The 504059-nt window shown below is 41.1% G+C and overlaps 8 protein-coding genes and 2 long non-coding RNA genes across 24 annotated transcripts; 3 read left to right on the top strand and 7 right to left on the bottom strand.

Annotated features, from left to right (window-relative positions):
• Positions 1–2516: 2516 nt before the first annotated feature.
• ZC2HC1B (zinc finger C2HC-type containing 1B) lies at positions 2517–11414 on the bottom strand. The gene is made up of 7 exons (XM_052678205.1): positions 11311–11414; positions 10245–10368; positions 7939–8058; positions 7148–7286; positions 5216–5340; positions 4722–4824; positions 2517–3747 (listed from the first exon to the last, which is right to left on the bottom strand). Exons 1-7 carry the CDS (start codon positions 11412–11414, stop codon positions 3665–3667), a joined length of 798 nt encoding a protein of 265 aa, XP_052534165.1. The 3' UTR covers positions 2517–3664.
• Positions 11415–13048: 1634 nt separating this feature from the next.
• On the bottom strand, positions 13049–22302 carry LTV1 (LTV1 ribosome biogenesis factor). 2 transcript variants are annotated; one of them, XM_052679492.1, is made up of 11 exons: positions 22170–22287; positions 21847–21978; positions 19681–19869; positions 19413–19500; positions 18048–18168; positions 17224–17473; positions 16462–16589; positions 15420–15553; positions 15100–15152; positions 14100–14300; positions 13049–13527 (listed from the first exon to the last, which is right to left on the bottom strand). In XM_052679492.1, the coding sequence occupies exons 1-11, from the start codon at positions 22170–22172 to the stop codon at positions 13414–13416; spliced, it is 1413 nt and encodes a 470-aa protein (XP_052535452.1). In that variant the 5' UTR covers positions 22173–22287; the 3' UTR covers positions 13049–13413. The 2 variants fall into 2 exon arrangements, with proteins under 2 accessions (XP_052535452.1, XP_052535449.1); XM_052679489.1 differs by lacking the exon at positions 13049–13527 and having other exon boundaries at positions 14113–14373; positions 22093–22302.
• Positions 22303–24281: 1979 nt separating this feature from the next.
• Positions 24282–148485, bottom strand: PHACTR2 (phosphatase and actin regulator 2). Of its 5 annotated transcripts, none has more exons than XM_052679382.1 (13): positions 148327–148485; positions 71713–71880; positions 63335–63415; positions 60224–60382; positions 50054–50290; positions 46491–47028; positions 44896–45089; positions 43508–43664; positions 41741–41796; positions 36664–36725; positions 35458–35595; positions 32468–32544; positions 24282–29579 (listed from the first exon to the last, which is right to left on the bottom strand). In XM_052679382.1, exons 1-13 carry the CDS (start codon positions 148448–148450, stop codon positions 29564–29566), a joined length of 2007 nt encoding a protein of 668 aa, XP_052535342.1. In that variant the 5' UTR covers positions 148451–148485; the 3' UTR covers positions 24282–29563. The 5 variants fall into 5 exon arrangements, with proteins under 5 accessions (XP_052535342.1, XP_052535353.1, XP_052535349.1 ...); XM_052679393.1 differs by lacking the exon at positions 148327–148485 and adding an exon at positions 123669–123805; XM_052679389.1 differs by lacking the exon at positions 148327–148485 and adding an exon at positions 99619–99751.
• Positions 148486–149738: 1253 nt separating this feature from the next.
• Positions 149739–161525, top strand: FUCA2 (alpha-L-fucosidase 2). Its single transcript, XM_052679501.1, has 7 exons — positions 149739–149967; positions 151798–151985; positions 153357–153696; positions 154275–154485; positions 156217–156407; positions 157722–157830; positions 159487–161525. Exons 1-7 carry the CDS (start codon positions 149768–149770, stop codon positions 159625–159627), a joined length of 1380 nt encoding a protein of 459 aa, XP_052535461.1. The 5' UTR covers positions 149739–149767; the 3' UTR covers positions 159628–161525.
• Positions 161188–179292, bottom strand: PEX3 (peroxisomal biogenesis factor 3). 2 transcript variants are annotated; one of them, XM_052679550.1, is made up of 13 exons: positions 179157–179267; positions 178610–178696; positions 173873–174004; positions 172470–172551; positions 168282–168325; positions 166991–167115; positions 165520–165586; positions 165368–165422; positions 164955–165111; positions 163998–164068; positions 163134–163256; positions 161933–162029; positions 161188–161522 (listed from the first exon to the last, which is right to left on the bottom strand). In XM_052679550.1, the coding sequence occupies exons 3-13, from the start codon at positions 173877–173879 to the stop codon at positions 161439–161441; spliced, it is 912 nt and encodes a 303-aa protein (XP_052535510.1). In that variant the 5' UTR covers positions 173880–174004; positions 178610–178696; positions 179157–179267; the 3' UTR covers positions 161188–161438. The 2 variants fall into 2 exon arrangements, with proteins under 2 accessions (XP_052535510.1, XP_052535500.1); XM_052679540.1 differs by lacking the exon at positions 178610–178696 and having other exon boundaries at positions 179157–179292.
• On the top strand, positions 179291–187477 carry ADAT2 (adenosine deaminase tRNA specific 2). Of its 3 annotated transcripts, none has more exons than XM_052679588.1 (6): positions 179292–179423; positions 179518–179604; positions 184622–184772; positions 185708–185814; positions 187143–187215; positions 187330–187477. In XM_052679588.1, the coding sequence occupies exons 1-6, from the start codon at positions 179379–179381 to the stop codon at positions 187368–187370; spliced, it is 504 nt and encodes a 167-aa protein (XP_052535548.1). In that variant the 5' UTR covers positions 179292–179378; the 3' UTR covers positions 187371–187477. The 3 variants fall into 3 exon arrangements, with proteins under 3 accessions (XP_052535557.1, XP_052535548.1, XP_052535539.1); XM_052679579.1 differs by having other exon boundaries at positions 179518–179622; XM_052679597.1 differs by lacking the exon at positions 187143–187215 and having other exon boundaries at positions 179291–179423; positions 179518–179622.
• Positions 187478–195722: 8245 nt separating this feature from the next.
• On the bottom strand, positions 195723–201488 carry LOC128078910 (uncharacterized). 3 transcript variants are annotated; one of them, XR_008205915.1, is made up of 3 exons: positions 200475–201488; positions 200129–200226; positions 195723–199853 (listed from the first exon to the last, which is right to left on the bottom strand). It is a non-coding gene; the product is annotated as an uncharacterized LOC128078910 (long non-coding RNA). The 3 variants fall into 3 exon arrangements; XR_008205916.1 differs by lacking the exon at positions 200475–201488 and adding an exon at positions 200363–200466; XR_008205914.1 differs by lacking the exon at positions 200475–201488 and having other exon boundaries at positions 200129–200344.
• A 13761-nt stretch (positions 201489–215249) lies between these two features.
• AIG1 (androgen induced 1) lies at positions 215250–334807 on the bottom strand. Its single transcript, XM_052679565.1, has 6 exons — positions 334575–334807; positions 296760–296915; positions 288899–289000; positions 228462–228577; positions 219072–219235; positions 215250–215922 (listed from the first exon to the last, which is right to left on the bottom strand). Exons 1-6 carry the CDS (start codon positions 334713–334715, stop codon positions 215885–215887), a joined length of 717 nt encoding a protein of 238 aa, XP_052535525.1. The 5' UTR covers positions 334716–334807; the 3' UTR covers positions 215250–215884.
• A 23432-nt stretch (positions 334808–358239) lies between these two features.
• Positions 358240–483591, top strand: HIVEP2 (HIVEP zinc finger 2). 5 transcript variants are annotated; one of them, XM_052702554.1, is made up of 11 exons: positions 358240–358607; positions 387736–387841; positions 411302–411363; positions 432398–432495; positions 457402–457446; positions 458745–464370; positions 465143–465297; positions 470175–470350; positions 473084–473185; positions 473729–474639; positions 481137–483591. In XM_052702554.1, exons 6-11 carry the CDS (start codon positions 458956–458958, stop codon positions 481953–481955), a joined length of 7578 nt encoding a protein of 2525 aa, XP_052558514.1. In that variant the 5' UTR covers positions 358240–358607; positions 387736–387841; positions 411302–411363; positions 432398–432495; positions 457402–457446; positions 458745–458955; the 3' UTR covers positions 481956–483591. The 5 variants fall into 5 exon arrangements, with proteins under 5 accessions (XP_052558514.1, XP_052558585.1, XP_052558665.1 ...); XM_052702625.1 differs by lacking the exon at positions 411302–411363; XM_052702705.1 differs by lacking the exons at positions 358240–358607; positions 387736–387841 and adding an exon at positions 402427–402576.
• Positions 483592–500893: 17302 nt separating this feature from the next.
• On the bottom strand, positions 500894–501929 carry LOC128078968 (uncharacterized). Its single transcript, XR_008205939.1, has 3 exons — positions 501738–501929; positions 501308–501571; positions 500894–501172 (listed from the first exon to the last, which is right to left on the bottom strand). It is a non-coding gene; the product is annotated as an uncharacterized LOC128078968 (long non-coding RNA).
• Between the last annotated feature and the right edge of the window lie 2130 nt (positions 501930–504059).

The raw sequence follows: 504059 nt of genomic DNA, 5'->3' as shown, positions 1-504059 counted from the left end.
ACAGCCACACTGTGAGCTACTTGCTGCAATGGGAGCAGAGCTCTGGGCTGCCAAGAGACATGCTGGGCCCTGGTCGCAGTCTCTTATGAAACACTGAGGTACGTTAGTGAGAGATGCTGGTCATACTGAACTGCGAGTTAAAGGCCAAGTCTCAGTCAAGTAAAAAGGGCTTGGGTTGGAAGGGGCCTCGAAGATCATCTACTTCCAAGTGCTCTGCCATGGGCAGGGCTGCCACCTCCTACATCGGGCGAGATCAGGCTGCCAGGGGAGAACAACCAGTTTTGCATTAAAACTCATAAAAGGCACACTGCAACGTCGACAAGTAAAACACAGCACACTGTGGTGGCACCTGCAAGTAAAACACAGAAGCAGACCTTAAATAGGTGCTGCTGCTGCTTTAACTCTCCAGTCTATTCAAAATAGCTTTTCTAGATTCTTGACATCGTAAATATAGACAGAGCTCAGCAGCAGTCCATATATAGTATGTGGTAGAAATACCCTAGTACAACACAAATGAAAAGAAAGAACTATTTTTGCCTGCAGATAAGCTGTCACCACTTCATTGCAAGATCTTATTTATGCGTTACAAAATATTAAGTCTGCATAGCACGCAGCTTCTATGCTGACATGAAAATGCACAAGTCAAACATATCTGTGCTTAATTCTGCACAGCTCTGGGTACATATTACATGCTATTCATACACCTCTTCCCTAAACCAGGATAACCCTGGTTTATTTTACATCCCATTGCCATCATTGTCATCTTGTGCTTGCCTGCAGCGCTGCATGCTCCACACATGGGCGTGCTCATTATGAGCTCAGCAAAGCTGTGTGGCTGAAGCCCACAGAATGCAGCCATGTGCTCCAGCTCACAAGGCACAGAGCATATAGCATCTTGGTCTTATTTCTCTCCTTAAAAGCCATCACATTCTGTGCACAGTTTGGAAGAAAAGGTTTGGGACACACAGCCCTGTAGAGCTCTGATAGAGCAGGGAGATCCCACCCAGGTCTGGCACTGATCCTCTGCAATACCTCAGGGTATTTTACCTCACGTTATATTAGACATGAAAACAGTCTGTCTATCCATCTGAACTCTGCTTGGACACGTTTGCTGCTAAACAACAGAATTCCTGTAATCAAGAGAGGCTGTGAAATTGAGAAACTCGATGAACATCTGCTCTCATAGAGAAAAAGCACTCGTTTGAAAGTGAGAAGATGGAAGCCACGTGAACCTGCTGAGATAACACTGAAGAGTAAGCATTAGAGTTGGCGGAACAAAAGAATCTTCAACTTATGTATCTTCAACACACAACTGTTTCTGGTGTTCATATCCCAGCCCATACTGGGGAACACATTCATTACTTTTTAACTCTGCTTTTATTTCTAAGTTGGTCCTGTTCAGGCTCTCATTTTCTTAACCCGTGAGTTTTTACAGACAGTCCAAAATGGGACAGCAAGTTTCATATATTGATGATTGCGTGATAAATTTGCTATTAGCAGAGTCTGTAAGCACTGTTCTTCAGTACAGTGTTCTCACCCCTAAAGTTCAGCGTTCTCTAAGATGCTCAAAAGTGATCTGTGGAATCAATGCCAAAAACTTCTGAACACACCCAGGAGAAAATGAAGAGGGACTAAAAAGGGCAAAGGAGCACTGCTTTAATACACCTGGGCTCACTTTGAGCCTGTTGTGTGTTTAAGACCATCTAGCTAAGGAAGTTGCACTTGTTTCAGTCTCATCTTTTTTATAGCTACCTATCATACTAGCTAGAGGGTAAGGTCTCATATTTATTACTGCTGTGTCCAGCTGCTTTTCATTTTCCTTAAAAGCATCTAATAAACAAGAAAACTGCTCATGATTTTTAACTGAAAGCATTATTGGAAATTGGCAAAAAAAACCCCACAAAACAAAACAAACAAACACAAAAAAAACCCAACCCACACTACCACCACCAAGCAAGGTGGTTTAAGACTGCTAATGAATAAGGTGGCCAAAACATGTGCCTCCACCATCCTTCTGGCTTAGTAATCAGTTTCTAATAGCAATTGAATTTTTTAAGGGAGAGTGAGATTTGGTTTTAGTTTGAGCTTGGAGTGCTTTAAGCTGATGTACCACATACACTGCCATCTGTTGCTTAGTTATCACTAACATTCATCATGTGTTGCTTACTGGAAGATTCAATTAAATAACATATAAAGAGCTTCAAATTGTTCATTTTGTTCTATATGCCAATGCAAAGTAATGCAGAAACAATCCCATGGCACAGGACCTTCCTACATTTTGTCGAAAGCATCACAGAACCATAGGGGTTCAAAGGGTGCTCTGGAGATGACCGAGTCCCACCTCCTGCTAAGGTTCCTGAGAGCATGTTACACAGGAAAGCATCCAGGTGGGTCTGGAACATCTCCAGAGGAGGCGACTCCACAGTCTCTGTGGACAGCCTGATGCTGTGCTCCATCACCCTCACAGGAAAAAAAGTCCTTTCAGATTGAATGGACCACAACCTTTCAGGTGATGATTTAATTAGATTTTGGCAACTCATACGGATGATCTCACAGCTTTAAAAAGGACAACCTAAAAGCTTTATGGCCAAGGGAAAAATAAAGAAGACAGAGAACTTCCATTATTATTCTTATTTTTAATTGGAGATGGTACCCGTGGTATTATTACCACTGCATCAAAACAGACTGAGCTGCAGCACTTGGGGTAGAAGGAGGTGCTGGAGGATCACACAGTTAAGGCCCATAGAGCTTCTGCAAAACACCTTAATGTGTCCCTGGCAGGCAGCCACTCTATCTTCTGGTCTGTGTCTGCTGTCTGAAAGCAGCAACAAGCCACATACTGGTTATTTACACTGAAACACGTAACTCCCTTTTAGCTAAGATGATTAAATCAAAGCAATAATATAAAAAGGCTTACTTTTAAGTATTATCTTGGAGGGCTGATTCCCTTCAATATCTTGTGTAAACATTTGGCATTTAAGTTTTTATGAACAACACAACGTTACTCCCTCCAGAGGTTTTCTTGCCTCTTCTCAGGTGTTTGTTGCACTTTTTATTTTCACAAAACCATCACACAAAGGTTAAACTCGTAATGTTTTTAAGTGAGTGAAGTCAACTTTAGGAAACAGAATTTTTCAGTTAGCTCAAGGACAATCTGTAAGTGTTACACAGGTCAAGGAACTGCTTGCTTTTGTCATTACCTTTTAGATTAAATCATCCTTAGAGAGATTTGCAGCTCCTTCAGCCATTTTTCTGATACCTCCTTCCTCAGTACTGAAATCATACTCAGAATCTGCCACCTGATAGCAAGGAGGCCAGGGGACTTCCTAACCTCTGCTTTGCTGATTAGTCCACCCATCTCCTGTTCCGTCCAGCCTGCACGTAGGCTGCACTGTCCACAGTCTGGATGGTGCTTGGACTCAGTCATGATGCTACAGAAAGATGCCTTCTCCCCAGGCCTTTCAGCCCAGAGGGTCAGAGCTAAGCCCTGAAAATGGTGGTATGATCAACAGATGTCTGTTGATGGTCTGTGAGCCCTGCATGGTAACCCTAAGAGTTCATACACTGTTCATATAGGAACTCTGTGTAGAGTGCAGGAGAGCACGAGACTTGCTAAAGATGTCTGTAGAAATAAAATAAAAAATTTAAAAAAGAAGAGTATTCCTTACCCAAATTGTCCAGCAGATTTTTTTACAGGAGACACTCCCAAAGGTTTTCTGCTTTTTTGCAGTGTTTCCTGAGGAGTCTCTGCAGATAATTATTTGAAATGTTATTGGGCATAAAAAATTCTAACGTATGTGAACCTAAACTCCAGAAATGTAAAGATAGAAGATACTGATATACACACATACATCAAACTGCACTGATATACAAATAATAATATCATAGAATCCTTAAGACTGGAAAAGACCTCCAAGCCATTAAGTCCAACCATCAGCCCATCCCCATCACACCCACTGACCACGTCCCTCAGTGCCACATCCACACAGCTCTTGAACACCTCCAGGGATGGTGATTGCACCACCTCCCTGGGCAACCCGTGCCAGTGCAGCACCACTCTTCCTGAGAAGAAGTTTTTTGTAATATCCAACCTGAACTTCCTCTGGAACAACCTTAGGCCATTACCTCTCATGCTGTCACTGCTACCTACCCACCTCACCACAACCTCCTTTCAGGCAGTTGTAGAGTGATACGGTCTCCCCTGAGCTTCATGTACTTATGATCACTCACAGATGACACCACAGTTAACTCTATAAAGCATCTTTTAAACAGACTGGTTATGATTGCTGGTAGCAGTGAATACTAGCAAGCATATTGTACTGAATCCTGATTAGAGGGAACAATTTTAGGGACATGGCAGTGTAATTTTTAAGGCTCAATCAACAAGTGAGAGTCATATCAAATGAACAACATGCAAAGCCTGATGCTTCATCTTAATTGACCTGAAAGATAAAGAATGCGATATTATGGAATCGTTTATGGGAAAGAGGGAACTTGTCTCCCAGACAGCACACTTCAGGTTTATATAGAAGCTTCTGTTTGAGAACATCTAACTTAAAAGGCTAAGTCCCTTCTTACAACCTACTTGAAAACCTCTGTGCATGAAACTGGCGCAATGGATGGGGATGATTTGTATTGCCATTTGATATCAGCAACATCCATTTGGAGCTGGTGGAGTCTGTTCTAAGGCAAACATAAATATAGCTAATTGAACTCCTTACCTGGAGTAGATTTTTCTGTGTTATCAACCTTTTGTATTCTCTTCTCATGTGGTAACAGAGGTGTGACAGTTGGTTTTTTTCTCTGAGTCACTGGTTGTTTGCCCTAGGGTAAGAGAATAAGATGCACAGCATACGCAAGAAGTTCACAGAGCCCCACAACAATTCTCCCAATTGCTGAAGCAGTGTTAGAAAAGGACAAGTGCACCTGCTCCCATCAGGATGCTGCTTTTAAGCCTAAAAAGCACAACAACATTTGTCTGTGTTATTATTTTTAATAAAACAAAAGAGGAGCTCACTTAAAGACACCGCCAACTAGCTCTGTTTTTCTGGTTCCCCAAAGATGCTTAGACCTTTCGTCTTGTGTCTTGCATTTAGGAAGCTTACCAACTTCCCTGGAACCTTAGGTTAAATATTAAAACAGGTTTTACTCAACCTAAAGTACAATTTGGCAGATCTGTCTCAAGGACAACACAAGTGTGAACATGTTTGCTTACCAGAGGCTGTTTGGTGATCTTGGCGGCAATGGCGCGGCGAGTAGCTTGTTCTTCACAAAATTTGATGTGCTTTGCTGCTGCAGCCTCGTTGAATCTTCTCAAGCAGAATGGACACTGAATATAGTCTGATCATAGGAAAGGAACAGCTGGTGTCACAGCTGTTACGGCACAAGAAAGGATTTGCCTTACTTCACTGAAGTACCCAAGATGGCTCCATCAGCTGGTGATCACAGTGAGCTCCCATCAGCTCTTAATGTCTCAAAAATGCCAAATTAGAAAATTAGGAGAATTACAAGAAAAGCACTTAGGATCCTAAAACACATGCTTATGGGATTAACTCAGCAAATTGCTACCAGAAGGAAATCCCTGGGCATTAATAAAAGCAAATTAAAATATCTTTGACCTAGGCCCTCTCTCTCAAAATTTCATTAAAAAAATCTGCAGTGAAAGCAATATTTAGAAATTCCTTGAAGAGTCAAAAAACATTTCAAGACTAGTTTTTAAGTGTGGCCATCAACATTCTCATTTATTTTAGTGAAATGCATTTCCTTTGGACACTGCTTAAAATATTGCTTAAGAGGCTGCCCCAGTCAGCTAAGGGGTACTAAACAGCCAGGTTTCTAGGTGTGAAGTAGTACTGTGAAGAACACACAGTAGTGCTTCCTAGAGTTGCTTCTGGCAGTGTTATAAGCTCTGATTCCCCATTGCAGTTAGCACTGGTGCAGCCCTACTCCTCTCATTAAATGGTCCGTGCTCAGGGTCAGCATTCTTTCAGCTCAACACAGTCGTGCTCTGCCCAACCACTGCACTTATCAATCTCAGACTCCCAGCAGTGGGAACTGGTGCACCAAGGTTTGCAATCTATCTGGAGAAGGAAGAGAGGGAATGGGAACCTCTCTCCTCCCCACATTACATGCTCTTTCTCTCCAGCCCTGAGCTACTGGGTATGCATTCCCACCATGCCCCTCAACAATTGGCCTTTCCCCAGTTCCTTTCTCCACAACTCCCCCAGCTCTTGCATAAATCCAGTTACCCAAAGAGAGAGAAGGAAAAGAAGGGGTTTGCTCTTAGAGCTGGTGGAGTCAGATGAGAAATAATAGAGTAATTAAGGTACTCAGCAGTGGAAGTTCAGAGAAGAGCTTGACCCCAATTAGGGAGAGAAAACACGTCCATGCTTATACTGCATTGCTGACATCTAGAAGAGGAAGAAGACTGCAGTCCTCACAGCTGGTTTTGGTATCAGTCACGAACTCCTAGTCTGCACGGGAGCTGCGAGAGCCCTCCCTCCTCCTTCCCTCCCTCTTCCTTTATGGCTCAGGAGGGACTCTGCAGATACCCTTTCCAAGATTGCTCCTACATTTCATAAATCATCTATTATGAGGAATATTGGCTGTACATTTCTGGATCTGTAACTTCTAACACGGTGAGCTCTGGGTACAGACCACACCTGCTATCAGAAGTCAAAGCAGTCACGTTTTCTAAATGACTTCCCCTAATGGCACAGCTGGGGTGGGGAAGTGGATAGTGGAAAAGCTATCACAAGGTAGCAGGAAGCCTATATGCACTACATCCGGTCTGAGTGGTGAGTCTGAGTGTGTGTTGCACTTTGTCACACAATGGTACCATTTGCAGTATACAGGCATCCCAGCTCTCCTCCCAAAGCACTGACGCCTGGCTCCAAACCTGCCACTTTTATAAGCCACAAAGGTTCACCTATCTTTCTCTTTCTCCCCACTTCCTCTTCACTGCACTGTTCCTCAAGCCAAGAAACACAGAAAAAAAGAAAAAAAAAAAAGAGTATGGAAAGAATCAGAGTTCACATGGTGTTGTGCAGCGAGGTACAAAACTGAAATCCAGCTGTACATAATAAGAGCTCATCGCTTTGCTAGAAATCAGTACAAGATCAAGAATGCGATAAACTGAGCCACAAACCTGGATTGATGCTTGGTGGGGGAGGAGGAGGAAGAGGACGACCTTCTTGCATAGCTTTCGTCACTTGTTTGGCTGACTGAATGGCATTAATAAAATCTGCATGGTGCTGCCTCCAGTTAGATTTCTTCACCGGCTGATTCTGCAAAGGAAATTAAGGAAGACACAAACTTCCTGTGAGGGACAGAGAAATGTCTTCAAGTGAGGGTTCTCCCTTTCCAAGAGAAATATTACCAACAAAATAAACTTTCTTTTTTTTTTTTGAAAGGCACAGGAAAGCTGAAGTAGCCTTCTGACACCTATTAACAACAGCAGCAAATAGATAAGGAAACAAAACACTCCAACAAGAACACTCTGGTTGTGGCAGATCAAAGGGTGCGTAAGAGGGAATGGAAAAGACAACATGATCACCATCATTTTCAGTGATTTGGTATATCTGGGTAAAAACTATACACATACGCATGTCTTCCCATCCTCATCATCATCATTACACAACCTTGAAGAAAAGGCTGCAGGAAACTTGCACAGTACTTAGAATACACAAAGGGACATTTCCCAGAAAAGCAGAGACACTTGGTGCCTGGAGTAGTCACGGTATCTGCAGGTTTGGCTTCTGGACTGAGAAATATTCTCCCATACCAGCAGCACACAGAGTGGGGAGAAAAGAACTTGGCACTGAGTCAAGAACATATGAAAGAATCGCAACATCCAGGCTTTGTCCTGGGAGGAAACAATCACCTTACCAAATGAAAGACTTCAAACAGAGATAATATGTGCCCCAACGTTAGCCATACCTTCAGCAGGGGCTGCCTCTTCACAGTTCCGATATCAGTTCCCTGCACCCTCTGTTTAAAAGAATTGAAGGGCTTGCGCTTCTTGTTGAAGACTTTCTTGCAAATGGGCTCATGCCTCATCTGGGACGCAAAGAAAAATCATTGCTTATGGGCTATATCATGCTTTGTTAACGATGCTTTAATATTCATTAAATTCAGGCTTTAATATTACTTGTATTCGAGAGTAGGGAGCTGAAGCAGTATTTTTCTCCAGGTTCAGTTTCACTCCTCAAAGAGTTCATCAGAACTTAAAAAAAAAAAAGCTGCGTACAGCTGCACTTTCACATGCCCAGAGACACACTGGAGGACAGCAGGGAAAAACACATGCAGAGAATCACAGGTTGGGGCTGCTCGCAATCCCAGTCTCACTGGACTCTTTCCTTGGCTCCGCCACATTCAGCTTCCTTTCTTTCTTGGTTTAGAGGGAGAACAGACTGCTCCTGTTCAAAGGGCTGATGTTTACATTATTAGTCCATTGAGTTTAGATAAGTATTCCAGACTCAGTGCTCCACTGGCAAACAACAGCCCCGTTCATCCCATCAGCACAGCCAGAGCAGTGACAGCCTCGGGCTGAAAGGGAGCAGCTGTGTAACAGCTCGCAGTAACCTGACAGCTCAGAGCGAAGAGAATCATCTGTGGCTGAAAGCACACGGAGCTCCTAAGTAGAGATAACCAGGGTTCAATGCATGGGAGACATACACCACGCAACAAAGGAGGATTTAAGATTCAGAAGTGGCACAGCTTTCTAGCAACAACCTGACCCACCTGCAAGAGCATGCCCGATTTTCTCTTTATGAGAAACGCAGTGAGAGTGAGGACACAACTACATCCTTACTCCAGTGCTGTGGATCACACACATCTGAGACATCTGCAGCCAGACCATTACAGACTCCATTCCCACTCTTCTTTTCTTATCCTTTCCCATCCCTCAGTTATTCATCTTCTCACTAATTTACCTTTGCTGTCCCCTCACTCACTTTTCTCTTCCCTGTGTTGTTTGAGTTACACCACCATCTGATCCAGGCATGTCAGCATCAGCTCTGCTGGGCCACGAATTTCCTTCTTTTACCACAACACACCTTTCTAAATTCTCATTTCCCTTTGAGCCTTTCTACTCACGTGCTTCAAGCCCTTCTGTTTCTAGCAATGTTTGACAGCAAACTCAAGACAATTCCCTGCAGGGCACACAGGATGCCAGATACATGGGTTTTGCTCACTGATGAGCACACCAGCCCATATCACCAAGAACAGAGGCATTGCAGGGTTTGTACCACATGTACCTAGCGATGAGAAACCTCCTGCCTTCCTGATCCCAAAACATACATAGCTGTCTAATCAAACAAATTTCATAGTATCACAGAACTGTAGGCGTTGGAAGGGACATCTGAAGATTTAGTCCAAAAAGCAGGTTCCCTCGGGCAGGTGGCAAATTTGATAGATCACACCATCATGTTGGTCACACATCTCTAAGATATCAAACACTGAACTGACAATTCCACATTTGTCTCAGCACTCGCAATTGCTTGGTTCTGCCATTTCCCATCCTTCCTCCCCCCCTGCCCCCCCTTTTTCTTTTCCTTTTGCTAGTTCGGTTTTCAGTTATACCACAGCACTGAACTGAGAGAAGGAGGGCTGCAGGCAGAGCCAACCCTTTCAGAAGAACTCTGCGGTTGTGTTGTTTTAGGCAAAGGGTGAAGCCACCCATTTAGTCTGTAATCCAGGGATCAGTGGGGTCAGCGGGAATCTTTTCATTCACTTCAGCAGGCTTTGGAACTGAGCCAGCTGCCTGCATTAGATTGTCAAAGGGACCACTTATCGGATGGTTTATTAGCCTGTTTCTCCCAGGAAGCCTAAAATAACCCTGTCTTGAAACACGGAGCACAAAGGAAACTTCAGGTTGCAGGATGTGACACAGGTCAGCGATTTGTGTCTCAACAGGAGAGAACACTTTATTTCAAACATGACACGGTTGAACCTAGGTGATCATTATGGTTCTTTTCAACCCAGGCTATTCTATGATTCTATGACATAGAGCAAGAATTAGCTATCAGAGAAGCAGACAAAGAAGGATAAACTGCAATCTTGTGCTAGGTCACAGTATTTTTACGAACATTCACCTATTCTCTAATCAGGTTTACTAAAGAAAGTAGTTTTTAGATCATTTGCTGTCCGACATATGTTCAACCCACCTCTCCTCCTTCCCCAGTGCCCACCCCTCTCAGATAAATGCACTGACATCCCCATTTAAAAGAAAAGCATAGTCTTACCAGAGCATCTTGTGCAAACTGTCTTCCACAGATTCTACAAGGAACCAAATCTTGACTCCTGGCAGCTGTATAAAAATTCAGACCAACAGTCTCAGTTATGCAGTACAGGAGTGCTGCACTTACACTACAACCAAAAGTCAGACCGAGCCCTTAATCTGCTGGAACGTTCTTTTGCTGCCAGAAAAGGACCTCTGCAGTCATGAGCCTTTTTTGCAGAACCAATTTATTTCTCTCACTCCCACAAAGCACGAGTTTTCCTTTACTCCAAGGGACACTTCTTGTTCTCCACATGCCTGCTAATAAGGCATCTCCTTTCATAATGACATAAGCGGGAGAGGAGAGGGGAAGAAGGAAGAGCACTCATTAAGTCATTGTGGCATCAATTCTGGGAGGAACATCAAGCACAAGTGATTTGCACCCAAACTTCTTTCATTTTCCATACCATCAAGTAATGGCAGCATAAGGCCTCACCATTCTGCAGGCCAGAAGGGATCACACCGAGTACGACAGCACCTTCATTCTTAAGACAGACTGTTGCCACAAATGTCATTTCTAGGGTAACATCTGTGTCCAACAAGACTGACTTCGCAGATGCAAACTGTTAGGGGGTTTTGCTTTTAAATCACCTTCTATCAAAAATAAGTTGAAGTTGCACAGAAGACAGTTCTATGACTCCAGTACCACTTAATTCTCATTTCAGTGCAGGGATGTTTCTTGCATTAAGCAAAAACAGCTTTCAGAAATATTTGAACATAACAAAGAGCCCTTTTCACAAGACTTGTAATCTACAGAGGGAAAGACATCTCTGTTTAAGCATTCCTTACCTGCTTTGGCTGAAACAAAAGGAGTCTTTGTATTGCTGAGCAGGAGCAGATGTGGAACTGCTTTTGTTACCTCTTCACTCAGATATTACCACACTCCAAGGCACAGAGAAAAGTTACTACAGTATTTCACCGATTAGAGGAACAAAAGCAATTCTGTAACTTCTCACTCTCTTTCTATCAGCTGTTTAAACTACACTTCACTTTTGTTTCCAAGAAACACCTTTCTGCATGTCTGTGCTTACTCTAAATTATACTCTTTCAAGTGTCCCCTTCTTCCTGTCCCATCTCCTCTTGTTTGCATCCCCTCAAAGTTTCGACCAATACAACCTCTTTCAAAGATGGTCATTCAATCAGCAGTGGGAAGACAGGACAAATGACTGCATATTACACAGGACAGGTGACTTTAAACATATTTAGTGACAGGTAAAGACTGACAAAGAACACAAGCACTGCCTTGCGTAAATTATTTATAGTAAAACACAAAATTACATTCCACACAAACCACTGAAGTGTCTGTTACTCACTTGTTTCATTTAGCTCCTGTGCTGGTATCTGGCTCATCTTAATTTCTCAAATTTACTCTTCAGTGCTGTTGTCAGGAGCTCTAGGTGGTCAGCATTCATCAGTCAGAAGGCCAAAGTTTATAGCAGCCCAAGTTACCATGTGTCACAGTTAACAATTATGACACAAGCAGACCCCGCTTAAGCATGTGAAGCACATGAAAACCAGTACAGATACAAGCTAAATGAAAACTCCCAAACTTTTTCTAATTTAACAGTTGATTTCTATTTCTTTAACATAAATCTTGAGCAAAACTATAGTATGTTTAATCTTAACGTGAATGCTGTATTCAGACTTTGGCTTTCTAAGCAGCAATGAAGAAACTTTTGGACATAGCTGTTCATTCAATTATCCTAAAACTCACTACTTTATCAAAATACACTGCAAAAGCTTGTTCTCCCCAGTATAAGCAAGTATTAAGCCCTCCTGTTATCTTGTCTCCACCTAGTGTTCATATAAAAGAGGAACATTCCAGACCCTTGTAGTAGTCAGTCCACTCTACTGTTTTGGTTTCTCTGTTCCAGCATAACAGGCTGCCTTCTCACTCAGAGGCAAATGCTCAGCTCTAAAAATCAAGGGTTGATGTATTCACGAGTACAGGAAGTTTCAGAAGGGCTGACTGCAGATCTCATTCCTTTATTCATGGGTACAGACTGGTCACCAGAATAATTCTTATGTACAGTACAGTAATTTAAGATCACAATAAGTCTGCAGTAAAGGCTTTCTGCTCACCTTCAAAAAGCCTTTGCAACAATTTTGTTAGGTCATAAGCCTGTATTTCAGTGAAAGCAAACTAAATGCAAGATGAAGAACAGTATTTCAGGAAAATCCAGACAATGGCTATTTGCCACCTGCACCACAGCTTTCTCAGTATCTACTGTTTGTTACACAATGATTGCCATGTTGACTACTTGAAGCAAAGTTGCTTTAAACAGCAACAATAAGAGACACCTACTACTGCCTTTGCAATACTTCTCGCAACAAGTAAAACATTAAATCTTAAGATGGCCTGGGTTGAAAAGGACCGTAAGATCATCTAGTTTCAACCTCCCTGCTGTGTGCAGGGCCGCCACCACCAGACCAGGCTGCCCAGAGCCACATCCAGCCTGACTCTGAATGCCTCCAGGATGGGGCATCCACAACCTCCTTGGGCAACCTGTCCCAGCGCCTCACCACCCTGTGTGTGAAAAACTTCCTCCTAATATCCGACCTAAACCTAACTCATCTTAGTAAGAGGGATGCTCAGCTACACAATAGCTTTTTAGACTCCTCTGCTTACAAAAAGTTTATCCAAACAATAAATAATCAATCCCTGAAAGAACTAAGGAATGGGTGAAACTCATTCATTTCCAAAACTCTGCTCTGTCAAGGCACTATATTTAACAGCCAATGTAAGGGAGAGATAAGTGGATACAGTGCTCTGTACAGACTCAAATATTTTAATGGAAGAATCAGATCAAATCTGCAGGATTTTTCTGAAGTGCTGAATGCATTCAACACGTGACACTTTCTCCTCAGTGACAGTTTATAAGAAAAATATATTTTAAAATTTTAATACATTTCTAGGGTAACAAAAGTTTGCAGCAGTTGCCGTGACATTTGACACACGACAAGAGAGACATTAATTCACTATTTAAGGTATAACTTCAGAAGAATGACAAGCCAGATACTGCTGTACCAAATACCATTAGCCCCCTTTGTGCATGCCTGGCAAATCTTATCAGTTAGCAATTCCTTCTCAGTACAGATGAAATCAATGTTTCCACAATGAAAGTTCCTGAATTTCAAGACAGCTTCAGCCCTTGCATGTTTTGTTTCAGATTGAGCAACTCTTTTTCTTGCCTTGTTTTCTCCAATTTGAAGGCCATCTTGTTGGCTTTCTTCTCCATTCTGCGTTCCTGTGCATATGAACAATTACAAATTTATGAAATAGAAAACCACTGCAACTAATGTTTATGGATCATGAAAAGAGAAGTCATAATTGTCTTGCTTCCAGCATTAACTCTTGTACAACACTTACATCTGATAATCCAGAATTATCATCTTTAATTAGCTGAAACTCCTCACAAGCTGATAAGTTCTGGTGCTAATTAAAACCACTAATTATCAGTGTGTCCAAGTAGGTTTTCCATGTTTATTTTGGAGACTTTTTACTTTGTATGATTTGAAATTCTGTTACTGTTCTCCTTGCTTCCCTAGGTAATACTGAAATACAAATTCCCCTTTAAGTTACACAACCAACAGCACCCACGAGAACACCCAGGACTTCCATATAGGAGTCCCGTGAGAACTTCCATAATGCTAGCTTTCTTTCTATTATTAAGTACTAATAATCATTCCTTTCAGACCAGAAAGCTTTGCCATTAATTTCTAAACACAAAATTAAAGGGGTTTCAAAAGGTTCCTACAACTCAAAGAATTCCAGAATAAAGCTGTTGGTTTTCTGGGCTTTATTTAAAACAAGGCCTACCTTCCGCTCCTCTTTTACTGCCTGCTTCCTGGCTTTGCGGTCCTCTTTGCTCTCATCTTTGGAGCGGGGCTGTGTGGATGCTCTTGGCAGGTCACTGTCATTAATCATTTGCATGCGTTCCACCTGCTTAGCAGTAAGACCTTTCTGAGGCAGGACGTGCAGAGGAATTCCAGTCTTTGAGGAAATTTTTATTGGTTTTGGCTACAACAGACAGTGCACATGTGTGAATGGTCTCTGGCTTCCCCTCCAGGAAGTGCAGATTGCAGTGCCTTATCTGCACAGAATAAAACTAGCAGATTCAGATGGAACGGTAACAAACGTTCTTATACATATTCTTCCCTCAGAAAGATGCACATTAATCTCAGAGTGAAATCAAACACCTGTAAGCAGAATAAGTCCCCTAGAACAACAAAAATGCTTTCTCCTTTCATTTAATATTACTGAAAAATGGACTTAAGCAGGCTCTCAATATTGCCTTCATAAGGCTTCAACAAAAAGCTTTTCCTTTAAAACCATGCGCACCTGGCACATCAAGCTCTGCTCTACTTCTCATGAGGAACTTCTAGAAGGCCAAAGAACTGGAGTACATCACCTCAAACAGTAAAATGTCAACTAAATCCGTTCTCAAAAGAAATCTCCTCTATCAGGTTGCAAGATGTAGATTAAAAGAAGCTGTATTGAGAGAAGAGAGTGAGGAATTTGTTTTCTTGTTAAGTTTCTGCTTAGCTATTATAGAAATTCTGAGCATCTAGTGATTTCATCAGTCAAATCTTACTCGATTTTCCTTCTAATATAAGTAAAGACGTGTGTGTATTTTTACCTTTATAAATATCTCTACATATCCAAACCCTTCTCTGGTAAAGCTGTAGGCTAATACCCTTCTCAACTTTTTTTTCTGCTTACATCTACTTTTAAACAGTCATCCACTGAGACAACAATCACTTTTCTCTCAAGTTCTCCTAAATCACAGTGTTACTTTGAATAATTTTAATGCTTTTACCTTTGATGGCTCCTCGATAAGCTTTGGGTGATTATACAAGTTTGAATATGTACCTGGGTTACACAGATAAAAAAAAAATAGTGAGGAAAAAACTTGCAAATAAAAATTAAATACATTTACTATGAATCATAGTACTAGTCTTTGAATAGAGAAAATTGCAAGAATTAAGTAATCTCCAGAAAGGGAGTACTTTTATCTTGCAATAATTCCTAACGTTATGCTTCAGAAGCATAAACCTAGAAGTACAGCTAGAAAAGTGCCAAGATCACCTCTCATTTACTTTGAGGTACTAAGAATGAATAAGAACTCCAAATACTTACTCAAAATTGATTCACAATCCCACTTTTCTTTTGGTTCCTCGATAACCAGAGCTACTCTTTCTTCTTTCTCTTCATCACTGTCTTCACTTGCAGGAGTGTCTTCAAACGGTTCGAGAGCATCCAATTTCACACAACTTCAAAGAAAAAAAGGTTCACCATTTCTTGGAAATACTTACTTATGTAAAACAAATCTCCCCTCAGTAAAATCCTAAGCCAAAAAAACCTGCTCCCACTACAACCTGCTACAAGAATAAGCATCGCCACTTATAAACTAAAGCTTGAGTGCCAGAGACAGATTAGAAAGTGATTATTTCTGTATCTCAAAAGCATCTGACACACAATATTGGTGACTGGAGGACAGGAAGAGAATACACTTCTTGGCATGTAAGCACTAGAGGTGATTATATACTCTCCTACTGACCATTTACTTCACAAGGGACATTTTACATCTTCCAACCAGGAAACAGAAGGCTGATGGGTGGATACCTAGACACTTAACTCTAAGATAATATCACTTGTTTTAAGAGGAAGAGAATACACTCTGTAAATTCAGTACATTGGTGTGGAGCTGCCTTATGAGTTCTGATTTTGGTCATGCTCCAGTTGCACAGTGGCAACAGTTTCCCTTCAGTTTATAATCACATAACTAGGTATACAGTGTTTCACTGCTGGTACTCAGCTCATTCCAATCTCCTTGGCTATGGAGTCTGTTAAAAACAAATTTAAATTCTATGGAGCAATTTAAGTTGCCCTAAGAAGGGAAAGGAAGAACACCCCTGGACATTACTTAGACTAGATATAATAAAATTATAAAAAGAATATAATATGGTATAAAGCAGCAAAATGCCTGCATTTAATCTTAATCACGTCCTAACAAGATGGACATTCAGTCACACAAAGAAGGGAGAGTGCTCCAATCAAGCTGTTTTTATTGTGAGATGTAATCTGCAAGTCCATGAACTGGAAATAACATACTCAAACTTTTGGCACAAAGGCATGGTGACATAACTACGTATGTGTAGCAGTGTATCTGAGTACCTACTTCTTTGCTTTCTCTTTGTAGAAATCGCTCAAGACTTCCTCCAACCGAGCGTTGTCTGTGTTAATATAGCCTTCTAATTCCACGTTATCCAAGGCTCCAATTTCATCTTCATCAAACTGTTCAAAAAACTAAATAAAAAGTGGGTATCTTAATTAGATCACGCTTGTTGAACAAGTCCATGACAGCATAGAGCTTTATCCATCTCCTCCTATTTGCTCCTCTTTCTGCTTCCTTCTCAGTTGCTGAAAAACTGCCCCACACACCTGTGGTAGGATTACCTCCTTACTGACAATATAAAAAATGTTGAGTCTTCACTTCAATCTAGTACACTAAAAAGCTTATCACTGCTCGGGACAAATATTAGCCCACATCTCCACTGTTCTGGCATGATTTCCTCCATGTATACTTGGCATAGTGTGGAGAAGGGGCGAAAGAATCAAGTCTGTATAAGAAAGCTTTACATGACTTACTGGGTAGGACGGAGCTTCCTGGAGAAGCGTTACACCAACCATGAATATCCATTGTCTTCACTGGAATAATTTCACTAAACAATATCAATCAGTTAACACTGTAGCCTATTAAACACAACGTGCTTAGTGCACACAGCATTACATGCTGAGTGTGTGCAGGTAACAGCTGCTTGGTGCCCTAACTACCAAAGGCAGGAGGAATTTGCACAGACATACAGGACAGCACCTTATGAGATGAACCAAAGAAGCATTTAGCACCTTTCTGTGTGAGGGTCACATTCTCAAATCTTACCTTCTCAAATCTGTCATCCAAGAGGGTTAACTGCTCATTCCTTCTCATTACTGAAGATGTCATAGAATATTCTGTGAAACGACTCCTGGTTTCTTCCTGCATAAACAGGAACTCTCTTCCCTGGTCATTAACCCCATCATTTGACAAAGGGCCTTCTGAATCATAATCTTCATCGTTACTGCAACTATCCTTTTCATCACTATCATCCTCCACATCTTCCCATTCATCTTCATCCTCAGCATCTGATCTCCTAAACGGAATTACAAAACAGATTAGAACAACCCACAGATATTTCCACAGCTCTGCTCAACGTTGCATTCTCTGACACAATTGCCTAAAAACTAGAAATTATTCTGACAGCAGTTGGATCACACATCTCCACACTGACAGCAAGGATATGTTTACATTCTGCTCTTTTTGTCAAGGTGGAAACATACCAGACTCTTAAATAGGAAATGTGGTAAAACTTATCACTGCTTGTTACCTTTGATATCATTTTACAAAACAGAAGGAAATAATATGCACTGTGGTAACACGCATTTCCAAGACCTTCAGAAATGCTTCACAAGTATTGTTATTGATCAATATTAATTTGTGGGCTCAAGGTAGCAAACAAAACCCATCTCTTGTCTTGGATAATCACGTAATTTTGATCTTTTTTAAGCTACCACCCACATAACACACAGTGATACTTACTTCCTTCGACATAAATGTATTAAGCCTGAAATGTGAAACCACTCTTGCTTCCTACAACACGTGAAATAACAAACAGTAACATTACTATTCATTTGTGACAGAAGCAGTTCCACAAAGTATGTATGTACCCTTCCTTTAGTTTGTTTGCTTGTAGAACAAAATCATCTTCCAGAACATTTTCTGGATTATCAAAGTCAAAATCATCATCAAGAGCTGCAACAATATCAGGGTCAAAATCCAGCCGTGGTCCTGGAGAATAGAAAAGAAAAAACTTAAGTATGAAAGCTGCTGCAACATCCTGAAGCTTGAACATTCCTTGATAAAAAAGCAATTCAATTTGACTAGCAAAATATTAAACTTAAAGTCACAAGTTTCCTCCAGTAACATTTGTAGACTTCATACAAATTAACCAGTAAGCCATCAGCCTTTTATCCATTTTCTTCATTTAGAAAAGAAGATTCCCCAAGACGTCATAGGCACCCAAAAGTGTATTTTAATGTCTTAACATGCTGCTTAGAACATTACTTGATAGAACAAGGGGAAATGGTCTCAAGCTCAAAGAGATTTAAGTTAGATATAAGGAAAAAAACTTCTACAGCGAGGGTGGTGAGGCATTGGAACAAGTTGCCCAGAGAGGTGGTGGATGCCCCATCCTGGAGACTCTCAGGTTGAGGCAGGATCAGGCCCTGGGCCACCTTGTGTAGCTGAGGCGTGCCTGTTCATTGCAGGGGAGTTGCACTATATGGCCCTCAGAGGTCCTTTCCAACTCTAAGGACTCTATGATTCCGATTACAGAACAGAGATGACCCAAGTTACAGTACTGCACCATCAACTGCCAAGAAAAGCTCTCAGCCCCTAACACTTACCACACTGCATCAGAGAAACCTTTTGTAACTAGAAGTGTCTCCAGTACCCTGCTGTCTAAATTATCAACACTAAGTACTATTACAAAAAACAACAACCTAAGATTACTTGAAAGTGAATGTTTAGTACAATACAAACATAGGTACATAAAGAGCATTCCTTTAAGCCTGTAACACTGAATTTCAGCTGATGAAGGAAAGTAAATGTATTTCAGCAATTGAAAAGAGGAATTTTGAGAATGAAAATCCAGTTACACACCTTGCATTCGAACTGATGGAAGTCATAAATCAATAGCATTACCTACAGAATATTGTTTATAGTGAAAGAAACTTTTCCCTGTTATTATTTCATATGTGCTGGATAATAGTAGTAATGCGTGGCCTTTTTCCACCGCCTATGCAATGCTTAAAAGCAATTATTACAGACTGACAGAAGCAGGTCTTGAATGGAAACACAGGTTTGGTATAGATCATCCTTTACACCTGCTCTTAAATCTGTTCTTAAACAAACAAACAAACAAAAAAAACAAAAAACCAACTAAACTACTGCTTTGATTACAGTGTCATTAATTACTGAGTACTACCTGCATGGCAACTTCTGCTACAGAAAGGTGCAAGACTTTATGGTACCTGAAACAGGAGCTGCTTTATTTAGCAGGCCCACGTCCTCTTCAAATTCAGAAGCAAATACTGAGGAAGGCAATTTAATAGATGGAGCCTAAAACAAATAAACACAAAAACAAAATGTTACAAGCGGCTGATGGGCAACTGCATACTTCATTGTTTGAAATGACTCAATGATTTTCCATTCCAACATGATCCAGTGCCATGAAATTCTAGAAGTTATGTCAGCAGCTAAAAACATCTGTATCTCTCTATCAGCAAAAATACTACTTACAGCAATTCGTTGAATTTCATCCTCTATGCGACCCTCACTTGTGATGACAATTCTGCTTTGCTGTCCACAGAAAGAAGGGACAAGCTCAGAGGGGCCAGATGCTTCTTTCAAATGCTGCAAATAGTCATAGTCATCATCAAAAAAGACTCCGTATTTCCGCTGCTCCTCCCTTCTCTGCTCCTCGTGGTCCTTGGAATTTGTAAGAAAAAAAAATACAAGCAATTACTTAAGTCCATTTAAAACACAGCAAAAATAAAAGTAATGTATCCACTGACAATACCCAAACTCATAAAAACAAACAAAAAAAAAAACTCAAAAAAGACCAACAGCCAACTACCCCCCTGCTGAAAACAGCTTTTGGGAAAGCAACATTTTAAGAAATAGTAATAAAATTAGGCTCACTTAGCAACAACTAGTACCTAAATTAACTGCACCACTAACAAAGCACTCTACGTTTCGCAATTAGTTTTTAAAATTTGCAGCATTAAATACAAGTGCACACAATCAGAAGTGGTACTCTTCTTCAGTTTGGATCACATTACACCAACTCTACAGCAAATTGTACAGCCTTCTCTCTTCTCATTATTTTCACAGAATACAGAATGGCCAGGGTTGGAAGGGACCTCAAGGATCATGAATTTCCACCCCCCCCCGCCACATGCAGGGCCACCAACCTCCACATTCAGTACTAGACCAGGCTGCCCAGGGCCTCATCCAATCTGGCCTTGAACACCTCCAGGGACGGGGCATCCACAACCTCTCTGGGCAGCCTGTTCCAGCACCTCACCACTCACTCTAAAGAATTTCCCCTGATATCCAACCTAAATCTCTCCTCCCTCAACTTAAAACCATTTCCCCTTGTCCTGCAGTTATCAACCCTTTACAAAGAATTGATTCCCCTCCTGTTTGTAGGCTCCTTTTAGGTACTGAAAGGCTGCAGTGAGGTCACCCTGCAGCCTTCTTTTTTTTCTCCAGGCTGAACAAGTCCAGCTCCCTCAGCCTGTCTTCATAGGGGAGGTGCTCCTCCCCTCTGATCATCTTTGTGGCTCTCCTCTGGCCCCTCTCCAACAGCTCCCTGTCTTTTTTGTACTGGGGGCTCCACACTTGGACACAGTACTCCAGATGGGGCCTCACAAGAGCAGAGTAGAGGGGGACAATTACCTCCCTGTCCCTGCTGGCCACCCCTCTTTTGATGGAGCCCAGGATACCATTTGCCTTCCGAGCCGCAAGGGCACATTGCTGGCTCATGTTCAGTTTTTCATCTATCAAGACCCCCAGGTCCCTCTCCACAGGGCTGCTCTCAAGGACTGCTCCTTCCAGTCTGTGAATTTTAATAGTCAGTGTACTTTAATACATTGTAATATTAGGTTGCTGTCTGAGCAGACACTTAAAAAGCGTTTTCCATAAACAGCAAAACTAACATTTTTTTTCAGGATAGCTCAGAGAATAGCTTAAATTGAAGGAGATCTTAAAGATCATCCAGTTCCAAGCCTCTGCCGTGAGAAGGATTTCCCACCCACCAGCTCAGGCTGCCTGGGGCCCATCCAACCTGGCCTTGAGTGTCCCCAGGGATGGGGCACCACAGCTTCTCTGGACAGCCTGTGCTGGTGCCTCACCGCTCTCTGAGTAATGAATTTCCCCCTAATGCCTAAGCTAACTCTCCCCTTTTTTAGTTTAAAATCATTCCGCTTTGTCTTATCACTATTGGCATGTGTAAAAACTCAGTGTCTCTCCTGATGATCACAATGAGGTCCCCGCAAAGCCTTCTCTCCTCCAAGCTAAAGAAGCGCAGCTCCCTCAGTCTTTCTTCATAAAGGTGCTCCAGCCCTCTGACAGTTCTCATAGCCTTCCTCAGGTTCCACTCCCAACAGCTTGACATCTTTCTGGTGCCTAGATACAGTACTGCAGGTGGGAATTCAAGGTCAGAGTAGAGCAGGCAAAGGGTCAGTCAATCTTTGCTTGTTTTGCTGGTCCATAAGACCAGCTAGTCATCCTTAACTCATCAAGCAGTAACTCACAACTACCAAATTCCCTGCAGTGTCTCCTTCTTTTAAGTAAGTGTGACTACAAGCTATCTTCTCTCAGGCTCTGTTTTGGAATTGTGCCACTTTTCTCACCGTAGCTTCTGCCACGTGGACGAACCGCACATGACGAGCAGTGGCTTACCCTGTGGGCAGGCAGCAGGACCCTCTGCGGGGCGGAATCATCAGCAGCAAGGGGGTCCCTCTGGCTTCTGTGCACTAGGTGAAACGTTACCGCCTTCTTCTTCTCTATGAAGGGCTTCTTCTTCTTGTGAGGCTGCAAAGGGATACTTGGCGAGTAAGAACGGAAAGATTAAAAGCATCCGGAAAGAATCTTCTGCCCGGGCTCCTCCGCTGTACCCCGCGCACCCACACGGCAGCTGCCGCATACCCGAGGCTCTCCCAGATCCCACGGGATGCGCGTTACGCAGCCGCCGCCGCCTCCACCCCTCAGCGACCACCGCTCACCATGGCGTAACGCAGCCCCCGGCCCGCCGCCTCCGCGCACGCTCACACGCCCTGGCCTCACACGGCACGGCAGCGGCGTGCGTGCGGGGAGCAACCACTGGCCGCAGGGGGATGTCATGCGGCCGTCGCTCCGAAGGGAGCGTTTATTCTTCAGTAAGAATAACAACTAGCTTTCTTGCAATACGTTGCCACTTAAATCGAGAGGCTGGTTCCAGGAACGCATGTAGGGTATTTTCCTGCCACCCCGCGGGACACATCTTTCTCTTCGTCCCTCACACAGGGAGAATGGTCCCTCCCTCCCGCGATGGCGGGGCGGCCATAGGGCACGGCGCACGCGCAGTTACGGGCTGCCCTGGCAGTGCGGGGCGGGGCCAGCTGCCGCCCTGGCGGCGGTCGTGTTTGAGTTGAGGTAGCAACGAAAGGAAAGGCCGTTCTTGGAAATCGGGACAGAATTGTTTTTAAAACAACTGTTTCACCTATGTGTGCCACCGCGTACTTTTGAATGTATCCGTGCATGCCTGACAACCGTCTGGGCTCCCGTTGGCGCGCCGCTCCCTGCACGTCGCTAGGTGTCCCCAGCGCCCTGTCGGGAATCACGGAATCATAGGATCACCGAGGTTGGAAAAGACCTCCAAGGTCGCCCAGTCCAACAGTCCGCCTGTCAGCAATATGTCCCACTTCAACCGCGTCCCTCAGTACAACACCTAAATGTTTCTTGAACGCCTCCAGGGTTGGTGACTCCGCCACCTCGCTGTGCAGTCCATTCCACTGCCTGACCGCTCTTTCAGAGAGGAATTATTTCCTAGTGTCCAACCTGAATCCCCGCGGCTCAACTTGAGGCCATTCCCTCTAGTCCTGCCGACAGCGGTAGGGGAGAAGAGGCTGACTCCCAGCAGATCCATGCTGCCAGCTTTTGTCTTTGTTCCTGCAAAGCACGCACTTTTGAAGGTAAACTCAGAACACCCTTGGAGGCGCTCGAGCCGGGATGGATGGGCCCTGGGCAGCCTGATCCAGGGCGGGCAGGCCAGGAGAGGGATTGGAGCAGGGTGGACTGTGAGGTCCCTTCCAACCCAACCCAACTGTGGTTCTGTGACTCGATTCAAAGGAAGGTTTCAGGAACTTCATTTCACTTTCCTTCATTTCATTTCCACACAGAATGACTTCTAACCTCTGCAGACAGCTTTCCAACAAGTAACAGCTCTCTAACTCCACTACATATGCCCATTTACTTGCTAGGGAGTCAAGAACAGAATATTGTCTGTTAAGATTTTCTGAACAATTTTATTGAGGTTATTTCCTTTATTTTGTATTTATATATATTTATATATACATTCACATGTATCTGTAATGGAAAGAGCTAAACATTTGTCTAAGGCACTTGGAACTGTGCACAGCAGAGTATCCTACAGTACTGTACAACTAGGCAGCACACATTTTTTGCTTGTTAAATAAAAACACCATAGAACAAGCATATATATGACCTCTGTGAAAAATACATAATACATGTTCTATTTTTTCAGATGACAGTATCAGAATAAATTTGTGTGTGTGTATAGTTATATGCTACAGTACCGAAGCTGTAATTAATTCATAGCTTTTCCAGTTATTTACATTCACAGATATCAATACAAGTGTGCAACATCAGACATTTCTAGCCATGTCTTTATAGTTATCATATTTGATCATTAATGTCACACTGCTAAAACACAACTAAATGCATTCAGTTTTTAATTATACAAAATGCTCACTGCATAATGCTCAGCACTGAGCAGTGCCCTGTCCCTAGTCAACCTCAGCTCTGCCACAGAAAACAGAAGTTCTTTGAAGTTTCTTGACTGAGGTACAGTTGGGTCTATGAAACAGGGCATATTAACACTGCCATTATTTATTCAGAGTAAAAGTGGTTGGACACAATATCCTTTATAGGCCCAATCCAACTGGACCTATTCCATTCCATTCCGTTCTGTTCTTTGAGTGATTGCTCTATAAAAAAATGGAAAGGAATAGCAACTTGTTCCATCTCCACACCCTTCCCACCTCTACTCACACAAAAGTCCGCTGAAACAATCTATTGATATCTTGTTTTGTTTAAGAGCATACCAGCTAAAACAATTCTCCAAAATACAGTATTTCTTTAATCCCAAAATTGATACAAGTCTACAAATCAGTATGCCACCACACAAAGTAGTGAAAGGAAGACAAGATATGTTCAGCAACATTTTACTGTATCATAACAATGATCAAATATGGTTAAATTTGACATAGTTTTGCAAGACTTTTTATATAAAGAATTAGGGATTGAACAAGAACATACTGAGAATACCATTAATTTCTTTGTTCCTATCCAATGCAATATTTAGCTTCTAGAAAACAATGAAATATTGGTGAAATGCTGTATCTAGTCCACATACGCTCTGTTTCCAATAAAATCTTGAAACAAGATGGGAGCACTGACAAAATGCATCAAGACCTTACTAATGATTACATTTAATAACTAGAAACCTGTCAAAACATTACAGTGAAACACGTTTTTACTCAATTCCTCCCTTTTTTCTATATAGATAGATATCCTTTTTTTTCAGATTTCTTTTAAACTGAAACTTTGATCTGTTCTGGGGAAGTTACTTTTTATTTTAGCCTCAAATCTAGATAATTTACTTGTCTTTTTATTTGATCCTCGGAATATCTAACATCAACCTACTAAACCTTTCAGCTTTTGGGGGTTTTTGTTCATCAAAAGCTAGATGCCAGCAGCAGGTATTGCACTGAGCTTTGCTGATAAAAATAACCACAATAATGGAGCTGAATGTGGGAGCTCCTAAAGCCAGGAGGAGAGTTTATTTTGTTTTTCACCCTGAGCACATCTATATTTCAGTTCACAGCAGCAGCACAGGCCTTGACTCCTTGAGATGCAAATAAAAAAGATGTAAAAGCAGTAAACAACAGAGTTCCGATACACTCAGCAGCGCAGATGTATGCGTTGAGCTTGGTTTACATTCCCATTTCATGCATTAGTGGGCATGTCAGGAGAGGGGTTCACACTGTCATCCCTGCTGGACACAAGCAGGGCCCAACCAGAGCGGTGCTGGAGTGCAGGCCTTGGGGCACCATGGCTGTCACAGGCCGTGTAGGCCTTTCCTTCAGCCCACGCCTGGGCTCCAGGTGGTTCCCGAGCAGCTGGATTGGATATGCAGTTTTAATCTTCTCTTCTTACAAGGATACAAATGGAGGCTCAGACCATGTTTATAAAAAGCTGCTGAAAGTACCGGCCCACAGCTCAGGGGCGGGGGGTGAAAGCCACTGCAGCAAGGGGCATGCAGAGCCATGTGCAAACACTAAATCCACCCATGGATGCAGCCTTGCAGACCTGCAAGAGGCTGTGAATGCACGCAGTCATTCAGAGGATGGCTTCTGGTCCTACACTGTTTCAAAACACTGCTTGTGAAATGTTTTTTGATTTAAATAATCACTGCCAGTTAGCTTTTTTTCTTTTTTTACTTTTTTTTTTTTTTTTAGTTTTTGATTCTACACACATCACATTTTGAGGAATTTCTCATTTGAAAGTGTAAGGATTAACATATATTGCCTGAAAGCAGAGAGGTGTTCTGGAACCATTCCAATTGGTTTTGTGAAGAATAAATTAGGATTTGCTTAAGCATCTGACCCCCATTACCCATACAGCAACACGCTGTCATGCGATAAACGTGGCCCAGAGGGTCAGTTCAGAAACCACCACTTCAGGCCACTGATTTTCTGCTGTGTGGATGTGGACATCTGAGTTGACATCTGACCTTGTGGACCATAGCTATGCATGCAAGGTTTCTCACATGCTCTAGATGATACTGAAATGAACTGTCCAACCTGACAGAAATTTACAGCTTGATCCCTTTTAGTCAGCTGCCCATTCTATGTATTGTATGGGAAGTATTATTCTTTCTTTGCCATTTTTAAATCTCCTTTTAATTTATTTCCACCAGGACTGCTCATTCAGGAGTTTCTCGGGGCTTATCCTGTTTTTTCCATGCTGACAGGCATGCAGAATCATGACGAGTTAAGTATACAACTGTCCAACAGGCTGTTATAGCAGCTTGAAGCTGTTGGAATCAGTACAGAGGACCAGCAGATGAGCAGGTAGGCAGGTAATAAGGTAAAGCAAACTTGCTTCACAGTGACATACCAAAATCTCATTTTTTTATTGCGTGGGTAACACTTTACAGCTGTTGCCATCCTCCCAGTTGATATTTAGAATATAAAAATAATATATACAATTCTAAGTCTGTGCGTGAGTACAATACACAATGGATAGTTTATAGTTCTGTTTCTCCAAATATACTACATTTTTACATAAGTCCCAATAAAGGCAACTCTTTTTGTCCAGTTACATACATTTGCTTCAGTAGCTAACTGAACCGCAGGCAAAAGAATGCATTTGATTATTTATCATGGAAGTATTAAGAAATTACACAAGAAGTGAAAGAACAGCTCAGCATCTCCACCCAGGCTAGTATTCTGTCTCCAGCAATGAGTCATAGAGAATACTTTAAAACAAGGCAAAACAAAACAACTAACAAAAACCAGGAGGAGAATTGGAAAACCTAAGAGATACCTCACCTACATATCCTCATGCCTTATGGCAAAATGCAGTTTGAGGAAGCCTGAGCCAGAAGTTGTATTCTCATCTTTGTGCCTTAGCTCTTAAGTAAGAAGGCAGCATGTTTCTCGCCGTTCATGTTCTCAGCCTGGTCTGGAGGAATGTCTTCTTGCAGAGTCACTTGGTTCTCTTCATCCTAAGAGCCTAATGAGTATTTGTTCACTTATGTAATCCTTACATACCCTGGCATGTCAATGGAACTGCTATGTTCTACAAAGTTTGCGTGGTCTGACCTGACCTTGGCCAAAGCTATTACACTCTGTACCCCAGCTGTATTTCTGCCGTGAGTATCTTGTGTACTTCCAACAGTTTGAAAGCGATTAAAGCGGTACTGAGGTGTAGTTAATTGTTCCACCTGTTTCCTTTGAAGTGAATATTGCGTTTCATTCTTCAAAGTCAACAGAGTAAACCTTTATAGGATTTTGGACACACATTTCCAAGTTTGGCAACAAAAAGAGGCCTTACGCAGAACTATTTATTAAGTGCTGGTATAAGGTTTTAAGTTTGGTCTTCAAATTCTAAAAATAAAAATTAGGATTCTACCAGAACTGCTGACAAACCTTCACTCTCTAATGGCCTGATCATTTCTGCATGATTTAGTGCCAAAGAATACATTTTCCCTGCTTCCTTGATGTCAAAGTGATATTTCTATATTTACAAAATGATGGCCCTTGCAGAAGCTGAACTATTTCCTGCAAATGGAATCTTAATGCCTCTTATTGATTCCATTAAAAAAAGCAAGGTGGTTATTCTTTTCTTTGCTGTACATCTACAAGCACATAGATGGCTATCTTATTTGATTATTGATATTTTTGGCTCTTACTCTATTGGATTTTTACTAAAATACAAATGATCCTAACAGACATTTAAATCTATTTTCTTTAAGAAAAAAAAAAAGTTTGTCAACTCATTTATGATAATAGGATGGCCGCTGTTGGAAAGCACTCTCCTGTTACTTCAAGTGCTCTTTACTAAAGTAATCCACCTCATTTATGCAAACCTAATCTTGCTGTAAATATCAGTAAAGAGGGAGATGTAATTCAAGCCACTAAATTGCCTTCCTGCCTTTGGGCTGACATCTAAATCAACAATCTTCCATTTTAGAAAATAAAAACATTCCACAAGAATCTACTGCAGGTTTTGAGGTAAGAATCACATCTACGCAGACCTTTTATTGCCTGAAAAAGAAATACTTACACTTCATAATTAAAAACTAAGCAGGACACATAAAAGACAAAAATAAACTGTAATATGTACACACATTAGAAAGGATAAATAGCATATATATTGTAATACTGCATTACATGTATGCATATGTGAATTCCATATCCCCCTCCCTCTTCCCCCCCCCCCCCCCCCCCCAAAATGTTGTGTACATGATTCAAAGGATAAATAAGTGCTAATATATGACAGAGAATTCCTTAGTGTAAACAACGCCACAGGCTTTTTAATAGGTTTAGGGCCAACTTACAAAAAGCATGTATTGCCTTTCACACTCCATACCATTTAGTTTGAATAGCAGTCTTCACATACACAATTCCAAGATAGTATAAAAATTTATGGATCTAATAAGCATTCTTCACACTCAACAAAAACAGGCTGCAGATGCTCTAAGGATTTTCTATTAACTTTCACAAGACCACAGACTGAAGACACACTGGTTCATATGTGAGTCCTTCCTATAAGCAGCGCAAGGGCTCTCACATGTAAAATGTCATGTAGCAATCACTGCTCCAACTTGCCAGTAAGGGCTTTTGTGCCCCATTTCAATTCTGAATTTGGATCCACACTAACAAGTTATGTCAAAGCTGTCACTACTGCCTGCCACAGGTGAGGATGATAGCGATGCCTCTGGTTTGAATGGCGACAGGTGGAAAGGAGTGTTTTTAAACACAAATAATTTCATTGCATTCATAGCGTCAGGTGTCGTTTGCTCTCTGAATCCTGTTTACCTATTTAGGAGGATCCAGAGTATGTCAACATTAAAAAATGAAAAATATACTTGTTCTGTATGAATGTTCAATGTATTTTCTTGAAGCATGCTCACCAGGATTTTAAAAAAAGATTTCTGAGTTATAATAGGACTAATTTCTGGCATCTGCATTTACTGGCACCAGAGAAAATTACAGTTCTTCACTAAAGTACTGATGACATGAGGACTTGTGGCTTTCTGTCTTTCTCAGACAGGCTGCAGCCACTAGAATTTACATGCACAGCTGCTCACACAGTTGTTTGTTTTTTTAAATGATTCTTCCCACTGGCCAAGTGCATCCCTAAACAGTGCCAACCATCCCACCATTCGCTTTTGGCTGACAAGGGAAGTCCCCCTCCCCCTGCTCTCAGTCCTCCTCACGCTCCCCTCCTCAGTTACCCCCAGTCACGATGCCATAAGGTCTGAGGAGTTCCTGGCCCTAGGCTCTCAAGTGATTGTCTTCTGCTCTTCCCGATGTGTCAAACTCTGATGAAGAAGACCATCAGCTCCTCTCTGTGGGCTGGCCACAGCACCATGCTCTGTCTTAGCATCGAGATGTATCTTTGTTAAAATAAACACTTCATATGGCTTCTCCTCCTAGTCAATTAATTTGTTCATTAATAAAGACGAGGCCACATCCTTCATTAACTTCAGGGCAAGCTGCAAGATACGCTCACTCTCAGTCAAGTTCCAGTGCACTCTTGGGTCTTCAGGACACAATGATTTCCCCAAAGAAAATTGTTACATAAAACATGGGATGTGGTCATACAACTATGGACGATGAAACCTGAAATGATAAATCAATTAGAATTACATTGCTGCAACTGACATACAGCTATGATGTAGCTCAGGCACTAATATGTGTCCACTTCATTAACCTGCTATGCTACGGCCCCTAGCACAGCTTTGCTTGGGCCAACCACTGGTCTTCCAGACACTGCCTGGGCACAGCATAGGGTTAGCACAGGCCAACAGGAGGACTGGACACAGCCAGGGACAGCAAGACACCCTCATTTGCTTGTGGGAGGGAAGAAGTTAGCTGTAGGAATCCAAGCTGTGCCGAGTCTGCTGGCCTCAGGAATGGACAACAGCCTCCAAACTGCTTTGTTTAGCAGCACAGATTGAGCCATATTGCATCTGCTATTTGGAGAGATCCTGATGGTAAACCAGAAGAGCTTTGCTGAGCCATAAAAATTAACTTTCTGTTTTTCAAAGATTCTGCAAAATGAGGCTTTAAAAAAAAAAAAAAAAAAGATTTAAAGGATTTTTTTTTAAAGCAAGCAACAAATTTTATAGCATGGCAGAAGCTTTCTTTGCCAGCTGGGACAAATAAAGGCCCAAATACACCTCGCTGTGTAAAATGGCCCCAGAGAAGAGAAACAAAAGGAAGCCCCATATTGCCTCAGTAATATGGCACAGAACAGGAAAGTGTTTTCAAATACAGGAGGTGTACACAAAAGGTGACATTCACAACTATGCAGCTCATCTGCTAAGAGTGGGTACCGTGCATTGAAAAAAAAGGCAGGTTTTTTACTTGTGAAGAATAGCAATATATATATTGTTTATATATTGACTATATATAGCATTTCCATTAGAAGGGCTTTATAAACATCTACTAATATCCTCTTCCCAAGCTTTGATTTATTCCTTATTTTTAGAAACTCAATTTCTTGGATTCTGTTACAGAACAACAGAAGGAATCAATCTAAATTAGTAGTAGAAGAACCATTCAGCTGACAGTTATTGTGCAGTAAATAACGAGCAATGAAAAACAGTGGCTTTTCTTTCCCAAGTTTAGCATGAGATTTGAATAATTCAAAGATACTGTAAATACTGACTATAATAACAGAACTTTTTATAATGTGAAATAATATAACTGATGGTATGTTGTAAGAATTTTTTTGTTTATTAAGTGGCTTCTTTGTTGTCTCACTCTATTAAAGAGCTTCACAAATGAATCTTTGTTAACCAACCACCGGTGCAAGTTTGTACTATGTCAGTAATCATCCTTCAAACAAAAATTGTTTAGAAGAGTTAACTCCTTCTCAGGACAATGACTTTTGTCTACAGCCTTCATAAAACAAATCATGTTCGTATCAATTCAAATGTAATGGCCATGGCCAACTACATAATTTTAAATGAAAGATCCAGTAGGAAACTGAATTTCTTTCTGCTCAAAAATGCAACTGACTTAAAACATCTGCATTAATTTAGTTACCTAAATAGACATTTTCTAGTGTTGCTCTTTTTAGAGTTCTACACAGTGGCTCCACAACACATTCAGTGAAAATAAAGGGTGCAGAGAGAATCATACATCCCTTGCGATCAAATTCCTCCAGGACTCTGTAGTATCTCTACCTGTATTTGCCATCATTTGGCCATGCCTATTATTTTTGACTCTATTTTCCAAGAACCATCTCAAAAAAAGTTTTCACTTTTTAACTGGTTTGTTGCTCCACTGAATATTTTCTTCAGCTTTCAAGAATCCAACTATAATCAGTCTCAACTGTTTTCAATTCCAGTGAAAAAATATCTCGTTCTTTTTGTATGATTCATGCATATTTGTACTTATGCTTCTATAATGCAGTGCAACTTGGAAAATAAAACAACTTAAGCAAGGGGTAGCACTCCATCTCTTTCACCCAGATTTCAATTCCTGAACATTTTCCTTCTCTCCACTGTGATGCCCATTTTAAAAATATTATTTTTATAGTTCTGAATAGGATATACTAATTGAAGAGAAAATTGAAGAGAAAATGACACCAGAAGCCAAATGAAAAGGTAAAGAACTGTATCTGAAAAGGACATTTTCTAATTGTCAGAACGTGATTTGAATTTTTACTGTGACACTATAGGATTTACACTCACCTGCTAGGATCTTAAGTTTGACTGAAATAGCGGGGCAACTGTCTGTATCTGACAACTCTGTGTGAAAGTGAAGACAATAACACTATGCATGTGGTGTTGGCTGATCCTAACAGCAAGCTCTGCTTCTGGTGGCAGTTTTCAGCCTTCAGAATTTCAAAAGATACATCAGCTGCCATGGGGATGGCAGAAACCTCCTCTCCTCTTCTAGGAATAAATCTGCCAAATTTGAAGTTCTACTAAAAACTGGACACTTCAGAGTTCTTTAAGCAATCGTGTTTCAAACTAAATCTTCATGTTATCCAATACAGAGAATAAAACAAGTCTGGATTAAAATATTACAAGTAGCAAACAAGGAATTCTGTCTCATTGGACAAACAAAGGATTTTGTCTCATTCCCCAGAAAATGCTATCACAAGTTTAGGTGACTGCCCATAATATTGATGGAGACTTTTCTGAAGTTCATCACTAACCAAACACATTTACAAATTGCATGCTTCCAAAAAGCAAGGGAGGACTGTTAAATTCACCTGAGAGGAATGTTTAATCCTTTCATAGGATTACTGTTTAGATTTCCCAAACATCTTTCTCCACTTAGTAACTGATTGGCTGCAGTCACTTTCACTGCCCTGTCAGCATTAGGGATGCATCAGCAACCCCCAGAATCAGCAACAGGATTCTGGTGGGATTCAAGGAAACTAAAGACAGGAGTCTATTTAGTCATGAGACGCTTGCAGAGGACTGCAGAAATGCAGAGGGCAGCTGTCATAGTCTTCTCTCTGACTTACACAAAAAGATGGATTCACCCACCTGGTAAACTGTCGACTTTCCTCATGTACTTCCATTTCTGTGCTTTTAAATTCATTCAGTTCTTTCCGTATTGCCGCCTAACAAACAACAACGATATATGCAACTGTAAGAAACACGAAGACAGAACTTCAAGGATGCAAGATGAATAGCACTTTTTAAGTGCAAATTAGTCACTTGGTTTGCTTAATTCTATGTAAAATTGCACAAAATATTTGGACATTCCATGCTTTTAGTTGGCAGATACTAAAGAACAACATAAATTCAGTGCACTTCACAAATGTCAGTCCTTGCTGCTTATGTTAAAAGAATAATAAGCAATTTACTTCATCAGGTAATACATGTTATTTCTGAAAAATTCTAATGTATAGATTACATGTGGGACACAACACCAAGGGATCAGACCTAGCCAGGATGTCTTCACGAAAGGCAGCTCCTATTTAGGCAACCTGATCTCCTTTGGTGACCAGGAGACCTGCCTATTGGATGAGGAAAAGGCTGTGGATCTACCTAGACTTTAGTAAGGCCTCTGACTTTGTCTCCCACAGCACTTCAGACTTCAGTCTTGCAGAAGTCCACGGCTTGGACAGGTACACTCCTCACTGGGTAAAAAAAACAGCTGGGAGTCCAGGCCAAAGAGTGGTATTGAATGGAGTTAAATCCAGCTGGTGAGTGGTCATAGGTGGTGTTGCCATGGGTCAGTTTTGGGGCTGGCCCTGTTTTTTATCTTTACTGATGATCTGGATGAGGACTGAGTGCACCCTCAGTAAGTTTGCAGGTGACACCAAGATGGGACGAAGTGTGGATCTGCCTGAGGGTAGGAAGACCCTACAGAAGGATCTGGATAAGTTACATTGATGCAGTGCTATAGGCTTGGGGCAGAGTGGCTGGAAAGCTGTGTGGTAGAAAAGGATCTGGAGGTGCTGGCTGATAACCAGCTGTGCATGAGTTAGCAATGTGCCCAGGTGGCCAAGAAGACCAATGGCATCTTGTCTTGTAGTGTGGTCAGGATGAGGGAGGTGATTGTCCCCTTGTGCTCAGCACCAGGGAGGCTGCACACCTCAAATGCTATCGCCCTGCTGTCACTCTTATGATGAGTGGCTGAGAGAACTGAGATTGCTTAGTCTGGAGAAAAGGAGGCCCAGCAGAGACCCTTATCGCTCTCTACAACTGCCTGAATGGAGGATGTGGTGAGGTGGGGGTTCTCCCTTGTAACTAGGGATAGGACAAGAGGTAATGGCCTTAAGTTGTGCCAGGGGAGGTTCAGGCTGGATATTTGGAGAAAGTTCTTCACAGACAGGTTTTTGATGCATTGGAACATGCTACCAGTGGATGTAGTGCAGTCACTGTCCCTGGAGGTACTCAAGAAACATGTAGATCTGGCATTGAGTGACATGGTTAGTGGGCATGGTAGGGATGGGTCAACAGTTGGACTCAATGATCTCAGAGGTCTTTTCCAAACTTTATGATTCTTTGATACTAGAAAGGCTTTTGTTTCTGAGACAAGTGATTTCCCACATTCACTGCAAAATAAAATGTCAGTTTTTCTTGCTTTCTCTTTTCTCTATTTTAAGTAAAAAGCACTGTCATTTCATTAATCCCTAAAGAAATCTCATCTGGCATGCATGCCTTTCAATGATGAACAGACATACAACATGATAAAATTACAGCGTCACCAGACTGAGGTCTCGTAAATGAAAAACTTCATTTTAAACAGGGTATGGTTCCAGTTAGCCACAGCAGCATGCTTGTACGAGATTGCTGCAATAAGGAAAAAGAGAGAGTAATTTCTGAGCACCAAATCAGTAGCAAAGACAACAGAGCTACAGCTCCATAATATTTTTACAGTGCTATCTTCTGTTCCCACTGGAATTAGAAAAATTACTTCCTTGGGAGAAAAGGGCAGGGAGTTTCCAGACCCAGGGCCTTTGTCTTTCTGCTGAGGCCAATGAGGATCACAGAAGCAACCTTCGACATCTGTTCACTACAAAATGAGCTGAGATTAAAAAGAACATCCTAAATTAGATAGGAAACTCACTGCTTGTTCTAGGAAGCTTACCCAGGTTTTCTCGGAAGATGGGCTTCAGTGAAAATGGAGATGCTGGGCGCTCTATTCTCCCACAGACTAGTTGAGGACTAGAGAGGACTCAGCCCCTCCCAGAGTCAACATATAGAAACATGTCTGGAAACTTTCAGTGTCTCCACCTTGATGACGTGAGATTCACTCCTTGAACTGACATAAATACTAAAATACAAGCTGAAATCAATTCAGTGCTTCATAGTCCTCAGCTAGAAAACAATGGATTCTTGTACAAATCACTTTTCATGCCAAGCACAAGTCAGGATTTCCATGAAAGTTGGTTCAAATCCAGTGCTAAAAGGACCAGAACTTTTTCATATGTAAATCCTGCTGCTTTCCTCTTATAAAATGATGCAGGAAGAAAACTGAAGAGCTTGATTTGTCTTTTAAAATAGAATCACAAAATAATTTCTCTTATTCTTTGTAGTTATGCAGAGAAACTATTCACTGCTGTATGTATGGGGCAAACTTCCCAAGAAGGACTGCTGCACACATAAATTTAACTCCAAGAATGATAGCTCTGACCAGGAGTCCTTAGAAAGGAGGAATAGCTTCTAGTTTTTTCACTTGAATGAACTGCAAAAGTGATCCTAATGCAGGATTCTGCCTGCAGAGACCTTGCCTGAACTCCAAAGATCGTGTCTCTTTGCCAACATTGTGTGCTTGGCTTAGCAAGGATTTAAAAGTGCAAAGAATTTTGGCCCGAGCTGCTGTAACAGCGCTAGCATATGCACTCTTAATAGGCACCTGAGTGAGTTTTCTTAGCTGCAAGCAGTAAATGCACAGCAAGATGACAATATCACTGCCTCCAGCAGATGTCATTCATGATGCTGGCACCAAGAAATTGCAGATCAAAGGACCCACCAAAAGGAAAGATGTAATCATTTTCTTATAATCTACATTTGCCCCTTGCCTTGTCTGCAGGAGTTAACCTGGCCCACGGCTTGTCAGCACGGCGGTCATAATCGGGAGAATCCGTAACCTCCACGTACTCATTAAACCGTAGGATTCGTCTTGCTTGAAGTTCAGCCACGGTAGGCCTCAGGCTGAGCTGTACAAGGGAGGCAGAAAATAGTCTGCTTAATAAGACAAAATAAAAGAAAGGCTGAGAGTGGGATGTCGTCTCTAGAGGACTTTAATGGTGTTTCTAAATAGGGTCACTTTCAGGTGTCTAAAAAAAGGTGCTACCCTGGGAACACTGCATGGGAATGGGGGAGCAACACAACCTAATTTCTTCAGTTATAAAAATAGTCTTTGTCAGGAGGGTCACAGAGAATCCTGACATTATCCCTGGAATATTAATTGTGACTTTGCAACTGTTCACCCCACTAAATGAGAGGTCCTTCTGCATCAACAGTTAGACAGTCTGTGTGTTCAGCTGTAATACAGAAAATAAGCAGTTTATGGGGGGGATCTGCCTAACTAAAAAACATACATTTTTTTAAGATTTGGGGGTCAGATGTTCTGTTTTGTCATTATGATGTCCAGGCACATCGTTCCAGTCATCTCAATAAACATTCACTTTAACTAAGGACAGTCACAGTCAGGAAACAAAATACCACCTCAGTGTATTACTGAAGGGAAGGGCAGATGAGGGAGATGTACACAAACTTTCCCTATTCTCTTCCAGAATTAGCTCCCAGAATTAGAACAGCACATCCACTACTTTATTATTTTATTTTGCTTTACTGAAATTTTATTTTGCATGGACAATGAGCAGAATCCCACTTGGAGCAGCCATAACTGCTTGGTGCAGCCAGGAGAAGGGTGAAAGGATGGGCCCACACAGCTTTGTTGCCCTCTTTGCTGCCCTAGGGAGCTCTTGAACATATCAGACAGCAGTGGCCATGCTTGCAGAGGAAACCCCCAGGTAACTTCTTTCCCTTGATTACATAGACAAATATTAAGCATGGCCAGACTGTATGCTTTCCTAAGGCATGGGAAATTGGAATTAATGGAGTCTCCTCCTGAAAGGATATTGGCTTGTATTGCTCTTTAAACAGATTTCTAATCTGGAGGCATGACTACTTGCAGTAATGTATGTCCACTGATTATTCAAGTCTTACAAAAAAATAATCCTATGTACACAAAAGCACAATACAAAAACTTACGTCATTACCTTTCTACTGAGTCTACGTTTTATTTCCCTTTTGGCTTCCTGTTCCTCTTCTTCATTCTTCTCTGTTTTTAAAAGAGATAAAAAGCAGTGAATATTTAAGCATTATATCAGCACATGCTTATTTCCCATGCTTGAAAGCTTCGGGACTTCAAGTTTTGGCTCACATTTCCTCATATTTTATGGTGACCCTGCACACGTTCTCTGCTTTTTGATTCCGTGTGCTCTCATTTCTATTTCATAGCCTAATTTCCCTGCAATTCTGTAGACATATTAAGTCACCATGACAGATCAAGAACGTAACAAAGAAGAGGCTTCTGATGTTTCCTTTCTGCAAAACAGCAGGCAAGAAGTACCCCGAAAAAAGCTGTCTAATGTTTCAATTACTTGAATGAGAACAGAATAACATTACATGTACATTTTCTGAAAGCATTTGGGCATGAAAATGAAACAAATTATTAATACATTTCTGAACTAACCAAATCTGGTTTCTTAAGTGCCAGTGACAAGAATATTAATAAGGGCATGTTCAGATGGACTCAGCCTTTTTTTAAATTGACGCATGTTCTGAAGAACACTATTTGCATTATTGGTCCACGTCATGATTACATGCAAGCTTAACTTTGTTGTGGCTTAAATACACCACCTGGAAATATTTGCAGCATTCTGATTCTGGTTTATTCAAAGTTAGGGGCTGTGGATTCCAAGTTGTGATTCCAAGTTAACTACAAATTTAAAATCCATTTGACCGTTGTGGACACAGTCAGTCAGTACAGACAAAAAGGCACTTTTAAATCCCAGTGTGGCTCAGCTATGGCCAATCTGCTGTATTAGTATAGGCAGCCTGGCTGCAAAGAGGTTCCCATGTTGTGGCAGGTATACTGGGGTAACACCACGACATGTCACCTTGTGGTACTTGCACGTGTTCTTTGCTGACTTGAAGGTGCTCATGTAAGAAGAAACAAGGGAAAGGGGAAGAGGGAAAATGATTAAAAAAAAAAGCAAAAAGAAGAAAGTGAAGGCAGCAAATAAAAGGCAGTGCCAGTCCAAGAACCGCTTTAGGAGAAGGTCCCAACCCTAGATTTCCATCAGCAAGATGCAGTCATACAGCCCTGTGGCCGACGTTAGCCTGGGTCTGTTGTTGATGGTGATTTTATTAAAACATTAAAATGCAAATATAGTTCACAATTTATCTATAGCTTTTCTCTTAAACTACAAATAAATGAATGGCTTGTTTCCACTGAGGAACTGTAAACTGACAAAAACTAAAGAATGCAGACATAATATACTGTTATTTGGAGACTTTTGTTTAAACACAATGTCTTTGCTGCCAATAGACAAGATAACTGAGGTAATTAAACACCAATTATGATTTTAAGGTTCCGCTCAGCTGTGATTTGCTTGACATACATATTTTTGTCCTTTCATGTGTCACTTTAGTCCCACTTCTTATACAGAAAATGCAACTGCATATATGAATCACTGGATACACATATATGCAGTTACACATTCAAGTTTTTTACTTCTAGAAAGAAAACTCAAGAGCTAAAGAAAAAGGACTGAAATCTGGTGGCTACTGTTTGTTAGCATTTTGAATCCATTGTTTCTCCAGCAGTCCCTGATTGATGGCACTGCCAAGTCCCCTTCATTCCTGCAATACCTGGAATTGCACCTCTCCAGACTGCTGAGTGGAACAGTGCTGCAGAAACACTGCCTTGATACAAATTCTTACTAACACTTAAAATGTGATTTGGTCTTTCAAAGTAGAAGTTTTGCTGTAATGATACAAGAAGATGCTTTGCACCAAAATATGAGTACAGACTGGGAGAAGAATTCACTGAGAGTAATCCTCTGAAGAAGGACTTAGGGGTCTGGTGGACAGACAGCTGCTTTTGAAGCCCAGAAGGCCAACTGTATCCTGAGCAGCATCAGAAAAGGGACGGCAGCAGTGAGAGGGAGGTGATTGTCCCACTCTGCTCTGCCTTTGTGAGCCCCCACTTGCAGTACTGCATCTAGTGCAGCACAAGAAGGATCTGGAGCTGTTGGGGCAGATCAGGAGGAGGGCCACAAAGATGATCAGAGGGCTAGAGCACCTTTCTTATGGAGAAAGGCTGAGGAAGCTGGGATTGTTCAGTCTAGAGAATATAAGGCTCCGGGGAGACCTCACTGTGGCCTGCCACTACTTGAAGGAAGCTTATAAACAGGAGAGAGATTGACTTTTTACGCAGTACATTATTTATCCAGAAGGTGGTGAGGCACTGGAACAAACTGCCCAGAGAAGTTCTGGATGCTCCATCCCTGGAGGTATTTAAGGCTAGGTTGAATGGGGCCCTGGCAGCCTGAGCTGGTGAGTGGCAGCCCCATAGCAGGATGGTCTTTAAGGTCCCTTCCAACCCAAGCCATTCTGAGATTCTATAAATGCACTAAAAATAATGGGGCTCATGGTCTTTCAGGTATTGCAGAAAATCCCACCCAGACACCAAGTGACACTGCAGGTATGAATTGACTCATTCATCCAAACAGGAACACAGTGACGCACAGAAGCACCCTTCTGACTGGTTTCAGTCAGTTTTAAAAGCAGTTCTGATCTGTATGAAGTGGAGAAAGAAAGCATAAACACAGAGTTCCCAGCTGCAAGTCCCCTCAAACGTCCTGCTGCTGAACTGGCAAAGCACCAGCTGAGCAATTGCCTTTCTCTTGCAGTAATCTCTGATCAGGTCCCAGCAAGGGGGGGCTTCCCTCCTTCCTTGCCTGCAGTGGAGGGGAGAGAAGAGAGGAATTGCTCTGCCTGATGACTGTCCGGGTCTTGACCATAAAGCACTCCAGGAGCGTGAAACCAAACTTTCCATTGTGTCCCTGTGGGGATTAGCTATGTTTAGACTTTTCTGCGGGCTCGCTGAGGAAGGAGAAAGAAAAGACAAACAAAGTGCTTGCCTCTTGAAATGCTGCAGAATGCAAGAAGCAGCTCCTCTTTCCTGGTTTTAAAAGCAAAGATAATCATTAATATCCCCTAACCAGCACCAGGGGCTAAACCCTGCTTTTTACAAAGCCAGCACGGGCAAGCGTGCAGGTGCGCAGAACAAGAACTTCACTGCCCTTTATAAATACAGGAAAAAATACCATTATCTAAATCCAAAACTTCTGGAAGAATAAAAAGTTTCTTTGCCATAATACCATAAACACTACTAGCTCAGAACTGTCTGTATTAAAAACACAGGGCTTTATCTATTCCTTCAAGTGGACTCTTGAGTTATCATAACTTTGTTTTAGTGTGGGAAGACTCAGAAGCCTGGTTAGTTTTATTCAAATTGTTTTTACAGAAATCAGCCTGCAATGTCTTGCCATTATATCCAACAATTTTTTAGTAACTGGTTTATCTGGTAATATTATCAAAACAAAACTTGCAACACTGATTTCTTCACTTTAACTGGAAATAGAAAAAAAGAAAAAATAAGGACTTTTCCTGAAACTCTTGAAGGATTTGGCTTGCACTTAAGCCTAAAATAAACACTTGGATCTTTGCCACTTAATATAATCTCTAATTCTGATAAATACCACTCAAAACAATGGTTTCCTTTAGTTGCAGTTTACTTATGAGCAATAATATAACCCCTTTTCCCCATGCACTGCTTAAAAATAGGAGGAAGGAAGCTTTATGAAAGAAACCTCCACTTACTCACAAAAGTTACTTGCAACAACAAAGGCATCTAAGACATGTAAACATTTCTGAATGATCCTCTGTAAGGGAATGTAACCGTTTTAATAAATAATATGAAAGTTTTAGAGCTGAGAAAGAACTTGCAGTCTCAAAGGGCTCTGGCCAGAATGCCATTACAAACACTGGTTTTTCTTGTATTTTGCTTTGCTTTTTAAAGATTAACTTGAAATATTTTATATTTCTGCTATGAGCAAAAAGCAGATTAAGTGTCTCAGCTTTCTTTTTTTTTTTTTTTTTTTTTTGCCATTTATAAGTCTGCATTCATAGAATCATAGAATGGCTTAGGCTCCAGCAGTTCTTTTTGCTTTCCCTTGTCCCTTTCAGGAAAAACAAGAGGGAATGATGGCATGCTACTAAGGAAAAGAACAGCAAAGAGGCACTGAGCGCAAAGCACTGTACTCTACCAAAGACATCAATAAATAAGCTGAAACAGGAGTAGAAATCTATTAACTACTTTCTAATCTTGAGATTCTTATTGCAAAATCTGTGCTCAGAATAAGTAATGGTAAAAGTGATGTTAAATACACTAAGGGTATGCTGGTAGTTCAGTCATCTATGGATTAGCTGGACAGAGAAGCCCAGCTGGCATTCCCAGCTCAGTGGCTGTATCCTGGACCACTGAAGACTTGAATTACTTTTCTCACATAGTTCAGCATGAGCTGTTTTTCACTTAAAATACTTCTGTATTTCACAATTTATCTTTATTATGACTATGTGATCTACAGGTTAAGAAATGATGCTCTTAGAAAGTCCATTCATGTTATGTATTGGACTGAAGTCATTTAAGCCCTCTTCTGTGCACCATAGTGCATAAACAGTAGCTTCTGCTTTCAAGTAGGACATGACACTCTTACACAGAGCTTCCACAGAAGTAAGAGAATTTTATTAGCACAAACAGTTGCCTAAAAGCCAATAATTATTACTCCTCCTTGATTTGTAGGCCTGACCAGGTGACAGCAATCAGCCCATGAATTTTGTCCACTTTCCGAACTCTGCCCTTATATCCCACGTCCAGCTCCTACTGATATTCCCTCTCCCTCCTCAGAAGCACTAGGTGGAAGTTTAACCAGCCTAGAACTACTTATAAGGGGTATCTAATTCATTCCTGGGCTTTGGGACCAGCTTCAAGAAGTGGGTTGGTGACAAGTAAAACTCAGCATCTTGAATGTGTGCAATTTTCACAGCTACCATTCCAGGTTAGTATACAAGTCTAGTGTTGACATATTATTTTCAAGAACATCAATTTTTTCCAGCTATGGATCTAACGTGAGAGTAACAATGATCAGGCTTCCATATGAATCCAACATATGCTGTTCTCACTTTCTAAGTAAATACTAACTTAAAGATGAATAAAATACTTACGCTTCAGGATATTTCTCTGCTCTAGCTCTTCAGTTGTAGGCCTCTGGCTAAGTCTCCTGTAAGAGAAAAATAAATGGCTCATTTAGAATCCAAATCACAACTTACAATTTGAAATGCTGCTTACGTCCTTCTTATACAGCCATTGTCATAAAGCTATGTGGAGGTATTCAACAACAGGCAATTTCCATTCACGGTTATAATATTAGTGCATGTAACTTCCACACTGAGTAGGCATTTAACATTTATATTCTCACCACTTGAATACAGAAGTGATACTTGCACAGTACTACAGAAATCGCACCAGCAAATTTAAATTTCTCATTTATAGGTGTAATTTTATAAAAGAGTACATACATGCCTTTTGTTCCTAGGCATTCTAATTACGATAAGTTGTGCAGTCATAAGATTGTTCTCGGGTATTTTGAATGCAAAGGCTATTCTGTTTTTCAGCACAAAAATTGCATGCTGCAGATGTCTTAGAGGTTGGAAGTTCTTTTGGCCTCTGCTCCACAAACCCCACACAGTTCACTATAGATCATCTGCAGCTTCAACAAACCATCTGATTCAAAGAATCCTTAGCACATTCGCAACACCTGCATACAGAGGAGAAGACCCGGGGGATGCTCATCACCATCAAATGGAAACTCCACACTGCATGAGGTTCCGGACCCAACACTGGCTGCACTGTGGGAACAGGGCTTCTGCTGCTTTCTGCCACCTTTCCACCATATCTCTGCTGTCAGGTGCTGACCCCAACACTAGGAATTTTAAAATGGGATGCCATAATCTTGGTCATAATCTCAGACCTGTGCACAACCCTAGTGTTGCAATGCACACCATAAGCTTTTCATGCCTGTTGTTGCCTGTCACTGAATATGGCTACATGGTAAAGGTACCAGCTGGGCAGAACTGGCAATGCCAGACAAGAGAGTTCAGGGTAGGAATCAAAGAGCAGCTTGTTCAGCATCAGTCCCGTGGGAAATACAGATAAGTGGGATGTGATTACCAAAGCTGGAATCTGGTTAGGAAAGCAGTGATAACAACCAGGCTTCTTTATTAGCAGAAGAAAAATGTCCCTCAGGTCCTATGAAGATGTATCCTTCTTATAACTATGAAATGGAATATATTAGTTGGTCATCCAGTTCACAGAGCACTTCAGCCTTGTGCTAAGTGCTGGGACCAGGCTGCTGTGCTTCTGTACTGGAGGACCACTGGCTGCACTGCCCAATATCTGGAAATCTCTAACAAACACAGGACATCCTCCAAGTCTGTCTGGATAACATTTTTGAGCGCAAGAGAAATAAGAACAGGCCTGAGAAAACATAGACATATTGTAGTCTCTTCTCAGAGAACTATAAAAAAAACAGAATTAGCACTTCAGAGGATTTTTCTTAAGTCTGTAAATACAGGTGATTTTTTTCTTCTTTTTTTTCATGCAATTATCTTAAGTCCTGTAGGAGTTTAAAGTATGAGAAAGATACTCCTCAGAGGTGAGGTAATCTACAGTAGTAATCTACAAAGTCAGTCTATGTTAATATCTTTTGTTGGAATCAGTACACAAATAAACATTTTAGAGAACAGGAGAAGAGCAGGAAGGGACAGAAAGCAGGAACATGCACAGGCATACTGCTTGTGTACGAAACTACAGCTCTGACTGAGAAGGTAAGCTCAAGTCCCTGCTAATCACAGAGCCTTTTTAGTTGGAAGGGATCCTTAATGGTCATCTAGTCCAACTCAGTAAAGCCACATTTACTCTGCAACTGATACCTCACAAGCTTCGTTCCAATCTGATGTCTGATTTCCTGCCTCTCCTCTTCAGATGTACGCTGCAGGATGTTTTTGTCTTCTAGTTCTTTCTTAGATGGTCTGTTGCCAAGTTTGATAGCAAGAGTATCCCTACGACGAATTTTACTTGCCAAAGAGCCTGAGGAAGTGAAGAGGAGGGTGGATTTAGTTCATTCATACTTAGGTTACAGACACAAATCAAGTAAGGACTTTAATACTTCCCCAGAGCAGCCTTGTTCCCACATGCAGGAAAGGAATTTTAATTAACATCAAAAGGAAAATAGTTTCAACTCAGCTCACAAAAATAAAAAGTTGGAAGACTTGGTTGAAAAAGCTAACAGCCAGAACAATAGAGGAATTTTAGAAGGATCATTCATTGTCTGTGAAGCAATAAGGCAAAAATGACAAATCTACATTTACATGTCTTTGAAGTATGATACATTACAAGTTGATTTATTTACCTACTCAGTACAGTTTGCAAAACGCTGCCCTTTTTCTTAAGCTTCAAGGTTTAGCCTCATTGTCTCATCTTGTCCCTCTTCCTTTTTTTTTTTTCTCTCTCTTATGTCACTTAGCTCTTGCATAGTGTTTTCTATCTTTAACTCTTTTGTTAACTAAAATGAAAAACACAGTTTAGAAAAATGCCCTGAGTGCTTGTGAAGTATTCTAGGCAGCAGCCCCAGGCACTGAAGCAATCTCTTTGTCAGTAGGACAGACATAGTACGGACAACAGCCACGCAGTTCTGTTAGCATTAGCATCAGCCAGCTCTGGAAGCAGTTCTGTTGACTCCTGATATTCTGAGGGGGCAACACACATCCAACAGTGGCAGATCTTGTCACACCCTCTTTTTCCCTGAACCTGCTCCCCCCATCTCCATTCCTATGCAATGCTTAAACTGCATGTGTCTCAGCAAGTTTTTGATCACAATTGTTTGGGAGTGGAGAAGCATTTACCAGCAGTGGTAAAACTATACATAATCATTTCTTGAAGCCATATGTGCCTCTCTTCACTTTGCACTAACAGGTACCAAGCATGCTCATATATAATATGTAAAAGACAGGGAGCAACTGCTTGGTAAGGTGCCCTGCAGCAGCACTGCACCTTGGAACAGAATCACCCACAGAACGATGTGCTTGCTAAAAGCTCTGCCCTAGTCTTTGCTCTCCTGCAGGTCGTAACTAAATAGGGTCAGCTACACAAAACTCACTTGGATGTAGGTGTCTTCGGATTGTGCACAAGCACTGAGCTCCAGTTTAGCAATCTAGCAACCACAGACACTTAGCAGGTCCTCTGAGCCAGCCAAGGACAAATGTACACAACCTGAGCTGGTCACACCTTCCCCAGTACACTCCTTTTGTTAGGGGCTTACTTTCAGCACTCGCATTATCATCATCATCGTCGTCATCATCATCTGTGTAAAGTATGGGCCCATCAGAATCAGAGTCACTGCCATGGCTCTCTCTGCTGCTTTCACTCTCAGCAGCAGCATCAGAAGTCTTCTCTGCTCGTTCAGAGTGGGTCTTGCCAGCTGCCTTTGCTTCTTGGTTGTCTTTGCTAGCCAAGCTGTTAATTCATAAACAGACATGATGTTATGTTAATTCAAGCAGCACAGAACTCAAATGGGAGATGAACTATAAAAGCAAAAATGAAAATACAAGTTCAGTTATTCAAACCAACTTCTCTGTTTCTAAAATCATATGGATGTACAAGCTATGCAGTGATGTGTATGCACGTGGATGTACACACCTATATACGTCTGTCAGGAAGAAAGATGAGGCCTGAAGTGATAAGCTGCGAAGTCTGAATACAGAAACATCACTGTTCTTGCTTATTTCTTGTGCAATGGGACCAATAGTAAATAAAGGATAATGAGAAGAGAAAAGCAGCTCGTAAAGTTGAGGGTAAGAGGAGTGAGTCAGAGAGCAGGCAGGATTGCAAAGCTTCCTGTTCTGGATGAGCGACTGTATTTACTGCAAATACAGTTTCATTACTGATGAGAGCGAAATGTTCATTTCCATCACTGATGAACATGGAAATGAGCAGCAGAGTGTCCGTCTGCCATGGGAAAATCCTTTTCATAAACGAATGTGTGATCAAGGAGAGATGCAGCACAGGAATGTAATACTGGCACAGATGTACCAGCAAGACTTCCTCTATCTAAAGGAAATTCTCTAGGCCACTGGTACCATTGATTAAATCCTCTTGGGTTGTTATGAAAGACACCGGTTCTTTTGTCAGGGAAAAGACAGATTAACATCAATCATTTCCTTGCTGCCAACTATTTTGCTTAAACCGTGTAATTATGAACTTGTTCTTGACTAGATTTTATGGTATCTGAGACTAAGAAAAGGTATCGGGCAGTGGCAGATGAAACATTTACTAACCAAAGTCTTAAACAGCCATTGAGCCTACAAGTAAATTCAGCTATAAAATCTACAAAAAAAGTAAAACAAAACCAAAACAAACCACCTCATAATTCAGCATCCTTTCTTGTTTGCTTTTATGAGAGAGAAATGAAAGTATTATCTGAGACTAGCTGAGCAGCTGAACACAGGGGTCTTATTCACAGAATCACAGATTAAGACATTAGCTTGGGTTGGAAGGGACCTTAAGGCCCACTTGGCTCCAACCCTATGCCATGGGCAGGACTGCCACCCCCCACATAGGCTGCCCAGGGCTCCAACCTGACCATGAACACCTCTGGGGATGGGGAACCCAGAGATTCTCTGCACCACCTGTGTCAGTGCAACAAGGCAAGCTGTATTAAGCCAAGCAATAATGCACTTGGCAGATGACGAGAAATGACATCTTGGGGAATCCTTCGGTACCACAGGAGAATATAGACTCTAAAATGCACAGAACAAATTGTGCTGACATGCAATGTAACACTAGAAACCTGGCTCCCTCAGCTGTAGGCTTTGCTATTTTTTAATAACAGCAATGACTTACCAATGACCACCTCACCTTTTTGTGTCCTCTCCACGAACATCTGGATTGCTGTCTGAGGTTGTACTGCTCAAGCCCTCATCTGCGCCTTGCTCAGCCTGGAGAAGAGGTTTACTATCTGATCCGGGAACAGATGGATCTTGGGCATCTGAGGACACAATGAGTTGAGCAGCTGCAGAAGTAAAAGGAGGTGGAGGTGGAGGTGGGGGTGGGGGTGGAGGAGGAGCAGTGATGGGAGGAGGGGGGACAACCAGCTTGCTTGGTTCGCCTACATCCTCTGTTTCAGGAATTACACTGGAAGGTTGCTCAGGCTCAGATTTTTCTGCCTTCACTTCCAACTTGATGGTACTGGCACCTGAAGGGGAAGAGGCAGCCCCATCTGGTGCCGTTCGTGAAGATGTTTGTTTCCCAGGCCTTTTCTTGCCCCTGGGAGTTCCTGATGTGCCTGATTTGCTGGAAGTCTCTTTAGAGGCTTTGGGATGAGATGATGTGGACGAAGTAGATGGTGATGAAGAGGACTTGGAGACTGGTGTTTTTTTAGCATGTGAAGCACTAGCTAAAATAAGAAAAGAAAAAGCATTTTGCAGTCTTGTAACTGTACAATTCTTGTGTATTTTTGCATTAGTTGACTTTTGTGCTGATACTTTAAAAAAATGAAAAAACACGCTTGAGATTTCTATAATCCTTCATCTATATGTTTGAGATGAGTAAATACTGAACACTTTGATTTTCTGTACATCTTTCAGTGGACAAATCAGGATCCCTGTGGGCATCAGTTAATCACATTTCACAATGTTCTTTCAAGTTGCGTGTTCCTAGTTAATGGCAAGCAGCAGAGGGCCATAAAACAAGATGCACTTTTGAGTTCAGAGGGTACATCCATTTAACAGAGACAGAAACCACTGATCTCATTCTGCACAAATGATCTCCTGAAACAAAGAGGCACTAAAGACCCCCTGTATGTACTGGAGCTCTTAGTTTTGCCAGTGACCGGCTCAGCATTGAAAATAAGGTGACACAAGACACTTCTTGCTGACTAGTAAGTAATGTTACTGTCTGCTGCTGTAATACTTACTATACTGAAACACACATGGTCAGTGTGCAAGATTGCAAGAGAGATCAGCTAGACTGGTATTCCCATTTGCACTCCAGTTGCATTTCTGGCTGCTGTGTTGAAACAGCCATCATCTGGACTGGGAGCTTCAGACTTTGAACTTACATTTAAAAAGCAACAAAAATGACAACCATCTTACAGTTCAGACCTTTTCATCAAAATGCATCCAACTCAAACTCTTCTGCTGTAGTGCATTAACCTCAAGAGCACAAGTGAAAGCATTATAAAGTTGCACAGCAACCTCGAAGCTAAGCTTACGGAGCAGAACAGAAAGCTGTAAAAGAAATCTGCTGAAAGGCCTATAAGCATTTAAATAAAAACAAAACCTGAGCAGGTTAGGATAGAACCAAAATACAGACCAAAATACAGCTCACACCAATAAGCTCATGGTACAAAAATAGCTCTCACAGTGATGCTGCTCTCGGCCTCAAAGAAGATGGAAAATAATTCGAAAGATTATATATCAAAAGACACGTTATACCGTTCTCTTCTGCAGGAGAACATTATGGTTTATAAACATTTAGAGAGCTGTGCAGCTTTCAGTACATCTGCAAAAATCTGCAACAACTCATGGCTTCAGGCAAATCACTGTCCTTATGTGCTTGAGGCCACTCTGCAGGGCACAGTGCAGGACCTATTGATATTTGCTCTTATCAGTCACATCTACTACAAATCACTGACTTCACTTACCAGCAAAGAAACAAAGAAATGCTATAAGCAATAGTTCATAATTGCAGTGGAAATAAATAGTGGCTTCAACCTGCATATTACTGAGCAGAAACCTTACTGAGTAAGTGGATGGTACTAACAAAAGGCTCTGGTTCTGATTCAGCAAAGCACTTAAACACAGGTTCCAATCAATGAAACAAAGGTACGTGCCTAGCCTCAAGAACTCCAGCACAATACAAATACACTATAATTATTACTGGGAAACGTTAAAAAGATGTTTCCATTGAATGAAGCCTTACATTGTTCTTGGAACCTTTCTGGTCTTGCAATCAGGAACAGAAAGAATTCTCCCAGAGAAATTCTCCCCACACTATGACTCAAGTCAGTAGTGCCATTGCTGTTATTGCTTTAAACTGGGCTGGTTAACAATTTCCTATCAAGTCCCTTTTTTTCAGTAGAAAACTTAGATTTTATTTACATAAAAAAGCTGATGAACATTATTCAACTTTGTTGCAAACATTCATGCTTATGTTAAACTTATGTTAACGCTCATCCTAACTCCACTATTTCAGTTTGGAAATCTATTGAGTAACTTCAGTTCCTCATATTCCTGTTCTCCTTCACGGGACTGGATCACTGTATTCACTTTCACGGGGATGTGATAAAGCTCAACTATAAAATATCACTCCCAACCAGTTCTGTTTATTAAGTATTGCAGATGAAAACAATAAACCCAACACTGAAAGAAATTATTCATAGAATATGTGCTATTTTGTACAAGGGGCACATTGATATATTTTATATCCATATGGTCTCAAGCATCACCTGAAATTTCAGCAAGACTACTAAAAGACAAATCTGGAATTTGAATGTATTTTAATTTATGAACTGACATATCTGAGAGCTTGTTACCAGTCAAAAGCCTAAACACTTTTCTACCCGCTGGGTTGTTCTGTTTCTGAAAGGTGTGCTGTTACAAGCTTCTTTCAGCTGAGAGTAACAGTTTTCAATGTGAAAGTGAAATACAAGCAGCAAATTCTGGGTTTTCAACATGTTTATTCTTGTGGCCTATTGATGTAGAAGGGACAGTTAATACCAAGTTAATATTGTAACTTAAGCATTCTTGCAGTGCTTTCAAACAGTCCTCTTCTGTATGCTTCAAATACAACACTTGCCAAAATGTACAAGTTATGAAGAAGTATACTTGGAGAGAAAACTGGAGGGACTGAAGGAATTTGGAAGATTGAAAGAGGATTGAGAACGCAAGGTTTGTATAAGTTAGCCAATATATATATATATATTCAATTCATCGTAATATTGTTTGCATTCAAATTACATTTGCATGATTTCATTTTGGTCACTGTCTAAATCACAACCACTTGAACTTGAGATCAGTACCTTAGAACAGCTACATAAAATCTAGCATAACTGCAGGCTGCAGAAGAATCAATAGATTTACTTTGGGGCAGTTCAGATGTATTTGTTTCCAAAAGTCACCTCTTTCCTTGCTGATCCTTCGACAGTTCTCTGAGTCATTTTATAGCCAGCACTTGCACGTCAACTGGGAATTCAGTATAGTCTCCGTTGTGCTTGGTGTTGCGCATACATTTGTTAGACAGCAAAATGATTCATCTGAGGTGTTTGCAGACAGCAGAACCAGAGCTCAGTGAGATGTTAGCTAAAAACATCAGTGGCATGCTCTTTAGTAGCATAGCTACGTACAAAAGCAAAGCCCTGAGGACCAAGCCCCTCATGCACATGCACCCACCATAACTGGCACTGCCTGTGCAGTACTCACCAACTTCTCGGTTTGCACTGTGGCTTGTTGGCTTGGGAGGCGGGAGAGGAGGCTGCTTAACAGGAGCCTTTCCCTTTTTTTTAGCATGAGGTGCTTCATTACTCTTATGGCTGGTGGTGGTAGAAGCAGCAAGAGCATTTTTTGGTGGTAGCGTAGCTTTTTTAGATTTAGGCTTAGACTTGGGTAGTGGTGGAGCATGGGATGCAGTTATTTCTGGGCAGTGATCAGTAGTGTTCTCTATGGGTAAGAAAGTGAACAGAAGCCAACTGACACAGACACCACAAACATACAACAGCAAGCTAGACAATGACTACTTTTGCTGCTTGATCTCTTGGGAATCAGGAGAGATTTCTTCACTTTTTCTCTCCTATTGAAATTACTACTTCAGAAAAAAAGAAAAAAAAAGTTCCCACCTGTCTCAATTCAAGTCCTTCTCATTGAAGACTTCTGCCCAGCACTCCTCTCAATCTTATCTAATCCAGACTTCCAAGGATCCTCTTTAATACCCCCAAATAAATTGCTGGCTGCAAACTAAGCAAGGCAAATGCCATTTGGTAAAAAATTCCCTTAGATCTTTTCTAGTTCTTTGAAATTAGTAGGCTATAAAACTCAGATTCATGCGAACGTGAATGTGAACAAAGCTTTTCTCTCAGCCACAGGTTCAAACATGGCCATGCAAGCTGAAATTTTCCCCTGAAGCAACACATTTTCCTATGCTGCAGCCTGCTTGCTCACAGAAACAGCACCTTTATTTTGGGTATCTTCCCCATAAAGAGTATTTCTACTCTTTAACTAAATTAAATAGGATGTCATTTGGCATGGGATTGCTCTTTCCTCCTCCAAGTCCTTTAGGTGTTCATATCAGACTGCAGTTTCAAGAATCAACAGTTACTCAGTCAGCAGAAATCTGGACTTCATCCACATTTCATAGTCCAATAGGAATGGCTCTGCAGAGTGAAACAAGTAACACAGGGGACCTGGTGTCCCTGTCCTGTGCACTTCACAAGAATATACTGTGGAGTAGCTTCAGGCTAGTTCTGTGGACTGCATGTCCAGATGTGGAGGGAACACAACAAGTTCTTGAATGCAGCTTTGTGTTTAATTTCATCCAAAGAAACCTTGTTTGTGTGCTCTGCAAATTGAAGACAGATAAGTGGGAAGGATCTGGAAATTCACTTCAAAACAGCAAAGCTAATGTACTTGAGCCACTTATATGCAACTTAAATTCTGCAACACAAACTCTATGGTTTTTAGACTGTAGCTGGTAAAGAAAGAAAATCTTTCTTTATTCTGTCACACCATCTCTGTGCCCATTTGGTCTCAAGACAGTCTTTCCACCTTGCAGAAAAAGTATTTTATAGAAGTAATAGCATACCATCAAAAGCATAAGAACTTTACTTGCATGTTATTATAAACTACAATGGTCAGGGAATGAAGGAGTCAAGCACATATCAAAAAGAACTTTAATGACTTCTTTTTAGCACTTGAAGGAAACCAATTCACTTATTGCAGTACGTTCCCACAAGAGCCTCACTCTAACACACATTACATGGCAGTTCCTTGCTCTCCTGGCCACTCCCTGCCCTCTTCCTTCCTATATAGAAGATTCCCAAGAGATAAGCAGTATCTTTTCACTGTAAGATTAGTAGATGAAGACCAGAAACAAACATGTTGGACAACATCAACATTCCTTATCTCAGAAACAAAGCCTTTTCAACCTCTAGTTTAAGGCTTGTTAACATGAACCTGATGCATCACCTCTGCAATTATTGAAAGCAACATGCACACATAACTCTTTATCAACCAAGAGAATTAATGGTGTTCTTCTCATTTATTTCCAGCCTATATAATCATAGGATAAACCGGTTTTGCTAATGTTATGCAAAAAACCATTGCTTTAGAGCTAGCAAGCAGATTCTTTCAAGCACAGATCCTTGTACAATATCTTTGTTTTCCTACCTCTTTCTCCTGGACCAGAGAAAGACTTTGGAAGAAGAAAAAAACATATTTGTTACACTTTGTTTTCCTCTTGTATAGCAAATGGTACCTCCTTATTAAACTCCACCTACCTTCATTCAAAGCTGAAAAATTGATTTAATTGTGAGAAAGCAAGATGTTGCTACATTTTAATTCCATTATGACAAACATGGCAAGAAAAGATAAAATTTCTATTTTGAAGATCTTGAAGGACATGATCAGAAAGAATTTTAAGTGTATACCATTCTTTTTCCTTATGGATCCAGCATCCCAAAACTCTACTTACTAAGAAGAATCAGTGGAAAACCCGTGCATTTATACATTGTCACCATGTTTTGCTTTAAGTCACTAATACAGAAAGTGTTAAGAAAAGAATAACCTAGTACTCTATCCTCCAAATGCTAAAGAAATGCATGAGAATTTTTTAGAATCTTAGTCAGCTTACATTCGAGTGTTTAACTGATTAAATAATGTGTCCCAATATATCTTATGTGTTAGTAAAAAAGTACAAAATGTGAGGATACATCTTTACTTGGTTGCAAATAAGTGTATCTTACTTACAGTCAATATTTTCAATCTTCTATAGAAAAATAAATTAAAATTATTAATGAAAAACAAAATTTAAATATTTCTTCCAAATCAATGTCCCTGCTTTCGGATTTCAGTTGTGATTAAGCGGGACAATTTATGTAATATCAATTTTGATTGAAATATCCCACGAATACTGGGATATCATCTCTATCTAGGGCAGTTTTTTCCATACTGTTATGCATATACCAAGGTGTGGAAGATTTTTGCACAGCATAACTCTATCTGCTTGGATAGTTACAGTTCCTTTTGAGCCTTGACTACACTTTGATCACATACATGCCCTTTTCTTCACTTTGATCAATGAGTTTTCATGCTCATATCTATGAGGAAGTCTGTGATGAAGATAGTTGCTCTTGCCCATTGCTTTGACCATATAATTCCTCTTGGCGTCATGCTACCTTTGTATTTTCTGTGTTAGCTTCACTTTTTTATCTCACCAGATAAATCTGATGGCTTTCAATGTCAGTTTCATCCTGTCTAAACTGATGTTTCTCATTTACTTGAGATACTGATACTCAGTTCTTACCTGACCAACTTTTGTCACTAACAAGCCAAATTTTGAAGCAAACACATTCACCTGCTTTTCTCTTGCTGCTCTCAGGCTTGGAAGACTCTCCATGTAAACATTCACAAAGATACCTCTCTTCCTTCGCATTAAAATCTGTTGTGATACCAAAACTAACAATTTTTAGGCATTGTACTTATTATCCTGGTCTAGTCTCCTCTTGTTTTTCAGCATCTAACCGTGGTGTCCTCTCTTACTGCAAGCCTACTGGGACTGTTTGTTTTTTTTTTTTATTCATGTAAGACACTATGCAATAAATTTCTTGTCTATGCATGAGTACTGTAGAAATACAAATAGTAGCTAAAAATGGCAACAGTGGGACACTCTTGCAGAGGGAGAAAGATGGTCTGATGTCTGTAGATGCTTTTGAAATAAAATTGAAGTGTTAGAACTGTACCTCTCCAGCATGTCCCTGCTAGAATATGTGCCCTTGTTCTTGATGCTTCTTCTTTCTAATCAGGTTTGTGGCTGCCAAATTAAGGAGCCACCTGAATCAGCTCAGTCTATCTATTTGTCCCCTCAGTACCTCAGAAGCAGCTTCAAGGTATTTTTATTGCTATTGCTCTTCTTAATCTAGAAATCTGTTCATCACAAACAGAACTTTAAACAAAAGGTCACCAAATGATCATCAGATAATAATATATTTTATACACTTCTTCAAGACATCTTATGTAAAAGAAATTTGTTATATTCTCAATAAGAAAGCAAAGCAAATGCTAATATCTTATTTAAGCATTTATATATATAACATTATATATGTATATATATATAACATTATATATATACATACATATATAACATTAATAATATGTGCATGTTTGGAACAATTTTTCCAAAGGCCATATTTTCAAGAAAGCTCACTTTGAAATGGGATTTTCTTGTTCCCAGAAATTGTGATTGAGGCCAGACTTTTAAGAAAACTGTCTTTTTACATAAACATCTGAAGACAAAAAACAAACAAAAAAACCAAAACCATGACCAGGGTTACTCAGTGTGCAGCAGCTCTTGTGGAAACTTTCACAGATTTTCAGGGAGATTCCAGTATGCCATATTCACTGGAAAATCAATGACTTATTTTGGAAGCTAAATGCTTCACTGTTCCTAAGCTGTGGACTAAATGGTGGTTCAAAGATCTACAAAAATCCTTGACATAGTCTCAGAAAACATGCACAAATTGTTTGTATTTTTTCTTTACTTTTGCAAATTTCTGAGTCCAAACTTTCACACTACAGGATTTTGTCATGTAGTACCAAGGTTTTTTGGTTTCTACAGCTAGAGCTGTTATGAATCTAGCTCACAGCCAGTAGCCCTGCATTACAAGCATATAATCTTTACCAGCTGCAAAGCACTCTTCTCCTGGAAGATAAGCACAATTTAGTGGAGTAGCACTATGTAAAATGGAAGGTGGAAATAAGGTATAATTTGTTGTTTACTACTGGGTAAATCCCTCCAAAATGAACTTTTATTAAATAAGAGTTTTGAGAATCAAGAGTTTCCTTTCCAGCCTATGCAGAGAGCTGTATTGTGATTAATCAAAATCCAGGAAACTGTCATTCAGAAACATGGGACACCAGACAACACAAGGTGTCTTTTGTCTCATTTTTGGACTCTCTTGACTGTGCTGGTGCAGATGGTCAACTCATACAAATCCTTTCATAAATTTTAGATTCAATCAGCTCCATTTTTTGTTCATGCTTTTACTACTAAAGCTCTGTTCAAGAAAACACCTATTTTAATTGAAAGCTTTCTTTAATTTCTAGTCCAAATGTATTTCAAACCTCTGTTTATTCCTTTCTACTTGTGCCAGCGTTGTCCTTCACCCATAGTCTCTCCTGGCTATATACCAATTTGTTACATTCACCAAATGCAGTCAAGACTCAGGCTCTCTCAGTTTTGCTAGGCTGAACAAGAACAGCTGTCTCACAACCCTCTCTGCATTAATTCCAGTTTTGAATTCATCCTTCTTGAAGACAGATGAACAGATCTGTATGTCTGCAAACTTCCAGCTTTTGCTCACTGAATAATGTTAACAGCACCATGTGCAAAAGACCCTGTAACTGAAGAAGGGTAGAAATCTGAAGGAGGGAGGAGAAAGGGGTAGGTGTAACAATTGACATAAGTAACCACATTTAAATATTTATTGTTTCCAAGATAATAAAGGAAAAAAAAACCAATACAAAACAAGCACATGCTGATTGCTCAACTGTTGCGTAATATGTAAGTTGTTAAATCAAGACAGAATATCTGTAACATCTTCACTGCTAACTGCATATTTTTACCTTTTCTTGGTCTATAAGATACTTGGAAAGCGAGCAGGCATGTAAATTTCTACATTCCTTTATATTATCTGTATAGATATTTTCAAACAATTCAATGATTAATCTGCCAAAACCACGCCTACAATCTTATTCCTGGAGCCATATTAGGATTTTTTTTTTTTTTAATAAATAGGATTTTTTTTTTTAATAATTAAAAAAACAAAACCAAAAAATAAATGGAAGCTCTACATATTAGGAGCTTTCCTCTGCCACTCACATTACGTGGGTGAAAGCCTGCATCTTCATGTCAGTCTACTGGCAGGAGCCTGCCTGGCTTGGCTGACTTACTGGATGGTTCCTGCCCAAACAAAGCTTTATCTGGAGTACCTTTCCTTTTAAGAAAACTTGGATTCAGTCTCATTTACATAGTTCAGGTGACAAATAGAAGATCAACTATTCTTAGAATAACTATTTGTAGGCCAGCAAATAACTCAGCTAGACTGAGACCTACAAGTAGATTCTCTGGGAGTCAGGCAAAAAAAAACACCAATAAACTTTTATATATGGTGCACATAACAATGATCTACAGAGCTGAGGGGTGCAGGAAGCCAGCTTGTAACACAAGAGAGAGGAAAGTTTGTCTTGTCTTTCACAGTGAATGGTTTGCAAGATTGATCAGCTGAGAGGTTCTTGTATAAGGCCCTGGGGGGTTTACTGCTTTGAATTCAGCAGTTGTTGCTTTTTTGGTGTTTAGTTGTTTTTTTTTTTCCTTGGTTTTTTTTTTTTTTTTTTTTCCACTTAGGGGAAATAAAGCAAAGGCCTCTGAGAAAAGAAATTCAGAAAACTTGAGTTTAAAGAACATTCCCTTGAATGCAAATTACAGTGTTGGTCAGCAAGTATGCATACTCATAAGATCAGGGCCTATGACTCCAGCTTTCTTTTTCTCCTTATGCATGAGAAAAACAGAAGATTAAATTTAAAGGTAGATATAAGAGAAAGAACCTCTGAACTAAAAAACTAAAAATTAGACATTTGTCAGCTCTCAGATTAGTTATGATGTGGAGGAAAAGCATTATACAGATGGATCCTATTAATTCATTTGGAAACAGGACTAGAAATTGTTTCCTTCACTGAAATACGTGAGAAAACCTAAGAGGACTCGGGTCTGCTATAAATGGTATTGGAACATTTCAGAAGTTTATGTTCCATGACACCCAGAATACCCAGAGCACCCACGAGAGAGCTCTGGCTTCCTGCAGTGCAGTTATTTATCACTCCTACCTGACTGATGGTAGGCAAAATGAAACTTTTTTTTTTTTCCAAGTAGCATATCACTAATGGTTAGTGAACCTGCTTCACTTTCAACTACCTACTTTCTCTTCAACTTAAGCTAACAATGAAATTATCTACCAGAATCACAAAAAGATTAACTTGCCACATCAAAAAAGAGTAGGATCAAAGTTTACAAACAACTCAGCTACAAACTCATGGTTCTCTGGTGTACCTTGAATGCCAGAGACATCTTGGGAAAGTGTGAAGGAGAAAAGGAGCTCTGACACAGTACCAGGAGGTTTTACAATGTTCAGCAAGCATCCTGTGCCATCATGCTATGTCCCTGTGTCTATAGTGGGCAACAGCTACAATTTTGATATCTATTCTACCCGTGTTGCTTTTGCTCTTCTCCAACACTCTTGTAGGGTACAAGAGGAAGAAAGAAGGGGATCCATGGAACCTCTATGCAAGGTTCATAGGGAATGCTCCTCATTGGGAACCTGGAGTGCTGAGGCCCACAGGGGCTCTTTCAGACAAGGGCCGTTGATCAGGAGCCCTGAGATACCAGCACAGTCCAGCCTGCTGGCCAGACAGGCAGCACGTACTCTGGCACGCTGCCTGCCCATGTGCTGCTCTGTATCCCCTCCAGCATGCTCACAGAGAATGGCTACAGTTGAGCTCCGTGTTTTCAGCAAAAGATGCTAGTGACTTGTAGTCAAAACAAAACCAAACTAAGGAAAAAAAGTATTCAGAACTCAACCTAGTACACATATAATGTGAATAAACAATCCAAGAAAAAGATCTGGGGCTCTGCTTTCCCATCTGCAAGGCTTAATAACTCAATCACCTGTTTTTGTAAAACTTAATCGCTCAATCACCTGCATCACCAGCTTCTTATTATGCTGCCATAAAGGAGAAATTTTCTACACCGTTTGGATGATTGACATATCATAGCTACAAAAAGTAATGGCCACACTGAAATTTCCAAAGGGATTTTTTTCCCCAAATACAGAAGACACCCACGAGCAGAGAGTGCAAAATTTGCAGGGATGCTTGGCAGCGCAGGGAACAGCTTTCAGGCTGCTGCTTCACTCACTTTTGCTTAACTCATTCCTACAATATGTGGCTGAGCCAACTGTCTTTGCCCTGTAAATACTGCATTTCTGTGGCTCACGCTAGAACATTTTTCCTGTGACTTCTTTTAACTCCAAACACATTCCCTGCTCCATGATGCACTGCTGCCAACTCTTACCGCTTGACCACTGTGCCTGCCACATTTGGTCTTTTTAAACTTCCAGCATCAGCAATCATCATCATCTTTAAGCAGGAAGCTCATTTTCAAAATCTGTTTGAACCAGAAAGCAAGTAAGAGCTACCACCATTTCATAAATGAGTTTTAAAATAACCTGATAACTTTCAGGGGCTGAGCTGCGTTTTTCAGAACGCTTTGATTTGGCAGCAGTTTGCAGCATACTGTGCTGCTAAACAGCAGGAATTATTGCTGTCTTCAGGTCTCACAAACATGGAAAGTACAAAGAACTTCCTGTAAGATTTACACATAGGAGTTTTTGACTCTAAAAAGACTAACATCAATCTCTACAAAAACCACCTTGAATTCATTGCTCATGACAGTCCAGCTAGTATTCACTCCACCTATCTAAGTTCTTCTGACAGAGATTGTGATCTGTGATCTGGAAAAGCAGCATGTGTTACAGTCTAACCGGAGGACACTGCCAGGTATACCCATAGTCCTGCCACAGCTCTGATTTTGATGCTCTTCGAGCATCAACATAATGCTAATGCAAACCATCACATCAGTGGCTTATTTCTCCTTCTGCCAGTGAGTGTAGTGTGATGAAGACCTACTGTAGTTGCCGTAAAAAAGCTCTGAAGACTACACCACCAGGTGAGAGTCATCTGTGAGGTGCATCTGCAAGCCCTACTCTTAAACAGACTGACTCACCTTCTTGCTTAATTTGTGATAAAGTGATAGCTAAATATACCTTGGCACTGAGCCTACTCTTGTACAGCCATCATTTCAAAGTTCTTAAAGGTCAGCACAATAGAGAGAGAGAGCTGAATGAAATAACGTGTTTGAAACAGATATTGTACCTTCCCCTTTTCATTACAGTTCTGCATTCTGCAGCATCATCTGGATGGGATTTCAATACTCAGAACTGTGTATCATTAAAAATATGCCCCTTGGGAAAACTTTCAAGACCTGACAGGTTCAGAAGGCTGTATTTAGGGATGCATAAAATAACAAATGATCTGATCTAGTCCCAAAATCATTTTTAAGGAGCTTTCCATGGCTTTTGCAAATCTTTTTTCCTGACCCAATACACATCTGGTTCTAGTTGGCATAAAAAGATATACACATTTAAATGTCATGAAAAAAAGCTAATTATGTATTTTGGGCTTGCTGGGAGACAGGAAGTACTAGGAATCTCATAAGAAGTACAGTTCTCCTTGGAAATCCAGCCACTTTTTACACAGGCAAGTGATTTACATAGCTCAGAGAAGAATTCAAATTATTGTGTTAGCTGAACTGACCCTCTCATCCTCCAAAGGCTCATTCATCACTAGGTAAAGGTTACTAGGTAACATTGGAAAGACTGGCCTAACAGCCAGCCATGAATTTTTGATCTTTTGTATCCTTGCTCTTTCCTGTAGAAAATCCAATAGATGGAGCAGTACTTAAGAACACTCACTTTTTCTTTCTTTCTTTCTTTCTTTCTTTTTTAAACAGTGAAAAGAAGTAGTTCAGTATTCAACATATTACAGAAAGAGGTTAAATGCAGTCCAAATCCTTGTGATTCCACCTGAGTTTTTAAATTTCCCTTATTCAGTCAAACTTTGTCACCAAAGTGAATCTGAATGAAGGTAACAAAATTAATATGGATCTTGAGATTTGGGACACTGAGTATTTAACAGGATTTAGTGCATTTTATCTACAGAAAATCACATAGGCATAAAGTACATTTTCCATAAATGACTTGAGTTCAATTTGTAGTAGCAATATATTCCCTTGAATATTTCTGAAGAGCTGGAATTTAAGTGCTTAAGAGGTAATGAAAACCAATGGGAATGAGCTGCTGAAGTAATTTTCAAAATGACATACAGTTTTCAAGTAGCTTAAACACTTGAACATTTAAGCTATGAGCCATTTCTGCAGTGGTATTGCAAGGTGATGCACAAGCATTTTATTTCTTCTTTCACAAAAGGAAAACCTGGAACCAAAGCCTGCCCACAAAAGGTTCACAGTGAATTCAGAAACATCTCTGCATGTATTTTCATGCTCATACCATGCTTCTATTTGTTACCTTACTGTATCCACAGTATGCCTACCAGTGATGAAATACCCATGTTTTGCAAGTCTATCTTCTTGGCAGGTTCTGCTGGCATCCTTGTTGCAGGATGGAGCTTACAGCATGTATTGGTGCTGATGGAAGAACACGTTAGCGTTTAAAGTAGGTGGGAAAAAAATTGATAAATGTGTCCATTTACCTTTTTGATCTTCTTTTTTTCCTTCTGGCCCACATGGTTTCTCTGATAAAGTGCCATTATCTCCACTGACTTTTACTGCATTTTCTTCCTGTATGGTTTCTTCACCAATAGCTATGGTGTGTCCGTTTGAAGTTTCAAAATTTACTGTCACATCACCATCTGAAATAAAAATTAAAAAGCCGATGTCCAAATTAACTGCTTGCTTAGCATTTATTGACATTACACACCAACTCTCTGCTTTCAAGTTACCATAGAAGCAAAGCAGAAAAATTTAATGGAGTGTATAATAGGCTCTGAAAAGTAACTCTCTAAATGATCTCCATAGGCTGCCAGGTCTTTGAGTTGATATCTTCACAGTAGTGGGCCTATTTCCAGCTCAAGCTTCAAGGCTCCATCTTCTGATATGAACTCTGTACATGTTAGCATCCCATACTCTTCCATCCCACATCCTTCATAAGGAATTTTTTCCACCCAGACGGTGGTGATGCACTGGAACAGGTTGCCCAAGGAGGTTGCAGATGCCCCATCCCTGGAGGCATCCAAGGCCAGGCTGGATGTGGCTCTGAGCAGCCTGCTCTGGTGGTTGGTGACCCTGCACAGAGCAGGGGGGTTGAAACTAGATGATCATTGTGGTCCTTTTCAACCTAGATCATTTTATGATTCTATGATCTTGGTTTACATAGCTTAAAGACATTCATGTGGAACATAATGTATCTATAGTGTGTTTCCTAAGGTCTCAGACCTGGACATACATAGAGTTGCATGTCCACAGCTTGCAGAACAACCGTGTTGTATCCCAATGGTGTATCAGCCAGAAATCAGGCAGAAATTTTCAGAATATATGCGATCAATTCCCAAATGTGAATTTACTATTAATGATAATGGGTCATTGTCCAATCTTAAGAATCATGGTTACAACTCTTTGTAACATATTACATACTGTTAATACATTTTGTAAGTCCCATTGTCTCCCAGCTCTTATGACTATTACTGACTCATGTGAACTACCTCAGCTCTTTTCTTTTTCCTCCTGAAAAAAAAAAAAGAATAAAAATTCTTTCTCTTCCTTATTTTTATCTATGCCCCTGAAAAATGCTGTGTACTCTTGCTGGCTCACAACTTTCTCTGTTGATTGATATCTGTTCTCTATTCCATGCATTTTTAAACCACTGATTTTCTTCTCTGGTTATGTCCAAGCCTTGCTATCTGTAGGTTGCTCACACCACACTTCCAGATCTCAGAGATGATTGCTCTTCTACAGGATGCTCTTATCAGCCAAAATTTGTGCAACTTTACCTGTAATGCCTTCTGGTTCCTCCTGTTGCTTCTTCATTAATTGTGTTAATTCCACTCTCTTCTTCTCCTTGTTGGGTGCTGTGAGATCTGGATGTTTGGCAGTTCCCTCGTTTCAATACAATTATGCAGCCTCTCTTACTTCCTTAGGCTGTTCTGTGGATTAAGCTGATGGTTTCATTCTAACCACACAACTAACTTTCTCATGATGTGTAAAAATGATGTGTAAAACCTAAGTTCTGCCTTCTTAACCTTGTCTCATTTACTATAGCTGATATTTGCACAAGGCTGCCTTCTTATTTGACTGCAGCATTCAAATTTCTCAGCTTTTTCCTTCCAGATGCTCTTAAATCCACTTTCCTTTCTGCCTTCACACGTAAGATTGCTACCTTGTTCATATTCTGTTAACATCTCATCTACATCCTTGCCGCTTCCCACCTCTTTCTTCTCCATCCCATGTGAAACAGTCACTTCTTTGCACTTCTTACCTCTCACATTTCAATACTCCATAACATTTCATCTAGTTTTCGGCTCTGTAGACCTTCCTTCTAACTAGCTTCACACCACCTAACCACTGTCTTCCCTGTATCTCTGCTTTCAGTCCATCCAAAACAATCCTGTTTCTTCCGAATTGCTCCATAAAGATTATAATTTTCATCAGACAAGAGACATAGTGTGATGAAGGCAACACAGATAGGATTGATGGTCTTAAGAAGGGAAAAAGGGGAAACACTGTTTTACCATTCCATCCTTTTACCCCTTTTAAGAGTGGAATAGCAGGTCAGGACACTAATGACCAAAGCAAACATATGAATGATATTCCTTATGTTAAAAGTGTTTTTTACTTACCTGAAATGTTAACAGCTTACATTAACTGAGCCAACAGACTAAATGCATTTTGCAACCATCAATCAACAAAGTCACACAGCTGCCCAAAAAAGCACATAGCAAAAAATGCTCAAAATTAATACGGGCAGATTGAGGTGTGGAAATTTCACATTTCTTGTGTTAAGTCACAGATAGTGGCAGAAACAAGTTAAGAAGCCAGCTATACTGGCTATCACATTTTAGTAATTGGACAAGACTGCAAAGACAAGTGATGCTACATGCTAACAAACAAGCCCTCTACTTCCAAGGATCAATGTGTGCAATTCTTCAGCTCAGGCAGGGCAGTACAATTTCTAGGATAGACCTGTTTTTAAAAATCATGGAGTTCTCAGATTTCTCGATAAAGTGATGAATGGTTTTATTTTAAGCTACTGAAAATTATTTTAATCACTTGATTTTTATCCCATCTAGATTTATAGGTACTAAATAATATTCAAAAGAATACTACTAGAAGCATTTCAGAAACATAACCAGAGGTGGGGCAGAGGTGTTAACCATGGCCTACCCATACTTTTCCAGGCACAAATTTGGGGTTATTAATTCTAAATTGTTTTTAAACAAGGAGTGTTTTCCCCACAGACTTTTATATTTCTGCTATTTGTGAATGTGGCCAGTGTGGCAGCTGTGAGATCTGTATGATCCCAGCACTGGTACTTTATGATACTGAAATGGCAGCCATCCATGTTTACAGGAAGCATAAAGATATTTGAAGACATGGCCAGAAGTGAGGCAGCATTTCTTGGCAGAAGCAGCTACAGAATGCGTATTTTTTTACTCCAACTTTGTTTAATTCAACTGGCTCAAATTACTTCTCACATTCCTCTGCTTTATTTCCTTATAACTAGTTGTACTACACAGAAACAATGCAATAGGGATTTTACCATCCATGTTTAGCACTTAGGAGCTAAATTCTAGGTAATGAGTCATCACCTTGCTCAGGCATTTCCTTCAGCACTCCCCTTCTTATCAGCTCCTCTCTGCTTTGTCTTGTCGAAATCTTCCTTTCCAACACTAAAGAAAAAGCACAGTTAAGAATAGATTTATTCTCATACTGACAACGCTTGTGAAAAACGGAGAAAAGAATTAAGAACCCCTGACAGGTATTCTTTCCCTCAGCTCTACAGAAGTGTTCTGGGTTTCCAGGGACACTCTCCCACAACTTCAGCCACAAAAGGTGGGATTCATCTGATCCAATCTCTTCAGCTGAGCTAGGCTCAGTGGGGCTTCCTTCACAGTCAGTGGGAATATGTACTTACAGAGTGAAACTAAACTCATCCAAACATTGGCATTTAATATTTAAAAGCACCTCTTTATTAATGATTGGAGTGACTATGTCAGCTCAAGATACCTTCACTTATTCTTTGAGATGTTTTGAGAGACAAATCCTGCTCAGAGCAAACAACGTTTTTGGTCAAGTCATAAAACTGCTCATAGAGTAAACTTTGCACAACTATTTTAAGTAAAAAAATAAAAGTAAGTCTTAAAAAAAAAGTTAGAAAGTTCTGTTCTAAAAAAGAATAACATCCTCATCCAGGCTGGTTGGCTGTCATGGAAAAAAATGAAGCATCCTGTTTTTAGGTTAAAAAAAAAAAAGCATACAACACACACAAAAATGACTGTGACATCAAACATTTTAATTATTATGTTTATTTCCCATGGGAAAAATGTAAAAAAGTTTTATAGGGAAAAGTATTTACAGATGGCAAAATAGAGTAATTCCCCATTCCCCCCTAACCCTATGCCAATACAATTTTGGTGATCTGGGAGGCCACAGAAATGATTTATAAAACTGGTGCACGGTTCAGAAAATGTGAACATCACTACTATAAAACCCCCTCTTCACTGCATTGCTAGCAGAAGTTAATCACCTATCCCAATTCTGTTTACATATGAGCATCAAAACCCAAGCAATGTTTGGAACTCAAGCTGAGGTCATGCAGAGAAGCTTCAGCAGCGCTGGACTTCATCCTATTAATGATGTGGTGATCTTAACAATAAGGTGATTTATCTCATCAACTAATTCAAACACTCTGGTAATCCAATTACTCTCTAGTGCAAGTCTAACCGCTCTATGCAAATTAAATACTGCACGAAGTATTTTCAATCTCACTTGAGCTGGATTGGTTTGAGAGAAGTCACATGGTGAAGTGAGTACTACAGCAAGGACAGAGAAAGTCCTCACACATGTTTCAGGAATTTACCCTCTGTGACAGCACAGAATCACAGAATGAATCACAGAATGGCCAGGGTTGGAAGGGACCCCAAGGATCATCTCCAACCCCCCTGCCACATGCAGGGCCACCAACCTCCACATTCAATGCTACACCAAGCTGCCAGGCCCCATCCAATTTGGCCTTGAACACCTCCAGGGACGGGGCATCCACAACCTCTCTGGGCAGCCTGTTCCAGCACCTCACCACTCTCTCTGTAAAGAATTTCCCCCTGACATCCAACCTAAATCTTCTCTCCCTCAACTTAAAACCGTTTCCCCTTGTCCTGCTGTTACCTACACTTCCAAAGAGTTGACTCCTTTTAGGTACTGAAAGGCTGCAGTGAGGTCACCCTGCAGCCTTCTTTTCTCCAGGCTGAACAAGCCCAGCTCCCTCAGCCAGTCCTCATAGGGGAGGTGCTCCAGTCCCCTGATCATCTTCGTGGCTCTCCTTTGGACCCTCTCCAACAGCTCCCTGTCTTTCCTGTACTGGGGGCTCCAGACCTGGACACAGTATTCCAGATGGGGCCTCCAGATGGAGCAGAGTAGAGAGGGACAATCACCTCCCTGCTGGCCACCCCTCTTCTGATAGAGCTCAGGATACCATTTGTTTTCTGAGCAAACATACCATGTTCCGACAAACATATTTTCCAGCAGCAAGTAGCTCTTGCTGCAATTGGCTGAACAAGAATGGAGGCACCAGAGAGGCAGGAGCATAGCACTGCCAGCTTCATTTGGCTTAATTTATGCTGGAAATTGATCCTAATCCTGTTAAGCAGCTGCTTGGATTGAACTCACAAAAATTAGTGCCGGTGTAAAAGCCAGGGCAGAAGGACACAGCTGGGAGCAGGGGCGAGCATGGCTGCCTGAATGCAGAGCAGTTGAGACTGCCTTCCTAAGTTCCATTCTTAAAAAGTTCTTTCAATTTTTCACCATTACTTGTTAAAGTATATACCTCCCAACTGCGTGCATGCAAGTTATTTACACAGTAAGCAAAGCACAGGAGCGTGCCATATTCCAGCAAGTTTTTCTTTATGTAGGTGAACACTTACTCCCTCAAAGACCTCCGGAGAAAAGAACACGGACAATGAAGCCAGAGGACTATGCAGATAGGCACTAACCAAGGGCTATAATCTTCCCAGAAAGTAAGTATATTTATTAGCAGAGTGAAATCTGCCTTGATATGAAACCTGCAGATGAACTCTTTGTGCACGTAGTTTATACCTGTTTTAGAATCATAGAATCATCAAGGTTGGAAGAGGCCGCATAGATCATCTAATCCAACTGTCAACCCACCATCACCCATGCCCAGTAACCACGTCCCTCAGTACCACATCTATCCTTTTGTTGCTTGCAATATAAATACTCGGTTGTATTTCAGTTTTGGAAGTCTAATTTACTTCCCACCTTTTTTTTCCCCCCTCTGATTTTTCGCACCTTTTTAACTGGAGACAGTGAAATCAGATGCTCTCATATATATCAGATGCTCTCTTACATACTTCTTTGTGAAATTTGATCTAATACTACGAGAAAATACATCCTTTTCATCAAATTCAGTAACGCTGAATCTGACCAGATACCTATGTCTCTCTGAAGTTTTCAAGATGATGTATTTTTTCAGTTCTGCAGCACTATATCACACCTAATGAAGAGTCATGGAAAACACCATTTTGCATTAAAAGACTTTGACACCTTACACTTCCACTTGAAGACCTCAAAGAACTGTACTGACATTGCACAGATTTCGTTACGTCGTTTAGATTATCTCCATTTTACAGATTAGAATATTTATGAACAGATAAGAAGCTTAAGCCCAAATCCTTAATCATCTGAAACTCTAGCTATAAGTGTTGTTTTGATTTAAACTGATTAAACTCAGTTAATTCAGCTTGAAATGATAATTTATTTAAAACACTATTTGACTCACAGAAAAAACATTAGAAAGTATGCTGGCGTTCACTGTAAGTATCTCAACTTTAATTCTTACAAAAAAAGCAGAATTTTAATTTAAATAAGAGTAATCAAAAATGTACTCTTGTATAAGAGGAATGAGGTTACTGTCTACTCATGAGCCTGCACTGGGCGCTATTTAGCCAGAGTGGATTTGTAAGTTTAATTTATTGCTTATTAAAGACTTTTCATTATGTAATACATTTCACATTTACACAGCCAACTATCTTGATCACAACAATTGCACTGACCATAAGGATCTCATACCTTTAGTTGAGCAAATCACATTAGACTATCATTAGGTTTAGGCAAACTCTCTTAATATAATGCTTTTTTTTACAAAGTCAAGCATTGGGAAGATAAAAAATGTCTGAATGTGGGTTGACAGGTGTGCAGATGGTACAGCTTTTATTTGCTTGTTATGTGTTTTACCTTCACAACCCCTGGCTCACTTAGCATACAAACTGCACTGGTGCTTCCATTAACTTCAGTGGTAACTAACAGTATGTCAATTTATCAGACTGTATGTAGCCTTGAATTGCAGACCTCATTTACTTGGGTAAATCTTATTTACCCAAGGGATCCCACAAACGTGTATTTTTAGCCCAACATAAATAATAGCAAACCAATCAAAATAACAGTTTACCTCAAAAAGCAGTTCGGATCACTCCTTACCTACCCCCTCAAAAAGAGAAGACTTACTGACATTCAGCAGCTACAAACCTCAAGTAGTCTTAAGAACACATTATTTTATTTAAAGAGTAATGTGAGATTCTGGACATTCTCCAGTTTTTAGTTTTGCTTATCCCAAAGAAGCTCAAGAGAATTCCAAATTTTAATTTTTCTCTGACCCAGTACAAGCTAAAATTGCCTCCCGCTCCCTGCCTGCACATTCTCTCACAGCACCGCTTTGAAGTGGAGCCTACTTCATGCCAAGACTTTAACTGCTGTCTTCTTTGCCCTCTGAGTAAAACACTGAGGTGGGGGGGGGGAAGCCCTTAAGATTATGCCATCCTCTGTTTACTTACTTACAAAAAATCTTTAGGCAGAAACTATACAATTAGTGCCCAGAGAACAGATTATCTGAGATACAGCATGGGAAATGTGTTGCTTAAGGGGAAAAATTCCAGCCATCATTCCCAGATCAGACCAAATACTTCCATATCTAGTTGTCCGTATTTTTTTGTTGTTTGTGGTATTTGCTGTTTATGAATATCTTCCAGTTGCTGGCATAATACAGTCACATGAGATCTTGTCAACACATTGCATATTACAGCCCTGTCAAATCTGCAAGAAGAACCTACTTCAAAAAGCTGACTGAAATCCCAGTTATAGCAATAGAAGTTCTTTCCAATACCCCATACTCTGTTTCAGAAGGAACTTTCTTCAGCTGCACACATACTTACCAAGCTGTGGCCAGAGAATAAGAGAATAACCAATACATGCAATGTCATATCATATCATCTCCCATGGTCTCAGACCAGGAGATCGGCCACCTACATCTGAGATATGCACACACACATCCCGTTTTGTGATGTAAATACAGCTCTGACTGAGCTGTCTGAGGAAGAGGATTTCCTGCAGGAAATTTATTTTGTGCGGATGTTTTCCTCTTTCTCACATCAGATAAGCGAGTTTCTTCTGCTGTGTCAATTAGCAAGCAACAAGGGGCAACTTGCCAAGGAAATGCATCTTTTCAATCTCCGTTGGCCTCAGGTCTGTTTCCTCAAGGAGTGCAAGGGTAACTTTTTTTTTTCCCTTAACTTTTTTTTTCCTGAAACAACCATCTGAGGCAGGATGAACGCAGTCCAATCTGGTTTTCATTTCTGACTCCAGCCTCACATGAAGCACGTACACAAATATAAGTGGTTCTGTATCTTTCTTACGTAGAGCTTAAAAACCAATAAACTACATCCCTACAGCTCTGGGATTTCCCAGCAGCAAAATAACACAGTCACGTTAAGATATGCTTCCATTTCAAGCTAACTTGATTTGCACCAAATACACATAGCTTGTTCACGGTGTAGCTGGGGCTGCCACCCCGTTTCTAGGACTCCTGAAGACACAATACCTTACTGCTGCAAAAACATAATGATTTATCTGTGTCTTTTCTCTGTATGGAATTATGAGGGGAGGTAATCCGTGTTCCTGGCCAAGACAGAGGAGGAACTGCAGGAGGATGCTCAAAGTCAGCACAAGTGACTTATCCTGGTGTGCTCCTGCTAGCACTACTGATGCTACTAGCTGGCAATCAGCATGGATTAAAGGTATATCTAGCCTCAAACAGGCTGCTAACATAGGACCAGTACAGCCAGACTTGGAAGAAAAAGCTTTGATTGTTGACAGGAGGGTGAATGACAATGACGCCTAAGCAAAATTATGACTAAATGTTCACTATGTTGATATTAGTTAATATTTAGACACCTCTTTCTATCTCAGCATAAAAACTCTGAGAACTGTAGTTGTGCCACTTTCATCTAGCTGTAGGTTACACTTTAGAGAGTCTCAAAGGACAAATTCCTGTATAACATGGCAGAAAAATAACAGGGGAACCTTTAATTTACTTTTAAAATTTACAATCTAATTTAATCAAGATTTACTTTCTCCCCATCTTAGACAACTGTTATTGCTACTTCTTAGATGAAAGATGAGATCTTCAGATATTATATAAGTCCCAGCATTTCATTTTAAGGAAAAACAACAACAAAACAAAACAACTGAATACTGTGATGGTTGGCAGAATGCACATAATCTGGAATTTAGGAATGCAAACTGATGTGCAGAATGTACAAAAGGATACTAAAGTCTTCAAAATCTGAATTTAATTCCCCATGTCACTTTACTTGTACAATCCCATCCAAATAAAAGAAATATTAAAATGTAGTGGGATGGATGATTAAAGCCTTATGAAAAATAGAACATATGGACTCCTTAGGGAGAAAAAAAAATAAAAAACCATCTACAGAAAAATATCAGAAGTTTCCAAAGTCGCATAAAATGCTTAGGTTTTGTTCACCAAGACATGCATTGAATTTCGTACATCTATGTTTCACAGACTATACAGGCACTGAAGTAGTCTAGTTTACACAATTTAGATTATTAGAATGGTTTCATTTTTTGTTAGCTGTGTTTTACAACACTAATTTTATATTACTACGTGTTACTAAATACAATAGCAGCCTTCACTGTACAAAACATGGATACATATTACATGGTTACCTGGAACAATGCTATTAAAACAAATTAAAGGTTTTGGGGGGATAATTTAAAAGTCTGTGTAGAAGATGATACTCAACCCAAGATACATTAGGCACTTAGTTAATCAGTTGGGCTAGTTTATTTTTTTGGGAATAAGAACTATTAAATACAAAGTTCTGTGACTGAACTTAGAGCAGGAACTTCAATTATTTAATTGTTACCTCCCTCTGCATTAACTTTTCTCATGCTCTGTAACATCTATGGATATACTTCATTTGTGCAGATAATTAACCTCTACTTTTCAATACAAATTATATACAGCCACATATTCAGCTGACCAAAAGAGATCCCAGTTACATATCTATGCACTATATTAATCTGTCACCACTGACTCTATTATTATTCTGTTGATTCGACATGCAAATACTCCTATCTCTTATGGATTTCTGTTTGCACTTTGGTGCTCTGTTTTAAAGAAAAGATTTATCATAAAATAAAGCTCTAACCCTGGAGAAAAAAAAAAAGATAAGGAAAACAACATTAATTTTTTAACATCCAGACCTGAAAGGCAGTGATGCAAAAATACAGCTGAAATTAAAAAAAAAACCAGCTTTTCTAAATGTTAAGAAGCTCCAACAGAGGCTCTGTACTTCCTCTCAGATTCAGTGTGCTTTATTTACAGTAATCACACAGCTAGACCACAAGTGGTAACCTTTGAAGAAAAATAAAAGCTACTTCTTGTTATGTTTCACTGTATTTAGCTTTCTGTTGGATCAGGTTTGCGATATAGCTCATGACAGAACAGATGCCAGTACCCAGGAGGCAGTGGAACTAAACATACACAGCTGAGATAATTGAGAGGACATCACTATCACTGGAAAATTAGCTCTAAGATCATTGAGATAGACACTGCTCTTTATTAAGAGTTCTCTGCTGCAATTTCTAGGGGTTCCTGGACTTAAAATGTAAAGCAGTGTACTCCCAAATGTTCTCAATAGGGACATTTTGGGAGATTGGTTTTATAGCCTAGAGACATGGAAGACAGTGAACAGAGAATTTGCAGTGTGGTAATGAATCTGAAAAGCCATGGACTCTGATTGGGCTGAAGTTGACAAAAGCACAGCGTTGAATGTCTGAATCCCAAAACAGAAGTTTGGGATTTTCCTGAAGAAATCTTGGCCGGAGCTGTGACACAGAGACTCACAGATGCAGAGCGGGTTAAGTTTCCTAACAGCATGAATGACTACAGCCACCTGAGATGCTTCAAGGTTTTGGAGACATCCACACAGAGATGGCAAACACGACACAAAACCTTCTGGGAGAGCAGCCAGGATGGCCAGAGCATCTCAGGTGGCACCAAGCACCTGTGTTTAGGCAACTAAATCCAGCTTTCAGTTGTGCTCATGTTCAGAACTAACATTACCCAGTCACAGCCTTTTATTTCACACTTGTTCTTCAAGCCTGTCCAGTTGCGGAGAGAAGGTGCTGAGCAGTGCTTGCAAAGCTGATTTTTTTCTTTTCTTTTTTTTCTTTTTTTCTGTGCATGATCACATCTGCTTCCCCTCTCTGAACAGACCAAAGTTCTGTTCCCATGAAGGCAAGGTTTGTTTCATATCCCAAACCACTGGCTACTAGTAGAACACAGAGACATTCCCAACATACCTGATGATACAAAGTACACTGCTTCATGTTTCTTAGTTAAAAAAATGAGTGTTACCAACATCAAAAGAATATAATATGTAATGAATACTAAGTTAATAAACCACACACTTCGGTAACAGGCTTAGGACAGAATCTGAATAAGGTTTTTCCTTGTCAAAGGTCAATTTTTGTGTATGTCCAATACTGTGCCTAAATTGTCCCTGACATGTCTGAACACCTTTTCAGCTATTACCCTGCAAAGCCATTACAACGTTTCCTGCTATTTGCCACCAAAGGGCCACATTCATACCTGCTGACGTTTCTCTGAATTTGTCACTGGTCTTCTTCTTCCTCCATTTCCAAGGTTTAAAAATTTTGCCAATGGTAGAAAGTTTGCCCTTTCTCTTGAAGGGAGGAGTTTGGGATCCTGGGGCTGGTCCATCTGAGTTAGCGATTGAAGCTTTATCCAAGCCATCAACTGCACAAATAAACAAGAAAAGAAAAGGTCACTGAAGGATGGAAACAAAAACAGTAGCTAGAAGCTGAACTGTTCCACTGCCGGATTGCAAAAGGCTTTGTGGTAATTCCCATTTTTTTGTTGTCTGCCCAAAAGGCAGTGGCATTTTATAGCAACCTGCACCGCAACCCAGTCGTCACCCTCATTAGCACCACACTTCCCTTTGCTCAGCATCCTCACTACAGTCACAACAGCTGCTCACACCGCCTCTGCTCTGCGTGCTTCGGTGGTTTCTCCTCTCTACTGAAGAATTCCTTTCAACACATTTACGTGATGTTTTTTTCCTTTCTTTGGTAAAGCTGAATAACTAGCTATCATCAGGCAGAAAACAAACCCATACAATGTACAAACATAAACTCTTTCTTCTGAGTAAAAAAATATAAAAAATTAAAAATCCCTTTTAAAAAAAGCTCTACTGGTAACTGTTCTGGCTGTGGAACAGAATAGTTCAGTTTGATGTTCCTAGTAATCAGTCGTTCACAAAGGAGTCTGCCACAACTCAAGTTTCATACTAACAAAACATATTTAACAATAAGCTTTTGGGTTGTAGCCAAAATTTAAAGCCAGTATTTATCATCGATGGCTGCAACACTGAGTTTTTGTGAACAAAATTAGCAGTTATTCCACAACAGGTAGTTAAATGTAGCATAAAGTTAAAACGAATTTTCTGGAAATTTCCCTCAGAAGACCCTAATTATGTATTTCTATATAAGAACTACGGTTTATTAGAGCCTTCCACTCCTGAACCTCCAAATACTCCAAACCTGCTTAGCTTTATTCACATGAGAAGCTTCACTGAAGTAAATGCTATTACTTACGTGCATAAAATTAATCATAAGCTTAAATGTTTGCAGCATAAGGGCTCTGTAATTGCTTTCATTCATCTAAACATTCCAATTATAACCAATTTGGAACAGAGCTGATGCCACTGTCAACAGAAATAATGATAATCATAGATCATTAAATCAGAAAGTGCTACTCAAAGTAGGAAATATCACTGTTCCCATTTTACAGATGGAAAATATGAGGCACAGAATAGTTAAGTGTTTAATGTCATAGAATCATAGAATCATAGAATCACCAAGGTTGGAGAAGACCTAAAAGATCATCCAGTCCAACTGTTCACCTATTCCCAATAGCTCCCACTAAACCATGTCCCTCAACACAACATCCAGTCTTTCCTTGAACACCCCCAGGGTCGGTGACTCCACCACCTCCCTGGGCAGTCCATTCCAGTGCCTGACCACCCTTTCTGAAAAGTAATACTTCCTCATGTCCAGCCTGAATCTCCCCTGCCGTAGCTTGAAGCCATTCCCCCTGGTCCTATCACTAATGACATGAGAGAAGAGGCCGACCCCCAGCTCACTACAATCTCCCTTCAGGAAGTTATAGAGAACAATGAGGTCTCCCCTGAGCCTCCTCTTCTCCAGGCTGAACATTCCCAGCTCCTTCAGCCTCTCCTCATATGGCCTGTGTTCCAGACCCCTCACCAGCTTTGTTGCCCTCCTTTGAACACGTTCCAGGGCCTCAATATCTTTCTTGCACTGAGGGGCCCAAAACTGGACACAGTACTCGAGGTGCGGCCTCACCAGTGCTGAGTAAAGGGGAACAATCACCTCTCTGCTCCTGCTGGCAGCACTGTTTCTGATGCAAGCCAGGATGCCATTGGCCTTCTTGGCCACCTGGGCACACTGCTGGCTCATGTTCAGCCGAGCATCAATCAATACCCCCAGGTCCATTTCCTCTACGCAGTCCTCCAGCCACACCGCCCCAAGCCTGTAGCGTCGCCTGGGGTTGTTGTGGCCGAAGTGCAGGACCCGGCATTTGGCCTTGTTGAAACTCATCTCATTGGCTTCAGCCCAGCTCTCCAGCCTGTCCAGATCCCTCTGTAGGGCCTCGCTACCCCCAGGCAGATCCACACTTCCAGCCAACTTGGTGTCATCTGCGAATTTACTGAGGGTGCACTCAATGCCCTCATCGAGGTCATCAATAAAGATATTGAAGAGGACAGGCCCCAGCACCGACCCCTGGGGAACACCACTCATGGCCGGTCGCCAGCTGGATTTGACTCCATTCACCACCACTCTCTGAGCTCAGCCCTCCAGCCAGCTCCTTACCCAGCCAAGAGTGTACCCATCCAAGCCTCTGGCTGCCAGCTTCTGCAGGAGAATGCTGTGGGAGACAGTGTCAAAGGCCTTGCTGAAGTCTGGGTAGACCACATCAACAGCCTTTCCCTTGTGTAACAGACAGGTCACTAGATCATAGAAGGAGATCAGGTTGGTCAAACAGGACCTGCCCTTCATGAACCCATGCTGGCTAGGCCTGATCCCCAGGTCACCCTGCACATGCCGCATGATCTCCCTCAAGAGAATCTGCTCCATAACCTTCCCTGGCACCGAGGTCAGGCTAACAGGCCTGTAGTTCCCCGGATCCTCCTTACGACCTTTCTTGTAAATGGGAGTCACGTTGGCAAGCCTCCAGTCTTCTGGGACCTCACCAGTCAACAAGGAGCGCTGACAGATGATGGAAAGCGGCTCGGCTCTCACCTCCGCCAGTTCCCTCAGCACTCTCGGGTGGATCTCATCTGGCCCCATCGACTTGTGGCAGTCCAGTTGGAGCAGTAGGTCTCTGACTGTTTCCTCCAGAATCACAGGGGGGTTAGTGTGCTCCCCAGCCGAGATTACCAGGTCAGAGAGAGGAGTATCCTGAGGATAACTGGTCTGACTTTTAAAGACAGACGTAAAGAAGGCATTCAGAACCTCCGCCTTTTCCTTATCCTCAGTGGTCACATTCCCAGCCTCATCCAGCAAAGAGTGGATATTCTCCTTTGTCCTCCTCTTACTGTTTATGTATTTATAAAAGCGTTTCTTATTCCTTTTCACCACAGTGGCCAGGTTAAGTTCAAGCTGGGCTTTTGCCTTTCTGATTTCTCCTCTACACATCCTAATGACATCCTTGTATTCATTCTGAGTTGCCTGTCCCTCTTTCCACAGGTGGGAATGTTTGTTTGTCAAATGGCTTCCTGAATTCTAGTCCCCTGTCCTAGTTGTTAAAAAGATGCATATTCATACACATATCTTCACAGTGCAATCTTACTATTCTGTTTCTCAGAAAAATGGCATTTAATGAATCCTATTTTGTCCCAGACTTTAGATTGGTCTAGAATGCTATAAAAAAATTCTTAGTGTGAGAAAGCTGATGTAATGCAATCAGAGTCCAAGAAACTTTATTCCTTAACACTGAAATGAAGTACTGGCCATTATATAACTTCATTGAAATTTACAGAGATAAAACCAGAGATAAATTTGTGTGAAAATGATAATATTCAAATCAATAAATCTGAGTTGTGCTGTAGAATACAACAAATCCTATGCTATTAGAGATGGAACAGATAGCTTAAGAAAACTTTGCCAGCAGAAATTACTATTATTCAGATACATGAGGATTTTTTTTTTTCCTTGGGTACTTTCTGGTCTTATAACAAAGAGATAAAATGAAAGGATGGTATTGGAAAATGTAACATCAAGATTTTGGTAAGGAGGAGGCTAGGCCTATCCCTTGCATGAGCAAGCTTCCTTGCTTGCACATCCCAGAAAACATAACCAAGCAGTCTTTCGGGAAGTTTAGGATGAGTCCCTAACAGGTGGGTTGGCTGGCAAGAGATGGAGATCAGAAGGCCACCAACACCAGCCAGCAAGCAGCTCCGGAGGAAGAGAGAGGCATGGGACAGCAGCAGGACCTCTGCAGGGTTGCCCTGCCTGTAACTAGGGAATGTGCTTCTCTCTAGGTTGGCAGTCAGTATCTGCTGAATGAAAGAAGTACAATTACTTGAAGGGTAGTTACAAAGGTAAGATAGCTTCACTGTTCTTGGCAATTCCAGACGACACGAAAAGAGGTGAGAGCCACAAGCAGTAATTTCAGAGAGCCAGGTTAGATATAAGGAACAGGAGAATGGTACAGCACTGGAATAGGTTGGGGAATCTGTGTCCTTGGAGGTTTTCAGGGCTTGACCAGGTGTGATCTCATCTGCTGCCAGCAGCCACCATGCTTGGCGTGAGAGGCTGGACTATGTCACCTCCCAGACAACATTTCTGCAGTGCTGAGGGATGTGGAAAGGCATGGTTACTCGTGAAATCTGTGCTAGGAAATCTTAAGAATCAGAAGAGAGATGCTGAAGAAAAGGGATGAAGATCTGGTGGCTGAAGAGTTCAGTCCTGGGACAGGAGCCAAGAATTATCTCACTGGCAGAGGCAGCCCATGAGTTCATTAGTGAAAAGCTACCCACTCCTTGGTGGCAGCAGGACAAAGCCCATGTTCTTGTCTTCATTGGCTTAGAAAGGCTGGGTTATTGATGTGAAGAGCCTGCACCCTGGTGATAGACAGCACAGTCTCTATAAACACTGGAACATAGATCTTTTCAAATCTTCCTGCATCACGGAGCCCAGCCTACTACAAGCAACTACTTCCACAAAAGCCTTGTATAAACTCTTTCTCCTGTGCCTGCCACAGGAATGGAGGAGAATTAAGGTTCCAACAGTTCTCCACCAAGAAACATGAATTTGGATCACTTGCTGCTCTGCCCTCTGCTGAAAATATATAACTCTGAAATAGTGATATGCATCCCAGCTGAAAAAATCCATCTGCTTCAAATTAGCCAGTATATGAAAAAAGGGATCAATTTAGTGGTGAGTGTTTCTGTTTAGGAAGACTGCAACTATTGAAAGTAGGATTCTAGATTAACTCCTTCTGAAAATAAAAGATGAGTTTATTTATCAAATGGGTTTCATGACAGCTCACAATTAGGAATTTGCTTATCCCTTCAAGGAGTCTAAGGATAAGGCTGTTACAAAATGGAGATTGAAAAACATAGTGAAATAAAAAAAGTTATAGTTGGAGATAAGTTCTGTGTTAATGCTCCCTGAACATTCACTGTAAACAGTGTGACTCTGACTGATCTTGCTTCCATCAAGTTTTTGCTTCCGAAGGAAACCTCCAAGCTGCTCCAACTTGCAAAGCTTTGGTTTCTATTTTAAAGCTGCTCTGAAGAGCATGAACTGGATTTGTTAAGGATAAAACTAAATGGGAAAGCATTTCATGCTCTAGATGCTGAGGAACATTCAGTCTGGAGTACCACGATACAGCCAGTTTGAACCAAAACAGCTTCAACTGTTTTACTCCACATATTTATTCCCATCATGCTACACTGCTTGCTAATGTAGACTCTGAATAAATAGAGACAACGCATTGGTACCAGTAGTGCCCCAGATAATTTGAAAGGTCCAAAGTAACCAGTCCTGCACTGCTTGACACATCTGTGTCTGTCCTTACTTACTTGCCTAGAGGATAGCACTTAAATCAATATGCTCAGGGATCTCTCAGTCCAGGTAACAAAAGATACAAGGGAAATAAGTTGTAACGAACATCACCCTCTCAACATATTAACCATTCCCACTGATGCCATCCCAAGCATTTTATCATGACCCCCAAGAGGAGATCTTGTGGTAAAAAACCAACTGCAACGCTAACCACGATACTGAAAAGCCAAATCACGCTGGCAGAGGCTGTGAACTCAATGAAAGAAACAAAAAGCCCTCCCCTGAGCTTGCAGGCAGCCATCAAAGATTAGATCAGTTTACAGATGACCTTGACTTTCCCATAAACCACCAAAGATTGAAATGCCTCAACTTGCTTGACCTAGGAAGGCTACTTTTAATAAGCAACTTTGATCTCTGTTGCTGTATGAAGGACACTTGTGCTCTGAACGATCTCCAGAGACATTGTGCAACTGGATTGCACAAATGCAAACAAAACCAAAAACAAAATGCAAAAAAACAAAACCAAAAACAAAATTCCTTAGTTTTTTTGGTGGCATGGTACATTTCAGCACTGAGATGTTTGTGTCAGCACCGAAATACGCAAATACCTTCTTCAGGTAAGAAGTTGCTTTACAAAATGCAACAAAAACTCTCCATCCAATTGTTTCAAGCAAGTCTGATAAAAATGTCCTTGAAATAAATAGCTGTGATTCTACTGGTTCCAGGCATTTTGGTCTAGAATGCAGTGAGGATATTCCTTTTTAAAGCTTTGGCTTAAGATAATCCAAGAACAGAAAAAAGACTGTTCTATTTATGCAGTATGTTGTTCTGTACTTTTACTGATGGCAGTCAAACTAGCAAGCCAATAGAAGAAGCTAACTTCAAGACTGAATACTAGAAGTAATGCAGATTATACATATATATGTACATATATACATACAGATAAATCTTCTAGTAGAACCATATTTTAATAGGCAAAGGATCAAAATTACTGCCTGGTAGCTTAATGCTAGTAATTTATGTCAATGACAACTTAAAAAAGATAAAATCCGGATAATTAGATAGCTATCTAGCTACAGTAGGATTATACTCAAAAGGTCTTATTTAGAAGAATCAATTCCTGAACCTGAATAGTTTTAAGATTCTTTCCCATATTAGTACATATTCACATTTAGTCATAAGGAGAAGGAACTTATTAGATACTGTGCTGTAAGCAAGTATGAACATATCTCATAAATTCGCTGTAAAATTGCTGGAATCAATGCCACTGAAGAAGTTTAATTAGTTTATTCTATTCATAAAGACTCTTGAGATCCTGGAGTAAAAGCAATTAAGGCTACACCCAACAAAAGAAACAAGGCAGAATTTAGGTATATTTGTCAAGAGTTGTGCTACTGGGAGCCTGAGAGACTCTGATCACAAGCTCCCTGACTCCGAAAGTGCAGGTGCTGTAATTCATGACATTAACACTATCTGAAACCTCCACTTCTCTGCACGTAAAATAGAAACCTAGACGAGTCTCACAGCAGATAGCTTTGGTGATAAAGCCAGCCTACAAAGTTTCTTCTCTGCATTTCCATCTGCTCATTCTTGACCCTATAAAAATATGCTCTTCCTTCAGTTGTAAAAATACAACTGTTCATCAGGCTGCATCACAAGTAGATCTCTGAATGATCCAGACCAAAAACGCCTCCCCCTTTCCATCCTCCTTCCTTTTTAAGAAAAGGTTATTTTTAATCTGGGTCACTGCAGTGCTGTACTCTTCAGCACAATCCTACAAATTTTGAAGTGTCGGGACTGAGGAGCAAGCTGTGGTATGGGACAGAGCGGGCAGGGTGAAGAGTCTAAATCAGCTTCACAGCTGCAACCAGAATTCTGTGAAATCGTAGTCATGGCCACAGCAGCACTGAACAGTTCAGCATATACTATGTGCCTGTGCCTGAATGAATCCATTAAATGAACATGAGCTTGCCTACAGTATTCACAGTGTGGTCAGAAGATGTGCATTCCTGAAAGAATGCCCTGCCCTTCCTTATCAAAGAACATCCTACCTGGTAGAGGGCATAATAGTCCTCTGCAGAAAGCAATCTGGAGGCCATTCAGCCAAGAACAAGAGAGAGAACACCATGAAGAAGGGAATGCTGTGCTCAGGAAGCTAAACTAAGTAGCTAAATTAACTTACAAAGATATGGGAATTCACATGTACATAAGTGATGTATGGGCCTTCTTTGACAAGAACAGTCACTCTGCTTAGAGAAGAATCACTTGAATCATTGAGTGGGAAAAGGCATGGAACCAAGTGCTCCACTGACATTGATGTGCTATGGGTAGTACTGGCACTGCGTGTCTCACTTGCAATATTAATGTGGCATCACTCCATCACCCTTGAAGTGTGGGAGGATAACTTTTGTTGCAACACGAGTGACCTGGGATATTGTCATATCTAATTGTAAATGCATTGAGAAGTGCAACAGAAGATGCAGCAGATTCAGTTCAAAATTACCTTATGTGTGGATTTAGGTCAGCAGAACTTCTATATTACTACCAGTTGGTTGGTTCAGTCATTTTTAATTCCTGTTACCGCACCCCAGATGTCTGCAGGAGTGTGCTGCAAAAGTCATCTTGGTTTATTGAGACCTCAAAACCTCTTTTTGACAGTGTTATGATTTTCTATACAGTCTTGCCAAAGGGAACAGAGTTTGAAGTCATGGTTCTTATGCCAGCAAAATCAACATGTTTGTGCAGCTGCATATTATCCCAATTTAGTGACAAGAACAATAACTCATCGACTTGCTATAGAGTATGGTAAGCCGCTTATTCCCACAGCTTACTGGAAAAAAAAGCAAGACACTGCATGGTAAAATGTTTGACATGGTCATTAAAAAACAGAAGTCATTCTGACACAATCAATGTCATTTTCAATAAATCTCCCAAATTCTGTAATGTTATAACAATTTTTCTTGACCAAAACCAGATGGAAAGACAGGTCTTTTTCCTCTCTCCCTTCTTGCTTTCTACTTGGAAGGAAGAAAATGCAACTAATCCCCAGTGGATAAACTGACAAATTGGAGAGCTATAATCTACCTCAGAGCAGCACAATGAGTTGGCATCCGAATGCTTTTGCCTAGCCATACATCTGGAGTTTAACTCTGGGGAATCTCTGTCATGAGCTAATTGACTTGATTGTGTTTTAATTAAATGAAAGGAAAAAGCTGAAGTTCAAATGTAGGCGGCTGAATGGTAATTTCCATATGGAACTGCCAATGTTGCAAAATGTTAATTGGGCCTCCTGCTGGCAATGAGCTAAACAGGGTGGGCAGTGGCTACTTCAGATGGGTTCAGGCTGCTGCCTCAAAGCAGCCAATGTGGGTAGTGAGCAGATCCACCTGGGGAAGCCGCAGCCTGAATGTCCCCAGGTTTCTGAGAGTAAATGCACTTTTTGGGTTGATGGAGCCATATGTGAACCAGCAGTGCTGAAGCTCAGAAAGTTGAACCACTATAAGACTGAACCACATAACTCCCATCTCACCACAGGCAAAATGTTGCCTTGTTGCAGAAAGCCGAGCACAGTGTGGGGCAGGAAATCCAGCTATTACATCTGTAGATTAGAGGCAATATTCTGTTTCCCTCTTTGGTGAGAATTCCCTGCCTAAGCTCCGCATAAAGCACAGACACTGCTACACGGGTACTTACAATGGACAGGACACTATGTTCCCCCCAAAACAACATGATGCATACCCAAGGCTTCAACATGTTAGCTCTATGCTGCAGGAAAAAACAAGCCAGGAAATCCTATGCTAAGTTAGGTCTGCTGCAAACTCTGCATGGCTCTTTTCTCCTTTACAGCCAGCACCACATTAACCATGCACAAACATTTCTAAAGCCTTTGGAGAACAGCATGTTAGCATGGAAGAGGAACACCCTGCCACCCAGAGCACAGTTGCCGTGCACAGAAGAGGAACATGAGCCAAGTCACACATTTCAGACTTCAGCAATGATGCTGACTCCAACATGCATTTATTCAAGCTCTCTCTCTCTCAGTTGTACACTTGGGATTGATTTGCTTAGAGCCTGGGAGAGCTTGTTCAGCTGTCTGTCTTTTGGGCAGGAACTCCTCACACCACAAGTAACAGCTTTCCAGCAGGCAAGCAGGGGACTTCAGCTTGGCTTTCCATTGCCTTACACAGGAAAGAGGAAAAAGGCAGTGTTAAAATAGGACTTAAGGCACATTTGCTGCTTCAGTTTCTCACCCTGGCAGGATTTCTGTTCTAACTACACTAGGGTAAACTACAAAGCACCTCTTTGCCTTAGAGTTACCTTAAGCATTGCTCTTTTTTTTTACTGTTTGCTTATTTGGTTACAACAGCCACATCTTAATTGTTGTTGGTTGTGTTAATTCACAAGCTATCGCATTTAGTTGACACAGGTAACTACAGCAACCTAAATGCAGATGAAGTGTTTGTAACATGCAACTTTGGAGTTACTTCTCAGTATGGCTTTCACTTCCATGGAGTTAATTCTACTGAGAATAAAAAAAAAAAAAAAAAGATAAATAAAATGTGCACTGTATAGAGGCAACAGAAATTCCACAGGCAACACAGCTGAACTAGGCCCAAGTAAACTGCCCTTTTCATGTCTGTGAGAGCCTCCTACCACATCTACAAGGGCAAGCGATCTAGTGGGGGGTGGTTCTGGGACACATTAACAAAGCTGTTATACCTCTATAATCACACTTTCCCTGCTTTCACCTGTTTCTCATGTCAAAATGCACAAAGGGTTTGCTTAAGGAATGGATAAACACAAGGCTTGTAATATGCCCACCAACACGTTTGCAAATTCAGTATTTATATTTTGGCATCATGTAGCCCTTATCAGAACATCCGCACCACCTCTTGATCTCCAGCCCAGTGTTTAATTTCCATCCCTGCAGCTTTCCCAGAAAGGAATAAACAAATCCTCAGCAATTCCATTATACAAGTCTGAAAGTGATCTGGCCGCAACGGTCTCGATACCTCCTTGCTGACCAGAACATGGGTGGCTCTGACCAGAAGAAAAGGGATCATCAGTTTAAGGCAGGCTGTTTATTCCTTTCTCTTCAACCCCAGTACTTCAGTGGATAGAAGTAAATGGGAATTTTCCAGACAGTTACATCTTCCAGATATACGAAAAACAGGGTTAAGGGTCACATTCTGGATCCTTGCAACTTTTCCATAGAAACGAGGAAAAGCTCAGGTGCAGAAATAGAGATGTGAGAGGAAAAAAGAAAACAATGAAAAAGCAGTGTGTGTGTGAAAGAGCAACCAAACTGCTGAGGATTGAAAATTAATGCTTTCTGCATCAGGGCGATTTACCCGTTCATGTCCTGAAGTATAGCAGCATAGATTTCTATTAATAGTTTAAAATGATATTTTTGGATAATTCTGTAACCTAGCCTCAAGGTACACCTCATGTACTCATCTTATTAAATCTCATAATGGTATTTTCAACTCGTCACTTCCAAAAACCAGAAATGCAGAACTGGAGACACTTCCTTACAGACTGACTTTCCTGGGTACAGTCTTAGTACAGGGGACAAAAGTACCTCTTATGAGTTTACAATAGGTATCTTTAGCCACAGACAATTGACGACACCTCCCAGCAGATACTGGCTACTAGAAAATGATCTGAAGTGAGCATGTGGCCCTTCCTCCTCTGTAGTACTAAACAGGAATAAAAATAAGAACATTTTTTGCAGTAATTAATGCATATGTTCTACTGAAGCTGAGATAAAAGCAGGCCAAGTGTGTCCCATGGAAGCTTCTGACCCCATTATCATTCTTCTGCGTTGCTTTGAGCTGCTCCCTATCCCCCTGAGGGCCCAGGAGCTCTTTACCACCCATCTGATCAGAAATCTCTGAGTATCAGGACAGCAGAGGCAGGCCGCATTCCTGCTGCTCTCCAGTGCCACTTCATCCCCAGCAAGATGGAAGATCTAACAGGTATGCTACACCACTGCTGAACCGGAAAGTCCCATCCCCAGACATCCCAGAAACTTCATGAGAAATAAAGTTGGTGGGAATTTGTTATAGGAAAAACTGAAACAAGCAAGGGACAGCCTCGTAGCCTAGTGCGAGTTTTGCCGGGCAGTCCCTGTTTCCAAACAAGCTGCAGGCTTGGTTATTTAACTGCGACCCCTCTCAGAAGCCTGCAGAGGAAATCAGCACACCCACCATCAGATGGCCTGAACAACTCACTGCCAAAGCCAAGTTAAAAACCCAGCAAAATGGGAAAAACACAGCCAAAGCTACTCTGGGCTTTTCCTGGAAGGCTCTTTCTGGCTTCACTCTTTTCATACCTAAGCAACCGCAGGCTTGGGGCCACTTCAGGGCTAATTGGCTGCTCCACCTGCAGGCTGACATCACCCTGGGTGAGGATTTAGGCTGCTCAACACCCACCTGCCCTGCTGTGCAGGGCAGGCTCTGTGCAGGCTCTGTGGCTCGCGTGGTGCCTTTCCACCATCCTCTCAGTGCATCTGGACAGACAGAGGTGTTTCCTCACAGCTGAAGAGCTGTGCTGCTCATCTTGGTGCAACCAGCAGTGGGATGCATCTCCACATGGCTTTAGAGAGGTGCTGTACACTCAGTCATCTCCACTCCTGTTTTCACAGCATCTTGGTTTGCTCTGCTGGTCACTATTTGTGAGGCTGCACTTTATCACTGAACTGAGCCTGCAGAAAAAAAACTACCTTCTTGTGAGGGATTTTAAAACCAAATCAGTTCCTTACTACATTACAAGATGGTGCAGCAAAGTTTGCTGACTAGACTGAGGTGGGTGGTATGCCTAGAACAGGAACAAACGGGAGGGGACAGGAAAGAATAGGAACAAGTCTAGGGGGGGATGGGAGAGTTTTACCAGGAAGGCAGCGCCTGAGCCTGCTGCCTGTGGGCTAAAGGTCTCACACAGATGAGAACTCCTCCTCACAGCAGGACATCCTGACCCCTACATCACATCAAAGGCTCTTGCACCTGGAGAACTAACACTGTTAGCTATTTCCCCTTTCTGTGTGAAGGAAGCTGGAAAGGAGGTTATCACTGAATCCCAGAATCACAGGGTTTGGAAAGGACCTCCAGAGATCATCGAGTCCAACCCCCCTGCCAAAGCAGGCTCCCTACACCAGGTCGCACAGTAGGTGTTATACCGCTATACTCCCCTGCCTATCCCATCCCAACTCATTCCTGACCATCCAACATACTTGCCAAAAACAATTATGCAAGAAAATTACACATGTGCATTTCCCATTATTGTACGTCTTTAACAAAATCTTCCACGATTATGGTGTTGATAATTCTGAGAGCAGGTTTGGTTCTGGGGGCCCCCAGGCCAACACTTCCTCACGTTTGAGTAAAACAACAAGAAGCTCTTGACCTACAATTATCAGAGCATTCACATACAAAAAATGCCAAGGAGAAATTTGGTCAGTCATGTAATTAAATCCCCTACATGCAGCCCAGAACTCACTGTGCTGCCTTTTAAAGGCGATATTTTCCTTCATACTGGCACCACTTCAACATCTTTTCTCTAGTAAAGGAACAGCATATTGCACTTGTCCAAACACATGTGAGTCAAACCTGAAGCAAACAGTTTCTTTTTGTGACCCAGCTGGCCTCCAAACCCCCACAGCAGAGGTCAAGGGCACTTTTAAATCCAGCTAGCGAATTTCTGAAAGTTGCTGTCATTATAAGTGTTTATGCAAGCTATTAGACCTGAAGTCTTTGTAGAGAAAACCATATTTATTTTATTTTTTTAGCTGCCTTTAAAATATTTGTCTTTGTTGCTAGATACCAGCTTGGATAAAGAGTAATAATACAATTCATGCACACTCACAAGAAAGTACTAACTATTAAGCAGTTCCTCTCAGTCAAAATGCCAATTTGTCAATTCTAAAGCCATGGCACGTGAAAACTGTTCATATTTTTCTGTACGAGTAATGCTAGGATCCTAGTAAGTAAGAAGTTATCTCATTTGCTGTGAGGAAATGGGAGTCACCAAACTGCAGCTGACTTTTATCCAGCATCATGTTTCATTGCTCTCCTCAGGCTTCACCACACAGCTGTTTTATTCCCTGTATCTTGTTCCTTATTAAGGACAGAGTGGGGAAAACCAGACACAAGCTGACATATTTGTCAGCTCAGCTGCTCACCCTTTACCAGTTTAAATTCTGATGCTTAGGGGTGGGTTCATGTAAAAGGATATGTCCATACACAGTTTGCAATGGGATTTAGTTATACTTTAAAAAAACCAGCATGTTTCCTTTCTTATACCATGAAGATAGTAATTCCATCAAGCAAGCTGGCAGCATCATAAATTACTACAGAAAAGCTCACTACAATTACAGTACCATCTTTAACTAGATCTGAAGTACGTACCTGTATACATTTTAGACTTTTTTTTTTTAATTGAATCAGCATTTATGGAAGGTGCCCTGCGTGCTGGGCCTGGACAGGGGAGCTGTCTGAAAGCAGCCCACGTACCCTTTGTAGGTCTTTATTCCTGAAGGACCCTGACCAAATGGACAAGGGGGTCCTGTGGCTTAGTGAAGCTGTGGGTGGTGAGAAGCTGTCCTGTCACCAGAGAAGACGCTGAGAACACACTCAGCTTTTCCAGCAGAATTTTCCATTATCCCCTAGGAGAAAATAATGACACTAAAAGCACCATAAACACAGCAAATACATAACTGATATCTTCAACTCCCCCCTTTCCTTGTTTCATATGCTGTATTTCTGGTCACTATTTCTGCTCCGCTCTCCATTAAGAACAAATGATTTGTATTATCATGGTGCTTAAGAGGTGTAGTCATAGATCAGGACCTCTTTGTGACAAGAGCTGTACAAACAAACAATGGAGATCTTTCTTGCATCAATGAAAGAGCTTTCAGACTTCTGATTTTTCATTGCCACCAGCTCAGCTGGTGTTTCGAATAATTTTAAAATCATGCTGATTGCTAGATATCTAATTTATTTCTTTATTTTAAATACAAATATATTTTTATATATATACATAATATATTTAGAAAAGGACATGCTCTCAATCTTACTGGCATTGAACAACAATCATAGAATATATTTTTGTATTCCACACGCTAAAAGAAAGCATCAACGTGGACTCTTATGAAGCAGTTTAAACTGAATTATTTTAGCTGGAAGTGGGTGAGCATCCCTCAAGCTTCAAAGCAACTATAAAACACAAGACCCCATCTTCTCCCTACCAATGCATGCTCATGTTATACCATCCCAGCACGTAACAATGTTAATTTAGCACTCAGCTTCAGCTTGCATCATTGTTATGAGTGCCAAACATGCTGTAAGTGATGCATTTGCCTGACATGAAGTAACTATGACCACCCAGCTCCACTGATGTATGTCACTGCTGTGAACATGAATAGTCAATTCTGTGGTATCTTGGAAAAAAATGCCAGAAACATCATGACCAATGCAAGCGATATAAATATCAACTTAAAATCAGCTACGAACGTGAATAATTCAATTTCAGCATCATTCACAGTCACACTTTTGTTGATGTTAGGAGCAAACCTAGAGCTGCCCAAACATTTAAAAATTACAGTGCATTATGGTTTCACAATTTGGAAGCAGAGAGAAGCAACGTGTTCTTGTCCTGGGCTAGGAGATGACTGAAATTCTTGAGTATGTAAGAACTGCAGCTGATATTACCGTTTTTATTATAAAGTGATTGGCAGGGAAGAGCCAATCCCCCCTCCTCAGGGGAAGAGTACTTTTCTAATGACTAACCCAATCACAGTTGAGATGTAACACACCTAAAGCAAACTGAGTAAGTGTAACACTTAAGAGTAGTGTAGTAATTGCACAGGCAATTCCGCATCAAAAGGTTAGGCAGTAAAAACATTGTATGGAGCTGAGGACAAAGGCTGCTTTTTCCCACTTTGTGAGCACCACGTTCACATTCATGCAGATGAAAAGGAACATAGGCACCTATACTTAGTTGTGTGTTAAAAGGAAGTGTCTGATTAGGAAAAAAGAGAAGTGAAAAGAGCCCAAATATCACTGGAAGGCTTGGCAACTATTTCTAGCAGCTCAAATCAGGATTGGAAATTCAATATTGTCTTAAGTAAAGTATGCACAGCATCAGGGTTCAACAAATTCACTTTGGCTTTACTTAATCTCTGTAAAGTTTTCTTTTTTAAACTACTACCAATGTTTTCCTAGAGAGGGAACATTCTGTGATAGAGCACACGTCTCCAGCAGTCCCTGGGAAAGAGAGCCATCTCTTAGAAAGCCCATAGGAATACTTCAGGAACAGCCACCCTCAGTTCCTGCCTGCTCAGACTGTTCCTCATGGTGGGCTTTCATGCGATAGATTGAGCAGCTTGTGGACGGCACCAGAGAGAGAGCAAGCCATTTAATCATTAATTTAATAAGCAAATAACTCCATGGACAGATTCTCCCACAAAGAGACAGGCAAATGCCAACTTCCTCTGGTGGTGTTTGCTCTGGGGTCTTACTCCAGGGTTGTTCCAGCTGTGGCTCCCCAGCACTCTCTGCTACCTGACGGCACTGCACAGCCTCACCTGAGGCTCCTCTAGCAGCAACCTGCTTCCATCAGAAAACACCACCTCTTCCAGGGGGGAACAACAAAACAAAACAAAAAATAGCTGGAAAAGCATTGTTCTAGAAGGAATAAAATGAAATTAAAACCAGTTATTAACTGGCTTTATTTTAATACTCCTGTCTAAAATTAAAAATAATATATTAAACTTGAGCAGCAGAGGTATGCATGATGTAACTAGAAGTTTCTTGGCAAATCTTATATTTCATATTTATATGAATAGCAAGTCACCAGGAAACGGCTCTCTAAAATTTCTCACTTAAAAATAAAACAAAACTTTCCAGGTTCATGTTTGTGAAAGGCAGCTTGAGAAAACAGCATTGGGTGAAACAGAGACCTGTGCCCACCAAACTGAAAGATCCCATTTACCTCCTAGGGCACAGCTTATGGCACTTACCTGGAGCTGGGGAGACCTGAGCAAATCCCTGCTGTTGAAAAGACTCTCATCCTAAGCCTATGATATCCAACCAGAGAGGAGTGATGCTCAGCCTCAGCCTCTCTCGTGTCCCAGTTCCTCAACCGCAAAAGGTTCTTTATGTCTAAACCCAGAGATTGCTGCCAAAGCACTTGTGCTTCCATCTTAACTGGTAGTCCATAAGGAATCTTTTGAAAAATATAACTGTTGTCTTGTAAGTTGTGCTACAAAAATTTACAGCAAGAATATAAGAATCATAATCCAATACTAAAAGCTACTTGTGTATCTCTCTCTCTGTGGGACTCCGGCCACAAATCCTGGGTTAGAGAAGGAAAGTTCCTGTCAGTATGTCAGGAAAAAACAAAACAAAACAAAACAACAACAAAACCCCACCATCAGTACAACACCATCCATAGTTGTGTTGAGATAAACTAACGACTGGCTCTCTCACACAACTTCACAGGAACCTACTGGCTAGAAGAGGTTGCTGGACATCCTTGCAAAAGACTTTGCTGTCTCTTAGTGAAGGGTCATCAGGTGCACTGTCCCAGCACTATCCTAACTTCCCTTCTCTCTCACCACAAAAACATGCCTTACTACTTCTTCATACTCCAAAGAACAATGTCTTTTTGTTTGTCTTAAAATTTTGCTGCCCACACATAAAAAATAAACCTGCCCAGAATGGATGAAGCACAGATTGATTTGTAAAGAAATTGAATAAGACAAAATAAACCTCTCTAGATTTGCAAGCTTTCCTTGCATTGACATCCAGGCATGCAAGAACTGCTTAAACCAATAAAGCATAGACTACACGCTGGTATTTATTCATTTATTCTGTATGAGATTGAACTGCCTGGTATTTATTTAAGAAATGGATGATTTAATTAGCTCTGCCTCCTCTGTTCTTCTTCCACTCACTTTTACTGCATAAAGAGAGAGTGGAAAAAAAGAAATGAGAACATAGCAATGAGACTTCTGGCTCCACAGATACAGAGGGTGTGTCAGTTCTTCAGGGTTAAAAAAAACCCTGACCTGTGCCATCAGACACCCTGAAAAGTCAGGGAGGCTCAGTTCTGCCCTGCTGGTATATATCCCTCAGGAAAAAAAAAAAACAGGTTGCCAATTATGCTAAACAGCAGCACTTCCATCCAGGGGCTGTCACGATGTAATTATATTATCTGTTAAACCACAGACAGAGTAACAGAGATGTGGGAGGAGAGAGGAGTTTGCTCCTCTGACAGACTAAAGGGACAATCAACCACAACACAGGGTTAACTCACTACTTATCTCCAGATGTAGTCTTCCATCACCACGAACTCGCTTAATGAAGGACTAATTTTTGGTTCTTCTCATCCTGTAGGGATGTTCCTTGCAGTGTTTTCCTTTTGCGGTTAAGCAAACCCTGGATGTACTGCAGGCTGCACAACAGGGAGATATGTTTTCTCTATGAGGACAGCTGGCTGAAAGATGGGAACACAAAAATCCAAGGCCTGGCTTTGTCCAGTTCTTCTCACTTAGTTATTTAATCTATGGCTTTCAGTTCAGCAGGTCTTGCAAGCCTCAATTGTGGCAAGGAGAGGGGATGGCAATATTTTATTCCCACAGAAGCCATTTTCAGGACTGATTAATTCTCACATAAGACTTTAGAGTTGTGAGATGCAAATCTTCCTAGTCCATGCCAGGGTGATGAGCTGTGACCTTCATTCCTACATGTTATCACATGCTGTGTGATCCCTACCTGAATTTGGGGCTACATCAGCAGAAAAGCTTACGTCACCTTAAGGTAAGGTTTCAGCAAGCCTCACTTTCACAGCCTGGGAAGTGCTTGCTGGCCTGGGCTGAGCAGGGAGAACCTTGGGCTAAGGGATGCTAAGCACCTGGGGGCAGATGCTGTGAACAACACCTGGCTTTTTAAGAGCCTAGCAATTTTCAATTTTTTTTTCCCCTGCCTTCTTATGGCATGATCCTACAGATTCAATACTGATATTGGATACTTCTCCCCACATGCCAATTTTAATTACCCATTTCATACTAAGCTACCAGTCTACCAGGTATATCAAATGTTTCAGAAGTAAACTGTTTGCCTTGTCTTCTTGGTTCTTACGGAAGTTTGCCCTCCTTCTCTTCTCCTCGCTCACCTCTAGCAGAAATGGTAAAACCGAAACAGCAGGAGGAACACTACTAAAGGGGAGTTGAGGCATAGGTGTTGCTGTAAGTACTCAGGATGTTTTTTCAGTCTCAGATCTCTGAATTCCCCCAGACATTTTCCAACAAAAACTTTTGTCCTCTCTTCAGAATTATGTTCATCATACAGTAAACATAATGGTGCTGTTGAACAAAATGCTTTAAAAGCCAAGCACCATGGTCATGTAGTTTCTGCAACACTTTGTAGTTAACATCTCTCTCTTTTCCCATTGGCTCATGTTTTGCTACTCTCTACAACTTTCCTTTCCAACTAAAGCACAGATCATTTTTCATTTCTCCTTGGTGCCTGTCCAGCTCCTGACAACTTGGCTTTATCCACAGCTTTCAAGTCATCCATATTATTGTTCACTCACACAGCCTCTTTCATGTCTCACCATCAGACCTTATGTGTTTCTTTCATACTGTGTGTCAAAAGTGGCAATACACGAGCAAGAAACAACAATAGCATTTTCTTCTCAAGTAATGAAGTCTGGTACTCTCTTAGAAGACTGAATCAGCCTTCCAAAACTTTTCACTTTGAGTACTTAAGCACTACTCCACAATTAGTGAAGTTGTTTTAAATCATGTGGATTTTTAATACTGATTATTGATGCTAACATTTCCATTCTTTTTATGAAACACTTGAAAAATTAATCAGAAGAGGAGAACCATGCATGATCATATAACACACAGGACAACAAAACCACTACTCCCTTCTTTGTATCAACATAAAAGAGGCCAGATCAGCAGTGTACTGGAACACTACTTCACGTTTTCAGAACAAGAATATTCTAAGCATCTGTGCCAAAACCAACATTTCCTTCCACTCAGAAAGGCAATAAATCTACCAAACTGAAAGAAACAAACCAGTAATCTTCAGACACATTGAATGCATTTACAGGACAGGAAACACACAGCCAGCTTTGAGTCATTAACAATGAAATAAATTATAACACATTATGTATGTATAATTTAAACATACCCAATTTCTTGGCAATGAACTGTTTGGTGATTTTTTTTCCTCATAAAGACAGCCAGTATCTAAAAATCATTTCCCACCAGCTTATAATGACTTTAAGCGAACATGCAAGTTTAACTCCTTGACTGTATCCCATTGAATCAACGTGTTTCATAAGCACACAATGAAAGTGTCATTTCTTTGTCGACTCATCCAAGATTTAAGGAGTTAAAAAAAAAATAAAAAAAATAAGAGCTCACAGGAGATTAGCTTTCAGCCTTGATGACTTCATATTGCTTGTTATGACAGGTAAGCTTCAGATAAGTTGAATCTCTGGGGGCTATAAACAAGGAAAGCAATAAGGATGAAAGAACCAAGCAGACGGCCCCTCCCTATTCATAGTCACGTCATGTTTTTATCTCAGGATGCTACTGTACCTGTTAATGTCACTTGTTTGTTGCCCAAACATTAGAAACCTCCACGCATCCATAAGAAGTAGAGGCTGGTGACCCACAAGCCACGCTGAGTTTTACCACAGTCTCATGGGTGAATAAGCATTGGTTAAGAATAAATATCACACGCTTCTTACTCCCTACAGTGCCTGCAAAAATAAACCAGGCACACATCAGAGCATAACTTGGGCCTGTAGCATCGTGACTCTTTCATGAACTGCTATGCCTTTCGGTATCTGTGCGACAACACACACAACACAATATCAGTGCCTGAGATGCATCAATGGAGGCTGCAGCTTGCTGGGGACAAAGATATGAGACTGCCACACAGAACAGGCTTCCCAGACTCAATTTCACTCATGGTAAGGGATATTTTTCTTAGATCAGGTGGCTACCAAACAGAAGCTTGAATCCAAATCGCTTTCTGTTGCCTATCCTTGCTCTGAAGGCAGAGGGCAAGAAGAAGAGTTCAGTGGAAAACATCCAGTGAAATGACAACAGTTTCATAACCCCTCTATCAAAGTCTGGGTTGCAAACCCTACAAATTGTACCGATGGTGACAGATCCAATAGATCCCCAGTCAAGAGTTAATTTTCCCAGCTGAAGCCTCAAGCATTAAAGAAAAATTCTTAAGCCAGAAAAAGAGGCCCTTTGTGACTGCAGGTCTTACAAGTTATATGGTCACAGATCAAGCTTCATGGTCTATAACAGTTATTCCAATTGTGCAAAATGTCTGTTTAGCTTTAATCAATAAATACTAGAGATTCCCTGTATTTGTAAGAAATTATTTTGAAAATCTAAGAAGTGTGATTTGTTTGTAAAAAGCTTAAAAGCCCAACCAACTTGTAAAGTTTCTGCAGCATTCTTGGACTTCTACTGCACAATGCATTAAAGCATCCAGAAAACACAAGAATGATTAAGTAAAATACTGAATCAGGGATAATTTGCCTGCACAGCCACCGTTCACTGATGCTTTGGGTGGCTGGTCAGAGCAAAGACGTTGTAACACTAATGAAAGAGCATGTTCTCAGGGGTGGGGGATACAGGTTGAGCTCTGGGAACAGAATTGGCTTTCCTGACAGTATCAAATGTTAGGATATGCGTATCAGGCTAATTCCACTCAACAAAATATCATTCAAATTCACTGGAATCGAGGACAGGAATCAGAGTAAATAGAAAGAGGCAACCCTTTGTTGTTTATACCTTTTCCTATAAAACTTCATTTTCATAAATGTATCACTGATACAGGCTTCTGTATTAATATTCAGATCTGCCAGGTATCTAAAAGTTATCACAATTTTGTAGCGATATAAACATAGAAGCATACTGTCCAACTTGGGGATAGGCAACTCTTTAGCAAAACAAAACAGGCAGCGAGTTATTGTCTAGCCATTTTTTCTCATTTTACTTGCATGCAACCTGACTGCATATCCTAGACTACCATACAAAATGACATCTTTATTTTTCCCCATCTTTTTTTCCCCTCCAATTACACAGGTCACTGTGGCCGCTTAAATCAGTGAGGAAGCACAAAGGTAAATAAGACTTGCACTTTGTACAGAGGCTTAATTTCTAGATGCCTGAAAACCAAGTCAGGGGCAGAGCAAATTCATTCCTAAGCAGCACTCTAGTATAAAGCCTTTGAGCAACTCAAATCTGAAATCAAATTTCCTAATAATGAGTCTCCACATGATGACAGAGGTAATTGCACTGCCTGCACAAATTGCTAGTCCGAAACACATCATCAATATCATTATGTGGCTTGGAAACAGATCCGACCAAAGGCTTATCAGCAGTGCCAGCAAAACTGGATTCTGTCTAAGCAAAAGTACAGACAGCATACAACTGCTGTTACCAGAGCCATTTTAGCATCACTGGAAACTTCTGCCTTTGTTTTTCCCTATGCCTAGCACTGGCCCTGCACAGGCTCTCAGATGAAAACCCCCCGACCACACTGTCACCATTCCCATCAGAAAGAGAACAGGATCAGGAATCCCACTTACGTCAACCAGAGAAGGCAACAAAGGGACACTTCAGAAATAATTTATCTCCGTGGGACTGAATGTCACCTGGTTTGGGCATTTCTGTGGATCAGAAGTATTTTTCTAGCCATCATTATGACTGAAACACAATGGGTGAAAAATAAGTTCAGGCAGCAGATTGTTTGCTGAAGTATTTTTAAAAAACACATCACTGATTGATTCAAAGCATTAAGTGCATTCTATTTTTTTAATCATCACCAATGTGTTCTAAAAGAACAAGAGTGAAAAATAAATCCAAACCCAGCAGTGACTCAAGAATTATTCAGTTATGTTACTGCTTCACTTTTTAAATCTAGAAAAGCAGGGGTGTCCAAAATGAACTACGAATAACTGTTAGTAGTAAAAAATATGAAGAAAGGAATCAAAGTCCAAGCATTTTCTACTTCTAATAGGTGGGACTGTAACATGGCCCAGGCATCGATGAGGATTTTTCCTCCTGGTTGTGCCTTGGTGATTCCAAGTAAGCTATCCTGTCTCCTCAGTTTTCCCATTTAAATCCAGGAACATAACAAAGAAGGCTGGAAAGAGCTCTGAAACCTGTGACGGGAAGGGCCATCTAAGAACAAGGCATTATTATCCCAGAGTAGTGAGCAAGCTGAGGCTGAGGATCTAGGACAGAAGGACAACTGATCCAAGGGGCGGCTGAGATCCAACAGAGGCGGATCAGCTTTCAGCACGCCTTAGCGCTGGAGACTCGGAGGAAACGAGAGCTCCTGTGAGCTTCTGAGGGAAGTATCAGGGTGGTCACTGGATAACATGGCTCCACACAAGCCCTGCCAGCTTGCTAGGCTTTGCAGCTTGGCCAGCACTGAGCTTCTTGGAGTCTGTTCTCACTTTCCTCAATGCAGAGGAGGAAGGTGATGATTAACACTGCGAACAGGTGATTAGTGACTACCAAACACCAGTGCATGGAGGCATCTCAGCCAGCAGGCCTGACATGAAAGGTCACACATCCTGGCAGCAAAACACGGAGAGTTTGTCATCCTTGACATAGCCTTCGAGCGAGGAGGGGTGATACGCTGCTCTGGGATCTGCTGAGCACTGGCCTTTTCTTTTCATACAGTGCAGTACTTTCATGCAGTCCCCGTGCTGTGGCTGCTCCTCCATGTCCTCATGAGACCCCTGCTCCCTGCATGCCCCTGATAAAGGCTCAGGCTGAATGAGTTCCTGCTGCAGCTGAGGAGCTCAGCCTGATCAAGTGGCACCAACTGCACTAGCAATTGGGGCAGAATTTTGCTCTGGATGGATCACAGAGTATATGGCAGCACCTATCAAGGCTAAAATGCATTCCACAAACATCACGTTTTTAAAATCTGCAAAGTCCCTATATATAGTGATTCATTTAATATGCTCATGATTAGATCCTGATTCCATCTAACATGGGTACGATGAGTGAAGAGTATCCCAGTCTCATGATCCACTCTGGTGGAAAATTTTGCAGAAACTGAAAACAGCTTTCCCTTTACTTACAACTCTTCCACAATTCACAAAAGCATAAAGAAGAGACTAAAAAGGAATAGGATTCCCAGCACAGTATTACAACGTCTCAGTCTCAAAGCCCCCAGTCAGTGTAAACTTGGGAAAAAATAAGGAAGACAATGATCTCTGCCAAGAACTTCCTTTGGAACTGTGAGCAAATCATCTAGGGCTTCTCATGAAACGGGACTTGACATTTTGGCTGAACACCTTGACCATCCCTCAACGTGCACCAATAACTGAAACAACCAGATAGTACTTGTGTAGTGAGTAGCTTAGTGCTTCCGCAAAGGCTTTGAGATGTCCTGCTGTAAAGTACAATGTCAAAATTCTTCCATTTTGAAAGGAAAAGATGGAGAAGAAAAATCAACCTCATTTTGTTTCCTTTAAGAAAGATTACCACAAGGGCTTACTGGCATCTTCAGATTAGCGGTGAACTTAGTCAGGATAAAAATTTAAGCCTATTGCTGACTATCTCCATGCCCAGCTCCATAGCAATAGAAGCTCTTGCTCCAGAACAGCACCTCCAGCATTGCTCAGAAACAGCTACCACTGAAGAGTGCTACTGGAACAACCTCTCCTCTTGGACAAGCCCTGAAATTGCTGCACTGATAATCCATTAGTTGCATACCAACACCAGGAAATGCTGAAACAAACATTTGTTTTCATTTCAGAATTAAGATAGGGTTGCCCAGTTAAGGCAATCATGATTCCTCTGCACAGATGCAGGTGAAGCTGCTGTTTTTCTTGTCAATTAAGAGGAAATCCCATAATGCCAAGAGAGATGAAAAAGAGCAGTCTGAGAAACATGTTAACTTTTGACCTATGATAATTGTTTCACCGAGTGCCAAAGTCAACAAACAATAGGATCCTAAGAGCGAGTGCTTTCATCTCATGGGGTGAGCTGGGTGGGAAATGGTTTTCCTGTGCTGTCGAAGTACATTTTCATGTCCTGGAAAAGAACTTCTGGTCTGTAACAGGATGAACTCAAGCCTGAAAATTCATGCCTGAAAATTCATGCTCTATTTCTGCAAAATGCATAAGATGAAAGGAAGTCCCACCCTCCCCATAGTAAACAGGCCCAAGGACTATGCACGTTGTACACAGCTCTCGCAGACCAGTGCAGAGATCCAAAACCTGTCTCCAGCTGAATGCCACTGGGGCAAGAGGTTCTGAGATCTTCCCTTTACAGCTTGCTCCTACCCTTCTGCACACTGCTGTGCTCCACAGATTCCACGTCGCACTGATGCAACTCTTCGCAGCATCACCCATAGATGTGTTTTTACCATAAGTTTCACTAACTGGTGAGACAGCACTATTAGAAAAAAGAAGTCTTTTTTTTTTTCCCAGTAAGCCAACCAATTGCACTTTCGCTTGAGGACTCACCTGTTCCTCAGTACTGAACTACCCAACTACAAATCCAAAAGGAAAAAACAAACAACAACAACCCCTCTGTTCAGTGCACAACTCTTTATCTTTTGATAAGCTGTTGATCAGAAAGGAAAAGTAAAACTTTGCACATGATAGCTGATAGCTCCCAAATGCACTGACCCTCAGCCAATGAACAAAGACAAAGAACAGTAATCAAGTCCTGCCAGACATGGGACAATCACAGAAGAGGAAGGAAGATGAACAAGGACAGCATAAACTCATCCTTTTCCATATATCCATGCTGTCTTGCTATCACTGGCCAATTCTTTTTTTTTTTACTTTTGCAGACCATAACAAATAAACAAGCTTCAGAAAACTAATCTAAACAACAGAAGAATTGGATCCAAGGGGCAGAAGGAGCTATGGATTGCACAGTGGGTCCCCACAAACAGCTAAGACCTGCTTTGCCTATCTTCCCGTCACAGTTTTGGGAGGTGCCCTGTTTCCTTCTCCTTTTCAAAACACAGCTGATGGCAAACCCTGGGGAGAGAGCACTGCTCTCCAGAATAGTCCTAGAAAGCCAGAGACATAAAACCACAATTCTTCCTATCTGCTGCACAGAGCTCTGAGCAGGCTGTAGGAATATGCTTTGCCAAACTGCATTTTACAGTAAGGTCTCTATCTTGCTCGTAGCCCAATGGGAAAGTGCCATCAGGACCTTGGCCTGTTTAATATTTTCCTTTCCAAGAGTAAAATAAAGTAAAGTAAAAAGAGAAAGTAAATCCTGGGAGGGAAAAGAAAAAAAGCAAAATGAAGCAGGACACTGGATTGCATCCAGTGTACTGAGTATTGTATCATATTGTATTTATTCTATCACTCTTTTGGAGAAAAGTCTTATTCCACCATTCTGCACCAAACCACTTTCACTCAATCAGCCAAGCTGAACACTCTGCTGTGATCTACCCGTATCACCACTCCTGTGCACAGCAAACAGCCCCACTGAGCCTTGCATGGGCACAGTTAGAGCACGACAGCAGGGCTGCAACTCTTGGAGGCTGGCGTGCTTGGGGAAAAAAATGGTGCCAACAGGCAAGTCGCTTCTCACAGCTGCTTTCGTTTGGCTCGTGAGGGGTCTGAATGCGCTATTGATTCCCTTGCACTAAAACAGATTTGTAGCTCCTGTGTGTACAAGACACGGATCTCGTTCAACTCTAATCTCCAGCAGCTGTCAAAGACATAAAGGGCTTGTGGTTGGCCGGCGTGTCAAAATCAATGAAGATTTTAGGACTCCTTGCCTAAGGGGAGATCAGTCTCACTTGGAAATGACAGGAGTAAGTCTCAGACCTGAGTGGACCAGGCCACCCAAACTGTGTGATGTTTGTTCAGGACATACTGTGCAGCAGGGCAAGGGAAACACACAACTGCACCTCCCGAGGAGCTGTGCCACCCTTACCCTGCCTGTCCCAAGGGTTGCCATCAACAGAACTGGAACCCCAGTGAGTTGGACCAGAAGATCTTACTGGTCTTATCCAACCCTAACGATTCCATGGGACTATGGCTCTGCATCACCACCCAAAGGCTCTGTCCGTGTCTCTGCGAAGGCCCCCTGCTCTTAGAAGGGTGATAGGTGGCATTTGTTTGGCAGCTCTGTGTAGCACCACTATGACTTGTGCCGTCAAATAACTGGCCTCTTATTGCTCCAAATGAAAGCACTGCCTTCAGTTAGGAAAGAACTCAAAGTCGACTTTTTTCTTTTAGTTAAAGCTACGGATCCAGCCCAATTATTGTCCAGTTGCACTCTGCAGAGGGAACACAGACCCCAGGGCTCTTATTTGTCACAATACAGGCCCCTTCCCAACCCTCAACACACATTTGTGCACAGAACAGCTCGGACAACGCTTGGCGTGGAAGTCCAACAACCACTTGCAGCCAGTGCATCTGTTTCCTCACAGCTGTTTCCCCACCGCCTACCTTGATACAACTTTACTGCAGGGTGAGACCTTCAGCATGGGGGGAGATTGGCTGAAAATGGATACATTTCTCTTCCATGTGAGGTGTGGCAGGAGAAGAGATCAGCCTTGTTTTTTAGTGGGATGGGGTGATCAGAAGGCTGTACCGTGGGCAGCACAGCAGGGCTTTCTGAACATACAGGTGAGAGTACTGGAACTCTGCTCTGAAGGATGCGCAAAGAAAAGAAAGGGGAAAAAACAGGCTTGGTGCTCTGCCTCTTGGTCGTTGGCACTTTCCCATGTTAACAGAAGGCAAAGGAAAAATAAAGCTCAGTACATGACTAACATTAAAGAGAAATAAAATCTACACAACATTTGAGGTGTCAAAGAACGATATGTGCAGTGTCACTTTTGCAAGAAACTTCAGACCTGGCCTTAATGGGCTTTAATTTAATCCAGACCTGGAATTACTGCAGACTCTTCCTCCTATGGCTGCGGGGATAGGGAGGACAGCCCCCCCGCTCTGCTCCTCGGTAACCAACACGCCCCGGCTCACCCCACGCGCCTCCAAACCAATCCACCGAGCGCTTTGCACTGCTTTTAGAAAGTTAATCCACAAATAACTACGGGACAAATAATAATAATCAAGAAGTTCTACTCGCATACTCTTTACTTACTTCCAATAAATAAGCGCTTACACACAAAAACGTCCCGCAGCCAAAGCAGCCAGATGGGCGGCTTACTAACCGTGCTGCTGGGCGAAGTGCCAGAGGTCCTTCCCCCCACACACACCCCCTCTCTTCTTTTTTCTTTCTTCTCTCCTCCTTTCCCCCTTCCCACCCCCACGTTCTCATTTACCAGCGGGCCCCCGGCGCCCTCCCCGCGGTGCGCGGCCGCCCCGCTTCGCCGCCACTCACCGCCGGCCGGCTCGGGCAGCGTGGAGACCGAGGTCTGCCCCATGGCTCCGCCGGGACGCGTCCCGCCGTCACGCCGCCCGCCGGGCGCGCAACCTCCGCCGCCGCTGCTTCCGGGGGGCCGCGGCGCTCCTCGGCGGGGCCGCGCCGCCCGCCGGCTGCCCGGGGGCGGCTGCGGGCCGGCGGCCGCCCGTCATGCTGCCGGGTCGCGGTCGGAGAGCGCCGGCGGCCGCGGACGCCGCGCCCAGCCCCGCTCCCGCCCCTCGGCGCCGCCTCGCCTCCGCCCCGCGGCTCGGCCCCTCCTGGGGAGCGGGACGGAGCCTTCCCGGGTGGGAAAAGGAGCGGCGCCGTGCTGTGCGAGTGGCACGAAAGGACTTGTTGGTGAACTCCTGGGTTGGGGGAGAAGTAGAGAGGTCCTGCACGGCACGGCGGCGATAGCAACGAAGTTTTTGTTTTTCTTAGCGCATGACTGTAATCTAAGTAGAGCTGTGAGCTTAATCCGAGAACAAACAGGTAACTGTTGGCTGGGGAAAAACAAAAAAATCCCGAGTGCCTACCAGCTATTTGGTTAGGCGTTAGGAGGAAATTCTTCTCCCAGGGAAATTCTTTTACCGCAGCTGGAAGGGATCTCAAAGCCCACCCAGCCCCAACCCCACTGCTGCAGGCACGGTTCCCCCCCCCGGCAGATCAGGCTTCCCAGGCCCTGTCCAACCTGGTTCTGAGCACCTCCAAGGATGGGGCACCACAGTTTCTCTGAGCAGCCTGTGCCAGCACCTCACTGCCCATTTCAATTCTAGTTTAGGGAAGATAAACACTAATGTATAACATCAACAGATTGTAGGCATCATATTACATAGAATAAGAACATGAAACTTCTGATTACAGTAGTTTACTCCAAATACTATTTTTTAAACAAGAAACAACCTAGTGCATTAGAACACTTAAAGGTCTTAGTAAGGAGATTTTTACTTGTGATGGACAAGATGCTGGGAGTACCCAGCACTACCTCCATAAATCCTTTAATCAGCTTTTGTAAAGTGCACGATATTAAACACTTTCTCTTGATCCCAGGCAGGGAATAGTAGTTGAATACAAAAAAACAGCACTGAACTATAGAACAATTACATCTCTTTCTGGTTTACCTCCTGCTTGGAGATGCTAAAGGTCAACACGAACATCTCAGGCTACTCCACTCATAGTCATTAATGGTCATCAAATGAGAAAAAAATGGCACTCTTCCGCTTCAGTCCTGCTGTTTTAGCTGTTAAATTTAAGAATTCAGCTTACAACTCACCAGTGAGAGAGCACAAACCCTGAATCCTCAACACTGTGTGAGCAGGCATCTACCAGTGTCGCCTGTGAGAGAAACTGGAAAATTGAAAGCAACACTGTATTGCATTTCTCCTACGCAGAGCTATGTTTATGCAATTGCCTCTAGATAGAATTCTGGCATCCTACTGACATTCCCTATGAGTGCCCAAACAAAATACATGTATTCAGTATTCAACTTTCAATCTGCAGTATGATAGAAATATTTTAATATATGTATTAAATTTCTTGCCACAATGGCACAGTAGTTGGCTTTTAGGACAGTTAGAAGAAGAATAGCATCTTCATGACTTCAGAAATGCTTGTAGAACATTGTACAATGCTCTTGTACAAACGGCTAGCAGGAGATCACTGAAGCGAATGTAAAACTTCAAAATAGTTCCCAAGGGAGAATGAAATAATGCACAGCTTTTAACCTCTCTCAACATCAAAGAGAAAATTCCATCCCCTCGGTAACGCTTCAAAGACAGCTGTATTTCAATGGGCTTATTCTGCTGGGATGGACCACAGCAGTACATAACCTACAATATGTAGGATGCTGTTGTCCCACCTCTAGAGCTATGTAGAATAGTGTTCAGTAAAGAAGCATTTAAAAAAAATGAATTTGTATTACTATTCCTTCAGTTATCAAGATTAACTTGTGGCACAAAGCGTGAAGCTGTAACCAAGGGCCACCACATTTAGTAGCAGGATTCAGAATGCAGGAAGGACTGGCAAAAGCATTCCATTTTATAAGAGGAAAAAAAGGTATTGCTCAGATTATTACCAACGCAAAGCAAGAAAATGGCACTGAGTTCAGGATAGAAAATATCCAGCCGGGCAATTCCTAATTCCCCACAGACAGACCTTCCACACAGCCCAGTGAAAGGGGTCTGTACAGAGCAGCTCACTGAGAGGAACCTCGTAGTTCAGCCTATATATATGGCAGCTAAGCATTCAGAGTGTTAGGCTAGCACAGTTAGCACGCAAATGAGGACTGTTCTGATTGAGACAAGTGATGGAGTCCTTGGATGAGCTCTGCCCATACAGCAGTGCCGCTGCTAGGAGACAGGCAGTGTGGTCCTCACTTGTGAGCAATCTGAGGGGATGCACCTTGCTCAGTATGCAAGTGATCCCTTGAATGTTGAGCTCTCAGCTCCTCACCATCACACATAGAGCACAGCTGAGCAAGCTCCTCTGTGGCAATTTGGCACCAGCAGTTTTCCTCTCTGCTCACAAATGATCTGCAAATAGGCTATGCACTGACAAACTTGTTTGCTAGCCTAAATTATTCACCAAACACTTTGTAAGTGAATTTCAGGCAGTGGTAGTTATGTAAACAATTCCTTGCTGCAGCAGTTCAATAATTTATTACCTGGGCTGTGCGTGAGGCACCCTCATCTGCACAGCTCCTTTGTACTTTCTGACCCATGGTACTCGCTGCGCCTAGAGGGAACTTCATAGCTTCATCAATACGATTTTAAATGATGGGTGAGGGATGCTCTACTCATGTAACTTTAACACCTGATCTGTAGCTTTCATTGTATCCTTTAGTGTATGTTATTCATATTAAGGAATTGCCTCATGAGTAAGGAACAATTCACTTGAAAGTATCTGGAGCCAGTTGCTCTGTTTCACTTTAGCAGACCTGACCTATGAAGAAACCTTCTTTTACTTACACACTTATAGAATTTCTGTATTTGGGATATTATTTCAATCTACTGCTTTAACAATTAACAGCTGTCCAAAACCTTATGAAACAGCAGAACTGGTGTAATCCAGATTTTGGATAATTTCTTAGACTGACTGTGCAAAATGATGAAAGATGAGCAAATTGAAGGTTCTGCTTAAACTGATACTGAGCGTTGTACTTTTTCTGATTTGAACTTACTGAAAAGTAATACAAAATACAAAGTGCACTTTCCAGGCCTCAGATCTTGTTTTATCCCTTTACCAAGTGCTAAGCACTGTGCACATTGGGAAGAAAAGAAAAAAAAAAGCTACAGAAGTCTTTGCTTAAAGTACAGAGGGCACCTGGCATACCAGATGCCATCCCGACCCTAAACCTACACCAGACATTCCTGAAAAAGCTGAACGATCTAACAACAGATGGAATGACATGCTGTCCAAAGTCTGTAAGGTCCCACCCTGGTACTTAATAATTTAAATGTGAGATTCTAGTTTCAATTTTAATCTGGAACAGGTTGCCCAGTGAGGCTGTGGATGCCCCCTCCCTGGAAGCATTCAAGGCCAGGCTGGATGGGGCTCTGAGCAACCTGGCCTAGTGGGAGGTGTCCCTGCCTATAGCAGGGAGGTTGAAACTAGATGATCTCAAAGATCCCTCCCACTCAAACCGTTCTGAGATTCTACAATTCACACATTCTTCCACATTTTTATTACTGACAGTGGGAATGATTATGGATATTTGTATTGTGCCCCATGTCCCCATAGCTGCCTGTTGCACTGATCTCGGCAGTGCAGTGGCTGTGCTGTGGTGGCACAGGAAAGTGTTCCCTTTCCAAACAGAAAACAACTGTCAGAAATTTTCCAGTCAGGCATGTCTTTATCACCAGGTATCAATTTTGCCCGTGGCTCCAGATTTATGACAAAGAGGACCGCATTAAAAATTATAAATAGCTTTCTGCCTGTCCTAGTTCAAGCCACCGGGGAAGAAGAAAGAGATGACGTTAAGACACTGTCCTGGGTTGTGGAATTCCTCAAGAGTCGCCTTTCTGCCAGGTTTCCAGAGGCTTTGGCCACTGCAAGTTTATATCAGTAGCTACACTAAATAGGGTGGATGGCCCCCATTGCTTGCTATAAGCTGGCATAGGCCAAGCAAAACCCATGTGCAGCCGGAAGTCTGTTCCTACCCTGGGGTATTGCTTCTCCTCCTCCACCTTTTCCTCAAAGCAGAGCATAAGAGCACACTACCTCAGCACTGCAAGAAGGGCTCTCACCAGCTGCTCTGGCTCCTTTGGGCATCTTTCCCTCTCCCCTCTGTGCTTAATGCCTCCTAGCTGTTGCTGCAGCAGCAAAGCCAAGTTATCCAGGAGAGCTTTTGTGCTCCCCAGCCTGTTCAGCAGTACCTCTTCCCTCCAGAGAAGTCAGCCATGCTACCAATCCAGCCACACTAACCGTTCTCCTTAGGAAAACACAGCTTTCTGTTCTTCAGAGCATGTGTAGTGGTTGCTGGCTACAGCTCTCCCTCCGTGGCTCCAAGCTTCTTAATGAATCACTGTGTTTTGGCACTGGCGCAACATAAACACGACATTTGGGATGTCTTTGCCAAACACACATACATATAGAGCAAATTTTGAATGACAGAAAGTGAACAATTTAATGTAATATTCAGGCTGCATAGTTAAAAGTTGCAAACTAAAAAATAAAATGCAAAACTGAAGGCCACAACAGTACCATCAGGCTATTGGTTGGGCTCACACAGTGTGTTTAATGGAACATAAGGAATAGGTTTTATCGATAGTGCATCAGCTACAGCTCCCAGCAGGAAAAACAGGAACAGAAAGCAGTGGAGAACTGGAGGATCACTGATCAGCATGGCTATTACACACCTATCTTTCTTTCATGCCTTCAACACCTCTACTTGCTCTTACTGGCTTCAGTGACAATTGAGAAAAAAATTATTTTCAGAAAAGCTGAGTGTTTGGCACAATAGTTTCCTTCATTCCACTTAATTCAATGAGATTTTGAAATGAATTTAAACATGTTGCAGGATTATAATTAGCCCTGAAGGGCAAGAGACCACAGGGGACCAGTTCTTTCCCTTTAAATAGGCAGCTGTAAAGGCACAATCTTAAACAATATCCCGAACACCAGCAACGTTTGAAAGCTGGCCCTGTGCCTGATTAACAGCCAGGAGTTGGAATAATCTCTGCCTTTGTTGAATCAATGTCATTCCCTACAATGCTAGTTTACTTCAGACATTTCTAGGCCAAAAATACAACTTTCAGCCTTCGGTTTTATTTCCCCCTTTTTTCTACTACTACAAAAAATATGATTCTTTTTTTCCCCTACAGGGAAAATGTATTTTTTTTCCACTCTCCCATGACTCAAAAACATCTGAAGGATTCTTCCTCCGAGCTTAAGAAAAAGAGGGGGAGAAACTTCACCTTTTGGCAAAGATGCAGAATGGAAATTTTTGACTCAAAACAGGATTTAAAAAAAAAAAAATAATTATAAGAAGCATGTGAAAACAAGGGGTTATAATGGAAACTATTTTCATAGCCAGCTCTAAAGTAAGCACTTCTGTTCCAGAGACACATGGTACTGATGCAAACATTGATTTGATGCCAAAATCCCTAGCATATTAGTGGAATCCGGAAGCGCTGCAATATTAAATACACCTCAAAATATATGTCAGACATCTCCGTGTGCCTGGTCCACTTTGCACAGCATGACGCTTTATGCTTAATTCATCAGTGGCTAGCAGGCCAGCAGCAGGGCTTTTCGCCTTTCCAGGGTTGGGATCTTCCCTGAATGGTCTTCTGCAAGTCAGGGCTTACTATTCCCACTTTGCAAATACTGAACTCATATCTACTTTCCATGTGCAGCACTCATACAGTGTATTTTGTTGCGGTGTTTGAGCACCCCACACCGGTCCAAAGGAAGTACTATTATCCCCAAGGTCAGATTTCTGCATTTCATCAGGAGTGCTGTGGGGAGAAGTGCTGAAAGCACTGCCAGCTTGTGTCAGATCTGGGGACAGATCTGCTCCCCAGCACAGGCTGGGCCACCCAGATGATATTCAGAACAAAAATCTGTCTCAACCTCACTTACTCAGGGGTGTCTGGCAGGCTACAGAAGCAATGAGGAGGTATGGTGCTCAGCTGCATTTCCTTACTGGCAAACTCTGCTGGCTGCTGTCTGTCTGCTTACTTCAGCTGCCACAAGGCATGTAACCTGGCCCTGGCTAGTTTTCTTCTGTGGCCACCACGAGAAAGTCCCTTTTGCACCTACTGCAATTGCAGTCATGGCAATTGGCCTGCATCCTTACTGATTGATTAGAAAAACCCGCAAAAGGAAGAAGGGCTCTAATCAGCATAAAATTAATCTTCTGCTTTTGTGCTGCCCAGTGATAAGTGTATTTTTTTAAACGGTGGATCTGTGGCTTTTGCTCAAAGTCCCTGCCTTGCAGTGAAGTGCCAACGGTGATGGGAATCTTCCCCAGCAGGGATCTTGCAGAGCATGCAGAGGTACCTGAACACATGCAGAGCACTGATCCAGGCTGGTTCTCCTCTGCCAGGCTCAGTGCAAGCTCCCCACCTCTTGGTCTTCTAAATCAGCCACCATTTTTCAGGATCTTCAGCAGTTCTCCTAATTGCTTGTAGTTTGTTGATAGATTTTACCTAACAGCCTCTTCTCAAGCCACGCTTGATGTTGGGAGATGCTTCCACACTGCTGAATGAATGACTGTGACAGGGAGGGTTACAATGGCCCAGACTTTGTACCTTTTCCCAATGGGATGTGAGGGAACACTGCTCTGGTAACTTGGCAGAATCTCCCTGGAAAAGGCTTTCTATTCCTAATGAGGCAGAAAGCCTGGTGAGCTTTGCCTAAAAAAAAGGCAAATCTCAGCTCCCCTATGCATAGAATCATAGAATCTTTAGTTTTGGGAGATTCTTAAAGGTCGTCTAGTCTAACTCCCCTGCAATGAACAGGGACACATACAACAAGATCAGGTTACTCAGAGCCTTATCCAGTCTGACCTTGAACATCTTTAGGGACGGGGCATCCACCACCTCTCTAAGCAACATGCTCCAGTGCATCACCACACTTAAAAGCTTCTCTGTTATGTTCAATCTAGATCTCTTTTAGTTTGAAACCAATTCCCCTTGTTCTATCACCACAGACCCTGCTAAAAAGTGTCCCCATCTTTCCTGTAGCTCCCCTTTAGATACTGAAAGCTTGCTATCAGGTCACCTTGCATCCTCCTCTTCTCCATGCTGAACAGCCCCAGCTCTCTCAGCCTGTCCTTGTAAGAGACATGTTCCATTGCTTGGATCATTTTTTGTGGCCCTCCTCTGGACACATTCTAACAGATCCATGTCTCTCCTGTACTACATATCTGGATGCAGTACTCAGATGAGGTCTCAGCAGTGCAGAATAGAGGGATATGGCCCCACTTCTTTTGCTGCAGTCCATGATACAGTCGGTGTTCTGGGCTGCAAGGACACATTGCTGGCTTGTGTCCAGTTTGCTATCCACCAGTACTCCCCCGTCCTTTTCAGCAGGGACATTTGGTGTCTATGTGCTGATTGTTTAAACCAAGTGTAAACCTGTAAGTCTGATTTTGCTTTTTCAATTGTCATGCATTGTTTGTTTGCGTGTTGGTGGCCAGGGAAACCAGTGTGCTTTAATTTGCCAGCCCTGAGGTTTCTTGTGCTGATCCAGACTGTTTTTAGCTCAGGTTCATTCAGTTACAAAGCCCACACAGAAAGAAACTAAACAATTACATGAGATGGGAATGTTACATGGTTCTAGTGGAAAGTGCTTTTACTAAGACTAAACATCAATATTACCCTTTTTTTTTTTACTACCTGCTTAATACAGCAGATCATTAATGCAGCACATTTTAGTTAGTTAAAATGAACAAATTTCATTAAATTAAAATTCAGAGCCATTAAAACCAGATGGGATACGGGGAGAAAAATTGCAGAGACTTTAGAGCTAATGTAAATGTAATATTGTTGTTTTCAGCTCCAATGCAATTAAATAGGGCTGACAGAAGCTTTCACAAAAAAAAAGTGCAGGAAGAAAATCTGCCTGTAAGGAAAATCAATTTAAAAGAAATTGTACTTCAGATATTTTCATGGTTCTGTGGCTCGCTGAATTACATTCCTGCATAGAAGCTGCAATGCTGGTGTGGGAGAGCTAGCACTGAGATCTTTACTGGTGTGTTACTTACTGGGAGAAAAATGACTTAATTTACAGTGCTTACTGAAGGCAAGTGAGTGCCTAAAAAAGTTAACCCAGGCAGTCTCATTCCCAAAGGAAGAAAATACACGTTTTCAAGAGTACAGACTGCCTGGGGAGCATTCACTGCCTCCTCTGCAGTTCCCAGTGTCCTTGGGGCCAGGCTGTGAGTGCCCTCCTAAACACAGATGGGTGCAAGGCACAGACTTGGGCCATGAGAGAGCTGTGCCTTGGGTGCTGCCAACAGCTCTGGCAGAATCACAGAATCATCTAGCTTGGGAAAGGTCTTCAGGGTCACCAGACTCAATAGGGCCACCAAACCCAACCATCAACCTGACCTTCTGAGTCCCATCACTAAGCCGTGTCCCTGTTGCCACATCCACATGTCTCTTAAATGCCTTCAGGGGTAGGCATTCCACTACTTCCCTGCACAGCCCATTCCGATGCTCAAACAGGCTCTCTATGAAAAAATTCTTCCTGAAGTCCAATGTAAACCTCTTCAGTGCAACTTGAAACCCTTTCCTCATGTCCTATCACTTGTGACCTGAGAAAAGAGACCAGGCTTACTGACTGCAGCACAGTTACATTTAGCTGTGGGGTTTGATCAACAAAATCCAGCTTGGGATTAAGCTCCAATGCTTTCTGTAAAGTCCCTGGACCAGTGCTGTCTATATAGGGCTTTCCTGTCACTGGGGCATGTGATGATCAACCCCTTAGTTTATTGCTCTGAAAAATGTTAGGAAGAAAAGAGAGAAAGAAAAAAAAGTAAGATACCTAAGATCACTCCATTTCTTTTTAAAAACAGTTGCTGTGTATCACACTAAATAGATGTTTTTGATCAAAATAGCAAGTGAAAGTCTATATAAAATCTTGCCTAACCATATGATATATCGGGGGGAGGGAGGGAGAATGGTAGGGGGGTGAGTTCCCAAGCCCACATCCCACTCATTTGAACTCCTAAAATACAACACAAGATGTCAGAGTCTTCGTTTTCTCACGAACTCCACAGCAAGTATGAAACTCAACCTTGATTCATATACAGTGATAAAAGCCAGAGCCTGCAAATTTATGAATGTAGCTGGCAGCCATTAAGTGCATTATGTGGAGGTCAGGCTGATGGTCCCTTTTTGTTTATTCCTCTTATTTAATGATCCATCGCTGGAGATATGCCAAAAACTTTCAGAGTGTTTTACAACTTATTTATATGACTGAGAAGTGTGTACTGTTCTTTCCATCCTCATTATCCTGGCATGCTGAAAATAAACTGGAGTGCAGAACTGGCATCTGAGGAAAACACAGAGGGCGTGGGGTTTCTTTTTAATATGAGCTGAGAAGATGCTTGTCACTTTCTGAAGCAGCCTTTTGAGTGACAAAACAGGGCTACCTTCATTTTGTGCAGCCAAATTCCACAAAAGTCAAATATCTCAGCACGCTCTGTAGCATCTGGCTGCAGGCAGATTTCAAGATATGGTGTGGTTATGGTTTCACCACACTGTCACGGTTCAGGTATGCAGATTTACCTTTGCTTAGTGACTGCTAGCTCCATGCCTTACAAGAAAGACCTTGTCTATGGATATGGGATGGATAATCTAATTGTTATATTTACATAATAAACAATTTTGCTTAGGCCTGCTATATCTGTGAATAGATAAGCTAAACTAATACGAGTCACTTGAATGTTGATGCAGGAGAAAAGGTACACATTTTCTACTGCAGCTAGCAATGCTGAAACACTGTGCCCAGATGTTTGTGTTACAACATCCTGTTATTCCTAGCAAATGTTTATAGGTCTGAATAAGAGTTCCAACAGAAAGGGCTGGTGTCATTCAGACCCATGGACTGGAAAAGTGTGAAAAATATTGCAGAGATCTGTTTACTAACCTGATAGAGAGAAAATTAAGTATTTGAATGTTGAGGTATTTTGTTATGAAACCAGCCATTGAAGAAATTCTGGTGCAGGCAGCTCATAGGAATCTGGCATTTATGATGTGATAACGTTTATCATATGATAAATAATTGTCCCTGCAAGTTGAAGTAACTTAATCCACAGTTCAAGCAATGAATTTTTGGTTCATGTAAGTTATCTATTAATACTGGGTCACTAATGGACATATCACCTTATTAAGAAAAGATCATACCCTCTACAAAGTTACTTTAGACTTGTCTGTCGATTTTCACATTGAACACCATTGTCTGACAGCTAAGCTTTCAAAGTGCTGTGACATTTTGCACCTCCCATGTTATTGCTCACTAGAATCTGAGCCAGCCTAGATGACAAAAGAAAACGTGACAACCAAGGAAATAAAACATTTACATGAATGTGTTTTTAGTCTAAAAGCTTGTTACTGAATTGCCAAAACGAAACCTGAACGTCACTCAGTGCATCCTTGGTGCTGCACCAGTGAAGTCACTGGAGCGTATTTCAGTGACAGTGAGTTTTATACCTGATCCATCAGAGAAGTAGCAGACAATTTGTGACACTTCCATAAGCATGCAGAGCTCATTCTTTCCCTTCCTGGCACTTTCAGCTTCTGCTGCTGGCCAAAGCCAGACAAGGGGATCCTGCTGCATGGGGCACCTTCTGAGGACCAGATGCATTCTATTAACTCTTCCTCACCTCCAAAAACAAACTTGAGTTTCCTATAATTCATAGACTTTTTAATTCTGTTGATAAGATGCCTATAACCTGCAGTATGCTGCATACACACACAAAAAATCATATCCCTGTTACAATGACAATCGAACCTTCATGAAAATTCCACTCTCAACATCAGATTATGCTTTTCTAGGGAAGAGATCTATGTATGTAATAGCCAAATTACAAAAATATTTGAGAAGAAAGCAAGTGCCACCGTTCCCTAGGTATAAAATTCATTCTTTCCAGGAAGTTTTTGAGTTTTGAGGGTTACAGCAAAATTTCTTGAGCTCTATCTTATCTAATTTGCCCTTTTGTGTATTTTTGATCAGCCTTTTGAAAGCTGACACAGTTTCTTATATTAGAATTCAGTCTAAGCAACCGGAACACTTTTCATGCTTCACCACTCACTGGTTATTAGTGTAATCTGCAGGAAGCAACATAACAATAGAGCATTGTTTCTGAATGCGAGCAAAAGGTTAGAACAACAGCCTACGCTCAGACTTGGCTTCTTGACTCCTCTTCCCTTTGAGATGAAGAAAGAAAACGTGTGTAGTAATTCTGAGGCTATTTCCATGGTGCTCGAAGTCTTTCATACAGCTTTCCACAGGCCAGAAGAGAGAAAGATATAGCAGCACTCTTGCCCTGGAAGCACTGTGTAGCTGAAACTGTAAGAACTATGGGTGCTTACCAGCTGTGAGGTAAGGCAAACCTCTGGCTTCCTGACAGTGCAATACTTGAGTATCTCCCAGCACCCACCAGACAGATCTGCTACAGTCATAACCTCAAAGCTACCAGGATAGCTGTGTGAGAAATTATTCCCTCTCAAAGAAGTGTAGCTAGACCCACAGATGCTTGGTTTCACAGTCCTCAGCCCTTTCTTTTACCCCTGCCTAACCACAGGGGCACCAGAATTACCTATATAGTGAAGCTTTCCTCCTCGATACTAAAATGTCCATTTAGGGGATCCACCACAGCTGCCTGAACCACAGTAGTGCCTTATTAGCACCTGCACCACTGGATAAATGGTATCCAATCCCTTTAACACTGTTGCAGAGAGCAGCCTGAAGACTGCATTTCTTGAGGAGACTGTCTGCTTTCAGTTGATACTGCAAAAAAGTACTACCAAAAGAATGGAAGTTTGGGGGAAAAAGCCTATCATTAATGAATCTTATCCTCTCTTGTAAGGGTCTCCTTCCCCTAGATAGTGCAGTGACAGGGAATGAGGTGCCCTGTTCTTTAGGTATGAACCTGACAAGGGGTGCCTCATGGCTTTGGATTCTTGGGTGACAAACAGGGAAGGGTGCCATAATCATTAACGGACATGAACATTTCTCCTGACATTCTTTGGAAAAATAAAATTTAATTAAATTCTTTCTCATCAGAGCAGAAAAGAAAACTATACCATCCATGTAGAACAACAGTACCAGATCAAAGAAGTGGTTCCTCACAGTGCAAAGAGCAGCACCAGCAATTTGTCTCCCAAGCTGCTAGACTCAGGAAGTGAGCCCTTCCTACTGGGCAAAATAGCAAAGTGATTTTTATCCATGGCCCTCACTGCAGCCCTGTATGTGTTCCTACTGCACTGCCAGGCTGACAGCGACCCTGAGAAATGAGTACATTACCCGATTTCAGACACTGGAAAAACTCCAAAATCTGCCCTCCATTGGAGCAAGTGGTGATAATTGGTTTAATTGGTTCTGGCTTACACCCATCAGCCCCACTTGATAGTACTTAGGCATAAAAATAACATGAGTTAATGTGTTGCACAGGAACCCAGGCCACTGCTGGCTCTGTGATAATGAGAAAGAATTGAGCATCTTTCATTTAACTACACATGCACTGAGAGACACTGTAATGGGCATTATTTCAAGAAGCCTTTCTCATGCTGAGGAGGTAGCCAAGACTCGTATGTCTCAGCATTACCATACTGTTGTGTCCAACAGCCAGCAATTAAGGCAGATGTGGGTAGCTCTGCTGGAAACGGGGGCTTTATTAAAACTGGAAGGAGGAATTATGAGCTTTGATTAGGAAGCATCCTTCCTGAGGCCTTCTAATACTTCCACCCTTTTTAGCAGTCCACTAGCTGTAACTTCTGAAATATTGTTTTTCCTCTGAAGGTCATCAACAGTTACCTTTAGTCTAATCTGAATCAGCCATTACCAGTATTTATATACATATATGTGTCACCATTCCTGACAATGTACATCTACAGATAGATCTTGGTGATATTTAGTCACAGATGGGAATGAAGAGGTCTGAACTAATGATTTGTGGTAAGAAACAGTATTGAGATAGTTTTTGTTGTTGATTTGTTTGTTTTTGCTTTTTGCAGTATTATTAAATTTGCAGAGATGCAAAGAGATTTTAGGGTGAGATGCAAAGAAAGTTCAGAGTATTAAGAAATTTGTTTTGGTTAGTCTTTCACAGTGACATCAATTTCTGAGTTATGAGGCTTTCCTGCATCTTCTCAAGATTTGCATGTTTCAAACAAGATGTGGGACACCAGAAGTTACAGCTTCCCAGGAGCTCAAACCGGAGTCAGACACTTTCAGTGTTGCAAATACATTTTTACATTTTAAGAGTTTGTTAGCTCTCTGGGACACAGCTCATCAGCCGACCATGTGCTCCCAACTTAATAACATGTATTATGCAAGTACCTTTCAAAATCACTGCTCTCAATGCTGAGCCTCTCAATCTGTAACTATGACCTAATTATTTCCCACACTGATTGTATAGCTTTTCATCTGTCCATATTGAATGCATTGGTTTCTCACCTAAAAATAGTTTTATTTTTTCTTGCCAGTCATTGCTAGTAGCAGCACACAGAACAGAGCAGAGAACCAGTTCTTGCTGGATGCCTCTTGAATCACACCAATCATGTGATTCCTCCTAAAATACATTTGTATTCTGAAGCCTAGCATTTAGGTACTCATTTGATACATAACATACTGATTGTATATCATGTTAGCATCTACATGGCAGACCAAAACCAAACAACTCAACGCAACAAGCTAGCTGTATGATAGAATTTCCCCAAACCTGTTTTTCCTAAAACCCATGTTAATGGGAGTTATTTGTATTCAATCCTTTCATTTTTTCTGGCTCAGTCCCTGTATCATCTGTTCCATGTTTTTGCTCAGGATGGATGTCAGACTCACCAGCTAATGATTACCAGTGTACTTCACTTACTGCTTTTAAAAAACGCTATAACAGATTAATAATCATTTGTTTAAAAGCACACAGCTCTCTCACAAAGGTGATGAGATCTGCCTTTGGTAACACTTTCCCAGCCAATGCTATATATGAACATGTCTTGCAGCAGATTAGGACCTTCCCACTTTCCTGCTTGCATTCCTCCTACACATACAGGAAAGGTCCATCTAGCCCATCTCCAACAGTGGCCCTAAGCAATGCTGGCTTTCCACAGGCTCTGCATGTTGGCTAAGCATCAGCCTTGCAGGTTACTGCCTTGTTTTGCTTGGGAAGCAGTTTTGTTCCCATCCATTTGCAGTGCCTTCTGTACTACACAGAGCACAGGATACAGCTATGTGCAGATATGGCAAAGAGATATCTTGTTCTACAAATGAACAAGGAGCAGTTTGATTTAAAGTAGTGGTCACTAAAATTGGAGGAAAGAATTAGGAGCAAAGTGGACATGCTTTTTAAAGATGGCAAAATCTTGGACTATTCATCTTTATCAGCAAAATCCAAATTAACCTAGGAGACCACATCCCAGCTGTGGGAAGTAGCTTGGTATCAGCTAGGAAGAACATTCAGTTTCTGTGTGTTCATGTCGAGTCAAACATGATAAGAAAGGTGATGAGAAAGTCACACAATGTGTGAAAATATTCTCTGCTTTTTCTCTCTGCTGAAAAGAAGCCCAGTTGCCACAAGTAAGTTTTCTCTTACAAAATTTGTTCACTCTTTGTTTTAAGAAACCAGATCAGTCACTCAGTTCCATCTGCACTGTGCTGAGAAGTTTATTTTCGCTGCTTTCTTAGGAAAGCTGTCTTTCAAAACAGTGACAACACTTTTCTCCATTGGCAATCTGACCTACTACTCGAGGTGCTCTTTACTGACCTGAAAAAAATCTGAAAGGCAAAGCAAAGCAAAGGAGATCACAGAGAAGAGACAACGATGCCACAAACTCATGATTCACCACTGGTCACGGGAATGATGCTTACACCAGGTGAACCTGGTGTCCACCTCAAAGGCAGTCATTTGAAATGGCCACACACCTTCTCTGAATCCAGAAAAGGTGCACAGACTAACATTTGGGAGTCACCTGCACTAATGGATAAATAAAGCTGAATTTGCTGTCAAGCTTTTAAATGTAAACCAGAAAATAAAAAGAAAAGGAAAAAGAAAGAAAAAAAAAAAAAAAAAAAAGCAACAAGAATATCTAGCTGTGATTGCACAAAGCAACCAGGGAGCAACCAGGGAGCTTATCTCAGATCAATCTTACCTCAGCTGAGTTTTTCATGTCACTGAAATAGTAAGCCATTGCGTCAGGTAGCCAACAGCATCACAATGGGTAACAGGATGCAGCCTTTACCAACGCAAGCACAGCAGTACTAACGTAACAGAAAAACACTACTCTCAAAAAAAGTTCTTTTAAACAACAGCCATGCAGCCTGCCCCCTCAATGCAGTGCCATATCATTAGCTTATTCACCCATGGTGAAGATAAAAAGAGCAATGCAGGCAGCCAACAGAGAGAGGAAGAGGTCCCATTACAACCTCTTATTGCTCTGTGGAAGAAGGGAACATTTTTAGGTAGGAAGGTGGGAAGGATGCAGGCTATTTTTGCTCCTAAAATAAGATTCTAAACTGAGTTGAGCAGTCTGCCTACTTTGCCAATATAATCCCTGACCACTCAGCAGGCAAGTTTCCCGAGCTGCAAGATGAAGGAATGTGCACAGCGCCTACAGAACACGAGAGGCTGCAGAGGTGACAGGAATGTATGAACATCCAGAGCTCTGCATACAACTACTGTGATATGCATGTTGAAGTCTCAGTACTCAGAACTAAAACAATGAATGTTAATAGACACTGCATTATTTTGAAGTGGAGGACAATAAAACATTTCAGTGTTCATCACCCTCAGATATTGCTGGCATTGCAAAGTAAATTACTCACCTTGATAGACTCCAAAATCTTGCCCAAGGGTTCACCACAGTTAATTTGGCCTTATGGCCCCCATGTGTAGGCAAGAATGTATTTTTTTCTCATTATCTACATGGTCTAACCTTACTAATGACCACAACGCTTTCAAGGAACACTACACAAACTTCTCCTCCTTCTGACAGGTTGTGGCACCTCCAAAGCGGTGAGCAAGATGGAGTTGTGCCGGGACTGATTACTCTGTGGGTTTGGATTAATGCCTGCTGGAGAAAAGGCACTGTGCAGTTTAAGCACACCAGTGTGCTTGGAGTTCGCTATAGAAGCTTGGGCCCTGACACAGGGCATGCACAGTCTTTGTGATGTACTGAAGGAAACAGAGATAGTGCTGTGCTCTGTAGAAAAAGTAGGAAATCTGGGCTTTGCTATTGACGACACCCATTCCACCCCTAAGGCTCAAACCATTCTTGCTCCTGAATTCTGTGATGCTTTACCCACAGGGAGAGCAAAGCACTGGCACAGGCTGCCCAGAGAAGTTGTGGTGCCCCATTCCTGGTGGCTCTCAAGGCCAGGTTGGATGGGCTCTGGGCAGCCTGAGCTGGAGGGGGACAGCCCTGCCCATAGCAGGGGTTGGGGATGGGTGGATTTTAAGATGCCTTCTAACCCAAATCATTCTGAGATTCTATGATTTTGTTATTTCTGAAGCCACACATGCCAAAGTAAGCAGACACTTCTACCTCCTGCAGGCACCACTCAGAGCCTTCAGTTGCAGAGTAGGAAATGCACATACATGCCTTACAGAGGCCCTATCATGCACTGCAATCGCTGTGCTAAGTAACATAAACTAAGGAAGGTAAAAATTACATTTGGCAACCAGCCCATACTGTGCTCTAATTATTTCTTAATATCCCAATGTAAGGGCAGCATATTGGCCCCATTTTTAAATTGTCTGGCACTTGCAAGTTTGTGTCATAGAATTAACGTTAAACAGTTTTCAGATCCTTTATTAAAAACTGCTGATTGTGTACTGCCTGACAAAACAGAATGTCTCCATTGGAATAATGATTTATTGTAAATACGGGAGTATTAAGGCTGACTATTCTGGGTATTAAAAATGCATGGAAAAAATCCATTTAAAAAGTGTTATGTGAGCTGTCAAAATTTATCAGTTTAATGTCTTCGTCATTTGCATTTCTTTTTAAAATGCCGAGTGAAATTAGACCTTATCTCACCACTAGGAGTTGCCAAATTTCATTTGAAATTAAAACAGAATCATGTGTCATGATAGTTATTTTAATAATATCACATAACAAAAACAGAAACAGAAAAGAGAAGAAAAAGGAGACATAAGTACTGCAGCAACAATCAAAGGAGCTAAGATGTATATGCTATTTTTACAGTAATCACGTGCAAGAACTCTATAGGCTTCCTGCATTAACAGACCATTTCCTCTGGCAATAAGGCCACAGCAAAGCACAGCACCGCTGGACTGTGCTCCAAATGCTAACAAGCAGCCCTCCAGCAACATGCATTTTTTGCTGCTTTGAAACAGCCATGCTGTCTTTCATGTGGTTCCAATGCAAGTCTCCATCACTAAATACCCCTCATTTTTTGGACCTCCTCAAGCACCAGTGAGAAAGACAGAAGGGACTTGTGAATCACCAGCAGCTGCAGAGGGGACAAATCCATCCCAGCTTTGGTTCCTGTGGCAGTGCCAGCTGCCATCACATTTGTGTCTGAGTTACATTCTGCAAGGCCTTTGCTAACACAGGTCACACCAGAGCTGAGAAGCTTACTGTTACAAGTGTCTCCTACTGCATCTGCCTCCCTGTAGAGACATGGAATACTCTTTATGACTCTCCTGGTACTATTCAGAAATGCATTTTAAAACATTTTAGCATTTAATGAGTTGCGAACTGCAAACAGTAATTTTTGATAATCATATTAAAGGAATATTGGTGCTGAGCAAATGAAGAATAAGTAAATATTTGTCCTGGACAGTTCAGCTTCTCCTGGTCCTTTTGCCTTATTTAAAAACTGGTTCTGAATGGGAACCTGATCCTGCCCTCAAATCCGTTGCTTCAGCCACATGTTCCCAGAAACTCAGATATTCATTGCCTGGGTGGAGTTTGTTTCTTCCAGGACACAAGCAGCTGACCATATCCAAAGCCATCACTCTTTACTGCCTGAGAGAAGCCCCAACACTGGTACCACTGCCCTGTGGCATTCTTGGGGAGAACACTTTTATACTGATTTCTACTGGTGTCTCCAGTATCCCTTCTGGTGCCAAGCTGTGCACACAACCAAGCCCACAGTGCTCCTTGGGCATGGGATAGTAAATGGGATGACCCCCAGCCCACTGCCACTCAGCAGCACTAGTGGGAGCCTCTTGCACAGCTCCGTCCCCCGCCCCGCAGGTCTGCCAGATTCCCCCTGCCATAGGAGTGACTGGAGTGCCATGGGGCTGCTTCACTCAGAACTGCTTTTGCCTGCCAGGGAAGGTTGCTAGGAAGTCTTACAGTCCTAAGCTACTTATTTTTATCCAGTTATACTTCGGGAGGAGGTCTCATAAACATTTTATGTGAAAATATTAAAAACAGTTAAATAATGAGAGGGGAACACAGAAAAAGACGTTTTGGTAAAATTCCACCCAGTCTACGCTTAGAGCCCAAAGCAATACCCCTGCAAGGCACTCCATAATTAAGAATCAAATTTCCAAAAAGATTCATGGAGAGAGACAGTGAACGATGATTAAACAGCAGCAGAGAGGGTCCTTATTATCAGCCACCTGCTCTTCAGTCACATGGTGCTACTTTTCCCCTCGTGGATAACTTCAGGCCCATCAATTTGATGTCTTTAGAGCCCTCGGAGCCCAGGCTGCTTTTCTCTGAGTGATTTGTGCCAGCGCCTCTTAACACAACCTTTCCCCTCCCAATTACTTCCTTGTGCCCTTAAAAGGATTGGCTCCTGCAGCAATGGTCTGGTGGTTGCTACAAGCCTGTCAGGAAACACTGCCTGCATAATATGGGTTTCTATGACCGTACACAATGCTTCCTTCTTCACAGTAACAATTCAGAGCTCAGAAGGAGGAGTTTAAAAAGCATTTTGCCACAATCAGCAGATGTAAATACAACGTATATACCTGATGGGCTGATGATTGCTAATTTATTTATTTTGTCAGAAAACAAAGTTAGAGCCTAATAGAAAATAGAATCTGCATTACACTGTTTCTCCAAACCATCTGGATGAAGTTCATGGCGCTTCTTCAAAAGATGTGGTGTGGAAACTGGAATAGATGCTGAAATATGCTGTGTGCAATGCAACCACAGTATTTCTATCTAAAAGGTTACCCGAGAGTCATTCTAGGTAGCATGAGGGAACCATTACTAAGTTAGAAGATGCACCATCATTTTGATCCTGCACATCATTTGTTTGCTTCTGGTGTAAGTTACTACAGACTACTCCAGACTCACTGGAACAGGTTGCCCAAGGAGTTGTGGATGCCCCGTCCCTGGCGCATAGCAGTGGGGTTGAAACTTGATGATCATTGTGGCCCTTTTCAATCCAAGCCATTCTATCATTCTATGACTTACTCAGAGGCTACTTGTATACGGACTTGAAAGCAAGTTGGGAACAGCAGTCTCACAGGGAAGTTTAGTGCTGATGGAAAATGTTTATAAATGCACTCTCCCAGCTTCTGGGTAAAGGAGCATGTGTCGTGAGTATTACTCTAAAATTATGTCAGGAAAAAAGTCAACTTTCTAGGAGATGGTGACCTGTGACATACTACAGCATCTGCCTCAGAGGCCATGAGTACAGACAGGAAACAAATAAAGATATACAGCGTAGAATAAAAAAAGATGATTTCTGCTGTGTATTTCATTGTCCAGGTTCAGCCATTTTGTGACCTATAGAAAACAGCACACAAACCCAATAAAAGTTAACGTGGCACCACTGATAACCACGTTTTGCAAAGACAATGAGTGAACTCATACCAAAGTGTGGGATGGAGAGAAAGGAGATGCTGTTGTCCTTTCGAAAAGGAAATGCTGCTGGAATTTGGAGTTGTCATTCTGCTACTGGAAAACCTGCAGTTACACTGACACTATTTCCATTACAAGTGTTGTTTTTTTCCCCCAATAGGTTTCCAAATTAGATAGGGAAGAATAGGGACAACTCAGCCAAGCTTAAGCCATAGGTGGCCAAAGTGTTTAATACCGCTCTATGGGCAACAAATGAACCTTACAACATGCTATGAGACTTGGGTAGGCTAATTCTGCACACAGACAAACTGGGCTGTTGTAAGGTGTCTCAGCTTGCTCTTCTAACTGTTTATCTCCCTTTCATTTTATTAAGGTGTGCACCGTTTGCCTGAAATACACGTAAGAGACTACAAGGTATCTTTAAAATCAAATTCTTTACCAATGTTCAATCTTGCCAGTCCTATATTTAAAGGATGCCAAATAAGTTATTTTGACTTACTGAAAGACAAAAGTGATGTATTAGTTGAAAAGCAAAGGACTTAGCAAACAGCTTCCTGTGTCTCCTAGCCTTCCTGTGACATGTGTCTTCGGGCAAAAGAAGGCTAAGCTAACATGTGCTATTCACCCTGTCCCACCACAACTAAGCATAGGCTATGGGCAACTCTACTCTACTGGTGAGAGAAGTTCACTGGGCTGCTGGATGTCTGAATATGTAACATATATGTATATAAGAGTTTGAATATACAAGACTTCTGGTTCCTTTAAAATAGATTATTTACTGGGAGGCCCAGCCATAGGGCAGAAATAATTCAGGGTAACAACTAACGACAGCTAGCTCTTTACTGCTATAATAATATTCCAAGTACAAAGAAGCCACATAAACCCCAAGGAAGATGAAACAAGGCCTCTTGGTTTAGCTTGAATGCTGTGGTGTGTCTCCCCCTGTCAAAATCCCTGCCCTGGCACCTCTATATGGTTATGGACATGAGACTTGCCCACTTCAAGGTGAGATGCAGGACAAGAGCTCTTGGGGGAGGGAATAGCGCTGACCCCCCCCCTCCTGACAGGAAATCCCCCAAAAAGTATCGCTTGTGAACAGATCTGTTTCAGCAGCTCCTCTTTTCCTGCCGCACAAGTTCCTTGCCACTTTTATATTCTCTTTCATTCCCATGAGTTATATCCAGCCCTCTCTTTGTGTTTTAAAGTGAGTGTTATTGTACCAGTGCTGCCTTCGGCCACAGGCCTGGGCCAATCTTGCATGGTGGGATGCAAACCTTCCCCCCCCCCCCCCCAGTGCCAGGCAGCCTCACAGCTGAATACCTGCAGCCAAACTGTCAGGAACAACCGCTGCCAAGACAGGCCAAAAAACACTGCCAGAACTGCCCTGACACACCATGCAGGCAGTGATGAATATTTTATTGTTATTCCAGAAAAAGCTTTTAAAGGAACACACGAGACAACAATGTTGTGGGGCTGTCTCAGTGGCACAGATTAAAAATACGTGATCTAGCTTTTAAATGAAGGGAGTCTCTAAATGAAAACACGGTTTCTTGAAACCATGGACCCAAACAGCTGACCTATTAGCAACACTGATCTTTTTAGATAACAGTTCTGGACAGAAAAAAGGCTTTGATGATGGCACAGAACACGAGCCATGATATTTCTGCTATGCAGAGGAGGAGATGGAGTTTTGCCCAACAATTATCCACAGTCTGACTTGGAAAGTCTCTTTGGCAGCACGAAGAATGTAATAACAAAGGCCTGATTCACCAACAGTGATAACCAAATTGTTATTTCTAACACTCAGCAGCTCAAACTCATAGCTGAGCTAGGGCTGTGGTTCTGTGCTGCCAGAAATAGCATCTCTTTAAGAAGAATCCAGGCAGGTATCCAGTTGGTATACATTAGCATGTTTACATTTTCAATTGGCCAACTACTGCTGAACAAACTAATGAGGCAGACAGTCTTACGGCTCCAGATATCCCAGTTTTATCCTTGATCTGTTTGATCACCAGCTGATGAGTGCCCAGATTTTAGCATAAGACATTCAAAAGTGCACTCACATCCCTGTGAAATTCAGGGGGCACAGCCAGATCCTCAGGGGTGCCTGCTGAGCACTCCCCATGCTGGCATCTGGCTCTGACTGGTTTCTATTAGGGGTCAAGTACCCTAAAAATTTCTTTGCAGATGCTTTGGGAACAGATCAGCCTTCTCACTGAGTCTTATTTGCAGCAGCTGTTGGATATTCTTAACTGGTCCTCAAATCTCCTTCCACTATTTCAGCAGAGCTCTACTGTATATAAATGGTTATTTAAAAAAAAAAAAAAAAGCAGAGCATCAGTCACTGCTTCTGCATGATAGAAAAACCAAACATCTGGAAACTTCAGGAAATTGGTCATATAAGAGGCTTTGAATTTAGTTGGTAAAGTTGTACAGAGAGCAAAGCTTACTTATTCTAACTTCCAAATTTCACAGATCGCAAGAAAACCAGATCATTCCTAAGGCAAAAATATATATATACATAAACACAGAGGAAAATCTGTTTCTATGGTTTTCAGATACCAGCTTCCCTGTGCACCCCCCAAAAAACTGGTCTTTGAAATGAATGTGACTCATTCTGGAGCAGATTCTTATAGCTGGATTAAAGTAATAGCTCTGTCAAGACTTCAATAGCATTAGTTGCTGATGCTGGAGAGTTTAAAAACCAGAAGGGTTTAGCTGCTCAGAGCATCTCTTGCCCACAGGCACTCCATGCTGGAGGAGTCCTTTTCCTCCAACTGGAAAATTCTGCCTCGTCACAGAATATCAAGCACACGCCATTACCATTTATTAGGTTAAGTCCTCTCAAAAGATTGCACCAAGCACAAAAAGTATTTATAATCTTACTTATTTCATAGAAATGTTCATCATACTAAGAGCAGGGCAGCTTCTAAGCTCGCAGGTACCAGCAATGTAATCTTCCATGACACCAACATTTTAGTTTCTGGAAAAAGTGGGTGTTTTTTTGGTCTTGAATTTTATATAAATATGAGCAAGAGTTTGTTTGTCATAGAAGTTGATGACAATACACCTGAGATGAAATTGACCTGGACAGCCTAGCAAGCACAAGCAAGAGTTTTGCTTGAATTATATGAAAAATAATAATAAAACCACAAAAATAAGCTTTCCTTAAAACGTCATCTCTGAAATCTACCACAATTTTTTTTTCCCCATACATTATGGAGGTGAACATCACTTTGAAGGTTAACATCAGACAAATCTGATGATTTGAGAATGTTTCAAAGGGCACTGAGTGTGCTGTAAATTCTATATCCCACTATGAATTGTACTTGTCTCAATAAATAAGCGTGACGCTGAAATGTTCCGCTTTCACAGCAGTCGAAGTTACATGCAAAATACCCATCACAGAAAGCACTTTTTGCAATGCTTTGGGATACAAGGTAATGCAGAAGGAAAATGCAGATAAAACATTTCATGACATATGCAATGCTGGTATTGTGTGCACCTCTCAGAAACCACGCAGTGCATTATTCGGCATAAAAATGCATGATCTAAAGTTGGAACATCACAGAAAACAAAAGTGCAAATGCATGCAGAATTTTATGTTCTAAATAGAAGAGAGAGGAAAGAAAAAGAATAGAAAAGCTTCAAATAAAACTGCAGATACAAGAAATGCATTACCCACTTTTGGTTAGCTCCAGCAGTTACCTCCACACACCTATTGCAATCTGTGAAAGATATTTTCCTACTTGACGCTGTACATTTTCCCTTCCTTTCACGTTTCCTGCATAAAGCTTCCGAAACTAAACTGAAAACCTTGAAAAGGCAGATCCTGCATTACAGTTTTGGCTCATATTTCAAGGAAACACCGACTTAAAACAGAAAAGCTGACTGTCAAAGGGTTAAAAACTTAAGTGTGTCACATTTTACACATAGAAATTCGCTCTAATAAAGGACATTGAAATGGAAGGAGCCTCAAAGGCTAAAGAAACACATCTCCTGCAGCAAGTGAGACAGGAGACAAACGAACCCCGTAGCCTCGCTAAGAAGGAAGATCTGTTTTATTTCACTTACCAGCATTATCCATTTTCTCTCCTCAGCATTCAAAAAACGGAGTTATCCAGAAAAGCAGCCGGCACAGTCTCCCTCTCGCTAATGAAGCTGGCTGCCCTTCTCCTGGTTATTAGACCTTGCTGGCAGTCAGAGCATACTTCATGCACTGACTGCAGTAGACATCACCAGGAAATTTATATCTCCAAGGATGACAAACAGCCATTAGCTCCATTATAGGCTGATTAAGATTGTGTGAGCCTATCAAGTAGATACTTAAATTCCCCAGGGTTTTACCTCTTCGGGGAGAAAACAAAAGAACTCCAAGCCTATAATACTGAATGTATGTTTCTGAAAAGTAAAAGGAACATTAATGAGGATGTATTTAATGAGAAAGGAGGCAAAACTTTAAATAAAAAAGGGGTATGATTACAAAGCAAGGGGCTATGATTTTTCAGTGACGCAACAGAAAAGTTTTAAGGAAATAAAGGGAAAGGAACCTACGGCTGAGAAGCGTTAGGTTAGAGCACAATCTGCAGCCCTCAGCTTTGGCTGTGCTTTAAATCCTACAAGTTCTGCACCTGATGTTCCCTGCTGTCTGTGAGAAACACAGCAGATGCCAATTATGAATTGTCTCGAGGCATCCATGGTTATACTTTCATAGCTAAATATAAGGAAAGAGTGAAAAGTAACAACAGGGCTTTACTTCTTTCAGTGTTAAAGTAACAGCACGCTGAGTGCTGCAGAGACAAGGCTCAATGAAATCTGAATGACACATGCTGAGATTAACGGATATTGCTTCTAAACTTTTGATACCATGCAGGTCTCTGATGCATAGAATTTTACCGCATAGAAATAAACAAAACCAGAATAGACTTCTAAACATTTCTCCTCCCTGCACTTTGAGAGTTTCCTCCCTATAAATTAACATAAAAATAATTTCTTTCTTGGCAGTAGAGAATGAAGGGAAGCATTACCTGGAAGGTACCAGGAAATGTGTGTTCCAGTCCCATTTTGCCATTGATGTTATATGTAACCCAAAGCAGAGCATTTTGTGCTACAATGTTTGCTCAGCAGTGAAAGGGAGACCATCATACACTCTGAATTTGGCAAAGTACATTGGTGAAACAGAATGTCACAGAGCACAGATGCTACACAAATGTCACAGTGCCCTCACAATATTTTTCCTTCATTTAAATAATTCACTAGGTATTCCAATTCTCTCCATTGCGATGGAAAAGAAATACTTATTTTTTATCTGTAGCATATTGACATGAAACCCCTCAGACTAGAGCTGTATCACATGAACAACAAAATACATCTTCCATCACCATCTTCATCACCTCTTCACTGCCCCTCTGATCTTATTTATCCTTTTTAAATGTTCAAAGAGAAGGCAGTTGCAGCCCTGATCTATTTGCACGATAAAGTGAAGAGAATCAATGGCTGAGAGCTAAAGTCATCAGCAAGAATGGAGAATATCTAGGGCACACTGGATGTATTCCATATTATGGAAAGGGAGTGCTTGGAGGGCTAAGGAGAGAATAAAGACTAGAAATCTGTCACACTTCATATTAAGGTTCTATTTATAAATGGCTTATAAAGAGCTTATAAAAAAAAAAATAGCAGCTGTCATGAGCATGTTGCATTTACACTGTGTTTCAGATAGCTGAAACCACATCAGTGCAAGAAGTTAAAAATGACCAGTAAGGAGCTTATTTGCCTGCTTGATCGTAGATCAGTTAATAACAATTGATTAATGAGACAATGGAAGTTATCGGTTTTATGTGCATCTGATGAAATCTTGGAGCACTAATCTGGAGGAGGCAAGGTGGACACCTGATAGATGAGCCATCAGGTGTCTGCCCAGAGCGTGCCCAGTTCACAGAAGGGCAGAAGGGCATAAATGCATCTTAAATCCTAGCAAGTATGACAAAGCTTTGTGCTGGCTAAATCTAAGAGGTGTTGGTTTTGAATCCAATCTGTTTGCTTTGAGTTTCATTTGGACTACACACTTGAGTTAGCCACCGGGCAACAGTGCAGTTGGAGGAAACCAGTCCCAAGCCCGGTGGCCGGGGACAAAGATGGGTAAGATCCTGTGCCCAGGAGCCCAAGGGAGATGCAGAGCTGCACCTCCTCTGACCTAAGGCAAAAGAAGAGCTCAAGGCAGCGACTGTTTGAATGTGGCAAGCAGGTTCCAGTACCATGCATACCATGTCTGAGCCTTGTCTGCAGAGCCAATGGCCTACATGTCATCCCCACAGAGTGCTGATCTCCAGCCACAGGGAAGAGCAGATCTATGGGAGCACACCACAGCCCCTTTCCTGCCCACACACAAACTTCCTGCTGAAGAAGCCCTAGAAGATGATAGTGTGTGCCCAGGGCCCATCCTGACATGCAGTTCAGATAAAACCACAGCCTTAGGTCAGCTGAGGTTTGTGACTGTAAAGTGCTAACTAAAGTGTAGAAGTCTGAGTAGCAACAGCCTGATAAGCAGTGAGTTCAGGTGCTTCATCAGGGCTGTGTGACAAGTAATCATTTGTTAACTCTTGAAAGCTTACTATAAATGGAAAATTAATATGATATGTGACCTATATCTCTGCTGTCTGAACAGAAAATATCTCACCAGAAAGCTTCCAAAAAAAGAAAGCTTCACAAAATACGTGACATTTTTTTTTCTTGTAGGCAATTAGACTATTGCATAGGAATTAGCAATTGTGCATGATCAGATGCAGTTAATACCAGATCAAAGCCATGTCTTCCTGACTGCAGACGGGCAAAGGAAATGTACAGGTTGCAAATGATATTTAAAGGGTAAATATATGTATATTTCATACATAAACTTATCTAATCTTTAAGTACAGAACAACCACATCACAATCTATAGTTGCACGATGCCCCAACCACTCAGTCAGCTTAAGGACAGTTTGGGACAGGAATGGAAAGACCAAGTCTGAAGCAGTCCAAAGGTTTCTCTCCTCCTTCCCAAAGTCTCACAGCCCTCAACCCATTGCACAGTTTCCTTCAGCTGTGAGAAAGTCCTGCCTTACCACTCATTTCGCCCACAGGTCCAAAGACCCAGGTTCAATCCCGCTCAGCTGGGGACTTGCTGAGTGATTTTGTGCAAGCCCCTCCAGCATCGGGCCTCCTGAAGAAACGCTCTGTGCCGTGCTGCTTTGTCCCTGCACCTAACCTGTGTGGGGATAAACATACTAGAGGCAGTGTGAGACCTAATGGCACTGCATTAAAGGCCAACGAAGCAGATAACTTGGACAATCAGTGTCACCTCCTTGGGAAGAAAGCACTACATAAGCTAGAAGCACAGCTAATGACACAACCACCTAACGATCCTGTTTTTCAGTGTACCTGATGTACACAGCCTGCTGCAGTAATGACATTTTGCTCCTGGGAAAATCAATGAGGATTCACAAAGGCTCAGCAGTATGCCTAGGAAAGAAGTAAATAGAGAAAGCAGGGTAAACAGATATCTCAATGCCCAGCCATCACGAACACTGTAAGCCAACAAACCCTTGGAATCAATGCAGAGCTTCAGCTCTGGTGTTTCCGGTCATGACAAAGACACCCAAGAATACATTTAGAAAATGCAGAATCTGGCTTGGTTGGGAGTAGATTTGTCACTGCAAGGATCTGACTCGGTAAGATTCCATTCTGGGCAACATGTTTCACTTCACTTGCACTGTGTCTGTTTCTTCCCACACAGCAGCAATTGTGCAGGTGTCTCTGGGAGAAGTTATACTTGTTTTTAGACACTGTGGGTTTTTACAGTCAATGCCAACACTAAATACACATCTTCATGTGATTCTTCTGAGTACCCGCTGAGTACCAGGCCAACGACTACTGAGTATCTGGGATCTGTGGCCCCTCGAAAGGTGTTTCCTTCCAAGAAGTATCCGTCTGCATTGCTCGTGGTGGGGTAGTTCCACAATGAGAGAGAAGAACACTCCGAAGGCTGAGGAATGGACTTTGCTCAAACAGATCCCAGTCTCACAGTCGGTAATGAAGATTGCCTCTTACCACAAAAGGATGCTTTGTACAACACACCAAAACTTTTGATTATTACTCACATTCTTCAGGCCTTAGGTATATGAAAACCACCGGTCCCCTGGCACATTCTTGAAGATTGTGAGGCAAAAAGGAAAGCCTCCTGGGGAAGTGGTGAACCATATACCTGGAACACATTTTCCTGCTGAGGCCTCTCACAAAGCCTCAGCAGTAATTTCCAGCATCAGTGGCAGAAGTGTTTGCCAAACACTCTCTCCCAGACTCACATAGGTAGAAGAGTTTTAGAGCAGGATCGGGATAAGCAGAAATGCTCACTGCCTGGGAATAAGCTGCATTTTAACTTGGAAATGTTAATTTGCTACTCTAAGTGCAGAGAAAGCTTTATGCTGCTGAGAAAACAACAGGAGCCTTTTGTTCCCCAGGCGGATTTTATCCTTGAGCAGCCCAGCTAGATACAGAGTTGTGATTCTTCTCTAAAGCCACAAGGGGAGAAGTAGCACCACAAAAGCCATCAGATTTAAACTGATACAAAACAAGAAGAGAGTGGGATCCAGACAGCAACGTGTGGTCTTTGTAGGTGGGAAGTTTCACAGCACAGATGGGTTTGCAGAGGGAGCAGGAAGGGCCTTGGCACAGTGGAGCACAGTGCAGGCAGGCAAAGGCAGTGGGAGGGAAGGCAAAGACATGGGGAGGGGTAGAGAAAGAGGTTTCAGCATATCATGAAGCGAGGCACTGAGTAGGAGATACAAGCAAAGAAAGAAAAGCACCTCTAAGTGCTTCACTATTTAAGTAAATTCTAGTTTACTTCTGAATACCTACTTTTAACAAACTCACATCTAGAAAGTAGTGTGATATGAGTTTGGTTTTGGTCTTCCAGAGGCAGCAGGTATTTGTAATGAACAAGTGGAAAACCTCTGGAAAAGCAAGCACTTATTTGTTTCCTTTAGTTTTCCCACCAGTTCTGCTGTGGCATCAGGCAGCTCTGTACTCACCTGGCTGCTCATTCAGCCATGGAAACCTGCAGAGGTTTGCTTGAACCAGTTTGCTTGAACACAACACATCTGTAAGCCCTGCTGATGTGACCACAAACATGAATGCACTGTAGGGTACACGAACCCCAACCAGCCACATCTTCCACTAAATTGCAATGTGTTTGCCCTCAGAAACAAAACATGTCCTGCTATTTACTAACTGACAATGCCCCTAAAAGGAAAATGACTTGAAAAAAGCAAGTGGCTATGGAGGAACTGGGGGTGTGGTATTCTTCATTACTGTATGGCTGATTGAGCACTGGCACAGGTTGCCCTGACATGTTGCGGAGTCTTCTTCAGTGGAGATATTTAAAAGCCATTCGGACACGATCATGGGTTAATATCCCCTAGGAGACCCCACTTGAGCTGGGGCTTGTACGAGATGATCTCCAGAGGTGTCCCTTCCAACCTCAACCATTCTGTGATCTTGTGATTTACAATTGCTATCACTGCTGTTCATCCATTAATAAAACATATTGCTCACAAAAGTGAATTCTGTCGAGCATACTGAAATAACCTCTCTCCTTTTCTCTCTAAATATCACAAACAAGTGCACTGAATCATGTTGCAGTTCCTTATGTTAGAGCATGGCCTTTGCTATCCAGAGTGCTAGACTAAATTCGGGCACAGGAAAGAAGGAAAATCAGGGCAAAATACAAATTTTGACTGTAGAGTAGCAGGCTGGTATAATCCTTGGTGTTATCCAGTAATAAGAAAGAATATAAATTCTGTACACTTCTGCAAAATGCAAAATAAATTTCTGGACTCAGAGCCCATTTTATGGGCTGTGGACACACCTGAGCTAGGCAATTACAAAGCCTTTTTGTAAAATGTTCTGGCTGTGAAAATGCATGAGCATCGTTGCATGTTCTGAAACCATCATATTTGTCTAGATGCAATATTTGTGATTGGACAGATTTTACACAAAGAGACAAAAGCAAAGCTCTGGATACAAAACCAGCCAATTTTGGATCTCATTTTATCTCTGGCTTTGCCATACTGGGGCTGGTACAGCAACACCTCACTCTCAGCATTTAACAAAACGGGGATTGTTCGTATGAACATAAATGCTACAGCCTTTCAGTGTAGAAAGTGATCAAATATTTTGAGTCATAAGGAACAAAGCACCAGAGAGGTCATTTGGTCTGACACACAGTTACAGTAAGAAACAATGGTTGGAAACTGAGGATAGCAAGTTGATAGCTACCAAGTAGATACTTGAAAGCAAGTGTCTATTGCAATGGCAAATATGATTAAGCTACTAAGGCTATCAGTGGATCTTCTCTCTCTAGAGGTCATCATTTCATAATTGGTGTCTTCTGGATAACACCAATCAAACATCGGTTACTGAGATCAACAGAAAGGCAAATGAGAGTGATTTAAGGGCCTCTATCATACAAATTGGACCTAATAACCCCTCTGACATTAGCGCTATAAATCTACGTGAAAAGGCCAGTCTTCATTATTTGTGCTGAAATGAAATACTAGGCTTCTATCATTCCTTAATGACTGCACATAATAGATTTACAAAACATTTTACCCTTCTCCTTATCTCAGGATTTTAATCTTAGATTCTGCCCACCACTTTTCCCCTTTTTGTTCTGCAGATTTCTCTCTTGGAGTCTTACGTACAGTGAAAAGAGAGGGAATTTAACCTTATTCAGAAGAATAAATGTAATCTTCTTTCTGCTTTACCTTATATATGCTAATAGATAATTCACTAATGGAAAACAAATGAGACAATATATTGAGGAGCTGAGGTGAGATCCCATGCACAATGGAGCCAAGAGCAAAACTTCCATTTTAGTGGAGCCTGGACTTCATCTCTGCACATAAAACACGGTCAGGCTTGTGTCAAGGCTAGGGGAGATTCTGGGTATGTGAGTTCATTTTAAGGAGCATGAGTAAAAAACATGAAGACTTAAGCACAGAATAGAAGAGCTCATTTGAGATATATATTGACATCAAGCTTAATCCCTCTCTCCTACTCGGAGCAAAATTTAGGAAAGTGAGAACTAGACAATTATTGCTAAATGCTTTCCATCCTTAGTAGAATGATAAATTTAAGAGTGAGACAGAAATCTTCTTCCTTGCAAACTGAAAACTGACGAACTGATAGTGTGAATAGTCTGTATGTTACACACAGTACATTTCACCAGACAAACTTTGCCTCTTTGGAGGCTGGAAATTTGTAACTTTATTCATGAGACAGTAATCAGAACAAACATAAATTAAAACCAACCAGAGAAGACACTTGGCAAGATCCACTAAAGACAGCTATAATTTCAGTTCATTTCCTTCCTATCTCTTCTCCCAAGCTCCAGCTAATTATCACATCATTCTCTTGTTGATCTTTGTTGGCTTTTGTATTCCATTCTATATGTGAAAAAAAAAGAAAATCCATCAACAAGCAGTTGCCATTAAACAAAGGAGCAGTTGTGTGCTGACAGATGTTTGAATGTTTGAAAATAAGAGAACTGCAGCAGAACCCAACCATATGAAAGTGATTGAGTGGGTTTCTCTAGATGACTTTAAAAGATATCTAATTAACTATATTTAGATACAAATTGAATTTCTATACTATTGAAATATTCACTCAGAGGGTGGTGACGCACTGGAACAGGTTGCCCAAGGAGGTTGCAGATGCCCCATCCCTGGAGGCATTCAAGGCCAGGCTGGATGTGGCTCTGGGCAGCCTGGTCTGCTGGTTGGTGACCCTGCACATAGCAGGGGGTTGAAACTAGATGATCATTGTGGTCCTTTTCAACTCAGGCCATTTTATGATTCTCTGAAATGGAATTGCATTCTCTCTTAATTGCAGCTTCAGTTCCACTTAGAAGGTATCCACTTTACCCACATAAAATCCAAGTTACGACATCTGTCTGAGCAACTGGTACCTGTATGAGATTTGGGGGACGTGTCTCACCTGTTCAAGTTTAGGACTACCATTACTCCAGCCCTCAAGTTGCCACTGGTTTGTGAGGATTGCTTTCCTCCCTCACAGGTGGCAGCTGAATCTGAACAGGCTGTGTAACTGCAAAATATGCTTAGGTTGGTCAGCCTCTGCAATGCCTGAAGAGATCCCTGAAGCAAAGAATTCATGTTTTTCCCTACTTCTGATTCACCTGCTGTTTTCTGATTCAAGGTGAGATATTTATGTGCTAGATCAACCTGAGATCCACCTAGGCTAGCATCACAGCTACTACCATAAGGTGCTTCACACTTTTACCAGAGGATATTTATTTTTAATGAGTAACAGTCAGGAACTGAATTCTCAAGTGCAGAACGTGTAGTAAATCAATTGCCTGTTGATGTGTGCATCATTTAACCCTCAGTAGCCCTGTTAGTTATACAAATATCTCTGTTCTCTTTGACTTTTGTTAAGCTTCTGTTAAATGTTCTCAGCACTTCAGGTACTGCATAGAGGACTACTGTATTTTGTGCAGCTTGGTGATTTTCTAAAATCAGCAACAAGACATGCTGAAATGCACCTCAAAGTAATGAAACAACCAGTATCTTTCAATTCCTAGAAAAATATTTTTGCTCCAAAAGAAGCTAGTAAGTAAAAATTGTTATTTTTTTACTGTTTGAAAATGAGTCCATTTGCATGAACTTACATGACAAACACAGAGCCAAACTGAGATCCACAAAACCCATCAGATGAACTGGCAAGCTGGAAGCGTGCCATGTGCAAGTGCTGGGAAAATATGCATTAGAGAAAATTTGCTTTTAATGAATGAACAGACAAAGTAAATATTTTGCAGCTCAGGATACAGTTGCATCACCATATCACCATTGGCTGCTCTTTAGCCCACAGTTGAGAAAATATGTCAGAAGAAAAATGACCTGCCACAGTGGTTTCAGGTAATAGCACTGATAATTCATCGTCTGAAGGTTTTTAACTTGAGACAAAACTCCAACAGTGCTCCACTACACACAGAAGCAGAAGGTAAACTGTTGATGCAAGCAGAGAACTTGAACTGCTCAGAGGCATACTATAATAGATTCAGTGATAAAACCAGTTAAAAAACCTTGGGAGCTAATGCTACTTTTCTCAAAAAAAGAAAGCCTGTCTAGGTAAGAAGAGCAGAAAGATCAGAAATTTGACCGAGGATGCCGAAGTGAAGCCAGAACTCTTGAAAAACATCTCAAGGCAAATCTAGGGAGACCTTCTACACCAAATGCCAGCTGAACAGGGCTGAGCTGCAAGCAATGGAACTATGCCCTTTTGTTTGACTCCTCTGTCTTCAGGGAAACAGAAACTTGTATACAAACAGCTGAAGGAATCAAAGAGCTTCTTATTAACAATTCCTCCTCCTAACTGAAACAGTAAGATTGCACAAACACTCAAAAAGGGACTGAATACATATTACAGGTCAGGCTGTGATATGTCTTTCCTTCCTCAGTTAACTATTACCCAAAATGCCCTCATTTACCATAATATACCTTTCACCTGAGCATCCAATTCCAGGGTGTCGTGCAAGGCAGTTTAATTCCTTTTGTTGCAAACAAGTCAGCACTGCTTTTCTGGAGTGGCAATCATACCTAAAAAGAAGTCTAAAGTGACATTTGTATGGCATTGTTCCTTCTATTTTCCCTTTACAATAGCACCCACTTTCATTGCAATGCCTATTTGGTGTGCAGTCTGGGATGCTGTAATTAAATACTGCACACAAGTCTTTATGTCAAGGCAGCAACAAAGGTGTAGGATGGAAAACGATGTATCCTGCTTCATTTATTTCTAAAAATAACAAAATTTCATCAGGAACATGCTGCTTGAGTTTGCCTAGAGAGTGTGCTTAGAAGTGAAGGGAAAGCTGCCGTCTTGAGAGGGATATGAAAAGCTCATTAAAGCTGTTACAAAGGGTGGTTAGATATTTTAGAGCTACACTGCCCTTCTCTTTACATTGCAGGGTAGAGAGGTGTTATCTGCTTTGGTCTGGTGAAGAACAGAATGCTATAGAGGGATCCTGAAAAAAATATCTGAAATATTTTTTCTTATCTGCATTATTAATAATACTTGAATTATTAAAATGTAATGAATTTGAAATAGCCAATTACTTCACTGCTAATATCTTTTTCCTTTGTCACTGCAATCACTGTGGGAAATGGGATTACAATAGAAGTTGTTTCCTCTTTTATTTCCAATTTCCCATTTTGGTTTTCAGGCACAGGCATACTGGCTTCCAGTAATTGCCTTCCTCCAAATTTCTTTCTGTTTAGAGATGTGGGCATATGGCACAATCATACACAGCTGTAACTTCCGAAACTTTCTACTCTTACTTGGCCTCTCAGACCACAGGTTTTAAATTTGGGGAACTCTAAACTCCCACAGTTGTAATGTAAACATGAAATGGTATCACTCTATGTGGTACTTGCAGAATCCCTCCAAAGCTTTTTTTTTCCCAACTTGTTCATTTGAAATCTGTGCAAAACCATAGTGTTGGGTACAAATTATTGACAGCAATTAGCCTTTCAAGCATGTTGGAACTTTACCCATGCTATATATGAAAATCAGCCCAAAGGATGAGTACGTTTGAGCTTGTGAAGACTGTTTTGTCTCTCTGTGTCATCCTCTCAAATGCTAGTAACTTTTCTGGCTTGCTAATGTTTGCAAATTACACATGAGTACTTTGTATTCCTACATTCAAACCAAAACTAAAGAATTGAGTAGAAGTGGGTCAAGGACAGCCCTCTGTCAGATTCCACATGAGATGCCCTTTTAATCTGACAGAAAACTACTGAGACATATTTTTGAGAGAAGTTTATCAAACTGTTGTACACCCACTTTGTGGAGATTGCATCTGGTCTGTTCCCTTAGCTCAAAGTGTGGTCCTGTACAACAGCCTCAAAACCCCTCTGAATTCAAGACATGTCAAATCAAGATATAGCTGGTATTTTCCTTCAGTAGGCTACTTAACCCTCCAGATGAAGAAAATCAAATTGAGTTGTTCTACATTTGGTCTCCTTTAATGATTGACTTCGGTCTTCCAAGTACTTGCTAATAATTCTACATATCTCATTCTGAAACTGACCTGTGATGAAACTGAGTATTCATGCTCTTGATCTTTTTTTACTAAACCCCACTCCATGATTCTCTCCCTGAAAATCCTACAAACAAAGCACAAGGACCCACAGAGAGGCCTCGTGAAAACAGAACAAACAATGTAAGTGAAGTGGTTATCAAAAATCAGTTGAGATGGTACAAACTCTCAAACTGCTGCCACATGGTTTACAAGATAGGCTGGTGAAGATCGAGTTGACCTAAAAAGGTTGTGCTTGTCCTGTATATTTCAATGAGCCTGTATTAAATAAAGGACCAATCCTACCAATGATTATCCATGTAAGAAATCAACCACACAGTCCAACTATCCTATGCACAGCTACACTAGTCCTATAATACTTCAGTAATATTTTTTGTCACTTTGTATTAATTATGCCATGCTTCGTCTAGAAAGAAATGTTGAAAGGTAAGTAAAGAAATAATATCATTTTTGCACTAGTCCAGTCCTCAAATAGGCTCTTATACTGCAGAATTAACTATCACACTTTTATTTGATGAAAGAAAAGTTGAGTGCAATAGGCAAACATTCTAATCTGCTTAGCTAAGACACACGGACTCTCTGCTACAAATCTCCCACAGCCTTTAATGTCCAAATCAAAAACTAAATCACTCTGGAAATGTGGAAACTTTGGAGCTGTTAACATTAAAGGAAATGTTTGCATGCTATGTTGTTATAAAGGCTGCAACAAGCAGTGAAGTAGGCCACCTTATTTATTGCATCTTTAGGTCAAGAATGCATTGGAATCCAAAATAGGTTAGCGCATAACATTCAAATCAGTAATGAAACTACTATGCTGTTAATGTCCTGACATAATGATGGTGTTTGTAAGGATACAACTACACACTTTGAGACCTGGATGGAACCAGACTCCAATAGTCCACAACACGAAGATCTTCCACCTAGTTTGCCCCAAGGCTTTCAGAAAGCTGGTAGCAATCCTGCCTATTCTTGATCCACTGGAGCTGAAAGACACCAAGCATCTCTTGTGGTTGCTGTGGAATGAGGGAGTTTGGGCTCCTTAGTCTTGGAGGTGGTACAGTGGCTCTTCAGGGGTTGGTGGAGGTATATGACTGCTAGATGCTTATGCTCAACTGGGACTCTGCTAATAAGGGTGCTAGTAAGGGTGCTTCTTTTTTTTTTTTTCTTTTTTTTTCCCCCTCACGCTAAATTAATCTGCACATCTCTGTGGAAGGTGGCCAGAACTTACAAATGTAATTTACTGGACTTTTGATTTTGTTTGTCCTATTGTAATACCATTATTTTGTAGGCCATGTGGTACATTCTATAAAAATGACTCAGTGAAAAACAACTGAGACATTTTCATGATCACTTCAGCCAGTACTGAATAAATTATTGAGAGACATTTTGGTAATTTTGTAAGACTGTTCTTTTCACGTTACATTTAGAAAACAATAAAGCATGAAGATATGGCACGGAAAAATTGCTTTTGGTAACTTGTAGTTATATATATGGTGTTTATACTTGCATTTCTTCTCATGTAAAAACAATTCAGATGCACATGTACTACTAGCACATATGAATGCTTTGATGTTATTTTTGATATTTATCAATTGTATGTGAACCACTTAGAATTACCAGGGTGTTTATAATGAAATAGAGTCTAAAAGCAAAAATCTAAGCAGGCTATCCTCCTTCAAGAATAAATAAAGAAAAAAAAATATATATATATGTATATATGTATATATGCAGCCACAAAATTGCTCTTAGATTGGAAATAATGAGTAACTTTTCTGTTTTAGACTTCTGGGGAAAGTCATTCCAGTTCCAGAATTCATGTTTTGAGAGAAAGAATTCCTATATTCACACTCTTTCAAACCAGTCAAAGGATTCTATATCTCCTTTAGTGCTGCATACATTATATTTAAATCTCTAGCAGGCCAGGAAAATGTCAGGGAAAGCAGCATCTGCTTCAATGCACAATGCCCGTGAAGGTCCTAGATGTGTGTTTCTGAATATATCTTACAGATCCCACTGAACTTAATTTTAGAAAATACTACTTCAGAGTTCAGAACATAGAAAAAAAAATACTCCAATTCTTTGTAATGGTTTCTTTTTCAGAAGGCTACATAATAAACGAATAACTCAGCCTAAGAGTCTCCATTTACTCATGGCTGTGAGTAGGGTCAAAGCACTCTGTATAAATACTGGAAAACCTGGTTCTAATTAAAGCAGACTTTTCTCATGATGAGTCAATGTCCAGGTGGGCAACAGGCTTCCCACAAAGAATAATAGCTCCCAAACAGTGCAGACAACAGACCTCAATCACCTACCTGCTGCTCAGCAGTTTCTTTGATGGATCAATACAGAAACTGCAAGCCTGGACCAAAGTACAGCAGAATCAATACTACAAGGAGATCCCGTTTCAGTGGGGCAAACAGTAATGTCCAGCCTGCAGCATTACCTGGGCTGAGTGAAGAGTAATGACTGATAAAAACACTCTGTATCATTTAAATGTACGCTTTAGGGATTAACAAAAAAAAAAAAAAGTCTTCAGGACATTTAAAACAATGCTGTGCTATCTGATCCTACTTCAGTTTTATGCTTTTAAATACAGCTGAGTATGCGTTTAAAGACACTGAAACTAAAAATGATTCTGCTGGGTATCCATCTCCGAAACACAAACGGCTCAGAATCTATTAATTCTGCTGCAGTGGGGCTTGTGACTCGACAACAGCAGCCTATGTTTTAAATCCTCTGCTTCGCAGGAAAGGCCAGCGATCCAGGCAGCGAGGCATTTGTCGATCAACATAACAACCGCCCCATCTAGCGCACCAGCCTCGCAGCAGCCTCATCTCATCTGCGGCATGCAGCTTCTCCCAGCAGCACGCCTTGAGATGGGAAGCTGAAACATCTGGATAGATATGTGCGGGCAGCGAGGGGTGTCACCAAGGGGGAGGTGCTGCAGGCGTAGCATCCTTTGCACTGATAAATCCAGGCATCCTCACAAAAGCCAAAAAGCTTCGCTTCTCCAACTTTTTTTGTTTCCATTTCCCTATTCCTACAGCAGGAAAGCTAGCTGTGTTGTTGGGCCTTGTGAAACTGGAAATACCACGAGCGAAAGAAATAGAATGTTCCATTTCCTTGTAGATCCTTTATAAAGGAAAAAAATTAAAAAAGTTTACCCATGAGTGAAACCCTTTTCAAGAAATTCTATAATCTAATGGATTAAAAATACCAGCCTGAAGGAGGCAGATTCAAAAGGCAGTTTGTTGGAAATAAAGTGGAAGAGGCAGATAAGAATCAAATTATTTTTCTAGTTTTTTTTAAAAAAAACAAAGTCATTTGCTCTGTTAGTGGACATAATGGTGGGACCACTAAAGAATCATCAAATAATTGAATGAAATAATTCTGTTCCTGTCGTGGTTCTTTCACATTTTAAACCCTCTCCATTTTCCTTTGTTACCTGAGTTAGTACTTTTTCCCTCCCAGATTTTCCCAAACCCTTCCTAATCAACCCCACCACAAAAAAAGCAGTAGCTGAATAGAGGGTGCTCAAGTCGAAGAGAAAGGGCCAGTGTGATCCTCAGTACCACTGCCAGAAGGAAGAGGTGGAAGTAGCCCATCCTTAGCTAGGCGGAGATGAAGCCAGGCCCTACTCTCAACCCCCAAGGAGACCCTCTGGCATGAAGCTATGCTGCCTGGATGTGTTTCTGCTCCTCAGGTGTACTTTCACAGGGGTTTTACGGAAGAAAAAGTAGAAATCGCTGTATAACATCACCTACTTTGAAATGGTTACAGATGCTTTCCATTTGCTTCTTGTTTAATTTCCCTTAGAAAACAATCTCGCAGTACTTAGAATAGCACATTTATTTTGATAATTACTAAGCCTGTACAATCACAAAACGTGTGATTAAGGACTGTAGTATTGAACTAAGTGTCACCTTGTCTTTGTAAAGCACTGCAAAGGGAACTTCCTGGGATAAAAGCTGCAGCAGTTTACTGCAGCCTGAGCCAAAGCCCTTTGCAGGCCATGGCAGCACTGCCAGCCACAAGCATACATGAATCAGGCCTCCAGAAACACAAGGATGACAAAGAAAGAATATTATAACTTAATTTGAAAATTAATTAAGAAAATAGAACAGTAGATTGATATATCATCGAATCATAGAATTGCTCAGGTTGGAAAAGACCTTAAAGATCATCGAGTCCAACCACAACCTAACCATAGTACCCTCAATAACAACCCTCCGCTAAATCATGTCCCTGAGCACCACATCCAAACGCATTTTAAACACATCCAGGGATGGTGACTCAACCACCTCCCTGGGGAGCCTATTTCAGTGCTTAACAACCCTTTCTGTAAAGAAGTGTTTCCTGATATCCAACCTAAACTTACCCTGGTGCAACTTGAGGCCATTTTCCCTCATCCTGTCACCAGTGAGAAGAGACCTTTCAGGTATTTGAAGAGAGCAATAAGGTCTCCTTTTCCCCAGACTAAACAGCCCCAGTTCCTTCAGTTGTTCCTCACAGGGTATATTCTCCAAGGCCTTCACAAGCCTTGTTGCCCTTCAACCCTCTTCTTCAGTGCTGCTACAGAAATTCCTAGGCTCAGAACAAAAAAACATCAGGAAATTATACTCTTTAGAGCACTGGCTAAGAAAGATACTCCATTAGAAGACAAGCATGGAATTTTGGTTTCCTGAAACACCGTGGTCTTTGCTGCAGGAGTCCTGAGCGTCAGCATGAATCACATGGACATCTGGCATCCACCAAATGCCAATGAAACAGGCTTTTTATTTCTCCTCAGTACAATTACTAATCTGGCAAAATAATGTTCATACTAATCCCACTTTGCCTCAAAACATGTAAACCATTGCTGCAACAACTCTGTTTCAAGAAAATTAAGCTCCCATTAAAAATGGAGATTAGACCTATTGGAAGGCATGCATACTTTGGTAGCTTTTATTGACATTTAAAAGGATCAGTATCAGAAAACATTTGCATGCATTTTTCAAACTCATATCCTTTTTATGTGCATAATCTGAAGTATCTAATCCTGAGTCAGACATAGATGCATATTTGCCATTTGCAGAGGTCCTTCTGGATTTTTTCCCCCAGTTGTTAAGATAATTAATGTTTTTACAAAAGCTTTTTGAATCAAATGTCATTTGTTTCACATGTGATAAGCACAGAGTTTAGTTTTCTGGCTTATTTTCATTATGGGGTGTATTTAATTGAGACAAATTCACCAGAGCAGAAGCATGGAGTTCCAATAAGCATCAGGTCTCAATCAGTGTCTCCCTGGCATCACATCTTCAAAACTAATTTAGATGGCAGACAGTGTTTAATTGATAAACTTCTCACTGTCTAAAATTCATCTAAATATCACGTAAATATTCTAAATATTCACCTAAGTTCATTGAAGTTTATGTTTATCTTAACCCTATGGTAAAGGAGAGTATAACGCAACTCCTCAAAACACAGAATGAGAATTTCCTTTGTTTTTCCTCTTTCACTTCTTTCATCTTGTTATCTGCTATTTCTTGGCTGCTTCAGAATTCTTTCCATCTCACCTGCTCTCCTCTTCCTTTAAAGAGGCTGGAGAAGAGGATGCTTTACCACAGATGGAGAGACACTGCTGTGGCTCTTCCATCCAGCCAAAATGTCTTCTTAACCTACAGTGCACTTGGCCAAAACACATGATAATAGAAACCAAACCAAAACACATCACCAACTCCCCCCCCTCACCAAAAAAAAAGAAAAAGCAAAAAAAAAATCCCCACAATTGCAAAAGACCCTGTTCTCTGCCACTGGTGAACTATTTTTTTTTACACCTCTTTTAGTGTGCTTGCAGTTTTGCTTCAAGTGCCTCCAGCAGGGCGGTTTTCCCTGGCCCCCCAGCCCAATAAATCTCACTCCCCTTTCCACACATCCCCTTCTATGCTTGCACTTTTCCAGTCTTGGCCTAGAACTAGGACAACCAGTATCTTCCTTACACACAGAGTTTACAAATTAATGCAATGATGTTGCAAAAGCTGTGTGCTCCACTGAGTTATTTTTACTTGACAGGAACTGATGATACCAGCCATAAGTGTGCTTCTTGCAATAGATGATTTCTAATTTTAATAAATGACAACTTCTCCAGCAAAGTACAAAAACATGCTGAATCGACAATATAATTACACAGTCTGCTTTGAACCAAGGTAGAAGATACTGGCCTTTTTGCCTATAAACAGAGAGAAAAATTATTAATATGTGCATTTAATCTGATACTAAAAGCTCTTTTAGAGTTTAAAAACATTTGTCTGTAGTACTGTCCTAGAGAAAAACCTGATGTGCATGCACCCAGTGCTAAACAACCATACCACACAGAGAAACGGGTGCTGCTGTGAGCTGAAATCACCTACACAGTCGTATGTACATTAACTTGCTCAGTATGAGAAGACTGGACAAAACCCAAGTCAATTACTTAAATAAGAGGAAGTTCTCAAAAATAATGCATTAGTCCTTTGGAAATCTTTCCCCAAAATTATTTGTGCTATTTGCAAATAATAAAAAAATAACTTTTGTTTAATTCTCAACTTCCAAAGAATAAGACAGAATTCATAGCAGATGTGCCTCCAAAGACTTAAAGAGCTGGGTGGCAGCATATTTTCTGTTTTTTTTTATTTGCTGAGATAAACATTATGTGAAATATCCATTTTGTTTCCAGCAAGACATTACAGAGACATAATCAGAACCCCAAAGTCAAATGGATGAAGAGAGATGCTGAGTCTCTGGGGAGCTGTAACTATCCCTCTCGGCTCACTCCAAAAAACATAGAGCTGAGAGTCTATTCAGAGAAACACTGTAAAACTACAACCCAAATAATGAAAGCAACATGCTCCATCCTTGGGGCTAGAGCTGTTAACATCATGTCTTGAACGTCCTCAGAACTGCCTCTCGTCCCCCATGGGTTAGACTTGCGACAGCTGTATAAGCAGAAGGGTGTATTTCAAATCCAGCCATTCTGAGCTTGTCAAAACTGCCTTTAATCAGAAAACAAAATCAGAATTATATCTTGTAGACAGTGCCTGTTCATGCTGTGCTTTGGTAGCAGTCATTCTTCTTCAGATTAAAAAAAAACTCACTGTATCATCGGTGGTTTAAACCATTAACATTAGCTGTCAGCAGCAACACTGGGCAACAGTGAAAATAAATAAAAATAGCAATAAAGTAAGATGACTGCTAATTATCCTATCACTCACAAAGTTACAATATAGCTGCCAATGTTTGAACACAAAGAAGGCCTACAATTAGGACATATTCCACTGCAAATGTACCACAACCCCTTCTTTACTGTGCCTGTAGGTGATAGAAGACAACATTTCAACACCAACTCTAGACAGTGCCTGTAATTTTCTTGAGTATTGTGTATATTAGTCACAGATGAATCTTAAAAGCTGTGATTCTCCCCCCAGAATGGAAAAAGAAAACATGCATACATTGGGGTGCCTTTGTTCAGCATGCTTTCTAGGCCTTGGCTCCATGGAATACCGAGTGTCCTTCCAAGGATTTTTAATAACATAAGGATCGTGCCATAGTTCAGCCTTTTCCTGATCCTCATCACCAGAAAAAATCCTGTATTAAAAAGGCCTCTTGTTTGTTTTTTAGCTCCCACGTTTGTGTAAAGAATTTTTTTTTTCTTCTCAATGAATTCCTAAAATTGAATGAATCTCTGCTCAGCCTGCACAAACTCTGACCTCTATCTCCCTGTGTCAGACAAAAAAATAAGCATTTGTCTGCAGGTTCCTCACATCTCAGTCTCTGGAGTCAAAGACCCTCCAATATTTGGGAAGTACTGGAGTGCATCACACTTGAATGGGTGGATCTCATCCTAGGAAACACACAGCCAGGCCTACCCAAGGTAGGTACCAAAATTGGTACCAGGGCTACCAATTAAATGCAAATGGGCTTAAGTTTAAGAGAAAGCTCTAGAATACGCTTAATTAGAGCTTGCGCTCAGTGCCACATTTTCTGAAAAATAAGACAAATTACTGAAAATAAGATCCCCATTTCAATGAGAAGTCATGTAAGTGCAGTGTTTTAGCAAATGCCACCTGTGGTAGAATGCTTCCTTTTCCACATTTAACTCCCAGCCCCCAGCTACTTGGCAGTATATTTCTCTGAATACACCAGTGGTTTTAACACAAGAAATAACATTAAAAATAAGAAGGGAAACCAGAACCTTGACACAGACACACGGAAAGAGAGAAGAGGGGTTAGAAAAGCATCTTAGCACCTAAAGAGGCAGTGGTTTAAGTTGCTTCTTAGCCACAAGTCTTATAAAGTACTATACCAGAGAGCAAGGCAGACTTGCAAAGTTTATTCGTGTTGAGTTAATAAGGGAGTATATTAGAGTACTTGATATATACTCATATTAAAAGTATTTGATACTGATGAAAGCTGTTAACATTCTCTATTTCAATCTTTCAAAGCTCGAAAATCTTGCTAAGACTCAGAACAGCACTCAGCATTCACGCAGTACAGTGTATTAGAAGACCAATTCTTCATCAAAACTGTGCTACAGGGACAACTCATCTCAGTTGACCACAGTGGGGAGTGTTGACTGCCTACAAACTCTGTGTGTTTCACATCATGATGCTTTCAACATGAACAAAAAGCGAGAGCATCTGTGGTGATGGTTCTTAAAACTGACAAATCCACAAAAAAATTAAAAAGTAATTGAGCTCAGAAGAAATCAGCATTTTCTCTTTTCTTCTGGATATTTTTCCTCTTGTACCATGTGATTTGTATGTGGAAAAAACTTCGACATCTGTTAAAAATAGCAAAATTCCAGGTAAAATGCTTGGTTAAAAAAAACTTTACAACTGAAGACATCTTTGCCTTCTGCTAGAAGGCAATAAATTGAGTGAGAATCACTACACACTCAGAAGCAGGACCCATTCTGTTGTTAGCTAAAACTGAAATCCTACTGGACTGCTGGCACTGAAAACTTTCCTACTCCAAAAGTAAAAAGGAATAAAAATGTGAATTCTACACCAGTCTTCCAGAAATCTGACAGCCATCTCCAGCCCCTTGACCTTAAATGGTGTCCATCCCCCTGTCTGTGAAATAAAGGCCAGAACAGCAGGCTGGGGGAGGAGAAGAAATGGTGTATGATAACAGTGGATTTGATCAATGAAACATTTAGATTTGAAAAACAAATACTGTGAGGAACAAATTGCTTACATTCAAGAGTAAAAACTCTTCAGCCACTTTTTGATCAACTCACCCCAGCTTCAGACTTGAAGTTCAATCTGATACTAAATGGTTACTTGCTGGAAGCCACACATCAGCAGGAAGTGCTAAATGCCAAAGGGCCTTGAGAAACTAAACACGCGGTAGCAAAATGCTGAACAGATGACAGACTGAGCTACTGATCTGATGCTGCAAAAACATGCATTCAGTCATATGCTGCAAATGTTTGTAAACTAATTTCTACTTAGACAACAAACATTATTACCACATTCATAAAACACTTTTTGCCATCTTAAGTCAGAATGTTTGTTTGTAAAGATGTTGTACCAGAAACTGCATTACGTGTGTGATACGTAGTATACATACATGCTTTGCATTTTTAAATATTTGCCTTCCTTAATCTTAACTCTTTGACTGGGCTCATCTCAAGAATTTACTCCAATTATTCTGCAGGAGCTGGTGTGGAACAACGTCTTTTATGCCTGTACAAAACAACAGATTCTTCCTTGTAATGCTGTAATAATGCTGTAAAGAACTGTGTTAGAAATGGCAGGCCATGTTCTGGGGAACAATGCCTCCCTGCACGTCCATCAAATTTTGTAAACAACAACAGTTTTCAGGGAGACTCAAACTTTTTCAATTTAAGCAAAATATTTTGTTATTCCTGCATTTTTCCCTCAGCCCACTTGAGAAACTGTGAGTTACTTGGCTAAGCATGTTCCAGATTTTTACAAAGAAGGAGATGCACCAATTGTGTAACGTTGAAAACATAAGCACCTTCCTATCTACTCTTCATTTATCTTTTTCCCAAGTTTTATGCCCCTAGGAAGCCAAGTCAACATATACAATGAGAATTATCCTTCCTCCTCACCCAGCACCAGCTGCTCTGATGCTCTGGTCACCACATGAACTCTTCCTCAATTCTCCACAGAAGGAAGTGACTTTAAGCCACCTTTTCATCCACTCTGTTCTGCAGTTAGTAGGAGGTGTAATCCTAGCTGTGACTCATCATCATTTTGAATAAGTTAACCTGCAAAGAACCATTTTGACACAGAAAAATTCTAGAGTAAACCTGGGATGTACAAGTTTTGAATTTTGACTGCCATTTCACTCAGCCTTTCACTGTTTGCATCTATGGTATGGTCTGATACAACTGTGAACTGCTGTCTGAATTCTCAGTTGGTTTTTTTTCCATCTGTCATCAGAAAAGCAGGAAAAAAGGATGAAAGGAATGGAAACAAGCATCTGGCCGTCACCTCTAGAACTGAAAGGAGCACTTCATAGCAGTGGGACAGATTATCTGAAAGGTCTGCTTCACACATAGTACCTTAGATGGAATGGAGACATTGGGTTTTTTTGACTTCTGGTGCGAGAAGTTCCCTTTTCACAAAAAGGCACCTCGCCACAAACCTCAACATATTCTGAATCAAGTGCAAGACTCTTTGCTTCAGGCCCTACAGCAAAACCCACAACAAGAGAGCAAAGTGAAAACTGAGTATGTGGACATGCAGATAAAAAGCTGTCAGGGTGACACATTGGCTGTGCACCATGGCAGCAAGGGCCCAAGCTTTGAGGCTGTCACGAACTAAACCACAAGCAGCCGACACAAGCAGTAGCCTGCCCCCTGCTTCAGCCCTCCGCTGTCTGAGAGCTGCCCTCAGCCCCACACCACCAAACTTAGCTTCTGAATTATTTCTGGGGAAGCATCTGAACAGTACTTGCATTTCAAATGCAGTTCAAACCCTGCCTACACCAGGCAGATCAATAAACTCACCTAGATTCACCCACCCTTCACATGGTTTTTAAGTCTAATCACTCCATATGGAAGGCTGCTTAAGGGTACGCCATCCAAGCAGTGCTCTTGGAGCAGCAATGATGCTGCTCTGAACTTTAGAATAACATTTTTCCTCCCCAGTCTCCTAAAGATGCTCTTACAAAGCAGCCCTTTGTCAGGCAGTGTTCAAGTGACTCAGCTCTGCCTTTCACAAAGCCTATGAACTTGGATGAAATTACGTCTTTTCAGAGTATGAATCAAAAGCCAAAGTTGTGTCACCCTTCCTCGTGATGAGGATCACCTTTTTCTCCCCAGGGTCTAATGAGAATTAGTGTCTGAAACTGAAGGGTAAGCCTGACACAACAACAGATGATGCGATGCAGCCCAGAGAGGGAAATTCAGTGATCTTCTACCACTGACTGTAAAAGAAAAGGCTTGCTTTAAGAAAAAGGGAAAAACAGAAAATATACTATTCTCACAAATTGGATCACAGCTGGTGAAGTGAGATCCTGCACAGAGATACAAGGAAGTTGCTGCTCTCAGCAAAAGCTAGCAGCAGAGGAAGGAGAGGGGGTAAAAGAGCAAAGGGAGCACAAACACTGGGAAAATCTCATCAAACTCATTGTACTAAAGAGATATGTGCAGTACTGAACTGGAAAAGCAAACAGATGGGTTTTTCATGGTATTGTCAAAGATGCTTTTAGAAATGCTGTTCTGTTTTCCTTAGCCAGAAGGGTCTCTACAATTACTGTCTCTTGACAGATGCTGCACTGAGAATGGCGAGTCAGGAGGTAGCAAAATGGCAGCACACTGTGCTAATGGGTAATGGGCTGGTAGGTACCAACCCATTGCTGGCGAAGCAGGAGCAGACAAGTTGTCTTTTCAACCAACCAACGTCAGAATCTGGAAAACGAAGGCAAATGAACAGCAGAAACTTCAACTTGTGACTTTCAAGCTGGAACTGAACCACTAGGAATGGGCAGCAAGCAAATTTTTTGCAGGTTATTTAAAGTTCAGGTTGTTCTTTTCTAAGTTCAGCAGCTGGAGCACAGGTAACATCTGATGCGAATGGCCTACTTCAAATTTGGCAGGTGGTACAGGCAAAGAGGTAGGAGCAAAAATATTAATAAGGCTTATACAGATCCCCTAAGTGCTTCACATTTCTGTCCCCATTATGCTTGCTCTCCAGGTTAGTGGGGGAATGAGAGAGGTTATTTTAATGGCATCTCTGTACCACTGTGTTAAAAATTAAACAGCTTTCAATCTTTAATGCGTGTTTTTCTTTTTAAAGGGGGAATCAACAGTTATGCACCAGCATGTAAGTATTTTTGTTGTGCACTATGAGCAGCTGGAAAAAAATATGGGAAGCAGCAATTGGGAGGATATAGAATGAAAGAAATGATTTTTTAAAAATAATAAAAACCAGGAAACTTGTCATTTGCTGGCAAGAAGCACATCCTCAAAATTAAAATAAGAAAAAACCAAGTGAGGCAAAAAGGAGGCCTAAATTATCTATTTGAGAAACTGCAAATAACATATCTTTGGAAAAACTGTCATTTTACCTCCACTTGATTTGCTGTTCTCATATAATGCATCCAGTTCACTGCCAGCACTCTTGAAAGTCAAGTTGATAACCAACATACTTTAACTTTGACACAGTCTCAGCCATGTCTTAACCTGGTCACAGCAGGATCACCACAGTGGTGGACATCTTGTACACAAATGAAGTTGTAGGGTGTTGTTCATTCACGCTGCACAATACATCTCACACCTAGAAGCAGTCCTTTCTAGTTCGATCACACCTCTGGCACTTCCTCCCTCTCCAAGACCTAAATATGCTTGAGTAGACCTTACAAATAGACACAGAAAAATGTAAAGCAGAAAAAGATGTGGGGAAAATGGCACATAGGCTTCTTTTCATTGGTGCTCCACTGCAGACCCAACCATGCACCATGTTGCCTTACTGCTGGCTTGACATGCACCATGCTGCCCTGGTGCTGGGGAACAGGAGGTCTCTGTGCTCTCTGAGGTGCTCTGCCTCACTCAGACACAGTTCCTGGTGCTGCTGGGGCTCACGGGCATCTCTATATGGGTGCATCCAGAACACCTGCATCACCAGGGATGTGTGCCTCCTGCCACCATAGTCAATGGAGAAGTGCTGGTTTGCAGCCAGGCAAGCCCATGTTTCTAAAACGTGCTCAGCAGCACAAACACCAGAATTTCATGTTCCTTAATGTCTAACCTCAGAAAACAGCCTGAGTGAAGAGCAGCCTCATCCAAGCACGTATTTATTTCACTTTGGCCACTTTCAGTCGGCCACACTGCAAACTCAGGTCCTCGCTTCCTCTCCTTCACAGAGCAGCGTTGTTCTGCACACCGCAGGAAGCCTACTTTGGGACTACTCCCAACCCAACGCATCCCGCGTGCGATGCAGGGTTAACTCCTTCAGGAGGAGCACCGCTTCGCCCCACCTGTTAAGGCAGTGCGGGAACGGGATACCCCTTCCCGAAGCCCCCAGCCCGGCTCATCAGGCTCTGCGAGGGCTGAGCCGCCTCTCCCCGCTCCCTCTTCTCCCCGCACCCCGTTACCTGAGCCCCCCACGCTGGAGCGGAGCAGGCAGCTCCTGCGGGAGGAGGAGAAGGAGGAGATGTCGCTCTGGGAGCGGCCGCGAGGGCCGGGCAACGGCCAGGCGGGCAGCGGTGCCTCCGCCATCGGGGAGCCGAGGGAGGGAGAGCCCCGAGAGGGAGGGAAAGTTTGCGGAGGAAGAGCCGCCCCTCCGCTCCGACCGCCCCGACGCGGGGCCGCCCCGCTAGGAGGACGGTGGGGACTTGGGCATCCAGGAAACCCTGTACCCCATCCATCTTTCCCTCCACACCCCCCGAGAGCTGCAAACCCAAACTCCGTAGTTTCGTTTTGTTCTGCCGGGCGCTTGCAGACTCTACTTCAGGGCCAGGTTTGCCCCACATCGCACAGGCACTACGTTCCTCTGATCAGAAAGTTTTCTACTAAGTCACAGGAGCTAGTCCTAAGTTTCTCACAGAATCCCACAGAGTGCGTTTTGTTATAACTGAACTTTACAGCTCACAGATGTGCTGAGGGCCCTTCCTCTCACTGGAGATGGCAGCAGCTGTGCATGAGCAGGCCGGCTGGTGGCAGTTTCTGAACCACTCTAAGCCTTAATTGGAAGTGTACTCCTGACATCTATTTACTGAACTGCTTCTTTACTGTTCTTTCTTTCTTTCTCTCTTTCTCCCTTTCTCTCTTTCTCCTCTTAATTGAAAGCATGTGAGAAAGGTCATTAAGCAAACTGCACATTTCGTGCTGTGGATCTCACCTACACTGGTGGGCTTTGGGTGAGACCCTGGAGCTTTCCTCGCGTTGTTTTTCCTTCAAAGCACTGAAAGTCACAGAGCAGCTCTAGCTTGGGTATGCTGTAAAAATGGGAACTACTTCAAAACTCCCCTGTTAAGGGGCTGCCCGTTTCTGCAGTCCCTTGGTGGCAGCAGCCGTCAAAAAGAAAAGTTGCAGAACATGAGGAAATCCAAAGATAAACCAGAGCAGATACAGCAGCAAGAGGTCAAAGGTGCTGAGGAGCTCCTGCTGAGATGTGAAGGGACATGGGAAGAAATGAAGGTCATTGTAGATGCAGAGAAAGCAGGTCAGCGCTGGGCAAAAGGCAGAAGCAGGGAAAGGCAAAAGAAAGAAATAACGAAGGGCTCCTATTCTTGACATCAAAGTTTATTTGTAAATTAGAGCAACGTGGGCAGTCTACCAGAAAAAAAAAAAAATAATGATATCATGGAAGTCAGAATGTTTTTTATCAGGCTGTAACTTACACCCATCAGGGCACGTAACTAAAAATGTACAAAGTCTCTCCCCAGAACCTGCCGGGCTGCTCCTTCCCCGGGGCAGGAGCCGCAAGGCACCGGGACGAGCAAGGCGGGGCGGCCTCGGCCCCTCGTACCGCCCGGCCTTCGGACAACAGCTCCCGCCCCCGGCCCCGCCTCGCTCCGGCCCCCGCCTCCCGCCATGTCGGGCCTGCTGCAGCCGGCGTTGCTGCTGCTGCTGCTGGCGCTACCGGGGCTACTGGGCGGGCGGCACCGCTACGAGCCCACCTGGGCCTCGCTAGACGCCCGTCCGCTGCCCACCTGGTTTGACGAGGCCAAGTTCGGCGTCTTCATCCACTGGGGCGTGTTCGCGGTGCCCAGCTTCGGCAGCGAGTGGTTCTGGTGAGCTGCCGCCTCGCCTGCTGCCCGCCGGGCGCGGAGGGAAGGGGCGGCCCGCTTAGCGGGGCGAGCGGGGCTGGAGGCCGGTGCGGTTTTCTGCGAGCTTTGCGAGAGAGGTGGAGGAGCGGCAGGAGGCGGCCGAGGTGCCGCGGTGAAGGGACGGGTGCCGCAGCGCAGTGAGGACAGCTGTGGCAGGAGGCTGCGAGCAGCCCAGCGCTTCCCTTGCCTGGCGCTGCTTTGTTTGCTTCGTGCTGCTCGCGGTGGTTTTCTTCCCTCGTTATCACTTTCATGAAGAAGTGCATTCCGCTTAACTTCAGTCTCAGCGCCTTCAAATCCATTTAGTCCGAGCCTTTGGTCCGCTGGGTGTAGCCGTCTGGTGTGCAGTTTCCTTCTAAGTCATGCTGTGGGGTGTGGAGGTAAACAGCAGCTCTTCGCCATGGTGAAGCTTAAAAGCAATCTTCATAAAGCAAGCTGACGTCAATATCAGCAAACCACTGTTTAGTGAAGGCAATATTTGGCCTATTCTTCTCAGAGTTGCATATAAGGGTATCTGCAGTTCTTGCTGCATACTCCATTTGCTGAGTAATGACTTTCTGCTAGAGAGAAAAAGGCTAGGTTCTGTTCAGGCCTCTCTCACAGGAAGGTTCATACACACGTTCACGCTAAACATCCTGTTTTTTCTTCTTATTTTTCGAAAAAGGTCTGAAAACAATCTGATGCAGTGGATGACTGTCTCCATCTCTGCCTCCCTCCCTTAGGCTCATCCCGGTGAGGAGCCCTGCAGGACCTCCTGGTGCGGAGCACGCTCAGGTGGCCCAGGTCCCTGCCCATGGCCTCAGGGCAAGGCCACAGACCCTGGTGCCGCCTAGGTGCCTCCTTCCCTGTAGGGCTGTACAGCCTTGGGCAGTAGAGCTCTGAAACTCAGTCCTGTCAGAGCAGAAAGGCTCATGTTGTTAGCAAGCTGTGTGACAAAGGAAGGACGTTACTCCTTTATTTGTGCAGCTACATCCTTAAAAACCAGTTTGTTCGGTTTTGTTTTCAGGCTCTTTCAAGAAGGAAGATAACCTTGGCCTCTTTCTTTTATTTTTTTACATGTTTTGCCACCGGCTCCCAGAGACTGGATCAGCCTACGCTGAAGTCTCTTTGGGAAAGTCACAGTAAGATCCATGCAGCTTCTGTGGTGGTACAGAGCTCAGCTTAGAGACTGGCTCAAGATGGGAGAGAGAAACGCATCTCAGATATTCCAATTCTGCTGTTCATTGCTTCTACTTTCAAACTCTGTTCATTTATGCCTAAATTTGCCAACAGGATTTTGCTACCTGGCTTTGTTTATGTGAAGGTGAAAGCTTTCAGATCCTTTCTCCCCAGCAGTTATAGAAGGCCTCTAGCAATAAGGCTTGATGTTGCATGCTGTATTTGGAGTTCCTCTTTCATTTCTAGGGAGGGGAGAGGTGGGGTAGGCGGAAGACACACAGTGCTGTATTGGCCATTTATGTTCTCTGCTCATGGTGAGGGTGAGGCCAGAGCAGCTCTGTGGCCTCACTGTGGGCTGGAGTGATTGGAGCAATAGCACTGACTTCACAAATGAAATCCTGGGACCTTTCCAAAGTGGAGCCAGTGGAAGAAGTGCAGCATGGGGAAAGGACAGAGAGAAGGAAGCCTTTAATTATTAATGCTGTTATGTTCTGAAGCAGTTTTATGTGGCTGCCTGTATCACGTGCATCCAGTTCTTGTGCCTCTCAGTGTGAATGCAGATAGGAACTAATGATTTCAGTAATCTTTTATTTGTCTAAAAACACACCAGCAGGCATGGTTTTGATCTGTATTTTGTAGGTGGTACTGGCAGAAGGAAAAGAGGGAGCCCTATGTGAAATTTATGAAGGCAAATTACCCACCTGGGTTCAGTTATGAAGATTTTGGGCCGCTGTTTACAGCAGAGTTCTTTGATCCTAACCAGTGGGCAGATATTCTGAAGGCTTCAGGTGCAAAATATGTTGTCTTAACTTCAAAACATCATGAAGGTAAGCAGAAGGGTTCTGAATGTTAGAAGCTGTTGTGTTTTTTAACTGAAGGAATGACTTTCCTGCCTGCTAAGAGAAAGGCAGAGATGACACAATTACTTGCCCCAACCCAGTCAAAAAGTTAAAATGTGCTGGCATTTTCCTGACTCTTGCACAAAAGCTATGCTCATGAAACTCGCATAGAAGGAAGAATAGATTGTGCCATGGTTTTTTTTCTTCTATGTAAGACAGCCTGCAGTGGTGGGGGCAACTGAACTTCCAGCAGCAGCTGGGTTTATTTCTGATTGTTGTGCAATATATTGCTCAAGGAACCACAAAGTGAATGCTGCGCTGTTTTGTCTATGGAGAGCTGCTCTGAACTGGCAGTTGCCTGGAGATTTCTCCAGGGAATTTAGCAATATGTTCCAAGAGTCAAGATGCTCGGCAAAGAAAAGGGCAGGACTGGGAGGAAACCTAGTAGCAAAGAAAAGTATAGAATATCAGGAAGCAATATGACAATGCCAGTCAGCGTTGCTGGTGTTCAGGGAGATGTTGGCTTGAAACTTGCAACTTTAACGAGTAACTACTTGTGAAATTTAATCCCACCTCTGACACACTCAAAACTCTGATTCTGTGGCGTAATTTCCACTGACTTCAAAACAAAACAAAAAAACAACCCAAGATGTTTGTCTAGTTGATACAATTACATGTATCCAGTTCACAATTTATTAGGCAATGAGTGTGAAGCAGTTTGAAGGTGAGAGCGGGGGCCCCTCTGGCCATGGTTTAAATCTGCAGCCTGGTAGTGCCTACAGTGCTTGAGCTGAGTTGCTGGATGTCTGAGAGGTGAGGATGTTTAATGCTGATGTTTTAAAAGCTGCTTCAGGAGTTTTTGCACTCTGCTTATGCACGTGTACTGAGTTGCTGATTGAGTGCTAATGAATGATAAGACAAATGAACAGTGAACATTTGCATGAGATGTGAACAAAAGGGAGGAGAGTAGTCTGAATGCAAATGATGTCTCCATTGCAGAATGCACAAGCTAATGTTTCGTCTTCCAACTGTTGAATGTGTATTTGGAATTCATATTTACTACATTCAGTAAAAATCTAATGTGTCAAAAAGTTTCTGTATCCTTGGTTAATTTCATATGGGCATTTGAATGGAGTGAACAACTGGAGGAGGATCAAATGATTATCAGAACAAGAACACTGAATGCTTATATTTTTCTATCTGAATGTTTATCTCTACAGATGTTTATGTATATGTATAAATGATTACACATTTAATGATTATTTTGATATATTTTTTTTCTTTTGCAATACACTTGCATAGTAGAACCACAATGTTCTGCTGCTTTCCTTTCTTAGCTTTTAATTTTTCTCTTTTCAGGCTTTACTTTGTGGGGGTCCAAATATTCTTGGAACTGGAATGCTGTCGATGTGGGACCAAAGCGAGACCTTGTGGCTGAACTAGAAACATCTGTTAGAAACAGAACTGACTTGCGTTTTGGTTTATATCACTCCCTGTTTGAATGGTTTAATCCTCTCTTCCTCGAGGATGCCACCAATGTCTTCAAGACACGAAAGTTTCCAACCAGTAAATCATTACCAGAACTCTATGAAATTGTGACCAAGTACCAACCAGAAATAGTTTGGTCTGATGGGGATGGAAATGCACCAGATACTTACTGGAACAGCACTGGTTTTCTAGCTTGGCTGTATAATGACAGGTGTATCATGATGCTATTTTAGCTCCTAATCTGAAATTCTGTTTTCTAGTTTGTCTCCTTCTGTATCATTTGTGAAACTTTTTACCTCCACTTACGGGGACTTAGCTAAATCTTAATTTACCTGATGTATAGCGTGCCAGTAATCCAGGTCTTACCTAAAACTACTGAAGCTTGTTTTAGACTCTTTCATATTTATTTAACCATGCTTGCACATTCATCAGTTAAGATGGCAATGATTATTCTACTTAATCATTTTTCTTTAGCGTTGTCTATTGCATGGGCAAATAAGATAGCGAGATAATTTGAGTACAGAGGTGCGTTGTTGTCATCACAGACTGAACGTTTGGCAGCAGATGTGAAGTGCACACTGCCTTCTGGCAAGACTCCTGTGAAAGGCTGCAGCATATTTCCCTAAGAACTGGGTTCCTGAAATAGCACTTAAGCTAATTGCAGTAGTACAGAAGTCATCCTAAATGTTAATTTCTGGGAGGGCTGTACAGGAGGTGAGGGGGATTACATTGGCTCTGAGTGTAATGGCTAGAAATAAAATCCTAAACATACAATTTCTTTGTTTCCAGTCCAGTTCGGGACACAGTGGTGACCAATGACCGCTGGGGAGTGGGCAGCATCTGTAAGCATGGTGGCTTCTACACATGCAGTGACCGGTACAACCCAGGACACCTTCTGCCTCACAAGTGGGAGAACTGCATGACTATTGACAAGAGGTCATGGGGGTACAGGAGGAACGCAAATCTTGAAGATTACTTGACAATTGAGGACTTGGTGAAGGTACAGCGGGACAAAGGGAATGTCTGCAACTCCTGGTTAATATATTAATTTTATAGAAAATACTGTGAGAAATGTCATCTAGTTAAAATTCATACAGTTTCTTAGCAGTGAATTTCCTCTGTGAGTAACCAAAGACTCATCTGTATGATTGTTTTTCTGGTAACTGCACTTTTGAGTTGAGAAGAAGCAAACAGCTGTAGTTTCACAGGGGCTCTTGCTTGAAGGCTGTGTCTTTTTTCCCCCTTCTTCTTAACTTTGTGAGTTAATACTGTTTCAGTTAGCAGTGAGAAACTTCCCTTTTGCTCTATTTCATACTTCAAAAAGGGAAAGAAAAAAAGACACTTGTGCTACTGGCATACAGATAAACATGAGCAAATACAGATAGCCAGTGTTAAAACATTGATTCCATTTGCTAGTCTAAAATATTAAAAAAAAAAAAAAGATTGGAAGCTTAGGACACTGAATGATAAGAAGTCTTGTCTTTGAGATAAAATGTGTTTAATTACAAAATTCAGCTACTGAAGAGGAAGATTGTTGTTGCTTAATCCATGTCCTTTGTATTGTCCTTGCAAAAGACAATTTCAAATTGAAGCAATCTCTCTTCAGAGGAGCTGGTTTTAATTCATTCAGTAGTTTATCTCCAGCTGTTTGTTCCTCAGACTCCAGAGTCTCAGCCTGTGATCTCTGGAGGGCAGTGTGGATGGGAGCACAGATGCTTCCTGGACTCTCTAGAACAATCATCAGCTTGTTTGCCAATTGTCAAGTTCACAATATGGCATTAATGTAGACTCTTGATGCCAGAGCATGTAATCTCAGGGGCTGAGCTAAAAGACAATGTCATTAATACGTTTTACCTCTTTGGATTAATAGGTCTAGTAAAAGCTATGTTCCATGATGAATGAACCCTTTGAAAATCTAGATTAAATATAGGATTTCTTTTTTTCTGCTGGTTCAATCTTCCATTCTCTTTTGAATTCCAACCACTTCCATCCTGCTCTTTCTATAGTAGGAACATTTCCTTTGATTCTCAGTCTGTACACTGCATGTTACAGTAACACACAGTGTGAATTTTGTGGGCACTAAGGTCTATGACTGTGATGAATAAATCATACGAATGAATGCCCATTCTATCACTGGCTTCACTTAAAAAAGGAGGAATACATGGGAGATACTAATGGTACCCTTAGAGATGAGATTCATTCTTTGCTACATAAATTATTAAAACTGCTTCATTTTCTCCTGCATATTTTATGAAAACTGTACTAAATATCTAAAGCTTCATGGTGTTTTAGAGATGTGGCCATAAAATAGAGAAAACATTGCTTTTCCCAGCTTCAGTAAAAATGAAGTGGCATCTGCTAGCCCTTTTCATGCAGAAAAATAATCCTGTAAGTGTTCTACTGGGAAATCTCTTGTGAAATTCCAGCAGAAGTTGAAATTAAAAAAAAAAAAAAAAAGTAGGATCTGATTCTAATAGAATCAGTCAGATGTATTGGTGTGAAAATGTATTTTTGGATATTTTCTGCCATGCAAACTGACAGTGGAGCTTTTGTTTTATGGGAGCTTAAATTTTGCATTGGTTGTTGGGATGTTGGACCTCCAGAGTCTGAACTTGCACCAACTAGTCCAGTCCATCATTCCGAAGCAACGTACCAGGCTGTAGTAAGAACTTCAAACATATAATTCCATTAATCGTGACCGCTGTTCTGTCTATGTTTAAAAACATTTCAGCAACTTGTAGAAACAGTGTCTTGTGGAGGAAACCTCCTGATGAATATCGGGCCCACTCACGATGGCCGCGTCGCTGCTATCTTTGAGGAACGCCTGCGGCAAATGGGTGCTTGGCTGAAAGTCAATGGAGAAGCCATCTATGGAACCAAACCGTGGAGAGCACAGAACGACACGGTCACACCACAAGTGTGGTAAGGGATAAAGCTGTAGAAGTTTTAACAGTTAAAATTTTAATTTTAAAATTCTTGAGGCTTCATACTGCAGAAATCATCAGCTTGTTCTGAAGAAATGAACCCTTTCGTTAATTTAAGAAATTGCGTGTGGAAGCGTGTCTAAGAATGCAGACAGTGTGTGTGTCAGAGAATGTAGCTCCAGGATGATGCTAGAGCTGAAGGAAGGTTGCAGGAGTTTCTTTAGTGGTTCTAAGTGGAATTGGCAACAGAAACAATAAAAAAAATCCAGAAATATAGAATCATAGAATCACCAAGGTTGGAAAAGACCTAAAAGATCATCCAGTCCAACCGTTCACCTATTACCAATAGCTCCCACTAAAACTGCTACAAAGTCTGTATAATACAAATCTATACAATAGGAATCTTGGTGTTGTTCTTTAGAGATAAAGGGGAGAGAAAGAAACTAGGGATCTAATGTATTTTGTATTTGTGTTTTTACCTTTAAAAAGGAAGATGTTAGCAGTTGCTTGGTCAGTAAATTCAGCCAGCCTATGAACTCTGCTCTGCTTTTGTGCCTCACTGCTGCTGTAACTCCATAACAATCCATCAGGCTTTTGGTCTCAGCCACTTCTCTGCCTCACTGGGCTTTGTTTAACTCCTGCTCCATTCTTAATTTGGCCATCTGGCTGTAGCCTTGAAACTGATGACTGTTGAATAAAAATGCTTCTGAGGACAAAAAAAATGTAATTACAATGAAGTAAGGTGGGAGAAATACTTCAGATGAATGCTGAAGATTTCCAGTGACATAATGTAGATAGATAAGATGGCTATCAAGAAAAAATTCTTCACCAAGATAATTCTGCTATAATTTGGTTTTTAAAAAATTAACTATGCAAGGTGGAAGATGTACAGTTCCACATGATCCTAAGTCCTTCAGTGTAATGCCTCTATGTTTCCTTATAGATGTGAATTTTCTCTGAATGTAACCCACAATTATCTGTTAATGGTTTCCCCTACCCACCAAAATCGTTGTTCTTACATGACAAGGCAGCAGTTGTCATCTGCTTGCTTAAGTTACTGCAGATGTTTACCTCTACGTTCAGTTTATTGTTAATCTGTGTTACCTCTAATTTGTCAGAATGTATTTTCAAGGAATAGTACTTTGAGAAAGGGGATTGATTTTATGAAATGAAGGCTATGCATCTGAAAATGTAATCAGTGCTAACTTTTCATATTAGTTCTTTTCCAGTCTTTCCAGAAAGTGTGATGTATACTGCTCCAGAAAATTTACAGGGAAAGACTGACATGTTTCTGCTTCCCATTTCCATCCAGGTACACGTTCAGACCAAAGGAAGGCAAAGTAAATGCCATCTTCCTTAACTGGCCAAACTCTGGGATTCTGGAACTTGGTGAGCCACAGGCAAGGCTTGCAGAAACACAGGTAAGAAGACACTTCTTGCTTCCCCCTGTAGAACAGTGAGGTTTATAACATGTAACACAAGAAATGAACATAGTCTGAAGGTACATGGAAAACATATCTAGTATTTGTTGTTTTCCATCTATGTTTATTTTATTTTCTGGCATCTTTGGGAATGTGTAACTGTTAGGATAGAGTAGTGTGGAAGAGACCCAGCAGAATATTAGTTTTCATTCTGGGACCTTACTTGTCATAGACCTCCTACTGGTATGTTTCTTATCAAGGTTAATGCTAAATTGTTGGTGGGATACATTTTAGCTTTCAAACTGAGGATCCTAAAAAGAGGCCAAATAGCAGGAAAACAACTATGCCACCTCACCTCTTTCCACTGTAGATTCTAGCCCAGGATGGCCTTTATGATCAATATCCATCTTTATGATATTGTGATGCACACAAAGGTTTTAGATGTCCAGGGACACAACAGTGACTCTATATGTAACTCTATATGACCCTAGATATACAGTGGTCATAAATTAAGGACATCGATACCACAGCTCCATTAGCAAGTACTCAGACCCAACAGAGGCAGAATTACACAGCAGAACACTTGGTGCTCAGATCTTAATATCCACATTATGTGCACTTAAGGGGCTTGCTTTGAGTCAGCTCTGTTCTGGTCTCATCACCACATGCTCACTAGCTGTTGAAATGCATTTGTGTTCCTGGACTCAGTTCCCTGATCGCAGAATCACAGAATGGCCAGGGGTGGAAGGGATCTCAAGGATCATGAATCCAACCCCTGCCACATGCAGGCCACCAACCTCCCCATTTAATACTAAACCAGGCTGCCCAGGGTCCCATCCCTTGAACACCTCCAGGGACGGGGCATCAACAACCTCTCTGGGCAGCCTGTTCCAGCACCTCACCACTCACTCTGTAAAGAACTTGAGTAAAAACATACAAGGTCCTGGTTTAGTTTCAACTGAAAAGAATCTAACTGATAATGAAACAGGTCTGTGATATGGCAAAAAAACTTTAAAAGTACCATCTAAATATTATGTAAAATGCAAATGTAAATGCACCTTGAATTTGAAAGAAGCATCTGGACTGTCTGTGAGCAGGAGAAATGTTCCTTAGGGGTAGAGACTGATTATTTTTTTTTTCAGTCGTTCCCTTACACTGTCCCATTGTTCTCAATGTTTCATACAAGCTGGCAAACAAGTGTCCACAAAAGATTTATGTGCTCTTACTAGGGAGGGGCTCTTTAGATCAGCTTCGTTCTGAGTTACCTGCCTGTACTCTGTAAAAGCTGATGCTTATTTAAAACTACAAGCTCTAGCGCAAGGAAAGAGGCATTTCATAAACAGGTGATACTCACATCACTGCTGTGGTACCCGATACCTACTTAGACCCAGAAATCCCAGAGATTTCTGACACGTTTACAGATCTTTTATAGACTTGAGAAGGTCTCAGATTTAGACACAATCTCACTAGCTTTATTACTGACATGTCTGCTTAGCAAGTACTTCTCCTATTACCTTTATTCTTATTATTCACTCGGTTGATAAGTGGCATTTAAGAATAAATGGGTAGTAGAATGGGAAGAACTTTTCCTTAATTGAATATGCAATTATATGCATTCAAAACCACGTTGCTCTAATTTTACTGTTTCAATTTCAGGTGAAGTTGGTTGGCTACAAGGAACCACTGAAATGGGTTGCAATGGGAGAAAAGGGAATTGTCGTAGCTCTACCTCAATTAACTCTGAAGCAATTGCCATGTCAGTGGGGCTGGACCTTGCAACTGACTGATGTAAACTGAGCCATACACTGGAGCCTTGGGTAGTCCAGAAGTTACATTGTTGGTGTTCTTTCTTCCTGCCCAGTTTCTCATCATTGGCTTTGAACTACTACTTGACTGAGAAGCATCTTTTTTTTTTTATGTTGAAAGACAGTTATACAAGATGGAATGAAATGAACCTCATACGAAATCTAATTACTTACCTATCTATTGTACAGCTAGTTTCTCTGAGTTTGTGTGAATAACTGAGCCTTTATCTTGACCTCTTCGCTTTTTTTAGTCTGTTTCTTGGCAGTTATGTGAAAAGGGACAGTAGATTATTATTATTTTTTTTAAAGCCCTGAGAAAGAACAAGCTCATGGTCAACAGGTCAGACAACTGTGCATAAAAGTTGTATACTTTCAGTGCAAGAAAACTGAGAGTTTTATGGAAATATTGTAAAAGAAAAAATATAATGCATATATATAAGCCTTAAAAGAATGAACTTTCCAGGTGTGTGCTACATCTGGCAGCTTCAGCTGAAATGGATATACTGCAGCTGCAAGAACACTCTCATAATGACTAGCAATTAATCATGAATGCATGGAGGCAATGCATATGTACATTTTAATCTCTAATGATAAGATAACGAGAATCACTAACAGAACTATTTTGAGTAATTCTGTCCACGAGTTCTGAGAATTTACTTTTTTTTTCTATGTTTTGTATCACGTCATAAAGTTAAGGCTGGCTCTTGTTTACATCCATTATTTTTACAGTTACCAGGGTGCCTTCTGTGAACTATGGACTATTAACAACAACAAAAACTATATTTCAGCAATTTTTTTTTTTTGAAGGATTTGTTGCTAGGGCTCCTCAGCTTTGGCAAGAACACAACATTTTAAGCATGAGTTGGATTGTGTCCAGTTGAAAAATTCCCAAACTCATCAGGACTAATAATGGTAGGCCTGCATGTGAGATTTGCGTGGAGCAGGAGATGAAAGACAACAAAAAACAGGAATATTTTCAGTGTAGAAACCAAAAGCTTGAGTAATCTTAATAAATGCAAAACTATTACTGAGTAAGTAAGTTAAATCCACTCTCTTTTTTCAACTCCATGAGGCTTTTAAGTGACAGGCCAAATGAGGTATTGCTTTTTCTGCTAAGTAATGTTACTACACACACACAAAGTTTACATTAAAATATTTTATTACAATACAGACAATTAGCCTCAAAATTAATACAAATTAAGATAAAATATTTACAAGTTAATGTGTACAATGTAGCTGTTTGAACAGCATAAACAAGAACGTCTAAAAATCTACATTCTGTAAGTAACAAAGAGAGCACCCCCAACTTGTTCAAGAGGCACGGGCAGCAGTTGGCAAAAGCTTTCTGCAGAATGAGGAGCAATGTTTGTAAAGTCAAGGGGAGAAGTCTTTTACAACAAAAGAAAAATGTGAACCCTTACTCGGTTCTGTTATTCTTCAATTAATGTTTTTCCCAAACCATACACCCCCCAGGCCACCAAGTTTGTTTGTTTTAGTAACTTCTAGAAGTACTGCCACAAGATGCCTTTCAAATGCAATAAAAATAATCAAATTATGCAAGAGTTTAACAACTTTTTAATAGAAAATTCTTTACATACAGTGATTCTTTCAACAAGAATATTTTGATTGGCATTTGAAATAGAATTGTATTAGAGAGAACAACTATGGGCTCACTCCCAGTTTTTTCAGCACGTTCTTCCTGCTGCTCAGCCACTCCTACGCCGTTATAAAATGAACCCCAATCTCAGCAGTAGTCACAAAGATGTGTTATAAATACATGATCTATTCCTATTAATGTGCAGTTCATTTCTCTAGTTGCTGAGGGGTACTAAAAGCTTCATAAACGTTAGCAGCAAAATCTTTCATTTGTTCCATCATCAGTAAGTCCTGGAAGAAATTTGAGGAATACATTTGCTTAATCAAAACTACACCCACCACTCTTCTGGTTTTACTGCAGAACGTAATTGTGCCGATCATGAGAAAAGCAGCTGGCACTCCTCCTGAGACCTAACTCAGACCTTTCAATTGCATGAAATTCCTGAACAGAACTCCAAATACAACCAAGCTGAGACTTGGTTGTTTTTTTTTTTCTGCTCCTGCACTGTTTCATTCAGGGAAGAGATTATAGGAGAAAAAGCTTTTTTTTTGGAAAGTACGGCTCTACAAAAAGTTTAATTTATGTTACTTATTCCTACTTGTTTAAGCCACTGAAATTAAACAAAATAAGGTACTTTACTAAAAAGAAATAACATCTCAAAACTTCACTAGAGATATTTTAAATGAAGCTAGATTCTTACCTGAACAAAGTGACTGGGTGTTTCACTGCATACTGAATGGATCTGTCCATTTATTATTGGAATTATCTTGGCTAAAGGAAGACTGATGCTGGAGAGACTAGAAGAGAACAAAAATTATTGACGTAGATTTGCCTGGATATTTGTAAGACAACTGTGATTATTACTAATCTATATAATTTCTACTTCAAAAATAAGAGTTGGAAGTAGTTAGTTTTGGATAGACCACACACTGGAATGTACAAGATGAAGGTTTGTCCCTATTTTCATTTAATATAGAACTACCAAAGAAAATTTTATCAATTGGTCAGCCTATTGCAGTTTCACAACTGTTTCTCATGCAAAATGAATGTTTTAGCTACAGTATTTGCCTGTGTATATATTAAGGTAGTTGCTAGACGTGTCCTTCTATAATCTCAGACCCTTACTTAACCAAGCTGAGGAGAGACAGCCAAGCCTTTGTGATATTTTAAGCAATGTAAATAGCTACATTTCAATACAAACATTACTATTTAAGAGCCGTGAGTTATTAAAACAAACATACAAAGTTATTATTCAAAGTATTCATTTTAATATTTTAGGAATTATATTTCTAGGATTTGAACGTAGCTTTCAGATTTCTAACACACTGACATGTTCTAAAACCAAGATAACCTCAGAATAAAACCTGCTTTTCTAACAGTCTTTTAGAAAGGAGAAGATCCCGAATGTTTGCATTTGTTCCAACATACCAGACAAGAACCTAAAGCTCTGTAGGTTACACTTACTTGGAGAACCACAGTTATGTCTGCCTTCCCTGAGAACTATTGTAATTAACAGTCAGAGACTTGGACATACAGAGCTATCTTTCTCCCAGCCTTCTAGGGGAATGGTGAAGGGACATCTCCCAAACTCAAAAGCACTCTGTTTGTACAGCACTGGCAAAAATTGGAAAGTATCGGTCTTCTGATTTCTGCTTTTAGATGTGCAAGTGATGGTGAGAAAGACACTTCAGGAAAATTCCAGCAGGTTCTTGGCTGGGGAGAAACAAGTAATACTCCTTGCTCTCTGACCAAAGCGAAGAGACCATATTTATTCTTGAAAAGCAAGAAACAAAGTTATTTCTAGCATGAGAACTTCAAGTAGGCAAGAAAATCCCTTGCCTGTTTTAGAATTCATGTGATAGTACGTCATAGTAAGAACCACAACAAAAGAAAACATTTACCTATTTACAGAACCATTTTGAGAGAAGTCCTGTTCAGTAGGTCTGAAGAACTCCGCCATATTGTCCAGCAGTTGACTGAATCCTCTGTTTAAACACGTGCTCAGAACTGTACTGAAGTCTGGACTGAAGAAGTAAATACGTGCTGTTTTGATTCTTAGGATTCATTTTTCCAAAACCAAAACCCCTGCAAATCTCAAGAGTATGTGAGGTTCCCAAATCTCTCCAAGTATCTCCACAGCAAAACAGTCAACAACCTCAACACTACCCTAGAGATACTAAAAGATAAAATGGAAAGCATTCCTTCCTTACCTATTTCTTACTAGGCAGTAGCACTGAGGGACTCATCCTTAAAATGCCCCAGATCTCTCGCAGTTACATTCCAAAAACAGTTTGGCATTTGACTCTCTTCATTCCTATTCAGTGCTCATTTTAGAAGCCTCACTGCAGTAGCTCTTGTAGAAGGATGCATATAACCACTCATAAAACCATGCATTAAAAACAAATTCTGATAAGCCAAAACTGGTGTTCATTTTATCAAAGCAAGTAAATGCAAAATAATTACTCTCAATTTGTGTCAGAAGGGATGTACTTCTCTTTCCCTGTGTAACTAAGAAAATGTGAGGAAGAGGTACCAGTTAGATGTGATAAAGCATCCTTGTGTTATTAAGGCAAGATTATTTCTTACAAGTTTCAAAGCACACAAATTTTGAAAATCCCAGCCTTTAATTATGGAATATAAAAATTTAAGGCAGCACAGTGGCTGAAAGGTCATATCTAGCAAATGAAAGTTCACCACTTTCTTTATAAAACTGTCTCACATAAACTGTAGCTGTAAGGAGTTCGATATGAATATTTTCTGTTTACCTTTCCAGCATATCTCTAGTTTCATTAAGTAATTTAATTGTTGCAGTGTCTCTTTCTGTGAGTCCACAAGCCTAGAAAAAAACAACAGATGCCAATTAGTGAGAAATCCATACGAATCATAAAAGTAAGGGTGGAAATAATTTTATGTCATGGCATTAAGTCAAGATGACTGTTAAGACATCTATTTAATACAAACAATTTATCACAGATTCTTTATAAATTTATGTGTGTTGCTTGTAACTGGTCACTGGTTTTGTGTGTGATTTTTTATTTTACTTAAAATATATATATATATATAAAAAATACTGGCAGAAAATACCATGCTAATCAAGCAGCTGAAATAAACACTGCATGGTAGCTGAACTTTAAGAGATAAATGCATGGGGTCACACAATGAAACCTCAGTTTCTTCTTCATACCAGCATAATATCAAGTTGAGAACCAGTTTTCACCAACCTGTGATATGGCTGGAGTCAAATACTGTTAGAAAATTTGGGAAATTACTTTAATGTTGCCACTTAGATAAGATACGCCTGGCTCCTGATTCCTGTTCATTTTCCTTCTCAAATCAACAAAAAGACTTGGGCACACCATCACTTTTTCCAGTACAGCATCACTTTCAGAGATGATGCCAACTGTTCAGGCTCTTTGCTGGTGCACAAGTAAAAGGTAATACATTTCAGATTTGGACTATGTTAAGCAGCACTATGCTATGGCATAAATCATGGGCTAAAAGCACTAACATGGCTGTGTTTCCAAGTTCAAAGTTGACATTTTCAATCAAGTGTGAAGAAGGTACAACTTTCCTCATCCTAGACCAAAGAGATAAGGATACTTCACATTTATAAAGAAAGAGGTACTGCCATTTATCAAAGATTCAGTTAGCACAATGTAATTAGAGTAGTTATGCACTCATCCCTCTCCAAAATAAAAAAGTTAGATGAAATAAATACATACCTGGGTAGCGAGGGGGTTTTCTTCATCTGGCATCAGATAATGACATAAGGGAGAATAAGGTGCAACCTGATCTGAATCTTTATGTTCCACTTCTTTCCTGATTTCTTTTAGTTTCTGTTCCAGCTCCAGAAGAGATAGGGCATGCTTAAGGGAAATACTGAAAAGATGAAAAGACTATTAATTTTGCAGTCAAGATTGTAATGATGTAGTGTTTATTTACTGCTAATATGCTCACTATAGGATCCCAATCGATACTGGTCTGCACTATTGTGTTCCCAACCTGCCAAAAGCTTGGTCTTGGAAAAAGTCTGCATTTTTTTTCACTTTTTAAATTCTAATAAAACTCATTGCTGTGGAAGCAGTCACCACGGTAAAGACAAAAAGCTAACTACCAGGAAATATGGACCTCTTACCTTCCAAAAACTTTATGCACAGCTTGTTTAACAACAGTTATTAACTCAGTCAGTCCTAGAACAAAAAAAAAAAGTGTCAAAGTTATTCTAATTATTTGCTTAAGTCTAAAGAAAAGGAGCATCCTGTAAGTGGTTTATAAAAAATATCATACCATCTCCTAACAGGTGCTGGATACTTGATAAATATTGCTGTTGAACCTCAGGGGGAGCTAATGGTGTCTGTGGGGGGAAAAGAAAGAGTTCTGTGAAACGAAATAGAAAACAACACAAAAATCATTTCGAACAGATAGCAAACATTTTCCTTCATCTTTATAATACCCTACAGCAGGCAGAGTCCCCCACTCTCAGTGCAGGTCTGGAAAATAACTAGTAACTTAGTAGTTATCTGCTGAGAAGTTTCCTCTGTATCACAGTACTGGAAAATACAGAATATGAAAATGAAAAGTTTCTTTAAAGAAAAACTGAGAGAGGATCTCAAAATTAATTGTATCTTCCCCTCAGTATTTCACAGCTTGCTGTGGTTCCTTCCAATCACATGTTCCTACCAATATTTTCATTATACTTAAGCAGGCTATATTTACAAATTGCCATAGTTGAACTGGGAGATAACAGTCCCCACCCTAAAAATTAAACCTGCTGAAATATTTATGCTCAACCCTAGCAGAAACCAGAGAAATCCCTTGATAAAAAACAAAGCTTTGGGGAGTTGAAGAGAATGTCTGTTTGTTCCAGCTAAGTGCCTCAAAGCTGATTCTGTCAACCCACTCCTCTACTGGAAAAGTAATAGAAAGGAAACATTTCTACTCCAGAGCCTCTTTGCCCCAAAAAGCCTTTTCAGACTTTACAAAATGCAAACATGACCTCCATCATCTCTGGCTTCCCTAATGAAAGCTTTCTAGACCCTTCAGACCTGCCTTGACGTGCTGTCCCTGGACTCCCAGCAAGAGTGATCTGAGAGGAGCATATACCAACTAATAAAAGTTTGCATTCATTATTTTTAGGTGAGCTGTTCAGCAATATGCAGATCTTATTCTAGACATTTAGTCTAGAATCTACTATTATTGAACAGCAGATACATTGTATAAACAAAAACCAAGCTTCCACCTCATCAACAGATACTTCGTTAGGTGGCCTTCTAGAGTTAAAAAAAAAAAAAAAAAAAAAAAAAAAAACAATTAACCAGTCTTTATTTCATTTCCTTTAGCGCTAAGAGAATTTAACTGAGGAGATTAATGTACAAGCTAGGAAGAACTGAGTATTTATAGATGTATTTGCATACACATCTTGGATAATTTGCACAATATTACACAAAAGACTACAGAAAGCAAAGAAATGACTAACTTTGATGCTCAGATTGAAGTGGCTGTCTTAAAACAATACAAACGCAGACAAAAGGAATTATTCAATATTGCTAGTATTTTGTTAAGCAATACTATCCCCAAATAATCTGAATTTAGAGACTACAATAAAATATCAACAAACCTTACTATCAGTAATCCCTTCATGTCTCCCCATCTTACGACACTTGTTCATTCAAATACTGCTGAGCTATGCCTATCTCTCACTAACTTACTCTTTCACTCCCAAGAATATAAATTCCAACCTTTAAAACAAGAAACTTACTGTGCCATTCTTGCAGACTGCAGCATTATCTAGGTAGATGTAACCGCCAATAATATTTAATTGGACTCGCAAAAGAACTACCAGCATACAGGTACTATAGACAGCAACAATGCTTCTTGTGAAACCTTGAGGAGAGACAACACAGCAATTTCAAAGTCAAGGAAATAAGGGCGAGTCAAGAAAGGAGAGTGTTCCCAAGACCCAAAAGTACTGACGATTTTTAAACACACAGCGATTTCTCTCTTTGGTTGTCTCAACACATACTTTCATAAAACACGCCCCAAATTACCATGAGTCTAATATGTGCAGGAGCATCTGCTGAAGCACTGCCCCATTTTAATCACAGCAGCAGAGAATATTGCGAGTAGGAAGGGACGCACGGAGATCAGAATCAAACTCCCAGCCCCAGAGAGGATCACCTATAAATCAAACTGCAGATCTGAGACTATTGTCCAAATGCTTCTTAAACTCAGGCTTGTTGTTGTGACCACTTCTCTGGGGAGCCAGTTCCAGTGCCCAAAAGTCTCATATAATTATAGAAACTGCTCCAGAAGGTGTACCCTGCAGCAGTGCTGTCAGATTCTCTTTCTATCTTAGGCCAGGAAACACACAAAGTGTGTTAACCCTCACACAACTAAGACACAGAATGTCTAACAGCAGTTACGGGAGAAAAAAAAAATTACCTACAGCAGAAGTAGCCAAAATCAGGGAAGCAGTGATGGCAGGCATAAAAAATGGATCAGAAGTATTAAATAATAATAATATTTAAAAGTCTAGTGATTTTTCACTACATAGTTATCTGACTTCCCTTTCACTGCTTGCACCAACCAATATATAAAATGATGAACCAAAGGGTTCACATGACTTCTGCTGTGATGGTGACCTCAAACAGGCTTGAAAAGAGAAACCTGTTGGCTGTGCAAGGGCTGGAGTACATTACTGAGAGATGTTTTCTGCTATGTTCAGAATTGAACTTTGTGAAAAACTAGACTGATTTTTCTGTGGTTGTACAGAAAGTCCTCACAAAGTTTTGTTGAGCAGGATAACATACGATGGCCAATAAAATCCTTCACATTGGTTTTTGAGCATCTGCCTTCCATGGGTAATATGAAAAAGTCCTTAATAAGGAAATTTTGTGAGAGAGCGTATGAGAAGCTTGCTCAATATCACGTCACACTATCTTATTACCTACTGAAACAACTTATTCTAGTGTGAAGTGTGCACTTTGAACGGTATCATTTTAAAATTTATACTAAATATTAGATAGATGGAATCATTCATTTACACTTACTTATTATCTTTAAATCCTCCCATATTTCTAACTTGTTTGCTGGCCTGTGGGGAAAAAAAATAAATTGAAAAAATTTATTATAATTAATGTAATAATAACAATAACAATAATAATAATAATAATAATTGAAAAAAATAAATTGAACTATCAAGCACTGTATATTTTCCTTGGACATTAATAAACACATTAAATAAAACGGCAGTGTTCCAAGGCAAATTCATTTAACTATTATAATTACTTACATCAGATTTACCTCTACAGTGATTTACTTCATTCAAGAAAACAGTATATAAGCAATGCATGAAGTCAGAGAAAAGATACCCAAATTCAAATGTTTAAATACAGTATTTATTGATGTCAATTACATTTATACCATCAATTTTGAGTTCCTATACTAAGCAGTCAGAAAAAAAACATGGATTGTACACAAAGTAGTTCTTCCGAGGACCTTGACTGTGCATATATTTAACATAGACCTCAGTTCAGTAGGGCTTTCTGTACCCACCTGTGCATAATAAGCAAAGGATCAGAATTTCTATCCTCCTTGCTTAGGAGATTTACCACTGTTTGACTTGGTTTTAAAATACTGACTAGGTTATCTAAAAACAAAGCGATTGTGACCATATGTGGAAAAGTAGTGTACCCACATAAATGCTGTAAACTCAAGGGTTTTTCTTCCACTGAAATGTATTTACCTTTTGGTCTGTCTGATTTCTAAGATAAATCTGCTCTGCAGACAGACGGTACAGAATTACAGAATACCCAACCTATAACGGACCCACAAGGATTACTGAGTCCAACCCCTGGCTCTACACAGGATTATCCAAACTTGGGGCCTTGCCCACTGCCCTGGGCAGCCTGTTGCATGCCCACCACTCTTTGGTGAAGAAGCTTTTCCTGACACCCAGCCTATCCCTCCCCTGACAGCTCCATGCTGTTCCCTCGGGCCCTGTGGCTGTCACGGAGAGCAGGGCTCAGCGCTGCCCCTCTGCTCCCTGTGAGGAGCTGCAGCTGCCATGAGGGCTCCGCTCAGCTCCTCTGCTCTGGGCTGAGCCAACCAAGGGAGCTCAGCCGCTCCTCATACACCTGGCCCTCCAGACCCTCTACTATCTTTGTAGCCCTCCCGTGGATGCTCTGATAGCTTGATGTCCTCATACTGCGGCACCCAAACCTGCACCCAGTGCTGGAGGTGAAGCCATACTGTGCAAAGCAGTGCAGGACACCCCTCACCATCACTCAGCAGCAGTACTGGCCCTGCTGCACCAGGCTATGGCCGCCCCTTGGCCTGCCAGGGCACGCTGCTGGCTCAGATTCAACTTGCCTATTTTCCCTGCCTGCATGCATAAATGCATCTAACTAAGACCTATGGCATATTTAGGACTAGTAAAGAGACATGATTTTAGCAATGCAATAGCAGACGTAAGAGCAAGCTAACCACCCAAGAGTTTTATTCAGCCCTTCTCTCACGTGGATCAGTATCAGTAAGTAATGTCTACAGTATCTCATGGTGGAGGAATCAATTCGCAGAAGTAACTTAGAGAAACATTTGGTAATTGCTTGGGATCAGAAGTAACACTTAAATATTTAGCGCACACAGTGCAGGCCAACCTGTTCTTAGATTTTACAGTAATCTAGTTAATAAAATATATAGACTTTTCACAGGCTCAGTTAACCATTAAGCGATGCTTTTATCTTTCTGAAACACGTGTACTTTAGCATTAGTTTGACCATTTTATCAATCACAGATAATTTTTCAGCTCACTGCCATTAAGTAATGCACACAATTATAAACTATTAAATCTGCAACTCCAGAAAGAAGGATATTTAAAAAAGAAAAAAAAAAGGAGAGAAGAATCCATAGCACTTCACTTTTTACAAGCAAAATCAACAGCTTTAACTCATTCAAAAGCCAAAGACTTCAAAAAGAGACAGTAATATTTCTGTAGGTGAAACACATGACAAGCCTCAATACAAAAAGCCTTACTTATAAGCAATACACTTTCTATGCCAACAGAAGACAGGACAGCACACCAACATGAGCCAAATGCATTTGTATTTTACAGTAAAAAAAATACTTTTTTTTTTTTTTTTTACAAAGTCTTTTCTCACAACATAAGGCAACAATCAGTTAACAGCTTAAGACTGCAAGCATTAAGCCCAACAGTGGCTTAATGGAAATAGATTTTTCAGTCTTCACCTACTATTCAATTTTTATTTCGCATTTCTTTACTTAGAAAAGCAGAAGCGATGCAGATAGTAATACAAACATAAACACAGTTTTGGAATAAAGTTTGTAATGGGTACATGGGAGATATGCAACATCTGCAAGACCACAGCAGCAACTACTTTCCCCACCTCATTCAATCTCACTGATTTGAGAAAGGTAGGACAGAACAAGAGCACTGATAACCTTGTGTGGTGCTCACTTTTAAAAAGTTTGCCTGGAAGGCTGAAGAAGTCAGTCTCTTATACTGCTTATACTCCCAATCTGTTCCTATCCTCCCCAGATTACTAAAATAATGTAAAAAGGTTTTAAATTTAAGGAACTGAAAGGATTTTAAGTTAAAGGATTTCTCACAGATGATGAAAGAAAAAGACCGTTTATTTACAGATGCTAAAGATGAATATTTCTGGATCTACTCTTGCATAGGCAACAAGAGTGACACTGGAAGGGTCCAGAGCCATGTGATTAATCTTCCAAAATCAAAGTGGAAAGAAAACAAATCTATACCTTTGCGTACAGCACCTGAATGCAAAGCTTCTTGAAAGGCTGTCTTTAAAGCCTGCTCTGCAGCCTCATTTCATGATCTGTCCCTCCCAGCCCCTTCTCTACCCTTCAAAAAGTTCAAGCATCTATTTAGAACTTCCTCCGCGTAAGTCAAAAACGGAACCACAAACTCTATTGTAAAATACATTCCAAATTAGAGTATCCAAGGATATTCATGGTCTCAGCTGCATGTAGCCAATATTTTAAACATACACACACACACACGTTTGTTTGTTCTCAGAAATACATAACAGAAGTTATGCAGAAGTCCCATCACCATTTCTGCTGGGATTATTGGAATTCAGAAGTCTGCTTCTGTATCCATAAACTGCTCCAAATACTTCAACAAATTGGTGACACTGGCTACATTCTGATCAAAGAACGCATGCTACAGAGAACAAACAAGGCCACTACTTGTTTTGGACATGGAATAAGAGACTATAGTCCAGAAGACAAATCTGGTCATCCACAACATCCCTTATTCATTCAGGTTAATTTTCATTAAGTAGAACTATGGGAAGTACATTAAATATTCCATACAAACTAACTTTTTCCAGTTACTTCTCATTTGGGTTCACTATCACTCAACTACAGTACCCAGGTTCTCACATCACATATTTCAAAGCCATTATTTAAGCATAATTCCCATTCCAAGTATCACATTCTGTCAGGTTCTTGGGAGAGTATTTGACTGGAAAAAAAGTCAATGATGGGATTGCCAATTTATTAAATGCTGGACAGTTGAAGTTACAGCTATATAAATAAGTTAGCAGGAGCTAAACAGGAAAGGTAACCTTGGGGGAGTCAGAAATCCTATATTAACAGCCTACAGTAACACTTTTACTCCTTCCTCAATGCCAAGCAGCTTTTAAGGCATGCTACTACACACTTTATTTAATATGCCACTTGTTCTTACAGTTCTAATGAAAACAAAGGTGTTTTCTGACATGGAGACATTTGTCTTAAAGCATGACATGCCTCTTTAACTTCTGATAACTCACTTCCATTTGTAACATCATTTCAGATACCTTCTACTACCAATCATATCTGATCTCTATAAGATTACATAAACATTTTCCCAACTAAAAACAACATAGTTAAGATAGTCTATTTAAGACAAAGTACTTATAGGATCTAATCTTCCCTTAAATAGAGCATTTTAACAAAAATCATGGCTCTCACTGAAACATCTGAAAGTGATAACTATCTCCTGTAAAGTTTGGAGAATGCTATACCTACCTATCAAACTACATCTAACATGACAAAATATTTATATAGTGATTTCAAAATGCCTTAAGACTAGTTATTCAACAGGATGCAGAATAGAAATCCTGCACACTCTCTACATTATAAATACATCATTTGAGAAAAAAAAAAAGATATCAAAACAAGTTATCTTCAACACAATGAAGTAATCTTACCTATTTTTAAGAAGAGATGTGAGACTCTCAGAATTTAACTGATGCATTAAGGCATCCCTCAATGTAGGGAGCATTGACAGCACTGTAATTGAAAGAAAAAAAACAAAAATGTAAACCAAAATTATTTTTCAACATACAAAAAGCACCATTAATCCATACCCCACACTTACTCGACAGCTGCTATACTGTATTGGTCCTGTTTACTCTACATACAAAGCTGGGAGGACAAGCAACCTAGGAACTCCTGCAATTGTCCTGCACACCTCCTTCCAGCTTGGGTAGAATGCTGCCCTTACATGGCTACATGGCTATTCCTGACTCTGCCTGCAGAGATATGCTCACATCCTGCAGTATCTGTGTATACGCACCTTCAACTCCCCAGAAGAGTAATCAGTGGATTTTCATCCACACTGTTGTATTTCCCCAAGTAGGAAGAACAAATCTGAGTGTTTTCTGCTTGTTTTTGTTTCCTCCACCCCCCACAGTAAGAGAACAAAGGAAAGGTACATTTTAAATCAAAGGAAAGCTGGTGGAAGAAAATGCCTGATTTCCAAAACATCCAAGTTCTAGTCTACCACTTTACAATGGGAACAAGAAGTGGTAAACAAAAGCACTCGCAGAACATGATCAACGCCACAAAACATGAAAAACTCTTGGCAAAAATGCATGCTGCCGTACAGAACATACTTTGTATAATTAATGGCAAATAAAGGCTTAGTCCTTGCAGTAGTCAATACCAGCAGTCAATACCAAATGGAAAAAGATAATAAAGAAACACAAATTGCTCCAGAGTAAACAAAGTGCACAGAAACCATTTGCAGTCACTTCATAAACCGCTACAAAGTTCAAGAGGAAAAGAAAGCACTGCCCAATTCGTGTTGCAGAAATAGTTTTGTAAGGTTTGTGTTCAGACTCACGTCCTCCCAAATGCAGAGATAAATGCTAGAATAAAATCACTACCACTTTTGATACCTTTCAGTTGTTCAAGTGTAGGGAATTAACTGTAGGGAATAGAATATATTTGCAAATCACAATTACCCTCTGAGATCTCTGTGTGGTTTACTAGCCATGTGCTACAATGAATAAAGGAATTAATCCTGCAGTAAATTCTGGGTGCTGCTTCACACATCCACGTGACATGGAGTTGAGGGCAACACAAAAAAGGGTCTTGAACTGATAAATCACGCATTACATAATAGATGAGTACACACAAACCAAGGATTACAATGACCCCTTGAAATCTCTTCAATCCTCTGTTCCTCCAATTTAGTCAGAAGTCATAAGATGATTATAATTTACACACTACTACTTAGTTAAGACTTTGAATTCGCCTTCCTTTCTTACTGTTATAAATCCCCAAATAATTCCACTTCTCAGGAACATAAACTATTTTCTTATCTTACCTGTCATATTGCATGTCCTCTGATTACTCTCAAAATGATACTGCCTTCGTGCTTGGGCGATGTATTCAGCTGCCTCTCGTTCCTGGATTTCTCTGATTTTCTTCTGCCCATATTTCCCCAGCAAATAGACCCCTACAGAGAGATTTTCAGATTACAAACTGCTTTTAAAATGTGAGCACAGCCCCTTTCAGCTCCTTTCATTGGCTTAAAACCGTAAGGGTATGAAATGATTTGAGAGAAGATATGTGGGTCTCAAGTATTTTAATAGTAATTAGCAAACAACAGCACTACTCCAATTTTGAATTCAGGTCCATTTTTTGGTCATTAAAACATCTCAGTATATTCTACAAAACTACCATCACTATTTCAAAAGGTTTGTCAACTTTGTGCCCTAATATTTATGGTCACAAAAAGAAAAGAAAAGAAAAGAAAAAAGTTATTCAATTCATATTGGCAGCACGTTTCCCAATCTGCAATTGCAAACCCGACCAGTTTGGAACAATCTTGATCACTTCCATTTTTTTTTATCTTATGAGCCTTTTAGGAAACAAGTGAAAGTCGAGCTCTCCTGCTTCAACCTTCTGGCAGACTCAGCCAGCACTTGTCACGAATCACCCCATCAGATGCAAACTTCAATGCTACAGCTTCCTCAATGTAAAGTGCAGTTTTACCACTGTAAACTCTTCACCAAAATGAGACTTCATAAATAACAATAATTTTGCTTCTAAACACAATCAATTCCTGTCAAGAATATGTATTTAGAACACAAACTTCAGGGTGCTGATTTTCACAGCCTACTGCAACAGCAGCAATTGATTTGTTTATTCTAAACAAATAGTTTTTGAACACAAGATTCTTCCAACCATATTTAATTCCGCCACATATGTTGCATTCAGACAGAACCATATGTCCAAAAGACAAGCTTTGGTTCATTCCCCCTCCTCCCCAAATAAGCCATTTAACTCCAGGTTTTGTGACAGAAATATCACCCACGTTTAAAAAAAGGCTCTTCCCGCACGTGGCATGGCAGGCACCAGACAGTAAGAAGGAAACAACAAGAACCATGCGCAGGCCCCTTAGTAATAAGCAGGAGCAACACCTTTGTAAGTAAGATGGAGGGCACCAATTGCCTAACAGTTGGGCACTCTGCAGTAAACTGCCACCTGTCTCACGAGGGTCCAAAGTCATCCAGCTTTCAATGCAATTGAGTGAGGCAACACATTAGGAGTTCAATTTCCTCCCTCCTCCTCCGAACAAAGGTGCAACTTTGACCCACCACTAACTGATACTGTGCACTCCAGCTTTGCCTTTAAGAATGTGATGCATAAAAAGTTAGCTGAGGCAAAAACTGCATCATCCACAGAGCTTAAGCAGAAACAATGAACAAAAAAATGGTTTCGCATGTGAGCAATGCATGGATACCAACTGCTCTCCTAAATGCCTCAAGTTGTTTGCAGGACTTGATGCTGTGCTCAGGGAATTCCAGTCCTGCTCTTGCAGCTTTATGAAGACAAACACTTACACGAGTTACTGCTGCATGCACATTTCCTGATTGAGGGGTATTTCAAGGAGCTGCCTGCCTGGGAGTTGCATGTGTGCTCACGTTTTGCTTTAGAAATGCTGTATCTGTATAGATGCAGAGAAGAGCTGGGAGCAGGACCAGAGCAAGTCACATCCTAACAACTGCCATAAAGCCAACATCAGCTCAGGTAATTGTAAGAAATGAAATCGATGTTTTGAAGACTTCTGTTGTTAAGAACAAGCAAAGGAAACGTCAACTTTTTACAACAGCTAAAATATCTCCATTTTACTTCTCAGTAGGAGACAGGAGGTCAGCAGTAAGTGGCAGTGGCAGCATTTGCTCATATCTAATTAGCTAACAGTTGTACAGACAGATTTTCATACATTACCTTTCCCATGTGTCCCGTACAAAAGCAGGAATGAAGAAAATTCAGCAATAATGAGACTGCTCAAAGGATAATTTCTATGGAAACCATCTCCACCTTCAATAATGTGGTTCAGTATTTCTGAAGCCCACAGGTTCAGAGAAGCAGATTAGTGGTGCAAGGAAGGATTACAGCCACTGACACCGGTGCACTCAGGTATAGGAACATCAGCAAGGATCTTGAACTACATTTCCCATTGCTCTGTAACCGGTCTACAAAGTGAAACACACACATTGGCTGACCTACAACACATGCGACGTTTGGGTCTATAATATCTGTCTCCTGTGGAAGCAATTTATCAGAGAATTGAGAGAAACATGCTCCAGTTTATCACTGCTGTATAGTTTCTTCCCACCTAGACAGAAGTAATGGAAATAGCTTACAAAATCCACAGGCTCTTACACATTCATGACAGTGATTTCAGACCAGTTGGAGATTTCTCCCATCACACCTAAGTAATGACTTTCTCCCTAAGCTTTTTCCTTTTTCCCCTCCAGGCTGGATGTGGCTCTGGGCAGCCTGGTTTAGTGGTTGGCTACCCTGCACATAGCAGGGGGTTGAAACTCGATGATCATTTGTGGTCTTTTTCAACCCATGCCGTTCTATGATTCTTTCTTCACAAGTGCAACCAGTAACTAGGAGGCATCAAGTTTCAGGAAATCTCCTTACAAGTCTATGTGATCTTTACCCCGCTGTCATACTTCCCTCAAAAAATAATTTAAAAAAATACCTTCAAGAATTTCGTTATGTAGAAATGGTGCTGACATACACAAGTCTGCATTCTTCCAGAACATCAATAGCTGCATGCGTCGTGATTTGCTCTTACATACAAGTAAACCACACATCAGCTGACAAACAATCATTCTGTTACGCTTAAAAAGTACCTTCAAAATAGGAAAGCTCCAAAGCCTTACTCTGTTGGCACCACAAACTCCTATCAGAACTCACCAAATGCCTTTGCTCTCACTCGCAAACCAACACAACCATCCCAGGTAAGAAGACAGACTTCTGAACCAAAACGCTCTTCCTGCAAGCTGAAGGTTGCAACAGATGAAATTGAGTAACAATTAATTCACTGTTGAAATCAGAACTGCACATTTCAAACACATCCTGCACTTGCTCTTCTACAACACTGAGATAATGACAACAGTGAAGCATTTTGTAATATCCAACGCAATCTGCACTGAATGCTGAGCATTGAGATAAGAGCCAGTTTAAATCCACTTGTCCAGTAAGAACAAATGGATACAAAATAACACTTCTCATGGGTTTGAACGTTGAACCCTACACTTTGCTTACTTCAAGAGATTTAAGTCTAGGACTAGAGGAAATGGCTTCAAGCTGTGCCAGGGGAGATTCAGGCTGGACGTTAGGAAATACTACTTTTCTGAAAGAGTATCAGACACTGCAATGGGCTGCGCAGGGAGGCGGTGGAGTCACCGACCCTGGAGGTGTTCAAGGAACGTTTGGATTTTGTGTTGAAGGACATGGTTTAGCGAGTACTATTGGTGATAGGTGGATGACTGGAGGATCTTGAAGGTCTTTTCCAACCTTGGTGATTCTGTGAAGTCAATTTACTTTATATTGCTAAAAGAACAGACCCTTGAAGAATGGGTTCCTATGTGGTGGTCTTTCCTAAGTTCAGGTGCTCTCAATAAAAGGGAAAAATCCACCTATTTCAGTTGCTTTTCTATCAATTTGAGCACTTATCTCGTGAGTTTTGCAAAAGATTTTTCTGCTTATGAGACAGAGCATAGGGATTCACAAAAATTGCATTAGGAATGTTACCCACCAATAACACACAAGGAATTTGTCTCAGTAAGCAGAGGCATGAGTACCAACTCATGGTTCTTCAGTAACTCACTGATAAAACATTGCACCAGTAATAATGCAGGGACTCTTCTGTACTGTCTAATGAATAATTAAATATAGCACTCTGCTCATGAGCCAAAGACTTAAAATCCTTAGGCTTTTGTGATGCTCTGTTTTCCCTTGTAACTTCTGCCTTCCCAGCAAGTGCAACTACAGCTCTTAAGAAAAACACACCAGAAATTACAGTCTCTGACATTACATCAGCAGATAAGCTGATTTTTCAGAAGCACAACAACTTTGTTTTTTTGTCTTTTTTTTTTTTCCTTAGGTCTGGCAGCACTTTAAATGACTTTGATTTTGTCCCTGATTTTTAGTTAGTTAGTTGCTTTTTTTTAAAATATACTTCATCCAGTCAACAGCATTTCAGTGAAAGTGGTGCTACATGAACAGTACCAACCGTCAGGAAAAAGCTGCAAGTTTGGTGATGCCAGGATGGTTTTCAGGCTGGCAAAGGGCCACTTACAGGTAATGAACTCAGGATTTCAGGGTGGCAGGACTACTGAGAGCCATCAGCTCTACCGTACCTGCTTTCCCAGTCAGACATCAATCCACACTTCCAGCTGAGGCTGGAGAACCCATGCTTTCTCTATTCCCATTTGTCTGCCTGCCACTCTCACAAGGACAGTGGGAGGTGAGGGGGAACAGCTGGCAGATTACAGTTTGGCACGTTAAAGTAAGCCTTGTTAATTTAGCATGGTGGGCTGCTAGCGTGGAGGCTCAAACAGGTAAACATAACCTTCTTTTGTGCTTGTGAAGGCAGAAAGCCTGCAGGGAAGGGGCAAAGCGGTTTGACCGTGAACACCAGCTAACCGAATATCATGCACCCATCAGAACCCTTAGGAAAAATACAGAAGGAATCCGTGCTGGAAGGGTGTAGAGGCCACAAGTATATCCACTGCACCCCCCCAGAAGGCCTCACCTGAATCAAAAGCAACAAAGAGAGAGACACCAAATGCACTGCAGAAACCTTACAGCCTTCAGAACACTGAACTGCTCAAACAAGTTCCTGTGGGCACAAACAAATCAAAGGCTCCTTAGCAACTCTGCGATCTTTAATTCTGTGCCATTTGCATAAAATACATGCAGATCTGACGACTGAGCGTGCAAAGACTTGGCCGCATCGTTTGAGAAACACCTCACCTCCGCAGAGAAAACACAGCGTGGCGTTTTATCGCCAGAGAGAGACAGGTCCGAGGCGTTCCTTTAAATCTAATCCCACTCGAACTAATCTCGTAATAACTCCAAAGAGGAGCCTACCAGACCGTGCCCCCGTGGCTTAGACGGAGCTCTGAGGGAAGAAGAACGGCTCCGACAGCCGCTCTCACAACCCCTCCTCCACCGCTACCCCGCGAGCTGGGGCCCGGGCCGGCCGGGCGGCACTCGGGGAGCGGAGGGTCCCCGAGAACGGAGGGCCGCGGCTCCCCCCGCAGCCACGGAGCCCCTTCGGCCGCGCCGCGGGCACTCACCGCCGAGGAAGGTGCCGAGGACGAGGCATTTCTTCTTGTGCCGCTTGAGGAAACTCCAGAGCGACCGGAGCATCCTGCGCGCCCGACACGGCCGCCCCTCGCCTCCCTGCGTCGGCGGAAGGGGCGGTGGCAGCGGCCCCCGGCGGAGCCCTCGGCGGCCCCGCCCGCGGTGCCTCCCCGCGCGGCCCCCCGGAAACAGCGCCCGCGCTCTGTCGGGCCGCCATGGAGGAGGACGAGGCAGCGTGGATGGAGCGGGCCTTCCTCATGGTCAGCACGGCGGGAAGCCGGGACGGCCGCGCGGCGGGGCTGGGCCGTCCCGCGTCCTCGCACTAACGCTGCCCCGCGCCGTGTCCGTCCGCAGGCTCAGGAGGCGCTGGAAGCCGGGGAGGTGCCCGTCGGCTGCCTGCTGGTGTACGACGGCGCGGCGATCGGGAAGGGCAGGAACGAGGTGAACGAGACCAAGAACGTGAGTGAGTGAGTGAGTGAGTGAGTGAGTGAGTGAGTGAGTGAGGCGGGGCGCCGCGGTCTGCGCGCTCGGCGGGGGTCGGGGAGCGAAGGCGGGGAGCGGCTGACGGCACCGCGGTTCTGCCATGGGTCGCTTTTCAGACGGGACGTGAGCGGGCCTGGGCAGCTTGGCGGGCGCTTGGGGAGACGGACGGCTGCCGGGCCTTCCGGTTCCTACTGACAGGATCATAGGATCGCTTGGTCCTCGTCCAGCTAAGCACCTCCGCACTAACAGAGAGAATCCGTAAATGAATAAAAGTCTCAGCTTGGAAGGTGAGGGAGAAGACAAGGACTAGGGAAAGTGGATAACTAACAAAACCCCACGTCTCATTTACAGAAATCATTTCTTTGGCAAAGTGATTACCTCTAAAAATGTGCCTTTGAACTTCAGACCTGATGCTTGCAATTTTAGCCCTAATCTTAGGTCTTATACATGCTAAGAGGCCCATTAAAATCAACAGGGATCTTGGAAGATATGTGTAAGTGTATCTGAGTGCAGGATCTGGCTGTAATTCGTAGTTGATGCATCTAATCTCAGGTGTAATAAAAAGTGAAAATGAATCTTTTGAGTTGGTTAAGCCTCACCTGGAGTACTGTGTCCATGTGTGGGGTCCTCAGTACAGGACTTTAAAAGTCATCCGGTCCAACTCCTCTGCAACGAACAGGGACACCACAGCTATATTGGGTTGCCCAGGGTCTGATCCAGCCTGGCCTTGAATGTCCCCAGAGACAGGGCATCCATCACCTCTTTGGGCAGCCTCTTCAAGTGCCTCACCACCCACACTGTAAAAGACTTTTTCCTTGTATCCAACTTAAATCTACTCTCTTTAAGCTTGAAACAGTGTTCTTTGATTTACGCAGCTTGGATGTATTTAAAGTCATACCTTCTTTGGGGTTTTGTTTTCCCTTCTTTTCCCCAAGCCTCTCAAAAGACTGTCTGTGTGTTTGCATTCATTCTTATTCTTCTCCTGTACATCCATTCCAGCTTTGATCATGAATTTGGTTAACCAGAATATGTTTTATTCCAGATGGACTTTCTATTAAGTCTCGATTGATAGCAGCAGTATTTCCCACTCTTCCTGGAAAAAAATTTGTCCATTTTGTCTGGAGCTGCCTTTGTCTTTAATACTGTTTTGCTATACTTTGTGTTCTTTTTCTCCCTACTGCTGTCCCTAAAACCATCCGCTTCTTGAGTGATACTCTGACCCTGTTTATTTTTATCACATCTCTCATCACATGTTGGTAGCTTGTGTAGCTTACATTATATAGGTATTTCTCCAACTAATGCCCATGTCCCAACTGGAAAAAAAAAAAAAAAAAAAGAAAGAAAGAAAAATGATCCTTGAGCATCATTGCTGATAGGTTTTCTCAGAGCAGGTATTTATCTTTCCAGTGTAATTTCTCTTCTTTGCTTACTATTGTATTCATTTCAGTCTGCAGTCCTTCCCTACAATTCTTTCCTTCTTAGGAATCAAATCACCACGAGGCTTTATGTCAAATAAATTCCCTGTTTTCTCCTTGTGTAAGTCCTTCCTCTGTTCTAAGGGACTGCAGTTAGGTGCAAGCAGTGTCTTCTTTACATCTTCTTTTATCCTGTTCCTAATCTGCTCATCTTGTCCAAAAAATGTAGTTGCTAAAAGCTTTCAGATTTTTTCAGTCTGTCTCTTGTTACTCTGCATACTCTGTTTCTGCCCAGTGTGTCCATTGCAAAACACACAAACATCTGAGATGCTGCTTCTTACTCTGTGTGAGTAATTTTCAGAATTCCTGATCATAATATTCTTCTGGAAAGTGTTGATACTGGATGATGTTTTTATGTGTTTTTATTATTTTATTTATTTAGGAGCATGGCTGTGGCATCACCATTTCAAAATTATTAGATGTGTCATTACTTGCATTCATTGGGCAATAGTGCAACAAACGTCTGTGTAAGACACTAGTTTTCAACAGCCTGGCAATAAGTTCACATGCTGGTGCCAGCACTGTGTTCCCTCTGGCTTCTCCCATGTTTGCTTGCTTATTCACAGTCTTGCCTCAGACCAACCTTACAATTTCTTCTTTTTAATCTGTATGACCCTTCCCAACCTGAACTATTTTTTTAGCATCTTTATTTTCATTTGTGATGCAATCATATGCTTCCCACTAAAGTGTTCTTTCCTTTATGTCATTTGTTGATACTTGCAGACTCCTCATCTTTGTTATCTCCTGTTGGGTCATTGTAGCACGTGTCTTTGCTCACGGCATCTTGCACATACAGTATGTGATAATTGGAATTGAAACACTGCTTACGTTCTTAAACTACTAATGAAGCAGCAAGACAAGACAGAACTTTGAACACTGGCCTCCTTTGCTCTCACTTGTTAGTTCTTGTCAGAGTTCTAGAAGGTAAGCTTTTCAGGGTGCTGATGGTATCTTTATTTGTCTGTAAAAACATTTGGCTTTGCTTGGGGTACTCTTTTAATATCTCAAGGCTTTTTACCTGGTGACATCAGCTTAAAATAGTTCCTCCTTGAAATACCATCTGCCACTCTCTGATAGTTTTCCCGTTTCTACATTTAATTGCTTTTGTTATCTTGACTTCACAACAACAAAATTAAAAACTGAGTTGGCGAATCAAAATGAAAGTTGTCTTTTTTCACATGTTACTTTACACAGAGCGTGTTGTTAAAATACTATCTAGGCATAGCTCAATTTAAAACCTAAAGACAGATCTATAAGGTCAGGATTTTTTTCTCCAATATCTTGTCTTTAAGAATGACCGTTATAAGAGGCTTTCAGGAAGAAACACGAGAATTGAGAAAAGACAAGGGGAACCCTTTCCCTTGCATGTCCTTTCCTCTTCTGGAAGTGAACAGCTTTGGGAGCAACTTCCAGAGCCCAAGACTGTGTCTGGATCATTGCTGCTGATGGCTGTGTGTGCACATATCCGCCACAAATCTGTCTAAACATTTTTTGAACTCTTTTATGTTGTTGGCTTCCATAGCATCCTGTTGCAATGAGTGCCACAATTTAATTACTTGCTTGGTGAAAGAGTACTTCCTTCTGTTTGCTTGAAATTTGCTGCCTGCTAATTTCATTGGGTGCCCACTTGTGATGAGAAATAGTAAATCAAAATTTACTGTTTGTTTTTTCCATATTTTTCATGATTTTTTAGAAGTAGTTTTCTTTACTTGGAAAAAAATAATGGCTGTGTCTGATGAGTTAACATGATCTAGTCAGTGTCTGTACAGACACTGTGCTTTAACTTGCCTACGTTTGCAGCTAGGGTTGCTGAGGAGTTGAAAAGCCAATGTGGCATTGATGTATTGTCCTGATCTTAGGGGGACAAAATTAGAATAGCCTCAGCTTACACTCGTGTGTTGCAGTGGCTGTAGTTCAGAGAGATCAGTGTGCAAGAGGGCTTTGTGTTTGATGTCTTCGTAAGGTGTGTGCATGAAGACTTCAGCTGATGCACTCTCTTTGTTCAGCAAGGGAACCTTCATGGCAGCATTTCACTGGTAGCTCTGAAGGAGTCATGTCTACATATTGATTCAGATCCATGTTTTTATTCTGAGTAGATTCGTTACGATGGCAGTCCAGATCACAAATGCACTCGTGGAATCAGTTCCTTGTCTGCTTACCAGGCTTTGGATTGTGTCTCAGAGGTGGCAAACTCTTCCTTTCACGTGAAGATGCACTGCTGGAGCATACCTAATGCACTCCAGCTGCTGATGGACATACTCCATACAACTAAACTGGAACTAATCCAGCATGAACTCCCCTGCATTGATGTCAAGTCTTACTCTGCAGATACACTCCTGTTTCACTGCACTATTTGCTAGTGTGGGCACAGGCAGTATAAATCTCTGTAGGAGTTTTAAAACATTTTAAAACAACATTAAACTTACCACAGTTCGATAGATGCGTGAGTGCCATATAGTTTACAGCATCTTACAGTTATCCCCACTGATCTTCACAAGGCTGAAACATCAATGTAAATTCGTGTATTGACAGGAGGTTATTTAAGATCACACAAAGACTTATTTAGCAGAGGTAGAAGTATACTTTGGATTGCTGAAGTCTTAGTCTAATTCATGGGTCAAAAACCTCCATTTTCCAAAGGAGATTAAAAAGGAGAATGCTGACAACCTTAATTCAAATAAGTACCAGGCTCTGTAACTGAAGAGTCCTTTTGTATCTAGTGCTTTGTGATATTTTTTCTGTGAGATTTGACTGGCAAAGTACACTGCTGCCTATTACATGAGAATCTGACTGTACATGCATATACTATTGAACGGCATTAAACCTCATACAGACTGAAAATACTCCGTGTACATTGTAGGCCAAGCAATTCCAGAAATACACAGAAGTTAATGTGTATTTAGAATACATTCATTCTGTGCAGACAGAGGAAAATCCTCAGAGATGGAAAGGTACCAGGTAGGAGCAGTTTCTTACTATTGCCAGAGAAATTCACCTGGCAGGCATTCTTGGTCTTTGGGAGCAAGCTGTGGGCTATGTGAATTGTTGTAGTGGGCTTTGGATCTCCCTTTAACTGCAAGGTAGAGTTTTCATGTCTCATCTTTCGCTATGCTGGCGTGACCAAAAAACAGGTTGAAGAAAAAAACTGGTTTGAGCTTGTGGATCTTGTGTGTGCTGGGTTGAAGATTTCTCCTACAGCTGGGACTGCACGGAATTGAAAATATTTTCTCATGAAATTTCTTTTGCAGTTTGAACAAGCAGAGTGGTGTGCTTGAATTAGACTTCTCAAGAAATTATTATCTTAAATATTTCATAGAAGTGAAATTAATTGCACTATTGATAAATTAGATTATAAGATTAGATTGACCATTGTATCTTTGACTTGAGTGAAGATTGATTTTATGACTTTCTATTCTATTTCCATTGCATCTGAACAAGTGAGATGGTGGAAGCTGTGTATCTATCCAAAGTTAAAGAAAATGTTTCTTTTTATCTCCTAGGCTACTCGACATGCAGAAATGGTGGCAATTGATGAGGTCCTTGAGTGGTGCCAGCAACACAAGAAAGATCACGAGGAAGTGTTTTCTCACTCGGTATTGTATGTAACTGTAGAGCCTTGCATCATGTGTGCGGCTGCCTTGCGCTTGATGAGTATCCTTTCATGATATTCATGCTGGGAAACCATAAGTAAAAGTGATAGTGATTTCGTAGTAAGCCCACAGAGAAGAGTTTGATAGTGTCAGGCAAAGCCAACAGAGGTACCTTACTGTATGAAAGTCTGTATCATCCTCCTTTTAGTGTATGGTAAATAACAACAGTTTCAAGAGTGAAAGAGAAATGGTGCAACGATCACAACAATTTATCTTAAGAATCACAGAATCACAGAATGGCCTGGGTTGGAATGGACCTCAAGGATCATGAATCTCCAATTCCCCCGCCACGTGCAGGGCCCCCAGCCTCTATATCTAATACTAGACCAAGCTGCCAGGCCCCATCCAACTTGGCCTTGAACACCTCCAGGGGACAGGCATCCACAACCTCTCTGGGCAGCCTGTTCCAGCACCTCACTACTCTTGCAGTAAAGAACTTCTCCCTGACATCCAACCTAAATCTTCCTCCTTCAACTTAAAACCATTTCCCCTTGTCCTACAGCTGTCAACCCTTTCAAAGAGTTGACTCCCCTCCTGTTATAGGCTCCCTCTAGGTACTGAAAGGCTGCAATGAGGTCACCCCACAGCCTTGTCTTCTCCAGGTGAACAAGCCCAGCTCCCTCAGCCTGTCAAGGATATAAAAATACACTTTAGTACCTAACGTAGGATGATCTCAGTTCAGTGTTGAGTTTTGAACAGTGTTACATGGCTTTATATGTTTTGGGATTCATGCTTATCTTCTGAGAAACACTGAATGTACAATTTCAGCAATGCATCTTAGATTATTCAGAAGTTAATTTTGGTTTTAGGAGGGAGGAATTACAGTGCAAACTAATTTAGTTCGAAAAGTACAAGTACATTTTAGTAAAATTTAATGAGAATCAGGCTACTTTACGTCCTGCCTGCATTTCACTTCATACCTTAACGCGTTCACATAAATTCCACGAGTTGTATATGGCTGTCGAAATGAGCGATTTGGAGGTTGTGGCTCAGTTTTGAGCATTTCCTCTGATGATATCGCAGACACGGGAGAACCATTTGAAGTAAGCTATAAAATGTTTTCCTTTGTTTTCAGCTAATATAGTGTGCCTGGCCTGGTTAGTATGCTTTGAGAATGTTATGGATCAGTTTAAGGGGACCCAGGTGGAAGATGAGCAGATGTCAAGTATACTTGACCTAACAAGAAAACAAAAAATTAAGTCCTTAGAGAAAACTGAGGGAAAGCCTGATAACAGTCATAAATTATTTAAAAGGATCTATCAGAGAGGAAAGGAAAGAATTATACTCATGGTACAAGGTAAGGAATAAGTATATCTAAAATATGTGCGTTACTTAGAACAATAACAGTATTCTACAGAGGGAGAGAAGGAAAAAATTGTTTTAAGTGCAGACTGTACAAACACACAACAGAGATCGACTAACAGCAATGTAGTAGGCTATTGTTTTTTAGCTCAGCCACTGGAAGTGAGTGTATGACGTGTTTGTGTTCTCAGTCCATACATAAATAAGGTGAAATGCATTACCTTAGATCTACTTCATATCGTTCAAATCTCTAAACAAACACGGACTACAAAAGTAGCAGAAGAGATTTAATTTAGGCATGAGGAAGCTTTTCTGAAAAAGAAGGTTACTAAATCACTGGAACAGTGTATGGAGAGAAACAGGCACCTTGCTCATTTAAGAAAGGTTGGGCAAGTGTTGAACAAAGGTACAATATACATAATTGTAGATGGTTTATGGCATTATATACCTAAATGCCTATGCATGCATATGCATGTGTAGAGATTAACTATAGCCTTACATTTATTAAGTTATAAACAATTGTAGATTATCCTGTGTTATACCTGAGTATTGACAAGAGTTTTTTTCACACTTTATGATTTAGTGAATGTAAAAAATAATAAAATTCAGCATTGTAAATAAACACTAAGGGCTTAAGGCTCAGAAAGGATTTCAATCAGTGGACAAGTACTCTTTGGCAGTCTACTATTAACGTCTTAAGCATCCTTCTGTCAGACTATCCATCTGAATTAATTTGTAGAGTCCAAACTGCAAGTTGTTCATTTGTTGACAATGGCACGTGATATTTAATTTTTCTATATGTTCAGAGGAAAAAAAGGAGAACATTCTTGTAACTTTTAAGTTACTAGGGAAATTATGAACTCTACTGAGCCTCAACATCGTGTTTTTAAAATGTATTAGGAACCTGGAAAGGAAATTCTGTGACCTTCAAGCAGTTAAAGGTATACGTTAAACTAGCAGAGCAGACAGTACAGTACAGTGTAGACAGCACAATTATTCTTTACTTAAGACACTATTGTGAAACACGGCCTGTGTAATTCTCAGATTCTCACCATTGTAATTTGAACAGTGCATTGGTGGTTATCGTGCCAAAGACGCAGTGGAGATGTTGAAAGCTTTCTACAGACAAGAAAATCCCAATGGTAGGTTTCACGTTAGCGGATCTGTTTTGATCCCACAATGTAACTTCAGACAATGCTGGCACTCGTGTTTTGTAATTCACTTCTGATGCTTTTTTCCCTGTTTCTTTTTTGTAGCACCGAAATCAAAAGTACGGAAAAAGGACAATCGGAAGTAGTCCTGCGGTGACAGGAGTTGGAGGTGCACCAAAACGCGATACGTGAAGTTTTCTTCGGTGTGTTTCTTTCTCAGAATGTACAGTCAAATAAAACTGTATTAAATGTGTTCTGTGAAGCGTTTCTACTAATAAGATGCTGGCTTTTCCTGCATCTCTATGTATGTCTGTGATTTTCTGTTATTATACATTCCCAAACAGAAGAATAAGTGACTGTTCATGAGTGAGAGGAAAATTCGCAGTCCAGGTTGCATTGTTTACAGCCAGATGGATCCATTATAATGATGCCATTCTGCACAGCACATTCTAGAGTATTTTATTCCCTTCTGTCTGGAGAAACATCTTGCTTTTCAAATGTTTGCTTAGGCAAGTAAGTAAATCTCTTGGGAGATTGCATTTTAAAGACCTTCACAATTTTTGTGCGTAGGTTGAGTCAAAAGGCATGTAAGGCACAGGACAGTCCTTGAAGATTTCAGATACGACCATCGTAGCAGTTCTTTTTGAACACTTCCTCTAGCATAAACCAGATTTTCAAACAAGTTCCATGAAGTCATATAGACTACAGAAACATGTGCAAAGTTTGTATAAGCTACTGCTAATGAGCATAAGCAAGCACTGTGTGGTTTTTCAGAAAGCAGGGTTTTCATACAGAGTTGCAGAAGATCTCTCATGAATATTAGGATAAGAAATGCTTTATTGTGAAGAATCTGTTAAGAAGTTGCAGTTATTCCCAGCTACTAAGTTGTAGTAACTGAAATGGGCACATACAAAGGAAAACAAGAACATGAAATTGGTAATAGTAAGAATGAAATATCTGTGAGATACTGTATCTTTTCCTAGTGCTGGTTGGTTTTATCTTTCCATATACTTTGCTTGGCCATGCAGTAATTTATAATCCAGAAGAGGGCCTTACAGTTCCACTAATGAATTAAGAATACAAGCCCAGTACAATCTTGATTATGTTGCTCTTAGTGGATACTTATCTGTGGCTTAGAGTTTATATTTAACATTTTGAGAAATGCCTTTTTTTTTTTTTAATGTGAAACTGTGGTCAGAATTCTGTAACTACAGAAGTCAAGTACAATTAAACCTCTTGGATATTTCAAACAGGAATGCTCAGAAGTGTGCTTTTGTGTGTTTTTTTTCTTAAAGAACATTACAAATATTACTTTGACACCATTGCTCCTATAGATTAGAATTTATATCTGTGACCTGTCCCATCCTCCTGACCCCGTGACCATTACTTAGCAGTACCCAGTACATTGCTCTCAAGTACTTTCCATAGGCAAAAGAAATTACGACTTCAGTTACAGATTCCTTTAGCTTCAGAGCTGCAAGGGCTCATGAAAAAGGCAGTTATGCTGGAGGAGCTGTTTTAGAAAAAGACTTTTTAATTATGTGCAGTGACTTTTCTTTCAAATAAACATTCACACCTGTGGTTGTGGTATTTTACTAGTAATATCAGCAAGCTGTTTTTCTGTGCAGATACATACATACATTCAGTTCTCATAGCAGACTAACATTTTCATATAATCTAAAGTTCAAATCAGAGGAAGACTCTAGACTTTGAACTTGTCACAGACGTCAGTGACAGCAAGAACTGAAGCCTATGTATTGTTTTGGGCCATAACCTAAGTCTCATAGCACCAGGGCTGCTGAGCAGCAAAGAAAGCTTTTCTTCCCCACTGCATTGTTTCAAAGAATGTTGTTAGTATTTGCACACTGTGTCAGTAGGAGCCACATAAATGAGCAGAAAGAATCACTGCTAAGAAGATAAAACTTTTAAAAGCTGCTTCTAATTCCGCAGTCTTTACAGGTGGAATAGAAATACTTTTAATAAGAACCAGGGGTAACCTGTCACTTGAAAACAGTTTAAGTCCTGCTCAGAGCTGAAGGAGACTGAAGGTGTCAAAAATAAAGCTTCTGTCCAGAACTATCAAGGACAATCATTTGCATTTTAGATAGGAGACAAGAAAGAGAAATCACTTAGCAAGCTAAAACTCCATGTATTACAGCAAGGCTATAAAAGATGTCTCTGTTTACCATTTGCAGTAGTATTGGAATTTGTATTGTAGTATTGGAAGACACATCTGGATGTTCCTAAGTATAATAAGTAGTCTAGGGAACAGAGTGCTGAAAAATTATACTTTAAGTCCATTCTCCTTAAAATCCCAGTGCCTATGTGAGCAAGAACAAATGCAGATGCACGGATATTTGTAATAAAGAAAGAAGTTGTGTTCAAAGAGCAGTCATTCAGGAGAACCACAGTGTGATGTCTTGGCAGCTGGCACGTGTGCAGTCACTCCCTTACCTCTTCCTCCTCTGCTCAGCACTGTTCCTCTACCTGCCACCACAGCAACAGTGGCTCTTGCAGCTCTTCATGTGGGCAGGAGGCTCTCAGTTCAGGCTCAGAGAAACATCTCCATTGCTGACCTCAGTGCATGGACAGGAAGAAGGCAGAAGGAGGCCATGACAGTTATTACCAGATCAGTTCACCTGACTCAATGGCTCAGAGCAGAAAGTGAGCTTACAAGAAAGAGCATTTATGAAATATGTGAGGAAGAGAAGGTAAGAAAAAAAATTAAACCTTTGTTGGAATGCTTATTTAAGAAGGAGACAGTTGCTTATGGCTGCAGAAACACAGGCTTGCTTGTTGCTACCACATCGTGTCTTGCAGCAAACCACCCAGAAGCACCCCAGGAACCAATAGTTGCCATGATGATGTACGTCCTTGGAAGGACTGTTGCTGTCTGCTTGCTGGGGCCTGGACTAAGGCTTTAGCTATAGCCCTGAAAAGCTGTCAGGTGCAACGACCTTCTTTGTTACTGTAGTGTCACCTGGAAAGCTCAGAGCAGCAGCTTATAAATGATGGCATTCATTTTCACTTATTTATTTAACTTATATCAATTGGTGTCTGTTGCCACATAGCAGGCTTGAAGAACAGCAGTAAATAGATCCAACCGATTTATTTAAAGAAGCTGAAAAGCTTCAGCTCACATTTTTTCCTTTGCTACCTGATAAGTAACTTACGTAGGCTTCAGCATTATGTTCACTTTGGACTGCATTTCTGCCAGTTCATCCAAGATGTGCATGATTTTATTTCAGTGTTTGGTTTGCTTGTCAACAGTCTGACATCAAACAACACTGACCCAGCTAGGAGGGCAAGGAAGCAAAGCAACGCGGCTTTGTCTCTGCTAAACCAATTACAATTGACAATGCAAGGCTATAATAAATATGTCTTGTGACTCGCACACCAGAAGAGAGGCTGATTTTAAATTATAGCTTTGGGTTTTGAAATGCTCACTGATCCATTCCATTCCCATTAAGAGCGCCTTCCGCTCTGTAAAATTAAGTGATATCTTTACATGACAGTTTAATTTAATTAATTTATTTTTCAATATGTGCTTTTATGGAGTTTCTCCATTAAGCGTTTGAAAGGTCTGTAGGACCTGTGCATTAATGTAAATGCACCGTGCCCCATAATTACCTCTGGCAGGCTCAGGGCACTGATAAAAAGATTGTATTTTTAAAAACTGAGGTCTTCGAACTTCTCCAGTGCTTGGCAGGAAATCTATTCCTGTGTTTTGTTTGGAGAAAGACCGGGGAGCCTGCAGCCAGCAACTCCAGTGTAGGCAGAAACTGTTACATTTTAGAAGAAAATACATTTGACACCAAATGAGAGAAAGAGAGAGGAAGACAATTAGTGCCAGAGTACTAGAAGCAGCTGTTTATTTGTTTTGCCTTGTGGCTGCCAATAGATACTCTTATCATGGAAGTGCATCTCAAAATGGGGTGTTTTCTGCAGAATTACAAAACACAGAGCTTTGTCTTTTTAAGGGGCTGCCCCAAAGTGAGTTTATCTTCCTTTTTCACAATAGCTCTGCGATAGCCAAGAATGCTGGATTCTCCCCTTTCCTTCTCCTCCTCCCTCCTTTCTAAAAATGAACTTTTCAGGGATATGAAGAACTCAGAGAAGTTTGAAGGAGAGCAGATGGCCAGCAGTGATCCAAGAGGATGTAAAACTTTAGTTAGGTAGTCGCTTGGCAGTCAAGTGCGAGTGAGCCTGTGATGTTTCCATAGTGATTTTTTACACGGTGCCTTACTTTGTTTTCTAGAAATCTAAGCGATAAAAATAGGAGGAAAACATAAAATGAGGGGCTCTGTAGACTTAAATGCTTGGCGCAGTGTAATTAACTCTGCCCTTCCCTGTCAGTTCAGCTGGTGAACCAGGGCAGCAGCTCGGGCTCCGCAGCACTTTCTGGCTGAGGAGCAGCACCACGACCTGAGCTGTGCTTACCCTTGCCAACCTCAGCTCATGTGGTGCTTGTGTGAACTGCTTGAGGTGCTGGGGCCATTTATGAAACAATGAAATGATTCAGATCCTGGTGCTTTTGGGAAGAATTATTCAGTCACTGATTTTTTTGGCGTCAGGATTTCACACATATATGGTGGAAGATTTGTTGGGGCACTTCTGTAATCTTCATAGCTTTCTCTACATAAAAGGAAGCAGCGCAATAAATACTGACACGACTTTGATTCTGACTTTCTCCTTTTGAATTCTGAGATGTAGCCATTAAAGCTGCAGTAGTTTGTGCCATAATCAGTGCAGACATACTAGTGAGGGAAACAAGATTTGTTGGGAGAGGCAATATCTATTATTAAGCCACATGATACAGCTGGAAAAAAACAGGCATGCATTGAAGCAACTGGCTGTAAGGACACTGATTTTAATGGCTTACCATCTTTTTTTCACGCACCCATTGAAAGAAAGTAAAATAAGAACATGGCTCTATAAACCTGTACGTATCTACACCTGCCATGGCAGGAGGCTTGGAACTGGATGATCTTTAAGGTCCCTTCCTACCCAAGCCATTTGGTGATTCTGTGGTACACCATTTCCCTCCAAACCCTATGGATGCATGTTGCAGGGGAGCAGATTGGCCTGGCCGCAGCACGTAGAGCTGTCAGGGGATGGAGTGTCCCCACTGCAGCTGTGTTGCTGTGGCTGCAATCACTGTTTGGAACAGGGGACTCCCAGTGAGAAGCAGCTTGCTACTGTTGGAGTGCTCTGCAATAGGGGAACCGTCATTCGTGTTCTCCACGTACAAATCCCTGAGCAAACTCCCACCAATGCTGCTGTACAAGCAAATGAAGAGGTTTAGCCTGGAAACAAAATTACCTAACCGCCTTCCCAGTTCTGGCCTCACGGCTAAGCTCAGTTACTCAGCTAGGAAACCCTTCACTCGTGCAATGACCAGTCTGTTACTACTAACCTTGAGTCTGCAGATAGCAAATAAGTGTTTTTCTAAGAAATCCATCCACTCTGCAACATATTTCCAGACATGTTGTGCAGCACTTATACTGGCAGCAGCAGTCTGAATGAATCACTCAGAACGGTACCTGGCAAGTGCACTTTTTAATATTTAAATGTGTTTATCCTGTCAGCGAGCTCCGTCAGGATGTCTGAGCTGCCACTGACAACAGGGTGGGCTGAAAGCTCTCTGCAACGGTTGCAACAAAACCTTGATTACTTACACTGTAGGACACTTCAGTGGCATTTCCACCACTGAGAAGATCTGCCAGCTTTGGCGTGGGCAGCTGCAGCTTGCGGATTTTTAACTATGGGTTTGCACGGTTCTTGTGGAGCTGTTGTTCTGCACAGCAGAGGGCAGTTTGGGAAAAGACTTGCAACGGGTTGAAGCTGGGTCAAGTATATCACAGAACTATTAAGGATGGAAAAGATCAGTAAGAGCATCTAGTCCAAGCATCAGCCGATTCCCATCATGCCCACTAACCATTTCCCTCAGAGCCACATCCACACATTTCTAGAACGTCTCCAAGGATGGTGACTCCACCACCTTCCTGGGCAGCCTGTGCCAGTGACTCACTGCGTTTTCTGAGAAGAAACGTTTCCTAATATTGGACATGAACCTCCCCTGGCACAACGTGAGGCCATTACCTCTCACCCTATCTTTATGGGGTGTTAGACCAAGTGCAGCACAGCTGTGCTGAAGAAACGTGCCTCCTTCCCCATCTTGCTGGGCATTTTTTCCATTTTGTGCCACTTTTTCATTCTTCCTGTATTCTGAAAGCAGTATGCTCCATATAGCTGAGGAATAGCAGTGATCAGGAGTCTCTATCTTCCCATATTTCTGCTGCTGCTGCTAGAATGCCAGTTGCTATAGATAAGCCACAATGAGCCTAATGAAACAGCAATCTGGCATTAAGATGTGTATATAGTTGCCATTTGTTAAATTGACAGGTGACATTTGGAACATGCAGCCCCTACTCATTTTTGAAGCTAACTACTCTCTCAAAATAAAGTCTTTGCCATTAGTCTTAAAGATTTCCAGTCCAGACAGGGCCAGCTGTGCTTTTACACATTTTCTGGGCACAAGGTTGGATTTCAAGCAGCTATAATTTCTTGTTGCAATGCACTGGACAATTCAAGAACAACAAACAATTACCTGCCTCACATATTACCTTGGGCATTTTTTTTTTTCCTCTTTTCCATGTAGGATTATTTATTCAACAAAAACCAGAGGGTTTTGACAAACAATTTTTAATCAATCTGAATTTCATCCTCTGCAACCTACCTCCACTCTTCTGCATTTTTATATTTCTATAGTAAGATGACACCAATAGGAAATCTCTGAACACCTTCAGCAATAGTTTGAAATTCATTTTTGAGCAGCAGAGACTCACCCTCACCTTTCCGAGAGACAAATACCTCAGATACATTGCTTTTCAGGACCAGTTAAGAGTGTGAGTGGTCTGAGCTCATCCAACAGAAAAGCACAGAAATCACAATCAGGACTTGACATTCCTTTACACCTTTGAATTGCTGTCAACACCTTCAGTACTATCAATAACCTCTATTTCCAGACCCAGAAATACTCAGAAGAAACAGGTGCCTGCATTTTATCAAAGTTGTACTCTCACACAAGCACTTGGCTGTTACCTCGTATGCTTCTTTATCAATTTTATTGTCCAGAGAACTCATCCAACTGTTGCTTATTTAATGCATTTTCAAAGTTACTCTATTTTAACACTAGGATGTCATTCCACTACTGCTAAGCTGCCACTTCAGCTTATTTTTGCATGTAAAAGAGCAAAAAATGAGCCTTCTTATATGCAGAAAAGCTGATACCAGATGGCTACTATTGACTCAAGAGAGAGAAGCACCTTCCACGGGTATATGCCAGGCATATGAGCATAGAAGATAGCATAGTTTGTCTCATGTCTTTTCTCTGACTGAGCCAAGGTCGGCAAAAGGTAATTTCTCTTGACAGATGCTTTCTCCAGCAGCTAAGGCAACAGCAGCCAAAAGTGTGGCCAGCAACCCTCACACTGCATCAGATTTGCCAAGAGTCACATCCACACAGGAACCGCAAGAGGAGCAAGAGCCTGCAGAATGTTTGAGTCAGGGATGTTTTCTTTCTTCAAGCTTAAAAAAACCAGTCTTCCATGATTTACATATGAATTGCTTCTAATGAGGACACACGAGCTCAATTTTCCAGCAGACTTTCAACAAGGCCAAAATTAAGGATACAATTACATGGCAGAATACTAGACTGAGATCTTCATGGTTTTTATGTCAACAGTGAAGTCAGCCACTGCTGGTGGGTGGGAAGCAGCCCTCTTTAGGGCTGTTGAGCTGGTTGATTTTCTGATTACTTCAGAGAATTTTAAAAATAGCAAATTATAATAACAGGCCATAACTCTGAACAGCTCTCTGATTAATGTGAACCTCGAGACATATGCTAAATTCTTGTCCATAAGGTATGCTGTTCAGAATTTTTCTAGATGCTATTTTAACCTGCCTTCTGAGTCACATTAGTCAAAAGAATTGGCCTGTAATTTAATTATTGCAAATGGTGCATCAATGAGTTATTTCCTAGGAAAGAGGGTTAAGAAAACCCAACACTGCAATTAATGCTGAAATGCAACCCTTTCTCTTTGGCCTTTTGAAAATTTTTCCACACGAAAGGAGCCAAGTAAGACTGAAGGAGTTTTGAAAATTCTATTACCAAGTCATCTTCACCCAGAGCTTTCCCAGAGACCAGAGATTTAATAGCTCCTTTTTTATTTCTTCCTCTGCTATGGGACTACCTAACTGTCTCTAATTTCCTGCAGAATTATAGGTATTTCCAATTTACTTAAGAGACCTTGAGTCTGTTCAGCTGTGCAAACGACTCAGATTAGTTACAGGATTTCAGAATTCAAAGGAGACATCATTAAAGTCCGCAGGGTTTGTAGCTCGTACAACAGATGACCGTACACAAAAATAGCATAACACCCTGTGCTTTCCTTCCTGAACTGTACTGCCACAAGTTCCCAGACATTTCCTCATGGCTCTTAATTTCTATGCTTTTCCACCATTTTGTAAGCCAAAGATTCTCTACTTCTGCTTCCCATAGAAATATAAGTACAAAGGGGTTGCACTCTTGAGACCCTCACAATACCGCTTCCTCTTTACCATACAGTTTGGTAATTCAGAACTGTAACATTTGGAACCTACGCAGATGAATCAACAAAATCAGCAACACTAAGGATTCTCCTTGGGATTCTGAGACTATTCCGCTCTAAGGCAAGGAACATGGAAAGGTTTTAAAGCCTTTTTAAGTGTTCAAAAGCACTGGGAGGTGAAAAGAACTGCAAGTTTTGGGATCCACTATATCAGGTTTCCTTCTGTGCTACCAACTTTTAGCTCCTCTGTGTATCATAAAGGAACTCTGCTTTGGGCCAGTCACAGCCTGCAAACGAAATGCAAGGCTTACTGAACACGCTAGTGGCACGGACTGTAGTCTGCTCATGTGTGACTCATGCACACCACCTAGGAGAGACCCTGGACATTTCTCTTCAGACATCTTTCAGAGCATAGCCTGCAGCCATGCTGGACACAAAAGCTGTATAGATAGTGCACAACATTTGAACTCATGGATGAACTGAGATTCCTCTTGCAGACAGTTTGGCTGCACCATGTGAGACACCTGAGACACTTGGTTGAACTAGGCTACCATTGTCTTTACACTTTTCAAGGAGTGCTTTCCAGGGATAGCATTTCATGCAATTTCAGGATACTTCAGTTTGGCCTACAGAATGTGCTTATTTTCTTCCAACAAAAGAAAAACGAGAGAAATAAAGGAGACTAGGAAAAAATGGCCCAGAAAGAAAAAAAAATTAAATAAACCCAAAAGATACGGCAAAATCAATGTACCATACATGCAAAACACTAACATACAACATCATTAAAGCTCTGATCCTGTGAAAAGTGTGGGGCACACTTGGCAGCCTGTTTTGCTTACAGTCCTATTTCCAATATATCTGTCTCCTAGTTTCCTTCTGTAAAAACTATGTGTTAGGCTGGTTGGTTTTTTTTTTTGGTTGGTTGGTTGGTTTTTTAATTAATTACTTTGAGGAAGAGGCAAGAGGAATGAACGTAGTGGAATTACAGGAAAAAAAGATAACGCGATCTGATTTAATTTTAAAAATGACAGATGTAATCGTGGAAGATGTTGGAGGTCAGGTTACTGCATTTCAGCTCTTCTGGAGGGAGAACAAAGGGACTGAACTCATTCTACCCTTTACAACAGGCTGTAGCAGACTATCTCTACTCAAAGCAGAGAGCAAGATAAAAGGAGACACAAGAAGAAGAATTATAAATAGCCACACAACCTTAATACTCTACTGATCTTTGCAGTAGTCCATTTTTAATTCATTCTGCATTTGGAGAGACTCAAAGTATGGTATGCCAAAGTTTGAGCTTGGAATGGAGGCAGTTGTTGTGCTGTGTAAGACCCAGCTATTAAAAAAATATGTCTAGTATACTCTATTCTTCAACAGTTCTAGCCACTTTCTAGACACCTGTGAACCAATGCTTGTATTGGCAAGATTCTCCACTCCAGGTAGACTCACAGTGGGAGATCTCATCTGTAAAAACACTTTTTCTCTCCATCGAGCCCCTTCTTCTCTCTTCCCCTACAGGTCCCACTGTACCCCACTGAAATCACATACTGCTTTTACCTGGCTGCATACACTCCTTACAGTGAGCGTACAGCAAGCCCACTGGTCTCTGGTAATCATGCCAGCACCCAGCCTGCCCAGAGTACGTGTCTTCAGAGCTACAAGGAACCTCTTCTCCACAGGATGCATATGTTAATACATTGTGCACGTGTGTAGTTTTAAGAAGACGTTCAGGCATGAGCTTGACTGACAGAGCTGACATACCTTTAATAAAAGGTGCTTATTCTGAGTGTGCTAAGCATCTGATTTGACCACAGTTTTCAGATCCTTCTGTGTTCCCATAATGAAGGCAGATGATCCAGTTCTCAGTGTCTTTGCCTGAAGAGATATAAATCATGTTTTAGGTACGATTTCTTCACACGTTGTGTCATTTGCTGAGCAATTAAGCATGTGCTATGGAAGCATTATTAAGTGAGCCAGGGCTGCAGAACGTAATGCAACTTCACAGCAAGAGATGACGATGCAATTCTCTAATACCTTAACATCATATCAAGTGGAACAGATGATGTAAAATCAATTCCATTCTAAATTGTGCTTTTGTCTGCAGTCATTTTAAACTTTAACTAAAAAAAGGAAGAAGGTGGGAAAGATACCAATAGCTCATAAGTAATCTCTAGACAACATGTTAAAGATTGATGGTAAGAGGCATTCTCACAAATTTGTATTTATATTAAAAAACCTTAAATGGATACATTACATAGACCATCGACTGTAACGGTTGAAAGTAAAATAAATGTGATGTGATGAATGATCTATTTTTTTGTCCATTAAACATCATCTTTGTGAGAAAAAAATGCTTTTAATTCTAAGCTACATATCTTAAGCAGTTCACACAAACCAACCATATCTTAACTGCACCAAGATCTACATACCTACATCCCAGAAACAAGCAATTACACAGAATTATAAACTATTCTCAGGTGAGTAATAAACCACTAGCTTTAAACAGAATGACACAGAGAAAAGATGCATCATGGACGCTTGGAAAAGTAACTGAACAGATTTGTCTGTGTGAAATTATACTTCTGTTGATAATTCAGTCTTGTCTTTCTCAGGATAAATTAAAAAGAAAAGAAAATAGAAGAAAAAAAGAGAGGTAAATGATGAAGGCCTGGTAGCCACAGAGAAGGCAGGTCACAAAGTAACTGACATCTGGTGGTTAGAACAGGCAGCTGAAGAAGGTGGACATGCAGAGGAAACAAAGGATTGCTCTTCATACATTAATTTCACAAGATTTTAATAAGATTTTAATAATGGATTTTGGACCTAAAGTTGGAACTATTCCACGCTGCAGCTCTGTGTCCCACTATCTAGCTCTCTATGTTCCTGACGCCTTTTCCACATACATGCTGTATGCCTCATATGGATACTTACTGAATTAGTGAGACATCCTCAGACTTAAGCTAAGCAAGAAATGTGCCTTGCTGCATGACTGCAAATTGCAGTGGGAAGGAAGAGAGCCCAACAGGTCACACCAGCAGCAGGGAGCAGGCTCCTGGTTGCACAAAGACTTGTGCTATTTATCACGATGACACCTAGGAAGGGGATGGTGCAATGCAGAGCTCTAGGTTTTACCTTTCACCCCTGCCACTGACCTCAAGCAAGCAGGGTGATAACTGCTCAGCCTCTCCATTTACCCCTCTAAATTACAGTGCACTCAGTAATATGTCGGCTGGAGGCTCTCAGGCTAAACTCGTATGAACCAATTTTGATTCCTTCCATCAAGCATCTCATTAAGCGCAAAGCGCCTCTGGGGAAAGGCAGCCGATTAAACAGATTCCTCCGTGACATAATGAATTTACAAAACCCCTCCAGTTTCGCTGGGAGATGTTTGGGGAAAAATACGTTCAAGCCACTGGAGGCAAAGTCCACAGGGAGGGAGGATTGCTCCATTTCCTCCACCTTGGGGCCTGGAAAGCCTTCTCCACGTGAACTGGGGCTGAGTGGCCCACTGTGCACACCCCAAAACACACAGGTCACAGCCCCACGCTGCGCTGGGTAGACAGAGCCCAGCTCCACCAGCTTTCCCACCCAGCTCTAGCATGCAGGCCCGAGGCAGAACTCCTCTGGACGGACTCCGCTCACACAGCAGGCCTGGCCGCAGCACGAGGAAGAAGCGCGAGCCATTTTCCAGCATTCGGATCCCGTTTATCGTGTGACTCAGCTCTGCAGAGTCCATAAGGATGACACGAGCTGCGCTTCATTAGCGGTTAGGTTAATGTTTGGAAATAAAAAGACTGATGGTTTTATCTGTTTGATGATTTGGTGCTGCCAAAAGCGACCATAAGCACAGCTCAATGGTGCGTGAAGAGAGTACAGGCTGACATTCATTTCCCATCACTAGGATCCAAACATTAGCACACAAGTGGTGCAGCAGGCTGGCGGGGGCAGGCAGCCAGCGTCGCAGCTATTGGCGTGACTCAACGATAATCATTTTCCTTCATGGAGATCTTAAGCTCTCTGCAATGGAAGGAAATAGGGATGGGTGAGGTGGGGTAATTTTGAAGCCTGGCAGCTCATCTGTGTTTGCCCAGCTTTCCTGTGCCCTCAGCTGAACCGCACCACAGAGCGGAGGACTAAAAGACTTTTCATTTTTTCCTATTATCACTTCACCTGCGTGGGTGTCCTCTCTCATTTTTTTTTTTTTATTTCTAATTTTCAATCCCCTCCTCCCAGGTACATTCTTCAGAACGCAATAGCTGCAATGCAGGCTCACCGCAGGCAGAGATACTGACCTGCCATATGCAGCCAGCAGCAAATACAGCAATTCATCACCACAAAGCGGTCGGCTGGATGGATCCTGCGGTCAGCTGGCACTGAGACAACGTGGGGTCTGGCACGTGCCATCAGCACAGAGTAAGAGACAACAGGAGTCAGTGGACACATGGATGCTGTCTTCACAGAAAACAGCTTCATCAGCCAGTGCTTATTGCCATTTATCACAGAATAAGCAAAACTGTTAGACTTACTGATGCTTGGAAATGTACAGAGAGCAGAGTTTGGCCATTTTTGGCTGAGTTACACAGAACACATCTCCTTCCGTATAGAGTCAAAAGAGAAAAAGACCACTAAACTACTCACAAGCAGAGCTTGCTGGGATGTGCAAACACGCATCTCGCTGACTTCTGGGAAGACACATGGCTGTGTGCACTGTGGTCCAGCTGGCCCAACAATTCCAACCAGTAAATACTGCGCAGTTGTGTGAGTGCTGCACAGCTTGCAATAAGCCACATAAAAGTGCTATTTGTGAAAGCTCCTCAGGCAGCCCCACAGCCTGGTACACAAGGCAGAGCTTCTGCAGGCCTGAAACACCAGGACTCCGAGAGCTCTTGCAATTGTCCTGCATCTTATTTGTTTATCCTGCTCTTGATTCTATTGGCATCTACTATTTCCAGTCAAAAGTGCAGTAGCAGCAGCTCCTGTTCTTGATCACCTTCCCATATGTCTGAGATACTCCTAAGAGAGAAAATGCTGTCAAGTGTTACCCGTGACTTTAACATTCCAGGTCAACACTTCAAATCCTTTTTCCTCTACAGAGCTACCCTGTTTGCAGCATAAAAAAATAAGCAAAGCTTGAGCTCTTCCTACTCCCCCTGCCTTTTCTCATATACCTAACAGAAAAATAGCTAGAGCACAACTCCCACACATTGCACAAGATCCAAACTCCAACAGCCCTAAACAGGCTTCTTCCTGTCCTAAGTCTATGCTAGAACTAGTCAAAAATTAACACTTGCAAGATTATAATGTCTTCAAAGCAGAGAAAGTAGAAGAAAATCCAAACCCATTCCAAGCTGAATGCACTAAAAACGCATTCCACTTTCACAACTAACAGAACTCCACAACACAAAGCTCTGCACTTAAGCACCTCACTCACCTCCTTAACCCCAGCCCCAAGGCCACCTCCACTCAGCAGCTATGTACTTTCCCTCCAGCTTCACATCTGCAGCCTTGCCATCTTAATGAGAAACCTTTGCCAGCTGGATCCAGCTCCCAGAGCAATCTCTGTAATGAGGACAAGCACCTGGGGACCTATCTGGCTCAGGAGGAGAATTTAGTTTGTTTTTCCAATCCGCTGTATTGCAGAGTTCTCTGAGGCCATGATAAGCAAATGCCAGACCACCTGGCAGCAAAAACAGATAAGGAAGGGACTATGGAAGAGCAGATGAGTGGGAGGAAAGAGTTAATTGGTCCTTGGATCCAAGCATTCAGCTTTGATACCAAGCTTGGAAGAGGGTGCAGGTGTCTGTTCGGTGAAACTGTTTGGTTGTATAGCTTTGTTTCACCATTACATGTTTTTTAATACTTTTGTTTGCTGTATTTCAGTCACAGCTAGTTAGGGAGACTTCACTTTCTTGTGAAGTTACTGTTCAGCCAAAGCCCAACTTTAAAAATATATTTTCTAAATATGTGCCGTTTACTTTTGTCCTCAGTAGCTTGATTGGCAGAAATAAGAGCTGCAAAAGCAGATCTTGTCAGTCATTCTTAAGCTTTCTTTAATATGGAAACAATTACCTGCGATTTGAACTGCATTTTTAAAGTGGCATGGTGAGCTAAATGACATGCACATACTTGAAAGTTTCAACCTCTTATTGTTTTCTAATGAAAACTTATTTACTTGTGGAGATTGCACAGGTGACATAGCCAACCTTTCCAGGTGGCCCCTGAAAAAGCACCCAGGCCAGTTTTCCATCATTTTCTGTAAGCATGCTGTGTGTTTTTGTACATGTATTTACCATTCTGTAGACACTCATTTGTGCAGCTTTGAACATCTGTCCTACGAAATCCAAAGGGCGAGCGTATACTCATGTGCAGAGAAGGCAATGCATAGTGCCTTGTAGCTGCTGGAAGTGGAAGGCACAGGGGTTTTGCTCTATGTCGTGTCACATTGGCACTGTCCCACAAGGTGCCAGTTGCCCCTGCATGCTGGCTCTATGGAATTCAAGATATTTTGCTCAGAAGATGAAATTGAAATGATAAGGAGAAATCTGATTGCAGCTGCTCTCACTTCTGTGGTAACATGTGTGCAGTACAGCAAAGCAACAAGGAACAGCGTTGTCCTTGCTCATGACACATGCAACATGGATAGGATCTGAGCATGTCAGCGAGCAGGCTTTTCTAGTTATTTTTTACTTTTAGGCTTAGGTTTAGGAAGTGCAGCAGAGGATAAGTATTTATTCACGTACAGTCATCACTTTTGTATTGTGGGCACATACCCTACTTTGGGGAGTGCCTGCTCATTTAAACCCTGACTTTCTGAAGCAGAGAGCACCTGTGACACAAGCTGTACTCCCTGAGACAGAGAGACACTCAGCAGCTTTAAAAAAAAGACCAAGAAAGCTTGCTGCCGGAGTCCTAAATTACATTTGAAAGTGACCCCACAGTAAGTGAAATGTTTGTTTTCCATTAAAAGGCTTCATACACATTAAACTGGAATTATGCTATGGTAAACTTATTTACAGAGTTTCTGGGACAGAGCATCCACCTTATCACCAGAAGGTCTGGATTGTGACCCCAAGCACAGACTTGGTGCCAGGTATAGCACAGTGTTTGTGCTCTGTTGCAAACGCCATTTTGCAAAGGAATGTGTTGGTTTATGGGATACAAGTATAAAGCACAGAGCTAAGTTGAGATGCATTTGCCATTGCTGAGAAAGGAAACAATTATGCTATTTGCTTGGCTTCCAAGATGTGGATAGCAAATGTCTTTCTCACCTCATAGAGGAAAAAAAAATCACACCCAATATGGTTAAGGTGCACTTTTTACATGGCAACCTTGGAATCTGAACACTTTTCTTTTTGTTACTTAAAAAATACACACACACACACACACACACACACACATATATATATGATTTATCCCTTAGAGATGCCTCATGCATGAACATCTTGGGTTGTTTCCTATAAGATGGCAGAGCTCATAAATAAAAGGAATAGGCAGAGCAGCAGAAGTGAAACTAATTTCAAGCAGGCTTTTAGAGGAATTGATTTAGCTGCAGTCTGGACGCGATACTTGGCCACAGTGTGAAAAAAAATGCCTTAGAGAGAGAAGGGCTAGTCCTGTCTCCAAGGGCTTGGCAATTGTTCCTAGGGGTTCTGGGCACCTGCAGGGAGCTCTTCTGGGAGTATGTGACCTCTAATACCCCTTTGGCTGCTGCTTTCCTTATTGCAGAGAACATGGCTGCAACTGAGATCACCATTTCCTAAGCTCAGATACACCTTCTGGAAAGCCAGCAGCCAATTAAGGCTTTTGATGTTTATGTCCAGTGACCAAAGGCTGGGCTTTGAGAGGAGCACAGCAGGTGTTTTCATTGGGAATGGCCCAGAGTTGCTGCTTTTGACTCACCGTGTGATGCTGTTGTGGACCCTCCCTCCACTTTTCAGCCACTTGATGCCATGATGTAAATTCTGTGAGGTCCTCATGGTGGTGGTGTCCACCGACTCCGACTGCTGGCTCTTCAGCACAGCTGCACATGCCCGTGTCGAGTTCCCCTCTTCCCCTTGGCTTCCGTGGCAGCAACCTGTGCCCCCGCACCGGGTCTTGGCTGCAGTCCCTCACAGTAACACAATCCACAGAGGGAACATTAGAAGGTGTTTTCTGGGCCAAGGATTTTCCCCTGACAGGTTTCAGAAAGGCCTCTCTCCTCCTCGCTGCTCTTGTGTTACTCCAACCCACCTTTGCAGCCCTAGAGTGTCCTGGTGTTACCTAGCAGTCCCCAGCCTGGGTATGTTTCATCCTCACTGTGCTACTCTGATCAATCAGAGCAAATCAACAGCAGATGGGGGCACGATGCCATGAGGGCTGGAGGTTCATGTCCCACCCCTGGCTGCTTGCTGGGCAAAGCCCTCCTCAGCCTGTGCTGTTTTTTTAGCAGCTCCCTTCTGACTGCCATGGCGCTGCTGAAAGGGTTGAAAACAGCTCTATAGCTTCAGACACACAGAAATCCTGAGCCTAGAATTGTCTAAGTTGAAAGGGACCTTTAAAGGTCATCCAGTCTAGCTCCCCTGCAATAAACGAGGACACCCACAGTTAGATCATGTTGCTCAGAGCCCCTCCAGCCTGACCTTGAATGACTCCAGGGACAGGACATCCACCACCTCTCCAGGCAGCCTATGCCAGTGTCTCAACACCCTTATTGTAAAGGAAACTTCTTCCTTATAGCCAGTCTAAATCTCCCCTCTTTTAGTTTGAAACCTTTTCCCCTTGTCCTATCACAGCAGACCATGATAAAGAGTCTGCCCCCTTCTTTCTTGTAGCCCTGGCCTGGCTTGCCATGTAACAGCTGCCACCTGCTGGGGGTGGGACTGGATGGTGAGCATATCCCTCCCGGACAAGGCAGAGCAGTGCCCTGGCTGGTTTGGAGTGTGAAAGTGATGGTGTCAATGACTGGCCCCAGGGCATGAAGGTGGCAGTGGCCATGACTCACCTGGGGTGAGACACAGCCCTGATTTCCTCTCCAAAGTCTTGTGTTGAGCACAGCTCTGTTGGGGCAGGGGCCAGTGCCAGGGGATTTCACATGCAATATGAACTGCTCCAAAAGGCATGCTGTGGGTTAGTTAAGGACATACTTTCAGCCTTAATTCTGAGTTTCCTAGGTTTTGTCAGTTTCAGCCAGATCCCTAATGTTATTTTAATGCAGTTGTTTTGTGTGTGAATAATATGCTTTTGACGCCAAACCACAAGCCCTGGAACCAATATCTCATAAAAATGCCTAGAGTCCAAAGCTAATAGCTGTTACTCAGCTGATCAAGTGATGCCTAAAAAGTTACAGGTTAATGCTATTCCCCAGGGGAAGGAAACATTAAGTCTGCTGGGGCTGGGTGCTCTCGTGCAGTGTCTGACCAGGGGCTGGGTGCAGCTCATAGTGGGCCTGGGGCACCCTGTGGAATGGCTCAGCAGGCTCCACCTGGGCTCCCTGAGGGCAGAGGTGGAGGTAAGGGTGTTAATGAGTTTTTCCATAAAGACACCTGGATAAGGACGTCCCAGCAACACTCCACCCAACGATGGGTCACTGCAGCTCACTCTCTCCCAGCCCTGCTGCTGTGGGCTATAATTCTAAGGGACAGCATTTATGTGGGGGTGCCTGGCAGGCAACATTGGCACGATGGTAGATGTGGTGATGTTAGATCCCAGGGTGCTACTCCATTCTTCAAATGGGGCAATGAGGAGAGGGAATAAGAAGTGGGGGTAAAGCTGTCCCTGTGTGCTTACCTTCACTTCAGGCTGGGAAATTAAGCCACAGGATGTCAGTGCAGCCTGTGCGAATGCCAAGCTTTCTGAAAGAAGTGACTATCTATCTTTTTTCAAGAGCATGTTCTTTCCCAGAATATCTTATTTAGGAAACTCACATCACGGTGGCAAAGTTAAGTAGAATGCTTATTAGGGAATAAGAAAATGAGATGTGGCCTGAAGTCACTGCCTGCATGCAGACACCACAGCACAGAGCTGGAGGGCACACCAGAGGCAGTTGCTTATCCTCAGTGCTGGATGGGCTGGAGGCCCAGACAGCTGCTGTTTGCTGCCTGCATCCTCAGATACTCACTGCAGAGTTGTAAGATATCGATTATTTTCCTGTTACAACACAGAAGGATTAGCTAGATCACCTTCTGCAGTGGTGAGAAAGAAATGTGTCGTGTAGACTGTTTGTTTTGCACTTCTTGGATTCACACCCTCTTTCTGAATCAATCTTGTTTTACTCTAGCTCTTGTGGTTTTTCATGGGCATGAATGCTGAGGAGCTCTTCCCAGGGCAAGCAAGTGATCACTGGTGGAGAAAGCAAAGGGATAGCGCTGCTGTCACCTGAAGGGCAGGCAGCCTGCAAATACAGTGGCCAAGGAAGCTGTCATAGAATCATTAAGGTTGGAAGAGACCACTGAGATCATCTCATCCAACCATCAGTGGTCATGTCCCAGCTAACGCTTCCCTATCACAGACAGCTTTTGGCAGGATGAGGTAAAGCCCCTCTTTGCACAGAGAGATCTAAGCTTTTCATTCCTTCTGCACACAAATTTCACACCTGCTCTGGGCAACCTGCCCAGAATGTGGTGGTGGTGCTTGTCAGAAAGCAGTGTGTATTGGTCTCCATTCAGCAGTGAGCTGGACCGTATACTAAAATTGTCAGCAAATTTTCAGCCGCAGCTCATCATCTTTTCTAGTTGGTGCAGAACAGAGCATCCAGCTTTAAGAAGCCAGGGCAGAAAATTATGTAAATAAATTATCTTTGCTCTTTTTCCTGGTCTCCTTGCTCGGAAATGAGGGAAGTACCTGAAACAGGAGTGGCTCAGGTTTGTCCTTTAAAACTGTAGAAACAAAGTGAGCTCAGATAGAAAAGAAAGAAAGCGCGTAGTTTAAAATTCCTGGGCCAGTATAGTGGTAAAGCACTGTGTCCTTACTCTGCAAAATAAGTAAATGTTTTCACCTCTTCGTGCCCTGCACTGTGGAAACTTTTGACATCTCTCCAGGTGGTTGTGGTCCACCCGGAGATAAACTCCGCCTGAGTCAGGCGGGTATCAAAAACCTCAGACCAGCTGGATGGTCTGAATAAGCATTTCAGAGTTAAGCCTTAGCTCTGAAATTCTTCCACTAAGAATGTGTTTCTACAGAGAACGAATGAATGTTACATCAGGAGGTCAGTCTTCTGTGTAAAACACCTGCTCCTGCAGTTCCCAAAGATGTCCTGTATTTGTGAATACCTCTGGGTCCACACAAATCTGTGACTTGTCTGAGGCAGTGTGGTAGGTCTTATTGGAATTTATACATATATATTAAACTTGACAGGAAATTTCTCTTATGTTGCTGTTTTGGTCGTGTTTCTTCCAATGACTGATGATTATTTTGTGTTGGCTTTATTATTCAATGACTGGACAATGAAGCATCAAATAAATCCTCATGCTCTTATGGTACATTCTCTTTTTAGGTGGGTGTTCAAGTGATTTGGTATATATATATATATGCAAACAGGAATATTTCAAATGGAAATTAAAAGTGCAATTTGTAGAGTCAAGGCATTGCTTCCCTGTCACAGTACCTACAGAGCAAAGGGGAGAGGCTCATCAGTACAGTGGGGAAGGAATGGGATCTCTGGGTGGCACAGTAAAATGCTGGTAGGGGAAGTAACAGCTACTGGTCCCTCTCTCGCTGTCCTGCCAGGGGACAATGTAAATGGGAAGATGCTAGTATGATCTGGATTGAATCTGATACAGAATTTTATGAAGCAGCAAAATTCCTTTTGGGAATGCAGGATGTAGCAAAGAGACCCATTAATTTGTTGCTTTCCGATCAAGTTGGAAATTGAAGGATGCTGTATAAACTGTGGGAAAACCCCAACAGCCCTGAACACAAAATTCTGTTCAATCTCTCTCCTCAGTAGTTTCCAGATCACAGAAGCATTGCATGAAGGGGAGAGGAGAAAGGTGAGGAGCACCCAGCTTTAAGAAGCCAGGGCAGAAAATTATGCATCTCTTCAAGAAAAACTGAAAATATTTAACATCTCCAAGCAGATAAGCTCGTAAGTGAGCCCGCTTTCTTGTGGACTGGCTTATTCGTCAACTTAGTATTCAGGAACGGGAACAATTGCCATAGCAACATTCCCATCTTCTGACATGTATCATGCAGATCATGTAGTCAAGGCAGCACAGCACCCTCTCACACATGTGCTCTGTGAACTTTTGTATTCCTGACAATATTAAAGACAGAAATATGATTGACATTCTTGCCTGTGTTTCTTTATGATTCCTTAAAAAAAATATGGAAATGCCTCCCTTCCCCCATCCTCCTCCTTTGAACTGTTTTCTCTCCATCCCACTGAAATTATGAGAACAGCTCATGCCCCAGATCTGCAGATATACGTTCCTGAAAGTAGTCCTACGCTATGCTAATGTGTAAACTGCAAAATGTAGAGGGTTTTAAAGCAGAATCTAAATCCTGAGTAAAAGTGCTGAAGGGAATTTGAAATCTTCCAGTACCTGCGTAATTAGTTCTATTAAACAAAGCCTGGCATCTCTTTTCTTCTTCTTTTGCTGTTTTTATTTTGTACTGAGTTATTGTGAAATCTCCAGTCACACGCACCAACCATAGCTGTGGTACATGCCAATCTGTATGTCATCCTATGGGACCTGTGTTCACAAGCACAGCAGCCAAGTTCCAGCCAAGGTCCAGCTATAGTTTGTCTATGTGGAGTTCTTGCTGAAGGGAAAGACCTGCCACATGGCTAAGATGTGGTCCAGTACAAACAGGCTGCTGCAACACTGTGCAACATAACCACCTTTGCAGCCTTAACAGCAGTGGCAACTAGGCTCTTGACTTGACAAGCATTCTTGCTTTAATTGTATCATAGGCCATCCAGTGGACCTCTTTCTAAATTTACCTCCAGTTTAGAAGTAACACTAGAAATAGCTGGGCTGTCAGAACTAGGTCAGGTTGATAGTTGGACTTTGTGTGCTTGAAGGTCTTTTCCAACCTAGATGCTTCTATAAATCTATAATTGTACCACTACATCGATATGCCTCTAATTGTGCATATCCCACCAGTGGTTCTGCCACTGAAAGTATCACAGTGTGCTGCCATTTGCCTAAGTATTTATTTCTCAGACCTGCAGTTTTACATGCTGTCCTCTCTTCCTCAGGATGCCTCTAGCACCACTTTGGTATGTGGGATGGTCCCAGCAGCTTCTTTTGTGTTTCTTTTCTTTCTTTCTCTTTCTTTTTCTTTCGTTTGTTCATTTATTCATTCCTGTCCTCTACAACATTCCTCTCCAATATTTAGGAACACTCTACAAAGCTTAGGTACCTTCCCACCCCATGGAGGGTGAACATCCTTATGCTGTGGTCAGTATTGCTCAGTGTTCACCTGGGATTGCATCTTGGATGAGTCCCTGTGCTTTTCAGGTTGAACACTCTCTTCCTCTGTGTACTCCACAGCTACTTGTTCCAAGAAATTATCATTCCAGAAATTCCTTCTTTGTAACCTGCCCAATGGTGACTCTGCTATACTGTATACATGTAGTAGAGGTCCTCCATTATCATAATTTTGCACTTAATTGCCTTCTTCTGCTCCATACTTTCATTTTGCTAAGCCACTTCTAGAGAAAATGGTTTGCAGCTTAATACCACCAGCAGAAGACAGATGACCTTCTCATCTTTTATCCTATTACATCTGTCAGGTGTAAACTTAGAAGCCAAATTGGGAACCATTATTAAATAAGAACAAATTATTTTATTTTACATAGCAAATAAATGAGGACAATTATACGTAGAAAGCTAGCCAGGCACTGCTCTGCCTGCAAAATTAAATTAAACATGCAGAAATGCAGAAGCAAAAATTTCTTAAGCAGCGCACAGTCTGTAAATGTTATCTGTATGTGTCCATAGTGCAGTGCAGGGAACTGTGGCTGAAGGTTGTGCTCAGCAGCCTTCCACTGAGGAGAAAAGCAGAAGCACCAAGAGCTTGGTGGAACTACTGCCCATAACAAGAATTTTATCTTTCATAGCTCCTGATTTCTTTTCATGGTAAGCAAGTAACTGTCCTTTAATATCTGTCATTATTTGTTTCAACTGCAGACCATGTGTGTCTGTATTAACATATGTGTATATATAGATATGTACATAGGTCTGTGTTGAACTTTTATATTTCCAATATAGTATGGGGATGGTTTGCATATTAGAAAAAAGAGATATTATGTCCTAGTACTGACTGTACTGTAGTGCTCTCTATATTTAGAATGCACACAGCAGAGATACTTCTCCAGCCTAATCGTAGACATTTACTTTTTAATACATGAGCTATGTATGAAATGCTGAACTTGGACATCGTGATTAGCTACAATACAGATAATGAGAAAAAGATGCTATTTTACTTCTCTCTCTTTTTACACAGCTCTAAGGAACAGCAAAAAGCTCCTCCGGTGGGCCAAGAAGCCTATCTTTCCAACTTCCATACTGGCATTTATGGTGTGGAGGTTCAAACCCTTTTACAGCCGTGGTCTGAACAAAAAAGGCACTTAATGGAGCAAGACTACAACTTGCTCTTCTGGGTTACATTAAAATCCATTTATTTCCATCTGTTACTTGGACAATACAGAGAGCATTTTAGATAAAAATAAAATTGCTTATTTTTGAGAATATATGTTAAATCTATTTGTTGTTTATGGTCTGTAAATTGGACAGTTCTGTTCTTAGAGTTATTTAATAATAGAAAAGGAAGTAACTGTGCTCAAAAGACCTATTTTCTTTCTAAGCACAAAAAGCTTTTTCATTTAATTACGTCACTGGAAGCACTACAGAAAGCGTCCCACCTGCAAGTGCTCTCGCACCCTCATTCAGCAAAGCCTCTGCACTGAGAAGCACCTGTGCGTATGCTTTGAATTCAGCATGTGCTTAAGTACTTTCCTAAACAGATGTCGACAGTCAAATCTGTTTGCTTTCCAGACTAATTTCATTCTCCCTTTGCTCCTCTTGCCTCAGAAAAAGCGAGATCATCGCCTCTGTTGAAATTAACCCACCAAGCCTGCAAACACTTCTATTTCCTGAGATTTCTGAAATAGCCAAGGCTGTATGTGCAACCCAGCTTAAATACTACGATCAGTTATACTGAAGACATTTGCACTTTTGCAACACCTATGAACATCTTGAGCCAAATAAAATGGCCCACATTTATAATAAAAACTCCCAGATTTCACCTGTGACCCCAGTTTAAGCAGCTGGCTGAAGCAGCATGTGATGCTTTTGAACCACAGGAGCAGTGCAGAGCAGCTGGGATACCCCAGTGTATATGACCTGTTCTACTAGTATGCATTACAATTTGATTAGGAGCTTTCTTTGGTTGCTGCTGATGGAAAATAGCTGTCACCACAATTTGCCCCTGCTCACATTAAAACAGAAGCATTAGAAGACAGGATTAGTAACATAACTCCTCCAAGGCTGCATTCATAGGCAACCACCTACACATCTCCTGCTGCTTGCTCCTTCATTCTCAGGGCAGGAGCACCACACCTACCTCAGTAATGTCAACTTCAGGCTGTAGTCTCTTCAGGACTACAATTTAACTCAAGTTTTAGATTATAAAAGCTTTCAGTGCTCAACCTAATGGTATCAGAGCCTTCAAAGGCTAACCAAGTGCATATCAGAGCCCTGCAGGCTAGCCAGACTTAACAAAAAATAAAAGGTGAAGAAGAAATTGTTGTTGAGAAATAGCATATTCAAAACAAACAACTAAATCATATGCCTTGTACTCTGTCATGTCAAACCATCATTTGGAGGCCTAATGGAAAAGGTAGCCATTTTTCAGTCTACTCACAGTGTCCAAGAGGATATGATGTGCACAAGTGGCAATTTAGCAGGCACTGCCCACATGGGCAGAGAAACAAACTGCATAACTGGGGAAAGTGTCTGTCAGTTCCCTTTAAAATAATGTACCAGTTGCTACAGAAAGAAAGCAAAATATGGTTTAATCACATACAAGCCAATTAAATCACAGACTAAATTTAGTTCTGAAACTGTGGCAATAATTAACAAATTATGGCAATTTCTTTGTAACAGAATGGTATGAGAGCTGTGCGTACTTATTTTGGGGTATCCAAGTGCAGACAGAAAGTGAGGATGAGCTCTGTAAAGCCAAACTGGGCATATAGTCACACAGAAATTTATGGCAACTCTATGGTTAGTCATTCTAACCAGCTTTAAAAAAATCACTTTTTTCATATTTTATACTAAGGCAAGAGAATAGTATTCAGATTGCAAAGTCAGAGTGAGGTAATGTCAAAATTAAGGCAGTCTGTTCAACCTTAATTTGGCCCCCTGTGAGTATGAATTATGATACTGCCTTTAATTAGATGATCACACAATATTTTTTCCTCTGCCTCATTCATAACACATGATGGATGGTGCTCGGTGAATGATGAAACCATATTTTGTTATTTTCCTTGTGGTTCAAGGTGTGGCAGCCTGCCTTATTTACTGCTGTATCTTTCTCTGACAACAAAACTAATGATTCCTTCACAGAACTTTGTATGTGGTTTTTCACTACAGCCAGGACATACTTAACAAGTATTAATAATTTAATTTTACAGCAGTTCTCGAGGGAATGGCTGGAAATCTTTCCATTTAGCTTATTTATCTGCAACCTACTCTCATTGCTCAAGTTTTCCTCAAAGCTTTGTTTCCTTTCCTTGAATTCTGCTTTACTTGCATTAGCTTTGGGGGTGTACTGACAATACACGGAAACCAAGGTCATGGTCCCCATTCTGGTACACATCTTGGAAGTCAAACTCTGCATAACTTGAGAAAGTCAACAGATCAGCAACTGCATGGCAAATCCTGTTCAGCCAGTAGACAGACCATTTCCAAAGTTGATAAAGACTTCAGAGAATTACTTGTGTACTACAGGGAAGTGCAGGGATGGTTTTTTTTCTAAAACTTATACAAAATAGATTTTCCCCATGAAGTGGAAAGCGTTACTAACATAAACGCAATCCTTCTTCCAAAAACTCAGTTCCACAGCAAAAAAAATAGAGAAAAGTTTTCTAGACATAGAAAAAATGCATCTTTTCCATAGACTTTCATTTGGAAATAGATGACTTGTTCTGAAAAAAGTTTTTTCTTTAACAAAAAAAAAACTTCCCCCAAGAGAAATACCTTTCAGGGACAATTTCAGCCAAGATGGTTGAAATTTGGCAAGCTTACAAGTGACTTCTACTTCAGTCATCATTCATCCATCATCTTTCTTAAACACTCTGGATTGTGTAATTCTAAAGGGAATGAACAGAGTCTAGAAGAGCACTCCGGGTAGACAGGCTCCTAAGTTATTTATATCTTGGTTCATACATCATAGGTTGGATTTGGTGCTCTAAAATTGTTTTTGACTTTAAATACTGTGATTCAAAGGAGGTGGAGAACTTTCTGAGACCTGAGAAGACAAATTGAGTTTGGATCTTCTTCAAATATCATAAATTTCCTTGAGCCAAATGAAGCCTATCACATTTTCTGTCACATCTGTTGCCTTTGTCTCGTATTGCCGACTTCATGGGATTAAGCCCATAACTGATGCCTGAGCTTGGCATACTATTTTTCAGAGGTGCCCAATATTCATTAATTCACAGATACAAGGGAAGACAATTTTAAGTGTCTCTATGCAGTACCTCTGAATCTATGGATTCAGCTACATCAGTTTAGTCTCTGATATTTCTGCTCTCTGTATATTGTTAATACACTTCTAGTATCACCTAAAACAACATGGTATTCGAAGAAAAACTCTGCCTAAGCAGCTGTAATACTTACTGAGAAAAAGAAATCAACAGCCATTTTGAGCTCTTGGTGTGCTGTAGCAGACTGCATATAGCTGTATGGCATTCTTGAATGTCTTATTTTTTATCTGATACCTTTCCATCAGAATGAACAACTGAATTCAGTGAATCAAACAAATCCCTGTGGAATAATATTTAAAAAAATATCATAAGAATGTGTAACAAGACAAAAAGATTTGTGCTTTGGGTTTCCCACCACGGGCTGCTAATCTTCTCAAGATACAACATGTGTCACTGCTGATGCTGCTGCTGGACAGTACGGCTGGATTGCTTAGCATATTCATTGTCCACCAATACTTTCATATAATACCAAAGCTTTCAGAAGCAGTGACTTCAAGCAGTTCACAGATCTCTGGAATATAAATGAGTTTGTATTTTCTTCTCTTCCTGAGTTTTGAAGGCCTGTTGCAAACAACAGACATCTTACCTCCTCCACTAATGACCATCTATTACAATCAAGTTCAGTTATCTGTGGATAGAGCAACCATGTTGCAGAATCACTGTGCATGTGTGCCAACTCAGCTCAGGTCCAGCAGAGCATAATAACCCTAATGCAAAGCCACGTGGCTACAGCTAATTTGCTTCCAAAGCCGATGTGAGTGCACAAGCAGTGTACTTGGTTTTATTCGGCGTGAAGCCAGAGTGAACAAACTGGGCAGACCCAAACCAATTCCGTGTGAGCTCCTCCTTCAACCTGGCCATACGTTTACAGGAACTTTCTAGTAACTTGCCTAGCTCTGAAATCTTTGCAACTCTGATAAATGAGGTCAATCACGGAACGAATAGTCACATGGCAATGTGATGCCTTATATTTGAAGGAAATCAACTGAAAGTCACTGCACCGTGCTACTGCACCATTTCTACAATCACATATACAGAAACAGCAGTGTATTTAGAAAAAATAATGGGAAGCATATCATGATTTTCATGAGATCTGTTTCCTCCTAAACTGTTCCAAAGCAGAAACATGGTCAAGTTGTATTAAAACTCTGCAAGAATCTCTGTAATAAAAATCACACTTTAACATTATAGACCTTTAAAGTGCTCTGTGTGTTAAAATAAACACACCTAAATACACCAGTGAATACATGTGAGATGTGAACATGTGAACGTTTGGATCTTTAGGTTACTTTTTCATAAAGTAATTTTTTGAACATAATTCTGTTCACTTTATTTTAATTCTACACAATTTTCATGCCCACTACAGTTCATCTTTGATTATCTGAACGTTAAACAGAATTCTGTCAAGCTTAGACTGTCTCTAGTATTTTGGAACTGAATTCCTCATACAGACAAGCATGCCTCTGATTTTGAACATTTGCTATCATACCTTCCCAAAGGAAGGCTTAAAGGTACCTTCTGATACAATGCTAATGGTTAAGCCCATGTATTGAGAACTTACAATCTGGAAATGCAGGACTGGTCTTGAACTAGGAAAATAAGAAAAGTCCTCCTGCAGAAACAATATCATCTACAGCTGACACTGGAAAACCTGAAAACATACAATTCAAATGTCATCAATCCATCCAGAATTTCAAGAACCAGCATGAAGAAACAGAAACTTGGGGATAACTTGATCTTTATTTAGACATAATTAAGAAAAGTTGCATCATTTTCAGATAGTCTAACATGGCAAATAAAATCTTACCGGATTGATAAAATTATTAGCATCACTAATTTAAGGCAACTGTCACATCATGTTATGTTTGCATTGCAGTCGTATTGAATTCTTCAGATACATTCATGCAATAAATTTTAAATACATTTTTACACTATACTTGGAAATACATTGGATTGTTTTGTTCCCCATATTAGACATATCTGGTTAAGCTTTTCTCAAACAATACAAAGAATGGACTTGTTCTTCTTGGTGGAAATGGAAAGCTGTAATGACTTAATGATTCAATGGCTTGCTTGATTCAAGAAAAGCATGTTGAGAATGCCATGGAGATAAGTATACATCTTAAATGTGTATATCACATGCAAGCATGGAGAAATAAGAATGGAGGTTTAAACATAATTATTATTCTTAGCTAAAATTATTTTCCCTCCACACAAACCCCCAGAATATCCTTGCTCTGAGCAGAAGGCCCATTATCTGCTTTATTTCCAAAAGATTCCTCTCTGTGCCAACCTCTGTTGGGGATGAGAAATCTTCCATGGAGCCATGAACAAGCCTCCATGTTGCATCTATTGTTCAGTCCAATTTTGGCTTTTCTTTGTCTTCTTCAATACCTGAAAGCATATGGAGAACAGCTTTTAAAAATCTCTGAATGAATAAAACCAAATTTTATTTAGGGAGGTTTCTTCTAAAGCATTAATCTTTCTTTTCCCTACATTGCCGTTGTTTCTCCCCTACTTGCTCACATGCTCTTGCATGTGTTACCTCACCTGCTGTGCATGAAAAGAGCATCTGCACACCTGATGGCAGTGGTTGTCCAGTAATGAACCTCACAGTCCTCCCTCCCTCCCGACCACTTTCAAATCAGCCTCACCCCCTGCCGCATGCTCAGGCTTTGACTGCTGCAGGAGACTGGGAACACTTAGTTCCCTCAACTCCTCTGCTTACCTACGAGCAAATTAAGGTGGATGTTATTATAGCTGAAGAGAAGCAGCTGGTTCTATTTGAATGCAAGTTTTAAAATTTCTGCTTAGAATTCAGTGACTTAAGCCCCCCTTTCTATTTGAGCGTCAGATTTTTAAATATTTGCAAGTACATCTCCCTCTTTTGACAGCACAGAAACAAAGGATCAAGTAGTGTCGCCAGGGCACCTCTTTCTTCTGGTAAGGGTCATGTCCCTCAGTGCTATCAGGAGGACTGTGCTGAGCGCAGGGCTCCTTAAAGAACTGATCTTTGCTGCAGGACTTTTCTCTCCTCTAAGCTGAGCAGAGCAGCGTCTGGGTTGGGCAGCAGATTGTGTTTTTTCTGGCAATGAAAACGTTCAGCTATTTCATATGCCTGTTTCTGGACAATGAATTACTATTGGTATCTGACAAAAGTATTGTTCTTCTGACTAGGCCCTCTCTGCCAAACATCTCAAATAAAAATATTTCTTTTGGAGGTTTTCAGGCCTGCTGCATGTTGGAAAAGAAGGACCTCTGAGGACTGGAGGCAAAATAGGAGTAATTTTTGAGAACACTGAGAGGAAAATCTAGTCACAAGTAAGATCACCTGCTAATGCAATCTATGCATAGATGGCAGTTACACTAAAAGTCACAGTGAAAACGTAGCTAGTTAATTCCAGGATGGGAAGGAGTGAGAGCCACGTGCAGTTAGAACACATAACTGCAGAGCTGCCTTTGTAGAAAGAAGCAATGAGGAAACAAACGGGGCTGCTGCTGCCAGCAGCCTGAGGACAACGGCCCTGGGTGTCACTGGCAGACCTGTGCTGAGCAACAGTCACAGGTTTAACAACCAAAACAAGAGGCTGGGTCCAAAAGATTACAGTGGGTTTACAAGGCTGCTCCAGAGCCAGCCTTGAGCCTTCTGCTGTGAGAAACTCCTCCAACAGTTTTAAATGAGCTGTTTTATTTGCCTTTTAAAAAGAGGCTCTTTCCTTTCTTCTCAATTGCACTGCTGCAGATGCATCAAATAGTTTGGCAGGAACACAGATACCCTCAAAACTGTGGATAGACACTGGCTTGTAGAAAGGGCAAATTTTTCCTTGCCTACCATATTTGTAGTTTCAGTTGGAAATATCTAACTGCAAATCATTTTGTCAGTAGCAAGGCTTTATTTTATGCATCTCCATAGGAAAGTGAAAAAAAAAAACCAAACCTCCAAAGCTCAAAACAGCCCCCTTCCACCCCAGAAATTTCACTGCAGACTTCCTTAATTTGAAAACTTATGATTCAAATACTCCTTTTAAATGTACAGTTTTCAAGTAACATTTTCCTAAATCTTGCCAGTTGACAGATTGGCATTATTTTAAATTTCTGCTGTTTGTGGTACGCGTGTTACACACTTCAGGTTTGGTTTATGCAAAGTGTTTCCAGCATAGCAGAACAGCAGGTGACTCATGACATTTTCTGGACTGCAAGTGCTTGAGCCACAAAGGAGTTTGGATTTGTATTCTTTTACCAAATCAAGAAAATGACAGAGAGGATAATAGGGTCATGGAGAACCTACTGGGAGAATGACCTGATCAGCTTCTCTGGGATCAGAGGCCACAAGAAGCAGAGATCCATACAGTGCAAAATGAGAGAGATTTTCCACCGTTTACTTTTTCATCGACTTGGTAAGAACAGTTGGTTCTTCACCACATTTCTATGCTACATACATGATGTAGATTAAGTGAAAGTGTTCCTTGTAGCTGCATTTTTTACAAGCTTTTTTCCAGCATTAATTTAAATCAGTAAAAAATAACCTGAATGTGACATCAAACTCAGGACTCAAAACCCATTGTGACCAATGACCACTGATCCTAGCATAAAGCCAACAAGATACTTTGCATCTAGGTGATGCCGTGAGCAAATGGCAGGTAAAACTGTTTGAGCTTCCAGAATCAGACTTTCCCAAGTACCACGAGACTTGGTAAAACAGATCTGTGTGAGCAGAAATCTACCATGGGAATTTATGGTGTATGAACAGGTGCAAACTATATTTCCCAAAATGGGACGTGGATTGTTGTTATGGTCACAATTTGTTACGGGCCCAATGAATACAATGACAGAATTCCCAGTGAGCAAGGATTCCGCTCCATTTGTGATTTGCTCCTGCAGAGATTATGAAGGTTGTTTGCTTTCCAGGCATTTTGACAAATGAAAACATCTTTCATAGATTAAAGCTTGTGTTTGTCTTATTTTCCTTTTTCCTTTACTCTGTGTTTCCTTTTACTCCTTTACTACTCTACTGGCCTAGGCTTGGTAGATGAACATACAGCCTAGAGAGCTATGTTCACCCTGCACTAAGGTCTTTCATTCCTAATACTTGACTGATGTGAACATATTAATTTTCTTTGAATAAACTTATAAGCAAAAGACACCTTATATCTGGGAATACTACTTTTTAAAATTGTTATTTCTTAGTCAAAGCTTAACATTAACAATGTTCCTACAAAATGATATTTTATTCTAGAGGCATTTAATGGATTCATCAGCTAATAAGTGGGTTGTAAACCAAGTGAGTTTCAGGTAATTGCTAGCAGCTCTTAAATTAGTATTAGAAGTAATAAAAAAGAATACATATTCATAGCACATAGTGCTCTCCAGCAGCCATTCCATTCATTTGACTACTCTTAAGAGCGAGCAAGCAAGAAGTTTCAATGGAACTTCTGTCATTCTCCTCCACTTTAGACTGCTAAAAATCTTTCTGACTTTCAGGGCAGCACATTCAAGCCCTGACAGATTACTTCATGAATTAATATTTCTAGAACAATACTCACATTTTTGAGTATCCCAAATGTAGTTGTTCAGGACCTCTCCCATCACGTAGAAGATGTTAATTATTACAGTAACAGCTGCAAAAAAGATTATTTTGACACCTGGGCTGAGATATTCAAGAAGTGGGTACACCCACACTCCTGTAACATGGTGAATCCAGCACACCCTGAAACAGAACAAAACCATCAAGTGATGACTCTTACAGCCTTGTTTTTAGAAAGTAGCTGCAACCTAAAAAGGTTCACTTGAAAGGACAGCGAGTTGCTATTAACTGCAGCTTCTTGGAGAGCTCAGATGGTATCTTTCCAGCACAGACATTTAAAATGACGAAACAAAGACTGATTTCCTGTACTGTTACAGCTTTGTTTTAAATTCACTATGAACAGTCATCCAATTTTCAGGTTCTGATGCTACATTTATATTTACAAAGAATATAAACTCCTGTTTTGTATGTCAGCATGGGAATGTAACACTCCCACAATTCCAAGCAAGTTCTTCCAAAAGGTGTTCAGTGCTCCTGCAATTCTCCTACAAAGCCTGGCTTTCTGCTTTCTGGTGCATTTTGTTTTCATTCTGTACATTTGTGTGTTCGCTGCTTTCCTCTCCACACTTGGCAAGTGCTTCAGTTTCTTCATTTGTCAGAGACATATGGTTCAGCTTCTCTTTAAAACAATGATTTCTTTAGCACCTGTGTTTTATAGGTTGCTCCAATTTTTCTTCCAGCTACCTGGTATGATTTGTGATCAAATGATTTTTTGCTTGCAAAAAATTTTTTTTTTTAAACCATCTCATCAGTGAAATTCCACCCAGCTCCACACTCAATAATGGAAAAGGAATGATGATGACTTGCTCTTCTCACAGCTGTTGTTAGTGTTCATCTACAATGGAGAACACTGGAACGTTAACTCAAGAAACAGTGTGTGAGCTGTACCTCAACACAGTCTGAAGAAGCACTGTAGGTATGTGGTTTCTGTGTGTGTGACTGCGTTGACATCTGTACCCTGTGGAAGGACAGGTGCTGCAGAGAGATCTGACATGGTGAATGGTGAAATCAGAGCGGGGGACAGAGAGAGATCATATATTCCAGCAGTTGGAAGCCAAGAAAGGTAAATGCTGTAAAAAAACTGAGCACACATCATGGTGGCTAACTGGGAAAAAAACTCAGCGGAGACAAGGCTGAGGCTCACAATTCTGAGCTGCTGATCTCTCTGTAAGACTGTAAATCTGATCCTCTCCGATCAGTTTGAGAGAGATGCGTGCAACAAAGCACAGCTAAATAGAAGACTCAGCAGCTGCAGAGAAAATTATTGATGGAGATTTCCATGTCCATATGATTTGCTTTACTTGCTGATACTTTTTGTTTAAAGAAAACTTTTGATCACTACGTCAATGGCCACAGGCTCCTGAAGAGCAGAAAGCATAGAGAGAAAGAGAGAGCATAGAATCCCTGCTTAGTGATTCTCTGTTACCTGTACATGTACTTAGCAACCCTGCGTGATGAAACTATCCAGTACCATGAAGCATCTCTATGGAGGGACTTTTCAAGGGACCTTCTAAATGGCACCTGTGTACTCAAATTCATGAACCAAGTAGAAGTGACATTTACTAGAATGCACTTACGCTGGAAAGAAGAAACATTTTCTAAATCTGACCAATGAGTCACTGCTGAGCTCCCGAATGTCAGCTGTGTCTGGTTAGTTCAGAATTTCTAGTACATTGTATGAACTCTGTTCTTTGCTGCCCAGAAAGGTCGCCTTGTTTGGCAAGGCTGCTGGTGCGTTCCACACAGCTGCTGTACGCCTGTCACCAGTGCAGCCACAACGCAGGAACTCATGCGCTGAGAACAGGGGGTACAGAGTACTGCTCAGATGACTGTCACAACCGCACACCCTCAGCAACCCCGACCTTCCTTCCAGCGAGCATTGCATTTGGGCTGAGCGATGTTGGCCTTGTCCCCTCTGAGCAGTGGCACACTGACTGCTCCTGCGCAGCCTGCACCTCGGAGGGGAGCTGCCAGAGGACAACTGCTACCATGGAAACCTCACCTGATGGCCTTTCTGAGCAGCTCGCTCCTGCTGAACACTGAACGCACACTAGCACAGCCCCACACAAGGAGCTGATAAACCACGGGCATAAAGCCTCCTTTCAAGATTGCTGATTACTAACACTAACGAGTGCCTTCAATATCGCAATTCCAACTTCATTATTAGATAAGCACAGGGAAGCATGCATTAAGATTTACTTAGGAGTGCAAATCTAGATCCACTTTGAGACCCTTTCAATGCACAGGTATGAAAAATGTGTTGTTAAGGCAAAAATACATTGAGGAGAAAAAGTTTAAGGTAACACTGGCCTGACTTTTGAGAAGATAGCATGAACTTTGAAGCTCCCCATGTTTTGGTTCTGTGGCAGTCCTTCTGGATGTAGCAGTGTTTTAGCAAAGAGGAGTGCGTTAGGGGTCACACAGCTCACTTTGCCATTGGTTAGAACTGGTAAGAAAAAAGGAGTGGAGATATTCCCACTTGTATTCAAATTAAAATGTTTTAAAAAGTGGTGATTTTTGGAATTTTTCAACCAGCTGGTGTAGGAAACAGAAAAAAAAAAACAACACAGAAATTTGAAAACACATTGTTGCTTCGTTTTCAAAACACCTGTCAAAACCTTGACTTTGTAGCTGTTTTTCACTTCTAGTACACAGTAGATGTTGTACATCTCATATATTAAAGGAATGAGTCTTCCTGTCTGCCATTTTTCAATCAGTCTGTCTGAGAAAATGAAAACTGTGCAGAGAAGATAGGTACATTTACTCTTTGGCTACTGATCTTTTGTTAATGAAGAAAAGCAATAAATTCAAAAAACTGTGGGAACCTTGTGGTTTATGCCTCACTTTGAGCAATGCAACTGTTACAATGGCATGTGCAAATCCTAGTTCTGGTAAAGGCAAGCTCAGTAGGTAGATATCAGAAGATGGCTGTGACAACCGAAAGGGGTTGCTCCCTCATGATGGCTACACGGCTGCCAGCTGCACAACTCGAAATACACTTGCACAGGCATCACAACTTGCTGGCTCCTTGTGGTCTGAATTATGAGTCTCCATCTATTTCCTGCCCAAGTTGAGTCCTTCAGCCAAATCTGCAGCTAAACAACAATCAGTACTACGTGATCTGAAAGCAGGAACTGTTAGGCAGGGGCCTGTAGAGCCTTTCTTCAGAGCAGTGAATGAGATGACATACAGTAACAATGCATGCCACAGAATCGCTGAGGAGCTCCAAATGCTCTTCCCTCGTAGCAGAAGGAGCAATATAGCAGAACTCAGAAGCAAGACATTCAGATCTGACAAAAGAAATATCTTTCTGTGTGATGTCTAATTAATGATCTACCTAGCTTGCAGTGATATGTCACTGAAATCAAGATTAAAAAAACCTCCTAGAATAAAAGTTTGATAGGACCTTGTGTTTTTTTAATCCAGTCCTTTGTTGTAGGCACTATAATACAACTCCAGCGAGCTTCTGAAGTCAGGAGACTATACAAATAATAAAAATGCATACAATTATGCTTCAGTACAAAGTACAGAACACATCAAGACTGAAGGGTCCAAACATCCATTTTTTTTTCATGGTCTTTAGAGGAAAGCTTCCCTTATAGGCTGTTTTTTCCAAAAAGGCCTTCTGAATCCTCTCCTGGAGCATCTGACATTAGCAACAGTCACAGCCTTGATACATAACTACACGGATCTACTGCTGTAATGCCTTTCTGGGTATTTCTTGCAGCAGCTCTCACAGATCCTTTCCTACATCTTCTGTGCTATCCAGGTTTTTGGCGACAGAGGAAATAGAAGGCCAATTCTTCAGTCTGAAATACACTGAAAGCTGATTGTTGTGGCTACAATTTAACAAGTGACAGAATGTGGGTATTTTCTATGCTTTTATTTCCTGATCTTTTCTAGTATCACTCTGCTTTTCTGCTGAAAGGGGGAACTTTACTCAGAACTATTAAATTGTAGAATATCTCCTGAAGGAGGTGATAGGCTCACAGCAGCTGAGTCACTGAACAAATCATTTGTGGTTATAGGCTAGGGTTCAACCCTGTGCTTTCAGACGCTGGAGCACAATGACTCAGAATAAAACTGTTCTACTTTTGATTTCTAACACTGAAAAAATGATGTTTAAGGAAATTTTCATCAATTCTCTTTACATTTTTAATTTTTGTTTCCAAAGACATTGGACGGCTTTTCTACATCTAATCAGAATTGTTACATTCTCGGCCATCTCAAGATGGTAGCCTCTTTATATTCCCAGCCAAACAGGTGTAAGCTGGGAAGGAGGAATCTACAGGAGGAATTTATACTGGTTAGGAATTTTAAATACTAAAATACAAATTCAATAGACAGTCATCAGGAAATGAAAGAAATACTCTCCACCTCTTCCATTTTCTTATGCTGGATTCTTCACCAGTTTGAGTGTTGCCGAAGAATACAAGGGTCAATAGGACTGCACTACTGATATGGAATGGCTTGTGCAGTCAGAAGACGTCAAATCCCAGAAAACTGCTCCTGCAAAGAATGTCATGCAAAATATACGCAGCACGACATAGTGCCGGCATTCTCCGTGATGAACACAGATTAGGAGAAATTCGTGTGAGCTACAATGACAGAAACTCTGCAGATTTGGAGGTTGTCTGTTTTGATAAATAATATTTAATTTTAAATATAGCAATGGTTGCTATGCTTTCTTGAGCTGTATTTTAAGGAGATGCACAAGCAAGTGAGAATGTATTATCTATGCATGTCATCTGTACTGACTGTACTGTTACTTTGAAACACTTGATATGGAGGTGGAGGGGAAACAGAATACAACAGTCCATAATGGCTATGTCAGACCTATCACACTGAGGATTCATGAAAAATTCTCCTCCTGAAAGCACTGTTTTTCTCCCATTCTTCTTGTAGGTAAGGTACAGGGAATGCTAATTCCCTGGCCTATTTTTGCTTCTTCTGAATCTTTCCCGTTCTAAGTAGTCCTGGTTTCAACTCTCTTCTTTTTTGCATTGTCTCATCCACTTACAGGCTGAGGGAGCTGGGCTTGTTCAGCCTGGAGAAAAGAAGGCTATAGGGTGACCTCATTGCAGCCTTTCAATACCTAAAGGGAGCCTACAAACAGGAGGGGAATCAACTCTTTGAAAGGGTAGATAACAGCAGGATGAGGGGAACTGGTTTTAAGTTGAGGGAGGGGAGATTTAGGTTGGATGTCAGGGGGAAATTCTTTACAGAGAGTGTGGTGAGGTGCTGGAACAGGCTGCCCAGAGAGGTTGTGGATGCCCCGTCCCTGGAGGTGTTCAAAGCTAGATTGGATGGGGCCCTGGGCAACCTGGTCTAGTATTTAAATGGGGAAGTTGGTGGACCTCCATGTGGCAGGGGGGGTGGAAATTCATGATCCTTGAGATCCCTTCCAACTCTGGCCATTCTGTGATTCTGTGATTCTATGATCCATCACCCACCATCAGCCTTCCACTCTGATTTGAAAGCTCATCTCCCTCTTCCCCTCCAAGCTTTTTCCACTCACTTGCATGATTTCAGCTTGATGACCTATTAGCTGCACATTTCCTTGCCCATGCTCTCTGTTAACCCTCTTTTGCTTGTCTCTAAAGGATTTTTAATTTGGTCTTTGCCAATCATTGATTCACCTGATCCATGCTGAATTTCGCTCTCCAGTGCTTGCTTGCAAAACCATGTATGGCCCCTTCTTGACACACAGAAAACAACGCACCTTGTGTAGCAGACACATGCTGGGTTTCCTACTCCATCTGTATCAATCACTTCCATACTCTTTACCCTTCTCTTCTGAATTACAGTGTTTGTCCTAGCATTCCTACCCTTTTGCCAACATATTCTATTTCTGACCTTCCTCTCCTTCTACAAAGAACCACTAGTGGAAATCCTACAGCAAAACTGACTGCAGCTATTTCAAATTCATTACAAATTCTCAGAATGTAGATTCATTTCTTTTATTCATTCAAGAAGAATTCAGCAAATCATGCCATGTAAATGCTTTCCCTCAGCAAATCTACAGAGCTCTCACAAAGTCACTTAAACTTTATTTTCAAAGAAAGGTTTAAAGATACCTAAGATATTTAATTAGATCTATCAAAGAATTAATCAAGTCCAAGCTTGGCACACATGGAGGCAAGTCCTAGTGGATTTGAGACAGCAACAAGAGAGCAGACCAAGTCTTTTGATCCCAAATATGTAGCCTACCAATTATGTGAGCAGTGGAGTCAGATTCTGTTTATTTGGCATCCTCAAGCACTCAAAAGCAGATGGAACAAGAAAGCAATTTTAAATAAATGCGTTCATCTCAGTTTATTCTAGGGACACATTAGGCTCTGATATTAGTTGCCATGAGGTCATTCGTATTGCAAGGAGCAAGACATTTCTGGCTCTTTTCTGTTCCTTGACAACCAACTCCATACTCTCATTGGCAGTATTTTCTGGTAGTACTGGCAAACTCCTAGGATTTCTTAGTACAGTCTAGATTTAACAAGTCAGTACAAATTATGACTTTTTCAAGCCATAGTAAATAAAGCCAATTGGTCTTTCCCATCTTATCCCATGGCCTAGATCCTTAAAGTCCATGTGTGGAGTGCAACAGGCAACACAGGTCTGTCAATGTTGTGCCTGGGCACAGTTCCTTGAAAGCAATGCAGAGTTCTTCTTCACAGGCAGTGCATGAACTAAGTGTGCTGCCCAAAGGCTCTCCTGACTGAAGGGATAGAATTTAAAAGAAAAAAAGAAAAGAAAAGAAAAAATAGAAAAAGTTTTTACTCTTTTATTATTCAAGATCAAATAATACATATAATAGATCTCTGAATATTGTTTAGGTGATATCAAGTTATTTAGCTATATTATTCTAACTTTTGTGATTCTATTCAGAATTGTTTGTCTGTTTTCCCATTTATCAGACATACAAAATAAAAACTCCCCATTTCACTGTCCCTTCCATACAAGAAAGATTCAGCTGCACATGAAACAAACCAGAAGCTCTTCCCTAGCTACACTTGAAAAAATGCATTAACAAAATGTATACGCCTTTGTAGTACAAAATGAGACTTGATACATAAACTGTGGGTTTCATCTGTGGTGGGAAGAGTTCAAAATTCAGTGATAAAACATTGAGAACATATGATTAGCAACTTTCTCAATTTTATATTGAGAAAGCTTCAGAGAAAACAGTACTGCTGAGGGAAAAATGACACAGCAGACTTCTGACTTTAAGGTCAAAAAATATAAACCAAGAGCTATGCACCAGCAGGGGATCTGAGGGCAAAGATGCAAAGGAAGGAAGTTCCAAAAGGCTGCATATAACTAGGTCACTTGCAGGTGTCATCTCTTTCTAGTGCACCACGCTAACATCGAGGGGTCTAAAGTGTACGAGGGCAGCAAATCCTAATTATATAATTACAAATTCTCTAAATGATTATGGTAATTAATTCTGTGATTACCTAGCAGTAGGAAGATGGTGAAAACTAGCTGTGAAATGTAGGCACACTCTGAGGTGGATTAAAAAAAACACTCTTTTCATTCTTTCTCTTGGTTTCTGTGAACATCGGATACACTGTATTGATATCAATGAAACAAGACTTAGCTTGCAGTTTCAGCCAAATCTTAGACAGAGGCTTCAATAACATTGCAGGCTGAAGATGCAGTACTTGCAGATGGTACTGTGCAGCCTGTGTCTCCCTCCGGTCTTCCCCATAAGAAGACCAAAATCTCTTTCATAAACATGGAAGGAGGGTAAGGACTGTAACTGCAAATTTTAGCAGGATGACCTTTAGATAGAATAAACCATTGTCTCACACCATTTTCTGAGGAATTACAACTTGGAAGAAGGCAAGTTGCTTGAGAGCAGGCCTAACATTAAGCAAAAGCAAAGGGAGATGACAGTAGCCTGTAACTGGATATCTGCTTAGTAGTTAAGTATCTTTTTCCTGTGCTTTATTAGTCCTAAAAGTTCCTCTTACATTATACTTATAGCTGTAGGATGTAGATACACTGTATTAGGCAGGATCAAGGCATGTGAGTATGGCACCAATAATGTAACAGTTTCTTAAGACATCTCTGGTTTTATTTCACTTACAGACTAGACTGCTTCAATTTTCTGTTTTATTGAATGCTATCCCACGTGTCTACTCAGGTGATTATGAGAAAACAGGCACTATCACCAGGTCAGATCACACGTACAACAACTCGGCCATCCTATCTCCAGGCATCTTCGGAGGAAGGTGGTAAATAAACAGCTGTTATGCATTACCATATATGAGTTAAAAGAACACCCTTTCTCCTGAATAAATCATTACATCCTTTTATGTATGAGACTGTCCTTACCTTAAAATTGCAAATATCATTCTTATTTAAGAAGGATATGTGTTTGTAAATGTAAATGGCAGAATGACTAGCAACTTGGGACACAGCATCCCACTTCAGCTGGATTACTATCGTTTTATGATCACTTGATGTTGTTGATGTGTATGAATAACAGCTTTTTTTTTTTATTGGACCAAGGAGAAATGTTGCATAGTTTGTTTGCAAGAAATGTTGCAAAGTCTGTGTTCCTCTCTCATTAGTCAGACCTCACTTGACCGGTCAAAAAAAAAAGTATTATCCATGGTTTTGGAAAACATCCCCTGAGCTGAGGGAAGGTTGTTGTGATCTGAGAAGAAGTAAACAGGAGGTCATGAAATGTATGTGGAAAGGATAGACAATATATGGCATCAAAAAAGCACTGTTAGCAAAACAAAGGTTTAGTGAAAGATGCAATGTCAGAATGACCAAAATAGATTAACTTTGTCACATAAGACAGATTTTAATGTTGCATAAGAAAGGTTATTGCTGTTTAGTTTTTTCACAAGCATTTGCATTTTCTTAAATAAACTGCAACGTTTGGATTACTAGCTTATTCTGCAATCAGTTTTACAGAAAGAATTTATGAACTAGTAAAAGAAAAAAAGGCAGCATTCTATCTATTCTGTTGCCGTGTAAATACTAATGCAGGAAATCATTTGCCTATTCCCAATTTTATTTGATAGAACAAACCCCTAAGCAATAAAACCAAGGTCCAAGAAAAACATTTAGCTTGAAAAAAAAGGTCAAAAAATGTACTCTTGGAAAGACCACTGCTTACATGGGATTGTTCAACAAATTCCTGTTGTGTGAGGTTTGGCATATACTTTCTAAAAATATAAGCATCTGGGGAAGCCAGACAAAGCCCAGGTCTTGGACCAAACGAGGCATGCAGCGTGAATCTGTTAGTGATTATATCCATAATGAAATATGTGCCCAAATTTAGCAGTACAAAACCCCCAATACGATTTGAAAACACAGCATGTACAGCCCTTACCATAAAATATAGCCAACAGCAAAGGTGCACACTGCAGCCAGTCCACAGCTCCTGCTGGGATACTGATGATGTGTTGTTCTCATCTCGATTAATATAAAGGGCAAAACTGTTGTATGCTGAAAAACAAAACAACAGGGGAAAAACAGGTGATACAAATGATTCTCATTACTTTTCCATGCTAGTTTTGCAATAAGAAACTTATTAATAAAAAATGTAAAGACAACTTCTTGATGGTTACCAAGAAAAGGTAAAATGACTCTATAAAGCAGGTCAATAACCCGAGTGCTTAATGTTGCTTCTGTAACATCCAATTATTTGAGATGGCAGAGGAAAACTCAGTGAGCAGAGCATGCTTTTCATATTGGCCAAGAATACAAGGGGAATGTTCACTATGTGGAACCAGGATGTGGCATGAAGGGACATGTCCTAAAGGAACTGGGTCTCTGTCCCAGCTCAGCCCTGCAATAGCTCTGTGATGTTTGCCAAATCACTTTAGTTATTTTGACCATTCGATACAAGAGGCAACGCACTTGATTTTCAGAGGCTCTAGGCATGAACAATGCCAAATGAATGAATATAAACATCGCTGTTCAATGCTTCTGAGAATTAGGCTTAAATGTACCTCAACCTCGGGTCTTGAAAGCAGGACATATTTTCAAATGATAGCCTCAATACCTTTGTTCCTCCATCTGTAAGGCGGGAACAGTCATCTTTTTTTCGGAAAAGTGTTGTGAATCCTAGTTTGTTAGTTGTGCAAAATGGTTTTAGATTCCCAAATGAAACATATGAAAGTCTATCTCAGTTACAGCTGGGATGGAATCATCTTCTTCAGAGTGTCTGGTGTGATGCTATGTTTTGGTTCTATGAGAAAAACAATGTTGATAACACACTGACAGCTATAGTTACTGCAGAGACAAGGCCATTTGCAGCAAAGAGCCCAAGTAGCTGGGAGGGAACAGAATTAGGACAGCTGACTTAAACTGGCCAGACGGATATTCTATACCATATGACATCAAGTGGAAGGAGTTTTGAAGGGGGTGGGAGTTCATCTCTCTTCTGCTTCTCGGTGAGCTAGCTGGGCTTTGGTCAGGGGTGGTGTTATATATGTTGTTATATACATGGATACATACATACATATTTGTTGTAATTATTATTCTTTTCTCTGTTCTGGTAAATATTGTTATGACAACCCACAAATTCTATGTTGTTTTTCTTAACTCTCTCCCCCATCCCACTGGGAAGAGGGAGAGAGAACAAACAACTGTGTGCCGCTCAGCCGCCTGCAGGGTTAAACCACAACAAAGCCAAAGCTATAAAAACCATTTTCAGCCACTTGTCTTTATTCAGCTGTGAAAGTCCTTATTTTGTCATTTTTCCATACACATTCCCTATACTGTCCCTTCTGAGAAGGTCTGTTCATCCAATTAATGTCAGCAGAATGAAAAATTGCATCTAGCCTGCCCCAACACTTGACATCTAGATCTCAGAGTGCTGGCAAGCATGAAAATATACATCAGCACAAGCATGTAATGAAAAAAAACCCCATAATTTCTGAATATAAAGCTCACCTATAACTGGCATTACTGGGGAGTCTAGAAACATATCCTGCTGTGCCACCTTGCACACATATTGTGTGTGGAAAAGGTTTTGGCTTGTGTTGGCTCTAATCTGCTATTAAATATTAGATGGGGACATGTAATTCTGGGGAGTGATGGAGGTGAGTCTGTAGTCACAAGAAAAAGAAGGCAGGATGGACATGAAATAGCAATATCTCTGAATGGATAATAGATTAAAATGAGAGGAAACAGAGTGGGGGTACTGAGCCTTTAACAAGAGTGGAGAAGGAAGAACTGTTTGGCTGGGAAATGATAAGATGATGGAAGTGCTCTGGCTCACAGATGTAACATAATTTGAATTGGGTATCTGCTCTGATTTTCACTACATTTGTAATTAATGACTGGCATTTGGAGAATGTCAGGTGGATAATACAGCAGTTAGGGGAGCTTTCAATACCTTCATCTTTTAACAACTTCTTCACCCCCATCCCTTTAAACAGCATAGAACAGCATCAACGGAATGCATGGATATTTTACAAGAGGTCAGTGAGAGAGGTGCCACTATTAGAGGAGAGGTCTACTGATGGTGCAGTACCTTCAGAGTCCATTAAAAGGGACTGACAGCAATGCAAGACCTGAAGATTCACTTTTAAGCTTGTGCATCTGGATAATAAAGGTCTCTAGACAGAGAACAATATTTCAGGCATAGCTCCCAAAGCCACACAGCACTAGGCTGCTCAAATGTCTCCTGCCCCGGCTCCACAGCCTCTTCAGAGGTGCAAACAGAAGGCAACAAAGACTTTCAAATCCAAAAATCACCCTTGATAACTCCTGTATCGTGTATTCCTGTGATCTAGCTACTTAGTCTTAACTGCTCTTAACATGCATGATGACTGCAGAGCTTCTGAACTGCATTTCACAACTGAAATGTTTGTCACTTCAGGTACTTCTTGCCGATGTGCTCTTCACTGATGATAACAACTCAATAGCTTGCCAATTAAAAAGTAGTTAAAATAATTTCACTAACAGCTGTCTAAAACAGAATTCTGTTCTTCTTTCCTTTCTTTCGTGGTTATATAATAAAAGAGGTCATTATTTTCCTAAATTCTGCCCTTTTCTAAAGGTAAGGAAAAAAGAGGATAATGAGCTATAGCACAGAAGAGTTCATGTACAAAACGCTGTCAAAAAGCACAGTGCAATTACAAGTGTGAGGATTAAAAACAGACATGTATCTTTAATGTCAGTGAATTACAGCAAATGTAAGTGCAAACACTGCAGTTCTAAAAATCCACACTTCAGTTTTAAGCAGTTCTAGTGAAACTGCCACTTAAAAAAGCTATTGCAGATTCTTTACCCCACATTCAAGAAAGACCTAAAATTCCTTTTCTTACATCTCATCTTCTCCAAACCTGAATTTAAAAAACACAATCTTTTGCAAGCAGGGATACCTACAGTCAAACAGAACCGTCTCGAAACACTCGGGCTGTAAACATCAAACATGAATCAGACTGATCCTGGACAAAGGCCTAGGAAAGGTGAGTAGGGCTCCAATGCACTGGAGTGAAACCCACCAGGAACAGGAAAGCTGCAGAAGGCCAGAAATGCCACACCCTCTATCTTTTTTTGCCACTTGACTTCTAAACAAACATGGACAGCTGGAAGTTGATGATTACAGAGAAAATAACATTGATGCTTCCTTGTTCTGTTTGTTAAAGATCATGAAACGTTGACCAAAGATGCCCAACTTGTATCTCGTTGACTGATCCCATTCAATCACTGTCATGCTTGGTACAGTCCTGGGAAGGACAGCAGAACATTTTTCACCTTGCTTGTCAAATAATCTCTAGGGGCTTACTTACGGGAAGTATTAGGAAGTTCAAATAACAGGGAGGCTTAAATAGCAAGAATGATTAGCCACCGCAGCAGAAGCTGAGATTTGGCACCATTTAAAATCTTAAAGGGTAGCTTTATAATTAGAGTATAATGGCTAGTACAATACGATAACGGTAGTAAACTGCTAGTACAAACAAGTAATACTACAAGGGTAAGACATTTTTATTACCACCAAAAAAAAAAAAGAGAGACAGAGAGACAGAGAGAGAGAGAGGAGCTTTCGCAGCTCAATATGACTGCTAGGTTTTCAAGCAAACCTTCTCTGCAGAGCAGAAAACTGTTCTTCCCCATTTTGTACTTATTCCTCAGTGCTGCTTCCTGAGGTTTGGTCACCTAGAAGGGAGGAAGACATTTGAGTTGCTGAACCTTCACCTACTGGTAACAATGCATGAAGATAGAGAGGAGTCAGGCTGGTTCATGGAGCCCAGGTGAAATTTGCAGGAAGGATATCACATGGGAAATCTGATCCAGAAAACACTCTGGAGACTGACTGCAAAGGAGCAGCCTCCGAGTAAAGCTGAAATAGCACACTGCAAATCCAAGCTGGCAGTTGAGTCAATCCCCCAAACCACTGCAACTGCTTTCTGAGGGAAACTGCTTGAAAGGCACGCTCACTAATGAGTCTTCAAAAAGTACTTTTAAAATATGCCCCATCCTTCACATGTATATCCGTGCCTAATGACATATTAGACTAGAAAGTCACATTGCAAATAGGCTGCGCAGCTGAAACATTGGCTTGACAAACTGAGATTTGATTGAGGACTGTACTTCTCCATTCTAGGAGTTGCAACTGCAACAGGTAGCTGAAAGAAGAGATTTTATGCAAATGAAGTGCATTAAGAATGAGTTCTGTAATAATCTTTAGACAAATTAAATGCTTGCTCTTGAAAGCCTAATTGTATGCTTTATCTTCCAACTAGCAAGTGCTGTTTTTTTTATCACTGTTTTCATCAGTACTTTGCCTAGCCTTTTTTCGTCCCCTAGCTGTGTTTTGAGAATTTTGAAGCTTTTTAAAAGGTGCTAAATTGATTGCTTTGTGTATTAGTACCCATCCTTGGCACAACCCATGGCAGTGTGATCTTCCCACTAATTTACCCAGTCCTGAACTGCAAAGTCTGTAAGAATAACCCTTAAGATCAGCATCAGTAGGGTGCTATCGTTCCCTCTTTTTCTGAGCTCCCAACCAGATTGTGTTGTTAAATATCTGCTGTGTGTCAGAGTGAAGCAACCCATCTGCATCTCCTTACTGCCAAGGAGTTTGTGCAACACCTTGAGATTAAAGGCGTTACAGAAATAATCAACAAAATAACCCATTCTTCTTAATTTAAAAACACAACCAGTGCATTAATCCTAGAAATCATTACCAGTAGACCTAGAAATATCCACCATTGTAATCAGCACCATTTGTAGTTTAATAGCAGTAATAAAGCTGCTTTTTCTGCTTGCTCCTGTTGGAGTAAAATGGAGAACCAGATCCGAAGCAGGTAAAACAAGGGGCATGATCATGATTTAGTTGTTGAGAAACTTCTGTGAAAGGAACAGCTGGCAAGTGAGTATTTATGTGTCAGCTGAAGGATGATACCTTCCACCAAGGCAGCCTAATCCATAAAGAGAGCAGCAGGATATCAGAACTGGGCGCATAATAAATTGGAATCCTTGAGTGAGTCTGAATCCTTCTTAGAAGGAAAGCTCTGGTAGCACTTATCCTTTTACAAATGAGAAATTATGACTATTAACTGAGACACACTGATGCACAGGATGCACTCCAAGGCAGCCACAGACAACTCATTTATTATTATTGTAGGTTGGAGAAAGGAAGAAGTATTCAGTGATCTAAACAAAGACTAATATCATATAATGCCACAAAACACACAAGAGTCAGAGATAAGCATTTGTAATCAATCAATATAAGAGTGTTGAGGTCTTTGAAAAGAATATTAACACTTCCTTTTCAGTGATACCCCCTCTTTCTCTTTTCTGTAGATAAATACAGTGGACATGGTATATCTTACTTAACCTGACTTGTACAATTTTATCCACGTGTACCTAATGTTCACAGGTTTGTTCTCCTTGTTTCTGACATATGCAGTATATACTATATAATGAAACAGCACTGTCAGTCTGATCTCACCCCTGTGACTGTATTATGCCAAGGAGGCTATATTTAGGTGTTTATCTATAGAATTTCCACAGTGCCAATCAAAAGTGATACAGATTCCTCCCGCACTTTGGGTCAGGATATCCGTTTTGCAGAAGGGGAGGACAGATGGAAAGCACCGCTCAAGGTCACGTAGGGTAACTATGGAGGAATGAAGGACTCCATCTTATTGCTCAGGTCCAGTCCAGGACATCAGCCTTATTTTCTTTACCTCTGTATAATTCAATATGACTGCTTTCAATGCATGTCACGTACACAGACATCATTAAAACACATGTAAAGTACAATGTCATGCAAGTCACCCCTTTGCTGGGATCCCTTAGTCAGGCTTTCTGTTCCTTCAGTGATACACCCAAGCTCCCTACCCAGCTCCCAGCTGCATGCCCCGCTTTACCCTTTGCAGACTTTTATAATACGAAGGCAACCAACACAGCTCAGCTTCTGTGTATTAAGCTGTAGCTGATCAAACTCAGTGAGCCCTAGTTTACTTTCAACCTCAAGTCCTTATTTTTGCCACAAATCACTAGAAAAAATGTGCCACTAAGGCTAGCAGTATTAGGCAAATTATTTTTCTACATATTTTGTTCAGCTTATTTGCCTCTTACTGGTTAAACCATTTGCCCCAGAACTTCTTAATCTATCATTTGCAAAAAGGTTTATCCAGGCAAAGAAGTATTTCCTTGTCTCTTACAATTATCCTTAAAATGAATGTTTATAGTTATATATACAGACTTAAATGTATCACAAAGATTTAATTTGCATTAATGATTGCCGGGTGTTTATGCAGGTCGTGTTGAAGAAGAGCTAGTAAATTCATTAAGCTTCATCTATTCCTAGCACAAATGTCAATAAAGAAAGCTTGCAGATGTACTTTAGCAATGGCTTAAAACAATTTAATTCATATGGAAAATAGTATTCCCCTTGTTGAAAAGCCAGCTCCTTCCATATCATGAGTTCAGTTACACAGGCCTCAAAAGGAAAAAATAATTTGTATCAAGATGCTCTCTAAATCTCTTCAACTGACTTGAAAAGTTTATCTATAAATTAAATGCGCCGTGTCACATTTCAGTGTTCGGCCTTCTCCCACAGCAAGTGCTAAGGCTTTCACAGAAGGATATTTTTGGCATCATGATAGCAAAAGGATCCTCTTTCTAACCTGAAGACTTTGGACTTTGAGTCTGTCTCTGGTCCAGGACTGATTATTGCTTGTCCTGGGCTTCAGGCCAGCAGGGAAGAAATTTCACATTTGGGAAAATCAAGAATCCATTTTTTTGCAATTTCTTTTTCAAATGGTGGTTCTTTGATGCTATTCAGAAATTTAAAATCTTGGAAGTGGTTACTGAAGGAGCTGGATTTATTGGGTGTCGTGCAGGTGAGGTAGCCAAAGGTCAGATTTTGGTCTATCCCATGGTAACTGCAACTTATCTGCAACTTGATTCAGACAGTGAGAGAGTCACTGGCATGTGCAGGAGCATTGGGAAGTGAGGTGGGTTTGCAGGGAAGGCATGGAGTGGGGCCCTGCATTTATTGGGGGACAGCAAGTGTGGCTGGAAACCTTGTTAAGAGGGAAGTGAGTCTGTGCAGGAAAGTCGAAAAGACAGACAGAGGTACATCCTTTCCTGAGTGTCTTCTGGAGCTGCCTCTCATCTGCAAAGGAGGCAGTTAAGCAAAAAGACCAGGGAACATCCTGAACTCAGGTCTTCTGTCACAAAAACACACTGACGTTCCTTTCTTATTTTACTTATTTAGGAGAACCACTGCACTTCAAATGCAATTAGTCCTAAATGCTATTGTTCATGTTGAAACAATTCTTATTTGATTGACAGTAAAAGCCTACACACCATAGTAAAAGCAGCAATGTCAGACGCAAAGGCATTACAAAATCTATAAGCTGACCCTTTAAAACCTGACTTGAACCATCAGTCTTGACTTTTGAGACTAGTTACAATAGTGCTTCATCCAAAAAGCATTAGGTTAACGCTGGATCAGGCAATGCTGCCAAACACACCCTGGCATAATTAATCAAGAATATTTCAAAACCAGATCACCTCCAAGAGGTTATTGATTTCCTGTCACAACACATTTTCCTTATGAGGTGCTACAATGCTATGTATCTGAGATGTGCTGGCATGTATTTTTTAGTGACTAAGGCTTGATCTATCTTCCTGGACTCCCGCCACCAGTGCACTGACATCTGCAACTACTCATGTTTGACAGTCTCATGTTTGAACTATGTGGCTTCCAAGTTGGACGGGATTAGAATGGGAGACTTTCTGAATACTTCAAATGTAATTGAAAGCAGATAAATACAAGGGTCTCAAGAGGGTGGCACACTTTGTACAAATGGTATCACATTAAATCACACATACACATGCTTAGAATGAGAAAGATTGCAGTGTTAACCAGCACAGCATGCAAGAAAGTGTTTGCCCCTGTTCTAAAACATGTATGAATCCTGATAATGTCCCATCTTTCAGAATTCCAAATAAGCTGTATAGCTGAAGCGTGGTTTGGACAAGCATGCAAATGTACACATTCGTAGGAGAAGATAAATGTAAGTGGAGACTGGCAGGTGTTTTGCCTTTTGTTTATGCTTGAACTAAGGCACTCAAGTCTTCCGTGAGCCATCCCTGCTATATGATGAGAGCTGAAGACAACCACACATCACATAATCTCAAGATTATTGTGTAAAATGTCAGCAAATAAAAAATATTTTCTCTTAAAGCAAAATTCAACTACATTCTTTACACAAAACATATTTTTATTCACCCATTTTTCTTGGCAAATGTGGAATATTTATCGTGAATATCCTCATCTGTAAAAGTATGTTTGTACATACTAAATACTGTAAGATAGAGGATGTAAATAAAACCAATGTTAACATTGTTGTACAGTTTATCTTTTATTTTTCCTTTCTTTTTCAGATTTTGAACTCTGCAAAATCAAGCAATCTCACTTTAATGCAGAGAATGCAGAGCTTGATAATCTCTTCTAATGGGAAACAGACGGCTATTTCCTGCTGTCAAATACTGATCTGAAGATCACAGTGATCAGAAGCACAAGAGGATTGTCATATTGAACGTATGTGATGTCTAAGGGCTTTACGACAATCAGGTTGCAGTGGACCTGTGGCACCCACAATATTAAAGCTATTCGTTTCTCTGTGTTGTCTTGTAAAACCTGACCTGACTTTTTCTGTTCACTTTAACCATGATGCGTGTGGTTCTGCTTCCCTCCCTCGCTGTCTCCAGACAGGCTGCTCTCAGTAGGTGATTCTGCATGCCTTTTCTATTTCAGATGTGGAAAGGGAGGAGCTAGAGATGAGATGCAGTTCTACCAGTTTATAGCATTCTTCCGAGCAAGAAGAGAAACAGAACCAGCACATGTGTAAAGGTCAGCGGTAGATGAGGGGAAGAGGCTGCATGTAGAGCAGTGGTCCTGTTGAACGTGGTCTGAGAAGTTTTTCAGTTTGGTGATAACTGCAGTACTGTGATGTACTTTTCCAGTATCAGAAATCTTACCCATATTTCCCTACTGCTACAGGGATTCAAGACAGAACTTCCTTTGCAGCACGTGCTCATACAACTGTAAAATGAGGCAGCTGTAAAGTTTTGGTTCTCTAAGATGTAAGCAGAAAAGGAGAACTGAACTGCCTTGCCCTCCAGGAAAGTCTCCACTGTGCACTTCAGAAATTCCTTTTGTTCAGACCCAAAATATTTTCTAAGCACAACATAGTCCTGTAATTGTTACCATTTTGTAGCTCAGGACCAGAGAGATGATAGGAAGGCATCAGTTCTGCTTGCAGTTTCCTCATAATTAATGATCACATTGCATGTGATTGTATGCTTGAGATGGGAGATGCCTTTCAGGTGGGAACAGACTGGCCAGTCACAAGATGTGTGTCATGTTATCTCTAACTTCGTTTTGTTGCAGCTAAAATACTAAAAGTAGTGGAAGAACTGCAGAGTAAAGCCTCACAAACATGAATGACTGCTACAGATATTTGTTGAAGAGACAGACCAACAAACCTGACATGCCAAACTACTAGTTACACAAGGGCCTTGCAGTGAGGAATAGCATCTGATGGGAAAGGGAAAACACGTTTGATTAAGAGCACCCTAGATTCGCAGCAGCAATGTTTTTCATCTGAAGGGCAATAAGATTGACCTTACTGCTAATGGAAGAACAAGAGAACCCAACTAAGGTCCTGGCATGGGAACCAGAGTGGCTGGTGGGATGGGCACAGAAAGTGAGTTAAGATGACCTGCTGAAAAAAAACAGGTTAGTTGAGAAAGGCTGGTTAAGACCTCCATGTTCAGAAGCAGAGCAGCAGCCACAGCCACCTCAGCTGCACAAGCTGAAAGACATATCTGGATCTGCAAAAGCTAGGACATCCAAGTGTGAAGAGTACATGGTAGAGAAAGCAAGGATGGAAGCTACTCAGCCAGGCCTGACAAGGAAGACTTAATTAATGACATTGCAAAGGCATGCCTTGAGGAAGATACTTACCTAATGCTCTTGAGTTATTATCACTAGCTTCCTCATGTTACGTTTGTTTTTTAATCCCACCAGTAAGGGTGCCATTGCTTTAAGCCCTGGGAGCCATAGCCTCCAAGTAGCTAAGCACTGCTTACTAGGGACATGCACATGTGTAATTCACTTCTGCAAATATCTGTGTGGGGTCCTGACCCAGTGCTATTTTCAGCAAGAGCAACAAAACGATTGAACCTGGCCCATTTTACTGGCAACAGCACTTGATAAATGGGTTACATGATGTAGGTTGATGCTAGACTGTGAACTTTGGTCCTTTTGTTCCTCCTCCTCTGCTGCAGCTACAACACATTCTTAGTGTGCTACTACACACCGCAAAAGTATCTGGCTGTAGACTGGTATTAGTATTTTAATTACTTGACATGTTAGCCTACAAAACTGTGGGGTCTTTTTGTTATCTTTTTAGCCCCAAACTTTCTTCTTAAAGCTCTCTCTTAAAGCTAGAATAAAATTAAAACATCAGGAAAAGATTGGCTTATGAATAAAATGTCTAATACCTGCTGAACTACGAAGAAAGGCTCAAAACTATACTATGGTACTTCAACAAAACCTAAACTTTAGACAAGAAACTCCAGTACATGCATAACACTGCCTTCTTATCTCAGGAATAGAAGTTATCAATTTACCATGTTGCCATTTTACCACAAACAAAAAAATAAAAACAAAACCAAAAAACTCAGACCTTTCAAGAAATGGGCAAGAAGCACTCTGAGAGCCTAGATAACCCCCAGCCACCACGTGATCAGCAGGGATTACCATAATATAACTCCTTATGATGAAGATATCCTTTAGTTTTATTAACAATTAGAACTTTCGATTGTCACTATGCTCTATAAAAAATTCCATTTAACCTTTACCTCATTTCTGTAGAAAGGAGAACGAAACATACATAAAAATACTTTCTTGGTAAAGAAATGCACAAAGAGAATCTTGTCTACAACAGAGGAAAAGATCCATGATGGATTTTGTTCTGGAATGTGACTGGGCCCAGCCCACATCACCACACCTCTTGGATGTCAGGAGGTCAAGCTCGGAAGAGTCCTGGTGTGAGGTCCACAGCTAGACCAGGGCCTGAAGGTATTGACCTCATCCATTCATGGCAGCAGAAGAAAATCACGTGGATAAAATCCAATAGTTTCAACACCCAATGAAAGTACATTATTTAAAATAGTTTTATCAAATATGAGTGCATCTGTCTCTGTAAATGTCAGTGTAGACATGCTAGAGGAAACAGAAAAAAGCCAGAGGAATATCTGGGCTGCTGCTTGAGAAATTTATTCTTGTTCTGACCTCTCCCTCCTGTTGAAAGGAGAGAGCAGCTGGGAATTAAAACTAATGGTCATCAGCTCCAGGGCAACTTTAGAAGGGGCCATGAATGTAAGCCCAGGTTTGCAGTATGCATCCCAGTGACTCGTGTGATTGGGATTCAAGGATTCATGGCATGCTTTCAGCTAGGCATATCTTTGGAAGCAGAAAGGATATAACAATACATTAGGGAGCCAGGCAGATCACTATACTACTTGGGAAGGAGTTCCTGGAGTGTTCCCAATCTCCCCTTCCTAAGAAAAGTTACAACACATTTAGAAATAACCACAAGACTGAAAAAGTTAATAGAAACTGGCACTTTGGTATCTTCTCCAGCAATACTGGTGGATGACCTCATGGTAGCTATGGATGAACCACAAACCTTAGTGCCATCTGCACAGCCATTCACTCCCACACAAGAGCAGGGAGCCTGGCAAACAGCAGCCAGCCTCTGGTACTCCTGTAATGCAGGGAAACACTGCGTTTTTAAAGAGAACAAAGTGATCAAAACTGTAAGTGATTTGCACACTTACATGAGTGTCAACACTAAGAACTGCCCCCTGATTCTTCAGGAAACCACTTCTACTGATCACTCCCCTTCACCAAGCTAAAAGAAAGCTGTCCCACTCTGCCCAGAGAGAAGTAGCAGCGAGTGAGGCAGGGTAGCTCTCTCTCAACAGAGCCCCATGCAAGGGCAGGTGGGGGTGGCCTGTATTAACACTCAGGTATGAATTTACTGGTTAGAGGAGCTGGTGACCTCTCTGGTGCAGAGTAACTGCCCACTCTTTGGAAAAAAAAACAAAAACAAAAACAATCCATATCCTTTAACATACATTGAAGAACTCTCTATTTCCACCAGCGTATGTGGTGGAGAGTGGGGAGTTCTCACTTTGCACCTGAGAGAGGTCACCAGCTCCTCTAACCAGTAAATTCATACCTGAGAGTTAATACAAAAATATATTTTTGAGAAATGAAAGCAGTGTGAATTCAGGTTTGCTTTAATCTCGAAAGAAAAAAAAGCACTTACAAGAAACAACTCTATTTTTCCTCTTAAAATGAAAACAAATAAAGCATTTATTTGTTTTCAACTGAAAAGCCATTTTTCATTAAAAAGTAGCCTGAATTTAATATGTGACCAGTGCTGGTGGTAAAATAATCGAACAATAATATCGAAAAAATGTCACAGTGTCTACTAGAATTCCTTCATCTAGTGGGACTGAATTACAATTTAAAGAGGAGAAAATATTTGGAAGACCTTGCTAAAAGTCATTTTTCACCAAAGACGTTAGCACTCTATTTGTCAAAGCATTTAGAAAGCTCCTTAATTCCGCTGGATTCATTGCTAACACTGCTGACTATGTTGGGACAGTAACAATCTCCCATTTAATAACAAGCCACATTCTTTCATTTTGGGTGAGGATTTGCAAATGGCAGACTATTCATTCATTTATATATTCCAGATGTATTTAATAGTCTTCAAGCTGCTTGGGGCTGAAAATGAGGAAACAAAAAGTACATTAACTAGAATATGGCAGCAGTTTTTGGTATATTATACCATGCTTTCTGTTCCCTAAGGAGTCTTAAATCACTTAAACCACCATTTTGGTCCCTTGGTGGTATTGAGAGTAGGGAAACCTCTAGCAGTGATTTCATTTGGGAAGAGTCATCAATACCTGAGGCATTCCTTCTCTAACTTTTACCTGTCTTTCCCCTACAAAATTTCTCTTTACCTTTCTGCTTCCAGCCTCATATTGTCTGGGTGCTGCTCTGCTCCTCTATTTGCACTACATTCCCTGGCTCATCCTTCTTAATGCTCTGCACCAGTACCAGCTACATGTGAAGCTGCCTCGTCATTCACAGCCACAGCAAGAAGCAGAACTTCTAAACACAGGGCAGCTATTAAGTCCTCTTAGGAAGAAAGCTCATGGAAGCTGAAGAAGCATTCTTGGTTAAGGATGCTCAGGATTAAAACATGCAGTGAGAGGAAATTAAATATTGAAAAACAAAAAAAACAAATCTACCAAGCACCCTTAGGGAACATAAAAGCAGGGAGGCAAAGTGCAGAATCCATCTTAAGAGGCAGTTCTCACTATTAATACAGCACAAACTATTTATGCTCCCTGCTTACTTCTCAATGAGAGATGGGCAAGTTACCTTGCATCACAAGCAGGCATGTGTGAGGCGAAAGCATACAGACAGACAGAGCAGATGGAGAATGTATGAGTCAAAGCGTGCTCTGTAAACAGACATTACAGAAGAAGATAGGTGGAATAAAACTGCTTTTTATTAAGTGCTCTAAAAGCCCATTCCTTTAGTATTAGGAAACAGTCCTCGTAAGGAACTCCAAAATATTTGTTTAACTGATAACTTACTGATATAAGGTTTGGGAATCCACACTATAAGATGAAAGTTCAACACTGATAATGATGTTTGTGTAGGATGTACCTTAGCCTAGAGGCTGACACAGTCTGAATATATAACATACGAGCTGTGCATTTCAAAGTGAAGATACACAGCTTTCCAGCATTTTCTCATTTCAATTTCAGCTTTTCATTCTCCCTCAATCTCTTCTTAAGGAAGAATGAAACATAGTGAAAGTTCCTGGATATCACTTCTTTCTCTTTTTTTTTTGTTTCTTTCTTTCTTTCTTTCGTTTTTTTTTTTGCCTTTAGTGATATGAAAAAGAGAAAACAGGAGAAAGATAAAATGAGAGGAAGAAAACCCATAATGGTAAAAGTCCAAAGCACTGAAATTTAAGTTCCAGTGAAAAAACAGAGATTTAAACAACTATTATGAAAAATAAGTTTCCTCTTGAAGACAGATTTTTTTTTTTGTCAGAAATAACTTTAATTATTAAGTTTTAGAAACCTTTCAATTATAAAATGCTATCAGTACAAACGTTCAAAAAATTCAAACAAGTTACATAATATACTTCAATTATAGCCATCATATGTAGATACATTAGTATATCTTATCTGTATGAAACTTCTAGCATTTACAGCTAACAATTCAGCAATCTTAAAATGTCAAGTACCTGCAAAATAACACGCTGTTGTTTTCACCATAAGCACATACGTATAAGAACTATGTGCATTGTCTTAAGATCCCTGTTGAAGTATTCTGGAACTACTGGAAGTATTTCTAGAACTACTCTAGCAGAAGGAAATCTGCTGCAAGTTTTTATTAAAGCCTATGTTTAACTACCCTGTAAATGTACGTGTCTTTTGGCAGGTCAGGCTTCCACACAAAGATGAAGTCCTCTAAGATTCACTCTGCTTTCCTTCCTCTTTCCTCATGTTTGAATTCTGATGTTTGCTTGCTGACAGGATGAGTTAATTCCGAGTCAGTGTTGCTATATTTTACCTGCCTGAAGAATGGCCAGCAGAGAGGGCCTGTTTTATTTCCTTCAAAGCAATGTTGTCATATTATTATATTGCATTTGATAGCTAGATGACTCTTCCAGTCCATATAGAACTAAAAACAACCGGCCACTCCATGGCTCAAACAATCTTTTTTCACAATGACTGGATTACCTAAACCACTTAGATAACCTTCATGCAGTTTAGATATACAAGAGAATTTCGTATAACCACTGTTTTCTGCCAAATGTTATTTTTTAACACTTCCTCCTATGAATCCTAAATCAGTTTTTGTTATTCATCTCACTAACCGTTCATGGATGAATGGCAATTGCTGAATGTCTTAGAAATAACACCTTGAAAATGTCATTCAAATCAATTTTTTTAACAGCATGAGAGGCTAGGAGGTAATTTGCACTTCTTTCATAATAATATTCTATAAGAGGTTCTGTAGTCATCTGCCTTCCTCCGCCTCCTCCAAAAAAGTAAAGGATTATAAATTCATTCTCATTTAGTGCAGCCAAATGTAACAGGCTGAGAAAAACACTACAGATAGAATATACTATGAAGACTGGTAAGCTGTGAGAAAAACCACCTCCACCATTGCCCCTAAATTAACCTGTTCCCTTCGCTCACCAGGCGCTGAAGGATTCTGTAATGCAAGCCTGGAAAGTTTCCTTCCTTCCGTATAGAGCATCCTATGTGCCAGCAGCTCCACAGCTGTCCAAGCCCACACCTTGAATGCTGCCTCCTTCTAACAAGATCTCAGAGCCCTGAGTCTCCCCAAATGTCACCCACACATGAACAAATCCAGCCAGAGTCTTTCTTCCTGAAAATTCCACTGGTGTATACTTCTTAGGGGTTCACTGATCGTCTCCTGAGTCTCAGATGCTAAAACAGTACTATTGCAGCTCTCCCCTGTCTCTAAAACAAGTACAAATTCAAGGCCCAACACTGGGGCAAACAGATTAGAGATGCTATGGCTAAATGACTGCTTTGTCCTTTCAAGTGTCAACTGGGCAATGAGGAGATACCAGCTAAGAAACTGATAATGTTAGACCAGTCCTGCATCTGACCTTTGAGATCAGTTTCTGGCACTGGTACCATGTTACGAAAGCACCCTAAATCAAAGCAAGAGAGAGGAATGAGTGAAGCAACCAAAACCAAAACATCTCTTTTCATAGTCTACTTAAACTATTGAGAGCAGGGATAAAAAATACTACATCTTTCCTCTAGTCAGACATGCAGACGAGGTGCCTTCCTGTAAGTCAGTTACTTTCAGGCAAAACCTCTGATACATCTTATAGCTAAGTGTGGACCCACTTTTTAGCATGACACTTGAACCTAAGCTCTTTGCTTCTTGTGACTTCATAGGAAGGATGCTGGCACCACACAGCCAAGGACACTCAAATTCCCCTCAAGGTGGGTGCTGCATAATTTCTCTCTTACTTCACGTGCAGAACAGCGTGCATTTGCCATGAGACTTGGCCTTGCAGGATTTCTGGAGAGCTGGCAAAAATTCTGCTGTATTTTGGTGCTCCCCTAGACCTCCTTGTTGGGAAAACTCAGTGCTTTTTCAGTTTGAGGAAAGATTATTATTCCCTTCCATCACACCTGGAAGAAACAAAGCTGAGTTGCAAGCCAAAAAGCTCCAATTGAACCATTCTGAATTCTGTTCTTTAGCGCTGTCCACAATGTTTTTGACAGTCTTCAATAAAGGCCTCATGAGCCCACTTCATGCTCATCTGGTAAGGCACCCTTGGGTGCCTTGTTACCCATAGCTTGAGCATCACTGTGCAGCATCCCTCATGGAAGACATACCCTAGACAGAAAGGGAACTTCTCCTGTGCTGAGATTCTGGGCTGCTGCAGGGATAGTTGTGACCCTCTGGCAGGTCAGGGAAGCTTCAGAGCTGCCTGGGATGAAAGTAAAACTTTCACCCTTTCCTGACGTATCAGGAATAATTTTTAAAGTGAACAGCTCAGCTCGTGGTGTTCAAAGGTTTGGACCTACTCATAAAAGCAGTAGAAAATTTAAACTTGCTGTGGTGCTGCCTAGCAGCAATGAAGCTATTGAACTGTTCACGCGGTCTGTGTTTCTGTCCCATTGGAGAACATTTCCTGTTAAAAGTATTTTTGGCATGGCTGCTTCGTTCTGGGCAGGAAGCAGAAAGTCAGCGCATACTTTAACAATCAATTTGCTAAAGAGCACCCCACAAATCAGGTCTCATCTATCTGCTTGCCTTCACATTTCTGCTGGAGCCTCTATAATTAATTTAAACAGATATAAGCACTTCTTCTCCTCTCCTTTTTGATGCTAGTTATTCCAACAAGCAGTGCTCTGAATCTGCAGCAATTTCAAAGGCTTCCGCTCCCTGCACAGAGTGGAGCAGCTGCAAGAACAGTTCTTTGAAGAGGAAATGGCACCCAATGGGACTGGCAAGCGGCTGTGAGCTGAGCTCACAACAGCCCCTAAAGTCCTCAGGAGCATCTGAGGACATCAAAAGAGGAAAGATCCCGGCTGGAAGAAGCCTGAAGAGCTAATTTAAAAGACTAATCCCATCCCTGGAGCTTTCTTCTTATAAGCAGCATGTCTAGGTGGAACTGTCTTCCTCATATTTGGCTCAGATGATCCCACTCACACTGAAAGCCTGGAAATATAAGGCTACACAAGAGGGGTAGTGGCATTCCTTGTCTTAAATTACAAATATATTCAATACATGTAAATCTACATAAAAATGTATTCCCGCATATTATTTAAACAACAATTTTATTTATATTAATTTAAATTAGTTAATATAACTAAGCAAACTACCATATTTCAAAGTGACCATAAATCACTAATAGTACCTCATACATGTCTGATTGCCAAACTGATTGCTCAACAAAACTGTACTTTTTATGATATTTGACAAATACATTCCTGTCATTGACAACATAGCCCACACTTTCCTCCTATCCTACTTAAGAAATTTATAGAAAAATTTTGTACCTTTGTTTTTTATACATGGGCTGGACAACTGTCCAAATATCCTGTCTCCTGAAAGTCTGTAAAACCAGTGACTTATGGATGAACTCAGTAACTGATGTAAATTTCAGGTGCTGATTTAACAGGCTTCAGACTGAATGACAGTGCATTCAGTGAAGCTCTATGGCCCACACCACTCCTGCAGGACTACCACAGCTGAAGTGTAGTTCAAACAGCGGTCAGTTTTAGTGGCAGGCCCATAGACTGAAAGTATTTGACTAAATCCATGTTCTTTTCCAAAAGCTGCGCATTTCCTTTATTCCCTATATATAAATAGATGCCATTTTACTAGATTCTGCTTCTGCATGTAATCAAAATGTTGTCCAGAAAAAGAACTGACACAACACATCCTGCAAATGCTTCTTCTTTGTCAGACTGCACTAATTATACACCCACTGCATCAAACTTCTCCATCTTAGTCCTCCTAACTGGCAAATTTTGTCGTTCCCCATCAATTTCACACCACTTTTCTCTCTTCAACTCTGAATTTTACTTTTTGATGAATTTAAGTTCACGTATGTACAAATTCAAGTTAGGAGCTGTGCAGACATTGTGCGTGCCTGTTTGTGCACACAGTTCTGCAAACTGATCGTCAAAGGTCTGGGCAGTCTTTTTTTCTGAGACCATGCTGCGTTTGGCAGGACAACGCTGCATCCTGTCAGGAACTGCTTTGAAACAATTTCACTCTACAAACAGTTTTGCTTTGTGATTAACATTGTGCCATGCTGTTCTGACACTGCCCAATATAACTGCACTGTACTGTGACTATTTCATTATACACTACCACAAATTGACCAATTAACTTAATTAAAAACACTTCATTTTTCCTAAGCACATAGTTTGCTTAACTGAATTATGAGATGGTATGGAAAAATAATGTAGAGAATTAAGACAACAGTGAAATAATTTTCACCGGCACTTTTCCCTCAGAAGAGCAGGGTGCACTGACACCCCACAACATCACACATCTTAGCTGTATTTTAGAAGTCTGACAGCATCAGGTACTGAAGGACAAACGTTCCATGGCTGTTTATACTTCTGACAGCAAAATTAAAATGCATACAAGGAAATAAAACTGAAATGGCCTCATATTTTAATGGAATATAAACACGCTGGTTAATTAGATTACTAAGCATATGGTTCTTTTATACTTGGTTATTTTGTCTCTGACAATTCATCTATGGGTGACACAACTACCTTACTTCAGATAATGGAATTCCCGTGGCAAATAACATGAAGAAGTAGATAATTCTGTGACTGGAAAAGTATACTTGAGAGTGTTATTTCAAATACTTGAGAATGAAGAGAGCAGAAGTGTGAGAGCAAAATATGGTTCACTGGCTTCTCTGTCAGATTGGTGAACGCATAAAAATTTTGCTTAGGACAGCAGAGCCATTAGGGAGCTGGTTATGACTGAATTTCTGTCTGTCTAGTTTACCTTCTTAGCTGATTCTAATGCAGAGAAGGGTGTAAGAGCTATCAATATCTAATTCATACATATGGAAAATCTTCCCATGCTGCAAGTTCAGGGGGACGAGCTGTTCTGCCTACATTCACTTCAATTCCAACATAATTTTTTATGGCTGCTAGGGAGAAACTCTGAAGTCTTGTGCTGTGCCCCAAAAGTTGACTGGGGAATTAGAGAATAATTACAGCTTTTAAAGAACTCCATGCAGTTCATCTAAACAGAAATGGCATCAGCAGCTTGGAGTGCCTGTCTGCGTTCCGAATGACCCTCTCCATAAAGCTGTCTGGAATCAAATTGAGTTCCTGATTTTATTTCAATTGAACAAACTCCCATTAGTCCATTGTACCCTGAAGGCATGAAAGCTACCTCTCAGCTTCACTGTGTTGGCTAATCCTTTCTGCTGCAGCACACAGGGCCTAAAAATCCCTGTATCAGCTGTGCGCATGCTATCTAAAGCAGAGCCTTTATTTTAAGAGTACAAGAAGGCCAATTACTAGGAAGAGTTGGCAAAATACATTTGACTACTCTGATTTGCAACTATTTGATGCTCAGGATTCAGAGATCCCAAATTCTGAGAATCACAGGAACATACACAGGCACTGAAACTTTAAGCCAGCCCATCCATCCAAGAGTGTTGTCCAAACACTCCTTGAACTCTGGCACTTGGGGCCATGACCACTGCCCTGGGCAACCTGTTCCATGCCCACTGCACCCTTTCCTTAACCCCCACCTGCCCATCCCCTGACACAGCTACATGCCATTCCCTCGGGCCCTGCTGCTGTAACAGAGAGCAGAGCTCAGTGCTGCCCCGCACTCCCTGTGAGGAGCTGCAGCCACCGTGAGGCCTCAGCTCCTCTGCTGAGCAGAACAAAACAAGATACCTCAGCCGCTCATTATCCTTTTGGCCCTCCAGACCCTTCACCATCTTTGCAGCCCTCCTTTGGATGCTGTCTAATTGTTGTATGTCCCTCTCACATTGCACCTGGTGCTCAGTGTGAGGCCACACAGAGCAGAGCAGAACAGAACAGTCTGTTCCCTTGCCTAGTGGCAGTGCTGGACCCGATGCATCCAGGATACAGTTGTCCTTTTTGGATGCCAGGGTATGCTCCTGGCTCACGTTCCACTTGTCACCAACCAGAACCCCCAGATCCCTTTCCGCAGGGCTGCTCTCCAGCTTCCCACTCCCTAGTCCATACATATATCCAGAGTTGCTTCTTGTCCCAAGTGCAAAATCTGGCATTCGCTCTCTGTCCTCCATCTTCCTTCCAAGCTGTTTATTTTTTATTCTCTACTCACTGGTCATCACCAAAGATCAGGTATGGATGCAGAAGAGGTAGGTTTACAACTGAAAAGAGATTCAGAACCAAACACTCCAATTCAGATATGTGATATGCTCTGGCATATCACAGCACCAGCAAAGTGTAATGTGATTTCAGTTCTGCATGGGAAGGGATCTCTTGTCTCTTATACAAGGTTTGCAAGGAAATCAGTCTAGCAAGCAGCTTGAATGTTGCTATTTCATTTGTCAAAGGCAATTAACCTGACTGCCTGTAAACACATTACATCACTTGGATCTGCATGTTGCAGCAAAGCTACAAATTATTTTTTTAGAAAAGCATGTTATTTTTAAATTCTATGGATGTATTTGATCACCACTATTCTGAGATACTTTTAGGATAGCTGATTCTAGAGACAAAAAGGGAGGAAAAACAAATTGTAATGTCAGTGAACCTAGCCAAGGTGAGAGGAGTGAGAAAATGTGAGGAAAAACACCTTCAGGCACAGGTTCCAGATGAGTGCAGAAGGAGGGCAGGAAGTGCTCCAGGCATGTAGCAGAAGTTCCCTGCAACCTAGGAAGGCCCGTGGGGGTGCAAGCTGTCCCCCTGCCCCCCTGCAGCCCATGGGCACCGTGTGGAGCAGATCTCCACATGCAGCTATGGAGGAGCCCCCAGTGCAGCAGTAGGTCGGGGGAAGCTGCTTCCCATGGGGGACACTGCTGAAGTATGGGCCCTGTGGTACAGACCCATGTTGCATCAGTGCTTGGAGAAATGCAGCCTGTGGGACATCCACACAGGATCAGTTTGAAAGGATGACATCCTGTGCAAAGGACACTACATGCAGCAAGGGAAGACAGTGACCATGGAGAAACAGCAGAGACAAAGTGTTAAGGACTGACTGCAGCTACCATTCCCCTGCTCCCATTTCCCTATACTCTGGGCAGCCTAGCATTAAATGTGGAGGTTGGTGGTCCTGCCTGTGGTGGGGGGGTTCGAGCTTCATGATCCTTGACATCCCTTCTAACATCGGCCATTCGGTGATTCTGTGATTAAGCTGCAGCCTTAAACAGCCTAAAAAAGCTGTTTTTCAACACAGTCACTACCGTCAGCCATGCATTCTCACCAGCAATGTACAAGATCCTGCATGCTACACTCATAAAAATCTGCACTGGTGCAGATCTGACCTACTGTTTCACAGATGGCATATTTGTTAGGAAAATGTTGCTCATACAGTCCAACTTTCGCTGTGCTCGCATCTACTGTTTGGTCTCCATATTCAGTGAATGTTTATGAGTGCAATTTTTTCTGCACGGAGGAATTCAGTGACACACCTTTGCTTCGTTCTTCCATGTCCGATACCATCTTGTCAGACTACTTCTATGCTCCCATCTGCATGGCAACAAAATGCAATGGAATACTGGCAGGAAGATTCAGATGGCTGCTCTCTGCCATAGTACTAACATCCGCCTCTGATGTTGTGGGCCAATATAATAAGATTGGAGGCATTACTTTCAGAGCGGCCCTCAGAGTTCTCACAGCTCTAAACTGCTATCAGTAGATTTATTAATCTCTCTGCGCAGAGTCTGTTTACCCAATGACAATAATTGGTGAATTATCATCTTGACCTTATCTCAACCTTTGTACCATTTTAAATTGTATTTTATCCCTGAGGACGAGGAGTGAGACAGTGATGTGGTGGACCACACCACTTCAGGCAGCAGTATTCTCAATCCTTCTGAGGGCATGATACATGTGCAACATGGTCCTCACTAGGAGCCTGGGCAAGTGTCACCTCGGTGGGACTGATGAACCAGCTGCACAGTTGAAACAAGCCTGCACTGAGTAACAGAGGACTTCCGAAGCCTGCAGTTAAACTGAGCCTTGGTACATACATGAAAGATAAGCAACACTGTCTTTTTAGCAAAATTCAACTCCTTACTCTAAAGTATGAAGGTATTATAACTTTTAATATCAAAAGATACATTTTCTCATAATCCAGTTTTGATAAACGGCTGACTTCTGATTTCTGAAGTTCTCTCTTGAAAAGATCAACAGGATGGTGACTCCTCACAGGATACACGTTTTTATCTTGGTAAAGTTAAAAACTGTTAGGCAAACTTAACTATACGCATTTTTAAACACAACATTTATCTGTTCATAAAAAGATGCACCACACTGCATTTCCCTTAGTTTGATTTTACCCATTTTCCTTCTACAGCCATCTACACATCACTTTTCTCGTTTGTTTCAAGAGCAGGGGCTGCTGGGAGCACGAATCCAGCATCCAAGTACACTTCAGATGGTGGATAAAAATCCCAGCATTTCCCTTGTCTGTTCACATTACAGGCCCAAGCCCCGCTGCGACTCAGGGAAGCCCTTCTGAGCTGGCCGCAGTACAAACAGCACAGCGCAGCACAGGTGCTGTGGTGACAGCAGATCCTCCTCATCACTGCAGACCCTTCCTTTTATGGGCCTGAGTCAAAAGCAGGACAAGGTTTCAGAAACCCCCATTCCTTCCAGATCCCATTCCTGGACACAGACTTTAAGAACAGGCATGTTTTTCACAAATAGCCTGTGTTTTCTGGACAGAGTGCCTCAGCAGTTGTTCCCCCTCTATCAGACTCACGTCATCCCCTGAGATGAGTTCTCCTGATTTCCCAACACAGATTACTTGCACCTGGATGGGAATGACAGGGTGTTGGCAGAGAATCTGAGCAAACAACAGAAGCGGGGAAAAACCCTTGCCAGCCTTTGTGTGTGCAACTGCTGAGTCAGTTCAACAGCCTCAAATACCCCCACCCTACACACACAGGTGCAGATGACCATATACAAGTAATCTTCATTTGGCTGCTGCCCAAATTCCACATTCCTCTTGGCTCCCCCGGACCAGCTCTCCCACATGACCTCACCTCTCATGCCCTTGTGGCAGATAGCCAAGCAGGCAAAGCACAGCTGATTTCCTAAACACCCAGGAGTTGTGGAAGTGGGAAGGAGATGAGAGTCCGATACAGGCAAGAGGAAGAACAAATAGTCATGCCTGGGTCCAGGCCTTTGACCCTCAGACTTCCCCCACGCCCATTCGAGTCTGGGAAACACATCCTCAGAGCTACTGTGTTGCCTTTGTGTCCTTCCAACCATAACACACAAACCACAGGAGCTCCCCCCATGCGAAGGACTTCTTGGTGTCAAGCTGCTCTGCTCACAAAGCCTTGTGGTCTATTCAGACAGGATTAGAGACTGCTCTGTACCAGGACATCCTTGTATCCTGAGTCAGCCCCTGCAATTCAAGACAGGCCCCAGCCCCTCTGCCTTGAGCTTTCCCTAGTTGAAGACTGAGGGCTAAGTTCTGCGCCCATCTCTACACACGCGTTACTGCTGAGTACTGGCTGTATGGCATGTGGAGCTCACAGATAGCCAAACACAAACCCTGAGAACTAACAAAGGTAAATCTAACCTACACAACCCTTAACTGTGCTCTTGACTACCATGAAAAGTTTTTGCACAGTAAACTGTTTACAAAAGAAAAGCAAATCCTTTCCCTTCAGCATAACAATCAGCTTGTCCTAACACTCCCCATTTGCTAATGAAACTCACACAGCCAGAGCCAGTGACAATGAACATCTGCACAAAGGCTGTCTGCACACTGTGTTTCACTTTACAGAATAAAGCCACTTTATTTGCACAGCTAGTGAAATTTGTAACTTGCCTCATTTTGCTTTGGGGTATTTCTGTTTTTCCCTCCAATTCTTTTTCAAAAAAAGTGATTTATTTTTATTTTTGGTTATGATAAAGGACAAATAGATCTTGAAGTACTTCAGATAGCAAAAGTTTCAGGAATACAAACACTGTTTCAAACAGAGATGTTGACTGGAAACCACTTCACAACCTCAGCTGTAGAGTCCACTACTTCAACTACTGCGATTAGCTGAAGGAAAATCGAAATCTGTAGCAGTCAAATGTGTATCAAAGAACCAGCCTTTCCCTCATCTTGTGCTTAGCATATCCTGTGCGTTAGCACAAAATATAAAAAGTCTGAGCAGTAGGCATGAGAATGACAACACCATCAGGAGCCTCTTGCTGTTAGAAGCTATATAGAGAGGAGACTCTGACTGTCAGTTTGGTCAAGCTTCAAATTTGCCCCAAGTATGGTGCAACTGGCTTACAGGAACTGGGATGACAGAAGGAGAGAGCTTGCCACAAGAGAAGTAACATGTGCTCATGGCTACTTTCCTCTTTGCTGGGTTCTCACACAAGACTGAGCAATAAAGGGAATACCAATAAGCACCACAAAGTGTTACATACAGTGGATGCCAAGGTTAGGCTGATAGCGCGCAGCAGAGGCTGTGATCCCACAGGTCAGGTCACCAACATGTAGTGGCACACAGGTGTCTGCAACAGCACCACGTATCTCCTGATGGGAAGGGAAATGTAACTGTGACAGGAATTCTGTTCTTCAGACATCTTGAGAGGGCACTCTGCACTTACATAAATTTGAATTGTTGACGCAGTGGAAGCAAAGAGGGAAGGATGGGCAAAATTAGGACTGCCCACTGAATTTCCTGGATTAGCTGGGAAAAGATCCTATTTGGCATCTGAATATACTATGGGAAGCACACTTGACTTTGTGTCTATATCTTTGGCCTCCTTTAGGGTTATGACCATATGACAGACACCTTCTTTCCATGACAGCCTTGAAATTGCTTTGCAATCATCACTGCCTCCTAGGGAGAAATATGAGTGGGAAGCTTCACTCTTTCTGTCAACCTGGACTGCAATAATGGCAACTTCCCATGGTTGCAAACTGAATCCAAAGATCCTACAGACATCTTCTTGCACATGGGCTCCAAGCTAGGCTTTAGTCTGAAATCATGCTGAGAGCTGACGAAAAGAGCCGTGAGTGGGAAGGAAAAAATGAGAACAGAAGGAAAGGGCATGGCAAGAGCCAATAACATGATGGAAAAACAGAGATACATGAGAAAGTGGTCCTAACCAGAAACATAAAAAAATGTTGACAGGACACTATTTGAAGCAGAGATACACAAAATACTGTTAGCAGCTTTGGAGGTGTGCGTGATTAGAAAGAATAACAAAGAAGAAAAAATATTCTGAATCTGAATCACTATCTGTCCCTGTAACAGCTAATTAATTTTTGTTTTTAAGTGCTGGAAGAGATCACTGATCATTTGAGCATGCTTCAGCATGATTAAAAACAAATAAGGGAAAACCTAGCTTACAAGTACCAGCAAGCCATGTTTGGGATGATTTGTGTCTATTAGATTTTTTTCTTAAAGAGCAATTATAAAAATCCAAATATAGATTTGTTGCTCCGTATGTACGGTAAGCAGAACATGTGGTTGAACTGTGGTCATCTCAGTGGTATTAAACTGCAGTCTCATGATTCATTATTTATAATATCACCCTCTGTGAATACCAGGTCACAATTATCATAAAAACACAGCCATTTCACATCAGTGCTGAAATTTTGACGAGTCTTGAAGAATGCACAAGGAGGAGAAATTAAGTTACCCAAATGGGCAGGGTAAATTAGATTCTGTGGACACACACAAGAGGACAAGCAGATCACATCAACAGGAATTTTGGCTCTATTAGTTAAAGCAGGGGGAGAAGCTCTTGTGTCACGTTTGTCAAATGACCACACACAACAGCTCTGCCCTGAAAGCAGATACCATAACCTTTTGTGGACCTGCAAACAGCAAATTAGCTCCAAAGGTGAACATGCGCTACTGGTGTCAGCTAGTAGCATTCAGCCCTTCTCCCACTCATTCAAGTCGTGGCAGTTCAAACTCTCATTAGACAGCAAGAATTCAGGGTAAGGATCATCTTCCTCTCTGTGCTTGTACAGTGCCAAGCATGAGGGAGTGGAGGACTCTGGATGCCACACAATACAAATAACAGTGAATCATCTGATGCCTATTAGTTTGATTACCTGTCTTGATTCACCTGAGGTCTACAATGGCTTATGTGGGCTGCCATAAGCCTTACTGCATTACACTGTTTCTACTGCTGAAAAAAAAAAAGAAAACAACACAACATACCTGCCTCCTCAGAGGATGGATCTGAGGCAGAACACAGCCTCTCCTGTTAATACTAGTGAGTGCAAGTTCTCCTGAGCTGCTCTTTACATGCAGAGAAAGCCTAGGAATCCAAACTCCTTACGTGCAGCCAAGAGTAGCTCATCTCTAGCTCTGGTGAGAGCTATGTTTTGGGGAAAACAATGCCCCAAACTGTGTTACTCCTTCTCACCCCTGCAAGGGACTGGAGGTTCCTCCTGCTCCCCAAGTGCACGTGGGCGTGCTGCAGCAAGCAAGTCTCAGTGCCCACAGTGCACTCTAAGCCAAGTCCTTGGCACACTTGCTGGTGCAGCAGCTCTGGGGAAGCAGATATTTGTTCATTTTAATAAAGCCTTGTCTCTATTAATTCATCCTGTCCACATTCTCATCAAGACTATGGCTGTCTGAGACATTTGGAAAAACAGCAGTGCCTTGTTACTCTACCCACACTTATCTGTAATTTGTTTTTACAATAAACCACATCACTCATTTTGTTTTTTTTCTATAAGGCCTTACTCTGTGTCACAGTTTGATCAACTCACTTATTATTCCTACATATGATTGGTGTTAGGTTTGTGCTTTTACCTGAGTTGGATTAGAATTCAGTAATTTTCAGTTTGTTCAGAGCCAGTTTGGGTTTGTTTTTTTTTTAATCTACAGTTTAGCCATGTGGTTATCCAGCACGTACTCTCAACAACTTTTATTCCCAAGAGCTGATGGTTGCTGTGATAACCAGCCTCCTTAATCGGAGCGTACTGTTTCTTTCTGTAGAAGGAACACAGCTGAGGAAAATGTAAAAAAAAGAGAGAAAAAAAAAGTTTTAAAAAATCTTCACGTCTGCCTTTTCTTAAGTGCTTAAATATCTTCTACTTATCTCTGTGAGTTTAAGTTTCAAAAGTTTCTCTTTCAATAAGCAGTCTGATTTTGCTGAACAGCTCCTCCACCACTGGACAGGATTCTCTATTTCCTACATCCTCCTCCAGTAGATGCTTTTCTCTTCTTCATATCCTGGCATTGTCCTTTATCCATGCTTATAAAAAAATGTTTATGGAAAAACTGCAACTCTTTGGCCTCCACTATTTCCTTTCCTAGTTGTTAAGAAAGTTTCTAAACTGTACAAATAATCAAAGAGAGACAGAGACACTTGACAAAATTAAATCTTGAAATCTATGCAAGTTATAGACAGAAGAGTATCAACCTTGATTAATTATATAGCTATAAACTGTTTCAAAAGCCTTATTCCAGCTCCACAGCTAAAGCTGGTGAAATCCTTCCAAATTAAACTCTTGCAGCTAAGTCACATTTCTTTCCCTTTTTTGTGCATGCCTATAAGTAATCTAACCAGTGATGTTCAGTCTATCACAGCTCTAACTGCATCTCCAAACGCCTGTTAAACATTCACAAAGCGAGGCAGACAGGTCACACAGCACACACTTTCTTGAAGAGTGTGGCCATAAATCTCTCTCGTGTTGCCAGAGAGAAGCAATTCCCTGTCAGCAGACACAGATGAGGAGATATGAAGATAACCTTTCCTCGTCTGTGTTGTGGCAGCCTCTGAAGGCTGTTAATCTCTGAAGGCGGCCATTACAATGATGGCTCTGCATGTTGTGCCTGAAGAATAGTGACATTTCATCATCAATTTGCTAGAGATGCCGAATCAACGGAGAATTACTTTGCAATTTTCCAAAGGCAGACATGACCAGCAATGCATGCTGCTGCTACATCTGCTAAAGCTTTTGCACTGCTTCCTCACAAATTATTAGTAATTTTTCCATGTGCTTGGAACCTCTCTTAGATGCATCAGCCTGTAACCTATCCTGCAAAACCTCTGCTCAAATATCCTTAGGTTTGCAAATGCACAATTTGGCATCTTGCTTTTCTGGGCTTGCAACAATGGCTCATATTCAGCACTTTTCTACTTCTCCATATTGGAAAAGAGCAAAAAGCCAAATTACACCATTTTTTGGTCATATGCAGTTAAGCAAAGATCACCTTGCATCAGGACTGATGTTAGCTACTGCTTTGTTCTGCAGTCTCCTGAAAGATCCATTTCCCAAGTCACTGAGCATGGGACAGCTATCCATATACCCAGAGCCTGATTTTACTATTAAGTGAAAGACAAACTTACAAGCCTAAGACCCATTTATGTTTGGAAAGGTGACTTTCCAGTCAGAAAATGAGAGGATCAGTGAGATGGAAAGGGATCTCTGGAGATCATCTAGTCAAAAACCACTACTCACAAGTGTTAACTATAGCAGGTTGCCCAGGGCAGCATCCAGCTGGGTTCTAAATATCTCCAAACACAGACATTCCAAAGCTTCTCTGGGCAACATCCCTACAGTAGAAAAGATTTTCTTATGCAACTGTAGCTCAGTACATCATTAAAATTTTTCTTCCTCTCTTCTCCAAATAACTTGAAAAGTTGTCTACTAATCTGGGGGGAATTCTCCCCAGTCAGCTAAAGTGGGAAGGGTGGGTTCCATGCCATCATGCATCATCATAAAGTTTTTAAGATGGAAATTTACAGCATAGATTGCTAACACTGAACAAGGATGTTCATTATTGTGTCCGTATGCTAGCAAAATCAGCAGAAACTGTGCAAGCATCACAGAGTCAACTTTGAAGAATGCCTATCTCATTTTTTTCTCCCACTTTGCCAGTTCCTTGTTACTACTGCAGACAAAATAGAAAGGTGGGAGATTCAGCACATCTTTTTCTTTCATTGCATTATAAGATCCTGATGATTATTTGCCCCATTTAAGTTTCACATTAACAACAGAAAAAGAAAAGGAAAAGGTGGTAAGGAAATCCTCTGAAGCTTGAAGATTCTATACTCTCAGATACACAGAGAACCTCTATTGGAGAGCAAACTGAGGTGACATACACACAAATAAGTTTGTTTAATACAAAATGCATTTTGTTGAAATTGGATCACCTATGCTGCCAGTATTTTCTATGGCCTAAAAAATACCTAATTATGAAACGAAGGAAATGACGGGATGAGAAAAATACAATCAACTTCCAAGCAGTAATTAAGGTAATGCTATAAGATAGTCCATGGCCAGGGAGGGAATTATGGGTCTTTCTTTGGTAAAGCAGAGAAATGAATGTGTCAGATCAGCTACCCAGTACAACAAAAATAAGACAGTTTCCAAAGTAAGTACAAAGTGTAACAAATGCACTGCGTCATTAGCTGCAAAGGTTAGAGACACCTAGGCCAAGACAGGATTCTTTTCCCTGAATTTTTATATGGAAATAAAATGTCAGCTGAAGTCAGCCTTGTCTGTACCAGTAAATTTTATTTTATTATTATGTACAAAATAACTCAACATGAAAAGATTAGTGCAGACAAAGACCAATACATTTAAGGGACCTGAATGTTAACTGGAACAAAAGATGATGATATGAAGTTAAGGATGACAATGCTACATGCCATGTCAAATTTAGCTCCCATAAGCTAACATGATAGTTAAACGATGTTCAAGTACAGCTTCCAGATGCAGGAGAGGAAAAAAGTCAGAAAAAACTTGCTTAGGATGATTTCTGATTACTTTCTTACTGGGCAGACATTATCAGCCAGTAAAGACCATGGTAAAAAGAATGCAGAGTCTTGCAGGAATTGCATCCCACCAAACAAAGATCCATTCATCCATCGCTACATAAGCAGAACTGTTGACAGACTGTGTGAAAGAATAAATGTAAACATAGAAAGTTACCCATTTCTACCACTTCTTAAAATTCTGACAAAGAAAACCCAACAAAATTGATATGTGGACATAATTGAGATAAGCTGCAAAACTCACCAGTTTCGAAAGCAATAGTTTATGACTTCATGCACCCTTTTTATCCAGGATTGTCATACAATGTTTTCAGGCAGAGACTGCTATATTGCTCTTACTATACTGCTCAAGGGTGAAGAAGAGTTGCAGAGAGATTTTGGCAAAAAATCCAAGCCCCTCGAGGACTGGACAGTCACCAACCACACAAGGTTTAACAAGAGTAAATGTTGGATTCTGCACCTGGGATAAGAGGCAATCCTGGATATATGTAATGACTGCAGGATGAGAGGCTGCAGAACAGCCTATTTTTAGTGTTCTTCATTAAAACAAAAACACCACATATGAAGACAACCAACAGAAAGATATTAAAGCTTGAGATAAAAAAAACTTCTGAATTGAAACAGTGTATAAGAAGATACATACTTGCATTATAGACAATTATATATATGTCTGAGTCTTTAAGTGGAAGTTGTTAGATCACTCCAGCAATTAACATGCAATAATATGACTGTCAGATGCATTATAAATGCAAATACGGGAATGAGAAGCAGTATAAGTTCCAGAACAAAGTAGAGAATTCACTCCATAAGCAGGAAAAAGTGGTCTTAAAGCATTTAAAGCACTACAAATGGTTATTAGATAATTGTTTCTGTCTTGGAACATGTGTATTAGTTTCTTTTGAATTGTAACTTTCCACTGATAAATACAATCACTGTACCACCATCCTCATTACATAACAGGAATAAAAGGGGAAGGCAAAACTTATGTAGGAGAGGAAAACAGAAATACCAAATTAAAAATTTATGACGTTCAATTTTCTCTCATCAGACTCAGAGACATATTTTAAGGCTGTCCATGAAGTGGTCAAGCGGCCGTACTGAGGGGCAGAAAAGATCGCTGAAGTTCAAGGCCATTGCAATCAAGCTTTAGCCAGCATAAACGCAGAGCAAGATCCAGAGTGCAAACATATAAACTCCTGACCTTTCGTGTTGCCTGGTCATAACTAGAGCTGCTACTGTTAGGATCACAAAATGTAATGAAGACTAAGAGAAATGTCCTACACATATCAGATGTCTATACATACACGCTAAACTGAACTCTGCACAGGCAGTTTATATTGGCAGAAAGTTCCTCAGCCTAAACATACTATGTTGACAAAAATATTTTTTAAGTATAACCCTGCTGTAGCCACATACACTTTGGTATAGAAAGGAAGCAACAGCAGACAACCTAAATCAACACTGCCATGGCAGAAAGTTTCAAAAACAATCAGCCTCTGCATATGTTAGCTACTGTGTAATCTTCTAGATCAGTCTTAGATAGAAACAAATGACGGGGGCTGCTGAAGAGCAGCTGCAGTGGAAGAAAAGGCTTTATCTACCCTCTGCCATGAGATGGTGCCTTGCTGCAGGAGAAATTCTCCAACAGCCTTCTTAATGTTCAGCTTCTCCCATTATTTTGCCACAACAGCTTAAAAGGTGAAATTAGGCTGGAGAAGGCAACTTACACTCTTCTCTGAATTTATTCTCCACAAGAATTAGCTTGAAAGGAAAAACAAAAGAAAAAAAGATAATATAGGAACCATAAAATAAACCATAAAATATAGAGTACTATGAATAGGATTTTCTTAAAACTCTTTAGGAGAAAGGGCAAAGAAGAAGAGCACTGATTTTATGCTCTTCACATTCCTTTCCCACACACATCCCCAAACAGGACAAAACAATGGAAACAGTGGGTTATGGTTTTCATGCCATATAGGGCTGCACTCTGTTGAAATAAACAGCACGCACAGGGAACTTCTGAGCCCTTAGATTTATAAAGCTAAGTACCTGGAAAGCACTGTTTGTTCATGTTTTACCCAGCAGATACAGAAGTGGTGTATTTTCATCTTTCCTGATCCTTAAATAGTGATTTAATTCTCTTTCCCAGATTCTTACACATTTTCAAAGCCCATTAACAGTTTGTGTTAGGAAGAACTTCAATTGTGAACTTTTAATCAATTACCAGAAGCATGTAGGAGTTACACAGAGTCTTCTTTTTTTTGTTATTCTTCTTGGGTTTTGGTCATACTGTGATTTTGTTTTTAAATGCAATGAGAATGAAATATGTTTCTATAACTGACTGGAGCTTCACTGTAAAATCAGAAAATATTTTTGAAGTTTGGATTAAAAAAAAGAGGAACTAAATGTTCAGTGTTTTTTGTTTGTTTGTTTGTTCTGTTTTGGTTTTGTTTTTTCTTTTTACTCTGGCAAAATTCCATGTATTTTTTAATAACATTTGCCATGACTTTTAAAGAGCTTGACCACACACATCTGCAAATATAAAGGAAAAAAAAAAAAGACATGGGCAAACCTTTTTGTCCAATTCTCTGAAAATCTCCACCTTTGATAAGAAAGAATACCCAAACAATAGTGGTAATGATGTGGTCGATGTTAACCCGGATGGTTCAGATGCTTAAGTTTTATGTGATTCCATGCTTCCTGAATATGGATAATTTGGTTTCTGGACTAATAGCAATTTGGATGGTTATTTCATTATTTCATCTCAACTGGGTTTTTGAGGAAATGTTTGCTGATTTGTGGGTATGTTGTTTTTATTTACCAATGAAATATTATACTGAAATACAATAAAGGCTTTTTCCCATTTCTGCTATATATAAAGTAATAACAATTCAGTAGTACCCCTAGAGGATTTCATAGTGACAAAATTCTTCCAAGGGTTATTCTACCTTCTCTTTTGTTATTGTTGTTCATGCTTTCAGTTTGTCAGCAATTGAATCAATAATTAACTCTGACTGTCATGTTTTTTGTAATATAAATAGTACATTTAAAATAACAGCCTTGGAAAGTCCAAATTTCCTTAGGTTACACAACATCCCAAAAAAAGGAGACTGAAAACCACCACACAATAATTTCCATGTTTTGAGTTCCAAAGGAAAGCCATCTGCAGGGCTTCTGTTCCTGTTCTTTAGAGGCTCAAATGCAAAATAATCACTCTTCACATGTTTTCTAAACAAAACGTATCATAGTGTTTTTTGTTTTTCCACTGCCTATGAATGTGGTGTTTTACTCCTATCCTTAAAAAAACCTCTGATGGATGGGTTAGGTCCTCCTTTCTTAGCGGCTCGCAAAAGATGACAGAAGACAAAAAAACAATGCTTTCTAGGCAACAGTCATCCTGAACTCCAACTGATATGACTGATACTCTCTATTAATTTAAAGAAAAGAAAAAAATCCTGCTTTGTATCCACTCTCTTCAAAGCTTTGTAGCTAACAGTGTCATTCTGTTTCTTAGAGAGATCATGCAGTATATTATTATTTTAATGAGAAGGGAAAAACAGTGACGTGACATCAGTGGACATAAATGCAGTTGCAAATAATACTGTCAGAAATTTCTTGCCTTATGAAAACAGTTTTGCCCAGATTCAGAAGGGTTTTAGTATTATTCTTTGTTATTCTTGATATTGTGAGGAGGAAAAAATACACTGAGAACAACACATGCAAATAAAAAACATACAGCCTGCCAGAAATACTGCATGCAGCACGCTACACTTAAGCATGTGTGATCTTATTCCTATATATGTACTATTAGGTCCAAAAGCAATGCACTGCTGTTAAAAAAGCTAATGGAATATAATTACTGTGGAGGCTCTTTTGCAGAGGATCATAGGAAGACAACATAAAAGCAGAAAAATCCTATCACTAGGCTCAGAGTTTTGTCGCTATGGACTTTTCTGTGATGAAGTCATCTTACTACAGCTGTTTTCCCTTCACTATTTCTCAAAAACAGAAGGGCTAAAATAATGCTAAACTCGAGATTTCCAGATTGAGATGAACAGTTCACCATGCCACCCTTCAAAACTACAGTCTGACTCTTATGGTTTAATATTCCTTTTCCCACGAGGAAACTAACACTGAAAAAGTACTCAAAAGAGAACTCAAAAGAAATCGGGCCGCAGATTTTGGTGTTCATTTTGAACACGGGGCAACAGTTTAACAGCCTTTTTTTAATGAAGGAGCTGTTTAATGAGTGGCAGAGAATGTTCCCTACCAAAATTGCCTGTGCAAATACATGCTTCAGACTTCACATGTGCATTATGTTGCCCTCATGACTGGGCACCTGGTTGTCCTCTCAACTCCTGTTTCTTACGAAGCAGTTAAGCAGCTCGGTGATTTGATGCAGTGCTTTCTCATGACATTCTGGAAAATGATTCAACTAATGGCCTGAAGGGAAGGTCCAATTTTTTGCCACATTGTCTGTGTTCTGACTCCAACTCTGTATAATATTTTGGAGAAAGTTTGCCTTTTCTATGCTGCGCCGAGTAAATATTTTGTCAGTTGTTAAGGATGAGCTACAGAGTAAGACCTGTCGACATATCCAAATTCAGCAGCAAGACTTGGAAGTGCGTTAGAACTTTTTCCAGATTGGGATTTGTAATGTACTTCAGAAGCCAGCAGAAAACCAACCACTTGAACTATTACAGAAAGGCTGAATGAACCCTTTTCAGAGCAGTGAAAATGTTTTTCCGCACAGTTGGAAAAAAAATCATTAACGCTAGCAGAAAGAGCTGGGTGACAAACAGGGAAGTTCATTTCCTTGCGGGTGCACGGCATGGCACCTTCTCCGACCAAGAACAAGACCTGAGCTGCACTGAGGACAGAAACCTGATTGGGAGGAGGCAAAAATACTGCAAGGCTTGGTATTAATGTAGGGTTTCAAAAGCAAAGTGCATATCTCACAGACATATCTACACTCACAGTTTGGGAGGAATGAGCAAAGAAAATGCAAATAAAGGCTGTCTTGCTTCCTGTCGCCAAAGAGAAGCTATAGAGGAGGCACAAATGAAGACTAAACAAAGACTCATTTCAGGAACCTAATTATTTGATCTCTGCTGCAGCCAGGCAATTATTAGAAGTGATGATCACTAAAACTGAATACAGCTGCTTAAGCTTGAAAAGCATTCAGCTTATAAAGTACTAAAGAAAGGGAATAAAAAGTGAGCACAGCTACGCAACTCAACAGAAATCTATCACAGTGTCATGGTAACTGCTTGTTTGCACTTTTATGTTATGTCTAATGTAAAATCTCTGCAGTAATAATCTATGGAAAAAAAGAAACAGATAGATCCATATGCTTGGTGCTGTTGCGTGGACTTCTGAAGAAATTAAATAAAAAATAAATTTTCTTTCCAATAAGAGAGTCCTTCCTTGTTTAATTTTGCAAGTAGCTATTAAAATATTTGGTATCTTGAGGACAGTGTCTTTCTTTTACTGTTATATTGGTGTTGAAAAATAATTTTTCCACTTTGCAATTCTGAGGTAAAAAGAAAATTTTAAATCATTGCTAAGAACACAAAGGATGGAAAGGACCACCAGGAAAACCATAAGCATGAGGAAAGACAAACTGAAAAAATGATCTTTCCGTGCTCAATAGAAAATATACCTAAGGACATTTCTGTTGTTACCAAAGCTATGCAACAGATAAATGGAAAGCAGTTTCACTTCCTTCCTTCCATCCATCTAGCCATTCTTCCTTACTTCCTACCTGTCCTTCATCCCCCTTTATCTCATTTTTCTCCTTCCCTCCTACTCTTCCACTTCTTACTTTTCTTCCCTCCTTCCTTCCTCTCTCTGTTTCTCCTTTTTCATTTTTTTAATGCTATTTGGTGGTACAGATTTTAGATGTGAGATACTGATAGGCTTTTTCTATCCATGGACAGAGTACCGCTTTCTCAATCAGGACATTTTTTAGATAGCACTTACAATTGAGCCTGGGTAATTGCTCTAATCACCAACTGATCATCACTCATGGCATGCTTAGAGCAAAGTCCTTGAGTGAAGAAGATACTGAAAAGCTAGTAGAAGACCAGAAACATTTAATTTTTGTGGCAGCTATAGTTTGCTATTGGCAACAACATTCAAAATGTCTTGCTGACTTGCAAGACACCAAAGCATAAGTTGATAAAATCTACAAATTTCCATTTGGAAGAATAATGATTCTTGTCAAAACTTAAAATTTGCACTGTGAAAAACATTCCCAGCACATGTTCATAAACTTACCCTCTTGCTCTCTTTACAGCCACGAGGACATCACATTAGACAAATAAAAGCACAGATTGCATTTTTTGTCCAGACCAACGCTTCGTAAGTACTGGCTTGCCCCGGAAGCGTGCTATCCTCCTGTCCCATCCAACTTCAGGAGCTTCTGGCTATGCCCACAGGTCAAGGGCTCCTATCTACCACCATCCTCCTTCCCCTCTCCATCTGCTGTGTCATCCATGCCATACTCAAAGCTCCGAGTGCCCCTCCATGGCTCATCACAAGCCTTCCCTTCACCCTCTTCCTCCCTCCCTGCCTCGGGCTTCATGTGTTTTTTTTCCCCCAGTCTTGTTTCTCTTCCTTCCATCCACAAATCAATCTTTTCTGATTCATCAAGACTGAAGCAGCAGTGACACAACCAGCTAAGGAGGCCACAGGCAAGGAGCATGTGTTGTCCTGTCATCCTACGGCAGCTCGCACAGCAGCACACGCCTGCAGCCACAGCACTGCAGAATGGCCAGGATGTAAACTGTGAGATAGAGCACCTCAGAGCCCTGTGCCAGGTTTGCAAATGCTCTGCTTATAGATCTACATGTGCTGTTAAAAAAAATTGCTAGAGGAATATAAAATTTCTGGGGAAAGCTTAGAGGAGAAGAGCTGGTTTGTGACGCATATTGTTCTCAGTTTTAAGAAAGGATTTTTAACAACAAAAGATGCTGAATAGATATTCATAGGATTTTTAACAACAAAAGATGCTGAATAGATATTCATAATTCATGCCATACTTTTCAGGCCCCTTCTGAGAACTACACCGCAAAACAGCCAGAATAGTGTGCTTACATGCATTTATTTGCATATAAAACCTAGAAAGGACTACTCTTAAAAAACACGTACACTTCAAATAGAAGTCATTGCTTCAACAAAAAGTAAAAGAGATTGCTTTCCTTAGTAGTCTGTCTCAATAAGATGTGTTCCACTTGCTTAACAGCTATAAAACTTGACTGAGATTAAGTGAATGATGGGAGAGAGTCAGTAACTAAGTAAGGAGATAGCAGACAACAGAATCAGGAAATTAGGTATATGCCAGCAGAGGATTACCTTACAGACACAATCCTCTGATCTGCTCTATTTGGCATCTGGCCTGGAAGAATCTGCAGTGCATGTACACCCACTACCTATGTCTGGTTTCAGCAATGCACACACACTGCCTATCTCCCAGTTCCACCATGTTTCTGAAAACATCCTGCAGACATCCATTTCTTTCCTGCCTGCATATGTCTAAGTTATTTGCTTGGAAGACATGCATCATTTCTGGGATATCTGTCAATTCAGATGGCAGTACTCATGTCCTCAGGCCCAGTGATTGAACCAAGTTTCTGCAATTTTTGTTTACTGCCATAAAGAAATTCATGCTGCATCTTCAGAGCACAAGATGACATATTATGATGGAACTTAATAAGGCAAGTAAATATCAAACAGCAATTCAACAGAACTTGAAAAAAAATTAAAACTTTACTTAGAAAAGTTTAGTTATATTTATTTTAAAATCTGTGAACATGCTTCTTAAAAAGCAAAACCTTGGATAATTCCTTGCTGCAATGAAAGAAATGACCAAACTTGTGTGGATGGCAAAGGGGTAAGATTGCATTGCTTATGTCACAACAGTAACTACATCAAATAACAAAATTGAATAGGAATATGTTTTGCACAATTGGCACAGTATATGCACAGCATTGGAAGGATTAAGACATAATACTAACTAAATAATTTTTCAAAGGCAAGAACTAGATTTGTGTAAGTTTTCTAGGCTTTTCCTTATTATATGTATTATCTAGCATTTTGAATGACACATCTGATCTCTCTTAGCAAAAAAACTTAATATAACTTTATTTCAAGAGCAGTTCAGGAGAACTAATAAAGTAATCTTAACTTCACCAAAAGTGAGGCAATATAGAAATGTTCATAGAATCATAGAATCATAGAATCACCAAGGTTGGAGAAGACCTAAAAGATCATCCAGTCCAACCGTTCACCTATTCTCAATTGCTCCTACTAAACCATGTCCCTCAGTACAACATCCAGTCTTTCCTTGAACACCCCCAGGGTCGGTGACTCCACCACCTCCCTGGGCAGTCCGTTCCAGTGCCTGACCACCCTTTCTGAAAAGTAATACTTCCTCATGTCCAGCCTGAATCTCCCCTGCCGTAGCTTGAAGCCATTCCCCCTGGTCCTATCACTAATGACATGAGAGAAGAGGCCGACCCCCAGCTCACTACAGCCTCCCTTCAGGAAGTTATAGAGAGCAATGAGGTCTCCCCTGAGCCTCCTCTTCTCCAGGCTGAACATTCCCAGCTCCTTCAGCCTCTCCTCATATGGCCTGTGTTCCAGACCCCTCACCAGCTTTGTTGCCCTCCTTTGAACACGTTCTTGTTCTTCTGTTTTTTGTGCTTTCACACAGTGTGAAAAAGAATAAAGTGGTGAAAAGCTGGAAACAAGTGGAGAAAAGATTCCTCGTACAGAATGTCCACGATGACAGCTGGATGGTTCTCCTCACATGTGATGTATACAACAGTAGAGTTTAATCTAGCAGCACAACTGGAAATTCTCACCACACTCATCCCAGTGGGTAGCATGTAAATCACTGTAATTCCAACATTATAAACCACAGCAAAAGTCTTTCCAGCCTATGGTGCAGAAAAGATGCAGGAGGTCCTCAGGAGAGCCTACTGCCTCTGTTGCTCCTCTGTTCCCTGGACACAAGTTTTGAACCTTTTGGAGGTTCCATGTAGAACCTTGCACACAGCCCCAACATCTGTAAAGTAAATATGTCTTCATTCTCAATTTATAGTTAACTTTTCCATATTGTCATCCAACCTTCCATCCAAAGACTTAGTCAGGACTCCTTTTTGCTAGTAATCTGGAAGGACAAGACTGCTGTGATTCAAGCTTTGGAAACATCTTTCATCTAGATACACTATAGCTTTTGTCAGAAGACTGCATTTGAGAGGGATGAGAAACCAAACTTAACTGAATAGTGGGGTGAACTAAAAATAATTTACAGCCATGGCTATTCTCTGGCCTTAATCTTGAGAACTGCAATGAACCACAAGTCTACAGAAGAGAACTTGTCAAATTCTTAATCAAATTTTTCCTTTGTAAATATAATTTATTATCATTTCCAAAATTATCTTCCACAGAGTACTGCAACAACAAACACAACTCCATGCTGATCAGAACATCATCTCACTAGCTGATCTAATCTCACTGAGAGAAAGGGAGGCTCATAAAAAAACGCTGAAAGACTAAACATTGCAACCAGTGCCAAGTTTCACTTGACTCATGCTATATGAAAGCTGAGGCCCAAATAGCCGATGTTCTTGTCTGCCAGAGGCTCATGTTCTCAAACATAAAAACATTTTATATTTGCCAATTATATTTCCAGGAATCACCAAGTTCCATTAAAAAAGACATTTAGTAGCTTATACGACACCATATACTATATTTAATTTTATCTTTCAAATGCATTAAGAAATGTTTTGTCAAATACAAATTCTTCACAAACAAAACATAATCTGAATGGCTATGAGTACACAGATGCCTATGTGTGACAGAGATTTTGGAAAGTATAGGTTCTAATTCATCTTTTCTGAAGGGTTCTGTATTTTACAAGGACAGACCAGGAACTTTCAAATTAAAACAAAAACAGAAACTATGAGTGAATGTACAGAAGTAAGGAACAACCATTTATGCTGCAGTTCATTCTGCAATTCAAAAGCAACACAGTCAAAGGCATGAAAATAACTTTCCCATTTTGATGGTGGTGGGATTTTAAGTAACCAGGAACTTTTCAGTTAAGGAAAAAAAAAAAACCAACAACCAAACAACAAAACATAAAACTCAGCATATTCCAGTGCTATTCTCCCTGACTGCACGCCAGAAAGAAGATAGAAACATTTGGCATTTCTGATCTTCCTTCTAGAGGGAAGCAGAGACTCAGTCTTCCTTATCCCGAACTATGCAAGCTTATGCTGGTATTCTGAGACATAACAGGGACATATCAGAGGCCAGACCATCCCCTCCCATAGGTTGCACCAGCCACAGCTGACCCGCGGGAAGGAGCAGGGAGGAAGCGATGCGGGGTGACCTGACGCGACCTGGGCAGAGGCCCGGCTGTGGGTGCTTGGGTTCGGAGACAGAGCAGGGGAAGCGTGGGTCTGCCCAACCGCATGGAGAAGGAATCCTGGAAAATGTAATCCCAGGATCTGCTGGGATTTGCAGGCCTCATAGAAAGGCATATTTGGAAGGAGTGCAAGATAGAAGCAGCCTTCTTTCTAACAATTGAGAGATGTGAAATAAACTAGGATTGATGCTGCTCCCTGCGTTGAACAGGGACAAAACTCCACTTGCTGGACTGTCCCTGTCAGGGCCTGGGAGGCAGCCAGCAACCACCACAGCAGTTGGGGTAGTATTATGCTCTGTGTATAGGCCTTTTTTTAAAACAAACAAACAGACAAAGAAGACTGACTAGAAGTTGCTTGTTTATACTTCACCTGCTTTGGCGAAGCAACTCTCTTCAGTGCACAGATGTACTGTTTGTTTTTAAAACAACCTGACAGGCAGAGCCTGCAGGGAGGACTGGTCTGTAAGATGCAGGAAAATCACACACAGTGGTAATGGATTCAAAGGTCAACGCAGAGTAAATGAGGAAATTAATTAGGTTAATGAATGCCCTCAGCCAGCCACTTACCAACCCTTCATCCAAAAATAATGGCACCACTGCACTCCAAATCTGTCTGCATCTCCCAGAGGAGTGAGAGGAATCAGAGACCACAGAACCCTGCCAGGTGCAACACATGCAAGCTCTGTGTGTGTAACTCCAGACTAGTGTACTGGACACAGCCCTTTCTAGGCTACAGTACCTCATGGATCAACTGACTTCAGGCTGGAAAAGCCACACTGGTTGCTGACTGACCTCCCATAGTGCACAGCTTACAAGATTTTATGCTGCAACTAAAGAAAGCTATTCTTTCTAAATATGTTTGCATTACTGAGTATGATCAATTTTACTTACTGGCCATCACGTAGGTGGAAGGCTCACCCACTTCCCAATCCATCCTTATAGAACTAGACTCTCATACCAGCTCCTGAAGCCCACAGGTAGTAAAGTTAACATCCTAGCACAGCTTCCATTCCAGCAACATTTCAGGTTTCAGACTGCTTTACCAGCTCCAGGCAGCCCTGCTTGCACAGGGGTGGGACAAGGTGATTTCCAGGGACCCATTCTGACCTCAGTCAGTCTGTGTTTCTGCTGTGCACTGAACTTTCTGGATGGACCATGGTTTTCATAATGTGGTTACTCCTCATTTCCAACCAGCCATATAGGAGAAATGCAAGTTCAGCCACAGAATACAATAGGAAAATGCAGTTCAGTTTTTAACTAGCTCAGAATGAATTATTTTGTGACATCCACATTTAAAATGTTTGAAGTACATATAAAAATAAAACATACTGGTACAAAATAAGTAAATTTTAAAAAAATCAGAACATTATTTTTTAAATTTCCATTAAAGATAAATACAATCTACAGATATATTAATAAGAGGCAAATAATAGCTATGCAGGTTACTGCCCATGCAATAGTGATGCTTTTGGATGTGTCAGGTGGGAAACCCTGAAAAGCCAGGCGCTAGGGCAAGTCCATCTGCGCTGTATTTAAGGTATTACAAATCTTTGCTAAACTAAATCATTACATTAAAAAGAGGGGGGAGGGGGCCTGGGGTGTTGGGGGAGAAAAACAGAGATTTCTATGTCTTCTGACATATTTGGGGCCATGGAGGAAAAAGAGGAATGATTAGTGCAAACTTCCAGGAAGGTAAACAGCTGTAAAATCTGCTGCCCTTGTTGGGGAAAACCTTTTTTCAGTGCAAGAATAATAAGAGATTGGGAAAGATTTAAAATGAATCCAGGGCCAGGGAGCCAGAGCTTTAAATTCAGCAGCACTAACAAGTTCACATCTGTCTCTAATAGCACCAGGAGTAGTTGAAGTATTACACCTAGTCAGCTAGGTCAACGATGTGCAAATTACTTATTGTATACAATGTATTTTCCCTGTCAGGCTAAAAAAAGCAGCTCTGTGCTCCACTAAAGGCAGATGGTGATTACCTCGTTGTGTGTGTACCAATGTGCTAAGGATTATCAGAGTGAACCTCAAGGGGATGGTGGACCCGTACATAAGCTCACAGCTCAGGTGCCTCCCGCTGGAGGTGTTGGAGCAGGGAAACAGATCTACCAGTGTCAGTGTGAGACTGTGGATCTCCTGTAAGGCTCCTATGGGTCTTAGCCTGATCAGCTTATCCAGAAGGTACTCACAGAAGAAACTCTTCCTGCATGGAAAACAGCAATACAAAACAAAAAATAAAGGGGCTCTTCAGTGCAGCAGTGGAAAGCACAACAAGCTGAAGTCAGACCGGTCAGAAATTTGGAAAAGAATTAGCAGTGACAATGAGTAATGACAGGAGCAAGCTGCTAAGAAAAACAGAAGATTGTTTATCTCTTCAGTTCATGACCAAATGCCTTTCTGGAAGATAAACTTCAGTGAAACAAAAATTATTGGGCTCGCTACAGGTGCAAGTGAAATGCTATGGCCTGTGTTAAACAGAAGGTCAGACAAAATGATATAATACTCTTTTCTGGCCTTAAATGCCATGAATGTCTGGGTTTGACTGCGTGGTATTTAGTCGGTAGGTGAGAACTCGCTCTGTTTCTGAATCTGGATGTATCCAAGCCAACGAGGAATCTGGAGCTGTGTAGCTGTGGTTAGCACCGTGCACAATCCAACCTCATCAACTTGCTCCTGGCTTGGAGCTGGCTGATGTCCGTCCAGCTCTGAGCACAGAATAAAGCTGCATGTCTGCAGAATACCACACAGACACACCTACCCCAACCCAGAAAAGCAGCCACCCTCATATTTTCCCAGATAAGGAGACAAAAGGCATGTCTGTGCCACATCCTGGAACGTGGTGTGGAGATCTCTGCGATGGCACTCGCTGTGCCAGCTGCGTGGCCCGCGGCAGCTCTGCCACTGCCAGCAGGGCCTGGCTGAGAGACCAGCCTGTCCCCTGGGTTCCAGCGTGTGCTAACCTGGCTATGCTGCTGCACAACTGAGCCCTTTTAGTGACACGTGCTCTCCTACGTGGTGCCTGAAGACAACCAGCCAGAATAACGTAGATAGGCACAAAGCCTCCTTGCTTGCTGTGCTGCTCCAAGACAAAATACATAAGGGATTCATTTTTTTTCTGGGGGAAAAATAGAGGCTCAAAACACGCTCACTGGTCATGGCTGGAGCTTAGCTGCTCCAAAAGGACAACCTGCATTCCCCCTCCATCAAACTTAGCAGCTGCTCTTTGACCTCTTTTTCTCAGCACGAACCAAACCAAAGCAATTCTGACTGCAAAAGGAGTGATGCTCTCACATTTGTTCTGTTCAGCATCTGAAGAGTAAAACAATGAATGACGTGATAAGACTGTTTTCCAAAAGGTCTTATGATGTTGGACTGAATTCATGATGTGAAGAAGAATTCAAATAAAACTACGAACCAATGTGAAAATCAGACATTTACATCTAGCCCCAAATGGTAAGCACTGGGAAGAAACATGGGACAACGGATTAAACACTTGTACTTGTTTTGAAAACATCTTCAGATTTGTAAGAAGTACCAGAAGTTTACTGTACATGGAACTATATTAAAAAATAGAAAGACAAATGTAGAGAACAATAAATATAAGCTAATCTTTTAAGCAAAACTCCTTTGTAGGAGATTGTACTTACTGTGAGACATAGCCTCTTCCAGAGATGAGAGATTTTTCATCATGTAACTTTTAAATCATTTGGCTGCAGATTTAAAGAAATAATGCAGCTCTTCCAAGGACTAATAAGCAGCAACCCTATTCAGTCTGTAGTAGCCATGACTCTACTAGAAGTACTGATGTTGTAATAAATGTGAAAGATGAAGCTGAAAAAAAATCACTGATACTTAGTACATAGCACTGAAGGTTAAGCCTTTCTTTCAGTGGTAGTGAAGTAGCTGACATCCTACGCTCACGTCACTGTCAAGTATTTTGTGACATCTGAATTTTTTTCTTAAGGCATCAAGTCTTCAATTTACATTATTAGCTGTTAATTTCAAGTTTTATTAAATAAAAAAGGTTTTCCAATACTTCATGACATGAAGAGAAGCTTAAAACGGAGACCTTAAGAATTAAACGACCAAGGCAAAGTTTCCGAACTTGCATATTTCTCAGCCTCTGCTCTTTCCAATCCTGGCCATTCATATGTTAATGCTTGCAGGCTTACCTTCCAAACCACTGACACCTGGTAAAGAGCCCAAAAATACTGGCACCATCACAAGATGCTCAGGGTTGATCCGCATATTTCACACTGAGACTACGTAAAGAAATACTCAATGAGAAGGACTGGTGCACGAGCAGTGCTAGCACATATGACTTACTCCACAGGATAGCTCCTGAAAGCATCCTGTGTAGTTATGTGGGTGGACAGTTCCTTGAAAGAATAACACCCAGCTGAATGAGCAGAATGTTTGGGAGAGAGGCACTGGGGGAGAAAGGAGTTAAGCAGTGTTTCAGCTACTGCACAAAAACTATAAAACATAGTAAATATTTTAAAAATATACATTGATCACAAAACAGAAATACCTAGGATGACAACCTCAAAAAGTTAAGTTTTTTTATAATCATAGGACCTTAAAAATTGAAAACTCTCCTTCATCTATCTTTGTTGTGCACCAGTGTTATCCTCAAGAAAACACCACTTCTGTTGCTGTGCTAGGAACAAAAACAGGATGGATAACAGACATTGGAAACTCTCCATTTGCCTTTACCACGAGGGTATTTTTTTCCCATGGATCATAAGCAGGGCAGTCGGGCATTCCCTTGAGGCAAACAGAGATGTTTTCAGAACATCATGCAACAGGAATACTCCCTGACAACATGTCTATAATAATATGTTCTAAGCACAGTTTTCTGTGCTGCACCTCAGGCATATTTTTATGCCCGTTCATTTGCCTTGAACCCGCATAGAGACCAACTACACAACAAACTTTTAAAAGCAGGGTGTCTCATTTAGTCACACAGATGCTCTTAACTAGTCAACAGGTCCATAAAATTTTCTGAGAAAGGATCTGTGTATCATCGTTATCCAGTTTCTCAATCAGCAAGGTGGAAAAGGTTATGATGAAAGAAATGTACTTAGTCACAAAGTATCTAGCGAGAGGAAGGATTCCAACCCACTCCTTGTCCCAGCATCTGGTTTCCTTACGCAGTCTACGTGGCCAGACTTTGATAAAGAAAAGTGAGACAGTGCCAAATAACATCCAAGGCTTCACTGTGCACAGACTTGATTAAAATAAGGAAGATTGTGAGTTTGTCCCTTGAGCCCTGAACCAGCACGCAGCTAATGTAGTACCACTCCAGAGGGCATTTCCTCAAGCAGGAACAACAGGTCAGCATCGATCCCATGCTTGAGGGCTATGCTGGACATCCTGGCTCAGTTCTCTCTGTAGTAAACAGAAGCTCACCAGCTCCTTTCCTGCACATCTGGAAGGAAGTGGGAGCACTGGTGGTGCATCAGGCAGTGTCACGTGCACACAGAGAGGCATGCAGTACTGTCTGAACAGGCTGCACAGGGAGGTGGTCACCATCCCTGACGGTGTTCAGGAAACATGTGGAGGTAGCACTGAGGGACATGGTTAGTGGGCATGGTGGGGAGGGTGGGTAGTTGGACAAGATAAACTTAGTGGTCTTTTCCAACCCTGATGGTTCTATAGCGCTATGGTTCTAAAGGTTTTGTAGATGCCTTGCTATGAGCATAGTAAGAGGAAGATTTTTGACTTTCACATGCTCTCACAACAGCTGCTTTCTCTTTGCACTTCAGCTGAGGTAGTACTGCTCACTGAGAAAATATAATATCTCTGCGCTGCTGATGGTCCTTTGGTCCTTTCCTTTTCACATCTGGAGACTGTTAACTGTTTCCCATGTGGTCTGAGTTTTAGCAGCAAATACACTCCAACAAATTCTAGTAAAATTGATTTATTTTTATTAACTGGACACTGGAAACCAAAATAATGCTGTATGAGGGACTTTATTTTCCCTTCCTCTTCACATTGACATTTCACCTTGACCTGTCCTATGAAATAAATAATAAGGGAACCTCATGTTTTTGAGGTTCAATCATGAACCTCGTGATTGGAAGTTCAGAATGGAAAAGGTCAAAAGCTGAAAATAATTTAAGCATGACATCTCTTCTGTTTAGGCAAGCTTAAGTATATATGAGCAGCAGAAGTTCCGGCTAAAACTCAAAGTCCGTTCTGTGAGGCTGTGACTACCCTGTGGTTACCAACAGCTTGCAGCACCTCCTGGTTTTTGCCAAGTCATAATTTGCTGCCATAGGAAGAATAATAGTATCAGAAACTGAGCACATTGCTTCAAAACTTCAAGGAGTGAAATACTGTATGAGCAAAAAAAATACATACATGCATATGCACATTTTGCAACTGCATGCTTGCTTTCTCAATTTAGCTCTTAAGGCCATGGCTGCTAATGTACCAGTTATTCTATATTTTCATTTGCTTACTTTTTAATTACAGGTCCAGTTGCCTGAACTTCCTGTAAATCAAAGGTACTTGCTATATGTCAGGCCATGTCTGCACCAGAAAGCTCAGACCTAATGGGTCCTGGGCTGCAGCTTAAGGCTTTCTGCAGCTGCTGCTGCCATGGCAGGAAGTGTGCTCCAGCTGTGATGGTGCTGGGAGGGGTACCTCATTTTGGGATTTATGTCATGGAGAAAGGTGAAGGACACAGAAAGGCTGTGCCTGGTTGGCTTATATCTAATTTATAAACGGGTGTATGTAGGCTGCAGAATACACAAGCTGTAACATGGTGCAGCAAACTTAAACAACAGCTTCTGCCTCAAGCAAGCACTGGCTTCTGGGGAAGAGGTTTATTGCTCTGCATTCATCACCAGATACTCAGGAAAATGAAACAGAATGGCTTTTATTTCTACTACAAATCATGCACAGCACCAAAAATCTTTGTTGCAGCCAGGAGAAAAGCAAAAGTTTTCCTGTGATCGCTGAAAAAGCAATGCCTTTTTTCTTTTTAACTTTTTTTTACCAGTTGCTTTGAAATTATGGAAGAGAATGTAATTTTTAAAGTCTTGTATATCATTCCCACTTAGGAAAAGGAGGAAAAAAATCAGAAAATCGTAAGATAATGGGAAAAGTCCTCCAGTGTAAGAAATTATCTTGAACATTTTGAGAACTGTGCAACAGAGCCATGCAGCCCACAGGCCAATGGAAGCCCACTGAAGCAAAGCTCGGGCAGGGAGGGGGTGCCTGCCAAATTCCTACTGACTGGTAACGAGGACAGCCGATGAAACTGGCCTCTGAAAGAATAAGAGAGGTGGAAATTGTGGACTGATTTCTTCAGAAACAACATCCCTTCTGAGGGAGCAGTAGGTGTACGTGCATGGATAGATATAGGCTAATGCCTATAAATAACCCCAAGCTGGCAGCACTACGGCACTAACAGAAGCCAGACTGTGGTAACAGCCGGCTTCACTGCAGAAATTTCCATCTTAATGCCATCTTCCTTCTTGCCTTGGGAGACGCACTGAAAACAGGTCTGGATAGTATATTAAAACTCTATCATGCTTTCAACAAGGTTTCACAAGGTTACGCTTGTAATTTTTCAACATCATTTTAGAAAACCACATTACATTTTCTTGGGTTCAATCTCTATGCAATAACCTACCATATCCCCAAATTTCATTGTTTGTAGGAAAATGCCATGGGAAGAGACCTTTAAAAACAGTTTATACATTTAATCCAATAAGTTTTCTTTACGACAGCAATAAAGAACCTTATACAAAAGAGTTTAGACATATTAGTAAGATTAAAGAAGTAGATATCCTTCATTCCTTTAGCTGTTATTCTAAGCTGATATATGTGATGCCTTCCTTCAGAATTAATGTCACACCTTCTCAATATATACAAAAAAAAAAGCCTAAGTAAACTGTCTGCTATACTCTTCTAAACTTTAATCCATTTGTTTGCAAAGTGATCAAAGATATCTGAAAGATTAATTATTATTTTCTTTTCTTAGCAAAGTTTAGAATATGGTTGGCAGTTCTGCTGCAGTAACGCTAAAGGGACTGGTTTCTACAAATATAATGAAAACACTAGATTATCACATGCATCACATCTGCACTGCATGCAGAGTGACAGAGACAAAAGGAAGAAGAAGAGAGAGGCATGAAGCCCTACCACTTTTCTGCCCTCCTGACAGTGCAGGGTTGCTGGGCTCCCATTTCCTTCAAGAGTAAATAAGAATCACTTGCTGCTCTAACTTGTACTGACAGCAACAGCCTTGATAATGTCATATGTGAGGGAACTGAGCAGGGACTTGTTCTACTTAAATGCTCTGGCAAAAATATTTCTAAAGACTTTTGAATGCAAAAGATTTTACATATTTCTATTTATATTTTAAAATGACAGTCACGATGTCATTTGCGTGTTCAGACTCACCTTTCTTTGCCTGACAGTGTATAGGTGGGATTTCCCAGGTACAAACCAATTTGATATAAGTTGCTTTCAAGTTCACTGCAAAATGTTCTTCTTAACATTACAAAACTTACCAAGAGTTTGTACAGTATTATATTACATGGTAATGGTATTTCCAGAAAAAAAAAAGAAAAAAAAAGAAAAAAAAAAGAATTGCACATGAATAAGGCAATGAAAATATGTAGGTAACCATGGCTACTGTTGTGAACTAAATAACATTTTTTATACAGCTGTGAATATTTGTATTATTGCCAGTTAAGCTGTAGAGTTCAAATGGAGACAGGACTAGTAAACACTGAATTCTTGCCTGAAGGAAGGTACTTCCCAAAGTAGATGCAATCCTCTACTTCATGTCACTGAACATTTAGTGCAATTTTTGTCTAGTAAACACTCCTCCTTGTTCAAGATAATCAAAATACATCTCTTCATAGCCACTTGTTATATTATACTGTCAGTGATACTGTTTTGAACAAGCTACCTTTTTTGTCTTAAGGATATTTTTATTCCTGATTCCCCTGCCACATACCTGCAATTGCATAAAGGCTTTTGAAATAGCCTTGGCTCCAGTAAGAGGCTTTTGGAAGACCTTAAAGAAATTTAAAAGCAAAACTCTTCAATTTTCTTGATTTTTACTAATAGTAACATCCCTCTGGAGAACAACAGAAAAATCAAGTCCAAGCATCAGGGCAGACAAAGGAGGGCCTTTTCTCCTTTGACATTTTTTTGAATTTCCAAGTTCATCCTTCTTAAATCATTCTTTTGTTTACATGTTGGAGCCTTTCTTCTCAAATCAACAGTCATCAGAAAAGGAATGGAAAACTAAGGGATTTTTCGTCTGATAAAAAGTTATGCCCATGTAAATTATTTGGAACAAGTTGGAAGCAGTTGCTATACTAAAAAAAAAAAAAAACATAAGCCCCAAAACAGTTTGTGAGATGAACCTATGCTTCCCTTCCCGTGATATAAACAAGCAGCAAATAATAAAACTCCTAGTGAGACTTAGAGAACATCTCTCTGGTGAAAGAGCGAGTCACTTCTTCCTTTCAATAGAGCTTAAAGCCCAAGAAAGTGCTCTTTCACTCACTATGAATTTGTCTTCCCTGCCTTGTTTGGAGAGAAAGTGCCAGTCCTTAATAAAAGCACTGAAGTAATGAAGTAAATTCAGTTACTTTGCAGCTCCATCTCTAGCAAAATTCTATAACCTCAGGAAAACAACAAATTCTGTGTTTTAGCTTCCCTAGAACACAGCTCATTTCTCCCAGTCTTTACCTGTTCTTGCTCATTTAGATTGCAAGAAATTTGAGGAAAAAATATGTCTTATTTCTATCAACTATGCTCACTTTGATAATCGTGACGTTCCTTGAAGTGGTACGGTTGTTACTACTACACTAATAGCAGCCTATTAGATTACCACCCTGCTACTGTAGTAAACTGATGGCACGGAGAACATCACTGTGGGGGGCACGGCAGCAGAGTGCAGGGCAAGCAGCTGGGAGACACAGGATCTGGGGATGGGAGAGGCAGTGAGGGTACAGAGCCCTGTGTACACAAGAAAATGGAACAAAGAGAATCGCTCTGCAAACAGTGATCCTGCACAGTGGTCACAGGAAACCAAACAAAGCCGAATTTCTACACGTTGGTTTCAACAAATGACAGGTCATATTTTCAATATATGCCAGGAACCTTAAACTTCTCTTTCAAGCTTTTTTTCTCAGTGATACACAACACATAATTATCACCTCCAAGTTCTATGGCTCTCTCCAGCTGACTACTGACTATTATCATTACCTCTTTATTTTAATATTTGGTTTCCTCTATTTTGCTCACTTTCTGTTTTTTTCCTCTTAGCAACTCTAAGATAATCACTTTTCCTCTTAGTTTCTGAGACATGCATTTCTTTCTCCTTCTAATTCCTCTTATTTTTCATCTTTCATTCCTCTGCCTGAGGAGCAAAGATCAAAATGCCATCCATCTTAAGTCTCTGATCTAAGAATACACACATTCACCTTTTAAAATGATTTGCAGCCATATGTACTTTTTAACGACTTGCAGCCAATGCACATTTGTTTGTTAAGGGGAACATCAGTCAGTCTGTGTACTAGTTAAAACACATTTTAATGGATGTTTCCTTTTTAGAAAATGAAATTGCTCCTTCCCACTTCTTCATTTTAAAATGTGCCCTAAAGTACAAAGTTCAGTAGACCAACATACATATTTAATCTCTCCCCAAAATAGCTCATAACATTTATCTACATTACAAATAGATTACTGTATTTGCAAAAGAAGCCACAAAAATGTGCATGGTAGTGACTCAGCAGACTGGAACTCTGCATATAGGGTTTATAGAAAGCCGATAAAGCTCAAAATAACAGAATAAAAAGCTAAAAGCCCCAAGATGCAAATAAAATTTCTTCCTGTGGGAAACAAACTTAAGGATGTGATTTGAATACTAGAGCCATTTTTTGATAAGGAAGAATTTCCTTTCCAGGCATATTTGAACTTTCTATACCATGCACCATGTCAGTCTACAGTATTTTATGAGATACCAGTAGCGCTAAATTTAGTATAAAACCTTAGCTAATGTTACTATTTGAAGCAGAGGTCACTTGTACAACACCAGCTTCTAACTCTTAGCTGTGTGTACTTCGGGAACATCATTCTTACCCATGAATGCCAAAGTAACCTGTACAAAGGCCATTCACCTCTTCATTGCAATAGAATGAAAAGGACGCTGAGGTATGCAAAACGGCAATACCTGCAGGCCTCCAGCAGCTGAATGGACGTTCTGGGCCGGCACAGCAACTGCCCTCCTCCGGACGCGGTGATCACAATCAGCAGTGTTATAAATGCCCTAACAGCCAGCACTGTTTGTTAACTATCATTATGCAGCCCCACAAAATGCAGGCATTAGCTAATTAAGACACGTAAAAACTGCTTTTCATCAAACACTACCTAATTTCTATGAGATTATTCAGTGAAATAGTGGCAGAACTAAGAATAAAACTGAAATTTAAAAATGGAGTTTAAACAGCTCCATTACTAAAAATGCAGAGTTTATTTTTCTGTATCTATGCAGGAAAGTAAAAATATGGAGATGGGACTGCACAGCAGGGCAGACTTCAGGGTATATCCAACACTCATAGCCCACCACGAGAAAAAGGAATTCCCAAGGTCATGCCAAAATCCTTGATTTCTGCAGATCAACATGCATAAAACATTACTGCTGTGGCACTGCTTCAACATATTAATCATCTGAATATGAAATGCTTTCTGCAGAAAAGCTCTCTCTTTCCAAATACAAATACATGTTGAAAAAAAAAAAAAAAAAGCAGTTAACAAAGAAACACTACTTTTAAAAAGTAATTTCTTACAAAAACATTATCAACATATTTCCTCATATTAGCATTCCGATAGTGCTAGTGGTCTAGGGATGGAGGGAGAAGTAACATCTTCTATTTCAGCAACTTCAAAGGCTGGAAAAAGCATATAAGCTATTGAGCTCAGACTCCTTTCACCAGGTCTGCTGATTCTTCTGGTATTGTGTCCATGTGAAATAACCCACTTTCCAACAATGATAAATAGGTAAAAATCTGGTCTCTGAGTTACTGCATATGTCTTCAATTGAAGGAAATGCCGTCTGCCAAGCTTCAACCAAGTAGATCATAGGTCTGTGAAAAAAAGAATCTAAAAGGATGGAATCCAGTTGCTATAGCGGCAAATTAAACAAATAAATGAGATACCATGGAATGCTGCAAAATATTTGTGGTCTGATTAAGTCATATTTGCCACATGTGTGAATACTAACAGCACAGTTCAGAAAAGTGGGTACAACATAGTACAAAAACACTTTTATCGTATCAACATATTAAGAATTATCTGAGTAATTATTCTTTTTGAGTAAATGCTAATGAATGTTAACAAGCATGTCCAAAGATACAAAACACTACATTTTACTGTAATCATAAGGCAAAGTATAGTCCTCTTTAATGTATAAAGATAGAAAATAAATGTATAATAAGATATTTTATATTTGAAATGATATTTGCAATCCTTTCCCATGGTTGCACAGCATGTTAAGAAGGTTTTTTTGTAGTGATCACATCTAAGATGACTTTCCTATGGGCTGCTTTAGAGTGAATAACCTATAGCAGGCAGCTGGCATACTAAACTTTCTTCAACGTGAGTGTTCCTCCCCACAAATACATATGTTTTTTCAGTGAAATGTCCTTTCTCCATAAAAGATGCTATACATCACTTACAGTTTGATCTTATTATTTGCCTGTGTTCCCTGGGAAAAAAAGCACAGGAAAAAAAACCACAGAAGTCCATTATGTTATAAAACAAGTATCTGATTTTAACTGAGAGGAGGGCACAGAGAATGTTATCAAAATGTTTATCAAGTATTGACATTTTTTGCAACAATGCAAAGGTTGAACATTATTTTGGCTTTTATAATCTGTAAATCACACATCTAAGATGCAGTGTAGCAGCATCAGAAAAACCATCTTATGCACTACAAAAAAATGGTGCATGGCCCCAGCAGTGATTAGAGTGAGCAATATAAGCTGCACTGAATGTTAAAACAAAACCAGCACTCCTAATATTGGCAAAATTATGGGAATTAAGTGAATGAATTTCTGTCCCACACTGGTGTTGGTTGAACAAACAAACTCAGTGCTCCACAGCCAAACCCTGCTCAATGTGTTCTCCACAGCCAGAGAAAGACAGAAAGTCTAAGACTCCCTTTGAACATCCTGTCAGGGCTTTTCATTGGTCATTTGTTTTGTGCCCACAGTAATCACTTCAGCAAACATTTGTATGAGCTTCCTCATCTGAAAATCTGCTTTTAAGTTTTCATTACTATTACTGTTATCATTTGTATTCATTTTGGAGTTACTCATGGCTTTGTCCGTTGAAGCAGGAAGTTTTGAAATACAGATGGTACACCTCCTTACTGATGCCTCAAATATGTGATCTTCCAGTATGCCTGCAACCCTCAGTGAGCAGCTCATTTGGCTGCTCTAACATGCAGTGCAACTCGCACTTAAATGCTGATAAGGAAAAATAAGGCTCACTAAATAGGCCTGCTTTCTGTAGCAGATCTGAAGTTTTCAGGGTCAGATGGACAGAAGGGATAATGTCCTGCACTGCCAGATAAAAATATAGACAGGGACAGAGAAACACCTCCATAAGTCTACAAATAGCACATGAGTACAATTTATATGAACACAAGCCTTATACTAAAAGGTTGCACATAGTTTTATCCCTAATTATTTTAAAGGATTTGAAGCTCCTGCATGTCACCATGCAAATATTACTTTGTCTACCCTATAGACCTATGTCCAACAGCAACAAAAGCAAGTGCACCCCTATTGCTTTTTTTAGGTACCAGCTTTAGCAGCATCACCTGCCTTTTTCTCCCATCCAATCATCTTTCCTTTATTCTCACTCTCATTTGTCCCTCCTCTGACAGCCACCTTCCTTGTTTCGCTGTGGACACACCAGGCTTACAGCTGTGCTAACAGGCTGAGTTACACCACCTTACCAACAAATGAAGGTAAACCTCAAAAAACCACAAAATTTGGCTCTCAGGTTCCTCATTTGTAATACTTCTGGAACAAGTTGCATGTGTTTATCTCAAAGACATTTTATGAAAGGCTCCTCATTACTATGTGCTCGATGCTTCTGGAAGAGGCTCTGTATTTGCCTTCTGTAGGTTATTAGAAATAACAATCAGAAACATTCAGCACCTGTCTTTGGTTGGAATGCTCTCTGCAACTTACTGTACAGCACAGCCTCTTCTGGAAGCTACACAATGTTATTAGGGACATCTTCCCATTCCACAAAAACACTGTGCTGTTACTGAATATAGTGAAAGGCTTTTCCTATTGGTCTCAAGAAGATGACACTCATCTAATTCTCTGTTCTTATTCTAGAAGCCCCTCTCAACTTCCAGGTGTAGCTATCAAAATTTTGACCTACAATCAATGTTCAAGCCCTTTACATAAATAACAGAAAATAAAAAAAATCTTGTATGCTATTGCTGTTTTTCTCCTCAAACTGAGAGAATAATTGGTACAACTGTATTCATGCTGCAGTGGTGGAGCTAGCAGATAATGAGGAGAGATACCAGACAAAGCAACATAACCACAGCACAAACATGCAGAAAGTGTATGGATGAAACTATTATTTTTACTCTTTTTTATAAGTACTCTGGGTTCCCAAGCGACCAGCATCAACTGTTCTTTTCATTAGACAGGTGTTTAAATCACAGCCATCTAGAATTGAGCATTCTGGGGAAAAATAAATTACAATAAAATTACAAATTTTCCATGATTTTTATCAGAAAACTTTGCAAGTTTTCTTACAAGTGAAAACTACTTACTGGAACACTGAAGTTTTTATTCACACCTAACCTACGAAAATATTATAGATAAGTCAAGAAGAGCACTTTAGTTGGAATATCCTTCTGAGTCTTAAACTGGATTTAGAAACAAATCTAGGAAAAGGGTAAATTTCTAGATGTGTGAGACATTGTCAAGGTGAAGTATATTGTGTAAAAAGAGCCCATACCTGGGATGCTGCTGTATTAGAAAAGCGTCCTCAAGAAGTATAATGCACTACTTCAAATAAGTCATTTCTGAATAGAACTTTTAGGGCAACACGCTGGACGGAAACGCTCTGCTGAAAGAACAGCCACCTCCTTGTTTGTACAGCAGAGCAAGCGTGGTGCAAGACCAGTTTTGGACCTTCCAATCTCTACATGTCAAGTTGCCATGAATTTTAATCTTCGTGTTGCTCTTCTATTTTCATTCTTGCTCAATTATTAAGGAAAAAAGCTCTCAACCAGAAAACAGAAACACACCAGAAAAGACCATCAGATCCAAGGCAATGCTGCCAGAAAGAGCAGCAATTGGATATGTGGCAGGAGAAACTCTGTACCACTTTCCAGTGGGCTAAGGTTTTCATCTGAGCAGCCAGTGAGAAAAAGAGAGAACTTGTGAATGAAGCAGGGATGTGTCAACTGGACAGGCACCTTCCTCTCCACAACCTGTGTTGCTATTTATCTCAGTTTTTGTACACCCTCTTGAATGCATTTCCAAAAAGCAGAACAAAACAAAAAAAATCCAACAAAACAGATTACCAAATGGGAGGAGTTTGTATAGACTGCAATGGCACATAACCAATGCACTGATCAATTTTCTAGCCCTACAAAGCCAGGCTGTATTCCCCTTCCCCAGCCTCTCTGCTCTAGAGGTTTCATATGAAGACAACTCATTGTTTCTGACCTCCAAAGCCATTAAACTCCATCCTTGTATTTTACTTTCCTTGCCACAAGCAAAAGATGATTCATGTCTTTAATAGGAATTTGGGACAGTGTCTATGAAAAACAAAGGACTCTTCGTTGAAGTACACTAACTTGGACAAATGCAGCATGCAGACCTGCTGTGTAACCTGGCTCAAAATCAGCAATGCTCAAACTTTAATTAATTCAGGCTACAGAGCTGTTCATGTGGGCATTAGTTAGGATAGGGACAACCACTGGTTTGGTAGTCTGTATTAATATTAAAGAGAATGTAACTTTTGCAAACAGATGCTCTGCATTCACCTTCCTAACCAATTTCAACACAAAATGGTAAAATGAACTGATAAGAATCCTGTTACTATGACAGACCAGTTTCCAATACTGAAGGTTGGTCTTTAATTAAAAATGCCTAATACTGATGCAGATCACATTGACAGCCATCAGAAAAAGAGGAAGAATATTGCTCATGGAAAATATGCCTATGGAAAGAGGGATTGATGTGGATCCAAAGTGTAGGACGGTCTCAAGAACATGAACATCTTTGATGGAAAAATTCAGTAAATTGGCAACTACAACAGTAGCCAACAAACCTGAATTCATCTATACAATAATGAATAAAAACAGAAAGTAAAAGCAAAACTTCAGAATCAGACCTAGGCTTAGACATATAGCTGTGCTTAGAGAAGTGGTTACTTCTACTGACAGAATCTTAACTTAGCATAAGCTAACAGATGTGGTCCTTCACATAATAAACACAGTCAAATCCCCACTCTGCTAAAATTAACAGCAGCCCTGCCACTGACCCCTCTAGTAATTCCTCAAGTTGTAGAGATACCATTGGTTATGAATGAATCAACTGACTGAGATGATGAAATATATGAGTTTTATGGCACAGTACATCTCTATTAGTCATGTCTTTCACAAGTGTACAAAGCTGTATGTATGAGGTACCATCTGGTACCATAAAGAGCCACTGACTACACAGATTTTTTTGCAGACAAGAATTATACTTTTAACTATATAATATATATGAATATATAAATTAGAGATATAGCTCTTGACACTATAGGCAATTTTATAGTCTGGTAACCAGTTTATGATTTTACCTTTGTGTATGCTGATGAGCTTTCTCTGTTTCTATGAATTGGTAATAGAACTGCATAGCTCCCAGGTTCGTTTCCCTCATGTTTTCCATTTTCAGATAATAAATATTTTTTAAATTAGCAATATTTTAAATGTTCAACAAAATATTTCCGTGAAAGAGTGATATGAGCATTAGCAAAACTATGATGGTGTTATACTTTTTTCTATTATAGACAAAGTTATAATCCCAGAAAAGGGATGCAAAGGTGGGAAAAGAAAAAGAGCAAAGAGAACTAATCACTAATTACTAACAAAGCAGTAGATATTGTGCTGCACAGACCACTTCTGCTTGGGTAGATGGATCAGGCCAGCCCTTCTGTTCCTTCATACAGTGCTCAAGATAGTCACCCTAAAAAGCTTTTTTGAAGTATGAGTACTTTAGAGTATTTTGATATATGCCCAAATAAATAATGAGAACATGATGGCTATTTTTTTAGCCACGGATTTTACAACTTATCTTTCCTCTTCCCCTTGTGGATTTTGCAGGCTGCTGCGCTAACAGTTGAGCAACCTGTTACAGTGTCATCAAACGTTGAAAATAAGACTTTTCAGTTCAAGAAGGAACTCTTATTGTGGAAGATCTTCTTACAAATTTTGTTGTATTTTTCCACTTTGTTGTGTCTTGGCCCAGTAATTATATGCTTAGGGAAAAAACCGTGGAAAACCTGGACAATGCTTATAAGGGAAACAGCATTGGAGCTTAGATCATTAGGATCTGCAGCCGACATCGCCGGGAAAGCTCACAGAAAACAGGAGTTGTACTATGAGGTAGTAACAAAAGGACCCAACTCTTCCTGACAGATTTAATTCTGCCAAAGGTAATGAATGTCTTCTGTGAGTTTTGTTGTACAAGGTTAGGCTCCAGCACACTCACTATTGCATTTGGAAAAATTAGCACCAAGCATGCTGTCAAAATTTGCAAGAAAAGATGAGAGTAAATAAAATATAGCTGTGGACTTTGACTTTTCTAAAGCTGTATTGCTAGAGGTTCTAGCCTTCTGGCAAGGGGGCCTCTATCGTATACTCTAAAACCTACCACATTTAAGTTTTAACTAAGAAACACGATATTAGCATTCCTAAGGTAGTTACAGAAGAAAAGATTTCTCTCCAGACCTTCCCTACTTATTCCTCAAACTCTGTCATATTATGATGGGTAATGCATCAGAATTAATTACTATGAAAGCTGGTGAAAATTAAATGATGGGTGAAATATCAAAAAGAATTAGACTGAAAGGTGGTGAAAAGCCCAACAGCCATAAGCCTTTCCTGTGACTGGGCTGAAGGAACACTTGGATAAATGGAGACTGACACAGCAAACAATTTCTTTACAAAAGACCTTCAAACAGGCCTTCTATAATATTTCAAGTTGAACATATAAATGTCTAAGATGCCCGCATGCAATTTATTTCAGTACAGTCTACTAAGTCCAAAGCTTTCAAACAAAAACCCTCTTCAAATATTTCAGCATTTCTAACAAAGCAACAGGAATTTAAATTGACTCTTAGCTACGGCACAGCACAGAAGAGACTTCTGAATACATAATACTGCTTGTTGTCAGCTGCTTCACAATGCACTTTCACGAAAAATGTTACAGGTTAGGCACTTTCAGTATGTGGAATGTCACCTGGAAGAAATGTCATCAGAGTTGGCACTGATGTGATGTTGAAAAAAAAACATCAACATTATGTACTTGGCATGTGTTCAGATTGTGACCTCAAAATTCAAGGGAGGGTGGTCTCAAATGAACACAGTAAGTGTCACCAGACTCTTTGCTCTGCTTCACATGCACATAATACCACACTGTTCTTTTCAAAGCATTATAAAACAGCACATTATCTAACAGAAGTTGATATAGTAACTCTCACACTACACCTTTAACACACAATTTAGGGAATAAATTAATATCAACACCATTGGCCCACTCAACAAAAAAACACTTTATCAAACTCAACAGTGGAGGACAAATCTTTATCTGCTGTGGATCTGCTGAAGGATGAGATCTGTTTTCATTTACTGATGAACAACAGTGCCAAGTGGTCTGCCTTGTCTTGATACGGAAAACAAAATAATAAAGAAATGTTTTGCACAGACACAACTAGAGAAGGAAACATTATGCCTCCAAATACTTAAACTGTATGGATCATTGGAAAAATGTGGTCTTATCATTCCCTCACCATTCAAGTATATGGCTGAAAGAAAGGATATCCTAATTGAAGTATCTGAGAAGGATGAAGAGGTCAGATTTCTTTTCAAGAAATTGCTTCCATGGGTATAGAGGCAGTAATTTTACATCTACTACACTTTTTCACTGCTGAATAATTCCACATTTTTAAAAATACTCTGACACAGGTTCTGTTATACAAGTTTAATGTACTTGAGAAATGAATAAGTATGTGTATTATTTTAAAAGCACTCAAGACCAAAAACACAATGAGATTTTCATAACAAGTGTTTTTATCAAAAAATATTGCATAAAAAATTAGCTGCAAAAATCGTGTAATTAAGCATTTCTGTTATTTCACAGCAAGATTTCACAGAAGTCAGAACTTTCATTTTGTGTGAGAGTGTTTTTGAATAACCTTTCACATGGCAAGGATGACACTGCTCTAGGAAAGATACCCCATGACAGAAAACAGCTCATCCCTAAAACCAGACTGGGATGTAGGAGGCATGAGTTCAAATCTCCATACTATTTCAAGTGAATGAGGACTTAAATATGACTCAAGGAAGGAGACATTATTTTTGCTAGCTTGCAGCATTTGTTAATCACTTCTGAGAAGATCAGGGCTATGTGTACACAGAATTGTGCACAGGGAAATCGGTGTCTCACATTTTTATTTACACAAGGAAGTGTTTGCATCACTTTACTCACCATTCCATGATTTAGCCATGCTGGTATGAAATTATCAAGCAGCTTTGGGTAAACCAGCTCCCTGTCATAGATATAGATGCTCCAAAACATCGTCACAACAAACTAGAAAGAAGAAAAAAATAAGACATGATTTACATAAACACTTCTAAGCAATTAGCTATGTATTTGAGATAGTAAAGTGGGGCATCTAGCAAATGATCTATGGACAGATACAAATATAATTGCTCTTCAACAAAACCTTGTTTCTATCAACAGTGTGCACCTGGGTCACTGTTTGCATTTACTGTTCTAATTTTTCATTTTTCTATTTGACTTTCAGCCTGGAAAAAAATCTCTGTTTTTGACTTACATGCCTGTGGCCAAATTACAACTGAGTACTGTATTTTAGTAGCAGATGTGGCACATGAATAATGTTTCACTACTAACAGGACAGAAGTCAAATGGAAAAACAGGCAAAATATTACTTGGAATTCATAGGACATATAAATATGAAGCATTCACCTCTAAACAGAAGACTATATGTTCATTTTAACACTTTTGTCAATCACTGAAATGGCACTATTAAAAAAACATTAGCCCTTCAGACAGTTTACAATTCATGTCCTAAGATCCACAGAAGAGTTCCCGCTCATTTGTCAATACAAAATTTGCTTTTGCTCTTGTCAGAAACAATTCACTTCTAAACTAAAGGCAGGACAGATGACTCAGGTAAAGTTTGCACTAGGCTCAGCTTTTGCCAAAATGTCACTAATTTGTTGAAGATAACCTGATGTCAGAAAAACAGCATAAAACCTCAAAAAAAAAAATAAATAAAAAATGGAGTTAGCTAACCTTAGCTCGGAAAAAAACAGTCTCTGGTCTTCTAATTAAAATGCAATTTCTAGTCTTCTAATTAAAATGCGATTTACTTTTTTACCTTGAACTAGAGCTCATAGTTTTGTAGTAACAAAAGACTTACTGTTTACAGCAGGAGAAAATCAATCAAGCTAGGAGCTTTTCAATGACAATTCTGAGAGTACCTCTACATTGTAGCAACAACTCCAAGTTTAAAGCCCAACATACAAGCATGATTTTCATGAAATCAGCAGGGAAGAATTCACTTTCATCTGAGCTGATGTTGCCACAATCTTACTTGGAAGGGTTAGGATTAATCTTGAGTAGGAAGTGAAAGTGCAAGAAATACATGGTGAAGAGAGTGCACGAATTACAAGAATATGTGATGGAATAAGCTGTTTCATATGCTTCTGACTGTGGGAAGTTAAAATTGAGGTCACAGTTTATCAATGGCACCTTGTTCTAGCCTCAGACAGGCATGCTTCAATTACAGTCATGTGAATGATCTGAAGCAGTGCGGTGTTCCCTCCATGTGCATACAGTACGTAGCTTGTCCATCTGTTAGGGTAGCAATAGATGCCTGCTCAGAATAAGCTTGGACCACTTGAATAGTGCATAGAGGCCAGGGAAAAAAAGGAGGATATGATGGGCAACCTGAAAAATACTGCAAGTTGTAAAGCAACCCACAGGATGAGTCTCTTCTGGCATTGGCACAACCCAGATCTTTACACAGCTGCTGACACATGAGTGCCAAGATATGAATAGCTGAACAACAGGAAAAATGGAAGGAAAATATCCTCTTCTTTATAGGCTTCCTAGAAGTCATGTACTATTACAGTGGGTCTCTGAGAACCTGTAAGACCAACTGGGACATAAAACAACATAGAGATTCAGGAACATGAAGATTGAGACTAATAATGAGTTTTTTTCCACAGCAAGGAAAACCACCCAGAACTTTGTTGAACGGCATTACACTGAATGCAACAAAGCTAGCAGGCGTGTTTTGACCTGTGATTTCTGTGTGGAGCAGAATGGAACAATTGACTTTGCCACAGAGGTAAAGATAGGAGAAGAGGGGACATGCCATCTGTTTCTTAACCAAAGTCAGCCAAGGGATGGAACAAGATCAACCTAGCTGGTTGCAACCATCTGGAGTTACAGACGGCAAAGGCTGCTTAGCAAAGCATTATTGCAGGGCAGACATAAGGTAAAGGAAGCACGCAAAAACAAAGTGTTACAGAACCAACCTGTCCCAGACACGAGACCAACACAACGCCCTGGGGAAGATCCCTCCCAGTGTCTGAATGGTTCGCCTTACCTTTCTTTATCATTTGCTCATTTGGATAGAATGAACCATACAAATGAACAATTTGGATTAAAAGAAAGCTACAAGAATTTCCTACTTAGTTTCCTTGGTTGCTTCTAAATTTGTTTACTTTGGTTAATAAGCAACTCTTGGTCTGGCAATTTAGACCAATGTAGTACTGGTACAATATCATATAGGCTGGGCTTTGCCAAGGACACACATTACCTTGCAGTAAAAAACAATGACACAGGAAGCTGTTTCTTTACACTGCCTATGTGAGGCTCAGAACTGCATCTCTTATGCTCATAATCTCATCTACCTTGTGGCACAGTTCATTACTATTACAGCCAGACTCATGGTACTACCCTCAAACGCCAAGCTAAACAGGTTGCTCAGAGTCAGCAGACAGAATGATTATTTCAGGGAATCCAGTACCTTTCTTTTCTTTTGTATCCAAGCCAAAATGGCACAAACGTCACTTTCACCTCCTCTTTAGACAAACTTATGGCCTGGAAGTCAAGAAAGAAAACAGGCACCAGCAATTGCTTTTGCACTTCTTTGCACAGAAACATCCTAAGACTGCCAGTTTTCCAAAGATGCTGATTCCTTGGTTAAATGATATAAAAGCACAAGAGTCCCTCATTTGCTACTTCTACTTTCTATGGCCATTACAGACCAAAGGGAAACTCAAACTTTCAAGCAGACCTTGGAAGCTCACTTGCGACAGGCATCCAGAATATCACTAAATACATACACAGCAGAGGAAATAAAATGAGGCTGAAAATAAAACTGTTTTCCCACTAAAGGAGATACTCCTTGAGCTTTTATCTTCTGCATCTGAAGCTTCAGAGAATGGAGTGAGAAATGTGGCATGGCCATGGGAGAAATTTCAAAGGATAAGCCGAGGAATGGCTAGTGATTCAAAAAGCTGTGAATCAAAATGAAAGCAAAGAGAAACTAAGAGAGGAAAGCCAATGAAAAGAATTGCACAACTTGCTGTTTTACATGAGTCCAACCTAGAAATGTTATGCAAAAGAAGAATGAACCCAGTGGAACTTTATTTTCCTGCAATACGTATTTTTGGTTTTGGCTAGGCTGTACAGTTCACTTCGCTCATTTCCTGGATGGCTTCATGACAAAAAAAAAGAAAAAAAAAAGAAAAAAAAGAAAACCTTTGACCTTGACAAAAATTTTTCTAAGTACACTGTTGTGCAGTTAAAGGTAGGTTTTCTGGCTGTCCCCCAAGATAGCTGTGGTTAAGTGCAAGTATAAATACGTTGCTTGGGAGCGTGGTTGAGGGTTAAAGGCATTACATATAGAAGTGAATTGTTATTAAAAGCAGACTGCATTAAGAGCCAATCAGCATGGCTTTATGTGGGATCCAGTGCTAGCAAAGAGTCACATCAAGTGAAGTTGAACAGGGCCAATGAAGGAAATCACAAGGAGCAGGAGCTGAAAATCAGGGAACACTCTCCTTGGGGAAAAGAGTTCAGTAGTCAGATGTATTGCTTGCTCATGCCTCATCACTAGTTGTTATTTCACCACAAATGAGAGCAGATTTTGGCATAGTCAAGTCAATAAAAGTGCACTATAGTTTGGTCAAATAGCAAGGCAAGTAGGGGATTGCAGCAAAAATGATGCCTGCACATCTTTACCAGATAAAAGATTTCTGATGAGTATTATTGATTTTCAACAGAAGAATGGTGATCAGCTTTCCTTTTAATTGTGCTAGTGCATTCTTAAAATACCACAGAGAAATAAAAGATAAGGAAACACATCTGGCTTCCTCTGTTTAGCATCACAGGCTTTTAAAAATACAAAAGTATAATTTAAGAACACGAAATCATTCTTGCCAATTTATACTCAGGCTCAAACTGGGCTACTGAAACTACAAAATATATCAGCTGTACAGTCTGTGATTCTGTAGACAGCAATCTCTTCTAATATGTAACAATATCCATTTTCTTTCTTTGTCCTATATCTAGTACTCACAGTCTTAAAAACCAAGAAATGCTTGTTCTATCTCTTCTTCCCCTTTATGGTACAAATTACAATAAACATATTGACAAAACCATATATAGTTTACATAAAACACCAATTAGCCACAGAAACTTGGCAAGTCCATGATTTACGTCAAACAAACAGAAGAGTAGCGATAGTTTAAAACACTGGCATGGGCTCTGCCTTTAAAATCTGCCTCACATTTCTTTAGCAGTGTAAGCTACTCCCAACACAAACCTCCTTTACGCTGATAAAGGAGTGGTAAGTGCACTCAGTATAGACCATTATGTGGTAGTGAATTTCTAAAAAGTTTTTTTCAGTGAAGGCTACCTGATCTATTAGGTATTTGAATAGGAACCTAGGCTTATAGTAACCTTAAAAATGGCTCGGAAGTGTTGCCCAGAGACTTTTCATGGAATATCACATTCCTGCAAAGAATACTGGCCTACTGATTTCTGATTTCATTCATTAAGTGTCATACTAAAATGAGGAACATTAGACAAACGGTAGTCATTAGGTCCTTCAAAGAGGTTAATGTTTATTACTCCGTTCTCCTAAAACTAATAGCAGGTTGGCAACTCACAATTTTATTGAAGCCCCTGGATATATACAATGCACAGCACAACACTGGAAAGATTTGATTTACTGTCAAGATTCTGCAAGATTTGATTTGTTGCAAAGCCACCCAAGAAGACTGTTTGCCCTCGGGCTGGTTCTTTCCCTTCCTTTGGAAGGTGGGAGAAGAGGTTGGTGGTCAGACTTCCCAGGTGGTTTGCATGCAGTACTTTTTAAGGAAGTACAAAAACTGAAATGCTTTAGTTTGTTGCATGTTTTTTTCACACATCATTGTTTGACTTGGGAGTGGAAGCCCATTTTCTCATCTAAATTTCAGAACAAGATGTCTCAAGGGTTTCAGTAAACAGGAAATAAAGAAAAAAATGAGCTGAATAGCTCTTGAAAAACTGCAGTTAGTGGGCTTTAAAATGTTCCCCTAGTATTTGCATTATTCCCTAAACATGCCCTGACTAAAACACTGAGTGATAAAAACAGTTTGCATGTTAAGGTTACTGATAAGTGTTTAGCAAGACCACTGCTGTATCAGAAACTCAACAAGGATTTTATTTGTATCTGTTCAATTTTTCTTAGTGAAGATTCCCCTGTGTCACTACTGGAAACCACTGAGAAGCTCCGGAGAGAGTTAAGAGGCTGAGTCTTAAAAAAAAAAAACAACCTTCATTTTAACTTACATTGTTCTTTTTTGGAGTGAGGAAGCTGTTAAAAGAATATGGGAAATGAGGGAACTTTAACTATTTTCCTGCAGACACTCTGTTTTTTATTAACTTCCTCCTAACAAGCATATCAGAATTTCATCAGATATTTTCTTACACATAAATAGCTCTTCAAAAAAACAAAAGCCAGCATCAGACATTTGCTACTTTAAAGCCCTGAACTCTTCCTACCTATAACCACACCAAAGGAAAGCAATGCCAGCCTGTGGCAGATGCTGCTGTCCCACAGGCTAATGCTCGGGCATGTGGTAGCTGTGGCGTGGTGAGGGCTGTCAAAGAGGTTCAGGTTTTGGGAAAGAGCTGCCTTGGCGTGGATTAGACATGTGAGCCTGGGGCAGGCCATTAAGACCAATGCTACCTTCTGAAGCCCTGCTGCTTGTCTCCCAGTAGCCAGAAGTAGTAGCTACAATAAAAATAACCTTTATAGGATTTCTTAATTAAAAAAAAAAATTAAAGAATATGTGGTTAATATCTGTTCACTGTCTCCGGTACAAGGTTTCCTTTAGGAACAGAGAACATCCCTTCAAAGAGCATGGCAATTCCTTGCCATTTTCCGGATTTCTTTGGTTTCTGTTTGGAACCATAGAGAAGTAAGCTAGCTCCAGGTATTCAAAATGTCTCTTGGGAAGTGTATAGAAGTTGCAATTATAAGTCTGGAGCAGAGGATGACTAGCAGGGATTCCTTGCTTACCTGTGGCAAGAGAAACAGTGCAGAAAAGAAACGTGACAAACACACAGCTGAAAATTACTTTCAGAATTGCCAAGAAGGAATGAAGCTGAAATTCTCCGAGATTTTGAAAAGTTTTAAGGTCAGAAACAGTGCAAGGGTAGAGCAATACATCAATATCACGTTGGAGTTAAAAGATGCAGGAAGGAATCCCTGAAGAGTATATTTTAATTAATGTAAGGGCTTACGGTTGCATATTGAAAAAGGCAGTTAAAATATTTAAATAAAGACAAATAATGTAACGTTGCTGTCATTCTTCACTTCTAGTATCAATGCAGTAGGAAAAGCAGCTGATGCCAATCACAGTCATAACTACCTCATAATTCCCAAGTTCCCTTAAAATGTTACACAAATGTAACATTTAGATATCTGCACACATAAACACATATTTGCAAGCTTGATTATTTTTTTAAAAAAAGTATTAGTTAATATTCCTCTACTATTGCTCATGTCTCTGAAGCTTTAGGCAGGGGTTGGGTGAGCAAAATCCCTGCAGCACTCCAGCAATCCCAGACACTTGCAAAGACTTTCAACTCAAGAAAGACATTCTGAGAATCTGTGGCTGAAGAACTGAGTTTGTTACCCAGCACAAAATGCGGCAGCTCCCAAGAGGTGAGCCAGCAAATGCAATAAGTGGAGGCTACCAAGTAAGTTTTATGAAGTGCTTCAGATATGCTTTGTGTTTCCTGGGTTTGCAAAAGCATTCTGTATTTCCTCATACATTTTTTAATCCTACATAAATAGCTAAATCACATTTTAATAAAGCATCTTTGAATAAATCAAATTATAAATGATATATCAATATGCTAAGCTAAGTGCTCTTAAATGACAATGACTGGCAAGCTTTCGTGAAACAGTGCAACTTTTGAGTCTTCATACAGTTTTCTAGTAGTCCTACAAAGAAAAATAGTGAATGTATTTCAAGCTACTGAACACTGAAATTAAAAATCAGAAACCAAGATTCATCCCAAATGACAGCAAAAGTAATACTTTAAGGCAGCCTAAACTTAGAAATAATCTGTGAGAGTCACACTTTGATGTAAAAACATATGAAATTCTGGATTTTCAGTTGTCATCAGTGTGGTATCAGATACCTCCTGACATTGAGCATCTTTTGCTTCTCAAAGTGAGGTGCGATGTCCCAGTGGAGCAGAAAGAGATCCAAAGAGTATTTTTTTCTTTTGAAAAAGACAGTAAAAAACATATTACCCTATACCTTCTGTGTGATTGTTTTACATTACTAACTCCTTTTTTTCCTACCCAATTTCTTCTGCCAACTCTGAATCTCCCATAGGTTTAACAAGGATCAACCTGAATTTTAGCTTCTCCATGATAGAACAGCATACAGATTGAGCTCCAGTCAGGTAGTTACAGAATAAAACATGTCAGCACCTGCCTTACTACTATCACACATGGTGCAGAAAAAGCCCAGGCTCACACTTAAGATCTTGCTGGTAAAATTCACATCTGAAATGGCTTCTACCATCTAGCTTCTACTTTAAAGCACATTTTTAAAATGAACAACATTAATTTCAGAAATACTGGTGATATCTTATAGCAGTGACATTCAGAGTTGTTATAATCATGTTTATCATGTTTCTCCTTGTCCATGGTCTCATGGGAAGAGGTGCAAAAGCCTTCCAGCTAGGAGAAAATCAGCAACTATCCAGACTGTAAACACATGCAGATTAACACTACACTTACCACTCCAATGGGGAAAGCCAGAACAGCCATCATCCAGTCACGGAGCGAAATGAGTTTTTTCAGCTGCCTTTCTTGCTCTTGATTGTCATTTCCTTTAGTGAGAAGACTGGAAAGGTCAGTCAATACACAGATCCCAAAGAAGACAGCCTGGATAACCTGCAAGAAAAAAATTAACCATTCTTGAGCAGTGGAAACACCAGACTTCAGAAGAGAGAAGTGGCAGTGCAAGCGCACGTGAGGGATATTGCCTCAGAACCAAGGTGGTGAGCAGTGATTCAGTATGAGTCGAATTTGTTCACGTGAAACATAAAACCAGCTTGAGATTCCGGACTGGAAGTTATCTGGGTAGGTCTGTATTAACTTAAGCTAGTTTTCTAACTGTTTGTCCAAAAGATTTATGTCCTGAGAGCACTGAAATAAATGCTATGAGGAGGATGACAGTGACGGGAAAACACACTAATTAGAGAGTTAGTAAGATAAAAAGAAACTTGATTTGTGGGTGTTGAGTTTCAAGTCCATTACCTCGGACAGAAGACCCTGTCATTGCTCTATGTATACCTTACTTTTCATGTGTCCAGTTCTGGGCTCCCCAGTCCAAGAAAAGGAGGGAACTACTGGAGGGAGTGTAGTGGAGGGCTACAAACATGACTAGAGGCCTGGAACATCTCTATTATGAGGAAAGGCTGAGATACCTGGGACTATTCAGCTTGTGTAAGTGAAGACAGAGGGGATCTTATTCATGCTTATAAATATCTAAAAGGCAGGTGTCAAGTGGATGGGCTCTTTTCAGTAATGCCCAATGACAGAACAAAGGGCAATGGGCACAAACTGGAACACGGGAAATTTCATCTTAACATGAGAAAAAATTTCTTTACTTTGAGGGTGACAGAGAACTGGAACAAGCTGCCCTGAGAGGCTGTGAAGTCTCCTTCTCTGCAGATATTCAAAACCTGCCTGGATGCCTTCCTGTCTAACCTGCTATAATAAACTTGCTTTAGCAGGAGAGCTGGACTAAATGATCTCCAGAGGTCCCTTCCTACCCCTAGGATTCCTTGATTCTGCTTCTGGGAAAACCTGTGCAAATGGAAGGACTGTTTCAGTGGTGGCATTCCCACTTGCAGTTCAGTCATGTGCCACCTGCCAGGTGACGGAGCTACAACTACAACCCCTACATTACTCCATAAAACTAGGCCTCAAAGTCATGGTGCTCATCTCAGAGGCGGAAGATGTGAGAAGCATTCCCTGTGGAAACAAATTAAAAAAAAAAAGTGATTCTTTCTCCCACAGCAGGGCCGTATCTACGACTTCTCCCTGCCCCAGATGGAAAAGGCCTCCTGGAGAGACTGAGCCCCCATCACAGGTGCTGGCAAATCCACTGCTGCACTTCAGAAAACAAGTGACAGAACAAGCAAGTTGTGGGACTTACTCAGGCTCTCTTTTCATAACATTTGTATGTTTACGCATTTGTGTGCAATATTGTAAGATAGTCTGTCGTGTTACATCATTAAATTTAAGCACCTGAAGTCATGAATTTGGTACAACCTTTGTTTGTCTTAGCTTGATCACTGTTTTTCTTCCCCAGTTAACTCGTAGAATGGCAATAAGTTAGCTTAGGAATGCTCCCGCCTGAGGACAGACCAACTTGCTCATCTTTTTTAGTACAGTTCAGAAAAAGCGTACAAAGATTGTTTGCTCCATGAGCTTGGAGCCCAGAATACAAACCTCCATGCACTGGGCAATCTCAGGTAAAAAAAATACAAAACATGGGCTTGGATCCCAAACTGCAATGTGATTCATCAAATAACATACGCATATGCTTAAAATACATACTAGATGTTTTTCAAAACAAGCCTGGAGTACTAGTTCGAAAGTCTCATTTTAAACGTCAGCATTCATCTAACTGGGAGCCTCATACTAAGAAGCAGGCCATCAGTAAGAAATACAAATAGCACATGTCCAGATTGTGAAAAATAGAATTTATTAAGTGCAGGTATCTGCAGAATTTGGACTACAGTAAGTACTGTAAGAAAACACCTCAGGACAGAGGACACTAATTTGGAACAGGGGAGGAAAGGAGAGAGGAAGGAAGGAAATACCAAACAGATGTTGGCTACTAGAAAGAAATCCACAGAAGTGTAATGGTTGGATGGATTAAAGTACATTCCCTTCCTCAACGATCCTCATATAACCCAAATACTTGTAAATTCTGGCTGTAAAGCTGTGAACGACAGACATTCAAACAGCCCCTAAATATCCTGTCATCAGCATAATAAAGGAGCTGCTTGTAATTCTGCTGCCATTGCCCTCCCTTCTCCCTGCTGCAGCTCCATATAATTTGCTTGATAAATAGCACAGAGCATAGACCAGCAACATTACAAAACATTCCCTGAAGCCATGAAATGTGACAGACTACTAACGTTGGACCTGAATATTCGGCTAGAAAAAGGTACTACTTGAAATGACAGTCTGAAAAAGTTACCAACTTCTACATAATTCCTGAAAAACACTGTAAATAAAAGTTGGGGCTCCCTGGAGCTGCATAATGGCACAAACCCCTTACGCACTTTTTCATATTATTTAAGTGAAAGAAGCACTTAGTAGAAAAAAATCTTGCCATTTTCAGCCCTGTTTTCTACCAGACAGATGGCCTGTTTTGGAGAGAAGGAATAGAAGCACTGATTATGTATTTGCTTGAATAAGAGGAGAGATTATACCATCTACTATTTGCTAAAGAGCATGAAAGAAGGGAAAAGATTTGGGACAGGACTGGAAAAAAAAAAATTATACCTAACAATAATGAGATCAATCTGGGTGTAAAGCAGTTTAGGCTGAGTACCAGGAAATAATTCCTAACAGGGAGTTCTACCAGACCATGAAATAGTTTCTCAGAGGAAGTGGTGGAAGCCTCATTGCTTGAGTCATTCAAACTGATATTGGACAAAACATTCAATAATGTACTGCAGGGAACAGTATTACGCTGGCTGGGCTTGGACGAGTGACTAATAGATTGTTTGCAGCTCTAACTACGATTCCCCGAAATGGTCTCTCTACAAAGTAACAGACTCAAACAGCCACACACCCACTTTCTGAGGGAATTGAAATCGTACATCCACTAATCAATCATAAACCGAACAGCTTCTCTCTCCATTATCCTGATACAAACACACTGTTTCAAGGGAAAATGTAATGATATCATGGAGAATAACTGAAAATTCCTAAAGGGAAAGACAGTACCCGAACACTTCAGAAAGAAGTTACAAAATAAACTGTTCTACAAAAAGACTACCAAAAAATCCATATAGGAAAGAGAAAATTATATATTTACTGAGAACCGTATATTCAGAGCCTGTAGCGTTCAGGGAGGAACATTCCCATTTATTTGCACAAACTGCATATGTACAAGCACTACAACACTTTTTTCTCCCTTTCTAGAACGTACGAGAAAATTTGTCCGACAATGTGAACTTTCAAGATTAGACTGAGGATGGCCAGAGCTCCATGAGTCTCAGGAGCACAAACTGAACAGCCAGATTCACTAACAATTTACATCCTTTGTGGGTCTGGCATAAGGAAAGCGTAGCATGCAGCTATTGGTGCTTTATGGTATGAAACAAATTTTTGAAGTCCAAGCTCCTCAGTCTGAATGCTACAAAACAGATGTGAAAAGTTCACAGCAAGGGAGAAGAAACGCTCTCCAAGCAATATTCTCCAAATTACCCTGACATTACCTCAGATTTAGGATCATATTTTCAAAACAAGGGCCTTCTTTTGAAAATCTGCAGGTGGTGAATCTATACATGGAACTGTTCCAAACGTTAAGCAAACAAGCGAGGTTTTTTTTCTTGGAAATGTAAGCAATAACAGTGCTTTGGAGGAAATATATTCCAATTTTTACCTCTAACTACAGGTTGAAGGAAAACAGTCATTAGAAAATGACAAATACAGATTTGATGGGAAGCAGCCACACCTTCCTTACACCATGTAACAGTGATAGAGGCAGAAACTTGTAAACAGAGTATGGTAAAACAAGCAAATCATTGAAAAATGTATAAAATACTGACTTTCTCTCAATTCCATTTTTTCCCACTGAAGTCTGAAGGGGCAAATGCTCATATACTTGATACTACAGTACCTTTAAGCTTTGATACACAATGGCAAGTAGTGAAAATGACCATCTACTGTTATTTTTTAGTACAAAACCCTAAGGAGAGAAAAAAATTGCTACGATACCGCAGGAGAAAAAGGCTAGGAATAGAAGATGAAACCAAGCAACCAAAAAACCTTCTCAAACAGTGAGATCTGTTCAGATCATGTATCAGAAAAGACTGATTTTATTGCACCTTATGAATGATTAGAATCAAGCAAACTAATCATACGTGTCTGTCTTCTTGAAGAAAACAAAGGTTTGCTTCAGTAGGACAGTTTTTCCACAAGATGTTCACCGAAGGATAGCAGACAGCAGCCTCCCCATACTCCCCCGATTTCTTGGAGGCAGCCTCTGAGGCTCAGTGGCAGAAAACATATTTCCTCACAGACCTTTCTTCAGGCCATGCAGACTCCTTTCTCCCCACGCTGTTGAACTCCACAGCGCAGATACAATCTGCACAACCAAGGTCAATGGAGATTCTGCCACCATTCTTATCAAGGCAGAAAAACTACTATTAAATACACTGAATCTAGGATTTAATTGCCCATGGACTGAGATCCTCTTTCACACTAACTCTCGCAACCAGAATCGTTCCTTAGACCTCATGGTAGGAGAACTGGAAAAGGCTGTGGAATTACAGACGACTCATAGGTATTTTTTGCTCTATCTGCTTTTGACAATGAAGAATTCACTGTCCTCCAACATATCGTTTTAAAGATCAAGAGAACTTATAAGATGTTTTGTGTTCCCCTCTGTGAAGAAAAGCATCTGAGTAGGCTGTGAAACAGCCAGGGCAGCCAGAATAAAACCTGTGAGTAACACCCAAAAAAACCAGCAAAAAACAAAAAAGTGTGGGAAAAATGCCCATGCTTGTGCATGAAGTGCACTTGGGCATGTGTGTGTGCAGGAATACATTAGTACCTCTCTTACCCTGGTAAGCTTCCACTGGTAAGATAAAAGTGTAATTAGGAAAGATCCCAAGAGTTTGTAGATATAACCCATTCATAGGAAAACTGACTCCCTACAGGCTGACACCTCAGGGCCAGCTGCTGCAGAGCCAACAGGGGGCAGCTCCAGCCCCAGGCATTCGGCACCTCTCTGGAGACAGACAGGACTAGGATAGGTGGGAAGGTCAGCCCATGGTGGCATTGAACAGAGCCTGACAAGACAACCTTGAGCTCTACCTGTACCCAGAACCAAATTGCTGGATGTTATAGTTTTCTCCAATTCTGCATATATAAAACATGGTCTAACTTCCTTTTTGAACAACATGACTATGATTTACAGCCTCAAAGCATCTCCTTGTCACCTTGTGCCTCTTTTGCTTTCCTTCCTCCAGCCTCTAGACATTATCACTTGTCTTGCAAATATATTATGATCCAGCAATCGGGATGACTCTGTTTCAAGAAGTGGAAGTCACTTAGGTCAAATTTTAACCCTATGTCCACTGTAAGCACAACTGATTGGACTCTGTTTTGAGACCATGCTTGGTTAGGATTGTAGAGTATCAGCATGTAGCTAGCACATGTAGACATGTAGACATTCCTGCATCCTATGAAAGCAGCTCAATGATCTGAAGTTGTGATACACTGAGCAAGTCCAGGTAAATTGATAGCAACAGGGTACCTTTGATAGAAAACACATTGTCTGTGGGACAAAGCCACAGGCTGCAGCTATTTGTTACATCTGTTACTACTGTTGACTGAATGAAGCTATAGATATTTGTCTGCTGCCAACCCACTGCTGCACAAAGTCCTGCTGCTTTTAGTCTTGGCAGTTCTCTTCCCCTCTCTATACCTTTGTTGGTATTGATAGCAAGCAGGTGATGGACATTACGCAGTCAAGTGCTAAATCTTCACGTAGGAGAAGCTGACTTCAGATCAGTAGAAGCAAATCACTGTTTGCAAACAGTTGAAAGAAATGAATGAAGTGAAATATAGACTTAAAAGTAAGAAGCAACAGCATTTGAATTATTAAAATACAGGTCAGTGGAACATGTCTAATTAGTATATTTACAGCTAGTTAAATTCATGTGCAAACACCTTGAAAAACCATTAGGTGTGTATGCAGAATCATTATTTCTTTGCAAGGAATGGGGAAGAAGACTTGTATTTTAGAGGCCAGAGTCAGAACAGCATTACTCTCGAAGTTCATTGACTGATGAAGGCTGGGGCAGACAGTCAGTCCTCCTATCATTTGGGGAGCAACCTTCTACACTGATGCCAGTACCACGGCTGTGTTGGTTTTGTCTGTCACAGCAAATTTCAACAGTGTCAAGGCTCAGACAGGGAATGTAGCCTCTGCCCGTCAAAAGCCAGCCTGAGAAACCAAATGCACAGCACACTGACAAAAAGGAATGGACAAGGGAAGAAAAACAGAGTCAGTCAATGGAATACTAAATGCAAATGCTATCTACTTTATTCTGAGTTGCTTCATGGTTAGGAATCTGAAAATACGCTTTTCTCCTTTCTCTTTTATTTACATAAATTAGAACTTTAACTCAACCAGTAAAACACTGTACTTACTCCTATAGGAAGAGCCATTAGAAATTTGCTAAGTGCACATATTTTACACTGATGGACAACGTTATAAATATCTAGCATTGCCCTCATCCAAAACAATGACTCATGTCTCCCTTTACAGCCTTCAGCTGGGGGTGGGCTCCTGTCACCAGGATGTCACATAAGAAGTCTAGTCCTTACTCGGAAATGTAACTTAATTTTCATGATTTAATCATATGGTGTGAACCAGAGCTTATAAAACATGCCCAATCCCTTACCATATGATATATGCTCAGAGACTGTTTTAAATATCCTTTACTTTCCACATAACCCCTGTAGTGTTTTCCTCTGAAGCCCACCAGGATTGCTCAAGGACAGGGTTTTAAGCCAACGAGATTTTATAGGTACACAAAAGAAAGGCAATCATTATGCATGGAAAATAAACCTGTTTAACTCTTGGGTCCAGTTTTTAAAGGTACTACATCATTTAAGCCCAAGTACTTAAATAACTACTGTGGAATAGGGGACACAGCTAAGTTAAAGAGACCTCGTGTTTCTAACAAGAAAGACACACTGTAGAATTCTTTCTACCTCTTGGAACATGTGATGTGTGTTTTTATCTGCACAGACAGAAAACCAACTTTTTCTGTAAACTAGCGCAACTTAAATAAGAAATTAGAAAGCCAAAACAGATGTGGGCCCCTAAAATGTAATTTTTATAGCACTGCCTTTCAGCCTCTATTAGAACTCACAACTGCCAATAATGAAATAAAAACAAAATTGAAATACAATGCAGTTATACTGGATGCACCACTTCTTTTCTCTCTCTACCTACCCAGAGAAAAAACCCTTACAACACTTTGGAGGGGATATATCTCAGATCATTCTGTCTTAATACGATTCTTGATTTCCTTGCAATATTACAAGTAGTCTCCTTAATACCGTTCCTATTTCTATAATTACATTTATAATTCCTTACCACAACAGATCAAGCTGGAATATGGTATCAGAACTGTTTGGTAAGGTTTTAATTTTTAGAGGCAAATATATATACATATATTACATATATATAAACATACATATATATATATACTTTTTACAGTGCTCCCAACAACAACAAAAGCTGCTCAAGAGGACAACAATTCAGACAACCATGTTAAAGTACTACTATAGCTCAGTTATGCTGCATAGATGACATTTCCACCGTGATCTCAGCATGAGAGGCCATATGCCATCTGCTCAGAAGTGCTAACAGCGTGGCATCCGCTACGACTATCAGGTGAAGAGATGAAATGGACAAACATATAAAGTAGTGATGACAAAAATCTGACTAAATGCTCAGAGAGAGTTACATTTTCTCAAATCTTCTGCATTACTTTTAGCTGTGTCATTCCTCTCTATATTCATGTCTTCCTTCTTCCTCTAAAAACCATAGGCATTGTTCTGGATGCTTTTGAGTTACAGATGCTTGGATATCTTATTATGATTTTAACTAATACACTCAAAGAAGCAAGTTCATTGAAGCAGCACTGAAGAAATTATTATTCTATTTTTATCCTTTTGACTTTAAATTGTTTTGACTAAACTCATTTTCTAATAATCCCCATTTTGTTCCTTACTCTTTTGCATTGTGTATAGAAAAGCTGCCATTACTACTTATTGTATCCTGCTTATAAGACAGTATAATTTTATTAAACTTATGTAATCAATTCAGCAAACATGTCTAATACAGTTTATTCAGAATAGATTATGATTCTATTAGGTTATATCTTTTATGTTTCTCTTTGCTAAAGCCTAATCTTATTAGGATTATACTGCTCAGAAGTCTATGTCATTATTTTGGCTTAAATGCTGGTTTTACACATTTCAACATGATGGGTACAGTCTCTGCAGATGGCCTTGCATTCAACCAGCAGGAATGGCAGCTCTCTAGACAATGCTTGGGATAGCTAGCTGAGACGCTAAGACTTGTTCTGCAGCTGTCTGTGCTAAACTGAGCTTTAGGATAAGGTTTCTGATGGCTGGAAAGTCCCTAGAACATTATGGGTTAGCTAATCCCAAAAGAAATTAAATTTTATTAAGTACAGAAGTTTCCCAAGGAAATGTCTTGCTTAAAGTTCATAAACTTCAGCACTGCAACAACTTTTTCATGTTTAGAAATACTGTTTGAAAGCCACTAGAGGGAAGCAAATTTGACAGACAAAATTTAAAAAAAATATATAGAATCCTTAAAGCATGACAGTGGCTGCTTTTTATACTTTTTCTTTTTTAATGAGTAAGGTAATTGCTGAACCTAGAAAAGGCAATAACTGATATATCTCAGCAACATGGTTTCAGAGTTGGGAATGTAAATGGAAAAGGCATTACAGTCTTCTGAGACAGCAGCCTCAGCTCTCTCCTAGCATGTCTGCAGGAAATAAAAGATTTTAATCCCTCTGCCTTCTGAGCACTGCAAAAGCAATAACGAATGACTCCACATGCCAGTCCAGCAAGGTGGGCTATTAAGTCATACCATCTCAGTCAGACCATTCTCCCTTTCCTTAGGGAAGACATGGGAAGGAAACATTATGCCACCTCTTCATATATCCAAACTATCAGCAGCACACAAACTAAGTCAGTCATTGTGAAAAACAACTTAGACTGCAGCAAAGGGTGCTGTTACTTAAGTTCCACTTAGGGGAAAAAAAAAAAAAAAGAGAGGCCATAATCCTGTACAGTAATTATGAAGCACATAGTTAAATGAAAGGCTATCTAACGTGCTATATTGTCCTCCTAAGTGAGACTATTCTTTACAAAACATTTCAAGCAAGGCAATATATGTTACAAAGAGCTGCAGTTCATGGGAAAAAAAAGGAAGTGTTCATTATCTTACATCTCTAATGAAAACATGGGAAAACCCTGACATAAACTAACTGCATTTAAATTAAGTATTAGAGAGAGGTTGAGCGTTCACTAGGTGTGCGGCATTTCAACTCTGAATAATGGTACTTCCCCACTCACATTGTCTATCACAAGAATAAATCTCAAGGAAAATCAAGCATTTGTTTCCCTACGGCCCATTGGTGAAAGTGGGGCACAGAGCTGCTCAGGGTCATGCAACAAGCCAGCAGGGAGCAGGAAGTGAACTTGGAGCCCTGATCTCCAGGCAGCTCTCTGACAATGGATCACACTGTTTTCTGTGCGCCTGCACTCCCACTTATATTACAGTCAGAGTTATTTCACTGCATATGAGGAAAGCACTCCTGGCTTGCTTAGAGAAGTAGCAAGGTCAATTTCTATCCCTCCAAACAAAGCCATACGATTGCTGTATAAATTCACTTTTCCCCTCACACAGATCATGTTAATCACAACTAAGCCCTTTTTTTGCCTAGCTGTATCTTTCAAAGCTTCCGAATGGATAAATAATCTAATCCTTGTGCCAACTAGCAAGAGTCACCAAGTTCAGAAATAAAACAGTTTTGAAGAGCTTGCACAGTGATTTTGAGCAACATTAGACTGAAGAAACCTTTTGTATTTTTTCTTTCACTTGTTCTACTCCACATGAGTTTGTGTGGCTGCAAACTGAGCATAGCATACAGTATCCCTGCAGGACAGAGCGCTGGACAGAAGAAGCACAGTCGTCCCATCCAGAGCCACCTCATCTGCTTCCTTCAGACTGTCCTTGGAGGAAGATCCTGAAGAGCAGATGGCATGGAGCCCTATCTTGCCTTATATACTGGTGAAGGCAAACACCCCCCTTCCCCTTTCTAACTCTAATCAACATTTGACAGTTTCCAAACTATTCTTTTGGACATTACTGTTTTTATTTGCTCATTACTTTTTATTTCACTTTCAGAAGGAAAATAAGGGATTAACTGGAGAAAAGTCTAAAAGTACACCTCCCTGCACATGTTAGTTAGCTGTTTTATACCAACTACTTGACATCACACTGGGTTCCAAATTTATCCAGTTTAGATTCTATCTGCTCTGTCACTGTACACATACTGATAATCAGAAGATAAACTTTTCTTTCTCAGTAAATGCCATAATTTCAACAATAAGCTGTCCCTTATCCTTCTCTGGGAAACAAGAGGCCCAAATGACATCTCGTGGTAGTAGAGAAAGCAGCGGATTACTACAGAAAAGAAACCCGTGCTTGCACAGTGACTGCATTTTGCATTCCTTGTGGCAGAAGAGGCACAAAGCAGTACGTTGTAAAGCACCAGCCTACACATGTGGGAGCCCAGCACAGAAAGAAAGGCAACTATCTGCCTGTAGAGGGACACAGGCAACTGGTCAGCTGGGCAGATCCTATCAGGAAATGCACAAGTGTCACGTATCTTCCACTAACACTCTCAGCACTCTATGACCGATGACTCCACAGAGCAGATAGGTGTGGTGCCCTCCGCGGCTGCAATCGCAGTGCAGCTGGGGATTAGGGCTGTGCTGTACACACTCTATGCTGAGTCACCCAAAGAACTCCCTGGGCAGTCCCGGGAACTCCCCAGACAAATTGTGCAAGAGGAAATAATGAGCAGAGCCCACATTGGCCCCACCAGAGGTCAGGGGATCGATGGAGCCCCAGTCTAACGTGTCTGACAGATGAGGGATGATGTGACAGGGCTGGGGAGCCAGGGAGTTGCAGCAGCACTGGAACAGCCCAGGCGGCCCCAGCTCTGTGCTCATGCAGGAACTGATGGGCTTGTGTGTTTGTACAAGTTCTACACTGGATGGGGCAATTCCTGCACGCAGCAGAGATGATTTTAACTAGTCAATAGAAATTCATCATGCATGCACTGGAGTGGTGACGTGGGAGCACAGTCAGCTGGGTAATAAGCATTCACCAAACCCAATGAAAAAGCTGTTGCAGGGACACATGCAGTGGAGTGTCCTGTCACCAGTGACAACAACTGGCCACACTGTCCCAGCAGTGACAGCATTTGCACAGGAGTGTTATCTCACACAAAATATCCGCTTAAATCAGTTCCTTTACACATGCACCATTGTTAGCGTAGCTTGGACCAGAAGAACCTCTGAAAATGAGAGCCCACCACCACACAAGCTGTCAGAAATTAAGTCGCAATCAGATTTAAAGCATTACCCCAAAGTGTAAGGACATTTGTTCAAGTAAATACATCTGGCATCACCATCAGACTTTATGTAAGGTACCCATAATTTTGACTTACAGAATACAAGCTACTTTCCCAAAATATCCACTAAACACATTCCAAGATCCTGCCCCCTCCTCACAACACAAAATTGCTGGTTACACAGATAACATTCATATGTATTGGTGGTTTCGGGCAATGTCCATTTATTTATAATACAGCCACTATCCATTACAGCATCACACACAGACACCAGTGGCATCTTCTAAGCATCACTTTCCATGTTCAGATCACCAGTAAACATGCAGACACAAAACTTGCACACAAGAGTCCCTAATCAAAGCAACTGACCTGAGATGTTCATATCTGACTAAGAGCAAGACTGGGTTACGTTCATCCTCCAGCTGTTGATCATCTGATCAGCCTGGAATCCTGGCTCTGAGACAGCTCACAAACTTGACATGATATGGTATGAGCATGGATCCCAACCCCTAAGTTCTCCTGCCATGAAAGCAGGGCCAAGTGCTATACACTCAGCCAAGATGAGTCCCCCCTGAATACTACCTAAGGACTACTCTGTGGACCTCCTTCTCCTGTGTTTAGGAAGACTTAGAGTGAACTAGGCTGTATCCAAAAGATGTGATGCTGCACAGTGTATTCTGACACCTGGATCCTGATTGTGGAACTTAGAAGGCAGGTGCACAAAATTCAGTTTTCAAAAACCAGATCTGTAACAGTGGATGGAAAAGACAAATCACAGAATCACAGAATATCTTGAGTTGGCAAAGACGCACAAGGATCATCACATCCAACCCTCACCTCCACACAAGACCACCCAAAATACAAACCCTATGTCTGAGAGCATTGCCTAAATACTCCTTGAAGTCCATCAGCTTTGGTCTGTGCCCACTGCCCTGAGCAGCCTGTTCCATGCCCATCACCCTCTGGTGAAGAACTTTTTCCTAACACCCAACCAGACCCTCTCCTGATACAGCTCCGCACAGCTCTGTCACCAGACAGCACAGCTCAGTGCTGCCAGTCCAGTCCTCCCACGAAGCGCTCCAGGCCACCATGAGGCTTCCTCTCAGCCTCCTCTGTTCTGTGCTGAATAAACTGAGGGACCTCAGCTGCTCCTCGTACACCTTGCACTCCAGACCCCTTACTGTCTTCATATCTCTCTTTTACATTTTCTGATAGTTCTATTCCTTCATATACTGCGCCTCAAACCTGCACTCAGTGCTAAAGGTGAGGCTGAACAGTACAGAGCAGAGTGGGACTATTCCTTCCCTCAACTGCATGGCAATGCTAGTTTCCAGGCAGATTCCAGGGCTGTTGATACCAACTTTTATGCAACTCTAAAAGAAGATTATGTACTAAGAGATGCCTCTTCTACACCCATTTCAACCCAAAATGAACTTAAATTATAATTTCTGTTTCAAAAAGACATACATTACTGACCATGCCAGAGTCTAGAAAGTCCATCCTTTCTGCTAAAGTGTGCCAATGTAAGAGTCCACAGATGTCTTTGTGGCTTATGCTGGGGTCCCAGTCCTTAGTTCACATTCCACATGGGAAATATAATTGCTAAAAAGCTTGAACTAAAAAGCTGAAGCAAGAAATAGAAACCAGAAATCAGGACTGCTTCCTTCTGTCTCATCCTCCTTCTCCACAGAATATGCAAATGGGACAGAGACACTCTTCAAGTGTAGCTCTCTGAGAATGTTCAATCATTCTGCTTTTAAAATACTCTGCCTAGCGGAAAACCCCTTGGTCTCACTGCAGAATTCGTATATAATATTTCTTAAGATATTCCTGAAACCGTAAGCAACACACATACCTGACATGTCTTCAACTTCAAGACTCAATAAATTTACCTTGTTCTTCCCATTCCCCGTAAGGGTGGAGGCATGGTGAGCTCTGGCCATGTCCAAAACTGTATTATTCTGCTGTCAAGACCAGACTCTTTGACTTCTCCATTTCTAATTATACACAGTTAGGTACTGCAAGAGTCAGCCTACTTAACCACGAAGACTGTCCAAACAGATAATGCCTCAGTGCATTACAAACTGGCTGGGTGCTTAGCCTTTTGACTTCTCTCATAGCTCAAGCAGTGTCTTCTATCTACTTCACAAAAGTTTTGACAACAGATAAAATTGTAATATGACTATATGGATTATATAAATCAGATTTGTTAATTGTTCAGTTTGTTAACCGCACTTAGGTTACTAGATACGATGCCAACTTTACAAAAGCTATACTTTACCAGATGTACAGGGAAGAGTTGCAAGAGAAATTGTTTTCTTCGTGTACGTAGGGAGCATGTGCATTCACAGGGGGATCAAAATTAGTATTACATTTCAAGGAGCAAAGTAGTAAGTACAGTAATAGTTACAGCACTGTAACTGTTTTTATGAGGCCCATGAAATTTTATTTACCTCAGTGAAGGTACTGCTTATATCTGCTTCCAAAACATCCAAGTTAGAAAACCGACGGTGTTTAAGAGGTTTAATATGAGTTAATAAGCCCATTAAAAAAACTGCAATAAAATCTACAACAAATATAGCAAATCTAATGAAGGTTGGAAAGCATTGCCTTTTGGTAGCAGAACATTGAAACAAAACAATAACCCAGAAAATATACATTGGCTCCACATTAAAATAACACAGTTTGTTTTCATATAAAATTATATTAGTTAATCTTTTGGAGGGAAATATAAATTAAATACTGCTTTGATTTATAAAAGCCTTGACATCCACCTGTTAACCTGCACACATACACGCATAAAATGAAAGTTCATTCTGTTGCTGTAGGAAAGAATTTATTCTACCCAGGCAGCTTTGATCCAGATATGGATTTTGATAAAACATATATTTAATTTAAAAGCAAAATATGATATAGTATAATAAAGCAGTACAATTGTCATTAATATAAAATTATAAACCAAGTATTTCATCTCTACAGTAATAGCATTTGTACTCATGATGAACATAAGATGAGCCCATTGCTACATAGTCAATTTGATAAGCAAGAACAAAAAAAGCAACAGCAGAAAGGAAAGCCACATATATTAGCCATATTTTTTCAATCATGTATGCTAAAAGGTAAACCATCACATAACAATTTCCATATTGTGTCTTTAAAAAAAACAAACCAATTGGTTTATGTATCATGGTGTTACTACAGCATAAAAACATCTCTCTACTGACATTCTCCTCATCTGTATTTTGTGGGGTTTCTTAAGAGTTCATATTTCCCACGTTTTCAGACATTAGATGGAGACAGCGTAAAAAGGGCTTTTGACTTCGTAAACCACATGTGAAGAAATCAGAGCAAGAATCAGAAAGGATCTCAGGTGCTTCACTGTAGCTTTGTCCTCAATTCAAACAACTTAGCCAGTTTGTATTTATTTTCCTTGTAGACGTAAGGTTGGTCAGCTTCAGATAGGGATCTTCCCTTTGATATTATTCTACCTTTACCACCTCTTCTTTTAGAGAAACTGGAATCTGCTAAGGGATCAAAGAGATTACCTACTTTCTAATCTCTGTCTTATATATATGATTCTAAATGTTGCACAAGAAGAGGAAACTATGTGGAACTGTTATAATCCAGCCTAGTTAATGGTTTCAGTGTATATGACCTGGAAATACGAATCAATTGTATACTGTAAAACGTCTGTCAAGCTACAGAGTTTTAAAAACACAACAGAAAATCATAAATCAGGGACCAAGTGCTGGCTATATTTAAAAAAAAAATAAAAATGAGTTAAGTCCTCAGAAACTATAAAATGTGCTTCTATATTCTTCATTTCTTCATTCTTTTTAATAGTAATCTTTCTTACAGGTCTATTATTAAAGATTTTTCTTACAGACCAACACACTTATTCAGAGCAGAGAGAAGTGTGAGATGCAAGGCTTAGAAATTCCTTGTCGGTGGCCATTTTATAACGAAGCTGGAATAGTATATCTGTTAACTTCAGTGTCTGCATAATGGTGGTGTGGCTGTGATGTGGCTCCTCTTAAAACACTCAGTAGCACAAATGCTAGCTAGATATTGCAAGAACTACTGAGAACCTTGGATGTGTTCTCCACGCACATAAATGAATTAAAAAATACACTATCAGGATAGATGACAGATCATGAGCACGCATGCCATATTATCACCTGACCAAGAAACAGGATTATCAACACTGATATTTTTAACTGATAACATGATTCTAAGTAGAACTAAACAGTTCTAAAACACAGCGGAAGGAGACGGATGTGTAATTGTAGAAGAGCATTAACATTTTGAAGAACGAGGTTTTCAACCTCTTAGTCAGCATCCACTTTGACAACACCTTAGGAAACCTGGGTCAGTGCCAAATATGACCTGACTGAAGAAGGGGCCTGACTAGATGACCTGGGTTCTCCTCCAACCAGAACGATGCTATGATGGCATCAAATCAAGACACTCATCAGGGAAAGTCTTTAGTCATGTCAAAGACTGTGAAATTTCTTCTCTACTAGAAAATCTCAAATGTATGTCTTGAGTGACCATATCTGATCATGGCATCTTTAACAATTCTGAAGTTTCTGTACTATGTATTGACTTCCTACAGTCATTATTAGTTTAAACTTTTATGAGGACAAACACTACAGCAAGGGTACTTGGTCTGTACTCTGCTGGTGAAGAACATAAAACATTACTCCATTTGGGGGAAAAAAAAATTAGGGGGTTTGCATCAACTGAAGATTTGAGCTAACATTTGTATAATGGATTATTACTAACATGTACCAGGTAGCATCTGATCGTATACTTATACAGAAACAATAATAACAAAACTTGAGATCATTCTGTGACTACAATGGCAGCAAAGACTAGCTAGGCTCAATTCACCCATCAGATTTAAGACAAGCTGTTTTGCATGTTTAGCGTTTCAGTCACTGACTCACACTCAGAGCAAAGACAAGCAGCTGGCTGCTCCATTGCCATTTACTGTCAAACAGGTCAGTATGTTCTCTGACTGTTCACACAGTAACACACCCTTTAAAAGCTTCTGTTCCATTTTTTCAAATATAATCACAAGTTGACCTCTCACTTCTCTTGTGCCTGCCCAAAATATGCTTCTATCTCCATGAAACCAGAAGACATTTAAACCAATTGTTTTGTCTTTTGCATGTAATTTTACACTCTTACTATTTCCCAGTCTTATAAGGAATTCCTATATCCTGTGTCCAACTTCTGGTTCACATTAAGATGATGCTATACATTCTTTGCTGAAGTCTTCATCTTGGTATGTCGTTCTGGATCTTTCTAAGCCCTGATGCCAACAGCAAACTGATATCAATTCAACTTTTACCAAGATCAAACATTTGTTGATTAAGAAAAGTCACTTACCTATAAGAAACTTTTCACTTAATTATCTGTCAGACAACTCAGAATCACAGAATAACAGAATCGTAGGGGCTAGGAGGGACCTCCAAAGATCATTGAGTCCAGCATCCCTGCAACCTGGGCCCTCTACAGCAGGCAAATTTGCAATGAAATGCAGCACTTATGTATTTTCTTGAAAAAACATTATTGAAGTTCTACAGCCAGCCTTTCCAAGAGTTAATGGCATACCACAAATATCAACCTATAGAATGTACTAAGGACTTGAATTTCCATAGGTTTTTGGCATCTGTGTGCAGTCTAGACAAGATGCTAACAAATGAGGACAGAAATGTTTTCTTTTCACTTTGTGGAGGCATTTGTCAATGAAAATGCAAGAAAGGGACGTGTATGAGAATGCGTAATCAAGCAGTTTGTTTTGTTGCTGGTAATGGCTGAAATCAAAACTTCACTTGGTCTTGGGGTATTAGTCACCTTAGAGATATCTGTACACTTCAAAAATCGACCAGTCTCAACAGAAGTCTGTCATTATTGTTCATTAAAATTAAATAACAGAGAAAGGATCCTGAATATTGATGCCAGTTACAGCACCCTAATCACATACGCCATGGTCTGCAAAGATACATTCAAGAAGAAAAGAAAACAAGAACATGGAGACTGCAGTAGGGGAGAACTGTTCTGCTATCTCTTCCTTGATAAAAAGTCATGACCTACATATCCAAACACACATGCTATTTCAAAACAACATTTATTCACATTCTCAATATAAGTTCTGTTACATTTCCTCCTCTCTTTGGCTCTGCAGCACGTTCTGTGTGGGATCTCATGAACATGCAATCTTCCTCAAACTACTTCACTGAAGCCAGTGGGTGCCTAACTTTAATTGCAGCAATACTTTTGAAATACCCCACTTTTTCTAATCATATTTGTTATTATTAAATGAATATGCAAAGCCTATATGAGGTATTTTCAAATAAGTCACTCTGAAGATCCATAACCAAGTCTTATATGCCCTGTCATATGAAATTTATTTTGTTGTTCTTATTTTTTCATTAACATTCAGAACATTTGATAAAATATATTCTGGTATATATACAATATATATTATATATACATACATATTATGTATACAGTGTATACAATATATATACAGTATGTATATATCATTATGTATTTTAATAAAATATATACTGGTTCCATATCCTACAAATTAAGATAAAAATATAGTTAAGACAGTTACACAGTATTGTATTTTTGGTTTATTGAAAGAAACTGTGAAACAAATTTACAGATGGTTAAGTGTTACAGCAAAGTACAGATCCCTTTAACATTTACAGTTTAGACTTCAAAAGAAATTGAAAATGAAACCCACTACACATCATAATACAAGGTACAAAGCACTGGAAAATTACAGTTTGTTATACTTGATGACATTTTCCAATGAAGCAACAGTAGCTAATTTTATTGTCACATTTTACAGATAAACTGAGCACACAGTTTACAAATTGTGATGAGATGTGAAAACACAGGAGATTCAGGAACAAGAAGACAATCAGAACTCCTGACTGCATTAGACTAGTTGAATAATCCTTTTGACCTTGACAGAAGACAGTTGGAAGAGATTTGTCAAGATATGAATACCTGCCTCCTTTGAAGACATCTTTGAAAGGCCATACTTAAATACACAGTCCCAAATAAGCACCATTTGCTTTCTCCTCCTGCTCACAAAGGTATGCCAACATGATAAGTCTACCATGGAAAAAAATAATTTTCAGGTGGTAACAGAGCATAGTTACAGACCCTGGCAACTCTTACAAATCTAAGAGTCTGCTTCATGTTTCAGTTTGTCTATTCAAAAGATTAACTAACTTCTTCTTCACAAGGAGAGTAGTTAGGCCCTGGAACGGGCTGCCCAGGGAGGTTGTGGATGCCCCGTCCTTGGACGTGTTCAAGGCCAGGTTGGACGGGGTCCTGGGCAACCTGATCTGAATGTGTACGTTTGGTGGTCCTGCTGGGCAGGGGGGTTGGAACTACATGATCCTTGAGGTCCCTTCCAACCCGGGTGATTCTGTGATTCTGTGATTAAACATGTATTTCTAATTGGCTTCATGTGAAAAAGAGCCTTCATCCAGTCTAATCATCAGTCCAATGTTCTTTTCTTTTAAATGTTCACACTAACATACATCTACATACTAAATGAAGATAAGACACTAGCAACATCAAATGATAACAATGTGCATTCATTTTACTAAGATTTGAATGACAACATGAATGCAATCCAGAGGCCTGAAAATGGGATGAAGAATGCACTAACAAAGATAAATTCTCCACTCATTTGTGAGAAAAGAACAATAAATCTAGTGTAGTTTTCAAAGTAAAATTGTCACAAGAAAATTTGGACTAGGATTAATCAAGAATATAAACACCTAAAATTATTTTGCTGCCATGATTGTTTACTACTAATTAGGCTGATAATTTTTTCACACTCCATTTGCAGCAACATCTTCTGTTTGAAGTGTTGTAAAGATGTTGTGCTTGTCCAATACAGAAACAAACACTTGTAAATTTCCCTTTTTGATGGTTCTATACTTTGATTAATTCAAAGTGATTATGACTTTTATGACTTCAGAAAAGCTGGCTTTTAGATATTTATGCATTTTCCTACTCTTGAGCACAGGAAGAAATGGTCATATGAAGCATTTGATGACAGCCAACTTTGGCTCTTGACATTGTTGACCTGTGTCACAGTTGAGACAAGATAAAAAAAAAAAAAAAATGAGGACAAGTCTTGATGAGTACAAATATTGATATTGCTTCCTTTTGCTGTTGAGGTTCTTCAGAAAATGCACCAATTAATTTGGTGAGTGTAAAAGGTCTGAAGCTTGCTTGGTCTGCAGATCTGCCAGAAAAGAGGGAAGGAAGGGTGTTTATCATGAAACTGGGTCTGATGAAGCTTAAAGCTCAAATCAGATAAATCATTTAGGATATAGATTTTCAAATGATAAAAATTTGAAAGCTGCTGTCATATGATTAGATGTTAAAATAGCAGCTACTCCCCAAATTAAGTGTATCTGGAAGCTATCTACTATGCTTAACAGCACTCCTGCGGAAACAGATACACGACCTTATCCTGGTGTCAAGTGCAAGGCAGTCTTCAATGCTGGGCATGCAGTATGAGCCATGCTTTACAGCAGAGTGAAGCAGATGACACCAAACCTTGCCCCATTATTCTAAAACTTGTTACTAGGGTTCACTTGATCCTTTTTGATATTCTAATATATTCCAGAACATGATTTTGCATCTTTCTTTTTTAGATCGATTTTCTTTAATTAAGTCAAAGACCTTTTTAGGCCACCCAGCTGAAGGAGATACTTGGAAATTATTCAGAAAAGATTAATTTCATGCTCCAGGATGGGAATGCAAAAAATGTACTCATTATAAAATGTGCTTGGAAAAAATTCTTTTAAGAAATAGAGTAAGCCATAAATCCTTACTGTCCCCAGAGAAAGGTGTTAATTAATGAGATGATCAAAAATTGTAAACAGAAAACATAAATAAAAAAAAAGCTAAAAAACCCCAGAGTTTGTGAATTAACTCGACGCACATTCCACTTCAGCACGCCAGCCCACTACTTTTTATTGGACCTTTGTTCTCCTTTCTTTCTTATATAATCGCAAAAACAGTTAGCAGTATTCTGCCTTTATCTCTCAAAACCTTTGGGCACAGCTGGCATTGCTTTTTTTCCTCAAACTAGGCAATCCCCTCACCAGCTGTGAAAGCAGGATCCCTGTTCCTATGATCTCTCAAAGGCTGCAGCGGTGGCTGTGTACATGAGCAGGGACAGAAGTGTACCTAACCCAACCCTGCTCTCCTCTTGCATGAGCACGGACACCTGGGAACCAATTGGCAGACTGTAGGCACTGCATGGCTGGGAGGACTCCCTGGTCCACCCACAACTGCCCTCCATTCCCCCAGGTGAGCTACACTGCATGGCCCCTCAGCCTACATGCGAGCAGCACTGCTGTGGAACTGCAGTGGCAGTGAAGCAGGGCCCCTGCACACAAATGCATCTCACACATAGGCTCAAGCGTTACATAGCTGTGTGCCACAAAATACACTGATAAATATGGGCATGTACAAAATCAAAAAGAAAACCAGAAATGTACGTTCCTCTCTGCAGAATGCATACAACAGTCTCAGCCCTGCTTTCAAGAAGAAACCTTCACATGCAAGGGCCTGGTATAGGAAAATAGGGCCATTAGTCATGAGGCTTGGGGACAGAAGAAATATTCACAACACATTTTTTGCAGTCTCCTCCACTGAAACTCCCCGACCTCTTACAAATTTTTAAACAAATAATGAATAGTAATATTCAAGAAAAAATTGTCCAGGACAAGTAAAGCAATAAACCATGGTGATGAAACGCGTTCCTCATATTTCTCCCTCCATTCAGATCTGCAGCTCCATGAAGACAGTAACACAGTAAACAAGCCTCCTCCTCCTCAACACACTTCAAGTCATTCTTCCCACACACAGCTGCCACGATCATGCATATTTCAAAGCCTCCATCTGGGCTTGACAACTGTACCTTCCTCTCTTCCAGCCAAAAGAAATACACATCCTACTCAAACATGCATGGACGGTATCATGCTGTTTACTTCAGAAGAGAAGCTGCCGCTGGTGCTCCACAAAGTAGGTCAGGTGGGCGGAAGCCCCCATGTAAATCTTCATGCTAACTGCCTCGGTTAGACCCACTATGCATTCATTTTCCCCCTTTCCAGCTAAAAGTTGTCTCCAGGCAAAATGCGAGGATTCGTGATGCTGTCCAGGCTGCTGAATGTCTGATGCTTCTGAATAAACACCTACTGCTCACACAGGGAGTAACCTCACAGTATATACTCAGCAGATCCAACATGACCCAGAATTTCTTGATTTACGCTGCACATGCCACACAGTGCACGTATACCCCTTTCTGCCCAGAAATATGGCAATGACCCCTATGGCTGCTGCTAACTTTGAGGATGCCCTGAACTTGGCATATACAGAGGCCAGTCCTCAGGCCTGGGGCCTCCTCCTGAAGGTCAGCTCTGTGCTGCAGCTATCCCTGATGCTCTCTGCAGTAACCACCCACTCTGTGCTTCCATTCTGTCATTTCAGCACTTGCCTCTCTTCAGCTCTTCCTCTTCAGCAGCCTGGCGAGAGCATACTCCTTCCTATGCTGTCAAATATACTACCCTGGTTCCACCATGCAAACAAGCACCCCGTCTCTCCCATCTCTTGCTCTGCAGCAAGTTGAGGACTGCAACACTGCAACCTTTTGCAACACTGACAAGGGAGGAGGCCAAGGAAGGATTTGGGTCTTGTCTCAGAGAGCAGAGAAACTGAGGCCAAAACAAAAATCAGAGTAGAGTCAGGTTGCTACTGCTCTGCCAACAGGTAGTGGAGTGCAGTCCTTCACTCATACCTAATAGCAGTCACCCTGTCCCCCACGAATCCCACCACCATCCAGGCCTGAAGCCCAAGTACAGCAAGGACATGGGGCTCCTGGAGAGGGTCCAGAGGAGGGCCACTGAGATGATCACAGGGCTGGATTACCTCTCCTATGAAAAAAGGCTGAGGGAACTGGAATTGTTTAGCTTGGAGAAGAGAAGGCTCTGCAAAGACCTCATTGTGGTCTTCCTGCACTTGAAGGGAGCACGTAAACAGGAGGGGGAACAGCTGTTTACAAGGGTGGAAAGTGATAGGACAAGGGGGAATGGTCTTAAACTGAGAGGGGGAGGATTAGGTTAGATATTAGGAGGAAGTTGTTCACCCAGAGGTTGATGACACACTGGAACAGGTTGCCCAAGCAGGTTTTGGATGCCCCATCCCTGGAGGCATTCAAGGCCAGGCTGGATGTGGCTCTGGGCAGCCTGGTCTGGTGTTTGATGACCCTGCACATAGCAGGGGGCACTGAAACTAGATGATCATTTGTGGTCCTTTTCAACCCAGGCCAATTTATGATTCTATGAAAAAAAACCCAAAAACCTTCCCATCTGTGATCAGCAGGAGCAGCAGTGAGTCAGTGGGTGTGACAAGGCCGACCGGAGGTGAGGTGTGATTATCTGGACACTGATTATCAGCGCTGCCTGAACAGCTAGTTTTAACAGCAACTCCAACCCATCCTGCAAAAACCCCGAAGACCAAAAGGAGCAATCACCACAGAGCACCTCCTGAACCATGTGACATTAGAGAGATTTTACAATTCAGATTATACACCTAAGATAATACCACAAGGATTTTAATGACTATACATCCAGCCAATTTGATATCTCTCTGCAGAGAGACACTGTGAAGCTTAGCCAGCACTTCTTGAGTGTTTTGAGATATAAAATGGCACCACAAAGCAATTCTCCTCTTAGCAATACACTTTGTAGCAGGGATTATTAATTTTGTCCTAAAGAGAAACCACAATACCTCTATGTGCATGTGCATAGCTTCTATGACCATGAAGAAATAAAGACTTTGTATGGAAATAAGTATATATAAAGTGAATGGACAAGGATGATTATTTGGAATATGCACTCTTCACCTGTATATTATTTACCTATGCTTTCTTTTTGGAATATCACTAAAGCACTGCAAAACAAACTCCAACAGAAAGATACTTTCTGTGTAGCACACTTGCTCGTTAGAGATGCCATGGAAGAACTGTGGCCTTGCTCTTCTGCCACTCTGCAGCCCCATCCTCTGTCTCTATTTTAACAGCATTTCCCACAAGCTGAGATACGGCTTTAATTTCTATAACTTGATCATTCAGGTTTTAAAATTTTTCTTTGATACTTCTTATAGTGCTTTGGAGGTCACCCAGGCATTTTATGTAGACTTCTGGTACACTTAATCATTTCAGTGGCTTCCTGCAGTAAATCAAGAGACATTATATTAATAAAAGATGGGGCTGTTCCAGGTCTGATTCATAATGCTGAATCCCCATCTACCTGGCTTAAAAGAGTCCTTTTAAAAGGTCACTTTAAAGAATTCTGAACAGCAAGGATGTATCTTCTCTGTCGCAAGACTCCTGCAGAAAACATACACACAAGGCCAGCAGTCTGAAGGGTGCAGACACTGGGGTGGTTCAGAAGTAGGGCTCAAAGATGTCTGGACCACAACCCAGACAAGAAGACCTCTGAAAAAATACTTTGATACGGGTACACTATGCAAATATCTCCTTCAACAGTTGTATCCCCCTTGCTGCTCTTCTTTGTCTGTCAAATCCTATTTAGTAACACTGAGTTGTCGAACAGGCAAAATACCAGAAAAGACTGGCCAAAAGTTGACTTTGTTTGCACCACATTCTTATTGTTTTTGTTACTTGTTTAAAATATTTACTACCCCCTGTAATCAGGAGTAATCTAATATACAAACAAAGTAAGAGATTAAACAGTTTTCAGTGAATACAGCTGGCATAATATTACTAAATAACAATTTCTCACCACAAATGCTGATTTGATTGTAATATAATTTTTACCAAGTATCTTAATGAAAACAATCAAGTGTTTTGTTTTCACCTGATTAAGCCAACTGCACTGATACCAGAAACATATTTTAGAAAATATGTTTTCTAAAGGTCTTTTACCATGAGGAATGGTGAGATTGACTTCTTCCCACATAAACTCAGGTTTTATAAATTCATAATGTGAAGAAGAAGAAGAGACTTCAAAAAACAAACAACCAAACAACCAAAACAAAAAACAAAAAAAACACCCCCAAAAACCCAAGCCTGTTCAATACATCAAGGTCCTATCTTGCAAGGCGCAGAAAACTTGTATTTCTAACAATGCAGCAGGGTGTAGAGCTGAGCATCACTTCCCAGACAAATTAAGGAGAAGAAATGTGAATAATACACAGAGAATACCTTCCGATTAGCTGCCACAAGTCATGCCAAAATACCTATTCAAGATCAGATGTTTTATGACATTTTTTCACGAGGCTGTCATGAGCATTGGTTCCAATGGCATGCCCTGCGGTGGGGCAAAAGACTCTCATCAATGAGTGGCATCAAGACAAAACTGCTCCCATCACAACGATGCTGTCAGCCTGCAGCCCATCCCTGTGCTGGTCACAGAAAGAAGGCCAGCCAGGCAGGCTACAGACCCTCTGGGGCTACTTGTTCCAGTCAACACTTGACTATTTGGATGACGCATCTTGAAAAGCATTCTTCAATCTAAATCACTTGTTCCAGTCAGAATTTTGTTTTTGTTAACATAGACTCTAGAGACCTGATTTTACACTTACAAGATATTATACTGAAGTCCCTATGGACTTTACTGATCATGGCATAAAAGCCCAAATCTGCTATAAGTAATCACTTTGTTGATGAAGTCAAACACGTAGGTCATCTATGAGTAGCAGGAATTGTTTCAGTCAGTTCACTCATTTTTCAGGGAAATGTCATGCTCCTGAGAATCACTAGGTTATGTGATAAAAGGTGTATGTTCACACACACAAAAAACCAGAGTCAGAACCTGGGACACACAGGCCCAGGCCTCTATGATATCAGCAGCTGGAGCAAGTGAAAGTCTTATGTGAGGGTCAGTACATGGCTCTTTGTGAATGCCAAGCCTGACTGGCAGGTGAGTAGGGAAGAGGCTCGGAAGACGAGTACTGAAGTAACTATTAGTCTCAGTTGGATAACAGTATGAGAGATGTTCTGCAAAGTGACTGCAAACCCACTACTGGAGAGGCTGTGGGACCTGGGGGTCAAAGAAACACCCACTTGTGCACGTGTATCTGAGCATGAGGTACCTGCAGATGAGAGCACTTCATGTCAGCCCCTGGGAAACCTACAGTGTGCACCTGTGCATACCAGTGAGTGTGCAAGTTGGGCTGTGCACCAACAACTGAAGTTAGGCTGCCAGCCTTGGAGGTTTGCATGCACAGGTAACAGCAGCTGGGGAACCTGAGCAGGCAGGGCCAGCCACTTGGTGAGCTGAATGAACACAGTCAGACACTGCAGGCATTCACACTGTATCTCCAGATATATTTTCCACCAATACCTTCATCCTGATCAACAGTTAATGGAAACGGCATTATGCTGTTGGTGCTTGAGCCAAGTGCTGTGTGTTTGTGTTAATTTCAGTGGCAGGTATGTGAGCTTTTATGTGTGTCCACTAGGCACATATTTGGCCTTGCTACTGAGTAGACTGAGTGAAGGGCATGGAGCTACGGCAGGCTCATCTCTATCAGACTGCCTGGTTCAGCAGCCCCAAACAAGCAGTGCTCTTCCACACAGGTTTGAATGGTGTGTTAACACTGTGAAAAGCAGATTTCCTTCTTTTCCCATATATATATTCTGAATCACAACAGATGCGTCTGCATGCGCTTCCAATACACCCAAATAAATAAAGAATAAGTACGTATATACGTTCATATGAAAAAAGAAGTCTTCCCTATTAACAACAGTAATGGCTGATAAGATAAGCAATGTTTCAAAATATTTTTGTTCATCTCACTGAATGCAGCAGATTTCATATCTCATAATTACCACTATAAGATGAGTTTACTTACAAGAAAATATGAAATACAATTAAAAGAACTTCAACAGTTCATTTAAAACATATAAATGGAAAAAAAAAAAAGATTTAAAATGCCTAAATAAATAATGATTGCCAATTCCCTATATCATTTTGATTATTCTATTGAAACATTAATTTTTATCAAGGACATGTTTCTGAATTGGAATTTATTATAAAAGCTTGCACGGCAGACTACCAAAAAGTGACAAAATTTTAACACCAAAATAAACACTAGGCTCTTGATCCATTATGCTTAACACTTACCAGTGTTTTTTCCTGTAACAAGGATGCTTAAAAGCTTGTTCAAAAACAAAAAGCAAAGCTGAAATTCTTATGTAACAACATGATTCCAAATGTGGTTTCTTTAAAGCTATTACTAGATTGAAATCATGGTTTTCTGGCAAAAGATGACTGATTCTTGTTATGGACCTATACAGGGTGCTTTAAAAGGACATGAGAATGACACTGAGTAGGTTGGGTATTTGGGATGGACAAGGTGAAAATACAGAGTAAGGCGGGGAATGCACAGGGGAAAAAGTGTATGTGATTGATGGAAAAAGATTGTAATGAGCATTGTGGGAATAAGAACAGAAGCACTAGACATGGAAATACAGGCTGCTGGAAGACAACTGGGTGTGCAGCTGGAACTAGAATACAGAACTGAAAGATCAAGGATGCTGTGGTAGTTAGGTAAGAAGAGAACAGAAAGAATGGGGAAAGGGCTGTTCCTTCCTATAAGGAAAAAAAAAAAAAAAGAGCAAAAAATACAGAGATATTCAACAGCAAAGTGAAACTGAGGAGCCTGACTGGGTGACAAGGGACAGAAATGGAAGAGGAAAAAGTAGGAGCATTTTTGTTCACAAAGCCATCAGTGGATGAACAAAGTCATCCCCTGTACACCCTCAAAAACATTCACATTTTGTTTGTATGTTGTTGGTTGAATTTTGGAGTCAAGAAGCTCAGATCCCAATGGCTCAAATGCCCAAAGTAACAAGAGGTCCCTCTAACCGTTTCTAAAATACGTCTAGATAAAATACATCTTATAATTTTAACACAACTTCATGCTTCACAGGGAACAAGACAGCTTTTAATTAATTAATTTGGCAATACCATTTCAGTAGCTTCTACCTCAAACATGAGAAAAAGAAAAAAAAATCTTGAAATGCCATATGAGCTAATTGCACTGATTATCATCTCTGGAAATTTAGAGGTGTTTAACTTCTGAAATTATACTGGCACTGAGTCAAGGAGATTTGAATACTAATCTTCTATGATCATATGTTGGAATTACAAACGATCATTAGCTTCTTAATAAATACAGAAATATCCCCTTATAGCCCTGGTAGGTCAGGAGACAGCTAACCTGAAAGATGTGTGCTCTGCCTTGTTAGCTAGAATTTTTTGACACTCAAAAACTTAACAGAATCTGATGCCTCAAACCCTTCAAGCCATTCTATGGATGGTTTATCAACTGGTTGTCTACACTGTGTTCAGTACTAACAGTTTACTCTCAGATGTTCACAGCACATGGACATAGTAGACCACAATGTAGCTTTTCCAAACACAAGTTAATATTTTCGTATTATGTACCACATGAGTAAATAACAATTATGTTAAACATACACACCAGTGCATATCTGTCACCAAATACCCCTAATTCCTTTCAGCCTCCTGAATGTCCAGTTCACAAGTACAGTGCTGTACTTCAGGTCCACACGGTTTCCTTGATGACTCACACGTTCTTAGGACTCACCTCCCAGGATGTACAGGAACGCAGCTAATTGTGTGCACATGCAAATTCTCAGCTCTTGGAACAAAGCTAGAACAAGTAAACTAAGGTCACAAAAGCTGTCATAGCATGGAGCGTCAATTTGTAAGTTTAAGTGAACAGCAAATGGGGACCTCTGCATCTGTCAGTGCATACGGCTTCTGGCTAAGGGCAAAGTTTTGCAGGCACTCTCTGGTGTGCAGAAGTGTGCTAAGCTCAGTAAGTTCTGCACGGAGAAGTGGTACTGTGTTGCAAGTGAGGGGGCTGTGTGCACTGGTGGGCATGGATGTGTGGGAGGAAAGAACCAGGCGAGGACAAGGAAGGGAGGAAGTCTGAGGGAGCTAACACATGCTGGTTTTGCTGAGAAATACCAGCCACTTTGCATCTCCACATCTCATCTTCCCTCATTTTATCCTCATACAGGCAAATACCTGAACACCAGTTTGTTGCAACACTAGGCTTGTCAGATGGTACACTCTCGCCGGTTCACCCCAGTACAAAGTGTTGTCATTTTCCTTTTCTCTCCTGCTTTTCCTACTTGCAGCCTTCACAAAGCTGAACCTGCACTGTCAGTTGGGCCTAAAAACGTGCATCTCCCCAACAGACAAGGGTCCTAGTTCAGCGTCTCAGGATCACACAGACACGCTGGCCTGCAGATCAGCTGTATGAATGCTTCCATCACTTCAGACACATGCTTGTTTAGCATTTCACAGAGAAAACACTCCTTTTGCATTCATGCATTTTATAAATTTATACAGTAGCATTAAAAGCAGCTTCTTCTTCCTCTTGCATCTGAAACAAGTACATTTAGAAGCATATGCCACCTGCGCTCTGCATGTGAAACACCCACAACTACTTGAATTCTAATAATACTAGCAAAAATAATAAATAACAGTTTGTTACTTATGTGCTGCCAGAGCCAGAAGCCTTCAAGACACCTGAAAAAAATATATGCAAATAGAGCATAAAGGACTAGGTTTTAAAAATACGTATAGATACAGACAGCACTGCTCAAAACCAAGAATAAGCCAAGAGCTTATTAACAGAGTAAAACTAAAATTCCTTGCTAAGTCCTTACCCAACCAACCTAAACAGCCTGAAGCATCTAGAAGCTCTTATGGAGGTAAGCTTCAGTCCTCTTAAACTGTTTCACTTAACTAATCCATTGTGGTTTGCTTCATAAGACAAGCTAGCAAGGCATTAGCAAGGGATTTGACATTCTACTCTCCTCCACATTCTGTTTTACTTTATCAAGACACTGGTAAAAAAACAGTAGAACTAGCTTTGTTTTAAGATATCCTCTTAGCAGTCCTAAAGCACCTTGAAACAGCCAACCTAACAGACACGTGTGGCAAAAATATCTGAGCTATGTCAACTGCATGCAGATTTCAGCGGAAATTACGATGCAGTTGCAACTCTTGGCAAGTATTTGTTTGACAAATCCTACTGTAAACAAGATTCTTAGAAGAACAGTAGCAAGACAAGATGTTCAGAGCATGCAGCATGAGACATTCAAATGTTTCTTTCAAACCTGAGAGGGAAAATAGCATGGACTTACCTAAGCTGCCAGAAAGGAGCCTTCATACAAATGACAATCAGGTTTTGATTTTCTCCCACCTCTTCACTTTTGTTTGATCTGATTCCAGCCAACAGAATCCATAAATTTTGCCGTATGTTGGAAAAGGCAAACAAACACAAAACAACAAACAATGCCAAGCGTATGCCAAGAGAGTGTAAAATACCCTGAGATAACTGGGAAATTGCTGATGGAAATTCTCAAAGCGCGTAACTCCAGTTCACAGTGGAAGAGGGACTTGTTTTTAAGCTGTACTGGAATGCATTTAGTTATTTTATTTTACTTTCGTTTAATCCTCTCTGAAATGGCTGCAAGTTTTACTTCCTCTTCCTTTTATTTCTTCCTTTTCTCTTGCACGCCGCTGTTAACTTTTCCATCCACTAAAGCTGAACATGCCTTTTTCAGAGGCAGTAAATTTCACTACACTGAGTTGAAAAAATGTTGCATTTCACGTAAGAATGCAACAAAGGATGTAACACTATGAAGACTTATAACAAATTCAAAGCTTTTGAAAACGCGATACAGAGAAGATGTAATTATTCAAATAAACACACATAAATATGGCAAAAGTTGAAAAAGCTTTCGTAAGAAGTAAGAAACCTTTCTATATTCATGTCTGGTATCATGTGAACTTACTACACAGCCGTATTTCTTTCATTCTTCAGCTCTGCAGAAAGAACACAAGCCTGTCACTGGCACTGCTCTTTTTCATGTTTACTGACTGTAAATGGCACTAGCAATTAGAACTCCAAATGACATGGATTCTCTGCATGTGCTGAGCTCCTCCCAACATCAGATTTTATATTAAATTAGCACAATTAGAAAAATGTTTTCTAATTTCATTAGGATAGGCAGGCACTGACAACTTCAATTATTAAATAAGGAAAGTTGAAACACTGAAATTGTTGCACATAATGAAAGGAATCTGAGATATTTCTATTTTATTGCTTTGTTTGCACACTGGACAATCTCTTGTGATAAATCTACATTATGCCATCTTTCATACATTGTGAAACCACCTATTTTTTCAACTGGCTTTCACTATATTTTCATTTCACTTTGTTCAAAACTGCCAACAATTTCATATTATTTTGTTGCACGGTGGCATACTGACACATTAGAATTTCCCATTATGCCAACGATAAAAGATTTCTACCGTGTGAGCATTTTCCTACTTGTAGATACAGTGATCAATTTCATATATTTTCTGCAGCCTAAGGAAATAACAACTACCTGCACCAACTTCCACCATGCAGTTCTTTGTACAACCTCCGGCAGACCTAACCGCAAAGATTCAGGAAGAATTTGAGTTGATTTATATTTTTAACTCAAAACAAAAAGTTTGCTATTTTCTATATTAGTTAAACCATTATTTAATAGGTTATGTAGGTCTTCAGTATGACTGAAGAAGGTCAGTCTCTCAAATTTATTTACTGTGTAAGTTTCACTAGCCTCAGAAGTATAACATGAATATAATATAAAAAAATGCACATATTATTTAAATATTTGATTATAGATTTGTGTTCACAAGAAATCAGTAGAGTTCAGAGCCCCAGCTTTGAGTTCAGCATATGAATCCCATGGGATTACAACGCTAGATTGTTTCAAATTATTGTTTAAAGTATTAAATAACATCATCATATGGAGCCATTCAAGAGTAACTGAGTTATCATTACTCCTATAATAAAATTATAAAGAAAAACTTTCAGCTGCATGCAGTGTATATAGGATTTTTTTCAAAGGGAAACAGAAAACCTTCTAAACCAACTGCATGAAGTTGTCATCATTTGAACTGTTCTGGCAAAACCATACACTTTTCACTGCTTTATAGTACTGTTAACATAGTACTGTTACCTATCACTTACATACTCCAAGTCATAAAATAATATTACTGTCGTTAGTTAAATCTATCACCATAGTAAGTGATCCCAATTTGTCCTCTCTTCCACTCTCCTCCCTTCTCCTGCCAACCCTGCTGCCAACATAAATATTTCAAGACACACATAACATTCCTAAGAATTCCCTAACTGAATGTCAAACGTACTTCTGTCCAATTGTAAAATAAAGACATGCTAATGTAATGTGAAAACTGAACTCTTTGATACAGTGCTCCAATTCCTCTCAATTTGTAATAGTGCTACCAAGAGCAAATGGAAAACATGAATAAGAAAAGGTGATCTTACTACATTTTTACTACTGCATTAATGGCACTCACTGCACATCACTGTTTCTCTGACTTGTTTACAGCCTGAGGGTAAAAAAAGGCTTTAAAAAACACACTTATTAAAAGGTTCCCTTACGCATATCATCGTCTTTTCTCTCAGAAACATCAAGGACCATTAAGAAGTCTCACCTGGTTATTTCTCAAAAAGCAATCCCGTAAACTGATAAATACTGGTGATTGTATTCTGTGCCACAGTAAAAACAGCGAGATATTTAGGCATGGTGATGAATTACCTCTGGGAGTAATACATAATAGCATTTTACATTTCTGTAATCTTTTCATGCAGAAGCCATAAAACACTTGACAAAGGTGGGTGACTAGCAGGGTAACTTCACAGATGATGAAAGAGAAGAGCAGAAGGTGAAATTCATTTCAACAAAGGAAATCCTGGAAGAGTCATATAATTATATTCCATAGACTGTGGAACATGTTCTTGCTTCTGTCCTCTGTTTGCAATAAGTTTAACCCATACAGTCAGTGAAGAAACTTGCTCAACATTCAACAGAAGCCAGCCAGGCAGTCAGGAACACAAACTGCCTTTTGATCTCCAGACATCAACTAGAAATTGTAGCAGCTCAAGAAGTGCAAGAGTTTACAGCATTAAATAAAGAGGAATTCACAATATTTAACAGATGTGGTGAATACATGCAGGATAATACCACACAGAACATATACGGCAACGTGTAAAGTATTTGATTATATGGGTAATGAATGACAAACAAAAAAAAACAGTGTTACTTTCTCAACTCTCCTTTACCTCAAGCACCATTACCCCTGTGCTGGCTAAACAACCTTACCCTTCCTAAGTTGTGAGATTCCACCTCAGAAATGATTTCAGGCCATCTACAATTGGGCCTTCCAAGTTTAGCATCAGAGAAGCACATGGCATTGTATTTTATTAATATTAGTGGTAAGGGTCTATGTACTGTAATAGAGTGGCATGAATGAAGGCACTGTGATTTCATAAGATAAGCGACACACCTATTGCTGATGCAAATTTGTCTGATTTTACATTGGGCAATGGGTATCCAGCCTGACTGCAATCAAGCTGACTTCTGATTTTTACGTAGGGAAAAGACTGACTTCTAAGTCTTCTGGCCATTGACATTTACTGGTCATCTAATTTCCTATTAACATGACTATATTCAGGGAGGGCACAAATCATCTGTAATTTTAGCCATGTTTTGTTAAGCAGTTATCTATTTTATCTAACAACTTCACCTCACATAATTTAATAACAAATGCACTAAGAAGTAAAAGGTAAACAGCAAATCTGGAAATTCAAGTTTCTAGTGCTATTGGTGATACCACGACCTTCTAAAATTTTCCAAAGGCAAGAAACAGACTAACTTCTGATGACTTATTGAACTTAATGAAACTACAATTACTATAGAAAAATGCAATGCGTACCACCAAAAGATGATCCAACTGCAAAGCTTATACCAGTTGTTTTGCAGAGACTCAATCTGCTAGGCAATGTATAAAAGTAGGTATATAGACATCTTGCTATTTCTTTCAAAGGAAGAATAACAGTGTATGACCAGACACAAGCAAAATTAATTCCTGTCCAGCTTTGGCTGCCCTGAATCGAGAGGTATGAATGCCCACCCTAACATTCACCCTGTTATTCAAAACAGGGACATTAATCATAACACGTAACACTTGAGTCTGCTTCCAAAAATATCCTCTTGCCTTTTGTCTCTCTATATCATGGTTCAATCTGTCAGAGGGCCGTCATGATTAAAGACCCACACAGGATTTTGTTAATACAAGCCTATGGATGTGCAGTAATGTCTTGGTTTATACCCACTTGTTTGAAGAATAAAGTTTCCACAGAAACTGCACAATAAAAATTAGAATTTATTTAGACCAGGAACCCCTTATTAATAAAGAGATACATATTTATGCTAACTATAAGCTAGCTTTCTGCTAATTATCACACAACTCAAACACATAAAATAGAAGTAAGTGGCCATCTTCTGGTACCCAAAAGTTCCACTTTGTTCCGGAATATAGAATCTGTTTATTTCTTGCTTCCTCTCACAACAAAAACAAAAGAACAAAGAGTAAAAAAAACTTAATCGTCACAACAGTAAGGATCCTGACATTTTACAAAAGTTGACACAAAGGAGCCCCCTAACAAGTGTGTATTTATAAATGCAGGTGCATGGTTGCAGTGTAAGCACAATGATCCACTTATCTTTAATTTAGCTTCAAGCACTTACAGAGCTGAAGGAATACAGATTGTCCAAGAAGGCTGTGGATGCCCCATCCCTGGAGGCATTCAAGGCCAGGATGGATGTGGCTCTGGGCAGCCTGGTCTGGTGGCTGGAGACCCTGCACATAGCAGGGGGGTTGAAACTCAATGATCATTGGTGGTCCTTTTCAACCCAGGTCATTCATAATTCTATGATAAGTAGGGAAAACTCCTGCAAGAGTTAATGAGCTGACAAATCTGTTACAAAAAGTCACTTTGGACTGGCATTTTTTTCACCTCAACTTCCACTATGAGGCTCAGCACCAAAGCCATGGGTAACAGTGCAGGGAACAGGGAAGCAATCTACTGCTGAGGCACAAAATATTGAGCCTGAGTCTAACAAAGGCAGCTTTATAAGAGATTTTAGACAGCTGTCTTGGAATATTGCACCTGAATCCAATTCTTTCCTGGGTTATTTCGCAGAAACTAACTTTGCAGCCTGGTTTGTACAGTGGGGCAAAATGAAAGCAAAGTGTAATTTTGAAGCAGCCTGAATGCTCACTTCAACAATTTAATCTGCTGGGCCCAATAACAAATCACCCGGCAACAGTTCTTTGCCTCTTCATACCTGTATTCTGTTTTATAAACGACAGAAACGATTCTGGTCCTTTTTCAGAAGTTTTGGAATCTGCTGATACCAAGCAAACATCCTGACCATTTTTGAATAAGCAGGGTAAGCATCTACCACCTTCACACACCAGGGAAGCCTGAAGTGGAGGAATGATCACTATGAGCAAGAGAGAGCAGCATCACCACAAAACATACTTTCAATACATTCTTCACTCCAGTACATTGCTTCATTAATCAGAAGAATATGGAAATAGACAGGGATATATTTAAGGGAATGTTGCAACTGCAAAGAAACTGAATCAGTAACCAGAACTACAGCAGTTAAAAGAAGCCATCAGTAGCACTGACTTTCTTTTGTAATCCAACAACAGGAAAGATTAAGCAGGAGTATCAGCATCCAAGAAAATATTATTTAGGTATGAACATCCAAAATATTATGGACAGACAGAGACAGGCTTTAACTTTGTATTTAGGCAATTTCATCTTAATGCTCGACTTCTATAAACAGTATCAGTACTGTTCAGATTAATGCATACATTTAGAGTATTTTACTCTATCTTGTGTTTTAGACTCCAAGCTACTAGTTTTTCATAATTAGATTCAAAAGCACATTACATGCAGATAACTGTAAATAATTTCACACAAAACCTCTGCAAAGGCAGCTACGTAAATATCTGAGATTCTACTGGTGCTGAGACTGAAGTGGAATGTCCCATTACAAATGGACAGGTGAAAAAAATCCACATAATTTTTTAGATGCAATTAAAAACCTCAGTTTTCTCAAAACATGTAAACCGTTTCTGGAAATAGAAAGAATTTCTATGTGTTTCTATGATGTCAAATATGAAATCTCTGCTTGCAGAGGTACAATCTGTAGCAGGAAGACTGCCAAGACTCTGGCATGGCTGATATTTTGTCTAGACAGCCTTCAAATAGGACTGACAAAGGAACACTATACATGGTCAAGGAAACTGAAACTTATGGAAGAGTTTTTCAACACAAAGCCAATACAAAGGATTTTGAAAATGTGCCTAACATCCTCCAACCACCCCTCCTCCTATCCTCCTCAAGTGTCAAACAATATTTTGTTTCTTCATGTCTCCCCGCTACCCTCTTACTCAGAAGAAGCAAAAACAGTGAGGAACTCATAAGCATTTCTCCTATAAGACTTGCTAATTATGAGAAACACATGACAACTATTAGCTAAGGGACAAAAATAACTAGAGATGACTAGCTGTAGTTGCTAACTGTTCTAGACATTTCAGAAGGCACCTTACATTCACCTTGACTTTTTGAGTCACATCAGAAGTAGCCTGAACCTGAACCATGCATATGCTTTGACAGAAAAGTCAACATGAACACAAAGAGCAGGCCTTTGCAGAAATAACTAATATCACGTACCATCAAACATTATTTTCACAATATGACAGCCCTAATACATTTAATCTTCAAGCAACTGTCAGATCTAGAAGAACAGAGAGTAAGAGGAAGAAGATTCATACCAAAATTGTGGGCTTTGAGCTTTAGTTGGTACATGTTCAACTTGACAGTCAATGAGGACAAAAGTCCACCCTAACTTACTGGGTTTGCCATTAATTTCTATCAACTGATACCACTGACAGCACTGTTCAGCAGCCCAGAAGGATAAAAAAGCCAAATGTAGACATTAGTTTGCCTTCCAGGAATCAAGTCTTAATACACCCTTTTAAAACAGCAGCAAAAGCACTGCTGAGACGTGGAGCCCAAGAACACAGCCAACATTTCACACCCAACACAGAAATTATCCTAATACTAAATACAAAGCACAGTAGTTGCTTCTCTCTGAATGAAATACAGGCCTCAAGGAATCTGAGTTTAATTCTGATGCAAGACTTCCACATTCCACCTAGGTTAACAGTGTCTGATTTGGGTTGCCAAACTCACCACTCAGCCTACTGACCAGATGTGAAGTGCACAGGTGTTAATGCACTAGTAGTAACACAGAATGTCTGACTACAGAATGAAGTTCTAAGAGAGGTTTTTGTTCTACAGGAGATATCGTGAGACTCTTCTGCAGCTATGGAACTGTAATGTTTCTCGTTTGATTACTCTGTAGACTCACAGAAAAGAACACGGTTTGATTAAGCTCCAAGGGACAAGCAGCCATCCAGCTTCTGAACCAAGCACGGAGTGTCTCCTCCCATCTCTGTCCTTCCCCCGCCCCCGCTCCTCCCATTTCCACAATAGCAAGACTGCTACGAGGCCACACAGGCGCGGACATGGGGGCAAAAATAACCCCCAAGAAGGAGGCGCAGCTCCCGCTGCCGTCTGCCACACGCGTGCGGCGCGGATCCTTATGAGCAAGCGCAACTAAACGCCTCTTGTTCCGTAGGCGCGCCGTGTGTCTGGGACCCGGGCTGAGCGGAGTGGCGAGCCGAGGGGCCCTGTATCATTCTCGCATGCACACCTGCCGGGGAAGGGCCAAAGGGAACGTGACGTGTTTTCTTCTGACAGCACCTCGGAGCCGAACACGCGGACCAGCAGCTGTGCTGCCGGCCACCGCCGAAGGCCAAACCCCCAGCAGCACCTTCCCCGCGGGGCAGCCCCTCGGCTTTATCAGTGTCTGTCGCAGGCGGCCCCGCAGCCCCAGCACGTCCCCGCCGTAAGGTCACCACCTGGCGCCGCCGTCGGGCCGGGCCGCCTCCGGGGGCCGCGAAGCACCGGGCCGGGCCGCTCCGCGCGGGCAGCCCGAGGAGGGGGGCAGGGCCGCGGGGGCACTTACCAGGTCTATGAAGGTCAGAAATTTCCAGCTGCCTCCATAGGTCTGATGCGCGGGCATGTCAATGGCCTTGTAATTGCACAGGATGGAGCAATAGGACAGGAGGATGGCGGCGCGCAGCACCTGGCAGGGCACCAGCGCCATGTTGCGCGCTGCAGGGGCGGCCTCGGCGGCGGCGGGCTAACAGCCAGCGCGCTGCACTTCCGCGAGTGCCGGCGTGCCCGGCTGTCCGCGGGCCGGGCCGGGCGGGACGGCCTCCCAGAGCCGGGCCGGGGCGGAGCGCGACGCGGCGGCTGCGGGTGCCCGTTGGGGCCGGGCCGGGCGGCGGCGGCGGCGGCGGCGCGGGCGGTGGGGTAGGCGCGCTCCCGAGCTCAGTGCCCGGCCGTGCGGGACGGGGCCGCGCCGCTCCCGAGGAGCGGTGGAGGCGCGGGGCTGCCTCAGGTGGGCTGCGCAGGTGACGCCGCGCCGGGCGGGGAGTGCTGCCGGCCTGACGCGGGTACTGCTCTGGGGAGGTCGTAGCGTGGGAACGGTGCTGCTGGAGGTGAGCTCTTCGTGATGCCCGGGTTTGCGGCCTCGGCTCTGGCCCTGGCTTCCTACCCGTTGAGTAGGTAGGGGATGCTAAAAGGGCTCAGAGATTCGTGCTGGGTCTGAGGAGGCCCCGAGACCAAATGCCTAGCCATAATCCAGGAGAAAAGAAAACAGTAGAACAGGGCTCCGGAAAAATAACTTTGTGGGAGTTAGATCAAGTGAAAGGTGACGCCTGGGGAGGTGAGCAGAAGTGTGGTATGAGGGATCAACATGCCAGTCTTTGTGTGAACAATTGAATGGCGGCTTCAGATGGGATATTAGGAAACATTTCTTCTCAGAAAGAGAGGTGAGGCATTGGCACAGGCTGCCCAGCGAGGCGGTGCAGTCCCGTCCCTGGAGGTGCTCAGCTGTGTGGATGTGGCACTGAGGGATGTGGTCAGTGGGTGTGGTGGAATGGGCTGATGGTCGGGCTGGATGGTCTTAGAGGTCCTTCCAGCCATAATGGTTCTGTGATTTTGTCAGCTGAGGTTTGATCTCCAAGGCATTCTTGGTGATAGCAGCAACCTAGGGGGTCTTGTGCTTGAACTGATACACCCCAAAAAGGAGAGGGTTTTAGTGTTTGGTTGCAGGGGAGGCACTGAATTGTTCCATTGTGCGGAAGAGTTGTTGTACAGAGAAAGAACACCTGCAGTGATGCTTGAGCTTGGACAAACGACTTCCATAAATGCCATCTCTGCAATAGATATTAGAAAAATAAGGTGCTTTGTCATAGTTATGCTGCTGGAAGACAGGAAGAATCAATGACTGTGCAGTGTGTCCCCTACTTATATTCATTGCATAATGAGTAAAAATCTTCCGTGCCTCTTTTGGTATCTCTATGCTCGAGTTCTGCAAAATGAAGGGTTGTGTAGGAGAACATATCCTAGCAGCTACCCTAGATGGAATTAGGATGGTTTAAGGTCCCTGGTTCTGCAGAGGAATTGTATTTTTGGACATGGTCAAAGAATCCATGAATTTCCCACTAGGTTGCTTAGGTTACTTGGTTTCAAGCCACTAGAAAGCACATAAGGCAACCAGTCTCTATGGTGTTTGGCATGTGTTTGAGACTTATAGGCTAATCCTTATGTGGATTCCAACCGGGGATATTCTAAGATTCTAAGAAATTTTAAGGTTCCATGTAAGTGGTATTGGGAGGAATTGTCAATACAGTAGGAGACCACTGCTAATGGTGATAGTGTGCTGCAGTACAAGTGGGGCTGCACCACTGCTGCTTCTGAGGATCTGGTGCTTGTGCTGCATGTATTGCAGGAGGCTTCGCTGTAGGTAGGCTTTTGCCTGGACCCGAGGACTAGATTTTCACTGATACATGGAGTATCTTAAGGGAACCTCTGAAGCACATCTTCTGTTTGCTTTTTTTTCAGAGGGAATCCAGCTTGCTTTCTGACAGATGTCATGTTATAGACCAGTAGCACAGTGTAAGTCTAGATGTTCATGAGATTTACTGCCAAAATGCTCTTGAGCTAAACTGCAGTGCTACAGTAGAGGCGCACTCAGCGTGCAAGCCTCTCTGAGCTTGAGTTTTGTAAGCTGCCAGAGACAGGTGGCTGCAGAGCTCAAGAGCATGGCAGATCACAGTCATACACACACCTGTGAGATCTGCCTCTGACATAAAGAGTTTGAGGCTGGTTGAAGCCTTAGGCAGTCTTTGCTCTACGTCTCCAATTGCACCTCACTCTACTATGTACAGGACCTTACTCCTTGGGTCACCTCCGTGTCAGTAATAGTACTCCACAGATGTGAACGCTCACTGCACACAACATGATAACCACCATTCCTGATCTGCCATGCTTTTAATCATCCTGTCTTTACAAAGGAGAAAAATTACTCAGGCTTTTTGGAGCCCTGTTTTGAATGCTTTTCAATTCTACTCTCCAATCTTCCTGAGAAACCTCAGCAAAACTTGCAGAAAATCCTAACCTCACACAAGAAAAACCTTCACTCAACCTTGTAATCCAAGGTGAAAGTTTAAATGAAATGGAATGTATAAACACTTTTGTTCCCCGTTCTTTTTACTTCAGTCACAAAGATGTTGGGGCAGGCTAACGAACATGCCAGGCTCAGCCAAGCTTCTTCCTGGTCAGTCTCTTCTTTCTTGAGCACTTTGAAAGGAAACTTAACTCCTCTGTAGGTGAGTTCTTTGTGCCTGTGTCCTTTTCAAAAGAGTATCTGATGAATCTCTGGACAGTATTATAATAACAGCTAATTAGATTGCAGGCTGCCATTAGTCTTTATGTGTTACTGCAGAGTTTATAATCCTTGTCTGTTGAGACACAGGTGGCAAAATCTTTTGGGACTATGGCTGAAGTGGGTTTGCAGTGAATTTTATTCTCCTGTGAGACCTGCACTTCATTTTTTTCATCAAAGTAAAAATGAGTAATTTACTAATGTACTCCTTACATTGTTGTGTGAATGCAACTTCATAGTATTTTGTAAATACTTAACATTTCAGGATTTTTATTAAATACCTAAATCATAGTGAAGTAGACTATAAGCATCTAAAATGTGACATTTGGTGCCAGTCGTCTTTATCAGGTCCTGATGTTTAAATATTTGTATATAAATAGCAAAAATGCCTCAACTGAATTTTTGAAAGTCACACATGGTAAGTTAGTTTGAAAGTGAGAGTTTGAGATGGATCGTACTTGTCCCTCAACAGAGGTGGGAAACAGGTTGAGAAAGAAGAGAGTCAGAAGCACTGGTGTATCTGGGATGGGAGATGTTAGGAAACATTGCATGCTATGAGGGGCAGAAAGCAAGATGCCTGCAAAATATGCCACAGAACTGAGTGGAAACACAACTGAAAGGATGGGTTTTCTATCCAGTTTCTAGCATGAAATGCATAACATGATGTTTTTGCTATTTGTCACTGACAGAATAAAGTGCAACATGTGGGAGTCCAGGTTCTAATCTTTTCTGTACAGGCTAGCAGGTGAGAATGCTTATGCTGTGGGCTTTTGTTTGTTTTCTTTTCTTTTTCTTTTATTCTTCTATTTTTTTACTTTCTTTTTTAAAGGAACAATATTTGAATTTCTGAACAGCATTGCATTTTGTGAATATCAAAGGAAAAAAGGAGTGAATGATCTCTCAGAGATGTTTTTAGACCTTTGAGTCTCCTTTGCCTTTTCATAAGCAATTGCTTTAGATGGAAATAAGTTGTTTACAAGGAATTATGCCACAAGCAGTTGCCTCCAAAGAGTAACACGTAGCACTGCTTGCTTGAACTAACAGGAAATTGGTAAGTGCTGCCTCATCACAGTGTGTTCTTGGCGATGCACCTGATACTGCAGTTGCTAATATTTGAGGCAGTGTACAAACTGTGCCAAGGTAAGCTTACTTGAGTGTGTGGGAGTGTGACACCCACAGAAGCAAAAATGCAAAAATTAAGCGTTACTGCAGTGGATATAAGTGAAATTATTGGCAGCATTGCAAGTTAAAAATCAACAGTCAGTTTTTGGAAAATAAAATGTTGACTTTTTTCTAAGACAGAGGAATGTTTTTAAAATGTTCTTAAATTTTCTGTGTGTATTTATTCTATAGTTCCTCACTTGGGTCAGCTATCACTAAGGTGATGACCCCACTTATTAGAGAAGGATTCAACTTGAAGTCCTTGGTAAACACACTTATCTGCTGTAACTGAGCCCATTGTTAATACCAGTAATAAAATATAGGCAAGTTTTTATTTCTTCATTCCCTATTCATTTCCTTAAAATAGGGAAATTTACTTTGCACAGATATAAATGATAAAAATTGAATGATGGATTAAAAAAAGGAGTAAAATTGAGAATACTACATCTGTGTGAGGTCCAAAGAACAGTATGTTAATAATACTTCTGGAGCTACCTGTTTTTGTGATGACTGAAATATTATTGCTAAGTTAGTCTTAAATTTAGGTTTAGGATTGGCAGTGAAGTTACTAATTGAGCATATTTTATACTGAGTGTTCTACAGTGTATGATTATCTGTACATAACAGTGGGAAATAGAAAAGGAGCAAAGATAGCCAGGTGACATGGAACAGAGTTTGAGGGGAGCTGGAAACTCATTCATCCTCTCAGATACTTCATTTTATCCTGTAAGACCATGAACTTTCTTGCTATAAAGGAGAAATGAGCAAATAGAATTTGCTGCAATCATCTTCTCTGTTAAGTTAGTTAATTTTTTTGAAGTGACAGCTTTTATGAAGAGGATGTTTTAATGGGCAGATCAGGAGCTCAGAATGTGTGAGTAAAGCAGAGACTGTGAGCAGATTAACTTTACCAGAACTCTCCCGTACTGCAATGACTTACTGTTATATGTGGATCCATGGGATGGTTTTTCTGGATAATGATGTTTTGTTTCTTTCTCTTCTACATACCATCAATGTTTGTTTGAATCTGATTCATATCCTGAACAAGTAGAAATCTTAGGCAAGGTGTCTTCACATCTCTGGGGTGCCTTTTTTTCCCCTACTTTCTCCCTTCTTTAGTTCAGCCCGTGGCTGTGCTGATGGATTAAGTCACTTCCTTCACTCATCTACACTCTATCTGCTGCCTTTCAAATCTTGTTCTTAGACACATGAAGCCACTGGATATGGAAGAAATTACAGAATACTCTTCTGTCTACATTTACTAATTTGTCATATGTCTATATTTCTGTAAGTAAAAGCCTCTTTTAAAATACACTTGTAACAAAACAAGTAAACAAAAATCCCACCACAATAAATGAGAAAGAAGACAAACACACACATTGATACGGTACCAAAACTTGAGTTACAAATTGGGCTTTGGGAAATTACTTTCTCCACTCTTTGTTTGGCTTTATGTATTATTCTGTTCTGGTGGCCATTTAATTGAGATTAACTGCAGAAGATAAAATGGTAGTATGCTGAAAGCAGAAATTAAGGGAGAAGCAAGAGATCTAGACTAGCCTTCAGAAGAAAAAGAAACCAGCTGTATGGTATTGCATAGTTGATCTCTTAGAAAATCACCACAAAGACCGCTGAATAAATGAATACATAGGAATGACTTTGAACTCTCTCACAACCACCTTTTTCTGCATTATGATTCTTGCTACCCTTTTCCTGGATCAAAAATGAAAATATTTCGTGACAGCTGCATCATGAGAATTTCTCTACAAGTGAATGAAGTAACTGTAATCCTTGCATTTCTGGATGGCTCTTGTACAGTGCTCTTAAAACGCTGCAGAGAACACAATGGAATGAGAGGTGTATAAAGGGTGTTCACAAGGAAAAACTGATACTTCATATCCTTGAGAAAAACTTGGCTCCTGACCGAAATCTTAAATTCTAACTATGTGGATGAGCTGCAAGCTCCTTTGCCATCACTTTCTGTTTACAGAAGGAACACACTTGTATATGCTTCACAGATACACCTTGAAGAGCAAGCAGTTTAAGTAGATGTAAAGGAGCATTATGACAAGGCTTAGCATGATGATTACTAGAAGATAAAGTGTCATCAAATAAAACAAGAAGAGGATGAACTGGGATGTCAATTCTGGAAGTAATCTCAGAGATAAATAGAATACCTTTGGAAGCCTTTAGATGCCTTTTTGGAGTATATTATGTAATACGTCTGACTAGTCAGTAATTAAAAATACAAAGATTTCTTCTTCTCTGCCCCCTTTCCCACTCTTCCTCCCCCCAAATGCTTATGTGAATGTCCAGGAATTCTGGTTCTGGTTGTGGACATTGTGAAAAAAAAGCCTGTTTTCCAGCATCTTCAAGCCTTGCATGCATTTGTGTAGCCAATGACCTAACATCTTTATCATATATGAGCACTCCAAGTGGTACATTGAGATTCAGAACCAAGTCTAAATCCTTGAAAGACTCAGTTAAATTTTGTGTGATTTAGATTAGTCGTAAAGCTGTCCTTTCTCTTTACCCTTTTTTGGACCTACATGGTCTAAAGTTTGAGAGTGTTTTTACTTTGGATTGATTTTTTACTTCTTATTTAATCTTAATTTATCTTAATTAAAGAAATATCCTTCTATCAGATAAATGATGGTGAACATTTACAGCAACAATTTGAGAGAGGGATTTTGAAAATTTCAGGCATTCCAGATGGAAGCTGGAGGACTTTGATATTTTTCACTTGGTCACTGAAAACATCCAAATGTGTCTATAGTCCTGTTAAGGGATTCATTATGTGACAACAGCACGCTGCCTGTTGTAGAATTGAATAAGGTATGTTGGATTCAGAGGAATGAAGTACACACCCTTCCTTCTTCCTGGGCCAACACAGCTAGTTGAAACATTATTTATTGTAGTACAAGGATGTGTCTTCTCCTGGGAGTTACTTGCTTGTGACAATGATAGGGTGTATTTCAGGGGAATGCAAACAACTGACATTTAGAATTAGCATAAGTTTTACATGCCTACCTAAATCTCTGTGAACTGTATTATCTTTATGCAGAAGTCATCATTTTAGGATACTTACTGTAAGAGGAATGCTTATGTACTGTTTTTTTTCCACTTATTCCTTATACTTTTTCTCTCCTTCGTGAATAAATTAGCATACATAAATAACCCTGTACTTTTGATTAGCCTATAAACATTTTTCTGATTCAACTAACCATCCAAATATAACAATCCAATAACAAAAATATAACATCCAATATACACCTTCAGAGGTGAAAATTCTATTCTTCTTCTTACTTTAATGACTTAGCTTCCAGTGGTAATGATACATGATTAAGTCATTGCTTTGTAACTTATCTATTCAAGGCCAGTGTTCTTGTGTCATTAAAATATTAAAGCCAATGCATAGTGTGTAGTCTCTATGCCACAACAGGTACACAGTATGTTTTGAGTAGCATCTCTGTGTGAGCAGATATTCTTAGTATTTGCTGATGTTCCAGCAAGTCAGAAGGGAAAGAAAGAAATGAGCAGAATATAAAAGCAGAACAAAAAGTAGCTGCGAATAAAAGCATGCATGCAAATGAAATTATGTGATGGTGGCAGGAAGTAGTTGCATCATAAGTCCTCTACCTTTTTTCCAGGTTTTGCAGTATTCTCTAAACTCTGAAATCTGGATGAAACAATCTTCGTTAAATACCAACACAACAATAAAAAACCATAACAGCACGCTGTTCTTAGGCTGTATAGATATACCACGTACAGCTTGTTACTATTTGCTGATTTTCAATTAATTCATTAAGATCAGCTCTCATTTTTTAATTTTCAGTAATCAGTGTCACTCTGTTATGAAAGCACCTCTGCAGTCTAGACAGTACATACTCATTTATGTGATAAATAATGAATAAACACTGAGTGTGCCATTAGCCATTAATGCAGTAGATTGATTCCCTGCAGCACATACTCTCTATCCTCGTTTTAGCACTTATGCCACCTGTCTCTTGCACTTACTGCATGATGCTTCAATAATGCGAATGGGGTTCCCTGATCATTCTTAATTTAGCTTGTTTTTATTACCTCATAAATAGGTTGGCACTGATATGACAGATGTGCAAATCATAGGGTGTCTCACTATTACCTTCATGATTGCTATTACTGCTCATCCCGTGGTTTAACACGATACAGATTATTGTGGATGGCTGGATAGAATCAGTCAACCTTTTTTCTTTTCACGTATTTCTATCTCAACATATCTCTACTGCTTTGGCCAAGTGGCTAGGACAAAGGCAATTTAATTGAAATCTCTGTACCCCTCTCCTTCAGATACAGGAACAAGGTTTTAAAATGAATTAAAACAAACAGAAAGATGAGCTATCAGTAAGTCACCAGGACAGATTGGGCATTCAACCAAGATTTTGGAGGAACTCGAATGTGAAATGAAAGAATTACTGGCCAAGGTGCCTCACAAATTATAAAAAGGGCCTCTGTGCCTGATTGCCAGTGTAACTTCTTCCTGCCAAAAGCCCTCATAAAGAGGTCTGGAAAACTGCAGACCAGTGGCTGACTCTATTCCTGATGAGATAGTAGAGTGCATCTTACGGAGTAAGGTACCTGATCACACAGATAAACATCATCTGTTGAGAAGAAGTCAACAAAGCTTCTGTAAAAGCAAAGGCCATTTGAAGAACCTACTGAAGTTGTATGAGGGGAGCCAGTAAGCACAAGAATATTTGAGAAATAAAAGATTATGAATTTTTAAAAGCTCTTTGATTCCACACCAGTGGTTATTACAAAAATGTAATCTCCCATGGAGATATTCTTTTATGGACTGGAAGCTGGTTAAAGGGTTATGCAGATGAATAGGTGTGATGTTCAGCACTAAAGGTAGGACCAGTTATTGGAATTCAGTTAGGCTGATTCACAAGAGACCAAAAAACCTAGGAATTTTCACTTAGGAAAGAAGAAGGTTGAAGGATGTATGATCTAAATCGTAAAGACAATACAACACTAAAATAGAGACATTCGATAAAGCTAGCAGAACCTTAGTTTAAAATGTATTTTAGGAGTAATACTTCACAGAGCAGATATTAGGCTTTTGGAATCTGTTGTCTCACCCAAAATTGTATCTCCTTCTGACGTATTTGTAGAGATAATATTGGGCTAAGCAGTCCATTGGTCTGAAATAAGAATATTCGTATGTTCTTATGGAGCCTTTGAGGCCATCCTGTAGAACATCTCGTACACCTCATTGACACATCTTTGTAACTATTTTGAGTCAAAACCATGAAAATAAGGAAAAAAGTTTGCGGTTTCACAGACACAAAGATTGATCAGCAAACTTGAGATGCTGCAGGATTCAAGGCCGCATCCCGCAAGTAGGAAAATAGAAGGCTGAAAGAAGGAGGATGTATGTAGGAAACAGGAGAATACACAGTTTCAGCCTCACTAAAGTCTGCGTGAACAATGATTTTCTGTATGATATAGCAATGTGCATCAACATTGCCAATGGGATAGTATGTGACTGTAGTTACTCTATGTGAATTGGATGCCTTTGACCTGTGACAATGTATTAAATGGGGCACAGTGACAAATTAGGACAAGAACTTTCATTGAAATGTAGGAAAAATGGGTAAAATAAAGCACAAGTAAGGAAGGACATAACCAACTGGAAGAGGAACTTTTTCCCAAACAATCCGATGATTAAAGCTATCACCAGGAATATGAAAAAGTTCAGTTCTTCCCAGGAGCAGAAAAGATTCTGTCCAACATGCTAGAGGATATGCTAGAGGGGAAGTCTGCTTTCAATTATTTTTGGTGACGGTATATTTTGTATAAATAATAAAACACTCTTACTATGATGGTTAGCATTCAGGTTTCATTTCTGAAACAAAACTGAAGGTTTCTTGTGACCTTAGCTGTTGACTTGGCTGTTTGTTTTATGCAAAGGAAAAAAATAACAATGGTAGAAAATTCTGCTGTCCCATAGTTTAGCTATTAAGGCTGACGTGCAGACAGGGGAGAGCTAGTCTGAATTGACTCTGCCTCATTTGTATATGACCATGACTTTGTAGCCTTGTGTTTGGGTTACTCTCTCAGGTAAAGAACTGGTGTTGCTCATATCTTGGGTAAAAGTTTTAATCCTTAAGTTACTAGTTTAAAAAGGGGAAGAAAAGAGCAGGGAAAAACATTATTATTTCTGCAATCCTCACTGCTTCCCAAAAGCAACTTTCAGTCAAAAGTATTCAAGCATTTGAGCAAATATTGACAAATGAATTCAACACTATTATGCATTTTCCCAAATTCTTTATTCGTGGCATATGTAACTGATTTCTCCCTGAATGGGCACATGCAAGATTCCTGAGCATGTGAAAGGTGGTTAGCAGAGAAAATAGTCTTTGAAAAATAGCTCTAGAGAGAACACAGTAGATGTTTGTGTTCTAGTACACCAGAGCCAAGAGCATTGCAGAATGGACAGAGATTTCAAGACGTCTCCTGCGCTTACAGGTGTAGTTCAGTTCTACCAGGAGCTAAGGCTGAGAACCAATCAGGTTACTGTAAATATATAACAGAAAAATAGAGATCCAGTGTGATATATCTTTTGAGTTCCACTTACTCGGAAGCAGTTCTTCCAGATTCAATTCCTCACAGAGAAAATTGCCACTATAAGGTATTCACTCCAGAAGAAGAGTTACATCTTCTTCCTACAACCATTCATCTTTGCTATGGCTACAATGGAAAATTACATTTTTTGTAAGGCTTTTAGTTAGAGAACTGTCTCTTTTTTCTTTTTGCCAGCGCTTGCATTTTGCAGGACTTTTAATATAAGAATATTAGAAATTAAAACTGAAGTTAATGAGGAAGATTTCAAAGTGATACCACTGGAACTAAACCAAAAAAATTGGGTGATTTTATTTTTTTATTTTTTATTTTTTTACTAATTAAATCATTATTACTTGCCAGATGAATGTTATTCCTCAGCAGTATCAGAAAATTCCAAGTGTTTATGGCTAAAGACTGGCAGGCAGGGTTTAAACAAAAAGCTCAGTAAGAAATCCTCTTCCCTTCCCTTCCCTTCCCTTCCCTTCCCTTCCCTTCCCTTCCCTTCCCTTCCCTTCCCTTCCCTTCCCTTCCCTTCCCTTCCCTTCCCTTCCCTTCCCTTTTCTTTTTCCCTTCTATTGCAAAACCAAAGACTGTTTTTGTTGAAGACAAAACAAGTCAGTTTAGTAACATTGGCCACCTGCAAGTAGGGATGTGATTTCCCATTAACGATAATGTTTTTCCTTGATTGAGAAGAGTCATCAGAGATAGCTGCAGAACTGATTCTCAACACTGTCTTCTCCTTTGATAACATCAGACTCCTTGTCCAGAGAAAGAACTTCCCTTCACATGAAAACATAGACTGGACTAACTGGACCATGTACATGACTGGGGCTTTTTCTAGTACTGGTAGCAAAATCTCCACCTGTTTGGAGAGGCTAGAAGGTCCCTGCCCCATCATTGCAGTGACTGATGGAGGTCTCCATGGAACAGGCTCCTGGCAGTTGCTGTGACCGGCTCTAGGCCAAGCAATGCATGGGGCTTCATGTGCCGTGTGCATGGCTGACAGACAGTCTCTATGAAGGCACAAGTGGGTTTGGCTGTAGTAAAACCTCCACAGGAAAGGTTGGAATGCTGGTATGTTCATTTTAACCAACAATAACTCTTTCATCGAAGGACTGTCAGAAAAAGGGGCTGCTTTTATTTAATCTGTTCTTTTTGTGGGTAAAAGCTACATCTTTTATCCTCAAAATAGATACATTTAGCCATGCATAAAGAAAGAAAAGTGAAGCTGAGAGATGCCCTAAGATTTAAGTTCAGTATATTTTGCTTCTGGCTTCATTAGATCTGTTCTTTCTTGAACTGAGCAACTGAGTCATTCCACACAGGAAAATTGCATAAAGCAATCTGACTTTCAGAAGAATTATTATTAATGCTGAACCTTGGAAAAAGCAGTGAGAAGCCAACGTAAAGTACTGGGCACGTCTTAATGCCAGCATGCCAGTCTCATATCACTGAGCTACGTTCAGTCTGCTTTTCTCAGTACGTTCTCCTATTGCATTCAGGAAAGCAAAGTTATTTCAGTGGAACAACAGCAAGAACCACTCATGTCCTTCACACAACACATCCTATGTGTCTTTACTGTCAACTAATCTGATTCTTGTGTGAAAATTCTTGCCCTGTCAGTTCATCAGAAAAGACCCAATCACATACACTCTTAATTCAAAGATAAATCACGACAGCCTTAAGAAACCTGCACTGAATACCAAGTGGCTGATACCAGAAAATTAAGAGCACTTGGCAAATGACAAAGGCACAGTCCGTCCCTTCCCATGCCAGCCTGCTGCTTCTACTTAGTTTACCTGGTGGGCTCTGGATCTCCTGGGGCTCTGGGTGTATGATCTGGCTCCTTGCCTGTGCTCTTGTCTGTGGGTAAGATATCAGGCCAACACTGAGGACCAGGTCCATTTGGCACTGATTCTGCCACATTCTTCTCTGATGCCTTGAGTAAAGCCCAGGACAGCCATAGAAATTTCCCCTCTCTGGTAAACAAGTAGCATGTGCCATCTTTGCCACTGTGAAAGCCCAGCTGTACTGCTTCAGGAAGAGCACTGGGAAAGAGTTGTTTGTATATCTGTACATATATGCTGCCTCCATTTATGGGAGGCAGTTGCTGACAATGAGAGGCTGCTTGCTTTTGACGTCTGACTCTTGATAAATAGAATCAAGTCCTTGACCCCACTTGCTGTTCTGTATACAAAACCCATCCAAACCTGTGTGGTGGAAATGAACCAAAAGGGAAGAAATTGCAGCCGCTTCCCATGAAAGGTCACAGAAAGAAGCAGGGAGGTCTGCTCCTCCTCATTTTCTTGCCTGCCAGCACAAAGTGAAGTCATAATCTTTTAACTTCAGTTTCCCATCTGTAGAAAAGGACTGTTTCTCTGCTCTTACATAAGGCCTGGGAGAATAAAAAATTAATCTTTTTTGAAGCAGTCACACTACAGCCACAATAAAGAGACAGCTTCCACTGGCAAGATCTTCAGGGCTTGTCTTCCTGGAGTTGACTTTTAGCCGAATGCTACACTTTAGTATGCACTGCGTGCACATATATGCACTACTTTGCACATGTAGGACTGATGAGAAATAACAGGCTTTTCGAATAGTTGAATCAGTTAACTGGTACAACATTCATATCTGTGTCCTTAGAAAGATAAAAAAAAAGATGTTTCAGTGACTTAGTTAATAACAGCTACCTTTATTCTTAAAATTTTCCCTCGTATATCTCCAACTTCACTCCGTCCCTTCTAAATACCTGGTGTCTTCTGAGTCACAGCTCAAGGTCCAGCCAGCCCTAGCAGTGCTCTGGCCTGATGGGATAAGTGAGATACCCTTGGCAGCTCAACTTCTGCTGCTTCAAATATTTTATGTTTGGCCTTCCTTGCTGTTTTCTTTAATCTAAGTCTGATAAAATCTGAAGGCAAAAAATACATAGTTAAGTTTCACAGTGACCAAGGATTGCCTGACTGAGTTGATGGAAAAGATCTTTTAGCCCCTCAAGGGAAGAGGAAGAAAGCATCAATCATGTAACCTATAAAAACATTCTAAATATTCTTTCATAAATTGTTTAGCTGTTTTGCATGTTACAAAAGATAATTTATCAGAGTTATAGATAATGGCACAGTAACAGTCAGATTAATGTATAGCAATACCCAATGTATTCCATCAAGCCATTCATGTACATAGCTAGATAATCAGTCTATTACTAACCTAACTGGGTACTCAGGATACTTATAATGAGTTTAATTTAGTAATAATGAAGTATTGCTGATGCTAACGGTGCTATCCAGATTAATAGGTTTTAAATGCTTAGTGCTATTTTATTGTCTCTCTCAGAGTAATGAACTGTGTCTATATGTGCACTGTACATCAAATGATGGAGACTAATAATTCAAACAATGTCATTACAGTGGTGTGTATATGGGACATCTGAGAGGTATTTTTATTGTGCATTAAAGAACCAGGTTGAAGTTTAGGGGAAAAATGCTTTCAGTGTTTAATGTGTGCAACAGAAACTGTAAATAGCTGACAGAACACTAGGAAATTGGTAGTGTCTGAATGCCTCACTCAAACCATCTGTCACACACTTCTTTGGGAAAAAAAATCAGAAATGTTTGTTCTGAAAATGCAAATTATTATTTTTTATTTATTTCCAGTCACGTAGCTGGATCTGTTTCTTACACCATGTCTGTGTAGAGATATGATGCTTACTTAACTGCTTCTGAAAAAGGTTGTGGAGGCTGAGAAATTTAGCAGTCCTCAGTCAAGATAAGCTTGAAATCTCTGTTTCAAGTTGCTAAAGGAAAAGGGTAGATGAGGACACGCAGAGTAGAGGCTGACAAGTGCCTAAAGGTCCTGTCCAGGTCTGTTGCTGCATCCATTGCTGGATGTGTTGCTGCCACGTTAATAATGCTGGAAAAAAAGGTTTGCCCCAGTCTCTCTTGCTTGCACTGTGCAGGCCCCACTGCCAGTGTAAGAGCAGCTGTCCTCACTGTCAGCATGGCCTGCCCAGTACCAGCACCCACAGAGAAGGTGTTGGGACAGCACGGAGGGGCAGACAAAGGACGAGTGTCAACACTCAGAAGCGCCGTGAACTGACATCACTGTGAGCAGCTTGGGAACTTTGCTGCAGAGCATCGGCTCAGCAAGTTGCCCAAATATATGCCTGACTGGAGGTGCACAGAATATCAATATGAACTTACTGAATCACATGCTTTAACTTAAAGCATGTTATTAAGTGCTACCTGAATTGAAATGATTTCCTTCTCAGTGTTTCTTCTCTTTCCATCCAACATAATCCTGTTTCTTCAACCCCTGTCACTACATACTTCATTTCCCTCAGAATATTTCAGCCATCCTCTAACTCTGTCCGCCCATCCTGTCCTCTGAGGCAGTCTCCACCTGACTGTACAGAACGGGGCTGGAGCACAGCAGCAGCTCTGCCCACAACAAGTGGCTGCTTGGTAGTCAGTGTATTTGCAGGCATGGAATCAGATGTCCATATCAGCTTGTTTGGGACTGAGACCTATGTGATGAAGGAACATCTGCTTTGTGCACTGCTTCTGGCTGCTGCTCTGCTTCTGTGGCCCTGAGGAGACAGAAAGGAAACAAAGGGTTTCCAAGTCTACTTGAAATGAGGTTGAAGCAAAGTTGGTGTTGGCTTCTTCTCCCACATAGCAGTAATAGGATGAGAGGTAATGGCCTTAAGTTATGCCAGGGGAAGTTCAAATTGGATATTAGGAAAAACTTGTTCACATAGGGAGGGTTGTGAGGCAGTGGCACAGGCTGCCCGGGGAGGTGGTAGAGTCAGTGTCCCTGGAGGTATTCAAGAACTGTGTGGATGTGGCATTGAGAGACATGGTTAGTGGGCATGGCGGAGATGGGTAGACGGTTGGGCTCAGTGATCTTTGAGGTCTTTTCCAACCTTAACAATTCTCTGATTCTATGAAGTCTTGCATCATGTGAGTGAGGCCTTCTGAGTTTTGGTCACATCTCCCCAGTTTGTTGACTGAACTATTTCAGGAATCAGAGGGTCTTGTTCTTGATTGTTCTGACAACAGTTCCCTGAAGCCACACTTGAAGCCTTCTGTCTTCTTAGGACTTAGGTATTGTGCTGTCCACAAATGTTCCTCTTCAGCTGAATGGTGCAGTGTATGCAGATAATAACTTGTTATATTCAGTGAAAGGGGTAATGCCTGGATAATCTTCGAAGTCCTACTGGGATGATGATGGAGGACAAGCACTGACAAAGGCTGGCAAATCTATCAGGCTGATGTACTGTCAAAATAGCCCATTGTCTCCCCTGTTAAAAGTATTCTGCTCTTACTTTCTTTCATTTGTCTGAAGCTGTATCTTCAGATACAGTGATTTTTTTTCCTCATGGTGCCTCCCACTATTTCACTAGATCTGCCAGCTAGATTTTTAAAAATTTTTTTTATTCTTTAATTTTTTTATTTTTTTGTCCAACATCTGTGTTAATTTACAATTCAGGAACATGAAATGCCTTTAGACATATTTGGATTTTTTTTACATTGTTTTTTTTGCAAAGATGTAATTTTGATACTTTGAAAGAAAAGCATCTCACCTACGCTGTTTAACAGACCTTTGTAGATGCCTAGGGCAGAGAACATAAGACAAAAAAGTGGTTTGTAAGTTATTGTATGGGTGTGAATGAGTTTTCCCTGCCCATTGCTTACAGCTGCTGTTAACTCCTCCACCGCTTCAAACGTTTATGGAGTATTGAAATATAATTACAGTTCAAATGAAGATGTCATGGAACTTTTAATTTGCTCATTCAGTAATCTCTTGGTTACTAAAACAGACTGAGAGCCAGGAACGCTGGTAGTGATGCTGTAGGCCCAGGAGTCAATTTCCATTTCTGTGTGTTGGTATCTACCAATTGCCTATCCCCAGCTGTTCCGTAACAGAATATTCTTATTACATTGCCAGTGACAATTTTTAGCTTCAGGGTAAAAATGTTTTTTAAGCAGTCAGTCAATGTCCTTAATGACCAAAAAGACAATATGACTCTTTTTTTTTTCTTTTCTTTTTTTTTCCATCTCCGGTCTTTTTTCATAATTATCCTGAGACCGCAATTAAAATTGTTACTCAGCAACAGTAAATGAATGCAGACGTTTTAATTTAGAAGTGCCTACTAACGTGATTCTCAAAAAACTAAGAAAACCGTGTATACTCGTATTAGTAGTTGGAGAAAGGAAACATTTTATTAAGTGTACTGCTTTGGGCTCACTTGCACTTCTCCCAGAGGTGTGTATGAAATGTCACTGTCTATGAGAAAGGATGGAGGGCAGAGGATTGTAAAGTCCATAACACTTAAGCATTTGTTTAACCTCAAGCCCAAGAGAGCATCACCAAAATCACTCGCTTTGTTCCTGCACTTAGCAATAAGAATACCTTTACATCACAGCTTTGCTTCATGCTTTATTGTGCAATACCAGCTATGCAATTTTATCCAGCTCCCATTGATGTAGGAATCGTTATGCTGTCTTTAGTGGGTCTTAAGTAAGATTAAGTATTCCATTAGAGAAATGTTGTTTCCATTACAGTTTACAGCAATTTTAACATTTAAAGACTATCATTAAAATACGTAGCTCTATAACATACTTTATTTGTATAAGTAGCAGATTGCTACTTACTGGCAACTGGTCATGTATTAATTTTTCAGAAACATGTTTCCTGAATATGACTAATGACTCATATTCTTTTCATATCTCTTTATTACAGATGAGTGCTATGTGGATTCTAAAATGCAAAACATATGTTGACCAGCTAATTGGAGAGACAATGTCTGAAAAAATATTACAAGTTCAAAAAATACAAACTTCATACGAAGTTTCCCACCTTGATATTTCACATTTATAAGCATTCCGAAAATAGAGCTTATATTGATCTTTTTGCTATTAGGGTTGGCTACATCACGACAAATCAGTATCTTGCTAGAAGTCTTTTAATATACTTGGGTTTTTAAAGTAGAAAATGTAATTTATTGTTTGCCTCTTCCAAATCTTCTATCTGGTCCTTCTTTTGGAGCAGCGCAGGGCACCCTGCTGGTTGTCAGGCTGAGTGTCAGTGCATGCTCAGTTCCGGCTCATGCTCTCCTCGTGACTAATAATAATTGATTAGATGCCACCAAAGGATGGCCACTGTTTTGTGGTCCTGAAAAGCTCCATTAGAGGCATGCCTTGGGAGCTCAAGGTAGGCACAGGCACAGTGCTTTTCTTGCTCCCCTCCTGCACCTTCCTTCCAGTCTGGGGATGGTTTGGTTTGCTCAGTCCTGTTGCGAAGCCACTCTAGGTTTTCCTTCTCACTCTGCTCTAATTCCACCACAGCCTTTCCTTGTAAAAAAATGTGCCATCATGGCTTCATGCAATGCTGCAGCTTTTATGGCTTCATGCAATGCTGCAGCTTTTATGTCCTTCCCCTATCTGTCTCCTAATAACTGATCTGTCCTCTTGGCCACGTCTGAGCACTGCACTGACATTCTTGCAGTACCGCCCACAGTGACTCCTAGACCATTTTTGGTCACTGATAGCTAGTGTGGATATTCTGACTCTGATGGCATATTTAGAGTTAGATTTACTGAGGCACTGGCACAGGTTGCCCAGAGAGGTGGTGGATGCCTCTTCCTGGAGACTTTCAAGGTCAGGCTGAAGGGGCTCTAAGCAACCTAATCTACCTGTAGGTGTCTCTGTTCATCACAGGGGAGCTGGATTATTGACCTCTAGAGGGATCCCCTCAATTCCCTGATTTTTCCTTGGTCTGTGGTTGCTGACAATGAGCTTTACTTCCTTTGTTTCCCGCACCTGTGTGAAACCTTGAGAAGCATGCTTTTGGGTATCACAGAGATTTTAATATGCCATATGAAGGGGTAGTTAAGACTACATATGGTAGAACTGATAGAAACACTTCAAGCTGTTACATGTCTCAAATTGTGCATACATTAAGATTTTAGTTTTAAAACATTGTATTTCATTTTTTACTTTTCAACTGAAGTTTTAATTATTTTTTTTCATGAGAATTTTTGAGAATGAGATTTCTTAGGAATGAACAAGCCCGATACAGATGCATGATAAGCTTCAAAGACGTGCATTAACTGTTAATTTCAGTGGATCAGAGTTTTAGATGTTGTGATCATGTACTGTGCATACATGAGAAGAATTTAAATCAGACTGGAAAATGAAAGGCTCTCATAACTAGTTGTTCAGTTTCCAGTCCCACAGGTTTTAATAAAAATCATTGTCTTGTTAAAATATTAATTTATGATCTGCCACCACAATACAGATGAAACAACACTGATCAATGTTTCAACTTTTTTGACATTTCAGTTATGCTCTGAAAGCGATGCATGACACTACATGGAGAACTTAATGACAAGAGCCAGTGAACTAGAGGACACCATCTAGGTGTGTCGAACAAGTCGTGGCAATGACTGTAAAATTGTTTTTGAGCTTGTTCAACCAAATGACTGACTGGAGGGAGTGCTACCAAAAGGAGCTGCTATCTGACTGGAGGAAGCTGTTTGCTCATTTGTTAAAGTCCCACTAATACCTACGCAGTAAGGGCCGTGGTGTCAGTACAACAACATGTCTACTTGTTGTACAGATTAGCCCCAAAGTCTAAGCTATCTTAAAGGTATAGGTTCGATTCTTGATATTTATCCCACAAAAGTGGCAATGTTGGAGTAAGGCTTATATGTGTTTTCAGACTGAGGATTTATTCCGATCTCAAATTGCCTTGCTTACACATCAGTTAGATGGAGCTAGCCTGGATGATGTTTCCTCATGTGCATCTTCATAGCCTTCCAACTGCTGGTTAAACTAATTCCTTATGATTAGTTGTGGAGTTTCCCTTTCTGGAGATATTCACGACCCACCTGGATGCTTTGCCACGCAACCTACTGTAGGAAACCTGCTTTAGCAAGAGAGGTTGGACTTGATGATCTCTAGAAATCCCTTCCAACCCCTACAGTTCTGTGATTCTGTGTAATTCCTTATTAAAATCCTTGTGTGAAGGCCTGCTAAGTTGAGGAAAGGGAAAGAAACCGCAGGAAGCCCTATCCAACAGGAGGTGGCCAAGTCCTTCAGCAGGTGGCACGCTTTGCTCTGGATCAGCTGTGAGCAAAGGTACTGTGGGGTGCTGGGGCCTGTGGGAGTGCCCTGGGACACAGAGCAGAGTGCCTCTCTGTCCCTCCCCAGCCCATATAGAAATTCTCCATACATGGGAGCACCCGTGCTTTCTTTGGGTTGAGAGATGATGCAACACTGAAAGTCACCTATTTGAGGAGCATGCTAAGTGAAAGTCTATCGGGCCTAATGGGAATACAAAGATGTAAGTTTTTAGAAAATAAAGGCACTTAATTATTCAGCTATATATAACTCAAAAGTTGCTAAATCATGCTGTGCCTTTGGCAGGCTCTTACTTCAGCTGTTCCTAGAAAAAGTGGGGCAGCAGGAAGGGTGGGGTGAACGCACCACTGAGTGCAGTATACAAAGTAGGTGGGAGCTATTACTTTTCCTCCAAGGAGAAATAACCAGCAGTATCAAGTGCTGAGATCACTGCTTGTTAGAAAGGCAAAATATTTTCCACAAGTGTCTAAAAGTGAGGGTCTCTCAGAACCCTAATTGGGTTGTGATATTAACGAGAATGATCAAGGGAAGTCTGGCTGTAGTGCTTACAGGGTTTGTTTATCTCACGTTAGAAGTGCATGCAGTCACTTGGCTGAGTTTCTGGTCAACAGTGTATGTTTTCTTACTTGGCTTGCTAAGTAGCTGTGAAAAATGGAAGTGGTTAAAAATCATCATGTTTTATTTAAGACTCCTTTCCCAGAATTCATAAGCTTTAAAAAATATTCCCACAAAGGGACGTAATTTCAGACAGTTTGGTCTTTTTCGTTCTTTCCCTGTTGCAGGGTCAGGTGATGACATGTTATTATCAAGCTGCTGATGATCACACACAGTATGCTCATTCTGCATCTGGAAATGCTTTTGGTGCAGAAAACCACTGTTTTGAGGGGGAATGTTCAATATAGCAGAAAAAAATATATATTTTTCCTTCAGGAAATAGATCCATTTGTTCACTACCAGGCAAATAATACTCTCCTTCCTTCTGGCCCTTGGCCAGAGGTATCTGCACAGTGACTGACTCGAGCCAACCACACTGGCCTGGGCTCCCTCCCACCATTTGGTGCTGTGGAAGCTCAAAGCTGTTGCAGATAAATGCTTCACGGGAACTCCTTTGTGCTCTGTGGAGGAGTCCCAGGCACACTCCCTGTGAGGAAAGATTGCTCCTGTTTGCACAGGAGGGCAGATAAACAAGATGTGACAGCCCTGCGTCATACAACACCCATGGAGGTGCTGGGAGGGTGACCCAGCAGCGCCTTTTCTCAGAGGGTGGGAGGGCAATTGAGCAACATGAAAGCAATGCGCTCAAGTGGGAAGGTGGAGCACTGTGGCTGGAAATGCGCTTTATGGTATTGAATGACTGATATGTGAAACTCATGGCTGCTGGTTATCTATCCCAGAGGGGTCAGCAGAAGGTAAATACCTCTGAAAATAAAAGTCCACGCAGTTAATGGGAGAAATGCTGCTGTGCAGGCTGACTTTCTGATGCATTCACTATCCAGAGCAAACCAGGAGGCTGTGCAGCCCTATGGGCTCTGTCTCCCACCTCCCCCAGCCCCAGGGCGCAGCACTGCAGCCCCTGTGGAGGGGACAGGGAGCACTCCTCCAATCAGCCCCTCCTGACGGTTTCCTGATGGATGGCACCAACCCCCCTAGGTGTGGGAAGAGTCCTCTGGAGGGGCTACGTAGGTAATAACTCTGTGAAGAGATGGGTAAGAGCTTTGCAGGTCCCAGCTTAGGGACCAAGTGATTTTTTTTCCCAAAGGAAAACAGGATGAATTCCTTTCAAATTGTTGGCTATTTTGGGAATGGTGATTTGACATCTCAACTCAACTAGGAAAGCTGAAACTTGTAGAAAAGTTATGTAATGTTTTCTATTATCTGCTTAGGGAGCGGCACCATTTACAGAACTGATGGATTCTGTATGTTCTGAGATCAGACCAAGTTTTCAGAATAATTTATAGTGTTTAATAAACTGCGAACATCGCTGCTGAATACTGTGGTTCTTTATTGCATTTGCTACCAGCAGTGGCTGTGGCGGCCAAGGCACTTTCCCAGCAGCAACGATGACTTTTTTCTGATAAATCCACAAAATGTGTCCTTAAATAACAGCTGTAAATCTCACAAATCTCACACCTGAAAACTCCCTTAGTTGTCACTGTAGAGCGATAGGTTTGTTGGGTGTAAACGTAAAGGGGAAAAAAAAAAAAAAAAAGCAAGCAACCAGCAAACTAGGAGGAAACAGACGGGATGGTGCAAAGGCATCCTTATTAAGTTACGTTGTTGCCACATCCAGGCGCGAGAAAGTGATTCGGACAGCTGCTGCCTCTCCACCGAGCTGCTGGCAGGAGCTGAGGAAGGCTGTCCCACCTGCTGCGGGTCGCGGCCGGTGCTTTCTCTGCAGCTACGGCCTCTGCCCCGGGAGGAGCGCCCGCTGCGGTCGTGGTTGAGCGGTGGGGACGGAGGAGGCTCCGGCTTGGATGCTGCCGTGCTGAGGAAGAGAACGTAGTAGGGGGCACGTAGGGAATCGTGCTGAGGTTAACTAACGTAATGGGAAAAAGGCTGAATTTTGAAAAGCTGTCACTGAGCATTTTCTACTTTGCTTTCAGGACAGTGTCTGATAAACACTTTCTTTAATGTAACTCTGGACGCTGAGTGTTGCTGTGCGTGAGCTGGTCACGTCTTGCGAGAGCAGCAAGGGAGAACCAAACGGCGCTGGCGTATTGAGCGGGGTGAAGTAAGAGGTTCAAGAGCTCGCGGCCGCCCAGTAGGGCGGGAGAGCCTCTATTCAGAGCAGCCCCCGGCACCGTTGCCTGCCCCTGATTTCACCCGACACCGCATCAAATAGGCTGCGAGCCCAAGGTCAGACAGAGTAGCTCTGTCGGGCAGCGCTCGGTGTCAGCAATAGCAGCGTCGCACGAGAAACCAAGGGAACACAGGCGGGCGCGCTGACAGGCTTCGGGTTCGTCCCCTCACCGAGGTGCCCGCGGGTGCGAGCCCTGCACCTAACAGCCACCAGCCGTTGTAAAGGAGGACCTCGCCCTGTGGCAGCGCGGCCCGGCGGTGCCCGGCCCCGGCACTGAGCGCGGCGGTGCCCCGGGACTCCCCGCTGGAGGGTCCGCAGCCCCCAGGGGCTGGGAGCCGTGTAGAGACGTTTGCTCGCGCCCGTGCGGCGAAGAACCCCGCCGCCCTCGGCACGGCACTGCGGCCCCGCCCCGCCGGTGGGGATTCCCCTGCGGCCGCTCCGCTCCCGGCGCCGGCGGAGGGGGGGACTGCGGCGGGAGCGCGGCCCCGGCTCGCCCCGCCCCGCGGCGGCCGCCCGACGTTGCGGGCGTTCATTGGCTGCGGGCGGCCCCGTGAGAAGCGGCGGCATGTTGGGGGGGCGGCGGTGGGGGCGCGAGCTCCGGCGGCCGTCAGCCGAGCTGAGGCGGCGGCTCCCCCCGTACCACGAGGGCAGCTGACAGGGCGGCGGCCGTTAGGAAGGGCCCCGCGGCTCTAGGGCCGCGGCAGCGCCGTGCCCCCGCGCGTCGGGGGCGAGTGAGGGTCGGCCGCCGGGGCAGCGTCAGCCCCGGCGCTGCGTTCCGCTTCCCGACAGATAATGTGATCCCGAACAGGCGAGAGCCCGGGGGGCGGCGCGCAGGGAGGGAGGAGAGCGGGGGAAGGAGACTCCCACGTCCTCCGAGGAAATTCTCGGGCCGGAGGACGCGCAGTCCCCGTGCATGGCAAGCCGGGACCGGCTCTCCTGGGAGTTCCCTCCGCGGGGAGGGGGAGGGGGAGCGGCGCTCTCCTCCGGCGGGGAGCGGCCCAGGCCCGGCCCCCTGCCCCCCCCACGCCCTCCCGGCGCACCTCTCCCTCTCCCCGCGCCGCCTCCCGCCGCCTCGCGCACACACACACGCACACGCGCGCGGGCGGCGCCCATCACCCCGCGGCCGGGCGCTGCCGCTCGCGCCCCGCTCGCTCCCCGCCGGCGCGCGGGGGGACCCGGTGACGTCACGCGCGGCGCGCTCCCCGCGCTCGCCGCCCTGCAACTTGTGCGCTGGGAAGCGCTGCCAGGAATAGCCCGGCCGAGCGGCTGCGGAGCGCGGCTCCCTCCCTCTCTCTCTCCCTCCCTCCCTCTCTCTCTCCCTTCCGCCCGCCCGCCGCCTCGCCGATGCCGGTCTCTGCCGAGCGGAGGGAGAGCGATGATCTACCTTAAGATAAATACGTGAAACAGACGCCCCTTTGGCTGCTGGAATACCGCTGTCTGTCTTTATATAAAGCAACGCCGCCGGCCACCTCACTCCGGCGCGGAGCGACGAGAGCGCCCGGCGGGAGCGGCGGCAGCAAAAGGGCACCGGGAGGGCTCTCCGCGGCCACTCGCCAGGTGAGCGGCAGCGCTGCCGCAGCCGCCCCCCGTCCGGATGACAGCGGGGGACGGCGCGGGGCCGGGGCTCGGCGGCGGGGCCGGGGCCGGCGGGGTGCCGCCTCGGTGCGGCGGGGCGGCTGGGGGGCGCGGGCGTCACGCCGCGAGCGGCGCGGGGAATACCCGGCGACCGTATGCAGATGAGGGCAGCGCCTTGCGTAATGCCCTCCCGCGGCGGGGAAGGGGCATGGTCACCGGCGGGCGGCGGGGGGGCCGCGCTCTCCTCGCGGTGGCTCCCGGGGCCACCCGGCGCGGCGACGGCGGCGGCGGCCGCAGGGGGGTCCGGGCGGGGGTGCGGGGACGCCGGGCCGCGTGTGCGCGCGCTGCGCCTCGGCGGCCGTTCCCCGAAGTGGGTGGGACGTTGGCCCGTTCCGGGAATGTTCCATGACGTGAGAACGCTACAGGAAGGGGGTTAACGAGGGGCTCGGCCGGGGCCCGCCCGCCCGCGGGGCTCCCTCCGGGGAGCGGCGGCGGGAGGTGGCCGGCGGCGCGGGGGCTGCCGGGGGCGCGAGCCCTTATGTAACCGGAGCGGCCGGCGGCGGTTATGTAAGCGGCACGTCCGCGCCCGGCGCGGCCACCTCGCGCCGAGCTCCCGGGAGGCGGTGGCGGGCCCCGGCGGGGCGGGGCGGCGGAGGCCGGGGAACCCCGGGCAGGGCCGTGCGGGGGGAGTCCGCCTTGTCGCCCCGCGATAACGGCGCTCCGCGTTCCGTTTCCCAGAAAGGGAACTCTGTTTTTCGCGTTAGTCGGCGGTGATGAGCAAACATTGTTTTGATACGTGGGTTTTGGGTTGTTTTTTTTTTTTTTTTTTCCTTAATATGGAAACGGCAGAAGTTAAACTTCTCTTCAAATATTAAAGAGCTTTTTAAATTGTCATTATTGTAGTAATTCTTAGGCAGTTTTCAAAATCAAACTGATAGCAGTAGTCAGTGGAAATGTGTAGCCGGGTAATTTTCCTTCTCTCTTACTGAAATGGAGCAAACTTCGCAGTAACCCTGACCTTGCTCGAACGTTGCCGAGCACGGAGCACCCCGTGTGCCCTCTCAGCTGAGGGTACCGCTCTATCTGCTCCTTAATTTGTTCGCTTCTCCCGCACCCGCGCTGCGGACCGCTGTGGCGGAGCGCCGGCTGTCGGGCTGCGGGAGCCGAGGCAGCTGCTGGCCCCAGGCCGCCCCAGGTTGGGGGTGCCGGCACGGAGCCCGCCGTGCTTTGGCCGTGAAGGTGATAGCGGCCAGGCTCGAGCAGCGCGTCTGTCCCTACCGATAGGAGCGCCGAGTTTGCAGCCTGTGGACGTGCTGGCGTGGGCGCTCGGTAACCGGGAGGTTGTGTTCATTAACAGTGGAATCTTGCCTTACGCTTCCAGTTAGCAGATGCTTCTGAATCTTTAGGTATGGATTATGTGAGATTTCCTTTTTTGCTTTGCCTCATCTTCCAAAAAGCGTTTGCTGTCTAGATGAGGCTGGGAGGCATTTTCCCACGTGAGCCTTTCAAAGTCACTGCCGTCTCCGCTAAGTGCATTTAAGGCTGCTGTGATTGTCAGCCATGCAAAGGACAGCAACAGGGCAGCGTGGGACAAACCAACGTGCTGCCATCACTTTTGTTGATAGAGCAATCCAGTGTTGAAGGTTTGCAGCATACAGCACTGCTCCAGGTCTGCATCCCGCTGCAGTAGTGGCAGCGTCGCTGCTATGCTGGGAGCAGAAAGAGCAGCTCCTGCCGCAAGGCACCCGTGCAGGAGACCTTTAATTGCGCACCCAAAGGCTGTGGCAGTACAGATCGGCCATTTGCAGGCAGATTTTTAGATTCTCGAGTGACTGATTGCCTCATATGTGAGATCTGTTTACAAACCTTCTTGTTACTATGAAGACAAAACAGAGAGCCATATGAATTCATGTGGTCCTTGCTGAATAATGGTACATGTGTCTGCCTGAGCCCTTGGCAGCGCATCGTGTTTGGTTTGTGTGGTGGCACCCCCACAAGGCCATTCTTTGGGCTTTTAACTGTGATACAGCTGGCCATCGGTTATGGGGACAAACTTTGTAATAGAGCTGGAAGCTTTTTAAGCCTGAGATGTCAGTGTTTATTCAGGTTGCTGTTTTTCTGAACTAAGTTTACACAGAAATGAAAGTAATGAGTATCATTTTGCATGGCCTCCTTCTCATGGCTTTCAAGCCATCAGCAGGGGAATTACTGTTACTGGCAGGTAAGGGGAGTAGGGAGCTGCGTGTTGTGTGCAGGGGATTAACTTAGCTAATACTGCAACACGTCCCATCCAGGAGGGCAATGCTTGCTGTTTGCGTGTTGCTGTAGGTGGGAAGGTCGGTTATGTGGCTTGTCAGGTGTTGTAAAATACTAGCAAGCTATCTTTGCATTTCAGCACGGTGTGGTTTTGTAGCGTGCTGTGGTTGGCTGCACTGATCGTGCTGCATCCAGCTCTGCAGGTGGGTTTAGCTCCTCCAGATCATTCTCACTTGGCTCTGTGTGTCACAATTCCAGGTTCTACCATCAGAGTGGAGCTCTGGCTTTCTCCAGCTGCCTTTGCTCGTACTTTAAGCTGGGTCCCGCAAGGGCTGGTTCCTCGTGTTGTGATGAGGGGATAGTGCTTTACTTGTCTTGCCTTGGTCAATGGAGAAGAGATGTTTGAACCTGAGAGCACCTGCTTATAAACCATCAGTCATCCCAGCAGGAGGTGTGATGGGTCCCAGTCTTCAGGGAGTGTTAATTGCTGATCCTCTTGGGAGCCCAACAAATGTGCTGTATGTGCAGGTTGCGTACCTTTGCTTTTTGAAAAGTCCAATAAGTTATGTGGAACTGCTTTAAAAATTATTTTATTTAAAGAGACAGCTTGTTTTTTTCTCAACAGATTTCATAAGCTGCGTCTCTGAAGCAGTGTGTTATGGATTAGAACAGCTATTTTTGAAATTACTTGGTTTTCTACTGTAATGTAACTCCCCTTTTGTCAGTAGGAGGAACTGTCTGGCAGTTCCTGAAGAAGCAAAGAAATTGTGAGAGGAGATGCAAGCTAGATAGAAAATGGAGAACAGTGTTTTGCACTGGTATGCTTCAATCAGTACTTTGGATGCTGCTTTTAATTAAAGTAGCACAGAATTATCACATAAGAATGTCAGTTTCAAGCTGTCTGTGCTATTTTATTAGGAAATAGCAGCTTTGTACGGTTTTGTTTCTCTCTGTAGGAAGACTTTGCAACAGCAGTTCTATTTCAGCAGGAAATATTAAAAAGCAATTCGTTGGGGCTGCATTTTTTCTTAAGTGAAATTAGCACTTGTCTGACATCCTGGAGGCAGAAATCCTTTGTAGGTGGAAGGGTTGGAAGTGTTTCCATTGTATCCGACTGGCGAGCCTCTCCTTGGACTTTGAGAAGTCGTCAGTCAGCGTAAAGGCTGTGTGAGCCTCTGGGAACATCCACTCCTTGGGTTCTTTGCTCAAGTGGCAAACAAGAGGCACCACATACTTCTGGTTTTAGAATAATGAGCTTTGCTTATAAGTGAAACAATTGACGTTAACTAACCACTCATTAGCAGTGGGATGTCCCTAGTAAGATTCTTCCTCAGAATCCTTCTCGTTAAGCTATGGACGTGGCAGAGAGATGAGAGGGCTTGGGCTGCAGGAGCAGTCTGATGTGCTGTTTCCAAATCCCTGATGTGAAATAATCAGAGGACGTAAAAGTGTCATGTGTAACGCTGCCTGTCAAATTAAAAGTCTCTTTGCTTGTTTCTTATTTTCTCGTGATTAATTTCTCACTATGATTAATACAGTCTGAATATAGGAGTTACCTCATGTGAGGAAGTTTTGTGCATTCTGGGTGCTTATTTTTGTTTGCCTTTTGGGCGCATTTGTACACTTGTAAAACAGTAAACCAGAGTAATAACAGTTGAATGTGGACCACAACTGTTTATGCTCACAGCATTGCCTGTGTTTCCATATTTGCTCCTCTTGCCCTAGGCATGCCTCTTTTACTGCTTTCTTGAAATTGAATGCTGCCTTTGCCTTTGTCACTGATTGCTGTGATTGCCAGCAAAGGTGTTTGTCTGAGTAAGCCAAAACCTATACATGCTGTTTGGGTTTTTTTTCCCCTCTTTCTTTGGACAGGAATCTCAGGGCTTGTGCTCCGGAAAATTTGATGGTAGTCTTGAAGTTCTACATTGCAACAATGTGGTTGTAATTGTCTGATAGAAGTTCCCCTAGCGTTTGATTGTGCTGGTATGATGAGCTTGTGTGGTGATTTTTATCATTTTTTTTCTGAGTGTTTATTCACATTCTGCCCCATCAAAGTAGTTCAGATCTCAATAGGAAAACTGTAAAACTTCTGAAACTGGTGTAAAAACTGTAAATATTGTACAAAAGTAGTTGGTAAGGTGTTTATGGCCACTTGATGCACACATGGGTTTGATTTGTTGCACCTCAATTTGTGTAACAGAAAATAATTTTATTGTGGGCTTTGGTTTTTATTTCATTTTTACTTGTGTTCGACGGTTCTCTTCTAATACACTTATCAAGTCTGAAAATTGCCACTCCAATATGAAAGAAATTTCTGCCTGCAGGAAAAAAACACCACACATATTAAGAATATAAGTTCACTTTGTTGCAGCTTCACTAAGCTGTAATAAACTCCTGCAACTCTGGCTGAAATCTCTCATTTATGGAAGCTGTGAAGAGGTAAAAAAAAAAAAAAAAGGATGTATGGTAATTATTAAAAGTTATGTTTTTGTGGCTCTTGTGTTGCAAAAGAGAAACTCCGTGTTTGATTGCTACAGAAAGCTTAATTTTTAAACAGTGGTTTATAGTAAATTCTGTATGAAGGAGAGCAGATAGATTATTTGCATGTGTAGCTCAGTTCGGTAGAAAGGTAAAAACTAGAGGAGTCAAGGGGAATTGAAATTAGAAAGTCAGATGGCATTTAAAGGTAATGCATTAAAATGTTTTGATCCTCTTTGTAAGAAAACCCTCACAAAATACCAAAGCAGAAAAAATAAACAAGAACAATAACAGATTATTTTCTGCAATTTATAGTGAATGTTGGACCTGTTTTTGGCTGCGGAGGGCTGGTGTTGCTCCTGGGCTGACCAGGCTAACCTCATCCTCCCTGGACTCTGGTGGCGTGCCTGGAAATTCCCCGTGCTGGGTTTGGTGGTGGGCTGCTGGAGCCTGGGTGTGCATTCCTTCTTGAGTGGCTTATGAGGAAGCAGTGATAAGGGATGTTTTCTAATAAGCAATTTAAAAGGCTGAAAGAAATATCCAATTACGTGTAGTAGAACATGATATCATCTCGGAGAATGTAATAGAGCAGAATGTTTAATTTTGTTGAAATAAGATTATTTAATGAACAGTTTTTCCATAAAGCGGTGTCTGTGCTTAGGCAGAAAGCAGCTTTATGTTTTAAAAAAAAAAAAAAAAAAAAGCTAACAGGACAGATCAGGGTTATTAGAATTAGTCTTGCTTGACAGTGTGTATTGTTCTTTTTTGTTAAATTCGAGAAATGGCCCCTTCTCTGTATTGATATATTTTCAATTTGTGGTTTGCACTAAAACAAAACACGTGTAGTATGTCATGAAATAATAGTATGGAATAATTAGTGGAGCTACCCATCCTTGACAACAAGACATGATGCTATTTAGTTTAGAGCAAGAAGTATTTAGTTTATGGCAAAAACTATTTAGTTTAGACCAAAGTCAGTATTCAACAAAGACTGAGCTGCTGGCATCTATTAACAGTGTTCGTCATTGTGTGCATGGCATTTGAGTGCGGTCTGTTCAGAAGGGTCCTCAAAGTATGTGGAGTTTCATGTCCCTCGCCTTCCAGAAGCAGCTGAAATAATTCACTTACCTGGAAAATGTGTCACTGTGTGCTCTATTGCCAGTTTAGGTGATGTTTGAGAGTGATTTCATAGCATTCCATACACGAATCAGCAATGGTAAAGAAGCACTCTAGAGATTAGTGTAAGCCTGTCTGTAGCTGACATCCGTGCATGCTGACGATGCCTAACTGCATCCTCTGTGACAACTGTGAACAGAGATTCATCATGAGATTTGAGTTTCTAAAACTCTACTGTTAATGTTATAGAAGAGAGAGTCCAGTTCAGTCTTCTGTGACAACAGAGAGAGACAAACTTTGACTTTTTCCCATTTTACATCAGCTATGTTTAGGAAGATGGTTTTTGTAGCTGGAAATAGTTCTCTAGTGAGAGAGTTACTCATATTTGACCAGATGTTCGTAGACTCCTAGAATTAAATCCCAATGCTCTTTTAGTCAATAAAAGTTTCTACACCAGTAAAGATACGATTCAACTATGAACTTTCAGACCATAATGTCAGACTTCTTGGTGCTGTGTGATATGATAGTCTGTTTTGATTACCAGGGAAGGTCACGATACTAGGCTCAGAGTAAAGCAGTTTTGTTTTGACATCTCTGCAAAGTTATGTCAATACAATTGTTTTCAAAATTCTTAGTAAAATTGTGTCAAACGGGACTTGTAGTCCATTCTATTATTTTGTGCATGATCTTAGAGTAGCAGCATGGTTCTTTCAGAAGTTAGAGAATATTTTGACTGCTCTGTTTGGCTAGAATTTTTGTTTCCTTAAAGCTCAACTAATGCATAAGCTACGTGTTTTTAATTGTGACGTGCAGTTGTGGTTAAGTGTAAGGATAGGAGTCATTTATAATACACTTGAGTTGGAAATGATGTTACTGAAATGGTGCTTTGTGATGTTTGATATGATGTGAAAAAAAAACCCTCACAGGATGGTGTTTCTTGGAGAGCTAGAGCAATTCCAAATAGGTTGTCTATACCTCCCCAGTAGTTTGGTATGATGGCAATGAAGTTAGGATGGAGCGTGCACTATTAAGTTATCTGCCAAATTTGATGCATATTACGTATGTATTGTTCACATCATTATTTTTAATCTCTGATCTACTTAATTACTAATTAAAAATATATACAAATCTTTACTCATCTTTGACGTAATTTATCATAGTGAGCAGTGTTAATTATTGGTAGAAAATCATTGTGTATTAATAAAACTACTGCATATGATGGTGTAACTAACAGTACATGCTTGAGACAGCTACATTTTTTTAAAAGAAGTAAGATCAGTACTGGTACAAAGTAGAATGAAAATTTCCATAGTACCTTTCTATGGTTTAATTTGTTATTGCCAGGACTTTGTCTGCAAAATGTCAGGAGACAAAGGGATGACAAAGAACATTAATGTTCTCTTCTTTGCTTTTAGCTTAGCTCATTAATAGTTGAAAACTGTTGTCAGATAGAATGGCTTAGGTTGCAAGGGACTTTACAGATTATCTAGTTCCAACCTCCCTGCCATAGGTAGGGTTGCCACCCTGATTCCATTAAGCTGGTTAGTGGTCTCTTTGTAGGCAAATATTCATCACTCTCTGTAGTGCTCTTATGAACAAGCTCAGCAGAGAGGTGAGAGAGTAATAGGGAAGGAAATGAGCATATATTGGGTCCTCCAAAATCTGTCTTTTGGAGGAAAGTCAACATTACATCATCATGTTAATGCTTGTTTTGCTTCTGGTTTGTACATATTTCAGTTTCCCTAGTCTTCCACAATGGAAAGATAGTCTGGATGCATTCACTTGTAGAAGGTAAGTGTGTAAAAATAGGAACTTCTGCTTTAGTTTTGGTCTGTGTCCTCTATGTGATGCTTTACAGTAGTGCATCTTGGTTTTTGTTTGTTCTTTCACTGAAATTGTGAAGTAGCTTTCTGTAGGCGTGCCCTGATTTTCCTTCCCTTGCTCTCCAGATCGCCCTCTACCTGGCAGGCAAGAGAAAGACTCATGGGACAGTGGAGTTCCTTTACACACACCTCTTCTAAACTTCAGTGCAGCATATTTTCTGCAAATGGAGTGAAACCTTATAATTCACTTTCTCTCTCACGCACTGCCTTAGTAATTCAAGAAGAAAGTGAGAAGGGTACTAAATAGACATTTCTGGATGTACAGTGAATGAAAGCCTAGAGGGGAAGTTTAATAATATGTTAAGGGAAGGTTTGAGTATGAGTTGCAGTGGATTATAATTGTCTCCAACAAGTTATTTTAGTCAGATCGAATCTCCCTCTAACTTTAAGTCCTCAATCTAAAAAATATTAGTATTTCAGCTTTAAAGTCCCTGTCAAATTGTAAACCATACGTGTCTGTTTTGATGAGTGACTAAGGTTGATTAAAAATCACCATCATGGCTTTGGTGATAGCATCCCCTGATTTGCACTGATTCCTCCTCAAAAGAATTACCCTCAAAATACAATGAGGAACACCTTCTTATCTTGCTTGATGCTTGCAGGTAATTTTCTTTACATATGCTTATGCACTGTTTTGATTTATTTCAGTTGAAGTATCATTTGATCCTGCTCAATAGTTCAGCCCACTTAACTAGCAAGCAAGGGAATAAATTAAACCAATTTTGGACAGACACTTTCTCTGTCAAGTGGGCTGTCTGGCAAACCAAGAGTATAATAAATAGATTTTGTGGCTATTTACAGTCTGATGTACTAGAAAACAGCTATGCTTCCCAGTTGAATTACATAACTTGAGTGGTGGGGTTGTACCCGTGTTTTTCTTGGCCAAAGAAATGCAGTTCTGTACTGTACCTTACCTACTTGTATGCTTGCTTGATCAGTGAAACCTTATCACTTGGTTCTGGAACTGCTTCTGAAGAGGATTTGAGAAATCTGTATTTCATCTTAGTTTGTGCATACTGCCATTTATTTTTTTTTAAATGTGGTTTCATACCTCCTTGTTTGAAATGATGTTATTGCTGAGGCTTTTTTGTTTGTCTTGTTGCTTTTTTTTTTCCTGCTTGTATTGTTCAGCATTAAAAAAAAAAAGACATAAGAAAACTGTTTGTAATAAGATTGTGGTATAACTGATCTGTCCTATGTGTTTTGTTTTCCGTGTGAAACTCAGCAGTGAAGTAATGCTGAGCTGCATTTGCTTAACACTGATCTTTGGGTTTTTCTTTGCAGTTTCACACTTTTAAATGTAACTTTAAAAGAGCCTTGTACCTGTTGGGTTGATTAAAAGAAGGGGAGGTGAACTTTTTTTTTTAAATGTGCTAAAATGAAAATAAAAAATAAATAGGATACTGTATCAACCAAAGCTTATGACATGATTTTAAAACGTATAACCTTGGGCAAAAGGGGCCAGTTATTGGAGTAGTTCTTGAGTAACCTAATTGTTTGATAAGGATCCTTGCCTGTTTAAGTTGTTGTTGGTTGTTGGAAGCATTCCATTTCTAAATTTGTGCCTTACTGCATACCCTGAGGTATGTGTACAACCCACTGTAATTGCAGAGTTTACTATTTTATTAATTAGAGCTATGATAATATGTTGGCTCATGAATTCCCTCTAATCCAGGTATGGTCTCCTAATTGCCCAGGGTTCTGTAATTCCATTGTTTGTTGTGTGGAGGTGATGGAGAGTGAAAGCATGGTCTGAGGAACTCAAACCGTGCCCTGAAGCCTGCAGTTGGTGTGCTGTTGCAACCAATGGCTAGAAAGGTAGGGTATCTTTTTAAGGTGCCTGATGAATAATAGAATATGTAGAAGTAAACTCACTGTCTAATCCCAAGTACCTAAGACTTTGCCAGCTGGAAAGAAAGGGATGCATACTTTAATTGGCCTCCCTAACCATAACAGCGCACCCCTTACTATTTCTTTGATCTGGGTCTCTCCTGATTTCCTCTTTGCCTGAGTGGCTGGAAAACTTATATGTGATTTGCTGTAAGGCACACAACTGTGAACAAGCACCTGGTGTGTAGTAGCTGCTCCTGTTTTTAATGAGCCTTTGGAGTAGTAGGCATATGAGGATGTCCGGTCCCGTATTCTGTAAACTACATCTGGGTCAGGATAGTAGACTTCATAGTAAAAGAGCAGGAGGAAGCATCAGCAGAGGGACAATCTGTGGTGGAGTTAGGTAAATTCAGCATTCAATATCTGTAGCTCTGGGGAGGAATCATAGCTCCCTGTAAAACAGATGTAGCAAAACCCCATAACCTCAGGTAACTGACAGTTGTTTTCAGTGTCTGCCTTGCTGGTGCATCATCACACTGCAGCCCTAGGCTCCCACAGTGTGAGCTGCCCTCCCAGAATATGGTGGGAGGGCTGGTAAGGTCCCACACAGCACCTTGTGGGTTGCCTCCATCTTGCAATGGCTAGTATGGCTTTCTTTCCACAGCCCCTAAGACTGCTCAGTACAGCTTTTGGCTCCTCTACAAGGGCTTTTCATAGCTGTAGCTCCTGTGGCTTGCTGCAGCATGCTTTTTTCGTTTGTTTGCTTGTTTTTGGAACAGATGGTGTCTTACGTAGAAAGTTACTGTATTTCTGTATGACTTATTTATTTATTGCCTTGTCTCCCTTTTTCTTTTCTTTTTTTTTTTTGAGGTAGGCTTAATTTTGAAATCAGTGTTGGATTTATCTTCGATATATTAATGTTGTGTTTGTGCAGTATTTTGCAGCGCAGTGGTTGTGTTCTCAAGTGTTGATGGACACATTTTTGTCAAACGTGAATTTAGTTCAAAAATTTTAAGGGAAAATAACCTGTGAAAGAAGATTTTTGGAAAGAAAAGTAAATGTCATCTTAAACAAGCACTGTACTCGCTGGAGTACGGTTTTGTTTTTAAGTCAGTAGATGGGTTTTCTGTATCTAATCTTTGTGTTGTGTTTTTTAATTGATATCATCTGGTCAATTTGAGGGAAAATGCTATTCCCATAAGGAAAATATTTATTCTAAATATTATTGTTGCCTAGGATCTTGTTGAATTCATGAGATACAGCAGCAGTCAAGTTGATTTAATATTTTTAACATTTTTATAGTGTTTTCTCATTGTTTCCATGAAAGCAATTTCAATAAATATTTTTGCAATTGCTTTTGGTTTCTTGAAATTAGGCTACCTATTGTTGAAAACTGCAGGTTCTCAAGCATGGGTTTCAGATCTGTTTTGTAATGATTAGACATTCGAAATAAAATATAAATACTTGAGGAAGCCTCAAAGTGATCACTTGTCTTTTCCCTGCTTAGCTTCCAAAATGTAGTTTGTTCTGTCTAGTGAGTCTCCTTAATTTGATCCTTATATGTAAAGACAGCTGAGTTTGGTTCCATTCAGCCAAATCACTTTCATTTATCCATTTGTGTGTATGTGTGTATATATACGTGTGTGTGTGTACACACAAAACACACATATACACCATCTGCCTGTGAACAATAATGCATACCTTAAGTGAATGGGATCATCCCATTTGAAAGACAAAGTTTACATTTTCATGCTAAACCCAAGCCTTACTTCACAGCATTGTTTTTTTCTTTGCAATGCATGGTTTTTTCTTTTTTTTTTTTTTCCTGTAGCTTGTGAACATGTGGTCTTCTATGTGGAAATGTTCTGAGGTACATGGGAAGAGACCGGGAGACATTTGAGTACTTTCTGATGGCCTTGGCTTTAGTCGTGGTTGGATCATATCCTTTCACAGGGGCAGTCACTCGTGATGCTGCATCTAGACTGGTTTCCAAACATGATGGTAAAAAGCCCCACGCTTTTGTGTTCTCTATCACATGTGTTTTAAGGTAAATGATTCCCTGCTGATGTTGGGCAGTTTGGATCTTGTAGTCTTCATTTGCCTTGTTTTCCTCATAAAGGCAGCACAAGTTGTTTGAATGATCTGTTTACAGGACTGCTTGAGGGAATTCCCTCAGTAACGAGACAGTTCAACAAAAAAATCTCAAGATAATGGCTTTTCCATTTGCACCTCTCAGACATTGTTTCAAGTGGAAGCAGAAGAATTATTAAAACCTTTGAAAGTAGTTTAAATTCCCTAGTGATACACTATAGTGGTTTTGTACTAAGTATTACACAGATGGGTTGTAAAGGGTAAGAGTATAATTGAATTTGTGTGGATCTGTAAATATGTTAAATATTTTGTAGGTAGCCAACTTGAAGAGTTGTTTTCCATATATATCTGTATTTACCACAACTGATTTCTGTTGTGAAGTGAAAAAGCACACATTTTCATCACTGTAAAAGGGCACCAACAGTGACACCAGTTCAGTTTGCATGTGTCCATTTGCTTTAAGTTTTGAAGCTTAAATAAAAAACCACAATAGATACAGCTCTTCTAAAAATATTTTGGTCATAATTTTGTATGAAGTATTGTCTAGATGAGATGGAACTTTCTCATGCCAAACCATGGTAAAGATGGCATATACCTTACCTCAACTAATGGAGCAGGAAGATGTGATTACCTGAAGACTAGCTTTTGGCATGCGGATGAGTATATAAAAACGCTGCTGTTGCTTTCTGTGTTCTGTTGTTTAACAGACAATATATGGCATATATAGGTGTTCACCTGTGTATAATAATGTCACATTGACAAACTTCAAGTTTAAGTCTCTAGTTAACGTCAGAACAAGCAGCAGTAGAAGTTTTTTCATGCTATCTGGGCAATGAATCTTCAAGATAAGCTGTCTCTGAACAACTTGACTCTGAAGCAGAAGACAGAAAATAAACCAGCTCATGTCCTTGTAGAAGGACATATTTTCAAAAGCATTTCCAAAATGTTTAGTTAAAAAGTTTGGTTGTAAAAATGTTATCTTTGACCTTATTTTAGTAAAATGAGCAGCTAGTAATCCAGTGATGTTGTATGTGTCCATCAACAGATATGATTTAATATAACTTTGAGATACAGGCTGGTGGTTCCCTAGTTTCAACTGAGTTTTACTGAGGCTGAAAGGCTGGCTTCAGTTGGTGGTATGGCCACAGGGTGGTTACTGCACAAACAGCAGAAAACCTCTTCAACTAGGGATGGTAGTATGAGATGAGGATCAGGATGGGTGTTTTCCAAACTCCTTATGACGTTTTCCATTGAGGTACATTGAATTATGTGCCGCTATTTGAAAATCATCTTGTATCAACTGAAGCACTGCTGCCCAGTCTGTCTCAGCGTGCAGAAGGAAGGTCTGATGTCCCAGTGCCCATGCTGTTGGGACATTTTCACTGTGAGTGAATGGTTTTATCACTATATTTTGATGTGTTGTTGGTACACTAAGGAAAATGGATCTAGAGCTTGTGCCACTGGTAAAAGTGTGCTGTGGGTTCATCCATCGCCCTGCCTGAAATGAGGACCAGCTGCAACCACACTGCTTGCTATGGCTGCTCTGAATGGCTGTCCAACAGTGGACATGGAGACCTCCCAGTGCTCTCATATGAAACCCTAATGGTGCTTTCCATCAAAATAGCTTTGCAATGTTTTGTTTTAAGAGGGTGGTAGCAGTAGGTAGGGCTGAAAGCTGGCCTCTCCCTCTGATAAGGGTGCTAATGATTTAGTTAGGGCCAGAGGAGGGGTTACCGAATGCTATGGTACAGCTCCTGTGCCTTCACAGACTTCCATACATTGTGCTCTTATTTGCTTCAGAAAGGCAGGAGGAAAATTAAATAGAAGCATCTGCACTCACTTTGCTGGGTTGTCAGCCATCTCCAACAAGAGGATCCTGTAGTTTTGCACTCCAGTTTTTCCCTAAATGTGTACAGAAAACATATTTCACTCTGTGGGATCCAGAAATGTGTAAGGCTTCATTTCCTGATGCTAGCAGAAGTATGGGCTGCAGCGAGAGCCGAGTGCATCACCACACTGCAGTAATATTCCTTACACAAGCTGAACAAGAAAAGCCAGAGCAGCATGGCTCCTGAGCAAATATTGTTTCTAGTCACATAGGATGCTTTGCAGCTGAGCCTGGTAACACGCTGCTCATCTGTTTTGCTGTGCAAGCTCAGAGAAGCTGCTGCTGGTTTCTCCAAAATCTCCCTCCTTGCCGCACGTTGGAAACGTCTGAACTTTGGCCCTCAATCTGCTGACACCCTGAGGGAGTGTGAGTGTAATGACGTCTTTGCTTGTTTCAGCTGCACAACAGGAAACACTCATGGCCTCCCCGTCTTCCTGCACTGAGCAGCGCTGCCTTTTCTCCTTCCCTTCCCCTGTGGTGCAGCGGGCTCAGACCCACTTCCAGGTCACACAGCTGTGTGCCGTGCCCGCTCTGTGCTGGGACTGCCAGCTGCTCGCTGTCACTTTCGTGCTGGTGCCAGGTGTGGGGCAGCTTGTGTAGTGATTTTCTCCCGGAGAAGAGAATCCAGTCGTGTTGCAATGGCTCGCTGCGCAGAGCTTGTCACTGGATGCGCATCGGCTGGAAGGAGCAGGATGGTCAGGCGATGAGTTGCCGTGGGGAGGCACATCCCTTGTGTAACATGGAGGGCACATTCCCAGATGGGCGTGCGGGGATCCTGGAATGTGGCCCCGATATTGCTGAGTAATGCTGAGCGTGAACGGCTGAAGAGACAGCTGTGCCCCGGTGGAGCAGGGAGGCTCACTTCTTGCAGAGCATCGGCAGGAAGCCTGCTTAGCCCTCTTTAGCTGTGGCTTTATGCTCGTAACCAAAACAGGGGTATGAGTAAGAAGGGTTGTTGAGAAACATGAGCCTTTTGCAGCTGGCTAATGGCAGGGCATTTTGTCTCATCAAAGGCAGCCCAAAAAATTAAAGCACTGCAGAGTTCGTACAAGACAATTAATTGGTTCAATATTCAGCTGTTATCCTCTAAGGAATGGAGTGCCAGGGGGGTCACTTGTAAAAACGAAGTACATATGCACCAGTGAGTTTGCATATTGTGGTGTGAGACGAGATGCTGATTAGTCTAAAATACAGTGTCCTGCATTTGCAAGATTGAATTAATTTTGAATGCAACCAGTTCTGGTGCGGTTGCTTATTTATTTGGTTGATGTTGCAGAGGCATATTATTAGAGAGCAGCTTTAGTCTGCACTCTGTAATAAGCAACTTCTGAATTTACCTCATTAATCTATTGCGCTACCTAGCAAAATAACGGTTGTTTTTAACAAGCTGGAGTTATGTAACATGAATCATGCATGGCAAGATGCTTGCAAGCAGGGAAAAGTAAGATGTGCTAAGAAATAACAGCATTCAGCCTTCTGCAGGATAGGATATGACTGGGTTTGGAAATGAAATACTGTGTGTGTTGTTACTCTCAGCCTTACATTCAGCTATTCATTATGAAAATGCATCTTGAAACAAAGTCTTGAGATGGGAATGTTTAGCAGACAGAAGGGTGAATTTGTTCAGCCATGTGCAGTCCTTGAAGGATGTGCCTGCCAAATTCTGCCCCCTTTCCTGTTGTTTTTCCCCTGGAAAGCAGTGTAAAATAATAAATGTGAAAAGTCTCATAAATTAGACTGATTTCATATGTAAAAGAAAATAACTTGATGAGCTGTGATAGCCCCATAAATTGTTATATAAATCTCCTTTCTTTTTTTAAATATGCCCCTGTAGGGTCATTAGGCATGTATACACTAGAGTAGTCCTCTGTCTCAAGAGATTTTACAACCAGTTTATGGAAAAGGGGAAGCAAGTGGTTCTATGAATGCATTAGAATCAAAGCAATTGATTTTAAGTCAAATATTTCTTTCATAATTTTTCCTTGACAATTTTCTCTGCTATTACTCAGTTTTGATCTTAAAAGCTGTACTGAGATGTTGAGCGTGGGATAACCTTCTCCTTTGGTGGCGTGGATACAAAAATCAAATAACAACATTGGGAAATGAAGCACTGACAGCAATAGCCCTTTAGGAAGGGAATGGGAAAGGTGGTGGTTTGGAAAAGGAATGATTTAATGTTCATTAATTTCTTTTCAAATCGTCCTTCTCACTTTGAGCAAATGTTTCTGTATTTTTTCATACATGGCTAAAATTACTGGAAGGTGTAGAGAAGGACTGCTGACCACTACATTTTGAGATTTTACTAATATTAGTAACAAATAAGCAAAGATAAGCGCTGATATTTGTGTTTTTCATTTCTCTGCTACCTTACGTGCTTACGGATGCGGTGGTTGAGTGTGTGTCAGTACAGACAGCAGCAGAGATGTTACAAGAAGAAGCAGTTATATCTGCAAGTTGCTCCTGTAACTACTGCCATTGTTAGTGCTCGGAACTTGGAGAACAAGGGATGAACAAACCTGGATTTTCTCAGCATGGATTTTTTTCACACAGAAGGCCACTCGGGTCATGGACAAAGATGTTGAAAAAGCATTACAGGGAAGGGGATTGGGATTGTGCTGCTCTCATTGTGTCTTTGTTTTCTAAACAAATGCAGTGCAGCAACCCTCAGATGAAACTTGCTTCTTAGGAAAGCTGAAGGGAAGTTTCAGTCTTAGAATAATTTTAATTTATCTTATTGAATTGACATAGTTTTGTATAGTTGTGCATTACTAGGAGAACAATAGAGCAAAGTGTAGAAGTAGTGCCACAGAAGGACACTTGTTAACAAAATATAGAGTTCATCAAATGGTTTCTAGTTGTTCTGACTCCAGTACTCTTTTTACTCCATAATATTTTTTTGGTTAGTAGTAATGTCCTTTCTGTGAGTTCCTTAATCTAAAGCTGCGATTTCCTTAATGCAGGTGAATGTTACGTAGAGGCATCAAATTAAATTATTGGCTTTTTTTTTTTTTTTTTTTTTCAATAGCAAGGTCACCGTTTGATTAGGGGATCAATTAGGAGGATTGAAGTGTCCTTTGTGGGACCTTCCCTTGCTCTTTGGTTGGAAGTGAGGGCTGCTTTATGGCCATAGTGTGAGGTATGGGCAGCTCAGGAGAGGCTGCTCTTGGTTTCTGCTGGAATTTCTATTGGGATCAGGGCAACCTGAATGAGCAAAGAAAGAAAAATTTCACTGCTGTGTGAAAGAAAATATCACAAGTAACACTGCTGTGTATGAGTGTGGTGTCTGTGCACAGAGATTGGCTTGTCGAGGAGCAGCTCTCACATCCTGGGGTCCTTGAAATGATCGTCACAGGTTAATAGTCTAGATCAGAATGCTCTGCAGGGAGATTACTTGCCCTGGGAATTGTGTGCAATTGTCTCATTTTCCTTGCCTCTTAAAAGCCAGTGTTATCTTGTCCATTCAACCCCGTAAAGTATCCCCAGGTTATCAAGTTGTTCTCATATTGCAGCAAAACTTGAAATAATTACCAATTCAGCTTCACTATTTCTGTCAGTTAAAAAAAAAAAAAAAAAAAAAAAAAAGTGAAATTTAATTTACACTAATTACTCAGAACTTGAGGTGCTCAGCATGAAAGTGGCTAAGTGCAAAATAGGATTAAATATATAAAGGAGAAAAATACATGGTGTGTTGCATTTTTCCTATCTCATGCTCTGCTTGTTTGTCATTACCAAGCCATCTGCAAGAAGAATTCTCCTAGCAAACTGAAGCAGTTCTTCAAGAAAAAAAAAAAAAAATAAATAAATAAAATGAGGGAGAACAGTTAGGCTGATAAATTTAAAACAAAGATTTGGTCTGAACAGATTAAGATGGGAGAGTTGTACTAAAATGTCATTATTGCAGGCTTACTTTCTCTTAATTGTACTCTGTGGTCCCTAGTATGAGAGGCCAAGCAATGGACATGCTTTCTCCAAATTTTGTTGCTGAAACACAAACACTTTGCATCCCCAAAACTTCTGTGTGTGTCTGTGTGTGTAGGGGGAAAGGGGGAATCATCCTCTATGTAACACTGAAGGTTGTATAATGTAACATCAGAGATACAGGGACCAAGCTTGTCACTGCAGCAATGGGTTTTAGCATGGATTTCACTGGAGAGCATTAGTGTTATTCCTATAATTGTTCTCAACCCTGCTGCTTGTCCTGTGTGAACGCATAACAGCTGTGGCACAGTCAGATCACAGTTCATAATGCTTCTGCTCTTTGGGGAATGAGAAATAAAAGCTTTTGTGCAGTTCCAATGAGAGTGGCCATAGAGTTGGGCTGAATGCACCATCACTTCTGCTGAGGTGAGTTCAGTGCTGCACTGCTATTGCTGTGGTGTGCATTTTTTTGGAAGCATGAGCACAGCACACGTTTGTGTTCCAGAGAGCTTGTCTCACCAACCAGAAATGCTCCATGCTTGAGCAGTTGCTTTCCACAGTGCAGCACTTGTAGATTAAAATCTTTTGTACCATGGTGGTGCCGATTCAATTCATTCTGCAGCTAGTCAGTTTTGCTAGCATGCTACAGTAAGATGCCTGGCTGCTGCAGTGAGAAAGGGAATTTTTTCATTTCCGCTGAGGTGTAGATCTGAAATGAAACTTTTTTTTTTTCTAAGATAATATGAAAACTAGATTGACATCCCATGCTTCAATGAGTGTTTTATTTCACATGTAAAGCTACTTTTAATTCTTGTGTTTGCACTTGGAACTTGAATGCTTTACATTGACACTAGAAATGGCAACCCTGTGCATAGAATGTATGTTTTATTTTATTTTGGCCTGTTTTACCAGCAGTTGTTGATCAGAGAACTCAGCAGTATACAGCTGCTGTTGTAGTTACTGTATGTAATGCTCTATGTAAGGAAACATGGTCTAGTGACTAGCTGCATGGGAGGGGCTTGATGCCCACAGATTCAGTTCCTGGTTCTGCTACACTGCTCATGGGTTTGGGGCAAGATTAACACCACTTTACATTGGTTTTTGTGTGAGTTAAATTCATAAATATGAGTTATGCACAAAAATACCTTCATTGCATAACATTCTCTTTATGTCAGTAACACTTCCTCACCTGACTGAGATGTCATGTAGGCAGATGCTGTGTTCTGCTTTTGATCCATACAGAGCCAGTAGGTGCTCTGTGCCAACACCAATTGCAAGACTTGAACCTTTTGTGTTTTTTTGGTATGCCTTTAAGTGGCCATTCTCTGAGCAATCAATAAATGCATTACTTACTACGAGTACACTGCTGTTAAAGACCATACAGCAGTCAGGCTGCATGCAGCTTCAGGGCCCAGTTTTGTCTCCTTTGCTTGGGAGTGAAAAGAGCCAGGCTAAAGGAGAGTCAGAGACTACAGAGCTGAGAAGGGCAAATTGTGTAGATCTAGGTCCAAGTGTTAAATGCCCTGTGTAGAAGACAAAGGGATATGTTTTTTCCTCCCAAATAAACTGGTAAAATTCAATGTGGAAGTTTGTAATTTAAAATAGCGTTGAGTGTTAAACAACAGCGCTGAAAAGTGCAGGGAAAAGATATTTCTGCTGTGGCAAGAATTAATATGGGCACTGAAGAATACCCTGGTTTTACCCTGGCTTTTTTCAACTTTGTGAAATATGTATTTTGAAGTATCTAGGCAATTCAGAGAGTAACTGAATTGAGCAAAGTCTGGTATAAGGTAGCAAGTAGGAACCCTAGAAAATGTCTGTGGATCTGTAGGGCACAGTAATGCTTCCTGCAGGAGGAAGGCCCTAAGAACTCTCATAGGCCTTGCCTGGAAGTCTGTGTAGCACCTGAGGCACATTGAGTCAGCAAGACATCACAGGCAGCCTCAGAGCCATGTCAATTCACAGCAGGTGATGTCCTGAGCAGCCATCAAGATGCAGGGAAAGGTCCCCTCCAGTCTCATCGTTGTGACCTGTGCCCAAGGACAGCGCAGTTACTTTGGCTTCTGACCTGGCTGGGATGTTGTAGCAGAGCTCTATAAAACCAGTTTGGGGATCAGAGCTGGCTGTGCTGAGGGGTGCTTCAAAGTTAGCCTCTGCTAAGTTCCTTCATCAGCAACACATGCACCTCACTGACAGACCTGTCTGGGAAACGTTACTCATCCCTGCTTCATACCCAGCCCTTGCAGCCTTATGCAGCTCTGTCCCCAGCTGCTGTAAGCAGGTGATGCCACAGAATTGGGGCTGAGAAGGCAGCATTGTAGGGCTGCACTAATTTAGGTAATTTAAATAATTAAACTTGTGCTCTTGATACTGCCCACTTCTTCCTGTTTTGCCAGTGACCTTTCTGGCATATTCAGGAGGATGTGCTGCCCACTGGCAGTCCTTTCTGCTCATCTCATCTCCTGCCCAGCAGTTCTTATTGCTGGGATGCCTCCTGTGTGCCACTGCACTCATCGTTCCCTGACACCGCCTTGAGAGCTAACTAGAAAATGCAGAGAATCCTGTGATGGGTGGAAAACATGTCATACAGACCCAGTGAAAAGGGCAGCCCATCTTGGGCCAAATATCTGCCATGTGTGCCTCGTATTTGCTTCACAAAACCTTCAAGTGCAACTTTAATTCCAGGTAGATTGCTAAGTTATAGTGAAATCCCTGGATCCTGCACATGCTCTTTAATATAGGCGTACATTGTGAATAGAAACAGCTTAATGAGCTGGAGCCAGGGTGGGGAATTTTGGGACTCCTGCTGTTCTGCTTACAGTGTTTTGCAGGAGAGTTTAAGGCTGAGGAATGACACCAACTGGATCCACAGAACAATCTGCTCCTGTTCTCACGAATTCCAAATTATTTTCCTTCTCACATGCGAAGTTGTACCAAGAGTTGCATTTAAAAACCCATCTGTTGTCCATATTATATCAATAGAAAGAAGTCTAAAATCTTTCTAAAATATTTCAGTTACTCACTCCATACTGCTGTCATCTGTCTTTCAACTACAAGCCATTTCTTGTAGTTGCACTTCTAGCTACTCAAAATCTTCCTTCCAACAACAGATGAAACTCTTAGTTGCTAAAAGTGCAAAACTGGGAACAGGATGCTAGAAACTTAGCAGTGACTGCTTTTCAAACTTGTTTTTGATAGTATAAAATAGGTAAATTGATGCAATAAGTTTTCTTTATCAAGTGTGGGAAATAGTAATAAATTACTTCAAAAGTTTTCTCTCCTTTTTTTTCATTACACTGATAATATTTTGAAATCTCAACAATGTCTATGAATGCCTTGATATAATTTTACACGCAAATATGTAATGTGTGAGTTGTATGATAAGCGCCGGGTATAGGATGTTTGTAGGAAATAAACTGGTGCCTGCAGCAGCAGTTTGTTGTGGCTGTGCTGGAGTAACAGATTCAGGGGATCTTATTTGTCAGTGCACCACCTTGGGGGACCCAGTGGGAGGTGTGGGGGCTGGGTGGTTATGAAGCAGCTCCTGTAGAGGTGGCAGCAGATGTGCCTGGTGAAGAGCCAGCTAGAACTCTGTGATCCACAGCCATAGGTGAGCTGTCGAGCTGTGTGTTGCAGTGCCCAGACCTGCTTCCTTCTCACTTTTTCTTTAAAGGTGGTTAGGTGTGGATTTCAGCTTTTAGCTGTGTTGCATCTCCACATGCCTATTTTCTCTAGGGATTCTGTGGTGTTTCACCAGTTAACGCGGCTGTTTTTCCCCTGAGGACGCTAATGGGCCCTCTCTTGTCTGTTCAAGCACAAATTGAGATTGGAAGGAACTGTTGGCAACTTGGTAGCTTTAAGCTTGCTACATCTGTTAAATCTCTTTAGAGAAATTAGTAGGGAAGAGGCAGGTACAGGCATGCCATTACACGCAGGGTGGTTGCAGATCATTTTTACTGAGGAAAGGAGGCTAAAAAAGATATCTTGGGAGGAAGAAAGAATGTATTCCTTGGAGAATACTTGCTGAATAGGAAGCTCTGTAAAAATGGTAAAATGTTGTAACTGTGAGATACAAATGATTTATTATTTTCTCCGTGATAATATCTGAAGGCTTCTGTGAAGCTGTAGGCTTCCTTGACTTGCATCTTAAGGCATGTCCTATTTACAGTGTCAGTATCTGACAAGATTAGGAGCAGTAAGAAATATTATCGTGGGAATCAAAGACAGGTTGTGAGATGCCTTCCAGTGTCAGGTCTAAAACTCCAGCAGCTGATTGCTGAGTCCATTCCTCCATCCGTAAGGTAGCACTCCCAGCACCAGATGTTGCATAGAGGTCAGCCTTGTGACGCTGTGTGAGCCATAAACCCTATGCTAGACCTTCAGCGAACCTTGCTCCAGTGAAGCTTTCGACATATTTAGAGTTAATTACATGTATCTTCGTGCTGTGATTCAGGCTTAAATTTGTTTCATTCTGAAGTTTAAAGGCCCCTTCTGACATGGATTATTTTTATTTTTTTTTAACTTTAAGATTTATAGAATAATGTTAGACGCTGCTGTTTTTAAAAGTGTTGTTGCCTTGCAAAAGTGAATTTCATGTTTCTTTGTCTAATAATGTATTCAGAGTACTTGGAAGGAAGTTTTGGAGTATGGAGATTTCTGCCCTGGGGAGGTAGTATCCTGTGCTTTAGTTAGGTCATGTCAGGCCATTGTTTTGCTTTTCATATCATAAAGATCTCGTGTCTTTATTTGCACTCAGCTGTGGACTTGAGTTTCCTGCAGAGAGTGAAATAATTAAGAACTAATACTATGCAATCGTATGTCCTCCATTTGTTTGGGTTTGGTTGAAAGTAATTTTCATGTATATAGTAATAAGTGATATATATAAGTAACAAGTAATATTTTTATTTGTGGGGCACAGTATATCTGAAAAGCAGCATGATTGTTTTCTATATGAGAAAACAAGGAGAAATTCAATGATTTGTATAACTTGGGTCTCTATCCCCTGCCTAATTTCATCCCTACCTGCCAACTGCTGCTCTCTGCTTTGCCTCTGCTGGTAGATCACGCCGGGACAAGGATGGAGTTGGGCACAACAGATTTATTGGTCCAGATGTGGCAGGGGAGTTGGCTGGCTATGCAGGAGGGTATGTCAGCATGAGAAGCCAGTAAAGCAGGCTTATGCATGGGGTGCCAAGAAAGGGTGTGCAGAATGCAGAGCTTACTCTCGAAACCTGCTTGTGGCTATGCAGAGTCACGCAACCTAAATATGGATGTGGTGAGGAAGGGCACTCCTGGCTTAAATTGAGAGCTTACATTACTATGCAGTTGTGGCATGTAATGGAGCAGCAACAGTCTAGGAATTGCTGCTAATGGGATGGGCAAAGCCTCTCTGTCTTGCCTGGTAAGTCTGGCTTGGTGCTAATTCCAGGGCTGGGGCATGAACCTGAGTGATGTAAGTAGTAGCATCGAGTCACAGCCTGGGGTGAGCAGGTGCCTGCTTTGCACATCAGCTGGATTTCCATCAGGATTTCTAGCACTGACAGCAAGACACTTTTCACCAGAAATAAGTTCATCATCAAATAGGAGGCATGCAAGTGAGAGTCTTACTAAGTTTCACATGCATGAAGCTTTTGCTTTGGAATGCGTTGTTCCATTTCCTCCAAGTCTTCTTCAGGAAAACACCTGATTTGGGTTTATCCTGACTCTCCAATTGTCACATTCTATCTCTAGATTGCAGCCACAGCTTCCGCCTGCACCATCTTCTCCCTGTCTCCCTGCTGATGCTGGATGGAGCACAGCAGGATGCCAACAGAAAGCAGCCCTGGCTGCTCAGCCAAGAGTGCAGGCAGAAAGAAATGACATCTGCTGCGCAGCACATCAGGGACAGGTCTAGCTGGGAGGAGCTGGCGGGGGTTGTGTTGAGGCTGTCTTCATGGATGGGGCAACATCAGAAAGAGGTGTAACGCACATCTGTAAGAATAAATGCACAGAATTGGTGCTCCTCTTATTACAGACCATCCTTTGCTGTGCAGAGTGATGTGTCTGTCGTGAGCACTGAGCCGCCCTCAGCAGATGCTCTGTTACACTGTAAGTGCATGTCTGTGAGCTCATCTTGAAAAATGCGACTTTACCTTCTACTTACCCTTCTGGAAACCCTTCTGTCAGAGCAACATGGTACCACAAACTTATCCTGCTTAATGTCAGCTAATTAAATTCACTATTGAACATAGTACTAAGCCAATTTAATTCTGTCTCTCAGAGCCTGCAGAGACAGTTGTGACTCTCGGAGGAGTTCTGTCTCTGATTAGTGATCAGATCTCTTTGTGCCACTTCAGACTGTCTCTGTCTGTCTTTGTCTGGTCCTCATGTTGTAAGGGGGCTGGGTGTTTCCTCCTACTTTCACAGCCCCAACATGTGTTGTCATCTCTAACGTCCTTTTAATGACATTTGTTCTCAGACATGAATGTTTCATATCTGTTGCTGGAAGAGATATAGGAATACTTGTGAAATGGTCTGGATGTTAGATCTTGATTTATGAGGTTGTTTTCTGGAAGCGCTGATCTCTGCAAGGACAGGGATGTGGGTGACCTTCTTGTTCTGTGCTGGTGTCCCAGCCTCCAGATGATCGCTGCATCGCAGCCCGAGTGCGACAGCCTCCAGGAATGGTCACTGCCTGTCATTCTCCATGTATCTTGTGATCGCTAGCGTTCATGAAAGTGAGGCACAGAATTTACAAAAGGAATTAGTGAAAAAAAGTGAAAGGTCAAAGCAAGTCATAATGAGAAAGAGAACAAAGCACTTAATTGGGCAGTGCTGATAGAGTATATCATGCCAGAGACAATCTGGTGGATACTTTTTGATTCTGAACGCCTTCTGGATGAGTTATTAAAGAAGGTCCAAGGAAAAAGTACTGCTTGTCTGTGGGTTTTCATGCAGTATTTTTCTTACTTCTCCCTTTGCTCAGCTTTGCACAGGACAGCATGTCAGATCTCATTTTGTGCCCCTTGATGCTGTCTGGTGGAGGGTACATGCATACTTCAACGGAGATTTCTGGTGCAGTGTATCTTGTGTTTGTAGCTGCATTTTCCTGTTCTCCTCGTTCCCCCTCCTTACTGATTGCTTATTAGTGTTAGGACATCGCAAGTGCAGAGCTGAATTGCTGTTCTCAGCTGTGTAACTCTTGGTTACTGAGAAACTGCTGCTCCTCTTCATTCCAGGATGTAACCAAGGAGTGTTTGGAAACACTGCTTAAGAAGCAGCTTGCATTGCTGCTTCACTGCACTTGTTCTGCACAGAGAAGAGACCTTCAGTGAGTGTGGGTGTCAGTCTAGTGTATTTTACAGGCAACTGAGTCATCCACGTTTTCTGTTGCCCAGTGAAGTACACGCATGCTGTGGTGTCTACGATGTAGCTTTGGATGTACATTGTAGCGTGAGAACTAAGAACGGTGCTTTCTCTCCTTTGCTGACATAATGCTTAACTTCTGATGTAGGCAGATGCCAAGAAAGTAAGACTTGGGACTGTAATTCCTTTCTCAGTTCCTTCCATTTCTTGTGAGGAAAGGAGAAGAAAGGTTTATTTCTTCAAGCAAGATAATGTGTTAACAGATCATTAGTTACTTCTAAATTTTCATTTTGAAATATATTTTTCTGAAAGGCTATTCATAGGTATGTACTTCTTTTGTAATTAGAAGATGTAGGGGTTTTTTTTGAAGAATATATAATAATAAAATACATATATCTGGAGAATTTGTGAAGCTTACTACTTAGACCTGATGGTAGTAAGCAATTTGATGCCTGTACCGAGCCAATCTAACCTAGCTAATCTAAATGTTGGTTTAGGTATTTTGTCCATTTTATGAATTCTCATTTGTTTTTCAAGTCAGCAAACAGTATTTATTGGAAGTGAGGAAAGAATTGCTGAAGCCTTGCAATGCTTTATAGGCATATTCTAAACACCTATGTCTGTAAATTATATTCAACTTTATGGTGTGAATATGTGGTGCATATTAATGTGAACATTTATGGTGCAAAAGATTACATATTTTCTTCATCAGTGTCATACTTTATTATAAGAAAATAATACTTTGGGATGAAAGAGTATCTAATCTGTAGTTCATTATGTGTAAGTATAATTTTAGGATTGTTTTCTGACCAATAGACTCAGTTTTTAGAAGCAATAGCATGCTAATGTGAGAGTGAGCTGACAGCAAAAAATACATTTCAGCTTCTATTAATTTTTTCTAACTGTGTCTAATGTTGACGTTTCATTAAAAGTACAAACATAATGTGCATGAAAATGAAGGTCTTAATTGATGGCACTGGGGATTACTGTCTAGCCTCGGAAATATACAGTTTGGACAAGAACTATGTGTATTTTCTTACAATTCTCTCTTCATGTAGAAACTGTATTGATTTGTGTCTTTAGTTCCCAATCCATCCCCTACCAAGATTTTAAGGGCTGGCTCTTCAGTGTATTGCTGTCTTCACCAGTTATTTCCATCGTCAGAGTCATGTACTTAAATATATCTTATATAGTTTACATTTTCAGATTTCACAAAGGCTTCCAGGCTTCTAATTCACCTGGAAAGGCTTTGCCTTTGCTTTAAAGAGGTTCTTCTAAGACTTGCAGTTTCTGTCGAAGTGTATTTTCAGAACTTTGGTATTCTAGTCTTATCAAGGGAAAGACACTGGGAAGTCTCTACTCAAAAAAACGTTTGTGAAAGATCTTGAAAGTTGTCACATTCACAAGTAGTTCAGTCTCATCTTAACAGCTGCTCCCTAGTGCTTCCTGCTTTAGGAGAAGTTTTTATTTTGAAGAATTCCGGTATTCTCCTGTGTGGTCCCCAGGATCCCTCCTTCTGAACTGTGAGAAAAAGGTGATATGTATTGAATGTGGTATGTGCCTTGTGGACTTCAAAATCTGGACCATGGCCTTGAGCTTGCTGAATAAGAGGATTATGAATCTGTGAAGGAATCTCAGTAAAGGGTCCAGAGACAATTAAACAGAGGACCGCAAACTTATTCCATGATGGACATCAGAAAGTAGGGAGAATATAGCTTTTGAATGCTACCAATCTGTAGCAGGAAAACCTTAGTTTAGAACTAATTCATTAGACATGCATTTCATTTGGTTACTTGCGTTATGATTTATTTGTGTTCAGGGTGTAGCTACACTGTGATCATTCTTTTCTATTCATGTGGTGATTGAGGGCTTTTGTTTCAAAACATTCATTTTCCAAGAGTACAGTTAACAGACAACAACAACAACAAAATGTTTAAATAAATTATTCACCTGGAAAATTCTGGTAGTTTTTTAAAAGGTAAATGAGGTGATGTAAGTTAAGTGATTAGGTACAATGATTAGGGAAAGACTGATTGACTGATTAAATTACTCCAAATGAACCTCCAAAAAAATGAGTTGTGTGATGCTGTATTTTCCTGCTGAAGACAGCTAGCCATTTTTAGCAGCATCCTTTTATAGTAAAGGTGCTACAGATAATTTCTTTGGGAGGGAAGTGTTGTTTTTGTTTTTTTTTTTTTCTTTCTTTTTCAAGCTGCAATGAATGTGAAATAGAATGGGGAAGCAAAATTTAAGTGGGTCAATAGAAGGATTCTAATGTGAAAATTGCCTGTTTAATGAATTTCCTTTATAATGATCTGAATGTGAAGAGTTAGTGCTTATCCACCCCTTTTCAAGTGTACTTTTAAAACTGCCCACCAAATTCAGATAATGCTTTCTAATTCTTTTATACTTATGTCTTTCTGGGAATGTAGATATATACCAGAAGTTGAGCGCTAATATTCATGGTAGTTCATACTAATAACAGACTGGTGATGCTTTCTAGCAGAATTCCCAGGCAGACTTGTTGTGTAGCCCATATTGGTTAGGGCAGAAGTGCTGTAAGTTGTGCTGGGTGTGTTTGTCTGTTGGAAGAGCTCACAGGCGGTCAGTGCTGTTCAAACCATGTTCCCATCTGTCCTTGCCAGGATGTATATTCTTCACCTGCTGTCCTTCAGCCTGCGATTGCATTTGTTTTCAGCAGCCCCCAGCTAAATTCACGTAGGCTTGTAGCTACAGAAAGCCTGGAGTGGGGCCTTGTGGAACACCTATGAGTAAACCTAAATATACTTTCTCTACTCATGGCTGCTTCTGTTTGCCAACATGTATTTACACTGCTTCTGAGCAGGCAAACGTGCCGTATGACGTATCACCATTGTGCCATTGGAAGTATACCCTTTGCAAGTATATATTTTTTGTTGTTGTTTTTGACCATGGAGTTTGCTCTTCTGACCTTAAGTTTGTTATTAAATACCAAATGCAGAGTGTAGGAGACACTGACTTGCTTAGTTGGCAGAAAATGCAGAAGTATTTGGTGCTGGAGTGCTGTGTGATGTTGTGGCTGGCCAATGAAGCGTAATAAATGCAAGAGCCAAGCCACTTTGGGAGGTATGAAGAGTCAGAGAAGCATTAGAGTAATTTGAAAAATGTAAACTGTGGGTAAAATCTAACAACATCATTTCTTTAAAGTTCTTTGTTATTTACCAGACTTCCCTCCTGAAAACCTCCTACCCTAGAATGAGATGCAGCTTGCAGAGCAGGAGAAACATTGGTTTCTGGCTGGGGACACTTGATTTAAAAAGATAGAACTCCAATTTTATCTCTGATGAGACTTCAGACCACTGTGTTATGTCTATATGAGTGTTCCTGGGTGTATTTTTGGGTATCCTGTAAGTCATTTTATTCACACTTTCAAAATGAAGGGAACCCAGTTAATCTGCCTTATATATCAAACTTGGTTTTATAACTTCACATATATCCTTGTGCACTTTAGGGCTAGTCAATAAAATTTAAAATTGAGTTTCTTAATTCTAGCTTAATCTCACTTAAGGAGATACATGGTCCAAGCAATTTTTCATTTATTTAGTGCTGTAGACTTTAAGGTTTCTTGAGCCTATTTGTTTCCATTAATTATGGTTTTGCCATTAGTTTTAGTAGGAAAAAGTTTTTCTAGCTCTTAAATTGGAAAGTTGGTTTGTTTTCTGCCATATGTCTTTTCATAGGAAACAATGCTGCCAGTACAATCTCATTTTCCATATCTGCATTTATCAAAATCTTGAACAGGCCCACCTATCAAGTGATTTTTACATAATTAAATTGATATAAATAATATGACTGTAGTTACCAATAGAAAAGCAATGCTTTTTCAGATCCTTTGATGTCAAGAAAATAGTTCATGCAGGAGCTCCAATGCTGCACATTTTAAGCTGGAGATTTTCAATTAGGGAAAGACAAAAAAGGTTGAGCCAAGCTGCTAATGCACTGGTGAAAGGTATTACCTGCTTGTTGATGACCTGACAAATGGAAAATCTGTCCACCAAACAGTTAGAGCTTATGCATTGACAATTAAATTTGTTGTCAGTGCCTTGACTGCCTTGATAGTGTGCCTGAAATCTGACCTGGAGCAATGGCCAGAACGGTTTGGAAACAACAGGAATATTTTCCTTGCCACTGTGAGTGGAAGAATGACTTCTGTGAGCCTTAGAGGAGCATGGATGCTGTTAACTATGTCAGAGCGCACACATATTAGTAAAGCTTGAAGTAAACCTCTGCGTACAATGAACAATATCTGGATTTGTTATGTTTTCAGGTGGGACCCTCTCCTGATATGTGACCCACAGCAAGCTACCCTGAATCGTACGATGACAATGTTATCACTGCCACATCTCTGGAAACCAGTTATTCATAAATATATGGTATGTGAACTTCTGCATCTTACATTAACCACTGCTAGTTAGAGCAGCATAGTAACAATAACACGAAGGTGCTAAAAGCCATTGAAGTAAATGTTAAGCCACCTGTATAATAAATTACAGTGAGCCATTCCAGCAGATTTTTATCTGCTAGATCTGGTCCTATGCAGAATGCTGAATTGTTTTAACTGCAAATACAATCTTGAGAATGCATTCATTTGCAGATGTTGTTAGAAACCTTCTACCGATGTTCTTTTTGGATGGAGTTATAGTGGTACAACGATGATGTGCAGATATGCAGCCTGCTGTTCTCTTCCTTGAGCAGGAAGCAGTGGTGGTATTGGCATGAAGGGTTCTGTACCTTAACTGTGTTGCTGCATTTAAAGCACCACTATTTTTGTGTTTAGAAAAGGTCTTTAATTGCTTTTCTCTTTCATTCCATTTTCAATTTCTGATCAATCTAAATTAGATTAATTTCACACACATTGACTCCCTAAAGAAGTGCAAATTAACTCAATTTTACCAAATTCAGCCAGATGATGGCAGTTATTCCCTTGCTGTTTAGCTTTACATTATACAATCTTTAAATAAGATTTCTATAGGAATTAAATCCATATGGTGATTTTTTTTTTCCTTACCCTGTAAAAGGAAGTAAAGACTAAGACCCTCATCTTTTGAAAGGAGATTGCTTAATTTCTAGCCTACAAGGCAAAACATTTAAAGTCACTGCTACCTGGCATGTCTGTCTTTTATACTCTTCTGATTCAGATACTGTAAAACCACAGACAAACTGGTTTTATGAGAATTGCTACATGATTGCTTTATATTTTGGAGTAGTTTGTAGCATGCCACATAACTATTAGCATGGAATATCTTCTGATTTATGGTTCCAATCCAACTCCCACTGAAGCTGGTAGGAAAATGTTTCTTCATGCTGATGGGAGTTGAATTCCATGTGCCATCTGAGACTTTTTAAGCAATGTTCCCTGTGAGAATTTTTTCTTTTTTTTTTTTTTTTACTTATAGCCACTTTTTTGAGGTAGAGTGTTAAATACATAAGCAGAGAACAAAATTACAAGGGAAAGATTGTTGAAATAACGTAGGAGAAGGCTCAATGGAAGTCCATGTGCAGATTTAAGGTTTTAAATGGATGAGGAGAGATGGCTATTTGCTCTAAAAGCATTTATCTGGATTCAGTGTGTTGCGTTTTTACACATAATTTTGAAGATGTTTGTTGGATGTGTGGCTGATTTAATGTTAACGTCAGTGATGTAAGAGATGGAAAGTAATACAGAAGTCTTTCAGGGAGTGGGGAGAGAAAATTCATGCTTCATTAAACAATTTGATGTGTTTTGGGAGAGCCATTCACAGCTCAGATAATTTCTGAGTTTCTGAATGTTCTAATTAATGAAGAAGTGACCAGATCTGGCTCACTCTGGTTCTGCTCGAAGGGAAGATCCTGAAGGTTAAGAGAGAGAGCATTGATCCCGCTTACACTGAAAGGGCTGCTAGTGTGTGTATGGCCACCCATGCATGCTGAATACAATTAACACCATAGTCTACAGATTTTTTCTTCATGTTTGTCTGATATTTCCTGTATTAGCCATATCTAAGAACCTTTTCAAGATGAACACAGGAATAATGATTTCTATTGCTCTTGTTTCTTCTGAGTTGATTCATTTTTTATTTGCCAGTGGATATATTTTGTAAATAAGTCGTTTTGGTGTTTGTGGGTGTGTTTGTGAAGTGGAACTAGTTTGAAGAAATAGAGTTCTGCATTCTGCATGTGCAGAGGTCTGGAGACGAGCAGGTAGGTCAACTAGGCTAGCTTCCTGTTGCCACAGGTACCTTTTCCAAAGTAGAATGGATGTGTTTTGGTTGACATTTTCATGCTTTTTTAGGTGAAAGGTGGCATATAACTGGGAGAAGCACTCTCTGAGGGGAAGGCTGATGAGGAGGTGTGGTTGCCGAAGTAGTGTCTGCTTGCAGATCTGTGAGTTTGCTGAGAACAGAGAGGAAGCAGACACCTCGCTGCTCTGCTTTTGATGAGCTGAGAACAAGGGGTGCTATGTCTAGCACCTCGAGAGAACTTATTGTATGAGATAATTACCTCTACCCAAATAAAAATGAAATTTCCTTCGTTGAATGTAGGAATCAGAATGGTTTTTTTTGTTTGTTTTTCCTTTCTGTGTTTTCGTTTTCATCTTTGGCTAGTTCTCATACAGCTTTGCAACAGGAAACTAATCTTCAGGAGCTCAGCCCATAAAAGATAGGCCTTCCAAGGGACTGGACTCTGCTTATTGCAGAGACCTTCCTAGACAGGTACATTGTAAAAAATTACAGGCCTTCACAGGAAATTAAATTGGATGTGATGTAGTAAAAGAGTGAGAAAATGGAAAGGACATATGTTGCACATTTATGATGATTGAGTGGTAAGAAAATGAAAACATATGATGCAGTGAAGTGTATGTAATTTAGATATTGATACATGCTTCCTAATATTTTAAATAATCTCCCCTTCCTCTTCTCTTTGTGTCGTTATCTTAGTGAGGAAAATCATTAGCATCTTGTAAAATCATGTTGATATGGGGCATATTGGGTTACAAAGTGTTCTAAAACAAGTCTCTGTTGTAATGTGGAATGCACCCCATTGAAGCATCCACTGGAAGGAGGAGCCAAGCTGGGAGTGCTGGGCAAGAGCCACACTCTTGGCTAGTGGCTCTCCGTGTGCTGGTATGGTACTGATGGTGAAAAAAGTTTCTCTCCTCCTCAGTGTCAGCTCAGCTGTGTGGGTGAGCTGGGCTCATTCCTGGCCAGGTGCCTGTGGGCAGAGCACAGGTTTCCCTATCAGGGAATTCTTTCAAAGGAACAGTAATAACTTCCAACATTTTAATAACTTTTCTTATAAGATCCGGTTACCTGAATTGGAAAGGATAAGCAGAACTCTGAGAGATTTAACTTTATTAACCATCATAAATTCTTTCCCTTTTGACCTTAATCAGTCCCCAGAGTCTTTTTAATGCTCTTGACATTGCACCGGCCTTTCATGATTGCACAATATATGTTTTCCTGTAACAAGGAAACCAGTGGTGAGAGCCCGACTTGTACCAGAGGTGAAGGTGGCAGCAGTAGGATGGGCAGGAGCTCATTGCCAGCAAAGGGAAGGAGGGAGGTCTGCTTTGGCAATACTCCTCAGCATGTTCCTTACATCTGTAGAGAGGAGTGGAGGGGACCTGAGGATGCTGGAGAAACCTCTCCCTGTATTTGTTGAGAGCACTACAGACAACACAACAGTGCTTTTGTGCCTTGTGCTGGCACAGGGGCTAAACCTGCCTCAGAAAGCCTCCTTATGATTAGGCACAGCCCCGCGTCCCTGGGGGTAGAAGGAAGGAGGAAGCACTCGCTGCAGACTGGCCAGCTCTGCCCCAGGAGCTGTGGACAAGAAAGAGGTGGCTTATGGCACAGGGATGTGGGGACTGCTGGGCGGAGGTGTGGTGAATGGGGCCCTTCTTCACTAGGAAGGAGCCTTACCAGGTGGTCGAGGGATGAGGAATGAGAAACAAAGGCCTTCTTCATAGAGCAGCTACCTGGGTTTCTGCCTTCCTGTCCAAGGCGTGCACAAATCCTCCGGAAAGCGAAGGGGGAATTCCCGGGCTGGTAGTCTGTCCTTCCTTGTGCTGTCCAGGAATTAATGTGATGGGGAAGGCATTCAAAGAATCTGTCCCTATGTGTAGGGAGGCTAAATTCCCTCTTTTTCTTCCCTATGTGCGAGTCAGCAAGTTTCTTCTGCAAATGCTTTAATTTTAAGCTTAATGCTACGCAAATATTTAACTTTGGAGGTAAAAGCCTCAGGCTGGCTTCAGCTCATGGACTGGTTTCCAGCTGTTTCTAGAGGTACTGATCCAATGTTTATATACACAAATAGCTATTTATTTATTTACTGTGGTAACCTTTTAAAACAAACTTGGATATTTGCCTGTCCTGTTTTTGCTTCGTACTTGAAGATTGGCGTATTTGTAATGTGCATACAGCCATTTTCAGAAGCTTTGGCAAAACCCTTGGATCTGCTGAAGGTAATCGTTGTAGGCTGAATCCTTAGATAGCACAGAGTTGTACTGACTTATTTTTCCTGTGAAGAAGCACCCAACACTTTGCTTACCCCTGGGAGCCCACCAGCCTAAATTAGGAAACAAAGGTGTAGGAAGAGCTGGCACCTGCTGCAGGATCTTTGTGCTATAATTTGGTTGTCTGGACAAGCAGTCACATTGGGCAAGAGAACATTCAGAATGAGTGTCAAGAGCGGTAGCAATACATATGTTAACTAGGTTACCAAAATCTACTAAAATGCTACTTTGATATAGAGCACAGTGTTCTATCCACACATATTTCGCTTTCTCTAGCTCTCCTCTCAGCAGCTGCTTGCCTGCAAACAGCCTCTTATTAAAAGGGGAAAGTCCATCTCCTTGTGGACCTTCTACAATGTGCTCAGCATGTGAGCTATTGACTTCATAAGGACAAGAATAGCTATCTCAAATGTGTTTCATTTGCATGTGGCAAGATAGAAAAAGCAAACTCTGTGTGAAGACGAGCAGATGAGAAAGACACTGAATGCCTTAAATGCTAAGTGAGTTAATGCTATGCAGTGATTTTTGCTTCTGTTATAGGAAGTGTAAGAACAGTACGCTTCCTGGCGTACATCACCATCTAAACTGCAAAGATTTCAGTTCCATGGCAACACGAGGAGCCCAATGGTGCTTAAGGTGTACATATTAATGCATTCAGAGTTAGGGGCTGTTACTGAGATGGTAAGAATAAATCATGCTGAATATCTCCCGTTTTCTTATTGAAGGCTTTTTTTAATAGAAAATTCTCCAACTCCCCGTGTTGTCTCCAGTCCTTTCTATGTGTGTTTTTTTTTCTCAGACAAAAAGCAAATGAAGCGATTGTTAATTGGTGATATTTTTTTTCATGAGACTGTTAAGTGCAGCAGCACTTGAAAGTTGCAAGAAAATGCTGTTAAATTTTGGTACTGTTGTGTATCCCTGGAGAGGAGGGCATGGTTGCAGGGGGAATTATTTTTTCTCCAAGATGTAGACCAGAGTGAAGCAGTATTTGGGGTTTTTTATCATTATTTTCCTTGTTCTTTTTGATCAGCCCTCTTTCTGCCTTTTCTTACATCCATATCCAGTTTCTCCAGTCTGAGGAGCAGGAAACATGACTGAGCTCTGATTCCTGGCATCTAAAGAAATATACAAGTACAAGGAAACAGAGTATTTTGTTTCTGCCGGTTGCTTGGATTTGCAGCCTGTCCCCAGTAATACACCTGGACAGAGTCTGAGTCCCCCTTTAGAGGAAGTGGGTGAGGGGCCAGGGAAGAACCCAGGTGAGCAGCAGGGCTAAACTGGCATGGGAAGGCTGACAGAAATGGGCAAGTTGAACTGGTTTTACAGCTGTTTTGCATTGCTGAAACAGGCAAAGCAGTCAGAATTATCGGTGGGTCTGGCCTGTAGATTTCATCGAGATTTCTCTGTGTGACTGCAGAGAGAACACAGAGAACACAGCGCTGCAGTGGAGGCTGGTTGGCTGTTTCCTGTTGCTGTGCCAGGAGGAATAAATTCATCTCTCTATTATCTCTATCTGTGTCTCCCTTTTTTTTTTTTTTTTTTTTAATTTGCTCACAACAGGAACATTTTTTATTAAAAAACAAGACTTTCTTTCACTGAAGGGGGAGGCTTGCCTTCAGGAGTGCAGCACAACCCAAGTACATCTTTTCTGAGGAAGGAGGAATGAAATGATTAAGTGGCACTGCGCTGGCACTCTACAGAGCACTGATTTCTACCCTTGGGCAGCAGAACCACAGAACAAGGGGGTGTTGCATGTACACAGCAGCTTCTAGGAGAGCTCAGTGCTGGAAGCCCCAGCCACGTGTTGGTGTTGCTTGTCCTGATCTTGCTTTAAAAAAAAAAACACACAACAAACAGGTGTAGCTCACTGAATGCATGGCTGGGTACAATTAATGCGTACTTCTCAAATGACATGGGACCCCAAATGAAGAACAGTGTTCATTCTAGCAGACAGTGGTATGGGCATCTGTGTGTCAGTGTCCAACTTGGCACAGCCTCTGGCAGGCCAGATGCTTTGGGGAGCACCTCAGTCAGTGTGGCAGGAAGGATGAAGAGAAAGCACTGAGAAACTTCAAAGAAAGAAAAAAGGGAGGAGAGAAATCAAGGGCAGGAAGAGAGAGGAGTGAGGAAACAGCAAAGGTGAAAGGGCCAGGGGAAAACAACAGGGGGCTGGGAAGAACATAGGGTAGGAAGAAGAGAATGCTTTGGTGTGCTTGAGAAAAGAGTCATTTTCAGATGAAACACAGACTAAAAGGAGTAAGAAATTTACAGTATGTGAAGTGGGAGAAGATATCAGAGTTGTGAAGGAGGAGGATTCAAACTGATGCAAACAGAAATTACATATAAAATGTATGGATTGATTTGATGTATTGACCCAGCCAATTTTAAGTAGTGATTGCTAAGTCTGTAGCAGAAAGGGGCTGTGCCATTCTTCACGAGGAAGCTTTGGGCTGGTAGGGAGCAGCAGGGCCACGTGGGGAGACTGCTGCAGGTCCCATGGCTGGAGCTGAAGGCATATCACTCCATCTGCAATGTTTGCTTCTTTCAGTCTCTTTTTGCAGGGCCTGGACTGCTACTACCAACCTCCTTGGAGAGCAAGGTAGTGGAGCACCTGCCAACAAACAGAAAAACTACCTATCCTGCCTTCAGAGGCTGGTGGCCAGAAAGATATGTCTGGTTGTCTTCTCATTTACTCTTCTCATTTACTTGAGCTGCTGTTAGGGAGGCATGTGTAAGGTTGCTGTCTATATCCCTCTTCTTTCACTTGTGCAAGCTATCTAGGCTACCAGAAATAAATAGCTGAATGGAAATTTTAGTTCTGGCTGTGAAAAGTGGCTTTTGAATGAAGTCTACTTCAAATAACAAATGTCTTCTTTCCTCCTCCTCCTCCTCTCCACCTACTTTGTTCCTAACCATTAACTTTTCATGTCACTTGAGCTAAGTTCAGTGTCAGACTCACCAGATCCTACTGAAAAACACATTTCTCTTTTGTGGCAAGCTGAAGAAGATGAGAGGCTTGTGGTGTTTTTCCTTCTCAATCTTTGCTCCTCTGGGAAAAGCAGCTAAGGCTGTGTGAAGCTGCCTCCTTCCCACTCTACTCAAAAATTCCTCTCCATCAGCTGCTTTGAAGCTTCTCTTAAGGAGGCTTGGGCTGGCCTGCTCACTGCCATCATATGCCAGGGGAAGTTTTCTCAGCTTGTGGTGGCTTCCATCGTGGTAGAAGGCTGAAGAAGATTGCTGTGGAACAAGTCATCACCACTAGCTATGCCATTTCAAAATCATTACTTAAGCATGAAAGAGAAGAAAAAGATGAAATATTATGAGATTTAAATGCTACCCAAAACTCCAAATAATTTCTGCCATTTCTGCTTTCTGTTTCCTAATCATAGGCTGCTTCTGCCATAAGAGGAAATGGCAGTCACTGGACAGTGGTGCTTGAAATATTCTGCAGTGTGCAGTAGTACTTATGGTAAAGATGGATGTATTTATGGGAAACAAATGGAGATCTGAGTTTACCTGGGTACCCTAGTGGTATTTTCTATTATAACTTACTTGCTAATATTTGCTTATTTTGTTTGGTGCTGAAAAACAGGATCAGAAAATAGAATGTGGACTTTGGGTGCTGTCGCACAATGATGAGTCAGCTGAAATCATAGCCAGTTCAAGGTTTAAGTACGATTGTTGATGTTCTTGAAAAACAGAATCTCTCAACCAGTCAGCAGCTAAGTTTACTTCTCAGCTGTTAGACAAAAGTCACCCTTTGCAGGGATGCCCAGTGATCAGGCAACTAGAGCTGTGTGACAGGAGGAACTCTTTCCTTTTCCCTCACCTTGGCCATCAGTCCAACAGTTAGAAAACAGATTTAGCTGTCGGTGCTTGTTGCAGGCTTTGTGAGTCTTTTCCAGCATCAAGACAATTATTTTTTATAGGCACATTAGTTGTTTGTTGATTTGTTTGCAATCAGTTTTCTGGGAGGTTGCTGTAATGTGGGAGGAACTGAGTTCTTTGGGTGCAAGTGTTCACTGCTGACTCTCTTCTTAGTCATTAGATGTTTTTCACATTAAGGCACTTTTACTTTTACGGGAAAATGTCAAGCATCTCCTGATAGCAGCATACAAATTGACAGAAGCCATTGGGTGGGACCAAGGCAGCATCATGCCAGCAGAGACCTCAAGGGGGCTGCAGAGCTCTGACCCCACCGCTGCACCAGCCCTGGGCCCAACAAACTGGTACCGACCTACATCCATGCTGATGTGCCACCAAACTGAAAGATGTCACTGTTCTTTCCCAAAAAGAACGTGTCTTTTTATTCAATTCCCCTGCCATCTCTTTTTTATTTTTGAACTGCAGCTCTTTTAAGGCTCCCTGCCTTTGCAGTTCTTGCCTTTGTTTAGATTATTTTTGGAAACTGGGGAACAAGAGGAGGGATTAAGTTCTGGGAGCTGACTGTACTAGGAGGCTAAAACTCTTTCTGTCCATGTGCTCTTCCCTCATTCTTCTCTCCATGGCAGGGCAGGTTTCAGGACACGCCATGGCCTTGTGCACAAAACGTGGCCGGCACATGTGCTGAACCCCCCTTCCTTCCTGCAACCACCATCATTTCTCTTCTGCTTTCCTGGGTCAGCTGGGCAAAAGGTGGTCAGACAGTTTTGAGAGCAGTGGAATACTGGGGAGCACTTGCACCTTAAGGTAAATTGTATGCAGAGAGGAATGTGTTTCCTTTAGTATTTTTCAGTGAGGCAGCTCAACAAAGGTTGTTGGCCTTTCCTCTGCATAGGTTTTTTTAAGTTGGTTGGCACTTGGGAAGTCATTGACTGTGAGGTAGGTCAGGCAGTCCTTTTGCTAGCTCAGACAGTGCTAAAGTAATTGAGATACTTGTGATTGCCCATGGAAATTTGCTGACGTCTATGATGGTGTCAGGTGCTGAAGTCATTCCCTAACATTGGCTGTGGGATCTTACAATGGGTCAATATCTCAGTACAATGTGGGAACTCTCCTCATTTCCTTTTTTTCTGTGGTTGTGAAGATGCCTGCATTATGGTGCAGTAAATGTTAAACATTAAAAACTGGCTTTGTGTGTACTGATAAGAGCAAATCGCTAGAGAAGGAACTAACCTGAGTTTGGCTGGTGAAGCTGGTGTATCTATGGTGGAAATCAAAGTGGGGTGTGATCACAGTCCTAATTCTGTCTTTAGAGAATTGATTCAAGTCAACAAGAAGAGAGAATGAATAGGACTCGTCCCGAAATTAAAGGAGGGTAGATGATTCTGTACAAAAAGCTGATGCAAAAAGTGAGCCATATACAGGAAGAGGGTAATCAACAGAACATGAAATACATTTTGAAAACACATTGAAATTGAGTGATTTTTTTGTTTTGTTTTGCTTTAAACTACTGTGCTGTAGCAGAGATCAGTTAATTCTGTGATTCTGTGAATGGTTGTGCAAAGCGGTCGCTGTAGGGGAACCATAGAATGACCTGGGCTGAAAAAGACCACAATGATCATTGAGTTTCAACACCCCTGCTCTGTGCAGGGTCACCAACCACCAGACCAGGCTGCCCAGAGCCACATCCAGCCTGGCCTTGAATGCTTTCAGGGATGGGGCATCCATGACCTCCTTGGGCAACCTGTTCCAGTGCGTCACCAACTTCTGTGTGAACAACTTCCTCCTAATATCTAACCTAAAATTCCCCTATCTCAGTTTAAAACCATTCCCCCTTGTCCTATCACTATCCACCTTCTTCCATCCCACCTTGTCCTACCACTAACCATCCTCCTGGCATTTCATTGTAGAGCATGGACTCCCTGTCAGCAGGGATTTATTGTCACCCGACCCAGTGCTCATGTTTGGCACTCAGTGAGGTCTTCTGGGGCTAATTATTTATTTAATGAGGAGTGGCCACAGTGGCACTGTGAGAAGGGCAGCCCCACAGCAGGAGGTGTCCTTGAGGTAATCCCACTGCTCACAGATAGGCTTCTTGTGCATACCATAAATAAACAAAATAATCAATAAGTCTATGTTGGCTTTTTTGTTTAAGCTTATTAATAGCTGCTAATAGTATTGAATGTGCTTTATGTACTGCCATGCTTTGTAGTTCTCTAATTTCTTGAGAAGTAGTTGAGAGGCTTGTGCAGCAAGTTAAGGAATCAGGTTGTTGCTGACTGAACTTTTGAACTTTTCCTAACAAAAGGATAGGTCAGTGAGAGAAGAGTCAAATTTATGTGTGTGTAAACATGAGCAACACAGACAATTTCACTCCAAAGAGAGAAATCTTTCTCTTTTTAGGCTAAATAGGCATGGCAGTGCTGCTCCTTAGTTTCACATGTTTCAAAGGTAACAGTAGAGCTGGTGATTCAAGGGAGTCTCAGGAAGAAAGGAATTTGAGAGTCACTTAAGAAATAAACTATCATTTGACACAAGATATTTGGAGATTCTCTACAAGATTTTAGATTGTGTGTTGGTTTAGAAAAAGAAGAGAAAGCAAAGCAATGAGATCTTGTGGTTGTGCTTTTATCAATACGTTTGATTTTTTGGAAGAATGCATTCTGGGTCTGATCCTTGTCTTCTTTCCCAATTACTGAGTCATAAGAAAAAAAAAGTCTTGCAGAGGAAACCTTTCATGCTTTTAAATTGCATGGTCTGTAGCAAAGGACAAAATGAAGAAATGTTTTGAAAAACATGAGAAACGGGCAGTTTTGATGTACCAGGCACAGCTCAGCGGCTGGGCTCAGTCAGTGCTGCACTGCATTCACTGCAGGGCCCATTCCCCTACAGCCCAGTGAAGCGGCATCCTGTGCATGCAGTGTCGGGATGTTCCCTGCCTCCCCCTGCCCTTCCTGCAATATTTTAATTTCACTTTTCCAGCCGAGCAGAGACTGTCAGCAGCAGCATCTGGAGCAGCCTTGGCCTCGAGTGAGCAGCTCTTCTCTCTGCTTCGGGGCAGACAGTGGCATTGGCAAGGCTGGTGTAGGAGGCAATGCAACAGGCTGTAGCAACAGGTGTCAGATTTTGAGAAGTTTTAAGCTGGTTTGTGCCTGTCTTTTAATTGTAACGTTTGACTGTACTGAATATAGGAAGTGTTCTCAGCAGGCCTTTGTATGCCTGAGGCTGTTTGAGCTGGAATCCTGTGTTACACTGTTGTAGATGGATGCTGGGTTGAGGGTGGTGAAGGAGAGCATCTTCCCTCTGCTGCCTTTCCCTGCTCCCTGCTTTCTGTAATCCCCAGTCAGTCTGTGCTTTCCCTTGCCAGACAGAATTACAGTAGGTATACGCTCAGAATCGGGTTTTTATTATCAGCACCTGCGAACAATCAAAGCTTGTTTGTGCAAATTCAAAATGAAACTTCAATCTGAAATGGATGTGACTTCAGAACAGCTTGTTTGTAATCATTGTTATTTTTTGCCAAGAAATATAAGGCTTTACAGTAACTCCTAGGTACTGCTCTAGTTACTGTGCACTAGAATAAACCCATCATGTTTCATGTCTGACTTTATTTGGTCCCCCTTAAAGCCCAGTGGCATACATATGATGTGAGCAGACTCATGAGACTCCTGCAGCTGTATTATTTTTCATTACCATATTCTAAACATTCATTTTAAGAATTTTGGTGAAGAATGGATCTTTAACATATTTTTAGTTAGTTTCATGGAATAGGAAAATACATCCTCAACATACAGTCACGCAGCTGTGAACAAGCAAGATATGGAATGGACCCAGAAAAATTAAATATCCTCCCATCACTTAGTTGCAGACGCAGATGAGACTTTTGCCATCAGGTGCTTGTTTCAGAATCCAGGTTCCAGGTGTTTAAGAAGCAACATCCTTAGTCTGATGGCTTGATTTGCTTTAAAACTGTGGCATAAGAACTGTTCTTTACCACTAGTAGTGCTACTAACTGGAACCAGGGTAAGCTGTTACATAGGTAATAATAATTTGACATTTAACTGTAAGTACACTTACTTCCAAAAAACAAAAATGTAGATTTTTATGTGAAATATCTAAAATAAACTCACTTCCCTCCACCAATTATTACTTACCTTAGATTTTGTCAGAGGTGTTTGCAAGCATGGGGAAATATCCGATTCATACTTCATATGGAAAAAATAAATAATTATGTAGCCTCAGCAGATTCTATTTCTATAATGTTTTAATTTAACTTTTCAATTACAATCAGTATTACCTGTTTTGCCAATGGGGTGCTCTTTCATTGTCTGCTTGGAAAGCCAATTATCTCTGTATTTTTAGCAAACAATATCCTTACACTCCATTAATATGTATTCCTAATGGAATTCTTTTGGTCAGCAAAAAAGAATTCATCTGCTTATGACTTCAGATGCCTCAATTCATAAAACCATCAGGAAGCATTGCTGCACCAAGGTACCTCTTCATTCATTTATACTTATTTAGCTGGGTAATGATAGTTACCACCATGATTCCCCTTCTATTCTGTACCTTTCTTCATTTTTATTTTCTTGTATTGAAAAGCACTACAGTGTTACTACTAGGAACATCCAGCGGTGTTCCTGCCAGACCCTTATTTTTCCATATGCCCTTTCACCCCAGAGAGTGCACCATCATTGCCATCTATCACGTCTCCCATTCATGCCTATTCTGTACAAGGTTTGCTGGGTTCCTTTTTGTTTCAGGAAAACAGGCTTTTGCAAAGCCTGTTGGCTTCAGAAGCGCTTGCACAACTTGTATTAGCTCTACTGTATCAGAACCGACAGGACTGACAGCTCTTTTAAAAAACAAAACAAAACAAAAAATCCCCAAAAAGGTAAACCATGCACAAAAAAAACTTCTCTTCCAAATGGAGCAATATGCCTGTTATACAGAAACAAAGGCTTTTGACTGTTCCTTGTTCAGACAGCCCCTTGGAGGTATAGATTGCTTCCCCTTAATGAGTATTGACCGGGTCTGGGAGACACTGCACCAGGATCCCCCAGACGGGTGCCTGCTGGAATTAACCCCTTCTGCTTGTCAGCAGCAGTCTGAGCTTCCCAGCATGGGGTACTGGGGCTTCCCAGCCATTTGAAGGCCGCTGGTCTGCAAGTGTTGCAATGTGCCTGTGGTGTGTGCTGGAACAGGCAGGCGGTGCTGGGCTGGGGCACCCCGGGACACCACTAGATGTGTCTGCTCAGGGCTGTTAAATCAGGCCACGTGCATGTATAGATGTGTGAGGGAAAAGTGAGGGCTGTACAAAACACTTGTGCTAAAAATAATGTCCAGCGTTGTTTTTACGCAATAATGCTATCACAGATGAAGAAAGTGAAGGAGGAGTTTGTAGCCTGGGACATTTCTTCTTTCCCCTGCTTTTCAGGGTAAACGCTAAAGATCCTGGAGTGTTTGTTTGGCTAAGTAATGCTTTCCAGAAAGCATGTCAAATGAAGTATGTCAATGAAGTAGTCATTGGAGTCATAGAATACTTTCCTATATTTAGCTTTTAAATATGCAGTAGAAAGTCATTAACTTTTAAACTCCTAAGAACCGTAAGCATTTCTGCAAAGGAACATAGATATTCAAGTGAGCCAACTAAGGATACGGATTTAACTATTGCCAGAATTGTACAGTAAGTGTACGCTGTGCCATCAGTGGCTGGGGTAAGCTCAGTTACATCCTACCTATTTGTTTGCTGTGAGGGCACATGCTGTATCCTAAAACTATTGAAGGGGCAGGATTGCTGTGGGATTATAACTTGGTTAATTTGGAGGACCGTGCTTTTAACTAGAGATTAATACTAAAAAATCCAGTTATGCAGAATTGTAGAATGGTTTATGTGAGAAGGAATCTCTGGGCATCTTCTTTCCAGCCCCTGCTCACAGCAGGTGCGTGGTTTTGCATGTTGTCATTATGTCACCTGCACGTGATTGTGATTTATGCAAGAAATATTAATTAATCAGAACTTTTTAGTGTGTGCACCAAAGAGGGTAAAAACTGAGCCAGAAGTATTTTACAAAGGTGATGGAGATAATATTGAAGTGCCACTAAAAATCCCTCCTCACTTAAAACGTATGAGCGCTCATACAGAAAGCACACATCACTCTGGGGTAGCACAAGGGACTTAATTGGAGCATTTGTAAATTAATTTTAAATTGTTGTTGCCATTGTGGGTTAATATACTGAAGGAATCAGTAAATATGCTGAAGAAATTGGTAGGTAGTAAAAATGAAGGCTATACAATGGTTTATAGCCAGTGGTTCTGTTTAGGCTTAATCCCTGTAATTCCGTGTTAAAATTTACAAAACAGCTTGTAATTGCAGGAGCTTATTTAAACCAGCTATTTGTGGTTATGTCTGCTGAGGAAACTTAAACTTCAGCATTCCCCAGCCATCTAATAGCAGCAAATTGACTGCGGGTCTCTTGTAAGAATATCTAAATGTAGGCTGTTGAATAATCCCTTTGGGGGCCCTGTAACTATTTTTGTGCCTGGATATGCGTCATCAGTGGGTATTTTCTCTGGTGACTAGCTTACATCAGTAGGTCTCCTACCATACACTCTATCAGCAAGTGACTTATGATTGATGGGAGTCACGGCCGCACTTGGGCATTTATCTGTGACCTCAAATAATGGACAACGGGAATCTCCGCGCTGTTAAATCCCTTCGATGACGGGAGGTATGGGCTGCCCGTGCTGGGTGATGCAGGTACTGCCCCGGCACCGCTTGGGGCCGAGGCGGGGAGGGAGAAGCAGGGCTGCCGCGGTACTCCGGGGCTTCGTGGTGATGCTGCTCCAGGCTGGGGGCAGAGCTGCTCTGGGGGGTGACGCCAATCCGGGCTGAGGGTGATGCTGCTGCAGCTTGCAGCCCCGCAGAGGGAAGCGCGGTGAAGCCGGGCTGCAGGTCTGGAAGCCGGGCTGCAGGTCTGGGAAGCGGGCTGCAGTGCCGGGAGCCGGGCTGCAACGCGGCAGCGTGCTGAACGCGAGCAGGTCGGGGGCTTCATCACGGGGCTGTCTTGCCTTAAATCTCAAGGTGTGGCAGGCGGTGTGGGTTTAAGGTTAAGTTTGCACCTGCCCCAGTGACCTGCTGAGCACGTGGTCGTGGTTTGTTTCCTGCTGATAAATACTTCGCATTGTGAAGTGGAGGAATGCAGACAGAAGTTAGCTCCGTTTCTCCTTTCCCTCTGCTTTTCTTTTGAAACGTGACATGGGAAATGAGGCTGTGAGACAGGCGTGAGATCTGAGTGCTACCTGTGATGAATTCAGCAGCTTGAGCCAGTCCCAGAGTGAGGCACTTTGTAATTTCCTCTTTTTCTCCATCAGTTTCTTACTGCCTTCATTACAGATGTGATGGGAAATACAAGATCAGCTCTTTGTGAACTTTAGCTCAGAAGTCACTCCAGTCTTTATCCTGGCAATCAGAGAATAAAACTGACAGATAGGGATGCTCTCAGTGTGATGGACGATTCAAAAGCCCCCAGTGTTGTTTATCACGTGGCATTGCTTGGCTGAGGGAGGATACTGACTGGATCAAAATTCCTCCTCACTGCTTCTTCCTGTTGGCAGGTGGCCCTCTGCATAGCCTGTGCTTTCAGAGCCTCATGCTGCTCTCATGTGTCTCACTGACTGCTATTGTTTCTCACCCAGGTGCATGTCTGTTGTGCGAGGTGTTGAGACTTAAAAACTTTCAGAGGGAAAAGGGGAACTGCATTTTAACTTGTCTGTGCGCCATCTCCTCCCCATGCACTGCCCCAGCCACTGCAGTTAATGAATGAAACCAGGTTCCTGTAGGAGCCAACTAGTCAAGGGCTGTGCATTTGTTGACATAGCACTTCTATAAAGCTGCCTTTAAAATCAGTGTATGTTCTTCTGTACTATGGATATCCTCGCTCTGTGGGATGCATCTTATGCATACCTGACCATTCCTTGCAGGCAGATGCCTCTCTTACAGCATAGGCACTGGATCTGAATTTAATTTCCTTATCTTCTCCCTGGCTGGTGAGCATTTGCTAAGAATCGCACTTAACAGAAGTTGTAGGAATAGAAATGGGTGTAAGAAGAGACTTGGAAAATTGAGGGAGAGAAGGAATGTAAAGGTTTTCATTGAACCATCATTTCATTTGCCTCTAATTTTTTTGCTGTCGCTTCAGTAAGACTTTGTGATTCACGGCAAACTGGTTATATAATTCAAAATCTGTAAAAGGTTAAGCACAACAAGCATGATGAATCTTGTCTCACTTGCATTGCAATTCATTGATCCTTCCTAAAGTAAAGTGCTTAGAAAATGTAGAGCTTGGTAACCAGCTGATGTTATAGATATTTTTTGCCATGGCTTTCTAGGAATCATAGACAGCCACACATTAGCATCTTTTGGCTAATACTGACTGCATTTCTCCCATTTCTGTGAGGACTGTGCATTGAAGTAGTTAAAGTAGTTAAAGTGCGTTGAAGATAATATTTTTGGATAGCTTCCATTACAGTGCTTGTGCAAAATCTTGGTATCACTAAATCTCAAGAAAGACAAATGATGCCATCATTTGAAATTGTTCAGATCAGGTAGTAGCTTGCTAGGAAGAAGCGTTCACAGTTTGCCCACCAGTTCTTGGTCCTGTGTTCTGGGTTGCTGGGTGAAGTGTACACTGATGTTTGGCAGTGCTCAAAAGTTCCTCTCCACATGCTGTGCTGGGGACATCATTGGGTACACACGGTGTCTGAGGTAATGGCCCTCAGGTGAGCTCATGCCTAGGCTGTGCGCCCACGCCCTGTTGACTTAGGTGACACAGTGCAGGCACGCAGCTCCACTTGCACAGCAGTAACTGGGAGAGCCTTTGCTCATTTGGTGGCCACCTTTCAAAGTATTGCCATGTTTTTAGGGCTAAAATGGAAACTGGACCAGGTGCAGTGATATCAGAGGCTTTATCGTGAATGTTTCTGAATGCATCAGTCAAAGTAAAAGATGAAGTAAAGCTCACTTCTCTCCTGCTTAGTACAGCTGTGACTGCATGCTCTTTCCAACTGCTAAGATGTCTGATACGTGCTGAGGGTCATACCAACAACCAATAAGTATTTTTGTCATTTCGTCTTGTTTGGACTCTTAGTACCTAAATTCTCCTGGCAGTAAAGAGGTAGCCTGGGTGGAAAGAGCCACAAAACTAATGCAAAGGTGGCCTTGCTCATGACCCTCCCTTCTGACAGGAGGATTCTGCATGAAGAATGACTGCATGGAGCAGGCAGCGCTGCTTGGGTCTTACCAAATACATTGCCCTTGGAGAAGAGTTGCTACAGCAAGCTGAGTGAACACAGTAAAAGTATTCTGAAATATGAGGCAAAGCAGTGATTTCACTGCTTCGGGGAACATAGCGTCTTTGGATTGCGTTAGCTGAAAATCATCTTATTATAGTTGTAAATACTTGATCTCGCAAGATGGTCGTTCTATTTCCATAAAGCCCCATTAAAACAACTGAACCAGTTCGTAGATGCAAAGCAACTCCAATTTTAGTCAACTTGTGTGGCAAGGAGCTTAGATACTTTCTTCAGTTTATTTTGGGTTTTGTTTCGTGGTTTTTTCAGATGTTGTAGAGGAAACATAGATTAGCCATTGCCTCATTTAGATGTTAATTTGATTGCAGGGGAAAGAAAGGAGTCACTCCTAAACATTGTTAATGTTTGTAGTGAGTGGAGTAATGAAGAGCCAAGAGAAAGAAAAGCAATGCAGGTCAATGAATAGCCTTCCATATAAAAAAAATATATATATATAATAAAATTACAATGTATAAATATATATTTTAAATATATATTATGTGTATATATAATACAATATATATGTATATTAAAATGTATTAATATATGTATAGTACGGATTTATCACTATATATATATATATATAAATCACATATATATAAGTTAATATAAAACATACAAAATTTAAATTAGTGGGTTCAGATAATCCTGCAATGTTTTCTGCATGCTCTGTGTGTGAGAGCCCTGGTACTGAAATCTCTGCCCACCTGTCCTTCTTCCTACATGCAGTCAGTGACTTTCCTAAAACTGCCTGAGATCCAAGACCAGGCTGTCAGGAACTTGACAGACTTTTAAATGTTACCCTGGAATGTAATTAGTTTGGAAAGAACGCACACATTTATTTGGAGAAAGAATGAAGATGCTGCAAGTCTGTACTGACAGAGGGGAAGGGCACCTTCTTTACGTTGGTAGCCCAACAGCAAGTCCTATAAACCATGGCAATGTCTTTTCTTTGTCTTCTGTTTGTTTCCTGTATATACACAGCACTGTAATTCCTGCAGGAATTTTGCTTGTGGAAGTATTTCTCTCAAGTTTCACGAAGTGAGCATTTTTCATGCAGGACCTCGCATTACTGCTGGTGACTCAACCCAGCTGGAGCCAGACGCTGCTCCACAGATGCAAAGCTACACATGAATCCTGAGGTGGTGGCACATTAGGCACAGAGTTACTCCAGGTAAAGGGATTCTGTTCCCTTCCAGTCTAGGTTGAAATCTTCCCCAGGCAGATCCTGACCTTCACAGGGAATTGTGGCTGACTTGGAAACAAGAGGTAAAGGAGGTGAGAAAGAAATACCCCACACTGACATCCTCTGGAGATTTGATAAAGTCAGGGTACTGCAGGGGTCCTTCAAAAAATATTGTTATGAGGGATTTACGTGGTACTGCAAATCACTAATAACAGGAGTGTAGTTCAAGGCACTAATTCAGCATTGCTGAGGAGTTTGTCCAATGTCTGTAGTTTTGTATCTTGACTTTTACTTTTTAGTGAGTGGCTTTTAGCACTCAGAAATTTTCCAGAAACTTGTCTGGCCTTTCTTCTTCTCAAGCCAGTTGCTACCCAATTGCAAATACCAATTGCAAGTTTTGACTAAATAAAAAAACGAAATTCCTTTTCAGATAGTCGTTTTGTTTTTACAAACTTGTTCCATAGTGGATGGACTCCATGTGAAGCCTTTCTTTTTCTACATAGTAGAAGTACATACTTATACTTTTAGTCAGTTAAGTGAATGTACATTTCTGAAGAGATTTTCTCTTGTATGCTCCTTTGTGACTGTGTTTGTTCAGGGACAGAGGTGACACAAATCAGTCTGTGAGGTCCTGCCATCTGCTGTCCCTGCATCGGGAAGTCAAATGTCAACCCGCGGCATGAAACCCCTTGCTTCCTCCAGGGTCTTTGTCTTCATATACAAAAGCCAGTCAGAAATCTGGAAGGTAGAAATCTGTAATTTGGGAATAAGAAAGAAATGGGGTTATGGCAACTGGGAGACACAAAGCTCATAAAGCCCCCTTTAACCAGTGTTCAGGGAGAAGGAGAAGTAACTGGTTTTGTTTAGTGTAACCAAATTGTAGAGCATCATGTTGAGTAAAGATCCTGGCAGATCTCAATTCCCCATAAGGCTCAGGTCGTGTATGATGAAATGTAGCTTTTCTCTCAATTATGACGATGGTTTTTTTTCCACACTCTTGATTCTTGGCCAAGAGCTCTATTCTCTTTCCACTAGAAATTTGCTGCTTGTTATAGAGGGAGCAGGGCTGCAGATCAGAAGATTGGTTGCTCCTGTTAGCTTATCATTTGATAACTTGTTGAATTTGATCGTTATTAGATTAGATGTGGTGTTAAAAGTTTCGAAGGCATGACCATCAAAAAAGGTATAGCAGTTTCAAAGAGGTTTAAAGGAATAAAAAGGTGCAAATGAGCAAAAGAAGTATTAGTTCAAATACCAGGAAAAAGCTATTATGATAAAGGCCCATTCTCCTGATGGAAACCAGCAGAGCTGATGAGTTTGAAAGTGACACGAGTGAAACATTGTAGAATACACCACATAGATTTTTCTTATTTGGGTATGAGATAATCTAATAAACCTTGGCCATTTCCTTTATGATCTAATTTCTGTGATTCCACGGTCACTTTAAAAAAACATCATTCTCTTGCTTGTCTCATTGCAAACCAGTGTCTCGATTTTTTGGGTTTTTTTTCTCCTTTCACCAAGAAGGGAGACATTTGCAGTAATACAACATGGTGATATTTTGATGAGTCCAAATAGATTTTTCATGGCCATTTCTCGCCATTGTTCTGTGGTAACATTCCCATAATACTCTATGGGAGACATGCATTAAAATTGTATTGCTATATACGCTCAATATCTACTCTTCAGAGGCCTCAGTGATATCCATGCTCTACTCCCAGACTTGCCTTTTTCCAGTTCTTTAAAGCTACACTTTGGCTTTACAGGAAATAATAATCATGCCTTTCATACTGTAACTAAAGTATTCAGACTCATGAATCTTTTTCTTGACTTCATATAAAAATGTCATTTGTATCTTTATTTTGTTCTAGTCTGACTATAATATAAACAACAGTTTATTAAAGCATTAGTTTTAAGCTGCGATTCTTGAGAATGCATGGTCTCACAAAAATAGTACCGAAAGTGCAGGTCAAAACCACGTAACAGAAAAGTGAATAATGAGTCTGTTTTCATATGGATTTTTTTTTTAAAGTACAGCTTGTAGTTGAACTAGATGTACTGTTTCTTCCACTGCAGCCAGGAAGCCCTCATAGACTTTTGACAGTGCCGCCAAAAAATTAATGCTTCAGCTGTTTAAAAGATATCAAAAGCTTGTTAGACAATTGTAATCTTTTCCAGGAATTTCCTTTCCCATTTTCCCCCCCTATAAAAATTGATAACAAGATGCCTGTGTGGTAGAAATTGAAAGTCCAAGATATGTGACAGAGTATTGCGTGTTTCTTCCAGCCTTGCTGGACAAGGCACAGAATCTCCAGGGCTGGTAAGAAAACACAGGCACTCAGTTGTTTAAGTAGCATTTGCTCCCATGTTTAGCTGCTTGCCAAGACAGTACAGATATTTTAGAGTTTTCTAAGCCAATTTTAAGATTTTATGTAATGCGGCAACAAACAGGAGAACTGTTGGAAATGGCTCAGTAGGTGCTTAGAGCAATAACTGAGAAAATACAAGAATGAAGGAAGGAAGCTGAGAAATCATCACGCGTGCCAACATCAGCTCTGAAGGTATGGAGATCAGCCTCAGCCTGGCTTCTTCCGAATTCCTGTTCTCTGCTTTACATGTAGCAAGGTGTGATGAAGCAAAGTGAAGCACAGCTTGAACTTTTGTTCTGAAGCATGTCAGAAAGGCACTGAAACACGAACTCAAAGGTCAGAACTGTTCCCTTTTCTGTAACGAATTCCCAAGGCAGCGGTTGATAATACTCAGTCTTTTAAAGCGAATCTTTACTAGCATTTGCTGACACACAATATGAAATAAATAGTATTGTCATGACTGTTCTTCTCTAATGATGGAAGGGAGATTCCACGTTAAGGAGAGTGAGGCAGTTGGAGAGGCTGCCAATAAAAAGCCACAGCGTTTGCAGAGGGTGCTGGTGCATTCAGCAGGCGCCAATTAGAGAAATGCTGCTTTATGGCTATGATGGGTTATTGCTGCACAAACACTTGTACAATTACATGGTGGGTCGGAAGGGCAGCTTACCTCTCCTCACAGCTATTACTTTAAAGCAAACATAGCTATCAGGCACACAAGTATCACCGATTGTGGAAGGGGAACAGTGAAGTAATAAGTGTTTGAAACTGCACACTGAGGAGAAAGAGTGAATATAACAAGCCCTGGTGCTGTGGGAAGTAATTCTTAACCATGACTGCACTGCATGGATTAGAAAAGTCATCCTTGTATTCCGGAGAAGTGAATGCTTCCTTCTATCACTTAAATCAAGTTAATAGACCGTTGTGTTGTTTGGGTACTTGGAAATGGTAAGAGAATATCCCTATTTTTTTCCAGTTACCTTCTTTTATACTGAAATGTTTGTATTCTATATGCCTTTGTAAATGAGTTTGCGTATTTCCACTCGTGGTCGTGAATGTTAATTGCTTGCAGCCATCCTCTAGCTATTCCTCTTGTTTCATTTGGTAGGTTTTGCCCAATGTTTCGTTAGAATCAAACCTAAAGAGCTAGAGCACTCCATAGACGCTGTGGCCAGCTCAGCGAGTATGGGATGGCTGTGGTATGTGCGGGGTTGTCAACATTGCTCTAAGGCTACCAGGATCATCATCTCTTCTGAAATGGTTCTTGCTGGCTTCTCTCTGGCTCATAAGAAGGAGCACACTTCAGCAGGAATTGCATTATAGCCAGTGGACAGAATCTTTGCTCTCACCTGACCTCATACTTCTATGAAGCTCAGCTGGCAAGTGTTGTGCAGACCATGGTGGTAACACCGTCTGGAGTGTGGGCTGTTAGGTTGTCCTACTTCCATATATGCCAAGGTATTTTCACTGACATGCTCTTTTCACAGGTTTGCAGTCACCCTGCCTTCAAGGAGTGGCTTTCCCTAAAGTGGAAACGCAGCCTAAGCCCAAGGGCTGGCTAAAAAACAGAATTTGCTAGGGTAGAACGGGGTGACAGAAGTTAAATGAAGAGTGTTAGGTCAAAAAATTTTATGAGATCACCCTGCTTTTAAATTGGTTTACACAGATGGCTGTCTGGTTTGTTGCTTTGTCCTTGCTTAATAGTAACTGTTTATGGAAAAACGAATTGCTTTGCAGAAGGAGGTCCAAAAGCTCATGCTGTTGTTTCCCTCCATGGAGATCTTCATGTTATTATGGGCATACAAGGATCTGGCCTGAAATGCAGATTGATTACAAAGTGTATGGTGAATAATTAACCATTTGACTTGTTCCTAAGCCCTGTAGTCACCGGGTTAGAAATGATTTCCCAAACTCCAGGAGATAAGAGAAGGTTATTCCTAGTTTCACAATGTCCTTATTGTTATGGCTTTGTGCCGTGTGTACTCTGACATCAGCTGATACCTACGCAAGTCGGGTCCAGCTTCTCATTCAAACCACTTCCTGGGGTTTTCTCGGGTAATGGCAGTGATTCAGAAGACACCACCGCGCCTCAGAAAACTGCCTCTGATGTGTCGCACCAGGACCGTGGGGCTGGGAGCACGTGAGGTTCTTAGGAAGGAGTTTTGATCTTAAAAATACCCACGTTTTTGTTTGTTCAGCATTCAGATTTAGATGTGCACTGCTTGGCTTGTGTCCTAGCGACCTATTCATAGACCAGCGGTATGTACTGTGGAATATGCTGCGATATATATGTACATGCATGCATGAGGCAGGAGCCTGGGACTGGTCTCCAGGCTGATTTTGCATCCACAATTGTTTCTATTTGTTTAAAAAAAAAAAAAAAGAAGAGAGAAATAGAATGTAAATTTTTGAAGGAAATAAAATCTAACATGATTTAGCAGAGGGTTGTTAGGGTCGTATGGTTAGGTTGTGGTTGGACTTGATGATCTTTAAGGTCTTTTCCAACCTGAGTGATTCTATGATTCTAAATAATGATACTCTGTACTTTTGCAGGACTATTTACTTAAGAAGCTGAGAGTGAGCTAGAAACATTGATGAAGCCTCTATTCTGTGAGGTGGGTATGCATTCTTATTACTATTTTGCGAAAGCACAGAAAATTGAAAACTCTTGCCTAGGTCCAGACACTGAGCTATTTAAGAGCTGTGAACAGAGTCCAGGAATTTTCTGTCTCAAAACATGTTCTGACTGATCCGTACAGAGGAATAAGGTCTTCATGTGCCCTCCTGTTGGAGGAATTGATGAGCTCTTTCTTGCATTCTGTTATCAGCCAAAGTGGTTCTTTCAATTTTCGATTTCTGACTAATGGCATAAGTGACTGTCACTGATACTTGTGCAACCCTGTCCCCCCCCCGGTGCACAGCACATTTAGGTCACATATTTGGGTGGCAGCAGTCAGTGGAAATCAAATGTGTCCACTGGATCCAAGTCAATCTGGGGTCCAGAAATGCTTAGTGTATTTTGTTCTTTTTGTTTGTTTGTTTGTTTTGTTTTGTTTTGTTTTTGATTATTTTATCCTTTTGTCATGGTCAGATGCACCAGCAGGCTCTTAATAAATCTCTTCTGTGTGACCTGCAACTTAGATTTGCAGACCCACAAGGAGTGGACGATTTGAATAACTGTGAGAAGTGAAACTGAGTGTTTGTAGGTGCATCCACAAGCAGCAAAAGTGATGTGTTTCTGTACTTTTGGTTGCCTTTGTCTTTATGTTGTGCTGCATGCAAAACCACCAGCTCCACTTGCCCCATGCCATAGCGTCTCAGATGCAGAGCCTCCGTGTTTCTACATGTTGTCCAGCCCACCTCAAGTGGTTCTGCTAGCAAGGGGTTTTGTTCAGGCAGCAGACTGGAGAAACTCTCTTGGGCTCCTCAGTTATTCACAGCAGTTTTCCTTTTGGCTTTATGAGAGAAACCTAGCCTTCTGCTGCACTCAATTGGGATCCTGGGTCCACGGTGACAAGGAGTTAAGTCAGGACTGGAATTTATCTCCTTAAAGATTTTGTTGTTTTTTTTCCTCTTTGCCTTTGAAAACTTTTTTTGAATAAATCACTCTGACAGTAAGTACCAGAATATATATTGATAAAAAACAAATTTATGCATGCTAGCATTTATCTGCTTGGTGTCTATTCACAAGTACATACAGTCAGCTAGCTCTAGGACCATATGACTCCCATCTCTGAGCAAAGGGGAGCAGAGTGTTAGAGCACAGCCTGAGGGTGGGAGTAACAGAAAAGCTATGTTCGACGTGTTTTTCTGTGACATCAGGTGGCTCCTCAGGTATCTCTCAGTTCATATGGAAAAAGTATTTAAAATATGACACAGTTTGATGCTAATATTAGCTTCCCAGTCTTCTCTGAAAAAGGAATGAAAATAAGTTGCCTGTGTGCAGATTTGGCTTCTGAGTAATGTGAGCTATGCAAAAGCTTGCTTTCCCTACTTCAGAAACTTCAGTGCACATTATGATTTTTAATTAATATTATATAATATTGTATTTTAAATCTTTAACTCTGTGCACTTTATTGAAATGGAGATGTTTGCCCTACTTGTTATCTGCTTAATAGGGCTGTAAGAAAATTGAGATACTTATACCCTCAGACCTCCCATTTTGCAAACATAAGCACCGTTTGTTTTGCTCAGTTCCAAAGCATTCAAGTTCAAAATCGATGGTGAAATTTGTAATACATCATTTGACTGATATTATGCAAATCCATTGCTGTACTGTAACATACCTTGAGACCTACAGGAGGGAAACTACCTTCTCCTTCCACTGTGGAGCCCCAGCAGTGACATGTGAAAGGATGATATTGCCTGTACCACTGAGGTGTAGGCAGTGTCACGGTGTCGCTGCCTGCCTCGCGCTGCTCAAAAACACAAGTTGCTGGTTTCACTCCCTAGGCTTGAGCTGGCTCCCCACAGTCTCCAAAACTGTCAAGTCATGATCTAATGCTAGATGTTGTAGTCATTAATCAATTATTTTGTTATTGGTTGTCATTGGTTTGGCTTCTGCAGCCTGTGGGGAGGCAGCTAGCTATTTTCCTAATGGTGCAGCTCTGGTCAGCAGGGAAGAGAACTGAAACTGTGACCTCTGGTTTGCAGATTGCTTTGGACTCGAGTGCCTAATCCTAACCCTCTAGAAACAATGTCTGGCGTTACATCTTTCTGTCCTTGTTGGGGCATTAAGGTACACTGTCACCCTCGAAGCAGTTAAATGAGGTTTTAAAACATTTGGGTGGATAAACAGAGTGAGAACCAGCTAAAGTGAAACAGAAAGAAGAAGCTGGCTGGAAGAAAATTTAAAACTGCAGCACATTATGAAATATTTCACCTGTGCTGTAAGCTGGTACAAAACGCTGGAAGGCCTTACATAGTAAGACAACTTGTTTCAGAACACTGTAAATCTTGTCTCAGTTTTACTTTGCAGAAAGATATCATGCTGCTGTACCAATATTCCAGCTCTTGTAACTCATTAAATTGTAATTAATCTGGCAGTACAACTGCTGTTAAATGTTAGTATCTAAGTATTTCAGAAGACTATTACTTTCATAATGCTTCATTTAAACCAGGAACAACGTTTATATTGTGGTAGAACTTTTAAGTTCTACGAAAGCACTATGCTTTTCTTTCTGGAAACTTTCATTGAGAAATGCTGTGGTAAGTTATGCAGTATTACAGGTTTTCTTACTGTATAGTTTCAATTTTTGAGAAGGAGGAAGAGCTATCTTCTTTCACCGCCTATTGGGTCTGTGAACCTCTGGGGTTACACATTTACAACTGCAAGTGATTTCAGCCCAGACATGGTTGACTCCATTTAAGGGAGAATGTTTGGAACCAAATGGTCTCAGGAGTAAAAATGCAACTCTTCACGTACACAGTTTTGACAGTGTAGGACTTGCACATGCTCCTAGAAGAGAATCAAAAGCTTGCAGAGAGGAAGGAATTTGTGCTGCAGTAAAAGGAAGTATTTGCTGTGTTATTGTAGCACATGGCCTCTTGCCATCTTTGATAAAGCAATCCAGGGCTGTGCACCCAAAGTCTGCTGCCCTCTTGACCCTCCATCAATCACCAGCTGTGTGCAGGCTGGATGCAGTGCTGGCTCCAGAGGTGATCCATTGTTTGCTCTGAAAGCGGAAAGTGCAAAGAGACAAAGCAGCCCCTTGCAATCCCCTTCTGCAGCTCTGAGGTGCTGCTCCATGTGCACCTCAGATGGCTGGAGGAGTCAGCCATAGGGGTACAGGCTAGCTGCCTGGGATAGGCCTCAGGGATAGTTTTTTCCACAAAAAAAAAGAAAAATCAGAGTCAATACTGTAACACTGCACCTTGGTTATGTACTTTCGCTTAGACTTCCCTCTTGACTGTTCAGCACTTTTTTAGTTGAGGCTTAAAACACTGAATTTGCACACTGTGAATGGCCCCGTCTCCTTGTTTTTCTCTCCCTTCAAGCAGTTCTGGTTACAGAGATGCCAGCATTGTCAGTAAGCATGCTGAGAATCATAGAATCATAGGATCATTAAGGTTGGAAAAGACCTCTAAGATCATGAAGTCCAACAACCAACCATCACCACCATGCCCACTAATCATGTCCTTCAGTGCCACATCTCCATGTTTTCTGAAAACTTTCGGAGATGGTGACTCCACCAGCTCCCTGGGCAGCCTTTGCCAATGACTCACTGCTCTTTTTGAGAAGAAACTTTTCCTAATATCCAACATGAACCTCCCCTGGCCCAACCTGTAGCTGTTCCCTCTAGTCCTATCACTGTTACATGGGAGAAGAGCCTAAACCCCACCTGGCAGTACAAAATATCTTCATACACACATTGCTGTCTCCTCACCAGGAAGGGTCTGCTTGTGGCATTGTGAAATCTGTGGTCTTTGTCAATTTGTCTATGCTAGCTGAAATATTGTGGAAGGTTTCAGCCCTCTGCGAGCTTTAACAAGTGACTGCATTGTGATAAAATGAGAAGGGAGTTTTATGATTTATTTAAAAAAAGGGAAGGGGTCTTTCATTTTTGCAGACAACTTACTTAAGGTACACCCAAGTTCTTGGCTGACTTCTCTTTGGAATTGGTTTAGGTTCCTGCTATGAAACCAAGAGACTGCCCTAGGTTCCAAAAGAAAGAGCTGAGAGGAGCGTACCAGGGTGTTCAGGAGAGAAAGGGAAAACTGTTCCAGACACTGCAGATAGCAAAGCTCCCAGCCTTGCAGATGCTTGGGCTGTAGAAAGGCTTCAGGCTGGAGCACTTTGTGCTGCACTCCAGCTCATGGTATTTCTTGTATTTAGCACACTGTACTGCTCTGTTCCTGTTTATAAATCTTGTAAGTGTGTGCATTAAAAAAGTAATTAAATTGTCATTATAATTTATAGTATGCCTGAAGTCAATCACCTAATTAAACAGAAAAAGCAGGGAGGTAGTAGGTTCATAAGCATTTATTAAGTACTGCAGTATTAATTATGCAGGACTTTTGAACCATGCAAAAGAATGGATACACCAGTCTAAAAATGCCTTCCATTGCTGCCCTTCCCAATTTAACAGTGAGACCTACCCTCCAGTTAGTAAGACAACACTAATGCTTTCTTTTTGTTAATTTTTAATGACGTTATGATGGATTATTTTTTTTTTTTTACAACAATCACTTGCAGCATTTTATTGTAATATTTTTAGAAGAATAATTTTATTCCTGCATGGGATTCTATGAATACGTTAACAGAACTGGAAGATACATCTAGAGCTTGATTTGGGGCAGATTGTGCAGGAATGGAGTCCCCTGCTCATTATCTTGCAGCATATCGAGATGGGAGCAGATCATGCTCCATCTGCTCAGGCAGCCCCCAGAAGTGGGCTGTGGGTTGGTGAGAGTGGGGGCTGATTGCAACAGAGGTGCTCAGCCGGGAGTGTGGAGGGAGGGCACTGTGATTATGGAGACTTTGCTTTTTCATTGCAGCCTTTCTCCTACCTCTAGCTGTGAACCAGGGCACAAGCTGGTGGCCAGGACCAGCCTGTATATCAAGGCATGGGGAACAGTTGTGCTTTCCATTAGTGGACCTGGCAAACAGGGCTATCTTCCATATAAGTGGACAGGAAGGTGTTAGAGACATACCTGCTTGAACTGTCACTGTCAATGTGGTGTCACATACTTGGAGCCTAATTGCACAGGTATCATTTTAAATTGGAATGTATTAAATAGCAATTCATTGGCAATGCATAAGTACAATGTTTTGTCAACATCTAGAATTTGTGCTGGAGTTATTTGGAAGCTAGAAACCCAGTTCAGTAGCTCTTCTTTCTGGAAGAATTTGAGATTGTTTGACTGGAATGTAAATCCCTGCTAAAGGCCATTTCTTTTCACTCTCTAATAAGCTACACTAAATTGACAGCAAAAATAGCAAAAAAATAAAATAAAAATAAAAATCAAGATTGGCAGATCAAGTAAATTTGCTGTGTATAAGTTCTTCTTCTATACAGAAAACATTAAATCTATGTGGTCATGAGCACTGCAGTTTTCTGTACCAAACTGTTTCACTGAAGGCTGTGAAGGAGCCATACACACTCCTGTACGCCAAGCAGGAGTGCAGGCAGCAGAACAGTTTTGCAGTGTTGTGCCCTCATCCCAAAGACCTGCGGGGACATGGGCTCTAGTGCCTGGCTGGAGGCAGATCTGAGGATATGACTTAATCCAATAACAGCAATAGGTTTTGTTGCTTTTTCAAAGGATGCAATTGGGATTGCCTTTATACAAAGATAACTTTTTACCTTATATGGAGCAAATCAAATTATTGACAACTCTTGATCTCAGCACTCCTAATTACCTTATAATGAGCAGTCATTATGCTTTGGGTTAGCAACGCAGCAGCATTATGTAAGAAATGTAACTTGTCAGTTGTCTGGAAAAAAGGTATATACATATATATATAGATATGTATGTATGTGTGTGTGTGTGTGCATAACAGTAATTGTGGCCTAACCAAGGTCTCAGGTGACATAACAGAAATAGGTTTATATAATTCATTTTATGGTCAATAAGCCAGTCTTCTGAGCTGCATATCAGAGACTTAATGCTTGTCTGTTTGTATCATACCTTACAGCTATTTCTTCAATACCTAAGTTACTCACGTTTTGCTCTTGTTAAGCGTGTGTTCAGCTTTGTGCGCTGGCAGCAGGCAAAGACAGTTCTGGCAGCAATGTCCTCTGTTTGTTGAAATGGCAAAAAAAAACAAGAAAATCCACACCTTTCTCTTATTGATTCTAAAAACGGGTTGGATGCGTACTGCATTGTAGCTATTTGAAGCAATTGTGGGGTGAGTCTTTGGGATGCCCTCTGCAATTTAGTTGTCAAAACAGGGAAAAAAGTCTTCGAGTATGAGAATCTCTTTTTTACAACTTTCCTTAGATTTATACTTTCGTTGGTAATTTTTTTTTTTATGTTATGGGCAAGTAATTGATTTGAAGTCCCAAGTTCTCCATAAATGCAGAAATGTATTGTGATGCATTAAATGAATTCAGTATTTTTAATCTGTACCCTTGGAAATATTTATTAGTCCTTAGATATTCAAAGTGAGTCAGGTCTTCTGCTATGGATGCAGAATCTGAATACCTAAACTTTTATGTTTGGATTGCTCAGAAATTGCTCCAAGCCCAGTAGCCTGACCATGGTCAGTGTTAGGCACTGGCAGATTTATCACATGTCCGTGATCTTGGCAAAAGTCTGGCACATAAACTGTGTGACTCCAGGCATCTCAGCCAAAGATTCTGTAAGTGTTGAGCAGGTCACCAGCTTTTTCTGTGTTCCTGTCCCTGATCCAATCCCTGATCCACATTGGGAGCGTGGAGGTCTTATAGTAATTAATCCATATTCCATTAAAGTTGTGCCTTTGCCGTGACTGCACCCTAACTAGCCATATCAGAAGCAGCTTGGAACTGTTTGGTGTATACTTGGCAGCCTTCATATATTCTGTGAAAAATGCTCGGATCATCTTGGTGCCAGTATGCCTTCACTCCTAGCATCTCTAGTGGGAGATGTATGTTTATGTAAGGAGGTAAAACTGTTCAAGTCTGGGAGAGAGTTCCCTGGAATTCTGTAGCACATCCTGAAGAACAGCAGTGTTAAACTCCAGGTATCTCATTACTGTGGTTCGTTATTGGTATTTTGGTTTGTTTACTATTGGTTTTGTATGGGTGATTTTGTCAAGATGTTTTTTGGGAGGATAATATTAAATTTGGAAGAACAAATGCCACAGTATAGTAGGGAGACGTGTAAGGTTACTTCAAGCCTCATAAACTAAGTAGACTTGGTGCAAACATTTCAAATCAAATCCTCTTCAACTCATATAATCAAGAATCAAAAATGACCTGAATCCATGTGGCTCTTCAGTGAAATGGAAAAGCTCAAACACAAGATAAAAGAGTATTTAAGACATAAAACCTAGGTATGTTGAGACTGGAAAAACTAATTCAGAGCAATAACTGCTCATGTGCATCCAAAAGAATTGGGAAGAATGAAGCAACATGTCCTCACGTGTTACTGAAGGTAAAGGGAGAACAATACTGTGATTAAACAGCAGCAGAGAGCATTTTGTGTGACTGTTCAATATTGGAAAGGGGTTACTATGAAGTAACATTTAGGTCAGTGGAGCAAACTGCCTTGGGAGGGTGTGGAATCTGTTTGGCTAGACTAAATACACATCTATTAAAGATGATAGAGGATAACCCATTTAAAGTTTGCTTCCAGCCCAAATGTTTTATGTTATTTTTGTTCTCTTCAGGTACATTTCTTGTATTTTGGTCAGATTAGATTTTTTTTCCAGTTACTATATTAAATATTACTGACAAAAAATCCCTCTGTGCTAAGAACAGCATATAGACTAGAAATATTATCAATATTACTTTACACATTGTAACAGATGTAACATGCCAAATAATTATTACATAAATTCACTAGTGTGGTAATGCTTATGAATAATTGCATAGAATCATAGAATCAGCAAGGTTGGAAAAGACCCACAGGATCACCCAGTCCAATCATCATCTTTTGTATCTGTATTAAAATATTTTATGAATGTTTAGACTATTTTGAAAACATTTTATTACTTAGCATAAAACTTTTTTTTTTCACAGAAATTTCTTTATATTTCAAAGATGAGAAATGTATAACATTTTAGAGAGTAATATTATACAGAAAGTGGGACACACCTCTGTGTGCCCATGACCATAGAGCTACATCTCTTCTCCTAAAAATATTCATCATAATCATAATTTTCAGGAGAGAGTTTATGTGACATACAGATCAGTAAGTCAATGTATGTGTATGTTGTATTTGTGTAAATGCATTCCTTTATGGAACAGTGTGGTAGTCTTAATCAACTGTTACTCTGGTCAGTGGGATTTTTGATTGATCCCGAGCACAGAAAACATGGTTTTTCTTTTTCTTTTTCTTTTTTTTTCATGACAGTTTATTGTTCAAAATCAGGCTGTACTGTTATTAAAATTGGCACATAGAGGAACACTCACTTTTTTCACCAGAAAAAGTATAATGTGTATCTAACCACCCACAGCAGGAAAAAATATTTCTTGTTGGGCTCAATCCAAGTTTCATTGACTTTTATGATATTTGGATCAAGCTTTCCAATCATGTTGCTGTAATGATCTGCAAACCCACTGGGGACTTCACTGGTCCATGCCAGGACTAGTCGTAATGAAGTGATAGAAAAAACATTGGCATGTAGGTGCAGAAACACAGCTCTGTATTCAGCTGATGCAGTTCTTTGATTTGTCGGAATGAAAAAAGAAGAAGCTCCAACGAGAATGATTCTGTTTACTTATCACTTTTAAAGCCAATTTGGAAGTAATGGGGAACTGGAGTGTTAGTAAATGATACTTAAAGAAGCAGGGAGGAGTGCTTCACCCTTTCCTGAGGGCATGCAGCTGGGCAGGTGAAGTGTGCTGTGCTGGCTGGCTACTGGCCTTTCCCTGAGGTATGTCAGTTCTGCTCATCTCCTGTTAAGCAGTCTTGATGGAAAAATAGCTTGTTTTTTTAAATAAATAAATAAATAAATATTTTTAATCATTTAAGCAGTTTTTGGTGGTCACAAAGGTTCTAGAATGGCACATAACAGTTTGGGAAGGATTGACTGAATTTTAACATATCTGTTCACATTTCCTGAATCAGAATCTGTGGTATTCATCTCTGGAAACAATGAAATGGGAATTTGAATAACTCTTTGGAGATGTAGAATTCATTAGGGGTCTTCTCTGTCCTTTTTTTCTTTAACTCATCTTCTTTCTTAGTCTTTAATTGTGTCTGAGTTTCTGAACGATTGCTATTGTTTGTTCTTTTTTTTTTTTTTTCCCCCTTATGAGAGGCCTTTAACTTGATTTCTTATGTTTCTTAGTGGTGGCATTATGTTTTCCTGGCAGGAACACTTCTGCTGTTTAACATGTTGACAGTGCTGTCTGAAAGTATTTTTGGTCCCATGCTCTTTCTTGGATCCTCTCCTAGGGAAGTTCTTCAGTTGGACTTTCCACACTCGGTGTGGCCTCTTACCATTTTCCTGTTTTCTATTAATTTTTGGGCAGAAGCCCTAGTGTAGAATGAAAGTTGGAGGTTTTAAGGGGACAAGTCCTGGTGAAATTGCCACCTTGCAGTCTTTAGTCTTTTGACTGCAACTGCACTAAACTTCTGCTGAACACAGCAGAGAGAGCAAAGACAGCTTAAAGCCAGATTTTCAATGTGATTTGGCCACTTGACTCTTGAATACAAACACGAATAAACTCAGAGGAGGCTCTGTTCATGTGCATTGCCATTTGTATTTCAAAGGTAAATAATTTTCTAATTTAAAATATATTGTTTTTAGTGATGTTACAAAAAGAATAGAAAAGAAAAGATTATAAAAGAATGGTACCTTGACCACAACAACATTATTGAGTCTTGAAAATTCAGGATAGACTCTCTATATCTTCTTTAAAGTAATGAGTCTACTGTCAAGTACCACATAATTATTATTCAGAGCTCTTAATTTGGGAGGGTTCCTGCCAAGTTTACTTCTTCAGTTTGCACTGAATGATACAGAATTTCAAGTTTTCCATCATGCCTTTTCTTTACCTCTTCATCTATGCTGCAGATAATGGACAGGTGTTGCCTTCACATGGTGCTGTAAAGGTTAAAGATGACACTGCCCACGGATGATCATTGCTAACTAGCTAGCCATTCTACTTGTTGAAAGAGTTTTAGAAGTGATCTGTTTCTTACTGCAGGCATAGCCATCCAGGTTGGCTTCAGTGGCTGTTGAAGGTCAGTGGAGATGGAGTGCTCGCATTGAATGAAATAGTAAGCATGAGCCTTCAGTCAGCCAGGAGCAAATGGGGACAGGACCACCTTCAGCTTCTACAGCTAGAGGAAGAAGAGCTCTACAGTCTAGGTCCCAGTTTTCCTTAAAAAAAAAAAAAAAAAAACAAAAACAAACAAACAAAAAACATAGATCCAGTAGTTTTCCTTTAAATGAGATACTGCAGTAGATCGGATAGCTACAAGTTTCTATATTTTGTGTTTTCCTACATGATGCTCTGCAGAATTGGTTGAAATCCATAAGCAAAAGCATAGTTATTTCTAGGTCTTCAGTTTTTGGCCTCCTGCTGTTTTAATCCTAAACCTTAAAGCTTCCTGTCCATGGAAACCATAGTAGCCTGGAGTAGGTCCAGCCTTCCAGTATATGTACTGCATTCCTTGTAAAGAAATTAGGTAATTTGGGATGGGCAAGGAACACAGCTCTAGACATTGTCAGACTAAAGACAAGCGGGCCCTTTTACCAGGCTACAAGTGATATATGAATGCCCTGTCAGATCCCTCATGAATCTTAGTTTCTTCAAGGGCACTTTAAAGTCACTGCCCATTCTCTTACAAAGATTATAAAGATTATAGATGACAGCATCAAAATCTTAAATCACTTGGGTGATTGTGAACAGTAGAACATAGCACATAGCACTCCTGGAAAATATCTTTTCAGACAGCTCCTGAAAGCAGATCCACAGATAGTTCCTTGAAAATGCATCTTAGGTCAGATGTATTTTTCATTATCATGGTGAATGTGGTTCTTTCTTTAAGTATGATCCCAGGCACTTGCTTTGGTGCAATTTTTCCTGTCAGGGTGGGAAAAGCATGCTCAGCCTGGCTCTTCCTTCCTGCCCAGAACACTGCAGCAGGTGTAGGGCTTTTCACTCCAAGCAGATGAGGAACGTGCCTGTTGCACAGACTTGTGCTGACATAACTGTCTTAAATAAAGGTGTAAAGAGGCTTGATCCCTGACGTGATCCCTGACTGACACAGAAGCTCTCACTGTGGATACATTTATGACAAGCTTCTACTTTATGGATATACTTTTGACCTGCTGGGTAAGGGAAGAGGAACTGTGGGAAAAAGCTATCCTAGTAAATAATACAATTTTGCTAGTACAAATGAAGCCTGTGCTGGGGACGCACTGTCAGTACAGTTTGCTAGGACAGCTGAAACAGCAGACAGATCCTGTTCTGGATACAGCGTTGTCTTCTGTTCCAGTTTGTGGTGCATGATTTATCTTTCTGTCACCTCTCCAGGTCCCTAGACACCTCTCTGCATAAAAAGAAATTAAAACACAATACATATGAGTCTGCTCTGTATTGGAGTCTTGACCTTTAATATATCAGGTTTTCATATTGCAGCTATGCCAGCAAATAGGCTGTCCTACAAGAGCTGAGGTTGCTGTAGTAGAGGTCCCACCTCAGCCATGCTTCAGCTTTATTTGCTACAAACTCTCAGGCTGCCTGGAATGCCTTTGAAAGAAGATGAGGTTTTCAGATTGCCTGGGCGATCGTAACCAGGAGCTTTAGCAATCCACTGAGGGGAAAAAAACATCAAAAATCTGAGAAAGCAGCCTGACAACCTCAGTGTCAAAAGGATTGCTTAATGCTTTGTCCTGCTATATGAGTTGAATTTCTATCATATTAATAATTTTAGGTGTTCCCTTCTCTCCCCCAGTGCTGTCATTACATTTTCCTTTTGTTAGTAAAGAAAGGAATGAAAAGGTTTGCCCCTGGCTGTGTGATCATGTGGCTGTGCTCCTGCTGAGCAGACTGGTGTGTCACTGATGGCAGGCTTGCAGCTAGGCTCCCCAGATCAATAAACCATCTTAGCTGGTGAGCATATCAGATGTGAATTTTAGAAATCCACAGTCACACTTACAATACCAGAGAAGCCAAAACCTGATGTAATTTTTAAGAAGCATCTGAATCTTTAAGAGGCTCTGTTTTTCACTCATGAAACAGCCAGCATTTCCTTATGACCAGTACACTTTTTGATGGGGTTTTAGTCTCCTGTTTCTCTCTGCAGCTATTGGAGATCATTGTTTTTTTCTTTCTAAGAAACAGACAACTGTGTCTTTTAAGAAACAAAACAATTGTGTCAACAGATGGGAGAGAAAGTGCTGTGTCTGAAAAAGGAATAAACCATGTTAAAAATAGGTAGTCTTGCCAGAGTTGTTTCTTGAGCCAACGTGGAAATCCTTCTTTCCCATACTAGCATGCTATCAAAACTATTAAAACCATGCTAGAAAACCTGCCAAATTAGTCTATAAAACATTGGAAGAATAATAACGACTTTTTTCCTGTGTAATTCTAACAGTCAAGCTAGTAAAGGAGAGCAAACTGGCAGAGTTGCACTGCCAAGGGAGAGCTCCGAACAATACCTTGCATTGACCCCTGGCCAGCAGCAACTAAAACACAGCTCTGGTAGTTGTGGACACAGATTTTAATGAGGTGACCCTCTGTGCTCCCCAGCTGTACTAGAACAACTGTGTAATGAGGAACCAGGGGGTGTCAGAGGCTTTCCCTTTCTTAGATGCGTAGTTTTGCCCCTAGGTGTGGAAGGAAATAATTTTTCTGTTCCACCAACTATCTGCAGAGAATCCATAGCAGTTTTGTTAACAAGAAAACTCCTGCCCTCCTCAGAATAGGAAAGCAGGATGAACTGATCTTAAACATGGTTGCTACTGGCCGAATTACATCTGCAGTTTAGACATTGCATTTCTGCTTCACATCTGTTGTCTCACTTATTTTTTCAGTCTCTCTTCTTGCTTTCAGTTGTTTTCTCTATGTCTCAGTTTATCCAGCTTTCAGGGCTGGCTGTCCATTTCAGCGTTATCGCTGTCCTCATAGTTGTAAGAGGAGCAGAGAAGCTCTTCATGAAACAATTTTTTTTATTATTATTCCACAATGCTTTTCTGCTTTGTTTGTTTGGGTTTTGTTTATGCTTTATGCTCTATGTTGTGTCATCTCAAAAGAAAGATGTTTGCATAATGTGTCTTTTGCTGTGGTGGTTTAATTCCTGCAAAATATTGTTCCATATATGGCTCACAGTAGCCTTGGGGCAGGGATAGATTGTAACCTCAGACAGAGAATGGATCAGGTCTCTGACCCACTTCAGACCCTTCCAGTAGACTCTAGGGTCTGGGTTCCTCCAGACTTCTGCCCAGGTATACAGTAGAAAACAGCCTTGGGCAGCCAAGCATGATTTCAGGCAACCCTTTGGCACTGACCTCTGAGAGTGGATGAAACAGGAAGGTATCTGAGGCCCTTCCATCTGGGCAGGAGGGCAGCAGCAGGTGAGCAGTACAGCCTGTGATGAAATACATCTTCCTCATAAACTGATGCAGCCCCCCTGCCTGCAACAGGCTTTTTTTCCCCCCCAGTTATCTGCAGTCAAGGAATGCTCCTGGGGATCCATGCTTGCCTGGAAGTTGTCTCTGTTAGATTAATGTTTCTTGCTCAGATTAAAGAAAATTTAAAGGAAAAGACTTCAGAGACTGCCCAATTACTTTATTGCATCTAGGAGAGACCACATCCCTTATCGTATCGTGTGGTCATTTTTCTTACTTTTTCCTCATTGCGATGTGAGACAAACAGAAGTAAAGGAATTAAGTGCCTGCGACTTTGCCCTGTTCTGGCTGATAAGTAAACTACCACTTCTATGTGAAAACACTACAGGGCTTATCAGCAGGTGTGGATGCATGGGATTTCCTTATGGTTGCTTGTTACCTCATCTTTTCTGCAACACCTCCTCCTGCCTCTGTGCTTCCCTGTAATCAGTGAGTAGCATGCACGTTTATCTCTGCTCAAGGATATGTCCCACATGGTTGGTCTTTTTGTTTATTTATTTGTTCTGCTTAATCAGTCTATGGATGAGTTAAAAAGACTGTGTGTGATGTGTTAAAAAGACTGTATGTGTGTGAGTGAACTCAACCTTCTTTCAGCATAATGAGCTCCAAGGAAATCAGGGGAAGTTTAATGCTACATCCTGACTCCGTGGGGAAAACAAAACAAAACATTTGGAAGGATGCATGCCACCTATTCACTTTGACTTGAGCACATGCCTTGCTTTGCTGAGCTGGCTTTACCACTTAGAGATGGAATTAAGCGTATGCCTAAATGACTTGCTCAGCTGTGACTGAGGTTGCATAATTTGTCTGTTCATTTTCCTGGAGCTTTCCTATTGAATTCAGGAATCAGGCCATGGCAACGGAGAGGTGATGCTGTTGTAATTGGCAGGATATGCCAATTAAAACTTATTCTTTTGGTATTGTAAAGTGAGGTTCTGTTTTTTCATTACAGCCAGTTTCAAGTTATGCTCTTGAATTCTGGTCAAGTCAATATTGTTTCATGGCAAAAGTACAGCAAAATATTTTTGCTTTAGCTGCAGGAATACACAAATTTGATCCCTCAAAGCTTTCCTGTAGCTGCAACCAGGCTAACTGCTGTTGCACTGCCTCATTTTTCAGCCCATTTTGTTCTTGTACTGGACACCAAAATCATTAGAAAACATTCACAGTCAGCATTTAATAGCATATTAAAAAAAAAACAAAAAACAAGAAACAACAGACGTTTGTGATGCACCACTAATCTATTAGTCATTTGTTTAATTCCACTGCTCCACACATACAGGAGAATAAAATAGAAGTGATTAAAATAAAAGTGATTTTATTTTTATTCATAATAAATTCATTATTATTCATAATAAGGCTTTTTTATTCTTTTTTTTTTTTTTTTTCTCCTGTAACCAGCTTGTTTTCTTTTTCTGAGAGGCCCATGGTGATAGCAGAAGGTGAAAAATTGCAAACAAAATTAAGGAAAAGTTCAAGTTAGCTGTGGAGCCAGAAGTGTGATTCAGGAGCTGAAAATATCTCTGCGCTTCATGCATCAAACTCAAACACTGTGCTCTGACAACGCCCTCTGGATCAGAAACGGAGTTTGAGGTCATTCCTCCTCCAGCCTGCCATGTATGGATAGGGCCCACGCTCATGACAAATTACTGTCTTACCGGGCACACACTGAGAGTGCAGTGACATCAGTGCAGAGGGATCTTGCCTCACAGCAGAGGACCGAGGACTGGGGAGCCTTCTTCCTCCTTTAGACCTGAGGAACAGCGTGGAGGCACTGGGAATGAGGACATTTTAAACACTCCTTTTCTAGATGTGGAAGGAACAAGGGATAGAGAGAACTCACCTCCTTGTAAAGAAGTCGTATGGCATCCAGAAGTATTGCTAGCAAAGATTCTGCTCAGAGGTGTATAGATGCCCACTTCTGATTCCTAGGATAAAAGTAGAGCTGCCAGTGATGGTGCCTTCACCATGGAGGCAGACCCGAAAAGAGAGTAGTGCATCCTTTGTTGTATGAGCTGTCTTTGCATCTAGGAGTGCAGTATCAGAAACTGATCTGTATGTACCGGTATGCCTGGTATAAAGTCTGTGCTCTGACTTACCACCAGTCTTGCTGAGGTCTTAAATTTATTTTTGTAGAGAGTAGTGCTCAGTTTTTGTGAGTAACAGAACCAAAACTCTGAGAGCAGACCCCAAGTCTTTAGGGTTCATGTTTTTTCTCTGCTGACAAATTTCTCTTGTTCCCAGGCATCACACTTCCCTGGTGTCCTGCGTTTCTTGCTTAGTTGCCAGCTTCTAAGGTGCAAGTGAGCCTTCTTCCCTGGCACTTTTTCACCAAGGTACTTTTGGATGAAATTACCTGTGGTGATATTGCTGAAGCCTATTTGGATTGCTTAGAGCACAGGCTTTATCAGAAATCCCATCTTGGGCTCAACGGAGACCTGATGTTTTTGCCTTCTCTGCCCACTCTCAGAGGACCCCTAGGAGTACTCGTATCTTTGTACCAGCTGCCTGGCCAAGCCACCCTATCCTTTTGGCAACAGAAGAGCAGACAAATGGGTTGAGCAACATGTGTATGTGGACACAGTGTCAGTTGTCAGCCTGACCATTGTCTAAATGCATCAAGCCTGGTTAGTTGAGGGCACTGATCTCAGCTGGCAGCATCTAAACTGCTACGTGTAGTGAGGTTATGGACCTATACTTAGGGGGATGTGCTCTTGCTAATTTAGCTCCTGGCTGACTTGGGGAAAAAAAAAAGTAACCCCAAATCATAGTTCCATTGCTAGCAGCAAAATATGATCCTGCACATCATGGTTTCTGGGAATGAAGGAAGTAATTTAGAGAAGTTCCAAACACTACTTTTAACACTGCCAAAGAAATCAGGTGCTTGATTTTATTCGAGTGAATTGCATATGTGTAAATAAACAAAGTTCATAGGTGATATTCCAAAAGTCATTTGGGATAATGTAACTTTTAGATAAATTTTGTTCTGATTGCTAATTTTCAGAAGAGGCTGAGAGACAATAGAAACAGCATATACATGAGTTAGCATGCATGACTATTTTTATTTACATAATCTGTATACATATGCATGCACATGCATGTATAAATTCACAGGTATATAAATTTCAGCAAATGAAAAATATTGCAGAGATTTCTTGGTGCTCTTTGTGTCTGGATCTTCAGTGTGGTGCTAACATGCAGAAACCAAAAAACCATGAAGAAAAGCCATGAAGAAACAAAATTTTAATAGACTGTCATAACCCTATTGAAAAAAAAAGAAAAAGGAAAAAAAAGTGAAAACAAATAAATTTTCTGTTCAGTAATGAAGATGAAAACATTTACAGCCCAGAAAAAAATTATTTAAAAAAAAATTATCACTTTAAATTTGGAAGTAGTTCAAGATTTGATCCATAAATTTCAGCAAACTGCTTGTAGTTGCCAGAGCTGCCAGAATGACCTGGAATTAAGTGGGAAAAGGTATGACCACGGTTGATTTGTGTTCACATGTGAAGTGAGAACACCAGGATAGTAATGGGAACAATTTTCTTTCACTTCTTCCAAATTTGATTGCGTATAGTATGGTTGCATTTGGTCAGGATTCTTAGGTGGTTGTGTTCTGCCATTGATCCTATGAAGCTAATTTAAAGCATCACATGGCTTTTACCTTCCTCAAGTAGGGAGACATTTTTATTTCCAGTCTTAGCTGCTGTAGCTTTCAAATTGTCTGTTTAATAAATTGTGCTTTGTTTAGGGAATGGTAGCTGTAAAATATTGCCTGTTCACAGAGTAAGTACTGAGATGGAGATTGATGTCTGTCTGAAGCTTAATGTCTCACAGTGACAGTCAAGCAAATTTTAGACTTCTTACTTCTCTCATTAAGGACTGTAATCTCTGGACTTTGTGTTTGAAAAGGAGAAAGAGGGCAAAGAGAACATTAGAAAGTCCACATAGACTGTTTCACATATCTAAAGAGGAAGTGAACCCATGTAAAAAACTGTGAGATTTCTGTATTACCTTAGTGGTGTGAGTTACAAAACATGAGATGGAGCTCTGGGGTGGCAAGCTACAAAAGTTTACACATTCTGCTACCCAACCTGTGTGGATCTTGATTGATTCGAATGATCTCTTATACCGTCTAGGAACCTGGCTGCAATTTAAATGGTGTCTGGCTTTCTTATAGAACTGGTCAAACTGAGTTGTTAGGTGAATTCCCTTCCCATGATAAGATACAGTCTGCTGGAATGATATCTGCTGTAAGCAAGTTAAGGAGTAACACAGGAAAGGCTTTATTTGCCCTTTGTACTCTTGAGAAAATGTTACCCATTTTTTGTGCTATTTCAAAGCCTTAGATTAATTAGCAGCAAAATAAATATTTGCCAGTTTGCCAGTTGTTTTCCTTAAACTTTAGTTTCTCATTAAAATACACATGAGATTTCTGGTACTTTTTTTTTTTTATCTTGCAAAGTACACAGGAATCTTCCTCTGGTACCCCCTCAACTAATCTAATGGAGATAGTGCAACAGATATGTAAGAATATAAAACAGAGTTCTTGTTGATCAGTGAAATGAATTTACCTTTATGGCCAGATGATAGCAATGCTTACTGCTACATTTGAATTTCACTGCTAAACATGGAGCTATACAATTATAAGATAGCTACTGGAACTGCCAAGGGAGAGTCTAGTACTCTTTTCAAAAGGAAATGTTAAGAGTCACCATCAGGGTACCTCCACTTTCACATTTTCAGGTCCTATGTAAAAGACTCATCCCTGAGAGTATAAGATACAAAGCTCAAATTGGAAAAAGTCTTCCTTGTCATGCCACGTTTCTCAAACTCTCATTCCCCTTCTGATGCACTTGTTTAACTTAGTCTCCATGGCTGGCAAACAACAGCAGTAGATTAAAACAGTCTTGACCAGATATGTCCAAATGCTAGCAAGTGATGTGCAATGATTGTTGCATTGTTGCCTTTCTTTGGTGGGTAGTCGTTCGCTTCCAAATAACCCAGTATTGCACAAGTATTTACTAACTTGATGATAAAAACAAATTAAAAGTTCTGGGTTTAGTATCACAACAAAGCCTCTGGTAGCTTTAATTGGGCACTAACATTCTGTTTGATGACACTTGCATTGTCTGAGGTTGTTAAAGGCATTGCAGATTAGCTGTTCCTTCAGACTACATGTTGCTTGAAAGCTCAAGCTTTGCTGTAGGGTTGTTAAGTTAGTAAGGATTGCAATAGCACTGATTAGACAAAATGATAGCAAGCTTTGAGACAATGATGTAAAAGAATAATCTTTTACATGTCCTTAAACAGATCTTGCTTTGAATAATATTTAACCTAATTGTAAGTAAAAAGTAAGCTTTTTAAATACTCAGAAACTGATCCAGCCTTCACTGAAGTCAGTGGGAGTCTTTCACATTTGGATCAGATCCTGATTTATCTTTTGAGGAACACTGCTGAAGACAGCAAAGTCTGCCATGTGGGGAAATATGCTGGCTCCCATTGATTAAAAGCTAATTTTGTAAATGACATATTTCCCTTGTGATTTTATGGTCTTTTAGTGGAAAGCCCCTCTGCTTCTGCTTTGATTTACCATAAATGACACCCTCGTCTTTGGGTTGGGGACTGCATAAACAGATTTTTAATGTATATTCATTAAAAACAAGTTTGTGCAAGTGACAACCTTTGTCATTGAAGCCAAGCCAGTTAGGCCTCTCTCTGAAAGTGTAAGGTGTGAGGCTGCATGCATAGGGGCTGGAGGATATCTGTTTACTGCCAGGAGAAGCAAGCTGCAATTTGGAGCACCCCTAGGTTTTACTGAAGAATGGGCTAATAACAACTCATGGCTTCTTTATTGCTTTGCTTTGTTTTTTTGACAGGAACTTTTCTCAGTCTAGTTATAAAAATAGAGTGAAATACTGGCTCTGCTATAAAAAGTTTTGCCCTTGAGTCCAGCCTTAACCTGCGTTCACCCATAGATTAAAAGCATATTGGGCCCTGTCTGCCTAGAGATTGAAAAGTGTTTCCTGGCTCTGCATCCAGATTAATTTCCTAGAAAGCTGTATATTGATGTGATAAAGTGTTAGGGTCTGGAGCCAGAGCATATGTTATTTTATGTAGTCAGATGCCTATATAGACCACTGTTGACATTGCCAGTTAGTAACACATTATCATTTGATATTTGTTTTTGTTGCTGATAGCAAACATTACAGCAGAAAATATAAGCATATGCCTTTTTTTTACTAACTCATTCCAGACCTTCCAAAACATTCATATTTTGGCACTGTTTCCCTCAACTCACATCTGCACTCTGCTGATGATGGAAGCACGGAGTTATGAGGCTTCACCCATAGCACGTTGGTCAGTCTTTTGCCAGTTTACAGGGCAGTGTGAGCAGGCCTTGTGCTCATGGAAGCCTAGAGAGGTTTACTGCTTGCGTCTGTAGGGATACAATTAGGCCACGGCCATCAATCTACGGGTCTAGTTTGCTGAGTTGGGCATTTTCCTGCCAGAGGCCTCTGTCCACAATGTTTATAAGCCCTCGAGGAACGGGCAGCTCTCCTGCTGTGGTGACCTGGCTGCCCCCTGAGGGTAGTCAGCAGTGTCATGGCCATGCACCATGGGGCATAGCAGGGCAAAGGGCAGGAGCAAAGACACACAAGATCTCTCCCTGGGACCATGTGCCATCATGTCACTCTCCAGGATCTCTCTGAGGGTGCTTCTCTTTGCAGGAGCACATCCTGGAGTGCCCACCTCATTGCTCATCCCTGGCACGTAGCTTGCAGTAGCATTTCATGTATAGGTCTTCAAGGACATAGGGAGGCCTGGAAGAAAGGACCCCAAGCAAAATGTGGGCTGTGGTTATCTGTGCTTCACAGCTGTTTGTTATGTGGTCCCTAAAAGATCACTGATGGTGTATTGTCTCAGTATTCATGAGGTGATCCCACATTTAGAGCACAGTGCTAGGCAGAAAGAAGTGGCATGGGAGATACTTGCACTGCTCAGATTTAAAGACAGGAAAATATTTGTGTTTAATTAAAAATATATCTTATTAAAAACACATATGTTACTGTAACTCTCAAAGGTAAATAGACTACCAAGGCATTACCATACTTTCTATGCTTATTCCACTTGGTGTATGTCTAAAAGTAAATCATTCTATTTACCTTTTGGTCTGGGTCTTGTAAGTCTTGTTTTCACTTCAGAGTATTTTTTACTCAACATGCATTGTAGATAACTGCAAGGTGGAATCCCCCAGCTGATACTGATTTCTGGTGTCACATTGCTCTGAGGGAGAAATACCTAGGGAGCGAGAAGGACTGTGTCTGAATTTCTATTTCTATTAATGTAGCCAATGACAGCGAGATGACTTGACTAAAGTCCTTAAAAATCTTTCATGTCTGTTTTCTAAATAGGTGGAAGAGAGTGTGGACAGCCATATTTGCTGGAGTGGTGAACCAAATTGCCTTGACTGGAACCATTATTCACTTGCACCTTTGACTGCAGCAGACAGGTAGGAGAACAAGGGAAGGATGGGTTCAAATGAACTTGGGGAGCAGGCCTCAGTGAATATTTTTTTGTTCTCAGAGGGCTTCAACCAGAAGTCACTCACACTTAAATAGTAACTGATTAGATGTCATTTTCTCCCCTTTTGCTGAAAGCAGAGGCATCTCTCTTTCCGAAGAGGTTATGTTTTTATTCAGAAGTGCTGTCTTTGCTTTGACCATATATTTGGTTTGCCACTTTCCCTTCTTTGTGCATTTCTTGCTTCAAGAATCCAAGAAGCACACTTTTTGAAAGAAATAGGCAGAAAAATGTACTAAAATGTACTAAAATAAAAATAAAATAGTTTCTGGTTTCTTTTTTTAAATTATTATTTAATTTTTAAATGGTCTTGAATTATAATCTGGTGATTTGTTTTGATCGTCTCACCATTTCAGGCACACCACTGATGATACTGTTTATGGTTAAGGTTTCTTTTTTCCTCTGGGTCTTGAACTCATGGTTCATGCAAACTACAGTTGTGAAAATGATGACAGTGTAGTATCACGATACCCAAGTTAGCTTACAGTTAGTGGATTCTCGGTGGCAGTTATCTATGACATTACAGACTACAGAGGCCAGTGTATGATGTCAGGAAAAGGTCTGTGTTCTGCTGGTCATTGCAGCTCCATGTTTGAGTTGGTAGTCACAGGTTGGACAGGTTTCACAGAAGCTTTGTCTCAGGGACTGTACAGTAAAAGGCAGTCACTTTGTTGCAATACTGAGAATCTCCTCTTCTTTGCACATCCTTGGTGTTCAGAGTTATGTTAGCCTTCTGAATTTAGCACGACTGACTGAAAATAGTGAAAAGATAGGAAAATATTTCATCCTTCTTATTGGTCCTCTCTGTTCTACATTTTTTACTATTTATCTGTAACCCTGAGATCTAGATGTGTACAGAAGACATTAGAGGTTCTCAGGCTATATGATGATCTCAGGAGAAATGTTTAAAGAAATTGCGTAGTGTACTTTGATATAAAACTCGCAATTTTTTCAGAACTGTAAATGAGATTGAACCTATATTTCATTCTGTATGAACTGAAGGAGGGAATGGAGGGGGTTAAATTGAAATGGGCTTAAACCTCTTCTCAAACCTGGAACTGATCCCAAATATTCTGCAGTCCACAGTGGTGCTATATGGGGTATTTCTTCTTTTGGATCTACATCAAAGTTGTGTCAGTCTGCATCGCTCTATTTCCCTTCTGCAGTCTCTGAGAGTTGAGACATCTTCCCATGTAGCCTAGGATCAGAGCTGGATGAGAAGAGTGTTACCAGGGAACATGCTGGCAAAAGCAATTCACTGTCTTCGCATGTAGAATTTATAGTGAAAGTTCAGCTGGGAAACAAACTGTCCTGATGCACTCCTGTGCTCTGCTCCAAGCTTGGGAAGCATTAATAGTGTGTGAAATTTATAAGCAGGAGTTTTAGAATACTGCAGTATGAAAAACTAGCCATGTCCCAACGCACCAGGCAAGATTTAAGTGGAAAACTGAGAACTTTGGTGCCCATCCTCTAAAATGTGCTTTGAGCATGAATTCTTCAGGTTTCTTTAGTGTGTAACTTAATGGTATTTCTACACATTGGGCCCTTGTTGCTGTGGCTTTCTTGTATGCTGAAAATTCCCCAAATTATGTGTCAGCCTAATAATAGTCTTTAGTTTTTCATTTGGGACAGCTGAACTTCGGAATAGATGCTCTCAATTAACATAAGTCAGAGAAATGTGATTGTAACTATGATAATATGTATCACTACCGTGTATGCTAAGGACATTAAAGCCAGCACTTAATACTGAAAGAGTAGTAAATATGCTGCGTGAGCTAATGAAAGGCTCACATGAAGAAACTGAAGCCTATATTGCCTGCTTTATGAGTGTGAACTTGCAGTTTGATCCCACTGGTAGATGCAGGGCGATAGGAAGGCACGTTTCCCCTGAAGACAGGAGCATGCAATGTTGCCAAACCAGCAGTCCTGGGTGCCCTGCAGGGTATGATTCTCGCAGCAGAGAGTGATTGCACAAGCTGTGATGTGCAGGACTAGTCGCTCTATTTTGGCTGAGAATCCTTTGAGGATATTGGTCCTGATTCCCTACTGTCTGAAACCTTTTGCTATTTATACCTGGGTAAAGTGAATGCCTGGCGAGCATTAAATGCCACTACGCTAGTGCTAAAGGAGCTGTTATCCACTTTGCCCAAATATAAATGACTATGCAAAAGGTGAAGCAAGTTCAAGGTCTCTCTTTTTGTTATAGCATTACCCCTAGATCCTGCTGCTCGTGGCTGAGTGTGTGAACAGGAGGCTGTGCTTCAGTGGGGTGGTTTGAGCTCAAGATGTGCAAATGCAGCAAGAAAGAAGAACACTCATTTCTTTTCCCACTATTAGTCAGAGAGAAAAACACGTTTCTTCTTCCCTGAGAAGAGTAGTGGGGCAAGATATTTATTTGCTAGTTTTCAGACAGTTTGAGGTAGAAGAAAGATACTTGGAAACATCTGGCAGAGGCAGAAATGGACACTGTGACTTGAAGTCTCCCTGCACTCAATGATGGGTAGTGTATTAACATGCCGTGCATTAGAAAGACAAAGTCCTTGAAATCCTCTGACACTGCAAGCTAGAGCTTTTAAACTAGAACAGAGACAGATAAGGATACTGTGAAGGAGAAATTCAGCATCACATATTGTAAAACTGAATCCTTAAAAAAACTTGGTACTTTTGGCAGTGTTTCATTTATTGTAAATAGAATCCATATATATTCATAGAAATTTTGAATAGAATATAGTGTTCTGCCATTTCTGTTATCTAAGCAAATATCTTGCTGGAGCAATTTAAAAACAGATCAGTTTCATAGCCAGCACTGCACCAATTTAATAATAATACTGACCCTTATTAGAGACTCTGAGCCAGATTCTGACAGCTGTAAACCTGCTGAAGAAAGTAAAGACATTCATGAGTTTACCTAGCACAGTTAAGGACATCAGCATCTGGCTCTTTCTGAGTAGAGCTGCTTGTGAATCATATTCTGCCATATCGTGCCATGCACACTACTGCGGAAAGACCATTTTGAAAAGCAAGAGATACAAATCATATGGAATAGCAGGCATTGAAGGATTCCTCCTCTGTAATACCTAAATAAACCTCCATTTATGTGCCTATCCATTTTCTTTAAATAACCTACTTTTTGTTGCAGATAGGATATCACAATGTTATTAACACTGAACCACACCTGGTGGGATTGTTTTTACATAACTTCTAGTACATGTATATACCTTTTCACATGCACATTTCCCTCTGTCTAAATGCATCTTGAGATTACACTTGCAAGGCCTATAGCTTCAACACAGACACGGGGTGAACAACTGTAGTTTAAATTTGCTGATGACAAATATGCAGAATTAATTTAACATGGGATGGAGTGTCATAATGCTAAATTAAACTTTTCAAAATGTAAACAAGCAACTTTTGTGTTATGTAGGTCTTTAAAAGTTATCCTGTTGCTGTGCTCTTATCAGAAATTTGAAGAACTTAAGTTTTTGAAAAGATACATGTTTTCCACTTCAGTGTGCAAATCTGTGTTGGAGGATTCTTTTGCTCATAGATACTTTGCTAAGTTCCAAGGCTGCAAAGTTTTAGCCAGCTGGGAATCTCAGATCTATGCTAGCAGTTATCTCCATATGGCTGCTCTCCGTTTTGTACCAAGCCTTCAGCATCTCAGTGGCTGCATGTTCGCAATTATGAAGCACAGTATTCCAGTTGTATTTGCCAGAAAACATACAGAGCATTGTGTGATAAGCTGTGACATGTGGTGTAACTCGAAGAAGAGGTGAGAAATAAAGTGTGGGGGGAGAAGAGGAAAAAGGGAAAGAGTAGAACAGGAGAGGAAGGAAGACACAGCAAGAAAAGTTTGTCTGTGTAATGAATTTGGTCTGACTGGCAAATACAATCTGACTTGTGAATTTAATTGAATTTGATCCAAGAAAGGCACAGCTGAGTGATCTGTAGGAAGAAATATTTTCCTAGAAGTATGCAACTCCAAACTGTATAAATTCTTCCACTGATCGTAAAATGTTTGTGTACCACTAAAACTGTGCCTATACTTCTGAAGAAAAAGTGGTGTGTTGTGATATTCAACTGAAGAATAACAAAAAAAAGTCATTGAGTGTTGAGTATTGGAAGAAGAAAAACTATATAATTTCAAGTTGGCAATGAACACGAGTGATAAGGACAGTTAATCATTTCTGGTGCAGCTGTTTCCTGACATTTCTGCAAAATGTTGTGGAAAAAATAATGAAGGTTCATTCAGTAATGGTTTCAAGCTTGGCTAGTGGAAAATATGACAGTATTTCCATCATCAATTAAAAGCAAGCAATGCTTTTCTTTTTTTTAATTTTTTTTTTTTTTTTCTGTAGGGGAAGTGGTATGCAGTTTGTGCTACACAGGAAATTGTAGACTTGAGAGCAGCTGTGTGATAGCAACAGGTATGCTGAGAATATGAAGAAGAGCCTGGGCCCATTTCTTTTACCACACGTGCTTTAGTGCAGTAGAGCTCTCTCTGCTAGATACTGGAAAAGACAACTTGCATAGCATGACACCATCTATCTAGCATGTGGGGTATTCCTTCAGACAGCTGGCTGAAAATAAACGTCCTTCATGCCACTTCAGTAAAAAAGGATGTATCAGTAAAACTTTCATTGTGACTGTATTTTATTACTACAGGGTCCTGACGGTGCAACTCATTTTGGTGTAGAGGCGGGATTTTTTTAACCAATCTCAGTAATTTCATTTCAGAGTATATCATTTCTGCAGCCATGCAGCACATCTTAGTGAGCACGTGTTGTTGCTGTGCTCCTTCTGTGCAGAGCAGCAGTAAACCTGATGTAACAGGCTGGCCATTTTGCAATTTGGAGCAGTGAGGAACCCGTGGGATTCGTGCAGTATAGACAAGGGGCTGTCCAAGCATGTGAACTCAGTGTGTAGTGTTGCATATAGCCAAGAAAGCATGCAGTTTTGAAACACGAGTGTGGCCTGAGGGCACATTCACTGCACAGATCAGCATAGCTGAAGGTCACTGTAGCAGCTGAGCAGTGGCCTGTGTCCATTCCCTCACCTCACAGCCTACAATGGCAGGCAGGCAGCTGCTTCTGCTCCAAGCTCATGATGTCCCAGCTCCTGCACATAGCTCAGTGTTGGGGTTGCTGGATCACTCTTCTGTTGGATAGCCTGCGTAGGCCAGAAGGTAGTTAGGAATGAAGCAAGATATACTGTTGTAAGTAAGGAAGATGAGTCCAAGATTTCCACTTGAATTCACTTTTTTTTCTTCTCCCAAAGGGATCTATGTTTTATCTGGCGTTAAAAATGCATTGGTGTGGAAATACAGGGCTTGTGTAGAATTACTGTAAATCACTTCAGAAGTTTAAGTGAATGACTTAGGGACTCAGTACCTCTATCTGGACTGCCTGCTCTAACAGATTTTGTCTTCCTCTGACTTGCTGAGATACTTCCAGCCTAGCCGTAAATATGATCTCCAGCCTGTTTACACAATATGATGATTCATGCGAAAGTGATTGATAGAAAATACGTTATAGTGAATGGTTTATCCTTTTCTAATATCCCTCTGTAAAGAAGATTCTTACTTAGTGCTCCTAATGCAAATTTAGCAGACCCTTAGCAAGTTCACTAAAAATGTTTGTCTTTCTCCTTGTAATGCTATCTATGAAGTGTGTAGTCCTGTCTGACTGGTTTAGGCTGCTGTAAAACAAAAGTGATGGAGTTGCATCCATGATTTAGGTGTATTCATATAATAATGTAAAAGTTAGGTGAAGGTTCCCTGTATTTGGTGCAGTCAAGCTCTAAGGAGCTTTGTTAAAGGCTTTCCCACTCCTGCAATCCCTTGTGTTAGTGAAAATTTTGCTGAAATCAGCGGCAGCTTTACCAGCATCACAGCATTAAGGACAGCTTATGCATAAGAGCCTGCATTTAATCTTGATTTGGGACATTAAAAGATCAGGCCTTCAAGCATCCTTCCACATGCTTGTCTGTAATTAGGTGAGTACTGTGGCTGCAAGTCAATACGCTGTTGTACTTGCAGTGAGACTGCTTGCACACTTTGGTGTTTGCATGGGAGGAAGGGAAAGATGAGGGTTCCAGTCCATCAGTTTATCTGATGGGGGTGCAGCAGTGAAGAGCTGCTTTTAAACTTCTCAGCATGAGAGCTGAGAAGTTTAAGAAGGCCACGTTTGGTGGCCCTGCTAGGCAGGGGGGTTGGAACTACATGATCCTTGAGGTCCCTTCCAACCCGGGTGATTCTGTGATTCTGTGATTCTGTGAGAGCTGTGCCTGCAGCTGTGGAGGAACTTCCCATAAAAGCAGGTTGTCAATTGAAAGAGGAAATTTCCATAGGATCAAGTTGTCCACTGCAAAATTTCTGCCTTTTTTCTTTTCTTTTTTTTTTCTTTTTTTTCTGCATTTTTTTGCTTTTGTTCTCTCATGGAAATCTGTGAATGAACTACTTCCCCTTGAGTCACCTTAACCCATGAAGAAGATGCTAGGTGAGCTGAATTGTGCTAACATGGCTTCAGCTGTCATTAAGTTGCATCTGTATATTACTCCTTCTCATCTCATGGCAAATGACAATACAGAAACTTAATGCTTTAAAAGTTCCTATTGGCAGGTGACCTTGACAGGCCTACATGTCCCACTGTATATTTGAATCACCCTGGTGAAAACATCTACTCACTACTAACAAAACAATGTCTTGATGAAACAGGTTAAAAAATTGAGTCTGCAGTCCCTGGGACTTGCACTGCCTGCCTGCCAGCTTGTATTTTTGCTGCTCAACAGTCAGTCTCACAATTTTTTCTATATTTTTAACCAGTTATTTAAATTGTCTACAGTGGTTGTAAAACTCTTGGATCCATTTGAGATTAATGGGGAATGAAAAGTAAGTACATTCAAGTAACTGTAAAATTGGCTAAGGTCACACGATCAAAGTGCTTGAAGGACACCTACACGATTCTTGCTTTATTGCTCTATCTGTCCCTACAGAAGGCAGCTGGATAATAGCTAGGACGTTACTAGAGATGACTGGACACCTGGTGCTGAGCATGTGGGAAGGGACGGGAATGCAGCTGACACCAAGGTGTTCATTGAATCACACAGTGACCTCTTATGGATGAAAGTTAAAATAATGAATGCATATATCACAAATATTACTTGTACTTTTTAAAGTTACCCTTTGAATAGTTCATCAAGGTTTGTAATAGATGCTGTATTCTCTTTATGGTACCGTGTCTCCAGACTTACTAAACTTTTTCTCGCTGTCTCTCATTGGTTCTTCATCCTGCTTTTTATATAGACATGCTGCCAATCCTACTGAAAGCACCAAACCTTTTGACTATATTGCACAGTGACAATCCTACAGATTTACTGATCGTGGCAGGTGGCATTCACAGAACATTAGTCCCCGCTGTCCTCAAAGACAGCATGTCCCACAGAAGGAGAGCATGCTGTGTGACAGCTACTGCATGGGAGGAAGCTCTCTGTCTACATGAGAATGGAGGCTGGCAGAGCTTTCTCCACCTCATGTACACAGGAAGCAGCATGGCAGATGTCTGACGTTCCTTCAGGCAATCTCCCCTGTGCTTCTCAGAAATACATGGGAACTATGGTTAAACCTTACAGTCTAACCTTTTGCTTGCACAGGGACCAAAGAGGAGCTAAGTAACTTTAAACCATTAGCTCAGTTTTAAGTATCTCTTCTGTGGGATGAAGGGCAGTTGACTCCTAACCATGTTATATCTTCCAAAGGAATGACTCAGAACAAAAGTCCCATGCTACCCCTTCCCCAAGCAAAGCATGGTGCCAGTGCAGCTAATGAAATGAGAAGTGCAAGAGACCTCCCTAGCTCCTTATTCTGCTCCTCTCATAGGATTCTTTTTGTTTCTCTTACCCTCTCTCTCTGTGGTTTTGCCATTGTAATTTTAACTAGGTGGCCTGAATCAGATTTCTGAGTGTCAGCCACCAACAGCCCTGTTCTCACCTGAGATTGCTTGGTAGCATCTGTGGCCCCGAGCCCTTCTGCTTCCCCCTGCTCAGCAGCCCTAGCTGGAGACAAAGGAGTTAGGCCTGAAATTAGTTGCTCCATACAGTCTGGCTGCTTATTTAAATATATAAAAAAATGCCTTTGGCAGATAACTGTATAATTCTTTAGCATTCAAGACAAAGTCAAATACACTTTCCATACTAACAGCTAAGACTTAACTGTAGCTGAAAAGCTGAACGTGGTTTCAAAGATAGATAATATGTGATAACACCATTTCTATCTACCCTCTCATTGGGGAAAAAAAATACCCAAAACTTTTCTTACTTTTCGCCCACTGTATTAGGTAAAATGCTCTGCAGTGGTAACTAAAACTGGAGTTTTCATTCACCTGTTAGAATTTAAAGACTGTGAAAGAATGATCATAGAAGTTATTCAGACCATTCAATTATTTAAGTAATAATTAAAAAAAAAAAGCATTTAGTAAAACCCACATTGGCAACAATCAGTTGTACTTTGTGGTTGCATTGCAAAAGCTACAAATGTCCTCAGTTCTAAATTTAAGATAGACAGAAATTGTTCTGTTTAGCATGTGCTAAAATTATCCAAAATACAAATACTTAGGGGAAGTGTAAAAATTAAATCCCAGTTTTTAAAAGGGCAGCTTAAAGAGGAAAGAAGTATTAAATAAGTGCCATCTCAGTAAAAATTTTACCAAACACAGGGAAGATTCATACACTTCATGTCTTTGTTATAAGATTCTCAGAGAAAACACTCCCACTCAGATAGAAATTCACTGTAAACAGCTCTCTTGCTGTTGTGGTTGGTGTACTTTTGAGGATGCAGTGGCTCTTAGAAGGAGCAGGGTGCGTTGTGTAATCCTGTGACCTTATGTTGCATAGACACTTCCAGTTTTGGAATGTGAAACGTCTGAAACTGGGAGTGGGTGGATGAGAGGTGGAGCCAGCCAGGAGCCTGGGTGGCTGTGTGTCTGAGAAGCTCTTCTGCTGGTGAGCAGCGCTGGTCTGCTAAGTGTATGGCCAAAGCCCTGAATATTGCTGTATCAAACCAGTAAACAAAATCAAGTTGCAAATTGCCACGAAGCTACGGGGTGATATTTTGGAAGTTGAGCTTTTAAAACTTGGTTGAAAACAAAGCTGAATTCTTTCAGACCTGAAACCACAGCCTCTCAAAATGCGTCAGAGACTCTTGATGCTGCAGCAAGGTCAGCTTCTCTTCCCCCCACACCTGTGAGTCAGGACAACTCTATTAAAGGAAGCTTTTATTGGAAGCTGTCAATAGAGAGGTAGACAACATGCAGATGTTGAGGTCTCAGTGGAAAAGCGTTTGGATCTTGTACCTACATAGATGGTCACCAACAGGAAGAAGAATACTATTCTGGAAAACAGAGGGACACTGAGGAAAAGCTAATGTATAAGCAGAGGTAGGTTTGTCTGATTTCACCTCTCTAATTAAAGCTAGAATTCAGAGTCCACACATGCTGGTGTTGTATCCATTTCTCATGGGGAACAAAGGCTAAATCTTCTCTGAGTTAGATGTCCTCAGTGTTTACCCACCATGCCTTCTGTACCTACATGTTGTGCTGAAAGTTACAGGAAAATAATCTTAGAGAAGCTCAGCTGACTGTAGAGAAAAAAGAAAAGAAGAACAGGAAGGATTAGACAAAGTATTGGTGGGAATTTCAGAAACATGAGCTTGATTCTCAGGTAGTGTAGTGCAGGTACTTTTTGAAGTTGAAACTTCCTATTGTTCAATCACACGCTTACTATTTCCTTTGCTATAGATCCAGACCTGCTCATGGGTGAGTCAACCATAATGGGGCTTAAAAATGTCAGTGAACAATGTTGTCCCATTTATATTAATTATCCTATAAGTTTTTCCTTGTTGTTCGTTACTGCTCTATTAGCAGGACTGCTCTAGCAGGGTGTTAGCATAGGTAAAGAATCTGTAAAAAGCGTTGTTGTAACAACTGGGCCCTCTGGTTCTAGATGTGATCTCCTTTTAATGCTGGTGGGTGCTCCCTGCTTACAGAACTTACTTCCACCAAAGAAAAAATATCTTGCAACACTGAAAAAAAAGCACATCTAGAACTAATTTATAGTGCCTGTATTTTTATTGATTCCATGTGAGATTGCTAGCAGAAGGAAAGAGATCCACCTGCAGTTATTTAATTCATGACCTGTCAGAAAAATAGGTTTTGGTTTCCAGTCCTGATGAGCACCTTGGGTGAAAGGCAGAACATGGTCCTGGCTGTGCAAAGAGCTGAACTCCCTGAACCCTCTGCACAGTTGGTAGAGCTGAATTTGAGCAGTTTTCCTGAGAGTGCCCCATGTGGAGTTTTCCACTATCTTGAGGGTTTGCATTATACTGCTTTGATCCACTTTTCCATTTCACTAATGGAATATTTCTGTTAACTTTCCCACAAGCTGATTCAAGCTCTGTTTTTTTTTAGTTACTCTTCTTTGCACCTTTAAATTTTCCTTTGTTTTTGTGTGTGTTGCATTTTATGAGCAGCCCCAGAAATGCCTTTTATCTAGAAATGTAAATAACCTCATATCTGAAAAAGTGTAAACGAACAAGGTGGTGTCCCTGCTTGCCAAACGTTCTTTAGCAAACACTCAGGCAAAGAGACCTCTCTATGCAGGTACAGCTGAGCCTATATGTGAGTGTATTCATGTATGGAATGTGAGTTTGAGTGAATAAGCTTCTTTTGCAGGCTTACTGAGGCAGGTATCTGCTTGAAATGACATTTATGTTTTCCATTCAGAATGCATTCAGACTAAAGATGGTTGGGAAGCAAAAGAAACAGAAAATACATGTTCCTTAAGTGTAAAACAATAGTTTATGTATGATGAGCAGAGAAGGGAGTGGAAAAACTGACCCAAGCACAGCAGCATGGAGGCACAGCAGGAGGGGCACAGAGCTGCACTTGTGGACCCTGCAACTGGCAAAAGAAGCTCTATTAGCTGCCACAGACCTTTTAGTGTAATTCAGCAAACTGTTTCCCCACGGGATGAGACATAACAGTGCTTCCCATGTGATCTGCCTGGGAGCCTCCTGTCCAAACCTAGTCTGAGCAGCTGCTTTTGGTCTTTGCGCGGCCTTCCTCTTCTGGCCTTATTCAGGTGTTTCCCTGCCCTTTGCACCTGCAATCAGGCTGCAGGATAGCAAAATAACTACTGGCATCTGCTGGATCTTGTGTCAGACAAAGTCACTTGGTTCATACGGGTCCTGTCCTTACTACTTTTGCTAAGCAGGTTTACATAGAATATGAAAATCCAAATCCTGTCTTAAAATTAGGTATGCCATCCTTGAACAAATCAGCGAGAAAAATAAATTGCTGTACTGAAGAAAGCTATAAAGAAAAGTAACACACTGACAGCATCTTTGCTTTTAAGTTTTGCTGATCAGGAATCAGTGGCTGAGTACTGGATCTACCATCTGTAGCAGTCCTGCAGTCAAATACTCCAACTTATGAGGGTACGAACAGCAACTCCTGTAGGTTGGTGTAATGAACCAGCAGCTCTTAGCTGGTGCTGCAAACAGAGCCAATTAGACTCTGCTGTAACAGTAGTGTTTATTATGCAATTGTATCCCAGGGTTTGGGGTTGTTTTACTCAAGCACATCTTGCTAATCCACAATTAAAATAGCATCTTCATCTCACACTTTGAGGTTGAGAAAAGGCTTTGGAAGATTTCAGTAGCTCTTCTAATGAGCTTGGTGGATGAACAAAATCAAAGAAGGACCTTTTGTTGCAGCAGTTGGGCCATGGGAGAGACAGCTGGCTTCTTCATTACAGCAAACATGTAGGTGGCTCTTCTTGTGTTCTAAGATCGGAGCTGTGACTTTCCTGACACCTTTTGTTGCAGACTGTGCAGGCTTGTGTCAGCTGTGCTGCATGCAGCACCTGACAACAGTTGACCCTTTTCCTCTCAACTGCTTTGAATTAACAGGTTACATTTTCCTGGCAGGATCAGGCCTGAGTGGTGAAGTTGCCCTGGGTTCTGGCAATTTAAAATGTACAATTTTTTACACTTGTTTGATTGTGGTGTTGATGGCTCATTTTTACCTGTACTTTCTGTTTGGTGTATTAGTTTCCAGCAGCCTTTCCTGTTGGTTCTTATGCAGCTTTGAGGGAAGAAACAGAGAAGAGCTGAGTACAATTTGAAGGATGATCGGAGTAAGATCAGCTCTTGAAACCCAAGTCAAGTTAATGATGAAACCTGAGTTTTGTTAATGATACAGTGTAATTATTACTGCAGGCAGGGCAGATACCTCCTATTTCTCATCTTTTCACTTGTGGATCCTATCTGATCTAACTCCTTGGCCTTCCTGCCCCAGTCTCGGGTCTGAACAAGGGTCCAAACTTGCAGCCCCGACAGAACAGTGTCCACAGATCTCAATGGGGCACGTGGGCCAAGAGAAGGCATGAGTCATCAGCAGATGTACTGTTGGTAGGCTGCCTCTATCACTTGCAGCTGGGAGATGCTGGGCCTGATTAGGGAGGTGGCACAGAGCTGGGTGTGCATTCTGGGTGGGTAAGTGGAAGGAAGTGGAGCTGGTGAAAGTGACGCTGCACAGGGGCAGCTGGAGGCGGCTGCGGCAGGAAGAACACCTGCAGCAGCATGCAGGGAGATGCGAGATAGCATGGCCCCTCCTCACCTAGCAGCTTCTCATGCCACCTCCCCATAGCTCCTGTCACCTCCTCCTCTGCTCTTCTTTGCTGGAGCATGTTGCAGCAACCACCTCCATTTGCTGTCATAGTCTATGCCCGCCATCGGTGCAAGAGCAACTGAGCTCTTATTGCTCTATGGAGACCCCAGCCCTGCACGGTGTAGGGAGCTGCTGTGCCATCCGCTTGCATAGGCCAAAGCGAGGGAGTTACTTACGCTCAGGAAAACACCTACAGTTCAAACATTGGCTGATGGAGAAAATCCATGGCAGGAACTTATCAAAAAGAAAAATATCACCGTATCTTGTTTTACTTCTCTATCTCGCCTGTGTCATGACTGTTGCACGTTATGCTGAACGTTTTCCTACGTTTGAACATCCAGTGTGTGGGCTCTGTAATAATCCAGCAGAGCCTCAGCCTGACTCAGTCAGCGGAGTAGGGAAGAAGGCAGTCTGGTAGCCCAGGAGGCCTGGGAGACAGGTGGCATATTACAGGACATGGCCCCACCATCCCAGTAGCATTAGGTTCCAATCACTTTGCTTTAACCATTATAATTTAGGAGTTCCATCATGATCTTGAGTATGTGGTCTTGTCTCTTATTAACTTAATATAAATGTACTGTCAGAGTATTGTCTTCAGTATTTAAATCCACTAATAATTATTTTTACGTTAATATTTCTTATAATAGAAAAAATATTACTCTTAATTTCAGATGAAAATTAAATTGTCTGAAGAATAATGGCATCAACTGATTTATCTTGCATCTCACTGTTTATCTATTCTAGTAAAAAATCAGTGACTATTAAATTTACTGCTGAGGCATAGGATTAAAAAGCAAAACTGTGATGCTGAACAAAGCATAGTATCAATGAGTATTAACCACAGCATGTCAAGAAAATATTATGCTCTCATCAACTTAATGTTAAAATTATTATCTTGTTAACTTCAATTACCATTTTTTTTAAATTTTAAAATAAGAACAAAATAAAAATTGTAATGCCAGAATATAATTTTAATTGACTTTTGCATGTAAAGTTGGCAGTGTGTTACAGTTTTTCCTGTTGTAAATGAGAAGGGTCTGGTATAAACCTGTGCATTTTTGTTTAATCCCAGCTCCATAGTGATTGATGAGAGGTCTTTGGAGCCATACAGGAAGAGTGAATAATAATGAAACAAAACCCTCATGTCAGCTCAAGCCAAAGGAGTCACAACATTAAATAGAAAAACCATAATTGTAGAAAAGACCATTTCCTTACACAGCTCAGAGAGAGCACTAGAAGGTTGGCACATACACTGCCTCCAGAAGTAATGTTGCTCTAATACGCTTTCAACAGTTGCAGAAACTCTTAAGACAGCCTTTGAGGCCTGGCTTATCTTTCCTTTGAGTTAAGCTCACATCGTGCTGAAGCATGAAGTCACCCTAGAATGGAGGTTGTTGAGTACTGTTACTGCCTTGCTGTGGAATGTCCTACAGCCGTTAAAATTGTGTAGGCTACAGGGATCCTCATACAGTCAGATATGGCACTGTGAGCAACGGCTGCGAATGCCCAAGGTATGCTAGGGCTGCTTCTGGATGCATAGAGTGCCTTTGAGCTCCCATCTCCACTCCTCCACACATGCCAGCTGTTGCCCTGATGGCAAACAGGTGCCATACGAACACTGCAGAGGTGCAGTCATTAAGTGCACGTCTTAGGGAATGAGAAATTCAGCTGTGTGTTTGGAAGTGCTTCTTGATAATTTCTGTAGGATAATAAACTGTATCACTTGGCCAGATGATCATTTATACGCATGTCACTTTATTAAGCACTGTAGGAGTGCCTTAAATGGCAGTAAGTTATATTTACACCCTTTCTAATAGCTCCTCTGTGCTGATAAAGGGATGTAAACTGGCCTCAGAGTAGGAGAAACTTGCAGAATAGAGCTGTAAAACTCTGCCAACTGCTTCTCATTAGCATGAAGGCCTACATGTCTGCCTCTAGTGGAGCACAGCCATCTCTCAAGGGCACTGTAATTAGGCAGTGGGTCTGGCATGACATATTTCCACCTTTCTTCAGTTCCCAGAGCCTCTTTCTGGTCCTTGGAGAAGTTTTCTGTGTGCTGGGCTGAAGGAACTGTGCTGTAAACCTGATCACTGAAACACTTCAGATTAGAAGCAAAAATAAAAAATAACCTCCCACCTTCAGTTGTAAAATACTTTTATTTCTAGATCCATCTAGTATTCCGTCTTCAGTGGGGGCTCACAGATGTGCTGGCATGGCCACAGGTGTCTCAGCCATTGTGGAAGGGACAGTGGAACTTGGGGCAAGGTGGAGCTGCCTAACATAGTATTGCATCAGTGCTGTTTTGAAGATTTGCAAGTAGTTGAAAATATGTTTGCTCCTTCTGTTTCGTAGTCCTGTTTGCTGAGTATGGATGCCTTAAGAACAAGCTCTTGCCCCTTTGCTACTGGATGTCAGGATGCAGTAGAAGTTCTACCCAATCTTTTCACATTTGATCTTTTGTTAATGTCAGTGAAAAGGGGACAGTTTCCAAACCTGAATTCCGCCCCCCCCCCCCCCACCCCCCCCATCTTCTCAAGTTTCTCAAGTTATGTTTAGAAACAGGAAGCTGTTTTGCATAAAGGTAAGATTATGTTTTTAACAAGTAAAGTTGGTGTTAGACTGGCTAAATATACCCACACAGTCATACCCAGTGGGTAGTCCTGGCTATTTTTAGGCTTTATTTTTGCCTCTCTTTATTTATTTTTTTTAGTGACACCTCCACTCTACCTTCAGTTTCTAGTGAGGCACCGCTTCCTGAGCCTGTATGAAACTTGCAATTACAGAAGGAGTCAATCTTGTCAGGTGTCATTTATCATACATCGCAGAGGGCTGATTTCAGTGAAGGAAGAACAAAGCTTAATAAAAAGAGAGAGAGAAGCATTCTTTTAATAATTTGCCCTTTGCAACAGCAGACCCTTATCTGATCACCCACGCTCATCTGGTGCTGACGCTGTACTTGCTTCATTAGTACCAGCTATTTTTACACCTTTTGTGTCTTTTGAGGAACTGTGTGGGCCTGCTGGCTTGTAATGATTCACCGTCTCCAAGTGAACAGGGTGTCCTCAAGTCTTGCAGGAGGGGTAGGAAGAAAGAAGTAGTGGGAAAGAGTTCAGTTGGGTAAGCAAGTTGGTTAAATGCCCGAGGTGACATGAGTGCCAAAATATTGCAGTTTAGTTTAGTGAAAATAATTTATGTACTTTTGGTTTGCAGCAGAAGCTTTCAGATTAAGAGCTATGTAAAGGAGCATGTACTATTTAATCCACCGTAGTGTAACTTTGCAAAAATAAAGCCCTATGTACTTGTGTATATACTCTATCTTCATGTTGATTATATTTCCTTTTGTCAGTAGTGTACAAGTTCCATTTGATACATAAGAACCCAACAGACTTCAGGGTCAAATCTTTAGCTGATCTCATTTCCATTTCTGACACTGGAAAAGAGCTAAATTTGATGGAATGGATCAAGCATGATGCAGGGGGAGAACTCTGTAATGGTTGTTTGGAGGTTTCTGAAGCTGACCAGCAGTTGCTTTCCATTTCTATACACCAGTAGCAGTGAATGTGGCCTCCTAAAAACCCTGCTGAGCTCTCTTTCAGCTGATGGCATTTTTTAAGGTTTTTGCTGTCCTTAGACTTCTGGGCAGGAGAGATTTGGTGCCCCGTTGTGACACTTTTGAGTACAGCGTCATAACTTTATCTTGCAGGCTTCCTTGGAGTTGTTTCAAAAGTTAGTACATACGAAACTTGGAGGAGCGGATTAAACTACAAGCCCCACAGTACTGCTCTCTTGTCTAACCTCAAGTGGTATAAGTCATGAACCTGAACAGTCTTTCCCAGAAAAGCTGTGGTTTTTATTGTGTTGAGTCCTTAACAGAGATGTCAGCTTGGACTGTGCCTCAAGTATCAACCTGTGCCATAACAGACACGTTACAAGTAGATTCAGGCAGTTTCGGTTGAAAACTTTCTCAGCAGTGTTTACTCAAGAGAGTGGATGTCATATTAATAAACAGAATTGATACATGTTCTGTAGAAAGAAAGCTAACTGCACAGAATAAAATATCGTAGGTTCCAACAAAACACAGCATAAAATGTATGTAAATTTTGTTGAATGTTTTAAGAGGTGTTCTGATGCAATTGGATATTGTGCATGCTGACTTCCAACGCTTCATACAATAAAAAGAAGAAAGTACTGTAAAAAATGGCTGGAGTAACTTAGAAGAGCATTTTTAATTTTTTTTCTCCTGTTTAGCACCCTGAGGGTTTTAAGCAAAGCAGCATCCTTAAATGTGCAGGCTAGTTAATGTAAGTTGTATGACTGTTGCAGTGATCATAGTCTTTAGGCAGTGTTAAATGCTTAGATTCACTACTATAAAATGCCTGTACTGAGTCACTAGTCAAAAATGAACATTAGGGCTGCAGGATAGCAACTGCTGTGACACCTGTGGGATGTATAGAGCTTGGGGCTTAATATCTGATCTTAGCTGAATTTTGAAAGGCTTCACGATAGAAATAAAACCGCCACGAAGGGCCCCCATTCTACTTTGGGTTCATATAATTGAAAAAAAATCAGTAGGAGCACACTACCAATGCTTTGTATGCATCTGTTTTTGTTTTGACATGTGGTTGACCACAGGGCTCAGTAAATAATAACAGGTTTTAAAATAAGTCTGTATAATAAGCTTAGTGTGAGTAAAAAACAGACACCAGATCAGGTACTATAAATGCCTTCATATGTAATTCTTCCAGGGGTGAGTGCGTCCCTCAGAGTCGGTGCCTTTGCCCATCCAAAGAAAGTGTTTGAAAGACCTTGATATTTTCATGTTAAATGCAAGTGGCTTCTCCTGACACAGTATGAAAGAAGGCTTAGCTGTCTGCAAATTCTACAGCAGTTGCATAATTAGTATTGCATAACTTCTAACTGAAAAAAAAACCTCACTTCCCAGAAAATTCAGCGATATTTTCCCTCTACAATGAAAATGCTAGGCCTGATATTTTTTATTTATATTTCTCTTTGGTAGCACAGTATTAATTGCTTTGTCCATAAAAGTGATGCAATATTTACACAAATTGAGAATTTTTTCTTTTTCTTAGGGAAACTTGAAGAAAACCTTTGAGACACATTAGCAGGCTTTTACCAGCACTAGGCTCCTCTCCTCAGCTGCTGCTCAAGTCTGCAGTTCTTGTGTGAAAGTGAACACATGTCAAAATTTGCATGTAATTTCAGTTAGGAAAATTTTTGTATCTGACAACTTTATCTGAGCTCTCCAGTGTCACTTCTTACTGTATGTGGTATTTTTAAATCTAGAAATCTAGAAATGACTGCACAGCATGTGCGTACTGGAATGTTGCCTTTTATATGTACTTTATCTTCACAAGTGCTGTTAAATTCATAATTTGGTTAATCTGTCCTGTATTAATTCTCCATTCTGATTAACACATTTTCTTGCGCTGAATTAAGAATAAGGTCTTCATTCTCATTAATGTCACCAGCTCTTGCAAGTGCACATGTTTTATTGCAATCTGGGTAGCCTCACATAGCATCATTGGTTTGTGTCTGAGTCTTTGCTTCTCGTAGCACTAAGGTGTTTAGCTATCTGGGACTTTGTAATGCCCACTTGTTTATGTAACAGTTTGAGGGCAACAGCAGGGCAAAAGCATTTTTCTGTTCTGCACTGCAGGCATGATGAAAAAGTTGTAATCCTACAAATAGTAATCAGAAACTATTTCACACTTTTTCAGTTTGGCATGGTACCCTCATTGTTCAATTGCTGTCGGTTGGAAGAAAGTGGGAGAGAGCTGATTTTCTGCTTCTTAAGAGAGCAGCTCAAGAATTACGAGCTCTTTTGTATCTTAGAACCTCTTCAGATAGTTATACATCATTTCTGTGTAGTTAGTAAATATTGTTTATTTACTACTTATCTCACCCCTGAGTGAAATTCATTCTTGTGCAGATTAAGCCCAATGAGATTATGCATTGTATCAAACTAACTTCAGTCATCATAATGTTATTCATGAGGACTTTGAATATCAGCAGATATTCAAAGGGATGTCAGCATCTCTTTCTGACAGTTCTCTGCATGGGAGCTGTTGTGATGTGTCACTGTTCTGATTCAAAAACAAATGGGGGAAAAAAAGCAAAATGACAGTGCTATTTTGTGTTGCCTTCTGAATTTTAAATAATGCTGGAAGTTTGGGCTGTCAGATCTGCCATTTCTCTGCCATCACATTTGAAGTTCTACTTGGGAAATCATAGGTATTTTACCCATCCGTTTTTGTTTCTTAACTTTATCTCCAAGGAATTAAGTAGCAGTGTGAACAGACTAGCAGTTTACATACTTCTTTTGTTTAGCTTCAAATCTGATTAATAACAATTATTTGCTTCTGTGTTGAGATAGATTCAATATGTACACAGCCAGATAAGGTAACTTTTGTATGACACATTGAAGTTGAAGCACCTCTGACAAAATGCCATGTGCTCATCAAGGTTAGGCAACCAGAAGCAGAATATTTACCTATTCTATTAAAAGCAGTGGTCTCAGAAAGATCAATTAGCTCCTAACCAACTGACAAGATTGTTTGTCCTGTAAGCTGTTTTGACAACTCTTTGATAGCAGTTATTTGTTCAAGGAGATGAACTGTGATTAGTTTGGGAGCTTGTAAATATAAAAGAAGTGTTTAAGATGAATTTGGCTCCTGTATAGCTTTTTTCTCCCTGCCCTCCCCTACTCCCTCTTTTTTTTTTATAGTCATCCTGTGGAAATAAGTCTGTGTTCAGTTCAGGACTTTGGCAATGTGAAAGCTTTTTTTATACATTTTTTCCATCCGGTAGTAATGTGTACATTATGTATGATGCTGAAACAGGAAATAGCGATGTTCTTAAGTGAGCAATCTGTGTCATTACAGTGAAAAGGTCAGTGTTAAGGCATTTCTGCTGTAGGGTTCTTCTGTGGCTTCTTAAAATATACACTCAACTTGAATTTTAAGTTTTTTTGGAGTGCCATTTTTCAATAGAAAGTGGCAATTTGAAATTACATTTGAGATACTTAACATAGCAGTAAGTGAGTTCAGCTGTGCTTTGAGCATTTAGGACAAAAGCCAGCATCTCTTACAGAAAATCTGTTTTCTTACTAATATGTAATTGAAAATGTATTGCAGTGTGTATTATGAGCTTCTCTGTGGACATCTTAGAGGTGTTAGATTAGTTTATTTTCAGTTTGTAATAAATAACCTCAGATATTTAGTGTGTAGGATGATAAAGTTTAAACCTAAGCAGTATCTGATTCTGTTTTTATGAGGAATAAGTCTGGCATTACGTCCTTGAATTTGATGCTCATTGATTCATATTAATACCAGGATAATGTAGAACAGCATTTGGCTCTTACTTTGACTTGCTGTTGAAATAATTTGTCTCCTGTTAGTCACTCCAACTCATATCTTATATATGGCCAAAGCACCCCGAAATCAAATGAAAGTCTCTTGCTTGATGCCTGAATTTTCAGTAAGGTAGCCACAGAAGGGTTATGTAGCAATGTGAAGATGAGCAAGGTAAAGCCTTCATGTGAATGAAATAATCAATGCTACTACAATTAACTAAAAAGTGCTATTGCATACTATTTCCCAACTTCGAGTATTACAGGATATTCCTTAAAATGGGAGCAAGATTTAGTGCAAACACAAATCAGGATTTGAGATTTTATACTGCTTCTAGATTTACATGCACAGATCCCGTCCCCTGGAGACAGCAAGTACCAGTGACACAGATTGTGTGTTCACAGAAACTTGAGAATACAAGCCTGAAATTAATGTGCAGTTTCATAGAGCCATATATCCTGCACTTTATGCTTTTGTAACTGAACCTTCAGAGCCAGTCTCTTCAGCTCCTGAATTCTCAGGGAATTCATGAGCACGAGTATTTAGAAATGAAATTTAGAAATCTAACATAGAAATGAGTAACAGGTTGTGCACTATAGTTTCTTTTCAAGCAATTTCAGTACAGTTTCTTTGAATATTTAATAATAAATTCACAGTGTACTTGCTGAGCAGTATTTTTTTTTATTTTTAATAGTACTTTTAAATGATGTTTAACAAATATTGTAAATAGTCATTCACCTGCCCAAATTTAAAAATGTGTGTTATCCTAAATGTTTCAGGGTATTTTAAGAACTCTGTTTTTCTGTCTAATTTTAGAAAATGGCAATATATTCAATAAAATGCTGAAATCTAGAGGGCAGGCAGAATATCTGAGATGGAATTAAATGAACAAGTCAGAGTACTGTCTTTAAGTGTGAAGAGGTAGTAGTGATTTCAATATAGAAAGTAGTAGATGAAAATAAATGCACCTAACCTGTTTTAAAAGGGCTGCCATGGAACTATGTGTGTAAATGTAAGTCTCATATTGCTGCAGCTAAAGTACAGGCATCTTTACATTCCTCAGTAAAGCAAGATTTTGCCAAGTGCCAGTGGTTGACAGAGGAATTTACAGTCATTCCTAGAGGTGTTTAAATTGACAGGTAGAAGGCAAGCTACAAAACCACAGTCAGAAGGGACCTCTGGCTAAGGATCTGAAAATATGAAGAGAATCTCTCTGGATAGCATTTTTACAAAGCTGGGTAATAGAAGAAGTGTTTCTTTTTCCTTATCTTTTTAGTAAGTGCAGGTCGAAGACTGAAGAAAATGATTTTACATCTTGATGAGATTGTCAAGTGTGGTGTCAAACAGTATAAAAAAAACTAGTATTCAATTATCTTTACTTCATTTGTGCAAAATGTCAAAGTATACCCGAGACTGCAGTCCTTTTGTTACCTTGCTACACCGCACAAGAAAACTCAGCCCACAAATGAATTTGTAACCTTGTACAGAAAGATAAATGTGTATTTGTCTGGGTTTTTTTGGTCAAATCCTTTACTTAGAGATGCACACCTACTACTGGTGGAAAGCTCTTTTGCAGATTGAGCTCATTGTAACTTCACCTAGGTAGAAGAAACTACAAATCTGTATTCTGGTAGGGTTCCCAAGCCTTTACTTTTTAATCTTTTTTTTTTTTCTTTTCTTTTTTCTTCACTGCACTGTCCTTACCAGACAGCTCTGTGGGTATATCATTAGTGGAGCAGAAGGAAACGTGGGATAGGATGGCAAGCCAAAGGTATGCTCTTCTTCTTCCCAAAAGGCCAAGTCAGTTTCATTCTCACTTGCAGGTGTGGAATAGCTCAGAGGTGGTCTGTTTCCTTTGTAAGGCTGACTGGCTGCTGGTCTCATCCCAGACATAAACTAAGCTTGGCTAATAAGGGTCTTGGCAGAGGTCTTTATGTGAGCATAGGGATTTTATAGGAGCCGCTGCAGAAGCTTGTCTCTACTAACTGGTGTCCTATAGAATATGAGTTCCTCAGGGGCTAGTTACAGTGGTTTTAGGACAGCTTTGTGCTGGCAGAGGTGGACAGGAAAGATTTAAAGCAAGGCTGGATCTGACCCTTACTCCTTACTCTAGAGTCAATATTTATTCTGTATGGTGCACTCAGGATTTAGCTGGGAAGACATAAGCTTCCAATTTGTTCACTTGCAAGAGCTGTAATATGAGCTACAAATTGAGAAGTAGTAAAAGTTGTATTTTGCCAGATTTTATTTTAAAGCTGTTTAGTGTAACCATTTTAATGATCTGGGGAAAAAAAAAAAAAAAAAAAGGAAAAAAGGAAAAGGAAGAATCCTGGAGCTGGAGCTCTGTAGCCAACCAGATCTGTGTCTGTTGTACTTAGCTCAGAGGCACATTAGGAACAGAAATGACAGAGCAATTCTCCTTCCTAGAAAGTTTTAAATGTCTTTATTTGGTTGGTGCATCTGACATAAATACAGTTCCCAGTTTCCCAGTAATGTCCTTGTGTTCAAAGTTGCAGAGAAGTGAAATGCCCTGGTTTGAGGCAGGCAGATAGTGCAGTCAGTGTGGTGGGAGATCTGGCCAACAGGCCACATTCCAATGGGAACCTGGCTTGGGCCAGTTCCAGGGAGGCCTTTGCAGCTGGTGGCAAACGATGTGCTCGGTGTAGCTCGTGCACGCTGTCTGATCCCCATAGGTGGGCTCCTCTCGGCCACTGCAGTGAAGCCAAACAGCACCAAAAAGCATTAAAGAAAATGTGCATTTTTATCATCCTTAGTTCACTACTTTTGTCCTTAGTTCACTACTCTCAAATATGAAATTTCTGAAATATAGAGAGCTTCTGTCTGTTGAAGAATATATTCGTGATGACGAGCAATACTGAAAAGTGTATTTACAGTGTTTTCCAAAGGAGACACATTAATCAGTTGAAATTTGGAAGACTCTTGTTGGCTTAAGTTAGTCTGTGGATGCAGGAAGATGAGATAAAAGTTTGACTGGAAAAAAACAGGCAGAATGCAAACTAGCTTTGCAGTGTGTTGGATTTCTCCAGTAAAACTTAGTCCTAGGAAAAAAAGAGAAATAATATTAAAACCATCTTTGACACAGGGTGGATAACAGTTCAAACCAAACCAGAAATGACTTTGTTGATTCTGGTAAAGGATTTATTTTCCCCAGGAGAAAGACGTTGGCCAAACTTAAGCCATCAATAATCCCTGTAATTAGTGTGTACCTGTTTCATAGTGTAGGTTGAAAAATCATACAGAATGTTCTGAAAATAGTAAGGATCACCAAATAACTTGAACTCTAAAACTGAACTGGAATTGATGCAAGTGTACTAGCATAATCTTTTGTTCAAATAAAACTCTTGCTGTCTTGTTTCTGTGATTGGCAGATTTATTCTCTGAATATGTTCTTGGCAGTGGGAGCATGGAAGTGAAAGGATGTTTCCATCTTCTAGAAATTTTTTCTTCACCATTTGCAAAATTGCCTAATAAGGAAAAAAAGTACTTATATTTGAAGATAGCTAGTAATTTTATGCTCTTTTTGCATAGGAACATTCCCCCTTGTCCTTTTTGATTGCTAGTGGGTGGCACAGTAGTGATTCTCTTCTCTCCTCATGGATGGGGTTTTAACTAATATCCATTTGTTCTTTGAAAATATTATTATGTAAAAGTATTAATCACTTATTGTGATTACAGAGAACTAAAATATCTTTTTACTTTTGATGAGTTTCTTATTTATCTTACTATTTTATCATCTGTTGGTTTTATTCAGTGGAGAAGGAATAAGTGTTTTAGCTGTTTTTCTGACAGTCTTACCAGAGGTTATTATACTAACCCACATCCCTTCCTCTGCCACTAATAATACCTCAGGTATTTCTAAAGATCTCTTCTTAAAATAAATGAAAGTACTCTAGATTTTGACCTAAATAAAACCTCTGAAGAAAACTAATAAGTATTGCTTTTGTTATCCAAATTGAACAAACATCCTTTTTTAACAAAACAAATTCTGTTTTTGAATTTGAAATTGGATTTGCTGAAAACTGCATGGGAGAATCCTCCTTGTACTGCAAGGGGGAACTGATCCTTCAGCCAAGCCAGACACCAGTCAGTTCTCCTTTTCTGGGTGTGGTCTTTTCTGTAATGCATCATCCTGCAGTCAGATGATGGTCAGACAGGTGGCAAATTACAGCAGGTACAGAAGTCTTTTCAATATGCACTTGGTTTGTAGGTTTCTCTTTTGAGGAGGCAGCCATATGTTCTTGAGCCGTCTCTCACTGATATTAACTGAATTGAGATACTGCATTTCACTACTTTTCTTGTACCTTCATGGTGACAACTTGGCTGGGATTTCATCCTGGTCCCTGAAACATTTAATGAGTAGCCTGGAAGGCCTGAAAGTATTAGCTGGAAAGAGCTATTGAAAGGGGATTTGTCAATAGGATTCAGCGATAATCCAGGCTTAGCAAGGGTGTAGGAATGAAGAGTGACATTGGGCATCTCTATTTCTACAGATTCAAGAAGGTTAGAGTGCTCCAGTTTAGAAGCTGTCCTTAAAAGGCTCTTAAAAAGGTTCATGCTCATATTCTGCAAAAGGTACTGGCTCAGACCTCTGAGATGCAATATTTTTTCCAGGAGATGGATGAATGAAGTTTTCAGGCCTTTACTGTAAATAATAGAAAACTTTCTTCAGCGTTTATACTTAATATCAGTAATTTCTTATGATTGTATTTTTTTTTTCTACAGGAAATCTGAAGATAGTCATGCCTATTAGCTGCCTACAAGATGCAGGTAATTGTTTTTACCAGAAAAAGGCATATATTTTCGTTCCCTCTGAGTTTTCCTGCACTGCTCTAATATTTCTTCAAGCTCAATTCAGTTTTTCCACTGGAGGCATTAAAAATATTCCAGTATCTCTAGTACTGTGTTGTTGGGGTTTTTTTAACCTTTTTTCTCACTTCTTCAAAATCTTGACTGTCTTTATAATTTCCACTGTTTCATCCATAAAATACCCTCTTCGGATAATATGGAAGCTTATGTTGTTCTTCAAAAATTCAAATGCTGTACTTATCTGTGAAATTTATACTGCTGAGTTTTCTGCTTTGTAATAGAACTTTGGAATCACATTGCATGTAAGCATAAAGCCTGCATACATAGCTAGATGGAAATGTTTCAGTGTGGAAACTTAAAAGACTGAAGTCACTTAAAAACAGTCACAGCTTGTTTCTCCAATGTGTGTTTTACCTCTAGCAAGACATTTTCACTAAAATTTAATATAATGGTCAGAAAATGAAGATGTGGAAAGGTATCGATACTACTGTGTTCAGAATACTTAGTTGGTGTAGCTTTTGACTGATTAAAAGCAGTTAAAAAAAGGATCAACTCTTCCTTGTAAAATGAGCTACATGATCTAAGCTGAGAAGTAGTATCTCTCTTTAGCTGTCTTAAAAATAGGTGTATTATCCAAGGTAGTCAGGTAGAATTTCTGGCTAGGCAAGAGTTACAAACAGCATATCTAGAGTGGATGGCCATATATATATTTATGTACACACATACACACCCCATATGTGTGAAGCACCCCTCATGATATAGAAAGATTATACCTCTGGAAGTTCTGTTTGCCTTCCTCTGACTTTGGAGGAAAGCCAGGTGACTTTAAGTGCATATCTGAACTGCAGGTGAGTAATACTGGATAAGGTAATTCCTACCTATGGGGTTAGGACTCTGTTTTCAGCAGTGGTCTGCTGAAAGGGCTTTGAGACTGGATGGCAGACTTCCTGAAAGCCGCATCTCTTTTAAGACCTCAGAAAGCCTTACAAAACTGTTCAGTTTGAGAAGGGTAGATTTCTGTTTTCTCTTCTTATGGGTTTTATTGACTAGTGATTACACTTGTGTGAAATCTTTGGAGCCAGTCTTTACTGCGTCTCCTCACAAAATGGGCTTTTGTGAAATGTAGTTACATTTACTTAAGTACCTTAATATTTTTAATGAAAGGCTCAATTAAAATGCAATCAATTGCACTGATGTTATTTTGCCTGACTATACTAATTTGTGGGGGGGGGTTCTTTGTTTTTACTTTTTCCTTACAGATAGCTGTGTCGCCATGGAAGAGATGAAGAGAATTTTGCTCTAATAGATCACAAATATCTCTGTGTCATTCTGCATCTCAGTGTTTAATAATAATGGAAAATGTCCAAATGCTATAATAAGCCTTTGCAAATGTGTAATAAACTGCTTAAGAAAGTTTATGCCATGGACAGGACTGTATAATAATCACATTAGTATACAGACACAAATCTAATGCCTATAGACTACTGCGTAGAAAGTTCCAAAGAGAAAGAAAAGTCTGTGAACTTGCAACAGCTCTGGAAAAATGGGAGCAACAAAACTTTAAAAAGCACAGCTTTGGACACACTCCATGAGTCTGCACAGCTTTCAAGTGAACTAGCACTTAAGACCTTGTGTAACAAAATGGACTCTGGGGATACAGCTATAGGGCAAAACGCTACCTCAGGGTCTGGAGAAACTGCTAAAGTACCAAGTAGATGGAGGCAAGAACATTCAGCTGTTATTAAGATGAGCACTTTTGGCAATCAAGAAATACAGAGGCAACCACAAATAGATCACGAGCAAATTGGAAACACAGCATCAGCACAACTTTTTAGTTCTGGGAAACTGGTATCATCAAACGAAGCTGCACAGCAAGTCACGGAGAAGCAATATCCACAGCATCGTCCAACTCCTTACTCATGTCAACATTCACTTTCTTTCCCACAGCATTCATTGCCACAAGGTTTCTTGCACAACATAAAGCCACATCAGAGCTTGGAAGGCCCTCCATGGCAGTTTCCTAGCCACTTGCAATCAGTTGCCTCAGAGGACTTATTTCCTTTTCATATGCATAGCCATAGTGGAGGTTTCTCCAGGAAGAAGATTTCAAGCTTAAACCCCACTTACAGCCAATATTCACAGAAATCTTTAGAACAATCAGAAGATGCTCACAAGAAGGAGCACAAACCCAAAAAGCCTGGGAAGTACATTTGTCCCTACTGTAACAGGGCTTGTGCCAAACCCAGTGTACTTAAAAAGCATATTAGGTCTCATACTGGGGAACGACCATACCCTTGTGTTCCTTGTGGTTTCTCCTTCAAGACAAAGAGCAACCTCTACAAGCACAGAAAGTCACATGCCCATGCAATTAAAGCAGGGTTGGTACCTTTCACAGAGTCAGCAGTCTCTAAGTTGGATCTAGATGCCAGTTACATTGATGTGGAAGCTGAAATACATTCAGATGGTGAGCAGAGCACAGACACTGATGAGGAGACCTCACTCCTAATGGAGGGGTCTGAAAAACTGAGCCCCGTCCCACAGCTCCCCCTGGACATGGCTAGCAGGAGCAGTTTTCACTCCTCCATGGAAGAGTCCTTGGTGGGGCCAATGAAAGTGCCCATTTTGATTATCCCTAAGAGTGGAATTCAGTTACCCAGTGAGAGTTCACCCTATATTGGCTCTGATATATTGCAAAACCCATCCTTAAGTACTAAGTCTGATGACTCTCACACAGTTAAGCAGCGACTTGCACTAAGACTGTCAGAGAAAAAAGGGCAAGATTCTGAGCAGTCGTTAAACCTCCTGAGCCCACACAGTAAAGGAAGCACTGACTCGGGTTACTTTTCCCGCTCAGAAAGTGCTGAGCAACAAATAAGCCCACCAAATACCAATGCAAAGTCTTATGAAGAGATCATCTTTGGGAAGTTTTATAGGATTAATCAAAGAACAGCACTAACAGTAGCCACAACAAATCAGGAACATAGTTTAATAGGTAGAAAGGGCAAAGCAGAGCCATTACCTCTCTTAAATAACAGATTGGATATAAAAATGCTTGAGGAACATATTTCTCAGCTGACTCCAAATAAAGAAGAACTCATTGACTCCAGTAATTTGAGCTCTATTAAATCTACACAAGTTTATCCAGGCAGAAATGCAGAATCTAGACAATCCCAGAGCGCCACATCCCCCATCAAAAGTGAATCCAACCTGTACCAAGCCAGTCAGCAGGGTGAGGTGCCTGTCCTTCTTGAACCCCCTGTAGATTCTTCTCCTCTTATAAGAAGCAACTCCATGCCAACCTCTTCTGCAAACAGCTTAAGTATTCCCCCATCTCTGAGAGGAAGCCATTCATTTGATGAGAAGATGACTGGCTCTGATGATGTTTTTTACCCTGGCACAGTGGGAATATCCCACCAAAGGATGTTGAGAAGACAGGCTGCCTTTGAACTGCCCTCTGTGCAGGAGGGGCACTCAGATTCAGATTACCATGGAAGACCAGGGAAAAATATAATTATTTCTTCCAGTAGACAAATAGCAGGTGACAAAGGACCATCCTCAAAAGAGAAGAAAGTGGGAGACAAGACCTTCTATGACTATGATGCCAGTGGAAAGCACTACAGAAAATGGGAAGAATTTGAAGCTCAGAAGCAGAACTACAGAGACTCTCCATCCTTAGGTGGAGTAAACAAGGGAGGAGAGTACTTCATTGATCCACTTGGACAATCTCAGGCGATGCCATCCATGCTTGGAACTTTTGAAAACAGAAAGCGAAGGAAAGAGGAGAGTGTTGGAGATGAAGAGGACAGTCCCATGCTTTGCAGCAGTACGACTAGCAGCACTGCAGGAATTCAGCCTTTGGACTTTGATCCCAAATCCCAAATTCAGGATGTGCCAAGGAGTGGATTTTCCCTTCAAGGTCTGGACAATTCTGTCCATTGCCATGCAGAACGTTTTGACATGTGCAGGCCTTACCTGCAGTCTGGAAGTCCAGCAGCTTCTCTGGAAGACTCAGCCTTAACTGCAGAGCAAGAAAAGACTGCAGAATCACTATCTAGAAAGCCCCCTGGAAATGTCATTTCTGTCATTCAGCACACAAATTCGTTGAGCAGGCCAAACTCATTTGAAAGGTCTGAATCTACAGAACATATTGCATGCCAGCAAGATAAGATCTATTCACCGTCTGAAACATGTGAGAATGAGATTTGTGACTCCCCAATGAGTCCAGACCGAGCTCCACAAACAGAAAATACTGACACCAATAAGCCGTCTCCGTCCCAGCAGCCTCAGTCATATCATATGCAGCCCAGGTTGGTTCGCCAGCACAACATACAGGTACCTGAAATTCGTGTCACAGAGGAGCCGGATAAGCCGGAGAAAGATAAAGAAGTGCAGAACAAAGAGCAGGAGAGACCAACTGAAGAATTCCAGTGGCCTCAGAGAAGTGAAACCCTTTCTCAACTGCCAGCTGAAAAGCTCCCACCCAAGAAGAAGCGTTTACGACTGGCTGACATGGAGCACTCTTCTGGAGATTCCAGTTTTGAGTCCACTGGTACAAGCCTTTCTCGCAGCCCTAGCCAGGAAAGTAATTTGTCCCACAGTTCAAGTTTTTCAATGTCCTTTGAAAGAGAAGAAAATGTGAAGTTCATCACACCTTCCAAACAAGATGAGTTTGGAAAACAGTCTGAGTTTTTAACAGTTCCAGCTGGTGCTTACTCACTTTCCGTCCCTGGGCATCACCATCAGAGGGAAATGAGACGTTGCTCATCTGAACAGATGCCCTGTCCTCACGCTGCTGAAATCCCTGAGATTCGAAGTAAATCCTTTGATTATGGGAACCTGTCTCATGCTTCTTCGGCTGGGACACCGACTACTGCTCTATCTCCATCACGGGAAAGGAAGAAATGCTTCTTGGTCCGCCAGGCTTCCTTTAGCGGTTTCCCAGAGATTTCCCAGACTGATCAAAGCACAGAACAAAGTATAAAGCAGGAGCAGATGGAACATGCACAGGCTGGTCTTCGCTCTTCCCAGCTTTCTTGGCATCACTCGCCTTCATCTGTGCTTCAGCCCATTCAAGTAGATGACTCTGGAAAACAGGCTGTTGGCGCTTGTGTTCCACTTGCTAATAACTCATCCCACCTCGCCCAACAACAGGCTCTTCTTGCAGATAGTCCAGAAATGTTAAGGACTCCTTTGATCCAACAGGCACCTTATATTTCTAACAAACATCCATCAGAGCAACAGCAGCTATTTGCACATCAGGAAAATGTCCCATTTCCCTCTATTCATAGCACCTTGTTTCAGTTCCCTTATCCAACTGTCTGCATGGTTCATTTACCACCATCTCAGCAGCCAGTCTTGTGGCAGTCATGCACAGAACCTCTACACTTCCAGCATCATTTTGTACAGCAGCTGCAGAAATCTTACATCAAGCAACCTTTCCAAACAGACATTCCTCCAAGTTATCACCTGGAACACTCTCCAGAGCTTATTGGAAAGAAACCAGCTGATTATGTGCATGCTAAAGAGCAAGCATACCAGCATTACTCAGGAACATCTGGGCAGTATTCAAAAATTACTCTTGCTAAGTACCAGTCAGAGCATAGCATTAAACCAACAGATACCTCCTCTGAACAGCATCTTCAGGCAGATTTTGACTCCCCCAGTGATGGATCTGTACAACCTTTGCCAGGAACAGTTGTTCCCGTCAGGATTCAAACCCATGTGCCGTCTTATGGTAGTGTCATGTACACAAGCATTTCCCAGATCCTTGGACAGAGCAACAGTCCTGCAATTGTAATTTGTAAAGTTGATGAGACTGTTTCTCAAAGAACATTGGTAACTAGTGCAACAATGCATGGAATTGGATTTAACATAGCTCAGATGTTAGGTCAACATGGAGGGCTAGAAAAATACCCTTTGTGGAAAGTGCCACAGACACTATCACTTGGACTGGAGTCCTCAATTCCGCTCTGTTTAACTTCCAGTTCTGACATGGCTTCTACCTTGGGTGGAAGCAAACGGATGCTTTCACCTGCCAGCAGCTTGGAGCTCTTCATGGAGACCAAGCAGCAGAAACGAGTCAAAGAAGAAAAAATGTATGGGCAGATAGTTGAAGAGCTAAGTGCAGTTGAGTTAACTAACTCAGATATAAAGAAAGATTTTCCAAGAATGCAGAAGCCTCAACTAGTAAGGCAGAGCTGTGCTACTGAGCCAAAAGAAAGTCTGCCATCCGTGTCATCCTCTTCACCACTGTCGTCCTCTTCATCTCAAGATTTCCCACCTGTCAGTGTGCCAACAGCTGATGCTTTCCCACTAATCAGGGAGAAACTTTCTAGTTTTGATTCCACATCACCAGGACAGAAATCCAGCGGTCCTTCTGAAGGAAGAGAATCTCCAGAAGAACTGGATGTTGATGAAACAGCCTCAGATATGAGCATGAGTCCACAAAGGTCTTCATTGCCACCAGGAGAAATTCAGCCAGAAGACCAACAGAAACATCCAAAATTGCCTCTTGGGATGCTAGTCCAGATGACATCCAGTACCAGTGGGAAAGTCACGGGCTCAACTATTCTCCTGACAGATGTAGCGGATTTTCAGCAGATCCTTCAGTTCCCAAGTCTGCGCACTACTACTACTGTGAGCTGGTGTTTCTTAAACTATACGAAACCCAATTACATTCAGCAACCAACTCTCAAATCTTCTGTTTACGCTTCATGGTGTATAAGTTCATGTAACCCAAATCCATCTGGGCTGAGTACAAAGACCACATTAGCACTTTTAAGGTCCAAGCAAAAAAACACCACAGAAATCTACACCCTGGCTGCTATGCATAGACCTGGAGCTGGTAAACTGACATCATCAAGTGCATGGAAGCAACTTGCTCAGGTAAATAGAAGGTTTCAATAAAATTAAATTAATATGTCTTTATTTGAGAAAATCCAAGTAAACTATGAAATACAGTGTAATTACTTAAAAAAAATTCCCGTTGGGAAATCAAACTTTGATATCTTCCCATCACAACTTCTGAGCCTCGGTTTACCCCTTTGCAAACTCTGCTACTTCTGCTGCCTCTGTCTCCATTTTGAGAATTAGTTCTAAAAAGTCAGGCTTTCAAAACCTGTTCTTCACATATTTCAGAACCTGAAAAGTTATCTCCTTTTATTTTGTCCTTGTTGCATGGCCCATATTCAAACAGAGGACATAAGCATCCATGCAGGTCCATAAGTAAAGATTAACTTAAAATTAAGCAAGGCTCTTCAGATCATTTTAATGTTTTTTACATACTGATTCGTCCTCATGGACTAAGCATTAGATAATGGTGCCAGGGAAAATTTTGTAATGGCAATAAATTACTTTCTAAGGCTTTTCCATCTCTATTTTCCATGGTTGTTTTTTTTTTGTTTGTTTGTTTTGTTTTGTTTTTTTCCTCCTGAGGAAAGATACGGTGCTGCATTTTCTTTCCAGGCTCACATAAAAATGTATCTAGATTACCCCCTCTCTTATTCTCCACCAAGCTGAATGGGACAAATTAATTCATTGTCTAGAGTTGCACCAATGAAAGTCTGGCTTTGACCTGGAATGTTAAAAGTACTTGAAATAAAGTGTGCATTTATTGTGTGTTCCAGCAGTAACGCCATTCCTTGACTTTGTTCTGCAGATGAAACACGAGCCATTCTTCTTGTTTGGCAGCAAGCTTGAAAAGAAAGTAGTGGGGAATATTATAAAAGAAAGAGTAAAAGGAGACATTCATGGAGATAAAGACATTACATCCAAACAAACTGAGCCGATACGAATTAAAATCTTTGAAGGAGGGTAAGAAAATGCAACTGGAAATTTCAAAGCTCAGCCTGTTGTTTTGACTAGATTTGAAAATGAATGTGAATGAACTGGGATGTAAACAGTCTCCTGTATTTCAGCCGTGTGTTGTAGCACCCAAGCTTCTTCTTGTCTTATGTATATGTCAGTGTTAAACTACAGGATATCTGTGTAGCTACTCATAGTTCTACTATGCTATAGGACAGTTATAGTTTTTGCATCCTTTTAAGAATGCTCACTCTGCATTGTCATCTTTGTTCTTTCAATTATAATTAAAGAAATGCACATTCAAGATTTTGTTATTTTCTATGCAATTGTTTAATAGCTTCCATAAGGACATCTTTCCATTTTTTGACTTTGTGTGCCTCTGCTTAGGCACACAAATAGGCTCTCTGAATAGGCTAGCTTGGAAAGTTTACTCTTATTCTCGTAATATTATATTTATTTACTGAAGTTGGATTTGATGATAAAATCCGAGATAGCAATGAAATCTGTTTTCTAAGCCTAATCCATGGATATATCATCTAAGGTTGATAAAATGATTAATTTTACTATGGTTATCTCTTGCTCCTTTGATAATAGGAACAACTAATAGGGAGAGGGAAAAAGGAGAACTGAAAGATCATTAGCAATATTTTGAGGCTTATGAAGTCTGTTAAAGAAAAAAAAAAAAAAGAAATGAACAGTTGTTTATCTCTCTCTAAGAGTATGCTCTAAAATGTAAGATACTGCTTTATTTCTTTTAAAAATTCTGACATAGTGCAATTATTTGCTGAAGATTAGTAGTAAGTAGTCAAAAGGCTGAACAAAGTAGTTATTTTTTAGTCTTACCAAACCCAAATAGTCTCATAACAATGTGTTATTGGGATAACTAAGTAGTTAGTGAAGGAGATGTGATAAATTTGCACATGCTATTCCTTCTCTCATATTTTGTACTCTAAAAGTTGTCCTTCATACCATCATGTAGCTTGATTCCCCTTGGACAATGTCCATGAAATAAACATTGACATTTCTTTCTGGTCTGTAACAGTGAAAGGGTAGAGCCTGCATCTTACAGGGTAGAGCCTGCATCTTACTTGAAAGACTGAAAATGTTATTTTGAACATTACAGTTGGTATGCTGGCCCAGACACAGAGCCTGGATGTTTTCTGTGGCTGTACATTTTTCTAGTACCCAAGTCAGTATGTTGGCTGCATCAGAGCGATCCAAGTTCAGGGATGACCATAAGTTTTTAAGAAATTTAAAAAGCTATTACTTGAATTCATGCCCACTTTGAAGTATAAGATTTGCCTGCTTCCCACTCTGTATCATTTCTGAATTTGGATCACTCAGCTGAAGATAGCTTGCGCTGATGTAAGCTAAATGATGAGAGGTCGGAAGGATTAAAGTGTGTTAAGAAAAGCAACTTGTAGGGGATTCAGATCAGTGCAACGTGCAACGGATCACTCTATAAAACTCCTCTACAGTCTAACACCTTCTTTATGAAAACTTAGTGTGTTATTCACACCATCTTAAGTTTCCCTGTACACCAACAAGGTCTATGAAACTATTTGTGTAAAAGAATATATTTCACGTGTCAGTTAGGTGTATCTCCTAGTATTACTTGGCTATGATTACTCTCCTTTCTTGAAATAGAACAAAAAGAAAGAAAACTTGATGTACACATTAATTTCTGGAGTTGGGAGGGCACAAATAATTGGTGCAGTATGCTTCTCTGATAGGAGCGTATGGCCTTCATATGTAGCTTTCTATAGTGAATGAGGTGATATAGTGTTAATCAGTCCACGCTTTCCTTTTAGATGAACATTTTAATGTTCATTTTACTGGAATTGTTTGTGGAAGGGGATTTATTCTTTTCATTATTTTGGTTTTGGTCATTTGTTCTTTTAAATTGATCTAATATTCTTTACATTTAGTAACCCTGACTTCTATTACTTTCTGTTCTGACTAATCAGTTTGTCCTCTTCTTCAGGTTTTAGTTTATGACTTCCAAAAGCTAGCTTTTTAAGATGAGTGGGCTATTTTGCTTGCTTGCTCTTGGCTGTTTGTAGAGCTGTTCTTTCATCAAGCTCATATTTGCATCACCTGAGCGCACAAGCAGTGCACTGAACTATGCATAAGATGTCTGTTGTGTTTGTTTCATCTTCTCTCCCCTAGACAGATAAGCACGAGTGGCAATATCTTGTTTCAGCAGGGTGTTTTCATTCATTTTTCATTTGTCCTGAGGAGGGCTCTTGATTATTTTTGTACTGTAAATGCAGAGAAAGCGATTCAGAATTCACAGCTGAGGAAGATTTGCAGTCATCACAGTTTTCAGTTTCTGGGAAGTTTGTCTTTTATACAGGAAGGTGTGGTCATGCAGCTGCTCTGTGCCAGGGCAGCAAAGTGCTTGTATGTCAAATAGACTAAAAGTGAGTTAGGTAGGGCTTGGAACCAGTGAGAAGCTGAAGCAACAGAATGGATGGAGTTCAGCAGAAAAGCAGATGTCACAGAACATCACTTACCACACCAAAGCCAGTCAAGAGCTGTTTGTAAGCTGTGCAGCAGAAGGGGTTTTGAAGTAGGAACCTACCAACAATATTATCACCTCTGGTGGATGGCTTGATTCAAATGAAATGATTTGATTCACAAAATCTGCTTTCCATCAACTATGACTGCAGAACCCTGGTGGGATATAAAAGAAAGTCAGCAATTTTAAGTTCAATGCTTGCTACATACTGTTAGTTACTTATGGTGTGAAGCTGAAAGAAAGGAGGGATAAAGCAAATGTTCCCACTCATCTGACATCTTGCTTTATTATGTTATCAGTTTGCAGCAATAGTGCACACTTTGCTTGTGTTTCCTCTTTTATATCTATCAGTAATAGACATTGATCATTGAAAATCCCCAATAAAATAGCATTTCAGTTAGATATTTTAGGACTCCAAGGCTTATGAATACTTTTAACTCTAGCACCTCATTAAAATCAAATTCAGAGCACCTGTTACCATAGTCACATGAAAGTTATGTAGTGGGAAAGGGAAACTTGCTGAAAAATTTGAGAGAAGCCCAAGTTAAAAGTAAGATTTAATATTTCATAGTGCTAGGAAAGGTATTTACCATAGATTCAAATTTGTGATTCAGCATTTAGACCAGACCATATTTACATGTCCAATTTCTGTGTGTCGTTTTTGTTACAGTTTTGTTTTGGTGGGACATACTTAAAGAGTCAAGATCAATTGTGCTCAAGAGCTGTGCATATGAATGACAAAGAGATGGTTGTTATCTAATTGACTTTGTGCCCAGTGGGATCTGAGAGTAGCAGAAGCTGGTGGAGTGAGGTCAGGCAGAAGACCAGCAGAGATGGAGCTACAGAAAAGCAGATGTAACACAGCATTTTTCTTAGCATTATCAATCAGGGCTGATTTAGTAGACTCCATCCCAGAAAACTGGACAGCAAGGAACGATGAAAAGCAGATAACATGGCAGTCTTTCAAACAATACTGGACATTTGTTCTGTCTGGGAGAAGGCCTGAAGGTGGCTGATGAAGTAATGGATAGAGAGATAGCTAGGAGTTGTTAGCATGTGAAAACAAAGGAGTTGCTGTTTTCAGTAGATGGTACAATGGACATGAGAACAAAACAGTGTTTCATGCATTTTTAAGATAGCTGCAGTATTTATATTGCCAGTAATATTGTTGAACACACAGAGGTGTTCACCTAAGAAAAGCAGACTTGAAAAATGTTTCAGTGTAACCCTCCAAACTGCCACTTGCTTCTGATAGAGTTATCATCACATTAGCAGAACTTTCACACAATCCTTTATTTATCTAAAGTGCTGACTGTCAGTACCAGTGATGGTTTGTGGGATTTGCATCCACGATGTGTCTGAAAGTACTTTGTGCTGCTTAGGAGAGGACAGTGAAGGAAAAAGGAATCGAAAATTATTATTTCTTGGTTCTTGCAATTTCTGAATTTTACTTCAGGGTACTGAGGATAAAGTTCTCCCTCTATGGAATGCCCACTAACTTCAAGCCTCAAAACAGCTGGGGCAGATCCCTTCAACTCTTTTAGATTTCAGTATTATGAGTTTATTGTAATAGTAAATGAAATGTGCAGGTTTGTATCGATTTGCATATCTTAATTCTTACCTAACAGATAATGTAATCAACAAAAATAGCACTGAATGCTTATGCCTGTGCTAAGAAAAATTCCTTTTACAATGTTCTGCTAAGTAGGCAGGTGGAAAGTTTCCCATTTTGTTTCTAGAGCAGCATGTACCATACCTGCATGAGCTCAACACAGTGTTCCTTAGAGTGAGATCCATGTTTAGGAACTTCAGACATGAGTAGTGTAAATACATACATTCTTGCTAGCTATCTGCATTCCCTTTATGTTTAATAGGGGAAAATGGGCATTTGCAGGATGTGATTTATCTGATCCCAAGGGATAAATCAGATAAATACATTTAAATGAGTCAAATTAATTATACCACAAAAGAGCTCTGTTTTCAGTGGTGGTAGATGCCCACGTGGTTCAAGACTACAGATAGATTACATGAACCCAATCTGCAGTTCATATACGAGGCTGCGCTTTGTCTACAGGAGCGGTGGCTAATCTGTTTCCTAACAAGGTGTTTGTAGCATACCCATACCACAGCTCTTCGTTCTCACATTGTTAAAAAAATAAGATACACAAACACAATGAGACCAGTGCCTCCTCTGTGAAAGGGAAATGCTTTGTGCCTTTCAGCTTGAAAATTCAGCAGTTCACATGAACTTCAGTGGCAGTTTTGTGGTGAGATATAAAATCAAGATTGGGTGCATAGAGATAATGTTTGTGCCTGCATGTTTTCTAGCCTCTATATGATTTAAATACTCATTCTCTTTCAACAGGTACAAATCAAATGAAGACTATGTCTATGTCAGAGGACGTGGCCGAGGAAAGTATATTTGTGAAGAATGTGGAATTCGCTGCAAAAAGCCGAGCATGCTCAAAAAGCATATCCGCACTCATACTGACGTCCGGCCTTATGTATGCAAGTTGTGCAATTTTGCCTTCAAAACTAAAGGTACTTGACCCTTTTTCCTGAACTTTTGCCACTTCACAAACAAATCTTGAGATATTTTGCCATCTGGGAACCAAGCACCCTCTGCATTGAAGAAAAGAATTTTCTTTGAAACAAAATGACTATGTTTATGGATACAGGACTCCGTGACAGAGATTGTTCTTTTCTCTTGAATTTATCCAGGGATATTGTGAGACTTAGAGACTCCTTGGATAGCTTCATTAAGTGCTGTGGGCTATGACCGGTCCAGTTTTCTGGAGATAAAATATAGTAGCTAAGAATTATCCTCACAAACAATACTTTTTTGCCAAAGTTGTTACGTGGTACAAATTTAACTGCAACAATGCCCAAATGCTACTACACGAGTACACTTAGTATGACACAGTGTAGAAGAAGAGCATCAGCTAGTGAGGAAAACATGCCTTCACATGATTTGCAGGAGGTCGGTTTCAAGTTTATAATTAATGTATGTCTCCCAGGTGGGCCACTCCATCCACGGCAGCATTAATTATTGATAGAGATCTGATATCATGTGTTCACATGTATTTATCAGCACAGAAAAAAAGCTTTCATTTGTCACCTGATGGCCATGGATCGTGATATTCTTTGGAATTTGGATTTACCATGCAACTGTCTACATAAAAGAGGAAAAACTCTCTTCTGCGGTAGCATTTCTTTGTACCACAGTCCAAACAAGCCTTACATTCTCAGTTTTTTTAGCTTTGCTCTGACCATGAAGGGAAATTGGTTCTGATCCTATTGTACTGTATTTACTTGAAGGAGAAGAGAAGAAGCTGAAATAAATTTCTATGAGATCCCAGTGCAACTTCATGGCTGTGTTGAGGAATGAGGATTATAATAGTTTCCATGACTCCAACACTTCTTCCTCTACCAAAGATGGGCACAGCTAATAGATGGCAGTAGACCCATCAATCTAGTTTAAGATGAGAACTTTGATGGGAGTGTAGAGACAAATGGAAGTAGCTGCATTTGGTAGTCTCTGTGGTCTATCTGTGGAGCTGTTCTTAAATCACTATTTACATTTGACATTGCAGGAGAAATGGGTCTTTAGGAGAGACATAAAGGGAGGATCATGGTTTTGCAGCTCTGTTCAGAGAGAACATTCCAGGCAGAAGAGATGGCATTGAAATAAATGTGAAATTGCTTGCTGAGGCTGGCATTTCTGGCAGAGAAGAAGTAACAGGGAGGAGGTGGTGTGCTGTTGCACAATAGGGGAATGAGTAGGAAGAAACTAAGCCTTCAAAGTGCAAGAAGTGTTTAACTGGTGTGTTGCTGCTCATGGACAGTTGTCAGCCTCATAAGTATTGTAGCTATTTTGCTGAAGACAGTTGGGGACAGACCTTCAAAGTATTTAGCCACATAGAAGCATCAAAGGCTGAGTTGGATTTTTCATGCAGTACACAGACACCGTAAGAAACTTACTGAGAAGGGAGTTATATGAACTACCTAGGACTGAAATCAGAGAAAAGGAATTTGTGAGCTTCTAAGCACACCTCTGCTATCTCAGAGAGTGATGCACTGTTCCTGCCATTTGGAGACACCAGTCAGGGTCCCAAAAGCAGCATACATACACTCACAGAGTGCTTTTCTTTGAACTAAGAAGTGCCGTGTCTGGGTTGGCACTTTCCCAGTTGTCTGTTGCAGATGTGACTAAAGTGGCTAATGGATTAGACTGATACTCTCATTTCTCTGGCTTGTGCTTTTTGTGCCCAGGATTCTTTGCTATGGAATGTCCCCTGGGGCCAGTCTCAACCCAGTTGTCTTATCTGTGAAAAAAAAAGACGAAGACAGACACTCCAGAAAGTCAATAGTCTAGTGTTAGATTGCTCCCTCATGGGAGTGGGAGATCTGATTTCAAATCCCTGCTGTGTCTGGTTCAGATCCATACTCCAAAGCAGGGAGCTGAACTTGGATTTACCACATCCCAGGTGAGTGCTTTCAGTACAGCTCCTCTCTGATCAGAGATTGCAGCCAGTAAACTTGCACTGAGAAATCAGGCATAAGTGTCTTTTCGAGGGATACCGCTGGTTCAGCAAATGCCTTCAGAGTACTAAATGTTTGGAAACACATATGAAATAAGTGGGAGAGTGCTTAGCTTGTGAGTGCCACTGTGAAACTGACTGAACCCTGAACAACAGTGCATTGTTGTTCTTTAATGTCCAGGCAATATATAGTTATCACAGACACTAGGCCCAGGGATAAATAACTGCCAAAAGTGAGTTTTTGAGTTTGCTGGTACACCTAAATGTCGTATGGAAGAGTGGAGAGGTGCCTATATACCTCTCTTTTCTTCTGTTCTCTTCTGTTCTCTTCTTTTCTCTTTTCTTTTCTCTTCTTTTTTTCTCTTCTTTTCTTTTCTTCTATTTTCTCTTCTTCTCTTCTCTTCTCTTCTCTTCTCTTCTCTTCTCTTCTCTTCTCTTCTCTTCTCTTCTCTTCTCTTCTCTTCTCTTCTCTTCTCTTCTCTTCTCTTCTCTTCTCTTCTCTTCTCTTCTCTTCTCTTCTCTCTCTTCTCTTTTTTTAAGATATAAAAGCCCATTCTCATTAAAACAGGCTCTGGGCAATGGGCCAGATGAGTTCAGCCTTGTCTGTTTCACTGTTGTTTGTTTTTAAACTGAAAACAGGATATCCGCAGGATAACTGAGTTATACACCAAAACTTCACTTTGAAAGTGATCTTTGCTGCTGTCAGTTAATTAGATTCATCTCTGATCCATAGGAAATCTGACAAAACATATGAAGTCTAAAGCACACATGAAAAAATGCCTGGAGCTTGGAGTATCAATGACATCTGTAGACGATGCTGAAACTGAAGAAGCAGGTATGTCAGAATGATTTAATTTAGTTGGAATGGCCTCTGGAGTATGCAAATGACTCAGTGCATTTTCGCATAGTGCCTGGCATGGGAAAATGTATTAAGAGTATTTGGGGCATTTTTTAATTATGAAGCATCTAGCAAACAGGAAATATAAAAAATAAATCTGATCTGTTTGTCTATAGTGTTTTTTATGATGCATCAGGAAGAGCTAGAAATAGAAATGTGTCATCTGTCTCATACAAAGTACCAAATATTATCAATTTATGTATGAAGGATGGTAACATTCAGTGAAGTTACAAGGGGGGGTAGGGTGAATTTTATTTGTAGGGTGAATTTTGTTTCATTTTCACAGGACAGAATTTGGATATAGAGTTTTAAGGTTTATATATATAAAAAAATACATTTTGAGACTGTTGGGAATGGCTTTATTTAGCCATCACAGATGAAGATCATCCGGCGATGGCACTAGGTGTTCTGGGTGGGGTTGAATGTGACAGAAGAAGTGTGGCATGTGCTTACCATTTTGATTTGCTATGGCTTTTTCAGAAAACATGGAAGACATGCAGCAGGAGACAGAGAAGAGTAGCAACCTGGCAGGCCTGTCAGCAGAGCATCAGTTTTCTGATGCTGAGGAGTCTGATGGTGAGGATGGTGATGAAAATGATGAAGATGATGAAGATGAGGATGACTTTGATGATACTCAGGGAGACTCAACACCAAAAACTAGATCAAGAAGCACTAGCCCTCAGCCCCCTCAGTTCTCCTCCCTGTCGGTGAACTCAGCTGGGGCATCGCAGGGGGCTTCCCCCGAGGGCTCCCTTTCTGTGGGACACTCCTCCCTCATCAGTTACTTGGTCACTTTACCTAGCATTCAGGTTACTCAGCTTGTAACATCAAGCGACTCCTGTGAAGACTCACAGATGACAGAATATCAGAGGTTTTTCCAGAGTAAAAGCACCGATTCAGAGCCCGACAAAGACAGGTTAGACATACCTAGCTGCATGGATGAGGACTGCATGCTTTCCTTAGACCCCAATTCGTCTCCAAGGGACCTCTCACCTTCCAGTCAGCAGTCATCCCCTGGCTATGATTCTTCACCACATAGAGATAACTCACCAAAGAGGTATTTAATGCCTAAAGGAGATTTGTCACCCAGAAGGCATTTGTCACCCCGGAGAGATATATCACCCATGAGACACCTTTCTCCACGGAAGGAGGCTGTGCTGAGGAGAGAGTTATCACCAAGACGGGACGTTTCACCAAGACGTCACCTATCACCAAGGAGACCAATGTCACCAGGGAAAGATGCATCTGTTAGAAGAGATTTGTCTCCTAGGCGAGAAAGGAGATACATGGCCTCGGTTAGAGCGACATCTCCCAGGAGGGGCTTATACCATAATCCAGCGTTGCCTATGGGTCAATATTTGCAGTCTGAATCTATTCCAGTGGGTCATTCAGTAAGTATGAAAGAATATTTATTCCTGTTGTCAGAAATGATGTTCCTGCTTAATTTGTGCATGCTATTTTGAAGAACTTTGCTGTTTTGTAGAAAAACAAAGCTTTGAACTTGAGTGGGAAGTCCTGGAGTGAATGCAAGACTTTTGCAATAAACAGGGACCGAGTCAGGATGCTGATTCAGTTAGACACAGTATAGTCAGCCAAAAGGTTGAACCTTCACTTGCTACACATCAGAGTAACTCCATTAACTTCAATGAAATTAGGCTGGCTTACATTAACTGCCCCGTCTTTATCTTTAAATGGCCCAGGAAGCTTACATGGTGTGTGTGGCTTGTTACTGCACTGTAAAACCTTTTACCTCCCAGACTGTCAGATGGAATCAAGCCCAGATCAGAGCTCAAGACCTTGATACTTCAGTATGTTGCCCATCCCTGATGTATTGCTTAATGCAATAAAAACACTAAAGTAAATGGAAATCCTTGGAAAAGCAGGGTGCCCATCTAAAACAGGACCTGTGGCTGGAGTGTAAATAGTATTATTTTGTGACAGGAGCAGACAATTGTTTACCAGCAGAAAGCACCATCACAACTGTCTCTTTTGGCAGAGACACCACTGTCTAGGTGGACAAGAAAGTATACAAAACTTGCACAGCTGCTGTTTGTGCTGTTCTTTTTCAGTAAATAAACTCTCAGAAAATACTTGAGACTTGGTGCTTTTGACAGGCCCTAGCATTCGCAAAGTTCCCTCCACAAATAAATTTGGTCTTTAGTGTTAGGAAATGGCCTTACTGTGTGTGCTTTTTTTTTATGTCATACGCTCTTTCATCATGTTTGCTGCTGCTGCTAGCTTCTCACTGTGTGCCTTTCTGGGCAATGCGTGGATCCAACTTGGGTGAGCTCTGACAGGCTGCCTCCACATCAGACAGGACTCTCCTGCCCTCCTCTCCATCACCAGTCTTCTTTGCTGTTTGTGTAGTCACAGTTCTTCTCTGTAGGGAAGATCAACTGAACCCTGAGCTTATGAAATTAGTATCTCCAGGGCTCTAGTGCAGATTTCTCTGCTGAGACAAGCAGAGGAGGGTGGGCTTGGGTTGGTTTGTTATTGCAGCTCAGCAGAGGTGGCTGGAAACACAAACAATACTAAGAAGCACTAGCCAGACAGATCCAAAAGTCATCCTGGCTTTTCAGGAGAATTAGGGTAAGTTGCAGTATTGAACGAATCTGCACATAAGTGAAAGTAACACAAATCCAAGCAACCTATTGAAGAGCCCTTCTTGCCCTTGGCCAGAGCCTGCTCCATCTCCCTGTCACCAACTGCTTCCTCTAGCAAGATATTCCTGACCTCATCTTAGATGTGATGCCATGGTTTGCACTGTTGCTGGGGAAAGAAGCAGAAGGGGGGGAACTTCCTAAGCTGTCCTTAGGGAAGGGAAGGATATGTTGAAACCCTGCGCAGTTTCACAGACAGTCTTTACAGAGATGAAAGACAATGCAAAGCCAGCCACCAGCCTCACAGACAAAGCAGGGAAGCACAAAAGAAAAGATAAATAACCATCAGTTTAAGAGACATAATGCCGTGGTATCAAATTCAAGGAATTATGTGGGAAACTACAGCTGACATTGTACAGAGAGTTCAAGTTGTAATGTCCTCCATGAGACATTTCCACTGGCATCCTGTAGTGGAGATCTTGGATGTGTGGGGATGCTGGCAAAAGGGTATGGAACAGTCATTCTTTGGCAGTGTGACAGTTCTTGCTGTAATATTTGCCTTGTGTGTTATACACACCTTCCAGCAAGGCGTTTAGCACATCGTAAGGACTCTTTTAGCACTCTTAGCTCCTTCTTTGGAAATTGCTCTTCACCATACCAGATGGACTCTTTACACTTACCTTATTTTTGAGGTAGGATCAGACATTTGTCCTACAAGAAAGCAGTGATAAATCAATGGCATGTTGATATTTAGAGAAAAACCCAAAGCTCAGCATAGTCACTGGACCCTGAACGTATGTGTCACCGGAAGCAGAGCCTGGTCAAATTTAAATGAGGAAATCAGGGATGAGGATGATCATCCGTCTAACAAACACTGTGAGGAAGGAAAGATGGATTCTTTATCTCTGTATGTCTTTCTAGGAGATACACTTTAGCCAAACAGAAGTTGAGTTGAAGTGAAATGCATGTTAATGTGTGGGAAGACAGATAACACCTGAGTCTGAAAGCTGTTAGAAAAGAAAAAGGAATAAAGACTTTTTTTCACTTTCAGAGAAGTGAAATCCAGCAAATAAGGACATAATTTGCAACTGCATCACTGATGCAGTGCTGCTTTCTGTGTCAGACTTGCATTGGATTCCTAATGCAATCCTTGCAGAAATTAGAGTGCTTTTGTATTTCTGGTGCCTGAAGTTACCAGGAAAAAAAAAAAAAAAAGAGTTTTATTTCTTCTCCACTGCAATTAATTTACATATTTGCTCTAGACTGTTTGGCCAGCGGTGATCTGGTTCCCCCTCTTGTTTCTTCCCTTTGAATGTTTATGCTCTTTCGTGGTCCTGTGCAGAGGGCTAGCGAAGTGCTCTGGTATTGGAAGTACCATGTAGAAAGCAGTTGAAATTATTTCTTTAGGAAGTGGAAAAAAGCATGGGAAAATAAACAATAATACAGAATTTTTTGTTTTTTTTTCCTCTGGCAGTTAATAACAAGATGCTGCCTTGCAATAGGATACTCTCTCCAAAGTAGACTAAAGCTAGTGCACCTTTGGCTTTGGCAAGTTAAATTATTGTCTGTAGATTGAAAGGCTTTGGAGATGAATGTCTCTATTGTCATATTTATTGTGCTTTGACTCACATTTCAGAGCATTCTTGGAATACGTGAGCTGAATATTATTTTCAGATGACATTAAACTGGAGAATATGCTCAAGGAATGCATCAGGTGTACTTAAACTGTGAGAGGGCATTCAAATGATTAAGAGACTACAGGATTAGTCCAGAGTAACTGTGCCCTCCAACCTGACAATTCATATACTGTGAACATCAGGTTCATCATCAATGGTTGCATTCTGCTCCTGCTTTTCCTCACTTCTAATATACCCCATTACTTCCTCATATAGACCAGAATTCTTGCCTCTTCTTTAAGTCATGAAGCTGAATTTACCTTGTTGTTAGTAAAACATACTTGTCCCTAGCAACTGTTTTAGCTTCTAGAAGTTAGTGCATTTTTTCCCCCTTGCCAGTTTTCACAAGCAGTTTCTGAAAATAAGAAGTTACTGTAGTGTGCTTTATTGATATGAGTTTACCTGCTTAAGTTGCTTTTCTCTTTCCTTCATTTTGATGTCTGAAGCCTGATCTATTCAGAAGGGCTGAAGGGAATTAGGTATCACCGCTAGAAAATCATTATGACCCAAGATCCTTTGATCACCCTAGACATATGGATATTAAATCCCTTCTTGAACTCTGAATGCTGTATCGTCTTGAGTGAAATACATTCCTGTACAGAAAGCTAGCATAAAAATCCTAAAGGTGAACTGTAAATAGGTCCACATATGTTCATGTTGTCTGCAATAGTGCATTCTCAGTAGGACTGCAAATTGACTTGATCCTGAAACTGAAGTCCACATAGATTTTTAGTCACTGTATTAAATATCTGTCTTTTAGAAGGCACATGGAAATTATGTTCCTCTGTAATTGAATTTCCCCATTGAGTTCATTATTTTTTGTTTTTTAACTTTAAAAAGTCACGAGTACTTTAAGATATGGTAATCACACTGATTTTTTTTCACCTGTCATCTTTTTGCAAGCTGTGGTCTGAGGGGATCTGGGGCTGCCAGGCTTTGAAATGTGATCTTCCTCTTAATTCCCTATAGTCTGTTTTGGATAATGTACCAGATACACGATAAACCCTGGCTTGTCCATTAAGGCATTCTGGGATATGTGTGAAGTTGGCTATGACTTTGCACTGGGGTATGTTGTGGAAGTCTAGCTTTATGATCAGGCTAAAAAGTTTACTGCAAAGCTCCTAAAACTGTTTGGAAAATTATGTATCACCTGGAGTTGGAGAGAAATATGCTTACCTGCTACAAATGAGAACTATGAGAAAATGAAATGGGTCCCCTATGCCTGACAAAGAGAGGAACTCATCTCACTGAAATTATAGGAATCCATTCTGAGTATATAACAAAAAAACAGTGACCTTCTGCACTGCAGTCAGTGATGGAATCTAATATTGTAAACAGAATCAAGTCTTTGGGTTTCCAGGATATTTGCTAAAAGGAGAGAAATCTTCTAATATTCAGTCTCTTCCCTATGAATGTGCATGTGTGTAAGTATGACAAAGCTAGATATCTGTAAGGGATGTATTAATAGGATGAAAGGTACAACCACTTCAAAACTCATCTGCCAGAGTTAGAGAAAGATAATCCTGTGTGTGCTCAGCCAAGCTTGGAAGGCATCCAGTGGACATGCACACACTGTCACTGTCTATGTAAAAATTAAGCATGAGAGACATATACTGGGTGATAGCGCTGATGTTGGGGCATGTAGCAGTTTCTATCATGTTAGCCACCTCTATCTGACAAGGACAGGCAGACATCCTACTTCCTTTTGAAACCGTGGCGGAGTACAATGCAAAGCCAGTGTCCTTCTCGATTAGAGATTTGAGTGTGACTAGGTTTGTTCTTCTGCGAGTTTCACTCCTTTTCGTTTGGTTGCTTTTGCTCTATTTCTCTTGGCCCAGATTCACATTAGATGCATTAATGATAAATGTCATGGTTTAGGAAACAGCCAAGAGGACGGCATGACTGAGAAATGGGTTGACAGAGGAAAGATGGGAAAAAAAAAGGGGGCAAGCAACTGTGCAGTGGTGAGGTTAGCGATAGGAAGAACTGACAGAGTAGGTGAACTATGTCTTGTGGCTTGGCAACTCGTTTATTCTGTAAATTTTTCCCCATTCAGCAGTACAGCGTGCTGTCACTGTGCTTTCTTATGGCAGTTTCTCTTTTATGAGACTTGAGTGTCTCACTTTCTGAATAGGAAAATTCCCATAATTAGATTATTCTCAGAATAATAACATCATTTAAGTTTGAGTCTGATGATTATGGGTCACCCTTCCTGTCTCAGCGTTGATTTATATTAAACAGGACAAAGCATCTGAGCACAGTCAGATTCAGCCGCTGGGTAGCACAGAAACTGAATCTTTAATTGCCCCCTAAACCCATTCCCCAGGATGGGATCAAGAGGTTGCTTAATGCCTTGGAAAGTAGGATTTCCCAGCAGTGAATTGCTGCCACTGTGGCACACTGGCATGTAGCAGCACAGTCCCCAGCTGCTGCACAGGGACTTGGGGTGGTGGCACAGCTCTGGGGCGACCAGTAGGTGTTTGATCCATTTGCAGAGCAGAGATGGGTAATTTTCTTTGTTTAATTTCCTAAGGGTGTTCCTGTATATTGTGACCACATCCCACGTACAATTATGAAAATGTCATCCTGCACTTGTGTCATCGTTGTTTCGCTGTTTGACAATAAATGCTACTTAATCGTCAAGCAGAAAATAAAATGTAGAAGAATGAAAAAGGAGAAATCCATAAGCCCAAGATGTGTTTAATACTGAGTGAAGATGGGGCTATTCATTTTATCAAGAGAGAAACTAGTAGGAAGACACTGAAAAATTCAGTACAGTGTGATTTTTTACTACCCATTACAAAATCCCTCCTTCTTCTCAGTCCCCTTAAGAGTGAGTGAGTGTCCCCACTACAGAATTATCACTTTCACTCACAGTTAATGCCTGCTCTTTTGTTATTATTTATTGTTTATGCTACAGATAGGCCAAAATGATGCTTCATTGTGTTAATGACATAAGAACTTGAGTTCTTTGCACAGAGGTGTTTGAACTTCCCTGGAAATACTCATCCTTTTTAGTCAGTGAGGTGGGTGGGAAGTAGGGGAACGAAATGCCTTCTCTGGGGTTTCAGAGCACAATCTTTTAGCAGACAGAATGCTTGTACATGCAGTAAGGATTTTCCAATACTGATGGCAGACAGGGAGCATTCCAGTGTGCATTTCTCTGCAGCAAAGCCCCAATACCCAGTGCAGGCTGCCAACACCAGTATAATTTGCACAATTTGCCAAAACAGAGGGTAAGATGGATGTCCTGGCCAAATGTGTCCTGGAGAATGAAACTCTATCTACCCCAAATGCTCTCTGCAGTTTCAGTTGAATATAGTACTCTTCACTTCCTGACCTAAATTGCTGCATTGTGTTGCTGAACACTTAACTAGCTGCTGCATTTCACCTCAGAGGCAAGAGCCCTGTAGGGCTGAGCTAAGCAAAACCTCCTATGTAGTTTGGATAAGTAATTAGTGGAGTTCTCCGAACGCCTTGGGATCCATCTGGATGAAAGGTGCTGCGTGAACAGGAGGCCACACTGCAGAGGAGAGCAGACAGGTGGTTTGGCAGCTTGACAAGAATTTTGCTAGCGGTGGCGCTGATGTTTCTGTTGTTTCTTTGTTACAGAGGAAGGGGTTGTCTCAGGGGCCTTACTTCGGCTTGTATGGAGAAAAAGGAGCTATGGAGCACCACAGGCCTAGCTTGTTCCCTGAAGGTCCGAGCGATTATGTCTTCAGCCACCTTCCACTACACTCCCAGCAGCAGATCCGAGCACCCATCCCCATGATGCCAATCGGGGGCATCCAGATGGTCCACTCAGTACCTGCAGCCCTTTCAGGTTTACATCCTCCGTCCACTCTGGCCCTGCAGAGGGAGGGCTCTGAGGAGAAGCAAAGAGGACAGACAGAAACCCTCACTCAAGAGTCACGCGGTGTTTCCAAGCACCACGAGAAGCGTACCTCTCCGCACAGCTTGCACCCCACCGCTCCCCCCAGCACATCCTCCTCCCCGTTGCTGTTGCTGACACAGAGCACTTCCGAGGACAGTATAATAGCGACGGAGAAGGAGCAGGAGGAGAACATACAGACTTGTACGAAAGCCATAGCCTCCCTTCGAATCGCCACAGAAGAAGCTGCTCTGCATGGGGCGGAGCAGCCACAGAGGCCCTCTGAGCCTCACCAGAAACCCTCAGAAAGTGCACATTTTAGCATTAAACACTTTAGTGGATCTGAGCCGGGCCAGGCCTGTGCCTCAGCCACCCATCCTGACTTGCACGGTGATGAACAGGACAGTTTTGGTACATCACAGACTGCACTAGCCCATCCCACCTTTTACAGCAAGAGCTTTGTGGACATTCGACAGCTGGGCTTTCAGAGCAGGAGCGAGCCCCCGTCAAGCACACAGGAAAGAAAAGATTTGTCGTCTGAGAAGAGCAAGCCACATTGATCTGAGATGCATGGAGACTTTCACCCATACATTTACCCCACTTTTTTTTCTAGCGATAGAAGAAGTATTCAACTTTACAGCATGCCTGTTCTAAGTTACAGTAGTTTGCTATTATATATACTTTTGTTATATCAAAAGAATTAGATAAAATAACAAGTCATCATGAACCTGACCAAAACTAAATTTGAAATTCTTATTGGGTCTGGTACTTTTAAATTGTACAGATGTTTGTGCCTTTTCTTTACTTTGCTTATATTCTTATAAGCATTTTTTTAGCAGTAATTTGTACATATTTTAGAATTTGTGTATCTGCTTTGTAATAAATGTAATTTCTTTCCTTTTTTGGACACTTGGATCTAAATGATGTAAAGCAAAACAGCATCAATATATGTGAGGTTGCACTAAAACATATTTTTATATTGATTAAAACTGAACAGCTTTTATGTACAGCTCTGATTCTGTAATACTAATATTTATTTACTTTGTTTCATAAATTGTAAATTTTTTTCTTAATGTTGTGGATTGCTTTTCTATGTGAAGCATGGGATTTACTGTTGCGTAATTAGAACAAAATGTATATTGTAAAACAAGATATTTAAACTAGAGTATCTTATCTTATTCTGCACTTATGCATTAGTTAAAAAAAAAAAAAGATAAAGGATGTATCAGTCAGTTCTTAACTCTTGTAATTTTTTTTGTCTCTTGTTTGCTGGATTGACTATAACTTAAGTGCTGATTGTGATTTTAAACTGATAGTACCGTAAAGCATTAAAGTAAAACAATGTGCTATTGTGAGTTTTTTCAAAGCTTTATAAAACAGTTATAAATATATTAAAAGTATTTGGTCTTATGTGAACATGTTGATCTAGATGCTCCTTTTAAAAGCTATGGGAAAACATTCCACCCCATGTAGATACGTACAAGTGCATCATCAGTGCCGGCTGCACAGCCCACCCGCAGGTGGGGCATCGCTGGCTCCCAGGTAGGCGGGTGGTCACACCTGGCACGGCCTGCTGCTCCCTCCCCAGAAGCAGGGTTGTGAGGTCCCTATGGCCGCACCGGTCTGGGCTGGAAGCTGGGCCATACAGAGCCACAGCAGTCCCTGGGTTATGAGGGCCTGCCGTGCCTCTGCCCAAGCTGAGCGTGGAGGTTAGGGGTCACGCAGAAGTGCCCCAGCGTGTGAGCTCGGAGGGGAGCAGAAGACATTTCCTCACACCTGAACACCAGCAGCTGGTTACTCCCCGTGAAGGGAGTCTCCCCGTCCCGCAGATGGAGGAGCAGGTGGGCACTTCCAGCTAGGCAGAGGGCACTGGCATCTTCAAGAAGCAGATTAATGGGCAAGAAAGTCCCAGTCTTCCAGAGCAGGGTCTCCATCTGGGTGAGCTTTGTTCCAGAGGGAAGTCGGTAGGAGCCTGGGCTTGTGGTGGATTCCCACTACCACCAGCAGCATGTGCCTGTGCGCACACACTCACTCACACACACTTTCACACACACACACAAAAGAAACCAACAATCCGGATTATATTTTGTGCTATTTAGTGAATTATAATTCTGTGAAACCAAGTTTGTATATTGACTTACAATACATTTAAGGAGTGTTCTTTAAAAAGAAATAAATATACAATTACATGCACAAGGTGTCTAGTTTTCATGTGTTCTTTCCATTTTCCAGGTTTATTGGTGTTCCAGCACATTGCTGGAAAGTTTTGTTCAGAAGAGCTACTTTCCTGTATGAGGAGCACCCTTAGCTGTGTGAGTAGCAGCTAAAAGTGTGGATCACGTTCTGGCCGCATCAGATATTATCAGTCTGTTTCCCCATTAATACCATGTGGGGGCAGAACCACAGCTGGTACACTGTCATGATTCTAGAACTATGGCATATGACTAGCGGAACACTGTAATGGGCTGCAACCAGTTGTAACCATTAAAGGTTGCTTTCCCGTCTCCATCAGCGTGTTCCTACCTTTATTCAGATCATTTTGGTAAGGCTGCCAAGATAAGTGCATGCCAGAAAGCTGGCTCATATCAGGCTGTTGAGAAGAGAAGCAGCTTATGTTGGAGGCAGTGGCTTGTTGGATCGTGCTTCCTTTACAAAAAGAAAGAAATAAAGCAGCCAATTACACATTTTAAATAAACATGCCCTATCTGATAAAAAACTTCTCCTTGGCTGCATGACTGTATTAAGAACAAAATGCTTCACACAGTGATCAGCTAATCAGGTAATCATAGATATCTTATTAAAAGGGAATCAAGCAAATTCCCTGATGGCAAATGATCCATTAACAATGCCTTTATAAGCAACTCCCTTACTGTGGGAGTTACTGTTGGCTTGTTTGATTATTTTAATTAATTTGCAGCTGCAATTTACCATCCAGCTTTTCAGCCTTGGGGCATTTTTTAAAATATAATCATTGAACAAATATCACTGAAATTACATGTGATATTTTTGGGTTACAGTGGAGCAACCCTGAAGAGGTCTCAGGTATTTATAATCTTCTATTTTCTTAATGAAGTAATGTTTATATAGGGCTTTGAAAAAACATTCTCCTGCAACTCCTAAGCATTGATTGTGACCGCTTTCCATGCTCTAGAAGGGATGTGGAGGAGAAAGGCAAATACATCCAAAAATGTTTTCACAGGCATGAGCAGTTTTCAGAGCTGTCACAGTGGGTACAGCACCCAGGACTGACTGCAGAGTATTTTGTGAGTGTTCTGCCTGCTCTGAGCCACCAGTGGGGGTGACGGTGTGGGGCTGTATTTGTGTGCTGCAGTGTGGAGTCATCACACCTTGTAAGCTTGGGCTCAATGCTATGGTAGCTCCCAGTTGGGGCCATGTGCACTGGTGGCTGTTCTGAGGGTCCTGGGGAAGAGGCTTCTCAAAAAACTGGCTGTGGTGGGAGTACATAAGTCTGATGGGAACATCATGAGTGCTGTGACATGCTCTCAGTTTCCAGAGGCTGAGTTCCCAAGCACGGCTGGTACCACTGCAGGTAGGTGACCTGTTAGTTGGTTTAAGCAACAGCCACTTCTCATCCTCAGCAGCCATTAGTTTGCCATGGCTAGCTCATGTGTGACAGAGAGATGGGACCAAGAAGAGCAGTTCTGAGATCTCTGATGTAAAAGTTAGTGCTATCTAAGGGATGAGAAGATAAGGGATTGAACAGCATACTCCAGAAAACTGCAGAGCCTAATGAGGAATTTTATATGCAATATGTTACGGAATTTCTAACTTGGGAATATAATTACCTATTACATTTTTCAAGGAGATTATAATTTTCTATGAAGATCCTTATGTCTCTTCAGTAAAGCACAAGGGAGATACAGATGCTCTGGCAAGTGCTTCTTAATCCTTTTTTACAGAATACTGTCACCAGAGTCACTTTAGCATCCATTTGCATCAGCAAAACAGAAAGCATGTTGGTCTCACGTAGCTGCCTGCACAATCATTTTATGAAACTTCACATTCTGACTCTAACACATGTTAAATACCTTTGTGTGGAGTTCCCCATTGTAGGACACACTGAGTAAGACTTAGCACCAATAAAAGACACAATTAACTTAGTCAAGCCCGAAGTGGATTCAAGTTACTTAGGTACAAAAACTTCACTCCAAGAATGCTGGAGACTGCTCTCGTTTAACTCCAGTGACACCCAAACTTACCAGGTGCCTCCTTACTCGAGGCTGTTTCCTTGACTTCTGTGTTTGGACACAAGCTGAACTTCTTAGATCTACTTCAGTCCAAGATTGAGCCTGGGCCCCAGAAAATACACCCTCTGCCTAGATCCTCCAAAGGGACCTGCCCTACTGAAGTGGGTCTTTGAAAATACCTCATGTGTCGAAATGCATCTCCCTGATAAATTACACTTATGGCAAGCAGTCACCACCTCTTCAGATTAGCCTAATTGGTCTCCCTAACTGGCTATCTAAAAATAAAAAATCTGCCTTTAAACCCCTCCCTTGCTAACTGTAACACACCATTCCCCTGGGAGACTGCGATAAGTACCACACAAGGTGTAGAAGAGCCTTTACTTTCCTGTTGAAATTCTGTTATTGTGAAGCAAGAAATTCAAGAGTCATTGGCTCAGCAAGATTGCAGCGCGTGATCCCCCGGAGTAAACCTGTGTCAAGAGGTGTACATAAAGTGGCAGCCTGCATGGGAAAGAGGGAGTTTTCTGGAGGTCTCATAAATAGAGTGATGTGGCAGAGGCTTTGAAGGACAGGGTATGAGCTCATGCGCTTCCCTGCCTGCAGCCTTCTAAAACAGCTTGAAGAGTGCTATTTCCAACATGCTTCTTGCTTAGTGCCCATCTCTTTTCCAAGGTGGCAGAACCTCCAATAGAAGAAGGCCAGATGTCAGACTCACAGCTCTGGGCTTTAGAATGAGAACCAAGTCCCTAAAGGTTAGATGCTACAGAACTTGACTCTGTTACTGCTTTTTGTCCTAAATGGTTCAGGGAAAACAAGTCTTATTGATTTAGTAGCTTACACAGTGGAACAAGCCAATGGGATTTATCCTTTAAAGTCATTTAGCCACCTATGAAAATTCCAATCAATATTCTCAGAAGAATGTCCTTAAAGTAAATGCAGGATATTCAATGAAGAGACTAAACAGCATATCATATATTGCAGTTTAGCTACGTCTTTTCTTTTTTGAGTTAAACTGCCTGCATGAAAAAAATCAGCTGTCTATATACTAATTGAGTACATTACTGTGATGATGTTCCCCTGCCCTTTTCTCATATACAGATCACATATGCTAAACATGAGCTCTGAACATGAGCCTGCAGCTCAATTTAAGATGAAAATGCTGGATAGTTTGCCTTGTTCTGTGATTATGCTTTGGGGTTTTACATGCTGTGCATCTGTCACTTGTGTTTGCGTGATTTTTAGTATACCTGCTTTTAACTGGATTAGGCACACCCTGGAACACTAGGAATGTGGGAAACATCTCGTGGAACACTTGGCTACATGAAACATGTGAAGTTGATTTGTTGCGTGGCTTTGTTTGTTTAGCTGTTTTTTTCCTCCAAATAATTGTGTTTGGGGAGAAAAACATTTTAAGTGTTTCTTTCATGTTGTGAGTATAGAAGTGTTCTGCACATACAGTTCATGGGTGCAAAGTTTTATAGATATACACTAGATGTGACTGAATTTAAGCAAGAGATAAATGTCTCTGCCTTTATACAAGATGATCCTGAGATTCACCCCAAGGAGGCTGGGCTGGATTGATCCTTGCCAGGAGCAGCCCTCTGCAGTGACCATGAGCCACTGTATCTCTATAAAGATGTACTCGGGCACTGATGGCACTTCACTAGACATCATGCCTTGGTGTCATTTTCCCTGCAGTCGAAGGAAAGAGGAATGGCCTCCTGTTGTGCTGTGTATTGCTGTATAATTCTCTCCAGTCACATAAAAGTGAGAGGCAAGCTCCTCATCTGAGGTGCATCAGGCCACCTCTGGAGCAGACAAGGGACTCAGCACACGTAAAACTGCAAGGACCATTCAAACACACCAATAACCTGCACAAGCTCATCTGCTTGCAGAGTGAGATGCCAGCTGGTGAGAGCAGAAAACAATTTCTGCTCTAGTGGGTTTCTTTGTTTTTCTGCATTGTATGAATATTCATTCTGAAGCTGACAGGAGGAGGGGAGCTTGATCAGCAGCAGCAGGCTTGATCAAAAACAAAAACAATATTACCACATAAACTGCCTTTTCGCATTCTTTCCTGGTGAGTGACATCTCCTCACTGACAGGAGGATTGCTAAGCAAGGCAAGCACTATGAATATGTATGGTGGTATGCAGTGCCCCACAGACACCCAGCAAGGTGGGGGCAGATTTGGTCCCATGCTGGAGAACAGAGTTTCCTTTCCCTCCCTTCCAACAGAATATATAAGAAGAGGCTGACACCATGCCATAGAAACTAATGGAGTTTCCACATTCATTTTAACAGCAGGAGATTTGGTCTCTGAAGGCTTGTTTCCATGAGGTGATGAGAAATCTTGCTGCTAACATTTCAGGGACGTCAGAGCACTTGGCGTGTTGCCGGCTCAACTTCTATCCTTCCCATCTGCTCCTGGAGCAGCAAAGGTCTTCACCCGGCTCAGCCCCACTCTACTGAGGCTGGGGGCTGGGCAGGAACTGGGCTCTCTGTACTCTGAGTGCTGGTGTCCCGAATTCCATGCGCATATTGGCATTGGCCCTCTGAGCAGGGGCATGTCCTGGTCTGCAAATCCTAGGGGATGGCCTGCGTGCTTAATTCCTCAATAGATGCATGTGATCTTCAATGAGGTATTTCAAAAGAACAAATATTTCACCAGCCAGGTTTTCTGAAAAACTTGGCTGCTCCATAGAGGCACTCAGATGAAGTGGTCAGATTTTTCAAATATGCTGAGCACTTGTTCTCAGCAGAAACTGCTGGATTCTGGGCACATTGGAAAAGCTGGCCCTTAAAAACTTCTTAATGACGTCTGGCACCTCACCTCCATTTGTTACTTCTTACAATCTTACTTCTCACCACAACATCCCTATTAAGAAGGAGAGAGGGGGAAAGGAAGGAAGAATGGAAGACAGGGAAGGGAAGGGAAGGGAAGGGAAGGGAAGGGAAGGGAAGGGAAGGGAAGGGAAGGGAAGGGAAGGGAAGGGAAGGGAAGGGAAGGGAAGGGAAGGGAAGGGAAGGGAGAAAATGAATGTAGTAATGAGCACATTTTCATGGCTCGAAGAGCTCACTCCCTTTTACTGCCAGGAAAAATGGAAATGATAAAGTGGAGACTTTGACCAGTTTTTTGACAAAATGTTTCTTTTTCCTCTCAATTTAATATTTCTTTATTATGGTTTAGTAGTTCAATGTGGGATTGGTGTAGAGAGATATTTTGGACTCATATCTTGAAATTTTGTTTGGACAGTCAGGAGAGAGGGGACTTCTAACAAAAAGAAAGAAGAAGAAAGTCAAAGACACGGTGTGGTTCAGGGAGCAGTCTTTCTCTGGCAGAAGATGAGCTAAATAGCCTAATAGTTTTTTCCATCTGTATTTCCTATCATCTCACTGCGAGCAGAAGGAATTCAGATCCTGCTGATTTCTCTGGTGGGGGGTGGAGGAGGCTGCCTGCTCCATTGCTTAGCATGGGCAGAAGGGAAAGCTGAGGAGAACACTTCCACTGCCTTACCCCTGCTCTGTGGGATCCCACCAAACATCTTGGCTGACTCTTTGCAGTGCTGGATCACCGCCAGACTGCAAGAAAGAAGGATCAGCCACTGTCTAGAGCACTGCCCTGCGCTAACCCACTGGATTTCCATGCTGAGATCCAAGGGAGAGTTTAATGCTGCTTTAAGCAGCCTAAGTGTTGGCTGGGCTCTCTGTAGCTGCTACCACGCAGCTGTGTGCTGGCTCAGCCTGTGCCAGGTAAGCAGTGGGTGGGTCTCGCTGCTTGGGGAGCCTCATGGGCAGAGCTCAGCAGGATCAGGGCTGGTGTGGGCTCTGCTTGCAGAGGATGTGCTTCTTCAGCTCTGCTGGCCAGTTGGTGCCCAGTGAGGAGAACTTGGAAATGCTGTGCCCTTCACCTCACAAAGTTTCCTGGCTCTCGCAGTCTGATTTTCCAGGAAAGGGTACAATCTAAACCCTCCGATGATTTGGTTAGCTGTTCTTCTTAAAATTAAGGGATTCAAAATAATGCCAGTAGTGCCAAATTGCTACCCATGCCCTGGAGGAATAGGAGGCAGGAGCCAAAACTGTGTTGTCACAATGCACATTACCTGAAACTTTCACTAAATTAAAAAGGGCTGTGAAGAAGTGACTCCCAAACTATTTTAAAAAGGTAAGGAGAGATTCTTTTTCCCCCCCTTTTGGCCTGTTCATTTCAGAAACATCAGCAGTGACGATGATTTAGTCATCTGTATTCTGCGTGCATTAATGGAATGCCAGCTCTTGATTTTATACACAAGTTTCTTGATAGACTGCCTATTTCAGCAGAAATTACTGTTGTCAGCTCAGTGTTCAGGGTGTTAAAATCATCAGTGTCACAATGTTCTAAATAGGCAATGTAAAATGTCACATCCAAAGAGAAGAACACAGAGGGTGTGACATTTTCCAAAAATTCCTTGTATTTCAAATGCTATAGAATCTGCAGCAAAAGGAATGAGGGGATGGAGGCGGGGGAGGGGGGAAGGGGGAGAGGAGACCTTTCTGTATTGTAACGACTGAAAAGCTACAATAGAGTTTGAAGGTGCAAATAAGGCTATAACAAAACATGAGTGTGCATGCTTTCAACACCAAAATGACTTACTGACTGCTAATTAAATCTCACTGCAAATGGGATTTCTTTTTTATTTTTGATGGAAAAAGTGGTTTTATTACATTTACTTGGCTGACAGCCAGGAATACAGCTCAATACAAATCTAGCAAAGTTAAAGGCCTTCTGCAGCAACATATGGCTTGTTTGGGAAGTATGAGTCATAAATGGAACCAGATGCAAAAAAAATATAGCTGTAAGAAGGTAGCAACTGTCCTCAGGCAGATGCCGATAGTGTTATTTCTGATATTTCCACCTCATGAAAAATGTACATGTGCATATTAGTGAGCATTTTTTTTCCACCATGGGAGTGTTTCAGAGGCCTCAGATAGCATGGGTCCACCCACTTTTCTCCTATCAATGGTTAATACCTTCCACAAGCTGTTTTATCTCTCTGACTCCTTATAACAGGACTTCCAGAGATGCCAGTTTCTCTCCTGGTTTCAATATATGTCTTAATGTAAGTCTATGTGAGACTCCCAGGTGCCAACCCCAGGTGGCCTTTAGGCACACAGGGCCACTACTGACAGGCAGGACTGACCTTCATTTGATTCTCTATGCCCTGTGGAAACATAGGCTGACAGAAGCCTGTCCTTGTACAGGAAGAAGCTTCTGTGGTGGATGCCTCATCACCACACCTACATGTATCTGTGAGCATGGCATGCATGTGACCACTTGTGGATGCACAGGTTGAACTGGATGCCAAAAGAAATGCCAGCTGCCATGGGTAGAGGAGTAATAAGGGACAATCTTCTGCCAAGAGCTCCAACTACCTGTAGTGAGGCAACGGGTAAACAGAGGAGGATGGGAACAGTTAGTTGCAGAGGGTGTGGGCAGACTGGGGTATTTCTTCACCATTAGTAAGGCTGCCTGCTCTTTCCCCTTAGGCTACTGACGTTGCTGCCTTGTGAACCCACAGCATACATGTGCCTTTAGTTCAGAGGCCTATAACTTTTTTGGAGTTTGGCTCCTGAGCTCCAAACACCATTTTATTTCTGTCAGAGCCCTGTGCCTGTTATCTCTCTCCTAATTCTTCCAGCCCTTTGCTCTCTGTTTACCGGTAAGATGTCAAGGACTTTGTCAGAAATTCAAGATCCTCTTCCTTCTCATACCGAATCTCCTCTTACAGAGGTAAGACAGATGCTCTGCAGTTCTCTGCTAGGCAAATCCTAACTACACCTCATCACAAAAGAAATGATCTTATGTTCTCAAGTGCTGTGGAATAAAATGACTGGGTACTTAAACAGTGCCATAAACTGACCAGTACAAGCAGTGTAGGCACAGTGTAAGCCACAGCAGTCAATAGGTTGGGCTCTAAGTCACTCGTGCCCAGTGGTGGATACCAGGGCACAAAGGCAGAGTAATCTTCCAGGAAGGCACTGCCCAGCATCAGGCCTCCTCCCTGCCTCAATCCTTGCACCCGTAGCATGTAGAACGTTGACATGGTCTAGGACATCATGCAGCTCAGCCCTGCTGCATATCCTTGCAGGCAGAAACATGCCAGGTTGTTGGCAAAGTTCTTGCAGATATTGTGAGGCATCTGATTTATGCAGTGGCTTCTTTCAGCAAGATGTAGAAGAGCTGCCCAGGGCCCTGCTCATATCCTCCAGCTGGGAAGCTCAGCACTTGAAGCATAGATTGAACCACTACCCTCTTCTTGCCAGGGTTTTTTTAATTTAGAAAAAGGCTACTGTATTAACCAAGGAGTTATCAGATCCTACAGATCTCACACTGTCTGATCCATAAAGCTTAGCGTGTCACCTGCCTCTCAGTGGAAATACATTTGTAGTCCTTTTCTGTGACCACAGCCCATCCAAATTGTCCAGCCACATAGTCATACCAACTCCAGTCTCTCTCTGTTGTTTAAGCTCTTTCTCAGCTACACTGGGAAGCTACTCATAAGAACAGCCTGGCTTAGCTGAAGAAAGGAAACAGGCTCAGCTTATAACTTGGCAGTATGTTTTCTTCCTCCTTATCAGAGTGAAAAGTTGAAGTACAGGCAAGCATTATCTCCCAGGCCTTGCATTACTCTGTACACACAATCCTTCACATTTTAGGAATTCAGTGCAGCTGAGTTGGAAATGTTATTTCCTTCTTTCGCACATTGCTTCTGCTGGCATCTAGGATTCTAATGATAGAGGAGACATGGCTATCAGTAATTCTGTGGAGGTACCAGAGAAGGTGGTACCAGAGACTGAGGCTAAGGAGAGAATTGCTATTTTGGTTGTTGCATGCATATAAATCCTCTGGGAATGTAGAAGAAAGCTCAGGAGACTGAACAGCCTCTGGAGTGAATCAGAATCTATCGCCTTAGTGGGGGAACCCGGAGCTCGGTTGGATGACTAGACATGGATAAAGTTTAAGCCTGTTTGAAAAAACCACTCCTATAGCACACAGTGCTACTTAAAGGCAGCTAGATTTTGCAATCCTTGCTCATGCTGATGACATCAATGGGATTACTTAACTGAATGGGTGTTTATTAACATTAATAAGGGCTATGCTATGTGGCATTAAATGCACCCCAGTTGGGCTAGGGGTTGAGGAGTTCATACTTGTGACTAATTCTTGGTGCTTGCTCAGAATGGGGAGTGCCAGAAAAGGAGCTCCCAATTCCTGGGGGAAAGGGTTTACTTTCTGTGCATTAATCCTACTTGCCTTGCTCATTGTAAAGGAAAAACTGAGTTCTGCAGCATGCTCTACAAATGCTTCCTACCTCAGGAAAAGATGTGGGAGTTTTTGTGTTCGAATGCTCCATAAGAAGAAAAGGCTGGGAGGATGGAAAAACTGTGTCTCTGTTCAAAACTCCCACAGAGAGAAATTTCAGAGGGGGATGGTCCTACAAAGCTGAAGGCATGCCCTTAAATTTACACACCCGGAGGCCTCATTGATGAAACATATTCAAAATCATTGTACAATCTGTGCCTTAACTTGTAAGTTCTTTCAGTCAGAGATTTTGTCTGCCTTTTTGGCCAAGATATTGTTTCAGACAGTGAATCTTTCCAAGGACAACACTCGTGTCAGTGGAATGGGTAATCCTATTTCAATAGCACAAGAAACCTGATGGCTGTTTCCACACTCTGAGTTAGATAACCCTTCACTATATGCTGGAGGTCAAATTTCCTCTCTGAGCATGCATCCTGGCCCAGTGGGGAGATGTGAGCCAGTGGATGGCTTGGGAACAGTCAGCAGACCTCCAGAGTGACTCCTATCTGCTACTGGAAATCCTACAACACAACTATCTCAATTTAACTCAGCAGAGGATTTGATTCTTAACTGTGCATGGTTTTGATGAGCAGCTGGTGAAAAGAGCTGCCTTGAGCTGAGTTTTTCTTTGACTTTCTGAGGTTCTCAGGTGGGTAAAAACTTACTAACGACAGCCAAAACCATATTTGTACTTTTGTGGACCAAATATATCTGTCCTCAGGCTATCTGTGGCTTCAGCTAACTGTATAGAGTTTTATGCTCATGACCTTCCGTGTCAGAAAGTCACTTAAAATCTATTTGTTTCCATCCCACTAAATATAATACTGTGATGATAGGTGCTATCATAACTCCTAATGTTGGAAACTCATAGTGTCACAGAAAGCTTAAATTTTCGAACGATTGCGGAGCAGTCTGAGGCATTAGGATGAGAAATGGTACAAAAATAATCCCACAAAAATATCCTCTACGTTATACAGAGTAGGCACAGAAAAATTCAGCACCCACACTGAGAAGTGAGCAACTTGCTGATGGGCGAGGTGAGAAGGGAGGGTACAATTGCACAGGCTTATGGAGCTCTGGCAGCCTGACTGGGCAAATTGGATTTTATTGTTTGAATGAGAAAGCATTTTTTCTCAGGCTGTGAAGCTGAAAGCTGGGTTACTTAAAGTCAGTGGAGGAAAAATCATGAAGAACATTCCTGTTGCCTCAGTGGTACAATTTTTCATGGTTGTCCTTTGGCACTAGCCTACTTACAGTTTGCTGGCAGCTGACAATAAGGTGCAAGAAAAATGCCAGGCTTTGGAGTGTTTGTTCACATCAACATGCAAATCTGGAGGCCTTTCAGAGAGGTCTGGGGAGATCAGCTTCAGGCTGCAAATGCCCAGAGGATAGCTCTGAACAATGGGCAAAAATCAACTTCCCAAGATTCAGGGATGGGACAGGGATATGGGAGAGATTATTATAATTAAAAAGAAACAAATAACAAAAACAAAACCAGAAATGCTGGGAGGATCTCCTCCTCCTAGCTCCCCAGCAAACAGTACAAAACTCAGGGCCTGATCCAGTCTTGCCTTGAAAGTCTCCAGGGGCAGGGCATCCATTACCACTCTGGGCAACTTGTTCCAGTGCATCACCATCTTCACTTTAATAGACTTTTTCCTTATATCCAGCATAAATCTACCCTCTTTAAGTTAGAAGCCACTTCCCTTTGTTCTATCACCACCAACTCTGCTAAAGGGTCTGTCTTCTTTCCTGTACCTCTCCTTTAGATACTGAAAGACTGCTATCACGTCACCTCAGAGCCTTCTCTTCTCCAGGTTGAATAGCCCCAGCTCTCAATCTGTTCTCATAAGAGAGGCTTTCCATTCCATGAATCATTTTTGTGGCCCTTCTCTGGACACTCTTCAACAGATCTATGTCTCTCCCATTCTTAGGACTCCACATCTGAACATAGTGATAGGCCTCACCAGTATAGAGTAGAGGGGCAGGATCACCTCCCTTGACCTGCTGGCCACACTTCTTTAGGTGCAGCCCAGGATATGGTTGGCTTTCTGGGCTGTAAGGGCACATTGTTGGCTCATGTCCAGCTTACCATCCGTCAGTACTCATGGGTCTTTTTTGGCAGGCTGTGCTGAATTCTATCATCCTTCTGCTTGTACTGATAGCGAAGGCTGCCTCTACCCATGTGCAAAATTTTGCATTTGGATTTGTTGAACCTCCTGATGTTCACCTGGGCCCAATGCTCAAGCCTGTTAAGTCCTTCTGAATGGCATCCAACCTTAACCACACTCTGGTATGTTGACTGCACCCAACGGGTTGGTATCAACAGCAAACTTGCTGATGGTGCACTGATGGTGAACCCACTGTGAATGTCATTGATGAAGATGTTAAACAGGGTCAGATGCAACACTGACCCCTGTGGGACACAAACATCTCATATCAACCTCTAATTTGTGGTGAGTTGTTTTTGGGAGATCTTTGGGTATATTTAAAGTTCCTGATAGAGAAGTTAACTGCTGAAAATGAAACAAATGTCCAAACCTTTCTTTATGATATTTTAGTTGACAAAGAAGGGGGCACATATAAAATGAGTTGGAACTAGATTTTTTTTTCTTTTTTTCTGAGTGGGAAGATGTATTAATTTAGAACAATACCCCAAAGTACCAGTGGCACGTGTAGAGAAAGAATTCACTGCACCCTTATTAAATGCTTCTTGATATTGTGGGAGGATAGGTTGCCTCATTGTACAGAACATTTATTTTGCTGGATCCTTCTCTGCACTTTATTTGTGGCACATTAATATCCAGTGCACTACAGTGAGGCAAGTGGGATATATTAGTTGAGACATACAAGTGAATAAACACTGTAATATTTTGTCATGCTGGAGGCAGCTGGTGTCTATTGCAGACGTGGTATTTTGAGGAAACTGTCTAAGAAAAGCTTATGGCTTATAGATTGTGTACATTTGTATGATACAGAAAACTCCATTTTATCAGAAGGCTGATCCTTATGTTTGCCTTCTCAATTGGACTAACGTTCCTATGAGGACCTGGCACTGACCTTGAAGTGATAATCAGCGATACAATTGCAATGCACCCATTCTGTGCAATAAGCTGTCTTCCATCAAGTCAAACTGGTTGTTGAGTGCATAACTGAGTTTGGCAATGCTGTCACCTGGCAAGGGTACTGTCGTCATCAGATAGGGTGGATCAGATCTGATCTGACAGGGCTTGGAGAATGTACCCTCTTGAATCATTCTAAACATTAATCTGTTTATTCAGCTGAGGAACAGACTGCAGGATGAAATCCTTTAGATAGGGAACTCCCAGAACTCTTGAATGCATGTGAATTACCAAGAATGCCCAAGAGAGCAGATGAACCAAGGGGCAAGGGATAAAAGCTGGTCCATGAAGATGTTTGTCCTTGAAATTCAATTGAAGCTGGAAGAAAAAAAAAAACACAAGAAAACTTATGTGTATGCATCTTCTTGTTTTTCACATTTTAGGGTATCATCTATTAACTGTGTTCCCGAGGGCTTAATACCCAAGGTTTTGCTTATCCTCTACAACTCTGAAAAACTGAAGCACTGGACCTCAGGAACAAGTAGTTATTCTGCGGATCTTAGCCCTAAGGAAATAGCGCCAGAGTGAGGATCTGCTCCTCAGGAATTTGTTCAGTTTGCTCTGAGACAGATAAAGTATCTGGACTCTTGCTTATCCCCTGAAGGCTGAAGACACGTAGTGATTCAGTATTGCAGCTGACTTGATCTCTTGGGTGACTGACAAGGTGCAGTGCACCAGATGTTGCAACAGCTCTGGACATGGTGAGACTGATGTGCGCACCAGATACGCTCAACTTCAAACAATTACATGTAGTTTTGGCCTCCTCTGAGGGGTGAGATTCTTGTCATCACAGGAAATTCTGTCCCAAGGGGCTAAGTAATAACACTTGTAACTCTAGGAGAGAGTGAGGGAACACATTCATGTGCATAAATGAAAGAGCACACCTTTATTTTAGCAAGGATTTCCAGGATAAATAGACTCTGAACAGCTACTAGGTAATGAGCTAGATTCTACCTTTCAGAGAAGAAGGGATAAGAAAACAGTGAGAGAGGCTCTGTGCTGTGAGCAATGCATTGATGAATCCATGTAGTAGCTCAGTGAAAGTGACAGGAACCACTGGTTGGACAGCAGCCCATCATAGTCATGAATGTACAGATTTCTGTCTAATAAATAAGAAAGAAAGGAGGATGTAAAACTAGGCTGTGATATATTTGCAGACTTTCAAAAAACACTGTATTTAGCGTGAGATTTTAGTGAAGACTATTAAGCCACTTTAGGGAATTGTATGCCAATAAAATGGGCAAGCAAGGGACACATAAGGCACATTAAAATGGGAATTTTTGAATTGAAGTGCAGTAACACTTGGAATTAGAGTGCTGTCTCAAACATTTCATGCAATGACATGCAGAGCAGTGCAGGACAATAAGGGAACCAAAAGAAGCCTTCAATTAGTCTTAGGTGCAGAATATGGTGCAGAACTGTGCAGCTTTTCAAATCTGTGGACATTGAGGAAACTTGGAAAAAGGACAGCTAAAGTTTGAGCAATAATCCCTGGAAAGTTAGGGTAGTAGTTGACCTTGGAACTGTTTGGATTTCTTTGCTATTATGTCATAAATGTCAGAAAAGAGTATTTTTATGCGAACAGTCTGAGCAGATAGTTTGTAGGCAGCTTGCCGTAGTAAAGTGGCCCTGCAGAACTTGAAGCAGACAGAAAACATGATAAATCATATACTACAATAGTGTACCAGCAAAAGCTGGAAAAAAGAAAAAGAAACCATCAGTTGAATCTGGTTTTAAAGTACAGGTTTAGAGATAAATTTTAGATTTCAGCTACCAAAGCTCTCAGAAGTTATAGATTATACCTGCCTTGTACAGTACTTTTGATCCATACCAACATTTAAGTTATGTTATAAAAGAAAACTGACACTCTCAAAAATTGAGCGAGAAGATTTCAGAAATGATTACCTATAAGAAAACTACAAAATTCAAAGACATTAAGATGTTTTCTTCAAAGGAAGAAGTAGCCTAATATCACACTATTCTTCAGCCTCCTTCATTGTCCTAGTTAAAAAAACCAAACAAACAGTGACACTAAATTTGTTGTGGTTACTCAGTGATTTGCCTTCACATAAACAACTGCATAAGATGCAGACAGCATAAAGAGCATTGGCACAGGACAGGTGATGCTTCTGCTAAAGGAAAGGAGCAGAGTAAGAGCTGTCCTTGTGCAGCCATATCTTATAGAATCATCAATGGATCATACTTCTGTTTTGTTTTGATTAGTTTTTAATGTATGCAAGCCTTTGCTTGAGACAGAAGTAAGTAATCAATATTTGCTGTCAGTAGCCTGCTACCTTACAAAATAATTGGAAGTATGTCCAGGAAGGAACCAAGAGTAATAAAGTTCTTGATCAGATCACATATGGAGATGATTTTGAACCCTAAGTTATTCAGTGAGTTTAAGAGAACCGAGGGATCAACTGACTCTAGCCCTCTGGCATCCCATGGGATGGGGAAAGATCAGCAAGGTCAAGTACCACACCTCTGGGACCGTACATATCCCTTTCTTCACACAGGTTACAGGGATCTTCTGATTATTTCCTCCCTGATAGGTAAAGCAGGGATTTTCACTCTCTTTGTAACTAAAGTAGTCAATGCCCAACAAACACTTGGCTTGGCTCAGCCACTAGAAGCAAGCTATGCAGCCCAAACTGCTAACAGTTCAGGCCAAAACAGGGCCTGGATTGGTGGGAGGTAAGTTGACTCGATAGAGCCTGATCAATAAGAATTAATGTCCTCCCTTGAGTGCACTCCTCAAGGTCCCTTTCATAGTTGGAAAAGATTTTCTCCAGCCAAATACTCTCTGCAATAAAAGCACGTGGTGTTCCCAGATCAACACTGCAGCCTACTGGCCATTACACTCCAATAAATTTACTAAGTCCAGAAAAATTCATTGACTTTGGAAGGAGCCAGATCAGGGCCCCACAGACATAGTTGGATTATATACAACATGTCCTTACCAGCAGAGTCATAATACCCACTGAGGGTGGCTTAAATACATTTGACTTGTTGTGGCAGATCCAATATATCTTCATAGAGAATTTGCAGTTACTATAGCAAAATAAGTCATTTAAGCTGCCTTACTTATATCTTGGAATTTCCTTTGATTTATTCATGGTTGGAGGATTTGCAATTCAGACTTTTGGCAGCTTGTCAACAGTTACGTTGTTGAAGAGAGAGATGCATTCCACAACATCTAAATGGGCTGAAAGCATCTTGTCGGATGTGTTTCTAACATCTGACCAAACTCCTTAACAAAATTTTCTTGCAACTTTCCACTTTCTAGACTCTACTATTATTTTCATTTGTTAAATTTTTTTCTTATAGCTTGGATTTTTTAAAAAAACTTAACTTATGTAAACTATGGATACCAGAGTGCATGTGGTGAGTTCTTGAAAAAATAATAATTCTTAGAACACATGGAAAATACTTAGAATACAACTAAGATAAATTACTCTGTGATATGCTCATTCATTATCCTCTATTGTGTCCTAGGTTCAGTATGGCTTTTTGTAAGTAAAATATTGCCTTTCTTGTAATCCTTCTGTAGGGTATTTATCAAATATTTGCATAATCATAGCAATAGATGTTATTGTCAATGGAAATGATTGCTTTCCTGAAATTTGGCTCAAGTTTCATCCTGACCAGAAAACATACATCAAATTGTTTCAGCAGTGCAGTTATATTTATATCTTTTTTCCCCTAACTCTGCATTAATTTATTATTGCTGTCTTGATTTTATTATATTACCCACAATTAATTCCTGTGTAAATCGGAATGTAAATATGTCTCTGCCACTTTACTTGTTTCTTGAAATATAACTTCACCATGATTTGGTTTTGGAAGCAAAACAAATTAACCTAATGACAATATTTTAAAGGATCTGGAGTTTCTAGCTCTGTACTAGGGAACTGTGAAGGAACGCAGTCAGAAGAGCATCCTAAATCCCTGAAAAGTCACTTTCAAAAAGCATGTTTTTCCCAAACATGCCAAAGGATAGCCCTGATCCAGTCAAGCACATAACTGTATTTAACTCTAAGCTCCTGTTCAAGTGTCTCACTGAGCTAGCTACTTCATCAGCTGAAGGGTGCAGGAAGGAGCTGAGGGAGTATCGGGCATTGTTTTTGAAGAAAGAAGGTTTAATTCAGTGTGGTGGTGGAGGAGAGCTGTGGGAGGAATTTGAACTGGTTTCAGCTTCCCAGGGTAAAAAAAAAAGAGGAAAGAGACGTGAAATTTCACTGCTCCCTTCCCCTCATAAAGGAAGAAAGCAGCCAGTTGCTCAAGCGCTCAACTTGCTGGCCAACATCACACTCTGCTCTGGGCCTGGCAAGCCCCTTTTCCCCTTCTCCCGTGTCAAGCATAGTTGTAGTTGATCCACGTCATTTATGTGTAACATTTTCTTTTCATTAGTGCATCTGTTTACTAAAAGGTTGTGGGTTTTTTTTTTTTTTTTTTCTTAGTATAGACACAAGGGCATTGTAATAGGGAGACAACCTTTAGCCTTCAAAAATGCACGGAGGCAAAATGGGTAGTTGGTATCACTGGAAATCATCCTGTAATTACAATCCAAGACACTTGTTATGATTGGGCTTTGGCTTGCAGGAGCTAGCATAACCCTCAGGCTAAAAGATAAAGGTCTGCTGACGTTAAATTAGGGTTATGAATTAATGCAATGAATGACTTTTAATAATAACCTTTCAGAGGTGGCTTGGTTTTGTTGGCTGTTCTGACTGGATTTGCTACTTGGGCCTGAGGGAGCAGGGCTTGCGCCATCAGGGAAAGTAAGTGGAAATGGGGGTGCCCTCTGTTTTCTAGAAAATCCCCATCTCCTGTGTGTGGCTGCTGTCAGTTTCTTCACTACCCATGACACCAGAAAGTTCAGAACTCATCAACTTTATTTTCAGAGATGTGAGAAGAATGATTTAAGCCGGTGTTTTGTTGCTTGGCCTTAGTAAGGCATACTTCTGACTTCTGAGGATGATCTTTTCTCATCACTTTAAGAGACAGAGATGATCAGCAGCTATGAGGATGTTTCTGGGCCAAATACAGCAGCCGTATTTTCTTTAAGAGTCTTCTTTAGACATGGCGCCTCCTTCTGCTCAAACTCTGCAAGGGCAAAATAAAGACACAAAGCAAAAAACACTAAAAAGGGAAAAGTATGGTAAAGCAGAAAATAGCCTCTTCTGGGTGTGCTCCAGGACACATTTAATTATTTGTCACTTTGTTTAAATTGATACGTACCTGAGGCAGTCAGCTCAAGTAGTGGCTGGATGTCTTCCTTTGCAAATCAAGAACAACCTTTGTGGCTGCAGTAGTGGAGGAAGGAAAAGCATAGCCCAGGCTAAAGTGGTGGATGAAAAAACCCTCAGACATCCTCACTGCACTGATTAGTATCTTGAGTCATTGCCTTTGGGGGAGGTGAGAGTTTCCTCAGTACAGATGAGTTAGATGAGTTCCTTTAATGAGGTTAGATACAAGAGGCATTGTGCAGTATGATGGTATTCCCTGGGAAAAAAAAGGAAAAAAAAAAAAAAAAAAAAAACAGAAAAAAAAAAACCAGAAAAAAAAAGAGAAAGCTATCTTACTTTCACTGCTGAGGGTAGAGGTCTCACCAGAGGTCATCAGTATCCAAACAATGGACTTTGAGAGCTGCCAAAGCTGCTCTACATACCCATCCAAAGGCAGCTGGAAGTGGCAACTGGTGATGGGCAGAGTGGTAACACCGTATGGCTGCTCCATGCCCACAGATCTGCCTCAGGCAGAGGGTCTGTCACCACAGAGGGTTCCCATCCTGCCCGTCGCAGGCTCTCCCTGTCCCAGCTGCCAGGCAGCCGCCGGCAGTAGCACAGCAAAGGCCGATGCACGGGCGGTAACACTAATGCAATGTGAAACCTCCCCCAGACAGCCCGGTGTGGGGGTGGAGGGGAATGAGGACATGGGTGAAAAACGGAAAGAAATTGCGCTGCCTCTTTATCTCCTTTCAACAGACGTTTGTTACACAATGTGCATGTTTCTGCTGCTTTATACAGCATACGTTAGGTTTTCCTGCTTCCTGTGTGCACTGTCAGGATGCAGCATGAAGACAAAGCATGAGTCTGCTGTTCTCGAGGAGTTAAACTCACTGAAGTTCTGACCTGCATGGACCTCATGACTCCTAACCTCTGTCCTGTGGCTACTGTGAAAACCCCTAAATCTGGCTGTTCCTGTTTGGAAGCAGCTGGTGCACTGGTTCAGTCCCAGTGGGCTTTATGAGTTTCAACACACAAGAGTCTGCGGGTTGTTCTGAATAACACAATATCTGAGCTCAGAAAGCAAAGCTGTTGCCTTTGCAGTTAGACCTGCTGAGCACCTTCAGCTACCAACTAGGCAAGCAGGTTGTAAAGCACTTCACGTGGCCCATATGAAGGGCTGACCCCTCACTGAAATTGCCATTTGTCAGTCTGCTGCACTAGAAATCTGTTATCTTTTCTTAAACATTCAGCAAAAATAATGGAGGATAGGGTAACCTGGTAAAAACGAGGCTATTTTTTTTTATCCGTTTTTTCTTTAATTCTGTCCCAAGAACTTATAGTTCTCTCTCAGTAATTGTTCTGATATGGAATTGAGTTTAAGAGCTTGAGATTTTTTTTTCCATTACCATCTTTTCCTTCTTGAAAGTGCCAGACAGAATTTTGCACAAAAGGCATATTAATACACAGAGAGCTGCTATAGTGATAATAACAACATAAGTTGCAGCCGGCTCTGATCTGCAGGGAAGCAGTGATCTGGTTACCAGTATCTTGTCTAACCCAAACCAAAGGGCTCTTGGGAGCCCTGCTCCTGCTTGAGAGACAGCCTGAACTGTTGGCAGTATCTTGGTGGTGGCAGTCTTGGGTAAAGCTGCCAGGTGGCTTAGCCAAAGAGCTGAGACCCAAATTTAATTCTGGGAATTCAGTGTAAAGTGTTTGGATTTGGGGTTCCTGGTAGATGTAAAGTCAGGTGAAGTTCAAAGCTACAATAAAGGTTTTGACAATGTTAGGGAAGTTGGTCTGAGGATACCAAGTATGGAGGCACCTCAGCTTCCAGTAAGAAAACACCCCTAAGCTATCTTATCTTTTCTTTGGTGAGGTGAACATTTCTTTGGTTCCTTTAATACATTTATCGCCCCTACCTTTCAAGATAACAGCTATGAATGCCTTCTTTGTTATAAGCAGCACACTGCCCTGTGTGTGTGGGAGGTGGGTGTTACAATAGGCATTATATAGCAGTATTCTGGTATTTTAATAAAAGAGCTTCTGCTGGAGGTGACATTACTTGAGTGTAAAACCAGGCAGATATGTCTCCTTAGCAAGACACAGTGTATTTTGTGGGGGTGTGAAGTAATTTTCTTTGAATAATTGAATTAAGTAATTATGTGTTATAGAAATATATAAGGCTCCAACTGCCCGTAGTATCTGCGTACCATTCACAGAAATTTAATTAATGCAATACTTTTTTTTCTGATTACACGAACACTCTTTTCTGAATATGACAAACAACCTTCCTTTCTGGTTGTTGTTTTTGTTTTTTTGTTTTTTTTTTTTTTTTTTTAGTAACCACTGAAGAAAACTACTTCTGAAACACCCATGAGATGTGAAGAACAACTGGTGGTCTCCTACAGGGAACAATCTGCCACCAGAAGAGCTATGCATTTAAGTGATTGTTTTGACTCTGTTGCCCATTCATGCCCGCATTCTGACACACACAAAAACTGTAAAATAAAAAATTAAAAGTAAAAATGTTTCTTGGGAAAGCAAATCTTAAGGACATTGAATGTGTTCAAAAGACATTCATTTGGGTACTCGGAGATGAAGGAAATAAATGCTAGATTCACAAAAGCTGATGTTGGAGGATACATTACACAGTAGCCTGGAACACGCATCAGGATTGGAGAACTAGTTCAGTTTCCATCTCTCTGAAGAAATGTGTGCATGAGCAACACAGGATAACATTCTTCGTAATCCCTTGTAAGGTG

Source organism: Tympanuchus pallidicinctus, unplaced genomic scaffold (assembly GCF_026119805.1).
Source record: "Tympanuchus pallidicinctus isolate F22 unplaced genomic scaffold, pur_lepc_1.0 scaffold1, whole genome shotgun sequence".
Taxonomy (NCBI): Eukaryota; Metazoa; Chordata; class Aves; order Galliformes; family Phasianidae; genus Tympanuchus; species Tympanuchus pallidicinctus.
This window is presented reverse-complemented; position numbering and strand designations above follow the sequence as displayed.

Bases quoted from the DNA above. Each gene is read 5' to 3' on its own strand.
- FUCA2 (XM_052679501.1), top strand. From the start codon at position 149,768: ATGTCGGGCCTGCTGCAGCCGGCGTTGCTGCTGCTGCTGCTGGCGCTA. The intron at 154,486-156,216 runs GTACAGCGGGAC...AAAACATTTCAG, and splicing joins CAATTGAGGACTTGGTGAAG to CAACTTGTAGAAACAGTGTC. The intron at 157,831-159,486 runs GTAAGAAGACAC...TTTCAATTTCAG, and splicing joins CAAGGCTTGCAGAAACACAG to GTGAAGTTGGTTGGCTACAA.
- ADAT2 (XM_052679579.1), top strand. From the start codon at position 179,379: ATGGAGGAGGACGAGGCAGCGTGGATGGAGCGGGCCTTCCTCATG. The intron at 179,623-184,621 runs GTGAGTGAGTGA...TTTATCTCCTAG, and splicing joins AGGTGAACGAGACCAAGAAC to GCTACTCGACATGCAGAAAT. The intron at 184,773-185,707 runs GTATCCTTTCAT...ACGCGTTCACAT, and splicing joins GGCTGCCTTGCGCTTGATGA to AAATTCCACGAGTTGTATAT.
- HIVEP2 (XM_052702625.1), top strand. From the start codon at position 458,956: ATGCCTATAGACTACTGCGTAGAAAGTTCCAAAGAGAAAGAAAAGTCT. The intron at 465,298-470,174 runs GTAAGAAAATGC...CTCTTTCAACAG, and splicing joins ATTAAAATCTTTGAAGGAGG to GTACAAATCAAATGAAGACT. The intron at 474,640-481,136 runs GTAAGTATGAAA...TCTTTGTTACAG, and splicing joins CTATTCCAGTGGGTCATTCA to AGGAAGGGGTTGTCTCAGGG.
- PHACTR2 (XM_052679382.1), bottom strand. From the start codon at position 148,450: ATGGCGGAGGCACCGCTGCCCGCCTGGCCGTTGCCCGGCCCTCGCGGC. The intron at 60,383-63,334 runs GTGATGACTCAT...TTTTTATTTCAG, and splicing joins GAAGGAAATGCCTGAGCAAG to ATGGTGATGTGACAGTAAAT. The intron at 36,726-41,740 runs GTAAGTATTTTA...TTTTAAAAACAG, and splicing joins GCAGAGAAATATCCTGAAGC to AGAAGAATGAAGAAGAGGAA.
- ZC2HC1B (XM_052678205.1), bottom strand. From the start codon at position 11,414: ATGACCATCTTTGAAAGAGGTTGTATTGGTCGAAACTTTGAGGGGATG. The intron at 7,287-7,938 runs GTATGGCTAACG...TTTCCTTTGCAG, and splicing joins AGAGGCAGCCCCTGCTGAAG to AATCAGCCGGTGAAGAAATC. The intron at 4,825-5,215 runs GTAAGCAAACAT...CTCTTACCCTAG, and splicing joins AGATCACCAAACAGCCTCTG to GGCAAACAACCAGTGACTCA.
- PEX3 (XM_052679540.1), bottom strand. From the start codon at position 179,229: ATGCTCCGGTCGCTCTGGAGTTTCCTCAAGCGGCACAAGAAGAAATGC. The intron at 165,112-165,367 runs GTAAGAGGTCCA...TCATCTTTTCAG, and splicing joins GTGCATAAAGTTTTTGGAAG to TATTTCCCTTAAGCATGCCC. The intron at 163,257-163,997 runs GTAAACAGAAAA...TTACTTCTTCAG, and splicing joins ACTAGAGATATGCTGGAAAG to TCCAGACTTCAGTACAGTTC.
- AIG1 (XM_052679565.1), bottom strand. From the start codon at position 334,715: ATGGCGCTGGTGCCCTGCCAGGTGCTGCGCGCCGCCATCCTCCTGTCC. The intron at 228,578-288,898 runs GTGAGTAAAGTG...TTTGTTTTTCAG, and splicing joins CATGGCTAAATCATGGAATG to CATACAACAGTTTTGCCCTT. The intron at 215,923-219,071 runs GTGAGTATTGTT...ATATGCTTTCAG, and splicing joins CATTTGGGATACTCAAAAAT to GTATTGAAGAAGACAAAGAA.
- LTV1 (XM_052679489.1), bottom strand. From the start codon at position 22,287: ATGACATCCCCCTGCGGCCAGTGGTTGCTCCCCGCACGCACGCCGCTG. The intron at 19,501-19,680 runs GTAAGTAGTATT...TATTTGTTTTAG, and splicing joins ATGAAATTCAACGAATTGCT to GCTCCATCTATTAAATTGCC. The intron at 15,554-16,461 runs GTAGGTACTCAG...TTTTCTTTGAAG, and splicing joins TACAAAGAGAAAGCAAAGAA to TTGTGTGAAATTGGATGCTC.